At 46.4% G+C, this 576,716-nt stretch overlaps 1 protein-coding gene and 1 non-coding gene across 2 annotated transcripts; both read right to left on the bottom strand.

Annotated features, from left to right (window-relative positions):
- Positions 1-97,596: 97,596 nt before the first annotated feature.
- On the bottom strand, positions 97,597-477,546 carry LOC146861793 (uncharacterized). The gene is made up of 7 exons (XM_085643196.1): positions 477,426-477,546; positions 336,048-336,448; positions 253,566-253,600; positions 218,465-218,651; positions 134,341-134,378; positions 125,756-125,807; positions 97,597-97,772 (listed from the first exon to the last, which is right to left on the bottom strand). Coding segments are annotated over exons 1-6 (705 nt in total). The 5' UTR covers positions 477,469-477,546; the 3' UTR covers positions 97,597-97,772; positions 125,756-125,806.
- Positions 193,203-193,307, bottom strand: LOC146861794 (U6 spliceosomal RNA). The gene has a single exon (XR_014978632.1). It is a non-coding gene; the product is annotated as a U6 spliceosomal RNA (small nuclear RNA).
- Positions 477,547-576,716: the final 99,170 nt, after the last annotated feature.

Here is a 576,716-nt window from a genome sequence, read left to right as displayed (position 1 = left end):
GGATGTATTCAGAACAGTCCCCCCGCTAGATCAAAAAGGTTTGACTTCTGGTTTCACTATTCCTCTCCCAGCCATACATGCATTTCAGCGTCTTTGTTGAACCCTTAGGCCACTGTTTTGAATTTCAGAATAAGTTCACTTTCCCGTCTCCTGAGTTTTAGTTCGTGGTCTCCCCCTCTTTTGGCCAGATGGACAATTTCCAAGCCAAAGAAGGTAAAGTCTTTCTTGTGTGGGTGCCTTTCATGGAAATGTTCTGTAAGTGGGTGGCCGGTGTTATGCTTATGTATGTTGCGGTAATGTTCTTGAATCCGCGTGGGGAGTGGTCTTATCGTGCTTCCAATGTATGGAAGGTTGCAAGGGCAGATGATTGCATAGATAGTGAATTTTCTGTTGCAGTCGATCCATTCTTTGATGGTAAATTATTTTCCTTGTGTTAATGGTACCTGTGTGGTTTTGCTTCGGCTCAATTTGCAGATTTTGCAGGTGTGGAACCCTAGTGGTCTTCTATGCAAATCCGAACTTGAGGACAAAAGGAAATCCTCCACTACATTCCTGGACAGACCACCAGGGACTACTAGTTAAAGAAGTGTTTGCAATGTAATATGTTTCGCATTTGCGGGAATTAGAGCTATTGGCGTTGTAAATGCAACATTTTTTACTAATGTTTTTTGGAGTGGAGTGGATGTATGTTGTGTGTAGTGGAATTATGTGGTATGTTGTGCAGGGAAATTATGTGGATAGAAAGTATGTGGCATTTAGTGTATAGGAATTATGTAGAGTGGGATTATGTGTTATGCAGAGTAATTATTTGGTATGTTAGTCTGTGTTGTGGAGTGGTAACCTCAGGTTTAGTCTTCCTCATTTCCATAGAAGCTCAACTATGACCTCAGTGAGACAAAAAAGAAGGAATCACTGAGGAGCACTTGTGGACCTAGTCACAGGTATGAGCAGGGCCCCACTGGAATTATGTGATTGTTTGGCGGCAACGACTTTCGCACAATTATACATTTTCTGCATTAGCCACAAAATGTCATCATCTGCTCCCTAATTTGCAGATTTGAATAAAAAAAGCCTTGTTTGTAGCTCATACGGCTCAAATGCTACCAAAAATACAGCGACAAGTATTATAGCATGGAGGAAGGCCCTGTGCAAATCTAGAATGGTCACCTGTTACTTATTGCTAAATGTGGGTGTTAAGTTGGTACTAATGGTGTGCAAGCTAACCCCGGGTGGACAACTACGCTACGCTCGCGTAGTTTGCGCTACTTTGTGCTATGTGAATTGCACATAGCACAGTGCAAAAACGCGAAGCATAGCGTAGTTGGCATGTTTTGCTCGCTCGCAGTCCTCAACGTCAAGTTGGCGACCGCGAGCGAGCAAAATGACATCCTGGCGAGAATGTTTCCTCGTTCGCCATCAGCAACATCAAGTTGCCGATCGCGAGCGTGGAAAATAAACCTCCCGGCGAGATTCTCAACGTGGGGATGTCAGGTTTCTCATTGCGAGTGGTTGCGTATGCTTGCGACCGCTCGCGATGAGAAACTACCAGTCCGCGGTGAGAAAGCTGTCGCTCAAGTAAAAATCTACTCGAGCGGCAGAAAACAACAGCTCACACTGTGCAAGATGCCGTTTTCAATGATTGCACAGTGCGGACAAGCATTCGGCACTGTGCAATCATCGCAAACAGTGTACTACGCAGTTCGCGTAGTGCTACGCGTATTCCGAGTAGTGCAAATTGCAATTTGCGTAGCTACGCATAGCGCTACTACGCGAACTAAGCCCAGGGTTAGTGGAAGTCACTCTTGCGTCTTTCCACACTTCTGTACCTTCTTTCTGCACATTTCTTTCCTTTTTGTGCACTTCTCTTGCCTCTTTCTGCAAATATTTTACTTTGTGCACCTTTCTTCCCTCTTTCTGCACGTCTGTTGCCTCTTTCTGCACCTCATTTGCTTCTTTCCATACCCCTTTTGCATGTTTCTGCACCGCTCTTCCCTCTTTGTGCAACTCTCTTGCCTCTTTCTACACCCCTCTTTCCTCTTCATGCACCTCTCTTGCCTCTTTCTGTGCCTCGGTTGCCTCTTTCTGCACTTTTCTTGCCTCTTTTTGCACCCCTTTTGCCTCTTTCTGTACCTCTGTGGCTTCTTTTTGTACTTCTATTGACTCTTTCTGCACCTTTCTAGCCTGTTTCTGCACCCCTCTTGCCTCTTTCTGTGCCTCTGTTGCCTCTTTCTGCACTTCTCTTGCTCTTTCTGCACCCTTTGCGCCTCTTTCAGCACCTCTGTTGCTTCTTTCTGTACTTCTCTTGGTTCTTTCTGCACCGCTCATGCCTCTTTCGGCACTCCTCTTGCCTCTTTCTGCACCTCTGTTGCTTCTTTCTGCACCTCTGTTGCTTTTTTCTATACTTCTATTGCCTCTTTCAGCACCCTTCGTGCCTCTTTCAGCACATCTCTTGCCTTCTTCTACACCCCTCTGTTCTCTTTCTGCACCTTTCCTCCCTGTTTCTGCACCTCTCATGCCGCTTTCTGCACTTTCCGTGCCTCTTTCTGCACCCCTGTTGCCTCTTTCTGAACCTCTGTTGCTTCTTTTTGCACTTCTATGGCCTCTTTCTGAACCTTTCCAGCCTGATTCTGCACCTCTCTTGCCTCTTTCTGTGCCTCTGTTGCCTCTTTCTGCACTTCTATGTGAGAGGGTGCCTCTGCATGAACAGAGGCTCTTTGCAGCCTTCGGAGACCATTCTCCCGGGTTGTATGTAACTCAGCTGGACATATAGGTAGAGTTGCATTATAACCTCGCGGTAAATGCTATCCTGAAAACGGCTGCATAGAAACATATCGTGTTTGGTATCAAACACCTTGGAATCATACCTCCACGCCAGTGACTGGTGTGGGATGTATGATTCCACCCTTCTGAAGCGAGCTTCGTGGGGTTACTGGTCTTACCGGTGCCAGCCTTCTCAACCCGAACAGCACAAAATGGATGCTGCCGACCAGAGACACATTTCTGCCCTCCTGATGCTGAGTCAAACTCGAGCAGAGGAAGGCAGCATAATAGGCATCCTGTCACAGGGAGGTGTGACCACTTCCCAGACAGGATTTAGTGTATTGGGGCTTGGTGGGTACACTCTGAAAGTGCCTGAAAGTCTGCACTTGGGCCACATTTGGTGTCCCTGTGCATAGCCCAGCTCAAACCAGTTATGGGAGCCATTGGCTCCTACTCTGGCATGATACTGGACAAGGGACATGGGTTTAGCGACCCCTCTGTCCTGTCCCTCCCCTAGGAGGGTCCCCCAACTCTGTCCATACCGCTCCCCCGGGTACAAAAGGGCTTACCTGGCTGTATGACTTTAGATTTTATGTGGACAAAATTCTACAAGAAGAAACCACTGACCTTCGACTGTCTGGACACCTTGGACTTTGCTGGGCCTTGACTGGGCTCGAATACGTCCCCCTTTTCGTGCAAAGCTTAGTTTGTGCCTTTGCTCCATACAGGCTCCATGCAAGACCTGTGGTGCACTTAGAACGACAGAAGATTCTCCCTTGGAGTGAAGGAGTCACTCCCCTGCTTCACAGGCACCTATCTGCAAATGACCAGTACGCTGCTACTAAGGTCCTACGGACTCCGAAGATTTCAGAAACACAAGAGGTGGGTTTCCTAAGGTCCCTGAGGTTGACCTGCCCGCTCATTGGGTTTGAGGCCAGTATCCCTTGTGGGGACTGCATAACCCGAACCCCTGTGCACCACATACATTTGCAAGTGCATATGCTTGTTGCCGATTTCTGAGCTTGTGCATTAGACTTCATGTAGTCCTGACCCTGAGCAGTCTTTGAGCCAAAGAACTCCGACCTCCTCGCACCGTGTGCTTCGCGGGCTGGTACTTTGCAATCTTGCTCGAGGTCCCCTTGCGACTCCTGGTCATTCGGCCTGTGGGTCCTCCTGAGGGTCAACTTGATTTGTTGTGGGCTTTCCTGGTTGGTCCAGATGTGCCCTGACTCCCCATTGCTTGGTGAGTCTCCTGAACCTTGCTGGTCCACACTGTAAGCTGCTTGACCATCCTGCATGGGTTGCTTTTGCCAAGGCTTGTTGGTGCTCCCGCCTGACACCGACCCCTCAGCACTCAACATCCTTTGTGGGACAGCTCACCTCCGGCTCCTGGTCATCCTCGATGTCTCCTGGTCCTCATAGCTGCAGAGTCAAGCATCCCTTCTTCGCACCTGAAGCACCCAACATCGGTGGGTATTTGTCTCCCGAGCCCCTGGTCACTCTGAAGTGACCCAGACTCTGTCCCCTCTGCTTTCAGGTTCCTTCCTTCCAGAATCCAGGCTTGGATTCCACCGGACCCTTTTCACCTTCACAGCAGCAGTACTTCTTCACAGCCCTCCATTGAGAACAACAGGAGTTTCTGACGCCAGTTCAGGCCTATGCACCCGGCTCCTCTGGGATAGGTAACTCGGGTACCATGGTATCCACGGGTGGAATGGCTCTTCAAACTCCTAAGTTCTAAGGGTTTGCTCGAAGACCTCCTAGAAGGGTCCTTAAACTTTAAAAGTGTAACCACGACTTTCCCATAGAATTGTACGGAGCCCGCTGTCATGTTCCCACACTGCACCCGGCCTCCGTTGTGAGATGGATTAAGCCACGCCCTATTTACAACACTAAGTTAGCATAACCGAGATCATGGTTAACAAGCAAGCTTGTCGTTTCTGCTGCGCTGCACACGACACTGTTGTTATGTGTTATTCATTTTAGAAATGCTGACTCGACTTTGCCTTACAGGATAACAAACTGTTGTTTCACATTCTTAACCGTGAAATGTGCCCTTGGTCTGTACATCATGCAAAGAACGCGTCTGGGTCACTAGAAGGTACAGAGTGTTGTATTTAGATTGATCGTACCACTTGTTAGACATATCATGCATACAGCTGCCAATATTTGAAGGACAAGCGTCTTTAATATTGCAGAACAGTTTGGTTTTACATTCATTCGAACAAGAAGAGCTGATGCATGCTGTGAGAGCTGATCCTTTGATGTGATTCTACTAAGCTGATCTATACGGTATGGGGTCCCCCCTGTTAGCCTAAGAGACCTTCTAATAGTCTAATAATAATAATAATGTATTAGATTATAGTGAAAGGAGTGTGGTCGTATACCACTGTCATTAATAGTATGATTGCTCCTTTCATTCTATATGGTATTGTAATAATGCTCATGATTCTGATCTGTACTGTTAGTCTGCTAGTGTTAGCCAAAGTACTGCATCTTAGGACGCGAGGTTTATAAAATAAACTCTTTAAACTTTACCGTGTCTGTATTATTATGTTGTGGACTAACAAATAAGTACGAACAGGTATTTCGGATTCCTACCACTCCTGAGAAATATCTAAGTCGCTTGTTCTGGTTTGTCTATACATTGGGACCACCTAGCTAGATCTAGGTTAACGAATGAGATACTAAGCTAGTCGGATAAGGGGTTCTGGGTTCTGAGGGGAGTTTTCTGGTACACCACAATTCTCTGAGGTCCTGGTCTCCTGCGCATAGTTCTGTGCAAAAGCAGAATCCCTGCAACATGGCGCACCTAACGTTTGGTTTTAACGTCTGAGACGCTTTAGTAGTGCTAGTTTTAGTCCACAACAACCCTCACTCTCGTTTCCGGAAAACTTGAGTGACGGTTTAACCTACCTAGGTTTAGACTAAAGGTTCTATCAAGCTTGAAAATTAAAAAGGTTATAATATCTGAGCCCAAGTGCTACTGTGAATATCGTTGTTACTCTTTAAGGTGTCCTTATGGCGGTTAATATTCCCGCTCATAGTAGGGTTCCTCTACGCGCTCATTTGAGGGCGTATGGGGTACCTGATGACGGAATGTCCGTAGTTTTTGTGGTCAGTGCTGATACCACCTACCCATATGAGTTGTTTTACTCATGGGTGACCTTTGCGGAGGTGGATACGGACGATAATTTGTTCCACGAATATACAGCCTCGGCTGTTCCTGCAGCTTATGCCCCATATCGGACTCTAGAAATTCCTATTTCTGCCTGGCAGCATACAATTTGGTTTATGGCGCCCTCCCCCATGAGGTCGTATCGGCGAGAATGGGCCCGTTGTCAATTGCATGGGCTACATGGCCGGTACTGGCCGGATATACTCCACACCCACGCTACATGACGATAGGCGTGGGTGATTTACGCACACTACACACAGCCCTGATTACGGTCCATAGGGCTTTAGTGCAGTATGTGTCACGCACAGTTCAGGTGGGAACACCTGCGGTTGCTGGACACGGGGCGGATCACCATCACGCGGTGGTGATTAGCCGTGTTATGGTTAACGCGGTTGTCGGCAAGCGCCCCCTCAGTAAGGATGAATTTCCTTACTGGCTTGCGGAAAAATTTGATCAATTAGAAGCCGTGTTTCCAAACACTACACCTGTGGATAAACACAGGATACTCACCATTACTTTGCCGAAAGACCTAGTCCCTGAACTTGTTGATTGTGACAATTGGGGCAAGGTTTTTGCTGCGACATATTCGATGTGCTACGGCACCCCGTCTATGGCTGTACTACCCTCCGTCATCAAGAAAGTTCAAGAAAGTCATGGTGCGGAGGCAGCTATTGAGTTGGGAATGAGGCTTGTCGATAGTTTCGATGTGGTTTGTTCCATGGTGATGGGCAACCTCAAAGGAGATGCCATGCAGTTCCAAGTTGGTAATATGCTGGAGCTTGTGGCTGATGCCGATAAGCCTAGGCAGTTCGCAAAAATTATTGCGAAAGCCTATAGGATGGTTGGACGTAGTGCCTTAGGTGTGAAACCCACCATCAAAATTCCAGATGTAGTACAACAAACTAAGGTGAGTTTGTCTACAAAAGACGAAAAGCCCATCTTTCCTAAACAAAGTTGGCGAGCCAAAAAACAAGAGAAGCAGCAACAGAAACAGGTTTCTCGTCCTGCCTCACCAGTTCAGTCGTATAGTGAACGCACTTATGATTTGCGCGATCGTACTCGTATTAAGTCACTTGATAGGTTTCAGGTTTCTGAACAACACTCTCCTCGTTCTTCACAGGAAACATCGACTTCCCACTCTGGTGGTGGAGAGCGTGGAAGAGGACGGGGCACTCAAGGTCGAGACCAGCCCCGCCAGACTGACGGTAAAGGCAAGCAGGAATACGCTGCCAGATAACGTCCACCGTTTCAGAAAAAGAAAGTTGCTGCTATCTCAGCGAGATATGCCTCAGATGGTCAGGACACAGCTTCGGAACCTGACATGGGCACTAACGCTGCTAGACAGCGCAGCGGAGGTTACAGTAGTGCGGGAAGCATTGCGTCCATTTCTGGAGGCGACAGCAACTGACATTTATGTGACAGTTGAAACTGCTGATACTCGCGTAGCCCCCCCGGAAAGATTATTTGAAATAGTCCTTAATATTGAGGGTGACATACAACGCAAAATTAAAGTGGTTTTTTGGGATAATCTTACCACCACATATGATATTCTTTTGGCGGAGAAAGATTGGCCTCCGGCTTTCATTTTGGACGCCCCTAGGGGAGAGGAAGGTATACTTCCTGCCTTTGGGCACGCAGTGCCCACGGAGGAGTCTACTAGGTTGGCCGGGGAGTGGGCGCAGGTGCTTGCGCCTGCGTTATATCGTAATCAGGTTGGCTGGGATAAATGTTCTCCCAATCACGAGATTCCATTGCGATCCGATCCCCAGCCTCAACCCCAATATCCCATGCGTCGCGAGGCTAGACCTCACGTCGCGTCCATCCTTGAACAATTGGAATATCAAGGAGTGATTGAGACATATGTGTCACCCATGAATAATCCTTTATTCACTGTAACGAAGCCTGACGGATCGTACCGCCTAGTTTTGGATTACCGGCATTTAAACTCACATTGCCGGACGTGTGCGGTACAAAATACTCATAGTTCGGCTCTCGTAGATAGTCTTGTGAGAAAAAGTTTCAAAACTACGCTTGACTTATCCAATGGCTTTTATTGCCATAATCTGGCCCCTCTTAGTTATGAGTGGACAGCATTCACCTCGGGTGGCAAACAAAAGTTGTTCAAGAGGCTCCCGATGGGCTATAAAAACAGCCCTGGAGTTTTTGCCGCTCGTGTGGTCTCTCTCTTGGAGATGGTAGACCCAGAAGCATACTCGTATGTCGACGACATCTATCTGACAGACGACGAGTTGCTTCCACACCTTGCTCGTGTGGATAACATAGTGACTATGTTTGCAGACTTCGGTTACAAGTTTAACTTTAAGAAGTCGCACATTGCTGAATTTACAGTGTTGTTCTTGGGGTACGAACTCAATAATGAAGGTCGAGGCTTGGCACCGCAGTTCCTTGAGAAATGCGCAAACCTTCGTATCCCTACGACACTGAAAAAACTACAATCCTTGCTGGGTTTTCTGAATTTCGGTCGATCCTACATTCCTGATTATGCCCAGCGTATCAAGACACTTTATGCCTTGATACAACCAACTTATACCAGATCTTGCTGGCTGCCAGAGCACTCGTTGGCATTATATACTTTGCAAACTGATCTTCTTACAGCTAAATATCTAAAAACTCGTGACAACCACACCAACCTGGTCATTAGAATTGTTCCAGGCGCGGAAGGTTTCACGTACTTAACGTTCAATGAGGGTGACACAGTCCCCATTGCTCACAAATCACATCTGTACACTTCGGCTGAGCTGCGATTTTCCACTGTTGAAAAAGTCTTGACAGCAGTTCAGATGGCGATCCTGAAAGAACGAGCGCTATCACAAGGAAAACGCATGCTGGTGGTAACACTGTTTCCTGCTCTTGAAGCAGTCACTAAAGCTAGTGTACCAAATTCTAAGGCTTTGCATCCAAGGTGGATACAATGGGCGACCTCCTTAGCTTCGCCTGACGTCGAATACATCTTTGACGCGGCGTTGCAGACTCAAGAGAGTTTGGAATATGAATTCGTTCACCCAGCTCCACAGTCATTGCGCCCCATAGAGGAATACCATTGTGTCATATACACTGACGGGTCGGCGCAACCCGCAACTGGATCAAGGCACGCTTATTCAGCGGCTTGCGCAATTGTAGTCGGTACTTTCGTGAATGGAGAGTTCAAATCTGATGCAGTGCATACGCAGTCATTGGGTGATTGTACCGCGCAACTGGCGGAGCTTCGTGCTCTGGTGCTTGCACTTGAGTTTGCTGATCACAGAATCACTACTCTTATAGTGAGTGACTCTTACTATTGTGTTCAATCTTACAACGACAATATACTTTTTGGGATTATGAATGGTTTTCGTGATTCCAAAGGTTGCTCAGTAAAGCATAAAACGATTTGGGCTCGAGTGTCGGAACTCAAAGGGAGTCTGCCACTTGTGGATGTCATCCACACTCTTGGTGATCAACGAGTTGGTGTCCATGCTGTCGGTAACAGTTTGGCTGACGAGGCAGCTAAAACAGCAGTGGCGACATATTTAGTAGCAGCAGTTACAAGATCAAAATCTAAGATAGATGCTGACATCTTAGCAGCTATTGCGGCATCAGAGACAGGGACAAACTTCCCTAGAGGTTTCCCTTCTCGATACCATTATCACTTAAGTCCTGATAACGTCCCATTAGTGAGGATTAACGACGTTGGTGATAGATTGATTCCCAACGCGGACTGCAGACCAAATTTGATAACAGCTGCCCACGAAGGAGTTGCGTCTGCGCATGCTGGAGTGTCAGCAACTGTCTCTCTTTTGCAGCAACGTTACTAGTGGTACGGTTTGTATAAACAAGCGCGGGCTTATGTACTTAATTGTGACATTTGCCAGCAGATCAAACCTTCTTCTGTCGTGCGTCCACCTCCAACGCAGCTGCATATATCTAATCAACCACTAGCGTGTGTTTATTTAGATCACTGCGGTCCTTTTACCTCTGATACTGCGTACAAGTACATCTTGGTTGCAGTGGATTCGTGCACACATTTTCTGTGGGTGTGGCCACAAAGGAGTGCTGATGCCAGGACTGTCATTAAAGCATTGCGTGTCTTTATAGGGAGTTTTGCGTGTGGTACCCTTCACTCTGATCAGGGCCCGGCGTTCGCCTCTAAGGCTTACAAAGAGGCTATGAGAAGTTTGGGGGTCCAAGTCAAATTTTCGTCTCCATACCGGCCTGAGGGCAATAGCGTTGTGGAACGGATGAACCGTGACCTAAAGCAATCGTTGACAGCCAAGGTGTTAGGTACAGGCCGGAACTGGCTTGCAGACTTGTATGACGTCCAACGTGCACTTAATAATCTCCCTAGAAGGTCTCTGGGTGGGCGGACCCCGTACATGATGCTCTTTGGAGTGAGAATGTTTGTTCAAGACCTTGATGGTCTAGACATGGTGGCAGCTGCTGCGCCTTTTGACCTCGATGACCACTGTGCTGTATTACAGAATCTACAAGAAGCAAGAGACACTCTAGCTAAGGAACACGTGCCGTCTACATCCGAAGAAGCGCTCCTGATTCCGGTGGTCGGCTGGCTGCCTCGAGTTGGTGATCTGGTCCGTGAGAAGGTGGAGAACAAGAAGGAGTTTGGCCCCTCTTATCGTGCACCAGTCCCAGTGCTTGGATTATTGGGTACACGTACAGTTGTTTTACCACCACTTCCTGGTCGCAAGGAAAAAAGGTACATTTCAATTGAAAATGTCAAGCTACACAGGGTGGCCGATTCTCCATAGTATGACACCTTCGGTTTCCTGCCCTTCAATGCTGAGAAACTCTGTTGTGTTGCCACCCTCTATCATCGTGCCTGAGGTTTCCATTGAGATGCATACAGTTTCAGACCTGCCTGTGCCACCCTCTGCTGGTGGTTTGCCTGTTGATCCGGAGTATGCTTACCCTACAGAAGTCGCTTTGCCACAATTAAATACAACGACACTTACCCAGTCACATTCTTCCTTTGAAACTGAATCATTGACTACCACTGTCCCTTCCAAAATTTCTAAATTTTTTGCCTGGTTCAAGAGACATTTTTTGGTTGCACCTTGGACTTACATCTGGTTGGTGCTAATTTGTATTTTTTTATTCATGACAATTGGCTTTGTGGTAGTGTTTTTTAGACTTATCAATGGACACTACCTGAATGAGCGTTCTACAATTCAATTAATTGATGGAACTTTGGCCCCCCATTCCTCATCACACATCATGAAAAGAGATCAGACGTTTGTGAACATCACCGCCTGGCCTGTACGTGATGGGATTGCTTGGGATGCGGTGAACTTTCAAATTCATGGTCCCACCGAAGTTATTAATGTGCCAATTGTTTTTCGTGTTTCTATGGGTGATGTAGTTAAACAAAACATCCACTCAGATGATTGGATGTACAAGCAATAGAAGCATTGTTTTCTGATTTAAAATATTATGCTGCATTTGATGCTGAAGATCTGTATTTAAATACTGCGAACTATGATGAGCAGTTTTGTTTTCAACATTATGGCACACATTTCCTACACAGAGCAAATACTTTTAGAAATTTTGTTAATTTCACACAATGGGAACATTGTCCTGTCCCTATGCCCGGCAGCTCTGCCACTTTATTGAAAAAATTCACATACTTTTCGGATTTTAGTGTGTCAAACCCTGAGTCTTTTTATTTTAAGGTAGCGGTAGAACCCACTTCTAAGGTCAGACTGACACACACAAAATTGTATTCCAAATCCTTTATGGAGGAATTGGCTATTGGAGGTTATGACGTATGGAAAGCTACTGTCGATCTTAAATCGGTTTGGGGAACTAAACCATGGCAAGTACAAGGAACAGAAGCTTTGCATCGTGCCTGTCTTATCCCAAACCATATCTTATTTTTAAATTCATCTATTTTTCAGACCACCTGTTTTGGATTGGCTATATCTAAAAAATTAATTACCCCCTCGATCCCTGATCTGGGTGCTTATCCAGGTTGGGAAAATCACTCAGATCTGTCCCTTACTATGTTGCAGTCGCTTGTTTCCAATGGCACCTTCAATATTTCGACGTTGAATCCTGAGGGTTGGTTGATATGGCAAACAAGCTCAGATTCCTGTCAATGTCGGTTTCTGGATTTGGCTCCAGGATATACACAACTTAGGGTTGACCCTCGTTTTACATCTTCACACACAGTGATTACCTACTCTGTAGGTAAATTATGTCAGTCATGGCTGCAACATTCCACGTTAACTTCAGTTAAGCTTCATTTATCACGCTTAAATGACAAAATAGATTTAAATGATTTTATTAAGGGTCCTGCAAATGGCAGGTCTAAACGATGGGCTTATGCTATTTACAATGAAATCTGGAAATTGTCGCAAATTGAAGCTGCTTCTAGATTACGTGCTTTTGACCAGGCCAATATGGAAAAAGTATTGGCTGTGATATATAATAGTATTAATACGTTGTCTTCTAGAATTTAAACATTAGATAATATTGTTTCTTCTGTCGTAGACATTGTGCAAGATGATGTATCTGTGTTGTATCATGGTCAAAATCAGTTGCGTTCAATTATGCAGTTTGCATGGACATTGCAAACGTTAAAGGCAGGGAAAGTCCCTTGGGATTACATGAATATTTCATCGTTGTTCCTTCCATTTAATTTGACTGAAAAACAGCAGTTCATGTCCATGAAAGATGCAACTTATGCATTGCTGCACATTGAAAAATTAGAACCTTTACCTTTTTCTGTAGCTGAGTTAAATTCAGCCGTGTGGTTAATTCACGGATTAGTAACTTTACCGTTCAGTTTGTTCAAGTTTAGTTCGTGCATGAAACACTATGCTATCGGCAGATATGAACAACTTGGTGATGCGTTTCTGCATGAAATTTGGTCACTTCCGTTCACTTACAGATGCGTGAGGGATGGCAAGGAAGTTTACTTAAAAGGTGAAGAATGCAATTCCGCTCCTGATCACTCTGTTGTTTGCAGACATATACAATTACATGGCGCTTGCAATATACACGCTCCTAATTTAGCTTGTGTCCTAAAGGGGATTCCAATGCCAGTTATAACGTCTTCTTTTAAGCTGCTTGCCAATGGTAGTTATTTGCTTTTAAATAGTGAAGCTTGCTGTGGGATGCTAGTGGGTATTCCTTACATAGTGACTGTTTCACAAAAAGTAGTTTGCTGTAATAACGTCCTTTTCCCGCCCCCGCAAGGCCGACTCGACATATCCATCTGGCCAGTGATTCCAACCTTGAACGCAGAGTTCAATAGGATGAGCAGAATAAGGGCTCTTTTATCTAAAAAAAGAGGTTGCGTTGACTTCATCACGTGAAACATTTCTTCTTAATGTTGCGAACACACACACTGAGGTACAAGCTCTTTTAAATACCGACCTCCCCCTCCATTTTGAAACCTTGATTCAAACTATCTTTAATGCTTCGTCTACGACTGGCCTTGTTCATTTTTTTAAAATTGTGGGCTCCGGCCTCGTGACATCTTTCCAGACTGTTTTTGGTGTGATCCCCGCATTTTTACATTCTATTTTTTCAAGTGTCTTCGGAGGGTTCCCCTTGCTCCTCGCTTTGGTGGCTGGGATCCTCTTGTTGATTTGCGCACTTCGATATGGCTGCACACCGGGAGTTGCAAGACAGAATGCTGCGCTTGCTCCATCTTTGTAGCCGGATGCTTGATTTCTACGGCACCTTACCACTGGCGGTATTAAGCGTCAAGTATGGATTGTCTTTCCGGTTTCCCTTTTTTACGTGTGTGCAACCTGTCTTTCATTGCCTAGATTGTCCCTTCCAATGGGCTCTGGACTTGTGCCTGTCAAACTTGGCGTCACCTGACCCGGATTTTGATGAACTAATGTGTCCCTTAGTGGCTCATGAATTCGACTGTTCTGGTGTCGGGTTTATGGCTTTGGGTGCTGCACACGGAGTCCTTGGAAACTGGGATATCGGAGAGGCAGCTATTGATTTCCTTGAAAGGAGTTATATTGAGGAGACTGACAGTTGTCCTATCATGGTGCTGGATGCTCCGGTAATTGATGAACATGTGTGTTCCTTTCCCTTGCTCAACTGGATGGCAGATACTTTTGCGGAACGCTCCAATGATTTCCTCTTGGAAGCAGTCGCAACTTACGGTGCATATACCTTCATAGATTGACTGATTGACATTGTCAATGCAGCTTGCATCCAGAATTGTTAATTTTCTACGAAAATTTTGCTTATTTTTTACCACATCATTTTTCATTTTCTAAACAAACATTTTTTTTTATTCTCGGACTTTACACTTACCTTATATGCCCTTGGTTCCGCTGTAAATCACTTGAACTCTGCGTTCTTGATAAGTGTATCCCTATTGGTTAGTGCTCCGATCATGGGGGGGTGTGAGATGGATTAAGCCACGCCCTATTTACAACACTAAGTTAGCATAACCGAAATCATGGTTAACAAGCAAGCTTGTCGTTTCTGCTGCGCTGCACACGACACTGTTGTTATGTGTTATTCATTTTAGAAATGCTGACTCGACTTTGCCTTACAGGATAACAAACTGTTGTTTCACATTCTTAACCGTGAAATGTGCCCTTGGTCTGTACATCATGCAAAGAATGCGTCTGGGTCACTAGAAGGTACAGAGTGTTGTATTTAGATTGATCGTACCACTTGTTAGACCTATCATGCATACAGCTGCCAATATTTGAAGGACAAGCGTCTTTAATATTGCAGAACAGTTTGGTTTTACATTCATGCGAACAAGAAGAGCTGATGCATGCTGTGAGAGCTGATCCTTTGATGTGATTCTACTAAGCTGATCTATACGGTATGGGGTCCCCCCTGTTAGCCTAAGAGACCTTCTAATAGTCTAATAATAATAATAATGTATTAGATTATAGTGAAAGGAGTGTGGTCATATACCACTGTCATTAATAGTATGATTGCTCCTTTCATTCTATATGGTATTGTAATAATGCTCATGATTCTGATCCGTACTGTTAGTCTGCTAGTGTTAGCCAAAGTACTGCATCTTAGGACGCGAGGTTTATAAAATAAACTCTTTAAACTTTACCGTGTCTGTATTATTATGTTGTGGACTAACAAATAAGTACGAACAGGTATTTCGGATTCCCACCACTCCTGAGAAATATCTAAGTCGCTTGTTCTGGTTTGTCTATACATTGGGACCACCTAGCTAGATCTAGGTTAACGAATGAGATACTAAGTTAGTCGGATAAGGGGTTCTGGGTTCTGAGGGGAGTTTTCTGGTACACCACAATTCTCTGAGGTCCTGGTCTCCTGCGCATAGTTCTGTGCAAAAGCAGAATCCCTGCAACACCATGGGGTCCCTGTTTACACACCTTGGGTGGTTTCTTGGGGTCCCAGCATTTCTATGTACTCTAGACCTTGTCTTGATCCCAGTCATGACTGTTATACCACTATTTTAGTAAATGGTTTGGTCTCCCCGTGGAGCCCACTGTGTATTGTGCTACTTATAATTGGCATATTTATTACATATTGTGTGTTTTCCGTGTTTTCCTTGTGTAGAGGATAGTAGAGAGTGTTATATTCAGAAATACATATTTTTATATAACTACTGTGTGGTTCTCCTTCATTTAGTCATGCAGGAGGTGATAGTCTGGTAAAACAAGCTGCTTTACATTCCTTCAAGATTAAGCCTGAAGGCTGCTCTCCACAGCCACTACTAGGATAGCTTTCTAAAGGTTATGTTAGACCTTATACATCATACGGGTCATTTGGACTGGTGCATTGTGGCCACTTTAATTAGTGGACAGCATGTATCAGGCCAACTTCTCACATACCTTCTTCCCTTTTTCTACACATCTCTTGCCTCTTTCTGCACCTCTCTTTCCTCTTTTTGCACATCTCTTGGTTCTTTCTGCAATGTTCTTGCCTCTTTCTGCACCCCTCTTGCCTTTTCTGCACTTGTGTTGCTTCTTTCTGCACTGCTCTTGCTTCTTTCTGCATTTCTTTTGCCTCTTTCTGCACCCCTCTTCCCTGTTTTTGAAATTCTCTTGACTCTGTCTGCATCCCTCTTCCCTCTTTCTAAGCCTCTTTTGTCTGTTTCCGCAACTCTCTTGCCTATTTGTGCAGTTATCTCGCCTCCTTCTGCACCTTTGTTGCCTCTTTCTTCACCTCTCCTACCTCTTTCTGCACCCCTCTTGCCTGTGTTTGTACCTCTGTTGGTTATTTCTGCACTGCTCTTGCTTCTTTCTGCACTCTTCTTCCCTATTTCTCCACCTCTCTTGCTTCTTTTTGCATTTCTTTTGCCTCTTTCTGCTCCCCTCTTCCCTCTTTTTGCAATTCTCTTGCCTCTGTCTGCACCTCTGTTCCCATTTTCTGCACCTCTTTTTGCCTGTATCTGCAACTTTCTTGCCTCTTTCTGCAGTTCTCTTGCCTCCTTCTGCACTGCTCTTGCTTCTTTCTGCACTGCTCTTGCATCTCTCTGAACCTCTGTTGTTTTTCTCTGCACTGCCTTTCCTCTTTCTCCACCTCCATTGCTTCTTTATGCACCCACTTGGCTCATTCTGCGCCCTTCTTCCCTCTTTTTGCACCTCTCTTGCCTCTTTCTCTATCTCTCTTACCTCTTTCGGCACCCCTCTAGCCTCTTTCAGCATCTCTTTTGCTTGTGTCTGCTCTTCTTTTGCCTCTTTCTGTACCCCTCTTGCCTCCTTCTGCTCCTCTGTTGTTTCTTACTGCACTGGTTTTGCTTCTTTCTGCACCTCTCTTGCAAATTGCTGAATTATAGGTAAAAGGTTGTGCAGCTACCTAGGCCTATATTGTGGTGCATTGGGGCTCAAAACAGTATGAGTGCCTGTATGGATGATTCAGCGGGTGTGTGACTGACTGTATAAGTGAGTAATTAGGTGCTTCAGTGAATGTATGGATGAATAACCAGGTTGTGTGAATGTCTGTATCAGTCTGTCAGTTGGTGTCTAAGTGGCTGTATGGGTTGATGAGTGAGTACGTGAGTGGCTGTATGGGTGATTGGTTGTCTACGTACCCGTATGGGTGTATGAATGTCTGTGTGGGTGGTGAGGGTGTGTGTGACTGCCTGCATGGATGAGTAAGTGGGTGAGTCACTGGCTGTATGGGTTAGTGAGTATATTTGTGAAGGGCTGTATGAGTGTGTATATGGCTGTGTTGGTGAGTGAATGGATGTGTCAGTGGTATATGCGTGAGTAGCGGCATATGTGAAATATAGTATAGGTGAGTGTTGGAGTATATAATTGACTATGTGTGTGAGTAAGTGATTGTGAGAGTGGCTGTATGGATGAGTTTGTCTCAGTGACTGTATAGGTGGGTGATTATGTGTTAACATCTGTATGAATAACTGAGTTGGTGTGTGTCGAACTGTATAGGTGAGTAAGTGGCTTGTGATTGCCTCAATGGGTGAGTTTGTAGGCGTGTGAGTAGTTTTATAGGTGACTGACAGTGTGTGAGTGGCTGTATAGGTCTATGAATGTATATATCAGGGGCTGTATTAGTGAGCGAGTTGGTGTATGAGTGGCTGTATAGGTGACTGAGTAGATGTGTGTGTGGACCTATGAATTAGTGAGTGGTATGTAAGTACTGGTATTGGTGTGTCAATGGTTTCGAGAATAGTAGTTTAAAAGTTGGAGTCGGTGTATAAATGGTTACATGGGGGTGTGAGTGGCTGCATCACAGATTCTAAGAATGATGTAATCAGTGATGTCATCAGTGATGCCATTCGAGATTTCATCAGTGATGTCACTGACCATGTTGGATTGGGGGTATAAAAGGTTATATGGGGGTGAGTGGGTGCATCAGATTCTGTGGATGATGTTATCAGTAATGTCATCAGTGATGTTATTTGAGATGTCATGAGTGATGTCACTGACCATGTCATGAGTGATGTGATATGTGAGGTCATAAGCAGTGCATTGCAGGGGCACGAGTTATAGTTAGCTGAGCTCTGCCCAGCTAACTATAACTGCTGAATTTCCCTGGTTTTGTACAAGTGAAATGTCAGATGAACTATAATGTCCATGTAACCTTTTTTTTTCATTGAATTTTTAAGATTTGTTTTATTTATATTTCCTAACTATAACGTCCCTGTAACCTTTGTTTTTTTCAATGCCTTTCTAAGGTTTTTTAAATTCTAATTCTTAACTATAACGCTAATATTTATTTTAATTCTATTTCTTAATTGTAATGTCCATTTTCTTTAAGTGAGGCTCTAAGATTTTCATATTTTCTTTCCCATAATTGGATATTGTGTTTTTCAAAAACTACATTAATACTTGGTTTTATTATTTTTTTTAAATTATATTTATTAAAGTTTTTTCCAAACCAATTCACAGCAGTATGTGAATCACAGTAGGATGCATGTTTTGTTTTTGTACATTTCCTTTTGCATTTATGTGCCCTCCTGATAGGGGCATCAGTCCATATACAGTACTACAATTGTATGACAACTTCATTTATCCACCCTAGGAATTCTCCAACTTATTTTTGCATTACAGAGCTTTGTCAAATCATAAAATCAAATTGAATCTAACCTAAGTGGTGCGCCTGTGCAGTAAAGAAGTATTTTATATGTGATACCACTATTTGCGCCGCTTGTTAATAGTGCAATCTGCAAGGTAAATGTGCTGGTATGAACTCTGATGATGTGGGGTGGAAGGGGGGGCTGCTCAGTGTAGTTTTCGCACGTCGACCGAGGTGGGACTGTGCCGGGCCTAAGTGAAAGATATCTGAGTTTGTGAGTTAGGTATCCGTGCGCATAGCTAAGCGCTTCCCTTAATAGAGCACCTAGATGTGAATACTGAGGATCCTAGATGTGCATTCAGGCTAATGCTTGAACTACTGATTTGTTACGGGTAAGTGCGTGTTGCGCAAAGACTAGATTCTTTGGTAATCAAATATTGCTGCCATTCCATAGTTTGCGCCCTAGATGTTGGACGTGGAGCCTGGGATGGCACCCGGGCCCAGTGAAGGGCCACCAGCCAGACCTGGGTGGAAGGGCCCACCGACCACTTCCAGGCCATAGCAACTGCACGTTTAGCCAAGACCAGTGCCAGGGCCAGCAACGTATTGAAATTCTTGCAACGTGCATTACGTTTTGTAATGCCGAGCAAGTAATGCACACCCTGGTCTAGAATTCGGGTTCCCGTTGCTGCTGTTGATATTTCTGAGACTTTTCCCCAGAAATACATGATGTGAGGGCATGTCCACACCATGTGTAAAAAATTGACGTCTGAAGGTTTGCATCTAGGGCATATGCCCATGGATGTTGGGTACATAAATGCCAATTTGTGTGTGGTTAGGTATGTATGATGTAGATAGTTGAATTGGGTGAATCTTAATCTGGCATTTGTGGATATTATCTTAGAGTTTCCCATGGACTGCACTCACTGTTTGTAATTTTGATGGACAATCCCATACACCAGAATTCTCGCAATGGAGTTCATAAGGGGGGCTGTGTCCATTCTAAAGGAGTTGTAGATGGCTGTGATGGCTTTCCTGCCGTCCCGTGTCAATGTCTGTAGAGCTCCAGAGGTTGTGGGTACTGTGCTTATGTCTCCTCAAGTTCGTGTTGCTTGTTGCTTTAACCCCTTCGATGCTCATGACGGAGCGGTTCCGTCATGAGCATCGGTTGGGCTGTGCTTATGACGGAACCGCTCAGTCATGAGCACAGCCCCTGGGGGAAGCGCTGGCGCTCCCCCCATGGGGCATCAATCTTGCCCCCACAGAGGGGGATGGCAGCGGAAGAGTTTCCGCTGCCACCCCCGAGCCCCCCCACGCTTCCCCATGACGTCAGCGCGCAGAGTGCGCGCCAACGTCATCAGGAAGCGTTGGACGCGCTGGAATTCATTTCTTCCAGCGCGTCCAACGAAGGAGGTACGTGTTTTGCCTCCGGTGGGGCGGGGGGGGGGAAATTAGGATGCCTTGAGGCATCGGGGGAGAGTATTTCCTCTCCCCTGATGTCTCAATGCTGAGCATTCCTGCTTCACGATCGCGCACAGCGTCGCGATCGTGGAGCAGGGATGCCCCACTAGACACCAGGGATGTTTTTTTAGCGTAAAGGAAGCGACCCCTTGGGCAAGGGTCGCTTCCTGGGGGCCACATTTTAAATTAAGACTTTTCTGCCCCCCATGGGGGCAGATCGGGCTTATGTTTAGCCATTTCTGGTCCTAGGGGGGGCAGAAAAGCCCACTAGACCCAGGGATTTATTTGTGCTTCGATTGGGAAGCGACCCCTTGAGCAAGGGTTGCTTCCCGGGGGACAGTAGTTTTTTTTATGATACTCTGCCTTCCCTGGGGGCAGATCGCCTAGTTTTTGGGCTTTTCTGCACCCCCACTAGACACCAGGGAAATTGTAAAAAATATGATGGAAGTGACCCCTTGGGCAAGGGTCACTTCCGAGGGCCATTTTTTTTTTTAATTGGGAATTCTGCCCCCCTGGGGGCAGATCGGCCCCTTTTCTGCCCTTTCTGCCCCCAGGGGAGGCAGAAACCCCCACTAGACACCAGGGAATTAGTTTGAATAAAAATGGAAGTGACCCCTAGGGCAAAGGGTCGCTTCCAGGGTGCAATTTTCCCCCCGGGACAGATTAGCCTGATTTGGGTAGTAACATAGCATGTTATAATGTTTTTTGTTATATTTTTTGTGAATTGCAATTATAATGTTTTTTTTTTACTTTTTTGTTCTAGGTGAAGGCTTTTGCTCTTTCCAGTTCGTGGTTTTGTTACTGGTGGTTCTGCTGTTTGTGTAGTTTGGTAAGAGACTTTTTTTTGACAATGTAAATGAGTTTGATTTCTCTGCATGAATTGTTTTTAGCAAATGGTGTAATAATAGCAGTATGTTTGGTTTTTGAGTGTCAAAAACTGTTTGCATTTGTGCTCGATGTGTATTTTGTTGTCTTGTGAGTAATTTGTTTTTTTTTCTTCTTTCTAGTTGGATATCGTTGGTTTTTGCTGTGTCACTGCAGAGTAGATTCTGGTGAGTGTAGCTGTCTCTTGTAAGTGAATTCTATAGTTTTTGAGTGCATTCATCTTTGTGATAAAGGTACACATTTCTTTACTTACTTGGTTTGCACATTGTTGGTTGTTGTTGACTTGTTTGTGCAGTCTTCTATCTTAGAAAGTATAATGGCTAACCACAGGATTACTGCTCAGCAGGTTGTTGGTTTGCTTTTTGAGTCTTCCTCTGACCATGGTTCAGAGACTGACTCTGCATCTGAGGCAGAGGAGGCAGGGGACGATTCTGGCAGTGAGTTTTCTCTCCATATGGAGTCATCGGATGATGAAGATACTCTTAGTGCGGATGAAGTGCCTGTGTTAGAGGAGGAGACTGATGTGCCGATAGTGCGGCAAGAGGCATCTGGGCTGCAGCCTGGGGCTGCAAGGCTTCCCGTTGGTGTAGTGCGGCAAGAGGTTTCTGGGCTGCAGCCTGCGGCTGCAAGGCTTCCCGTTGGTGTAGTGCGGCAAGAGGCATCTGGGCTGCAGGCTGGGGCTGCAAGGCTTCCCTTTGAAAGTGATGACCTCTGGGTTGCCCCTGGCATGCTGCAGCCGGCATTGCCAGACTTTACTGGTGATCCAGGGTGTAGAGTGAATACTGAAAACATTTTGCCGATACATTTTTTTCAGTTGTTTATGGACGATGTGTTTTTGGCAGAGATTGTTGAGCAGACTAATTTGTATGCCGAACAGTTTTTGAGGGACAACAGTGCCAGTCTTAAGCCACACTCTAGAGCTACCCGGTGGACTCCCACAAATCTTGAAGAGATGAAGAAGTTCTTGGGTTTAACTTTCTTGATGGGCTTGCTAAGGAAGCCATCAATTTCTTCATATTGTTCTACTAGTCCCTTGATGGCAACTGCTATTTTTCCGGCAGTCATGAGTCGTGACAGGTATTTGCTTCTGCTTCGGATGATGCATTTTGTTGATAATGGTTTAGCGTTGCCACGAGATCACCCTGAGTGTGACCGTCTTTTTAAGATTAGGCCTGTCCTTGATCACTTTGTTGATCGATTTTCTGAGATCTATGCTCCTGGGAAAGAAATTGCAGTGGATGAGTCTTTGGTGTTGTTCAAGGGTCGCTTGGTTTGTAGGCAATTCATTCCTAGTAAGAGGACACGCTATGGAATTAAGCTGTGTATGCTGTGTGACAGTAGGACTGGATATGTCTCTAATTTCAGGGTGTACACCGGTAAGGAATCCAGGATTAACCCCCCTGGTTGTCTGTCCACTTTTTGAGTGACTGAGAAAATTGTTTGGGAACTTGGTAGAGGATTTTTTAACAAAGGCCACCATTTATATGTAGATAACTTATATGGTGTGCGGTTGTTCAGGGAATTGGCCAAAGTGGACACTGTTGCTTGTGGCACAATCCGCTCTAACCGTAAAGGTTTCCCAAGAGAACTTGTTTGTCAAAAGCTTGTGCGGGGACAGTACAGTGCGTTGCATTGCGAGGAGCTTCTTGCTGTGAAGTTTTCAGACAGGAGAGATGTCTACATGCTGACTACCATCCATGATGAAAGCACTGCAACTGTGACTGTTTGGGGTCAGGTCGCTGAAGCGCACAAACCTGTGTGCATTTTAGACTATAATAGGCACAATGGTGGTGTTGACAGAGTAGATCAGAGGTTGGAACCTTATGCCGCTCTTCGTAAGGCTTACATTTGGTACAAGAAGTTGGCTATCCATCTTTTCCACTTGGCAACCTTTAATGCTTTTGTTGTGTTCCAGGATTCTTGCCCTGAGTCAAAAATGACTTTTGCTAAGTTTCAGGAGTCTGTAATAAGTAGCCTTGTTGTAGTGGAACAGGCAAGTGTTCCTAGAGTTGGAGTGGTGGAGGATGTTGCTAGATTGAGAGATCGCCACTTTCCTGATCACATTCCTCCCACACCCTCAAAAGATTTTCCCAGTAGGAGATGTAGAGTCTGTTGGCGAAGAGGTACGTGGAAGGAGATTCGTATGTACTGCCCCGACTGTCCTTCTAATCCTGGGCTGTGTGTCCCTGCTTGTTTTAGAGCGTACCACATGCAAAATAATTTTTGGGAGCATTCATGAGTGGTAAAGTGAACTGCCTGGTCTGTATTCTTTGGAAAATTTGATTCTGTTTCAAGGTTGGCGTTAGTGCAATGTATTTAGTTTCTGATTTTGTGTTTGTAGATTTGTATCTATTTGCGAATTGTTTGTGTTTTTATTTTTGTCTAAAAAAATCCTAAATGTGATGGCGGTGTGTGTAGGCTGGCGCTTGGCTGTTGGTGTGTGTGGACTGGCACTTGGTTGGCGGTGTGCGTGGAATGGTGCTTGGCTGGCGGTGTGCGTGGACTGGTACTTGGCTGGTGGTGTGCGTGGACTGGCGGTGTGCGTAAACTGGCACTTGGCTGGTGGTGTGCGTGGACTGGAGCTTGGCTGGCGGTGTGCGTGGATTGGCGATTGGCTGCCGGTGTGCCTGGACTGGTGATTGGCTGGCGGTGTGCCTGGACTGGCGCTTGGCTAGCGGTGTGCGTGGACTGGTGTTTGGCTAGCGGTGTGCGTGGACTGGCGCTCGGCTAGCGGTGTGCGTGGACTGGCGCTCAGCTGGCTGTGTGTGAGTAGTGACTTGCTGCTGGTCACTACACACACTGCTAGCTGAGTGCCACTCCACGCAATCCATCAGCTTGTGTAGTTGCTGTGTCAGGAATGTGGGCGTGTGAAAGTGATGGGCCCTTGAATGGCGCTGTGTGCTGGTGTGAGTTTTGTTATGTGATGGGCCCGCGGCTGGCGGTGTGAATGGTATGTCTCACACGTATGAAAGGTGTATGAATGGCCTGTACATAGGTTGGTGCCTTGTCGTGGCTTTACAGCTCACGAGCTGTGAGTCAATGGTTCAGTTTCTCGCCCTTTCAATTATTAACAGTGCATTTCATTTTTGTGAAATCACTTGCTAATACAATTGTATATACTGAACCATCACTCACCCTCATGCCAAATTCAACCAGTATGTGTGTGTGCTTGAGGATTAGATGGCTGTGCAGTAATATTTGTCTTTCTGAAGCAGGGTGTACCTTGTCCCTTTTTGTGAATTTTGTAATGTGTTGCTTTTGTGCCTGGTGGTGTGAATGTCTTGTGTGTATCACGTATGAAAGGTGTGTGAATGGCCTGTAAAGTGGTTGGTGCCTTGACGTGGCTTTACAGCTCACGAGCTGTGAGTCATTGGTTTGGTTTTTTGTGCATTTAATTATTGACAGTGCATTTCAATTTTGTGAACTCTCTTGTTAATAAAAAATTTAATGCACTGAACCATGACTCGCCCTCGTGCCAAATCCAACCAGTATGTGTGTGTGTTTGAGGAATAGATGGTTGTGCAGGAATCTTTGTCTTTAGTTTCTCTGCCAAGGTGTACTTTCCATGTAAGAATAAGGCACCAACTGTAGATATTGTCGTAAACCCATGGGAGTTCATGGTGATGTCTCTCTTGTGAATTCAAAAAGTTTTTTTATCCCCAACGTCCTGCAAACCTCAAAATGTCTGTCACATTTTCATTGCAATATTGTTCCAAAATTCTCACGCTGTAGAAACAAACAGTCAATTATGTCTAAACAATCTAGTTTTGCAAGGGGTGTCACCTGGGTTTTTGGCCCGGTTCTCGGCGGCCACCACCCAGCGTTCCCCCAGGTCTCCCGGTAAAAATCGTGCCTCACTTGTGTCGGAGGTCCAAGTACCCACGACAGGCAAGGGCCCAAAACGTAGTGAGGCGCCATCAAAATGGCCTATCGCAAAACCACCTGGTTTTGCAAGGGGGGGTCACTTGGGTTTTTGGCCCGGTGCTCGGCGGCCATCTAGGGAAACCTACCAAACCCATACATTTCTGAAAACTAGACACCCGGCGGCTTCCAGGGAGGTATGGCTTGCAAGGATCCCCCAACGTTTCCTTACCCAGAATCCCCTGCAAACCTCAATTTTAGCTGAAAAGAATCACTTTTTTCACACATTTTGGTGTGGGAAAGTTGTGGCATCACCGGGCTCACACAAATTTACCACCACCCAGCATTCCCCCAGGTCTCCTGGTAAGAATGGTGCCTCACTTGTGTGGGAGGCCCAAGTACCCGCAACAGGCAAGGGCCCAAAACGTAGTGAGGCGACATCAAAATGGCCTATCGCAAAACCACCTGGTTTTGCAAGGGGGGTCACTTGGGTTTTTGGCTCGGTGCTCGGCAGCCATTTTTCTCGTAGGACTTTGGGGAACGCGGGGTGCATGGAAATTTGTGGATCCACGCAGATTCAAGAACTTTCCATCACAGAAATGTGGGGAAAATGTGTTTTTTTTGTCAATTTTTTACGTTTGGAAGGGATTCTGGGTAACAGACCCTGGTGGGAGGCACTCAAGTCACCCCATCCTGGATTCCCCTGGGTGTCTAGTTTTCAAAAATGTATAGGTTTGCTAGGTTTCACAAGGTGCCGGCAGAGCTAGGGTTGAAAAACTACAGCTAGGCACTTTTCCAAAAAAGGGTCATTTTCACTGCGAAATTGAGGTATGACCACGTTGCATTTTGCGCCATTTCCTGTCGTGGGCAGTAGGCCAACCTGCACAAGTGAGGTACCATTTTTCTCATAAGGCTTAGGGGAACGCGGGGTGGGTGGAAATTTGTGGATCCACGCAGATTCCAGAACTTTCCACCACAGAAATGTGGGAAAATTTGTTTTTTTGGTCAATTTTATAGGTTTGCAAGGGATTCTGGGTAACATATCATAGTGGGAGGCAGTCAAGTCACCCCATCCTGGATTTCCCTGGGTGTCTAGTTTTCAAAAATGTATAGGTTTGCTAGGTTTCCCTAGGTGCCGGCAGAGCTAGGGTTCAAAAACTACAGCTAGACTCTTCGCAAAAAATGTGTAAAATTTCATTGTGAAAATGTGGTGTGTTCACGTTAGGTTTTGAGCCATTTCCTGTCGTGGACACTATGCCTACCCACACAAGTGAGGTACCATTTTTATCGGGAGGCTTGGGGTAGTTCAGATTTGTAAAGCAACTGTTATTACCTATTGATTTTTGATGCATTTCTCCCTTCCAAATGAAAGACATTGTGTAAAAAAAAAGTCATTTTGAAAAATGACCAATAATTCTCATGCTATTATGACTATTCCCAATTTCGAAAATGTGCAAATATGCACTGTTTCTAAACTCTGGAATTTTTTCCCATTTCATAAATACATAGGTGTCTTTCATACCGATTTTTCCATGTATACATTTTCCCACAATAATTGCTATATACCCGGAACATAATAAAAAACCATTACAAAATGCTGCCCAGTTTTTTACTCTGGGTTCGTTGGGCTCTTGGTGAACCTACAAGTCCTATATATCCCCACAACCAGGAAGGTCCAGTGGATGTAACGAACATTGCTTTCAAAGAGATGTCATAATTAGAAGAAGTTACAGGTGAAAACGTTGACACATAAGGCTGCTTTTTTCAACTACTTTTTAATTTTTCCTATATTTAACTGGTAGTTTCTATAAAGAAACCTTGATGGATCTACACAAATGACCCCTTGCTGAATTCAGAATGTTGTCTACTTTTCAGGATCCATTATTGCTTTTGTACACATTTCTACCATTAACTGGAAGGAGGTTGAAAGCACAAAACATAGCAAAAATAGGGTATGTCCCAGAAAAATGCCAAAACTGTGTAAAAAATGTTGTTTTTCTGACAAAATTCTGTCATTCCCTAAAAGCTGGAGAAATGGTGATTTCAGCCCCACAAACCATTTTTTGGTATCATTTGCAGAGAAAAACCCAGACGCTTTCATTTGCAGACCGTTTTTCCTATTTTTCACAAAAAAAACAAAATTTTGCTGTATTTTGACTAATTTCTGGGAACCTTCTAGGAGAATCCACATTCCCTGGGTACCTATAGAATCCTCATGATGTTGGAAGAAAAGGACGCAAATTTGGCATGGATACCTAATGTGGTCAAAAAGTTACAGGGGCCTAAGCGCACACTACCCCAAATAGCCCAAAAAAGGCTTAGCACAGGAGGGGAAAAGGCCTAGCAGCGAAGGGGTTAATGTCGCGTATAAGAGGAATGTTCCTGGCGACACGCCGTAGTCATTCATCAGAGTGTCGAAACTGCATAGGGCTGAATCTGTGAACAGGTCACCCCACATTGTGAGGCCGGCAGTCTGCCACTCTGCTAATTCAGGGCGCTTTAGGCAGATATATGTGCCAGGTGTCGTCTCGATGGGGAGATCTGGACCACATGGTGGGGGACGCGTCTGGATAATACCTATTTCGTCCAGACGTGGCAGGATGCCAACATCAGGGTACATCTGTTTTCCCTCTATTTTTGTGATTTAGAACCCGACAACCACTCTAGCAAGGCTGACTGCTTTATCGCTATTGCCCAGGTGTCCAGTTCAGATAGGTTATTTCTTGCAAGCAAGTGCATAGGCCATTGAAGTTGTGCAGCTGCGTGATATAGTTCATAGTTGGGCGCTCCTAGTCCACCCTCCGATATAGTAGGTATAGTTTCAGATGTGCTACCCTTGCCCTGGAGCTGCCCCATATCAGGGTCACAAACAGGGACTGCAGGTCCGTTAAACATTTTCTGAGGCAACCTGTAAGGGATTACAGGAAGAAAAGTAAAGAAGCCTCGGAAGTAGGAGCATCTTGGAAATGGGTATGCGGCTCATGGGGGATAGTGGAAGGTTGGTCCAGAACGAAAGCGTGGCCCTAGCACTGGTGATCACTCTACCCAGGTTGCCATCTATAAGATCAGAGGAGGAGTGATAGATCTGGACTCCTCGGTATTTTAAGGAATCATATGCTCTAATGAGTAGGGCATGCGGTTGCTGTTGCCTATGTACCATGGGTATGGATGACACTGGATATAACACGGACTTAGCCCAGTTTATTTTCAGGCCTTATAACTGTGCATGGGCGTCCAATAGTTCTATTAGCCCACTGAGGGCCATGGTTTGGATGCGGAGATAAATCAGCACATCATCCGCGTAGAGGGAGACTATGTGCCACTGTGTATGTGCCCTTTTGCCCCAGTCCAAGACACAGCTGTGAAGTGCCCACACCAAAGGCTCCATGGCCAGGGCAAAGAGAATTGGTGAGAGCGGGCAACCCTGCCTCGTGCCCTGCTCAATTTCAAAGGGTGGAGAGACAACGCTGCCTGTTCTCACCTGGGCCCATGGGCTGGTGTGTAGTACTTTTACCCAGCGTAAAAACTTGGGACCTATACTAAACCGTGCAAAAACTGACAGCAAATAATTCAATCCCAGGGTGTTGAATGCTTTCTCATTGTCTAAAGCGGCGATCCAGTACTATTTGGTTGTTGATTGAGTCCATTCCAGTAGTTTAAATAGGCAACGGAGGTTTAGCCCTGTGTTTTTGCCAGGGATGAACCCATTGTGGTCCGTGTGTACTAGTAGTGGGACAATGTCCAATAGCCTGTTGGCTCGCAGTTTACTTAACATTTTATAGTCCGAAGTTAAAAGTGACAGCGGATGGTAGGAACTCATGAGAGGGTCTCGACCAGGTTTTAAGAGAACCACTAGTATGCCTCAAGGAGAGAGGGAGGTAGTGTGACCCTATTGAATGATTCCTTATAGATGGTAAGCAACCAGGGGACCAACTATGTTGAGTATGTGGTGTAAAATTCTGTGGGCCATCCATCCATTCCTGGGGTTTTTACCCCAGGCTAGTGGTTTAATGGTACCAGAGATTTCAGCCTTCGTAATGGCAGCCTCTAGCTCTGTGTGTTGGGCCTGTGTCACCTGCGTAAGGGCCGCATGTTCTAAAAAGTTTAGCAATACTTGAGGGTCGCCGGGGTCAGGTGCCTTATAAAGGGTCATATAATAATTATAAACGGAGTAGTTTATCTGGTCCTGTGTATTCACTAAATTGCCTTCACAGGTATATATTGCGGTGATGGGTGCTTGAGTGAGATTGCTTTTCAACAACCATGCTAGTGTCTTGCCTGCCTTGTCACCTTCTGCGTGCCGCCTGGCCAAATACTGCTTATAGTCCAGGGCACACAGCCAATCTAGCTTTAGTAAGCAAGGGTGTTATGTGCGGGTCTGTGAGGGCTTTGCGTTCATAATGTTGTATTTTGGATTCCAGGTCTTGTAGTTACCTAGTGAGGGACATGCGAGAACCATAAACTGCCTGGATGACCCGTCAACGCAGAACAACCTTAAGGGCATCCCACTCAATGCCTGCATGTGTAGCTGTCCCTTCGTTAATTTGAAAATATGAAGTTATAGACTGTGATTTGATGGCGCTCAGAACAGTGTCGCAGACTGCCTCCAGGGAAAGGCGCTAGGTTGAAACATTAGGTTTGGATGCTCCCCAGGTTAATTGGAGTTGTAGGGGGCTGTGGTCTGACAATGTGCAGGCTAAGTACTCAGCATGGGTTACCTCAGCCAGTGCCGATTCTGTGCAATAAATAGCATCTGTTCTTGTGGATAGGTCATGTAGCTTAGAATAGTGCAAGTATGTTCGTTCAGTGGGGTGTTTAGCAAGCCAGCCATCATTCAGTTGCATCTGGGAAGCCCAAGTTGACATGTGGTGTGCGAGACCAAAAACCTGTGCCCCTGGGAGTGGAGTGCGAGATTGATCCAAAGTTAGATCGGAGACACCATTGTAGTCACCCCCCTAATAAACAGGTACCGACGGGTCCCTAAGAAGCGCTGGAGTTAGTGACTGAAGGAATGTGGATTGACCAGAATTAGGCACATGTTATGTTATGTTATATTTGTTATGTTATATTTAACTTATACAGCGCACGGCTACTCGAAAGTGTTCCGGCGCTAGCTTCAGAAAAAGACAGATGCACAGATATCAGAGACTAAAAAAGCAGCGTTTTTAGTTGTTTCTTGAATAGCAGTGGGTCCTGGGTGCCCTGAAGAGCCAAGGGCAGCCTGTTCCAAGCCAGGCTGCTTTTCGCACAAAGGAATTCCCACCAAGTCTTAGGAAATTAAACCTAGAGGTCTGTATCAACAGCTGAGCAGACGAGCGCAGCTGTCTCCCTGGTGTGTAAAAGGCAAACCTCTTCTGCAAATAAATGGGGCCTAGCCCATAAACGGCCCGATGTGCGATAGACAGCATTTTGAATTTCAGACGAGATTCAACTGAGAGCCAATGCAAAGAGCGCAGGTGGGTGCGAACACTATGCCTTGATGACAGCCCCAGAAGAAGTCTGGCCACTGAGTTTTGGACAACTTGCAGTTTCTTGGCAAGAAAGCCCGGACTGCCGACCAGAAGGGCTTTGGCATAGTCCAATTGGGACAAAATAAGGGCACGGACCACAGTTTCTCTGGCACTACCTGGCAGAAGGGAAAGAAACTTCCTCAGGATTTTCAAAGTGCCAAAGCAGGTACCGGCCAGCTTCTTCACTTGTGTCGAAAAGTTCAGATTTTCATCGAACCAGACGCCAAAGTTTTTGCGGCGCCTTTGTCCGCAGTTGGTCAGGGAAAACCAGGAGGCCAAAGCCTTCCTTTAAAATCCATCGTTAACAAGCCATAAAAAAGCACTTCAGATTTTCCTTCATTACATTTCAGCTGTGCATTCGCCAGCCACTGAAAAACCGAAGACAGACATTGTTGCGCAGCCACAACCGAGTCTGCCTCCTTGCTCCATGAAAACAAAAGCTGGGTATCGTCAGCGTATGCCATCACTTTAGTCTGTAATGACTCCGCGAGATAGACCAGCGGAGTCACATAGATGTTAAAAAGCAGGGGGATAAACGATGACCCCTGCGGCACACCAGTAGTCACCTGCATAGGCACGGAGGCACACCTGCTGCGACCGACCTTCCAAGAAGGACCTGATCCACTGCAGGGCCAAGCCAGAAATACCTATTTCTAATAAACTGTCAAGGAGCAAGGAGTGGGGTACAGTGTCGAATGCCGCCGAGAGATCTAACATAACCAAAGCTGCTCTCCCGCCGGCATCCAAACACTCCTGAATCGCCTCTGTCACTTCTAACAGTGCTGACTCCGTGCTATACGAAGCACGGAAGCCCGATTGTGCTGGATGAAGCAAGCCTGACACCTCAACATAGTTGGTAAGTTGGGATGTAACCACCTTTTTGCATACTTTAGCCAAACTTGGCAGAAGCGGGATAGGGCGGTAATTCTCAGGTAGCAGAGGGTCAAGTGACGGCTTTTTGAGGAGGGGAAGAATAGGCGCCTGCTTCCATAACATTGGAACATGCGTCTCGTGAAGCGATTGGTTGACCATTAAATTCACTTCTGAATTAATAGTATCCGCCACATCAGACAGAAGCCTGGCAGCACACGGGTCATTAGGTGAACCCGACTTTAGTGCCTTAAGGATTCTGCGAGAGCTGGACAGATCGACCGATCTAAACGCGGAAAAGGTGGAGGCAGATGCTTCCATCGGCCACGCCAACAAACCACCTATAAGCTTCCTGGGAGAAGTCGAAAACGTCTCTTGGATGCTAGTTATTTTGTCCTTGAAGAATTTCGCCAAAGTATTGCACCAAGTCTCCGAGATAGGAGCCCCCACCACCTGGGCGCTAGGGGCTAAGAAGCTCTGCACAATAGCAAAGATTTATTCTGAATTGTTGTTGGCCCGATCAATGCGAGCGGAGTAATACTGGCCTTTGGCCACTCCAATAGCCGCATAGTAGAGTTTTTGTTTGGCTCAAAGGGTGTGTTTATCAGTAGAGCCGTAGCCACTGGAGCGCCATACTCTCTCCAATATTTTGCACGCACGTTTCAGAGTCCTCAGCTCAGGAGTGAACCAAGGCTTAGAGGGGGACTCTCTCCTCAGCCTAGGCTGACATGGTGTCGACAGGGTAGCAACCGAGCTTGAAATCCACTCATCGAATTGTGACAGATTTTCCTCCAGGTCCCCCAGAAGAGAGGGCCGGGAGGCTGCCAGGGAGCTACTAAGCTGCCCGGGGACCAATTTCCTAGTGTAAGGGGGGCGGTTAACTGGTCGTGAAAGAGTGCTTAATATCCCATGAGAAAAATATGGGAAAATGATCCAACCAAGCAACCGGCATCGGCCTCACCACTGATATGGGGAAATTTGAACAGATGGTATCCAAGGTATGGCCTCTTTGATGGGTAGGGTACCTGACTCATTGTGAAAGGTTGGCCAAGTGCAAGGAGTCCAGAGAAGCTGCATAGACAGTCATCTCAGTATGGTCTAGGTGGAGATTAACATCCCCAAGAAGCACATAATTCGAAAAACGCAGAGCACCCTCTGCCAACGCATCCCCACAGGTATCCAAGAAGACACTGGCTGAACCAGGTGGCCGATAAATCAGGGACACCCCTCCCCAAGGTAAAATGAACAGAAAGTTGTAGGCAAAAATCCAGGGCCTCACAATCTCCCCAGCGGGTGGGTAGTTCGCTATATAAAGTCCAACATTCCCTATACAAAATAGCCAAACCGCCACCTCTACCTACTGGGCGATCCACCCGGTGGATTTTAAAGCCAACAGGTGTAGCCAAGGCCACAATGGGATTTGAAAAGGCATCAAGCCAAGCCTCAGTAATAAACAATAGGTCTAAGAAGTTGTCAATAATCAAATCAGCGACGTCTACATAATGCTTCTTCAATGATCTAGCATTGATGAGGGAAGCCCTAATGTTCCCAGGCCTCGATGTATCAACAGACATAACATTCGGAGGTGGCTCCGGTATGAATCTGAGTCCACACAAACATAGTCCCTTGTGCACTCTACCAACTTGCCGCTATGAGACGAGCAAGGAAGAAGTGTGAGAAATTTTAGTAACTCGCTCGAAGAGCTAATGACACTACTGTTCCCTGATTCAAATCGGGCAGAATGGCACGCCCTGAGCGCGGACTTGGCGTTAACGGGCGCAGATGGGCTTGCCTTAGGCGCGCCCGCTGCGCTCGCCCGCTGCGCGTCCAAGCAGATGCCATTTAAATAGGGTATGGCTGAAGCCGGTGTGCAGTGTACATCAACTGGAACGCTGACCGCGATGAGCGTGAGTCGCGGTCCAAGATGGCCACTATCCCGCAATAGCCTCCCAGAGAAAATACATCCAAGAAAGCGAGGAGTAAAGTGCACTCAAATTTTAAAATTTATGAAAGTATCAGGAAATAAAAATAATTGCTACAGATTTTTTACAAAAAATTATCAAGGATGCAACAGTTTACAAGCAAAGCATTCCCCCCAAATTCCCTCTGTCGTATGAACAAAATGAAGCTTTTTCAATTAGTAAAGTGAGCAAAAGTGACCTTTCCCAAGCGCTGCACGACCGGACTAGCCCCGTTAAATAGGGTTTGCCTAAAGCCGGCATGCAGCGTACATCAACTGGAACGCTGACCGCGATGAGCGTGAGTCGCTTCCAAGATGGCCGCTATCTCGCAAAATATATATATATAGTGAGACCAATGCCAGGGGGGCATCTAGAGAGCCCTCCAATATCGCATATCGACCCTGGGATCAACTCATGTATGTAGCATCTGTAGTGGGGTCCCTGGAGCCACCCAAATCAAGGCACCCCTGGTATAGCCAGAATAAGTTGTGCCAATTACCGCCCCTCCATCGTTTGCTTAATGATTTTAGAGTTTATTGCGTGAGATGAGTCTCTTGTAGTAAAGCTATGGATGTTTTGTGCCAACACAAATATTAATTAACTTTGAGTCGTTTGATACAACCTGCCAGTCCGCGCACATTCCAAGTCAACACCATTGATTATTTATTCCCCTGCATTTATACATTTGATAATGAGGTATGGGGGAGGAAGTGGAGAGAAGAATACACCAATGTGGACAACAATGCATATATGGACTCCCCCAGTGCATCTTGAGTTTAGTTGGCATGCGAATGACAATTCTATTAACTTGCATTATGCGTGGTCGTATGATATGGACAGGCACCCCAAAGCAAACAATGAACCAAACCCCCAATCCCAGGCCCAGTCGCCCACGGGCAAAAGGCCATGTGCACTTATATGCAAACATATTAAACTAAGAAGAAAAAAGAAAAGAATGCAAATTCTCAAAGTTCAAGATAAGTCTATGACAGTCACTTTTCGCGTGTGGGGCGTGCTAAATCTCGTTCCTCTTCGCTATGTTATCCTTGGCCGCCATAGTAGAACATTCATGGATGAGCCGAGCAGAGACTGTGGATGGTGATAGCCAGCAAAGTTTCTCACCTATATAAAGTTTGTTGCTAATCCCCGTGATATGTCACCTGTTTGTCCCTTGGTTGCACTTAATTAGCCCAGTTTATCCGAGGTTTGCGGTGTCACGGTGGGACCATCACCCAACATTATTAGTTGCTGTGGGTTAGAAAGGATGTATTCCTGTTCCGGTGTGGCCTCTGTTTCTGAGGCTGAGCATGGCGGGGAGGCAGAAGCGCCATGTTTCTCCACCTGCTTGAGAGCTTGTTCTCTTTCCTTTGCAGCCTGAGCTTTTGTAGGGCACTGTCCTTGGGCTAGACCGGGACGTCCACAATACGTGGTCTTCTTTCATTGCTGGCTGAGACCTGATGTAGATTTTGGAGCTGGCGCCACTCCGTTTTGTTCTATACAGGTCCAGGCGTCCTCGGGGGAGTGGCAGTAGACAGCTTTGCCTTTATGTTGTATCCGCAGAGAAGCAGGATATTGCAGAGCCTACTTTATTTAATGCTCGCGGAGACTATGTTTGACCTCCAGGAAGGAAGACCTACGGCGCTCCACTGACAATGTGTAGTCCAGGTAGATGTGGACCTCTGCATTCTCAATTATCCATGGTCCCTGGGCGCTCGTGACCTATAGAATGTGGTCCATGTCGTGGTCATTGAAAAGGCATGCCACCACCGGTCTGGGGACTGCCCGGTTGAGGGGTCCTCCAGGGACTCTATTGGCACGTTCTACAGAAAAGAACTTGGAGTGCTTGCCTTGAAGAATAACTTCTGAGAACCAGGTTTCCAAGTACAGTTACATACTTTGTCCTTCAATGCGTTCTGGCAGTCCCACCAAGCGCGCATTATTCCTGTGTGATCTGCCCTCCTGGTCATCAACACGGTTTCTGAGGTACTCCACCTCTTCTTGTAGAGTTTTGATTTGGGCCACTGATGAGGACACAGTTGGCTTAACAGAGGCTATCGTCGATTCTACGTCCTCCACTCCGTCGTTCAATTTCTTATGGTCCTCACGCAGGAATCCTAGCTCAGCCCACAGCGTATCTATTCTGGGGAGCAGAATGGATTTAATGTCCATTATCGCCACCCTAAGTTCATCGAGGAGGTGCAAAAGATCAGCTTGGGGTATAGACTGTCCTGCCAATGTCTGCTCCGAGCCCTGAGTGCCAGGTGGTGGGCCCTGTGCATCATTATTGTATGGCTGCTGTTTATCTGTTCTTGGTTTGCCCATCGTGGCGATGATGCTGCATAGGCTCCAGGAAGAAAAGAGGGGCAATTGACTCGGATCATGGCCCTGCGCAGCACTGAGGCCCACTCAATTAGGCAGAGGAGCAAAGTCACAGTGTGGGTCACTCAATCTGTACCTAGTGTCAGGGTTAAGATGTGCGTTTCGGAAGGCTCTGGTCACTTCACTGCCTAAACAACTCACAGTGCAATGCAGTAGTGCGTAGTATTCTTTGTTGCCAGCCAGGGCAGGAAAGACTGAGAGCACTGTGTTAGCTCTGTAGCTTTTGGGCACAAGCAATGTCTTGATGAGGTGGAGCAGGGGTGCCAATGCCTGCCCACCTTGCCCACTGAGGGCGCCACTCAGTGCAGGCCTGAGGGTTGGCCACTACGTAGTAGATCACAATAGGGATCATTCTGTACTTGCCCTAACATTCACCCTAGTGTGGGTGGGGTCTCTCTAGGTCCAGTGGCAAGCCAAGGGGTTGTGGCACAGTGCCTGGCAATGGCCGAAAGTGCTCTGTAGTATGAATAGGCCTTGCAGGCCTCATGGAGCCGGAAGTGTGCAGGGGGCTACAGAGGATTTCTACCCTGCAGGGGGCCCAGTTCCACATGTGGGTACCACACGGCTAGTCCCGGAGTGAGGGGACCTGGAAGCGTATTGGAACAGCACGGCCTACCTCACTGTAATGCGGCGTGGGATTGCGTTGGTATGCAGCGAAAAGATGCTGGGCCGTGCGGCGCCAAGCTCCAGGAGTTGCTGCACACCTGCAGATCTGTGGCAGCTGGTAGAAGGCGCAATCCGCGCTGGTGCAGGCACTCCGCGGTCAGCCGCGATAACACTTAAATCCAGAGATGGAGGGCCACAGTTCCATGGGCCCAGGCTGCCACGTCCATGCCGCACCACCCAAGGACAATGGTAGACTCCGGGGCGCATGGCAATTGCAGGAAGCCCAGGGTTCGCTCACTGCCGATTTAGTGAGTCTCTGATGACCATATGACAGCTTGGGACAGGATATTTGGTAGTGCGATGTGAAGCGAGTTGTGAAAGTGTCCGCTCACATCGCCATCGACACACACCCATGATTGGTTTTATTTTTGAAAATGTTGGGAGTCGGCACAACATTTTTGCATTTACTGTAGAGAATCTGTGATCAATAAATGTGTTTCACATACTGAAAAATACACTTAGAGAAATTTTTTAAATAAAGTTGGTCTAAATATTTAGTAAAATATTGTTTTAACTTTTCTCCTTTTCTCAAATTAGGAGAAAACAACCTTTAGAAAACAAAATTTCACATTCGAGACTACGACGTCATCACGATGACGTTGGTAGTAGCGAAGAGCGAGTGTTTTGTACAATGTGTAAAACATATATATAGACATATTCTAAAGTATATATAACAGTAGACATTTACTACTGTACTTTTCAAACTCATGTTTTTGTAGTGAGTTTCCAAAATAATCATCTTTAAACACTATTTTCATCCTGAGCAGGTGGATTCATCTTGGTGTGCAAAGTTTTTGGCCTTTTTTTCATCAAAAATGGCAGCACAGGAAGGATATGGAAGTCAGCAGGAACAACAGCTAGACCAGGATGTGAAGGAGATGGAGACTGAAGATTTGGTGGAAGAGGAACCTCCATAAAAGAGAGCCAGTGTGGAATGGGATTTTTTCACAATCCCATCAAAGAAATTGAAAACTGCTGCCAAACTTGCACAAAGCACAATGTGCGACAAGACCCTCTCTAGAGGGACTAAATAGAAATATTCATGTGGGAAAACGTCCATGTTATATCACCTCAATACCTATTATAAAAAACGTCTACAACTGGCGATCAAGCAGATGGAAGCTTTAGGATCATCTGCTTCATTGGCAACAGCAACAATGCCTGGCCTGAAAGTCCTTTCAGAGGTGCAGACTACTGCAACAGATATGGCTCCAGAGTTTTCAAAAATGGCTTCGTACTGCATGGACTGTAGTGTTGTTATAAGTGCTCGGGAGCAGTGTCTTACAGCTATTCGCAATGATGCAAAACAGCATACATGCTAATTTCTTTCTCCTTTTGTATGTTTTGCACATTTTTCAGTGTACGCTTTTTCAATTCCTCCTGTCCCAATTGCCAATTTTGTTATTATGAAAAAGAAGAAAAAAATGTAAAACTTTACTAAAGCCCCCCAAAAAATAAGGTTCCTGTTGGAACCACCTTTTACAGTTAAAAAAAGATAAAGGGGACGATTACGAGGTAGGTCCATTTGCAGTCAGACCACCTGATTACGATGTCGGCGGTCACACAGTAAACCGGCTGGTCATTATGACTTGGTTCTGAACGGTTCTCGGAGTCTTCCTGCCGGTTGGAACTGCACCGTAATCCCCTATGGATGGTGTTTCCACTGTCGGGATTACGTCAGTTTCAAACAGCCTTTCCATGCTGGCCTTTCTGACATGGAAAGGCTGTCAGAAAGCTACTTTGGGGACTCCTAGCTAGGACCCCTGACTCCTTGGCCCATGGTTTGTGGTCAAGGGGGATCCTAGGGAAGCCCCTGTAAAACCCTGCACTGTGCAGGATTTTACATCCCCCATTTCTCTATAGGAGCCTGTATTATGGCCGGTTTATTGCCATAACACAAGCTCCCATTGAGAAAAGTGTATATGCAACTGAACAGCGTTCCGTCGCATTATAATCAGGCCATGGAAACCGGAGGATGGTCAGTCCCGATATATCGAGATGGTGTCGGTTGAAGGCAACTCCGACCAACATCTTAATCTGCCCCTATGTATGTATATATGTTGGAATGAGTGTATGACTTGTATATGGGTGACTGAGTGAGTGCATAACTGGTGCATGGATGTTACAATGAGTGCAGCAGTATAGCCTGAATGAATCTATGAGTGCATTAGTAGTGCCTGAGTGACTGGATGAGTCAATGGGTAGTGCCTGGATAATTGGATGAGTGCAAAGGTACTGCCTGAGTGATTGGGTGAGTGCACAGATAGTGCTTGGGTGATTTGGTGAGTGCATGCATAGTGCCTGGGTGATTGGATGAGTATAAGGGTACTGACTAAGTGATTGGATGAGTGCATGGGTAGTAATTGGGTGATTGGATGAGTGCATGGGCCCTGCATGAGTGAATGGATGAGTGCAACAGGAGTACATGGCTCACTGGATGAGTCCCTGAGTAGTGCCTGAGTGAGTAGATGAGTGCATTGGAACTGTGAGAGTGAATGGATGAGTGCAAAGGTAGTGATTTGGTGATTGGATGTGTGCATAGGTAATGCCTGGGTGAGTGGATGAGTGCATGGATAGTGCATCAGCAAATGGAGGAGAGCATGGGAAGTGCCTCAGTGAATAGATGAGTACAAGGGTAGTGCCTGGGTATATGGATGAGTGCATGGATAATGGCTGGGTGAATGAACGAGTGCATGGGTAGTGTCTGAGTAAATGGATAAGTGCATGGGTTGTATGTACGTGAATGGATAAGTACAAGGATAGTGCCTGGGTGAATGGATGAGTGAACGGATGAGTAGTCCCTAAGTGATCGATATGTGCATGGTTAGTGGCTGAGTAAATGGAGGAGTGCAAGAGTAGCGCCTGCGTGATTGCATGAGTACATGGATAGCACCTCATTGAATGGATGAGTACATGGGTAGTGCCTGGTTGATTGCACGACTGCATGGGTAGTGCCTGTGTAAATGGATAAGTGTATGGGTACAGCTTGGGTGATTGGATTAGTGTCTGACGAGTGGGAGGTGTTTAGGTAACTGGATGTGTGCAAAAGTACCACATGTGTGATTAGATTAGTCCACAAGTAGCGCCTAAATGAATGGATGAGTACAAGCATAGTACCTGGGTGATTGGATGAGTGCATGCATAGTTTGTGTCTAATTGGGTGAGTGTGTGGATAGTGCCTGGTTAATTAGATGAATGCATGGGAACTGCTTCTGTGAATGGATGAGTGCATGGATAGTGGCTGTGTGAATGGATGACAGCAAAGGTACTGCCTGGGTGATTGCATATGTGCATGGTTAGTACCTGGGTGAATAGATGAGTGCATGAGTGAATGGATGAGTGCAAGGGTAGTAGTACCTGAGTACATGAATGAGTGGAAGGGCAATGTCTGAGTGAATGGATGAGTGCAAGGTAGTGCCTTGGTAATGGCATGAGTGCAATGGTAGAGCCTGGGTAGTTGCACAAGTGCATGGATAGTGGTTGAGTGATTGGATGAGTGGTTAGTGCCCGAGTGATTGGATGAGTGCATAGGTGGCACCTCGGCGAATGATAAGTGCATGGGTAGTGGATGAGTGATTTGATGAGTAAATGGGTAGTGGCTGAATGAATGGATGAGTGCATGCATAGTGCCAGAGTGAATGGATGAGTATATGGGTAGTGCATGGGTAAATAGATGAGTGCATGGGTAGTGCCTGAGTGAATGGAGAAGTGCATGGGTAGTGCCTCAGTGAATGGATGAGTGCAATAGTAGTGCTTGAGTGAATAAATACGTGCATAGATAATGCCCCAGAGAATAAATGAGTGCATGGGTAGTGCCTGAGTAAATGGATGAGTACATAAGATGTACTTGCATGTTTCACTATACTAATTCAACACTAATCCTCTATGGGTCCCGGAGTAGCGTGCTACTCACCGAAAAAGTGTTTCGACACCTCGTCAGGGGTAGTAAGCGCTATACATATGCAATTACAATACAATATAATAAGTGAATGGATGAGTGTAGGGGTAGTGCTGGGGTCATTGGATGAGTGCATGGGTAGCGCCTGAGTAAATGGATGAGTGCATGCATACTGCTTGAGTAAATGGATGAGTGCAGGGGTAGTGCATGAGTGAATGGATGAAAGCAGGGATAGTGGCTGAGTGCATGGGCAGTGCCTGAGTGATTGGATATGTGCATCATTAGTGTCTGGATGATTGCATACTGCACAGGTAGTGGCTGATTCAATGGATGAATGCATGAAGAGCAACTGGGTGATTGGATTAGTGCATGGATAGTGCCTGACTGAATGGATGAGTGCAAGGGTAGTGCCTGGATGATTGGATGTGTGTATGGGTAGTGCCTGGGTAATGTAATGTAATAAAAATATGATTTATAAAGCGCAACTCATGCCCAGGGCATCTTGGCGCTATAGAAGTCTCATCTGTGGCAGCAACAGTAACCACTACTGTGGAAATGTGCTTTTCAATGAGCACATCGGTGCAGGGCTCACCCTTCTCTGTCCACGGGTCCTTAGACCAACAAAATAGAGATTGGCACTGAAGCTGGAATTCAAATAACAAGCTTATTTTATCACTCATGAGTGGGACTACGTTCACACAGCACTCTCAAGTGTTGCCTGAGGTAGTACATTGAAGTCACAGAACACAGGCCTTATATACAGAGTTTGTTGCAGAGTAAGCATGTAGTTACAAATAGAAGGTACAAGCATACACAGGAATAACTACCGACAAACATGGGCAGATGGGAGAACACTTAGTCAGCAAAGTGGGAGAGGGAGCAGGAGTGCTTATGTCAGCTCTAAGAGATTGACAGTTGAGTCTGAGACCAGGTGTTCTGGCAGCAACAAACTCTTTAGTATGCATTATGCTTTCAGCTGAGTCAGGTAGTCAACTAAAATAGACAGCCTAGGCAGGGAAAAAGAAGAGCAGCAGAAGATGGGAGAATTACAAAGCCAACAAAATGGATGCCATAACCAAGATGGCCTCAGCTCATGCTAACAGAAATAATTTCCACACTACGGGTTAAGCATTAGGGTAGGGTGCTTTATTAATCCTGTGTGAAAAGTCAGGTTTTTACGGTTTTTCTGAAGCTGAGTAGGAAAGGAGCTGTTTTTAGAGCCAGTGGCAGACTATTCCAGAGTGTTGCAGTGGTCTTATAAAAACTCCCAGGTGGCCTTTTTAAATGAGGGGACCACCATGTTCCTGGCAGAGCCTGAGCGTAGCACTCTTGCTGGTATGTACCATTTAAGTTTTCTCTTAAACTGGTCCGGCCCGAGTCCGTGCAAAGATATAAATGCCAGACAGAGGACTTTGAACTTGCATCATTGTCTATCTGGCAACCAGTGCAGTTTTCTAATGGCTTCTCTAGCCGATTCATATTTAGGAATTTTAAAGATGAAACAGGCAGCAGAGTTTTGCTAAATCTGAAGTGTATTAAGAAGTCTTGATGCAAGAGTAGGGTAGAGACTATTACAGTAGTCAAACCTTGTTAGGACCATAGCCATGGTCACTGTTTTCAAAAGTTCAGGGGGCAGGAATCTTTAGATTTTTTTATCAACCTTATAGAGCAAATGGATGCAGATATAATTTTGTTGACTTGCTCTTTGAATTTCAGATCACTGTCTACCATGAATCCTAGGTTCTTTACCTTGGTTGAGGGTGTGGGCAGTGAGTCCAGCTCTGGCGGCCACCAATCCGGTGTCCAGAGAGAGGGTTTATTGCCGACGAGGATGACCTCGGTCTTTGAGGCATTCAGCTTCAGGCAATTGCAATCCATCCAGTTGCTCACCTTGCTCATACACAAGATGAAAGCCTCACCTGGGTTGTTTTCACAGTTATCCAGTGACACCACAATTTGGGTGTCATTCGCATATGATGCTAAGGTAAAACCGGCGTCTTTGATGATTGACGCAAGTGGCGCAACATAAAGGTTAAAAGGTGTTGGGCTCAGTGCCTATCCTTATGGAACTCCGGAGGGCAGGGAAAACTGCTAGGAAACAAAATTGCCCATTGCCACGTTTTGTTGTCGATTTGACAGAAAAATTTCAGGACATCTATCGCAGTGCCTTTCATCCCCAGGCCTGGCATATGGTCCAATAAGATCTCATGGCTGACCATTTCAAAGGCCACGGAGATCAAGCAAAATCTGCGTCGCCGTCCCCTCTCTGACAAGAGCTTCTAGTATATCAGTTTTCTCATTTACTCTTCTGATATTGTGGCGCCGAGAGATCCCCGTGGGGATGATTCGTTTTGAGCCTAATAAATGCTAATAATAATAATATCTTCAGTTGCTACGATTAAGGCAGACTCTGTCCTATAATTATGTCTAAATCCGTTTTGTGTGTCGTCCAGCAGAGAGTTAACCTCTATGTATTCTGAGATCTGTTGATTCATAATTTTCTGTGCCAACTTAGCAGCAAAAGGGAGTCTCGAAATAGGGCGATAATTGCTAGGGTTTATAGCGTTCAGATTATCTTTTTTTAGAAGTGGGAGAATTGGGGCAAGTTTCCACTGGGAGGGGAAAATCCCTCTGGTAAACATATTGTTAAGGATTTGTCCCAAGTATTGTGTCACTTGAGTAGGTGACATTATGGTGGGCGGCCAGGGATATTGTGGTGCACCGGATTTAATTAGCGGAATTAGGTCTAGGAGTTGTCCCTCCAAGGGGGTCTTAAAGGAGGAGAAGATGATTGTACCCACTGGGTCAATTGGAGCTTGCTCATCCTGGTGATTAGCTGCTTTTTTTTGCGGCGAATTTGTTGTAAATATTAACAACCTTCTCTTGGAAAAAGCCTGCTAGTGTGTCACATAAGTCTTGATTTATTCCTGCATGACAGGAGCTAGTTGGTGTAACCAGCTTTTCTATTACAGAGAAAAGAGTTTTATTTGCATCACAAACGGCTTTTATATGCTCGGAGTAGTAAGTGGTCTTTGCTGCTAGGATAACTTCTTTATGCTTTGCTAGTTTAGCTTTATAAATGATTTTCTTCTCTGCCTAGTAGTTTTTTCTGCACTTTTGTTCTGGTCTGTTGCGTTCCTGCCTTGATAGCCTGAGATTCTCTGGGTAACAGGGCTTGGACGTTTTTTGTTGTTGTGCTTCTATGTGTAATTGGTGCTACCTTCTCCAATGCAGAGTTTAGCTAGTGCGTAAAGTTCTCAACATTTTGCTCCAGATTATCCCCTAGTTCACAAGGGTTGGAGGTAATTGCATCTCCTAGTTCAGCTGAGCGTATTTTATGCCAAGCTCTGCCCTGGGATTGCTGGATGGGGTGCCTATGCTTGATGGTTTTCTCGTTCTTTATCAACCATTTGACCAAGTCACTGGAAAAGATAGCAGTAAGTTGATGGCATTAATATTGGAGAAGATGCCATCCAGCATATGACCTGCCTTGTGTGTTCGATCATTGGTAATTAGAGAGAGTACAAAAGTGTCCATAGCATCAATACGTTTTTGAGAGTCAGGGTCAGTTCTTTCTTCCAGGTGAAAATTAAAGTCTCCCAATACAGTAAAGTTCTCATTGGTAATTGAATATTCTATCATAACACTGAGTTTAACAATGAAGCTACTCTTTACTCCTGGTGGACAATAAACTAACATCCCCTTTTATTGTTAGTGAGTCTGATGGCTGTACCAAGAAGGGTAAAGCCTCAAAACCTAAAGTAGTTTGTGGGTCAAATCTGTTTTTAAAGTGGTGAATGGATGAGTGCATGGGTAGTGCCTGGGTGATTGGATGAGTGCATGGGTACTGCCTGGGTGATTACATGAGTGCATGAGTAGTGCCTGGGTGAGTGCATGGGTAGTGCCTAGGTGATTGAGAGAGTGGGTAGATAGTGCCTGAGCGAATGGATGAGTGCATAGGTACTGCTTGAGTGATTGGATTAGTGCATGGGTAGTGCTTAGTTGATTGTATGAGTGTCTGGGTAGTACGTGGGTCATTGGATGTGTGCAAGAATAGTGCCAGGTGATTGGGTGAGTGCATGGATAGTGCCTAGGTCATTGGGTTAATACATGGGTACTGCGTGCATGATTGGTTGAGTGCTATGATAGTGCCTGGGTAATTGGATGAGTGCAAGGGTACTGCCTGGGTGATTGGATGAGTCCATGAGTAGTGCCTGGGTGAGTGCATGATTGCATGGGTAGTGTCTCAATGAATGGAATACTGCATATGTAGTGTCTGGGTGATTGCATAGTGCATGGGTAGAACCTGGGTGATTGGATGAGTGCTTGAGTAGTGGCTGGGAGAATAGATGAATTCAAGTGCAGTACCTGAGTGATTGGATGTCTGCTTAGGTAGTGGCTGGATGATTGATCAAGTGCAACTGTTGTGCCTAGGACATGGGACTAGTACATGAGTAGTAACTCAATGAATCCATCATCCATCACTAGATTAGTGATTTGACACACTTAATATATCTCGATCTACAACCACTGTGAAAAAATAGAAAGACAAAAATGAATTAGAATTTATTTTGAACATTAGGAAACCAAACAACATACAATATTTTTAAACAAAACTTTATTCCAAAATAGACAATAGTGGGGAAAACAATCAATAGATTGTAAAAAAAAATGAAAATGTGCAAAGTAAATAGTTCCAACTATATCATACTGTTCACTACACTTACAAACGTTTTGTAATACTGGCTTGCTGATAGGTTACTACCTTAATGAAAGCAACTATATGTTAAAACTGTTTATGATATTTTTATATCTGATACAAAATGTCTAACAATTATGAAGCACTCTTCATTTTTGCCTATCCTTTTGTAAACATCATCCCTGTTAGGCCAAATGGTGTCCAAAATTTTCTTAGTCCTTGTATAACAAACATAACTCATAGTACTATGTAGAAGTTGCTTTGGCAGAAACAAAAGTGGATTTATTTTTTAGTGGTGAAGAGACTTTTCACATGCAAGGCTACTGGTATTATAGTACCTCTGTTCAATTTTTATCTGTAGTTTTTATAAATTCCTTTCCCGCAGTTAAAAAGAGTCCTTCATTTTTGTCAGCTTGCTGTAGACAATATCCCCCAATTGGCCGAGTAATATCTCAGAAACACATAATCCATATATATGTCAACACAATACCACATTTTCTTATCATAGATTCTCCTTAGAACTTCGGTTCAAGAAATAGCAGATAGAATTTTTTGGGTAATCTTGATTGAATGCCACTTGTTTGTCATTGCACTCTGTGCATCCTGTTTGACATCTTGAATATATAGTGCAGTGTCCAGAGGTTATAATACTTCCTTCAAGAAATATGATGGCTATAGTTGTGAAAGTTCTTTTTGAATTAGAAATTTGTGCAGTTTTAAAGTTTGTAATTTCAGTTCCTAATTTAGTACCATCCACTCTGCATCGTTGTAGCATGACTATAATATATTTTCCATACCTTTGTAGAAACAATGATGACCTAAGTTCTGATCTGCAGTTTAGACAGGTCATATCTTGATGGATGTTTGTATTTAAATCTTCAAACAGCTTTACAATCTGGTAATATCAAGTAGAGCATGGGTACTCACAAACTTTCTCTCAGGGGCCAAATTTACAGTGTGGTTTGTGGCCGAGGGCCGCACCGGTGGGGGCGGGGTCAGTGGGGGAGGGGGCAGGGCTAGAGCAAAAAATAAATGTGACCATGAGGTTGAACACAGGCTCCTGCAGCGGTCGCCTTTGTCCACTGAGCCAACAGACCTGGCATACACACATCTCTCTCTCTCTCTCTATCTCTCCCTCCCTCGCACTATCTCTCCATCCCTCTCTCTATCTTTCTGACTCCCTCACTTTCTCTATCTCTCTATCTCTTCCTCTCTCTCCCATTCTCTCTCTCCCTCTCTCTCTGTCTTCCTCTGTCTCACTCACTCTGTCTCTCTCCCTCTCTCTCTCCCACTCTCTCTCTGTCTCCCTCTCTCTGTCTCCCTCCCTCTCTCTCCCTCCCTCTGTCTGTCTGTCTCCCTCTGTCTGTCGCCCTCCTCCCTCTGTCTCCCTTCCTCTGTCTCCCTTCCTCCGTCTCCCTTCCTTCGTCTCCCTTCCTCTGTCTCCCTGCCTCTGTCTCCCTTCCTCTGTCTCCCTCTCCGTCTCTCGGTCTGCCTCTGCCTCTATCTGTCTGCCCCTGTCCCTGTCTCTGCCTCTATCTGCCTCTGCCTCTTTCTGTCCCTGCCTCTATCTCTCTCTCTCTCTTTCTCTCTCTCCCTCCCTCTGTCTCCCTCTCCGTCTCTCTGTCTGTCTCTGCCTCTATCTGTCAGCCCCTGTCCCTGCCTCTATCTGTCTCTGTCTGTCCCTGTCTGTCTCTATCTCTGTCTGTCTCTGCATCTATCTGTCTCTTTCTGTCTCTGCCTCTATCTTTCCATGCCTCTATATCTGTCTCTATCTCGGTCTCTCACTTTGTTTTTCTCTCTCTATGTCTCTATTGCTGTCTTTCTCTGTCTGTCTATAACTCTGTCTGTTTCTGCCTCTATCTGTTTCTGCCTCTGCCGCTGTCAGTCTGTATCTGTCTCTGCCTCTATCTGCCAGTCTGTCCCTGTCTCTGTCTGTCTCTATCTGTGTCTATCTGTGTCTCTATCTCTCTCTGTTTGTCTCTGTGCCTCGGGCAGTGCACACATACTGTGTCTACACATCCCCGTCACCAGTCCAGAGACAGCCCCCCCACTCTCCCCTCTCACTGTGTAATGTAAAAGCCAGCTTGTTTTCTCTCTGAATTTGCTGCTTCGTGGGGTTTGTGTTCCACCACTGGGCCTGGGGGTCACATCTGTCGCTGGCTTTAATTCGGACTCTCACCCCGAGCTGTCAGATCAAAGCCCCCTTTAACGCCAGTCACCCGTCCTTGTAAGTAAGCAAGCATCAACTATATATAGCGCCAACCTGGCAACAAGCATTTGTGCGCTGTGGTGCGAGAGCGGAGACCAGGCCTGAGCTCCCTGGCCTTGGCCAACCCTCTGACTACAGGCTGGTGGTAAACATCACATCACAGGCTCTTAACGCACACCTCATCCGGCTCTCACTCCCTGCTGCCCTCCGTCACCTCACCCGGCTCTCACTCCCTGCTGCCCTCCGTCACCTCACCCAGCTCTCACTCCCTGCTGCCCTCCGTCACCTCACCTGGCTCTCACTCCCTGCTGCCCTCCGTCACCTCACCCAGCTCTCACTCCCTGCTGCCCTCCGTCACCTCACCCGGCTCTTACACCTTGCTGTCCTCTGTCACCTCACCCGGCTCTCACACCCTGCTGTCCTCTGTCACCCTGTAATTTCACAGCTTGGATCAAAGCGCATATAATTAATTGTCCTAAAACACAGGACTTATGTTTGTGCTCGCTTTTCAAATTCTACACACCATTATCTTCATGTTCCAATTGGCGATTGCTATGTCTGTGATCATGTTACTTGTTGTTGTTGATGGGCTGTAACTGGAAAACAAACTTTGCTCTCTCTAACTCTCTCTCATTCTGTTTCTCTTTCTCCCTTCTGCTGTCTCTTATCTTCATCTGTGTCCCTCTTTCTCTTTACCTTATTTCCCTGCCGGTGACTGCGTTTCTCCATTTATTGTCTCTTTTCTAGTTTTTTGCTCTATCCTCCCCATTTTTAACAGGACACACAGAGCTTGCATGACTCTTTTTAATGGAAAATCCCAGTGAAATGCATAGCCACATGCAGCATCACCTAGTTGACTTTGGCAATGATATGATTATTCCATGTTACTTTCTGATACACTTAATACCAAGTAAGCAATTTACCCCTTCATTATACATCAGCCCCCGATTTCCTTTGCAGTTTGCCATCCACTTTCACCCTCTGTCACCTCACCCTGCGTGTGTGTCAGCCCGGGCTGAGACAGCTTCCCGGGCGCACACACAGCCGCACCCGTGTACTTTACAGGTCATTAAAAGACCATATACTGCTAACGAGGCTTTGTTGTAGTTCACCTCTTCTTAGCGCCCCTGCATCTCCACTCTGACTATCGCTGGAATCGCCCGGCCCGCATAGAGCAGAGTCTCTTGGAGTCTGCGCTGTTGCAACCGGCGGGGTTTGTTGACACTATTTAAAAAAAAAAAAAAACACAGGTACAATGTCTGCAAGGTCCGCGAGCCGCCAAGGAAGGCTTGCCGGGCCGCTGGCGGCCCGCGGACATGACTATAAGTACCCATGAAGTAGAGGAATTGTTCTGAATTGATTCACAATCTTCACAGTTATGGGTCCATTTATAAGTTAAACCAAATAATTCATTAATATTCACATCTTCTTCATCTAATAGTCCTAGCATTAACATTAGACATTTTTGAGCATCTTGCTGAAGATTGAGAGAACACTACTGATCCAGTACAGTCACTGGTGAGTATTCTTATTCCAGTAGTAGAATGTATAATACTTCTATCACTTCTTCAGTCTTCAAATAAACTACACAGTTGTGAAGACATTCTTTTATCTACCTTTTCTTTAATTGAATTTATAAAATGAGGCAAATGATATAGTCCATTTAACACTACATTTGCATAACAGTCCACTCCGGATTTATTATCAAAGTGATAGCCTTGTATTTCCCTGTTGAGCTCTAGTTTTCTTTTTTTTCTTCCTTGTGGTTTTCTTCTTGTCAATCTTTCTGTACAGCTCTGACAAGCTGTTTTGAGATTTTCCGCTTTGGACACAGTATTGCTTTTTACACCACAGGATATTGGCCTAAATGATGAGCATATTGAGCTCTTAACCGGTTATACTCCTTTACACAGCTCACATCGGCACTGACTTTCTCCTCATCAAAATCAATCAGAAATAAACAAATTTGCGACAATGCAACATATGGCATTCCTTCTTTGAATACACTGCTACCAATATTAACAAGACCTATATCAACACATAACCCTAGCGATTTGTGAATAGTTACTGCATACACTAAAGACACTGAGAACTGCTTTCGCGGGACCTACAAGTCTTTCACAAGTAGGAAATGTACAATTCATCTACCAAACTGCTTAACTTCAGCAATATAATCAATTTTTATGGCTACGTTTTCCACATCATTTCTCTTTGCATAATTAACCAACTTAATAACTTTACCCATTGCACCATTCACTAGCCCTTCTTCAACATTTAAATTACAATGGATAATTACACATCAATAATTAGAGATATATAAATGTTTTTCTAATACTGCAATTTTCAACACAGACTTTTCTAAACTATCCAATTTCGATTGCAGTTTTTTTGTTAGTAGCACTGCAACTCCTTGACGTTCTATTTTATCATTTGCTATAATTTTGACAATCTCCTTTTCTCTAGTTGCAATAAGTGTTCATTTAATTTACTACACTCCTCAAGAGTTAGCATCAAATAAATAGCCTTCTCTTCCTTAACAAAATTATACATTACTTCAGCAGCTGAAACATTACTTGGAAACACATTTTTGATGAGATGGGTTTGTAATACTGTCTTTCCATCTTTTGTGAGGACTCCCACTCTTATACCCCATTAGTATATCTGCATAATGCATATCTGATGCTTGGTGCATAATTTGGATTAACTCTTTGTATTGAAAGTTTTCTCAAATGTTTACATTTACAATACTTCCTAGTGAATTCCTTGTTTCTGTATGTAGTATTTTCTTGAATACAGGTTGTCATTTTACAGGACTTAGTTGTAGCAGGTCTCCAAAGACTGTTAAGTGTTTTCATCCAAAAAGTACATCGTAGTGAGTTTTGAATATTTGCAGCATTCTTAAATGTATAAAATCTAGCATTACGTTAGACACCATGCTTACTTCATCAATGACTAGTAGCTTTAATTTCTTTGATACTCTTGCTACTTCATGACAAACATCACTAGATTATTTGCTATACTGTAATTTGTTCTCATGTTCAACAGGCAGCATTAATAATCAATGAAGGATAACTCCTTCTACAATATGAGCAGCTAAGACTATTGCTGCAGACTGCACACGACAAATTGGAATCTGTTGTCTTCTGTAGATAACATGTCAGTACTTTGATCAAGATGTTTTTCCAGTTCCAACTTGACCACTTATGTACAATAGAACTGGTTTATATGTAGACCATGTACACCTTTTATTCCCATGGAGAAATCCATGTTTTACTTGATCTTTTCCCTCCTCAAAAATTTCTTTCTGATCTGCATTCAATTGCTGTATTAGTAGTCCAAGACCAGTACTCATTAACAGGAATCAGGTTGGGGCACAGGTGGCAATTAAAATCACCCGCTAAAACCACTAACGGGGCAACCGCTCCCTTCCTCGAGGATGTCTCTGCGCTTAATCGATTATCTAATTCACTTGTTGTAGATCCCTTCCCCTTGACTGCCACTGCGTTATACAAATTAATCAAAATCATATTTAGCCCATTTGTGTGGAACCCAAGGGCCTGGATATTATTTGTGGGCCAATTTAGGTTGGTCCATACTTCTTCCAGCTGCAGATCTACAAATATAAAAAGTCCTCCCATAGCTCTTCCCGAGGTTGACTTCTGTGCAGGCACAGAAAAACACTTGAACCCCGCTAGATGAAAGGGGCTACAGTCTATCGCCCAGGTTTCTTGAATACAAATTACCTGAAACCTGGTGATATACTTCCTCCATTCCTGGTTATCAAATTTTGCTGATACTCCCGCTATATTCCATGATACCAGTTTTAGCCCCTCCTGCGTTTGTGTCTCTCCTGGATATAGTGTAGCTAGGTTATTGTCCTCTATCCTTTCACCTTTTGAATCCTCGTTAGACCTGTGCAGATTATATAAATTCTCTGGTTGCTGAGGGGGCAGGAAGATATGATCCATCCCCGCTACTTCCTCACTCCCTAGTGACCTAACCGGTAGTCCAGGGGGATTTCCTGAAACAGGGGGGACCGCAACACAATCCATAAGAGTCCCATCCGTGGACTCCACAACATAGCTGGTGGGCTCATTCAATGCGGGGTGGTAAGATAAAGTTACAGTCTGGGAGATATTAGGGGAACAACCCTTTTCACAGAGTCGATTCGTGGGAAGGGTTCTATTGCTCTTTAGTCAGACCTGCTCCTCTAAAGACATAAGGGGGTCAAATCTGTTCCTCAGGCTAAGTGCTCCCTTATTTCTAAGGGAAGCATATGGCATTGGACGGTAGAAACCCTTCCCACCCAAAGGGCTATCACTTCTGCTTCGGGATCCGGGGCTGGACCAAAACACGGAGTTCCCCTTGGGTAGAAAAAGCTCTGGGGCAAAGATCTGATATTACTTAATTGGCTAACCGGTCCCCAGCTTAATATTTGGTCGACTACGCACTGTTTCCTAAAATTTACCACCACACAGTCGCCGGTAGCATCCTTTGACCTGTTCCCCAACCAGCTCACCCTTTGGACAAACAGAATTTCCCCCTGATCATTCCCTGTTAGCGGCCTATTCTTGTTCAGCCAGAACACGGTTTTGTTCTTGAGTTCATCGTAGGCCTCTGTACGATCTGGCTGCAACTCCGGGACCCACGTGAGTATAATTACATATGGGGCCGCTTCTGGGGGTAAGTTTATACAGGGTAGAGGGTTAATGATCGCCTTGGGGGGTGGCCCTTCAGATTGGCACTGGGGTGGAAATTCTGGTGAGGGCTGCTTATGGGCTATAACTTGGGGAATAAGTGTTGGTGGGGCAAGAGTAACATCACTTGAGCTCACAGTATAGCCATTGAGAACAAGACTAGTGTGTGGATGATGGGGGTTTGGGGACAATAGAGGACGCTTGGCAATGGTGGATTGCCCTTCTGGGGGATTACTTGGTTGTGCAACTAACGGGATCGTAGTGATAGTCTCAGTGACTTTAGCCGTTGTTAGTGGAGGCGAAGTATTTTCCGCCCCCACCCCCTTTGTTTTAACCAAGGTTACCACTTTGTCTAGCCGACTCAGAATTAGTTTCATTTGAGTGTTGATGAGCTGCTCAAAATAATTCTGCAAGTCACTAATGATTTGGGATACCCAGTTCGGGGGTACTTGTGGTAGCGGCGCATGCCCCATAAGTTCCCCTGCAGCCACATTGCTGATTTCGGTCGGGGCAGGGGTAGTTTTTCCCCTCTTCTGCCTGGGTTTCTTAGTGCTAATCCTCTTTTTCCTAACGATTTGTCCCTTCCCCCCGCTATCTGTGTCTCTAAATCGTCATTAGTCACCAGCTGGGCGCAAGGAATGTCAGTAGATGGAGAAACTGCTAGAGCATTTGGGGGGATTACAACCATGTCAGTCTCGGACTCTTGGGACAAGGGGGTAAGGTCGATTTGCGGGGTTAATGAAAGACGCCTCTCAGTGCGCTCAATTTCATTAGCAACCACACCGATGGCTTTTCGCAACATTCTATTAATTGCGGTGGGCTGAGCAGGTTTGGTCGCGGAACGGAGATTAGGTGAAATATTCAAGCTCAGCTTGGATGACCTTGTTTGTATCGTACTAGCAATTGTATACGATTTCTACAGGTATAATGATTGATAGGCAAGTACAAGAGGTCTTCCCATTCAAGATACGCAAAAAGCGAAACCAACTATAGGGCCAATCAAAACCACCCCAGCTAACCGAAAATAAACAGTCCAGATCCGCGCGCTACTTGAGTCTTAAACATTGATCTCCCAGTTCAGTCTTTCATATACAGTAAAGCTACCTCTTCTCAAGTCCACAACAGGGCCCAACCCAGCCTCTGCCGGCGCCTGACGGCCACAGACGGCCCACCTTTGCCCGGGCTTAGCCCAGCGCCCGCCCGCGCGTGTCCTGCGCGGCGGGAAGGGCTAATCGCTTTTAAATCTTTCAGTTACAGGGGGGAGCGGCGAGGTGTCTGGAACCCCGCAGCGTCCTGGTCCTTGTAGTGCTCTCGGGCCCCCACAGACACAACAGCGGCAATACGAAGCGTCTCCCGCAGAGTGGTAGACGCGAGGAGTAGATGTAGCCCCCGGTTACAGGGGGGAGGGGCGAGGTGTCCGGAACCCCGCAGCGTCCTGGTCCTTGTAGTGCTCTCGGGCCTCCACAGACACAACAGCGGCAATACGAAGCGTCTCCCGCAGAGCGGGAGACGCGAGGAGTAGATGTAGCTCCCGGTTACAGGGGGGAGGGGCGAGGTGTCCGGAACCCCGCAGCGTCCTGGTCCTTGTAGTGCTCTCGGGCCCCCACAGACACAACAGCAGCAATACGAAGCGTCTCCCGCAGAGCGAGAGACGCGAGGAGTAGATTTAGCCCCCGGTTACAGGGGGGAGGGGCGAGGTGTCCGGAACCCCGCAGCGTCCTGGTCCTTGTAGTGCTCTCGGGCCCCCACAGACACAACAGCGGCAATACGGAGCGTCCTCGATCCACAGTTTCCCGTCGTACTTGCTGCATTGCATTCGCCACTTTATTCATAGCTATTGCAGCTTCATTTTCAATGATTGGCTGTGCAAGAGGATCTTGACTTCCAGGTGCTGAACTTTGACTGCTCTGAGAACTCTCTCTTGCTACCTTTGCGCCAATTGTTTCTTCTTGTTCAATCTCTTCTCAACATTTGTAGATATATTGGAAGCACACAGCACTCAATGTTATCCTTCATAGTGTAGAATGAGTCTTCATAACAGTTAAATTCTCCAAATATCTCACTTTCAGTTTGCCATGGCTTAAATAACTGTAACAAGGCTAAATAGAAGAACTCTATTTGGTCTGGAGTTTGGCAACTTAGCTTTTAATGGTTGATTACATTTCCTTTCTTATGTCTCACCAAACATCCTTCACATCCAGTCACAGCAAACTTACCTTCATCTATGTTTCCACTGACATTACTCCTGAAAGTATAATGTTGAAGTATTTCACAAAGACACATCCTTTCCAGATGCTGAAGTCTTCTTGGATAGTACGTATCCAGCATATTACTCTTCAGAATCTCTGTACTGTTAGGCTCAAATTCAGCAAGATATTGAATTTCAGGAAAAGACTTCAGTACTCTGTTACGAGTATTAGCAATCACTGAACTCACGCATAGAACTCCTCTAGATTTGGAAAACAAATTAGCTGAGCTTGACTGGTCTACACATTCATAGGAGCCTATCTCTCTCTCTGAGAAAGCATTTTCAAAGTATAAATGTACAATGTCTTCTTAAGACTCTCTTCTACTGAAATCTCCTCCCACATCTCCTTTATCTGGTTTCTCTGACTTTGTTATTTAAGATGTAACATACTGAGCAAAAGCAATTGAGTTGGCTGCAATAAACTGTACATTCATGTTTGCATTCCACATCTTCAGGGGTTGTAGACGTTAATGTACTTGGAGGCTCCAATCTTCTTAGGCTGTATGTATTTTTGGGTGAATTCCTTGTATGTATATGACTGACTGCAGACACAAAGCTGTTGACTCTTCCTTGTAAGATGACAGGTTGTGGGAATCCGAAACGACATGTTGTATAAAATGTCCCTTTTGATCTGCATTTTCACTGACAGTATTTTTTTCGCATCTATGATTTTGGAATCATAGAACTTGTTCACTTACTATTTTGTCACTACTCTCCTTTGGGATGGAGCACGTTACGTACTGCTCAATAAATATAACACAGGCTCATCAGTGTCTGTTCAAAACTTTGGGGCATATGTTACCCACAACAGCATGTGAATATGGGGAGCACCTCTGGCGTGGTACTCTTTGCGCCAAAAGAAATCAATCACTTCACCAAGAGGATGTTTTGTTTTGTTCAAGATGAAAACCATCATTGCTTGAAATCTGTGATTAAAATATCTGAATACATTTGCAGGGTCTGGTCAGCACAGTTCTCCTAGCGTCTTCAGATTAATGTCTTTTATATTTTAATTTGCCTCCTGCAAGAATTCTAGCAGGTCATTCCATGTATATTCAGCACAGCTCAGCATCAGGAACCATGTAGGTGCTCCAAGGTTCCTAAACATGCACTTCAGTTCACTATGACACTGATAGCAATATTCATTAGTCCCATGCTGCGAAGCTATTAGACTTAACTAATTGTATTCCAAGTGCTCATCTTTCCTTTAACTTTCTCCAAAAGTTCTCTTGATGATATATTATGCAAATAACTCCTGTTTTTAGAATATAGTTCACGGCATATGAGAGGCCAGACAAGTCACTCTCAAATAATAGGTGAAATATATATGGGATGAACTGATTAAATCTAGGATCTTCTGAATAAAGTCTACTATATCTAAACTCAGCAGCAGGTATTTGCACAGGCAGCTTGTCATCCCTGCCATCTACTCCAGTAGGAAAAAGATGTTTGAAACACCGAGCTTCTAAACCTTTTTCCCACACACTCAAAGGAGCTTGTTTTGCTTCCTTCATTTGAAACAGCTCAGTGGCATCACCAATAACCTCTTTAGAATCCAAAGGGTGGATGCTATAATGTTCATACATTTCATCTGCTCTGGACTAATCCACCTTCGCAATCGGACCTGTTGATGGAAATGTCTGATCCTCCATATGTGTGATATCTTGCAGGCTTTCAACATTTCATAGTAAAGATTGTTTTGTACCAAATATAAAGTTGCTTTTTTTAAACTTTGGTAACATCTACCAACTCCTGCCATATCTTCTTGTTCTTGGTAGGCACGCCATTTCCAAGAATTACTAGTCCTTCCTCTAAATCTCTATCTACCCCTACCGGTTCAATGTTTTTCTTGACATCTAATGACAAGTACACAACTCTACCTTTTAGGCCTTTCTGCAGCTCTTTTGGGGTAACTTGCCTGTCTTTGGCTCCAAACGTACTATAGCCTGAAATGGATGTATAGTTTGGATAAGAATGGACTCATCAATACTTGAACCCTGAAGGGCTTCTGGAATGGGAAACAGTTCTAATTTGTTATGCACCGTTCTAGCAGGTCTTTTATTATCATCAAATTCATTGTAGCAGTACGTATAACTTGTTGTGTGGACTAACCAAATCGTTCTTATACAAATAAGTACAGTACAAACTTTTGCCAGTTATCACTATACTCTATTTCACTTTTCAAATATAAGTCAACAGTCCGCGTTTTATTCCTGTGTGTGTCAACAGCATATACAAACATACTCTGGTTTTTCAGCACATACTGTCTTAAACTTTGTAATCTGTTCTTCAAAACTATCAACTCTAGTACCTGTGTCCTTGTAGGAAAGTAGGATCTGCTTCTTATGGTTACCCCCACTTTTTGTTTGATGTTACAGTGTTTTTGACTAGTCTGACTGGGATCCTGCTAGTCAGGACCCCAGTCTATATGCTTTCTCCCTAAAATGTTATGGCATGTACTGCATGAGGGGCACATTTGGTGTCCCTGTGCATAGTCCAGTTCAAACCAGTCCTGGGAGCCGTTGGCTCCTGCTCTGGCCTGAAACTAGACAAAGGACAGGAGAGTATCCTCCCCACTGTCCTGACCCTCCCCTGGGAGGGTCCCTTGAATCTGTCTAACCGTCTTCCATGGGTACAAAAGGGTTTACCTGGCTGTAGGACCCTAGATTCGATGTGGACAAGATTCTGAACAAGAAACCACTGATCTTCGACTGTCTGGACACTCTGGGCTGCGCTGGACTTTGACTGGACCCGACTTTGTCTGCATCTCTGTCCAAAGCATCATCTGTGCATGTACACTGTACAGGCTCCGTGCAGGACCTGTGGAGCATCAAGGACAACTGAAGTTATCTCCCTTGGAGTGAAGGAGTCACCCCTCTGCATTTGCAGGCACCGTAATGTAACTGACTGGTCTGCTCATCCTGAGCTCCTGCAGACTCTGAAGGCTCCAGCAACACAGGAGGTGGGTTCCTACATTCCTTGAAGATGAGCTGCCTTCTCACAAAGTCTGAGGCCTGTATCCCTTGCGGGGACCGCATAACCGTACCCCTGTGCACCGCGTACTTTTGAAAGTGCATATGCTTGTTGGTGTTTCCCGAACAAGATCATTGGGCTACAAATAGTCCCAACCTCTGGGCACATTACCACCAAACAAATTCAGCCTCCCCACACTGAGTGCTCCGTGGGCCGTCACTTTGTAAATCTGCTTGAGGTCCCTCTGCGACTCCTGTGCTTCCGGCCTGTGGGCCCTCTAGAGGGTCAACACTGCTTTTCCTGGGCTCTCCTGGTTGCTCTAGGCCTGCCCTTACTCCCCTTGCTGTGGTGAATCCCCTAGTCCTTGCTGGGCCAGACCGTAACCTTCTTTGACCTTTGTGGAATGCTGCTGCCAAGGCTTGTTGGTGCTCCCTGCGGGCACCAACCCCTCAGCACTCTACATCTTTTGTGGTACAGCTCGTATCTGGCTCCTGGTCATCCTTGATGTCTCCTGGTCCCCGATGTATAGTCATGGTCTCCATCATCACACCTGAAGCACTCGATATCAGTGGGCATTTTTCTATCGAGCCCCTGGTCACTTCTGAGCGACCCAGACTCTGGGCCCGATTCACAGAACAAACTTAAGACTAAATCCTAAACTTAGTACCATTCTGGTATTCACAGAATGCACTTAGTACTTCTGGTATTCACAGAATGAACTTACTACTTTTGCTATTCACAGAATGAACTTAGTACTTTTGCTATTCACAGAATGGATTTACGACTCCTAAACTTACGTCCGCAGGCGGAGCTTCCGGGCCGGAGGCGGGGCTTCCGGGCCGGAGGCGGAGCTTCCGGCCCGGAGGTGGGGATTCCAGCCGATTTAGCTATGGCTGAAATCTCCACCTCCGGGCCGGAAGCTCCGCCTCCGGCCCGGAAGCTCCGCCTCCGGCCCGGAAACCCCGCCTCCGGGCCGGAAGCTCCGCCTCCGGCCCGGAAGCTCCGCCTCCGGGCCGGAATTTCCGGCCCGAGTGCGGACGTAAGTTTAGGAGTCGTAAATCCATTCTGTGAATAGCAAAAGTACTAAGTTCATTCTGTGAATAGCAAAAGTAGTAAGTTCATTCTGTGAATACCAGAAGTACTAAGTGCATTCTGTGAATACCAGAATGGTACTAAGTTTAGGATTTAGTCTTAAGTTTGTTCTGTGAATCGGGCCCTCTGTCTTCTCTGCTTTCAGGTACTCTTCACCAAGAATCCACCTTTGGATTCTAACAGACACTTTTCTTCTTCCCCGCAGTGGCATTTCCTTGAAGTCCTCCATTGAGATCGACAGCGGTTTCCGAGACCACTTCAGCCCTATGTACCCGGCTTCCCTGGGATAGGTAACTCTGGTACTGTGGTATCCACAGGTGGGGTGGCCCTCGAATCTCTTATGATCCAAAGGGCTTCCTCATAATCCACTGGGAAGGGTCCTTAATCTTTAAAACTGCAACCGCTACTCTCCCATCGAATTGTACGTAGCACGCGGTCGTGTTCTCACACTGCACCCATCCTCCGTGGGGTCCCTCCTTACTCACCTTGGTGGTCCCAGTGATTCTACAACCTCTAGTTAGACACTATCTTGACACGAGTCGTGGTTCTTATACCACTATTTTAGCGTATGGTTTGGTCTACCCCTGGAGCCCACTGTTTATTAGTGCTACTTACGATTGTTTCTTTGCTATAGTATTGTGTGCTTTGTGTTTATCTGTGTGTAGCAGATGCTGTAAGGTATTCATAGTGTGTTATAATAATAAATACACATTTTTATACCTACTGTGTGGTTCTCTTTTCATATAACCAATACAATAAGGTTGCATTTTGGTAAAACAAGCTGCTTAACATTACTTCAAGACTAAGCCTGAAGGCTGCTCTCCACAGCTACTACTTGGATAGCTTTCCAAGGTTAGCTTTGACCTCTTAAATCACAATAAGGGTTGTTTGGACTGGTGCAAGGTGCCCACTTTAATTAGTTGACATCATATACCTGGCCAACTTCTCACAGTCCTGTTCTGCACTCCTCCTGTTATTAACTCTTCAATTTCCCTACAGCCCTGTTCTGGACAAAAGAAATGAAACTGCCCATTATCACAAACATTTTCTAGCTCTGTCACAGTACCATGCAAAAGTGCCCTATTCATTTCGCCTGAACATAAAGCAGGAGTTTAAACATAGTACAGCCTACCATCTAAAGTTAGCATTGTTGAGAGGTGTACAGCTAACATCCTAAAATGATGAAAGGTACTTTGGCACACCTTTTTTGATAAACTAGTGAGTGCCCCTGCAAATGTGTATGCTTTCTCAGCTTGCAAGGATCCAAACCTTGTAAAGTACTTTTTTGTGTTTTAAACATCACCTTGGAAATATACATGGGAATTTCCTTAATATATCAATGAATTGCTGTCTAATAGTACTAACACTACTACAATTCCATTTGTATACTGGGGCCTGACTATGCCTCCTGTGTACCTCTTCTGCAATTAACTTCTTCTACATTTCTAAGTACCATCACCTCCTTTGCTATATAACTGCCATTCTTCACTTCATAACATTGACCGCTTTCATCAATAGCATGAACTTATCTGTTATCCTGGAGATAGCTTTCATCATTAACCCCTTCACTGCGGCGCGAATTCCGCCGCAGCGCTGGGGGGGTTTGGGGGCTTGACGGCGCCGCTGTGCTCATGACGGAACCACGCCGTCATGAGTCACGGGTGAGCTGTGCTCATGACGGCGTGGTTCCGTCATGACTCCACCCACTGCGCTAATTGCCCGCACAGGCGGGGAATTAGCGCCGCGTGGGAAGAGCGGCCGCCAACGGCCGCAGCATGACGGAACCACTCCGTCATGAGCACACGGCGCCCGTGGCTCATGACGGAGTGGTTCTGTCATGAGCGGGGAACGGGTTAAAGACAGGATATGTACCAGAGTATATTCATTCTCCACTAAAAGCTGTACAAAAGGTACTTCTGTTCACTAATCTTTTCTTCTGGTTTTGTCTCTTCATGCACAACATGATCTTGAGTCTTCATTCTATTTCGAATCAAAATGAAAAGCTTCCTCTCCAAAGCAAAGGCCTTATCAACTACTCTCTCAACTCGTCTTTCTGCTTCATCTATACTTTTTCAAATGTCTCTGTAGATTTACAACCACTTTACTATGAAACATCCTGGCTCTGATTTCCTTTACTAGCTTCTGTCTCCTGGTTAAGGTGCGTCCATTTTTTTTTTACAATCTTTTCTGTTCTTGCAATGTACACTTTGTTCACTCTTATTGTGTTTTATAGTCATAATCTCAGCTTCCTTTTTTTGTAATCTTTGCAAATGTCCACATATATTTTTAAGAAATGACTTTGCCCTCTTATAAGTAAATCTTTTTTCTTTCACCACTTTTTCTGCACTTTGCCCCTTTTGTAACTCATTTATACAAACATACTGTAGTTGGTTATGTTGCTTTTTCTTCAGAACTTTTGTAGGCATTGTAAATGTGTGTAGTTATGTAGATATTGTCCTGTAAAAAAACAAGTATATTTTAATTTCTAACCTAGCCAATCTACCAACTACTTTACTACTGACTTACACATAATACAAAAACAGTTTTCATGTTATGTTTGCAGTTTTAAATCTACAGATGAACCTAGATATATTACTACATTCTCTTACTTCAATATAACAAACCCAGGGTAAAACACAAAACTTTATTTATTAGTTAACTTTTAACAATTTACAACACTGTTGTACAACACAGCTACAGCATATCTCACTTCTCACTTGTACATAGTGGAAAAACAGTTTATACCTTCTCTACAAAATTTTAAAATGAACATCAAGGCAAGGAGGCGTATTTACATGCCACTTGCACTTTCCGGAGTGTCACTTGTCTTGACACACTATGCTGTAATGTGGTGCTATTTACAAAGCCACGTAAAGCCACTATGCGTAGCTTTTCATGGCCATATAAATTTAGGCGCTTTTCAGGCAGCACTTTGCGTGAAAGAAGCATGCCAGGGGGGTTGCTGTGGTTGTTCCCATGCAACACCCATGGATTCTGCCCCATACCCAAATTTACAACAATTCATGAACCTGGGAATGCGTCAGAATCCTACACCTCCCAGGGAAGGTGCAGGGAGATGCAACAAGAAAAAATACTTTTCTCCCTCGTCCTTTTTCCTGTTTCTATGTGTGCTGCATGTTCTGCAGTTTCTATGTGTTTCAACAATGTAAATATGAAAACAAAACATAAGAGCTATTGGATGCCCCTCTAGCACTGTTTTAGTGGTGTATTTAGTATCTCAGTACTGTTCTACTTAAATGTATCACATTTACTATTTTGGGAAACGGCGCATATAACTATCTGCACATTAATATCTATCAAAGCATATACCTGACTAATTATTCCGACTACATGCAAAGAGTGTGTCACAGCTTGCATATATAATTCACCAGATGGTTGTAAATGACTACATATTCCTCAGTAAAACTTGTAGAACAAGTGTTAGTGGTTGAATTGAATTGGCGCATGGAGAGAGCCTAGGTGATTATTTTTTAGGCTAGAGGTAGTGCCTAGATGATTCCCTGAGTATATCAAAACTCCATGGGTCGTTCCAGATCTGCATAGATACTGCCTGCATATTGTATGAGTATATCTCTACCATCTGGTTGTTTGGATGAGTGAATGAATGAGTAGTACCTGGATGAATAGATAAGTACATGACTAATGGCTAATTCAATACATTCGTAAATAGTAGTTGGATGAATAAATGAGTGCAACTTTAGTGCCTGGAGGATTGCAGGAGTGCATGTATAGTATATAGGTGGTTTATAGAGTGCATGGATAGTACATACATGATTGTTTAAGTACATGCATAGCACCTAGCAGATTGGATGAGTGCATGACTAGCGTTCCAGTGATTGCATAACTACATGTGTTTTTGGTTCAGTGAACAGGTAGTGCCTGGGTGTTTAGATAATGACATGTGTAGTGCCTGACTAATTTAACAAGTGCATCAGTCATGCCTGGCTGTTTACATAAGTGCATGACTAGCGTCTGGCTAATTGCATGACTCCATTGTTAAACCTTGAGAGATTGGATGAAAGTAAGTGTACTGCTGGGGGTGATTGTATTACTGCAAGAGCATTCCCTTAGTAATTAAATGAGAGCATTGCTACTAGATGGATAACAAGTTTACTACAATGGTACTCTCTACATAATTAGATTAGTGAATGAGTAGTACCTGAGCAAGAGTTTATGCCTGTGCCTCTGTATTTAAATGACTGCATTAGTTGTGTGTATTTATATGACTTCATAGTTTCTATGCAAGTGTTTCAATGACTGCATAGTTACAGCCTTGTTACTTGCATAAGTAAATGTTTAGTGCCTGGGTGATTAGATGAATGTATAGGTAGTACCTCCATTGTTCAATGACTACATAATTTCTGCTTGCCTGATTTGAAGAGTACACGTTTAGTGTAACCTGAATGTAATCATGAAATGATGAGTCAGAAGAACACAGCTTGGCTTGCAGAATGTCAGATCTAATCACAGAAAGACAGTTACTTTTTATCCTGAGCAAAAAGATTACTCTGTTAATTAATGCATCAGTGTCCTCATAAACTCTAGGCTTTAATTTGGGCACCGGTGTCATATAGATTATGTTATTAGAGTCATGGCTTAATCTTCCTTGGGCATAGACAAGTGGAACTTTCACAGAATAGTCCTGAGAAGGATAGGAAGTAGGTCCATTGGGAATAACTGGATCGAAGCAAGAACTTCTGTTGATACGGTAGCCTGAGCCCTTGTTAAACTCAGCGTATGGTGCTCTTGTAACCTTGCAATTAGGTATAAGTTGAGTTTGGAGCCTTTTACATCTAAAAGACATTGAGCAAGGGGCCCTTGTGGGTGGAATATTTACCAGTGCTTGTTTGTCGTTTAGGTAGAATTTGAGTTAGCAGCATGACCTGGAGACCACACTGTTTTTTTTTTAGTCCGCTACTAATGGAGTAGGATTCCGAACCTCTTGAGCCCTCAAAGAGGGCCCAGACGGGCCTGCCGAACATGCTTGGTTGCAACAACAAGATTTTTTTTTTATCCGTAAGGATGTAACCTGATCCGATAAGGAAGCAATCAAGCTGCCAGGCAGCTCGCTCCCCCCATCCGCCACGCAGCCCCCTGTGGGTTGAACCTTCGTTGCCGCTTTTGCCGCCTGACTGCTCGCTCCCTTTTTTATTCTGTACCCCTGCGCTTGGCTTTCTGTGCCACTTTGTTTTTTTCAGTCTGTGCCCCTGTGTTTTGCTTTCTGTACCCCTGTGCTCTGTTGTCCCTCTCCCGCTGTCCTTTCCCGCCGTTTTTTCCCCGGGTTTGGCCCCGCCCCCTTCACTCCCATTGGCCGCCCCTCTCCCACCTCCCAGCTGCTCCTCCCTCCCTCTGCCCTCATATGGAGGCCGCGAAGCAGGCGCGCAGCGGACGCGTGCAGAGGGCGCGCCGCTGGCGTGCTGAAGGCGTGCCTAAGGCAAGGCCGTCTGCGCCCGTCTGCGCCTGGACCGCACCCAGCGCCAGAACCCCTAGACCCCGCACTCCCCGCAACGCCAGACTGCACTACGACGCAAGCACCCTCCATGCACTCAACTCCAGACGAGACCACCCCTGCTACCGGGCCACCCCGAAACGCACCCAGGGGCCTTTCACCTGCCAGAACTGCAGATTCACCAGCATCCAACCCTCCACACCACCAGCAAGAGAACCCAACCACCTCCGCTGCATCCTCCTCAACACCCGCTCCGCTCGCAAGCACGCCATCGAACTCTGGGACCTCCTAGACTCCACCGCCCCCGACGTCGCCTTCCTGACGGAGACCTGGCTGAACGCCACCTCAGCACCAAACACAGCGCCATAGCCATCCCACAGGGCTACAAGATCTCCCGCAGAGACCGCACCAACGGAGTGGGAGGAAGAATCGCCATCATCCACAAAGACTCCATCAAAATCTCAACAAACACCGATGACACCCTCACCACCGCCGAGCACATGCACTTCCAGATCCACACCGACCCCAACACCACCCTCAGAGGAACTCTCATCTACAGACCTCACGGACCCCGCCCACAGTTCAGTGACACCATCGCTGACCTCAGCAGCACCCACGCCCTCGCTTCCACGGACTACATCCTCCTCGGGGACCTGAACTTCCACCTCCACCGCCCTGATCGACAACCTCGCCAACCTCGGACTCAAACAGCTCGTAACGACACCTACCCACGCCGCTGGACACACGCTCGACCCCATCTTCTCTGTAAGCCCCCACGTCTCCTTCAACCACACCACCGAACCACACTGGACTGACCACAGATGCGTCCACTTCACCTTCAGGAAACCCACCACACACCACCGCACCCAACAGCTACCACACCGCTGCTGGGGCAAGGTCACCGAGGAACAACTGACTACCGCCCTCGCCCTGAGACCTCCCACCGACCCCACCGACCCAGACACCGCCATGACCAACCTCACACAGTGGATCAACGACTGCGCCAACACCCTCGCCCCTCTCAAGACCTCTACAACCAACCACACCAACAAGAAAGCCGCCTGGTTCACCGAGGACCTCCGGATCTCCAAGCACACCTGTCGGAAGCTGGAGAAGAAATGGCTCCACGACCGAACACCAGACAACCACACAGCCCACAAGAGCGCCACCCGCAGACACCACCAACTCATCAGGACTGCCAAGAAGACCGCCTTCAAGGACCGCCTAGACAACAACGCACACAACACCAAAGAGCTCTTCAGCATCGTGAAAGAACTCTCCAACCCCAGCTCCAACACCAACGACATCCCACCATCTCAAGACCTGTGCGACTCCCTGGCCACCTTCTTCCGCCGCAAGATCACCGACATCCACGACAGCTTCAACTCCGACCCCCCGCACCCACCACCGAGTGCACCACCCCTGCGACTACCACTCGCACCAGTCGCCTGATCGTCTGGTCCAGCGTCAGCGACGAAGACACCATCAAAACCATGAACTCCATCCACTCCGGATCCCCATTGGAGCCCTGCCCTCACCACATCTTCAACAAAGCCAGCGCAACCATCGCGCCCCACCTCCGGAAAACAATCAACTGTTCCTTCGAGACAGCAACCTTCCCAGAAAGCTGGAAGCACGCCGAGATCAACGCCCTTCTGAAGAAGCCCAAGGTGGACCCAAGGACCTCAAGAACTTCCGTCCCATCTCCCTGCTCCCTTTCCCGGCAAAAGTGACAGAGAAGATTGTCAACAAACAGCTGACCCGCTACCTCGAAGTTAACAACATCCTGGACCCTTCCCAATCCGGTTTTTGCAGCAACCACAGCACCGAGACTGCCCTCATCGCCGCCACTGACGACATCTGGACCCTGATGGACAAAGGAGAAACAGCCGCCCTCATCCTCCTGGACCCATCAGCAGCCTTTGACACGGTCTGCCACCGCACCCTATCGGCACGCCTCCATGACGCCGGTATCCAAGAGAAGGCCCTGGCCTGGACCACATCCTTCCTCTCCGGCAGAACCCAGAGCGTCCGCCTCCCACCCTTCTGCTCCAAAACCACCGAGATCATCTGCGGCGTCCCACAGGGATCCTCCCTCAGCCCGACGCTGTTCAATATCTACATGGCCCCCCTCGCCCACGTCGCACGACAACACAACCTCAACATCATCTCCATGACGCCGGTATCCAAGAGAAGGCCCTGGCATGGACCACATCCTTCCTCTCCAGCAGAACCCAGAGCGTCCGCCTCCCACCCTTCTGCTCCAAAACCACCGAGATCATCTGCGGCGTCCCACAGGGATCCTCCCTCAGCCCGATGCTGTTCAATATCTACATAGCCCCCCTCGCCCACGTCGCACGACAACACAACCTCAACATTATCTCCATGACGCCGGTATCCAAGAGAAGGCCCTGGCCTGGACCACATCCTTCCTCTCCGGCAGAACCCAGAGCGTCCGCCTCCCACCCTTCTGCTCCAAAACCACCGAGATCATCTGCGGCGTCCCACAGGGATCCTCCCTCAGCCCGACGCTGTTCAATATCTACATGGCCCCCCTCGCCTACGTCGCACGACAACACAACCTCAACATCATCTCCTACGCCGACGACACCCAGCTGATCATATCCCTCACCGAAGATCCCCACACCGCCAAAGCTAACCTCCACAGAGGAATGAAGGTCGTAGCCGACTGGATGAAGGACAGCAGACTGAAGCTGAACTCAGACAAGACGGAGGTCCTCATTCTCGGACCCACCCCATCAGCCTGGGACGACTCTTGGTGGCCCACATCCCTAGGCACAGCCCCAGAACCCACGGACCACGCACGCAACCTGGGGGTCATCCTCGACTGCACTCTCTCCATGACCAGGCAAGTCAACGCCATCCCTGAGTCCTGCTTCAACACCCTCCGTATGCTCCGCAGGATCTTCAAATGGATCCCCCTCGACACGAGAAAAACCGTTACCCAGGCCCTCATCACCAACAGACTCGACTACGGGAACGCCCTCTACTCAGGAACTACAAACAAGCTCCTGAGACGACTCCAACGCATCCAGAACACCTCGGCCCGACTCATCCTCGACGCCCCCCACCGCACCACATCACATTCCACCTGAGAGGCCTGCACTGGCTCCCCATCAACAAAAGGTTCAGCTTCAAGCTCCTGATCCACGCACACAAAGCACTGCACAACACCGGACCCACCTACCTCAACAACCGACTCAGCTTTCACACCCCCACCCGAAGCCTCCGCTCAGCCAACCTCACCCTCGCCACAGTCCCCCGCAACGAAAAAACCACTGCCGGCGGCAGATCCTTCTCCTACCTCGCCGCCAAGACCTGGAACACTCTCCCCACCATCCTACGACAGACCCAGGACCTGCTGGCCTTCAGAGACTCCTCAAGACCTTGCTCTTCGACCAGTAGCACCCCCCCTCCCCAGCGCCTTGAGACCCTCTCGGGTATGTAGCGCGCTTTACATATGCAGTGATTGATTGATTGATTGATTGATTGAAGCTGCTAAAATGATCACATTTAGAATGTAATGCTTGCAAAATAACTGTCCTCGAACACCCCTGTATCTTGATGTGACCTCTTATCAATTTGATCAGCACAGTTTTTCCCAAGTCACTCCCGAGTAGGCCTGGGCGGTAATTCCGTTCCGCTCACGGAATTTCGGTAATTTCGTGTTCGGCGGAGAACGCGGAATGGCCCAAAATTCTGCGATCCGCGCGCTTCGTGGAATTTTTTGCTAGTTCGCGCTTTCAAAATGTGTGTTCGGGAGATATTTCTCCCCGAGCATGCAAACAGCGTTCGCAAACAAGAAAAAAGCATTGCAAATGGGCGGAACAAGCAATTCCGCATGTTCGCGGAACTTTTGTGTGCTCGCAGAGAGTTTTTTTACCGCTTCACGGAGCTTTGCGTAGCACGACTACGCAAATTCTGCCCACCCCTACTCCTGAGGTCTATAGTGCCCTCCAAAGTCATCAATGATTTGAAAAGGAGCAAATAGATTGTGACAGGGAACATTGGAAATAATATTAATTTCAGGTAATAACGGACATGAGACCGGGTGAGAGGCTCCATGGGTGTTTCTTCCTTCGATCTAGAAAAAGCCGCGACTATGGCCTCTGTTGACTCTAAAGACTCACAATGATGACCTAAAATGGCAAGATGTGTTGTATGAACAGTAACTGAGGCGGGCGATTGTTTTTCTTTTTAGGTCTTGCATAGAGCGTTGCAGCGCAACGCGCTGTTCGCTTTGCGGGACATGCAGTATACAGTATAGTGGGGGAAGCTCCGCCCACTTTCCGTCCATGTTTTCCATTGGCTTAAATCAGAAATGCTGTATTCTGATTTGTTTTTGGCTTGTTTGTCCCTCCTCCTGACAGCCATGTCACCATTTTTCTCCATCCACGGCTATCGGCCCCTTTAATTTAAAAAATCTTTTGTTCCCCTGCTTCCGCCCATTCCCTCCCGCAATTTGTAACTTCTCTGTCCACCACCACCCCCCCCACTCCAGTTCGTATGTTCTTGGACGCCCGCACTTTTGTTTACAATGCAATAGGTCTCGCGTAAGTACGAGTCCTATTGCATTTGTAAATGCTTGTTTCCCCCTGGGATTGGCTGGGTGATTTCGCACTCTATTTTGCCTGACCTGTCCAAATGGCTATATTACGCATGCGTTGTCCAAGTCGCTATACAGACGTTCCTGCTCACGAAAAGGAAGGTGTTTACTAGGACCCAGGCAGCCACCCAGCAGAGCAGGAAAAGAAGAGCGCTGCGGTGCCGGCGGGTTTGAGATGTCGGTCAGATATATTTCACGGCAGCTTCGCCCGGTCACATGTTCATGCGGCGCACACTAGATGGCCTGTATTTTTCTCCCGAATGCGCGCGATGTCGAAAATCGTACGCATGTGCGCCACATGAACACTTTGTGGCTATGTTTAAGAAGGGTTCTGGTGTGCGTACATTTTCCCCATGTACCCGAGTAACCTATGAACACACTTAAGCTCATTTCAGCCTCGCCGGCCATCTTTACGATGTTGGTAAACCGAGTATACTTCAGCTGGCTAGAAACACATATCTGCTTTGAAGAAGGCAGGGCACCGCATTGGCTTGTTTGCGTGCAGCACCACAAATTCAATAATCATGGCACCGCTCGCAGTGCTGCTGCAGGCAGCTTGCCCCTGCCCGGGCCACTGCTGACTGTGCTGTAGCTCAGCTTATTTTATCCCTGTCCGTCCCAAACTCACCCCAAGCCAACTGACTCCAGAAGGAGGAGACCCGACCGGAAACTCACAGGAGTCTGATCACTATCTGTGGAAGCCGCGGGGAGGGCGAGAATTGGAAACCCCATTTGCCGTGGCTTGTTGCCTCGTGTGGAAATTACCAAACTTATAACCTGGCGGTATCCCATCCTTCATACCTGTGTGGTCACATTATGGACGCCAGGTGCTTCCCAGTCTGCAGAGGGTAGACAACCACCTGATAACAATAATATGAGTGATAGAAATAAAAGTTGTGTTTTTGGCATGTCGAACCTCATTCAGCCAATCATAAGTACTTTTAATGCAAGTGGGGGAATAGCGCCCAGAGGATGGAGACAGGTGTGCGAGGCGCTTGGCACCCTGGGAGCAGGGGTGGCAGGCAAGAGGGGCGCTCAGTCTATATGTACAGCATTGTTGTAGGCATATTGGGAATGAGAGGAGACATTTTATTTAATAATGCACCTGACCCTCTTGGGGATCTTTTTCTGTGCCCAAAGGGTACACGGCTTTGAGGTTACAAGAGGATGCTAGCGCCTTGAAGCTCAACATGTTACAGTCCTGCGCATTATTTTTTGTCAAACTTGTTGTTGTCAGGTGTGACACTCCAATTGGTTGCGTTGAAGTTAACAAACACTGCAGTTCCCAGAATGCGTCAGCTTGATGATTAAAAAAAGCCTGTGCTCGTGTTCAGCCTTGTGTTCATAATGTCATGGAGAGGTTATTCATACACATGACCCACCTGGCCTTCTGGTTCTGGTAAGGATAGTGAATGTCACACCGTTTATCCCTGCGCCAGGACCTTTGTAAGCTGGATACTACCATTGTTAGCGGAATATTGTGTGGGTGTCCTTGTTTGTGGTGTTTTGTGCTCCGTCCATATTTTGAGAATACCTTTAGCGATTTATTATAGCGCTTGCATATCCCTCACAGGTCCTCAGATCGCTTTATTGGTGCTTAAATAGTTTGCGTGTTTTATAACCTGTTGTATGTGAGAATTATTTTGAAAGTATTTTGATGTTGTGTGAGGTTTAGAGATGCACTTAATCATGGGAGTGGTAGACTTAAAATTCCTAGTGGGGGAGGAGGGTTGGGGGGGCACACTCACTGCACTAAGAACCAAAGTACGAGCCGAATCGTCAAAAGATGTTAAGTAAGTCATCTAACAAATCTCATGAAAACATGATAACTTTAAATTGGAGCAAATGTATTTTCAACACTTCTCAACTCCTGTCTTCACCCCAGACCAAAAAGATGCTGATGGACCACGTCTCCCACACAACTACGGGGAACGACACCACAGTAACACAGTGATGAGGAGAAGAAGATAAGCAGCCCCTTCAGGTAAGATTAAACTACCGATGTCAGAGGGGTGGCCTGGCCCAGTCTCCTCTGGTCAGTGACGGGCAAGGACGGGCCTGCCCTTGGCCAGAGTGCGGCCCTCACGTGTCTCACGCTGCGGCACTTCTGGGCTGGCTATAAGCACCTCCAAGGCAAGAGAAGATGAGGCTACAGAGAGTGGAGGAGCCTGGGGGTTATGGTTCACTCCCCGGAATAATTGTAGATGTGCCCTGTGCTGCGGGACTTCTGTATTGGCTATATGCACCTCCGGGCATGAGAAGATGAAGCTGCCCAGAGCGGAGGAGCCTGCGGGTTGTGGTTAGCTCCCCCGGCTCGTTGTAAACGTGTTTCGCACTGTGGGACCTCTGGGCTGGCTATGAGCGCCTCTAGGCACGAGAAGATGAGGCTGCCAAAAGCGGAGGAGCCTGGGGGGTTGTGGTTCGCTTCTCCAGCTCGTTATAGACGTGTCCCAAACAAATTTGCGAAACAGCTGGTCTCTGCCCCAACTAGTTCACTATTAATTCCCCTATTCTTTGACTTAGGACTAAAAAGAAAAACAGATCTGGCCGCACTCAGACCGCTCCTCTATTGGGTTCACCTATGGGTCCCACTTGAGCTAAGTGAGTTTAGAGACTGCCTTGTAGACTTGCTGAGTGAAGGAGGTGCCAAGTCAGGACCTTGGGTCACGTTTATTTCTGACTGGCAGAGTAGGTTGGGATGCAAAGGCCGATCCGATAAATATGTGCAAAGGTGAAATTAATATCTTGAAATCAAGTTATTGTACTTATAACCAAATGCTACACTCCAAATTAAGCTAAATCATCAATCCTCGAGGCATTCTACATTGTTAATCCTTCTCAAATTTAAACAAACAATGTTCATAGAAAAAACACAACCCCCACCATACACATCACATTTTCATCAGCCTTACTGGACATAGATAACATGTCAACACATATGCTATTTCTAGATAGATGTACCCCTTCAGGCCATCTTTCCAAAAATATATACCTCTGCATCTTTCAGTTGACTCAAAAGTCCCGCAGTATATATAGCTATCTACAACCACCAGAGTCATATCTCACCATCTACTCATTTGCAAAGTGGTCATATAAGTTAAAAACCACATTGACAAACACTTCCCAATACATACCTAACAAGTATTACTTCTTTCTAATTCATATACAGGCAGACAACATGTTCTCATCTTTTATTTGTGACTACTCTTCTGCTGTTTAATAATGTTACTAAAAGTACTACAACTCCCAGAAGATGATTAGCAGATGTATCTCTTCTGCACATGATGTTTAGACATTTAGAAAAGTGTTAGTTCCTCACTGCAATTTTCCACAATACCATACTATTATTTTTCGATAAAGTACACAAAGTAATAAAGAGGCACTAATTAGTTTTTCTCTTACTTCCCAAAACATTCACCACTAACCTCTTAAACACATACCCTCTAATACATATAGTTCATCTGATATATTTTTTCATATAACTGTGATCCTATTTTTTTTATCACACTCCAACATACATCTTCATTTCTAATGTAATTTTTATCAAGGATTAAAAACCATAAACACATATTTTTACAAGTTTTACTGAAGAATATGTAGTCTTTCAGAACCATCTGGTGAATTATATATGCAAACTGTGGCACACTCTTTGCAGGTAGTTGGAAAAAATAGTGAGGTATATGCTTTGATAGAGATTATTGTGCAGATTGTTAAATGCACCATTTCCCGACATTTAAATCTGATATATTTAAGTAGAACAGTACTGAGATACTAAATACACCACTAATACAGTGGTAGAGAGGCATCCAATAGCTCTCATGTTGTGTTTTCATATTTACAGTGTTGAGACACTATATGTACTTGCACACTTGGGGTTAAATTCACAAGAAAGTAAGGCAGTGCAAAGCTGCAAGTTATTTGGCTGCACCATGCTGAATTACTATCAATGCAGAGGGAATTGTCATATTTACAACAATATGATGGATCCCAATGCTCTCCCCTGTGCAGGTGCACAACTGGCTGCCATGCGCCAACGGAGGCACCCTTGCACCATGCTGTAAGGGTGCCTGTGTAGTGGGGATGATTGTTGTTGTGCAGGAAGGGACACCTTCCTGTAGAAAAACAATCATAAGAAATATTTTCCTCTTTGTATCTGTGCTGCAGAATGCATCACAAATTGAAACCGGAAAAAGGAGGAGGAAGAAAAGTATTTCTCCTTGTTGCATCTCCCTGTAAGATTCTGATGCATTCCCAGGTATACAAACTGTTTTAAATTTGGGCATGGCAGAATCAACGGGTATTGCATGGGAACACCCACAGCAAAACCGATGGCATGTGCCTTTCATACAAAGTGCAGCCTGAAAAGCACCTGTATTTATAGGGCCATGAAAAGCTACTCAGAGTGAATTTATGTGGCTTTGTAAATATGGAGCACCACATTTTGGCGCCGGTGTGCCCAGAAAAAACACTCCGGAAAGTGCATGGGGTTAAAAAATACGCCTCCTTGCCTTGATGGTAATTTTAAAATGTACTACAGAAGGGATAAACTGCTCTTTCAGTATGTATAAGTGAGAAGTGAGATATGCTGTAGCTGTGTTGTACAACAGGGTACTAACATGTTAAAAGTTAACTGATAAAGTTTTGTGTTTTGCTCTGGGTTCCTTATATTGAAGTAAGTGCTTGTAGTGATATAGCTAGGTTCATCTGTAGATTTAAAAAACTGCAACATAACATGAACATTTTTTTTGTATTATGTGTAAGTCAGTAGTAAAGTAGTTGGTAGATTGGCTAGGTTAGAAATTAAAATATATATGTTTTTTTAACAGGACAATATCTACATAACTAAAAACACATTACATTGCCTACAAAAGCTCGGATGAAAAAGCAACAGAGGCAACTACAGCATGTTTGCAGAAATTATTTTAAAAAGGGGGCAAAATGCAGAAAAAGTGGTGAAAGAAAAAAGAGCGACTGGTAAGAGGATAAAGTCATTTCTTAAAAATATATGAGGACATTTGCAAAGATTACAAAAAAAAGGAAATGTTTTATTATGACTATGAGAAACAATAAGAGTGGACAAAGTGTACAATGCAAGAACAGAAACAATTGTAGAATACAGAGACACACCTTAACCAGGAGATAGAAGCAGTTTGAGGAAATCAGAGCCAGGATGTTTCATAGTGAAGTGGTTGTAAATCTACTGAGAAATTTGAAAAATGTATAGAAGAAGGAGAGATGCACTGAAGCAGAAAGAACACGTTGAAAGAATAGTTGATAAGGCTTTTGCTTTGAAGAGAAAGCTTTTTATTTTCATTCTGAATAGAATGAAAACTCTTGACATAATAGTGTTGTACATTAGGAGACAAGACCAGAAGAAACGATAAGTGAACAGAAGTAGCTTTTGTATAGCTTTTAGTGGAGAATGGATACAACTTCTAGTACATATCCAGTCTTTAATGAGGAAAGCTATCTCCAGGATAACAGATTAGTTCCTACTATTGATGAAAGCGGACAATGTTATGAAATTAAGAATGGCAGTTATAAAGCAAAAGAGGTGATGGTACCCAGAAATGTAGAAGAAGTTAATTGCAGAAGAGGTACAAGGGAGGCATAGTCAGGCCCCTGTATACAAATGGAATTGTAGTAGTGTTTGTAGTATTAGTCAGTAATTCATTGATATATTAAGGAGATTCCTACGTATATTTCCAAGGTGAAGTTTGAAACACAAAATGAAGTACTTTACAAGGTTTGGATCCTTGCAAATTGAGAAAGCATACATATTTGCAGGGACACTCACTAGCGTGTTCATCAAAGAAAGTGTGCCAAAGCACCTTTCATCATTTTAGGATGTTAGCTGTACAACACTCAATAATGCGAACTTTAGTTAGGATGCTGTACTATGTGAAATCTCCTGCTTTATGTTTAGGAGAAATTAATAGGGCACTTTTGCATGGTAGTGGTGCAGAGCTGGAAAAGGTTTGTGATGATGTGCAGTTTCATTTCTTTTGTCCAGAACAGGGCTGTAGGGAAATTGAAGAGTTGATAACAGGAGGAGTTGCAGAACAGGACACAGGTACTAGAGTTGATAGTTTTGAAGAAGAGATTACAAAATTTAAGACAGTATGTGCTGAAAAACCAGAGTATGTTTGTATGTGCTGTTGACGCACTCACCACAAGAATCAAACACGGACTGTTGACTTATATTTGAAAAGTGAAATAGAAAATAATGATAACTGACAAACGTATGTACTGTACTTATTTGTATAAGAACGATTTGACTTGTCCACATGACAAGTTATATATATAAGTACTGCTACAATAAATTAAAGGATATAAAAATGCCTGCTATAGCTGTGCATAATAAGTTAGAACTATTTCCTATTCCAGAAGCAGTTCAAGGTTCAAGTATTTGAGTCTATTATCCAAACTATACATCCATTTAAGGCTATAGTACGTATGGAGCCAAAGACAGGCAAGTTACCCCCAACAGAGCGCAGAGAGATGTTTACTATAGAAATGTGGAAAACTGCAAGATATCACACATATGGAGGAATGAGACATTTCCATCAACAGGTCAGATTGAGAAGGTGGATAAGGCCACAGGAGAAGAAATATATGAACATTATAGCATCCACCCGTTGCACTCTAAAGAGGCTATTGGTGACGCCAATGAGCTGTTTCAAATAAAGGAAGCTGAAGGAGCTCCATAAGTGTGTGGGAAAAAGGTCTCGAAGCTCTGTGTTTCAAACATCTTTTTCCTATTGGAGTAGGTGTCAGGTATGACAAGCAGCCTGTGTGAATACCTGCAGCTGAGTATAGGTGCAGTAGACTTTATTCAGAAGATCCTAGATTTTGTCAGTGCATTCCATATATAGTTCAAAGATTATTTGAGAGTGACTTGTCTGGCCTCTCATATGCCATGAACCATATTATAAAAACAGGAGTTAATTTGCATATTATATCAACAACAGAACTTTTGGAGAAACTTAAAGGAAAAGATGAGCACTTGGAATACAATTAGTTAAGCCTAATGGCTTCTCAGCGTGGGATTAATGAATATTGGTATCGGCGTCATGGTGAACTGAAGTGCATGTTTAGGAACCTTGGAGCACCTACATGGTTCCTGATCCTAAGCTGTGCTGAATATACATGGGATGACCTGCTAGAATTCTTGCATGTGGCAATTTCAAATATAAAAGACATTAATCTGAAGACGCCAGGAGAACTGTGCTGAATAAACCTTGCAAATGTATGCAGATATTTTAATCACAGATTTCAAGCAAAAGGCTTTCATATTCAACAAAACAAAAACTCCCCTTGGTGAAGTGATTGATTTCTTTTGGAGCAAACAGCACCAAGCCAGAGTTGCTCCCCATATTCACATTCTGTTGTGGGTAAAAGATGCCCCAAACTTTGGAATTGACAGTGATGAGTCTGTGTTGAAACTTGCTCTATCCCAAAGGAGTGTAGTGACAACATATTAGGAGAACAAGTTCTATGATTCTAAAATATCAGATGCGGAAAATATTGTCAGCGAAAATACAGAGCAAAAGGGAAATTTTATACAACATGTCGTTTAAGATACCCACAACCTGTGAACTCTCAAGGAAGGGGACAGATTATCTCCAATGCCAACTTAGTCCATGGAGTTTTTGGAACTACTGTGGAATTGTTAGGCAGCTTACACCTATTCTCTGCAGACAACCTTTTGACCACATCCGTTCCTGGTACATCATAAACCAACTCTGGCACCCCTTCTTCCACCGAGGTTTTGGCACATTGTTTAGAAATGTTATACACTCCCATTGGCGGTACATCGCAGGCTGTAATCTTTCTCCTTTTTTCCCCCTGTTTCTTTCCCTGAGGTGTTTTCCCTTTTCTTTTCCTAGTGGTAGCTTCCTTTCCTCCCCCGCCTTTCCTCCCTCTTGGAACGGTCCTTGAGAGTTCACCCTGGAATGTTCAACAGGCTGTCAGTTGCGGAGAGTGGATGACAGAATAAAGACGCTTGAACTTTACCTGCCTCAGAGTGTCTTCATTACAACACTGGCGACGAGTTGGCGAAGGGGGCCATTCCTGTCATCTCCCCTTTCAGTGCTCTCTCCTTTCTGCATTTTGGATTTATTATTCCTCGATTCAGTGCCTGTGAGGACGCAGAGTTGGGGCTTTCAAAAGTTCTTTGACTGCTGGCGAAGGGGGCCATTCATGTATTCCTCGGTTCAGTGCCTGTGAGGACGCAGAGTTGGGGCTTTCCAAAGTTCCTTGACTGCTGGCGAAGGGGGCCATTCATGTCATTTCCCCTTTCAGTGCTTTGTTCCTTTCTGCATTTCGGATTTATTATTCATCGATTCAGTGCCTGTGAGGACGCAGAGTTGGGGCTTTCCAAAGTTCCTTGACTGCTGGCGAAGGTGGCCATTCATGTATTCCTCTGTTCAGTGCCTGTGAGGACGCAGGTTGGGGCTTTCTAAAGTTCCTTGACTGCTGGCGAAGGGGGCCATTCATGTCATTTCCCCTTTCAGTGTTTTTTTCCTTTCTGCATTTCGGATTTAATATTCATCGAGTCAGTGCACGGAGGACGCAGAGTGGGGGCTTTCAGGAGTCTTTGACTAAGGCAATAGTCTCCTGAGTTTATGCCTAGACCACCGTGGATTCCACTGGCTCCGCTGTGACGTGCTGCCTTAGTGCCGCTCTTCTCTGTTTTCTTCTTCATTATGAACTGTGCTGAGTGTTGCAGGTCGTATGTGGCTTTCACCAAGGGAAACTGCAGTGTGTTACCTGTTTATTCTTCATGGTGCAGTTCTGCTGGTTTTGGCTTCTGCGTATCCCAGGGTCCGTTCATCAGTGAGCTTTAGCTGAAAGGTGCCGCTCTCTCTCAGAAGTCGGCGGGAGGAAGTGGTGGTCCTGAGCACATAGGTGGACCTTCTCGGTGGGGTCTTTGGATGGGGTGCATTCCTTGAGCCTGCGCAAGTTGAGTTTTCCCATTGTGGATTTCTTCAGCAGAACATGTCTCTTGCAAGAAACTACCATCAAATGCGAGGAAAAGAAGTCTACACAGGTAGGATGAAGAATCATGCCTTACAACCCCACCCATGGCCTCCCATCGGCCAGCCCTACCTCAGGCATGTGGTGCTCATCTGCTTTATATCTTTTGGTCTAAGGTGAAACAACTACACTTTGTGTTTTTTCCACTTCCTCTGTCATGGAAATACAATCACCGCTGTCAGGCTGATGCACTCGGAGGCACTCTCCGCCACCGTGATTCTACCTCTACGGGTGGCATGTACTGGAATCATTTTCCTGCCTACGCTGGATGACCTGGTGCAAATAAACGCTACCCATTTTGAACTTTGAATCTTACGATTGTTTCCAGTTATTCACCTATTAGCTCCATGTTCTTCTGGTTATCATCTTCGTTGGAAACAGATTCTTCCTGTCAAGTTTCTGCACCATATGACCCGGCGCTAATATTTCCGGTCTACAACAATGTTTGCTGCTTACTTACTGCTTAGCATCTGTAGTTACCCTCAGCGGCTGCTTCTTTCTGAGTTGGATGTTATCTACAATTCTGTGGTAACTCGAGAGTGGGTGTTTCTACGCACAATCCCACCTTTGAGTTACATCCAATCTACTTATTGCCAGAAATATACATTCTACAAGTGGGATTGAGCATGTCAGTCTCTCTGGGCAAATTGTGACTGACCTTTAACTTGGCATTGGAAATTTACAGGCATCTTAAATCATGCTGGCGTTATGCTGAGGGAGCTGTGTTTGTGAGTTATGTGTCACGCTTACAGAAAGTGTTCCTGTCACCGGAGGGTTCTGTGACTGATCTTACGCTGATTTGACTGTGATGAAACTTCTAATTTCAACCAGTTCACTCTGCTCAAACACGCTGGTGCACCCTCTCACACACTTATACCCCTTGGATTACCATTTTCAATAAACCCTTGATTACAACTGCATTGTGGCAAGTAATGGAATAATGCTGCTGGCTACGCTGTGTGACCTTGTGCACATATACACTGTGTTATGGGGAAGTTTGCCTTCTACTAATGATTCTGTCTTTACGACCTTCGCAAAGTGACTGTCTACACGGGCGGAGCATTACGGGTGGTTCTTCCCACTATTTCTTTAGAGGTGGAACAGCGCAAAGGTTGCATGGCTGCATCAACGTTTCTGTCATCGCCTCGAATTTGGCTGTGTTATATGTGCCTGCGCTGTGTTTTTGAGCGACGGTTCACACCGCTTCCGCTCAGCATGGAGATTCTTTGCTGGTCCTACGATCAATCTATGTGATCTGGGTTTCACTTCACAATGTGTTGTGCACTGCTGGCACTGTAGCAGGTAATAACTGTCATTTCTTGTGGAAATCTTCGCGCGGAAAATTTTACCTCAGATGGAAGCTCGAGGTCGAACGCCACTCCAACCGACTTCCAGCACGTCACTAGCACCAACGGTGACGTATTTCGTACAATGGACACTTTGGTGCATTACTGCACCGATAGCCATCCGGCACGACGTCCCGTACGTGACTCCATGTTCTTTTTAAGTTTGTAAACAGAAATGGCAGCAAGCGTCTCCACTGTAAAGGAAGCAGGCGGTGATACTATCAGGACCCGTAAGGTGGACAGTGCGTCGGCTAATTCTGTCCATTTTTGGTATCACTTGACCTTTGGAGCATGGTGGCATTTCGGTAAAGTACCCTACTTTCAGCAGCTCTAGACCACCGCTTGTCTTCACAGGAACTGAGAGATCCGTGGAACTTCCCAACAGTGGGCGCACGCAGGTTTTCACTGGGGGTTCAACATTAAGACTTATAAGTATCTGGTCTTCTGCTCCTTGTGGGTACATCCCTAAGGTTGGAGGTGCATATGGGTTCAAGCGCCATGTTATCTGGGGCCACATCTTATGTTCTTGGAATTTCACTCTTTCATGGGGGCTCTATTCAGATTTCTTAAGGCGTGCTTATTTACACTTTTTATGCTTCCCCTACACAGGGAGGGCAATGGGTTTGGCCACCTCCCTTGCACTCACTCTGGACATTTGGGGTTCACCGTATGCTGTGGACTTTTGGTACACACCTCCATGGGTTTTTGCTTGTTTTACGTGAGTATCTCAGTACTCTTTCTTATACCCTTACATAGGATGGGGTGGCGTTCATGCCCCTTTTTGCCTACACATTTTGCCATCTTAGGTAAAGCACGGTTGGAACCCCCAAATTAGGGCATGGGTTAGGGGTTACGTTCCCATCTACTGTTACTTTGCTACCCCTATACTGGGCACAAATTCATGAGCTTTAAACCATGTACATTTACTTGGGCTCCCTACGTTGGGCGTCTTATGGGTTACAGTACCATTCAAAGTTTTCCTCACCTCGCTCATAGGAGTAGAGGAGGGTCAGGTGTTCGAGTTCACTTGACTGATGTGGTTTTACTACAGGTTGCAAGTTGGGTTTTGTAGAACGCATGTCAATCTCACATTGCATGGGGATTGTTTATTGAAAATGGGGGGGAAGCAGTAGTTTGCTGTTTGTACATCTTTGCGTTTGAGTCCACTTGACTGATGTTGTTTTCTTACAGGTTGCATATTGGATTTTGTAGAACGCATGTCAATCAATTGCATTGGGACTGTTCATTGAAAATGGGGGGAAGCATTAGTTTGCTGTTTGTGCATACCTTGCCTCTTCTCCGCTTCCTCCTTGTTCAGTTCTCCACGTGTTGTCGAACTTTGTTTTCATCCGTGAGATCGGAAGTTACATTGCTGATGTCGTCCTGTGCCTCCAGCCTTACCTCGTTCGCTCTTTCTTTCCTTCCTTCCCTGTCATGGGTGATCTGTTATTCCCTTCTCCTTGTGGTTGTCTGCAGGTAGGCTGGTGTATACTTTGCGTTTTTACTTATCCGCCTTCCAGACCCTGGGGGTTTCCATGTTACTGATACACATAAACTCTGTTACTTCACAGGTTCATGTTACACGCTCACCTCGTCCTTTTCCCCTGGATTTCCTTTCCCTACGAAGGGAGATGTGTTGTAATCTCTCTCCTTTTTTCCCCCTGTTACTTTCCCTGAGGTGTTTTCCCTTTTCTTTTCCTAGTGGTAGCTTCCTTTCCTCCCCCGCCTTTCCTCCCTCTTGGAACGGAGTGGATGACAGAATAAAGACGCTTGAACTTTACCTGCCTCAGAGTGTCTTCATTACAACAGAAGAGTAAACAGCTTTTTGTCTGCAGTCAGTCATACACTTACAAGGAAATCACCAAAAATACATACAACCTAAGAAGAGCAGAGGCCTCCAAGTACATTAATGTCTACAACCATGTTATTTTGAAGATGTCGAATGCAAACATGAATGCACATTTTGTTTCAGACAACTCAATTGCTATTGCTCGGTACGTTTCATCTTATATAACAAAGTCAGAGATGAAGATTTCAGCAGGAGAGAGTCTTACGAAGAAATTTTACTGATTTAGTTTGAAAATGTTTTCTCACAGAGAGATAGGCGTCTATGAATGTGTAGACCTGTTAGGCTCAGCTAGTTTGTTTTCTAAATCTAGAAGAGTTCTATGGGTGAGTTTAGGGCTTGTTAATACTCGGAACACAGTACTGAAGTATTTTCCTGAAATTCAATATCTTGCAGAATTTGAGCCACACAGTACATATATTGTGAAGAGTAATATGCTGGATACAAACTATCAAGAAGAAGTCATCATCTGGAAAGGATGTGTCTTTATGAAATATATATATACATTATGCCTTCAGAATTAATGTCAGTGGAAACACAGATGAAGGTAAATTTGCTGTAGCTGGATGTGAAGGATGTTTGGTGAGACATAACAAAGGAAATGTAATCAACCATTGAAAGTTAAGTTGCCAAACTCCAGACAAAAGAGAGTTGTATTATTTAGCCTTCCTATAGTTGTTTAAGCCATTGCGAACTGAAAGCAATCTACTTGGAGAATTTGACTGTTATGAAGTCTCATTCAACGCTGTGAAAGACAGCATTAAGTGCTGTGTGTTTTCAATATATCTTCAAATGTTGAGGGAAGAGATTGAACAAGAAGACACAATTGCTGCTGAGATAGCAATAGAGAGTTCTTAGAGCAGTCAAAGTTCAGCTCCTGGAATTCAAGATCCTCTTGGACAGCCAATCATTGAAAATGAAGCTGCAATACCTATTAATGAAACAGAAAATGCAATGCAGCAAGTAAGATGGGAAACTGTGGATCTAGAACTACTAATAGAGCAATTGAATGCCGATCAGAAAGAAACTTTTGAAAAGGTAAAATGTCAAATGGAAAAATTGATTTCTCCATGAGAATAAAAAGTGTGCATGTTCTACATATACACTAGTTCTATTATAAATAAGTGGGCAAGATGGAACTGGAAAAAGCTTCTTTATTAAAGTACTGACAAGTTACCTACAGAAGACAACCTATTCCAATTTGTCGTATTTTCATCACTGTACCAACAGGCTTAGCTGTTCATAATGTTAAAGGAGTTACCCTTCATCAATTAATAATGCTGCCGGTTGAACATGACAACAAATTACAATACAGCAAATTATCCGGTGATGCTTGTCATGAAGTGTATTAAAGAAATAGAAGCTACTAATTATTGATGAAGTCAGCAAGGTTACCAACCTAATTCTAGCTTTTATACATTTGAGAATGCAGCAAATATTAAAAACTGACTACGATGTACTTTTTGGAGAAGAACACTTAATAGTCTTTGGAGACCTGCTACAACTAACTCCCGTGAAAAGACAACCTGTATTTAAGAAAATACCACAAATTAATACAAGGAAATCACTAGGAAGTATTGGAAATGTAAAAATGTGGGAAAACGTTTAATACAAAGAGTTTACCCAAAATATGCACCAAGCATCAGATATGCATTATGCAGATATAGTAAAGGATATAACAGTGGGTGTCCTCACAAAAGAGGGAAAGACAGTATTGCAAACTTGTCTCATCAAAAATTTGTTTCCAAGTAACTTTTAATTTTAAGGAAGAGAAGTCTATTGTTCATTTGATGACAACTCTTGAGGAGTGTAGAAAATTCATTGAACAATAATTGTGCAACTGGAAAAAGAAGAGATTGTCGAAATTAGAGCAAATAATAAAATTAAACATCAAGGAGTTACAGTGCTACTAAAAGGAATACTGCAATCTAAATTTGATAGTTTTGAAACGTCTGTGTTGAAAACTGAAGGTTAGGAAAAACAGTTACATATCTGTAAAAATTGTTAAGTAATCTTATGACATAATTCAAATGCTGAAGAAGGGCTAGTGAACAGTGTAACGGGAAAAGTTATGAAATTTGTTAATTATCCAAAAAGAAATTATGTGGAATACTTAGCCATAAAATTTGATGATATTGCTGAAGTTGAGCAGATTGGTAAATGCATGAAAACTTGTATGTCCAGCGCAATCAGTTCCCAATGTCTTTAGCGTGCTAGGCAACTATTCAGAAATCGCAAGGTTTTAGTGTAGATACAGGTCTTGTTAATATTGGTAGTAGTGTATTCAAAGAAGGAATGTCATATGTTGCTTTGTCGCGAATTAGAACATTGTCTGGTTTATTTCTGAATCATTTTGTTGAGAAGAAAGTAAGTGCTGATGTGAGCTGTGTAATGGAGTATGATTGGTAAAGAGCTGAATATGCACCTTATTTAGGCTAGTATCCTGTGGTTCAAAAGACAATACTGTGGCCAAAGAGGAAAATATTAAAACAGTGTATCAAAGTTGAACAGAAAGATGAACAAAAAGAAAATCAACAGAAGAAAGAAAAAAAAACAAGAGCACAATGAGGAAATACAAGGCGATCACTTTGATAATAAATCTGGAGTGAACTGTTATGCACATTTAGTGTTCCATGGACTATATAATTTCCCTCATTTTACAAATTCTATTAGAGAAAAGGTAAATAAAAGAATTCCTACACAACTGTATAGTTTACTTGAAGTATTAAGAAATGAAAGAAGTATTAGACATTCTTCTACTGGAATAAGAAAACTCACTGATTACTGTACTGGATCAGTAGTGTTCTCTTAAAATCTAAAGCAGGATGCTCAAGAATTTCAAATGTTAATGTTACGACTATTATATGGAGAAGATGTCAGTATTAATGAATTATTTGTTTTAACTTATAAATGGACCCATAAATGTGACGATTGTGAATTCAAGTCTAGCACTGATATAAATTCAGAATGATTCCTCTACTTGACATTACCAGATTGTAAAGCTGTGCTGTTTGAAGATTTAACTACAAACGCCCATCCAGATATGACCTTTCCAAACTTCAGATCAGAGCTTAGGTCAACGTTTCTACAAAGGTATGGAAAATATAATATAGCCATGCTACAATGATGCAGAGAGTATGGTACTAAATTAGGATCTGGAATTACAAACTATAAAGCTGGACAAATTTATATCTAAAAAAAAACTTTCACAACTATAGGCTTTATATTTCATGAAGGAGTTCATATAACCTCTGGACACTACAAAATGTATTTAAGATGTCAAATAAGATGGACAGAGCTCAATGACATTCAAGTGACATTCAAATCAAGCCTACCCAAAAAGTTACCAAACTCATATCTGCTATTTCTAGAACCAGAGTTCTAAGGAGAATCTAGGATAAGAAAATGTGGTATTCTGTTGACTTATATATGGATTATATGTTTCTGATACATTATTCAGACTATTGGGGTATTGTCTACATCAAGCTGTTAGAAATGAGGGACTCTTCTTAAGTACGGGAAATGAATTTAAAAAACAGTTGACTATATTGTGTTACTACAGATAAAAAGTAAATGCACTATATTACCAGTAGCCTTAAGTTGCAAGTCCCCTTTTGTTTCTGCAACAGCAACTTCTATGTAGTACTATGAGTTATGTTTGTCATACATGGACTAACATTTTAGCATTCTTTTGGCCTAACAGGAATGATGTTTACAAAAGGATCTGCAAAAATGAAAACTGTTTCATAATTGTTGGACATTTTTTAACCAGATATACAAATATCAGAAACAGTTTTGACATGTAGTTGTTTTCATTAAGGCAGTAACCTATCAGCAAGCCAGAATTAAAAAAACTTGTAGTTAGTGCAGTGAGCAGTATGACATAGTTGTAATGATCCACTGTGCGCATTTGTTTTTTTAACAATCCATAAATTATATATTTTTACTGTTTAATGATGAGCATCATACAAAGCACTGTTGAAAGTGAACAAATATGAAAGCTGAAAACAGGGAAAAACAGTGAAATATTTGTCTATGTTGAATTAAAGTTTTGGTTAAAAAATATCTTATGTTGTTTGGCTGCCTAATGTTTGAAACGAAATTCTAATACATTTTTGTACATTTCGATTTTTCCACAGTGGTTAAAGATTGAGATATATTACATGTGTCAAATCACTAATCTAGTGATAGGTTCATTGAGTTACTATTCATGTACTCATCCCATCTCCCAATCACAACAGTTGCACTTGTCCAATCATTTGGCCACTCCCTAAGCTGTCATCCAATCACTCAGGTACTGCACGTGAATTCATCTAATCTCACAGTCACTACTCAGACACTTATCCAATCACACAGGCACTACCCATGCACTATGCAATCACCCAGACACTATGTATGCACTCCTCTCTTCACTGAGGCACTACCCATGAACTCATCTAGGCACTACTCAGACTCATCCAACCACCCAGGCAGTACCCATGCACTCATTCAATAACCCAGGCACAATGCGTGCACTCACCCATTCACGTAAGCAGTATCCATGCATTCACCAAATCACCAAGGCACTACCCATGCACTCACCCAATCACCAAGGCATTACCCCCCTGCACTCATCCAATGACCCAGGCACTCCCCTTGCACCCATCCAATTACCCAGGAGATACTCTTGCACTTATAAAGTCACCCATGCGCTACCCACAAACTCATACAATCAACCAGACACTACCCATGCACTAATCTAATCACCCAACCCATACCCATACACTCATCCATTCACTCAGGCACTATCTATGTACTCTCCAAATCACCTAGGCGGCTCTATCCATGCACTCATCCAATTACCCAGACACTACTGTTGCACTTATCCAATCACCCAGGCAGTACCCATGCGCTCATCCAATCACCCAGGCACTAATCATACATTCTTTCAAACCCCCAGGCACTATAGATGCACTCGCACAATCAACCAGGCACTACCCTTGCACTCGTCCATTCACTCAGGCACTACCCATGCACTCATCCAATGACTCAGCCACTACCCATACACTCATTCATTCACCAAGGCACTGCCTATGCACTCATCCAATGGCCCAGGCACTACCCATGCACTCGTGCAACCACCCAGGCACTACCTTGCACTCATCCATTCACTCAGGCACTACCCATGCACTCATCTATTCACCCAGGCACTACCCGTGCACTCATCGAATCACACAGGCACTAGTCATGCAATCATTCATTCATCCAGCCATTATCCATGCACTCATCCATTTACTCAGGCACTACACCCTTGCACTCATCCATTCATTGAGGTACTACCAATGCTCTCCTCCATTCACTCAGGCACTACCCATGCACTCATCCATTTACCCAGGCACTACCCATGCACACATCCAATCACCTAATCACTACCTTTGCACTCATCTGTTCACTCAGGCAGTACCCATGCACTCATCTACTCACCCAGGCACTACCCATGCAGTCATCCACTCACCCAGGCACTATCCATGCACTCATCCAGTGACCCAGGCACTACGGTTGTTGTCCATTCACTCACAGAGTACCCATGCACTCATACATTCAGTCAAGCACTACCAATGCACTCATCCAATCACTCAGGCAGAACCCTTGTACTCATCCAATGACCCATACACTATGCATGCACTCACCCAAGCACTATCCATGCACTCACCCAATCACTCAGGCACTACTTATGCACTCATAGATTCACTCAGGCTCCACTGCTGCACTCAAATATATACATACTTTATTGTTTTTTAACTGTAAAAGGTGGTTCCAACAGGAACCTTTCCTATGTTTTGGGTTTTCTTTGTTCTTTTTAAAGTTATAAAAACAAATCTTTTTTATGATAGCAAAAATGGCATCTGAGACAGGAGTAATTAAAAACATGTGCACTGAAAAATGTGCAAAACATATAAAAGGGGCAAAAGATTAGCATGTATTCTGTTTTGAAGCATTGAGAAAAGCTGTAAGACACTGCTCCCCAGCACTTATAACAACACTACAGTCCATGCAGTACGTGGCCATTCTTGAAAACTCTGGAGCCATATCTGTTGCAGTAGTCTGCACCTATGAAGGGACTTTTCGAAAGGGAATTGTTGCTGCTGCCACTGAAGTAGATGGTCCTCCAACTTACCTCTGCTTGATCGGCAGTTTGAGACATTATTTAGGATAGGATTTTAGATGATGTAACATTGATTTTGTCCCATGTGAACAGTTCTTGTTTGCCCCTCTAGAGAGGGTCTTGTTGCAGATTGTGCATTGCACAAGTTTGGCAGCAGTTTTTGATTACCCTGATGGGATTTTGAAAAAATCCCATGCCGCCTTGGCTCTGTTTTGTGGAGGTTCCACTCCTCCCAAATCATCAGTCTCCACCTGCTCCGCATCCTGGCACAGCTGTTGTTCCTTCTGACCCCATCTCCTTCCTGAGTGCCATTTTCGATACAAAAATGGCCAAAAACGTTGTACACCAAGATGAATCCACTTGCTCAGAATGAAGTTCTATGAAAGTAGATGCAAGAAGTGGGTGTGTACTTCCTATTCATTTTGCTGAAAAGTATATAATCCAATAATATTCCTTGCTTTCCCGGTCATGTCTTATTCCTGGTAACCCACTTGTTCACTGCTACCACGGTGAAGCAAAAATTCAAAATACAAGTTTAAAGAAGTTTTCTTTAAAAAAGCTGAACTTTCAATGCTGTAATAGTGAACAGCTATGCTGAAACTTTTTCACAATACCTCTACATATATATTTCTGAGTTGCTGAAAAACGCACAGTGTCCTCAATTACCGAAGTCACTGCAGCTTTCGTTGTCTTTGCAGAAACGGAAAATAGTGTTTGAAGAGGACTATTCTGGAAACTCACTACAAAAATATGAGTTTGAAAAGTACACTGATAAAGCTCTACTGTTAAATATACTGTAGAATATGTCTGTATATATGTTTTACACTTTGTACAAAACACATGCTCTTTGCGACTACCGACGTCACCGCAACGACGCCGGTAGCCGCGAATGTGTTTTTTTTTTTGTAAAGGTGATTTTCTCCATCAATCACAGAAAGAAATGTTAAAACAATATTTTACTAAATATTTAGACTTAACCATTACTCTAAAATGTCTTTAAGTGTATTTTTCACAATTACTGATCACAGATCCTCCACAATAAATGCGATAATGTTGTTCCAACTCACAAAATTGTTAAAAATAAATCCAGTTATTAAAAAATAGAATTTATAACACCTTAGAAACTGAATAAAACAAAAGTTTATAGGAACATTATAGTTAAGAATTAGCATTTACAAAAACCTTAGAAATTCACTGAAAAAAACAAAGGTTACAGGGACGTTATAGTTAGGCTGACATTTCACTCATACAAAACCAGAGAAATTTAGCAGGTATAGTTAGATGAGCTAACTATAACTTGTGCCCCCAAATGCACTGCTTATGACCTCACATATACCATCACTCATGACATGGTCAGTGACATCACTGATGACATCTCAAATGACACCACTGATGACATCATCCATATAATCTCTGACGCACCCACTCACAACCCATATAAACTTTCAAACACCCACTGCAACTTCCACACTACCAATCTCAAAACCATTAACACAACCATACAAGTATATACACACCCACTCACTGATTCATAGGTCTAAACACACATGCACTCAGTCACCCATACAGCCAGTCATATACCAACTCACTAATACAGCCCCTGATATATTCACTCATACACCCATACAGCCGCTCACACACTGTCAGTCACCCATGGAACTACTCACACACCTACTCACTCACCATAGTCAATCAGACAGCCACTTACCCACCTATACAGTTATACACAATCAATCATCCATTTGTAAAGCGCACTACTCACCCGAGAGGGTCTCAAGGTGCTGGGGGGCAGCTAAAGATCAAATAGCCAGGTTTTAAGAGGTCTCCTGAAGCTCAGCAGGTCCTGGGTCTGTCGCAGGTGGATGGAGAGAGTGTTCCATGTTTTGGCGACGAGGTGGGAGAAGGATCTGCCACTGGTGGTTGTTCGTTGGATTCGCGGAATGAGGGCGAGGTCGGTGGAGCGGAGCTGGCGGTTTGGGGTATAGAAGGTGAGTCGCTTGTTGAGGTATGCCGGTCCGGCGTCGCGGAGTGCTTTGTGAGTGTGGGTGAGGAGCTTGAAGGTGATCCTCTTGTTGCCGGGAAGCCAGTGCAGGTCCTTCAGGTGGGCACTGATGTGGCTGTGGTGGGGGATGTCGAGGATGAGGCATGTGAAGAAGTTTTGTATGCGTGGGGGTCTCTTCTGGAGTTCGGCTGTGGTTCCTGCATAGAGGGTGTTGCCGTAGTCCAGCCTGCTGGTGACGAGGGCTTGGATGACCGTCTTTCTGGTTTCGGTGGGGATCCATCTGTAGATCTTGCGAAACATGCGGAGGGTGTTGAAGCAGGAGAAGGAGATGGCGTTGACTTGTTGCGTCATTGACAGAGGAGAGTCCAGGATGAACCCCAGTTTGTGTGCTTGGCCGGTGGGTGTCGGCGCAGTTCCCAGCAAAGCTGGCCGCCAGGAGTGGTCCCAGGTGGAAGGGGTGGAGCCGAGGATGAGGACCTCCGTCTTGTCCGAGTTCAGTTTGAGGCAGCTGCTCTTCTTCCATTCGGCGACGGCCTACATCCCAGCGTGGAAGTTGGTTTTGGCGGTGGCGGGGTCTTTGGTGAGGGAGAGGATTAGCTGGGTGTCATCGGCGTATGAGACTATGTTGAGGTCGTGTGATCGGACGATATTGGCGAGCAGTGTCATGTAGATGTTAAAGAGGGTCGGGCTGAGGGATGATCTTTGGGGTATGCCGCAGGTGATCTTGGTGGCTTCGGATCAGAATGGAGGGAGGCGGACACTCTGGGTTCTGTTGGTGAGAAAGGAGGTGATCCAGTCCAGAGATTTGTCGTAGATCCCTGCATTGTAGAGGCGTGTGCACAGGATGTGGTGGCAGACGGTGTCCAAGGCGGCCGAGAGGTCCAGGAGGATGAGGGCCGCAGTTTCGCTGTTGTCTAGCAGGGCACTGATGTCGTCGGTGGCGGCAATGAGGGCAGCTTCAGTGCTGTGGTTGCTGCGGAATCTGGATTGGGACGAGTCCAGGGTGGTGTTCTCTTCGAGGAATTGGGTCAGTTGTCTGTTGACAATCTTTGATGACTTTCGCCGGGAGCAGGGAGATGGGCCGGAAGTTCTTGAGGTCCGTTGGGTCTGCCAACTCACTGTACATAAAGATATTAAGACATACTCACTCACCTATACAGTCACTGATACAAACACACTCACCCATACTGTGACTCACCCAATCACTTACTCAAACATAGTCACTTATATACTCCAACACTCACCTATATTGCCTTTCCCAGATGCAGTTACTCACCCATATACCAGACATGTCCATTCACTCACCAACACAGCCATACACACAGTCGCCCATACAGCCCCTCACAGACATACTCACTAAACCATACAGATACTGACAGACCCACTCGCTCATCCATGAAGGCAGTCACACACCCCATCACCCACCCACACTGACATTCATACACCTATAGATGTACTCAGACAGCAAATAATCACCCATACAGCTACTCACATACCCACCCACCAACCCACACAGCCACTTAGATACCAACTGACAGACTGATACAAACAATCACACAACCTAGTCACTCACCCATACATTCACAGGGACACAGTCACTCAAATATACAGTCAATCACGCACCTACCGAATCATCCATACAGGTGCTCATACACCCACTGATTCATCAGTACACCTTAGTATATTTATTTAACACTCAAACCTTTTTTAAAAACACTCACAGTCACTGGATGAAGTCATCAGTGATGTCATCAGTGATGTCATTTGAGATGTCATCAGTGATGTCACTGGCCAAGTCATGATTGAGGTAATATATGAGGTTGGTGCATTATGGGGGCGCAAATTATAGTTAGCTCAGCTAACTATAACTACTGAATTTCTCTGGTTTTGTACGAGTGAAATGTCAGCCTAACTATAATGTCCCTGTAACCTTCATTTTTTTTAGTGAATTTCGAAGGTTTTTAAAATTATATTTCCAAACTATAAGGTTCCTGTAGATAGTTATAGTTAGGACCTAGTTTCCATAGGAAAAGCGTTTTTTTGTTTTCTCAATGACTTTGGCGCCGGTTGACGAATCTTCGTGAAAATTTTAAAACTTGTGGCCCGCTCCGGTTAGCACCAATCCTAAAAGTTTCGGGATGATTCGCCAAGCGGGGGCCAAGAAAAAAGGGGGGTCCCAAAACTTGTTTTCTCCATGTCATTTTCCGTAGGAAACTTTAGACACGGCTACAACCTGAACTGCTGAACGGAATTACACCAAATTTGGCAAAAAGGTAGCTATTGGTTCAGAAAGAGCCCTTTTTGTTAAATGGTGTAAATCCGTTCAGTAGTTCCTGAGAAATATTTAAAAAAAGAGGTCGAAAAATGAATTTCCCATAGGAAACTTTAGACACAGCGACAGCTTGAACTGCTGAACGGAATTACAACAAATTTGGCAAAAGGTTGTGCTTGGTTCAGAAAGCGCCCTTATTTTAGATGGTGTAAATTCGTTCATTAGTTGCTGAGAAAATCAAAAAATAAAAGTTTTGATATATAGAGGCACGGAGAATCCGCTGACCCTCCTGACCACAAGCTTTATTCTAATTGGCTGTCAACACTCCAAACCAGGATGTTTTGGCAGCCATCTTGTGACTCGGTAGAAGAAATCGGCCGAACTCGCACTGGGTGTGCGCATCCGGACGAGAAAAAACAAACAAAGCGCCGGCTCTCATGCTTCGTTGTATTTAAGCCCCCGGGTGGGCCAGGTCCCGGGGGCACTGAAAAGCGGCTCATTGGTCTCCCTGTAAAAAGGAAGCCGCCCGAAGAGACATGCAGCGATCACCGGCCGGATGCGCTGCTCCGCGCCCTCCACTGGAGTCTAATGTGACATCAGCTGCACTGCTAAGCAAGGTCTGGGGACAATATCTGGAAAAAGGATGAGCACGAGGAGGAATCTTATTATTTCCAGAGTCTTTGTAGGGCAGAGGGCTGTTTCCGGCATTATTCTGGGTTTCACCTCGAGGCTGGCTCCTCACGCTTCGACGTCCTCGTGCCTCAGTCGCTCTCTCCGGAGCAGAGCTCCAGGCAGTAGCGCCTTCAGCCCGGTGAACAGGAGCCATTCTGCTATTGTTACCACATACACGACATGAAGCGATGGTCCTCCTAATGAGGAGCGCCTCGCGAAGCCCGCTGGCTGAATTAGGGGGAGGGAGCCCTCCAGAAACAGCCAGCCAAGCCACTCTGAAAGTCCTCCCACCCTTCTCCCTGAGGCTGTCCCAGAGCAGATGAGAGGGGGTGCGCGGGGATGGGATTACAGCTGTCACCGGTGTAATCCCCACTGGCACACGGCAGCTTTGTGTGCCTGTCACATTCAGTCCGTCCAGCGTGGTCGCCGCTCTGTCTGCGCACCATCTTCCGTCTCTTAGCACCTAGATACCGCAGGGGTTGAGCGCTGCACGGGCGAAAACGTAAACGTGTTAATGCACAAGCGCTCGTACGCAAATATACGTGCAAAGACACCCCTGCAAAACACACATGGACATAGACATATAAACTCAGACGTATATTTACAGAAAGAGACTAGCTGCAAGCAGACACAAGTACAACATACACACAAAATACTCATACACTCCGACTTAAATGCCTAATACATACAAAACATTAACGCACGCACACAAATGCTCATGATGCACATGGGAACAAAATTGACATGCAAGCTAATGGAAGGACAAACATTAACGCACAAACAAAATGCACACATACACGCGGGATCACACATACAAAACACAGACATGTACAAACATAGTTGTGCTGCATGCTCCCATTAGCACAAAACATGCCTACAAAAGTACACATGCATGTGGGGACTCATGCAAACCCTCATGCTTTAAAGATACACGCACAGGCAATCAGACAAACGGAAGCAGACACACCATCGCACAAATACATTCTGACGTATAGAAAGCAACATGCACTCAAGATGTTTGCACAATCCCAAGAACCCTAGGCATGCACTCACATTTAAACACATCAACATTCACCTAGGCTAGGCCCACACACACAAAGGGACTCGCTATTTAAACACGTGGATGCACAACACCTACAAGTCCCTATAGTGCACTAAACACGAGGAGTATGTTAAAATCATCTGTTTTGCCTGAGCGCTGACCTCAGTCACTCAGCTGTGTCCTAACATGGTTAATCCTCAGCTCATCTCCTCATTAGCAGAGCCCCTCCCCTCAGCCTCCTCCCCCTGCTCCTATCTCCTCTCTGCCGGACCTGTCAGCCAGCCCGTGTGGACAGTGGCAAGATTTCTAGAAGCAACAAATCACCAGGAAATCCAAGGCGCACGAGGGCCGGAAATGACGGTGGAGCTGAGCTCCAAGGCCGGCGACTCGGCAGAATGTCAATGGCGTGTCTGGGAGGACGGGAACTGCTGTATGTGCTAGAGTGGGAGCTGGGTGCATGTGGCAGAGAGGAGTTGTTTGATGGACAAGGAGTCAGTGGGAGACTGTGCAGGAAAATGTGTGTATGCAGAGCCTTTGCTTTAACAGCGCCCAGGGTGTGGGCAGAAATACATTTGGCACCCTTGCTGATGGTAGTGAATTAACTGAGGCAGCACAGGTCCCTTTTAGGGTCCCTTTTGGTCAGCACCTGGATGAGCAGGAACTGGCTCCTGAACACAAACATCCGTGGACCTCCCCAGCTCACCTAAATCACCAATAGCTTATCTGCCTCCCACAGACAATCATTTTGTTGATGTGTGCCAGTAGGGGTCAGGGGGTAAGGGAGGGCAAGGAAGGTGGCTAAAGTGGTGTTAAAAACATCGCTGCCCTATGATAGTTAAGAAGTAGGGTGCTGCTGTTGGCAAAACTTTGATGCACACAGCTTCATGTGCCCCCTTAGAAAATTGGCGGCCTGGGCCCATCTCTCACATACTAAAGGCACAGTGTCACAGTGTGGTCAATGAGAGCAGGAGCTGTGTGTAAGTCAATACCAGTCTGGGAGCATTAGCTTAATGCAGGACAATGTGTCAGAGAGCACGAGCCCTGTTCATGAAAGGTATCATCAACACCAGGAGGAGGACATGATCTTTGTGCGAGCAGGAGCTGTATGCAGAAAACATGTCTAGCACAGGCTGTACATAGCACAAGGCAGGGTTGGATTGGGGTATAAATCGGCCCAGGCACGCTAAAAAAAAAGTGAACACATTTGCATATAGCTTTTCCACAAAACACTGCTTCGGCGAAATTTTATTAAAAAAAGGAGGGGGGGGGGGGGGGGTTTAAAAACAAATGTTCGGATTAGTATACACTGGTGAAACACCTGAAAACAAGTGAGGCCACTTTTGCTCAGGCCAACTGCCCCTGCTCAATATGCAAATCGTCCCCCCAGGCTGCTCCAAAAAAGCAGCCCACAGCTGAAATTCGGATACCAGCCCCTCGGGCAATGCCCGAGTGTCCGCGTTCCTAATCCGACGTTGGCACAAGGGGTCTAAGAGCACGAGCTCTCTCTGAGAAAAGATGTGCGTGAAGTGTATGGGAGTAAAAGCTGCTTTTGTGCTGGACAATTGACCAGAAGTTGCTGTGCAGGATAAGGTATTGGTGAGAGCTTGGAGCTGTTTACAGAATACATTGTCACCTCAGGAAGCACAGTATCCAGATCCAGTGGTGTGCCAGGGTACGACCTATGTGAATTATGTGATCGTGAGGAGAGGGGCTGGTTATAGAATAGGGTGCCCGTGAAAAGTGTGGAGTTCACCACGTGTCTCTGGGCAAGATTCAGAATGAATGCGGATGTTTGTGAGCTAGATGCAGTTCTGTAGAAGTGTCTGTGAGAACAAGATGCAGTTTTGTACAGGTGTCTGTAGGAGCAAGATAAAGTTCTGCTCAGGTGCCTGTGAGGTCAAGATGCAATTCTGTACCAGTGTCTAAGAATACAGCTCTGTAGCGGTGTCTTTGAGAGTAAGATGCAGCTTTGTACAGGTGTCTGTAGGAGAAAGGTGGAGTCATGTTCAGGAATCTGTGAAAGCAAGATGCAGTTCTGTACCAGTGTATGTGAGAGCCAGATGCAGTTTGTGAGAACAAGATACACTTCTTTACAGGTGTCTGTGAGCAAGATTCAGTTATGTGCAGGTGTCTGTGAGCAGGATGCTCCTCAGTACAGGTATCTGCGAGAGCAAGATGTAGCTTCTGAGCACAAGATGCACTTTTGTGCAGATGTCTGAGGGAGCAAGATGCATTTCTGTACAGGTGTCTGTGAGAGCAGGATGCACGTATGTACAGGTGTCAGAGGGAGCAAGATGCCCTTCTGACAAGGGGTCTTTAGTATCAAGATGCACTTCTGTACAGGTGTCTGTGGTATCAAGATGCACCTCTTACAGGTGTCAGAGGAAGCAAGATGCCGTTCAGGTGTCTGTAGGCTCAAGGTGCATGCACCTCTCACAGGTGTCTGTATTATCAAGATGTACCTCGTACAGGTGTCAGGGGGATCAAGATGCACTTCAGTACAGGTGTCTATAGTATCAAGATGCACCTCTTACAGGTGTCAGAGGGAGCAAGATGCCCTTCTGACAAGGGGTCTTTAGGATCAAGATGCACTTCTGTACAGGTGTCTGTGGTATCAAGATGTACCTCTTACAGGTGTCAGAGGAAGCAAGATGGCGTTCAGGTGTCTGTAGGCTCAAGGTGCATGCACCTCTTACAGGTGTCTGTATTATCAAGATGTACCTCTTACAGGTGTCTGAGGGATCAAGATACACTTCAGTACAGGTGTCTGTAGTATCAAGATGCACCTCTTACAGGTGTCAGAGGGATCAAGATGCACCTCTTCCATGTATCCGAGGGATCAAGATGCACCTCTCACAGGTGTCTTATGGCACAGGATGCCCTTCTATACAGGTGTCTGAGGGATCAAGATGCACTTCTGTATAGAGACCATGTGAACATGGGTGTTTGCTGCCATGACCACGGTTTTAGAAGAGGATTTGTTTGTTCTCTTTCCAAATTACATCTATCAATTAATGCAGTTTGGCGAACAACTGCGAGCATTACATTGTGCTTTGGAAAGTGTGTAAATGGAAAATTTAAAAAACCTTTGAAATTCACTGAAAAAACCATAGGTTTTAGGGATGTTATAGTTAGAAATTAGCATTTAAAAAAACATTGAAATTCACTGAAAAAAACATAGGTTTCAGGCCCGTTATAGTTAGAAATTACCATTTTAAAAACCTTACAAATTCACTGAAAAAACCATAGGTTTCAGGGACGTTATAGTTAGTTGGACATTTCACTCATACAAAACCATAGAAATTCCCCCGTTATAGTTAGTTTAGCTAACTATAACTCGCGCCCCCGCAATGCACTGCTGATGACGTCACATATTACATCATTCATTACATGGTCAGTGACATCACTGATTACATCACTGATTGAACATCTCTGGGCAGTTTTGAACAACTCACATTTTGAACACAATATTGGGATTCATATGAGAAAAATTTGCTCTAGTTGGCAAAACTTAATGTAATGTATGACTGAGTGTGACTACATTACTCTAAAGTACTTGAAAAAGGGCGGGCAGCCGCGGTTAAATTGTCCCCGCTTCATAGGGCACTTTACTTATTCCAAACCTTGCCCGCTTCACTTCCCGCTGGAATGCTTGCATCGCTGCAGCGTCAATCAGTTTGTATAGGCGGGAAAGAGGCCATGGATGGGCAAAGCCCCGGGGAAAATGCGCCCTGAGCATGGGGGCCTCGGCATACCAGATCTCTTTACCTAATATAAATCGGACCAACTACGGTATTTAGTGGAGTGGGCAAGGCCGGAGTCTGAAAAGTGATGGCTTTTCCAGGATAGGGCGCTAGCTGGCACTCCCTTGTGGAAAGTCTCCTCTCTCCGGAGGTCACAGTGGCCGCGGGCCTGATGGGCTCTCCGATCACTAAGTCGGTAATGGCGGTCTGGGATGCGGTGGCAACATCCAAGAAACTCACGACTTTTCCCTCTCCACTGACCCCTTTGTTTGGCAATAGCGACTTCACCCCCGGCTTGCCAGACAAATCATTTCGGGTCTGGCGTGATACTTCGTGCCGCTCGGTGGGCCACTTATTTGATCTTTCTGGGGTGATCTCGTTTGCCCAGAGGCTAGAATATGGGATCCCTGAGACTGAGAGACTGGGGTATCTGCAGATACGTCACTGGGTCCTCCAGCCCGAGATAAGGGGACGGGCGGGGTCGCAAACTGACCACATAAGAAAAATGGTAATCACTAAACTTACAAAGGGATAATATCGGAAATGTATGATATGCTCCAGGGTGGTCTGGGTCCACAGGCAACTCCGAGTCAGCGTCAATGGGGGTTAGAGTTGGGAGGTGATCTCTCTGGGAGGGGCTGGGAGGGCATTTATTACAGAGCAAAGCATACTTCCGTAATGTAGCTAGCATCGAAACCGCATTGAAAATAGCAACTTATTGGTATCTAACACCGGTGCGCCTTCATAGGGGCAACCCTCAGAGGAGTCCCACCTGCTGGCGGGGCCGTGATAAAGAGGGCACCCTGCTTCATATATTGTGGGAATGCCCTCTGCTGTCCCTCTATTGGTCCAAAATATTGGACAAGATAGATGACCTGTTTGATGCTGAGATCCCGCGGCTCCCGGTGTATGTAGTCCTGAGTCTACCTAACCCCGTTACATTTCCCCTGAAGAGCAGGAAAGGGCGTCAGATGGGGTTAGCATTGGGTGCAGCTTTATAAAGTATCTTCATGCATTGGGGGATGAACACTATCCCCACATATGTGGGGTGGCTTCACTGCATATGGCACATCATTGGGATGGAACGCATTTCAGCCACACTGAGTGGCTCTGCTGCCTCTTTCTAGAAAATATGGAGTCCATTTTTAAAATTGCTCTTAGCTGAATTCAATGAAATCACGCAGCCCAAATACCTTAGGGTGTTGCGACTCTCCGACTTGGGGACAGAGCTACCACCTGCTCCCACTGTTTGAATGGAATCATTAGTGTGGTGAGGCATGATTTGGTCAGTCAGGGGCTGAGGGATATCGGACCGGGCGAGGGAGGGGTTGTTTCAGTTTTTTTGTTCTATATACACAGTGCTGTCTTTTGCAATGCAGTGTCCTCCTAGCCATGACAGTGATACGAATAGGCGAGACTATTTGTCAGCAATGTACTTTCTTTTCCTTGTTAAATGGATGTATGATAGAGTCTATTGCTTTTTACTGCCATTGCTGATGGAATATTTTCTGTTTTTGAAAATGCTATTAAACACATCTAGACATAAATTACTTGAAAAAAAAATTGCACCACTGACGCAATTTGAGTTTGCCCTTATTACATATTGGGCCCCTGTGGGCAAGTTTTATTAATCATGAAAGGTAGAACGCCAGTGGTGGATGGTACGCTTATTCCTAATTGCCTTGTGGTTTTCCACATGAGTGCAGCTCCTTCTCAAAAGCCATTACTCTATCTGTTTCTCCTCCTGCCAGCACACCTGCAATGAGATTAAATATAAAAAGTGTAGATTAGAGAAGTGCAAAAACTAAATTAAGGTGGTCTAAAAACATAACATATTTCAATTCAAGTAAATGTAAAAAGTGTCAAAAGATGTGTGTACATTTCTTAGCCAATATTTAACCTGTTGGGCTCTCTAGTGTGAAATCTAAGAATATATATTTTAATTCCAATCTTTGCAGTGTTCCCATTCTTGGTGTTTTCAGAATACAGTCTATCAAACTGTATGTCAATAGGCTAGGTTCACTGTTATGAGAGCTCTTTAAGTGTTTTGCTGTGGGATAACTCTCTTCCTGGTTCCTTATGACCCTTATGTGCTGTAGTATCCATTTGTGTACCTCCAGTTTGGTACCTCCTATGTAGTTTTTGTGGCATGGACACCCAAGCATGTAAATGGCATATTCTGTTCTACAGTGTACAGCATGTCTGATTTTGAATGTCTCATTCAAGTTGTTCTTACCCTCTGTGATACTCTTTCCATATTCACAGGCCTTACTACAGCTCTTGAGGCTCTTCTGAGGCTTCAACAAGAGTGTATGTTCTCTTCCTGCATTACACTATTGGGTACTAACTTATTCTTAACTGACTGTGCAAATATATGTATTGGCACAATCGGTTAAGAATAAGTTAGTACACATTATTGTAATGCAGGAAGAGAAAACACACTTGTTGAAGCCTCAGAAGGGCATTAACTGGGCGTAGTAGATGTAAGGCCTGTGAATATGGAAGGAGTATGGAAAGAGATATATATATATATATATATATATATATAGCAAAAAAAAGGAGTTCATGGTACTCCCAAGGTCCGGTGCACTCACGGGGTATGTGTCGGCTATAAAACATCCGCAGACGCGTTTCTGGCTCTTGCCGTCATCAGTGCGGAAAAGCCGTCAATAAAAACATCCCCTCGCCTGCCGCTGTTAGAACGAAAACTCTGTGAGTGTCCCACAGAGTTTTCGTTCTAACAGCGGCAGGCGAGGGGATGTTTTTCTTGACGGCTTTTCCGCACTGATGACGGCAAGAGCCAGAAACACGTCTGTGGATGTTTTATAGCCGACACATACCCCGTGAGTGCACCGGACCTTGGGAGTACCATGAACTCCTTGTTTTTGCTGTGTAATAAGTGGTTTCCACCACCACTTCCCGGTTGCACCCGCTGCGAGTTCGGCTGGCCCCTGTGTTTTGTATATTATATATATATATATATATATATATATATATATATATATATATATATATATATATATATATATATATTACCTACTGGAGGTCGCTACTAGGTATTTATAGTTAGGACCTTGTTTCCAATCTAAAAGCGTTTTTTCTTTTGCCAATTTCTTTGGCGTCATTTGAAGAATCTTAGCAAATTCTTCATAACTAATGGGGTGGTCACTCCAACTGCTGTGTTGAAAGTTTTGATAAAGCGGGGGCTGAGAAAAAGAAGGGACCCAAAACACGTTTTCTCTATGTTAATTTCCATAGGAAACTTTAGACACGGCTACAGCCCGAACTGCTGAACTGAATTACACCAAATGTGGCAAAATGGTAGCAGTTGGTTCGGAAAGCACTCTTTTTGTCAAGTGATGCAAATCCGTTCAGTAGTTCCAGATATATTCAAGCATTTCTCAGATATACAATTGTGGGCGCGGTGGATTCCGCGAACCCTCCTGATCTCTTGCCTGCAATCTGATTGGCTGCCAAGAGTTCAAACCAGGAAGTATTTGCAGCCATCTTGTGACTCAGTTGAACCGTGTCTGATGAAAAAAATGAAAAACAAGAAAAAGGGGTAGGCTAGAAACACCCTTACCCCCTAGGCCTGCTGAGGGCATCCTACAGGGACACCCCAGCGCCAAAAAGGCATTTTTATAATTCAGTGGGAGTCACGGTGGATTTGCAAATCATGCCAAAAAGTTTTAAAAAACAAAGAGCGGTCTCCCGCGCTTCGTTTAAATAATTGGAGGGGGGCTGTGCAGGCCCAGCATACACTTTCGGCCTGGCCCCGGGGAATGGGGTCCCCAGGACCGAAATCGGCATAGAGAAGTCGAGGGCATTAAATAAAAATGAAACAATTCTAATGTTGTAGGAGTCGCAACTCTACTGCGGCGCTCAGTGTGGCCCCCCAGTGTAATGTTGCGCTAGAGTCAAGGATCCATCTTAAATAAATAATTAGAGCTAGTGAGAGTGAGCTTTTTAATCACATTAAAACTGACAGAGTTAGAAATAAAATTTTAAAATACAAATTAAATGTTAAAGTGGAAAATGAAATGTGTTGTAGGTGTTGAATTCGTACTTTTTTTTTGCAGATTCATGATGGGTTTGCGAATCCGGTAAATATTTAAATAGATATATATGTTTAAAAATATACAAGTTTCATCCTTAGGTTATAGGGTGGCTCTAAGAAGAGCCGTTGTGTTCAGTATGTCTTTGTTGCAGCTACATGTAAGTCCGGATGCACAACTTAAGGTTGTTGAGAAACACTCTGTTCCCTTCATCTGCGAAGTGAACTCCATCACTTCTGTAGCTGTCATGCATGTCAAAACGTAGATTGTTGTTATAGATAGAGCCCATGTTATGGTCTCTGAGTTAAGCAGAAACAGCTTTATTACCATGCTTCCAAGCTTTGTCAATCTGTGGACAGAACTGATTTGACCACTTCCATTTCTGTCTTTGGCATATATTACAGTAAAACCAAAGGGGATGATGGACAGAGTGTTGAACATTGCAAGCACTCACCCCCAGACAGTTCAGGCTGGACTGTTCCCATGAGCCACAGGGTCAAGACTGATTTGCATAAGGCTGGGTTCAAACTGGAATGGCATGGTGAGAAAAAAATCGATGGATTTAGGCACAGATCTCTGCACTGAAGTGGATGTATGACATTGCTCTCCATTCTGTACATCAACTGTTGTTTTTGCATTTGTCACCCCGAGTGGGACCGGTATGCCCAGACGTGGGTCCTGTGCTCTCCATGCCACTGGCATCAAGGTATCCTGGCTGAAGAGGGGTGAAACCCCAAAACCAGTCCGAGGATGCTTGTTTCCAGTCCAGGGAGGTCCTGGCTTGGCAGTTTGGTCTGGACTGTTCCCATGAGGCACAGGGTCAAGACTGATTTGCATATGGCTGGGCTCAAACTGGAATGGCATGGTGAGCAAAAAACAATTGATTTAGGCCCAGATCTGTGTACTGGGGTGGATTTATGACATTGTTCTGCATTCTGTCCATCAACTATTGTTTTTGCATATATTACAGTATACAAAGACAGTGTGAGGGAAAAGCAATATCAGTTTTGCAAAGGTATCCTTCATTAGAATCTCCAATCCTAGCCCAGTCAATGTGTCTAGGTCATTGCCACCACAGTGCACAAACATGAGGTAAGGGAATAGGAGATGCAAAAAGGTTTTAAACAAAGGCATCAATTGGTGCCTTTTTATTCCTGTCTGCACAAACATCCAGGTTCTGTAAAAATAGGTCTTTGTCATTACCTCTGTGTTCAGCATACCTTTTGCCCCAGAAAACATAGCTGTGTTCTACAATCCATATTGTAAGAATTTTGAAGGGGCATGTGAAATGAATCAAAAGATAACTGTAGCTGAATAAGTCAGTTGTTACAATGAGAGGTATCTAAAATGGTAGAGATTATGTTTTAGAAAAAGGAGATAACTGGTTGTTTATAAACATTGTGTACTCAAAAATAGGATGCATGTTACTTTGAAGAACAAGCATCTTTCTGATTGGTTATAGAACATTTTTTGAAAGGTACAGTAGACAGGATAAGCTAATATTTTGCAAAAGTCAACCACACCTGCTATTTGCATTTGTAAGCTAGTGTGCTCAATTTGAAAATGTGGTGAACTTGTGAGCTGCTGGTATAGCTGCATGTTGCAGAAACTGTTACTATGGAAATTAGGATTAAGCAGCATGGGGGAAGGGTTGAAAGTTAACTGTAGTTTCAAAATAGGAAATGGTAAATTATATATATGTGATAGGCTTCTAAAGTAAGTTTTCCCAAATCAGTACTATGTTTAGAAGTGGTATGTTCTTAAAAATGTACTAGTATTGAGGGTATTAGGTTTTTGAACTCCCGTAAGGGTTCGTGATTCCTTTGCGATGCTACACTACAGCACCGCGGTGGAGTCGCAACTCCAGTAAGTTACGGAATCAGATTGGGTACTTTTAGAAGAGGGTAATAAAGGATTAATATGTGTATCCAATAGAAAAGTGTTTTGGAATTAGAAAAAAATCGAGTATTTTTGTTTTGTTACTTACACTAATTTCTGAGCAAAAAGAGAGGGGAAGTTTACCATTACTGGTTTTACATTGTTGAGAGTGGTGCATCACATTAATTGTGTGGCAAAGAAAGGGAGTTTCTGATATTTTCATATTCTGCAATAGTATTTTGGAGGTGAGTTGCAAATGTGTAAGGTGTGTTATGTATTGTGTAGGAGCATTTCAGTGTTTGCAATGATATTTTTAACCTTGCAATGCACTGTTCATAAAGCATGCTTAGCATTAGAGAAATGTCATGTTTCAAATATGTTACCAAATGTACGAACCTGTTTTATAGTCTGTTTTATTGTACTGAAATAAGATTGAAATAGGTTGTGCATACTATATTGGTGCCGATTCCGATCCTGTAAAACCCGGGTACGAATGGTCGTACGGAGCGTATTCTCCGTCCGACTCGTACCCGGGAAAACCACCTTACAAACCCGCAAGTACGATTCGTACAGAAATGCCATTTCCGTACGAGTCGTACAAAACACCGTCCGGCCAAAAAATACCCACAATTCCGAACCGGGACATCGCGTACGTGACGTCCGGACGGAGTCAGGCAGCGTTTTACGAACCAGCAAGTACGATTCGTACCCACAGCACTCCGCACGGCTATATTTTTACGGGAGCCAAAAAGTGCCGGAAAAGCTAAGTACGCCAGGATGCACGAGGAAAAGGGGGTCCGGTACGCGCCGTCCCCCGACCCCGGTAGGTACGCGCGTACCCCCACCCCCGTAGGTACGTGCCGTCCCCCCACCCCCGTAGGTACGTGCCGTCCCCCCACCCCCGTAGGTACGCGCCATACCCCCACCCCCTTAGGTACGCGCCGTCCCCCCACCCCATAGGTACGCGCCGTACCCCCAGCGCTATGCACAAATTTTGTTCGAGAGTATGAGGTGCGCAAATGACGAATTGCAGTATCTATATGCTTCTATTGTGAGCTGTAAGTGAAGAATGAAGCAGCAAGAGAAAAGTGATGTTCAGAACATGATGGCAAATGGATTAGTGTTTATGCTACTTCATATGAGTCTCTGAAAGGTACACTTGAAGTAGGCCGCAAAGGTTTAGGTGTCACCTTTAAATGGAAATTGCACCCTGTCAAGATAGAATATCTGCATGCTATCATGACCGAGGCATGGGTTTACTTCTACATGTATTCTGACATGTGTTGTGCATCTGATGACCCTGACTTAAAAACTGTGTAGCTCATCATACAGGTGCACAAATCTTGTCAGTCCTACTAGAGCATTAAGTTGCAGAAGCAGACTTCTGTTACCTATGTAGGTCTCACAGAAGCCCTTGAATACAGAGTTCAACAACCACCTGCCTTGTATAATGAGGAGAAAGTAATACATACACCTTCTTCTACAGAAATGTAGAGAGCATGTAGTGTGAAACAGAGGTATTCTAGTACTTGTAGGTCTCTTTTGATGTATCATGTCACCACTAAGAGGCACAGACACACAGATTGAGGCCTTGAGAAACATGGTTAGACTTACAACTGTGACATGAGAAGAGTTGGACTTTCGTACGTGGCTAGGCGTAACATTGTGAGCTGTCAATGAATAATGAAGCTGTAAGAGAAAAGTGAGGTATAAAACATGTTGGCAGTTGGATTAGTGTTTATGCTACTTAAACACTGTAAATGTACACTTGAAGTAGGCCTCATAAATGTAGGTGGAGGGATTAACGGGGGAACATGGCGGCCAGCTAGTTAGCCAGTTACGGGTCGAGTTCCGGAAACCTCCACGGGATAGCTGATCTCCCGCTGTCCTGATGCTGCTGGTTGGCGGTGGTTAACCAGTGTCTCCGCTTCTTCCTGCAGGGATATCATCTTCTTGTTCTCGCCCCAGCCCCCGTCACCGCATTCGGAGCTTTGGTCCGGCTGGGTCCCGCTCAGCAGTTTGCGGTTTTGGGGAGGTTTGTGGCGGCAGACATGTGCTGAAGTGCACCGCGAACAGCAAGCCTGCCGGTCCGCGGCACCGCGCAGTGAACGCCCCCGTCTGCTCACAGGACTGCAGGCTTGTAGGCTTGCAGGTTCGCCCGCCGACCGATCTTCCGTTTGGGATCTGGGGAAGTTCGCGGTCTGGAGACGGGAGGTATAATGCTGGTTCTAGAAGAGTCTTTTTCTGTCTCCTAGTGACCATAACGGATCGGTGCTTTGCTTGGAGAAGGCTTGGGGTTGCTGCCTTACCCCTTACTCGGCGTGTAAAGGGCTAAGGTAACTATTGGAGAGTTTTGCACCTTTGGGCTGGAGCTGGGACTTTGGGACTCTGGGCCTTTGGAACATTGGGACTTGGTGGGGTAGCGATGTTTTTTTTTTGGCTCCTATAATTCTACAAAAAGGTATGATTTATCTCCAAGTGCGTCTAAGTGCAAGCTAGATTGTTATTGTTTGTGTATGCTGCTGCACAGAAAAAGGGGCTGAATTTCAGGCGCTTTTGGCGCTTTTAATTAGTAAGGATAGTATCCGGGAGAGTTTTTTTTCTCTGGGGTGGGTGGCCCCTCAATACGTGTAGTAGGAAGGAAATAGTTTTAGTACAATAGGAGCGGGGGAGGGCCTTATGGAGCTTTAAGTAGCTCTAAATAAGCTGTCTTCTTTTTTTGGGAGGTAATTTAAACAGCTTTGGCACCTAGTGACACCTCGAGTATTACCATATTAATAACTGCCAACCTGTCAGCTAAAGAGAACGGAAGCTTAATCCAATGTGCAACTAGGACTTCAAGCTTGGACATTACTCTCCCATAGTGGAGAAGTGTGGCTCAATGGTTAGAGTGGCAGACCTCGATGCAGAGCACTGGTCCGGGACCAGGCTTCGATTCCCGTCACGGCAGGGTCTCGGGCCATAAATTCCGCGGACCGGATATTCTCGCCTCAGTGCCTATTCTAATCATGGGTCCCACGCTGCAACTCTGGGCAATAGCTTGCTTAATCTCCACAACGGCCCCAACAGCGCTGGGATGCCTGGCCTCACCATGGGGGTGCCCAGGAGTGGACACCTCACATGGAAAGCCAGGAAGGGTTCCACAGCGGTATGAGTAAAAGCGCCAGGATGCCCCCGTTGGGGGTGGCAGTGCGCTATACAAGTACAAACACATTTACATTTACATAGTGTTCCTGCAGTACTACACTGGGGTCTCTATGCACCCACACTCCTAGATACTTGACAGGGACTGATGCCCATTCCAGTGGAAATGTAATGGCATGTGGTTGCATCCCTGATGTGAGCGTTGGAATTATTGATTTTGCCCAGATTATACACAGGCCAGTATATTCCTGAAATACCTGTCCTAGATTGACGACCGTGTCCCTAACCTAAAGTGTCATATCGTCAGCATATAATGACATAATCAGTGGGGGCAAGTGAAAACTGAGCACTGCAGCCGCATGTTTTTGCCTAATCATGCAGGCTAGTGCCTCCATAAGGATTGTGAATAAGAGGCAACAGAGGACAGCCCTGTCTTGTCCCTCTGTGCACCCTAAAGCATCTGTTGTATTGTTATTCATATGCACTTGCGCAGTTGGAGATTCATACAGTAATCTGATCCATCGTAAGAACGCCTCAGGCATCCCCATGTTCGCCAGTATAGCACACATATGTCCATAAAATGGAATCAAAAGCTTTGGCGGCATCTAGCAGGACTGCAGCTGCTGGTAGGGTAGGCCCTATTTAGTGTAGCAATGCAAATATCGTATGGAGATTTTGCGTAGCGGATCGTGCAGTTATGAAACCAGATTGATCAGGAAATACTAGCTGGGACATCAGTGGTTGTAGCTGTAGAGCAAGTATCTTAGCCGGGACAATTGCATCTATATTTATAAGAGATAGTGGTCTGTAGGATTCACATCTTTCTCGCGCTTTGTCTGGTTTCAGCAATTTATTATGATTGCCTCTTTCAACAAGGGCGGCAGTGCACCACTGTCATGTGCCTCCTCAAACTGCGTGCAGGTGTGAAGCTAGTAGGTCAGAAAATTCATTATAGAACTCCCCAGTGAAGCCGTCCATTCCCGGGGCCTTACCATTCGGCAATGCACTGATCGCCTCCCTCACCTCGTCAACTGTCACTGGCTGCGACAGGTACTCTCTTTGTCCCGGCGACAGCCATGCAAGTGCCACATTCTCTAGATAATGGTTCAATTGCATCAGTGATGCAGTGTTTTTAAATCCATATAGACTTGCATAGAATGTTTTAAATGCTTGATGTATTGTTTTGTTTGAGTAGCACGTTGTACCTCCTTCATCCACTATATGGATTATGGCTTCTGAATCTTTCTGCGATCTCAGCTTTTGTGCAAGGCTACGACCACCTCTCCCGCCCTTACTCGGGCCACATGACGTTTTGACATAAAGCGCGCCTCTTGATCTGGCATGGATTCATAGTCCGACAGCTGCTCTCTAATAGACGCTAGGATAGCCTCCATTGGGTGACGTTCATATTCTCTTTCTAAAGAGTTTAGCTTATCTTCCGCCTTATTTAATTGTGTTATGATACTTCTCAGTACCCCTGTTTGTGTGCTTATGAATTTCCCTGAGTGTAATTTTGAAAGTTTCCCACAGTGAGCTCTGACTTGTCACCTAACCTGCATTTAATGCAAAATACTCTATCACCTTAGGCACCTCCTCTTTAAAAGCTGCATCCAGGAGCGCTGCCGGGCTAAAATGGCAGACAAACAGCGCAGGAGCTACACTTGATACCTTCAGTTGCAACAGGACCGGCACATCATCAGACAGTGTCTTAGGGATGCTCCGTACGTTATCCATCCATTGGCACACCTCAGTAGAGAGTAGCCAATAGCCTAGTCTCGAAAAGGTTCTGTGGACTGTGGAAACATATGTACCTTCCCTCGTTGTCGGGTGCCTCAGATGTCAAGCATCTTCCAGGCCGTATTAATCCATCCCACCCCATTATACCTCGGCTGCCTGTTTGATCATCTATATATGGTGCATAGGTATTAACTAATGTCACATCGGTACCTGCTAACTGGCCCATGCGATTATGAGCCTACCTTGATCATCTACATGGTGAGCTGTGAGTGCAAAGAGAATCCCATGCTTACTCAGCAGCAGGACCACCGTGAATATGTGGAATACGAAAAAGGCTAAGCGACATATCGCCGACTTGGTCACTCACTATAGTGTTGTCTGACCGCCCACCAAGGTGCGTCTCCTGCAACAGGGTCACATGAATATTGCGTCTGTTAAAGTATTGCAGCACTAGCCTAACCTTTCGGGGGTTATTAAGGCCTCTCATGTTCCGTGTACTAAAGTTTACACTGTCATCCATCCGGTCATAGTGTCTCTTTATAGTGTAGTGCCAGTATACTCAGTATTTAATAGCAGGGTTGTGCGGGCAGGACCATTGTGCATGTCGGTACAGGTATACCTAAACTAAACAAGTGAATTTCCCCCACCCCACTTCAGCGGCCCCAAATAGCCAATGGTATCCTCAACAATTAAGGAACATACACCAATGCAACATTGAGATTTTTAGAAGAAAAAAAAAATCAAGACAAGAAAATTACAGCACACTGTGCTGAACTTATCTGGGGTGCTGCCTCACGGGGGTTCGCCAGTAGCCCAATCTCCCTCCAGGTGGGTGGATGTGGCAAGGTTAACAGGCATAATCACGACCGCTCCCCACCCACTGAAACGTACAATGGTCTATGGAATTATATAGTACTTCCCACTGCTAGGGAGAACGGTCCCATATTCATACTGGTAGTGTCTCAGGGCGACTGTAGCGACAATTTCACCCATTGTTCAAATCTTATATTCAGGCTTCTCCGTCTTCAACATCCGAATTGCTTCGGGCTTGTACGGTAGACAGTATCTTTTTCAGGTAGTTTTTGGCCGCCTTGGGTGTCAAAAAAATTTGCTGCTTGCCGTGATGTTCCACTAGAAGATGCTCTGGATACAAAATGGCATATGAAATATTTGCCTTTTGTAGCTGCAGCTTGACAGCCAGAAACTCCCTTTGTGCAGCCTGTACTGTAGCCGTTAAGTCTGGGCAGAAAGAAGCCTGATTTCCTTAGTACTGCTACTCCCTTTTTTCTGGCTAGCCTGAGTACTGTATCTCCATCTCGATAATTCAGGAGCTTCACTATATTAGAGCGTGGAGGAATCCCCGGTGGGGGGCGTGCCGCAAGCGAGCGATGTGCCCTCTCCACAACCAATAGAGCAGACAAGTTTTCAGCACCAAACACCGCCTTGAGCACCTCTTCAATGTAGATCTCCATTCTCCCAGTGTTGGTGGACTCTGGCACACCAGTATTGCGTAGATTATTAAGGCTGCAGCGCGCTTTGAGGACTTTGTTTTGGCTTGTATGATTGTCCGGACACGCTCCATATTCAAACTCTTTGAGCTCACCATCTGCAGTTCGTCCTCCGATTTGGAAATTCTGTGTTCCGTCTCTGCAATACGCACAGATTGCTTATCCATTTTAGCCGCCATGTTGTTTATCCATTGTTGTTTATCCATATATTCAAGGAGTCAATTTTGCCGTCAATGGATTGCAAACCATTTTACTCAGCCAGCAGTGTAGTTTCAAGAGCACTACTCTCCGTGGTTCACGTGGGCTGCCCCTCTGATGTGCCTGCTTCAGACAGCTGTTTTGTGGAACCTAGTGTTTTGAATGTGAGCCTGGCTTGCGTTCTTTCTGCTTTATCCATGGTGGTGGTCGCCCAGTGCACCACAGCTGCACACAAAGATAAGTAACGTTTTATCTGCTATTGCTCTTTCTCTCAGGAGCTTGACTGCTGGTATGCAATTACTACAGACCATCGGAGCGGACCCCCCCACCAGTGTTCAGGAGAGCAGTCCCGGTATCCTGCAGCACCTTCACTGCCATAGTGCATATCCTGGATGTGGCTGATACATTCAAATGGTGTATATTTCCTGATCGATTTTAAGATGTAATAGGCTGAAGAGGTCATAGTCGATACTTGGGCACCCATAATGAGGTTGTCATCAATGACAACCTCAGTTGTCAAAGTTTTTGGCTTTGGTGAGAGGCAGCGGGGGTGAGGAAGATGCTCCAGCCATGGGTCGTGACGAGAGAAGTTACACGTAGGCTTCAGGCATCACACCTTTTTGATCAAAAGCATTCATGCAAGTCAAGGTAGAGAACTAAAGGCACATACATAGATGAAAGCAAAAGCACAGTCTTGAAAACAAAATAATTAGTAGACCTGATGTTTAAGGGAGAGAGAGAGGGGTAAGAGGGAAGTTGAGTTGAGATAACATTTATTAGTTCTGTGCTGTTGGAAGGTGGTTTATTAGTAAGGGCAGGTAGGTACCTACACCTAGTAATAACACCACAATCACAAATAAGGTCCAGTCAATTTCTCAATAAATGAATCCTTGCATAACCCTTGGTAGCTTGGCTAGGCAGGGATCAAAGTTGCTGGGTAGCTCTCCCATATTTATCCAGGCTTCTTGGCCGGCAAGCAGGGGATTACCCCCGACCAGTGGGGTACAGGGTGCCGCCCTCAATGATGACCACCCTGTAGTGTGGCATATTCTTGTCCCAGAAAGTACTGTTCTTTAAAAACCAAACTAGAAAATATCTCCCGGATCTTAATGTCAGGGAAAGCCAACCCACAGGTGTGGCTAACTTTTCCTAACACTCCCCTTCAAGACCCTCTGCTAATTCAATTACAGGGGCTCCTATCTAGCTGTGGGTGCAGGAAGTAGGGGTGGGCCTGGGTCCTGTCCTGAGTTTCTTTCCCTCTTTGAAGACCAGTTTGGCTACCCAGCCTTCTTCCTGCCTTTTGCTCTGTTGCAGCAGATCACCTCCCACCAGATGTCGCCTTCGTATCAACACAGACCAATTTACACCTCATTAAGGCAGATTGGGTCTGCCTGTCAAAGGCTGGTCAATCAGAAGAGGCTGCATGAGGGCTGAATTCAGGCACAACAGAAAAGCAAGTTCTAGTACTTCTTTTCTGTCATAGTTATATAATAAATCCAGACATTTGGCAAGTTGTTGGATTCATTCTAACTATTGCTTTGGCTCTTTGAAATATCGTTTTAGCTCACTCCTGTCAATAGCTAGACTTTATTAAAGTTTAATAAAGCCTTCCATGTTAGAGCTAATGCACTACAATGGGGAAAACATCATTGGTAGGTTTTAGCTCACCAGGGCTATAAAACATCTTTTATAATGCCCCTGCTTATAGTTACAAGGCACCCTACACCTGGGGCACCTAGGGGAGATCTTAGCACTGACTTATATGTACAAACATGACGAAGTTTAAGACTTTGGAAGTACCTTTAATTCTAAGGTCGAATTTGCATGTAATTTTAAGTTAAAAGCAGACTGCAAAACAGGGCTGACTTTTAAAATGGCAGTAGGTCACACAGCTGTGCACACTTAAGAGCATTAAATCTGCTCAGCCTCTAAACTCTTCGCTGCGGCGTAAATTCCGCCGCAGCGTTGCCGCAGTGCTGACATTCCATTCCTGGGCGTGGTCATGACGTCTCCCGGCCGTCGTCCAAACACACCCATCGTGACTTATGACGGCCGGGAGACGTCATGAGCATGGAAGAGGCTAAACCTAGATGCCCTTCCATATACTAGGGACTTATATGTAGGTTGTCAGTACTAATTGTAATATACCTAATTACAATGTACCGTTTATATAGAGCACTAGACCTGGATCTGGTTAGCACACCCCAGGCCACAATCAGAGTCAGAAAAACAGCATCTAGTAGTCAAAATGAGGGCAAAAAGTGTGGGGGACACTGCAAAAAGCTCTGGTATCTCACACAACCTCCTCCCCAGCCCACAGTGAAGGAGACTATGCCCATCCCTGGGAGAATGTCCCTGGTCTGTCAGACGAGGAAGAAAGTAAAGAAACCAGGCTGTAAAATTCTAAGGCCTACTCTGCTTTAGATTCTCTTGCTAAGGTCTCTTCCTCCTGGAAGCCGACCCATCTGCACAGTAACAGGACCCATTTGAAAATGAAACATCACAGCTGCTCCATTGTCTTTCTCCCTTTTTAGTTTGGGTAGTGAGGTACCCATCTCCCCTTACCCTAACTTTGCTAGGGCAACACTTAGCTTACCCATAGAGGTTTCCCAACACTTCAGCAACCCCACCATGACCAACAGGATCAGGGGCCTAACTTCCTTTAGGCCATGGGGTCCGCCTCTCATGTCAAGTACAGTTCTGCCATGAAGGTCAGCGCCCAGTAGAGGTTACTGACAGCTGTCAGAATCCAGAACCCCACCCTATGTTCTCCACTGGCAGGTGTTGAGCTGATTTAGGGTCAACTGTGGGTTCCTGGAACCTCTTCTGCTATTCAGAGTGGGGGGATACCATGTCCTGTGGCAAACACCCTTCTTCCTCTCTTCCTTCTGTCACTGCAGGTGCAGTACCCTGCTGTTTAATGGCTGCCTGACTCCTAAGGACTTCCTTGTGGTTAAGTGAAGTCTCACTGTTGCCAGCTTTGGGGTTTTCCCTTACTGGAACAGGAGAACCTTGACTCACTGGGACTGTCTTTGAGAGTGGCTTAGCTTTCCTCTTCTTTTTTCCTTTCTTTTGAGAGAGGAGTCTCCTAGCTAGAGGGACTGGCTTCCCAGGATCTTTGATGTGGGGGCACCCTGGGTGACCTTCCCACCTGGGAGCAGACCAACCTCTGGGAGGTCATTGCCTACGGTACAACCTAAGAAGAGGTCAGAATGGACTACTACCATATATCAGTTAGGGTACCCTCCCTTTCCTTGGGTACTATGGCTACAGGTTTGCCTGTGACCTCACCTGGTGCTAACCTTACTCTTCATGTCTCTTCTGGAACATTCTGATCTGGGGACACCAACCTGTCACTCACCATAATGTGACTGGCAGAGGTGACTCTCAGGTCAGTGGTAGGGGTTCCATTCACCTGAATGGAGTGTAAGAGCCTACTCCAACCCTCAAGGATCACCAGCTTACCATCTGGACTTGTTTCCCAGCGAAATGCTATGAGGGCCTCCCAATCTGGGGAGTCCTCCTTTATGGCTACTCTGGACAGCCCAGTGATAACCACCTTCATGGAACAAGCAGGGTCACCCCTGAAGTGATCTGGCTGGTGACAGCTAAAATACACCCTGTTGTCCAAGTACTTTCTAAGCCCTGGGACCCTCTGCTTCTGCTTATCAGAGTTGGGTGGGATCTACTCGCCTTTTTTTAGTTTAGGGTTCTGGGGTACTGAGAAAGTATCTGTGGTGGGCTTACCACCTCCCTCCTTAGGTTTTTGTAGGCCAAACCCACCTTTTTGGAGTCTCCCCCCTCCCCCGGGGGTTCTTAGGTACTCTTGTGAGCACCCACCTATCAGCGGTCTCCTCTAGTTCCCTGGGACGAGACAACTTAGGGTCAACTAGATACTGGCATAACTTAGCTGAGGTACAATTACTCAAAATGTGCTCCTTCATGAACAGGTTATAGAGGCCCTTCTAGAAACATAGCTCATTTCCCTGTATCCTTTACTGAGATGTCTACAAAGTTCACCTAGCACTGGGTGCTGACTTTGTGGGTGTACCTGGACTTCATCCTGCACTGTTCTGGGGCGAGACCAAAATTCCTGATCAGATACTGCTTCATATGGGAGTAAGATTGTGTTGCTTCCCCCTCTAGGACCAAGAGCCTATTCTTAAGAGTTACTGGGAACAGCTCCCACAGGAGTGAACCCCAGTTTTGAGAGCTAACCCTCTTCCTTCTAAGGGCCCTCTTAAATGCTGTTAGCCATTTTACTATGTCGTCACCCTTCTGATACTTAGGGACAGACCCCTTGGGTAGTCTGAGATCAAACCTACCATCCCTGGACATCTCACTATCTTCCTTGTCTTCACTGCCACCATCCTTTTTCTCCTGCCTTTCCCACTTCTTAGCTAGGTCCACTTTCTACTTCTCTACAGCTATCACAGCTAGGTGAGCTTCCAGCATCCTTTCCCTGAGGGACAACTCTAGGTTATCTGTGGGGGAGCCTCCCCCAATGAGCTGAATTTATGCACCTGGTACTAAAAGTAATAGGCAAGATGTCATCCTACTCCTGGAAGTTGTTTGAGGGGTCATCCTTCCCCTCCTCTCCCCTTCATTCCCTGGAGTTGGCCTTACGGGACCTAATCATCTCTGCTTTCCTAATTCTGTTAGCAGCTGGTAGCCTCTTGGCCTTACACTATGTACTGTAAGATTAGTCAGGTTAGCCAGATCAAGCTTTAACCCCTTCAGTGCCCATGAAGAGCTGGACTCGTCATGGGCCGCGGTTGCGCTGAGCCCATGACGAGTCCAGCTCGTCATAGACCCCGCCCGCTAATGAAAGCGCCGGCACAGGGCGGGGAAAGGAGCGGGAACTGAAGGGGTTAAGGTTTGGGTCACACAGAAACCTTGTATATCGGAGATAGAACAATTTACAAAAATGAAAAAACAAATTTAAAGCAGTTTAGTCCAAATTCACAAATTTCTAAAATCTGTTTTTGTTCTAAGTCAATTTACTAGATTTGTAAAGATCTTCACTTAAATATTATATGGTGTTGTCAAACACAAGTACTGGCCCCAACCACTGTGCACCAAATGTTGGAAGGTGGTTTATAAGTAAAGGCAGGCAGGTACTTGCACTTAATAATAACACCGCAAACACAAATAAGGTCCAGTGAAGTTCTCAATAAATTAATCCTTGCTCAACCCTTGGTAGCTTGGTTGCGAGCAGACAGGCTTAACTTAGGAGAACGGTCTGTAAAGAATTTGCAAAACAAAACATCTCTACAATAAATAAGTAAGACACAACACACAATAGATATCCAACACCAATTTATAAAAATAGGAAATATTTTTAATATTAAAATGACACCAAAATGCCCAAAATTCAATGAAGGGAACCAGAGGTTGAATGTTTAAAGAAGAAACACTTTCTAGTGCCTAGGGACATCTGCTCACACTAGACCGGAACAAGGTCAAAGTTTCAGGTTGACCGCAATGGAGCATGTGTCGGATACAGTGAGCGGTAGGGCCTGGTCAAATTTTTACCTTCTGACTTAGTCACTGTTTTGAAGCTTTTTCTCTCGAACTCGAGCGGGTCTGTTTGGCAGGCCTGGTTTGAATATGAAGATAGTGGCCAAGTCCAGCAGGAGGCCTCAATGAACTACTGGAAGTCTTGTCAACTATGACAAGCTCCAGAGCTTCAGCCAGACGAAACTGGATTTTATTCCAGATTCAACGTCGCCGGCTTGACTTTAGACGACAGGTCAGCCAACTTACGGAGCTTTTAAAAATAATTCTCCAAATGTTCTCAAACATCTGTATCTTCTTCCAGTAGGTCACTTGAGGTTCTGAAGTGTCCACAACACCAATCCAAGGATCCAGAATCTTTAAGCGGCTCCTTGGGACATTTGGACTACAATTCCCATAATGCACCTGGCCAAATCCTTAAAAGTCCAGTTAAATGTCGTTGGCTGGGTTCTTCTTGGTGGAAATGATGCAGATGGAGCTCTTTTAACATGGTGCTTTCAGAGAAGTCCACTCCTTCAACGACAAGGCAAAGTCCTTTTTGAGCTGAAGACCAAAGTGTGCAGCAGGAGCAGTCCTTATGAGTGCAGTCCTTTCTTGTGGAGGCTTAGGGTCCAGAAGGCCAGTCCTTCTTCTTAGAAGACCTGTTTGGCGACCCAGCCCCTTTCCTTCTTTTGTTCCGCAGCAGCAGATCTCCTCCCACCAGATATCTCCTTTGTCTCAACACAGGCCACTTTACACTTCATCAAGGCAGTTCGGGTCAGCCTTTAAAGGCTGACCAATCAGAGGAGGCTACTACTGAGATGAATTCAGGCACATTAGAAAAGCAAGTTCTATTATTTCTTTTGTTACATAGTTATAATAAATTCAACATTGGCACATTGTTGGATTTATTCTAACTTTTATTTCGAAACTTTGAAGCATCATTTTAGCGCACTCCAGTCAATAGTTATACTTTATTAAAGTTTAATAAAGCCTTCTCATGTTAACCTATGGATTTATTCTAACTATTATTTCGACACTTTGAAGCATCATTTTAGCACACTCCAGTCAATAGTTATACTTTATTAAAGTTTAATAAAGCTTTCTCATGTTAACCCATGGTGCTCATGCACTCCAATGGAAAAAATCTAAATTGGCAGTTTTTCCCTCACCAGGGCTTATAAAACATTTTTTATACTGTCCCTGCTTATAGGTACAAGTCAACCTACCCCTTGGACAGCTTGGGAGACCTTAGTGGTGACCTATATGTAAACATGCGATAGTTCAAGACCTTGGAAGTACCTTTAATTCCAAAGGCCAATTTGCACATACTTTTAAGTTAAAAAGCAGCCTGCAAAGCAGGGATGACTTTCACCATCCCGGGTCCAGCGTTGCGGGGTAGTTCTACCACTCGGTTTCTACTTGAACCAGACACATATCTCCAATGTGTCCAGAGCCCGCTGGAATTGATGAGGCACTTACTAAATAGCGATAAGGTTGCCCATTGAAGTCGCGGGCATATTTCCCACTGATCCACTAAGTGGTAGGCCGGTTCTCACTGTACCACTGGGTGTAGCTAAGTTTCACATTCAGGTCATGAAGAATCGCCACTGATCCCCCAGACAAATAGGCGAGAAACCTGTTGACCCATCAGGAGTAGAGCACTCTTATCGTGACCCATTATAATTGGAAAGTCGCCTCTCCCCCCCCCCTTTTTTAATCAGGCAGGGACCCTGCTAGAATAAACTTGGTTCCATAGTTCCCCTGACCTGTTTTAATCATCCTACTCACTACTACATCCAAACACGCTAGGGCCCTCACACCCATGGCACCAAACGGCAAGGAACAAAAGATCTCCGATAAAAAGCCTCTTTATGGGTGCCCATCGGGTATTGCAGTGCCGACCCGACGAGGAGCAGGCCCATATGATGAATCATGACACCTAGCTTGCTGGGTGTGTGAGGGCACTAATTACGAAAGGAGGAATTCCTCTCCTCCCACTACTCAACTGACAGGTCAACCTGCCTCAACTGACTATAACTAGGTTCTCTGATCAAGATTGTTAAGGCACCAAGGAACTTCGTACCCTTCTTCCTTATGACTTTCAAAATGACAGTAGGCCACACAGCAGTGCACACTTAAGTGCATTTATTCTACTGGTGCCTCTAAATCTACACGGTCTACCATATACTAGAGACTTGCAAGTCGGTTGTCAGCACTAATTGTAATCATACCTAATTACCATGTACCTTTTAAACAGTGCACAGGACTTGGGTCTGTTTAGCATATGCCATGGGCACAATCAGAGTCAGTAAAACAGCATCTAGAAGTCAAAATGCAGGAAAAAAGTCCTGGTTTGTCACGTATGTGGAAAATGATTGTACAATTACATCCAACAATTGACTTTAGACAATGAAAAGTGATGTGTGGAAAGAACGTTCTCAATTGAGAAGGTTAAGTAGCAAAGGTATTGTTGGGTGACTATAAAAAAAGTATTGACAAGAGATAAGAATAACCATGGCACAGATTACACAACCAATGTGGCACTAAAACATCAAAAGAAATAGTATGCAATGTCCCTTTGGGAACCATGGGCCCCATGTGAGTGGCTGAGGAACACTGATAAAAATCAATTAAATTAATTTAAAATGATAACTACAACCTACATAGACTACAATCAGCCCAAGATACAATAACAGGAAATATATACATTAAATAGGAAAAATGATTACAAATATATTGGTTCCTAAAGGGCCTCACATACAATATTTCCAGCAAACCTTTTAAAAGTGCTATAAAATGGTTAATAATAAACCATCAGATAAACACACTGGTTTTACAAAATGGTAGACAAGCACATGGCTTGACTAAATAGGATGCATTGAAAAAAAAGACAAAATGCCCACTTATGAAACAATGGTAGGAAAGCACATGGCTTGGAAGTCATTAATTAAAATTGATTAAAATACATTTTAAAAATGCCGTAAACACAACCCAGGCAACATTTACATTGGCCAAATACTTTTAAAAGTATAAGAAAATGCATATTAATCAACTACCTCACCCACATACCACAAAGTACTAGTCAAGTCAATGCAGGAGAAGGAGGCTGGTTTGCCGGGGCCCCTAGAGCCCCCCCAAGCCAAAAACAGGCTCATGCAGATAAACATAACTCAAACTTAGCATGAATACAAGGCCACCCAAGAGGACCCTAAAATATCCCTGGCACAACAGCACTGTGAATTGGAAAGGTTCTTTAGAATACTGAGATAAAGCATCAACCTTTAACCAAAACAGGAAAAGGCCACATATTAATCACACATCTGAATAAAAAAGTGTAATAAAGAAAAATAGATTCTTAGGCCTGCACCACCTCATAATGTACCCCGCTCTTACATTTATATCTCTTAATAACCACTAAGAAAACGGGCCTCCTAGGACAGAATAAATGCCAATGCACACAACAATAAAGAACTCTTCGCCATCGTCAAGGAGTTTACCAGGCTCAACAGTGAGACCATGCACACCCGCCCTCCCAAGACCTCTGTGACAAACTCAGCACCTTCTTCCACCTCAAGATCAGGCTTATCTATGACACCTTTGACACCCAAGGCTCTCACATCAAGCCCGACAACACTGCACCCAACCATGCCGCACCCCAACAGAACCTGCTCAACTGGACCCCACTCACCACTGACTACACTTAAGACCATGAAGAGCCTCCACTCCGGAGTCCCCTCAGACCCATGTCTGCACCACATCTTCCACAAAGCAGCCATCGCCCCCAAGCTCCACAGCACGATCAACTGCTCCATCGAGACTGCCACCTTCCCGACAACTGGAAAAATGCCAACAACTGGGATCAACCCTCTGTTAAAGAAACCATCCACCGACCTATCAGACCCCAAGAACTTCAGACCCATCTCCCTACTCCCCTTCACAGCCAAAGTCATTGAAAAGGTTACAAACGTCCAACTCTGAGTTCTTTGAAGCAAGCCACGTCCTGGACATCGCCCAATCCAGCTTCAGGAGCAACCACAGCACTGAGACTGCACTCCTCACTGCCACCAATGACATTCGCTCCCTCCCCGACTGAGAAGAAACTGCAGTCTTCATCCTCCTGGACCTCTCAGCCGCCTTCAACACCATCTCCCACCGCACTCTAACCAAGAGACTCCATGACTCCTGCATGTACGACTAGGCCCTGGACTAGATGCAGTCCTTCCTCACCAGACAAACACAGCAAAACAGACTACTTACATTCTTTCCATTCTTCTCTGGACCCACAGACATCAGCTGCAGAGTCCCCCGGGGTTCCTCACTGAGCCCAACCCTTTTCAATGTCTACATGGCAGCTCTCGCAACCATCGTCAGGAACTACGGACTGAACATTGTCTCCTATGCCAACGATACCCAACTGATCCTCTCCCTCACCAACAAACCAACAACCACCAGAAATATCTTCCACAGGGCAATGAAGGCCCGCGCCACCTGGATGAAGAGCAGCTGCCTAAAACTGTATTCGAACAAGACCAAAGTCCTCATCCTAGGACCTTCACCCTCAGCTTGGAATGACTCATGGTGGCCCTCCACAATGGAAACCCCACCCACCCCCACAAAACCTCAGCATCATACTGGACTCCTCACCCTATATGAACCATCAGATCAACGCTGTAGACTCATCATGCTTCCACACACTCCGCCTGCTACAAAAGGCATTCAGATGGATACCCACCGAATCCAGAAAAACAATCACCCATGCACTCATCAGCAGCAGACTCAACTACAACAACGCACTCTATGCCAGTGTCACCTAGATACTCCTCAGAAAACTTCAGGACGTTCAAAACACCCCAGCCAGACTTGTCCTCAACACAGTGGCGGCCGATGAAGTTTGAGAGTGGTGAGCTGGGCTTGACCTTAGGGTGGGGGTTTGGTGGAGTGTACAGCACAGCATTTACAAAAAAAATGGGATAAGTGATGCAGTGATAATTTTCAAGCATAATTAGTGAACCAAAAGGCAAGACAGTTGTCATGTAAACTCTGCACATGGGCCAGATTAGTATAGAGCAACATTATTAATACCTTTGAGTCGGGTTCTCTTAGTCCCTATATAAAAACTGCTCAAAATTGCACAAAAGGTAAAAACAAACCATTAACATAAGGAAAAACAAATAGACAATTACTAGATGATTTGTACAAAGTGAAACCAGAAAGCGTAGATAAATCAGAGCTTCCCCACTTAGATCGTGTGAAATTAGGCAAATATTTTTCCTAACCAAAGCTCTTTTCCTTCATTATCGTGTATGAAAGTGCTTTCAACTATATGCGTTCCAAATGCCATTTGATCAACAACCTATTGCGTTTGATTAATAAGCTATGACAATAATACGCCACTTTATAACACTGTAGTTACAAGGGATAGTTTTCTAACATGAACCATTAGAGAAATAAATAAGTAAAAAGCAAGACAGTTGCCATGTAAACCCAGATTATAATCAACAGTATCAGTAGGTTTGGGCCGAGTTTTCACATTTCCCTGCAGTGTAAAAGCATGGTAGTGGAATTCAGAGTGCTTTAAATATTTGTGCTGGGAGCCAATGTAAACTAAACAAGCATTGGCATAGCCAATAGGTCTCGCTTTTGGGACCTTATAAGTATTTAGTTATGTATCACAATATCCTTGGTGCAATAGCGTTACTGTTGCATGGCTAAAAGCGTATAAGGTCCCAAATGTGAGACCTATTGGCTATGCCAATGCTTGTTTTTAGAGGGCTGGCATGCATTTTTAAATGTAGGCTAGTAAGAAAGGTGCCAAGCCGAAGGGCAAGGACTATATAGAAATAAGTTAGTAAGAGAGGTGAGTTATAATGAGATAGCACAAATAGAAAGATGAAGCACAGAATGACAGGTGTTTTTAACCTAAGTAGCGAGGCAGAGAGGCAGGTAGAGCCGGTGGGATTAAAATTAGAAAGTTATGAGAAGTAGAGAGAAAAGAGGTGAAGATGAGGTAGAGAGATGAGTGTAATACAGAGGATCGGCGAGGGAGAAGTATAGAATGTAGAATTTGGGAGAGAGAGATAGAGGTAAGACCGATGTATTAAACAAGTGAGACGTAAGCAGAGATTGAACGGTAATAGCGAATGAGATAGAAAGAGAGATGAAAACAATGGTCGTGATAGATGGAGTGTAGGAGGTAGAGAGAGTATTGTAGAGATAAACTAATAAAATAATGAGCAAGGTGACATTAATAATAAGCGAGACCTGGTAGTCCAATTGTTGTGGTAAATTGAGAGGCTAGATAGTGTCTGTGAGGAGGGGAAGATAGAGATGAGGCAGTGAGTTGAGAGGCAGAGAGAGAATTGAAAGAGAATGGTGATATAGAAAGAGGCATGCAAGAGGTAGTTAAAAGTAATGTACAGATGTTAAAAATGTTTGTAATAAATGGTAGAAAGTGTAATAGAAAGAGAGGTGAAGTTAAGAGGGAGGTGAAGTAAATGTAAGAGAAATTATGTGGGATGAGATGCAGAGAGAGAGAGGAGAGAGTGGAGAGAGAGGAGATAGAGGAGAGAGAGGGGAGGGAGGGGAGAGAGAGGAGAAAGAGAGAGGAGAGAGGAGAGAGAGGAAAGCGAGGAGAGAAAAGAAGAGCGAGGGAAAGAGAGTGAGGGAAAGAGAGGGAAAGAGTGAGGGAAAGAGTGTGAGGGAAAGAGAGAGAGGGAAAGAGGGAGAGGGAACGAGGTAGAGGGTAAGGGAGAGTGAAAGAGAGTGAAAGAGAGAGAGGGAAAGAGGGAGAGAGATGCAGAGTAAGAGGGAGAGTGAGAGGGAGATTTGAGGAGAAGATAGGGGCAGAGAGCTGATTGAGAGTTAGAGATCTAAAGTTAGGTTCGCAGTGAGTTTGTAAATTGAGTTTATGAGAGGTAAGTGCAGTGGTGCACTGAGGTTTATTGAAAGAGAGGTGTGACGTACAGAGATTTTTTAAGGCTAGAGCAATAGTGTGGTAGGTACCTAGTCATGTATAAATATATTTCTAAAAATTGAGTGTTTATGTAAAGGAATGAGATATAGGACATAAAGGTTGATTAGGGTTTTAGAAAGAAATGTATTTGCTGGCATAGAGAAGTGACAGTTATTTACAGAGTGTTGTATGGTGAGATGTAAATTAGATAGAAGTGCAGGGAATTTTTTTTCTGGTCAGGTATATTCCCCTTGTGTGTAAATACCAAAGAATTATTTTCCTTAAAATAAATTAACTCTTAAATCTGCTGTAATCCATAAACTAATGTAAACACTGTACAACGCTGAGATGAGCCCACCATAGTCTCCTTAAAATTAGAACCAGCTAACAATACTGTTTAAGGTAGTTTTGTTTAAAAAGTACATTTTTTTATGGTTCGTTTTTTTTGGAGTTGAGTGTAAAGTGACTCAGCTCAGAAGGGAAACAACAATTAAGGAGGATGTCCCCGTGTGCCTTGTGCTCGGCTGGCGCCTCGGGCATGTTTACTGCGCGAACACATGGAAATGCAAAGCCATTAATCAAGCAGGATGGCTCTGTCTGCCTTCACGCCCAGTGGCCCCTGTTGTCTGTTTACTGCGAGAATTAAAGAGGAAAAAGACCGAGAAGGAGAGAGACATTCAGCTAGTAGACTGTGTAATTTTTATGTGACGAATGTACTATAAAAAAACTGTTTTAAAAAGTCATTCCGGTTGTATAAATTAGTAAGAAATATTCAATTGCAGAGGCCTTTTCACATCAAAATGAATGTTTATAGTTTTTTCCTGGGTGCCCTCTTTTGGTTACTCAAGAAAGTAGCATTTCGCTAGCTATCATGCACTTAAGCATTTTTTCAATGACAATGTTCTAAGTAATACGGTTATGTGGGTGGCTGGCCACTTTGCAGGTTGGGAGTGATCTGTGGTTGACGAGTTTTATGATTTACAAGGGCTCATTGCGTGTCTGGTCTTAAATTATATGTGTGCGCTGGCTGAATTCAGAATTGTATTGTATGTTAATGCCCATGTCAGGCTACTACCAGAAAACAAGCAGAGCAGCATGAGTCACAGCGATTTGGAATAAGTGTCTAGTGAGAAGTACAGGCAAATGAAACTAACGAAAAGGCAGGGGGAGAAGGGAGGGGGGAGATGTGAGCAGAAGTGACAAGAAGGGCTGGGCGAGAAGGGAGGGGGAATGCGCAGAGACTGAATACAAGTGACGAAAAAAGAGGAGAAGGGAGGAGGGAGATGCGAGCAGAGCATCAAAGGGCTGGGCGAGAAGGGAGGGGGGAATGCAAGGAGCAGAGGAGCAGCTGTGCATGTGCACGCCATCGTGCACGCAAGCTCTAGGCCAGCAAAACCATGTGGGTAGCACTTTTGAAAACCCACTTACTAAATGTCTCAAAGAGAAAGCTTGCGCTGTCTCAGCAAGGCCTAAAAATGAGGGGATTCAGACATAAGAAGGGAGATTAAAGAGACAGATTGTCAGTTCATGCCAAAGTGTTATCGGCATGACCACTTTATAGTAAATGTAACGAAGGGAATTATCCATCGGGGTCATACAGGCACTCTCAACACAGGTCCCTGTCCTCCACCCCACACAGCCACGATCTTGCCATGATTTGAAAACCTGTTTGCAATGCCCTGTGCCGCCTGTCCTGCCACAAGTGTCAGTCTACTTCATGTGGTAATGATTAATGAGAAAAGCCAACTGATGGGTTCGGGTGCGCTTTTGCAGAGGCAGCAACCATTTAAAGAGCCCTCTGTTCTCTCCCACACATTGCCTGAGCTCACACCTGCTGTCCAGCAGGGCTGCCTTCTATCCACAAAGTCTCTCTCTTTGCAGCATAATCACGGAGCTGGCTGGCAGCTTGTGTAGGAGGAGGGCCATTGTGAGAGGAACGGACCATGTGAACAGCAAGGAGAGAGAAGGGAGTCAATCTTCGGAGAGCCGTAGGACCGTGGGAGGAAGAGAACAGTGTAGAAAAGAAGATGTGAGGCCACAATGAAAGAAACTTTAAAAAAATAATAATATTAATACGAACTCCTGAAACATCCTACAACTCGCCTGCTCATTACAGCCCATGAGACCAGGCCTGGATCTACGAGTCGGTTTCTGGCTGCTCTGAAACCCACGTGTGACATGCTGCTGGAGCTCAAAGGCTTCACTCACAAAGTGCAGAGAGGGAAGCAACTACCTCGAGTCTGTGCAGACTCGATTTCTCGGCTTCCCGTCTGTTTGCTACCTCTGCCTCACCCTTTACCAACTCGTCACTGTGATGAGTTGGTAAAGGGCGGGGTGACAAATTCTCCACTCCCTGATTGACGCTAGAGGGCTTCACTGTAAAACGCCCAGGGCTGATTTTATCTCCATGGCATCAGGGGGTGGAGACTGGTCGGCAAGTCTATGTTTTTGACGAGCTGATGGCATCACAGGCCTCAGGGCTGTGAGATCGTCAGCCAGTCAAATACTGTAGACTTTGTCACTCAGCGTCAGCCTCACTGCAGACTACGTCAACACACAGTGAGTAGCAAGCAGGGTGCAGCAGCCCCTGCCTTGAAAAAAAGAAACTAATGATGCATGTTTAGGCTGTGTGCATTCAAAAACACAACACTTTGCTTTTATATTGACAGACCAGTGCCAGCTAACGTAAAGAGGGCAGAGCCCCGACACCCTCAATGACAAACCACCACTGCCTGAAAATCCCTCACAACAGCCACATCTCTGAGCACCTCTGAGAATTCCACTGGCTCCCAGTCAACAAAATAATCACCTTCAAGATCCTCACACACACCTGCAAAGCCCTCCATGACACAGGACCAGCATACCTCAAACACCGCCTCTCATTCTACGTACCCACCAGACACCTCAGCTCTGGCTATCTGGCCCTGGCCACAGTCCCTTGGATCAACAAGACGAGACCGGAGGAAGATCCTTCTCCTGCCTCATCGCCAAGACCTGGAACACCTGTCAACCCACCTCAGATAATCCCTGTTGCTGACCCAATTCAGGAAAGACTTCAAGACCTGGCTCGTCAACGGAACACCATAGCACAGATGGATCAGCAGCCCCCCCACCAGCACCTTGAGACCCTCACCGGTGAGTAGCCGCGCTTTACAAACCATGATTGATTGATGATTGATTGATTAATACCCACATATGACTTCCCTGCATTGCCTAGCCCAAATTCCAAGCCATCTAGCATCAATCAAAATAATGAATATATTACTAAAAGAAAAATGGTGGTGTCTACCCTCCTTCAAACATCAACTATTTTGCAAAGTACTGAACTGAACTTGATTTAAAAATCGAAGAGGTGCCTTCAGGATAGGTAGCTGCTTTCTGCAGCCGCTGTCTGTCCTAGTGAGCTGAAGGGCCAAACCCCCTAACCTTTTGATCACCATAAAGAGTGTCTGTCAGGCTGAGCAAACGTCAACCTGACAGACACGCTTTATTTTCAGTTCAGGTGGCCAGGAGCTAGACATGCGCTAAATGCCAAGGCTCCTTGCTAACTGAACTTTGCTGGGCGGAAGAAGTCACAGCTCCTGTGGGCATGACCTCTTCAGTTTGATGAAGTACCTCAACGGCTCCCTCCCCCCTGTAACGGGAGGGAGCGTTACTAATTGCCTCAGACCTGGGAACTGCAGTTCTAAGCCCTGAAGCGCCCACCGCCGAGTGTCAATCACTGACACCCCGCTACATGGTGGGATGGGTCAGCAGTCTCACTGACCCCATCCCCCTCTGTGATGAGTGAGGGGCTGCTGCCTTCCCTCAGGCATCAGTAACCGCCCTCCTGAGATCTTAGAGGCAGAGAGCTGTGCAGGTAAGTATGACTTTATTTTTAATGTTTATTGAGTGCATGAATATTTGGGAGTGTGAGTTGTGAATTGATGTGTATATGAATGTGTGTTTGAATGCATGAGTGTGAGTGCCTATACGTGCGTTTGTGTCCCAACCCCCAACCCCCTTGCTAAAAGTACAAGCCTGGCTATATGTACAGTACAGTAGCCTTACTCCCAATGGTACCTCTCTTGTATAATAATAATAACAGATGGATTTTGTGCAGGCATTATACAACACATTCGTAACGCAAAATACCAGCTATTATACAAGATTACACCGACTTAATGATAACTATGAAAAGCTGAGGCCCCATTTAGAAAACTTTAGAGAAGTATTTGCTTATCTCTGACTTGGTAATAATGTAAATCACAATAGAAAATTCAACCCTTCTTACCAAAAGAACCTTTTGTCGCTTCTGTACGATCCCAATGATCCATACCAGTTTCAGGAAGTACCCATAAGAAATCAATAATCTGCCTAAATATCACCTCTCAGCCATAACTTTGTGCAATGGTTTTGGTCGATAACAGGTGTTACCGGACCTATTGGAATGATACATTCAGTGTAAACATCACTGATCAATGGCACTACATTCAGGAATTACACTTTTTTCAAGCAGGCAAATTCTCCAGTGGAATGTGATATTGGACACATGAAATCTGATTTCCCAATTTTTGTTCTCCAAAATTTCATAATTCCCATTATTTCCATACTCTGAGGTGCGAAGACCTCAGTTAACAGTAAATCCAGAGCAAGGAAATAACAGGAATGCCACTTGTAGAGAGAGCCACAGTAGCAAATTTAACAGGCCAACTAAACCAATTAATTTGTCATTGTAATATACGATGGTCTGAGATTTATAAAAATAAATGATGGTTTGGTTACATACCAATCATCAGGTTGGTCATATGTTAGCATCGTCCTCCATGCGAGCTCTGCCTCTGATGTAAACAAGAAAGAAGTTTACTTTGCAATCCATTAACATTAAAGATGACAAACACAAGATACAGACTAGACCAGGGGAAGAACAACATTATGTTAAAAAAAATCTCTTAACATCGTATTAAAAGCTGGGCACATGATGCTCCCAGACTTCACCCCTAGGAACCCTCGCTGTTTCAGATTTGTGCCTGTGTGCTCAACTACAGTGAAGAAAGTATAGGCAATATGGCATAGAGACAAGGGCAAAGCCAGCCAACCATTTGCAAGTGATAACAACGCTGTGTAAATGATAGAACAACTCGGTGACAATGCAAAATGTGCGCCTCGGCAATGCTTATTCAGGATGGGTTCAGCAAGCGACTGTGGCCCCTTCAGTAATACTGAAGTGCTGCTTGGGTTAAAAAAAAAAAAACAGGTGTAAAAACGTGTGACGAAAACACTACTGTAATTCAGACCTTGTATTAGGTTATGCTAAGTAATGATCATGCTCAACTGCCATTGCTTTTAACTAACGGGTTTATCTAACATTAGAGACAAACTCTACAGGGGTGTAATTTATTTATTTGCAGAGTTTTATATAGCGCTAGCTAGACCCCGAGGTATCAGAGCGCTTCACATGGGGATCAGCGAGTTACAAGTTACAAAATTACATCAGCTACAGGAGCCAAGTATAACATAGGAGAAAAACAGTGAATACACAATAACATGGGTTATTAGTGCATAGCATAGCCAAGGCACAAGTCAAATGGGGCATGGAAGGTAGGGGGGAATGGTAAAAAGGGGTAAGGAATGCATAATCGGGTCAGGCAGACCAGCAAGAGGGAAAGTACTTACAAAACAGTCACAGTAAAAGACATGCAAACCAGCTGGGGACCAACAATCATAAACATACCATGAATCGGCTAGATAGGATGTAGTGGATATGCTTCCAATAATCTGCACATCAATAGTGTCTCCTTATTGTGATTATAAATGATTCAAAAACATCAGACCAAATATTAGGTGCAACATTGGTGTCTAATACTCATCCACCTAGAGCATTGATTCCTAAACTCACAGTGTGTGATATAGGTCACAATTAAAGAAGTGACACCAGAGCACAACATGTATGTGTTACTTTCATCCTCTTATACATTGAGCACTCTTCAAAAACATGAGTAATTCAACATCGTTGGATGGCAACGTAGCTGTTGATTATTCCAATTTATTGTTTTCTTTATCAAATACAACAGCCGACGCGCGTTTCGCCCCAGCGGGGCTTCCTCAAGGCTCTCTGATAGTCCTATACGACTCTTGTGTAACCAATCAACCTGATATTCTTTTTACTTTTCACCAAAACGTGTCTCAAATCCAAAAGTGCTAAACAGTTGTATCCATTCACTATGTTTGTCAAATTGTTTCTTGAAACACAAAGTCTCCCAAGTCTCAGCGCAGTGGCTTCAGATAATCACTTGGAGCCATGATAAGTTCCATCCAAGCGTTTTCCTTGTCTCAGTTCTCACATATATAATTCTCTGAGTCAAGAAACAATTTGACAAACATAGTGAATGGATACAACTGTTTAGTACTTTTTGGATTTGAGACACGTTTTGGTGAAAAGTAAAAATATTATCAGGTTGATTGGTTACACAAGAGTCGTATAGGACTATCAGAGAGCCTTGAGGAAGCCCCGCTGGGGCGAAACGCGTGTCAGCTGTTGTATTTGATAAAGAAAACAATAAATTGGAATGATCTACAGTTACATGGCCATCCAACGATGTTCAATTACTTATGTTTTTGAAGTGTGTTCAATGTATAAGAGGATGAAAGTAACACATATACCATGAATCGGCGATAGTATAAGATGGGAGGGGAGGAGGAGACCAAAGCGGGGGAGGACGACTTGAGGAAAAGAACAGACAGACAAACAAGGAGCAGTCCAGCAACAATGAGGATAGGTCGAAACCGCCAAGATGGAGGACCCAGGCCATGGGAACCGACAGCATCAACCCAAAATGGCGGAACACACAAAAATCCAGCACGAAAACCACAAGGCAGCAGACTCGAAGGCTTCAACCAGGGTCGGATGGGGGAGGTAGCCACATGATCATGGAGGGAGGAGGGCAGGACACCGCCGATCACAAAGCGGGTCGTCGACGTATACACACCCGGGGCTCCAGGGGCAGGACCATCACCATTCAGAATGCCGCAAAGACAGGGGAAAGTCAGTAATTAACGCAGGCCCCTGCAGTGCAGAAGGCCCCACAAATTCAGGGGCATCCAATTCCTCAGTGGTGGGGGTGGGGGGGCGCATTCTGCTTAAGGCCAATGAATATCATCTGTGAGATATTGGAGATATGGGAGACTCAGGCGCCCACCTTCGTATTTTGCAGAAGGGCCCCCTCTGTTTATAATACGCCAGTGAAATTCTGAATAACCATTATTTTCACCTAATTCGGAGATCTTGGACCTCTGAAAGCCTTTTCAAAGTTCAAGCCTAAGATTTGTGTGTTCAAGGAACATTTAAATAACTTTTTTACTTCTGGATTAAACTTTTTTTTCATATAAGTTTATCCCACAATGGAGCCTCTCAATCTCCCAGTGTTATAATTATATGGGTTGCATGATTCCACTGCTTTCTTGAGGGTTATTTTATCCCCTTTTCATCAAAACTTCCTGGAGGTACATCTTTTCTTCATCTCTCCACTTCTATATTGATTTTTTGGAACACTCAGCACCTGCAAAGGGATACAGGGCCACTGTGTTTTTTTAGGGTGAGTTTGATCGAACTGTTATATCTATTCTGTTGGGTTTGGCACAGCCACCAGTTGCCACTGGCTGTTATCTGTGTCATTCACAAATGCTGACTTGTTATTCGTGCATTTGCTTAAATGTCCCTCCTTTGAGGGCTTATCTGCCTCACTGGCAATTCCACTAAGAGATCCTTCTGTTTGGCCATCACACTGTACAGCATGTGATGGCACCTCCTCCTCGGTCTCCCATCGATGTCCTCCTGTCACATGAGAATCGTTGCCTTTGCAGTGCTTGTTTTATTTGTAGTTCTATATAGCGGGAACCAGACCGAAGATATTAGAGCGCTTTACATAACACTAGATAAGTTACCAAGCACACATTAATTATTTGGGGAGATTCGCCCAGAATCACAGGATGGTGAGTCAATGCCAAGGCTCGAACCCGGTTCTTCAGCTCGAAAGCCTTCAGCTTTGGCTATAAGGCTATATCGTCTCCCCTCACAGCAACAGAAACAAAAGAGGACTTTAACGCGCCATGTTTAAGTAGCTTTTCCTCTAAAACATGCTTGCACTTCATTGCTGGAATTTTTATTAGCTGGCTAGCACTCCGTCCCTTTCCCGGTCATGGCACGAGGAACAGAGGCAGCGCCGGGTCGTTCATAGTGAGGAGGGGAGCGCGGCGTAATTCTGCTGTGCCTGCAGATATTGGATCTTGAACTACAGGGACCATGGTACTGTACGACAAGAGGCCCGTAAGAACTCCCCCATAGTTATGGACAAATCTAATGTTGCCCCTTTTCCCAAACTATACAATTGCTGCCCAGCGTAAATGCTCCTCCTTGCCTGCCATATACCTTACTGTTCCTGGTACATCTGAGAGTCATACATGAGCTATGCACCCTATTTTTGACACTTCTAAATCAGTATGGGACTGGTGGGAAACCCATTATCACACTGCTCTTCGGCCTCCACCATCTGAAAGCCCACTTGGCTCCTCCCAACGCTTTCCCTGATGCTGTTGGTATGGAACTCCTTGCCGCCCACCACCTACTGTGGCCCCTTCTCTGCAGCAGGTATTGGAGGAATGGCATGCTGCCATTGCAGCAATAACTTCGGACGCGTTTCAGTGGTCTCATGCACCCCCAACCAGCTCTCTAAGTGATGCAGCATCAGACTCTCTAATGCCAGTATGGCCCTCTTCCCCACTGTGACTTCTCAAACATCGAACATCATTAATTGATCCTCTGTTTAGGATTATTTGGGCCTTGTTGTTCGTTGTCTGCCATGAGGCTCTGCAGGTACATGGAGACAACCCGCTTAATCCGTACACACGTCTCCTATTATATCATTTGTTATATCATTTTATTGTATGAGTGTTTTCTCTTTCTATTATTCTCATTCCTGCTGCACTCCAATGGAGAGTACATGGAAACACTCAATGGCGTTCACTCATGTGCATGTGCTCTGCTTATTATCCATGGCTCAACTGGCCACCCTCCATGGCAGTTGCAAAAGTTCATGCTTTATCGTTTTATGTTTGCTTTTATGGTTGAAAGAATGTTCCTCACTGAACATAGTATTGGGACTTACTTGCTTGGGTTTCAACTTCTGCAATGCATTGTGTTTACAGTTATTGGGGCAGGGGGGCCAGAGGGAATCTAATACACATGCTACTTACTTTCACTGAACATGGCAACAAGTGAAAATGTTTTTAAAATCCTAACATGGAATGTCAGGACCTGGGCTTGGCTCATAGGCGCAACTCCCAGCTAAACCGCTGTAAGCCCCATATTGTCTCCCTTACAGGAGACGCACCTTTCCTTACCCAAATCCACAAAATTAAGCACATAATGGAGGGGGCCACTGTTTGCAATGGCTTTCTCAGCTTATGCACAGGGGGCGGTGGTGTTAATGTGAGCAGGTATCACATTTGAGGCAGTGTCGTCCAAGATAGATGTCAATGGCTGTTATTTGTTAATATGTGGGAAACTGGATAATAGGCCGGTGGTGCTGAGCAGCATCTACGTCCCCAATTCAGAACAGGATGTTTTCCTTTCCCATCTCTCGGTTGGCCTAGCAAAATGACCCAATCTCCCCAGGCTGGTTGGTGAGGACTTCAATGCAGTTATGGATATGCTTTCACCCCTCCCTTCCACCTATTAAACAAGCTGGGACATTAGAGACTGGGCATTGGGGTGGTACTTATCAGTGCATGGAGGGAACATAACATGGGGCTGATAGAATACTCCTTTTATACCCCACCCTGACTTGATAAAAATGTTATACACTCCTGATGTGATAAAAAATGTTGCCCTACAACTATGGTGACAATCGTTACCAACACTGCATATTTAGGGAAAACCCACTCGTATATCAGCCCCTGGGAGCTTACCATATTCTGGGTCTGGATTCCTACCCCTGTCCCCATGTAGCACCTACGGCCCCTTCAACTGGAGGGCACTTTCTTTAAGGACACACCGGGCACTGCCACCACCAATTATTCTACCGAAAATACTGGCACTGCCCACTCCTGCCTAACTGAATGGGAGGTTAAGATGACAATGCGGGGGGGGGCATCCATTGCAGTCATGTCCAAGTGGACATTGTCCTGCATGACATTAGTCACACCGAAACATAACCAGGGGCGTTGTAACATGAAGCGGTCCATGAAAATTCCCGTGAGGAGGACCTACAGGACTGTCACTTTACAATACACTGAACTCTTAGAGCGTCTGAGGGTGATAGATGACCGTGCCTCCTCACAGAACGTACACACAGAGGGTGAAAAAGTGGATGCACTGCTGGCGCGTATGATCTCTCCACCTTTATTTGCAGGAAAGTGCCTCTTTTAATATGGTCAGCCCCCACTTTTTGCCTTGTGTATGATGCGATTTTGAAATTAATGTGCACTGTGTCACTGCCAACTGAGTTACTAGTGCCAGATCTCTTTCCTAAAACTGTACCACGATTGGCCCAACTTCAGCAACCAGTCCCAGGATGCTTGTTGTCTTAGCCAGGGAGGACCAGGTTTGGCAGTTTGGATTGGACTGTTCCCATGGGGAGAAGGGTCAAGGCTGATTTGCATATGGCTGGGTCTAAACTGGAATGGCGTGGCGAGCAAAAAATTATGGATTAAACCCAGATCTGTGACTGGGGGGTGAATGTTTGGCAAAGTTCAGCATTCCGTCCATCATCTTTTTGTGTTGCATTTTCACCCCAAGTGGGAAGGGTATGCCCAGACGTGCGTCCTGTGCTTGCTATGCCAACGGTTACAAGCTAGCCTGGCTGATGATGGGTGATACCCCCAGCCAGGTCCCAGGATGCTTGTTTCCGGTACAGAGAGGACCTGGCTTGGCAGTTCAGGCTGGACTGTTCCCATGGGGAGCAGGGTCAAGGCTGATTTGCACATGGCCATGTCAAAACTGGAATGGCGTGGTGAGCAAAATAGCAATGGATTGAACCCAGATCAAGAACTGCATCAATTGAATGGTCTGCATCTCGGTTCAAGTTACTCCGCCAGGTCGGGGAACTCCACGTAATCTCGTGAAGTTCATTGGTAACTCCACGAGCTCTGCCCAGGCCTGGTTTTAATTGCCTCCATTTTGAATGCACAACATTATTTTGTGCTCTTACATGGTTTTATTTTGTGCCTTCTTGCAGCTCCAGGGTGGGATGTATTCTTTCTTCACAGCACAGAGCAAAACATCCTTGCTTGGAACAGAACTTGTGGAATGTGCGTTTGAAAGCATGTGGGAGGAATGTACTTCTCTGTCTTTGAGTCAAAACACGGAGGCCTGGCCAGCTTTTTTGATGACTCTGACACAGACAGGTACTGTCAGCCTTGGTTTTGCAATAGATAAAGGGAGAAGGATTTTCTAGAAGTCTCTCTCCAGGTTAGTAAAGGTATTAAAGAAAGGAACTCTTGGTAATCAGACATAAGCTGGCCTGTGAAGTTAATGCACTGCCACAGGGCATAGTTTGGTGTTCCTGATTGAGACTTCTGGATGACTGAAAAAGGCTTCCCAGTCAAGCCGGCCAGACTGATGTGTTTATCTCAATAGGTGATATATTTGTTTCCTTGATTATTCACTTAGTGTATATATTTCATGAGTTGAAATAGTGCCTCATCTTGGGAGTGCTGAATTTCTTTTATTTTGGAGTAGAAAGCAAGACATTTTGGCATTAGAAGTGGGGTATAGTACGATTTTATAAGGAAAGGAGGCTAATGCTTTCTAAGAAGTCAAATGCAGTTGTAGATTTCCAGATGACAAACAAAGTATTGGGGTCAGAAGATGCCCTTTATGCATGTGTAGAAGATGACGGGCACGCTAAGGCATTTAAATGTTTGCAAAACGTTTCCTTTGAAGAGGAAAAACAGCTTTGCATTTTAAGGAGAAAAGGTTAGATTCATTTGAGTGCTTTTCATAGAATGAAGGGCATTGTTAATGCACAAGGTACAGCAGGAAACTTTTGGCAAGAGGAAGACGTGTTAGCAAAGCAGGAGACAAGCTGTCATGGTGGAGAAAGGGGTGCTCAAGGTCAGACGATGTTCTCACATGCAAGTGTGGGAGAAATTAAGCAAGTTGCCAATTGTTACAGTTGAAGAAGAGAATATCTTCGAGACAATGACGTGGATTACATTGAATGTTGAGTGTTAATTGGTATTGCATTTCTAGTTAGAGCGTCTGACACTTTAGGCTTTTCAGAGGTAAATACCTCATTGCTACATCTCATATTGTGTAGCTTCATGCTATGCATTGTTTAGATGGAGTACTTGCACCAAAGTCTCCACTATGTTGACACCTTTTACATGCTTCTCAGATTAATTAGGGTTTCACCAGCTTTAAGAAAGAGTAGGAGAAGTTAGATATCTTTAGATTTACTAATGACTAGGCAGGTGGATCGAGTTCTACAATTTAATTTGCAAATACTTTATTCTCATTTTCGCATTGCAGCAACAGTTTTTAGTGTGTTTCATATTGTTTTGGCTAAACTTCTTTAGGAGGTTTGGACTTTTATTGGTGATTTTATACTTTTACAACATTCTTATGAGACTCATCTATATCAGTTTGTTTCTGAGTCTGTAATAAACCCCTTTAACTTAATTTAATCGTCTTGTTCTTTATTGTGTGGCTAATTGAGATGAACTGTTAATTAAGTTGTTAGGATCGATGTTAACTCCCTCGTACCCATCAAGCAACTATCAAGATTCACTTTACGGAAGAAGAAGAAGAAGAACTGAAAGATGGGACTAGGGCTCCATCAAATGTTTACTTGACCTATAATATTCGCATTCTTATTAAAATAAAGGTTATTTCTAAAGCAGATATGTATTTGTGTTAGTAACTGCTGTGTTATTATATTAATTGTGCATGTATTATGGGTGGAAAGTCATAAGCAAACTGTTGTGATGTCACTGTGGTTAAATTATGTGAGATGTCACTTTGACTATTGCTGGCATTTTATTCTATTACAGTAACCACCGAACTATAATACAGTTCCTAATTCAGAATAATATCTCGTGTCAGGCTTGATCTTGAGAATTTCACTTGCGAGAGAACTTCTATTTTAATAAGGATAAAAATAGAAACATGTTTTTGCTGATCAAATATAAACTCTTAAAATGTATGTGATTCACTGGCAGGCAGAACAGATTCCAGATAAAAAAAACAATATATAATTATATCCATTTTGGGGCGCATAGTGGTAAATTACAGAGGAAAAGCAAAAAGGTTAAGTCATCTTTGCAATATGTGATGGTCGGAGCATTATGACACCAATGATTGGTTTAATTACATACCATGGCCTGCCACATGATTTCCTCACGTCAGTCCGGCTCTGAGGACAAAAAGAAAGAAGCTGTTTAGGTTATAATTTGTAACATTAAAGATGACAAAAGAACAGTGCCTAATTTGAGCTGGTGGTTTCCAAGTGCTCGTCACTGGCATTTAAAAGTCAACACTGCGCTGACACATGGTGGCACTACTCATCTAACTTAGAAATGAACAGAACAACTGTATTTATGAATATAACGTAGATTACACATTACTAATACATTCCTCCCCAGCCATTCCTTTAGCTTTGGTAACCTGAAATGTTATGAACTGTTGCACTTGCAGGTAAGAAAGATGGTTAGTAGCTGTTTTGGCAGCAATGACAGCAGCGATGGGTGGTGCAAGCTGCAGTGGTCTCCTGGTCAGGGTCCTGAAGGCTTTTATTTTACAAACTAAACACTACAAAAAAACATGCAATCTACATCAGTGGTGCTCGAATATTATTTTTGAAATGTATGCTAAGCACCTGGCACATGGTCCCAGACTGCACTATCCCTCACTAGGCTAGGCCTGTGCAACGTGTGCAAACTGGGACCGTGCACGGGAATGAGGCAAAACATATTTTTTCTTCAGTTCAGGGCCAGGGGCACAATTTCAAAGCGTGACATAGACTGGTAATCTAGGTGTATGCCACTCTAATGTGGCACACTGTTAGTGCACTTTCTTAGAATTTTATTGCTCCTGTGCCAGTATCAGTAACATCGCATGGGGAGTTGGTCAAAGGTGTCCCCTTTTCCTTATGTGGCCAAGGCCCCTTGAAAATGAGGAGAGATCCAAGGGACAATGGGGACTTTGTGCCTGCTCATTGTTATTACAGAATCAATCAGCAATATGCACATGCCCACTGAGTATAACAAGCATTGGTAAATGCATTAGGTTTTGCCTATGTGATTAATAATAAGCTGTTTTTTGTTGTAAGTTGTAGCTTGGTGAGCAGTTGTGCAATATAAGTGACTGAAACATTGTTAAAGTGTTACGATTTGCAATTACAAAAAACTAATGGATAAAACAGGCAGTGAGTAGGCTGCTATATAATTTAGGCACATGGTTAAATGTTTCGTAATTAATGCATAGATGACAGTTGGAATCGGATAGCACATGCAAGAGGGAGGTGAGTACATGAATATACAGGAAAATCGAACTTACAACCAAAACTGCTTTGTAAGTCACTCCTAATACATTAGTGCCTTATTTTATGGAGCCTAACTGCAGAGCACCAGAAACTTCACACAGCTCATTCAATATGACTAATGCCACTACCCCAATTTATCCACCATCTCTACCAAATTATAAGAATTTAGTACAATTAAAGCTATTGCTAACTTTACTATGTACTATATACTCCTGTTTTGTTTGCTCTTATCTATTGCAGAAGTAAAACAGAGCAGGGCACATGAAAGAAAGTTAGCCACACACCACAGCAACCCCAACGTAGTGGGCAACACTGGTCAATCAGAGAGCATCAACATTTGATGCACTGCAAAAAGAGAACCAGCACGAACAATATTGAGAATAAAAAAAATAGGTTACCAAACTTTACAGCGATGACCAATCTACAATACTACCAATAGACTACAGAGGGAGAGAGGGGTAGATCATGAAACACGTGTGGGCTGGTTGCCTAATTTAACACACATTAATTGCTTAACATATTACAAAGAAACTTCATTTAAGATTGTGAAAATGTTTTTGGAATGATTAAGAAACTAAAACATCATAAAGACTACAATATGATCTATTTAAAACTCCGACCTTAAGAGGCTGATGCAGTGTTTACTATCCACTCCATACAGCACACAGCAGTGCTTGCTTGGAACAGTACAAGAAAATAGCTAATGACATTCCCAAATAAGTATTAAATAAATACATTCGCCGCTTTTCTTCACATGTTTTCACAGAGTGAAATCCAGGCAAGGTGCATTGATGAGGTTTGGGCATGCTGGAAGGAGGAAGTCAGCAAAACAATCAATGGACAGTTTGTTAAACCACTCTTGGTCTCGTGAGTTGTTGATATGGGTCAACACACCACATAAGGTCAGCATTATGGGATGCGCCCAGCCGCACTCACCTCAGTGCTGGTAATCTTTGCGAGCCTCACTGAGGCCAGGTAGCTAGCCTCCACGCATAATGAACATTCATTAGGATAGTCACTACACTAATCATACACAAAAAATTGAAGCGGCATAATATGCAAAAGGCGAGGACATAAAATGCACTCAAGATGAAAAGGCAACATGCCATAAAATGAACTCGCTAAACAACCACATAAATGCAAAAAAAGTAAAAGCAACATAGTATGCAAAGGGCGAGAATAGAAAATACATTTGAGAAACCATACTGTTGCCCACGTCCATCTACATGAGAGACACCACAGTTGTGTAGTTACGATCTGTACAGTAAATCAAGGTGGATTGCTCAAATAGAATATTGCACGTAAGGCAGCCATTGGTGGCAACACGCAGTGGACCGCTTATCGATAAATATCTGTGCTATAATGGCAAAATGCCAAGTCCACAGAAAAAAACAATGCATGTAGAAATCAACCCTATCCTCAGTGGAAGAATCAGTGTCATCTCCAATCTCAAAACACAGGAAGCGTGCAGAATACGGGGCGTGCGCTATATACAGAACTAGCAAAATAAAAATAAATAGGACACGTATTCTTAAAAATAGTTGGGGTATTTCACAAGCAGAGCCATAGTAAAGTATGCCATCATCATAAAATCTTTATTGGGTTGACAAAAGCAATCATAAAAGAGTACAAATACATAAATAAAAGATCATCAAAAAAATATTTCACAGTAAAATGACAATCAATATCATACAGAGACATCCCGGACAACTGGGACAATACATCAGCTAAGCAAGTTTCGATGTCCTGGACATGAGGACTGCTCATAAAAAGGATAAAACAGTAACAAGCATTTGCAATGCAATACGTCTCGCATTAACGAAATGTTAAGCTATTGGCATTGTAAATGACAATGCCTTTTATTTATCCGTTTTTAAAAGCAACACAGATAAATGTTTGTCATTTACAATGCCAGTAGCTCAAAGTCTCCCAAATGCGGGACCTATTGCATTGCAAATGCTTGTTTTGTATTGCCCAGCTTCCCTTCCGTGTTTGTCTCGCCATGCCCTAGGTCGTGCTTTGGGTTCTCGTGGACTAATTCATTAATGGAGGGCCTCAGGGGGTTCACATAATCATCTGATCACAGTGGGTGATGTATTTTGTAAGGTGAGGGATTTCTCTCTCTTTGTGTGTGTTAACTATTGCGAGTCTGAAACCTAACCTGTGTGAGTGAGTGGGAGGGAGTGAGGGAGTTCAGTCATGGGTTATGCCTTCAGGATTGTCTGCAGGGTGTGTATGACTTAGCCACGTAATAACCTTGTCGTCTTGTACTCTTTGCAACTACTTCTGTGGTTGGTTGTCAGAGTCGTAGTAACGCATCGGTTGTGACGTTTGTATTTCCTTTCTGTGGTGCATTGTTCCATTGCTGTGTTCCGCTAATCCAATGGCTCTCAGGTTCTTTGATTCCCCGTCTCCGTGGCTTTGGCACGTCAGTCCTCACCTGGCTATGTTTTTGTTTTTCTGAAGCGTGTTGTTCCAGTGTCTAGTATCTCCTGCCCAGTGTCCCTCACTCTGCGTGCCCCTGCCTGGATATCGCTCTTCATAGCTCCCTGCGGCTCCTGCTCCACCCCAGCTGTGGTCACTGGGCTTCCACGGGGCCCTGGCATCCTGACCTTCCAGACTTCCTGCACTCGGGCCCTCTGTTCCGGGGCTCCCTGGGGTAGGTCAGTACAGCCAAAACAGACACAGAGGGAGAGAGAGAAACCAGTCCACACCAAAGCAGGTGTACGCCAGGGGGTGACAAGTGGGGGGGACGCACAGCTGGCAACTAATATCTCTGTTAGTGAGAAGCGAACGCGCGATCCGGTGCCTCAGACTCTGGACGGGCCTCGTGCCGTCCCTCCCCCTCTCAGCGGCGGGTGTTCTCAGAACTGTGTCCAAGAGGACTGTAGGGACGGGCATACCCCCCCAGATAAATATACACGCACGATGTCTATCTACTCATGCCAGCACTGAGGAGGGAAAAGATACAGGCACATGGCCACGTGACGACAGAACATAAAATGTGAAAGCGCAAAGACCGACAGAGAGATAGAAAAGTAACAAAAAGCTGAAAAATTCAGTGGAGCGGACAGACACAGAGGGTCTGACAGAGTCACGGAGGTACAGGAGGACACAGAGATAAGAACGAGAGCAGATTGCACATGGGGGGGGTTGTCAAGGTGCAGATGGCAGCTGAGTGAGAGAGGAGGGATGAGAGCAGGAGAGATGACCGGCCTGTGTGCTGCAATTACCATCCGATATGTAAGCACTTACAGACACAAATAAAGAGGAGGCCGCAAGGAAGTCTGACGATTTTAAACACCCCAAGGCTGCTCTGCACGATTAGGTGATGCAGTTCACCATCGGCTGTGCCCAGTGCCCTGCAGGGGCAGGATGCACCAATACAGACACATACAAGCCTTCACCAGGCTCGGGTTAAAAGGAAATCGACGCCCTCTTAATAACAAGCAATGAAGTACAAGTAGACAGTAGTGCTTTTAGAAAGCACAGTGCTCTTTAAAAAAGTGACAAAATAACATGGCGTCCATTATGCGTATTGAAGCTACCGCAATGTTAAACAGCCATTACACGAATGGTAAAAAAAAAGTGCTTACCCAGTAATTAAAAGGGGAAACAGCATTTACAATGCTACTCCTACCACGCAGGTATGTAAGAACGCGGTCGTTACTCCGACCGCATTATTACCACGCGTGGCTTTACATCGCAAGTCGTTTCTACAACTTGCGCTAGGTGGCGTGCAACACCAGGGAATGTGTTGGATTTTAACTCCAACACATTCCCTGCTGTTGCTCTAACTGGAGTAGGAATAGTAATTTATACTAAGTTCAGCTCGCCATCTAGCGCAAGTTGTAGAAACGACTTGCGATGTTTAGCCACGCGTGGTAACAACGTGGTCATTGTAACGACCGCGTTGTAACCTATCGCATGGAATTTGCTCGCGATGTAACATCATACATTCAATTAAAAGACACTGTGTTGTGGAAATGTGCTTTTCAATGAGCACACCTGTGCAGGGGTCACCCTTCTCTGTCCACGGGTCCTTAGACCAACAAAATAGAGATTGGCACTGAAGCTGGAATTCAAATAAGTTTATTAATCACTCATGAGTAAGACTATGTCCACACAGCACTCTCAAGCGCTGTCTGAGGTAGTCCATTGAAGTCACAGAACATAGGCCTTATACACAGAGTTTGTTGCACAGTAAGCATGTAGTTACAAATAGGAGGTACAAGCATACACAGGAATAACTACTGACAAACATGGGCAGTTGGGAGATCACTTAGTCAGCAAAGTGGGAGGGGGAGCAGGAGTGCTTATGGCAACACTAATAGATTGACAGTTGAGTCTGAGACCAGGTGTTCTGGCAGCTACAAACTCTTTATTATGCATACTGCTTATAGCTGAGTCAGGAAGTCAACTAAAATAGACAGCACAGGCAGGGAAAAAGACGGGCAGCAGGGATGGGAGAGTTACAAAGCCAACAAAATGGATGCCATAACCAAGATGGCTTCAGCACATGCTAACAAATTATTTCAGATTTCCACAGACGACCCTTTTAGCATTGGTTGAAGACATCTCTATGATTTGGAAGGAGCATGGAAGATATCATCTACATCTATTCTCATGAGTTCATTAATTTACTGGTCAATTGCTAGGCGGGCATTTACATTCTTGACATTTTATTTAGCTGCTTTACATGAGGTACAGGTAGAAATAAAAAGGGAACAGGGCATCGGGCCACATTGGATACATAGGCAACAGGTAAAAAGAATCACAAGAAATGTACATAGGGCTGATTACAGCTCCCATCCCCATACAGAAAATATGTTCCATAGACATTCAGTCCAAGTCCATGTCCCTAAATCCTGATGGATTTCAGTGGCTATTTTGTGCATCTTGGAAATTGAAGGGGTGTGGTCAGGGATGTACACACAACAACTGCTCCCAATGATGTGACATGCTCCTCCACGGTCGTCTAGGATGACATCGAGCACCATCCTATTTTGGAGCGCCACAATTCGAAGTTCTTCTGTGATATTTCCAAGTGCCATTGCTGCCTGATTGGTTACAGCCTTTACAATATGTGTCAATCGTCGGATCTTTTCGCTGTTTATGGCTGCACCAACAAAGACAAATAGTCCCAAATTAAAGTCAATATACTGCTGTAGTGCAGTATCAGTTTGATCCACCTCATCATTGTTTATTGTGCTCTTGAATCGGCTCTTAGAAATGTCATTATACAGTTTATAGTCTTTATGGTAGGATGCAGGTGCCAAATACACAGGTGGAAGTAACAAGCATTGAAAATGCAATAGGTCTCGCCTTAGATTAAGTTAAAGCCATTTGCTTTGCTAATGGTATTGTATAGCAAAGCAAATGTCTTTAACTTAATAAAAGGAGAGACTTATTGCATTTTTAATGCTTGTTCTCTGTAGCAGGGCTAATCTATCAATCGTGCAGCTGGTCCAGTCGCAGAGGTACCCCATGGCCCCCCCCCGCCCATGGTTATTTTGTTATATTAAACCAGAAAATAGGATTCCAATATTCCGTGCTTGCACTAGGCCCTAATGCACCCTTGCTATACCACTGTTCCCTATACTTTAAAATTGCAATTCCGTGCAAGGTAAAAATGTACAATGTATGGAATGCGGTCAATGTATTTTCCCATTCAGCGCTTAACAATTTCGCCTAGTAACTATTCTACCACATTGACGTAATGTGTTACTTTTTCTACAAAGTACATTTTTCTAGGACAAGCACTTCATTCATACATTACATAGATTTTACAAATTGCTTCTAGTTCTACAGTTAAAGTGCTCTCATGAAGCTCCTCCTCCCTCATACACTCATCACCTTGAGCCACAGTTCCTCTTCCAGAGCCCTCTCGCATGCACTCTACGTCCTGTGCTCCCCACGCACCCTCTGCCCCATCTCACTTCTCATAATCTCTCACGTTGCCTCCTCATTCATCCTCTGGAGCTCATCTTGGCTCAGCCGCTTCAGCGGGAAGGACCCGAGGCTCCCTCCTGTTCCGGGAAACCGTCGCGCACACTTCCGGGGCATGTGCTGTTACTTCCGGGAGATCTACCGGAAACGTTTCTCGCAGCCAGCGAGGTATACTAAATGCGAGCATGCATTGAGGGAACTGATGCAGTAGCAACAGCGCCAGCTTCCTTGTGGTTTCTGGAGAGAAACAGCCTCCTAAAGCGAAGGTGGCGAAAAGGAGAAGAGGGAAAAAGTAGAAGAGGTAAAGCAGCTTTATGTTGTCGACTTTGAGATAGGAAATAGGTAGGGAGATAAAGCATGAGCATAAGGTGTCGAAAAAAAATGATGTGTTTTGGTTTTCGTAGTGTATCGGTGAATCAATGACTGCAACAATGTGGTACAGGAGGTTTGCCCCCACAGTCGTCCTGGACAGGGATGGGAGAGGTGGTGGGGGAAGCGGAGGGCACAGGGGGTGTGGGGATTTGGAGCAGGAGCACATGGTGGATGCGCGGGGTAGGGAGGGGGAGGTGAGGCGGAGGACTTGGGGGGGGGAAGATAGCGCCTCGTGCCTGGAGGTGGACGGCACTGTCCTTGGGTGGGCTCTGATATGGGCGCCGGCGGGGGCTGACAGCGAGGATTACGCTCCGGTTGTTTCTGGAGCCGCAGGTTGGGACAACTCTTCCCCCTTCTCCCCACCCTTTACCCAGATGCTGGTGGTCGCTGCTTCGGGTTTCTGGTGGTCTTGAGATGATCCAGGGCGGGGCTCCGATGCAGCGGCCCACCGCGTTGTGGCGGGAGCAGGGACAGGCCCAGCACTGGGCGGATGCAGGTGGACGCGGCTTGGGGTTTCTGGCGGTCCTGGAGTGCTCCCCGCGTTGGGGCAGGGGCGCATCTCTACTTTTGGCTGCGGGACTGGGCGGCGCGGTGGCCGGGCAGCGCATCGGCAGGGGTTATGGCAGCCAATCATCAGAGACACGCATGGTGGGGTTGATTGGCGAGGCTGACGCATGCTGTGATCCTGGACAGATGAGGGGTTTGGGCTGGGTAGAGGTATGCACACAGGCTGAGTTTGGCAGAGAGCCGTGGCCTGAGAGCGGTCCGGCCACCTTGCACGTCTGGCTGTGGGGCAGGCCCAGTTGGAGATGGGCAGGTTCTCTGGAGGTGCGGCATAGAGGGGTTGGTGGTGGGGGGGATGCAGCGGGGGCAGCCTGGAAGGCACTTTGGCGTTGGGGGGAGGCAGCACCATGTAAGGTAATGGGTGACGACCCAGGCGGAGCGAGGGGTGCGGGCTTCTCTCGGGCGTCTTATTTATTGTATGCCTTTTAATGCAGGACCAAAAAGTTACAGGCATCACACCGCGGGCAGCCATCTAACTGCTTTGTCCTCAGTGATGTGTGTCAGAGAGTGCGACCGGCAGCGCAACACTGACACTAACTAGGAGGGAGAGAAAGTGAAAGTGCGCCATGCATGCGCTGTGTTCACGCGGGGACAGAACAGGAGAGAGGTTAGCCTCGCTCGCGAAAGTGAAAGCGGGGGGGAGCGCGAGAGGAGACGCTGCGGGTGCACATCGGCTGTCTGAAAGACACCGTGAGCGTGCACATGGGATGTCTCGGGGACAGGAGATGTGCACACCGCGTGGCTGTACGTGCGTGTACACAGGCTCCAATCCGCTCGCCCTGCGTGTGCCCATCTCCTGTCCCACTTCCGAGGCATGTCAGCAACAAGAGATCTCGCTGGCGACAGCGCTTTTGCTCTGCGTTCCCCAGACGAGACCTAAAAAGGACACAAAGCAGCTTCCAGACTACCCAATAGGTAGGTGGTAATAACCTTTACTTCCACAAATTAAATAGGTGGTGTGTGTGGACAAAAAACTGCTATTGTTCATTCCAGTAATATTTAACACTAAAGTACAGTCACTTTTTCCCACAGGGGTATTGCCAATACTGCTTACACAAAGATCCGCTCAAGCTCTAGTAACAGGAGGCCCAGTTCTCTTGATGGTTCGAGTGTTGGGGAAAACAGTGTGTGGAGGAATTTCCTCGACGATACTCCATTTCCCATGCAGTTCCTTTAGCTTATTGATCTCCTTCCTCATCAGGGTAACAGATTTTATTCAACTGAGCGTTACGTCTTTCTAAATCAGAGTTAGTAATATTAGTGATATGAGAAGCCCACAATAGTGCAAACCAGGCTCTGCAGGAGCCATTATGTGAAAACGGCAAGGGAATAAAAGGCGTTCCTCCCTTTTTTTGATGAGCTGCCATCATTCCACATACCCAGCAGTCAGTAACATTCATAGCATTGTGTGTATGGTGCAACATCTGAATGAAAGTGTTTTTGAGGTAGGACATTCTATGTTTCTGTTCATGATAAGGAAGAGTGTAGTAATAGTGTTCAATGGGGACAGGAGAAGTTGCAGTCAGTAGATTTCGGACAGGAGCTACTTCCCCTACAATCCATGTTATTATAGCAATGATAACAACAGTCAAAGTGAGTTCAGTAATGATCATGCTCTTTCGATCACAGACCCATGCAGCAGTTTGTCTCTTTTCGTTAGGCATGTTCATCTTGTGTCAGATCGTGTATGTGGTATTGATCTAATGGATAGCAATGCTAAAGGCAGTCCATCAGGCCATTTCAAAGAACAGATTTTATTTGCCAAATAACAAATATAGCACAGAGCACTGTAACCCAGCAACTCATGCATGCAGAATGTACATTGAATTGACTTTGACAATTTCAATAACAAAAATAGGACAACTTAAAAGCAATATATTTGAAAGAATAAAAAAATGAAGAGAAACAAAAACCCCAGAACCCACCCCCCATCGCACACACACCTATCCCAGTGCAGAACCATAAGAGAACAGTCTCGTCTACCCAGACATAATACACCAGTATCCAAGAGGCGATATTGCATGTCAACTAGAATTGGAGGGAATCCAAGTCAGGAGACTTGGCTACTGAAACAGGTTCCAGCTCTAGGCCACGAAACTCTGCCCATCGCCGCCAGATTTTATCATGTTTAAGCAGGCACCCCCTGGCCACAAAGATGGGGATCTCCAGCCCCATACAGAAATCCATGCCATTTTTCCACACAGATACCAAGGGCGACCTCGGGGCCTTCCAGGTTTTGGAGATACCTCTTTTGGCCAAGGTGAACCCTATTAACACAAGATGGCGTTTGTATATGTTACCTCCTATATCGTCCATAACATGCAACAGGACCAACTTCGGGGAGCCCCCATCCTAGTACCTTGGAGAGGCACGACAGAACCACCCCCCGCCAAAATCGTGCTAATGCGGAGCAGTGCCAGATAGTATGGAGCAAGGTACCCTCCTCATGTTTGCATCGAAGACACACCGGGAGGCCACCAATCCCGCCCTCCAGAGCTTGACCCTAGTGAAATAGACCCAGTGGAGATACTTAAACTGGATTAGGTGAAGGCTTACGGCTATGGCTGACACCCGCGGGGAGGCCAAGGCCTCCTCCCAGTCCTCCTCCTCCAGCGGGCCTATGTCTCCCTCTCAGGCCTACCTAAGGCGCTGCAATGTGGGGTAGCAATGTGTGACCAGGGACTGATAAATCTTGGAGATCTTGTGGTCATGGAGATCTCCCATGAATACCTTTGCCTCTATGAAACTACACTCATACATCGACCCCAACCCCTCAATGTAGGGGGTGATGGCATGTCGGAACTGGAAATATCGAAAAAAATTGGCTTTTAGGCATTTGAAAGTCCTGTTGAAGATCCTGAAAAGACTTCAGAACCGACCCCCGCATGACATTCCCAAGCGTAGAGATGCCGATATGGTCCTAGCCCCGAAAACCAGACAACGCAGCCAGTTGCGGCAGTCGCCCATCATACCAAAGAGGAGTCTCCCGTGTCATCTTATTCCACCACCCAATCCTCCGCAACGCCTGTCGCCATATTTGAAAGATAAACTTCGTGGCCGGTGACAAGGAGCTGCGCAACGGCACCGAGTAGAGTATAGTGTGTAGGGTGTGATCTCCCATGTAGTGTCTCTCGACCGCGTAGGCTGGGTCGGCCCTGTCCCCATACCACCATTCATTGAGAACTAGTAAATGGGAAGCCATATAATAGGACAGGATATCAGAGGTAGTCAGTCCCCCACAATATGCGGACTGGAAGCAAGACCGCAGGGCCACCCGCGCCATTCCACCAGCCCGTATTAACCTGTCGTAACCATCCAGGAGGAATCGGATAGGGATGGTTTTGTAATTGATAAAGGAGGTCGGGAAGCGATACCATCTTAAAGATGGCTGACCGGCCATATATTGAAAAGGGCATATGGGACCAGATTTGAAGATCCTCCTGCACGCGATCCCATACAGGGACTAAATTCCTTTCCCAAGAGGTGATTTGCGAATCTGATAAAAACCCTCCCAGATACCTCAACCCCCCAGAGGCCACCTGAACGGAGGAGGCCCAGGAACCGGGGACCACCCCTCCCCCCAGAACCCATAGAGTAGATTTACGAGGGTTCATGTATAGACCAGAGGTCTCCCCGAAGATCTGCATAATACGCAGTAAGCGTGGTCCGGTCTTATCTATATTTGTAAGAAAAAAAGATTACATCATCAGCGTAAAAAGCAATACAATCCGACAGACCCGCCGCCCACTCAAGACCAGTCACTTGGGTGTCAATCCACACCCAGGGCGCTAAGGGTACCATTGCTAATGCAAACAGATAGGGGGACAGCGGACAGCCCAGCTTAGTGCCCCGTCCAATAGAGAATGTGGAGGAGGCCCTTTCCCTTTCAACTGATGTGTTGCAGGGATATCAGCCCTCAATTGTGCTTCCTCGGTCAAGGCAAACATATCAAGGAACTAGTGAAATAACGCACCCCCCAAAAGTTAGTCTGAGGAGGTAGGCAGTCGCTGGGCCGATGCAGCTCGGAACGAGGTGCCACGCGACTGAGACCTGCGTCTGGATCTGGAGGGTCTGTTCTCTTTCTGCTTAGGTTGTTTCCGTACCATCTCGCTCGACGAGGAGTTGGAGTCCCTCCGGGCGGCGTGTGCGGATGAAGACACACTGTCTCATCTGTCCATTGGAAGACCTCCTTCGGTGAGTCAAAAATATGTAGGGCATAGGGGAGCTTGAGCTCTCAGAGACGGGCCTTCGCCGCCATAAAAGACTGCCGTCGTTGCTGAACCAGTTTGGTATAGTCGGGGAATATTAGGATGCGGGCATTGTCAAACAGCAGTGGTTCCTTGGCCCTAGCCTGTTTCAGGATAGTGTCGCAGTCATAGTAATTGAGTAGCATTGCGAGCGGGCCCCAGGTGGGGGCTTCTGGATCAGTGCCCTGTGGGCGCGCTCCACCACGAAACACTTAGACAGTGACCCCGGAGGGAGCCAACTCTTGAGCCACTGGGTGAGGAACCGCTCCATGCCACCCTCCTTGCACCCCTCCGAGAATCCAACGAAGCAAAGGTTGTTGCGCCGGGCCCTCCCTTGAGCATCTTCCGCCCGGGACCCCAGCCCATGTTGGATCGTCTCCAGGGAGGCTACTCACTTCTGCAAGGTATCGACCATGTCTTCCACCCCAGAGACCATCGTCTCAGTCTCAGTGATCCGTGCCACCGCGATGTGTAGATCTTGGCGCAGACACATGACGTCAGATCCAACCGCTCCAATCTTGGCATCCAGGGTGTCTCTCGACTGCGTAATGGCGGCCATGAGGGCGGCATTGTCAGGCACATCACCAGGCATCCCCCCCCGGACACCACTGCAGAGGCCCCAGGGCCCGTGAACTTGTCTATTGTACTTTGCTTGAACGATCCCCCACCCGGCCACCCTCTAGTCATGGCAAATCTGAGACGTCCCTGAGGGCTAGTGGGTGTCGTGCTCGCCCCTGGTGCAGTGTATCAAGGAACCCCAAAATGCCACTAGGGGATAGGGTGTTTCGTAGCTCTACTGTTATTTCGATTTACCCCAGCACAAAAGGCTAGTGTCCATCAGGGGGTCCTCTCCAGTTGGTGCGGCCTGGCTGCCGGGCATGGGGTTGGCAAGAGGACGAGAAGAAGGGGAACTCCGAAACCCCATACAATCAGGGGCCACATATAATAAGGACACCACTCACCGGGCCTGCTCACAGTCCAACAGTACTCTCCAAGTACTGCTCCCAGCCGAGAACATGAGGGGGCCACAAGATAGCTGCACCAGAGCCCCTCAAAAGCCCCTCAAAAGCCTCCACGCAGTGTACAGCTGGCAACCCTTCAGCCCAGACGGGGTACACGGGGACCTTGCGGCGAGCCCGCGTGGCCTGACCGACCACCGGGGGCCCCAAGACCGCACCCGGCCCGAACTCCACAGGCAGGGTTCCAAGTGCGACCCCACAGTGCGGCTGGCCCCCAACACAGGACCCTGTGGTAGCAGAGGAGAAATAGGCCCCACACCAGGCACCAGGAGGACTATAGATACTCGCCCATATAGCGGCCACCTTCCCCGCTAGTAGTTGCCAGATCACACCCCCACTGTGGCCCAACACAGCCACCGATCAATGGCACACAGTTCCCAAAGGGGGGGGGGGCGCGGCAGGGGGGCGCACTCCGGTCACTAGGCAGCACCACCATTGGGGGCTACCACTCCCGCGATTCTCCACCAGGGCCCATGCGGCCCGATAGACCCCCGGTGTCAGCCCCTCTTGCTGCGGGGGAAAGGAGCACGCCCCAGGACCTCCAACCCGGGGGAGTCGCTATCACTGGCTCGGATCCATCCCAGTGTGGCAACGTTCAACCCTCAGCCCATCTGCGCATACTCCCGGCTCGTCCTCTCACAGCCCAATGTGGCCCCCGACTAACTGTACTCACCGCACTTCAGCGGGCGGGAGGCAGCAATCTGCCTTCGGCGGGTGTGGGGCAGGTCCGAGAGCGTCCCCCACGTCCCAAATGGCTCCGGGGTAATCTGCACCACAGAGGCAGCACACCAGCTTTCGGCTCCGGCAAGGCCCAGCACTTCAGCCCCCGCCGCAGGCCGCACGATCCCAGCGAAGACGTGCCCGATCCAAGGCCCCCACCGACGGCACCCGCTCTGAGCCACGGAGCGATCTGGAACTCGGAAGGAATGGAAATCTTCGGTTCACGATGCCTGGAAAGCACAATTTGGGCGTGGAGGTGGACCGGGGAAGCAGGATAGTGAAGGATTTTAAAGCGGGCTGGACGTAGCTCTCCTAGCACACGTCCGCCATGATGGCTCGCTAGGCCATGCCCCCACGGCCAATTTTAATTTCAGGGTAGAGTTGTAACGTTCCACTAGCCATGCTGATTGTGGGTGAAAAGCAGCATGAAACTTCTGCTTAATTCCCAACCCTTTCATGAGGTAATCAACTGTCCCAATAAAATGGGGCCTGTAATCACTCCACAAAACTCGGCAAATGCTGTATGGGGCAAAGAACTCCTTTAGGAGCACCTTTGCTGTAGTAAGAGCTGTATTATCTTTCGTAGCGTATGCCTTCATCCATTTACTGAAGGCACAAACCACTACCAAGACATACTTCAGGTTGTTACAGCACTCAAGCTGGATCTAATCCATTTGCAGGACCTCAAAAGGTGTAGTAGGTATTGCAAACCCTCCTGTTGGCGTTTGTGTTCCTTTTCCAGAATTATACTGGAGACAGATCAGACAGGACTGGACTATTTTCTTAGCAGTACCGACAATCTCTGGATGATCCCAAACTTGCATAAGCTTTGCTATTGAAGATGCTCCAACATGTGCCGGCCCATGTGCTATGTAAATCATAGGATGTAAATAGGCTGTGGGTAACTTCCATTTTGTCATTTCTTTATTCCTCCAACAGCCCTCATCATCCAATGCTCCTTCGTTGGACTATTGGCCTAATTCATCAACAGAGGCAGATTGTTGCATGTCCAGGACCTCTTGCCTGGCATCATGCCAACCTTCAGCCTGTGATTTGACTACATACATAAATGTGGTACTTCGCTGCATTGCGGTCTCTCGAGCTGTGTGATCCGCAAAGGCATTGTCTGCCCCTATTTTATCGGTCACTTTCTTGTGTGCGCTACATTTAATAATTGCTACTTTCTTAGGATAGGTCAAGGCAGTAATGTGATTATGCACTAATTCCCCATGCACTATTTGTGTCCCATATGAAGTGAGAAAGCCTCTTTCTTTCCAGAGTTGCCCGAAGTTATGAGCCACACCGAAGGCGTACTGGCTATCAATGTAAATGTTAACAAGCAACTCTGTACTATGCTCACATGCTCTTGTCAGTGCTATCAACTCAGCTGCTTGAGCTGACTTCTGTGGGATACAAGCTGTCTCAACTACTGTCTGAAGTGTTGTAATTGCATAAGCAGCAGATGTAGTGCCATCAGGCAATTTCAGGCAGGATCCATCAACCCACAATTCCCCATCAACACTAGAAAGAGGTATATCTTGTAGGTCAACACGACCCTTTGTGTGTTCTTCAGTAAGGGATATACTGTCATGTAGCTCTTGTGGTTGAGACTGGGTAGCTGGAAGTGGCAATAATGTAGCAGGATTCAGTCAAACATCTTTTCAATGTGATATGAGGGGCCAAAAGTGTCAATTCATATCCTGTCAAGCGAGCACTAGTCAGATGATGTGTCTTTGTTTGATTTAGCAAGGCATCGACTGAACGAGGTACTAACACAATCTATGTGAAAAGACTATTCCCTCACTCTGACGTATGGACACAGCCGCTGCTGCTACCGCTCGGAAACAACCAGGCAGCGTGCGAGCAACTGGATCAAGGACAGCTGAGAAATATGCACAAGGACATTGTTTATCACCGTGTGTCTGTGTTAAAACCGAGAGGGCACAACCTTCCCTCTCTTGTACATAGTGTGTGAAAATCGTAGTGTAGTCTGGGGTTCCTAATACTGGTGCAGAATAAAGAGCTTGATGTAGCTGTTGGAAGGCATTCTGGCATTCAGTAGTCCATGGGAGAGGCATCAGAGTGTCTTGAGTCAAAAGGTCTAAAAAGGGTTTAATAATGTATGAAAAGCTAGGGATCCACTGCCTACAGAAAGGAGTAAGGCCAATCAATGCACAAACGTCCTTGTGAGTACGGGGCACAGGGGTATCTAAAATTGTCTGAATGCAATCTGGTGTGAGTGCACGTCCCTCCTTAGACAGGAGGTGACCTAAATAGGTAACCTGCTGTCTACAAAATTGCAATTTCTTCCGAGAGACTTTCTGATGATGAGAGGCAAGGAATGATAATAGTGATAGTATTCCTTCTTTACACTGTTCAGGGGTATCGGACATATTGAATAAGAGCCACCCCTTTCGGTACAGGAAAAGAATCAAGCTGCCGTTTTAATGCCGGACTATAAATGCTAGGACTCTCTGTATACCCTTGTGGAGCTCTACAGAATCTGTATGATCTATTATTCAAAGTGAAGCTAAACAAATAATGGCTATCAGGGTGAATTGGTATGGAAAAAAATGCATTCTTTAAATCAATGACACTAAATGTAGTGGCAGTAGGAGGCACCATAGTAAGGAGTGCTGTGATGTCAGACTACCGGGTATTGGGGCACCACAATTTTATTAACCTCTCGTAAATCAATAATGAATGTGTAAATTTTAGTGTCAGTGTCTCTTTTCAAAATAGGAAGGATAGGGCTATTACAAATGTTATAAAGGACTTCTTTAACAACCCCCACCTTGATCAATTCCTGAACAATGTGCGTCAATGCTTCTTCGCCTTCCCGAGATATTTTATATGCACAGGTGGAATAACCATTTGTCTCACATTGGTATCTTTAATGAGACAAGACCTCTCAACCATTGGATAGTTATCATTTAAGATAACACGCACACCTTCTGGGGAACAACGTATTGTAGCACGAAAATGTTTGAGCATAATCGATACCCACAATGTTATCTGGCGTGGTAGGGAAAAGCAAAAATGGACATGCTGCAGTGCAAGACTAAATGCAAGTGGCTGTGACAGTGGGCTAGATGTAAGTGTCCCATCGAATCCTTTCGATGTTATCATTGCGCCAGACAGGGGAGCCCTAGGAACCAATTTTTTAGACAGAGCACTACAAGTAGCTCCGGTATCAACCAGAAACCAATCAGTAGAGCCCAAAACATTTGCATCAGCATAAGGACCTTTGTGATCTACTGGGACCTCAACTGGTTCCTTACCCCATCCTAGGCATTTCTATGCATAATCAGAATCCCAAAGACCATCAGCCGAATAATCTGACATTTGATATTTATTTTGTCCATCAAAAGTATTAGAATAATTTGGCCCATGTTCAACTGCCTCAAACCTGGGATGAGTTCCTATACCTCCCCTATTTCCTGAATTCCCTGGGCGTCCTTTCATGCTTCCTCTACCCCGATGATACCGCTGGCCTCGCAAAAGGGGGCACTCAGAACGCCAATGTTCAATCTCTTTACAATAAGCACACTGATCAGAAGACAAAGTTGATAGAGAGAAAGGGGGTACACCAGGAGTTTATACTGCACGTCCATCTCTACCACCACCTCTGAATGGTGGACCATATACTTGAGCCAACATAACTTTCGTCTTTAAGTCCTTAACCTTCTTATCCTCTTTGCCTTTTGCTTCTAATTCCTGATGCTCATAATACTGGGCCATAGTCAAAAGGGAGACTGGGGAAGACGTAGTCCATGAACTCTCTCTGGCCTTTAGGCGACTAGCTATTTTTGGCAACACGTTAGCGCCAAATTTGTCGACGAACAGATGCTTACCCGTGTCATCTGTCAATGACTGTCCACTAAAGTCATGAAATGTCACTTCAAATCGTATATAGAAATCAGAAACTGACTTATCCGCTTTCTGTTTACAAGACACTAACGTTGCCCAATCTATTTTCTTAGGGGGTATGAGAGTTTTTAACTTAGTTACAATAGCTTTGGGAAGATGTAATATCTCCTGTTGTGGTTTCTGCGCAGGCTCTCTAGCCGCATCTTTTTCCTCTTAACTGCACTCAAGTATCACCATAGGCTACATTATCATCTACCTTCCGAATTATTCTCCATATATCAGGGGGCAAAATAAGTCCAAAAAACATGTCAATATCTAGCAGAATCATAGTAAAGGAGCCAATAGCTCCTTCCACTTCTTCATAAAAAGTGGCCAGATTTTTCCGTGATTCAGGTAAAGCAGCTTTAAGAGCTATAACATCTGCTCTACTCCAAGGAGTATAGACCCTATTATAGACAAAATATACCTTTTCATCATCTGAATCTTTATCAGCACTTGTTCCCACACCCTTCAGAGGAACATACAAAGGCACAGCTTCACGCATCGGTTTTACAGTAACTACAGTATCACTAGGGTCATTGTCTGTCCCCAAAACTTCTTCTTTCTGCACTGGGGTCTGAACTGTTTGTGCAGTTTTAACTTTACCAGCTGATTTTTTCTCCGCTTTTAAATGTAGTGTTTCATGTCTTAATTTAACTACTCGCCTAATTATATCAGGTATATTTGAAAAAAGAAAAGTTCCATCATTTAATTGTTTATAATCAGAATTGACATCAGTGGGCTCTAAGTTTTTAGAAACGTTTCTGAAACCAAGTATTACCTCCCAGGTAAACTTCTCTGCAAAATATAGCTGCTCTAAATCCTTCCACTGCTGAACCATTGCTACAAGGTCTGGGGCAGAAGTAGTCTCATTAGCTTCTTTGCGAGCAGTGAATCTGATAGTGGCTTTTTCATCAACAGTCAAAGTAGAGCGGGGGCGTGGCTTAGCCGAGCTGTGGAATGGCCACACATTAAAGTGGCTCCGCCGGCCGAGCTACATTAATCCTATAAAAATCCGAACATACTGCTTTAGGTGGAGGCGTACAGACATCCGGATATCTGCCGGGAGCGGCGCCTTTACTTGGGACCGGTTTGGAAGGCAGCTGAAGTGTCGGACAACGGAGGCGGTGGTGAGGCCTACACGCGCCTGGGATCAGGAAAGCCGGGGCATCAGGTGGTGGCGCGAGACCGACTGTCGGCTGGACGGCGCGGCCACGTAGGAGCAGCGCGGCGATTCCTGGAGGCGGGATTGCGTCATACACCATCGGCCGGCGGAACGACGTGTGCGGGAGGCTGTGCGCACAACACACCGGGTACCCTGAGGAGCGCCGAAGGTAGTGTCCCCGACAGGGAGAGGGCGCAGTGACATTCTTCAAGGGCGGCCTAAACGCATTGGAAGCGGCTGGATCGCGGCACGGGGGTGTACGGAGACTGCCCCCCGCAGCATTCACCGAGAGAGGTGCTGCCCCCCCCCCCCCCCCAGGGGAGGACAGGGAGGGAAAAAAAAAGCAGGCACAAAAAAAAAAAAGAACAACCACAGAAAAACGGTAAAGCAAACAAGACTACCACAATCAGAGCCTGCCACAAAGAATTAGAATCAGGTGCTGGTATCCGACATGCCACAGACTAGCGCGTGCTAGTACGACCGGAAGGGTGTGCAGGCACTATATGTGACAAGCGGAATCTGTTGTTGGCGCAGAGCGTTTTTGGGAAGCTAAAATCGCTAAACTATTCACCTACAAGAAGAAAGAAGGCGTCGTGAGGAGTTGAAGATTAAACCCCCCCTGGCAAAAGGCTATGTGGAAAGGGCTGCATGCACAATAAAGTATGTGAGGCAGAGCAGACTGCAGAGCTGTGGAGTATTGCTACTGTTAGGCATGGACTGCTCAGACATCGGTCTGGCCACTGTGGATACGTGGCGGGGTGGTGGGCGCCGGCTTTGTAGAGACCGCATACTACTGTGCAGCATATCGAGAGACCCAGGGAGAGCAGGGGAGTCGCTCCGCGACGAACGAAGAGTCTGCTGTGTGTTGCGTTGCGGATGCCATTTTGGGAGCACCCGAGAGTACCGTACGGGTTGGCAGAGAGCGGCTGTTCACTACCCTAATAAAAGAGAGGAGTGCCCCGTGGGCGAAGTGGAGTTGCTAGCATGAACTGCAGCTTTCTGGAGTGGTCGGAAAAGTGAGGCTGGGGCAGAGCCTTGCTCCTCTGTGGAGGCGACTGGTGGCTGACGGGCACACTCGATTGCGGCTTCCTGAGTGGCCAGACGAATAGCCTGTGTAAGTTACCTTAGTAGGTGGATAGTGGCTGGCTGAGATGGGGAAAAACGATGCAAGACAGCCCAGGCTCACTTTTGATAAAAAAGCCACCAAAGCGGCAGAAGGTGAGACCAGTCCGCAAGGCCAGGTGGAGGAGGGTGCAACTTCGGTGCCACCAGCAGAAGATATTCATGAAATTTTCAAGGACCTTAAGGCAAGCATCCAAGGCCTGGATTCCAAAATGGACTCCCTAGCAGAGCGTATGGATCGAATAACGCAGAGGGTAGACAAGCAGGAAAATCGAATGGGAGTGTTGGAGACCAGAGTAACGGAGATGGAAGAAGGACAGACGGGCATGGCCAAACAACTGTGGGAAATGGATGGTGTGCTACAAGTAATTTGATTGAAGAATGAGGATTTGGAGGCACAGTCACGGAGAAACAATGTATGAATTACTGGCGTATTGGAGACCACGGATATCCAGAACATGGAGCGTTATATAGAGACCATGATGAAGGAGCTGTTTGGCCCCTCCTTATCTCCCATGTTCCTCATTGAGCGGGCTCACACAACTTTGGGCCCCAGGCCATGACCAGGTGCACCGCCAAGACCTATCCTGGCGAGGGTCCTGAACTACAGAGATAGGGATGCGATCCTCCGAGCAGCACAGGAGAAAGGAGACGTGCAATATGACGGAAATAACATTGCTATGTACCCGGATTTTACATTGCAGGTTCAGGCGGCCCGTAAAGAATTCATGCCAGCCAAAAAGATTTTTCAGCAGCTAGGAACTAAGTACTCGCTTATCTACCCAGCCAAATTGAGGGTACAAGGCCCAGTCAAGGCCTGCCTTCTTCACGGACGCAAAGGCTGTTCTGTCATATGCAAAGCAGTTGGCTAAGGAACAGAGACAAAAACCAAAGCCGGGGGATTCGAACGAGGCTGGAAACCTGAGTGACAATGACTGAAGGCACTAGCGTGCTGCACAGCTGGGTCAGATAAGTCCATACTTTTGGGTCACTGTATTGTAATGCTTTAACTGATGGGGCACTCATTGATTGTAGACTTTGCTGGGTTCGTCTGATGGAATCCATGGCGTCGCTATGGCAGTATTAATATGCGTGTTGTTACAGACCAATAATAACTATGGCGCTGAAACCTGGGGCAGTCGGTGTTAAGCTTGGTCAACCTGTCATGAGTGCAGGGGAGTGATGCTGGCAGACCTACGTTCCCCACGGGATGATTCCCTTAAGGCTCCTTTTATGGGGCTACTGGTTAAAAGTTGGGGTAACGGGGAGAATTCACAACCTAATTGGGGGGTTGTTGTGGGTGGGGAAGGGGAGACTGGGAAGTTGGGGGTTTTGGGGAATCTGCCAAAATGCCATATGCACATTCAGAGGTGGTTGTTGGTCGTTCAAAATAACTTGTGCATATGCAGATGAAATCGGCATGAAAGTCAAAATAGTATTGGAATGGAGAGGAAATGTAAGGGTGTTATGGGGGACCTGTTGTCTGGGGAGTGGAGTGGGAATGTTGGCTCATTGATGTACAACTGTCACACTTAACATGCATTACTTGGAATATTAGAGGTCTAAATGACCGTCGTAAGGCGAGACTGGTACATTCATATCTTGCTCGGCATGGTGCAGACATATGTCTGCTGCAGGAAACATCTGACAGAAAGCACCGCGGGTTTGCTCGGGCATAAACGGTGGGGAGAGGTGATGTCCGGAGGATACTCCAATTATTCAAGGGGAGTGGCTATCCTGCTGCGCAGAGGACTACAATGGCGCACACACCGCGCAGTGGTAGACAAGGAAGGGAGATACATACTGCTGCAGGGTACACTATATAATACACCCACGATGATTATAAACATATATGGCCAAATAACGATGACCCGGGATTCTTTCAGCGGATAGGACACTTGATGCAAACACTCAGTTACACATCGGTCATATAGGTGGGGGGGACTTTAATGTAGTTCTCTCAGACGGTGCGGACAGGCAGTGTGCCTCACGTGAGCACCACCCAAAAGCGGCGACGACGCTGCATGACATTATAGCAGATATGCACCTGGTAGACTCTTGGAGGATGTTGCACCCTACGCTTAGAGAGGGCACCTGTGCGACTCATCATCATGGCGCCTAGTCGAGGTTGGATTTCTGGTTGTTGTCAAGAGATCTATACACCTGGGTAGCAGAGAACGAGCATCTACCACGTACATTCTCAGATCACGCACCTGTACAGTTGACATTTAGAGTACCAGGCCCATATATAGCTCCATTTAGCTGGAGATTCCCATCTGGGGTGTTGCAGGATCAGGTTTTCAGAGAAGAACTACGGAGGAAGATAGACGATTACTTTGCACTCAACGAGGGCACTGTAGACTCGCCAGGAACTGAGTGGGAAGTGTTTAAAGTTGTGATACGAGGCGACTGCATTGCACTCAAGACAGGTGTACTCAGAGACATACGAACTACATTGGGGAGGTTGGAGCGAATACAGGCCTGCACCCCAGATCCTACTAATATGGCTAAGATCAGGTCCCGATTGTCGGATTATCAGGCAGAAGCAGAGCGAGAAACAGCGTACCTATACAAGTCTGCAAAGGCGCAGCGATATGGTGAGGGAGACAGAGCAGGGAAAACACTGGCGGGTTTACTTAGACAGCCTAGGGGGGTGGATTATATAACAGAAATAACTACAGAAGATGTCGAGTTAGTTAGATCCCCACCAGACATCTTCAATACAATGTCCCAATACTATGAAACACTATATGCGTCCAAGACTAACCCTCCCCAGGCAGATATAGAAGACTACTTGGATACTATGGCTCTGGCATGGTTTAGCAATAGCGCCAGGCAGTACATGGAACTTCCCATAACGGTGGAGGATGTTCGGCAAGTGATAAGTAGTATGCCAGCGGGAAAGGCTCCAGGGGCGGACGGGTTAACAGCGGTCTTTTATAAAGAGTACTCTGATGTCCTGGCACCGCGCCTGTTGCAGGTATATCTGGAGGCCATGGAAACGGGAGCCCTTCCCCCTACCCTCAGAGAGGCGACTATTTTAACACTGCTGAAACCAGACAAAGATCTGAGTATGCCTGACTCATATCGCCCGCTCTCCCTCATAAACCTGGATGCGAAAATCTATGCAAAGCTGTTGGCAAATAGATTACTGCCTATGTTGCCACAGATAGCACTGCCAGACCCGTCTGGTTTCATACCGGGCCGTTCGACTGCTCATAATCTGCGAACGCTGTTTGGCATCCTGCACTATCTGGCCCCACATGTTCAGGCAATTGCCGCGTTGCTAGACGCAACAAAGGTATTTGATTCGCTGGAATGGCGATTTCTTTTTGTACTGCTGCACCACATGGGGTTTAGCCCCTTGTCTATTAAGCAAATACAGCTGCTATATACGAACCCTATGGCACGGGTGCGAGTAAATAGGCAGGTGTCGGCACCCATTGCAATAACAAGGGGGACGAGACGGGGCTGCCCACTGTCGCCGCTGTTGTTCGCTACTGCCACAGAACCATTGGCGGCAAGGCTCCGACAAAACCACACACAACGTAGTATTGGGTTCACATCGGGTTCACATCCAGGGAACTGTTGATATCAATGTATGCTGACGACATGATAATTTATCTCACAAATCCAGAGAAAACTTTGTGGAAGTTATGCTTGAGATTGTTCTCTATGGTGGGCTAACAGGTATACAGGTGAACTGGACCAAGTCAGTGGTATTTCCGCTCACTGATGATACCACCCAGTTTGATACAGGATACCCCATGCGGTGGGCAGGTGAATAAGTCAAATACTTAGGAATATGGGTGAGCAGATCAGTGCAAGATATATGGCTGGCAAACTACGGGAGGGTGATGACCTGGATAGAGTGCAGGGTACAAAAATGGAAACAGCTTCCGCTGTCATTAATGGGGCATATAGCCATTATAAAAATGGTGATCTTACCAAAGCTTCTATACCTGTTCGTGAACATCCCAATGCCGTTAAATACGCATTTTTTTAGAAAACTAAAATCTCATGTATTGGACTTGGTATGGGCGGGGAAGCAACCGAGAGCATCCTGGAAGCTGCTGACGCTTCCCTTTGCTCAGGGGGGTCTTGGAGACCCAGATTTTGAACTGTATGCCTACAGTGCTCAGGCGCAACATTTGTGTTTTTGGCACCACCCCACTCCCTTCCAACCCCATGTAGCGATAGAAATAGATAGAGTGGCTCCCACTCTGCTGAATACGGCGGTATACAAGCCTTACAAAAGGCCTCATTTAGAAATTGACACGGTGGAACCACTAAAGTGGGCTTGGACAGGGATAGCTAAGAGGGCAAAACTTGAGGAGTTATATGCGCCATCTATGCTGCTAGGAGGCAACCCGCTCCTGGCTCCACTAGTGGACAAAGCAGTTACACTACGAGCCTCTGCCCACGCACTTGTGAAGGGCGCAGATCTTTACCCAGATGATACATTTATAACAATACAATAGATGTGCAAGTATAGGGAGCACACGGCGTCAGAAACACTTTTATATTATCAACTTAGAGCTGCTTGCCGTGCTCGCTACGTGTCTTTTCCACAGGCGCCGCCCGCACTACCTGCGCTAGAGAATGTGCTGGTGAACTCGTCGTCTCGTAAACTGATTACGCGTATATATAGCAACACACAAAAGGAATCGCCGATCATGACGTGTACGGCCAGGGCTGAATGGGAGAGAGAGGCAGGTATTGATATCACGGATAGGCAGTGGCATTACTGCCGTTCGCAGCTAGAACACCTATCACCCAATTATAGATTGCGGCTAATACATTTTAACTTTTTACATAGATTATATCGTACGCCGACCCAGCTGCACCGCATGGGTATACACCCGGACACGAACTGTTGGAGGTGTGGGGCACCAGGAGCCACATTTTCACACCTGGCGTTAGACTGTGAACAGATAGAGATGTATTGGGAGGAAGTGTTCGAGCATGTTCGAAAAGTCACGCAGCACAGGATACAGACCTCCCCTCTGATGGCACTTTTAGGTTTTGTCTTTGAGGTCCCAAAGAACACACATAAACTACCGGCCATGCTACTGCTACTGGCGAAGAGGCAGGTAACTATTCATTGGAAAAAACAACAGGCCCCTACAATAGAAGCGTGGGTGAATACTGTGGTTTATTGCAAAGATCAGCTGTCGCGATATTGGGAGTTAATGCCACTCAGATCCAGGCCGGCAGATATCTGGAAACCGTTTGAGGTTTGGCTAGAAGCGAGAGGCTCAGACCTGAGACAGAGATAAGTGGGGAGGTACTGGCGGTATTGCTATAAAGTAGGTTCGAAGACAAATCTCTGTGATATACAGTATATGGTACGGACGGGAAGTGGAGAACCTTAGTAAGACCAGGCGCTACTTGGAGCATATGGGAACATGTGAGCATATAGGACCACAACAGCCAAGTAGAATGCATGACAAACTAAGAAATATTATGGACGATTAAAGTAAGGCAGAGGGGGTGGGTGGGGGGGTTTGTTAGTTGTTTGGATTAAGTTAATTCAGCAAAAATATTTGTAAAAAATGGCACTAAAATGATGTACGGGTACAGTGGAAGCTGTAATGCGATTATGATGCGTCGCTGCCGGCCCGTTGGGTTGTAGGCACGTATTGAGAGAAATGCTGAAACCAAAGACTAGCTGCCGGCCTCCGGGTTGTGTGCTACGAGCTGTGTCAACCTACCTTTCCATATCTAATAAAAAAAATACAAAAAACAGTCAAAGTAGAGCGAGTCTGCCGCCCATCTTGCTTATCTAATTCTTTATCATCTGAAGAAAGATGTTCTTCTTCAGAAAGATCATCATCAGGGGCAGAGGGAAATTTATACGGGAGCAGAGGTCGATCTAACAAAATGGAGTCATTCTGAGGTTTATTAAGTATGGGATAAATGGGGCGCCAAATGGGGTACTGGCCAGTTACCTCTAAACTACGCTCCCTTTCCTCTTTTTCTTTTATTGCCTTCATCTCTTTATTTTTTAATTCCAATGCTTTTTGATACATCGTTTTATGCTTTTTTTTTCTACTATAGCTTCTTCTTTCCTCACTCTCTCTCGCACTTCTTTCTCCCACATTCATACACAATCTAGCATATCTTTTCGACTCTTATGCTTAAAACAAACACTGCTCTACATACTGAATCTTTTTAAAATCAAATGACCCATTCACTGGCCATCGTAGATCAGGATCCTTTTTCGTATATTTGTTCCACAGTGTACTATACATTATGGAAGAAATACCGTATTTAATGTACATATGCCTATTAGGTGTCCCCTCTGGGTGAGCTACCTGGCTTCTTTCTAAATCCATTTTGGTACCACCAAGACAGCAACACAACCTACGGAGTGTGCTAGGAACAGGCATGCTACCAAATTTTTGCAAAATATTACGTTTCCAAGATATACCAAGGTAAAGAAAAATCTCCACATTACCTGCCTTTATCTTTTGCAAAGGATAAATCAAAACAAACAAAACCAGAATCTTGCCCAAGCAAATCAAGAGTGCCGCTTCAGCGACCTTACCAAACAAAAGTCTCCAACTTCCAACTGCCAAGCTCTTGGTTGATCTAAGCATCACTGCAACAACAAAAAAACGCCAAAGGATACGTCAGTCAGGACCGGCTAACACCTGGAGGGTCAAATCAAGAAAACCGGAAAAAACACTGGCTGCAAAGACCAGGGTCTCCTCAGCAATATTCCACTAATCCATCAAGACCACTCCTTTGGACGAGCGCGTCTCCGATGAGAACCCACGTGTCGGGCGCCAACTGTGGAAATGTGCTTTTCAATGAGCACACCGGTGCAGGGGTCACCCTTCTCTGTCCACGGGGCCTTAGACCAACAAAATAGAGATTGGCACTGAAGCTGGAATTCAAATAAGTTTATTAATCACTCATGAGTGGGACTACGTCCACACAGCACTCTCAAGTGCTGCCTGAGGTAGTGCATTGAAGTCACAGAACACAGGCCTTATATACAGAGTTTGTTGCAGAGTAAGCATGTAGTCACAAATAGAAGGTACAAGCATACACAGGAATAACTACCGACAAACATGGGCAGATAGGAGATCACTTAGTCAGCAAAGTGGGAGGGGGAGCAGGAGTGCTTATGGCAGAACTAAGATTGACAGTTGAGTCTGAGACTAGGTGTTCTAGCAGCTACAAACTCTTTAGTATTGCTTTTAGCTGAGTCAGGAAGCCAACTAAAATAGTCAGCACCGGCAGGGAAAAAGACGAGCAGCAGGGATGGGAGAACTACAAAGCCAACAAAAAATGGGTGCCATAACCAAGATGGCTTCAGCTCATGCTAACAGAAATTTCAGATTTACACAGTGTACTGCCGCGAGTAAAAGATCCAGTCCGGGCGGGGCCAAAAGGAGACAGGGTGGTATCAAGGAGGGACTAACAATCGAAAGCCAGGGTTTAGCATCAACGATGATGCAAGCCAATGGAAAGAAGGGGCGGAGCCTACACTCCACTTCTGAAATCTGCTTGATTACAAGAAGCCTCGCAGAGCGAGCAGCACATGTACGCTGCAACGCAGGTCTGCAGACCTAAAAATAAAACATTCATTGGGGAGCATCTGGAGGTAAACCAAGGCCGGCCTTACTTGAGAGAAGTTCAGAGACTTCAACAGGGGGACTAAAAAACACTTCTTAGGCCAACTAAAATAGGAGCAAAACAACACAAACTGAAGAGTGTTCTGCGGGGACTTGTCACTGCTGCAGGGCAGCCTGGCATCATTGAGAGGCCAAGAGATGGTGCAATAAGTTGAATCTAAACCGTAAGAGAAACCTATCTCGCTGATGACAGACCTGGACTAGAGACGGCTCCATCCCCCTGCACAGTCTTCAGTAACATGTGTCCCTGCAAAGATGGTTTCTTCAGCTCCTGATGCTCTCTATCCAATAGTTCCCAATCCAGAAGCAACCTCTTTACACATGGCTGTTCTCACGATGACAGAGAAGTGGGATTGTTAAAGATATCAGACCTCCCCTAGGAGACAAAAGCTACCTTCACATAAGCTATCCACAGTATTTTGTATGCCCGGTCAAGGGCCAGGCAGTCCACGGGGACCAACCGACTGAGTTTTATTTCCTCCCTATTCCATATCTTAATCCAGTACAGTAGGGGTCTAAGGAGCACCATGTCCTTTACTTGACCAAGGCCAAGCTCCACCTGAGCTGAAGATGCAGGAGTGGAATGTGGCAACTGCCAACCTTTTTTTTGCATCACAGCAGTAACACAAAATGACTGCAAAATTACACTAGGGCCGCGCTGAAACCCACAATAGGATTGCCGTAGTATTTGCTGTAGTGTGGCATTGCAGAAAAGAAATCCTTTACAATTTGACTTCAGGGAGTAACCCTTGGGAGCCCCCCACAAGGACCAAGTGGTCAAGGTAACCCAACCATGCCCCTATACTCTTTTTTTTTTAGCTCCCTCTATTTATTAGTTCTTTACAACATGGCCCCAAGTCCCAGAGACTTAAAATGGCAGCCTTAACTTTTTCTTCATGTTGCAGCCAGCCAATCAGATCCTTTGTTTTGACCTATCAGTACCACAGTAGTACTAAGCGAGTACCACACAATCGCATCATATGTTTTGTATTGGCGGTACCGGAGTACTCGATTGTATTTAAGAGGTGGTACCAAGTTGCTCTATATAAGTACATCTTTAACCTACATTTTTCAAAAACTGCACCAAATCACAAAATGCACACTATCTGGGTAAAGATCTGGCTTTCTGCTAAATTTAGTGTAATTCCACTTTTTGATTTTGAAATGGAAATTGCATGGGGACCAAACAGACCAAGCAATAGGGATCCTAGAAGCCCAGGAGAATGTGCTTGACCATCTTAGGCACAAGTGATGGCAGAAAAATGTTGGCCTGAATTGGATGAACTGGACATTTCGTTAGATTACTTTCCACCCTTGATTTTTACAATACCAAAAGTCACCACCCTAATAATCGAATTCCTTTGGGTTACCTGTAGGTATTTATAGCAAGTTGCAGCTGGACCCTCATTTGCCCAGTATCCCTTATTAACAACTACCTCAAATTGAGGTTGAGTCTGCGCTGGTAGTACCGTATTACCATGGTGGATTGAGGAAGCGGATGATGAAGCATGCCACAAGATGTGGATGAGCCTTCCTCATCCAATATAACTATGTTTTTACCTATTACTTGGAAACAGTCATCCCCTTCTGTAAGATCTAGAGAAAGACTCTGTTCACCATCACTTTTTGTGTGTTTGCCAAACTCCTCCACAACCCAAAACACTAGTGCATGGGCAAGCTTCATGGACAAAGGAGACTGGTGGCAAAGCTGCAAAAAGAACTGTCAAGGTCCCTCCCAACAGGGTTACCCAGTGTGGGCTGGGGGAGTGGCAAGGGAAGGGATTCACTTTTTGATAATTCATTTGAGCACAGGTGTGGGACCATAGTAGGGAAAAATTGGAAGAATCCTCATGTGTATAAAAAGATCAAGGACTAGTAGAAGGGAACTTAATATATATGCCAATGATAGTAAACTGTAGAGAGGCCCAGGATCTGAGGGAATTGACATGGAATGTGTCGATTCTTATGAGTATGGAGAACTAGTAGGGAAGAGGCTAGTTCTATTTACCCGACAAAAAACTGTCCGAAACTTAATATCTTCAATTAAGAACGGTGGCCAAACCTACACTGATACAACTGATATTTTGGGGGTATTTCAGGACTATTATCAACTTCTGTATGAGGAAGACATAGGAACATTGCAAGATATATCCCAAATAGTAACGGACACAGACCTTGAGGTGGTTTTGGATAGCATGGCTTAGGATGAGCCAGAAGAAGATCTTGCACTTGAGGAGGTTCTGGTAGCACTGCAAGATCTATCATCAGGGAAGGCTGCTGTCCCCGATAATATCCCCCTTGAACTATACAAGGCAATGCAAACACAGATACCCCCCCTGACTACTCGATCCATTCAGGGGCGTGCAACATGGTGGTTGTCACCAGTGTCTTGGAAATAGACTGGTATTATTATCTTTCCAAAGAAAGGTCAACCAGTCAACAACCCTGCTTCATACAGGCCGATATTCCTAATGAACTCTGATATTAAAATATATTTGAAGATTTTGGCTAATCGGCTAGGGAGGGTCATAGGGTATCTAGTTTCCCCATGGCAGCATGGCTTCACCCCCGGGAAAGGGACAGCTAACCATGTCAGGAGGGCCATATCGCAATTTGATATCATGGCTGGAACTGGGGGGTAGATGGCCATGATCCCCCTCGATGCCGCGAAGGCATTTTATCGGTTGGCCTGGGGGGTTTTGTGGGGGACACTGGAGTTAAAAGGCTTTGGTCCTCGAATTATAAATGCCATTAAAGCCATGTACTCCGACCCAAGAGCCTAGCTGCAATTGATTGGGAGAGAATCAGGTAATATATTGATATCAAGGGGAGCCAGACAGGATTGTCCTTCCTCCCCTATATTTTTTGCTTTGTATATAAACTCCTTGGTGGAGAAGTTTTTACAGAGTCAGGAGATTAAACCGGTTGTAAGCAAGGGTTATGAGACTACGGTGTTAGTGTACGCCTATGATATTGCTATTTTAACTACAAATTCGATAGAGGCAATTAGGGAAGCTACACTCATAGCTGAAGGGTTTGGACACGCATCAAGTTACTCCCTGAATGAAGGAAAAACATTAGTTATCTGTACAGAGAACATAACCTTTAATGATTCTCGACGTGTAGAATCTGCAGTTTATCTTGGGGTCCGCATTAGCCCAAAGGCTGATATAATAGATAAAATTAACTTTGACCCCTTGATAAAGTACATATCTACAGATTTAAAGTGACTAAACGGGCTGCACCCATCTATTTTTGGAAGAGGGAGTTTGAAACAAAATGACTATCCTGTCTAAAATTTTATATCTGTTTCGATCAATCTCATTGGCAACGGATTAACTGATTTTGAAGACCCTGGAGTCCATTTTTTCTAACTTCATTCGGCAATACGGAAAGGTGAGAAGGTCACAAATACTTGACTCTTCCACAAGGAAGAGGGAGGCTCTCGATCCCGAATATTACATTATATTATCGGGCGTCTCTCCTGCATCAGATGCCTATCTTATTTACAGTAGATGTAGACAAGGAGGCAGAAAACAAAGTTAGAATACCAACGATATATGAGCTCGCTATAGGGAAGATAGCGGCAGGGAGAACAGAGTTATTACAAGAATGTTTGCTTCAAGGTGGAGTATGGTGCTTGAAAGATCTGGAACAGAGTACGAAAAATCATGTTAGGAGTCCTAACTTTAGGACTCCTAAACTGAGAAAAATCCTAATTTTAAGACTTTCGGTATTCACAGAAGGCATTTAGGAGTCCTAAAGTTAGGACTCCTAACTTCTGTGAATACCGAAATGAGTAAGTGCCTTCTGTGAATACCAAAATGTGTAAGTGCCTTCTGTGAATACCAAAATGGTAGTAAGTTTAGGATTTTGTCTTAAGTTAGTTCTGTGAATCGGGCCCATTGTTTGGGATGCTTAAAAGCTTTTTTTCATGGCAGGTTAATATGCCTGGAAGCATATAAAGGAAAGTGATGTAAGGACAACTTCTGAATCTCGAAACAAGCATCAAGAATATCCAGGAGGAGTTAGCTGACCCTACGCAACTTGCCAATGTTGTGGAACTTCAAAACAAGTTGAGGGAGGCTAAAGGTTCTTTAGGAGAGCATTTGGAAGGGATAATGCAGAGGAGGTGGAAGGCTAGAAAGCTAGCTGATTATGAATACGGAGAGGGGTGCGGGAAGTTGTGAGCTTGGAAGGCGAGACAGGTTAACATCAGAAATTAAATTAAAGAGGTAGTAAACAATGTGACTAAAGAGCGATGTATAGAGGATCGAACTATTGGGGACGCTTTTTTAGGGTTTTTTCAAGAAGAATTTACAGAGGACAGTAGCAACACAGAGTGAGATTAAGGAATGGCAACAACAAGATAATCTCCCCAGTTTGAGTATAGACCAAAATGCATTCCTAAATCAGGAAATTACGAGGGAAGATATAGATATCATAAATAATCTCCAGATTGGGAAGGCCCCTGGCTCGGATGGTTTGCCAAATGAGATATGTAAGGCATTAAGGGTGGAACTTACTCCCCATCTATTACAGTTAGTAAACAGGATTTATAGGGAACATCTTCCCCTGCCTCCTTCATGGAATGAGGCAATAATAACATTAATACCTAAACCCAATAAGGACCCTATGAAATGTGAGGCATACAGACCAATCTCCTTGCCAAACTCGGACTATAAAATGTTCACACAGATTCCTGCTAAAAGGTTGATAAGGTCCTGGGACACATAATACATGAAAACCAGAAAGGCTTCATGAGGGGAAGACAACTGGCAGAACTTGTGCAATGGATGTAGCCTTGGTCTCAGGAACTCCTTTAACCATAATAATGGTTGGCTCAGTTAAGGCTTTTGATAAGTCAGTTGGCCGTACTTATATCAGGTAATGGAGAGAAATGGATTAATAGAAAATTTGCTTAGGGCAATTTAAAGCATTTATCAAGCCCCAACAGCAGGGATATTGGCCAATGGCTCATTAACTCCATTCTTTGAAATAAGTAGAGGTATGAGACAGGGGTGTCAGTTATCTCCGCTACTTTTTACCATATACATAGAACCTCTGGCTAGAAGGTTAAGAACAGAACAGAGAATTCTCCCTTTTCACTATCTTGAATGGATAAAGAAAGAAGCTTTATATGCCGACAATTTAATAATTTACACTGGTGACCCTCACATTTAATTGCCAGTAATAATGGACTTAGCAGCTGACTTTGGGAAAATTCAGGATATCTTGTGAATGAAGATAAAACCAAACTCATGTCCTGGAACGGACCATTAGGTACCCTCCTTAGGAAATACAGGTATTAGATATTTGGTAATACAGGTGATAAAAAATCTGTATGAAATGGCATACATAATTTCAATAGATTTATGAAAGAAACCAAAAATCTTCTGCACAGATGGGCTTCTCTCCCTATCTCTAATTTAGAAAGAACTAACATTGTAAAAATTGTGATTTCACCAAAGTTTACATTTCTCTTTAATTCCCATCCGCTATATTTGAAGCCAGAATGGTTTAGAAAATTACAGAGCGAATTAAGTAGATTTATTTGGAGTTGTAGGAGTTTAAGAATTGCGTGGAAAAAGCTTAGAAAGAAAAAGGTGGATGGTGGCATTGCACTGCCGGATTTTCAACTTAACTATTGGGGTTTTGCTTTAAAAAATATAAGGAAAATGGTAATGGACTCTAATGACATTCCAGCATACTTAAGGGCCTTAATGAAAAACCTTGCAGAAGAAGGACATTCTTTTCTACAAAAACTCGGACACCTCAAACAAGAAAAAAGAATTCAAGTTTAAAATTCTTATCACAGCACGTCAAATATGGACACAAGTTAGAAGAGTCCTAGGAATTTCATACTACAGTGCTAAAGCTCCAATCTGGAACTCCCCAGGGACACCTCTGTGCCACCAAGATAACTTAGCAATACCTTTGCTGGTGGTAGGTATTGAGAAATGGGGCCAGTTAGCTGAGGAAGGTGCCTTATTATCATGGGATAAGTTAAGCACAATCACGGAATTTAGAATATCTAGATTCCAATACTACCAATTAGCAGGCTGGTCTTGAACCCAGTCGAACTGGGGGCAGTAAATGTAAATGTGCTATGGAGAATGCGGATGATGTCAATCTCTTCTGGTGGTGACTGGCTATCCAGTCATTCTGGCAAGAAGTGGGGGAAGTACTAAATAAAATTATGGGTATACACATCACAGTAAGCCACACTTTAGTTATCTTTAGAACACTGCATGGGGAAGGAGTATGTCTGGGAAGGCTTAGAGCCCAGTTAATCTTTAACTTCATGGTTATAGCACAGAGAGAAATTAGTTTAAAATGGACTTCAGAGTCACAACCCACATGTGAGAAATGGAAGGCCTCTGCCAGTCATGTAGCTAGACTTGACTGTCAATCTGGCTCAATAAAAAAAGAAAGAATGTGGGCCCCTTTTTCTTCACATTAAAATGTTTGATTGAAAAAATGTATATATGGGGGAAAAGAGTAATTTAGGGTAGGATGTGGGAGAAAGTCCAAGGATTACGACTACTTTTCTACTGGTTGCTGAGGATAGTGGTGGTTGCCACAATCTTTTCTCCAACTACTGGTTTGAAAAGAAAAGGTTGAAAAAAGAGTCTAAAGCCAGGTGGAGGTGTTGAACCTCTCTTTCTTTAACCATCCCTTGGAATGATTCTTACCTTTTCCCAAGGTTGCATATGAAGACAAAAAAAAAAAGAAAGATCCCTCCCAACCAGGAATGCCAGCGCTCGGACAGGCTTCATGAACTTAAGGACCCAGCAGCAAAGCCACCAGAATCAGAACTGCCAAGTTCCCTCAAATCCCGGACCAACATCACTGGGACAAGCTTCATGATCAGAAGAGCCTGACAATGAAGTCACAATGTTCCCTTCATCCTAGAACACCATTGCCAGTACATGCTTCATTGGCTGAAAGGCCCATCTGAACCATCAAGCTCTTCCTATCCCAGAACACGAGCAGCGGAAAAGCTGCTTGGACTGAAGGGTCCAATAGTGAAAAGGTCAGAGGTGAAACTGCCAAACTTCTCCCCCCACATCAGAAAAGGTGCGCCAGGACAAGCTTCAAAGACTGAAGGGCCAGATGGAGAAGATACCATAGGGCTGAACTTCCAAGTTTCTCTCTACTCCAGCACCATGGCAAGATTCATGGAATGGAGGTCCTAGCAGATGCGCCCAGCTCCCCCACATCCCAGTACACAAGTGCAAAGTATTAAATCTAAGACATACGGTTAGGTGATTAGTGTATTTTATTACTCATTTACAGAGATCCATTCTCCAACTCCCCCCTTCAGCAGCAACTGCTGATCCTGGAACATTACTCCCCTCATCTTCCAACATCCCACATTACATCCCCACAATTCTACAGGCTACCTTAGGAGATGATAAATAAAACCTATTTGATAAAACTTATAAATATAATTATTTTGATTTAACATATACTTACATAAATATGAAACAATTTCCATTAACAAAACGGAATAAATAGAGGCAATTAAAACTGCATTACAAAACATTGTAATTGAAACAATAGTTACAATACATAGAATGAAACATTAAGAATACATGGCATAGATATTAAGCGAAGTTCAAACTTCATTTTGTACCTCAACAGAATGACACGTTGTTAATTTGCAGGCATTTCAAATATTACCATTATCCAAAACTACAGTATTTCCTCATACCTTGAATACTGTGCATTGAACTTACCACACTATTTCACATTTTTATCCCAACTTTTCTTTCCTATGTCAAACCCAATCACCCACTTTAATTGGGAAAGCTTTGCAGTTTTGATATTTTTTCATGCCTCAGTTGATATCCTTGTTGATATTTCACTACAATATCTTTAACCTTGTCCTTCGTACTATTCATGTCTCCAACAGACTTCTCATTCTTACAAATTCACCAATGATACACCGAAGAGTGTGGATTCCTCCCTTTTAGTAAATGAAAGGATGTGACACCAGTAGCTAAATGGGAAGTTGTCCTATAGTTCCACATCATCTTTTGCATTTCTTCCAGCATAAATCATTACACACAATCAATTGTATGCTTTCCACAAGTACATAATTAAAACTTTCAAATATAACATTTCCCTGGGTTGATATAATGATGTGCAATGATGCATGTGTATTTATGTCTTTTAAATGTCTCCATCTGACCAGATGCATAGCAGGCCGTTATCCGTGACCAACTCCTTTGGCTACCCTTCATGCATAACTACCTCGCTGAAGAATTCCATCGCTGCAAAAGTATTCACATAGTTTACAAACTTGACATCTGGTCATTTGGAAACAATTGCTCATTAATACCAGAGCATATTTTCCAAAACACCCTTTCACCAAAAATGTACCGCAGATGTCCAAACCTAGCTTTTTTCCATGGCTCATTGGGAAACTTCACTGGAGTAATCGGCGTTTCCTGTGACTTATGAGGCTTATCACTCCTGGAACATAGTAAATAATCTCTCACAAGCCTCTCAATCATACAGTCCATATCTCGCCACCAAAAATGAACCCTTGCTTTCCTTTTCTTCCCTGACATACCTCCATTTACATCATGCAGTAAATATACTAAGCCGTTCCTCAACTCCTCAGGAACAATCAATTTGTCTCCTCTGTAGAATTTGTCTTCAACCCACACTAACTCATTACATACACCTTTATAACCATCCAACAATGCCAATTTTGGGTTCTCCTTAGGCCAACCTTCGGAAAAACATCTTTTAATTGCTTTTATCACATCGTCAGTTGCAATCTTCAATATCCAGTCACCTTTCAAGATAGTCCCCTTACCGCAATCAGATAATGAAGCAACAACAACATTATTACCATCATCCATCTCATGTTGCATTCCTTGTTCATCAATTTTTAAAGGCAATCGTAACGGACAGTTAGCATTAATAGCAATGTGTCGGGGGACATCCTTTATAATAAAAGAAAACTCTTACAAATAATACAGCCATTTAGCTAGCCTAGGATTAGCATTTCTGGCACCAGGGGTTTGTGATCTGTTCTTAATTCAAAAACATTTCTTCGTATCTGGTTCTTAAAATGATTAATTTCCCTACCAGCATAATAAAGCTTCCTTTTCGATAATGCTATATGTTCTTCCAGCACCCCTGAAAGTACGAGAAGCAAAAGCAACAACCCTCTCATCCCTGTTTTTCCTCTGCATTAGAACCACATCCAAACCATACAGACTGGTGTCGGTCACTAAAATCAACTGGTCATTCACATCAAATGGTTTCAGATTAACAGCATTAATTATACAATCTTTTATCTTCACAAAGCATCTTCCCAAGATTCTGTCCATAAAAAATGTGTACATTTCTTCAATACATCCCTTAATTCCTTGGCAATATCTGAAACATGCTCAATAAACTTAGTATATTATTCAGACATTCTGACACAACTAGTGCAATGATATTGTACCAAAGAATATCATTAACGATTCATTAAATGCCTGAGAAAGAGGGTGAGGTTCTGTCCATGTGAGGGAAAACTGACAACATAATACAAGAAAGTGAAGATATATGGACTTATCTTTGCTAGTAAATTGCTGCCTGAAAACAACTATCTGAAAGATATAATCCTCAAAATATTGGCCTATGTTATCCAAGATCTGTTTCAATGGAACACTTTTTCCCTACGGGTATATGAAACAAGCATTTTCAATGCAATAAGTCTCGCATTTGCAAGAGTTTAAGCTAATGGCATTGTAAATGACAATGCATTTTATTTATGTGTTTGTAAAACCAACACACAATTGTTATTTATAATGCCAATAGCTCAAACTCTCACAAATGCAAGACCACTTTAATACTGGGCTCACCCCTTTCTTTGGACGCCGCTCGCCATATTCAGGTTACAGTGAGCAGTGTCTAAGGAAAGGGGCCCGGCCAACATTAAAGTAAAAGCGCTGAATTTATAAAAATAAATAAACAAAGGTTCTGTAGCATGGCCGCTAAAGTTAAAGCGGACTGCGCTGGAAAATTTTATAAATAAAAAAGCACATCCGCTATACTTAAAGTAGACCGCACAGCAAATTAAATAAATCAATAAAAGCGGCTGCTATGGTTAACCCCTTCCATGCTGCGCGAATTCCGCCGCTGTGCTGACGGTTTCTTGCGCGGGCGTGGTCATGACGGAACGGTTCCGTCATGAGCACAGCTCAACCGTGGCTCATGACGGAACCGTTCCGTCATGAGCACCGAAGGGGTTAAAGCGGACCGCATTGCACATTAAATACAATAATAGACGCAGCCACTATATTTAAAGCTGACCTGCAGCCATTACTATTAATAAAAAAATAAAAGCGGGCGGGGTGCTGCCTTGTAAAAAAGCAGGTTGTGGCTCAGTAAAGAAAATAGTGCTCACAGACTAGATGAAGCAGATCGTGGAACAACACAAGTAAAAAGTCCAGTCCTTATGGGAGGTTGCAAATGCAGACAAGATGGTACCAAGGAGGGAATACTAAGTCCATTTATCAATCAAAAGCAATGATTTGAAAAGGACAGTGACAGGGCCAATTGAAAAGATGGTCTGGAAATGGGCGTAGCTTCTATTCCATACCTCAATATAGCAATATAGCATGCCTCGCAGAGCAGCGCATGCGCTGACCAGGTGCGACCTCAAATAATATATATATATATATATATATATATATATATATATATATATATATATAGATAGATAGAGAGAGAGAGAAAAATCTATATTTACACACACACACACACATAAATGCCCAACTTATTGGCTTTGCCAATGCTTGCTTCTTTTTGTGGCGGTCTCTTGAATGTGGAGTGATAGATGTGAGATTAAGGATCCTGTTGGGGGACTGAGGGAGACCAATCACTGCTCCACTGGTTATCTGTTCAATGCTCCAGGGACCTAACAAACAAAGCAACTGACCTGAGTTGCTACTGCATCTTCATCCGGAACTCCATCCATACGCCTACCTGCTAAAAAAACATCTTTCAGCGCCCCTCCAATGCAGCCTGGTTGATACGAGTGGACAATCTAGTTGTGACCCCAGAGTGACCTACACAAGGAATGGTTTCTATCCCTGGGTGCCTCAAGGAAACAATTATGCGGCTTTAACTCATGCACAAAAACACATCATTCAAAGGTGTGGCATGCATGCTCGATGAGTGCACAGTGGCATGCCAAGCTGTGTTAGGCGTGCAGTGACATGCATGCTCTGGGAGGGCACACAAACGTATGCTCTTTGAGGATGCTCAAGAAAAGGGACTGTGGCAATGCTTGCTCTAGAACTGTGAGGTTATATTGACAAACATGCTCATCGCACAATAACTACACTCCACGCTGTTACTTGAAGCGTAAAAGGTCATTTTATTAGGACAAGGTTGCAATCATTTAGACTTTATTAACAGTACATAAATGCAAGAAATATACTTTTTCCATCCCATACCAACTCATTCTCTCTCAGGCTTCTTAAAACCGTCTCACCTGTTTGACTCTTCCCCATTCACGTTGACCTCCTTCCTCTCCCCATTCTCACCTTCACTTGCCCTCCAAGCATCCTCTGTTGAATTTCCTTCATTTCTCATTGCCTCCCACACCCCGCTATCAGTCACCTGTGTACCGTTCTCCCACCCTGAGGGGTGGATCAGCCCGTATGTGACTCACCACCCCTCCAAAGTACCGTAACGTTGCTACTCTGCAACCTGCCCTAAACTAGCATGCTAAGACCATTCCAAACCCCATGCCGTTTGCCTAAGACCTGTAGGGTGGGTGGTTTGACAAACTTTCTCTCTTACCCCCCCGGTGGTGCTAAGGTGTCAGGAAGATGCTGGATCCTCCCCTCCTGACACCTTATATACCTTCCCAACTCCCGCCCCTTCACCTAATATTCTAATCCCTCCCCCACCTTGTCCTTCTGGCCATTGTGCGAATAGCCCCGGGGGAAGACTGGTTTGCGACCTTCACATCCCCCGGGGGCCGTCAGTGAGAGGGACTGGTGTTTAGGCTCACTGAGGGTATGGCAGCAAGCATGTTCTCTGCCTGACTGCGATCTGCTCGCTCGCCTGCAACGTGGTGCTGTGATCGTTGGTGACCTCTGCTTCGGGTTCGGCGGGGGTGAGCGGGCCATCATGACGAGGGACAAGCCGGGTGGCGGCCCGACCAAACAGAACACGATTGATAAATTCACGGGTCAGGGGTCCCAGGCAGTGGCGACTGGGGGGGTCCCTGGGCACGGTGCCGGACAATGCTGCCCTCATGGCCGCCATCACGCAGGATTGAATATTCCAGCAGCGTTTCATTTAAAAGTTGGTTTATGGCTGTGGGAGTGATGTCCACTGAGTGTGATCTTAACAGCGGCCCATTAAGCAGCCCGTCTCGGCCTCAGACCCCTCCCGGGTACAGGCCTCGCTGGCCTGCCCTGGGTGTATGATACGCCGGAGAGCACCGTTCTTCAGCTCTTATTAGGCAAGTGCTTCACTGTCTACCATTACAACTTGATCTATATTTCCAGAGTCCCTCTTCATTCTAAAACTGTATCTTGTTGTGAAATGTGTTCTTTCTGTAAAGTATAATAATGCCTCATACGAGTAACAGTAACTTTATATCGGATAAGTGCCAAGTGTTTGTGTACGTGGTTGAGAAAACAATTAGGTGCTGGAGGAAGGCACTGAACTCTGGCTGCTGTTTCAGAATGAGTCACAGGAATGAACACAGCTCACTCCGAAGAACACACTCTTCGGATGCCCTTCAATTTTACTAACATTTCTTTTGGAACAAATGTTCATGACATGCTCGATTTCACTGTTGCACAAATAAAACACACACTCCACAAATAGACATGCACTGTAGGCAAACACAGTAGTGACGCACACAACACAGTAACGGTTACATGCACACAAACCATAATGCACAGACACGGATGAGTACATACTGTACAGATATACATGCACCAAACATTCATGCCCAAGCACACACACGCAAACACTGGCGAAAACCACAAGCACGGACACACAGCACACACATTCCATCAGTAGACACACACACACACACAACATGCACACATACAATTAAACACCAAACGCATACAAACTCACAAAAGAAACTATGGAGCTTCTACTGGTCACCTTACAGTATCTTGCTGCGCCTTTCTTCACAGCATGACATTTGATGACGTCACATTTCCTTTATGGTTTTCTTGATAAATAACTACCACGTATAGTGTATGCTGTACAAACTAAGCAAAAGACACACAATTGATGGACGGAATGCAGAACAAATCAAAACATTACTGTTTTTGTTGCATAGAGCCTTGTGTTACCTACAGGTCAAAAGTTAAGATCCTTGTAATATAGCTTAGTGAGTTATGACCCTGCAGCAAGGACCTGCCTGCAAACAAGAAGGCATATATTTAGAACCTCGCTGTTATTTCCTCTATTTTTTGTTATTTTAAGGATGCTAAAGAAGGCTACTTAGGGTAGTAATAAACACTTATCAGTAAGTGGCATATATATAGTCATTAGTGAGATAACTAATGGACAGATACATCCGACATTCTAACAATGCATGCAGATTTTGTGCACACAACCTTGGTAAAGTCAAAAAGCTAACCCCGCCCCTTGTCCCACATTAGCACCTCCCTAAATTCCGCCCACTGCATCTTTTGGTGAGTACCTGCACTTATTTTTTTCCATTTAAAGCACTGAGTATTCCTTTTATATGTCCATAGAGGGAGGGTGATAGATCAGGCCCATTGGAGTAATACAATAGTCTCTCTTTCTTTGCATGTACCCCTGCGAGGTTTCTGTCACGGAGATGTGACGACGCGCGTTTCGGATGAAAATCTTTTATGTAACTGCCACCTTCTTCAGGGCACAAACAAGTTGATATCCAAGGGTGTGCCCCATGGAAGATATGGAGGAAACAGGTGGCTGCCTGACGAATTATAAAAACCAGGACTCCGTTCTAAAAGATAAAGCAAGGACGGGTTCAGGTGTGCTTTGTGTCACTGTCCAAACTCGCAACAGCAGACAAGATTAGCATAGAATAAAAGGATGATAATTCCGATAAATGGATCTCCAGTGACTACACAATGCCTCCAGGTGTAGGATAAAAGAGAAATAAATGTGATGGAAAACGGGAGCAAAGAGATAAACCGCAAGTAAGTAACCTTCACCAAACAGCGAGGAAAAACAGGTGTAAAAAACTAGTGGGTGTGGTGGAGAAAGAATGAATGGGAACAAAACACTTACAACAACAATAGAGGGTATCTAAGCATGAAGTCGCCAGCAATTTCTCAGAGGAAACGTAGATGCGCAGATTAAATTGGCGGTAACAGTCGGTGTCTGATGCCAATTCAAGCCAAGGAAAGGCTGACTGATATAAGAAAAAGCTAAATTCACAGAGATTAGCTCCTATAGGGAACGGGCAAAAGATAGATTTCTTAAAGCCAAGTCAGTGGAAAATGCAACCACCGCAAACGGAGTAAACAAAGCGCGCTCCAAGCCTGTGCTTGGCTGCGGGCTGGCCAGCCGAACTGAGCCATTGTTGTTGGAGCCCATAAGCTTTCCCGTGCACCGAATCAGCATTTTCCAGGCCACTAATGTTTCAGAGCCTTCAATAAATAAAGCACATTTTTCTGCACTGAAGACATTTTCTACAAAATCAAAAAAACAACAGCATGAATAAGCGCTGCAAAATGTCCCGTACTCCAATATCAACTGGCTACAGAAGATTTGAAGACAATGTTAATTAAACAAGCATTGGCCGCGCGGCCGTAAAAGTAGCGGCTGTGAAAGCGAAAGTAATCGCGATCATGAGGACGGGACACGGTGTGTGGTAAGCATGCGAAGCACGTGAGTGGTGCGCGTGCAGCAGTGATCGGCGGCTGCGCGCGTGCACGCTTGTGTGAATGCAAGCGTTAGGCCAGCGGTAGCACTTTGGAAACCCGTATACAAAAAGTCTCTCCATGCAGCGCATGCGCTGGCTCAGGCGAGACCTAAAAAAGGGTAAAACGATCCAAGTTGAATAACAACCCATGCTATAAAGGCAGTATGGCAGCTGTGATTGAATAATCAGTAAAAGCCATAAAAGCGCAGTTATAACAGACTAAAGACCCGAGATTGGAACATTAGGACCCAATGAGTAAAGGAACGGAAGCAAATTTTAAAGGAGGAATGCACATCCATGGGCAGAAAGACTGAACTTAGAGATAATCCTCAGCAGTGCCCAGACATCAATGTGAAACTATGATCAAAAGAGATCTAAGGAAAACAAGGAATCAGGACAGAATCTCAGGTCTCACAATGAACATGAGACATAAGACAAACGGGTCTCGGAGGGAAGGGAAGAGAGATGGCCACGCTGGGCGTCCTTACCCGTAAGGAGATAACGCAAACCGCTGTGGACCCATCCTCCTCTCAATCAGATGTGTATCCTGATGCTTCCGGTGTCTCAGGAGATCAGGCCGTGACGAGAAGAAATCCTCTCAGGAACCGCCTAAATGACGGGTGTCAGATACTCTACTTCCAGAGATGGGCCACAAGGGAAAGGCGCAAAGGCCTTTAACGCTCCCGCCCATGGACATAACGTGAAGCCGTAATTGGCCTGATACGGCCGGTCCCTTTAAAGCTAGAGGGTGGGTTTAGCCGCCATATTGGAAGGGTCATACAAAAGAGTGAAGGATAAACATTGAAGGAAAATGAATGCAATACGGGGAATATCCATAAATGGGACAATAATGAAATAATGAATGAAAAACGGATATGAAAAAAATAAACACGGTTGGGTCCGAGTGGCCAACTAAAAAATAAGGGAAAAAAAATATCGCAGTCGCAGATTAAAGTCCTTGATCGGAAAGATGTAACATATCAATATGCGGCAAGATACTTCTTATCAAGATCATGAAAAAAGGAAGGAGACACACTCTTCAGGTCAAAATTATTAGTGGGTAAGGATGAGAGCAGCAGCTAAATAAAGAAGAGTCCAAGGACTAGAACAAGCTCCAAGGGGACAGGAAGTGATAAAGGAAAGAATTATAAGAAAAAAAGGGAAAATCCTATAGGGAGCTTAAGTCAGCTCAGAACAAGTGGCCCAGAGATGGGCAGTCTTGATTGGCCATCCTAGGTTTCAAGCGATATGGCAAAGAACACCAAAGTCCCCCAGAGGATGTTAGATAGCTTGTTCCCATGGAGTGGTTTCATTCAATCCCTGTGTTTGAGAGTTAAGAAGAAAAATCCAGAATACCTCCCCTTTTTTACGAAGTTTGGTATCATCGCATCCTCTGTTTGTTGTGATTTTATCCAAAATCGTCCATCTAAGTTCCTTGTCGGTGGGGGCATGGCCGGACCATGGACCAAGATGGCTCCGTAGTTCCGAAACTCTGAACCGGCTCCCCGGGAGATCTGTCCTGTCTGGCGGCCACAGATGCAGAAAAGAAGCGGAGGGGTCGCTTTCATCTCCGCAACGCTTCCGGTTTCCGCCGAGCCCCTCCTTGTGTTCCCCAGTGATCAGGAACAGCAGCGGCACCGTGCTGCATATGAGGCCTGGTGCACTCCACGGAGCCGGGGACTCGAGTAGATGTGCAGCCCACCGGAGACACGCGCCCTCGGGCACGATGGGGAGCGACTTCACCTGACCTGGCCCGACCCGCCTGGGGCTTTTTGGACCGTCATTGATTGGCGCACGACTCACCCCTGAGAGGCCGGGTGTGGTGAGTCACACTTATCCAGCGTGCAGGGGCCTGCCCGATACCCCCAGAGGCACCGTGGTGATAGGGTCCACGGGCGAACATGGGGAACGGCCGGATCGTGGTGGGGCCCCCTTTCTCTAAGGACCCCGCTCCTGCCTCACCATTCAGCTGTCCTGCATGTTTTTGGCAACCTTGTGCCCCCTGAGGCATATTTTGGTGACGTTGGCCCTCGCATAGCTGTCAATTTTGCTAACTCGCAGCAATGTGCCCTTGCAACATGAGTTGCTGAGTATTGGGCACTCGCTGAGGCACAGGGGCACGGATACAGACTCTGCTGGGCTTCACCTCTCCTATTGACAGTGCCCTTGATCTGGTGGGCATGCTTTCCGTAAAGTCGACCAGTCTGGCTAGCCCAACCCCATTTTGTGTCACTGGGCTACCATCTGATGCCCTCCTCCCGCCAGTCCAGGTGCCCCCCGTTTTTTGCTCTCTCCCCCTTCACGACCATGAGTAAAGTGGACCCGAAACAGTGAAAGTTGCCGTTCAAGAAGACGGCGAGCAGCACCGATCCTCCTGGTGGCACCATGGCAGAGAGGGTTGACTCTGGGTGAATGTATGATGTTAGAACACAAACATTTACAACGCATTCCTTTACAACGCAGTTTTTACATCCCAACATCCATTACAATGCATGATTTTACAACACATGCCATCATAACACATTTTTAGAAACTACATTTACAACGCATGTCACTACAATGCATACCATTACAACGCAAATTACTTTTAGGGCAATAGTAAGGTAAGTGTAGGGGTAAAAATCACTATTCCCGCTCCAGTGAGTGCAACAGTAGGGTAAGTGTTGGATAGTGTAGGGGTAAAAATTACTATTCCTACTCCAGTGAGTGCAACAGTAGGGTAAGTGTTGGATAGTGTAGAGGTAAAAATTATCAATTCCCACTCCAGTAACTGCAGCAGTAGGGTAAGTGTTGGATAGTGTAGGGGTAAAAATTACTATTCCCACCGCAGTGAGTGCAGCAGTAGGGTAAGTGTTGGATAGTGTAGGGTTAGAAATTACTATTCCCCATTACTTACTTTATAATGCATTGTAATGGCATGCGTTGTAGTGACATGTGTTGTAATGACATACGTTGTAGTGACATGCGTTGTAATGGCTGTGTTGTAATGGCATGTGATGTAAAGGATGTTGCGTTGTAATTACTGCGTTGTAAAGGTAGTGCTTTGTATTGACTGTGTTGCAAAGGTTGTTTTCCCTCTGGGTGCCCTCCCCAACCAACCGTGCATGGCAATGAGGCCGTAATGGCAGAACTGCAGGCTGGATTCAAAGCCCTGGACACAAGATTGGATGCCCTGGGCAGGAGACTTGACAAAATGGGGGCCAGAATAGATAAACACGACTCACAATGAAATACAGTGGAGGGCAGAGTTTCCGATCTTGAGGATGGCTCAGCCCAGTCGACCAAGTGCCTGGAAAGGATGGAAAAGGTGGTCAAGACCATCGCCATGAAGAATGAGGACTTGGAGGCCAGGGGAAGACATAATAACGTACGAATCATGGGTATTCCGGAATCCATCAACACTGGGCGGCTTGATGGGTTTGTGGAGGGCCTCCTCTGTGACCTGTTTGGCCGTGACTCTCACCCCCACCTTTGTCGTCGAAAGGGCACATTGCACCCTTGGTCCACCTCCTACCCTGGGTGTCCTCATCCGATTATGGCACGGCTCCTCAATTTCAAGGACAGGGACAATGCACTGTGCCTGGCCCTGGAACGGGGCTCTTTGGACTGGCAAGGTTCCTCTATCTCCTTGTATCCTGACTTCACTGCAATGGTCCAGGAGGACCGTCAGAAGTTTGGGACGGTCATAATTGCTCTTCGTAAAGCCGGTCTAAGGTACAGGATGCTATACCCTGCACGCTTGAAAGTGGACATTGACGGTAGATTCAGGATCTTTGACTCCCCGGCCGAGGTGCAGGAGTTCCTCAGATACCGGTCAAACAATACCCAGCTGAATAGATCACCTACCCCGGAACGCTCTCCTCGCCTACCAGACTCTGGCGCCAGCCTCAATCTGTTTTCTGTGCACGGATAGCTCCTCTCCACTTCAACGTGCTGATAAGTACAGACCCCTTTTTCTTGACTCGCTCCTCTTAATGACTTTTGTGGGACTGCTGGATGTGTGGCCTTTACGATCATTTTCTAAGTGACATTTTTTCAGGCCCGGGGTTTGATTGGAGCGTTGCCTCTCCCCCTGTGCTTTTTGCACCTCTTCTGAATTATACAGTTTGATTGTAGCACTGTTTGTCATGCATCTATTTAGGATTCGGGATTTCCCCTATGTAATGGATATGGGGATGGGTGGGGGGTGGCAATGTTGTAGGTTATTGACCTCGTTTCCTTTTAGTTGGAATAATTGCTACATTTACTAGATTGTCTTATGATCCACTATTGAGAAGTATCAGGAATTTTATTAATGTCACGTAGCGCATGCCACACTGAGAATATAACCCTGTTATCTTGGAATGTTCGGGGGCTTAACAATTCCTGCAAACGCAAGCAGGTGCTTCATTTCTGGACGCAGCCCTGGTAGCTCCCCTGCTCAGATCCTGACCTTAGATTTAGGGAGAAGGAAGCCCACTTTCTAGGGAAATATGCTATGGCCCGGCAGTATGGGGGGGGGGCGCCCAGGGTGACCACACTGGTCAGACTGATTCACCCCAACCATGGGCCCTCGTATATCACCGCTCTGCGCAGCACTCAGGGCAAACTGATCACTGACTGTACTGGTATTCCCAACAGGGTGTTTTCTTATTATCAGTACCTTTACAAGACCAGAGTTGACCCTGACCCGGCGGCTAGTAAAGCTTACCTTGATGAGATAGCCATGGTTTGGCTGGATCAAGCACACAGACTTCCTTGCTGAACCCTTCATGTTAGACAAAGTGCTCCAAGCCATCGAAGATATCAATGGTTCAAAAGCGCTGGGTCTTAATGGGTTCCCTGGTTGTTTTTATAAAGCCGTCAAGAAGACCCTTGCCGGGAGGAGCCTAGCGCGCAACCAAGATGGCCGCGTAGGTTCGAGGCTCCCGGGGACCTCCGCGACCTCCTACGACTATCCTGAATTAATCCTGTCTTGGATGAGGGGAATGTGTTGGTGAGCCTGAGCTGAGGTGGCACCCGTTTCCCGTTGTCAAATCGGACCTCGGACACCGGAGTAAGCACCGCTTGAAGTCTGCGGCCTTCTCCTCGTCAGACCCCGGATTTGCGCTGAGGGGGGACCCAGTGACAAAGTGATCAACAGCGGCGGGCCGGGCCTGGCGAGTCGCGTACCCCGCACTTTCGCTTTCGCTTTCGCCCCCCCTTGCCGTCTCTGCAGGGTTGGGTCGCGGGGCTCTTTGTGCTGGTGTGGTCTCGCTGGGAGACTCGGCCTGCCTGCTGGCTGTGATCCATCCCGCTGATCTGGGGTGCCCCCCCCCCGGAGCTTGTGGCCCTGATTGCTTGCCCTTCACGACGTGGCTGGTGCGACCGGGGGACTGGTGGCCATGGCCACGAAACAAGATGGAGATCGGGCGAAGACCAAATCGACCCGGCGTGGCACCACCCTTCAGGCCAACAGTATGGACCGCTACACCCTCCAGAAGGGATCTCCCGGCGGACCGCACAAATCCCCTGAGGGCCCTCCTGATGCCCCGGACCTCCCCACGGATCTGACTCTGCGGGATGTCATGGGCGCCATCGCCGAGATGAAGGCCTCGGTGGGCCAGCGGTTCGACACACTGGCACAGAAGATTGACTCGGTCCTCGTGGATGTTGGCCTGGTGAGGGCCGATCTTTCCAAGACCAATGACCGAGTTGATTCTTTGGCCCACACCGCATCGGGCCTTACCACTGAGGTGGCGGTACTACAGGCAGAGGTGCGCCGGCTTGGTCATGCGACCGCGCTTATGGATCGGCGCCTGGAGGACTCCGAGAGTCGGGCCCGGAGGAACAACATCCGCATCATTGGGGTGCTTGAGGGACGGGAGGAAGCGGCGGCGGACCTGTTTGTGGAGGACCTGATCGCTACCCATCTCCAGCCACGGGGGCTGAGCAAATTCTTCGCTGTGGAGCGGGCCCACAGGGTTCCCGGGGGAAGGCCGAAGGTCGGAGCCCCTCCGCGGCCTCTCATTGCCCGGATCTTCAACTTTCGGGACAAAGACGCTATCCTGCAAGCATCCAGACTGCATGGGCCGGTTAAGCTTGACAATATGGAGGTAAATTTTTACCCCGATTTCACCCCAGCGGTCCAGAAGCAGAGACTGAGCTTCCAAGGCGTCAAGCGCCGTCTTCGGGACCTGAACCTTAAATACGCTATGCTCTTCCCGGCCAAGCTGCGAGTGGAGGTAGAGGGTCGCACGCACTTTTTTGACCGTCCCGAAGCGGCCGGAGACTGGCTGGACACTCTGTCTGGGGATCGTGATCCGGGGGGCGGGGGGGGGGGTGGCGGGGGGAGACGGCACTCTGGATCGGGATTGAGGGGGTAATATTGGACTTCGCTCTGGACAAAACTGATGCCACTCTCGATTAAGCGTCTGTTTGTATAATTTCCCCTCCTATGGAGGTTGTGTGGGGTCTACTGGGGGTTCTCCTTCCTCCTCTAAGGGGTTTAGCTAGTCTTTACTATATATATGGGGCAACAGGCACACTGCACGTTGGGGGGGCTGTTCGGGCTCATGCAGGGGTGCAGGGAGGGGGGAGTTTTGTTGGGATGGGTGGGCAGGGATGGGGGGGTGTTGTTCGTTTTTACCACAAGGCAAAATTATCATTGTACTAGCTCAATAGTGCTCTTGGGGGGACAAACTGTGGCTTCTGTTTATGATGGGGGGTAGGGAATTAACTCTGTTGTCCTGGAACGTGAATGGACTGGGGGACAGGATAAAACGAGGGGTAGTCCTGCAGTTTTTGAAGCGAATTTCGCCCGATGTAGTTTTCCTGCAGGAGACACACCTCATTGGCAATTCCTTCTGCGCCATGAATCGGCGTGGCTATCGCTTGGTAGCCCACTCGGGCTTCACGTCTGGCTCAAGGGGTGTGGGCATCATGGTTAAGAACTCGCTCCCTTTGGAGATTGATGAGGTGCTCCATGACGACAGGGGACGTTACGCGGTCTTGGTGGGAAGGATGGAGGGCAAAGTGGTTGTATTTGTGTCAGTGTACGTCCCGCCGGGGCTGCAGTCGACTACCTTTGCGGACCTGGGGTGCCTCCTCCTTGGCCTTCCGGGGGGGATTCTGGTGGTGGGGGGGGATTTTAATGCGGTGGTTTCCGGTACTGTGGATCGTCACCCCCCTAGGGACCTCCCCCGGGCCCAAGCGTGGCTTCCTGGTCTATTGGACACTTTGGGGTTGGTGGACTGCTGGCGTTTAAAACATCCCACGCAGCTACAGTATACCTTCCATTCGGGGGCCCATGGTAGTCTCTCACGACTAGATTATGTCCTGGTCCCGGCGGCCTATGTTGGGAGGGTGGGAGAGGTGCGCCATTTGGCACGGGGTATCTCAGACCATTCCCCGCTCCTGTTACACCTGGATCTTTTTCCGAGGGGTGAGGGTAGGGTGGTCCCGATCAACCCCTGGTACCTGCGCGACCCCACCATTCGCGCTGAATTGATTAAATCCCTCCAGCGCTATTTTGACGAGAATGTGGGGTCCGTGCCCTCGGCTGTTTCACTGTGGGAGGCATTCAAGACAGTACTACGAGGAGAGGCCCTGTCCCTTATCTCCCACACCCGGGGGCGCGAGCGGGAGGAGGTGACCCGGGTGGAAGCTGAGATAGCCGAGTAATCTAGAATGTGGGGTGACGGATGCCGTATTACATGTTCTCCAACTCAAGCAAGCGGCCTATAGGGCCCTCGTCACGGAGGCGGCCAGGGGCCTCAGTAGAGAGCAACAGGGGAGACTGTATGATGTGGGTGATAAGGCTGGTAAATTGATTGCGTGGCTGGACAAAAAGGAGAGAGCGAGTCGTGTAGTCCCGCTAATTGAGACGACGGACGGTGTGTGTGTGACTGAGCCGGAAGAAATTGTCTCCTGCTTCGCGGATTATTTCCGTGGGGTCTATTCCCCGGTGTCTTCCCGCTCTGAAGAGGACTCCCGTGCCTTGCTCAGGGATATCGCACTGCCTTCCCTTTCGGAGGAGGACAGAGTGTCGTTGGACGCCCCTCCAACCACCGACGAAATCGCCCTCGCCATACGCTCGGTCGCTTCCGGCAAGGCCATGGGTCCTAATGGTCTCCCCATCGAGTTGTACAAGTTGCGACCGGATACGCTAGCACCACATCTCCGATCGATGTTCCTGGAAGCCCACTCGGTGGGCTCCCTCCCGCTGGACCAGCGTCTGGCTACAATCGTGGTTATCCACAAGGAGGGGAGACCTCGGGACCGGGTTACATCCTATCGGCCCATTTCGCTACTGAACGCGGAGCCCAAAATTCTCGCCAAGGTCCTGGCCAATCGGCTGGTCGGCGTGGTGGGCGAACTGGTTCACCAGGATCAGTCCGGCTTTATTCCCCAGCGTAACACGGCCCTTAACTTGCGGCGTTTGCATGGGGTACTCGCACGTGTTCAGCACATACGTGAGCCGGCCATTTTGGCGTCCTTGGACGCCACTATGGCGTTTGACACGCTTGAGTGGCCATACATCTGGGCGATGCTTGCGAAGTTTGGCTTTGGCGCAGGCTTCATCAGTTGGGTCAAATTGCTGTATTCGGGCCCATTGGCGCAGGTGGTGGTGAACGGTAGAGTATCGGCTCCGTTTGAGTTGGGCCGGGGCACGCGACAGGGCTGCCCCTTATCGCCGCTCCTTTTTGCGCTTGCCTTGGAGCCCCTGGCGGAGTGGCTGCGGTGGGAGCCTTCCATCCGTGGTCTCCGTTGGACCCCCGAGTATGAGGACCGCGTATCCCTATACGTTGATGACATCCTTCTGTACCTAGCTTCCCCACGTAAATCACTGATAGTACTGGTTGATGTTTTACATTCATTTGGTCGTAACTCCGGTCTTGTCATCAACTGGGCTAAATCGTGCGTGTATGTTCTCTCTGGGGAGGCTCCTATTCTCCCGCGGGGCTGTCCGATCCAGATCGCCCCGCAGGGATTTCGGTACCTGGGTGTCTTCATTACTCTGGACCCGGAGGCCCGGTATGAACGGAACTTGCTTCCCCCCCTCCAGCGCCTGAAGGTAGACGTCGCACGCTGGCGGCGCCTGCCGCTTTCGCCGCTCGGCCGGGCGGCGTTGTTTAAGATGATGTCTCTGCCGCGTTTCCTGTACGCTTTGCAGAACACCATGGACCTCGTCCCAGCGCGCTACTTCCGTGAGGTGGAGAGTTTACAGCGCCGCCTGTTCTGGGACGGGAGGCCGCGTATCGCCCTGGCAAAGCTGACGCTCCCATGGTATGACGGAGGGATCGCCCTCCCAGATATCAAACGGTACTATTGGGCCTCCCAGCTGGCTGCGATTAATCACGGCCTGTACGGACCCGCCTTAAACCCGGCATATGAAATGGACAAGATGCTACTCCCGGGTGGGGATTATAATCGAGCGCTCTACTCCGACGCGCCCGACGCGCGGCTGACCGGCCCCACGCGTGTCATGGTGCGTGTGTGGCACGCGGCCAATGCGGCGATGGGGTGGAAGGACCGTCTGACCCGGGCAACACCACTATACGCGTCCGAGCGGTTGGGCTCCCTGTGGACCTCGAAGGGCTTCGAGAAGTGGGACATGATAGGCATCAGTAAAGTGGGGGATCTCTGGACGAGGGGAGGATTCAAGACGTTCGAGACGCTGCAGACGGAATTCCAGTTGCATGATAGGGAGTACTTTCGGTATTTGCAGATCCGTCATGCACTGGGCTCCGTCTTCCCGGACGTTGCATCCATCCCGGAGTATTCCCCCCTGGAGGATAGAGTGCTGGATGGACATGTTCCGGACAGCACGATCTCACTGATCTACAAAAAACTAATCAATGACCGCTCGGGATTGCTGACTGACCTTCGCGAGGCTTGGGTTGCCGATGGACTGGAGCTGGACGACGAGGACTGGACCTCTGCGGTGGCCTCCCCGAAAGAGGTGGCCATACCGGCCCGCCTTCGCTTCGTCCAGCTCAAGATACTCCACAGAGTCTACATGACGGGGCCAAGGCTCCTGCGTATGGGCTATGCTGTGGACGGGTTGTGTAAGCGTGGGTGTGGTGCTTTGGGGACCTTTCTGCATATACTGTGGGAATGCCCGGAGGTGGAGCGATTCTGGCGTGGTGTGCATGAGGTCCTGCGTGTGGTTACGCATGTGGTGCTGCTACCCGAAGCGAGGAGATGCCTGTTGAATGTGTGGGAACCTGCTGACTATTCGGCGCCACAGACGTGGTGGGTGACTCCGGGATATATGGTGGCCAAGCGTGATATTGCTCAACTGTGGGGATCCCAGAGGTCCCCGACTGTCTCGGCATGGAAGGAACATATGGACTGGTGCATGTTTCGGGAAAAGGTGGTGTATGTGGCGAGAGGTAAGCCTGGGACATGGGTGAAAGTATGGGGCCCCTGGAACGCCTACCGCGGGGGGATTTGTGCTCCGCCGTTATTGCCCGATCGGTCGCCAGCCCCATCCCCCTAGCTGATCCCTCTTCCGTTGCTCCGGGCATTGAGTTTACCCAGCCCTAGTCCTGATTTCCTCCCCTTCTTGATACTCCCATGGACTGGTAGGGTCCCCCTTCTAGGGGAGCACATGCTGCTATTTCTGACTGTGGATTGCCTTGTGGGTTTGTTCTTTTGGTTGTTCTTTCAGTTTAAAATGAAACCGTATAGTGTGGTCCGGATGGGGTTGCTATCAACGCTACTAACTCCTGTGCTTCTTCCTCAGCCGCAATGCACGCTCTACAATGTGTAACATATGCTCCTTCTGTTTACTAGCGGCCGGCCGGAAGGTTGTAGGCCCACCTTTGTATATTTTTATGTGTTTTGTAATAAACGGTTTCAAAAAAAAAAAAAGAAGACCCTTGCCCCGCATCTCATCAATTTGTTTCAGGAGGCCATTGATCGTGGTGAACTACCCCCATGCTTCGTGAAGCTGTTGTCACACTCCTTCCCAAAGCCGGCAAAAACTCACAGCAGTGTGAATCCTACAGGCCCCTTTCGCTGCTGAATTTTTATTACAAAATTCTTGCAAAAATGCTAGCCAACATGCTCTCCCTGATCATTGATAAGATGATATCGCACGCACAGGCAAGTTTTATCCCACGCCGGTCCACCGCACTGAATTTGCGACCTCTGTTCGCCACTCTCCATCGAGTCAATCTTTCTCTTCCGACTACAGTGGTCCTACTGGACGCCAAGAAAGCCTTTGACTCGCTGGAGTGACCCTTTCTTAGGGCTACTCTGATGAGACTCGGCATTCCACCCAGGTTTATTTCTGTGATTTCATTACTATACACATGTCCAACGGCCAGAATATGGTTAGATGGCACACACTTTTCCCCCTTCAAGTTGTCCAGAAGAACCAGGCAGGGCAGCCCCCTCACCCAACTCCTCTTTATACTTGCAATGGACCCGCTCGTCCGGCACCTTTTAGATAAACATTCCCACAGGGGCATTCAATTTAATACGGGCCTCCTATTACTCACCCTTTATGCTGATGATGTCTTTCTTTATGTTCGATACCCAGATGATCACTTAGAGCCGATCCTTTGTGAGTTTACCAGCTTTGGCGCCTTATCGGGATTGTAAATTAACTGGGGGAAGTCGAGGTTTTTCCTTTGACAGTTGCCCAATGCAACCGCACTTCAGAGTTCCCCCTTAAGTGGTGTGATGACTACGTCAAATATCTTGGCGAACACATTCAAAGAGACCAATCACAAATTATTCAACTCAACTATGGTACGGCCTTGGAGAAACTCACTGATAGAATGGACCGCTGGTTAAAACTTCCCTGATCAATGGCCGGCAGAATGGCTCTAATTAAAATGGTTGTGTTCCCGTAATTCATATCCTTGTTTCAGAATATCCCTATTCCGTTGTATGGAAGCTTCTTTGCGTCTCTTCGCTCTCAGCTTCTGCGCTTGGCGTGGAGGGGTTGGTCAGCCTAGGGTCAGCTGGGACGCTCTTACTCTGCCCTTTGAACGCAGCAGATTTGGGCTTCCTAATTTCCGTATTTATTATTCGATTGCGCAGTGTAGCTTATCTCGCCACTGGTTCCACGCTGACGTTTGAATTCTGTATCTAACGCCGGAAGCAGACCTCGCCCTCCCCTCCCCCTATTGGTGCTTTTTCCTGTGGGGTTGCCTCGCGATCCCCAAGACTTACAAACCCTGTCCACAACCAGTTGGGCTTGGAAACAACTGTCCCGTGTTACTGGGGCAGCATTGCTTTACTCTCCATCCGTTGGCTGGCAACCTTTGGATACTCATCACCAAGGAGGCTATAGTGCAGCGCACCTCTTCCAAATTTAACCTAGGAACCTTTGAAGATCTAGTCCCGAATAATCATGTCTTCTTGCGCCGTGAGGACACCCGCTTCTCTGAGGTGACCTTTCTTGACCATTTCATATTGCGCCGGTTATTGAGTGCACCGAGGTCTACTATCCCGACTTACCCTATAGAGCCTCCTGACTTTCCTTCGTTGTCACTCCTCATCAAGGTTACCAGCGGTGACCACTTGATGTCCAAAATGTACAAGGCCGCTATCACATTTCTTCCTCCCAGGGATTTGAAACTGAGACAGGCGTGGGAGTGCGACCGGGGTCAGCCCCTTTCGGACGCCCAGTGACACTATTGTTGTGAACAAACCCATAAGATTTCCTTTAATTATAGGCATAAATTGTTACATTTCAAATACCTCTGGCGGTCATATGCCACACAGAGTATGGTCCACCAGATGGACTCCTCTAGGCCCCACGCTTGTCCTCGGTGTAAGACCTCCATGGCGGATTTTGCTCAAATGGCACGGTCTTGTACCAAGGTTGCCTCATTTTGGGGTAACGTGTTCAAGACAATATCTTATATGCTGGACCAACTCCCCCCCCCCCCTTTCCACCCTCATGGCCTTACTGAGATATGTTGGAGCTCTCCCCAAGTCCTGTAGGCGTTTTTGTGCTCTCGCACTATTGTTGGCTAAAAGGAAGGTCGCAATTTTTTGGGGAAACTATTGCCCCCCACTTTGAAGGGCTGGTTGTATAGCATGACTTATTGTAACACCAATACGGAATTCTACGCCCAGTTACAGCCCCATGCCTCCCGCCCTCTTGATATTTGGCAGCCATTCAAATCGTACCTGTTAGCCCAGACCTCGGTGAGCTCACAAACTGACCCAGAGCCCCCTACTGTGCTTTAATAATGTACTTGTTGCATTTCTTATGCTCTACAATGTATGTAATCAGGGGAACAGAATGAAACAAACTGTTATGTTGTGGCGTGAAGTGTGTAATTGTGGATCTCATGATGCATTGATTGTCTTTGTTGGGAAAAACTTTTAATAAAAGTTTTTTTAAAAGTTCCTTGTCGGTGTGTCCTAGGTCAAGCCATTGCTGGACTAAGGGAGCAGTAAACATTTTGTGCGAATATTCGCCTTGTATTCTCCAATGCGCGTTCTTGTCTCTCTGCCAGTCTCGCCCACATAACAAAAGGTTAGACCGGCATAGGAAACAATATACCACGTTAGAGGTCCTGCAGTTGGTCATATTGGTAAGTTCAATCGTTTTGTGTCAAATGTCGATTCGGTCAGATGTAATGGCATTGTCACATGCCTGGCATGTCCAGCATCTATGGCTGCCATTGATGGGATTGGCGCCTGTGCTAGATTTCTGCTCAAAGGTATTTGCTGCCTTAGGTTTGGCTCTCACTAGGAAGTTACGTAGATTCATGTTCTGTCTGAAGGCAAATGTGGGTCTGGGTAACTTGGGGACATCCTCTCCCATGTTGACGAGATGCCACTCAGAGTATATGGCCGGTTTGATTTTTTGGTCTAGGTTTGAGTGTCGGGTAACACAAACTTATTTCTCTTCGGTGTTAAATATTTTTGGGGGCTAACATAGTTTCTCTATTGTAGTATTTGGCTCTATTGAATGCATCATTAACCAGTCTTTTAGGGTATTGTCACGGTCACCAGATTATCCTCAGGATCGGGCTGAAGCTAGGTTGGGTCCCCCTCTCGACAGCCCCAAGTCCGGCCAGAATGAATTTCTCTCAGACTAGTGGGATGGTCAAGCGGGGTAAGGACAGGATAGGAACAGCAGGGAGAGAGATCTGGGAAGAGACTAAGAGAGACAATTTGTGTAAGTACAAACAAACCCCAGAACCTGGCTATAATGCTTCCATAAGTTATAGATAAACAAGGTCACATTCTACCTATAAAGGAAAATACGGATAGCTGTATATCGGGTGAGAGGTGAGGGTGACCACAGAGTATCAGCACGCTCCTAGCAGCTACACATGTAGGAAACAAATATAATTAGCTCAGCCTGGGTTAAATACACAACCTATCGTAGTAAAGTGATGACTTAAAGAACATAGTGTACCTACGTGAGGACTGCACTATTCTCAGGAAACTAGGAGAACTCAAACTGGATCCCCTCAACAGCTCTCCCCTAAGTAATGAGAGATAGCACAAAGATCTGAATCAGCTTGAAATCAGGAAACACCACAATAACTGCTTAGTATTCAGCAATCCAATCATGTAATAGTCTCTCTCTTCCTCTATCCTCGAGTAAGGGGAGTTTATTGTGCAGTTCCGGAAAGAGCCACCAACTGATCCCAACAATTAGAGAACAGTCTTTCCCAATGCATACAGTCGCCAAGCAATCAGAAAACAGTTAGCGCTCCCGTGTTGAAATCACAGTGGGAGCGTAAATAACAGGGATACCTTCTAATGCCTTAAAGATATCAGAAACCTCCTCCCGCATGAGACCACAGCAAATCCTGCGTCTCTTCAACGGGAAGAGAACCGGGTAATCACTTCCAAAGCCACAGAAATGCCAGCTTGAAAACTAGAACAAAAGCTGGTGCGATCACGCACCCTTACCCAACCAACGTCCAGGTACTCCACGGGGACATAGGATAATCGGCGTCTTTGTGTAGGCGCCATCTCCAGATAACCATTTCCGCTGACAGCACGTCGGGCGACGTACACGTCAGCGCGTGTGTGGACAATGGAAGCGGATGACGGGATTTGTAGTTCCTCATCCCGTTCACATTCCGCGTTTATGTCAAAGTGCTCACGCTCTGTGTGACCTGACAGGTATCCTCGAGCTAAAAGTTTGTGCTTAAGGGTCTCAGCATGTCTAAAACTCCAATATAGTCGTACAGTTTCTGCGTAGTCTTAGAAATTGACTAAAAGGAATGCCATCCTTCTTACCACGCGGATGGAAGCTGCTGTAATGGAGTAAAGTTTTCTTGCGGTGGGTTTGGTATAGAGAGATACAGAAAGGTGTTGCTTATCATGCTCTATCCAGATATCTAAGAATTCGACCCTGTCTCTTAATTTTTGGGAGAGTGAATCTGAGGATATTATTACAAGGGTTGACCCACTCCAGAAATTGATCCAAATCATCCTCTTCGTCATGTCACACGAAGAAGAGGTCATTGATGAACCGGTACTAGGCTGGTATATTTTCAAAAAAGGGTGCAATTTTGTTATGAATGAATTGTTTTTCAAAGTTGCCCATATACAAGTTAGCTATACTGGGGGCGTAGGCTGCCCCCATGCTGATCCCCTTGATCTGTTTGTATAGCTCTCCATCAAATTCAAATAAGTTTTCATTTAGGACAATCTCCATGCACTGAATAAGAAAGTTGCGAATATGTTCAATCCCGAACGAGATCAAACAGTTTTGGGCCACTTCAAGTGCCTGTTGTTGAGGCACATTGGTGTATAAGGCCTCGATATCCATTGTGACCAATATTTGTCTTTTCTTGTTAAATGGAATCCCTTCTATCTTGGAAATAAGGCGGCCAGTGTCTCTAGTATATGAGGGTAGAAGGCTCACCAGTGGCTTGAGAAATATGTCAATATATTTAGATAGGGGTTCAGTGGCCACGCCAATTGTTGATACGATGGGACGAAGAGGTGGATCCAATGAGTTCTTAGGAGTTTTTGGGACCCCATAAATAACTGGGATACAAGTGACTTTAGGGGTCAGAAATTCAAATTCTTTTTTACAAAGTATGCCTTCCTGTTCTGCCCTTTTGCTGATGTCAAATATTTTGCTTTTGATTCTTGTCTCTGCGTCACCTCTCATTCTAGTATTGTACTCTCATTCATCAATCATGGCCTTACGTAGGGGCCATGCTAATCTCCTCTGTATCGCTCCAATTTTAGTATGTGTGCCACCGAATTCCTGGCCTGTAAAAAACAATTTAAATAATGGGCTCGAAAAGTGTGATACAGTGAGCAAAAAAGCATAAAGTGTGAGGTAGATTGAGCTGAAATGCCATCACATGGGGAACACAGGAGTGATTTAAACCAAGACCCTATTTGAGGAAAAAACCCTAGGTAATGAATTGTACATAATCTTAAACGGGTCAGGTAAAATCTTAACTCCAGGGTCTTTATCCAACTAAGATATGGCTCAATATCCAAGATTGTAGAGAGTGGGACATATCGAGAAATGGCGACCATATTTTAATATAATACAATTCTATCTTTCTCCCTATGTGAAAAAACAATCTTCTTGATCTTACTTTAGCACAGATATTGGTGTTTAACGGGGCATCAAAAAATTTACTTAACCCTAGATCTTTGAGAGAGTTCTTAACGTATGCCAACCACGGAATAGCTGCTGAATTACTTAATTTAAGGCAATCCTCCACTATTTTGCGGGAGAAGTTTAGTTCAGGAGTAATGCACACTTTATGCTTTAAGAGAATGGGTGCCAAGCTTGCCTCATCTTCTATGAACAGTAGGGCAAGTTCTCTATGAGAAATGAGCTTGGGGTAGATTTGGAGATTGAAATCAATCAGCAAGAGAAATTATTTCTACTATTTTAAGGGGGCCTAATTTTGCATAACCCCACAACCCGCCCCATTTCAGCCTGCTTAAACACATTTGCTTTTATAGAGAGTAAACATCTCTTTAAATGGCCTATGACCCAGCTTTTATGCAAAGTTCAAAACTGTTTCACAAGAAGCCGCCATCTTCTCTGCTCATTGGGTAACTGGAGGATCCCATATTATTTTGGAGTCAAAAAGTATACCCAAATAGTTAAATGTTGCCATTTTAGTAATGGGAAATCTTCCAACATGAAAAGATTTAGAATGTGTAAATGTTGGCCTGCTAGTCAAAAATCATTTAAACCATCTAAAAGAATCTGTAGCCCATTTGCAGTATGGGCCAAAAGGACCGCATCATCCACATACTAAAGTACGGGAACAAGAAGCAAACCTATTCTGGGAACATCTATGGCTCTTGAGACTTGATATGTATCTAAAGCATTTATATAAAATAAAAATAAGAAGAGCGCCAATATGCAGCCCTGCCTTACACCTCGGGTAACTTTTATAACTTGTGTACAGTCTCCCGATTGTCTATAACGGACCTCCATAAGCATATCCCAGCGAAGTCTTTTTATGAGGTCCAGTAGGGAAAAGTCAAGGCCTGCTACTTCCATCAACTCCCTATCCACTAGATCAAAGGCACTGGAGAGGTCCATAAATGCCATATGGAGTGCTCCTCTCCTGGCCTTGAAAAATTTACTTTGGATTAGGGAGAGATTAAGTTCCTGTTCGACCGCATCCAAGTATGGTCTAAAACCAAACTGTACTTCGGAGAAGGAGTGTGCCTCTGCCCATTCTTCAAGTTTACTTAGGATAACACACCCAACTAATTTAGCTGAAGGATCCAATAAGGATATGGGGTGGTAATTTACCGGGAGACTCCTATCCCCTTTCTTAAAGATGGACATGGTTATTGATTCACGCCAAGAATCTATATTGTCAGTTTTGCTGATGGCTCTAAAAACATTGGCAAGTAAAGGAGCCCAAAAAGTGATATTATACTATATCAACAGGTACCCCTTTGGGCCAGGTGCCTTTCCTGCCGCGAAACTAGCAATAGCTTAGGATACGTCCACTACTATGATATACTCAAATAATGATAGCTCGGTATCGTGGGCTACCTCAACAGAAACTTGGGAAACTTAATTTTTTAAGTCCAAATTTTCTGGTTCAAAAATGTGCACAAAATGCGTCACCCATTTCTGTTCGGTAATGTGGCACTCAATTCCTGAGATGGTACTGGCTGTAAAAGGCAGTCGATTTATAACTTCCCAAAATGCTAGATTGTCCCTCAGTTGTGCAGCCCTTTCTAAGTCTTCCCATGCTTTATGTCTTAATTCCTTTTTTCTTTTATCAGGCGCCTGCCGACAGGCATTCCTAGCCACCTTGACAATTATGGAGTTGCGGGGAGTCATTTTTGTGGCTTTTTAGAGCTTTATAAGGCAGATTACACTCTGTGTTAAACCATCTGTGGACTGGGCAGGCACTGGTGGGTTTACTTCTAGTAAGCATTTGATGAATTAACTCAGGCAGGTCCAAAACTCCACCCAATTTTTACCCAGCATTGCCTCTTGTGAGAGACAATTTGCAATAGTCCCTGGTTCCTTTCTAACCAGATCTTTGAAGTACTTATGTGCATCAATTTGAACCCATTTCATCTGCACCCCCTTGTTTACTCAGTAGCACAAATAATTTTTAGTTGTTAGTCTAGAGCTGCTTTGGGCAGGAGAAAAAAAATTGATTACAATACGATGGTGATCGCTCAGGGCTCCTCAGTAGAGAGGCCAAATCCTCTGAGAGTAAGATGAAATCGATCACACTGCATTTCCCCCTGCCAACAAAGACAGATGGATTGCTATAATCGTCCCCATTCAAATTTGATGAAAACAAAAGGTCATGGGTGCATATTAAACGGTTAAGAGCTTTCCCATAAGCATTATGGGTGAAGGGGCTAACATTTTCGCACTTTATGTTAGTAACTCCGCAAGCCTGTTTACCACTGTGATTACACATGCTAATATTAAAATCACCAGCACACAAAAGGAGAAATATGCTTCTTTTCACCATACAGTAGTCTTTCAAGAATGGCTTCCAGGTCATCAATAATACACGCTGGTTGAGTTAAAAAAAATATATAAAAAAAATGTATTAAAATGATATGAAATGATTTTGACTGGGACACCTTTAAAATCTGAACCTGGGGGCTTGAAAACAAGACTTTAACATTAAAATCCCTTACGGCCAATGAGGCAATGTGAGAAGGATTCCCTTTCCTCTTCCGGCAGATGAAGGAATGGCAGGTACGCAGAAAGTTTTAAAACCATAGATTACGTCTCTTGACAGCAAATTATGTCAGAGTTATTTATTGCTGATAGCCAATTTTCAATTGCTAATTTATGTTGAATTCCGGCCATATTCCATGACAGAAGTGAAGCCCTAAAGGTAAGTTAGGTAAGACTGGGGCTGACTTAACCAAATGAGTCATAGTTGCAGCCAAAGGATAGTCGAAAACAAGGTCCAGATTAGAGGTAGGTATGACAGGAAAAGATTTGTTTGGGCTGGGAGACAGTGTACGTCAATATATATCTGCCAGACTTTGCAATGGGCCACATCGGTTTGAAGTTGGGAGAGAAGCAAGAAGTGTAATAGCTTCACGATTTGAAGTTAGAGGTGGAGCCTGAAGCTTAGTGGCAAAGACGTTGTTCCCCTTGGGCCTAAATGAGGTGCAATTCTGGTCTAAGTCAGGAGACTGGTAAAAGTAACCCAAAGGCAAAGCACGTAGTTTTGATGTGACAGATGATACAGACTAGATAGTAAGAAATGTACAAGGCTCAAGTCCTTAAAATTCAATACCACGAAGTCCCCCTCAATGTTTTTTGGCAAGGGGCCTACCCATCTGGCTCTTCGGGCCATAATGATTTTATTGACTAAATTAACCCTGCATCCCATATTTTGCTTAACCAGTAAGCTTGCTTTGTTGATTAGACTTTGAGTGTCTTCTTTACCATTTGATTCAAGAGAAGGTACTCCCTCCAAGAAAATCATGTAAGGTGTACCTTCCGGAGGCAGGTGTAAATATTCTGAGTAGATCCTTGTTTTCATGGTAGGCAGGAAAGGGGTACAGCTCACAAGTGGTCTGAGAGGCCTCTATGGTAACACTGTAGTTACATGCTTGAGGGTTGGGCATAATGGAATTTGAATCCTGCTCCCTTAGCCTGGGCAGATGAGATCGGGGGGGGGGGGGGTAGGACCACAAGGGCCTTGTACCAGTGGTGTGATAAGAGGTGGGCCTAGGGTCCCTAAAGGACCTGGATAAATTCTATTAAGGGTTTCAGTCAAAGACTGGATTTTATCCATCAGGGAGTTAAAATGGCCTGCCATAGTCTGTCAAAAGAAATCCAAAAATGATTCCATTCCTGAAAATCAGACGATGATGTTGTGGTTGTGACATTTCCATTTCCTGACTGAGGGGGGCTGGGTAATATCTGTTGCCCCACACTATTTGGGTGCAAAGGTTTATCCTTACTGCACCTCTTGGAGTCTGACATATAGTTTTCCTTCCCCTAATTTCCTTTTGGGCGGAGGGGGTTTATTTTTAGGGGCAACAGCCAGATGGGTTTCTTCAAACTTTGAGGCTTGCAGCATCTTTTACAATGCAAGGATTTTTCATTTTACTCCTGGGCCTTTTAGATCGATGGTAAGGTCATGAGCGTTGCTGAGCACCAGGATTACTTGAAACAGACAAAAAGCCAGATGGTTGAATTGTGGGTGATGATGGGGGGAAGAGGGGGGTCAGTCATTAGCTTCTGGACAGCCTCTATACGATTTTCTACCATGTTAAGTTCTATTAAAATAGCACCCATTGCCGTAGTAAGATAGCAGTGATTTAGGACGTGGAGCACGTTTCCCCTCCTTTAGACAATGCTACACATTTCTTCCCCATGGTAGAGCCAAATATGTTTCCCCCAAAAAAAGGCAAAGGCAGATCTGCTAAGCAAAATCCTGAATTACTTGTGGAACTGTTTGAACACTGGTGGCTCACTATCACCTTTGCAAACACTGATATTATCACAGTTGCCGGCTTTAGATGATACAGGGGATAAGCAAGGTAGCCAGCTTGCTGCCTGAGGATGACCAGGGCTGTGTACAAATAACAGCGTTGGCAAATACCTTCCTTTTAGAGCTGCCGCGGCCCTTTCAAACTGCTGATACACCAGATGTAGGGGGTGATAAGCATTTTAAGGATCTATCTACTGAGCAATGTGCTAAAGTGGACATCTCACCCTTCTCATCTTTACCTTTGCAGAGCATGACTGATTTATCAGCATATCTCTTAGAGGACTCAGCTAGCCTTCCTTCAGTTAAAAGAAAAACATAATATTAAACCTGCTAAATCCACCAGATGTCCTAAAAGACTGCCAAACTTTTCAGGACACAACCTCAAGGTACTGTTCCAGCACATTCAAAAGCGAGGACAGAGGACAGCCCTCTACGTAAATGGGTTACTTTAAAGGGAGAGGTCAAAGCTATCATCTCGAGACTTTCTAACACCAGACCAGGGTGGTGGACATACTATCCATCAAAATCCCTCTCAAACTGTAAACAACATCACGGCACACCCATCAAAAACAGATCTGCTCACATTGACCTCTCCTCTTCTATTTGTCAATTCCATGCCGACAGAAAAGGAAGTTCCCTCATCCGAATGTAAGGTGCCAGAGGCATCTGTAGCAACAGCGATACCAGAGATGGGAGAATCACCTGAACCATCACTCTATTCAATATTGCAGGCATTACAGGCACAGAGAACCAAGGCGCAGGAGCATTACGTATAGCTCAGCGCAGACAACTCCATGATTCAGCACTCACTAATAGCAGTAACCAACAAGGTGGCTATACTTACCAACAACATGATGGAATTAAGGCAATGGCTGGCAGACAGTGATGAAGCAGTAACATACTCCACAAGCCATGTCCGGTATTCATGATCACCAACTTGTGGCCTTGCAGGGGAAAATCGAGGACATGGAAAATTTGCAGCGCCGGAATAACTTAAGAATCTTTGGAGTCCCGGAAAGCAAGGAGGGCTCCGACCCACTGGCTTTTATTGTTCAGTTGTTCCAAAAGGCCTTTCCCGATCTAGCTGACTGGGATTGGGATTCCCAAATTCAAAGAGCTCACAGGCTGCCAAATTTTCTGAACCATGCAGACCAGACCAACTCTTATCTACATAGGTAACTTCCTCTTACGACAGGCTATTGCCATCAAAGCCCGACCTACAACACCAGTGGTCGTGGAATCAGTTTCCCTCAATGTAATGTCGGATCTCTGTAAAATCACGATGGATAAGAGGTGGAGGATGCAGCAGCTCACTGATCCTCAGAAAGTAACTGGGGCCCAGGTGTATCTGCAGGAACCAGCTCGCCTGAAAGTCATTAAGTATGGTCACTCACAGATTTTTCACTCAGATTGGGAGGCAAAACTGGCGCTTTCTAGATGGCAGCAGCATCCTAAAGAATGATATTAGCGGAACAAATGCCGTCTTTGCAAAGAAGATTTGCAGATATATACCACGACTTTCTGTTATCGCTGCCATCAAAAATACATTTAGCACTTGCTATAGTCGCTACTTCTTTTTTCTGCTTTTGCTTTCTCTTCCGATGTTAGGTTGCCTTTTTTCTTCACATCTTTTGGGCACTAATATTGCATCACTTTTCATACAACTGGTACCCATTCAAGGGGGGCTCTCGGGGTCATGCTCCCTTACGGCGGTCAGTGATCGACAGCCGGGACAGAGGGGTGATTCCTTTTTTAGAACACCGGGAGGATGGGTGGAAGGTGGCACGGGTGATAAGTGGTGGGATGGGCTCTCAGAGGGTTTGCACGCAGAGCACAGGGAGGTATTGGTGTTTAATACACAGGGGGTACTGATAGTATTAGCTGCAAATGAATCTGCCATCTTACAAATGTTAACTGTTTTTATGTACTTGTTTACTTTTTCTCAAAGTTCTCTTTCTCTAAGATTCTTTAGGTGAAAATGTTATGGGGAGTTGCAAGGAAACCCTGTAACGTGTTTTTTGCATTGTCTGACATTTCTTATGCTTTATAATGGGGATAACTAGATATATAGGCTGAAATGTAGCCGGGTTGAACAAGGCATCTAAGCGCCAGCTGGTCAAGGGGGAGCTTAAGCTTTACAAACCTGATGTTTGAGAGAGAGACGCTAAAACCTCCCTTGGTGGTTTGCACAACGTGCGGTAAAACCTTCATGCTTTTTAACTACTGTTATATTTTAAATTGAATTTGTGTGTTTACCTTGACCACACTTGGCACTCAACTCCCACTTTGTACACGCCAGCACAAACACTCGCACTTCCACTATAAGCGACGCAGTCTAGTGCTGTCAGGGGGATCAGCTGCTGCACAGAAGGGCTGATTGGTGGGGGGCTGAGGAAACCGGTTAACTGCTGCACTGGAGCGGACGCGAGCAGCGGGTCCGCCACTGATGCGCCAAAGTCAAGCCCTTCTGCGCCCGACCGGGGCCAGGGTCCAGGACCCCATGTCATTTCCCTACTTACTCAGCAGATGAACTGCGGGCCCTAGCACTTTGGACCCACCCACTAGACAAACAGGTGGAGGACACACTTAGGTTTGAAGGCATAATGAGGAAACAAGGTGGAGGATGGAGTTCGGCCACACTGTCCCCTCCCCCCAAAGACGTGGGGTCAGCAAACTCTCAGTGACTAAGGGTAGGGGTCCTAAACACCCGCTCCCTGCAGGAGCACAATCTAGAGGCCTTCTCGCTCCTCCAGGATGGTTGCTTGGACATACTGGTGGTAACAGACACCTGGCTAGAGGACACCTCAGTCCCGGACATTGTAGCTGCCCAGCCTTTGGAAAAGGATGCCCTATGGCATAATAGGATGAGAAAGACAAGAGGAGTGGGCGTAGCTATATTCTACAATAGACAGCGGTAGAGACGCTAGTTGCAGAAAGTGTCGAAGGTGCGGAAATTCTAGGGGCAAAACTCTGCTTCAACGCTGCCTGCCTAGCACTACTGGTTCATTGAGCTATTCACGGAACTAGTCAGTGATCTACGTTCACGGAACAAGTGCCTTCTGGTGGTGGGGGACTTTAACTATCACTGGGACCAGGCGCCCAGAGACTTACACGCTAGTCAGCTAGAGGAGGCTATGACCACTATGGGGATTCAACAGCTTGTAAATTCACCTACCCATGATAAGGGACACCCCTTGACTTCGTTTGGACCACCCAGCCACTGGCAAGCCTGGCGGACTTCAGTCCTTGCGCCTGGTTGGACCACTATCTGATCAGGTGTCTGGTTCCGCTTGCCGGCCGACTGGCACAACCACCCCCGGAATGGAAAGTGCTGCAAGGGCGGAATAAAATCAAGGCAAGCAATCGAGTGGGTACTCTGCTTAGAACCTCCCCTAAAAGTCACATGCTGGAGAACCTTGATCAGGAAAGTGAGTCCCTCACTGACAGGCTAAGAGAAGCCATAGAAAAGGTGGCACCTGCTCGGAGGGAGAGAGGGCAAAGGGGGCCCCTGGTTTAATGAGGACCTGAGGGGAAAGATACAAATGTTGAGCCAACAGGAGAGGGCTTGACACAAATTATATGACCCAGCAGCTCTCGCTGAATACAAAGCCGTGTTTGCTACTTATAAAAAAGCCATTATGACCAGGAAGGCTGAATACTACAAGTCCAGGATTTTGGATGCTTATAATAAGCAGAACAAAACTTTCCAAATTCTAAAAGAACTTAGGCAGAAACAAGAACAGAAATCCACTGCTAGCCTGGAAGATTGGAATAAGTTCCAGTCCTTCTCCATAAAGTCAGTGGCATCCTAACTGACATACACAATATGCCCGTTGACCAGGGCCCCCTGGTTGTGGACCCAGCATCCTATGCCTACGGCAAGCACCTCACCATCTTTCCAAGGCTTGCCTGAGACTCTCTGATCCATCTGATGGGCCGTGTCAAGTCCAGCTCGCCAGCGGACCCCTACCCACCAAGGGTGTCCGAATGGCTCTACCCAGGGTAGAGCGGGAGGTCCTCACCCTGCTTAATTGGTCACTGGAAACTGGATGTGTCCCTGCCAACTTCAAGGAAGCCAGGGTTACCTCCCTACTGAAAAAAACAGGGGGAGATGCAGCCAACTTTGAGAATTACAGTCCAATCTCCCAACTTCACTTCCTGGCAAAAGTAGTGGAACAACATGTCCTTAAAACTCTATCAGACTTCGAGGAACAACAGCTACTCCAGGTGAGACAGGCAGGTTTTAGGGCCCATCACAGCAGAGCTTGTAATGCTGGTGGTGATGGATGAACTTAGACTCACAGCAGATAGCAGGAAGCCATGCGCCCTGGTCCTACTAGACCTATCCACGGCATTCGACACGGTCAATCATGACTAACTATTGTTGCAGATTTCAGAGCTGGGTATCCGTGGGCTGGCACATCAATGGTTCTCGTCCTTCCTGTCAGGTCGGTCCCTAAGGGTTCAGCTGGGTGACCGGGTGTCCAACATTGGCGCATTAACATGCAGAGTCCCCCAGGGTTCAGCGCTGTCCCCCCTTCTCTTCAACATCTATCTACAGCTGCTCGTGGATGCTTTGGCCCGCATGGATTGCCAAGTATTCAACTACACCGATGACACTCAAATAATCATCCAGATTGACAACTCCTGTTCTGCCCACGCACACATGCAAAATATACTCAGGTATACGGTCAACTGGATTACAGCCAATTCACTTAAAATCATTCCCAACAAGAGCGAGGTTCTGGCTATCACCACTGGAAACAACCCATGCAGCGACCTCTTCTGGCCACGTGAGTTGGGTACCACCCCTAGGCCAGTCCCGGTCGTAAAAATCCTTGGCATAAAAATAGATGCCAAGCTCTCCATGTCGAACCAGGTCTCCACCGTAGCTGAGACCTGCGGGGGCTTACTGAGGCAGCTGCGGGGATTGGCTACTCTCCTCTTATTTACTGCACTACTGAAGAACCGGGCTTTGTCAGGCCCAGCGGCGCAGGGTACGCCTGAAATCTTCGGAGTTCGCCTTCCAAATTACAGAGACACGGAACACTCTGTCAGCATGGGAACTTCAATTCATTTAGCTGCAGCTAGGTACAGTGGTCCCAAAAGTACATCGTAAGTAGGTTCTTAGGAGACTGCCACTTCAATCTGTGGCTCACAATCTTTGTAGCGCCAGAATCCCCTAAAGCAACACCCCCCTTCATGTGTAATAAAAATACAAATCATCCACGAGAACACATTCTTTGTACAAGATACTGAATAATGGGCAATACAAATTCCTTCCCTAAGGTCGTGTTCCCTATCCGACCCGACAGGTCAGGTGGCTTAGCCATTCCTTAGCTAAATTACTTTACGACAGGGCGCGTGTGCGTGCTGGGGATGATAATTCGTAAAACATCTGTAGGGGCCGGAGAACGGTCACCAAGGGTCAATAGATGGTTATCTAAGGAATTGGCTGCTTCGAGCCGAGGTTCACGTGGTGCAGGATGGGCTTGGCTCGGGAGGAACAGAGAGGTCGTGTTAGATGCATAAAAACGAAAAATACGAAAGAAACGCTGTGAGAAGTTGGCCTGGCATATGCTGGTCACTAGTTATAGTGGCCACCTTGCACCAGTCCAATTCAACTCTTATGATGTTAGGTTTAAAAGACAACCTTTAAAGAAAGCTATCCTAGTGGTAGCTGTGGAGAGCAGCCTTCAGGCTAAGTCTTGAAGGAGTGTTAAGCTTATTGTTTTACCATAGATAACCTCTTGAATGACCAAATGAAAGAGTATTCCACACAGGTATATATATAAAATATATGTATTTATTCTAGACAGAATCCCCAAGTCTCTTTATGAGGCTTAGGCAAAGTTATACATCAAACAAGCATTGATAGATACAAATAAATAGCACTGTTATCAATGGGCCCCAGGGGGGGACCAAACCATATACTAAAATAGTGGTATAAGAACCACGACAATTCTACAGGCATTCAGGATCGCTTGCCCCTTCAGAATCCACCCACAGTTATGAGGAAGGGGACCCACGGGAGACGCGTGCAGTGCAAAGAGCTGCTATCGGGATCGCAATGTTAGCCTATGGAGAATGTCGCGGTTTGAAATAAACAGATTAAAGTACTTCTAGCAGGAGTACAAAGTTAAAACTTTAGACTTAAGCTTTTGAAGAGCCCACTACCTCGAGAGTACCATAGTACCACTGTTACCTGCCCCAGGGAAGCCGGGTGCATAGGTCGATTCTGGTGTCGGGTCGCGGGCTGATTTTCAATGGGAAAATAGTCAAAAGTTCTGCTAGCCAAAAGCGTCGATGATGCCGTGAAGATCAAAGATGCGTAGATAGTAGAGATGAACCTGAAAGCAGAGGGGACAGAGTCTGGGTCACGGCAAAGTGACCAGGAGGCTCAAAGCAAAGAGCCCTTCGATGTCGGGTGCTTCAAGTTGAAAGTGGTGTAGCCTGGATCTGCAGCCACGGGCTCCGGGAGGCTTCAAGGAAGGCCAGCTTTGGGAGGGCGACTGTCCCACGTCGGATGAGGGTTGCTGCGGTAATAGTGTCCGGATTGGATCCACTAAGCCTTGGCAACCACAACCCACGCAAGATGCACAAATCTGCTACTGTTGCAGACCCACGAGGTCTGAGAGAGGTCTCCTTCGGGGAGACTGGAGAGCAGGCCTGGAGCAACCAGGAGAGCTCTTTAGAAGCAAGATTGTCCTCCGCAAGGGCCCACAAGTCAAGCAACAAGGGACCACAGAGAGCAGCAATATGGAGTGCGTAAAAGGAAGCCCACGGGCCACTGGAAGGTGCTGGGGTGCTGATCTTTGGCAAGGGAGCTGCTGGATGGTTGGCTCACAAAGGGGCCAAAGCCCAATTTCCCCACAGGTCAGGGTCGTGTGCTACGCAAGAGGTGGCCGGTGTCCTGGGGTATTGGGGATCTCGGCACCCACGGGGTCCACGGTGCCCAAACTCGTTGAGCACGCTCACTGGCCTCTGGGATGCGCTGGAAACCCACCTCAAGGCAGCTGGAGGTCGTCGAAGATCGTTAGAGCAGCGAAATTCCAACCGGGTCACTTGCAGTGTTTCAGGTGCCTGCCAAGCAGGGGGATAACTCCTTTATCCCAAGGGAGATTTCTTCCGTAAGCTGGGCAGCAGCAAGTCGAAGTTCAAGAATCCAAAGTTCAAGATTAATCTGAGGCTCTGGGGCCACGTTATTCACCTTTATCCCCAAGATTAGGGGAGTGTCCAAAGAGGTGTCCACCAATGGCTGGTGAGGCGGGAAAGGGTGGCTACACCCTCTCCCCTTTGTGTGTTTCCCGCCTGGGCAAGGGGCAGGATGCCCCTGAACTGGTTCCAAGCGGTGTATGCAGAATTAGGTCTCTGCAGTTGCCTACGTGCAACTCTGAAAGGACATTTGGTGCACCCACCCTGTTCCAATCCACATAATCCTGTCTGGGGTGATGCTAGCACCTCCCTGCCACAGGAGCCCTATTGTCCAGCTGGCGAAGCTGGGATTTTCCCCAGCAACAGCCAGCCAGAGTCGTGTGGGTGGCGGGCAGTAGCCATTTTGTACTACTAGTGCACTTTTAAATTGGTGTCTAAATTCGACCGCTTTTCCCATATCGCCCCTCTAGCAAGGGGGAATCGTGCCCTCATGCCCATGGCTGGACTGGGGGTAGGATTCCTACATGTTTGACACCAAACACGATATGGTTCCGTGTAGCCGTTCTCAAGTTATCGCGATGACGCGATTTACTTATAATGCGGTTAAGAGTATATGGTATGGCTACACTACAAACAACCCAGTAAGGATTTACGAAGGTTGCAGAGAGGCCCTACTCATGTAGGGGTTCCCCCTCACACATACCTCAGCACCCTGCCCTGTAGGATTAGCGGGGCCTGCTATAGGGGTGACCTATGAGAGTACATATGTTGTAATGGGGTGGGATATAGGGTACCTATATCCCTGTAAGGGGTGCTAGCACCACCTTACCCAGACTACAGTAGTGGTCTGGTGGTGTCAGTTTGTATGGCTGTCCCAGGGTGGCACAATAAGTGCTGCAGCCCTGGAAGGCCTACTGAGGGACCCATGCCCTGGGTACCTAGGGTACCATCTACAAGGGACTGTCAGGGCATCCTCAGCATCCAATTAGTTTGTACCTAGCGTACTTCACATTAGTTTTAGGGAGAAAGCAGATAGGCTGGGATCCTGGATAGCAGGATCCCAGCCAGACTAGTCAAAAACCACTCAAACACCAGGCAAAAAGTTGGGGGCAACCATTAGTCAGATTCCACCTTCCTACAAACGCTATAAGTGTTTAAGGTGCCTGAGTGAGGGCAACAGCATCATATTGTTGTTAAACGGGATGGGGTAAAATTTAAAGTTCCTCAGACCCTCCTTTTGCCATTACTCAGGCAAGGGAAACATAGGCTGTTGTTAATCTGAATCGACTTCAATAGCCATGAAATCTATAAGCTGTTGTTGCAACATTATTTTTGCGTTTTCTGCTTTCTGGGACACAGGATGTGGAAGACACAGGGTAGCGCAGAGCCCGCATATAGCGGGACCACATTGTAGGCAAAGGCAACATGAGAAGAGAATAGCCAAAATCGCTCCGACAAAGGTAAGCACCTTCCATCCCCATATAGACAGTATGTCCCCAAACCATCCTATCAAAGACCAGTTTCCTTCATCCTGATGGACGGACTCGGCGATCTTATGCAGCTTAGAGATGGCTTGGTATACTGTAGGGGCGTGGTCTGGGATATAAATGCAGCAACTTGATCCGATCAATTTGCATACGCCCCCACGGTCAGCAAGAATAATATCTAGTACCATTCTGTTCTGAAGCGTGACGAGGCAGTCAGCAACGAGTTCTGCAGTGAGATTACTCAAAGCTCCAGCTGTTTCATTGATAGTGGCTTCTACAACTCGAATTAGTTGCCTTATGTCCCGACTGTTGGCTATTGGGCCCCAGAATGGGAGGAGTCCTTTCAAGACATCCCCGGCTTCCTGTCCTGACGTATCCTGGTCAGATGTCACCCCTCTTTTCTGTAAATGATGTTTGGCATCAGCTATGTATGTAGGGGGCAACAACCAAGCGATATAACAAGTGCCTCTCCAGCTACCAGGTAGAGAAGTATAAGCCTTATTCCCACATACAAAGTATGTATTACGTGAGGGAACCATGCGAGGCCAGTCTGTCCCATTCAATGTCACAATATGTTGGCAGTTGCTTGTACCCTTATACTCTGACCCCATTTTCCAAATACAGAATGGCACTTGTCCGGGTACCACTAGAAAAGTCTGACCATTCCAAGAGGGTTTATTGGAGGGCAGAAAGTACAAGTCTGTAGATCTGGTTTGACGATCAGCATATTCTGATTTCTCACTACTCGTCCCATATATTCTTTTTCTGTCCCGCCAACATAAGTGATACAGATGTACTCCCAAACTCCTAACGTCTCTGGTGTCACCATCTCCAGAAAATACCCAACTGGCACTCAGTTCCCACCATGCACTACAAGAACCATTAAATGAAAAAGGAAGGTTAATATATGGCATTCAAAAATGCACTGAACTTGGCAGGAGGCCACAAACCCAACAGTTAGTTGCATTAGTCGCCAATTGATGTTGGTGTAGCATAGAAATAAATGTGTTGTTACGGAATTCACCCCTTCTTGACTCAACATGAGGTGGTAGAGTGACAAATGTATGCATCTCAACGGTGACGTTGGCAACAGGCTGCGTAAAAAGTGCATGTACTCCCCATCCTATGCAAGACAATATAATACATATTACAATCAATACTATCAAGACTACTACAAAACGATTATGCAATAATTTACAACGCTTCGTGTTCATTGTTCGTGTTTTGTTCATTCCTTCTTTAACAGTCATTTCCATCTCTAAAGGTTGCCCGTGACGGGAGGTTGCTTCACTCAGCTGTGATTGTCTGTAGTTCTCTTTACTTTCCTACAAGTCCCACAGGCCTAGTGCCACAGCTTGGGTCACAAGTCTGAGACTTCAGTCACGGCCCTGCAACATGTGGAAATCGGAATAAAAACAAACAAAGTCAATGAGGTACTATTGAGGTATTTCTATTCAGTCTGGGCCTCAAATCGTATCTCTGGGAACCAGGTACAGTTTGTTCTTGGAAAAGGAGATGTGGTTCAGTAGTGTCCAATTTCGATGACGATGGTACAGTTGTTTGGAAGACCTCGCCGTCGTTTTTCTGTGGTTTAGCAGAGTCTAGGTGTGCATCGCTAAACAGTTCAAATCTTGGTATCCTTTCGGTTTCAGAATCACCAATTGGGTTACGAACCCGCTGATCATAAGGCAAAGGTAGCGGCACTTTCTTGCAATGTACCCCATGAACCCAGTTCTTTTCGCCGATGACCTTTACTGCAGTACACGTTGCGAGGAGTACTTGGCGGGGTTCTCTCCAGCGAGGCTCCAAGTTCTTTGACCACTGGAAGTTTTTAATACAGACCCAGTCCCTTGGCCGTATGGTATGACCAGGATCCGTTGAAGCCTGAGGCAAAGTATCTTGTACCTGTTGGTGAAGGACACGTAGCTTAGTGGTGAGTTCATACAAATAATCAATTACCAATGGATGCTCTATCTCAGAATATTTCTTGGGCCTTGGGACTCCCCAGACATTTGCTGGGCATCCGAACACAACCTCGTAGGGGCTAAGCCCCATACGGGAATGGGTGGTTGTTCTGGTAGATAAGAGAGCCAAGGGCAAGGCATCAGGCCAAGCTAGACCCGTGCTGGCTTGAATTTTCGCCAATTTAAGCTTGAGAGTGCCATTATAGCACTCCACCAAACCCGCTGACTGAGGATGGTTTGCTGCGTGAAACTTTTGCTTGATGCCAAGACCAGCACATACTTTCTGCATGATCTGACCCACAAATTCACTCCCATTGTCACTCCAAATAATTCTAGGTAACCCAAATCTCGGCAGAAACTCCTTTAAAAGGACCTTCGCCGTCGATAGAGCAGTATTATCTTTCAGGGGATAGGCCTCTACCCATCGGGAGAAGGCACATACTACAATAAGAACGTACTTCAGATTGTTACATCGTTCCATGTGAATGTAATCTATTTGCAAAACCTCAAAAGGGTACGTTGGGGGAGCAAAGTGGCCTGTTGGTGTTGCTGTTCCCTTCCCTGGATTATGCATCAAACATACAATACAGTGCTTAACGAGATTGTCTGCGCATTTAGGTATCCCCACATTCTGCCATACTGGGACCAGAAGTTTGCATATTCCTTTTGCGCTGATGTGGGCTGGACCATGTGCCATGGTCACTATTGGTAGCACATAAGCATCTGGTAACAACCAGCATTGATGCTCTGACAAATCTGTCCAGCACCCTGTCACATCCAACTTTCCCATACTTTCTTTCCACGTACTTAATTCCTTCTCTGTGGCTTCCGCCTGGATCATTTTCACACTGTCCACAGTATTCTCACACATCCCACCTTGTGCAACCCATCTAGCGGAGTCCACAACATACATGCGGCTAGTGGCGTCCTTAGCTGTCTCTTTCGCTATCTGGTCTGCAAAAGCATTTCCTTGACCTACATCATCAGTGATCTTCCTATGTGCGCTACACTTCACAATTGCTATCTGAGTGGGCAAGGTAAGTGATTCAAAGAGGTCATTTACTAATTGGCCATGCTGTATCTTAGTGCCATGGGATGTGAGAAACCCTCTTTCCTTCCACAGGCGGCCAAAACTATGGGTCACTCCAAACGCATACTGACTGTCAGTGAACACATTCACCCTTTTTCCTTCAGCCAACACACATGCTCTAGTCAGTGCTATCAATTCAGCTGCCTGGGCTGAATTATGCATAATCCGTGCTGTTTCTACAACAGTGGAGAGGGAGTGGCATCCACGAAGGGAGCCGACGGGAAGGGAGAACTCGGTAGTGCTGGAATAGATTGTAAAGGGGTTGCGGGAACCAATTGGGGAGCGACGGGCGGAACAGCAGGTGGGGCAGGCACCAACGCTAAGGGTGCATTCGCTCTCGGGGGAGGTGGTAATGCGGGAGGTACACCAGTCCCCTGCGCGTAGGGCGGGGGTAGTCTCAACAGATGAGACATTAAAGGGTCCTTCTCAGGGTCCGCATTTTTCTCTGCATGGGGAGTCGGCAACACTGGATAACATCTATCGACCGCCATACAATGTTGCCTATCTAGAATCTCAATCGTACGATCGGTCTCGTCGCTTGTAAATTGCTGAGCAGCTTGTACAATAGTCATATTTCTCCTATCTTTTTTAGCTTGTTTTATTTATTTCTGTTTGGCCTCCTTGCGCCATAAGCGAAAGGAGTCAAACATAGCCGGCCGGGCTTTTCGTCTAAACAGGGCGTTCTCCAAATTATCTAAGATATCGAGCTCATAACTGCCGTTTTTCGGCCACCGTAAAACACCATCTTTCCTGGTATAGCGAACCCATGCCTCATTAAACGCTATGGGGCCAATACCAAGTTTAGAGTATACTTCATACGTAGGAGTTCCAGCCGGAGGAATTGGACAAGAGTCCTCCAGTCGGGAATCCTTATTACAACCAAAGCCAAACCAAGTACCAAACTTATTAAAACCAGGCATCGTTAGCTCACTAGTTTTCTTACAAACTTCAAGGGGGAATAATTAGTCACTTTACGGTACACAAACTGTACACACCCCTCGGTTTCGGCTTTTGCAAAAGTCGAACAAAACAAAACAAAGACAAAGGAGTGGCCACTATACTTAACTTATCCAGATGAGTCCCACGCCAACAGAGGTCCGTTCTAATGTTTTGCCATACCAAACCAAGAGGTCCAAAGCGTGGCGGCAGTCAGGGCAGCAGGTCTTCGCAGCCGTTAGAGGGGAGAAGCCACGCTGTAAAAACCTTCGGTCCACTTACGACATGCAGGGGTTGATCACGTGGTGTGCGTCCTCCGGAATTTCCTGGCGAGGCTCCTCACGATCCTCGGGCTGGACCCACGTCCTCTGAAGCCACCTCACAGAGGGCACCAATTGAAGAACCGGGCTTTGTCAGGCCCAGTGGCGCAGGGTACGCCTGAAATCTTCGGAGTTCGCCTTCCAAATTACAGAGGCACGGAACACTCTGTCAGCATGGGAACAATTTATTTAGCTGCAGCTAGGTACAGTGGTCCCAGAAGTACATCGTAAGTAGGTTCTTAGGAGACTGCCACTTCAATCTGTGGCTCACAATCTTTTGTAGCGCCAGAATCCCCTAAAGCAACACCCCACTTCATGTGTAATAAAAATACAAATCATCCACGAGAACACATTCTTTGTACAAGATACTGAATAATGGGCAATACAAATTCCTTCCCTAAGGTCGTGTTCCCTATCCGACCCGACAGGTCAGGTGGCTTAGCCATTCCTTAGTTAAATTACTTTACGACAGGGCGCGTGTGCGTGCTGGGGATGATAATTCGTAAAACATCTGTAGGGGCCGGAGAACGGTCACCAAGGGTCAATAGATGGTTATCTAAGGAATTGGCTGCTTCGAGCCGAGGTTCACGAGATGCAGGATGGGCTTGGCTCGGGAGAAACAGAGAGGTCGTGTTAGATGCATAAAAACGAAAAATACGAAAGAAACGCTATAAGTGTTTAAGGTGCCTGAGTGAGGGCAACAGCGTCATAATGTTGTTTAAATGGGATGGGGTAAAATTTAAAGTTCCTCACTACGGATGGCCGTGTCAGCAATGATTGTGTCGCTGTTGGACTATGGCAACGCCCTGTACATTGCTCTCCCCGAGAAGTTGTTAACCAAACTACAAGTTGCGATGAATGACGCAGCCAGGCTGGTCTTCAGGCTCCCAAGACGGGCACATGCTACTCCCCTACTTCAGCAGCTGCACTGGCTCCCTATCAACCAAAGAGCCAGGTTTAAAGGCCTTTGCATTGCCCACAAAGCCATTTACAGCCAGGCCTCAATTTAGATCAAGGCTCGCCTCAAGAATTATGTGCCAGGACGTACTCTTTGCTCATCCGAGGCAGGCCTACTGGCTTGCCCGTGCTTCAATACTACCTACAAAGGGGGCAGAGCCTTCTCTGTAGTGATCCCTCAACTGGGGAACGGACTACCAGAGAGCCTACGTAAGGAACCTACCCTTCTCCCATTTAGGAAAAAACTTAAGACGCTTCTTTTTATAGAAGCTGGGGCACAGCATAGGCCAAGACCAGGAGCTTGTATATGCAGATCTTTGGCAGGGTTTAGTCTCTCTCTCACAGCGCTAAGAGACCTGTCGGTGAACATGCGTTCTATAAATCCCTGTTAACAATAACAATAACAATGTGGTAATTATCGTAGAAACACACTTGGCTTACAAGGATAGAGGTTTGCTGATGCAGCTAGGTTTTGAAATAGTTGAGTGTACATCACAGGGAGTAGCAATTAGAGGAGTAGCAATACTCAAGGACAAGGGGCTAATCTGCTGAATACTCTTCCGACCAACGAGGTAGATGGGCGAACAAAGCGATACCAGATGGTAGATGAGTCATCGCACAATTGGAAATTTATGATAAAAATATTTTGTTCTATGCAGTGTATGGCCCAAATAAGGATGATTCTACACTTTTTAATAAATTAATGCTTGAATTGCTAGACTAGCACGGGGGACTGATCGTTATGGGGGACTTCAATTGTACACTAAATTATGATATTGATTCTACTAATAGGATGGTTTATCCAAGAATGCGGAGGGTTAGAAATTCGATATATGAACTGGCTCGTCTACACTGCTTATCTGACGTATGCCAGAAACTTCACCCCATGTCACCGGGATACACACAGTAATCTGCCCCTCGTCAGCATTATTCTAGAATAGATCTGGCCATGGCGAACAATAGTATCTGAACAACAGCCAAAATTGAGGTGTGTCCCCGGATAACCTCTGACCATAATCCTGTTCTGTGTAGCTTTCAACTAGCAGTTTCAGATAAGACTAAGCGGCCTTTTTCATTTCCTAGACATTTGCTGACAGGCGCAGAATTTATGACATATACCCAAGTAGCTCTAACTGAGTTTTTAGTCTATTGTCAATACCGCATCTCCTACCATAGTTTGGGACACAATGAAGGCTTAGATACATGGCACCATCCAACAATATATCTACTGCTTCAATAAAACTAATGAGAATAATGCAAGGTCATCTTGTAACGCACTAATAAAATTAGGAATCCTGCATATGGAGGAACTCAGACTGGGAGGGCCAAACCAAGATCAATTATATGCCTCTTTAATAGATTTGCATCTACTTTTGGGCAGGATAGTAAAAGAAAAGATTGTGGCTGCTTATAACAAGAACTGGTCTCTGCAATATGAATATGTGGATCAGGTTGGGAGAATTTTGGCGTACCAGGTGGCGGACAAAAAAATCTAAAGGGCAGATAGATGCAATAAGGAGCAGATATGGTAGGCTACATACTTCCTGTAATTCAATCTTAGAGCAATTTACTCCATTTTACAATGGACTTTACACCTCATCTTGTAACTTCGACAAAATATGACTTGAAGATTGCTCAAAACTCTGCGGCGTTCCATCTCTGAATCAAGATGCAGCCGACCTCTCATCAGGAAATCACTAATGAAGAAATTGTGATAGCTCTAGCCGCATTGCCATCTGGTAAGGCCTCTGTGGATGACACCTTGCCAATTGAATTTTATAAAACTTCCAAAAACTCTATTTTACCGCTACTGAATGATGTTATACATCAGGTAGGGGATCAATGGAAGTCCCCAAAAAATGGGATATGACTAACATCGTCTTTTTTCTTAAAAAGGGGAAATCAGCGGACGACTGCGGGTCTTACCGCCCAATATCTCTCATCAACTCTTACTATAAAATCTTTGCCAAGATACTGCTAACTGTTTTGAGCTTTTTATGCCGGATCTAGTATCCGATCAACAGCATGGGTTCATAACAGGCAGAGACATTACGGCTCATGTCAACACAGCCATAATGGCGTTCGACTTTGCAAATAGGACATCTTGCAATTTCGGGATTGTCCTATTAGATGCTGAAAAAGCATTTGATCGAGTGGTATGGGACGCACTATGGGCAACACTAACTGCTAACTGATTACAAGGACGATTTACTAAATGGGTCCATGCACTAAACACTAATCCACAGGCTAAACTTATTTGAATTAATGAAGTCACTTATAAAGCGCAGCTATCACTCCGGAGAGCATATACATTAACCTATACTCTGCGCCATTCCAGATACATCGTGGTGCTCAGCAGGGGTGCCCACTCTCACCGATGCTGTTTGCATTAAGCATTGAGCCGTTCATTAAAGCACTAAATCGGAACACCCACATCGTTCTGTTCAGTAACGGGACACGTGAAAGAAATGTTATCGCCTATGCTGATGATATTGCTGTTTTCTCTTCTGATCCGGTAACATCACTGATTTCAATACAGGAAGAGGCGGAACATTTTGGCAGTCTTTCAGGGTATAAATTGAACCCTCACAAAACTCAAATTCTCCATAATTTAGATCCGACCACACCTATAACAGGCGGGTGTACTATAACAGCTTATTTAGGGGTACGGATGTCTCCTCTTGTTGAACAGGTATGGAAACTTAATTATGAGTCACTGCTACACTCTGTCAATCAAAGCTTAAAGAAATGGAATAAACTTCTGTTAACCATAATTGGCAGATGCAACATCATTAAAATGACTATTTTGCCTAAGTTTCTATACCTGTTTCGAGCTATCCCTCTCCGCATCCCCAACTTCTTTTTAAAAAACTGGAAGGTGTAATTAATAGTTTTATATGGGGATATAAGCAAGCATGCCATGCGATTAGTCTTCTTAAGTTCCCATTCAAGCAGGGTGGACTCCCCGATTTTAAACTTTATTTCTGGGTGACATTCACTGGGCGCTTCCAAAGATTACTAACTGACAAGAAACCATACTTTGGCTTCTTTCTCGCACTAGGTATGGACAGCAATATGTTTCTCTATAGGATCAATGATCCAAATTACTATAAAGAGTCTGACTTAAGACTATTAGGGACATGGTACGTATATGGCATGAAATTCTTGATCACTGCTCACTGTCCCCTGAAGATCTAGCACAACATGCTTATTTCCAACTATGGAATAATTCTACTCTCCCGGAACTATTCCATGACTCTACGGCTTGGCGGTGGGCAAACCATGGAATTGAGAGGCTAAGTCAGCTTTACGATCCTGATGGCTCCTGCACTTTTGTGTCTTTACAATCTGCCTATGATCTTCCACAACAATTCTTTTTTAAATACATATTAGGTAATACTTTTAAAAGCGGCAACCGTTTCAACCACCACACTCTTACGATTTACTGACATGCTTGCTAAATCTTAAACTATAATCACAAATTAGTACAATATATTTACAACTTTGTCAATTCAGGAGTGATGAAACTCAAAGTCTAGCTCTTAAATCGAGTCAAGCTTTAGGCATAACTATGGCTGCCAAAGAAATCACCTCTGCTTTAGATATTTTATATAACTCTATCCAGCTATACATAGCAAAGCTGCAACAGTTTCAAACTATCTGCATGCTTTACTACACTCCTGAAAGGATTGGGGAATGGGCACAAAGGGTACAGGGGTATGGGAGGACGGGGAGATAGGTCACGTTACCCTAAGTGCGGATTGGTTGCAGCCAACATTGTCCATTTGTTCTGTACCTGTCCCATGTTAGGTATTTTTTGGGGGGGAATCATACAATTTATAGGTCAACATCTCGGCTATGATGTTCTCCCTACTAACAAGGAAATCATGTTAGGTCTTAAAGAGAGTGCTGATAGAGGCATGAGATTTGTTTTTCTATTGCTTTAGTCGCTGCTGGTCTTTGCATTGCAAGAGCATGGATTTCGCCAAACCCCCCCCATCTTTTCTGATTGGTTTGCCTTTATGAAAGGCATATACGAGAGGTAAAGGACATTGGCTAAAGTCAGAGGCATATAGTCATTACAAAAATTAGACTGTATATGGGACCACTTTGTCTGATCTTCCCTATATATACACTTCTTTCTCTTCTTTCTAGTTTTCTGCTTTTTTCTTTTTCCATTTTTTTTTTTTTGGAGGGGGATCAAAATCTACATGTACAAAATAAATGCTACCTATTTCGTTATACACTTTGTGAAAAATAAAAAATTCTATAAAAAAAAAAAGAGGAACGAGGGAGAAAGTTCAGTTAATGTGAAGGTACAAAACTTACACCAAGTCCCCTTTAAGTAGCTACAAATCAAAGAACATCCAAAGTCTTCTCTAAATTACAGGACCAAGAGCCATGTCCCAGCCCAGCCTCGGTTGGCCACGGACGAGCGCAGACGGGCCTGCTCCTCACCCGGTCTTTGCCCGGTCGCATCCCACGATGCAGAGGAGGAGGCAGCGCCATGAGCAAGTTCAAGGCACCTCCCTCTCCGTGCAGCTGAAGCTGCTGCTGGTGATGAGGTAAACAGGACCCTGGGACTACTGTGAGTCCCACCAGGGGCACCAGGAGCTGTGGCCCAAACAAGAAAGCTTTTGGTCACAATCTGATAGAATATGTTTTTTCTCTGTGTCAAAGGAGTGGATTTGATTATAAAGGAGGTTACATTTTTAATTATCTGAATATAATACATGGCATGCTGCAATATCTGTATAAAAACGCATCTCCAATTTCTTTATAATCTTCGACTTGAGATGCAAGCAGTCACCAATTATAAAGAAAAGATGTCAGAACTCAACTGTAATAACTTATTACAGTTGAGTTCTTATGTCACAATGCCTGCTGCCAGCAGCCAGGGGAAGGGCAGATCTGGTCGGTCATTGGACTTAAATAAAGCAGCTGTTAAAGGCACAAATGGAAACGTGGCTTATTTTTCTTTCTGCTCTGTTTATCTAGCTGTACAGTGACAACCAAAAAGGAAATATTTATGGAAACGTTAATTTTTTGCAACTTAGGTAATTACAGAAAAGGGCAAATGTGTATGCATGCTGCTACATTTTTTAAGCTATTGCATCTTTTTTTTTTAAACTCACCTGTATTAAACTGATTATAATATATTTTTACAACAAATATCTAACAGGTTTTTGATGTATTTAATTTTGCACTAGAGGTTTTAGATTTTTACTTCATGTTTGCAATCATGCTTTCTCTTTTATATGAAGCAGCTACATACTAAAGGGCTTACTTACTAGCCCATTGCGATGCAGGTGCGTCATGTTTTATATGGGAAAAGTAAATTATCGTCCGTGCAAGGTGCTTGTAAATAAACCCCTAAGGCTTTAAGAGGTTGGTAGGAAAGGTGAGGATGTGACCCTATATTATGAGGGATAAAGTACCCCCTGTCGTACATTATGGATACTGCAAGTCACTCCGAAGTTCCATAATCTTATGAAGGAACACGCCCTTTGACGTTGTTCCTCTATATGGGTATGGAACTCCTCTGTGACTTGCAATATTCTCATAATGCACAGCGGTGGGTACTTTATCCAATGTATAATAGGAGACTTCTGATGCACCCAGTCCCCTATTATAAAGAAATTATGTCACAACTCAACTGTAATACCTTATTACAGTTGAGTTCTGATGTCATAATGCCTGCCCCACTAGAATTTAAGGGAAAGGCAAGTAAGGTCACGGAGCAAAATTAAAGCAGCATTTTAAAGAACAAAAACAAATTGGTACTTTTCATATTTCTGCTGTTCTAACAATCGTGATAGGCAGAAAGGAGATATTTGTGGCAAGCTGTTTATTTTTTAAACTTTTTCTGCAGTTATAGAAAAGGCAGAATCTTTATTCATGTTTGTACACATTCCTAGTTACAGTACCTTTTCTTTAAAAGAAAAAAAAACTGACTTGTGTTAAACTGACTCTGATAGCTTTTTCCACAAATATACTCACAGCTTTTGATGTGGTAAATTTAGCACTAGAGATTATATTTTTATTTTTCATGTTTGCAAACATGCTCTCACTTTCATATGAAAGAGATACACATCAAGGAATTAATTGGTTTGTGGGAAAGGTGATGGTATTACCATATATAATAAGGAATAACATACTACCTGCTGTCCATGATAAGAATATTGCAAGCCGCTTCGGAGTTCCATAAGCTATATGGTCATTGAACACTTTGTTGACTTGCAGTACTTTTATAATGTACACCCAGAGTATTTTATACTATATATAAAATATCATTTGATAAAGTCTAATTAATGCACTATTTTATCAAACTTTCTGATGGTTAAATGTTAGATCCATGACTATGTTATTCAGCCTTAAATTCACTACCACACCCTTCTGACAACTCGGACAGCAATACAATTTCACACTATTCTATAGAAACATTTTGTTTTTAGTTTGGCCATTCAATTAGATACTTATGGCAACCACAAGACATACACAAGCTGTTTTAAAGAAAACATTTCCACTTGTCTCTCTTACTGAAGAAGCTCTTCTTCGAATACAAGGTTCACAGACTTCTTCTTCTGTTTCAGATTCAAACACGTCATCATCAAATGATGGTAGTGACTCATCCATAATATTTGATCCCGATTTGCACCTTTGACAGACTGGTTCATATCGAGGCGGTGTCCCAAACCCCGCCCATGGGTCTGCCGCCAGGCTGGGACTGTAATACAAACAAAGTGCAGTCGTTTTGTTAATTGAAAATTACACATATATACAGAAATGTATGTCTAGAATACATTTTCCCAGAAAACAGTGGAAAAGAAGTCATTTTTGCAATTCAAATCCTAATAGTCAATAAGGATTAACAATAATCACCCCAATGCACAGCCCATAACCTCACGCATGGTATCACAGATGATATCATTGTGAGGACTTTACTTGTGGCAGAGCCGGCCTGGGGATCAAATGCAGCCCTGGATAGTATGTTCTCATCATTTTCGCACTGCACCGAATAAGGGGTCGTAGGAAGAAAATCGCTCAGTTTCTATTTCAGTGTCATTGCATCCACGGTTGGCTCACGTATCTGCAGAGCATGTAAAAACATATAGGGCACTAAAGGAATACCTTAGATCCTTACTAGCTAACACAATATAAATGTCGTTATTGCCCTCCTGTTTTAGTTAGGTGACACAATTAAAGCTCGTTGCTTGCCACAGGGATTGGGGAGCCAACCTTTAAAACAACTTTAGCACAATCTTTAAATATTTCTTTTAAAATGGTGGTTTTGGGCAGAGCAACTCCGTCTGCTATGTGCGCATGCACATTTGCTTACCAGAGGCTCGCTGCACAGTTTCCATTGTGGTGAATGGGACTTTCCATTCTTTGAGTTCCCTTTCCCTGTGCGGCAGATCACTGAACAAAGTCAACTAAAAAAAACTCCCACAAAGATTGCCCTTCTCTTCTCTGTCTCTCCGTCCTCTCTCTCTTCTCTATCTTGCAACCTCTTTATTCTGTGCTCTCGCTCCCTACAACCGCTTCCTCTCCTTCCACTGACCCATCCTCTCTCGCTCCTTCCGCCCTCGCTCCTTTATATGCTCTCTCGCTTTCCTTCCATGAACGACATTTAGGGGTTGCTTGTGTTTTTTGGCACTGCATTTGCGACCACTGGCCTCAGAATGTGGCACAAAGCAGTACAAGGCAAGCACAGAAAGTGTTCTGATGAACTGTTTACCTTCGGCAGATCCCAGTGGGAGATTACACTTTAAGTGGGATGGGCACTCTTTATAATACAGCCACAGTCCATCATTGTGAATATGTGGAAAACATATGGTTTTTTTTTAGCAGAAACGTAACTTCTGTGCACGTAGAACGAAGCAAGGGTGTTAAAATGTATTAAAAATACAATGTGGTAAAACAAGAAACCAACATAGTTCATATGTAACTTTTATTCCTTGTGAATTAGCACTACAGGGCCTAACCCTCGCTGCTCTTTTAAATATCTTTTAGTGTACATATCCCTGTGATTTAGTTATACTTTTTTCTCTTTGAGGTCTGCACTAGGCTTCATTGATGTCAGTTATTATGATTTAATCTGGATAAAAGTCTTGTAGCATTATTTTTGGCGATTCAGGATCAAACTCCAAATGATGTCACTAGTTGTGATGTCACGGAGGTCAAAAAGAGTGCGTGAGGTCAGTCCTGCTACTCCTGGCGTTCTGGTGACTAAACGTTCATGTTTCCATCCTTCCTTCTTTCTCTCTCTTGCCCTCTCTCTCTATATGTATTACCCCAGTGTGCCTTATGCAATGATCTCCAGAGAATTGGAGGAAATGAAGCGCACCAGCAGGAGCTTACACAGCTTACAGTGGATCCAATCCCCCAGGAAAATGGCTAGAAATGTGAATTGTCAGTTCGCTCCTGACCGATGTAGCAACACATTTTGAAGTCCAAGTCTACTGCAGTTTTCCTCACATGTTATATCAATATACTAGCATGTGTTAAAGGCATTTATAAGCTTAAACTTGTATTGTAGGTGGATGTCGTGCATATTTAACAAATGTGGGTGAATGAATTTAATCCACAGCAATGCAAGTACATATGGATACATGACACACTAGAGGAACTGTACTAATGAACATACTTTTAAAAATATTTTTACACAGTGCAAAGATCAAATTCCAGTTTATTGTCAACAGAGGGAAACAAATATTGTAACTCTTTAAGTAATTTCACTTAAGTGCAGAAACTTAAGCTCCAACATCCAGAGTTTGCCAAAATACTTTTAATTTAAACCAATAAATATGACAAAATATCATGACATAGACCATGCTATCTGTCAACTATTATCATTGTTGAGGGAAGGAAGGGGCATTTTGACCCATTCAAGGTTTTTCCTCTCATATGTCAATGGCACCTCCCCACACTCAACTATGGTAATAAATATCGTACTGCACTCTGCACGTATGTATATACACTATATATCAGTGTGCACTTGAGGGCCTAAATGTAGATGTAATAGCATAATAAATGGCACCTTTGAAGTATAAACCGATTGAAAGCTTTAACCCCTTCGCTGCTAGGCCTTTCCCCCGTGCTAAGCCTTTTTTTGGCTATTTGGGGTAGTTTGCGCTTAGGCCCCTGTAACTTTTCGACCACATAATCTATCCACGCCAAATCTGTGTCCTTTTTTCCAACATCATGGGGATTCTAACGGTACCCAGGGTTTGTGAATTCCCCTGACAGGGACCCAGAAATTAGCCAAAATACAGCCAATTTCTTTTTTTTTTTGACAAATTGGAAAAAGGGCTATAGATGAAAGCACCTGGTATTTTCACTGCAAATGGTATCAAAAAAGGGGTTGTGGTGCTGAAATCCCCATCTTCCCAGCTTTCAGGGACAAGCAGACTTTTGTCAGGAAACCAACATTTTTTACACAGTTTTGGCATTTTCTGGGACATAGCCTATTTTTTCTATATTTTGTGCTTTCAACCTCTTTCCAGTTAATGGTAGAAATGGGTATAAAAGCAATAGTGGATCCTGGAAAGCTATATATTTTAGAACAGTAGACAGAATTCTGAATTCAACAAGGGGTCATTTGTGTAGATCCGTCAAAGTTTCTTTATAGAAACTAACCGTTGAATATAGAGAAAATTGAAAATTAGTTGAGAAAACACAGCCATTTGTGTCAATGTTTTCACCTGTAACTTCTTCTAATTATGTTTGAAAGCAATATACCGTTACATCTGCTGGACCTTTCTGGTTGTGGGTATATAAAGGACTTGTAGGCTCACCAAGAACCTGACGATCCCAGAGCCAATAACTGAGAAGCGTCTTGTAATGGTTTTTTATTATGTACCGGATATATAGCAATTAATTTGGGAAAATATATACATGGAAAAATCAGTATGAAAGACACCTATGTATTTCTGAAATTGGAACAAAATATAGAGTTTAGAAACAGTAGATATTTGCACATTTCCGAAATTGTGAGTACCCATACTAACATGAGAATTATAGGTCATTTTTCCAATGACTTATTTTTTACACATTGTCTTTCATTTGGAAGGCAGAAATGCATCAAAACTCAATAGGTAATAACAGTTGCTCTACAATTCTGTTACCCCAAGTCTCCCAATAAAAATAGTACCTCACTTCTGTGGGTAGGCCTAGTGCCCATGACAGGAAACTGCCCAAAATGCAACATGGACACACCATATTTTCACAGTGAAAATGGATCCTTTTTTTGCAAAGTGCCTAGCTGTAGATTTTGAACCCTACCTCTGCCGGCACCTAGGGAAACCTAGCAACCTATACATTTTTGAAACCTAGACACCAGGGAAATCCACGATGGGGTGACTTGACTGACTCTCACCAGGTTCTGTTACCTAGAATCCCTTGCAAACCTAAAATTTGTCAAAAAACACATTTTCCTCACATTTCTGTGGTGGAAAGTCCTGGAATCTGTGTGGATCCACAAAATTCCACCCACCCCGCATTCCCTAAAGTCTTCCAACAAAAATGGTACCTCACTTGTGTGGGTGCCCCTAGGGCTCGCGACAGGAAACGGCCCAAAACACAACGTGGACACACCACATTTTCACAGGGAAAATTGATGCTTTTTTTGCAAAGTGCCTAGTTCTAGATTGTGAACCCTAACTCTGCCAGCACCTAAGGAAACCTAGCAAACCTATACGTTTTTTAAAACTAGACACCCTGGGGAATCCAGGATGAGGTGACTTGACTGGCTCTCACTAGGTTCTGTTACCCAAAATCCCTTGCAAACCTAAAATTTGTAAAAAAAAAACAAACAAATTTTCCTCACATTTCTGAGGTGGAAAGTTCTGGAATCTGCGTGGATCCACAAAGTTCCACCCACCCCGCTCATATAAAGCACGCCAAGGCTCTTGGGCCATGTTTGCGCTATATAAAATTGCTGAAAAAAAATTGTGTCTAGGTGTGTTAACGCAAATGGATCAACCCATGTAAACCAAGACCATAACTCCTAGACTGCACTGGGCTGTTAAATGAAATTTCTAGCTTTCAGCATATTATTGAGATTTACAGAAATTAAAAATGATGGTCATTGAAGCCAGAAACATCTACCAAGACCCAGCGGGATGGTAAAGAGGTCTTTGAAGTGCACGTCCCCTTTCTCAACCACTCTATAAACACAACTCATGGTGCACTACTGGTTGGGGCATGACATCCACTTTACTGCTGAAGGACCTCCTGTAAGTTGTACACAGCAGGATTTCTGAGAGCTGATCGGAGGCCCAGCTCCCCTTTCTCCACCACCCTGCAAACACGACTACTAGTTAAAAAACCTTAAAAATTCACTGAAAAAACAAAGGGTACAGGGACGTTATAGTTAGGAATTGGCATTTAAAAAACCTTATAAGGAAATTTAGACACAGTAACAGACCAAAATGGCTGAACGGATATACATCTAATTTAGCAGAAAGCTAGATCTTGGTCAGGAAAACGTGCATTTTCTGATTTGGTGTAAATCTGGTCAGTAGATTTTGAGAAATTAAATCTCATTAAAGTTGTATATTTCACACTTTGGAGAATCCACAGAGCCACCGTCTGCACTAAGAGGAGGCCTTTACATCAGAACAGGAAAGGATATGTCAGCAAGACCAACAAACATAAATGCTACATGAAACTGCTGCAGTGACTTGAGGAGAAAAAAGATAGCTTATCTGCCTGCATTAGGAGCTAGATTGTGCCTGTCAGAAGAAGCCAACTTTATCCTAGGAATATCTGCACAATGCTCAGCTGACTGGAGCATGTGCGTGGAAGATGTTCCAGTTGGTCAAGGTCACTCAGTATCCCAGATGGCCAGAAGAAGAAAAGAAAGAACTGTATATGAAATGTCACCTGCCTTTGATAAGTAAATAAGCCTCCTCCATACATGCACTATCTTGTAACTGTAGGGGTCTATAGGGGTGGGATAGACACTGAACTACATACTAGGGGTGGGCGGACAACTCCGTTCCGCCCACGGAATGTGCGGAATTTAGCCTGTTCTGCGTTCCGCGAAGTAGGCGGAACAGGCAAATCTCTGCACACTCGGGGCAGAGCGGAGTTTGCCTCCCGCCCCCCTCCTGCCCGCACTATTAAAACATTAAAAATAAGAATTTAAAACACCTTACCTTATCGGCAGCGTAACCAGCCAAGAGCCACACATGAAGAACAACAGATGCCATAGAGCCCCCATCCCCCGCCCCCCCGGACCACCCCAGAGGCAGCGCAAAGACAGTGGACCTTCAGGAAATACACCAGCCTCACAGACCAAACACCGGACAATGTCAATGCCCACTTCAGGCTCAAAAGGACAACCATCCTCCGCATCCTGACTTTCATTGCCCACAGGCTGACGGTACCAACACAGCAGACAACCAACATCCCTTTGCAGACAAAGCTGCTGGCTGTGCTGCACCTGTTGGCCTCTGGTACCTCCCAACCAACAACTGCCAGAGTCGGAGTAGTCTCACAGTCAGCCCCATCCAACTTCCTCACACCTGTCCTGGATGCCAACATCAGCTTGGTACCCCAGTACCTATACGTCCCCCACAATGTGCAGGAACAGCTGGAGACCAAGCAAGGACTATACGCCATAGCAGGATTCCCACACGTCTTGGGGGTAATCGACAGCACACATGTCCTACTCATGCCCCCTGCTGACACTGCACACAATTACCGCAACAGAAAGCACACACATTCCATCAATGTGCATGCAATAGTGGACCACCGGTGAGCCTTCACCAATGTCATAGCCAACTACCCAGTCAGTGTGCATGATACCTTCATCTTCCGACAGTCCAACATCAACCAGCGCTTCCAGGATGGCACCTATGGGAATGCACTGCTCATTGGCAAGTACCAAATGAACACACCACACACCTCAACTCCATAATCATGCAACTCACAACTCTGGCAATGCACACGTCACAAAATCACATACAACATGCCAAACAACATGCCCACCCACCAGACATGACAGCACAACTTACTGTGGGTCAGCTAGGTTAGCCATGTACATGAGCCGTCAACCGCATGGCACCTCAGCCACACAATAGCGGAATGTGGGGAGAGGTGGGAACCAGGCATGTGCGAAGGAGGCAAGTGACCCATGACTGAGAATGTACACAATACCAAGTACATCCCCCCCTGTAAGCTTGTGCAGAGTGGGCTGGTCCGGCATACACCAGGCCAGCGTAGGGGTGTGAATAAAAAGCACGTAGCTATGGGCATGGTTATCTTCCGGAATGCCCAAAGTGTCTGCCAGGGCGGTGCCTCCCACCCCAACACGAGGCCGTTGCCGTGAGCAGTGTGGCCTGCAATCCTGTGTAACTGCCGCACCCCGGGCCACTGGTCCCCGAACCAGTCATGCCCGCCCCTGCGCAGCCAGGCCTCACTGCTCACCTGCAGACACCGGCGTGTGTCACAGAGGGCCCACCATGTGCCGGCACAAGTTCCAAGCCTGAGGCCCGCCACCTTGGCAGACTCCTCAGACCATCACGGCCTCTGCGACACAGTCCCGCTTTATTCCTTTCTCGTTGACGTACTCCACCGCTGCCTCCGGCCTACACTACAGTCAAGTAGGCCGCACATGTGGAACTGAGTCTTGATTATACAATGGCCAAGTACACATATCAATGCAGAGTTTAAATCACTATATTCCTTTCGATGTGGTGACACCAAGTCTTTGCATGGCATCCCAATCACACGTGTCGGTGGGCCCTTGATGACTACGCCTTCGGCCTACACTGCGGTCCAGCAGGCCTCACACCAATCCAATCCAGTCCAGACCAGCCAGGACTCGGCATCGTCACTGGCTAAACACACGCTCATCTCTGGTGCTTCTACCTCCATCAACCACAAGTCATCCCCACATGCCATTTCAACGTTGTGTGTTGGAGTTCCAGGAGGAGCATGCTGAACAGAGCTTGGCCCGCTCTGACCGCTGCCTCCGGACTACACAGTGGTTAAGTAGCTTACACACTTGGAACTGAGTCTTGATTTCTGTATGCCAGAGTTCATATCATTGTATGCAAGGAGAGGAGTAAGAGGAAGACGTGGTTCAGACCGGAGGAAAAAAGGATCCTCGTTACGGAGGGGATCGAACACTACCAACACCTGCTCTGGTGCCACGAACTCTGTGCATCGCAAACCGACAACGCATGGCTGTGGGCCCCTGATGACCGCTGCCTCGGGCCTACACTGCGGTCGAGTAGGTCACACATTGTGAATCAGTCATGATTCACTCATGGCAGATTGTATATCATTGTACTGGCCTCATCGCAGACTGCATCCCCTTTCAGCTCCGGGGCTACTAAGTCTGTTCCCCGACATCCATGGACACTTTCTGGTTGACCTTTGGTGGTGACTGGGGGTTGTCTTCATCATCATGTCGGTGATGATGACTGTGTGGCAAAAACGAGGCTGTAGCATTCCACTCCTCCATTTGCCGCTCCCGGGCAGCTTCTGCCCTCTGCATCATGCCCTGGAGGACACCTTCCACTGTCCCCCACAAACCTCCGCTAAATTCACTTTGGACATCGACGAGGACCCGCTGTGTTCTGGTGCCCCTATCTCCCTGCACCGTAAGTCATCGTCCCGTGGCGGTGTGCCTGTGCCGGCCGCAGTGCATCCGGGGCCTCTGACTCAGCGCTCCACAACTCATGGACCATTCTGCTTGCATATTGGGTGAACACTGTACTTTCTCCGGCTACCACCATGATGCCTCACAGTTGATACTGTTATGCTGGTTTTCTCTGTTTTCACTTTAATTGTGATCACTGTTCGACTTCATGATGGCTGGCTGTACATGTTACCATGGCAATAAAGGTGTCAAGCGCACAAGCCCGTAGCCAGTTCAACGAACTATCTGAGTGTGTCCGTGTGCTCATGATGTATGCATTACATTGTGCTGTGTACAGCGGACACAGGAATGTCACCGCAGGCAGCGGGTGAGACCTTGCACATGTAGCTTTGGCGTCCCACACTCAATACGTGAGAGGAGTGAACTGGGCCAACGTGTGCCAGTCCAGTGTAGGGCTGTGGATGATTATCCGGTGACACTGGGTGTGGTTTGGTACTGGAAATGTGCAAAGGAATGTGTCTCTGTTGCAGTGTGGGTCTCCGTTGGGGAGTGTAGGTGGTCCCTGATGGGACTTAGACACCCACGTATGTGATATAGTTCTGCTTCCATGAGGTAGTACCTCACCCGCACCTGTTCGCCCACACCCTTCTGGCAGTCTGACACCGGGCTTTGGAATGCGATGTGTGCTTTGGTGGGCTGCTGGGAGCCAGGCAGGTTGGTGGGTGCGTCCAGCTGTGTTGTCTGGGTGCTGTATCCTCGATGCAGCTGGGCTGCCCTGCTCCTGGAGGTCGATTGCCTAGGATGTTCATGGACTGTTGTTGGGCGTCGGTGTCGGAAGTGTGGAGGTCCTCTTCAGCAACACTGTAGAGTTGTCTGGTCTGCTCTGCTGGAGGTGTTGTTTGTCGCTCCGCAATGTGAAAGGGAGAGGCTTGTTGACATTGTGTTGGCATGTATGTTGACGCATTGTTCAAATTTAACCCCTTGTGTGCCACGCCCTTTCCCCGCCCTGTGCCGGGCGTTCCATTAGCGGGCGGGGTTCATGACGAGCTGGACTCGTCATGGGCACAGCGCAACCGCGGCCCATGACGAGTCCAGCTCGTCATGGGCACAGAAGGGGTTAAATACAGACTGCATGTCAATGTACATTGTGACTGTTTGGGAGGAGCGGACTATTTGATGCAGGACAGTGGACATTTGGACTACATGACGTAGGTAAGGTTGTACACGTACATGTTTATCTCACAGTTTCCTGCTATGTCTGATGTGATTAGCCATTTTCTACGCACAAGCGGACCCAGTTGTGTCCTCTGTTCTGTAGTGTAAGTGTTGCACTGTGTACCACATTGTCGTCCATATGGATGTGCAGTCATTGCTATGTGTGTGTGCTGCATTGTGGGAGAGTGGCACCTGCAGCTGTGATTTTGCTGCCCCTTATCCCTTGGAGGCGGTGTGCCTTTGGCTTTTGTGCTTTTCAAGTGCTGTGATGTTGGAGACTTGGGTCATCTTGGATGGTTTTGTACTCTTATACATTGTTTTCTGCAGATGTATTGTTGACGTCAGTGATTGTTTGTGCACGTGAATGTGTCAGAGTGTGACTTGCTCCTTTCCAGATGTTGTCCACACTCAACCACCTCAGTGTCGCGGCGTGCCAATGTCATGATGATTGAACTCCAGCCATGCTGCTCGTCATGTGGTGTCACTTGCATGGTCAGTGTGGCTTTCACATATGCACCTTTGCTGTGTTTCGCACGGGTGCATGTGTGTGTTGTGGAATTGGTGATGTGTGGGGTGTGTCCCCTTTGGTGGACGGGGGCCTACTTGATGTTTGTATGTGTGCTGCAGTGTGCCACGGGGATCAGGGACATGACCCAGAGCCATTGTGGGGGTGCGGTGTGCTACACGTCGTTGTGCATGTGTGCCATTGTGCCCGTCCCCCCCAGTCCCTGTTCGTTACTCACTCTGTTGATGTTGTGTCAGGACATGTTAAGCAGTGTCCGTACTCCCAACTCCCTGCACCGTCTCCACACTGATGACTGTGGCCACCATTAGCTCCAGCTCCTCTTGTGGCGCAGGACTCCCAACTCCATTCTCCATTGCTGCCTTCCTGTTGGCAGCGGGTTTCGGCTTGGTTTGGCTTTTCACATCGTGCCAGCACATCTTGGCCTCCTCGACACTCCGACTGCATTCACGATGGAATGCCATTTTTCCGTCCGTTTTGCCAAAGACACGGTGGAGGTGACGGACAGTTGTTGTTGGTGTTCTGTCACCTCTGTGACGACGATCCGGTTGTCATGCGGACTGTACCCTGTCTTCCTCTTCCTCTACTCCTTGGACTTCCCCGACCCGAGGTTCCTTGCTGGTGGTCTGTGGGGCTTGTGGGGTTCGCGTTGACCTGGACACTCGTTCCAGGTGCATCCATGTTGCTGCTCAGTTTATTTTGTTTTTGGTGTATATTTCTTGTTCAGCTTTTAAAGTGCATTTTCCCGCATGACGCGTGGGAATTGCTGGTTTTCGCTGATAATTGTATCGCGGTTGGCCTCATCGCAACTTTAGTTTCGCAGTTTTGCGGCGTCGCGTTGATTTTAACACAGTCATATGATACGTTATCCTGCTACTATTGCATGGTGCCGGCGGGTTGGGAACACCACGTTAACGTAGCGTTATTTTCCCGCGATAGACTGCGATATGTAAAGTTGCGTTAAGCTAAATTTGCGATGGTTATCACACATTCTTGAGAATATGCCCCAGGATATGTTACAGTTCATATTCACATTAGAATACAGAAAAAGACCTGTGACTTGGCTCTGAGAGGTCCTAATTAACATGACCAAAATGAACTCAAATGACCAGAGAGCTAAATGGGAAATTAACTTGAATAGAGACCTTGACAACAGAGAATAGGTATACTTATTACGATAGATACACATGGTATCAAAAAATGCGTGCATTAAAATTACAGAATTGAATTTCCTATTTTGCACCTACTTAACTCCCAAATAACGGCATAAGATAGCCTGGACAATCCCATTGACAGGCTCTAGATGCTTCCAGGCATTGGGTTTTATCGTATGGTATGGAGCAGCCTTAAACTTACACAATATTCAGAGGCCTTAACAAAGCAGCTTGAAGCTTTAAAAGAGACAGTCAACCTCTGCACATGCAGAGGCTGCCTATAGGCACTTCATGATTGGTCGTGCTTGAAGAGACCACCTTGGTGATATTTACTGTAGTATGTGGTGAAATACTACATATTTCATTTGTCTTCCTCCTCTTGGTTTTTCAGAACATCAGCAGATGCTCATTGTACTTCTTTGCCATCTGTATGTTCTCTCTCGTACTCAGCCCAAGCAATGTTGTTGGGGTGCATCAATCTCAGATCCTTCCACATTTCAGCGATACCAATGGAGAAGTGCTCAGGATGATCATGGTAAAATCTTGATTGCACAATGTGCATGTAACATTCCAGCCATTGATTTTCTTTTACCTTGGAGGAAGGATTAACAGCTTCTGCACAAATAACTTTTCTCCGGGCTGGTGAACAGTGGTGTCTTGTAGATGCTTTAGGTACCACTTTGACATCTTATTCTGGAACTGTGAGGTTTAATTTGGCCCAGTGCTTGCACTAATTGACACCTCCTTTTCCTTAGTTTTGTCAGACACAATGATGGGTCCGGATTGCAATTTATGAGGTGTCTCTGTAAAAAACAGAATGACGAACGGCATTCAGGAAGGTTCTTCCAGCATATTTCTATCCTGTGGGTGTATTTTAACTACTATTCACTTTACGGTCAATCAATTGTCTTTCGAGCAAATGTCAGAGGGCTGCACAAGGCCTGCAGGACCTTTACTTTCCTTTCAGGGTCCCCTACTGAGTCCTTTGAGAGTCCCACAGGACACAGAAGTTTACAAAAGTTTTGTTCACTGTGAGGACATTGTATTTTACATATGAGCCTAGGAGATTCCTCAAAAGAACATTATGTGTTGTTCATCTTTAGTGAAATGCCTGCATTTTAAGGTATCAATGTATTATGGTAACTAGAATTGGTTCTACAGTACTGTGACTCACAGTAAAACTACATCTCACTGGCTAATGTGACTATATTGTTGTATTCTAAAGAAGTTCCTGCCCTATTACTGTTATTAAAGAGTGGCACTAGAGTGTATTGACTTTCTTGGTTCTTTGTGCTTCGTTTTTGCTTTATATTTCAAATTTCTGAGAAAATGGCATCTGGAGAAGAGAGCAGAGGAGATCAAGAACAGCAGCATGGTCAGAAGGAGGATAGGAGTTCTTCCAAGTCTATTGCTTAGGACGTCTTTTTGGTCCCTCCAGGAGAGAAGAAAGTGTCAGCCAAGATAGTAACATGCAAACTCTACCACTGAGGATTTTCTTGGGGTACTGGACCCCTATTAGGAACAACTTTAATATTGGGAATCATATCGGAATGCATCCCTCAAGAACATTTAGGAGAGAACAAACGGTGAAAGACTGGTTAGCGAGGAGTCATTTCTCCAAGATCAGGACAACATAGAATTGCTTATCTTTATCACATAATGGCTTTGTCAAGTCCAACACACGCAAGGCATGTACAATTGTAATCAACACCAAGGAAGTTGTGGACAGAAATAACAAAATCCTAATTCAGAAAATTTACTTTCAAGGCACAATTTGTGATTTACATCCTAGAATCTATGTGTAGCTTAAGATATCCCATAAGAATAATTTGCTAATTGCTAAAGAGGATAGAAGAGCAAATTAAAGCAGGAACAAATAATGATGCAATATATTCAAAGGCAAAGCATTACATAAATGAACATGATAAAAACTAGTCAACAATGAAATAACATGGGATCAGCATGTGACCAAAAATGGCAGAGCAGTTACAGTTCGATATCTGATGCAACTGAAATCAAAGTGTGTGATATGATTGAAAACAAAAACACTGTTTGCATTAAATGATATTAAAAAATTACATATACATTTATGATCATGGAACAAGGGGAAGAAATTATAATAATCTGTGATCAAATTATTGAAAGACCTGAGATGATACTTGAACAAAGCAAATTCAATTGTGATAGTATAGATATATTATTTTATAACATGGACATACCAATATTACATATATGACTATTTGGCTGACAGATTCGGTTACAATCATTTGCAACATATTCTAACACTAGCAGGTGTATGAGTTATTTGATGGGGCATATTCCCACTGTCCCTTGACTTGTGAGGAATCTCCCAGATGCAGCTGGGCAGATGCCTTCCTGAAATACCCCATGATAACCATTCCTTATGGCAGCAATGCCCTAACCCCGAAGAACAAGAATCAATCAAGCTTCTCACCTATGCTTTTCCATGGACTCTATTTTTCTTAAACTTTTGAGGGGCACCCTCTATGCCAGTTCATCTGCCCACATACACCAATCAATATGGAACTCCCTCAGTTCCAGCATCAAAATGGAAGTGACTTCATAGAGTCTGATTATATTCATACTGGCTACCATCTATGTCACATTACAAAAAAAGAGGACATATTTGGCAATGGTCTTTTCCCCCCAAGGTACCCAATGTCACTAGTTGAGGGGTACATTCTATAGATTCTCCAATAGGCATACCTATTCTTTGCCTCACTTCCGCTCGGTATCCTTGCACCCACGGACAACCAAAACTTTTATGTAATAATGTTCATTCTGATTGTGTTCCCTCAATCTCATTGTCATTATCTATTCCCATCATCTTATCAATCTAGTCCTGTATAGTAGAACCTCCCCGCATCTTAACAATCTAGTCATATATACCAGTACCTATGTAATATTTTAGAATGGCCAAGAGAAACCCAGACCTTATGACGACCAGCATCTCCCCAATCATCGTTCTCTAGTTTCCCAAGACTTTGTTACTACTTACCCTCAATTTGGTCAGCAAGGATGGACTATTATTGAGTGATGTCAAATAGATCTTGAAACCACATGTTTATTCAAGGGTCTTCCCAGAATTATATATCCTAGCTGCATTTCTTCCACCACTTTGTGTAGCAATTTAATGTGGCAGTGAATGATACATCTCACTTGCAGATATCTAAGTATTGTCTTTCAGATAACTCATACTGTTCCTGTAGCTCGAAGAAAGGTACAATCTAATTTACGTTCCATACGTCCCCAACCTTAGATATACCCAGGAGAACCCATTCCTGGTGGCCTTCAACTACTTGCAATTCTTTCAGTACACCCACATCCCATAAAAGTGTCCCAAACATCAGTTTTCCTTTTCACCCCAATTTCTGTAAGGCCCTTCTCCATGCCGTCATCAACTTAACTGCCAGGATGGGGAGCCTAGCCTAGTCAACCACCACCAAACAGTTGGCTGGTGTATCCCTTTGGATCCATCACTTCTATTAGTATCAGTAACGATCTCTGTTGTAAGGTAAATGAGCAAATCATTGACTACCGGTAGTTGACCATCCAGTGATGTATCTGTAGCCTTATACTTAGTAGGGCTCTGCCTCCACCATAAGACTTTCTTGGAAATGTGGTTAGGGCTATTCTTGAGGGCCCTTATCCCACAGCAACAAATGTTTTGTTTCATCAACCAATCAGAAGAAAACAACATTCAGGGACCTCTAATGGCTTATTATCTATTATATATACAAATTTAGGTATCCAGATCATTTTTATAGAAGATGGCTCCATCCAGCAGCAACAAGGGAACTGTCGCCGGTGTCCCATATCCCTCAAATAGTCTTCCAATATTCTGTCCGTGTTATGGCTATAAAACAATGCTTAGGGGTTACACAGATCCTCAAATAAGTAAAACCCATTGTCTGCCACTTTAGGGGCAGTCTGTTAGCGGGAACACCATGGGCTAAGGCTAATTTATTTGGCTAATTTATATGGACTCTGGGATGTGAGCCAAATACACACAGGATCTTTAAGATTCTTGGGTTCAACCGTTCCGGGTCCACTAGATACACTATCATATCATCTACAGAGAGAGGAGTCACATCTTCCCTGGGCATCTTCTCACATCCAACTCATCAGTGGCTCCAGGGCCAATGCTAAAAGCAGATGAGACAACGTGCAACCTTGCTGTGTCTCCCCAGCCTGAATTTGACTAGAAAATTCTTCTATTAACCTTGACTCTGGCAGATGGGCTATTGTATAACAGCTTAACCCACACTAAAAATGAGGAGCCAAGCCCCACTTATCAAGAATTGCCATTAAGTATAACCGTTCGAGTGAGCTGAATGAGTTCTCTAGATCTAATGCCTTCAATACCGCTGTTTCTTTCATGAGGTCTTTGCATGCCAAACAGCCAACGTGTGCATAAAATGATGCTCATCGATCCACAGGGTGTACAGCTTTATTGGTCTGGGGTTATAATCATACATCTGTCCTGCACTAAACAATTCACCAAAACTTTCACCAGCAACTTTGTTTCTATATTGTGGACCAATACCGGCCTGTAGGCGGCACATTACTCCTGGGGTTTCCTCTTCTTATAAACTAGAATGATATTTGCATGTCTACACTCTCTTGAGAGAACCACAGGTGTCCTGGTTCATAGAACACATTTCTGAGGGGTCCTATAGTTCTTTCCCTTAGGTAATTAAAAAACCTAGGTGGCAAACCATTAGGAACTGAGATCTTTTTGCTCTTAAAGTTGTTTCAAAGTCTCTGCAATTTTATCCCCTCTGTATCGTCTTCCAGGAAATTCACGAAATGGGGTGAGTGCCAGCGCGCTCAGAGTTCAAGAACAAAGCCTTTCCTGGGTGAAGGGGTTCACACCGTCACGCCTTTGAAACACAAGCCAGCCTCTCTTGATAGAAGGAGCAGGTCCCCACTCCTGTCCTCACCCCGGTTTGGCAGGAAGCCAGGAGGGAAAAAATGAGAATGAATAGGAGGTGAGCCCCCTCTCTGCCAACTCCACTCCTAGGGTACTGGAGGCGAGGTGAAGCACATTTTTCAGTGCCCACCATCTTGAAGATGGTGGAGCTTCTCCTATCAGGGCTAGGGCTATGTCCCCCTCACACAGGAGATGGGCATAATAGAGAGTGTAGACACCCCAGGTAAGGGGCCACTTGGCCACTATCGATCACTCCCTTGTAAATGCCCCCCTAAACTTAGTATTTACGTAGCATTCCCAGACCCTTACCTTTAGATTCCACGACACAAGAAAAAGACGAACGAAGAAATGCTGTTGGACTGAGAAATGCAGGTCTCGTGGTGGCTTTTGGGTGCATACTCCTGCCTGCCACCATAAAACTTGACAATCAATATCCCCCAGCTTGTCATGTTTCTGTGTGGCTTCCACTAACCCCAGAGGTTCATCAGCACTCAAAACGTGCTGAAGAATTCCCTGAAATAGAGGTACTATCTCCCTTCAGCTGCAGGCACCATAAACAGCAAAACAGGGCTAGGGCTATTTCCCCTCCGACTGGAGGTGGGCATAATAGAGGGTGTAGACACCCCAGGTAAGGGGCCCATTGGCCACTACCTGTCGCTGCCTTGTAAGCATCCATAAATTTAGTATTTAGGTGACATCCCCAGACCCTGAACTTGGATTCCACGGACACAAGAAGAAGACGATCAAAGAAACGCTGTTGGATCAAGAACTGTAGACCTTGTGATTGACTTTGGGCACAAACTCCTGCCTGCCACCATAGAACTTGACAATCAACATCCTCCAGCTCGTCTTGTGGCTGTATAGCCCCACAACCTCAGGAGAGTCATCAGCACTTCACAAATCACCAAAGAACTCCCTCGAGAATAAGGTACTATTTCCCTGCAGCCACAGGTGTCAAAAACAGCAAAGTCCGGACTAGTACCATACAGCTCCCCAACCTGACCGATGTCTCAGAATGCCAGCCAAAGGTACGCCAGCTCTTGAGCATCAGCTCGGCCTCTGCGCCAAGTCTTGAGGTCTCAAGACCCACCGGAGCAAAAAGGCACCAATACCCAGGGTACCGGACTCCTGGCTGCCAAAACCTACAAAACAAAGTCCAACTGGACTCCACATTTACAGCAAGCCCACCCAGATGAGAAACTTCAGGACTAAAGCAACCCACCTCAGTAGTGGCTCAGCAGCTCCAGAATCATCACTCCAAGGCTCCAGCTCCTGACTGCAAAGTATTTTCATTTTATTGGTTGTCCACTTTCTTTTTTCCTTCCATAGGAAATGCATTGTTTGTAATTGCGCACAACTGTGATTATCATTTAAATTGTGATTTTATCATATTGCAAAAGGTATTTACTTATTACCTGAAGTTCTTGGTCTAAATATTTATATAAAAATAAGTATTATTTTCTAATTTGGTCTCAACTTTATTCCTTGAATGTGTGTATAATTTATTGCCTCTCTGAGTACAACAAATGCTTAGCACTACCCTCTGATAAGCCTAACTGTTCGCCCACACTACCACAAAAATAGAGCATTAGTATTATCTACTTTTGACACTGTAAACCAAAAAGGGTCTCTTCGACCTCTCTGCACAGTGCACCCCATTGTGGGGCACTATAAAGAGAGGTGGGTTTCCTACAATACTGAAGATGGAATAACAATCACATTTGTGACAGAGTAGCCCATGTGGCAAACTCTAAATAAGGCCCTAAATGTGGATACTGCTCTGCGTGCCTTACCTTGAAAGACAGAAGCCTATCTGTCTGAAGTTGCTGCTAAAGACAAACTGCATAGGACACATGCATGCCAGCCTGCTACTTGATCCTATCCTTCTGTATTGTTTGATTGTGGGGGTGGGATTACTGGCGTTGAAGACTAATCTGCCTTTTTTGTTAGGGAATTTCTTTCTTTCCTATTTGAATCCTCTTCTCCCATATCTTTGTGTATCTCCTTTGTTCATTCAAGTATTGTGACATTTATGTCAAAAAAGAAATGTGGTTTGATGTGCTGCACCCACTGTGTATAGTATGCCATGACCCACATTGGGATGGGAGCAGGAGGTGGACCAAACTGTAGGAGCAGGTATGTGGGTAGTTGTGGGGGCACTGGTGGTGGGGTTTGTCACAGTAAAAATTAGGTTAAAAAAATTGGTCAGCAAATTATTTGAGTTTGTATTTGAAGCATGACAGGACAGTTGAATCTAGTGTCTTGGAACTTCAAAGTTCTCAATAGCTGAACATTTTTTTAATTAGTGAACTATTTGTTGAGGTACTACCCTGACATGCTGTGCATAAAGGGAAACATGTTAAATGGCTGATAGACACAACAGTTATGAAATCGGGGCCTTTACAACTATATTGTAACTTTTCATCTGCCCCAATGAGAAGAGTGGCTATTATTATCTTATCTTAAGTTTCATATAGGGAACTGCAGAAGATTGGCCATCTCACCAATAGCCAGCCGCAACCCACCCCAACATTTACTTTATATGTAGGCCCAATATGGATGATTGTAACTTTGCTGTTGGCTAGGAAATATAATACTACATATGAATGGTGATTTCGTTTTTTATTTTGGAGTTCATTTCGTTGTATTCAGTTTCTAAATTGCTTTCATCGATCCTTTTCATTTTTTTTACTGCCTACAAGAGAGACTCATATCGCCTGTTGTGAACTCCTCAGGGGAAATGGAGTTTGTCACACAACTCAGGACACCAGGACTAAGGGGGTTGCCATTTTAGTTAAAGGAAATACTGTTGTTCCTGGTCCGAAGGCTGTAGACAGGTTTGGGAGATGGGTAATAATGGAGTGTAAAGTTGGCAGTGGTTCTTTTCCACTGTGTTCGATATATGCTCCAGTCATAGATGTCCCTGGACTGCTTAATTTCTTAGCAGCTGAATTACCATACTGGCCCACCCTTTATATAGTTTGTGGGGATTTTAATTTAAATGGGTCAAGAGGAGGATTTGGGAGCAGTGAAGCTGGCCATGCTGGGCGCAAACTGCAATAATTTAGATCTTTAAGGAATCTTTTGGAGGACATTTGCCTAATTGATGTCTGGCCCAGCTTGAAAGCGCCTGAGCCTGGATACACCTAATAGTCAACTCCCCACAGTAAATTTGCTAGGCTTGATTATTTTTTGGTCTCACCATTATTTGTTTGAGGTGTTCAGGTAGAACTTTTTCCAAAAGTAATGTCTGACCATAATCCTATTGTCTTGGAACTCCCTCTTGATGGACTGAGAAGTGTCTCTAGAAGATGGACCTTAAAGAGGGCTCTATTGTCAGAACCAGAGTATGCAAGTCATATAAAAGGCTGCATTCTGGGGGTTTGCAAACTTATTAGCTCCTCTCCCGGGATGGTCTGGGACGCCTTCAAGGCCGGTGTAAGAGGGGAATGTTTAACATTGCCAAACAGAAGCTGGGTTGAGGACAGATCAAAGTATTTTATCAAAAGCTCTTACCCCTGTGTTGAATTTGATATCCATAACTAAGGCACGCTCGAGTGAAATTATGGCAGGAAATTTGTGGCTAAAGATCAGGAGTGCAATGAATACAATGAAAGTGTGGGGCAACTCCTTGTAGTCCGGTCAAGGCAAAAGCAAACAACCGGGTATATTAGTCAGATCAGGAATATGCAAGGCAGCATTGTAACAGATCCTGCTGAAGTTAGGGAAGCATTCCGGGAATTTTACGCTGATCTTTATAAAGCCTCCCCCATAGGATGCCCTTTTTAAGGTTTCTAGTAATTTGTATAGGGTAGGTTTAGTACTGCCTAGTGTGGATTGGAAGGCATTCTACCATCCTTCCACTGCGTTGTTTGTTTGTGCCTCCTGTGCCAAGGTGGTGTCGTAGACATTCAACCATGGTATATGGAATTTTGGCTGGTGTCTGTGTCCTGACTTATGTAGTCTGCCTACCTATGTGTACTCGAAGTAGTCCATTTGGGGATCTAGTTTGTCTTCTATATTTTGGTGATAGGGACTTTCTATTAGGATGCTGTGATGGTTGGTTACTTCTGTCATAGGGACATAGGCCAATGCAATCATTCTTTTTCTTCAAAGGCAAAATGGCTGTTGGTGCTAGATTCCACACGAAGGGCCTGATTACGAGTTTGGCGGTCCAACTGTCCATAAAATGCATCCACTACTGCTGGGAGACCACAGCACTGGAGTTTTTAAGACTGCCGTATTACAAGTTTACCGTGGTGCCCGTAGTGTAGCTGTGAACATCTTGCAGTGGGGGTGAGTACTTTCCCATATGTATCGATGCCTGTGTGAACATTTTGACTGCATATGTGTCGAATTAACATATATGCATGATACATTTGGAAAAATACCACATACCCATTGTCTAAGTCTGACCCATATGTGGGTCATGCATACCCATATGTGGGTCATGTATACCCATGTGGGTATATGGTACAAAAAGGAGTTACCTGCATTTCACCAAAAACAGGGTCGGATTCCTCGGAGTGGATGTGTTGTTGTGAAAAAGAGACCTGAAGAAAGGGATCCACGTCAAATTCTGATGGCAAAAACAGGAAAGAGGGGAGTATGCATCCCAAATCCTTAGTTTCTGCCAACTTGAAGACGGTGGCCCTACCGCCGTGGTCGGCCCCTTGCAAAGCCAATTCATAATAGGTAGGGCGGTGGGACTCCTCAGTACTGCCCTATGGCAGCTGCTGTTCCCCGACTGCAGCAGCGGCGGTTCGCTGGCAGCTGTGGCGGTTCGGTAGCGGTCTTTGCAAAGACAATTCGCACATCTCGTAATACGACAGCCAGACTGGGTCAGTGGGTATGGCAGTCCATGGACTGCCGAACTCGTCATAAGGCCCTTAGTGCAGATGTTTGTAGATGATGCCATATACTTTGATTAAAATGATAGTAACATCCCTGTATGCTTGTGTGGGGGTATAAGTTTAGTATAGATTGGATCATAGCTTCTAAAAGTGGCATTTCTGAAATAGTAATAATAAATCTGTTTTCACCAATAAGCAGGATTTATCACCACTATTCCAAACATACCACACATGGTTGCGCTACCCCTTGCATGCCAGGAATTACCACTGAAGCACATATCAGGGAATCCCCAATGCATCCCTATGAGAGGGCAGCCTCACAACAGTGGGAAACCAAATAGGCTGTTTGTTACTACCAGGACATGCCACACAGTTAAGGCACATGTCCTACCTTTTACCTACACTGCACCCTGCCTATAGGGCTAGCTAGGGCCTACCTTAGGGATGACTGATATGTAGTAAAAGGGGAGTTGTAGATATGGCAACCACTTTATATGCCATGTCACACAGCAGTAAACTGTGCTTGCAGGCCCTGCAGTGGCAGAGGCCTGAGACAGGTTTCAAAGGCTACTTAGGTGGGTGACGCAAGCAGCGTTGCAAGCCCACTAGTAGCATTTTATGTATAGGCCCTGGGTATATGGGATACCACTGTACAAGGGACTCACAGGTAAATGAAATATGCCAAACAGGTTTAGACTAATCTTACCAAGTTTACAAAAGGGTGCACATGCACACTAGCACTGATTAGCAGTGTTAAAGTGCCCAGAGTCGTAAAACCACCAACAACAGGTCAAAAAAATACAGGAGGAAGGCAAAAGGTTCTGGGATGACCCTGCAACAAGGGCCAGGTCCAACAACATCCATGATAATTGGTTTGAGGAATTAAGATTGAGGTTCTTTACCAAACCTTACTCAAACAAGAATTCCACCACAAGTATGATATGTGGTTTAATAGAAACTACAGAGTAGCCAAGAGCCATCTCCTTGGAGACCTCGAGGGAAGTAGTCAGGCTGCTAAAATCAACAATAAAGTAGTACAAAAATTTGCAAAAACAAACTTAGACCTATATATTGACTGCTGCACATACAGGGAACTGGCAGTATTTTGGCATGTCATCTCACATGGCTCCAAGACATCAAGAGTGAAATTTCAATCCCACAATATTCCCCAGGACTGTAACCCATTTTAAAAGACTATACTGTTCCTCTTCCTCTTCCTCTAACCCCGAACATAAGACTTCTGATAATTATGACTCCATACCGGCCACTATATATGGGCTACCTAGTTATAATACTTACTCCCTCAGGGATGAAGAATTCCTCACCCAGGAGCAAATCAATAATGCCATAAAAGCACAGAACTCAAGGAAAGCTCCCGGCTTGATCAAATTCCAGCAACCTATTTATTTCCGAACCCACTATCTGGACTCAATACTTTACCAACGTTGCTAGTGCCATAATGGCAGGTCTGGACATTCCAATGTCTTGGAAGGGCACGGAAATTATTTCCATCCACAAGAAAGGTTCAAAGTCAAATCCAGCGAACTATTGCCCAATAAGCCTTATCAATTCCAGTAAAAAAATATTCTGTGAATTAATACTAGATCGAGTGTTACTCTGGATTGATGACATCCTGAAACCATAATTCTGACGCCATTCCAAGATGGACTTTGCACCAAAAACAGTATGGTCTTTCGGTTCCAACTAATAAGATGAAAGGAGGATGACCTTAGTAGGAGCAGTCTCTATGGTGTATTTGTCGATCTCAAGGCAGCATTTGACATGGCTGCTAGCCATGGTCCCTAGAGGTAAATTATGATGTATTCTTAAAGATCTGGATCTTTCTGCCTTCCTTCTTAATAACATTATTCCACTTCTCCGCGATAATTTTGCACAGGTCTTCAGGGGAGTGAATGGGGAAACCACTGATCCTTTTGAGATTGACAAGGGGTAAGGCAAAGCTGTGTACTTGTCCCTACACTGTTCCTGCTTTTTATCAATGGGTGTATTGACTATCTATTGGCCGGTGACAACAATTCTCTGGTACTCCGAGAAACTAAAATACCAGCTCTGTTGTTCGCAGATAATACACTGTTAGTATCCAAGACTCCCAAAGGCCTTGAAACCCTTCTAAAAAACTTCAATTTGTTTTGCCTAGACCATGGCCTAACAATCAATGAAATGTAACCAAGTTTATGGTCATCCACCTCCACTGAGGGTTTTTAGAGGGAATATATCCCTAGAAGGGCGGAACTTGAGCGAGTGACAGATTTTGCCTACCTTGGCATAAGCTTCTCCACTTCCAACATCTAGGCCAACCAGGGTGCCAAAAGCACTCCTATTCTGAAACATAGGGCAGCTACTATTTTAAAATTTGCAAGTAAGACCATCTCACATTCACTTTTCCCTTAGCTTGAAGTCTGGAGGGCCCAAGCTGTAGCTGCTGCTACAAATGGATAAGAACTCTGGGGCAAGGCAAAGTAATGGCTTGAAAATAGCTGAAAATAAATTCCTGATAGCTGCCCTCAAACTACCTCAAAGTACTCCATTAGTCTTCAAACATGACTTAGAAATACGATCTATTGTTTCTGTAATTCACTTGAAACAAATACTTTACTGGTGTCAAGTATAGGCTACTCCTGAATTGGCACACTATAGGGAGGGGTCTAAGTGATGTTTTGGATAGGTCTCAGGGTGGGGGCGAAAAGTCAGTGGTTTGCCTACATAAAACAGTTTCTTTGTGCTAGGTTTTTTGCAAGAGCATTGGCTAGATCCAAGCACTTTTACTCTCCTCACCATAAAAAAAAGTTGAAGTTCGCCTATTGGGAGCATGAGGAGGCTAAATTATGCAATCAGAAAGGCCTGTGGCACTTGACTGAAAGCTACCTTGAGATCAAACCTCGGGTAGTGCTTAGGTAGCACAGCACTTTGGCCTCCAATAATATAGACATTATCACACAATATTGTACTGTATGGTTTTATATTTTTTTTTATCAAATTAGTGTCATTTTTTGATCTATGTTGTATTTGCACTTGTTTTAATGTACTTTTATAGTCTATGACCAAATAAAGTACCAACTGACTGAAGATTGCTTCTCCCTACAGGTAACTGTTTCCGAGGACCTTGCTGGACCCCTTTACTGGCTCCCTGACTGAGTTGGTCACCCAAGGTACCTGAAAGTAATCAATTGATATTCACCCGGGTTTTTCTTGTTGGGTAGGAACTGGGTGGATTTTGGAGTGCTAGGGTTCACACCAAAGAGTCAGGACGCTGTCGGCAAACTTCTCCCAGATGACTACAGCCATGAGCCACCAAAAATTGAGATACAGAAATAGGCTTGGGAGGAGGACTATGCCAAATGTTCAATGGTATGCTGGAGAATAATTCCCAAAGTCCAAACTTCTTTCCAGGGCATGGTGTGCCTTTTTAAATCAGAGGTGCAATAAAAAAAAAGATAAAAAAACAGCCGAAGTGTTTTGCCCAGTGACTCACTGGCCTAGGGCTTTTTCAAGGTTGACATGTACAGTACAAATAACATGCAAGACGAATAGGCGATAAAATGACATTGGTACAAATGGCAAGTGAGAGGAGGAGCAAGGAAAAAGGAAGGAATCCCAATAGGCGGTTACAGGGGAACGTGCAAGGGTACACACAATAATGGGGAGGGGAAGGAAATGGGGGGAAAAAAAGAAAAATTACATTAGACTTTGAGATTAAAGATACATAAATAAGGCCAGAACGAAAATAAATATAAGATAAAAGTATAAACGTATGCAGATAAAACTAGGTGGAAATCAAATTCGACGAGTATACATGTGGCAACCTGCATAGGTCATGGGAGTTACATGGGTTCCGTGATTATTTCTTACGTGGAATCTGTGCATACAGCAAAATATAATGCACGTTATCAAGCTAATATCAAGATTCACATCAAGGGGTCAGGCTGGACTCTATCCAGAAACTCGTAAGAATAAATCAAGGGGTAAGAGCATACAGGGGAAGAGAGGCCGCATTGTAAAAACATTAACATATGAAACCTAAGATACAAGTCAAAATAACCAGCTCTCATATGGTTCAGTAATCGCAGCTGAGTGGTCGTGTAATGGTCGGTAAAAATATGAACACTTACCAAGAAATCCCTTGTGGTCAATTGTTCTGTGGGAAGGGGTGTGAGTAAATAAACTCTGAGAAATGCTTCAAAATAGGTCACAACGGTAATAATGATTAATGGGTGCCGGGAATGCAAAAAACTAGCATGCGTGTGGCAGGCCAAAGAGCTGCAAGAGGCCATGCTAGAGGTACATGAACAGACGCAATTAATGAGTGCTGGGGATGCGAAAGGCTGGCATGCGTGTAAGCAGGCCAATGAACTGCAAGAGGCCGTGCTTAAGGTACGTGAAAAGGTGTAGGGCAGGATTGAGCTAGCCATAAACACGTTGAAAAGGTCCGAGCTGCGGGCCCATAAGTGAGCCAGTGCAAACAAAGCAAGCCGGAGGCATGGGCAATGAGGACGAGTAAAATAATATTATATATGTTCGTGGGTAAGAACCGTGATGAAAGAAGACTAATGATTTAAAGGGAAACGAGAACACTATGTGACTAACAGTGCAGCCGGAGGAAAGACGTCTGTGAGAGAGACACAAGCAGGCAGAATAGCTTGGTCATGTTACCTGCTTGTTAGTCAGGAAATCATCTCTGCGGTCTCGCATGAGGTTATGTCTGCGTAAGAAAAATGTATGTTAAATAGGTCAAGGTGTGAAAAAAAGTCAAACATCACGAAGGTGTCAAGAATGACGGGGGAAGTGGCATGGTAGAGTTAATAGACCTCCGGTACCCGGGTGCCAGAGGGGAGGGGTTACGAACCAGGAAAAGAAAAGGGAAAAGTAACGAAGAAAAATTTGTCAGTGTAGGAAGGTGGAATCTGACTAATGGTTGCCCCCAACTTTTTGCCTGGTATGTGAGTGGTTTTTGACTAGTCTGGCTGGGATCCTACTATCCAGGACCCCAGCCTATCTGCTTTCTCCCTAAAACTAATGTGAAGTACCCTAGGTACAAACCAATTGGATGCTGAGGATGCCCTGACAGTTCCTTGTAGATGGTACCCTAGGTACCCAGGGCATGGGTCCCTCAGTAGGCCTACCAGGGCTGCAGCACTTATTGTGCCACCCTGGGACAGCCATACAAACTGACACCACCAGACCACTACTGTAGTCTGGGTAAGGTGGTGCTAGCACCCCTTACAGGGATATAGGTACCCTATATCCCACCCCATTACAACACATGTACTCTCATAGGTCACCCCTATAGCAGGCCTTGCTAATCCTACAAGGCAGAGTGCTGAGGTATGTGTGAGGGGGGACCCCTACATGAGTAGGACCTCCCTGCAACCTTCGTAAAATCATTTCTGGGTTGTTTGTAGTGTAGCCATACCATATACTCTTAACCGCATTATAAGTCTATCGCGATAGCGTGATAACTTGAGAATGGCTACACAGAACCATATCGTGTTTGGTGTCAAACATGTAGGAATCATACCCCCAGTCCAGCCATGGGCATGAGGGCACGATTCCCCCCTGCTAGAGGGGAGATATGGGAAAAGCGGCAGAATTCGGACACCAATTTAAAAGTGCACAAGTAGTACAAAATGGCTACTACCCGCCACCCACATGACTCTGGCTGGCTGTTGCTGGGGAAAACCCCAGCCTCGCCAGCTGGGCAATAGGACTCCTGTGGCAGGGAGGTGCTAGCATCTCCCCAGACAGGATATGTGGATTGGAACAGGGTGGGTGCACCAAATGTCCTTTCAGAGTTGCACATAGGCAGCTGCAGTGCCTTCATTCTGCATACACCACTTGGAACCGGTTCAGGGGCATCCTGCCCCTCGCCCAGGCGGGAATCACACAAAGGGGAGAGGGTGTAGCCACCCTTTCCCGCCTCACCTCTCATTGGTGGACACTACTCTGGACACTCCCCTAATCTTGGGGATAAAGGTGAATAACGTGGCCCCAGAGCCTCAGATTAATCTTGAACTTTACAGTCTTGACCTTCGACTTGCTGCTGCCCAGCTGACGGAAGAAATCTCCCTTGGGATAAAGGAGTTATCCCCCTGCTTGGCAGGCACCTGAAACACTGCAAGTGACCCGGTTGGAACCTCACTGCTCCTACGGACTTTGACGACTTCCAGCACCCTTGAGGTGGGTTTCCAGTGCATCCCAGAGGCCAGTGAGTGTGCTCAACGAGTTTGGGCACCGTGGACCACGTGGGTGCCGAGATCCCCGATACCCCAGGACACCGGCCACCTCTTGCATAGCACACGACCCTGACCAGTGGGGAAGTTGTGCTTTGGCCCGTTTATGAGCCAACCACTCTACAGCAATTGTGCCAAAGACCAGCGCCCTAGCCCCCTCCGGTGGCTCGTGGGTGCCCTTTTACGCACTCCAAATTGCCGCCTCCCGCGGTCCCTTGTCTCTCGACTTGTGGGCCCCAGCGGAGATCTATTTCAACAATCAAGAGTTCCCCTGGTTGCTCCAGGCCTGCTCTACAGTCTCCCCAAAGGAGACCTCTCTCAGACCTCGTGGGTCTGTACTGTAGCAGATTTGTTCATCTTGCGTGGATTGCGGTTGCCAAGGCTTAGTGGATCCAATCCGGACACTAACACCGCAGCGACCCTCATCCGACGTGGGACAGTCGCCCTCCAGAAGCTGACCTTCCTTGAAGCCTCCCGGAGCCTGTGGCTGCAAATCCAAGCTACACCACTTCCCACCTGAAGCACCCGACATCGAAGGGCTCTTTTGCTTTGAGCCTCCTGGTCACTTGCCGTGACCCTGACTCTGTCCCCTCTGCTTTCAGGTTCTTCTCTACAATCTTCACATCTTTGATCTTCACGGCATCATCGACGCTTTTGGCTAGCAGCACTTTTGAACATTTTCCTATAGAAAATCAGCCCGCGTCCCGACATCGAAAACGACCTATGCACCCGGCTTCCCTGGGGCAGGTAACAGTGGTACCTCGGTACTCTCGTGGTAGTGGGCTCCTCAAAAGCTTAAGTCTAAAGTTTTAACTTTGTACTCCTGCTAGAAGTGACTTTAATCTGTGTAATTTCAACCGCGACATTCTCCATAGGCTATAATAGAGATCCCGATAGCAGCTATTTCCACTGCACGCGCCTCCCGTGGGTCCCCTTCCTCATAACCTGGGGTGGATTCTTAAGTGGCCAGCGATCCTAAATGCCCTAGGCATTGTCTGTAGAATTGTCGTGGTTCTTCTACCACTTTTTTGATATATGGTTTGGTCCCCCCTGGGGCCCTGTGATTCCTGTGCTATTTATTGTGTTTATAAATGCTTGTTTGAATTGTAACTTTGCCACAGCTTCATAAAGAGACTGTGGGATTCTGTCTAAAATAAATACATATATTTTATATATATAAATATGTGGGCTACTCTTTCATTTGGTTATTCAAGAGGTTATCTATGGTAAAACAATAAGCTTAACACTCCTTCAAGACTTAGCCTGAAGGCTGCTCTCCACAGCTACCACTAGGATAGCTTTCTTTAAAGGTTGTCTTAAAACTATCATCAATAAGAGTCGAATTGGACTGGTGCAAGGTGTCCCTATAACTAGGAGACAGCATATGCCAGGCCAACTTCTCACAGTCAGACAATACAGAAACTGGGGAATACCAAGAAAAATCAAATAGGAGTATGCCATCAAAACAGATCAGGTGGTAGGATACGTGCATCGGTGAACATAATAAAATAGAAGTATGTCACCAAAACAGGTCGGGAAATGCGATACGTGAAATGGTGAACTAGTGAGTCATGGAACAATGCCGACGACGCAGTAGTGCTAGCACAGGTTGGATAGCCAACACAAAGTCCAAAACCAAGGGAAGAAACTGGTCTGCCAATGGTGAGACAATAGTTGGCATACAGTACACAATAGAGATATAGTGAAAGTCAGTTGATACTTATTACTGTGATGTCAGGGAGCTCCTGGGTGCATGGGGAGTTGGGCAGAGCGGTAGGGGAGTTGAAAGGGGACATGCTCAAAGTACTCTGCTAATGGTCCCGGCAATAGGGTGTTGGCAGAGAGTGATGGGGAAAAAAGTGAAGGGGAAAAAAGTAGTTCTAAAGAAGGGAGGGGAAATCAGACTTGCGCCAAGAAAGCATGCGGATAGTAGAGGAAAGTGTGCTTATAGGAGGAGAGATTTACCATACGCCAGTGAGATGTCTAATATAAGAGACTTGAAAACGAAGAGGAGAGACTGTAGGGACAAACGTGTATTAACATGAGGGAGAACAGCGAAGATGGTGGTTGCAAAACATTCAATCAATATGGCCAATAATGCATTTCTGCATCTTCGTTCAGTCCTTTTGTGACAGGGTCCATGTGCAAGATGTATTCACTCTCTCTCCTCTTCAGGTGTAATTCACGGTTACCACCTCTTGTTTGTGGTTTCACATGTTCCAATCCAAAGAACTTGAATTTTTTACGGTTGGGGTAGTGTTCTTGGACATGTTCTGTCAAAGGTGGTCCTGTTTCAGTTTTATCAATGTTCCGAAAATGTTGCAAAGTCCTGATTTTCAGAGGTTGGATGGTACTGCCAACATATTCTTTGTTGCATGGACAGCTTATGACATAGATTACGTATGTTGAATTGCAGTTCATACAATCATGATTGTGTTATTTGACTTATCGCTCCATTGGAGTTGTTTATTCATTCACAGTTTGCATGCGTTGCAGTTGTGGCAGGTGTAGAAACCGAATATATACCTTTACATCGCAGATTTTACGTATTAATGGCACTGCGTGGTTACAACGCGGTTGTTGTAACAACCGTGTTGTGGTTGTATTGCGGAGTAAAATCCGCGATGTAAAGGTTGTTTCCCGTAGAAACCACATGGTTTGCTAATGAAATTGGGTTTCGGTATCTTGCGTCGGTCAGTGTATTCCGATCTGCATAAAATTTGTTTCAAGTTTTTTCCTCTCTTGAAGACCATTTGGGGAAAATCTTTAATCCGTTCCATTAATTTTATGGTATTGGTTAAAAGGTACCAGTGTTTTTTCAGGATTTTACGGATGTGATATTGACCATTGTGAAAAGTCAGTTAAGAACCTGATGGTGTCAAATTTTTCATTCTTGGTTGGATCTATAGGTTGTAAAAGTTCGGTGCGTGGTATTTTTTCGATTTCCTTCGCTGTTTTCTCCAATTGTGAGGTAGGGTACCCGTGTTGTGTTAAGTCTGTTCGTCAAGTATTTCGCCTTCTCTTTGTATATGTTCATGTCACTAATTCCTTCGCATTCATTTGAATTATCCTTTGGGAATGTTCTGTACTGTTTTCGATGGGTGACAACAATGGGTGCCATCAACTCCAATTTGTCAGCTAACAACAGCGCTGCAACAACAACACCACCGATGCCTGCACCGCCACGAGCATTGCTCCACTACGCAAAGCAGACCTCGTCTCACCAATGTCACTTGGTGTTGTCACTGAGCCGCTGCCTGAACTGCAACCTGAGGGCACCACACGCCGCACCACTGCACTTCTCATCACAGCCTGATGCCCACCAACGCTCCCACCTTCAACCTCAGAGTTCGTTCTGCAACATGTGTGACTTCAAGGGCCCGACGACTCCTGCACCGACCTCCAGAACTGATAACTGCCAAGGCCAGCTCTTCAGAGCTCACTGCAAAGTCCCCAACGCCCTACATTTCTAAAGGGACTGTGTGTGGGTCTTCACAACATCTGGACCGCGATGCCGCTCTGAGCCAGAACTGTTGGATTTATTTGTTCACAATGCCACGATTGCCCTGGACAGAGTTATCAACTTCAAGGAACTGCTTTTAAAATCTATTTTTGCTTTATGAGATTTATGAATAGCTAACTTGGATTCTGATCATTTTGGTCTTGTTTTACACAGATAAATATTGGCTATTTTTCTGAAACTGGTGTGGTGTCCTTTAGTAATGATTTCACTGTATTAGTACATTTTTATGTCCAAATGCTTTACACACTGACTCTGAGATAAGCCGGACTGCTCGTGCCAAGCTACCAAGCTACCAAGGTGATGATTTCAGGACTGTAACTCCCTTATTCTGATTAGGAAGAAGGGTTTCTACTTTAACAGGGTAAGAACCTTCTAACTAGAAACCTCCATTTCTAACAATTTGTCATCAGCGTTTGACACGGTCTCTGATCCGATCTTATTGAATGGGCTCAAGCTCATTGGAATCCAAGGGTAAGCTTGGGCCTGGCTTAAATCTTATCTTGAAGACAGAGCTCAAGCAGCATTTTTCTTGCCCCTTTTACGCCTGCCACAAATCTTCTTGATTGTGGGGTACCCCAGGGATCTGCCTTGAGCCCTACTCTTTTTAATGTTTACTTGGAACCCTTGGCAAATATGGTCGAATCTTACAGCTTGAAGGTCTTGATGACACACAGCTTACTTCTGTCCTTCCAAGATAAAGTGACTGATGCTTTCAATTCTTTCAAGATGTGGCTGAAGTCAGTTGGTGATTGGATGAGTGATAGTTGCCTTAAATGGAATTCTGACAAAACTGAAATCTTTTTTGGCACTAGCCAGTACCCTCATTCACTCAACGTGTGGCCTTCGGAACTTGGTTCTACTCCTGCTCCGTCCTCCTGTGTGAGAAACCTTGGGCTTCAAATTTCATACCACCTTAGAATTTGAACCACAGGTCAAACGGTTTAGCCTAGCTGCTTTGCAACTCTGAAGTCTCTCAGGAGGAGGCTACACCTAATTCCGGTAGCTGCTCAGAAGACCTTGGTCCATGCTCTGCTCACCTCAAAGTTAAACTAGAGAAATAGTCTATAATTGGCTCCGCCAACCTACTTGCTGCATTGACTGCAGATCATTCAAAATGGTGCTAGACATCCATACCTGCCAACTAAGACAGAAATTTCAGTGCGAGGATGGGGGCGGGCATTGGAAGGGCATGACCTTGTGCTACCGAAGCACCTGAGAGGCACTTTTGCCCTTACCCTGCCCCCAAACACACTCCTCCAAAACCAGAGAAAAAGCTTGCTGAAGCCGGTGCCGATGTCCTGGGGTGTCTTCACACCCCTTAATGGATGTCAGCAGTTCAAAGCCCCTGAAAATGAGCGGGAAATCCCCTGTTTACAGTGGATTTCCAGCTTGTTTTCCCTGCCACCTGGTGATGGGTAAAGGGAGCTGATATCATGTGTCACGATGTGGCACCGTGTGAGTTGGCAGGTATGCACATCATATCCATAAAGTTCCAATGCGCCAGTCAGTGTCTGCCTATCTACGCCAGTTGCACTGGCTACATATCGCTAGCTGAAACAAATTCAAGGCATTCATATTGCCAACAGAGCACTGGAGCAGAATGGTTCATAGTACCTTAGAAGGAGGCTTAAATCCTACTTCCAGGGCAGATCGTTGAGGTCTAATACTTTAGAACTCTTGCATACCCCGAGGGTCTGCAAGATGAGGCGAGGTGGAAGATCCTTTGCATTCTTAACGGTGAAACTTTGGAACTTGCTTTAGACTGCCCCATCTGCAACTGCCTTTAGGAAAAGTCTGAAGATGTATCTCATTAATGCTTAGGCTGGTTGTCCAGGGATGGATGTTAGTGTGTTTGTGGTCCTTTTGCTAGAGCATGGACACTTCAGAAGCAGCTGTGTGCTTTAGAAATGCATATTGTATTTTATTGTTATACCAGCGGAGGTTCATCTGGCTCCAACAGTGTAACCCTTTGATGGGGTAACCTGCCTTGTGGACACAGCTGCCCTGGGTAGGGATAACAGGCAGGGGCCCCCGGATGCAGGGAGAAAGCTCTCTGTGAGTCAGGGTCATTATGTGTTTTGATTTTAATAAACAAACTCACAGTTTGGTTATTTTTTCCATTGAAGCAAAGAATGTTGACAAGCAAGAGCATCAAACATGCTATCAAGCCGGCAAACCTTCAGTACGTTCAGCAGAGCTGCTTAAGTGGTGAGTTCAGTGGCACAGAGATCCAAACCAATCCCGAGCAGGATCTCAAAATAGGGTGGGTAACCTCCAGCATGGGAGTAGAGGTCGTACCCTAGGCTGGCCCGGCAGGACAATGGACTGCCCACTTCGTCTTGAAAGGGCCAAGCCCGTACGTTCTGGATCTGTTCTAGACTCACAAGTCGATGGTTCTTTTTCTCAGGATGAAAGCGTGGAGGGGGGAGAAATCGTAAAAATGTCAATCAGTTTAAAAGCAAGATCCCCTCGACACATGGTAACCACAAACCACTAAGTAAGGTTAGTTAATTTATTACAAATCCAAAAATAACTGGACATAAAGACACCTCAAGATGAGAGTGTAGAAATACATTGGAATCAACCGGAAGCCAAATCTGCAAGCAGAAGTTGTCAATGCAGCATACACAAGCACTTAACTCAAGAAATAGAAGGCAGAGCATCAAAAAGCATGAGTCCAAATTTCCCTGCATGGAAGGTTTATGGAAATAAAGCATTTATCTATCCCTTCACTAACGCTAATGTGACATCCCTACTTAAGCGTTAATTCGGGGTAGGATAAAGTGTCAGCATGTGGAGTCTTCCTTGGAAGTCTCTCCACTCCAGTGGGTCAGGTAGCATGAAGCTACTGAGAACAGAGCTCATTCTAAAATGTTCTCCCTCCAAAGGCAGAGACGAAGTGGGGCTCTTTCCCTACTTGCAACAATCCAATATCCCAGGTATCTTCCCAGGATTCCTTTCAGGTCACGTCATTCACTCTGACCACATTCTCACTGGTTGTTTTCCAGAAGACGGCATTGTTTCTGAGCAGTAAAATGTTGACCTTGATTCCCAGGCCTTTCCCAATGTGAAAATAAAGCAGTTCTCCTATCGGCCTTAACTCTCAATGCATCGTCTTCTCTCCTTGCCTAACTTCTAAAACAAAAACATTATTCTAACTAACAAGGGCGCTTCTTCCACTGCGGACGTGAGAAAGAACCAAATTCACAGCACATATGAAATTTCCTGTTACGTCTTAAGGAAGAGCTTTCAGGGAAATGTATTTCAGGCCTACAAGATTCAGCTAAGATAAGAGATATGGAACATTAGCTTTACTAATTACATAGAAAATAAGTAGGCCGGGGCAGTAAACTCCGCTCTTTTCACAGAGTTTGCTGAGTTTTTCCCACTCTGCACACCGCGGAGCATGCAGAGTTCTGAAAAACTCGTATTATTTTCCTCGCTCTTGCTCCCAAAGGTCAAGTAGGTGAGTGTGAGTGAGAAAAATCCACATCCCGGCAAGATTTCTCAACGCCGGCTGTCGGATTTCTCAATGTGGGCAGTCGCGGGAGGTCGCGACCACTCGCATTGAGAAGCCTTCTATTCACGTTAAAAAATTTGATTCGCGAGTAAAAAATCTACTCGACCTGCAAATAAGAAGCAGCGCACTCTTGCGCTGCGCATGGGGCCATTCACATTGATTTTCCAGCGCAGGACAAACACCTGGCACAAAAAATTGTGGAGCTCCGAGCAGCGCAGCGAAGTTACGCGTAACTCCACGAACTCCATTCAGGCTTAAAAATAAGGCTCATTCTCTTAACATCCTTACCTACATGAAAAATGACAGGAACTTATAAACTTATTCAATAATAGTTGTCAGCTGCACAACACAAATTCTTCAAGTTAGTGTGTTTCCTGCTAGTTACATTTGGCTTCCACATAAATTCTTAATGTTTTCTATGCAACGGCCTAAATACATCACATTTATGTTATTATGATTCAAAGTCCAAATACCTTATGTTAGCACGACAAAGGATTATATGCGAATGCACTCCACACGTGTGACTATAATGCACCCCAACAAACGAAAATGAATTTTGCGTTACAACAGTCTAAATGACCCCCTGGCTCTTAATGTTTTCATGACCGGAATTTAGAAGCTTGTGCTTTGTTTTCTTCAGCACTGATGCCCCATGGTTTTAGATATGGCAATCAATGCTTTAATAACCTTTTGCCTGTGCTTATTTATAATTCAACTTAACTTAATTGTGCGCTTTTGTAGCATGCTCACAGCACTGGCTGACTGCATCACAGAAGAGGGAAGAAAAGGTGGATAGATCGGAAGGAAGGTCGAGTTGAGGACAGTCTGATGGAGTAACCTTGTGACCTACAAACCATAAGATGTGCATAACAGATGGCTCTTAAAGACTTCTGATGTTTGGTTTTAGGGGTGAGTGGAGTTGATGGGAGTTAAAAAGTGACAAATCTTCTAAATGCAAGAATCCCCCCAAAACAGTAGGTTGTAGGCTATTGGTAAAATGTTCATCAAGTCTGTTGTCACATCATATGATACTGTACCTGGAAGGGGATGGAGGGTACACGGGGGCAGCATGCTAGAAACAAGAAAGACAAATGCTTCTATTAGATTAACATACAGCACAAACTTAGTAATAAAGCCTAAACTCTAACTGGAACATTTTAAAAACAAACACACGCACGCACGCATGCGCGCACACACACACACGCACACACACACACACACACACACACATATGGCCTGGTACACCCTAAGTCCCCTATTTACCTTTTGGACCCGCAGCCCTTGTTTGGATAGGGTCTCCCTCCCTCCTTTAAGGCAAGTAATAAGACCACACCATCTTTTGGATTAGTGGGTGTAACCCCCACAGCCGTATTTATTACAAAAATTAAAAAACATTACTTATTCGCATTATGTACAATTACACAGAAAGTCCGGATACATTGTAAGACAGATGATGTAACATGGCTAACCTTAAACTCAAATACACACGACACTCCTACCGTAAATCTAACAATGCATATATTCACTTTCTGCGTGTCCCCTCTAGAGCCTACGGCAAGGTCAATGACTGGCAGCCTCTAGATCCCAGCAAACTACAAATGACTCCGCCGTAGTAGGCTTGCTCAGGGAGTACAGCTTATCGGACGGATATTCTCCCCCGGGCCCTCCCTACGCCCTGTGCCTTAAACTCCATAACGGGGGCTGCAAAATTCTGCATACTTGCACCCTGATGTGCATGCGTGTGCGAGGGTGGCCACAGGCCCACTTGAAAGAGTGTCTCCCCCGGCCCCTGCACCCCGACAGCCTACCTACCGGCTGTCACTGCCCCTGGAGTTACATGGTTCTGACCACTAAGGATCGAAGACTATGCTTACCAATCATGACCTTACCGCCTGACCGGAGACACACACAACTAAATACGACATTATTACCTGAAACCAAATTTCATGTACTGACATTTTATTAAATGTTACACATTTCAACTACATAACTCTGCATTAAAAGTCCTGTACTGACACGATTACAATTATAGACTCTTTTATTACAAATTCACCAAATCATCATGTTTACATTAAATACTATCTCCTGAGATACCTGCAAAAAAAATACATTACTGACAAACACATTTAAAATGCCTGCCTTAGGGGATGGTGGGTGGGCAAAACAAAATTACGGGCCGCTGGTAGCCCAGGTACCGTGCCTGTGGGGAGCAAAGGAACAAGAGACTGTTCTGCTCCCCGCACCCCCTTTTAAGGGGGGGGAGGCACGGGCCGGCCGGTCTAAACCGGTCGGACCCCAAAGTTGGACGCCCGCGTGAACCGGAAGCAAGTGCCCCTCCGCACGCCTCCTATTGGACGCTCAGAGGAGGTGGGAGTGCTCCCTTCTTCTCCTGCCATAATGTTGGCGTGCGCCAATTTAGCGCTCGGCCTTGCCCACACACGTCTATTTGATTACTAAAAGTTATTTGTTGAGTTTACGGACTCATCGTGCATGGTCTTTCACTCATCCGTGTACTGATGTGTCCGTTCAGCCAGATGTTAACTAATTTTTGTATCCACTTATTTACCCATCCAAAATAGTACATAGTCACAAACTCATCAATCAGTCAAAAGACATTTTTAGCAGCAAGCCAGTCCTACAGGCTTTGTCAGTACATATTTCAAAATAATTGACCTAACATGGGTGTAGCTCTGAGGAGATGCAGGGCACTTTACAGCCCCTTCTAGTTAGAGAATGGTACTTAATTCATGCAAGACCAGTGCTTAATTTGCAAAACCCTAAGTGCCAGGGCTCTCTCCAGGAGGCCACTGCACTTTGTACCACATGTTGCCCCTGCCAGCACCGCCAATGATAGTAACAACAGGAGTTCTAACATTCACATTCCTACAAGTGTGACAGTTCGAACTATTTCGGGGCCCCAAAGCTATAAGAATGGCTAGGATGCAAGGTATTATTCATTTTTAATGTACATTGAGTTAATAACTCTGTTGTTGTGGTCATCTTTAAAGTAGCCAGACAGCGCTACCTTGTGGCAGAATGTCACACGCACTGATGCTGACACTCGTGCTGGTGCCGAGCACCGGAAACAGCCGGCTCAAATTAAGCACTGCGCAAGACTGAATTAGAGGTCACCGAGGTACTCCAGCTTTGAAATCCTAGGTAACTGTCATTTTCCACCCCCGCTTGAAGACGCTTCTAATCGAATTCACAATATGAAGGGCTAATTGCATTTCTCACACACGCCTCTTTCCAACAACTGCTTAAAGTACTTGTTCCTTTTTAGGCGTGAGATTAGGATGTTACATGCGTTGATGTAATGCTTTGAAGTCTGAGGCAGAAGAGATAAACTCGCGAATAATGTTGAATGAGATCTAATTGGGATATTCTGCGAGGGATACCTGCACGAAGTTTGGAACCAGTGATACATAGAACTATGTATGAGAAGAAGGCAGGAGTAGATAGAAGAACCCTAAATTAAGCACGGGGAATGTACAGCCCTATTCTAGTTAGGTAGTATATGACAGCCATAACTTGGCTGCAGTGGGCCGAGTGTCATTGAGCATGCTGCAGCGACGGTGGCAAAGCTCCTGCGAGAGGGTCTGCAGTTAGTCACGTCGGCCTGTCAACTTCAACCTAACTGCATCTCTCTCTCTCCCTCTCTGCAAAAGGAGCTAAAACCACATTCTAGTGGAGTGACAGACACTCCATAAAGAGTGGGTGATAGAGGGGAGACATTGCCAGGAAGAAAGAATGGGGCACACTGCAATATGGAGAGGGAAGAGTGAAAAAACGAGAAAATGGTGGTTGCATGATCGAAAAATGCAAGGAAGGAAAGGAGAAAGAGGACGAAAGAAAGACTCAAATGAAATCGAACTTTTTTGTGGCAAAAAGAGATAGTGAGCATGTGTGTTTGGGGGCAGAGGATGCAAGCGTGGGCTTTTGGGGGGCAGAGGATGCAAGTGTGGGCTTGAACATTTTTTTTATAAACACCTCATCCGTAAAACTGGACACAGTGGTGTTATTTCATCTCAGGGGGCACAATCTGGTAATATTAATTCTATGTCATGCGCCTTCTGACAGAGCTACAGCTAATTTGAGGCACATGTTAGAACAACGTAAGCAGACTCACTTTAATGCCCCATTCTGTTGTAATCCATTGAACACAGGAAGTGACAGCTAAGCCACGTACTGCATCACAAGTTGCAAGCTTATGCAGGAAATGCGATTTCGATTCGATTCCGAAAACTTCATTTGGAATGTTTAATACAACCATAAATGTATACATAGATTAAAAAAAAGCTAAATGCATTACACATGGATAGCATAAGAGTTATAAAAGATAACACAAAGCAATACTCAGTATACAAAAAGAAAGCACAATTGGTCATGTCTTAAAACCCTTAAAAATGTTTAAAAGGGGTACAATCTCCAGTTGAGACCTTAGTTGAGTCATCACTATGATGAAACAGTGATGCTTTTACATATGTTAATTGCATTAATAATAAGAAGTGCTACATTAAGCCAAACCATGGCATCATTTAATTCGGACAAATATTTTAGGGCTGCAATCTGCGATCCATTGCCATACGCAAGCAGAAGTAGTTTCAGGTAATAACTTCTAAGACCAGAATAAAAACCACAAAACAACATAAAGTGCACAGTGTTTTGCTTACTCTGTCCACTCTGTCCACCAAACTGACAAGGAGTCAAATCCAGGGGACAAGTTTTCATGTTGGGCAAGGCAACAAGGTGGTGGACAATTCCTAATCTGAGTCTAACTAGTGCAAAACGATGCATAAGATTAGGAATATAAATTAAATAGTTTTGACAACCCTCCATCACAGTAAGTGTCAGATAAAACTTGACAGTAGGTTTCCTTATCTCGCAATCCAGCTGGACTTCACCCTGAAAATTCATAAAAGCTTCTCTAATAGACTGCTTACTAAGTGATGAGACTAGCAGAGGGTTAGTCCGGACTGACGCCTTAAATAGTTTACTGCACATAAAATCAATGTAGCATAACCAAGGGATCGCCAATGCATTGTCTAAAGTAAAACGATCTAAAATGATGGACTTTGTAAAACTAGTTTCTTCTTTGATCCATATGGAATGCCAGGGCAGCAGAGGGCGAAGTGCAACTATCTCTGAAAGGTGCTAGAGCTTTACTTCTCTGTGAATGATCTTGTAGGAAGCCCCAGTGGACAGACTAAAAAGGCGTTTGAGAAAACCATTTTCCTCAGTCTGAAGTACTTTACTGTTGAAGTAGGCCCACACATCAGCCCCATATGTGGCAACAGATAAAACGTTTGCCCTATAAATTGCAGTCATCTCCTTAACTGGCCTGGAGCCCAGCTTGGCAGAAAATCTAAAGACTCCATGAGTGTTTCTGTTCATTTTGCTTCTTACGTTAGTAATTTCACGGGACCATGAACCGTTACCCGAGAAGATAATACCCAGGTAGCAAAAGATATCAACAGAGGCTAATGGCAACTTATCCATAAAGAATGTTCTAAAATGCTTGTCCCTTAACCATTGTATAAGTTTTACTTTTGTTAATAATCAATTTCCTAGTAGCAATAAAATCCCCAAAAGGTATCCATTAAACGTTGCAGCCCCACCAGAGTCCTAGCCAGCAGGAAAGCATCATCTACATACAAGAGCACTGGTGTGGGATGACCAGCCACTTTTAGGACATCGGCATGCACCAATTATAAAGTCTGGTCCACCCCATTTATAAATAAAGAAAATAACAAGGGGGCAAGTACACAGCCTTGCCAAATGCCAAGTTTAACTGTGAAGTTGGTGGTACATTTACCCCATGGGCCATAATGTACTTTCCTCGCAAGATTCTCATATAGACTTGCCAGAAAGCAGATGATTGGTAAAGGCGCCCCCATAGCGAGCAAAGTGGACCAGAGAATTGTATGTTCTACTAGGTCAAAAGCATTGCTCAGGTCAGCACAGCAGAGGTATAATCTTCCGCCTTTGGCACGTGTATACTTCCCTATGAGTAAATCCAGATTCAAACATTGCTCAAGGGTCCCCACACATTTCTTGAAACCAAACTGTGCCGGTGAGAGTATTGAGCAATCCCGAGCCCATTCTTCTTATATCTTGAGCAATATTTTGCTCATCACTTTTGCCAATGAATCTAACAATGAGATTGGCCGATAGTTCTTAGGGTCTGATTTATTACCCTTCTTGAAGATGGAGACTATAATAGATGTGCCCCATGAAGGCGGGATCGTTATCGTCACAGCCAAGTTAAAAACTCCAGTAAGGATTGGGGCCCATATGTCAGTGGCAATCTTAAAATCAACGAATGGGACCCCATCTGGGCCTGGGGAAGGCTGGCCCCTTTACTTCCCTTCAGGACCCACAACACTTATCGGTTTGTAATGCCCAGAGGTAAGGGGGGGCCAAGTTGGCTGTTCCTTGATGGAAATGGTTACCATTTCAGCCGTTGAGGAGTTAAAAATTCCAAAGAAGTGAGCAACACAAGTGTCACAGGTGACATGTGACCACAATTCAGGGAAGGAGTCGACCTTTAAAAAAAGGGAATTAACAGTATCCCAGAATAATTTACAATCTCCTATGTCAGCAGCGTGTGAGTTTAGACCATGCCACATCTTGAAGTTTCTTTTTCCTAGCTGAAAGCATCTCTTTGTATTTAAATCTAAGTGATTCAATCAGCAAATTATCTCTAGGTCATTCGCAAAGGGCCAATTTCAGGACCCTAGAGGCAGTGGTACATGCATGGTCGAACCAACCTAATGTTTGGCGTGGCCTGTCATAAATGGGCGAGTTAGAAGGTCATTTATTGTCTTGGTAATACCAATAAAACTATAAAGTAACTGCTTAGGGGTAACCACATCATCTTAGCAGAGAATAATATAATTAAAACCCTTAGATCAAATATTGTGTAAAACTTCAGTCGGATCCTCTCTGTCCCATTAAATACGGACTCCGTTAGGTCTTATTGGGGCAAAGTCAGAAGCGCAACTGGGAGTTGTGCCACTGACATTGCCCCAGAAAGAAACTGTCAATATAATACAGTTATGGTCGCTGAGGCCCGGACAGGTAACCCTTGGTATTGTACACCACTTACGTGCATTGACAGATATTAGGATCTAATCAATAAGCGAAGCTGAATTCCTCCCAATAAAGGTTGGAATAGGGTCCCCATTACTATTGTGTTCACATTGTAATAAATGAATGTCAAACTTGGCAATTAAGGAATTCAATTGGTCGCCATAGTAATTGTGGGGGAAATGTGAGTAACCAATCCCAGCCTCAGCAGTGACCCCGCATACATGTGTATCAGAGAGTCTGCATAGACGGGTATTAAAATCTCCGGCCCAAATTATTAAAATTTATTGGTAATCGAATGTAGTAAAGACTTCAATCCCCCTTCAAGGGCTAAAACCACCTTACCCCGGGCATTGTTAAAAACGTGGGGCCCGATTCACAAAAGTAATCTGAGACAAAAGTCTAACTTTACGATTTTCGGTATTCACAAAGGTATTTAGGAGTAGTGAAGTTAGGATTCCTAACTTTACTACTCCTAAACTGAGACAAAATCCTAACTTTACGACTTTTGGTATTTAGGAGTAGTAAAGTAACTACAGAAAGTTGTAAAATTAGGATTTTTCTCAGTTTAGGAGCAGCAAAGTTAGGAATCCTAACTTTACTACTCCTAAATGCCTTTTGTGGATACTGACAGTCGTAAAGTTAGAATTTTGTCTCAGATTACTTTTGTGAATCGTTCCCCACGTTTTTAACAACGCCCGGGGTAAAGTGGTTTTAGCCCTTGAAGGGGGATTGGAGTCTTTACTACAGTCGATTACCAATAATTTTTTAATAATTTGGGCCGGAGATGTTAATACCGTCTATATAAAAGTTAACCAAAACTGCATCCCGGCCTCCCCAAAAAGTTATCCATAAGATTAATAAATGTGGGCCTATTGTTATTTTCCTCTTTATGCTTACCGGGAGCATGTTCAATATAAGGACCATAAGCCCCCCTTTTACCCTCCTTGCTGTCAATGGATCGGCCTCCAGCCAGTGTGTTGAGAAACCCTCAAAATAAACAGTCTCAGTACACCAGGTTTCTTGGATACATAATATATCCAGATCACTTATGAACTCCATCCACTCTGGTGTACACTGTTTTTTGGCTAACCCTCGTACATTCCAGGTTGCAATTTTATAACCTCCATCCATCTCTAGACCACTACTACTTGAAGATATCAGGATAGGTAGAGTGGCTGCTGGTAGTATGTGACCTGCTATATCGTCAAGAAATGATGATGGAGCAGTTGCTAGAGGTGTATGGGCTGTTATGTCATCAGAAAGTGACAGTATCTGATATTGGTTTGTGACCTCCAGTGGGTGATATGAGGGGAATACTGTGGCAGAGTAGTTGGCTGTCAATTCTATTCTACTCATCTGAGGCACAAAAGGCTGGAGGAGCCTATAGAAAAAACCCAAGGGCTGTGGTGACAATCTGTTCTGGATGAGAATATTGAGCCCCCGATAGAACTCCCTTCGCCCACCTTGGTTTCCCCTATACAATGTTTTCTTGAGGGGCCAATCCAGCTCACTCTCCTAGTAAAAAGAATTTGGTGGGCTTCCTTGTGGACGCAGCGGTGTTATTTCATCTCAGGGGGGCGCAAGCTGGTAATAATAATTCTATGTCATGCGTCTCCTGACAGAGCTACAGCTGCTTTGAGGCACACGTTAGAACAACATAAGGAGATTCACTTTTATGCCCCATTCTGTCGTGATCCATTAAATGCAGGGAGTGACAACTAACCCATGTGCTGCATCACGAGTTGTAAGCTTATGCCAGAAATGCAAAAAACCCTGGTGAAACATGAGGGACAAATTGTAGCATATTTATATAAATGTGTTGACACCAGGTCATTGTAAACACAAAAGAAGATGAATGAGGATTAGATGTGTAGGGCTTGATTCACAAAGTTAATTTCTTTGAAGCACAAAAAGTTGTGTTATAGTAGAACAACTCGTATTACAAAATGCATTTCAAAAACCCATATCTGTAGACCTTCACCTCACCTTTCTTTTCTGTGAGGAGATCACTGCACACGTGGGTTTATGATTCAAAATATTTACTATGAAATGACAGGGCTAAGGGAAAGGTATGGAGGTGTTTGGGAAAGACATTATTATAATACAAAAAACACACCCACAAAAGAGTGAAAACATTTCAATTCTTAAAATACACTTCTAAAGCTAAAATAGCCTTAAATATTTCCAAAACAAGCCTTGAAGTAAGTGATATACCATACATTGACAACCACTGGTATTGCAACACATTCTCATAAAAAATATTGGCGGCAAGGAAATAAAATAAAGCCCCATAGGAATTACCATTAAATGAAATAAAAAAGATTGATGTCAATGATAGATATGATTATTCTTTTTTTAATCTAATAATCAAAAATATTACTTCTGTAAACTTTTGTTAAAAAACAGAAAATGTTTAAATTAATTAATGCATACATTTTATCCAAATTTATTAACTATGAAATAAAAACAGAACTGTTAGTGTAGATGGTTAACTTGTTTTTTAATTAGTTAAAATAACTATTTAAAAATGTCATGAATATAAAATACATTTAAAGTGATGTGTTTTTTGCTGGAGTAGTGTATTTTATTTGTTCCATGTTAACAAAATCTATGGGCCCGATTCACAGAACTAACTTAAGACAAAATCCTAAACTTAGTACTTTTGGTATTCACAGAAGTTAGGATTTTGTCTTAAGTTTGTCTTAAGACAAACTTAAGACGGACTTAAGACAGACTTAAGACAGACTTAAGACAGACTTAAGACAGACTTAAGACAGACTTAAGACAGACTTAAGACAGACGTAGACAGACTTAGGACAAACTTAAGACAGACTTAAGACAGACTTAAGTTAGGATTTTGTCTTAAGTTTGTCTTAAGACAAACTTAAGACGGACTTAAGACAGACTTAAGACATACTTAAGACATACTTAATGTTATTATTATTATTATTAATGAGTTTTATAACGCGCCTGGTTACCCTTGGGCATCCCCGCGCTTAAGACAGACTTAAGACAGACTTAAGACAGACTTAAGACAGACTTAGGACAAACTTAAGACAGACTTAAGACAGACTTAAGACAGACTTAAGACAGACTTAAGACAGACTTAAGTTAGGATTTTGTCTTAAGTCTGTCTTAAGTTTGTCTTAAGTTTGTCTTAAGTCTGTCTTAAGTCTGTCTTAAGTCTGTCTTAAGTCTATCTTAAGTTTGTCTTAAATTTGTCTTACGTCTGTCTTAAGTCTGTCTTAAGTTTGTCTTAAGACAAAATCCTAACTTCTGTGAATACCAAAAGTAGTAAGTTTAGGATTTTGTCTTAAGTTAGTTCTGTGAATTGGACCCAAAGTATATATATGAATTTATATTTATATTATCCATGAAAATATTTTTGATAATGTTTTTAAGAAGAATATATCGTGTATAGTCACTTAAGGAGATCTCCTGTTCGGTGACAGAGATGTCCATCATTAGTTGAAAAGTTAGTAATAGTCTTTTTTTAGTAGTACTTTAAAATCTAGTCTAGGATGCTCCACCCTATCATTTGAGGGGGTGAAAAGATGTAAGTCTACATCTAGGTGTAAAACAGTGGAGAGTCACAACTAGGTGTAGGTGTAAGTATGCATGTGAGTAAAGTTAAAATATCTAGCCTGCAACTGAAATCTAGATTGTATGTCTCGAAATACTCATTGGCCCCCATTACAAGTGGCCCATAAATGGTGGGATATTTATCACACCTGATAAAACCTGACTCCACAGAGTCAGAACTTATCGGGTGCAATACATATCACTTGATTACAGGTTTTAGGGGAATAACATGGGAAGTTTGGTGCTTAAAGCGCCAAAATCCACATGTGCTGGCCGATACCGGGCATTTTCCCTGAATACACTTCAGCAGGTTTGACCTGTCAGAACGTATCAGGGAAAACTACAAGGGTGTGATAATAATCACACAACTCATAATTCCAATACCTGTGCAAACACAGGTTTGCACAGGGATAGCAATATAACCCTGAACTCGCAATGATGGCCCATGTGTATAGTTGTATCCCCTTTAAAACAGGCCTACAGATACAGGCAAAATCATGCAGAGACTGTATAAACAGGAGGCGAGGCTGACAGTGCAATCCTAGAGCTAGAATTATTTGCAATCACCACTTCAAAATGAAAACCTGCCCAAAATGTCCATGGGATGATTGAAAATGTAAAAGACTCTTCCAGTAAGCATCATCTGAAGGAGGCTGACCCCACTGAACTGTTGGCTGAAAAGGGCTGCCCTAACACTCTTTTACATCATGCTCATGACAGAAGGTGCTGTTTCTCACCAGACCTGAAAAGGGAAAGTCTATTACCTCAGCACCATTGCATTGATTGATCACTACATCACTTTGGCCACAATGTGAAACATGACGTTTAGATCGGCATGCAATTACTTAGAGTAAGGGCCTTATTATGAGTTTGATGGTTCTAGCGTGGAGATCCTGGACACCTCTGCCTTTGAAAGAGGCACTCCCATGGGACCGCCATGCGGCCGCCCACCAGACCACCTTTAAGTTGTAACATGGCGGGTGGGCAGCAGTGAGTCTCGGCAGTGTGGGTGTGTGGCGGGATGGCCTACCCACTCCCACACCACTGCAACTCGTAATTAGCGCCTGTGTACGACCATGTCATTTATCGACTTGCACATTGCTCTCTATTGCGAGTCGCAATTTGCTAGTCGCTAAATGACATGTACAACAGTGTCCGAGACACTGTTCGCGATTCCTAATGGGGTCGCAAATTGCATGCCTCATGCATATTAATGAGGCACTCGCAATTTGGGATCCCATTAGGAATGGCAGGCCCTCCCAGGTTTGGTGGTCTGCTGGGCTCCACAGACCTCCGTTTTGAAAAAAGAAAAATGAAACTCTTTTGTTTAATTTTTTAAGGGCAGGTAGTGGTCCCTGGGACCACTGCTTGCCCCTAAAAAATATTTTCCCCTGCCTTCGCAAAGGGGCAGGGGTCCCCTGGGGACCCTTCACCATTTGCAAGTGCTTTACCACCCTCTTGAAGAGGGCGGTAAATTGCGAGTAATTGCGGTAGCAAAAATGTTTTACATAGGCCTCTGACTCACTATTAGGAAGGGACATCCTTGGAACGCCCCTTCCTAATAGTGAGTCGCAAATAATTTGTGACTCGCTAAATAGGGTAAGTACATGGCCCATTTGTATTTTGCATGTGCAAACGGGTCGCAAACCCGTTTGCTCATGCAAAATAGGGTTGTGCATCTTGCCCTTGGTGTTTGTTTCTTCTGCATTTAGGCCAACTATCGCATTTTTTACAGAGTGGAAACTTGGAATATGCTTGGCAGTACAGCGGCGGTCCTGCCAAGCGTATTGCTGGCTCTATCCCATCGTGCCAATACCAGGGAATGGCGGTTCCCAGCAGGCGGTCCCTGAGCGGTCCAACCGCCCAACTCATAATAGGACTGTCGGACCGCCGGTGCGGCAGTCACTGGACCACCAATGTAGGGCTACCTTGAGTCTGGCAGGCCCTAAGGCTCTTACCAGTGGCCATAGGAAGACAGGCAAATACCAAAGTTTCAGTATAAGAAAAGTGTGAGCCTTGTAAATGAATACAATGGAGCAATAGTTTGATGCAAGTAGTGAGGCAGCATTGAGTTCATGACCCTAGATAGGGTGACTGAGAAGGTTCACTGACTCAGCTAAAGGAGCAGAACCTGATTTGGAAGAGTACCGCTGCCTCCCTGCAAAGACATCAAACTGTGTGACTCATGGAGGAACAAAGCTGTGCACAGTGATCTACGGTATTACATCGTCTTTCAGCTGCATGAACTACTTCACAGGTGGGCAGAGCACTCCTTAGAACACGGGGTAAAATATATACCATCTAACATGCAAAACATCCAAACACTAATCATCTGCATCCGCTGGAGCTTTTTTTTTTGTAACCAAAATAATTTTAGAATCATTCTTTTAGGTTTATTGGTGGGAATATGGGTATTCCCAGAGCAGAGCTGTAAACGGTGAGAGTGAAAATGTTCCACCATCCTCAAACATCAATATGTATATTCACAAATGTCTCCACTGAGGGATTCTACCAAACAACTGGCAATATCTCAGAGTTTCCTTCCAATACACCATTTTGAGTGCTTACTGTGCCACTAATGGTCATGTTCAACCATTTTCACACTGATCTCTTGACTCTGCCCAAAAGAGACAGATCATATGAAACTGATAGCCCACATCCCATCCAAAGATCAATATATACAACCCCTCGTGTGCCCCACTGTAATGGAGCTCCAGTTAATGTGACACAGTAGGCTACAGAACCCAGGTCTAGGCATATCTTGACACCCAAGGTGGCCAAATGAGAAAAACAAACAGTGATAGATGTAAACGCTTGAACTCATGATAATTAGTGGAAGTTACTATGTGACGGGAAACTACTAAGTACAGAAACTGAAGAAATACCAAATAAATTGGAGAACAAGATTCCTTGGAGAAAGTAAAATCAATTTAACCCTTTGAATGCGGGCGAAATTCCCCAGTGATGCGCAGATCGGACGGCTCCTGGCTGTCCGACGCACACACTCACCGTGACGTCGGCCGTCCGACGAATCCAAAGGGTTAAGAACCAATCTGTTTTATTGGTAGGAAGTCGAAATGGGATAACACAGCCTCCTGCCTACATCCAATGGCCAGCAGAGTGTACCCTTCATAGCAATACACAGCTTTAGTGCTAACAATCCGGGGGCTGGCAGCGTTTGGATCGGTATGGCTATTGTATTAACCAGCGACTTCCTACTTTTCAGGAAAATAAACACAATAGGCTAAAGGAAGAAAGAACCAATAGGGAAACACTACAGAAACAAACCCTGCCCTATATCCCCTGTAACCCTCCCAAACCCTTTTCCGCACCAGTCATTGCCACCTTATTGTATCCCAGGCCCCTGAACAAAAGTGTTGGTAGAGTGTTGCTCCTAAGGTTCCATAGGCGGTGCAGTAAGATGCGCATTTTGTGGTAGCAGTTTAAGGATTTGCAGATACTTAGGGCAAGTGATTTTTCTCATGTCCTTAGACAACAACTGCAAAAATGGCGCCCATATTTTCCCCGTTTCCCTCCTCAACGAGGGACATGAACTCCATAGCCAAAATATACCACAAGCGGTGTAGCCAATTCAGTGCTTCGGGAACAATCTGCGTGCCCCATTGAGCCAAAATAGCATGTCTAGCCGCTAACAGGGATAATGCTATTTGCCTACCTCGCATAGATTGTAATGGAAAAACCCTTGAGTGTGAGAGACCAAGGAGAGTGTATTCCGGGGAGCGGGGCAAGGAAATGCTAAACACTTTGTCTATGTTGTCGAGGACCTCAGTCCAATAGTGCTGCAGTTTGGGGCAATGCCATAACAGGTGTGAGAGTGTGCCGGACATCCCACAGTCTCTCCAACATAGGTCAGATTTGCTCTTGTCCCAACTATGAATTTGCATAGGAGTATAGTACCAGTAGAAGAAGGCTTTAAATGCGGATTCCGCCCCAGCAGTGTTGTGTGCCGTGTGATGTGTTCTGTAAAGTATGTGATCCCATTCCTTGGGGGTTAACCCCTTCGCTGCTGCGGACATTCCGCTGCAGCGCTGGGGGGGGCAGGGGGGCAGCGCGGCGGGCCTGTGCTCATGACGGAGCCGCTCCGTCATGAGCCACAGTTGAGCTGTGCTCATGACGGAACGGTTCCGTCATGACTCCGCCCATTTGCGTTGTCGCCCCGCACAGGCGGGGAAACAGCGCCGCGCAGGCGGAGCGGCCGCCGGCAGGATTGTCATGACGGAACCGTTCCGTCATGAGCACACGACAACCGTGGCTCATGACGGAACGGTTCCGTCATGAGCAGGGAAGGGGTTAATGGCCTACCTAGCTCGTTTTCCCAATGGACTTGCGCCTTTGTGCGTTGCTCAGTGGGGTGCGCCGTAATCATAGCGTACAGTTCAAAGATAAGACGGCGATCGTCATGTTTGCGAAGCAGCCAGTTTTCATACGTGGTAAGGGGGCAAGACATTTGGGCGTAATTAGAGGGCGCCTTGATCCAATGGTACAATTGGCGATAGGCATAGTCATCATTCGCTAGGAGACCATAGTCTTTCTTGAGCTGCTCAAATGGGGTCAAGCCTTCTGTGTCGAAGAGGGACCCCACCCTTTTGCAGCCCTCCTCTCTCCAGCGCTGAAACACCACCAAGGCCTGTCCTGTGAGGAAGTCTGGGTTATCCACAATCGGGGTCAAAGGTGAAGAAAAGGAAGTGCACCCCTTTTTAACAGCCACCATGTCCCAGACCTTGACGGTTGGGGAGCTGACAGGGGAGGAATATAGTCCCCATGCCCTGTGCTTACGGGGCAACCAGAGCTCTCTCCATATATTAATTCCCGCTACCGTCTGGTCCATAAAGTGCCAGTGCTTGCTGGAAAGGGTTCTATTCCATAGCACTATGTAGAGGAGGCAGGACACCTGGTAGTAGCCACTAAGCAAAGGGAGACCTATAATTTTCACCGCTGCAATCCTTTCAACCCATAATAACCGCAGGCGCGACCAAGCATCCAGCGCTTTGGCGGTGTGTTCCAGGAGGTTTGCATAGTTAAGAGCGACTGTCCAATTGATGACTTTAAACCCCGACACCTCACCAAAGGCGAGCATTTCGTCAAGGAGAGCCGGCAGAGTTGAGTGGAGCTTGGTGAGGGAAAGAATCACATTGTCTGCGTAGAGACTTATTTTGTGAACATCAGCCCCAAATTTCAAGCCTTCTATGTGCTTGTCCGCTCGTTGGGCCAATGGCTCCATATAGAGCGCAAATAAAAGGGGAGGTAGGGGGCAACCTTGGCCGGTCCCTGGGGAGATCGGGAAGGTAGCAGATCTGTTGCCATTGACTCTCATGAACACAGTGGGCACACAATAGATGCATTTGATCCACTTAATGTAGTGCTCCCCAAACCCGAAGCAGTGCAAGGTGTCAAACAAATAGGTCCACCCCACCCTGTCAAATGCTTTTTCGGCATCAATAGACGGTAAAAAGGCCTGCTTACCCGATCGCTGTATGCAATCCATAAAGTGAAAGAGACGATTAGTATTGTCCCCCCCTTCGCATGGGGATAAAGCCCGCCTGATCAGGGTCTATTAGGTACGCCATAAGTGAATTTAAGCGCGCCGCTAAAATGCCGGCGAAGATCTTCGCATTGATGTTGAGGAGGGATATAGGCCTGTAGGAGGCACATTCTCTCAGGTCTTTAGTAGGTTTTAGAATGACTGAGAGTGCAGCCTCTGACATGGAGGGTGTTACTGCTCCAGTCTCCAAAAATGAATTAAACAGTTTAGTTAAAAAGGGAGCCAGCTCTCTACAAAAGGTTTTATAAAAAGAGGCTGAGAATCCTGAGAATACGGTGCTCATGTGCAGCCGCCGACTCTGGTGCAGGAAACCAGGTTTCGAGCCTCGGGGTCGCGTCCTGTGATCCTGGGCAAATCATTTAACCTCCCCAGGCCTGAATATGTAATGTAAATACCGTACTCATGTACAGCGCTCCAATACCTTCGGGTCGAGTCCACGCTATATAAAAGATGCAGCAAAAAAAAAAAAAAACCTGTTTCAACGTTGGGGTGTACAAGTTTAACATTACAGGCAATGGCATTTTCTTCATGTGGGGGAGGCCTTGCCCGTCAGCAGGTCGTGCCTCACATGGTCCCAACATGACTGGGCAGGCCGTGCTAACGGGCGGGGTGTAATCCTCATGTATCATGGTGGCTAGGGGTTAAGGTCTTCCATTATGACGGTAAAGGCTATGTGTTTCAACACCGTTGTTCCAACGCTTGTGTTGTACGGCAGCAGGTATTAGAGGCTGCGTGGGCCCGGTTACAACTGCCTCGCCATTACCTGGGGTGCCCAAACTCCAGGTCCCTCCGCATAATCCTAAACTCTGAACGGGCCCTCCTCCCCTGGCCAGAATATGGGCGGAGTGCGGCAGCTGGTGTGGGTGGGGGGGATCTGGGGTCGGGAAGACCGCCGGCCCACTTCCTTCTGGCACCTATTGGCTTCGCTAGCATCGGACAACCAGCAGGTTGTTGCAGAGTAGAGTGTCCCAACCGTTTTGGGGGCCCTCTGCCCACGCGGTGAATGGGTTCCCCAGCCGGAGCGGCCCGGTCGATCAGGGGTCGTGGCGGGGTAAGCCATCATCAAGCGGCTCCATCCGTGGGGGTGGGGAGGGTCGTCATGGCCGAACGGGAAACCTTGCAGGAAAACCAGGGTTCGAGCCTCGAGGTCGCGTCCACATCCTGATATGCTTGGCAAATGACTTGATCTACCCGTGCCTGAATGTGTAATGTAAATACCGTGCTATGTAAAGCGCTCCATACCTTCGGGTCGAGTCCACGCTATATAAATATGAAAAAAAAAAAATAAATCATGAGGAAGCGGCAAGTGGAGGGCTCGCGACCGGGCACGGCTTTTGTGGTGCTCGGGGGGGGCGATCAACGAGTAGTGAGAATCGTCAGGGTCCCGCGTCTGTTGCGCAGTCTGCTAGCAAACCTTAGAACTGCACAGATGTGTTCATTGCTAGTAATCTTGCCCAGGGCGGCCACCAATGTAACCCTGTTTGATGTGATCCTTATTAAAGCATTAATAAGGTTGTGGCCCGGGACAAGCTTCATTAGGCACAAGTAGCTCTCATGATAGAAATCCCATTGAACACAGGCGTGTTATTACTGTACCGTAACTTGATGTGATGCTCCGGTTTCTCAACGCCGCGCCTAGTACTCTTCAACGGTGATGTGCATATTTGTCAGCCTTCAACGGATGTTTTAGTTCGCTATAATTTCGCCCAACCGGCAAGTGATTGCATTTATGGGAATCCAACGCGGCGCTTGGCCCTAGGATTGTCGGCAGTGACCCAAGTGCACCAGGTGTGCACTGGTGCTACACTGGTGCCTTTTACCCTGGTGATGGCTTTGCTAAAAGCCAAGCAGGTTCCTTTGCTCTAGGTCAGGCTGGCCATTGGGCCCTGTTGAGGCATGTTTTGGTTTGTTGCAGCACAGGCTGTGTGCAGTGTTCAGTCGCAGCAGATTATCCTCGCTGGCTCCACTGACTGGAGTGGGGGGTTCTGCCTGGCTTGGGTGCATACCCTGGCCAACCAGAAACTCGATATACAATAGTTAGAAAAATTGCAAGAGTGGTTTGCGGTCCTGTTGCAACTTCCCCACAGGCGAACACAAAGCCCTATCACATCCCTGCGTCTGGCTGCAAGTCTAATGAACGACAGTCCCTCAGCGTCTTGACCAGCACTGCCTGGGTATGGCAGGACATGCAGTCAGTCTGGGTGAGGATGGGCCCACTGAGGTGAGGATAGAGCTCAAGACACGAGTTGTACCCCGGGATAACAGTGCAAGGGCTGAGAGTGGGCCTACCTGAAAAGGGGATTGAAAGCACAGTATAATTGAGAATAGACATCGAAGCGTGCTTGCTGGAGCCTGGGACAGACGTGTTGCGGGCTCTGCGCGTCCTGTGGCTGTGTTTTTTCATGGGGCGTCACCTAAGGTTAAGAGGAATAGAGGACATTGCTGCCCTGCACCATATAAGTACCCTCTGGTGTTCCTATTTAATGGGTTTGTCTGGTAATGATTTAAAAGGCGCACCTTGGGCTTCGCTTTTGGTAACATGCTTGCACTTGTATAAGGGCGCCGCTCCATTTCTGAGGTCGTTGGTGATGTTGGCTATGCTCTCGCCCGGTGGGCCTGCTTGTGTGCCCTGAAGGGGCAATGTTCCTAGCGGTTATCTGTGCGCACCTGCTGCCTTGCGCTGCATATAATTTGGTTAGCTTGTCGCTGGTACAGGACAGGTATGATGCCCTGGTTCCTGACATGCTCCCTGCTTATGTGATGGTCTGTGGCAGGGAGCTGTATCCCTGTAGCGTGGCATCAGTCAGCTGGTGCCGTTACATGATTTCACAGCATTATAGGTTACTGTGCCAGCTAGTCACAATCAGATAAGGTTTTGATCTTTGCCCTCAGGGTAAATGGCTTTCTGGAATCAAGCAGGTTGTCTCGTAAATGGTTATGGAGAAAGGTTAGTGCATAGTGCAGACTAAGCATAGTGGGGACAGATGCCAACATGTGTCAATTTGTTTCCCTATAGCGTGGATTGTACCCCCTGTGAGGTTATTGAGTTTGATTTCTCGTGAGGCCCCTGGCAGTGCCTTTGGGGCGGGCTGCCCTGCCTCTGTGTGCTTGAGGCATGCATGACTGAGTGAGATGCAACGGGGGCAGAAAAGAGTGGCACACTTGCTTTTCCCCGGAATTCTTATCCAGGAGCCTCAGTAGCGAGAATGATCATGCCAACAGTGACAAGGAAATCATTTATGACTCTTGAATCGGCCTATTGGTAAAGAGAGGGCGGCAATGTCTAGTGACGACGTAGAGTGGACAGTCTGTTGAATGGGTTACCACGCATCTTAACGCAGCGTGGGGGCACCCAGTAGTTGTCATAGCCTGATTTCAAAAAATGGACATCTAGAACACTCACCTGTTTGTTACACAAGCCTGGCATTGTTCGGTTATCTGTTTGGGAAGGCAAATTATGGGTCTTGCCACACTCTGGGGGGATTATACAGCCAAGGGCCACCAGTCACGTATGTGACCAAGCTGCAGGCACTGATGCCTCAGGCTTTAGAGGAGGCAGTCTTGTAGTGCGGCCCCTGCTGTTCAGCTGCTGGCGTTCTAGCGCCGCTAGACAACTTAAGGGTCTTATCTGAGATGTCCAGGGGGCATCATACCTTGGCTCTCGGCTCACCCTGGGCAGAGTTTGGGACGATCTCTGCGGTGTGACTGGACTGGTTTGGAGCAGCAGCGTGGGGTGTTTTGATGCTGCTTTATGCCTGGCCGTTAGGCTTGTCCTGCGCCGCAGGATGCTATACATGGGGTGTGTGGATGTGGTTGATGACCAGAACGGCCAACCGAGAGCTCAGAGACTATTGGAAACTGACCATGAAATCAACGTGTGCAGGGCTTCGGACAGGAGGAGGGAAATCTTAGTCTTTTTCAACCGGCACATTGGCTAGCTACTGTATTAGTGACTGACTTAATGTCAGAGACGCCAAATTCCTTACCCTCTCGGAGGTCATGTGATCGGCTCACCAGTTCACCCTGTACCCTTGACAACAGACACGCTACATTCATTCGTGCTTCTATTGATTCTCTACCGGGACGTTATATTATCTACTCTCCGGTTCCTTCTACAACCGAGCCCCTCCTTCCCGTGCCTCAGGTACACTCTAGTTGGTTGCTCCCTTTCCCTCCTTCTCTCCTCGCTGTCCCGCTCTCCACCGCTCTGATACTTTTCCCCCCCCCTTTTTTTCGTACAGCACTCCCTGAATTTTGCGACCCTGGTCCTGAGGATGATCCTAATTGAATAGGATCGAAACGTCGTCGACCTGTGCCCATCAGCCTTAACTCTTTCTGGCGCCCTCTAATGTTTGGTTCTCCGAATAATTTCGAAAAATATCAAATGAACAATTGGAAAAAAGTGGATGTTTTGAACCTTTCATCTTGTACATATCTTGTAAATACTGTTTTGCGCCATTTGGCTATGGTTTCTTTCACGTTGTCACTTGCGCCGTCACTCCATTATCACGAGCACATTGTACACTTTCTTCTTTAGGGTTGTTTTGGTATTCGTACCAAGTAGTGCTGTTACAATTTGTATATATTTTTCATTAATCTTCTCCAAATACATGACGCCTACGGGCGCATTAATCAAATTATTTGAAGCCTCTTTTTACTTGCTTTGTGGTTTGTAATGTTTTGTGCATACAATTGCAAAGAATTCAATAATTCCTACTGAGATATTGTTGTAAGTATTTTGCATTTACCCTGATCTCAGTTGGGTCTATGGGTTACACTCCTGTGATTTTCCTACCCTATGACTTAATGTCAGTGACACTTGTTTGTTTTGGGCTTTACCCCGGTCATCACCGGCAATTCTACTGGCTGGTCTGCGTGATGCGTCCGGGCGCTGCTAGGCACACGAGGTGGTAATTCTAATTGCAGAAGGGTCGGTGTGTCCGTGCGTTATATGAGATATGTGATGCCTCAGTTGGGCATGAGGTACTTATGATATGCGCCCTGCTACAAGTGTTAGTAGGATACACTGCTGATTGAGTGGATGCATAAGGAGTTATGCTATTTACAGTTCCTAGCAGCAACTACAGGGTGGTGTTAACTGAGCTGTAGGATGGTGGTCCGATTGCCCCAATGAGTTAGGTAATCCCTGTAATGTCATGATGAGGTTGATAGAACAGGGTAATAGGGGCAGATGGAAGTAAGTTTCTCTTGGATGGACGATACAATGGGTAATTAAAATAACCTGGTATGGAGTCTTTTCTGTAGGGTGCATAGTGTCACTGTGGGAGTGCGGTTGGCACATTACATTTGCCTCTAGGATAAGCTGGTATCTCTGCCTAACCACCTACGGGGTGGGCAGGTGTCAGCTTAATTGTGTACTTTCTTCTCCTGAATAGAGAGGCGGGTTATGCCAGGCTTAGGTGCATACCCTAACCAACCAGAAACGCTATTTACATTGTTGATAGAAAATGCCTAGGAGTTGTTTGCAGTCCATTCGCAGCCGCCCCACAGGGAGAATGTTTTAGGCCACTAGGTTTGTGGAAGGCTCTGGTTTGGGAGTCTGGTGAAGAGCTAAGGTCAGGCTAGTAGGTCTCGGTCTTTCGCCGCACCGTTGAGTCCCAGCCATGAGCGGTTTGGATCAGGGAGAGGGGGGTGTGGGGCAGGAAGCGCCAGGCATCAGTAGCACTGAGCGGCTTACAGACAGATGTGGTACCCTATCCAAAGGGCATCGGGGGATTAGAGCTCTACTCCGAGGTCCCGCCTTAAGTGCTTGGAGGTCTGTTTTGCACCGCTTTCCAATGGAAACAATTGTCTAGCGGGCTGAGCTGAGCGTTTTTGCAGGCGTAAGTAACCGTATCAGCTACCAGTCCAAGCATGCTTCTGTCACTAATTTACTCAGATAACTGGGACAGGAAGTAAGGCGGGCCAGATAGCTTTCTTCTACCTGCATTGGCACATCTTGTCAGGAGTAATTGTCAAAGGGATTGCACTTCAGCCAGGTAAAGTTGCACTCATCCACACCAAGCAGATTGTGTAAGATCACCCTGGGCCGCATTTACACTGCCCAGTATTAGGCCAGTGTGGTTGTCAGTGCCATTAATGATTACATTGAACTAAACAGGACGGGTGACCGTGGGTTACAACAGCAGAAGTTTGGGGATAGCTAGACCCCACCCATTGTCGAGGTGTGGGTTTAATTAGTTGGAGTTGGCACTCTTGTATGAACAGGGGTTCGAGGCTACATGAGGGCATCACCGCGTCTCAGACTGATCACGGGCATTGTGTGTTTCCCAGGGGGCAGCAATTGAAGGCAAGGCTCTTTCCAAATCTGTCACCACAACACAAGGAAGTCAGGGCCAACTTATCCGTTGGGTGACTTGTGCAGGCACATGTGTAGCACTCACTCCACGAAGGGGGGAGTTGTCTCAAATAGAGGGCACAATGCATATATTGTTTCAAACCAGATTCAACACCATTAATGTGTTCACCAGGGTCTAGCATTCAAAGAAGGCTGTGCAATCACCTGGCAAACGGTGCAGATTAAGTGCACTCTAGAACCAAGGTTAGGTGACACAGGAGTGTGACCCAAGATACACAGGTGGCGGAATGGCAACGCAGGATTTTCAGCTTATGCTGGGTAGGAGGTTCCGTATCACCAACCAGCAGGGTGCCATGTGGCATAAACCAGTAAATATGTGTAAGAAGGACATAGATGCAGGTCAGGAGAGGTTTGTCTAAGGTAGTACGTATTGCCAGGCATGGTTAACAACCCATCCACACCAGTTGGATAGTCACCAACTGACACCGGGAACCTCGGATCCTAATAATCATTGGAAGACACACACGATTCTGTGGTCTCGTGGGGTATGTTAGTCCCACCCTGAAGTGTAGAAGGCAATAGAACTGCACAGCAATTTGATCCCTGCCAAAGCAAACCAAGGTTCTTATGGCCAGACGCACAACATACAACCGTTCACCCTTGCCTCACTGAAGGTAGTCTGTTAGCAGAGGGATAGAACGGGACGGATTGCGCCAGGGTGCGGACACTGCATGGGCAACACAGCAGATAGGCTGCTGCCAGACGAGGGTGCTTGTGGGCTGAGAGGCCAGGCAATGTAACAGAGCCAATCCTAAGGATCCCTCCCCCCCACCGAACTGCCTGCGAATGCGAGTTCAGTGGGTTTTGCAATGTCGTAGGTATTTTCTCGTCCATACAAGAGCAGAAGGGTACATTGCAGGAAACTGCATAAATAGAGTGGGGGCTGACGTATAGAGCATCAGGGATCTCAGCTGGTTAGCAGGGACGTTGGCATCTGTGACAGAGCGTTAGTCAAGCAAGTCTGGTAGTAGGCGTAAGTTCTCTCCAAATTGTTGTTGTGACTGCTAGTGTGCGCTAGGCGGAAAACAGTCTTGTTCGCTATGGATTATTATAGAGAAGGTCTGTGCACATGTCGGGTCAACCTCAACTAAGAGGTGCACTCTGCTCCCAGGTCGGGCTACGGGTCGCTTCAAGTGATGCACGAACTGCCCCGTCCACATAGCCAAGTATATAGGCTGGTTGTGGAAGCGGTCCTATAAACGAGTGGGCTGCGGTTCCATTGAACCAGGTGATAGGGTGCACATAAGGCTAGAGAGCTGCAACTACAGGGTTCAGGAGGTGGGAGCCACTTCAGCTTGAAGGAAGATAGCGATGTTTAAGAGTAGAGCCCCCTCCTGGGAGGCCTTCGCATCCTTGCAGGGCATGCGAGGCACTAGTCCTTTCCCAGAGAACCATAAACCGCTCCATGCGCAAATTCGCAGAGAAAGGGGCTTTGGCTTCATCAGGCATGAGTCATGCCGGGTGAACTCCAAAGGTTATTTTACAAAGTTGGGGTGCACTTGGCACAGGTGGGCTTGGATCTGTTCCTACTGGACATGAAGTTGGCCTGTGAAGTTGCAGGTTGCAGTGAGAAAGGAACTGTTTTGGTGGGGGGGCTCTTTAGGCGACGGTGGCCGCCTCAAGAGCTGTGGCGGAGTTACAGGGCGATCTGGAAGCATATGGGTACAGAAAGGTACCTCTGCAAGAGCACAATAGGAGTGCCAGAGCCAAATCACAGGAACCTCGTGTGGAGGGTCCTGGAACAACTACGTCGGCGCCCCGTTAGTCCTTTGGGCGGTTGTGGGCCTGAACAACCGGGGGTTTGCCTTGCTACGCTCCGCCCTGAAAGGGGCGTGAGTAATAAGGGATCAATGTGTCACGTGATCCAGTAAGGGGATCACCCCCCATAAGCATAGCGCTGGTTGGTTTCTCCACAGTGCTTGGCTCATCAGGCGGGCAGGGCAGCATAGGTTGGTACAGCTGCCTGCCCTTGGATCGCCCGTATGATAACCCACCATATTGCATACTTTTGTATGGAATAAACCTGCAACAATATTTTCCCAAACAAAAGTTGTGTTGTGTATTTATTTATGCATTCATACTCTGTTGTGGTAAGGGTGGGGTGTGATGCCATAATGGGACTATGCGGCTGCCCGCGGCCCCCCTTAGTCCCATTTGGGCATTTCCCCACCCTCACTTATAATGGGGGACTCTAGGAGGAGTCCCCTTATCAGACGCATCACTTCCGGCACACAGAGGAGGGAGAGGTATTTATGCCTCCCCTGGCCAGCTTGGCGTCCTCTTTGCGCCGGACACGCCGTCTCCCACCCTACCGCTTACCCGGCGTGGGGTTGGCAGGCGAAGTACCTAGGATGTTGTAATGTTTTCTTTGTCGTTGCAGGCGGAGTTACAGGGCGATCTGGAAGCATATGGGTACAGAAAGGTTACCTCTGCAAGAGCACAATAGGAGTGCCAGAGCCAAATCACAGGAACATCGTGTGGAGGGTCGTGGAACAAATACGTCGGCGCCCCGTTAGTCCTTTTGGGCGGTTGTGGGCCTGAACAACCGGGGGTTTGCCTTGCTACGCTCCGCCATGAAAGGGGCGTGAGTAATAAGGGACCAATGTGTCACGTGATCCAGTAAGGGGATCACCCGTAATCCAGTAATGGGATCACCCCCCATAAGGGTAGCGCTGATTGGTTTCTCCACAGTGCTTGGCTCATCAGGCGGGCAGGGCAGCATAGATTGGTACAGCTGCCTGCCCTTGGATCGCCCGTAAGATAACCCACCATATTGCATACTTTTGTATGGAATAAACCTGCAGCAATATTTTCCCAAACAAAAGTTGTGTTGTGTATTTATTTATGCATGCATACTCTGTTGTGGTAAGGGTGGGGTGGGATGCCATAATGGGACTATGCACTTTAGCAGTTTTGTTTATTTGACTTTAGTGGACCAATGTCAGGGCAAAATATATATTTTTTAAAACAGTTATCAATAGAAGCGTCCCTATCTTTAGCAGGCCTGCCCACATAGACGTATATCCAGGTACTAATTGTAGCGCAGGATGCCAGCCTCTGAAAATTACCTAAGTGTATCACCAGGTTACCAAATGTATTCCACCCTTATTTTCAAAACACAGCAGTTCAAATAAATGGTCCCAATCGTGCGAGAAGGTCATGTTTCTAATTTCTAACGCCACATTGTAAATTCTATTTCAAGGCCTACAGTGGGATCTGCGTCGACTTAAATGCACAGACCCTATTCTGTGATTTTAAAAACTCGTTTTGTAGGGGACGGCCCTGTTCGGCGAGGAAGCACTCCAAAAGACCTTTTTTTTTAATTATTATTTATTTTGTTTGTAAAGCTGAGCAAAGGACATAACATTATAATAAAAAATTGATCGTCAGGAATAAGAAACAAATCCACACTTTAAACTGATACACATTCTTGATCATTTGCCACCTGAAACCTGTAAAACCTGGAAGAACATGCCCAAATTAATCGGCATACCACATGAGTCCAGCAAAGCCATATATACATTAAGAACTACCTAATAGTCTGGCTGTTAAACACTACAATGAGTTTTACCCTAATTTATTAAAATGTTTTGAATACTGATTGTCTCTTAATACACATAATTACGAACACTATTTACATTAAAGTGTATTGAATTTAGGAGCTCTAATCCTTATATTGTTTTTTCTTTTTTTTTCCCCCCAAATACGATAAAAGCCTCCAGCTAGTCGTAGCTCGTATATAAAAAAAACAACATCAAGGAACAACTGCACCCTCCCATTGCTATAGGGCCCTAAAGTGGATTGTGGATAGATACCATCTGGTGCACTGGTATTACATCTTCAAGATTACAACAGAAATGATGACAACACTTCTTCTCGAAATCATTGCGTACCATTAAATAAACAATGAAGACAGAAATCCATTAATAGATGCTTAAAACCTTCTAACTGTGCAAAAATGGCATCTTTACAGTGCAGTTATACTTCCCCTTGGCTATAAGGGCCTAAAGTGCAAAATGCTAAGGTGCTAGATTTTTGTCAATATATCCCCTTTGACAAAAACAAATTCCCGACTTTCATTTATAAGGACCTAAAGTGCAATGTGCTTAAGAGCTACATTTTTGTCAATATATCCCAATTATCAAGCAAATTCCAAACCGCTATAAATGTTTTTGTTGCCCCAACCCGTTTAGCGTAAGCTTCTTCAAATCTCCTTATCCTTTGCATTTTATTTACCCATTTAGATTAAGATGGTACTTCTTCAGATTTCGAGTTTTGGAGAATTAAAGAACGAGCTACTGTGGAACAGATTGCAATACAAATCTCTTTGGCATTGGTCAGATCTGACCTTACTGTAGAAAAACTGAAAAGAGCCACTTCTGTCTCGAGGTCAAGCTTCTTTTTAATGGCCTGGCTTATTGCTGAGAAGATCTTGCTCCCAAAAACTTCCAGCTTTGGACATGTAAAAAATATATGAAGCCAGTCTCCCTCACCGCGGGACTGGCATCAAAAACATTTATTGTCCACTGCCGCATGGCGCTTATCAACGTTTTCGGGGTGTAATAAGCCAGCCACCATGACAAAAAGGCCATTCTTTTAAAGTTGGCTGCTCTCAGGGCCTTGCTTCCTACTTGGGATATGGACTGCCATTCCTAGTTAGAGAAAGTGGAATTAGTTTCCCGAGTTATTATTCCCAAGGATTCCTCAACCAGGGGGAGTGCCTTACATTTCATCAACAAGGAGTACCAATTCCCTACCCCCTTTAGTTTGACTTTATATAGAGCATTAACCTGATTAATTGGCACACCACTTGACAGTAGATTGTATTTTTTATGAAATTAACAATCTGTGTGTACTCCAAAAACCCTGGCTTATTTCGATTACCAAATCTACTTAAAACCTCATCCCAGGAGATCACTGTCTTAGAGATTAGGAAATGGCCCAGGTCCTCGAAGCCACTATCCTTCCATCTCTTTAGCCAACTGGAGTGAATTTGCAGCCCAAAAGCCCTACATTCCTCTAACTTCAGGAAAACAAACCCTGAAGAGTCTTAGGGCCTCATGTAGGTAGCATACAAGTTACCACTTCTTAAATACCGAACGTTACCGAATCGGTATTTAAGAAGTGGTAACTTGTATGTAGGTAATCATTTGGGAAATATTACCGAATCGGTAAAATTCGGTAATTACCGAATCGGTATTTACCGATTCGGTAATGAGGCATACCTTCCCATTGATGGGAAGGTATGCCTCATTACCGAATCGGTAAATACCGATTCGGTAATGGGGGGAACACATGCAAGGGTGGCAGGGTGTCACATTGACACCCTGTTGCACCCCTGATTCGGCCATGTGTGCACATGTGGCACACATACATGCCCTAAGGGCATGTATGTCTGCCACATTGCACACGTCTAAGCGCTTTAAAATGGTTAAACACATCCATTCATTATTTACCACCAACTATTAGTTGGTGGTAAATACCGACTCATAAAAACACCCACACACTCCCCCTACATCTCATTTCTGGATTCGGAATTTACCGAATCGGTAAAATTACCGATTCGGTAATTTTACCGATTCGGTAAATTACCGAATACAGAAATGAGCCCCCTACATACCAAAAGCCAAAATACCGGTCGGTAACGGTATAATTACCGAAAATCGGCCGTTACCGACCGGTATTTGGCTACCTACATGAGGCCCTTTGTGTTTAAAAAAGTATTGCAATCTGTCAGAATAATCACGAATTGTCTTATAGCGGGACTTTTTAGGTAATTTAGATGTTTTTAAGAAGATTGGAATTTGTGTGCCAGACTCACGAATCATTCTTTCAAAAAAGTATATATCCAGCCGATCATTAGGTTCCAGTAGACATGCTGTAAGATCTAATATAGCTGCCTCATAATACGTTTGAATGTGTGGTAAGGCTAAACCCCCTTGATCTATCTCCAGCTGTAGTATGGGCAGTTTAACCCTAGAGGCCTTCTTATTCCACACGAATTCCCTAAACATTGAGTCAATTTCTATAAAATATTTGGAATTGCGTTTCGAAGGTACATTTATAAAAAGAAATATTAAAAAAGAAGAATGGACATTTTTAAAAGTGCTACACGACCAATCAAAGTCAAGGGTAGAAGGGTCCACTTATCCAGTAGGATTTTAATTTTATTCACGTGGCTAGGTAATTCAAACTAAATAATTGTTCTATTTGATTAGAAACTAAAATACCCAAATATCTGATCGGGTCTTCTTTCCGTGCCTGGATTTCTAAATTAGGGGGTGAAAAACTTTACAGTCTGTATTAAGTGTCAAAATCTCCGTTTTATTTTGGTTTATTTTGTAGCCTTCTATCTGTTCAAATTTACTAAATTCTAGAAGAGCTTCTTCCAAATTCTGCTTGTCCGGGCATAAGTACATAAATATATCATCCGCGAAAAGTTTCAACTTGGCCATCCCTTCAATGGGAGCTCTAATCTGGGGGTTTCCACTGATTCTTATAGCCAATGGTTCGATGTAAAAAGTGAACAGTAAAGGTGACATCGGACAGCCTTGTCTAGTTCCGCTGTTTATTTCCACTACTCCTATTGAGTCACCGTTTACTATAACCCGGGCAGTCTCTTGTGCCTGGGATTTTTTCATCTCCTGGATTTCCTCCAGTATTAGGTTCAGCTGCATTTTCAGTTCCATTTGTTGCGAGCTAGCCCCAGAGAAAGGGACCTCTGACTTCTCAAGCGGAATCTCCATCCTCTGGCTTGATGGATCCCAACCTTTCTCTGCTACACAGCCAGGCATATCTTGGGGCTTCTGCCCGCTCTCTAGCTGCTGCTGTCTTAAGATGTTTTCAGCGATTGAGGCTATTTCAGAAAGCGGCTACTACAGGGCTGCGGTGCATAGGCTTAAGGGGCTAAGCGAAGGATTCCCTTCCATTAGATCAATTATAGCAGAGGATGTCGCAGAGGATGTCACAGAGGAAGTCGCTGAGGGTGTCACCGCCACAAACGTGCACTCGGGGGTGGAGAGATATGCAGCCCTTCAAAGAGATTAGTTGTATCATCCTCCGGGGTTGCTGGGGAGGCTGAACTTATTTGCAATGGGCCCTGCGTTGCAAGAGGCTGAATACTCTTTTTAGTGAACAGAGGAAAATCCTTACAATTCTTTGGTTCGGCCATATTACATCCTGACGTGGCACCACCAGTCAGTCCCTTAGCGGCCTCAGCGAGAGTATTAACAGTGGGTGTGGGGATCCCTTCTTGCGGTAGCGGTAGTGGTTGCACGTGCTGTGGCCCGGATTGTACCTCCGGGTGATCTTCTGTAGAGCTCTCGGAGCTCGAGCTGAATTCGGACTGGTTCATAGTGGCAGAGGTTATTACTACTGATGATGCCCCCTTCTCTTGTATTAGGCGCTTTTTGGCTTTCATTCCGATCGCCACTTCTACCCTGGCTACCGCATTGGCTTGCTTTTGGTGTCTTCCCATTTTGCTGTATAATTATAACTTTCTCCTCCCTTAGCAATGTCCAATGCTTGCAGACTGCCTGCAGATTCCCCACTCCCCACTCACCACCTCCGCTAGGCTACTGCAGGCAACACCCATTCGCCAGGTCCTATTCGCCACCCTTCCCGCTCGACTCCCCTGCCACGGCCAGCTTCTTCAATTAATCTTTCTTTCCAGAGGCAACAGTCTTTTAGTACTCCAGATGCTATTGACCAGCTGCGGGCCTCCGCTGTTAGGCTACTTCAAATTGTGCCTTGGATCACAAATTTCACGAGGCACGAAATAGGACCGGGAGCTTACTTATCTCGCCAAAGGCTCTTACCGGTTATGGCCATCTCCTGCCGATTGTTCCCCGTTGCTAGAACCGGGGTCTCCAGTTGGCCAGAGTCTGCACCCCAGTCCAAGTGGGGACCACCAATTCTGACGAGGTAGCTTGGCACGAGGCAGGTAGGCACGCACAAGGCAATGTGTAAAGTAGTTGTGCAACACACATCCACCCTGACACAGTAAAGCACACACAATCAAGGGGACACCACTCCAATTTTATGTAAGAAACCAAGAATCTTTATCTAACTTCTTGTCAGGTTTGAAAACAGTACAGTTCTATCTGTATGTATGGTACACAATTCTTGTATCATCAATTATTTCAAACAATAATTCTCATGCAGGGGTTCAATATCACGGCCACTTGACTGGTTGGGTGGATGCTGGACCCGCCTCTTAAAGATACGGAATCTGGTATCTTTCTTTATCTACACAAGCCTAATTGATTGAATATCACTTGAATTTGATCGACCATTATTTGCTGGTCCGAATTTGGATATGTGCTTTTCCATAGATTTTCTGGATTTAACACAGTGTTTTTGATGTCTTAGATATAAAATTCATTACGTTAGAAACTCATCACCGGGGATATCGGCACCAGTGATACAAACATATTATCAAGAACTAACGATTGAGACACCTTTTTCGTCACCCTGATTTATTTATCTCGCCCTGAAGAAGTCCTTTGATGGACGAAACGCGTCGGCTGTTCCGGCTGTTCTGTGAAAACTTTGACCTTTTAAGTGTATAAATTGTTGCAAAATAAAAGTGGAGCTTTTGTAAAAGACACAAACTACTCAAGAATTGGTATATGATTCAATTTACAGTGTTTAAGTGGTGCATTTGGTGTTGGTATTTGTACAGGGGTTCAATACCATTTCATGGAAAACATTACAGTAGAAGGCATTCTAAGCATAGTGGCTACCCCTGCCTGACTATCCTCAGGATGTACACAGGCCCCAGGAGCCCCTGGGGCTATCCCCACTGCAGACGTGCATGAGTCTCTTCATAAGCGTAGATCACAGCTCACACGACTCACCAGTCCAATCACGGTGGGGGAACTTAGGCAGCAATGCGGCGCTGGGTCCAGTATGCGTGAGACACCCCCCCCAGTCAGCCCACTCCTCAGTTCACTCAGGGCTGGGGAGGCAGATTGATTCGCTGCCGTCCACGGGGCTCCCCACTTCAGGGAAACCGACCTTGGAGCCCCTCTCGCGTGTGCCTGGGCAAGCCCCTGGCTCTCCTGAATGACTCTTCGTCCGGGAGCCAACCAGGACGAGACTACCCGGGAATGCCGCCGATGACGCAGCCGGAGTCCCGGTTGCCAGGCGACGCTCTCCCTCTTGCGCCCAATCCCAGTGTGGCACTCCCTGGCCGGGGCTGAATGTTCCTTTGCGCCTTCCGCTGCAGCGTCTCCCGGCCTCGACGGCGAACGCGGCAGCCCTCCCTCCGACTTAGGGGCCGTGGTGGTGACCGTGGCCACAGTAGCGCTCTTCTCTCTCAGCGCTCTCAGGAGGTTTCCTGGCCAGCGGCGGTGAGTTCCCAACACCTAACGCCTCTCCTCTCCTCTCTCACCTCAGGGGCCACGGTGGTGATCTCGGGCACAGCAGCACTTTTAGAGCTCCGCGCAGTTGGGGGCCAAGGCTGACAGCTGATACGGAGAACACGGGTTTCTAGACAAGCGTTATTGTCCTTTTTACCGCCAGGTAGTTCTTCTGGCAGGGTTGCAGATACCAGTATTTGGAGTTGGTCATGAGTCCCAAAATCAAGGCAGTCAGTCAGCCTTGCTCATGGAAACACCCTGGAGGGGTTGGTCTGGGTTCCCCCTCTGGCAGGGCGAGATCAGGATGCAGGTGGGGCAACTCAGCTATCTTGAGGCAGCAGTTCCTAGGAGCAGTCAGCCTCAGTAGTGTAGCAGCCCCCCTAACGCAGCAGGCTGCACTCCTGCAGAGAGTCCCCAGGTCCAGTGGTGTAACAGAGATATGGGGTTCCCTCCCTTTCTTTTAGTCCCCTAAGTCAGATGACCCTCCAAAAAGGCGGCAAGATGGGGGTTTTGGAAGGTTCTGGAAGAATCTAGGGACCCTGTGGTGTCTGTCTATGGTGACAAGGGTGGGGCCGTTAGGGTTACAGTATCATCCAGTCCCAGCCTAATCCAGCTACTAGGGCATAGACAGGGCAGTGGCCTCACCGCAGTAGCAGGGTCCAGTGGCATACATGTTTTTAGGAGAAAGCACCGGCACTGAGCACTGATTAGCAGTGGCAAGGCGCCCAGAGTTCTATGTCCAGCAAAAAGAAGGCGGTCAGTAACGAGGCAAAAAGGAAAAAAAAAAATGTAGGGGAAGACCACCCTAGGGCTGACAGGTCTAACACACATCCTCCCTAGCTGAAAGTGGGGAGAGCTACCCAACCTCTAGGGAGTTCTCGTCACTAAGGCGGAAACACCTAGAGAGACCGTCAGCATTGGCGTGGTCTACTCCGTGTCGGTGTTCCACCCTGAAGTCCATACCCTGGAGGGAAATGGACCACCTCAAAAATTTAGGGTTTTCACCCCTCATTTGCATGAGCCAAAGACGGGGCCGGTGGTCGGTCTGAATCAGGAAGTGAGAGCCAGAGGTATGGCCTCCGCTTCTTCAAGGCCCAGACCGCCGCAAAAGCTTCTCTTTCGATAGTACCATGCCATGTTCAGAGGCTTCCATTTGAACAATAAACTCCTTAGAGAAGTCCGGGGCCCTGAGCACCGGAGCAGTGCACACAGCTTGCTTGAGGGAATCAAAAGCTTTCTGGCAAGCTTCGGTCCAAATCACTTTCCTCGGTTGTTTCTTGGAGGTTAGCTCCGTCAGGGGGGCCACAATGCTGCCATACCCCTTGACAAAGAGGCGGTAGTAACCAGTGAGGCCCAGGAAAGCCCTGACCTCCGTCTGGGTTTTGGGGGGCTCCCAGGCGAGAATGGTTTTGATCTTGGCCTGTAGGGGTTGCACCTTACCCCCACCCACCAGGTGTCCCAGGTAGACTACGGATCCCTGTCCGATCTGGCATTTGCTGGCCTTGATGGTCAGGCCCGCCGAAGGTGACACAGATGTTCTTCCCAGCTGCCGCTGAAGACGACTATGTTGTCCAGGTAGGCAGCAGAAAAGGCCTCTAGACCGGACAGTACCCGGTTCACCAGCTGCTGAAATGTGGCAGGAGCTTTTTTCAGTCCGAAGGGCATCACCCTAAACTGGAAGTGGCCCTCCGGGGTGGAAAAAGCGGACTTCTCTTTGGCTCCTTCCGCTAGGGCGATCTGCCAGTACCCCGACGTGAGGTCAAGGGTACTCAAATATCGGGCAGCCCCCAGTCGATCAATGAGCTCATCCGCCCTAGTGATGGGATGAACATCTGTCTTGGTCACTGAATTGAGTACTCGGTAATCCACACAGAACCGAAGTACAGGCGTGGTGCCCGGTGGGGCAGCTTTTGGTACCAAGACCACCAGACTAGCCCAGGGGCTGCTGGAGGACTCGATCACCCCAACTCCAGCATCTTAGCGGCCTCACTCGGGATGTTGGCCTTCACCTTATCCGTCAGCCTATAAGACTTGGTTTTGATAGGGAGGCTCTCCCCTGTATCCACATCATGGACTAACTCCAGCAAAAAGGCGATAGCATTGGGGGACCACTAAGGCCCTCGATGACCCATGCACCGGAGCCTTGGGCTCACTGTAAAGGAGGCCATCCTCCCAATAAATGTGGTAATTTCCAGACACATTTCCAGCTGCTTGGGCTTCGGCCTGTTGCCGCATGCCCTCAAGGGTGGGGCACTACTTCTGTGCCCGACAGATCTCCTCCTGGGTAGGGCCTACTTCCACCTGCCACTCTGCAGGGGTTGTCAAGTCCCCCACGGGAACAACGTCACCCTCCGTGGACTCCGGTGCGACCGCCGCAGGTGCCCCATCCATCTCACGTGGTGTGTTCTTCGAAGCGGTTTCCTGGTTAGCAGTGGGCTGGGCCAGTGTCCCAGGCTCCAGCCCTGGTTGACTCCCTCTCCAGGCAGCCATGGAACGTGTAATCGCACAGGTCCATTCTGGTAATCCCAGCATCTCTGCAAGTGCTTTGAACTCTACCTCCTTCCAGGCAGTATGCGCAAGATCATTTCCCAACAGACAGTCGACTGGCATGGCAGGGCTTACTGCAACTCTCAGAAGGCCTGATACCCTTCCCCACTCAAACGGAACCTGGGCCACGGGGTAGTGACCCACACTGTTGTCAGCCATCACAACCGGGTGGAATACATCAGGAATTACTTGCTCCGGGGACACCAGCTGTCTCCTTACCATAGTCATGCTGGCACCTGTGTCCCTCAGAGCCTCCACCCCCTGACCGTTGATGAGGACCCTCTGCCTATACATGGTGGTATTTGAGGGCACCTGGGTCTGTGGGACCATCTCACTGTCTCCCAGGGATTCGCTGCCGTCCACGGGGCTCCCCACTTCAGGGAAACCGTCCTGGACGATTCGGGGGCTCCCGCACTCCTTGGAGACCCTCTCGCATGTGCCTGGGCGAGCCCCTGGCTCTCCTGAAGGACTCTTCGTCCAGGAGCCAATCAGGGCGCGACTTCCCGGGAGTGCTGCCGATGACGCTGCCAGAGTCCCGGTTGCCAGGCGACGCTCTCTCTCTTGCGCCCAATCCCAGCGCGGCGCTCCCTGGCCGGGGCTGGATGTTCCTTCGTGCATTCCGCTGCAGCACCTCCCGGTGTCGATGGCGAGCGCGGCGACCCTCCCTCCAACTTAGGGGCCACGGCGGTGACCGTGGCCACAGTAGCGCTCTTCTTTCTCAGCGCTCTCAGGAGGTTTCCCGGCCAGCGGCAGTGAGTTCCCAACACCTAGTGCCTCTCCTCTCTCACCTCAGGGGCCGCGGTGGTGACCTTGGGCACAGTAGCGCTTCTAGAGCTCCGTGCAGTTGGGGGCCAAGGCTGACAGCTGATACAGAGAACACAGGTTTCTAGACAAGCGTTATTGTCCTTTTTACCACCAGGTAGTGCTTCCGGCAGGGTTGCAGATACCAGTATTTGGAATTGGTCGTGAGTCCCAAAATCAAGGCAGTCAGTCAGCCTTGCTCGTGGAAACACCATGGAGGGGTTGGTCCGAGTTCCCCCTCTGGCAGGGCGAGATCAGGAGGCAGGCGGGGCAACTCCGCTAATTTGGGGCAGCAGTTCCTAGGAGAAGTCAGCCTCAGTAGAGTAGCAACCCCCCCTAGCGCAGCAGTCTGTACTCCTGCAGAGAGTCCCCAGGTCCAGTGGTCCAGTGGTGTAACGGGGATATTGGGTTCCCTCCCTTTCTTTTATACCCCTAAGTCAGGTGACTCTCCAAAAAGGCGGCAAGAATGGGGTTTTGGAAGGTTCTGGAAGAATCTAGGGACCATGTGGTGTCTGTCTATGGTGACAAGGGTGGGGCTGTTAGGGTTACAGTATCATACAGTCCCAGCCTAATCCAGCTACTAGTGCGCCTCACCGCAGTAGCAGGGGCCAGTGGCAGACATGTTTTTAGGAGAGAGCACCTGCACCTCAGCACTGATTAGCAGCGGCAAGGCGCCCAGAGTCCTATGTCTAGCAAAAAGAAGGCGGTCAGTAACGAGGAAAAAGGAGGAAAAAAATGTAGGGGAAGACCACCCTAGGGCTGACAGGTTTAACACCCGTCCTCTGCCGAGCGCTGCCTCATCCTTTTCTGCCGCCTCAGCTTTTTCAGCTTTTTATTGCTTCACTGCAGCGTCCCTGCAGCGTCCCACAGCCTTCCATCCCCATTACGGTACTGAACGCCAAATCAGCCCGCTCGCAGTTCCAGCTGCTGTCCCCTGATTGCTGAGCAGATGACACTTCAAAGGGGATTCAAAGGGATTCAAAGGGAGTTCAAAATTCAAGACGGCGTTCAGCGTTCAGCTGTGATCGCCATTCCTCTCACCACTGTGGACTTCCTTCAGGTGGGTGGGGCCTAAGTCACCTCGACTACGGAGAGGCAGACATCTCCATAGCCTCCTCCGAAGCACTCCAAAAGACCTGCAGTAAAAACTGCCCCGTCTGGACAAACTGCCCAATTGTCTTCTCGAAGACTGAGCAAATAGACTCCAATGTTGATGGTTATCTCTTGTTCAGACTGGAGATACCTAGAGCATTTTCCCTGGTGCGAGTCCATTTGGCTGCTGAGGCTAAGGGTGCCCCTTGCCTGCTCCCGGGGACTCCGTGGAATTCAAAGGAGCGCTACCCTCAGTTTAGCTCTCTTCCGGGTCCTGGTGTCTGTGTCCAGCAGATCTTGCAAGGGGCACACTTTAGCTATTAAGCCCGGGTGGTCTAATGTGAAATACCCCCATCCGAAGGCAAGTTGGAATCCATTTTACAGCTCTGCCAATCATTCTAATCCCTGCTGCCTAAATCACCCAACAAACTCTGCATTCTCGGAGAGTAGAAGAAAGATTTTGTTTATTTTATTATTTATTTGCTTTTGAGCTCATTTTTTTATACAAAGAAGCCTGTATATCATTTAGATACACGTAAATAGACAACCAGTTACAGCGTCTTTAACATTCATATCATAAAATATTATAGGAAAACGTGACTTATTGTGTGCAAGTGTAACACTTTGAAAGAACATTTTTACATTGTAGTGAGATTTTTTAGAGTGCCCTGCCCTCCTCGTTGAAAACCAACAGTGCTCAGAAGCCACTTAGATGACATTTAAACACAAGATAACTCACTCATATCGGCAGATGTTTACACTGTAGCAAGGTATATTTTTTTCCCTTAGAGGAACTGATGAGTTCTATACTATCGGAGGCACCACAAAGTAGTTAACTCAAAGGGGCACATGCATCAACATTGTAACTTGCAAATACCTGATTGCGAATTGCAATTAGGTAATTGCAATTTACAATGCATGAAACTCCTTGAGTTTCAGATTGCGATTCCTAGGGGGTCGCAAATCGCTCTACCTTATTAATATTAATGAGGTAGATCGAACTTTGCGACCCCCTAGGAATCGCAAATATCTCAGGGATGGTGGCCTGCTGAGGTCAGCAGACCACCATGTCCATGATTGTTTTTAAATAAAGCAATCTTTTTTTTTTGTAAAGCAGCCCGTTTTCCTTCTAGGAAAGCGAGATGCTTTACAAAAAAGTAAAATTAAAAGTTTTCTTTTCATTTTTTAAGAGCAGGCAGTAGTGCGTGGGACCACTTCCTGCTCCTAAAAATGCTTTTACAACTATTCACATTGGGGACCCCTTCCCATTTGCGAATGGGTTACCACCTACTTGAAGTAGGTGGTAATATGCGAATGTTTTGCGACCGCATTCACGGTCACAAAACATTCATGCATTCTGTTAGGATTCGGTATTTAGAAGGGACGCCCTTAACACGCCCTTTCCAAATACAGAATCGCACAACCCAATTTGCAATTCGGTAACAGGTTACCGATTCACAATTTGGGTTTGATGCATGTTAAATGCCTTTTTTGTTTTTGCAAACCAGCCGATTCTGCAAATCGGCCCGTTTGCGATTACAAAAATGTTTCATGCATGTGCCTCAAAGTGTTTAGAGCGATACCAATTGTGTGTCTTTTGCTCAAAGTGTTTAGAAGTCACTCCTGTGACATTTAACACAGAAAAAAATTATCACTTGTTCATTCATATGCAAAGAAGAGACATTAATGTGGAATGTTGTCTAAAGAGAAGAACGCGCAACATGAGGACTGTTAGACTTGGCATCTTTTGGCGTGTTTTCCCTGTCTTTTTTGCTTTCTGACCTCCCGGTTTTGACTTGTTTTTGCTGGTTTAGTGTCTCTGCGCATTTCTCACTGCTGTTCAGTGTTAAAGTGCAAATGCTCCTGTTGTAAATTGTTATTATGGTTTGCTGTCTCCATGATTGGCATATTTGATTTACTGGTAAGCTCCTAGTAAAGTGCACTGAGTGTGCCAGGGCCTGTAAATCAAATGCTAATAGTGGAACTGCAGCACCGATTGCGCCACCCACACGATTCGCCCTGAAAGGGTAACTCAGACCTGCCATTGCAGAGCCTGTGTGTAGTCTAGTACTGCTATATTGACTTGGCAGTGTATGTGAAAGATATGACATGCCCTGATGTGTGTGGCATGTCCTGATGGTGAAATACTGCCAATTTCATTTTTAGGCCGAGCATTCAAGACCTTATGTAAATACTTTAGTATATACTTATATGTGTATGCACTTTGTGGGCTCTGGAGATTAGCCCTAGGATTTGTCTGCTTCCGCTAAGGGACTTTGTTTCTGTTCAACTGCCTCTATTGACCTGTCTTGTAAATCTCTTAATGGTCCTACAATCCATGCTGCCTAGTAAATCTCTTAATGGTCCTACAATTTTTCCTTCTATAGTGCCTGCAATTACGGCAGCTCCGGACCGTGTTAGGGAAGATGTCATGTCCCCCACCAAACCGCAGTTGTTAGTAATAAGTTGGCAACATTTGACTCCAACTCTGTTCCCAATACAAGAGGGGTCACTGTTCTTAAGAGTGGTGGCTCGTCTTTACAACTCCCTTGTATTAATCTACCTCCCGAGTCATCACCATACACGGTAATTCTGGCAGGCGTCCCGGGGATCCCACATGATAAGTTAGAGTCCCATAGTGAGCTTAAGAATAAGGTTATACACTGGCTCAATGGAAACAGACCTCTCCCTCCGAACCTGCGTGCCGAAATCTTGTTCGTACAAAGGGTGAGTTGGCTAGGCACCAAACCTAAGGATGTGGAGGGCGACTGTATCATTATTAATTTTAGGGATCCCAGAGTAGTGAGGCACATATGTTGCCATCCTATTATTCAGTGTTCTAGTAGAATACTTGCTCTTGATCTGTGGTATTTCTATTCTATTACCCCTAGTGGCACATACCTTGCCCCGCCACCCAGGTGGGAAAGGGTTTATAGAGGCCAACAAGGTCCACCTAGATTGGACTTTAATCTCCCTCTTTACAATCGTTTTGGTCCATTGAGTGGCTTGGAAGAGGTGGATTGACTGGCTAACAACAATATAGGTTCTGTTTGTATAAATACAAACGGGTATGGTAGTACTACCAGGGCGGATAATGTATCTTGTTGTCGCTCATAAAGGGGTTCCTTAGGTACGGGTGGTGTTCGGTTAAATACCGTTACTTCTTCATCCCCTGTGCCCTGTACTGCTTTACATTCTTCTCCAATAGATCTTGATCTTCTGGAGAACACACACGGTAGTAACTATCCTACCCCTTTGCCCGTTGATCCAGTGGTAGTTCCTTATGTTAGTGAGGCTAGACTGGATAAGGCTAATTTTATGTGCTTGGATTGTTGCTATGGGGGGCCAGAGTGCCTAGTCCCTTGCAAGACCGGAAATCATACTGCCCCTCTGGTTCTGCCTTTGGATTTAATATCTGTTGTTAGTGACCATCATCTTTTCTCCTTGGTCTCTTGGAATATAGCTGGCCTTAGGAGCAAAATTTTAATAAATGAGTGGACTACATGGGTGGACAATTATGATGTCCTGGTTTTTCAGGAAACGTGGGCAGTGGACCCGGTTCACTTTCCTGGCTTTATTAATTTTTATAAAGCAGCAACTAGAGGGTCAAAAGGCAGACCCTCAGGTGGTCTTAGTATTTGGATTAAGCAAACCCTTAAGTGTCGAGCTTCCGAATTGGATGTAGACAGCCCTGATCTTTTAATGGTACAGCTGCACCTCCACGATGGTTCTGACATTATGATTATCAACATTTACAATAGAGGTCAACCAGGAGGGCGCGGTACCAATACCTTTTTACAGCTAGATGGTTTTTTGGAAACTGTTAACCCTGGAATTAATATAATAATTGCGGGGGATTTGAACTGCTGTTTCGAGCCATTTAACATTCCCGGGGATTCACTTACGATGGAAGAGGATGTTCTTTGGAACATTCCTCTTCTTGATCTCCCACCCATCACGAAATGGACCGAATCAGCCATCCAGTGGATGAGTTTGTGTATGGGGCGTGGCTTCAGGGCAGCAAATGGACGGACTGTCTCCGATAAAATGGGTAGTGACACCTTTGTTGAGGGTCTTCGACACAGCAGAATTGATTATGCTCTCATCAAAGTGGAGTTCTGGTCTTCCCTTAGAGACTTGGTGATTCCGGTTCGCACTGAGAGCGACCACAATCCCCTTGTCTTAAGTTTCTCGTTCTGTGCTAATCATCATAGTAAAGAACCAACCACAATAGCTACAGCAGACGCCCTCCTTACAAATAATCTACGGCGAGTGCGTTGGGATATGGTAGAAATGGACCTTGGAGCAGTAGTTGAAATCAGTACACAAGTAAAGGGTGCTTTGGAAGCATTGCACTCCCTTTCTCTTCAAGAAGCCGTCAGCCGGGCGACTACTCAAATTCATGAAACTTTATTTCAGGGCTTAAAAACCTTTTTTTTTCTCAATCTTGCAAACCCAGGAAACAATTTAAATCTAAGCGTAATCATTGGTATAACAAACTCTGCCGAGATACCAATGATAAATTGAAACTTGCTGTAAAATCTAAAAATATTGCCAACATTAGGACAGCGCGGTGTAATTACCGTAAGGCCAAAACCATGGCCAAACAAGAATGGGATAATGACTATTGGCTAGATCTCTTAGCAGCCAGTAAGCATAAGAATTTGACTAAGTTCTGGCACATCGTGAAGTGGGGGAATACCCCGAATTCATTGATTCCATCTAACCATGTTCTCCCCGAGTTATGGGTGGAACATTATGAGTCCCAGTTCTCTGGTACTGATTTGAAGGCTGAGTCATTACCTCTAATTTCTTGGAATATGTCGTCCATCAAAAAATGTTTGTTTCACTGCAGTGAAGTTGAGATGGCTTTAAGTAGGATATCTAGTGGTAAAGCCCCGGGCATTGATTGTATCCCTGCAGACCTTTTCAAGTCTGACCAGAGTACTTGGGTACCATACATTGCCTTTTTGGCTATCGCCATAGTTAAGGGGGCGCCTATTCCCAAATCATGGAAAGGTGCCGAGATATTGCCCATCTTTAAGAAGGGTGATCGCTCGAGCCCAGGGAATTATCGCCCGATCAGTCTAATCGACTCGATACAAAAAATCATTGCCAGGATGATTCTGGCAAGAATTCAGTCATGGATTGAGCAAGAGGACATTTTATCGCCCCTACAGGCTGGGTTCAGATCTCGCATCAGCACTATTGATCAGGTCCTTAGGTTCCAATTGATTGTTTGGAAAACGGTCTACTTAGGAGGCGGTACATTATATGCCGCCTTTGTGGACCTTAGATCAGCTTTTGATCTAGTTCCTAGGTCTAAATTATGGGGAGTTTTGGATGGGTTAGGGATGCCTGCTAATCTTCTGAATACTGTGATTAGGATGCACGAAGATAATTTTGCACAAGTTAGATGGGGGAACCAAGGGCAGGTCACAGACAGATTTAAAGTATTACGGGGTGTCAGACAAGGGTGCGTCTTAGTGCCAACTCTTTTTTTGTTATTTATTAATAGGGTTGTGCAGTATTTTTCTACCATTTCTACAGACGCCCCTTCTCTGGGTGGTAACAAGCTCCCGCTACTTATGTTCGCCGACGACACCCTATTATTGTCTCAGACGCAGATGGGGTTACAGGCGGCTTTGAACAAGTTTGACACCTTCTGTCAAGATCATGACCTGCAAGTAAATGTCTCTAAAACCAAGTATATGGTTTTTAATAAAGGAAGACGTGTGGCTGGTCATGTCACGATGAACAACGAAAAATTAGAACGTACAAACGTTATGACCTACTTGGGGATTGTCCTTGAAAGTAAACTGAGTTGGAAGCCCCAAATTGATATTCTATCTCTTAAGCTTGCTCAGCTTTCAGGGTGCCTGGTAAAAGAACAGCGATTGTCACAGACCAAAAGGATAGGTCCAGCAATAAAGATCTATAACTCCAGGACTACCTCAGCAATCCTTTATGGCGCTGAACTCTGAGGTTTTGCAGACCTATCCTCTCTGGTCAAAGTGCAAAATAAAATTTTGAAGAACCTTACGGGCCTCCCCAGGTCAAGCCCCATCAAACCTTTATTATTGGACCTTGGTTGTCATTCAATTGATGACATTGCCCAGTACAAACCATTGGCCTTGTGGAGAAGACTGTGGACCACCCCGGAATTGGCCCTTTATGCCAAGGCTTTCTTGGATGTTCGTTCTATCCTGGGCTCTGGGAATATAGCATGGTTTAAGCAAGTCAGATTGCTTTTAGAATCTATGGGCCTGGGTAATTTGTGGTCTGACCCTGCAGGCAATCCCTTCCCTCCAAAAAAAGTGTTTAAAAGTTTATATTGGTCCCAGTTAACGCAGAGACAGTGCAACCAAACCCTGGCTATGTCTTTGACTGGCAAGTTTCTTGAGTGCAAGACTGATCCACTATTAGAAGCTTACTGGGACATCATTAGTAGATCCAGTGACAGGAATCTCTACCATCAGTTTAGGGTTGGCTCTCTTCCCACTAGATCGTTCACCAAAAAATGGAAGGGGGAGACGACCGACTCCTGTCGTTGGTGCGCTGACTGTAGGGAATCGATTGGTCACATATTCTTTGAATGTCCGGCCTATGTAGTACCCCGGTCGAGATGGCTTTTACCCATTTGTCGTAATATGGGCACCAGGGTGGGGCTTGTGGCACTAAGAATATTGAGATATGATACAAGCGAACCTATTGTAATTGCTGTGGCCAAATTCCTCGGATGGGTTTGGATTATTAGGAATAGGAACTAAAAGGTAAATCCTTGTTGTGTTTTTATCTGATTTTATCCTGTTTTATCACTGTATTGATTTTATATTCTTGTATTTAATTGGAATTTTTTCTTTTTTTATTGTATTGTCTTTTTATGATGAATTTTAATCGAAATAAAGACGAATTGAAAAATTTAAATTGACCTGTCTTGATAGAAAACGACCAGTAGAGGTCAGTAAAATACCAAAATTGCTTTCCGCTGAGGGACTTTAATTTTTATTTTTCTGGCAGCTTCCCCTATATTTAACTTTCTTGATAGAAAACGAGCAGCAGAGGTCAGCAAAATACCAGAATCACTTTAGCATTCTCTAGATTCCAGTCAATAAACATTGTCTTCCACGGGCACCCGTAGACAATAATATTTTTTTTCAAATCTTGAATTTTCAGTGATATGACCACCGAAGGCCCTGATTTTACATTAAAAACAGAGCTTTGAACTATAGGATTTCCCACTGAAAGGCGATATTTCTCTCCATGTGTTCCCATACCTGGCGTGTCACGCAGTTTGGTGCTTACTTTCCCTCCATGTTAAAGAACAGTAGATGTTTCAGCACCCAGGCTAATGTGCTGCATAGCTAAATACATATGAGGTCCCAAAGGCGAGACCGATTGCATTGCAAATGCTTGTTGTTTTCGTTGGCAGAGTCGGTTAAAGCAATAATGTGGGAAGTTTAAACTTCACAGTGCTCAAGTAGGGGTCACCTGAGGGGGCAAGAAGGATTGCTTTTATATCAGTTCATCCTGGATACAACCTGTTAGGAAGCTTGTAACAAATATTCACGCTGCCAGTTGGGGCGCGCACCATCAGAGATTTTAATTTCATATGGACAGCAGGGTGAGTGAATCAAGACTACTTTGGTTTGTCAGAAGTAGATGTGTAATCAGTTTCTGCACAAGTTTAGACCAGGGAGGAACATTTTCATTGCAAGTGAGCACATATTATGGGAGTTTGTAAATGGGGAAATCGTAGAATACGGTTTTGGTTTTAGAATAAGTTTAAATTCAGAACACATTGTACTGCAGGGTATAAAGGTAGGTTAAGTTCATGTATTTATACTCACACGTACAGTCATGATTAATCTTTGTTAACTGATGGGCTTCATTTATATTTCAGACCTCTGACAAAGGGCTAAACAGCCCGAAATGCATTGGGGACATAAACACACGGTTTACAAGGATGCATAGTGGGTTCTTTTTTATATATTTTTTTTTATTTTTTTTATTTTTATAAATATACATGCAGTACATAGGATCAAAAACCTGTATAATTCATTCCGACACCATCCCCCACCCCAAATCCCAGCGACTAGAGCAATGTAAATTACAAGCAGTGGGAATTCAGAGAAAGAAAAGAACAGTTTAACACTTCATTGATATTCATGCCCAATAGAAATCATCTAATTAAACAATCATTAGCTTTTGCCGACATTAAGTAGAAAACCGAAAAGAAGTGAAATACATTAGAACAGAGAGAGAAAGAAAGAAAAAAAGAGACAGGGAGAAAAAATAAAGACATTCAAGAATAGAACAAGAACAGAAGTAAAAAAAAGAGCAAGGGAAAAAAAAAAAAGAAGCAGCTCAGTAGCAAAAGTACATTCGGCGAGTCCTAAGAGTTTGTTAGGCTAAGCCACCTTGTTAAGGGCTCCCATATTTCCAAGTCTTTTTTTTTAGCCCGCCTGCCTTTTTTGGCATAGATGGCACTCTCCAGTTTACAGGTTGCTATCAACCGAGCCAGCTATTGGGCAAATGTTGGCGGGTTCTGATCTATCCAGTTGGAAGCAATACAGATCCTTAGAATAGTCATGCCAACAAATATTAAATCTCCCCATTCCTTCAATTCATCGTATCTTGTAAGCCCAGCAAAATAATTGCAGGGGTTAGTTGAATGTCCCGTTATAAAACCCTGCCCAGGAACTACTGTACCCTGTCCACCAAAGGCTTTAACCTCGAGCAGGTGGCGAACATATGTACCGAGTCTGCACTGCACTCAGAGCATCTAGGGCACAAAGTTCCTCTACCAGTTCCCCATTTGGCAATTCTACTAGTTATATAAGAAAAATCCTGTTTTATAAAATTGCGCCTGTAGTTTGGCTGACAACAGGTTGCAGTGAGCGAAGCTCAGTGCAGGGCAGAAGGTGTTACAGGGAACATTCAGCTTCTGCTGCCATTTTTCATCGATCTTTCTGCATACTGGGTTCTAACTAAGCCTGGGCAAAGCACTACGCTACGCTCGCGTAGTTTGCGAAGTTTGCGCTACTTCGCACTACGCGAATTGCACGTAGCACAGTGCAAACACGCGTAGCATAGCATTGCGTAGTGCAGCGGTCATTTTTTGCTTGCTCGCGGTCCTCAACATCAAGTTGGCGACCGCGAGCAAGCAAAATGACATCCCGGCGAGACTTTTTCCTTGTTTGCGATTAGCAACATCAAGTTGCCGATCGCAAGCATAGAAAATAAACATCCCGGCGAGATTCTCAACGCGGGGAGGTCAGGTTTCTCATTGCGAGTGGTCGCGTATGCTCGCGACCGCTCGCGATGAGAAACTACCAGTCCGTGATAAGAAAGTTGCAGCTCGAGTAAAAATCTACTCGAGCGGCAGAAAACTACAGCTCGCACTGTGCAAGATGCCGTTTTCAATGATTGCACAGTGCCGGATGCTTGTCCGCACTGTGCAATCATTGAAAACGGCATCTTGCACAGTGCGAACAGGGTACTACGCAGTTCGCAAAGTGCTACGCGTAGCTCGTGTAGTGCGAAGTGCACTTTGCGTAGCTTCGCGTAGTGCTACTTCGCAAACTATGCCCAGGGTTGGTTCTAACGTGCTACGGAATAAGGACTGGTTTGGCATTTCAATAGCATTAAAAGTATGGAATAACACTATCATTGTTATAACATTGAGGAACTGTTGGTGTAAAATATGGATTATATATAATGGATTAAATTTGGGGCGTGGTTTGGATTGTGGAGAAGATGGCGGCTTGAGCCTGCGTCTCCTCCCATGGATGAAACTTATAAGCCTTTATATGCGCTTTTTTGCTGCGCTTAAGGACTTCTCCCTCGCCTAAATCTCTGATGAGAATCAGAGGAATCTAGCGGTATCAATAATTGGGAGATCTACTCATCGGCTGCGCAGCGGCCCGTTCTTCACCAGTCCGTCCACCGAACATCGTTCCTACGGGGCCGTGACGCGTGCCTTGCTCAGGCTTCTCATGGCTTCTCGTGGTGGCTCTTCGTAGTGGCTCCTCGATGACATTGCAGCACCATGGGGCCGCGGTCTGAATGAAGAGTGCGGTGAATGTGGGGAGTGGAGTCTACAAACAAGTAAGAGCATGCACGTGTGAATCCCTCACGCTCAGTCTGCCTGATTCTAAAATAGTGCCCATAATGAAGGTCTATTGTAAGATCCTCTACTGAACTGGCTATATATGCTAAATCTGCCATAAGTACAACGACCAGGCAGCATCTTATTGTAACGGGCTGGATGGTGAATGGGGTTGATGTGAGCACCTGCCACCAATACAGCCTAACACTCTACTAGCCCATTGCTCCTATAAGATCAGGCTATTCTCTTACGACTTTAGTGTTCATAGAGCCAATATTGTGCCTACCAGTGCCTATGCACGCCTGCAGTGCCTGACCTTGCTATGGCCCCTACCGTGGTCTAAGAACATTCTAGAAGCTCCAGCAGAGGACAAGCAGACGTGCAGACCTCTCTAATATTTGGTATTCTACAGAAGACCAGCAGACCTCTCTAATGCTTGGTGTTCTCTGTGACCAGCAGACCTCTCTAATACTTGGTATTGGTGTTCTCTGTGCTTTCTGTGCTGCGCCGTCATTTTTTTAGTCTCAATTTCCACAGTGCTCCAAGCGTCAGCATACAGCATCGGTGATACTGGTCCTGGTATACTGGTATACGGATGTTCTGGGATACTGGTACTGGCATACTGTTAGCTTTAGGTCCCCACACTTTCACACTACACACTACCCACGTCCACGGATAGAACATTAATTGTCTAAGTAGACGAGTAGTCTTCCTCAGCCGTCGGCTGCATGGTTACATAAAAGATACACATTATTTGGATATTTACTACTGCTCGTACGAGTGGATCTAATCAAGCAAGTTCTGTCCTTCTTACTGCATGCCTCATACTCTAACAGATACTTCATATAGTGCCACATAATTGGCAGACGATTCACTGCCTGAGTACATACACCATACAAATAACACCATACAAATGGTTATACCAACTAGCTTGTTCCAAATTGCTCATACGTTTAAACGAGCAGTCAGTTTTTCTCCAACAGAGACTTTTATCTCCATCTTATTATTGTTTTACATGCCTTAGGGCATAGGTTGGTCTTATGCGTTCAGATTAGTCTAATCTGGTTTTTTTCCATGGGAGGGGAGCTCTCTTCCCCTGTCACCATGCCAGTTCACTACTTTTGGGGTTGGGAGGAAGGGATTGTGGGATGGGAGGGAAGGGTATGTGTCTGATCTTGTTTTTCCTTATGTACTTGTTTTACTTTTCTTTGTCTGTTGCTTTTATCATTATTATTATTATTATTATGATTATTATTGTGTTTATTATTCCGACGTCAGGAATTGCGGTGAAATCCTTGTATATACATACAGGTGGTCCCTCCTCCATGGGAGGAGTGCCCTATATGTTCACGATTTTACTCAAGGTACCACCAGAGCTCATAATGATCCAATTGAACATACAAAAAGGAGGACCACTCCTTACCCATATTGAGAGAAAACGTTACAACAGGATTCGCCTTTGTAGAGAAACATACACTATGACCATGTCAAATCTATTATGTCTCAGTACTTACCGATAGCTATGGTCCAACAAAACACTAAGATGGTCTCACTGAATGTTAAAGGCATAAACCACCCAATCAAAAGAAGGAAGATTCTTGATTATCTCCACAAACAGAGGGGTGACATCATCTTGTTACCAGAAACTAAGCAATTCAACTCACTTAAAAATATGTCATACAGCGACGTTGCAGGTTCAGATGCAATAGGGAAAAAACGGTGTTCTGACTTTAATAGCCAAAAAGCCAATATAGACCTTGTATCAAGCTCAACAGACACACAGGGTAGGTGGGTCACAACGACATTGACAAAACATAACACGGAATTCTACATCATAAACATTTACGCCCCCAACAAGGACGATTCGGCTTTCTGGGAAGATGTTAGCAAACAAATTAAAACAATTCCATACACTGCCATGCACATACTTGCGGGAGACTTCAATCTTCCCCTGGACCCAACCTTGGATAGGAACTCACGCTCTCCCTTTCGTGCTAACAAGTCACACAAAGCTCTGAACAATTTATGTAAGCGTTTTCGTATGATTGACACTTGGACACTACAGAATCCCACAGATGGTTATTCATCTCCCCATAATTCCTATTCACGAATTGATTATCTGCTTATTTCTGGCAAAGCTGTAAACAAAATTGATCAAACTACCATTGAGCCAATAGGGATCTCAGACCACTCTTGTATCAGTTTATCTATCCATTACGGACCTGAAACCTTTTAAAAAACAAGCCCTATGGAGATTCAACAATGAGGTATTAGATATAGATTCAATCAGGCAAAGCATGAAAGTGCGATCCATAACTATCTCATTGTAAATAGAATTGGAGACACCTCAGACCTCATGAGATGGGAAGCACTAAAAAGCACTCTTAGGGGTGAGATCATTAAAATGAGGTCCGCCATGAACTGGGAAACCAATAACAATCTTCAGCAAGCATTTGCAATGCAACAGGTCTCACATTTGCGAGATTTTGAGCTATTGGCATTGTAAATGCCAATGCCTTTTATTTATGTTTAAAAAACCTGCAATAATAAAAGGTATTGTCATTTACAATACCAATAGGTCAAAGTTTTGAAAATGCGAGACTTATTGCATTGTAAATGCTTGTTTTTTAAAGCGCCATGGTTTGGACATAGTCTGCCAGGAATTCTACACTGGAGTGCTCTTCCTTTCATCGTGACGTCGTCAGTCTGTGTGAACCCGAAAATAAAGGGCAGATGAGTTCAAGGGTGGTGCCTCAAATGCATCCTGATGTGACCATTGTATTGGTCACAGTGGGGGTAGGCAGGGGGTCTCTTCGCTAAATTAGGTGTAAATCACACTCTAGCAGCAGGGCCACCAAAGGTTGCCATTTTCGCATGCTGGTTAATTACTCCTATAGTGTTGCTTTGCAGGCCCCTGCCCCCAGACACAGAGGGGAAGGGGGAGGAGGTTGTGGCAACTACAGACACCTTCCCTTAATGTGCAAAACACAGGGCTGGATGATCCCGCAATATTTTTTTAATTCGGATCATTCCTACCATCCTGGGACGTATTTTTAAAATACAGAAGTAGGGGAACGGACTGTTTTAAATTTAAAAAGTAGGGGCACGCTGTGCCCTCCCGATCCCGCCCACTTCTACCACTGGTATAACCGATGCACAATGGACTCTGCAGCTATGTGACCAGGAAGCAATCACGAGGTCTGGAAGTGACACAGACACTACTCTCTGCCTTGGTGAGTTATCCTGCCTGCTTATCTGGTTAACAAGGGGGTCCACACTCCTCTCTGCCTTGGTGAGTTATCCTGCCTGCTTATCTGGTTAACAAGGGGGTCCACACTGGCCTGTGTGGAGTGCAGAAAAAGATGGCCAGACTGAGAGGGTACACACTTCACTGTTTCCCAACAGCAACCCATGCCACGTAGCCATGTTTGTCCCAGTCATGTGACTGCAAAGAAGGAATAAGGCGACAGTCAGGGAGTGCCGCTGCCCGCGTCCCACGCAGAGGGACATCAGCAGGGCAGCCTTCTAGTGGCCGCCCGTCGCAGCATTCCCCCCCCCCCTGCTCCGCCTCGCTAGCGAGGCCGCGCCCAGGGAGGGGAGCTCCCAATGAATTTGCCTTCAGGAGGCGTGCCGATCGGGGGGGGGCGAGGCTAGACCCCCCTACTTAGGCGCCTCTCTCCCCCAGATCCTCCTCTGCTTCCTGCGCGCCGCACCTACCTGGCCACGCGTATTCGGGAGGTCGTCATCCTCGCGGTCGTCATCCTCGTGTGCGCGAGATGTCCTCCTGTTCGCCTTGCGGTGTGTCATCGTCGGGTCCGGCTGTTTGCGGTGAGTACGGGCCATTGCCGAATGCTGCCTTCCTCACTCTTGGTGCTCTGAGTTGAGTGTTTGCGTCGTGACTAACGCACGGTCCGGCTGCTGACTGACTCGGTGATACACTCAGTGCCGGTTACTCACCTCATCCCAAGGCAAGGTCCTCACACCTGGGCGTGGCGGTGTGTGCCTAACGCCTTCAGGGTTCTCACTGACTGCACCTCGCGCCGGGGCACGCAGACCTGAGCTGGAAGAAGGTCCGTGCATGATATGTGCCTGGCGACAACTGAGCGCGCGCTCTGGGAGTGTTTCTCACAGGTGGGGGGGGGGCTGATCCTCGGGGTATAGAGCTCATTCGGGCGCACCTCATACAAGGGTAGCGACTTCACACAGATGCATATCTCATTCGTTTCAGTGGTTGTTTCGGCCTCACTCGCTGAAAGCTCGCCGACTGGTTTGCCAGCCTTCGTAGGACCGCAGCGCAGCCCGCCTTACCCCCCTCCCCCCACCTGGTCTCTGCTGTTTTATGCGGTAAATATGGGGATGCAGAGTTGCGATGCCACTGAGTTTTCTCTGTTCCCTATGCCCTGCGCACCGATTCTGGCACACTAGGCTGCGGGCCTGAGCTACGCGCTCCGAGCCCCGAGCCTTCTTCGCCGCACTTCTCTCAGTCACATCTTACGTAGCACGTCGTCTCAAGTGTATCTATAATTGGTCCGAAACTCAACAGGACAACAAAACTGAGGCATGCAGTCACTAATCTACCAGAAATTATGTTGGTTAGTATATAATGATACATCCAAGCAAAGCTTTGTGTGGTTCGTTCCCTGTGATTTTAAATGTATTTTAAACCTGCATTTCACACTGCTCGCTGATTTTAATTGGTCTAAACCCTGGCTCTTAGTTGTTTGCTATGTCCCTTACCTCCTAATCTTTTGTTTATGGGGAGATTTATCAAGGGTGTTGCTCCTTTCAGGGCCCGCTCTGAATTTGAATGTGTCCTGAATTTGAATTGTTGTTATTTTCTGTAGCGACACTGCAGAATTCAACATGGCGCAGTAGATCGAAATTCTAACAGCACTAATTCAGGAAAGATGGTGTTTTATTTTTGTATTATGATGTAATGATTGTGTTTTTAGCTCCCGCTTCAGGGATCTTTATGTAAATTCCAGGTCATACTTTTGAAACGAAGCAGGCCGTACCGGCCTTCCATGCTTCTGAGGTAGATAAAAGAAATTATTTTGCACCTTTACGTGTAACATGTTTTGTATTGCGATGTTTGGTGTGGGCACAAATTGCTCATCATTCCTAGTTTCGTAACTTTGAGTGGAGGATAACACGCTGATTGTGTATTTTTCCATTGTCCGAGGTATCCCAATTCAAAACGTCTGCTGTATATACCTGCGAGCTTGCGTCGCGTATCACTTAGGGTTTGGATCCGGGGGGGGCGCGCGGCTGTTGCGGGCTCACGGCAAGCGGATGGTGATGCGGGGCCGCCCTTGTAGTTGTGGTTGTTTGGGCGCGTTTGCCAGCGGAGTGTGAGGTTGTTGCGGGCTTTGTGTGAATCTCCGGAGATATCTTGGGGGGCCCCGGTAGTCATTAGGGAGCTGCGAGGGTTTTTTTTTTTTTTTTTTTGATGGCGTGGGTTTTTGATGACGGGGGTGGTGCCCCCCTTTGTTAGCAATGCACTGTCCTGATGCAGCGGCTGGTATTTGCGGTGTCATTGCCCTCCTGGAATTCGTGGGGGGTCACGGTAAGGAAACACAATGCACAGTTTGGTGTTTCCGGGCTTGATGCACGTGCATGAGACATGACCCGTAAGGGACGCGTTACCTGCACTTCGGTCAGCGTTCCGCCACTTGACGTCAGCACTGTCAGAAAGGGGGAGATGCAGGCCACGGGGGGTTCTTGCCTCCCTCCTGGTAAGATACAGGCCCTGCCAGGGCGCACCAATGAGATGCAGGCTACATGGTCATGGTTTACACTCACTTAACACCCGCCCCCCCCCCCCACAGTATTAGAAATGTTATTAGAAATGCGGTTGGGTAGGAGAGTGTGTGTATGGCATTTTAGGACACAGGCAGAAGAGACAGGGCTTCCTCTTTACAGTATACCCTGTCCTCCATCGTAGTCAATGAACACATGTATAAATGGAGAATTGACTGATGTGCGAGATTTGAGGCACTTTCTTCTCCCTTGTGAACTCTCTACCTAGTGAAGCGCACACTGGCAGATCATGAAGTATTGGGATCACCGTCTTCTTGCCGTCGACGCTGACTTTGAGGGTGCAGTTGACTTCGCCATAATGCAGGAGTTACAAGCACACCTATCAGTTGTCTCCCCGGCCGTTGTATTGGGGGCGGGAGGGTCGTGCTTGGTGAGCGGAGTTGGCCTAACGGCTAGAGCGGCCAACCTCGAACCTGTCACCGGGTTCGAGTCTCGGGAATGACGCTGAGCATCCTGTGATTCTGCAAATCACCCTATCTACCCCTGCCTAACGGGGGCTGGCATTTGCAATGCAATAGGTCTCGCTTTTCCCCGGAGCCGGCGGCAAATCGGCGCTTGGAGGCCCTGACGGGAGATTGTTCGCGCTTTACAGGTGTGGATTCGTGTTTGTGCGTGGCGCCGCTACACGACGGCAGTTTGTCTCGTTTGTTGTGCCCAGTTGTCTGCACACCGTCTCGCCGGCAGCCCCGTGGCCATAAGCCGTTGAGGGGGGGGCTCACAGTCGGTGCTTGGGGCCAAAAAAAAATAAAAAAAATAAAAAAAATGAAAGGTGGCTCAACTGCCCCCTTTCCCAGAACAAGGAACCTAGGCCCTACGTGCAGCAACGGATGTGTTATGCCCCTGGTCCCATCTTTGCACGAGGTTATCACCCATGGAAATAATAGACGTTTTAGTGTTCTGGCACATGTTCCCTTTACAGAATGTATTATGCAAGAAAAGGCCTTGATAGGTGCAGAATGTAGACCATCCAGGAGGGAACTTTGAAATCTGGGAAACTGGGTTGCAGCGATCCTCTAGGCCCCCAACCTTGGCGGCCACACAGTCTGGCCACACCAGGGACACACTCTTTTCTTATTAGGCACGGGGAGATTAAGTGATTTTCCCAGAATCACTGCATATTGATAAGGCGCTGAGACTTCTCTCTTCTTTTGTAAATCTACAGTTGTCTTGAGGCATCACACCAGAGGTGTTTTGATTGCATTGCCTACGTAATGAAAACAAGCTTATATATGATTAGATATTATGGGTTTTCCAAGCGCCACTTGTGTTTAAAACACATCTTGAGTAAGTGAACTTATTTGAGAAGCGGCATTTGTTGTAGGAGTTGTGACAGTTTTGAAAGTTAGAAAGTAAATATGTCCCCTATTTCCAAACACGAGAAAATATATTTTAAGAGCTTCACATGGAAGAAAATTACGAATAAATGTGGGTAGATTTATCATACTTTATGCTCAAGGCCAATATGTTCTTTGCCCTCCCCAGGTTCTTACCCTTTTGATATCTGGCTTGATAGGGCATTTTCCTTAAAACATTATAGCTACAAATGCTTTAAAATCGAAATGGGGTAGAATGTGGGTTCCCCAGAGCAGCGTTACTCACATCATGTTACTGGCTGCTTGGTGGATTATTCCGCCTCCAAGTGAATGCTTTCATTGAAAGTATCAGGGACTACTTAAAATCTCTAAAGTACAATATATCATCACACTTTGGTTTTCCTCATAGATGCATCAAATAGAGTGATCAATCGTTATTGCTTTATTTTTCTCTGCCTTCTACGTTTTGTAGTTAGGGTACAAAATGAATGCAAGCCAGGCATATCGGCTTTGCAAATGGTTGCTTATGTTTGTATTATTATTTGGGTCAGTCTGGTACTTTGGTGTTTATGTGTGATTTTATTTATTCTTCAACTCACAGTCATAGTGGCAGCTTAGTCTATACAGGAAAGCCAGCAGCCTGAGCTGTTTTGAGACAAGCGGAAGGCCTGGGTTTGTGTGTTATACATACCATCCGTAAAGTTATTCTCACGAAGTGACGAAGTTATGTGTCCCGAGTGAGGCAACAGGATAAGGGAGGGTATATATATATATATATATATATATATATATATATATATATATATATATATATATATATATATATATGTTATCTTGGTAGCAGAAGTACAAATGACAAAGGTATAGCCTAAATCCCAGTCTCAACCATAATGCAATGGTCAGCTTGTAGAAAGGTGTAACACGGAAATTGATCTACCAATGTTATTGTTGTGAGTTCCACGCTAGAGTCAAGAGATGCTGCTGTCTTTCATCTTTGCATTCGAAAACAGCTGGTGTAATGTTTCTTTCAAATCACAGTCACAGTGGCAGCTTAGTGCATACAGACAAGTCAGCAGCCTGAGCTGTTTTTGAGACAAGCTGAAGGCCGGGGTCTGTGTGTCTTACATAACATCTTGAAGGTATTTATTAGTGCGAGTTCCACGCTTAAGTCAAGAGATGCTGCTGCCTTTCCTATTTGCCTTGCTAGTCGGAAACAGCTGGTGTAAGGTTTTCTGCAACTCAGTCATAGTGGCAGCTTAGTCTATACAGGACAGTCAGCAGCCTGAGCTGTTTTGTGACATGCGGAAGGCCTGGGTTTGTGTGTCAAACTAAACATCTTTAAGTTTATTCTCCCTGTTCCACAGGGAGGCAAGGGAAAGCCCAGAGTGACATGGGCTACCGACCTTTTGAAGTTCGTTTATTTATTGTATGAAGGTGACAGAGGCTGTCACAGTAGTTTGATAGGCACCAGGGCCAGATGACAATAAAGGGCATTGTGTGCTGGAAACTGAGGAGCGGGTCCATTTTAGTAAGCGCAAGGAGGTGTAAATATTTTGTGTCACTCACAGATGCCCTGTGTTGGGTGGATGATATCTGAGAGCTGTACTCCTTCGAAAAGGACATTGCCTGATAGTCAAGCCAATGGCACATCAAGTGGTTATGGTGAAAATCTCGAAAGTAATTTGGTTTTGGAATAAAAAATAAAAAAAAATAATAATAATAATACCAATACTGCTCTCTTCATCCATTCTACGATATGAATGTGGCGACGTGAAGGGTTCACCTTGGCCACGTCACGACCCCATGATTAAACTACATGTGGTGTTCCCCAGGGATCCTGTAAATGGAAACACTTTGGGGGAACAAGGTTTTTTTTTTTTCACACTAGGTCCCAGATATTTGAACCTCCAGAGATTAGGTCCTGCACAGACACCATGACTTCCTGCAAACTCCTAAACATGGCTAGTCAGACAGGTAAATGAGTAACATACCACCCTAACCGGTTTCAGAGTAGCGCCAGGAAAGCAATCTGATACGTGTGCCCTACAAATTTAGTATACCATGACATAACAAATGTGGGATTGCATTTCATAATCTTTCAGGGGAGGAACATAATGTGTCTGTGCCCTACTGAGAGATTCGAAAACAGAGCTGGTGGAACCACACAGGATGTTCCACAAGGTGACATACTGTTGAAATAAACAATTATAAAAAAGAAATTAATGTTGAAATTATTTTAACTGACGTCAACAAGTTTAACGATATTTTGGACCAATAGTTATGGTAAAAGGTGAAATTGCAGTGCAAGTTGTTTCAGTCAATAACATTAACTAGCAACATCATATAACGAACATTACACAAAACGGTAAATATTTTCAGTGCTTGGTAAAAAGACATTTGCACATTTGTCCCCGATTGTTGTGGTTAGCATTAGGTTTTGAATTTTATAACTGATTTGACTTTGACCAAAAAAAAAAAAAAAATTGGGTGCAAATTACATGTCGTCTTCAGGAAAGAAGCTTCAATTTTAAGGAATTAAAAGTAGGAATGAACCGAAATATTTCAATAATATTTATCTTAGTTTGATTTTATATGACCAATTAAAGAACAAGGCTAGAATAAGACTCCATCATCTAAGTTAATGTAACTTCACTTGCAAGAATATTTAATGAAACCTGTATTATTTGGTAGTTAAGATGATCCCCAGAAGGCTGGGTCATTATTGGCAGTGGGGAGGCCAGTCCAGGGAGATGTTGCTGAGATTGGTCATTGAAAGTAAACAATAGGATAATAATACAACGTGAGAGAAAGAAAATGTAAGGTTGATAGCCAAAAAGGTAATACGGCAGTTAGCAGTTAACCTGTTAAATTGAAGTGTATTAGCATGCTGTAGGGAGGCGAGATTGTCTCAACGAATCCCTTAATGCTGTCACTAGCTAAGTTTGTGGCATTAACCATTCAGGGGCAGTGACGTGAAGCAGCCAGGGACAGTGAGCGTATGTTTCCTGTGTGCTGGGTGAGAGTACAAAGACAGAGGCTGTTGCCCCCATACCGTCTGATGTTCACAGCTTTTAGTGCCCATCCCATCATTCGACACCCGTGATGTCAGCTTGTGTGGATAAACGTAGGGAAGGCAGTTAACTCACACGTTACCTCCATCCTGCTTTACTGGGGCTTAGCTGTTGGAAACACACTTCCGAGCCAGAATGACCCTAGTTGGCCCAATTGAAAATCACAATAGGATTTCATGCCATATACGCCAAAGCTAGCTAGTAGGGGCAGGGCACCTATAACAGCAAAGGGAGGAAGGGGGGGCTCTGGCAGCGACGGAAGCCTCCCCAGAGCTGTGGCGGAGTTACAGGGCGATCTGGAGGCAGAAGGGTACAGTAAGGGTACCTCTGCGACAGGCGGTACAGTAAGGGTACCCCTGTCCGGCACAGTAAGGGTGCCAGAGCCAAGGTCCGGGAGCCGAAGGAGGTTCTTGGAAGACCGCGACAGCGCCCCGTTAGTCCTTCGGGCGGTTGGGGGGCCTGACCAACCGGGGGTGTGCCACAACACGCTCCGCCCCTGTCAAAAGGGGCGGGAGTAGGAGACAGATCACGTGACCCAGTGGATGATCTGAAAATATGTGCCGCACTGCCGGGCATCGACCCACCGTGCGTGCTGGCTCACCAGGCGGGCGGAGCAGCGAGGGGCTGCTTGCCCTGGATCGCCCGTAAGATAACCCAATTTTATTATCATACTATGTTGTATGAAATAAACCTGCAGCAGTTCTTCACCCACAATGAAAGTGTCAGTGTAATCCTTGGGTGACGTCTGTGCATGCGTGTTGAGTGGAGCGGATGACGGTGTGGTCACTATGCCGCTGCCCGCGTCCCACGCAGAGGGACATCAGCAGGGCAGCCTTCTAGTGGCCGCCCGTCGCAGCATCCCCCCCCCCCTGCTCCGCCTCGCTAGCGAGGCCGCGCCCAGGGAGGGGAGCTCCCAATGAATTTGCCTTCAGGAGGTGTGCCGATCGGGGGGGGGGGCGAGGCTAGACCCCCCTACTTAGGCGCCTCTCTCCCCCAGATCCTCCTCTGCTTCCTGCGCGCCGCTCCTACCTGGCCACGCGTATTCCCACCGTTTCCGCTTACCCTGCGCGGCAGAGGCGGCGCGTTATTGGAATGTTTTAATATTTCTTTTTGCGTTGCAGGCGGAGTTACAGGGCGATCTGGAGGCAGAAGGGTACAGTAAGGGTACCTCTGCGACAGGCGGTACAGTAAGGGTACCCCTGTCCGGCACAGTAAGGGTGCCAGAGCCAAGGTCCGGGAGCCAAAGGAGGTTCTGGGAAGACTGCGACGGCACCCCGTTAGTCCTTCGGGCGGTTGGGGGGCCTGACCAACCGGGGGTGTGCCACAACACGCTCCGCCCCTGTCAAAAGGGGCGGGAGTAGGAGACAGATCACGTGACCCAGTGGATCATCTGAAAATATGTGCCGCACTGCCGGGCATCGACCCACCGTGCGTGCTGGCTCACCAGGCGGGCGGAGCAGCGAGGGGCTGCTTGCCCTGGATCGCCCGTAAGATAACCCATTTATTGTCATACTTATGTTGTATGAAATAAACCTGCAGCAGTTCTTCACCCACGATGAAAGTGTCAGTGTAATCCTTGGGTGACGTCTGTGCATGCGTGTTGAGTGGAGCGGATGACGGTGTGGTCACTATGAGTCATAAGCAGCCGAGCATGGGCTGCTGAGTGAGCAAAAGGCAGCAGTCGGGCCACCGTGGAATTCTGGGGCAGCATTAATATGAACTAAAAGGGGGACCTGTCAGAGGCCTGTGGTAATCACAGGAACCAATGGTATGTTATCTTCTTTCTGAGACTTGAGAATTAAGCCCCTTGTGACCAGGACCTATAGCTCTGTTCGTCAGTCTCCCCCTAGGGACCTGGAGCGATGTGCCCACAGAAAAGGTACAACTTGTCCCTCCTGAAAGGCACTCGATAATTCTAAAAAACCATACAGGAGCAGTCTGCCCTTTGCGACCTAGAGCGATGTGCTTCAGGACTACAGGAGCCTGACTCCAGTGACCTGGAAATCTGAGGCTTCTTCCTTACGTCGACTGGAGCCGTAAGTCTCTCGCACCTCTTACAGTTTTAAAATCACACTTACGCAATCTCCCCAAGATTTAGCTTGCTCCGACAGGACAGTGGTTTAGACCTGTGCCTTTCTGTTGCAAATCATTATCAACACCGGACTACAATACCCACAATGCACTCGGATGGAAAAGGACAGTGCAGGTCTAGAAACATGCGTCGATTACATGGTGCGAGACAACCCTTATTGGGTTAACAGTTGTTTTGGCTGCGAAATTTCACCACCTCATTCCTTTTGCACTAGTCTCGGAGGCCCCCGGAAGGCTCACTGATCAGATTTCACACTAGAGTGGAACCACAAGTGTGATCAGACAGCACATTCGACCAACCCAGACTATCGGAGTTTAACAGTCTGCCATTCCTTTTAGCTACCAAAATACACAAGCGAAACCTTGTTAACCCCAAAAAAGTGCATTTTGTTTCAAATAATCATAATTTATAATCCACTGTAAAAAGTTTATGTTGATTGTTTGTTTTTTGGAGCAAACTCAATTTTATATGTTAAGCAAGAACACAGGCCAACGTGCCCACGGAAAATAATCCTAACTTTAATTCTTTAAAAAGACTCATTCTCTGCTCGTCTCTTACAAATCACGGGGCATATTATCAAGCCAGGCGATAAAATTATCGCCGCTTTAGCGGCAGAAAACTGCCGCTAAAACGGCGATAATGGGCTTGATAATATGCTGTATGAAATTCCAATTGAAGCCCATGTTAGATGTGAAGGACATCTAACATGGGCTTCAATTGGAATTCCATAGAGCATATTATCAAGCCCATTATCGCCGTTTTAGCGGCAGTTTTCTGCCGCTAAAGAGGCGATAATTTTATCGCCTGGCTTGATGATATGCCCCCACATTCTTACGAACATTGACGTTTCCAATAAATTGCTCCGGTGGCTGTTTAACAGTCAACAGTACACACACAGCATGCGGGCAACATCGCTAGGAGACGGTTGGTTCAGCTGCCTGATTAAAAACACACGTAAACAAATACAAACAGGCCGGTTCCCTGTCACTATTCTCGCCTCCAACGGCTCGAGGTACAACTCAATGTCAGGAGGCAGCCCTTCCTTAAAGTGGTTCTCTGTGGCCACAGACATTGGCGCTTTCATAGCCACCTGTTCAGTAATGGCGAGACACCGGGAGGTGGAACAGGGACGGCAAGATATTGATCTGTCAGCCCGACGCTTTTCAGGCTCCCCATGAGAATGCAAAATTGGGCGTTTTTTGCAGGTGACAAGGTGCACGCGGCGTCAGCAATTATAATCAGCGTGGTAGCTTTCTACATCTAGATGCAAATTGCCCCTCCAGCTGAAAGAGTGCTTTCATTCGCAATCAAATCCCTCTACCTGCTCTCCTAACCATGGATATCTCTTCCATCCCTCATTCCAAATATATAATTGAAAATACAGAGTCCTACAATGCCTGGATCAAATGTCGGCGGTAAAAATTAACAAATCCAATTTAGCTTCACTGTGGCGCAAACCTTACCTGAAGGTGGACAGAGAAATGTTATTCTGGGAAAATTGGTAGAAAAACGGCATAAACCTAGTCAAAGACCTCCTTACAGGGAAACTCCCTTCTCGGAACTACAATCACGGTGTGGCTTGGACCCTTTAGATTTTTATACATTTCTGAAATTAAAGGCACAGCTCACGTTGCCCTCAATGCTTCCCATCCACCCGTCGATCCTCCCAAGGATACTCCAGCTACTAAAGTCAGGACACACTGTATCTAAAATCTACAAACTACTGATCCATAAACCACACAAATCACACTTGAATAACGAGGTAAAGTGGAATCCGAATCTAACACTAGAAACATTCCCTTCGCACAATAACTCACGAACCACCACTTCTTTATTAGCAAAAAAAGCCACTTTATTAAGACAGGTGCCAAATTATAATTTTCTCTAAACACTATTTTTCCATTATCTGATAATCAAATCCCCAAATTTTCTCTGACATCTATAAAAACCTAACCCCAAGGTAGACCCCAAGCAAAAACAACTCAATGACTCCTGTTGATAGATCCCCCTCATTCTCATTTCCCGTCCCCATGACTGCATCCCCCACTTCCCCCGTTGGAGGATGGGCAATCCCGCTCCAGTCTGCCCACCCCCCCAGCAAAAACCCGCCTACCAGAAAAATTAGCTAACCGAAAAACCTGTCTTATCGTGGCAAAAAAAAAAAACCCCAGGCCTGGCCGTAGCCAAACCTGGAAGAAAAAACCCCGTAGAGGGAAAGGGAAAACACAAAAAAGGGGGAAGGGTGGGAGGGGCAAATTCAAAACCCTTCCTCCCCACTCCCTTGATCACAATGAATTTCCCGCCCCATAGCGCCTCTACTTATCACCACGCCTCTTGCCTCGCGCCTCCCGCCTCCCTAATTAACTCTACCCCGCACCTGGGTGGCTGCTCCCTTGTGCGAAACCACCCAGGGGGAGACTGGCTCGCGCTCCGCTCCCCCTTGGTCCCCTCTTGACTGGGATAAGATACATAAAACTCCCTTTTCAAATAAAATCTCTCCAATACTTTCCCAAACGAAACTCATGCTAATAAACAGAACATATTGGACCCCGGAAAGCATCTTTAAGCTTAACCTAAGCCAGAGCCCTACATGGTCGAATTGCAAAGCACATGTTGGTGATCTAGCTCACATGTTCTTCCACTGCCTCATCCTACAAACATACTGGGATAAAATATACAAGTGTATATACAAAATTTTCAAAATCCACCCCCCCAGGGAATTCTTCTACATCCTTCTGGGATTTCTAGATCCAGCGCTGATGGCTGGGAATGACCGCTGCCTGTTGGACCTAATGCTTACACTTGCCTGCAAAATAATACTTAATTACTGGAAGAACTCCAAAGAAGTCTCCTTCAGAAAGTGGAAAGAATGGTTGTTCTTTCTCAGACGGGCTGATAATATCTCTCTACACTCTTCGCCCTGGCGTCCCCCACATAGGAAACTATAGAGGTCCCTTGATGCCTTTTCCTTTAAATATGACCCTCCTTGAATCACATAATTTCCATTCAACTAATTCATACATTTTACTGAACCTCTTGATGACTACCATTGCACAACCACCTGAAATAGGACACCCTCCATATGGGTCTCTGACACGAACGTGGGCGCTCTCGCATGTCCCTCCACATAAGGACTGTTCCACATGAGACATGTCTATTATTATATCGACGGACACGATGTGGGTGGATATGTGAGTTTCTTGTTAACTGCTGCTGCTTTGACACTAGGTTTGTACCTAGTATATGTGACTATGATTACTATAGCACTGTAATTGATGATCTAACATGATATCCTTATAGTGCATCTCATACAAACTTCTATGTCTTCAATTGTATGCTTACCATGTGACCTCACGGTAGACCGACGGAAACATTTCATATACAAAGACCATCTGTGACTCTAACCTAACCGCAATTCCAACTGCCACTTAATCTGTAACTTCTTCCTTTGTAGTTCATTCTTTCTTTCATTCTATTATCAATATAATTGTTATTATAATTGTTATTATCATTTACAATCACACATGTAACTGTACTTCAACTCATGTGATTTTCTTTATTTTCTTGTATGTTCTTGTTGAAAATCCAATAAAAATGATGTGAAAATAAAAAAAACAATGGATTAAATTGTCTAAAACTTGGTTTCGGATTGTTGGATTTCTTGAAATTGAACGTTTGCAGAGCTGTAGCGGCTTGAGTCGGGGGGGGGGGGGGTGGATACCACCTACCAGTTTAGAAAGTTGATTTTCATCAGTGCTACTAGGACAGAGCACGATTCAAGCCAGCACTCTAAATTATGGCCACTAAACAGCTACCTAAAAAAGCATTGGCATAGCCAATAGGTCTTGCTTTTGGGACCTTATAAGTATTTAGTTATGCAGCACAATATCCTTGGTGCAACAACATCAACTGTTGCATGGCTAAACACTTACAAAGTCCCAAAGGCGAGACCTATTGGCTATGCCAATGCTTGTTTGTGCTAGTAAGTGGAATACTAAGCATCCGAAAGTTGATGAATTGGCCCCAAGTGCTGTACAGCATAATGCTATGCAGGCCTACGTTTGATTTGTTCCTAATAATGCTGACTTTATGTCAAATGTATGGCTCTCACAATGTTATGTTGTTTTTAGTTGTTTTATTAGAAGAACAATTACAATAAAAATACTTCAAAACAATTAAAAAATACAGTAGAAAACCAAATTATGGCAGACCACCATGCCTAGCTCTAGGTGGATGGTGGTAGGATTCCCCGACACTGGCTGTTTCCGACAGCATGACTCTAATAAACAGCTGCACCGCATGATGATTTTCATTAAATCTTCGAAAGTCTGCGGAAAAGTCCTGGAGTCCCAACAACTGTTTCACGTCATCCTGAGGGATTCATGCACTTACCAACCACACTGGATTGTACAATGAAGAGCCCGATGAATTGATCACAAAGCACCCGATGGCTGGCACATGTGGTTGGGACACCACCTTCCAGCAGCAGATACTTGAACTTCTAAAGATTTGAAGAAAATCAGTAAACATATTGGCTGTGTATCTGGAAAGAAGAGTAGCCGCCCATCTGTGCATTACCTGGATGAATGAACTACTCCTATCCCAACCCAGGCTTGTATAACCTTAAAGAATATCACGACCACTCACAACGCTGTCAGCAGCAGAGGCTGACAAAACTCCAATATGAAACTGAGCTACGGCCCGGGCTTTAAGTGTGCCGGGTCTCACCTGAGCACGGGCAGTTTTTTTAAGGGGGCTTTGAAACGGGTCGCTATCGGGCTCTGTTTTGTGCCCTAGCACAGGCGGTCCGTTTATTTCCGGACTGCATTTGCAGCAGGCACATCGATGTGCGCATGCTCACACTGTTCACTCCTGGAGAAGTTACGGCATGACGTCATGCCAGGTGAGTGTTATAGGGGAAGGGAAATCCTTTAAAGAGAGTCATGTTCTCTCTGGATTTCCCTTCTCTTTTTTAAACTCAGGAGCAACAGCATTGTCGTGGTGTCACCAGAGCTTTAATTGAAAGTCTTTTCAATATTATATAATAGCCATAGTTGCTGCTTATTTATCTTATGCAACTAACAACCATTGACAAAGCCAATAGTCCTGAGTGACCACTGCGCCTTCCGGCCTGGTCACCCCCACGCTCCTGTGCCTGTGCCTGCTCCCGCAGCCCCAGCCACCCGAGGGCCACCGAGCCCACACCAGCCTCCCGCAGCCCCAGCCACCCGAGGGCCGTCAAGCCCGCTCCAGCTTTCCCGGCGCCCCAGCCCGTGGCCCCGCCCCCCCGCCAGCCGATTGGCTCGCGCTCCCGCCTCCCCGCAGACCCTCCCGACCGGCTCCCTTCTTAAGGGGAGCCTGACCAGTACCAGGGAGTGACCACTGCGCCTTCCGGCCTGGTCACTCCCACGCTCCTGTGCCTGTGCCTGCTCCCGCAGCCCCAGCCACCCGAGGGCCGCCGAGCCCACACCAGCCTCCCGCAGCCCCAGCCACCCGAGGGCCGCCAAGCCCGCTCCAGCTTTCCCGCCGCCCCAGCCCGTGGCCCCGCCCCCCCGTCAGCCGATTGGCTCGCGCTCCCGCCTCCCCGCAGACCCTCCCGACCGGCTCCCTTCTTATGACGTCCCCAGAGCGACCGCGCAGCGGACGCGCGCAGCAGGAGCACCGATTGAGCGCTGAAGGTGCGCCAAAGGTAAGCCCGTCTACGCCTGTCCGCGCCGGGACCGCGCCCAGCGCCAGGACCCTTGGCCCCCGCAGACCCCAGCCCACCCGCCGGATGTACGACGCCGCCACCCTCAACGCACTCAACGCCGGCCGAAGCCCAGGATGCTACCGAGCCACCCCGAGACGCACCCACGGACCCTTCTGCTGCAACTCCTGCAAGTTCACCTGCATCCGGACCTGCACTACTCCAGCACCAACCAAGACCAAGACGAGCAACAGCAGCAGCCACCTGAAATGCATCCTGCTCAACACCCGCTCCGTCCACAGACACGCCGTCGAGCTCTGGAACCTGCTCGACACCACAGCCCCAGACGTCGCCTTCCTCACGGAAACCTGGATGAACACCTCCTCAACGCCCGACATTGCCATCGCCATCCCAGACGGCTACAAGATCATCCGAAGGGACCGCATCAACCACGCCGGAGGAGGCATCGCCATCATCCACAGGAACACCATACGCATCACGACCAACACCGACGACACCCTCGCACCCGCCGAGCACCTGCACTTCCAGGTCCACATCAACCCCAAGACCACCCTCAGAGGCACCCTCATCTACAGACCCCCGGGACCACACACACAATTCAGCGAAGACATCGCCGACTTTATCAGCCCGCACGCCCTCCGCTGACTACATCCTCCTCGGGGACCTCAACTTCCACCTGGAGAACAACAACGACCGCAACACCACCACCCTGCTGGACAACCTCGCCAACCTCGGACTCAAGCAGCTGGTCACCACCCCCACCCACTACGCCGGACACACACTCGACCCCGTCTTCTCATCCAGCAAGGACATCGCCTTCAGCCACGCCACCGGACTCCACTGGACGGACCACAGCTGCGTCCACTTCAGCTTCAGAAGGACCACAATCCACCACCACCAGCAACAGGTTGCCCGTAGAAGCTGGAACAAGATCACAGCCGACCAGCTCGCGACCGCCCTGAGCAAGAACCCACCCACCAGCGCAACGACCCCCAGCCAAGCGGCCACCAACCTCACGAAGTGGATCAGCGACTGCGCAGACAACCTCGCCCCTCTGAAGACCCCGACTAGCAGACCCGGTAGCAAGAAAGCCCCATGGTTCACCGACGAACTCAAGAGCTCCAAGAAGAACTGCCGAGCCCTCGAGAGAACCTGGGGCAGAGACCCAACACCGGACAACATGACTGCCCTCAAGCTCGCCACCCGAAAACACCACCAACTCATCCACGCCACCAAGAAAACCGCATTCAAGGAGCGACTGGACAACAACGCACACAACAGCAAGGAACTCTTCAACATCGTCAAAGAGCTCTCCAACCCCAACGCCGGTAACAACGACATCACCCCTTCACAAGACCTCTGCAACTCCCTCGCCTCCTACTTCCACAACAAGATCGCGGACATACACAACAGCTTCAGCACTCAACCGACACACGCCACGACCGAACCACCGCCCCCCACCACACCCTCCGCGCCTGGACCCCGATCAGCACCGAAGACACCGTCCGCACGATGAACTCCATCCACTCCGGATCTCCTACCGACCCCTGCCCTCACCACGTCTTCAACAAGGCCGACGCTGTCATCGCACCCCACCTGCGGGACATCATCAACACCTCCTTCGACACCGCTACCTTCCCGGAGAGCTGGAAGCACGCCGAACTCAGCACTCTACTAAAGAAGCCATCAGCCGACCCCACCGAACTCAAGAACTACCGCCCCATCTCGCTGCTCCCGTTTCCTGCAAAAGTCATCGAGAAGACCGTCAACAAGCAGCTGGCCGCCTTCCTCGAGACGAACGGATCCCTCGACCTCTCGCAGTCTGGCTTCCGGGCCAACCACAGCACCGAGACCGCCCTGATCGCAGCCACCAATGACATCCGAGCTCTGCTTGACAACGGAGAAACAGCGGCCCTCATCCTCCTAGACCTCTCCGCGGCCTTCGACACTGTCTGCCACCGTACACTAGTGCAGCGTCTCAGCAACGTCGGAATCCAGGAAAAGGCACTGGAGTGGATCATCTCCTTCCTCGCCGGAAGGACACAGAGAGTCCGCCTCCCCCGTTCAGATCTGAAGCCACCGAAGTCATCTGCGGCGTTCCTCAAGGCTCCTCGCTCAGTCCAACCCTCTTCAACGTGTACATGAGCCCCCTCGCAGACATCGCACGCCAGCACAACCTCAACATCATCTCCTACGCCGACGACACCCAGCTGATTCTCTCCCTCACCAACGACCCCGCCACCGCCAGAGCCAACCTCCACGAAGGGATGAAAGAGGAAGCCGAATGGATGAAGAACAGCCGCCTGAAACTGAACTCGGACAAGACGGAAGTCCTCATCCTGGGATCCTCACCCTCTGCCTGGGATGACTCCTGGTGGCCCCCCGCCCTAGGCAGCGGACCCAAACCAACAGACCACGCACGCAACCTGGGCTTCATCCTGGACTCCACCCTCCCCATGACCAGACAAGTCAACGCCGTCTCCTCGTCGTGCTTCAACATCTTGCGCATGCTACGAAAGATCTTCCGGTGGATCCCCACCGAGACCAGGAAGACGGTCACCCAGGCCCTCGTCACCAGCCGTCTGGACTACGGCAACTCCCTCTACGCCGGAACCACCACCAAACTCCAGAAAAGACTTCAGCGGATCCAGAACGCCTCAGCACGACTCATCCTGGACATCCCCCGTCGCAGCCACATCTCCGGACACCTGAGAGACCTGCACTGGCTCCCGGTCACCAAGAGAATCACCTTCCGTCTCCTCACCCACGCACACAAAGCCCTACACAACCAAGGCCCAGGATACCGCAACAGCCGCCTCAACTTCTACGCTCCCAAACGCCAGCTTCGATCGACCGGCCACGCCCTCGCCACCGTCCCCCGCATCCTCAGAGCCACCACAGAGGGACGGTCCTTCTCCTTCCTCGCCGCCAGGACGTGGAACTCCCTCCCGACCCACCTCCGCCTGACCCAGGACCACCTCGCCTTCAGGAAGCAACTCAAGACCTGGCTGTTCGAGCAGTAGCGGACCCCCCTCCCCTAGCGCCTTGAGACCCTCTGGGTGAGTAGTGCGCTATATAAATGCTTTGATTGATTGATTGATTGATGTCTTGTAGGTATGATGTTACTTGTTGTATCATATATCTGGATGCAATGACAGTATCAGCAAAATACAAGTCAGGCGGCACTCTATGCTAAGCACAGGGATTTTAAGCTTACGTGTTTTTATCCACGCCCTAAAATACATTGGCCACGCCCCTTTGAGAGACCTCCCAGTTGTTTCATCCCACTTAAATCCCTGGCTACGGCTACAGAGAAGTCTGCAGACCCCTTGCTACTCTAAATTCGCTGCACATGGCTAATCTTTAAGGACTTCCCAAAGTCAACTGCAACATCTGTGCCATTGAATTCTGTAAGTAAGTGCAACCAAGCATGGCTGTTCATGTGCAATCGGCTTGACTGTTCATGTTATATAGACTTAGGAGAACAAAAAAAAGCGTGATAACTACCCTTACTGGCTGTAGAAATTGATGTAATCCCAAAGCTTTAAAGAGCCGCCATTTCCATATCTGTGAGTTACCAAAAGCCACATATTCTAGATACACTCAACAGAGGCATGGGAAAGAAGATAATATACATTTGCAGACACTGCCATTCAAGCCTTTTTACCCCACGCAAATGACTTCTAAGGGCACAAACAGCCAAATTAACAGCACAGCAAACTGAAATGAACTGCACAATGCGAAGCTTTGATACTTGAGAAACAAAAGTGATAAATACACAAAATTAAATCTCCCGCAAGTACAGCGTTGCAAAGAACTGTCACATACGAGGTAGTGGTGGTTAATTCAATGCTTAACTGTAAATTCCCAAATCTGATTCCTGCAAACAAAGCTTTGTAATAAAAAACACAAAGAAAAGGGGACGAGTGTGCGTCGCTACCAGATGGCTAAAATGCACTCTTCAGCCAGGAGTAATAATCTTTGATTATTGTGCAGCGAAGCCCTGGCACGCGGCCTATACTATACATGATGAAGTGGGATCCTGACAAAGCAGCCGGCTGACTGGCATAATTAGTTGATGATTCTGAGTGCTTTCTGATTCAATTACCAGCGCCATTAATCTGCACCGGGGAGTATTTTGCAGCGGAGGTTCAGGACTGAGCCTGCTGACGTCAATGCGAGACTGCCTATGGTCCCTCAAGTCTTCGTGACACCCGGTGAACCTCATGCCCCTTTATTTTCTGCCCTGCTGCGGTTTTACAGAACACCTCTTCTCTGTATCGAGGACACACCGACAAGCACTGGCAAAGCTAATAGGACTCTGTTAAGAACTCAATGTGCATGACTTTAGCTCACGAAAAAATCCTCACATTTTACTAGAAGGAAAAAGCTTACTGCAATGTGAAAATACCTAAGAGCAAATGGCAGCGTCAGGGACCTTCCCCCAAAAAGTATTATTTGAAGAACTGTGTGGGTGCAGTAGCAATGGAGGTTAGATGGGGGGCAGGTGGGGAAGGAAGAGGTGCACAAAAGCAGATTTCCGGATGTCGAGTGGCCTGGCAGCAAATTGCAGCAGCAGGGCTCTTCAAGAAAATTAAAATATAGAAAAAACAAGCTGCGAGACGCACTCTGTGGTGAGGGGGGAGGGGCATTGAAGCGAGGCACGCGCGCTTTGGCGAGCGAGAGGACAGCCAGATGGCGCCTCTGCTCGTGACTGTGCGCATAACCGCACACTGTATGCCACACAAAGTGTGTGGTCGGAATTTTAAAAGCCCACTCAAATGTCTCGCCAGAGCAGCGCATGCGCTGGCTCAGGCGAGACCTAAAAAGATTAAAGAAGAAGCAAAAAATGTTGTGGATCTCATTATTCAGTGCATGTAACATTTAACTGAACCTCATCCTAAACCAGTAGATAGAGGCAAGACATACAACGTTTTAACAAGGTGGCTATGGGGAAAGAATAACATCCTGAAATGAAACACCAGGTAGAGGGTACCAGTATAGGCATGTCCCATCAATATCAGATTGGCTCTCCGCCCAGAATTCCTTAACAGAGAGGTTCTTGGGACTTGCTTCTCCATGAGTGGACTTTGCTTAGATTTCCTACGGGGACTCTATCTTTTGGCTAACAGTGAACTGGATCTTCCTGCTGCTCTCAACAATAGTCTTATGTTTCCAGTTAGGTGGGGAAATCAGAAGTGGTTACAGAGGACGTTTCTGGGAATAGTCCTCTGGTCGGGATGTGGCTCTTCTGAAGTATTTTGCAGGTTTGAACTCACACATTAGGGCAACCTTATTTGCAAGTTACACCTCTCAATCATTGGTTAAGGATTATCAATCTGTGGGGGCAGTAATTCAGACCAAGGAACATGGTGCAAATCTTTTGGCTAAAATGGAACTTCAGGTGAAGTTTATTTCTGATGTCACATGTGAAGAGTGACAAGCTACTGTCTTTGCAACAAGAGCAAACACAGCAGCAAGAAGAATGAACTATCTGCATCAGTGAAAATCTCATGAAGCACAAAAGGCAGCCCTTTTGAAATTACTTTTTGATAGGCCATCTTGTCATGAACACAATGTTTCAAGAGTGTCAATGTTAAGGTCAATCCCTCCATCTTGCTCTAGAGCTCTACTTAACCACTTTGCACAAGACCAAAGATGTTAAAAAAGACACAAGCTAAGGGGAAAAGGAGGTCAGAAGTGAACAAGAGTGTCAGACCCTGATCAGGAGGTACAGAGCAAGCAGGAGATATGGATTATAACAAGGTATTTTACCTCTTCAGTCCCAAGGTCTGCTCTACTATGGTTCGGCAAACTGAGCCATGTACAATCCTTTCCAAACTTGACTCTCAGTAGTAGAGAGGGTAAGCAGTTGCAGGCTTCTCAGGAAAAATCCAACGGTGACAAGATCCCACCAGCAACAGGAGCCTCCATCAGGCATGAGACAGTCTTCTGAGGAGCTACTAGACACTGTCTTTGCAGTGTGCAGCTTGGAGGAATGCAGCTGGAGTGGAGGCTTCTGATGGGGATCCTCTTCGATGATGCGAAGTATAGATCGCCACTCATTCTGATCTTCTGGTGGGTACTTGATTCACAAAGTGTCTGACTCCAACAATCTGGTAAGTACTTGGCTTTTCTTATTGAGCACTACAATCACATGCCCACAGGTGAGGATTCTTCATTGGGGAGACACCACATAGAGTTCCTCAAAGCTACGACCTTGCATTTTCTCCAGTCAGAATTGTGTATTGCTGGTACCGCCTAGATCTAGTGGGGGGGTGGAGGGGGGGGGGCACCAGACGTTATGGTGAAAAAGAGCAGACACTCTTTCTTTAGAAGTGCCAGGCCCCTTCCTGACACAGAATTACTGTAAATGACTCTGACTGTAGCTGGCAGAGGGCACAGAGTTGAGTCCTGCAGTATCTGTTGTGAGGTAAAACAGCCCTTTGAAGGGATACAGATCTGGGTTAAATGCATTGTTGTTTTGCTTACCATGCCACCCCAGTTTAGACCCAGCTATATGCAAATCAGCCTTGACCCTGCTTCTCATGGCAACAGTCCAGCCCGAACTGTCAAGAAAAGGTCCTCCCTGGCACAGAAACAAGCATCCTGAGACCGGTTTCAGGGTATCAGCCCTCATCAGCCGAGTTAGCTTGAATCAAGGGGGACAGTGAGCCTGAGACCAACGTATGGGCATACCTGGTGGTGAGAAAGGAAAGAGGAATGCCGAACAAAATAAACATTCACCCACAGTCAAGAGATCTGGATTAAATCCATTGTTATTTTATTCACCAAGCCACCCCAGTTTATACCCAGCCATATGCAAATCAGTCTCGACCCTCCTCCTTTTGCGAACAGTCCAGCCCAAACTGCCACGTCAGGTCAACCTTTGTCCCAAAACAAGCATCCTGGGAATGTTTTTGGGGTATCACCCCTCATCAGCCAGACTACCTGGAATCCAGTGGCACAGTGAACCCGGGACCCACTTCTGGGCATACCTGGTGCACTTAGAGTGAGAAGGCAACAGCTACACAGATGAAGGAAAGAATGCAGAACCAATCAGGCTTGGGGAGCACATCTATGCATTCCCCAGTGACAGCTGTAAACATTGGGCATGCAACTGGAATAACAGACCTCTGCCATTTGAGAGTCTGGCTGGATAGGTTGGAGGGAGAGGCTTTGACACTTGGCCTCTGGGAGCCAGATCATTGACCCACTAAAGATTAAGATCTGCACTCCACAGCCTCGTGGCAGACGGGAATGACATTTAGGGGAGACATCTGTGGTTCAAAGGGAAACCCTTTGAGCCACCCTCAACTTCAAAGGCACACTACAGTATAACTACTGGTGACATACTTCAGCAGGGTAGAGTTACACTTGTGGGGATGTGGGACCGGACATCCTGGAACTGCATGGTGTACACTGCCAGAGGAATATTTTATGCACAAGGAGGATTACTGCCATTGGAAGGTACTGTGCCCCCTTCCTGAATAGTGGCTGGCCTAGGGCTGACTGCCTCCTACCATGTGGCTCCCTGAAGTGTGCTCTCCAAGGGCTTGTTGGCTTGCCCCCGTACTCTTGTGGAGGTCACTGGGACAACAAAGACCTCCTGTGAGGGACCCTCACTGTCTACTTGTGAAACTTGGAGAGCGGTGCCCTCTTAAATCCCCACATCATCTGCTGGATCCCAACTGGTAGGGTGGCGTGAGCGTGGAACTAAGCATTGTGCCTGGAGACCGGATTGCCTTGTGCAGAACGTCAAAAGTACTGCCCGCATCTAAGGAGTGTGGACCCTGCATTGTGAGGCCTCAACACTCATAAGCGAATATATGTCGTTACTACGCATTCCGTTGCAACGCATGCCTTTACCACGCATGCGTTACAACGGAATGTGTTTTCCATGCTTTGCCGTTACCTCGATTTTACCTTTACTCCGCTTTTTCTCTTTTTGGGGGGGAGACCCCCCCAAGCCCCCTTTCTTCTTTTTTTTCCTTTTTCCGCAGGTCTCCGCCGACACTGAAAACGGACTGATGCTTTTTTTCGGACTAGGATGACGTTGTTCCGTGATGACGTTGCTTGCGTGGTGAAGATGGTCGTTGAAGCATTACGCGTTGTGAAGACGTTTACGAGGTAAGTGTATCGTTGTAAACGTAATGCGTAGAAAATGCTTCGTGGTAAAGGCTGTTTCCCCTCATAAGCATCTTGTTGGTGGAGTTTTCACTGGTTGCGGGATCCGTGGTGCCCGCTATGTCAACTAATGCATCTTTCTTGTGCGACACGGCAATTGCATGCTCATTGCTTGCAGTGTCCGATTCACAGGTTGCGACGTATGGAGGTGAGGGTGAACCCATGGCAGTGCCTCATTCAACCTCATGTAGCACTGCTAAACTTGCACCTGTGTGTGTGACTGGTATTGTCTGGTGCGACCCGTATCAAACACACCAGACGTTGTCCCTAATTTTCAGGGAGGTTTGGAATTTACAACTCTTCGTTGTCTGGGACTGGTATTGTCTGGTGAGACCCGTGGTAATGCGCACTAGGTGTTGAGCCTCATTTCCAGGGAGGTATGGAATGTGAAAATCTTTGTTGTGTGTGACCAGTATTATCTGGTGCAACCTGTCTTAATGTGCACCAGGCCTTGTGCCTCCTTGCCAAGGAGGTACGGAGTTGCAACTCTTCATTGTGTGTGACCGAAACTGACCGGTGCGACTCATATCACCATGCATCAGATGTTGAGCCTCATTTCCAGGGAGGCACGGAGGAGCGGATTTGTGTTCTGACGCTGTCCTGATATTGAAGGGATCACAAGCATTTTCTCCTACCTGACATCTTGCCCTTGGGTCCCTGACGCTGTGTGTCTCCCCTGCAGCCGCTACCTGCCATCGCGCGGCCATCGCAGGGGGAGACTACAGCTCCCAGAGGGCATAGCGCTCACCAGCTGAATTGAATCTTCGCGCCCGGAGGCGCTTAAGAGAAGGAGGCTCCCTCGGTGGAGCGGGTGATTATTCAGACGCTGTCCTGATATTGAAGGGATCACAAGCATTTTCTCCTACCTGACATCTTGCCCTTGGGTCCCTGACGCTGTGTGTCTCCTCTGCAGCCGCTACCTGCCATCGCGCGGCCATCGCAGGGGGAGACTACAGCTCCCAGAGGGCATAGCGCTCACCAGCTGAATTGAATCTTCGCGCCCAGAGGCGCTTAAGAGAAGGAGGCTCCCTCGGTGGAGCAAGTGATTATTCAGACACTGTCCTGATATTGAAGGGATCACAAGCATTTTCTCCTACCTGACATCTTGCCCTTGGGTCCCTGACGCTGTGTGTCTCCCCTGCAGCCGCTACCTGCCATCGCGCGGCCATCGCAGGGGGAGACTACAGCTCCCAGAGGGCATAGCGCTCACCAGCTGAATTGAATCTTCGCGCCCGGAGGCGCTTAAGAGAAGGAGGCTCCCTCCGCGTCGCGGGACGCGCGCGGGCAGCGCCGGGCTAAGCCCGGGCAAAGGGCGGGCCGTCTGTGGCCGTCAGGGGCTGGACGAGGCTGGGCTGGGCCACCCCCTTTTCGCCTTCCCCCGGAGGATCTTGGATTCGCGTTCGCTGGGTCTTACTACACGAAGGTACCCTGTTTGGTTCATACATAGCTGTTGCCTTTATGCATTGACTGGATTAGCACAAACCTGATCCTTGTGCCATACCACACTGCCCAGGGCTCTGACCTGACATTGCAATTGTATCTGCTCTTTGGCTCCTAAGATATCCTTGCTAAAAAGATGATGAGCAAACCGGGGAAAATATCTAAGCATCTTGTGACTCGCCCAAATACCAGATTACATGCAGCCGCTCCCCAACCCCTACCTACACTCACGGCCATCGACAAAATGTTACAACAAACAATTGGAGTTGTGGCCACCGCAATTGAAAATACTGAAAGAAGATTATCTCTCACACCTACTATATGTTTGCAAGACTTTGAAGGGGACTGTTCTGTACTAACTATTGACCCTACGGTCCCTAATTCTTTCCTCGCACTCTCCTTTGCTGAGCTGCCATGCTCTCAGATGCTTTCTGAACCATTAAGTGGTGCGGAGTTAGGACAGGTTACAAAGGAGTTCCCTAGCATCGTTGTGGACTCTTATGCTACCCTGACCCCCTCTTCCCCTGCACTAATTTCGAAATCGGGGAAGTTAGACTCTAAGCTGAGGAAAAATAGTCTCGCTAAAAAAGTTAGAAAGCAGGGTAAAAAAACGCCGGCCAACCATAATCATAATTTGGTGACCCCACTGGATAGCACCCTGAATTCCCAACCGGGGGTGTCATGTTGGGTCACAAACATGGTGGCGGATTTACAGGCTTGCCTGGAACAGACCATTGTTGCACACATTAAACCTTTAATATCAAAAGTGGACAGAATTGTTACCATTCTAAATAATAAGGCAGTGGGAACAACAAAGTTAATAATTCCTTCTGAAAAGTTGGTATCTTCTGCTTCTAGTAACTTGGGGGCTGATCCTGTTGACATTTCAGTGGCCCAGAATACAATTTTAGGGAGCACAATTACCATCCCTAACCCTATAACTGCTATGCCACCACCTCCCTCTATTCCTAAAAATAAAGGTCATTTCACCCTGACCCCAAGGGCCCAAGCCGATAGTTCTAGTCTACACCCTAAGGAGGTTGAAGTCCCTGGAAAAAGTACTACAACCCTGCCAATGAGACCTGCCCAGTGTAGGGCAGATCCCTGCCAGCTGCCTACAATAAATCTGCCCCCAGAAGCTCTACCTTATGTGGTTGTCCTAGCGGGTGTTCCAGCTCTAAGAGAGGGGAAAAAAGAATTTGAGATTGACCTTAAGAATAAATGTATTCAGTGGCTAAGTATAAACAGACCCCTCCCTCCTAATATTTCGGGGGAAATCTTGGCGGTAAGAAGAATAGAGTGGATTGGAAGGGGTCCTAAAACAGTGGCAGGGGATGCTATAACAATAAACTTTAGGGATCCTGCCGCAGTGGATTATATATGTAAATCTTCCATGTGGCGGAACTCCCAGATATTGCCTCACCATTTGTCTTATTTTTATCCCACCTCGAATTATAATCAGACCTTTATTCACTATGGTAGGAATCACCTTTTGCCATCTAGTGGGACTCGGCAATGGAAGCCACCTGTAGTACATCCCTTAATCCCCATCCCGCCTTTGCAGACGTACGCCCATTGGAACAGGTTCAGCGTCCTGGAAGAAGTTGACTGACTGGCCCAGATCGAAACTTCTGTTTTGAAATTGAGCAAGAGGGATTGTACGGATGGATCTGGACCTGGGCAGAATACACTCACCCAACCTAGTGGTGATGATCCTTGTCCTATCGTTGGTGGGTCGGTGGAAAACAGTGTAGGAGATAACCGTGATCTGAGCCCCCTAAAAGAGCAGGGGTCTGATTATGGTGCAAATAGAGTGATGGAAGGGTCTATTAAGATACTTTCTTGGAACATCGCGGGACTCAAGAATAAATTACTTGACCCAGAGTGGTTCGTATTTATGACAAAACACGACATCTGTTTAATGCAAGAGACTTGGGCCCTGGAAGGGAGTGAATGCCCTGGCTTTGCGACGTTTGATATCTCTGCTATTTCAAGGGGCAAGGGTCGCCCCTCGGGCGGGTTATCCATCTGGGTAGGTACACATCTGGGACTACGGGCCACTCAGCTTGAAACTAATTCACCTGATATTCAATGTGTCCTTTTAACTTCATCTGATAAGTCACGTGTGGCCATTATTAATATTTACTCCAGGCCTACTACAAATGGAAATGAATCAAGCACTTTTATTGCTCTTGATCTCCTCATCCAATCACTCGATCCCTTAATTACAATAATTGTGGGAGGCGATTTTAATTGCCAGTTCGAACCCTTGAGTTTCCCTGAACTAGACAACCAAGATGAGGTAGACTCGCTCTGGTGTATTCCGGCCCCTGCCATTACCCCAGTGAAGGCCTGGACCAAGCTGGTACTACAAATCAAATCCTTCACACTTGCAAAGTCCCTATGGGCGTGCAATGGAAGGTCGGATAATGCTAATTCTGGTCTACCCACATTTAATAGGCCTAACAGTACTTCCATTATAGATTACATTTTATTGGAAGCCAAGCACTTGGATAAGCTTAAAGATTTCCAGGTTGTTACAAGACAAGATAGTGATCATAATGCTTTGCTCCTGACGCTTAAGCCTGGCGCATTTGGCTTAACCAACCCAGAGCCAAACACAGTACTGTCTGTATTACCCCTTACTATATCCAACAATAGAAGAAGGGTTAAATGGGCAATGTGCCTGGAACAGACGACACGTCTTGCTGAAATTTAACGGACTGCCATCCTGCTAATAAGTGAAATGGGGGGTCCTCTCTCCCTTAAGCAGGCCCCTGACATACATAGAAGGTTGACTACGAGCCTCGGGGAGATATTTTATCCTGTATTCAAGCCCAGGCAATCAAGGCCTAGAACACATCCTTGGTATGACCATGACTGTAAATGCGCAAAGAGAAATATGCTTGTAGCTATAAAATCTAAACATGGACCTACTATTAAGGCCTCTAGATTGCTGTACAAGAAGGAGTTGACCAGGGCGAAGAGTGAGTGGGAGGAATCCAAGTGGAACGATCTAAGGGAGGCACTCCTCTCTAAGGATTCTAGGACCTTCTGGGCTATTGCCACCTCAGCATTGAGTGGCGAACGAGAGCTAGGGGTTCCGAACATTGCCCTCTAGTTTGGGAGGCGTATTTTAAAGAACTATATGCAAGCCCGGAGTCAAGGGCATTCCTGTGCCAGGATCAGGACAATAGATCATCTCCTGGGACTTTTGTAGCCTCGGACCCTATACCCGAAAATAGCCAGCCTGGACCCTTGGCCCTTTGGACAGGGAATAGTTTACCGGATCCTCAGGTTATGACTGAGGGCAACCATCCAGATCCAATTACTTATAAGGAGGTAGAATCTGTGATTGAGGGTTTGCTCCCAAACAAAGCCCCAGGACTCGACAAGCTCCCGGGGGACCTCTTCCGCTCCCAACCCAAAATTTGGGCCCCTTATCTGACTGTACTGTTTAATGCGGTTCTGATGGGTTCTGCATTACCTGCCACATGGCTAGGGGCCGAGATTATACCGATCTTCAAGAAGGGCTGCCCATTAACCCCAGCCAATTATAGACCCATCAGCTTATTGGATTCCACTCAAAAATTGCTGGGCCGAATTCTATTAAACAGACTGCTAGACTGGATAGAGGTGAACAAAGTATTGACTCCCCTACAAGCTGGCTTTAGAACTGGCATTTCTACCTTGGGCCAGATCTTTCGGCTCCAGGTCCTCTTCTGGAAAACAGCAAGAGTGGAGGGTGGCAGCCTCTACCTTGTTTTTGTGGACCTGCGGGCCGCATTTGATCTGGTCCCTAGGCAGAAACTTTGGATGGTATTGAAGGACCTTGGTCTCCCACCATATCTACTCGATGTGTTGATTCGCCTCCACACAGGGAATTTTGCACAGGTGAGGTGCGGGAAGAACGGGGATCTATCTGCACGTTTCCCTGTAACTCGGGGGGTACGACAGGGCTGCGTATTGGCCCCTACACTATTTAGCTTGTACGTCAATGGATTGATTGACAAACTAAATAGTATCAAGGATACTGATGCCCCCCGACTGGTCTCTGGTCGGGTGCCCGCTCTGATGTTCGCGGATGACACACTGCTGTTATCCCGGACATCATCGGGCATCCAGCGGGTACTGGATGGGTTCGCGACCTTTTGTGCCTCGCGGGGACTGGAGATCAACTTGGGGAAAACCAGGTTTATGATCTTCAGTCCCCCGAGGCGCACACGTCCGAACCCTGTACTGGGGGGTGTCCCCTTGGAAAGAGTCAAGACCTTCACATACCTAGGGGTCACGCTTACTGAGAACTTTACCTGGGAAGCTCAAGTGGCAAAATCTTCTTTGAGGCTATCCCAAACATTGGGGGGAATTGGTAGACTTCACAGAACTTCTATTTTCAAACCTGTTACCCCTGTATTGGAGATTTATAAAACCCAGGTTAGGTCCGCAGCATTATACGCTGCAGAACTGTGGGGCCATACAAATACATCCAATCTTCAAAAGGTGGAACATGCCTTCATGCGTGGTCTGGTTGGCCTCCCCTAGAGTACGCCTCTAATACCATTACGCTTGGATATGTATTTGGTTCCCGTTAATTACTTGGCTGCTGCACGACCTCTGCTTTTTTGGAGAAGGCTCTGGTCTGTCCCTGAGCTTGAATTTTTTAGAGCAGAATTTAGTGCAATCTGGGGGATGCTAAAGTGTAAGAATATTCCCTGGCTGCTCCATATAAAGTCTTCCTTTTATCAAATCGGTCTGCCCCAACTTTGGGACACTCCGGATATTAGCTGTATGAGGACTCACAGGTCTGAGATACTGGCAGCTGTCAGACTTTTTAACTCCAATAGATTAAACTGCTCAGCTTCTCTGGGCAGGTTGACCTCCGAGTTTCTATTGATGAAAATTGAACCTAAATTGGAAGTATTTTTGGATGTAGTACAGCCCCCACTGGCGATAAAACTTTATACTCAGTTAAGATATGGCTGCCTCCCAATCGGGGTATTTACATCTAGCTGGGGAAAATTGATTAAGGCCAAATGCCCAATTTGCAAAACATGCAAAGAAGATGTTGCGCACATTTTGTTCTTTTGTCCAGCATATAGTACGACCCGAAAATGCTGGCTTTTCCCCTTGTGCAAAATATTGGGCCTCAGAAAATGTGTACAAGCTCGAAGAGTTCTAACCTACGATACCAACCCACTTATTGTCTATGCAGTTTCCCGTTTCCTATTTGCTATGTGGAGGAGACGAATGAGTTTTATTAATCCATAGTAATGGCCTATCAGTTTTTATTTTTTTATTAACTGACCATGATAACTCATTGTTTAATAATTGTTTCTTAAATTTACATCTTCTTATTTATGATCTTATTTTTGTACTTGTATATATTTTATTGTACTTTTATGGTCCTGCGACCGAAATAAAGTTATCATGATGATGATGATTTGTGTTCTGGTGTCCCTGGATTGCCTGGGTGATACTTTGATCGACGTGTGTGACGGGGTGCCTCATTCTTCCGAGAGGCCCCCCTGTTTCTTCCCCCCGCTTCATCCCCCATTCATCAATAGCTCCTTTTGTGCCCTTAGTTTGGCGGATCAACTACCCTCTCCTCACGCGGCCCCAATGACATTGTGTTGCCAGGTAGTATTGCCCGGATGGGGCCTGGGTGGTGACAGTGATTGACTGGGATGACGTAATGCTTAATAGAGCGATTGGAAGTGGGTCAAGAGACTGCGTGCTCTTACAGACACATTGAGGAATCCTTTGTTTCAATGAGTATCACCCTTAGCCTGCTTCTGCTCTGCATCCTGTGGGTGAACTTTCCGAGTGGTGGCCAAACTCCCTTTTATCGACTGCCTCCTAATTAGTGCTGCTACCTACCACCACTTTCTTCCTGGGGACCCTAAGTGTGACTCTGGCTGAAATCAGCCTAGCATCAGGGAGATGGTTGTTTATCTCCAACCCATGGGTATAGGGTCAGGATTAGCTGAAGGGTGGAGGAGGGCTAGGGCCACAGGGTCTGCATTGGTATTATCAACTAACCTGCCGTATATCAGTTGCACCGTATTACGGTGCTGTGTGCATGTGTGCGAGTACACTCCATTGAGGCCTGCCTGACATCTGTGCCAACGCACATTGGTGGCTGAGGGTGTGACTGCAAGAGACCCGCCTGTTATAAATTACATCCACCTGCGGTATTGCTTTACACGTTGATTCCTTGCAAAAAGAATACTACATTTGACATTGTTTTCTACCCATGCGGCCTGGGCCAACAGTGCAGTTTAAAAGTGTTGTAATTATCTGTGTACAATGTAAACCAGAGGAGGGAGGGAGAGGTAAGGTGCAAGGTGGACTCAGCCTCCTGTCATACATATTTAAACAAAAAAGTCCACTTGTGACTGTCCTATCGATGGTATAATAAGTTTTATCAGAGAAAATGATTTGTTTTCTTAAAATAACCCTCACCCACCAAAATGTCCCATGGTGGAATAAAATATAACAGGAATGCAGAAGGGAAGAAAGGAATGAGCAAAGCAGATGAGGAAGATGACACACAAAAACAAGGAGAGGATGTGAAAACATGAAGGGAGAGAAAGAAAGAGGAAAAGATGAGGAGAGAAATGCAAAAGAGGGAACAAGAGATGGGAGGAGTTATAGGAAGGCAAGAGGATAAGAAACGAAGAGAAGAAAGAAAAAAGTAAGAGGAGATTGAAAGCAAGAAAGGGAGGAGGAGAAAGAAGAGACCAAGAAGCAAAAAGAGTAAAGGAAGAACAATGGCACAACAAGGAACACGAAAGAGGAGAGAATGGAAAAAGAGCAAAACATAAAGAGAAGAAAAAGAATACAAGGAGAGGGAGAAACAAAGGGAAGGAAGGAGCTGATCGCAAGACTAGCCTCTCCAACTGCTTTTCAGCTATTTTAACACACATTGTGTGCTCCATGAACATAATTTATCCTGATGCTGCCCCCCCACAAATCAATCAATACATTTTAATGTACATTTATGACACAGAAAAAGAAACTACACTCCTTCCCAGTATCTATTTTCACATCCTGGATCTGCTGTTTTTGTCAACCCTTCTGTCTGGGCCCATTTCTAGTCCACCCTTCACTGGGTTGTAATGCGCTTACACAAATAATTCTGTGATTACGTTCTATTTTTATAATCATGTGTAGCACCTAAGTCGAATTGCTAAACTCAAAGGCCATTCCCATCCCACACCTTAAAATAAAGTTGAAGCTGCAAATGGAGTTTTTATGTTGAGCTGGACTGCTACGTCACTTAGCATAGCATCACATTTAACTGAGGACCCCCGATTCCGCTCAGGACTACAGTCACATTTAATTGTTCCAAATGCTGCTTGTTAATGTGGAGCTGTGCCATAGAACAGAAAACAAGAAAGATTTTGAAACTGCAATTTTACACATAAGAAATGTAACATTATCAGAGTCTTATCTCTGTCTGTAGCGTTTTCCTTATAAACCTGATATTGATGCCCCTTATCATTGGTGCTGTCTGTTCTCCCTGGTGCATGCATTAGCAGAATATTTTTTTGTTGGGCAGTTGGGGGGGGGGGGCATGAGGGGAACATTTGAAATGTTTTTATAGCTTCCTGAGAAGTTATTATTTGGACCTAGACTACACTGCCAGGGTTAAGGGGCGAGGGAAAGCGACGAAGGAAGCATTGCCACAAAGGACATTTTCTAAATGCATGTTGATACAATTTTGTACAATCTCACGCAACCACACAGTCGAATACACAAACACTGGTGCATGCTCGCAGACAAACACAATCAATATGGACATGCTCTCAGACATATACATAAGGTCAAACTTACCTAAGGCAGACCTTGACATGCACTACATGAATCACGATTCCTACCTGCCCAGATTCAGTAAAAAGTGCGCCAGAGTGAGGCTCACACCCTTATGCCCAATCAGAAGTTCAGATAGGACGGAAGGCTGTTCTTTTACATTATTGTGGCTTCTGATAGGGCATAAGTGCGCATGACGGACAGGCCCCAATTCACCATAATCTGACATGCTGCACTGCCTGAGGCTAGCACACCATGAGGAATATGTATTGCATCTGTGAAAGGATGGCTGTAACAGCCCACACCTGACACATGCGCAATACAGCCCCAGGAGCCCTCTTCTGGTGAAGGGTGATGTTACAGCTTTTATATGCAAACAAAAAATCGGTAAGATTGTTTCTTTCATGTAAAAGCTGTAATTTCATAACAATCAGATGCATGGTGAGGCTGATGGTTTGGGGGGTCACCGTCCTTTTCTCCCCTATAAAGGAGCCACCACTGATGCTCACTCTGCACCTCTCCATGTAGGCTGCATTGCAGTCTACATGGAGAACATGCCATCCCCTGCAGCCCCAGGTGGCGTCCCGACGAATCACAATGTGATTGGCTTAGGGGAGGGAGGCTGCCTACTTCCTGTTCCTGAGAGCAGGAGCAGTGACGCGGGGCCGGAGCCGGCAGAAAGTTAGGTTTATGTTTTTTTAATTATTATTATTGACCCTACCCCCCCCCCCCCCAGTAGTGGCCGGCTTGACTCGCAGGTGGGGAGTGGGGCGCGGGGTCGCTTGGGGGAGGGAGGGTCGCGCGGGGTTCTAATCTTGGTCAGGCCCTCTATAGTTTAATTGCTGAAATACCACACAGAAAATATTCTTAATGCTTTTAGGAACTTTTGTCATCTTCCGCCTCACAACATCACAAATCCAATTGCTCTTTAATTTGAACCCTCTACTGTGCAGACTTTTCAGAAGGAGACGTTTTAAGTCATACGCAAAGTGGACTCAGGCCCAGGGCCACATCCTTTAAGGGGGGCCCTTGGTTGATCTGCTTCAGTTCACCACACAGTCTTGCCCTGACGACCTTCAATGATTTTTAAACATAGATTGTTTTAAATACCATTTTCCTTCAATTTATTTTTAATTTGGCTAATGTGTGGTACTCTATTACAAATATTTTGCAGAGAAATTGTGTGTCAATGTTTTCAACACCATGCAACATCTATAAAAAGGTTTCCTATAGATCAAAACAGGACATCACATTTGAGATATGATAGTGGGTCTCTTATTTGCAACAATGTTAGTATGCTGGTGCCATATAGCAGTATTCAAAACACACATATATTCCTCAGAAGAAAACACATTTAGAATTTGGAGCAGTCTACCTGTGCAGTATCAGTGACCTGGACAGAGAGGGCATGAAAAAGCTGGGATTGGACCATCAATTCAAAGCTGATCTGCACAGGGGCCGCTAAAATATGTTTGGCCCAGGGCCCCCAAAATCCTTAAAATGTCCCTGTTCAGAAGGCTGCCTGTGTGCTATAAACATGTTACTCACTTTGATCGACATTGGACAGACTATGTTACTCTCATCAGGGTATCTTCCGGTCTTTCTCCGTGCGATGCTTCTTAAGAGCGGGTCAGTGTGCTCCATTTTTTCGCCGGTCCATGGTGTCCGGTGGTACATGGGAATGTTATCAAACGGCGCCGAACTTGGGGTTCTGCCGGGGTCAGGTGACCTCATGCACTCCCTGCATGGTGTATTATAGTTCGGCCCCGGCCTAGGCACGTACGCAACACCCCGTGGTATAGGCCATTGGTTTTGAGTCCTCTCGTAATGAAAGCTTATGGGGTCGAAGTCGTACAGGGGAGGAGCCATCGGTATCATCCCCGGAAGGTACATCGGCTGGCTTTCTTCGTCATGAAATAAGCGCCGTCTCGTTGGTGGTTTACGGGCATCTGAATGGGAATGAAACAAAGACATCAAGATCACTCTGCTTGTTTGATATGTGGACATTACTAATAATTCAATGGGGACAGGGAAAAGCCATGAGCTAGTCCCCTGTCTCGTGACACAACGTCTCTTAAAATGTGGCCGCTTTTAATGATCAGACTGATGGAAAACATTCAACTGCAAGATGAACATAGTGACCACACCGTCATCCGCATGCACAGACGTCACCCAAAGATTACACTGACACTTTCATTGTGGGTGAAGAACTGCTGCAGGTTTATTTCATACAACATAAGTATGACGATAAGTGGGTTATCTTACGGGCGATCCAGGGTGACGTCTCTGCATGCGTGTTGAGTGGAGCGGATGACGGTGTGGTCACTATGCCGCTGCCCGCATCCCACGCAGGGGGACATCAGCAGGGCAGCCTTCTAGTGGCTGCCCGTCGGAGCCTCCCCCCCCCCTGCTCCGCCTCTCTAGTGAGGCCGCGCCTCAGGGAGGGGAGGCCCCCAAGGGGTTTGTCTTGGGGAGGCGTGCCACTAGGGTGGGCGAGGCTAGTCCCCCTTTTTAGGCGCCTCACCCCCTCAGATCTTCCTCTGCTTCCTGCGCCGCTCCTCCTGGCCACGCGTATGCAGGAAGCAGAGGAAGATCTGAGGGGGTGTGGCGCCTAAAAAGGGGGACTAGCCTCGCCCACCCTAGTGGCACGCCTCCCCAAGACAAACCCCTTGGGGGCCTCCCCTCCCTGAGGCGCGGCCTCACTAGAGAGGCGGAGCAGGGGGGGGGAGGCTCCGACGGGCGGCCACTAGAAGGTTGCCCTGCTGATGTACCCCTGCGTGGGACGCGGGCAGCGGCATTTCACTGAATGTTCCTGCAGAGTCGCGCCCCCGGAAGTCTGCTCTCTTACGTACATACATGACTATGGATGTATGTACCTTCTGGCTTTCTCTCTCTTTCTCTCTTTTTTTCTCCTTCTCTCTGTCGGTGCCTTGCTCACTCTCTCCTTGCCTCTTTCATCACCTGTATTTTCATCTTTATCTCTCTGTCTTCCTGTCTATCTGTCTTCTCTCTCTCAGTCTCGCGCTCTCTGTTCCTCTCTCTCTTTCCCCTTTTCTCCGTGCATTTGAGTAATCCTGACTTATTCTGTCTGACTTTATTCTTCTCTCTCAGTCTCTCTTTTCCATTCGCCTCTATCTTTGAATTTCCGTCTCTCCCTATTGTATCTCGTCTCTTCTTCTTTCTCTCTCTTTGCCTCTTCTGATCTATTTCTCACAGTTTTGTTTATCATAGTCTAAAGGTTTTTTTCTCTGCCATTTCCCTCCCTCTCTTGCTTTCTTTCAGTTTCTGCTTTTCGCTCTATCTTCCCATATTATACTCTCCTGTTTCTTCCTATAGATGTTTTTATCTGCCTCGAGCTCTTTCTCCCTCCTTTGCTCTCTCTCCTCGTCTCAGTCTGCCTCTCCCTGTCTTTCTCTGTGTGTCCTGGACATTTCTCTGACTACCATCTTTGTCTCTTTTTCTCTCGCTCTGTTTATCTCGAACTTTCCCCCATATACATTATGGTTGAGGCAAGACACAGTCAGAGTGACTTTAGCTCACTCACAAGTATTGAAATGTTGGCCATATGTGTTGCCAGTGCTGGGTATGTGTGGAGCATAGGTGACACGTATGCTGATAGTGACGCCAGGCAGCGTGCGCCCCTCGCCCCTGTGGCTCCTTCTTAGAGTCGCTGGTTGACGAGACCCTGCGGATACACCTGCATTCTGGGAGAGGTACTTAACATAAAAGCCATTTAGCCGCATTCCCGTTCACCCCCAAACTGACGTGTTACTCTGTGTTTCTGAAGGGCAATAATCCAGAAACAAATCTATCCAGAGAACCTCAGCTCTGGCTGCGTGAACATTTGGCAAACCCTTCAATACTTTTGAAAAAAACCAAGGTAACTCTACACACTGCCTTTACCATCACACATCTGGGGGAAATGTGTACTGGTATGCCAGGCAGTTGAATCCCTCCCCCCTTTGACTAACTCCTACAGGGAGGTATCGGCTGTCTTTTTACAAACTTTAGCATGAAAAAATACAAGATGAGCACCCATTGGACCTGTATGTCTCCCACATGTTCCAGTAACAGGTTCAACTCTCACATGCACAGTAACCATCCGCTACCAAGATCAACAAACATTTTCAATGCAATAGGTCTCGCATTAATGACAGTTTGAGCTAATGGCGTTGCAAATGAAAAAGTTTGTTAGATTTTTTCCCCCAAAAAATATCCTAGCAGTAGCATAAGAATTAAAATGTATTTTATGAAGCAAGGAAAGGATGAAAGACCACAGGCTGTTACTAGGTGTCCCTGTGGAGTTGGAAAGGAACCTCTATTCGCCACATAAGGCACTGCACCCTTAATGCAATTATAAGGAGAAAGATTGCAGCTGAGCATACTTTCCATCTGTTTTTATTGGAAGGGAGTTTGTTAGCTTGTGTTTTAAAAATGCACCATTGTTGTTTACTTAGCTTTGTCTGTGAAATAAAGCTAAATAAACAACAATGGTGCGTTTTTAAAACGTAAGATAACAAAAATCTAATTTCCAATACAAACAAATGGAAACCTATGCTCAGCTGCAATATTTTTCATTATAATTGCATTAAGGGTCTGTACCTTATGTGGCTAATAGAGGTTGCTTTACAACTCCACAGGAAAACCTAGTTTCAGCCTGTGGCACTGCACCCTTTCCTTGCTTCATAAAAGGAAGGGATGCCCCAAAGAGGAGGGAAAGAGTAGATTATGGTGATAAAGGAGAGTAAGGTTGGATATACAAAGGTGAGTGGAGGGAATAGTGGAAAAGACTGGAGCAGAGACTGGTTTGAGGTGAACCCCAAAAAAGACTCCAATTTCTAAGTACTGGTACGAGCAAGAAGTCTGCCAACATTATCAAAATAGCTGGTCAAATGCTGCCATTGCAAATTTCAGTAACAAAATAAAATGATATATATGACAAGACATTGGAAGTATCTAATATATATTGCCCATACCTGTGTGCTACTAATCACCATTATATGCAGATAGAGTAGACTGTAAACTAAAGGACACTTGTGGGAAGGGAGTGTGTGCACAACATTTGAGACTGCATTAAATGTTTGGTTTAAATAGATGATATTAAAAAGAAAAAAAAGAAAAGTCTATGGATGTGACTGGTAGAAATTACCCCAACCAGGGCTATCTTAGTTCAGACTGGTTATAACAAAATATGCCCTGTTGTAGAAGAGAAATCCCATTGTGGTCCGTTATCACAAAAAGACTGTATTCCAACATTGGAACATGATGAAAAGGGGTGATGGGTATAATTGGTGTGGAAGAGCTGCCGTCAAAGAGAACCTTTGTAGTCAGTTCCAATCCAGAGGGAAGGGGGTGAAGATAAGACAAAGGTTGAGGTAGAACAAAGATGAGAACCAGCCAGTGGGACATGGATGAGCAACAGGGAGAAAAAGGCAAAAAGAGTGGACGTGGTAAAAGGAATAGCGAGGTCCTAAGAGGAAGATAATTCACTGTGCAGGAGACGGTGAGAGAATAACAAAGGAGAATACATCAAGTTCCTGGGGCAGGAATGGGCAGAGGAGAGAGAAAGCTAAAGTGGAAGTTTCAAAGTAAAGCACTGGCATCTGATTTAAAAAAAAACACGAGCAGCCAGCTATGTGTTATGTCAATGTTCGTTTCCTTTGGCATAGGTCAATGCATTTTGTCGTTGTTCAGTATAGATGCCACCGTTGTGCTACAAGCCCCAGAAAACACAGAAAACAAGCAGTGTTGTGAAGGTGAAGTACCACAGGCTGTCACTAGGTGTCCCATGGGACCGCTTTTGGCCATAAATGGTACTGCACCCTGCAACATGGCTCGGCAAAAGATATAGAGCAGCGAAGAGAGGTGCTGATGTGCAAGCTGGGGATCCGTTTTTCAGTTTGCTATCAGGCTAAACGGGCTGATTGCTAAAAGTAAAGCATTGGAATCTGCTAAAAAAAATAAAACCACAAGTAGCCAGCAATTGATTTTGTAAATACTTGCTTTCTTTGGCAGAGGTCAATGTTTTTTGTCGATGTTGAGAATCGCCCAAAAAGAAAAAAATATACTATTGATACTGCTGATGCAGTTCAGCATCGATAAACAATAAAAGCACAATGGTGTATATACGCATGTCACACATGGAAACACCAACGCGAATTGATGCTATGGCAACCCCAGCGTGATGACAAAGGAGATTATACATAATAATGTATGAGCATGCATATGTCCTGCTGCATCGGCTATCTTTTCATTTACCTTTCCACGATGGCTGGAACAATATTGGAGCACTAAAACAATAAATAAAAGCTCTGTAAAAGCACCTTTACAGACCGAAACAGTGCAGAAGGAAAATGGAGGTGCCAAGCCCTACTACAAATGGAAACAAGCACTGGCACCTTCTCACTTTCTACACCCCCATGAGTACCTCGCCAAGACAGCAGAGAGCAGATGGGTTGGTACCAGGCTGCTACCGAGCACAGCATCCATTTCGGCCGTGTGGTCGCATGGCTGCCATTATTTAGCATTAAAAAAAAAACAAGCCCAATCCTCCTTAAAACAGAGCCCAAAACCAAACTAACATCCTACTACAAAAACCCAAATGACTGTCAACAGCAAAAATTGAAAAAAGCCTTAAAAATATAACCAACGAAGTGGCGAAAGAAGTACCCCAATACAACTGTGGAATTAGGAGGAGGTAGGAGGGAGGAGGGAGGAAAACTATATTTAAATGTAATCAGCTATGGTGCTGAAACTACACACAGGAAAGCAGAAACAGAGCCAGAAACCAAAAAAATAAGTAGTCCCCCAGAGAACAGACAAAGAACTGTAGTGTGATGACAGTACTTAGTACCTGCTGCATGGGAGGAACAGAAGAGAAAAAGGAGGGACAAAGAGGCAGAACTGACCACTGACTAGCAAGGATTTTTGAAGGACACTGAAACAAACAAATTAAAAGCAGGTAGATGAGAAATTACAACAGGCCTCGAATGCTCGACCTAAAAACAAATCACCAGGTTTCTGTTTGCCTGTGTGGCCAGGCCCACCATGTGACCTATTTAGTTCAGCTGTTCTGCCTCACCACCATTCGTCTTATTAAGGTACCCTTACCCAAAGAATGAGCAGATCCCTACATGTCGATAAATTGTAGAGATTTTGCAGGGTTTATTCCAAATATTTCTGGTGCCTTCTGGAAAACTTTGACATTTCAATGCAACAGGATTAGTAGCCTCAAAATCCGTCTCAACAAGTGTGTGCATCCCCTGTGGACTTCCGCCACCAGGTAGCCATGCCAAAGTTAATCTTCAGTTTGTCAATTGCTGTAAAGGTGAGCATCAGTCGAACCGTAAATTACCATTACTTGCCAGATCATCAACCTTTACTTTCGGTCATTGTGGAGCTACATCAATGTTTACATCCTTACAGTGTATTCAAATAAGCATATCTCACGTGAGCCTTACTGCGATTCTGCCGAAGGATGACATCTAGTGAAATAAATGTACATTTCGGAACCTGAAGCCAAAAGAGACTAGGCAATTGCCACATATTTTTCATCTCAATGTGGAAGGCATTGTTTCTGCAAGATCTAACGCAAACCCACAGGACACCCCCGCGCCGCACGGCCACCAGCTGTAGCGTGTGCTCCCCGCCTGTCGCTGCCCTCAGCCTCGCTGAGCCTGCCTGCTGACCACGCCCCCCGCCGTCGCTCGGTGTGGGCTCCTGCGTTAACTGTGTATTTTAGTATTTTTCTGTTTTCTTGTTGCCTCATTTAGGCATTTTGCCCCTTTTTCTGTGTCTGTGTGCCCCCCTGTGCTGTTTCTCCCCGTAGTTGCCCCTGTGCCCACCCGCCCTGCTCCCCGCTTCCCGCCGCTGTGAGAACGGACACGCCCCCTTTTCCTTCTGTGCCCTCCCTGCTCCCGCGTCCCAGCTGCTCCTCCCTCCCTCGCACTTCGCCATAAATGGCGACCGTGCGCACGCACAGCGTTGACGCGCAGCGGGCGCGCCGTTTGTGCGCCGAAGGCGCGCCAAAGGTAAGCCCGTCTGCGCCCGTCCGCGCCTGGCCCGCGCCCAGCGCCCGGACCCCTGGCCCCCGCAGACACCAGCCCACCCGCCGGACCTACGCCGCCACCGAACTCTACGCACTCAACGTCGGTCGAATCCCCGGATGCTACCGAGCCACCCTGAGACGCACCCACGGACCCTTCAGCTGCCACTCCTGCAAGTTCTCCTGCATCCGGTCCTGCACTGCATCCGCACCCACCAAGCCGAGCACCAGCAGCAACCACCTGAAGTGCATTCTGCTCAACACCCGCTCCGTCCACAGACACGCCGTAGAGCTCTGGAACCTGCTCGACACAACATCACCAGACGTCGCCTTCCTCACAGAAACATGGATGAACGCCTCCTCAGCACCCGACATCGCCATCGCAATCCCGGACGGATACAGGATTACCCGGAGGGACCGCGGCAACCAGACCGGAGGAGGCATCACCATCATCCACAGGAACACCATCCGCATCACGACCAACACCGACGACACCCCCACCCTCGCAACCGCCGAACACCTGCACTTCCAGATCCACACCGACCCCAAGACCACCCTCAGAGGCACCCTCATCTACAGACCCCCAGGACCACGTACACAATTCAGCGAAGACATCGCCGACTTCATCAGCCCGCACGCCCTCCCCTCCGCTGACTACATCCTCCTCGGGGACCTCAACTTCCACCTGGAGAACAACAACGACCGCAACACCACCACCCTGCTGGACAACCTCGCCAACCTCGGTCTCAAGCAGCTGGTGACCACCCCCACCCACTACACCGGACACACACTCGACCCCGTCTTCTCATCCAGCAAGGACATCGCCTTCAGCCACGCCACCGGACTCCACTGGACGGACCACAGCTGCGTCCACTTCAGCTTCAAAAAGAACACGATCCACCACCACCAGCAACAGGTTGCACGCAGAAGCTGGAACAGGATCACAGCCGACCAGCTCGCTGCATCCCTGAGCCAGGGACCCCCCGCCAGCTCAGCGAACCCCAGCCAAGCCTCCAGCAACCTCACAAAGTGGATCAGCAACTGCGCAGACGACCTTGCCCCCCTGAGGACCGCGCCTACTAGACCCGGAAGTCAGAAAGGACCATGGTTCACCGACGAACTCGAGCTCCAAGAAGAACTGCCGAGCCCTCGAAAGAGCCTGGCGCAGAGACCCAACACCTGACAACATGACCACCCTCAAGCTCGCCACTCGAAAACACCACCAACTGATCCACGCCACCAAGAAAACCGCATTCAAGGAACGACTGGACAACAACGCACACAACAGCAAGGAACTCTTCAACATCGTCAAAGAGCTCTCCAACCCCAACGCCGGAAACAACAACATCACCCCATCACAAGACCTCTGCAACTCCCTCGCCTCCTACTTCCACAACAAGATCGCAGATATACACAACAGCTTCATCACACAGTCAACGCACCCCATGACCGCACCTGCACCCCCCGCCACCACCCTCCGCGCCTGGACCCCGATCAACACCGAAGAAACCCGTTGCACGATGAACTCCATCCACTCCGGTTCTCCAACCGACCCCTGCCCGCACCACGTCTTCAACAAGGCCGAGGCTGCCATCGCACCCCACCTGCGGGACATCATCAACACCTCCTTCGACACCGCCACCTTCCCGAAGAGTTGGAAGCACGCCGAACTCAGCGCTCTACTGAAGAAACCTTCAGCGGACCCCACCGAACTCAAAAACTACCGCCCCATCTCGCTCCTCCCGTTTCCGGCCAAAGTCAATGAGAAGACCGTCAACAAGCAGCTGGCCGCCTTCCTCGAGACGAACGGATCCCTCGACCACTCGCAGTCTGGCTTCCGGGCCAACCTCAGCACCGAGACTGCCCTCATCGCCGCCACTGATGACATCAGAACCCTGCTCGACAACGGGGAAACAGCGGCCCTCATCCTCTTGGACCTCTCCGCGGCATTCGACACTGTCTGCCACCGCACCCTAGTGCAGCGCCTCTGCAACGTCGGAATCCAGGAGAAGGCACTAGAATGGATCATCTCCTTCCTCGCCGGAAGAACACAGAGAGTCCGCATCCCCCCGTTCAGATCAGAAGCCACCGAAGTCATCTGCGGCGTTCCTCAAGGCTCCTCGCTCAGCCCCACCCTCTTCAATGTCTACATGAGCCCCCTCGCGGCCATCGCACGCCAACACAACCTCAATATCATCTCTTACGCCGACGACACCCAGCTGATCCTCTCCCTCACCAACGACCCCGCCACCGCCAGAGCCAACCTACACGAAGGGATGAAAGACGTAGCCAAGTGGATGATGAACAGCCGCCTGAAGCTGAACTCGGACAAGACGGAGGTCCTCATCCTGGGCTCCTCGCCCTCCGTCTGGGACGACTCCTGGTGGCCCCCTGCCCTGGGCAGCGCACCCAAACCGACAGACCACGCACGCAACCTGGGCTTCATCCTGGACTCCTCCCTCTCCATGACCAGACAAGTCAACGCCGTCTCCTCGTCGTGCTTCAACATCCTGCGCATGCTACGCAAGATCTTCCGGTGGATCCCCACCGAGACCAGAAAGACGGTTACCCAGGCCCTCGTCACCAGCCGACTGGACTACGGCAACTCCCTCTACGCCGGAACCACTGCCAAACTCCAGAAGAGACTCCAGCGGATCCAGAACACCTCAGCAAGACTCATCCTCGACATCCCCCGACACAGCCACATCTCCGGACACCTGAGAGACCTGCACTGGCTCCCGGTCAACAAGAGAATCACCTTCCGTCTCCTCACCCACGCACACAAAGCCCTACACAACCAAGGCCCAAGATACCTCAACAGCCGCCTCAACTTCTATACTCCCACACGTCAGCTTCAATCGACCAGCCATGCCCTCGCCGCCGTCCCCCGCATCCGAAGAGTCAACACAGGAGGAAGGGCCTTCTCCTACCTGGCCTCCAAGACTTGGAACTCCCTCCCGACCCACCTCCGCCTGACCCAAGACCACCTCGCCTTCAGGAAGCAACTCAAGACCTGGCTGTTCGAGCAGTAGCGGACCCCCCTCCCCAAGCGCCTTGAGACCCTCCGGGTGAGTAGTGCGCTATATAAATGCCTGATTGATTGATTGATGCCATGAAACTCTTGATGTCAGACTTGAAAGCATAGGCATCGTTTGAAGACAACCATAGATAATTATAAATTGTGGGGTGGTATTCATCAATCTTCTTCACATGAGATTTACAACTAAAGCCAAAGGGAATAATGTGCCACTTGCATTTAGGTTTACTGACTCACAAAATAAAGGTGCGCTCTTTTTTAATGGGTATAGGCAGCATTGAAAAGGATATTAGTATTTACAGGTGCAGCAAGCCCTGCAAATTCTGTTCTACAATATGGAGAATGTATTCAAATGGATTAATTATTTACTGTATTACGCCTAGATATACATTTTCGGATAGCACTATTTCTCTATGCCTTACATGGGCAGCAAACACAGAGGCCCAGAAACACTCGTTCCTGCATGCATGCAGCTTCACAATTACTTACTCCTAAATTGCACACTTCGTCAAGCTATGTTCTCTGACTTTGCCTCAGAAATATGGACACTCCCTGAGCACCTTCAAAAATATTCCCACTTTATGACAGGTCTTCCTGTCAGTCTCTTTCAGGTAAAGAGGTTAAGGAGTCGCATAATACCAGTACTATTGTTACCGCATGTTATACCGCTAACTGAACATCTAGGGGCCAATTCCAATCCTGGAAAAAGGCTGTACGAATCGTACGGAGCATTTTCTCCGTACGACTCATACCCAGTAAACTTTCCTTACAACCTAGGAAGTACGATTCGTACAGAAAGCCTCTTTCCGTACGAATCGTACAAAAGACCGTACGGTAAAAAAACCAACGATTCTGATCCGGAACAGCCTGTATGCGACGTCCGGACGTATTTAAGCAACGGTTTCTGGCCCAGCAAGTACGATTCGTCCCTACTGCACTCTGTACGGCTCTTTTCTTACGGGAGCCAAAAACAGCCGTAAAAGCAGAGTCCTACAAACGGAGCCCCGGTACGAGACTTTCTCCGCGGTACGAGTCGTACTCCAACACGTTCCCAGGGGTGCGAGTCGTACAGGGGTACGAGTAGTACAGGGGTACGGGTACTACAGGGGTACGAGTCGTACAGGGGTACGAGTCGTACAGGGGTATGAGTAGTACAGGGGTACGAGTAGTACAGGCATACACCCCATGCGTTGTGCATGTACGGTGCGTACCCCAACATTGCATATGTATGGTGGGTACATACGCAATGTTGTTGTAAGGTGCGTACATATGCATGGGGGGCCTGTACGACTCGTACCCCTGTACAACTCGTACCCCTGTACTACTCGTACCCGTACCCCTGTACTACTCGTACCCCTGTACGACTCGTACCCCTGTACGACTCGTACCCGTACCCCTGTACTACTCGTACCCCTGTACGACTCATACCCGTACCCCTGTACCACTCGTACCCCTGTACGACTCGTACCCCTGTACGACTCGTACCCATGTACGACTCGCACCCTGGGAACAACTTTTCCCGGGATACGAGTCGTACAAAGTTCGCTTGTAGCGGGTAAAATCATTCCCCGTGTACGGGACGTTTTCTGTACGAATCGTAAATCGGAAAGCCAGGCGGATCGTACTTGTACGGTCAGACTGCATTTTTAGGATTCGTACGGAAAAGTGTCCGGGTCCGTCTCGTACAACTTTCCTGATCCGATTCGTACAGATCGGGCCGATCCATATGTATTTTTCCCGTACGAATCGTACTTCACGGGTCCGACGGGACTTGTACGATTCGTACGGAAATAATTACAGATACGAGTCATATGGGAAAAAAAAATACAGGATCGGAATAGACCCCCTAGTGTGCATTTTAGAGTCAAATGAGTCCACACAGTGCTTTTAATAGATACTTACTGTTCCTTTACTAGCACACTAAACACTATGGTGCAGATTTAGTAACATTTTGTGCAGGGTTTGCATCACAAAAGTGATGCAAGCCAGCAGAAAATGTTTATTTGGAATTCACTTTCTAGCACAAAGCGTGTTTTAGGGCAGGCTTTAGGGAGTGCGACAGGTGCCACAGTACCAGCCCCAGCTTGTGACAGGCTGTATTTTGAAATACCTTATTGTGTAAAAAACGTCTGCTGCAGAGTTCCTGGTATGCCCAGCAAGTTTCAGGAATAACAAACTGTCAAAATAACTCTGGTGATTAATGTACCTGCTGGAAAGATTAATGTTTTATCTAGTGCCAGTTTTGACTTATCATCAAGTAGTGCACAGGGTTATTGCACCTTCTGTAAAGCAAAGTAACATGCGTAGCACAGCATTATATTTTATGTAGATAACAGAGTGGGTTAATGCTTTTGTCTTAGAGATCCTTTTGTTAGGTGCGGTTCATAAGTTACAATCTTTCTAATATAGCAGACCGAGCGATGTAGTGGCATCGAAGAGATACATGCAAACTGGAAGGAATAGGTGTAAAGACTTATTATATTTTCCCTGTCTTTCATTATCCTAAGGTTGCTAAAAAGGGTTCAGTATGGCAGAAATAAATTCTTATTAGGAAAACTAGGCCCAACAGCTGTGTTACATTTTAAATCCTGAGTTTGCGCTGCTTCAGATCAAGCACACTTAAAATACACTGCCTATGACTATGGATGACATGTGACTATGACATCTTGTAGTCCTCATTGTCTTAAGTAACATTTTATATACAGAGATTTACACACTTGTATGATTCGTTGTCTCTGTATAATGGTTGCATGATGTAAAGTGCTCTAAAACCCTACAGCAGTATGAGTAGTGCTATAAAAAAATACATGTGAGAGAGGGGCTACGGAGAGATAAGGACATCGTTGGAGGGTGGTAGTAAGGGGATCTACTGAGATGCAGGTAATTGGGGGGTGCCAACAAACATTGTTGCATCGGGCGCCGCCACCACTAAAGCCATCCCTGGTTGGTCCTGCGTGTGGTTGAAGTCATGCTTGATATTCCAATGAACGCGAATGAAGAGGCACCTCTCTGCTGTATCCCTTGGTGGGTTCTCTCCTTGGCGATGAGTGGGAGGTCTTTCACCCACCTGATGTTATCGCACAAGTGGTGAGGCTGTGAGTTCTCTGGCTCCATTGCTGTGTGTCACTGGACAGCTTTCCTCAAGTTCTCTGGTTTACCCTGTGGTTCTTGATGATGCTGTTCAACTGTTCAACTAGCTGCTCAACCATCAAACTCAAGTGCCCTTGACTCTTGTCTTTTTCAAGAGTCATGGGCTTTACAGCTGGTCTATAGAGTGGGTTTCATGAATTACATAATAGAAACTTCCCCTTTATCAGTGGGGCATCCGTCAGGTGGGTTAACCATTTGGAATAGAACAACCCTGTAATGTAATGTTAAAAAGCTCAACATCAATTCTACTGATATTTTAGGGTTAAATATCTTATCACCTAGGGGGGATTATTCAGTTTGGCTGTTCAAGGTCTACAATAGGTTCCCAACGAAAAACCAGGACTTGTCTACTTTACATTTTTTAGATGAGTACATGAAATAGTCCAACACCACAAGTCATCTAATTCTAGTAGGTGATCTAAATGTACCATTTGAACCCCTGGAGGTGATGCAGAGGAAGAAGCCGAAGAGAGGGATATTCCCAGTTTGAGTGATGTACCAACGGTCAGGAACTCTAAGGTAGCAATACAGATTGCATCCATAATACTAAAGTACAGCACGAGGGTGTGTAATGGACACACACCATCTGATAAAGAGGCAAGCCATATGTTTAAAAGGGCCTTCGGCAAGTGTAGAATCGATGACATACTTCTAGACGTATTAATAGGGCCTTAACCAATTGACATGGCAGTTATTGGACGCCCAGATAGCGACCACAATGCCTTGGTGCTGAACTTAGCACACATGCCCCTCTCTCCATGCTTCATTCTTTGCTACAGACCGAAATGCCAATTGATAGGAGGTTAAAATGGCCTGTAATAGAAAGTAACGAGGACATCCTATCCCATATTTACACTTAAGTAATATATGCACTAGTTGATATTAATAATCAGGAGTAAGATGCACAAACTATTTTAAGCACCTTTATTAAACTAACTAACAAAATTCATGACCTTTAATCCACACAAGACATTCAGAAGAAGGGTTTAACTGGGAGCAACCTACCTAGAACAAGTGAGTAACTTTGATTATCTAGGTGCAAGAATAACAAGTTTCTGATATGGGTTCCCCAGATGACAACGAGTCAGTTGATTCTCCAACATGCAGGCTCAACTATAGTAAAATCTTCAAAAAATACCAGCTATAAGCCAATTACACTGGCCCTAGATATTTAGCATACAAGAGGGCTGGGTGCAGCAATATATGGAGTAGCGATTTGGGGACATAACCACACAGGGGGACTTGAGAGAGTGGAAGATAACCTTGTAAGGTAAGAACAATGCTCATGGTACCCTGGAATGCCCCTTTAACCACAATGCAACTGGACCTTCGCCTAAGGAACAAAGTACATGTGCCAGCTTTCAACCCATTGGCCTATTAGCTTAGGGTCTGGATTAGTAATTCCCCACTACCATTGGCGCAATTGTTTAGAGAAGTAAAAATGCTAGATAAAATGGGGCGGTTACCCTGGTTCAAGCAACTCAAAACTTGGCTCACCAGACTTGAGATAGAAGAATATTGGGACAATCCTGATCAAATTAGTGGCATGTCTGAAGAGTGGATTTCGGAACTATACTTGTGAAAGATGTTTGTATAGTAATGATGAGTATATATCTTAACAATGAGGTTTTTAGATTTCAAGAGTGCTATGATGTTTTGATAGAATCAAACCACCGCAAGCAAGATCCAGTACCTAGAATTCAGGTATGGAATTGTGCTAATAAATAAGGGGCCTATTACGATGTCCGTCCGCCGCCGTAACGGAGCGCGGGTCCGCCTGCCGATGCTGTGGCAGTCCCACCATGCACATTAGGATGCACCCGCCACACTGGCGGCCGCATCCTGTGCCTTTTCCATTGCGGGTGGATCTGCTGGCTGCAGACTCGCCCGCAAGGGAAAAGGACTGTGCATGGCACTGCCATACACTACATGGCAGGCACCACGTGGTGCCCGCCACGTAGTGCATGGCAATGAGGGGGGTACCATAGGTACCCCCATGTGCACCCCCCACCGCCCTTCAACCTTGGGGGCCCTCAACGGGCCCTCAAAGCAAAGACCTGATATGCTGCCGTGGAAAGGCCATTGACCGCCAGCATTGTAATATGGATGGCGGTGTCTCTCAGACACCGCCACCATATGCAGGCACGTGCAGGCACCATATGCAGGCACGTTTTCTGCCGGTCGAGGGTTGTGGGTTTATAAGGGAAAAGGGTGGGTAGAAATTTAATTAGAATAAATGTATTCATATTTTTAATGTATTAATATTTATTTAATTTATATTATATTAATTGTGGGAGCTATTTTATCATTACATATTTATTACATATTTATGAATTGGTTGTTAATTATTATTAATTAATTAATTTATAATTAATGATGTGAGTTGTGTCATTTTTTAGGAGTGGATGGTGGGGTTTATAGGAGAATAGGGTGGGAAGTAATTAATTTATAATTAACTCATAGTTGTTTTTTAATTAATGCTAATTAATTAATTAAAATTTAAATATGGCAATTGTGTAATTACATTTTGATGTAGGTTGTGGGGTTTATGGTGGTAAAGGGTGGGAAGTAAATTCTTTTAAATTAATTTATAAGTTGTTCATTGAAATTAATTTATTAATGTAAAATTAGTTATCAAATGTTTATTGGTGTAGAGGGTGGAAAGTAATTTATGTTTAATTGATTAATAATTTGTTGATTATTAATATTAATTTATATATTGATAAATATTTATGGTAAGGGTTTATTGTATATTTTGTGTGTGTGTTTTGTTTTTATAGGGGTAACGTTTGGGGAGTAAATTAATTTGTATTTGTTTTACATTTTTTAATAATGATGTTAAATATGAAAGTACATTATAAAAATGGGTTGTAAATTATGTGGGATTATAGGGTAGGAAATAAAAAATATTATATTTGTGTAATATATAATGTTCTGGTTTATAAAAAAATTCTATTAAAATTAGTTTTTAGTTATTTAATTATTTTAGAATTTTTTAAAAATAATCTTTCTAGGTATTTGTTAGATATTTTTAACATTCTAATCTGTTTCTATCTTTTGTAATATTTAAAACTTTTATATGTGTTTTTTTAAAACTGTTGTGTTGTTAATTTGTGACTCCAGTGGAAATATACATTTTTACCCCTTCGCTATTCAACACTTTCCCTACTGTTGCACAAACTGGAGTGCGAATAGTAATTCTTCCTCCACTGCTACTCAATACTTTTCCTACTGTTGCACCCACTTGAGTGGGAATAGTAAATGTTACCCCTCCGCTATCCAACACTTTCCCTACTGTTGCACTCACTGGAGTGGGAATAATAATTCTTACCTCTCCGCTATACAACACTTTCCCTACTGTTGCACCCACTGGAGTGGGAATAGTAATTTTAACCCCTCCGCTATCCAACATTTTCCCTACTGTTGCACTCACTGGAGTTGAAATAGTAATTTTTACCCCTCTGCTATCCAACATTTTCCCTACTGTTGAACCCAGTGGAGTGGGAATATTAGGTTTTACCCCTCCGCTATCCAACACTTTCCCTACTGTTGCACTCACTGTAGTGGGAATAATAATTTTTATAGCCCTCTATCCAACATTTTCTTTACTATTGTACTTACTGGAGTGGGAATATTAAGTTTTACCCCTCCGCTATCGAACATTTTCCCTACTGTTGCTTTCACTGGAGTGGGAATAGTACGTTTTACCCCTCCGCTATCCAACATTTTCCCTACCGTTGCACTCACTGGAGTGTGAATAGTAAGTTTTACCCCTCTGCTATCCAACACTTTCCCTACTGTTGCACTCAATAGAGTGCATCATTTTATTTTAAAGACTATTAAGTATTTGAACGTTTTAATTTATAATATAGTGTTTTTATATTAGATTTTATGTTATAAGTGTATGTAAATATATATATGTTTATACATTTTTATAATTATAAAATAAATTAAAATTAATAGTTTATTAGTTGTTTTAAAGGAAATAGAAATATACATATTCAATTTTATATATGTTTAAAAAAAAATTTCATTACATGTATTTTATTATATTTGTTCAAATGTATATTAAATCTAAATATTGATTTTAAGTTAATTTTAGTATTTAAAGGGAGGAACATGGTGGCCGCTAGCTAAACGGCCGTGGTCCGCTCCCCCGGGGTCTGTTAATGGTACTCTAATGGGTATTGCTGCAAGGATTTCGTCTCTCCCACATTAAGGTCGGACTACTCCCCCCCTTTCACCCTACTCGTACCTTAGGGGGTATCTTGGGGGGGTAATGCATGGCGAGCTTCATCTCCTTTGTCTCGTGGATGCGGGCCGGAAGACCTGCGGGGACGACGGGGCTGCTGGCTCTGGGAGGAGGCGGCGCGGAGGCACCGGAGGCGGGACTTGGCTCAGTTTCGGCTCCAAGTCATCGAGGGCAGAGCCAGCACATGTGCCAAGGCATACTCGAGCTATGGGGATCGCACAGTAAGGAAGGCAGATTCTGATGCCCAGGTAGGGAGCCGGGGTCGGCGCTATATCCTCAGTGAAAACGCCAGTTGGGATGAAGGTAAGAGGAGGCATCTTTCTATTTTTGGAGACCTCAATGGCAACGCGCTTTCTCCCTTCAAGACGGCTGTTATAATTTCAAAGTCACATACAGAGGGGAGGCTCACCCTAACTGCATGGAGACGAGGGAGATAAGTGAGACCCCCAAATAAATAGGTATTCTTTGCGGGCAAGAGTGGTGCACTCCTCAAACAATATTGATATTACCAAGCCCATTTTCCCTCCAAGTGTGTCCCCTCCCATCTCTGTAGTAAAAACAACAGTAAAATACTGTAAGCAGAGAGGGGTCACAAAGGACGCCGGAGCCGTCTCAAAAGTGGAAGAGGCTGGAAAGGGGAAGGGCAGGGGTAGGGGTAAGAAGACATCACCCCAAAAAGTGAGAATTACACCCTCATTAAAAACGTATTACAAAGTTATGTCTACATCAACTACTTCTGTATGTGACCCCCCAATGAGAGTGGGCCAAGAAAATCCCTTGGTGCTTGGGCATAGCTCCTTAAGTTTACCAGCAGCGGGTATAAGTAATCCCCCGAAGAAAATAAGTCCAGTGCCTGAGGAAGTGTTTAGCGCACAGCAGAGTAATCAGGAGGGGCAAAGGTATTTACCTCTCTCGGAAGATCCAGCAGCGAGTCCTAATGGTGCACCAGATATATACCCCGTATTGAGCCTGTCGAATAGATATTCTGTTCTGGCAACCCATGACTCTCTGGCAGTGCCACAGAATACCCCGGAACATAAAGATGATTATATGACTACAGATCCCATGACACGTTCCCTGACAGATATATTACTCACCCTGAAGGACGAAATGACAAATTGATTTACCATCTCTGAGACGAATCAGGCCAAGAAGCAAACCAGGCAGCCATCCAAGCCTCTTGCGAAGTGATGGCTAAAAGATTAGACAAAGTTACTGTTAGATCTGGGGGTCTCTAGTTGGCAGAGGTATACACCTTAGACCAAATAGGGACCCTTGCTTCTAGTCAGGGTACAGGGACACACACGGTAGATAACCCCTGCTCACCCTCTAGGTAGCTTGGCTCGAGCAGACAGGCTTATCCCCAAGGCAATGTGTAAGGTATTTGCACGTAGACACCACAATGATCCCCCCTCCGCACACCACAAACTTAGACCACACAGGTGAGTTATATCAAAAATAATATATCTTTATCTAGTTTCCGCAGTTGAAATCAAGCATCACAGGTTTACACAATATTCGCTTTCTTGGTTGGTCAGGATCGTAAGATGATAGTCTCTAGTCTCTTGAGTGATTCGATACTCACTGAGAATGAATCAGTTTGTAGGCTCTCGATGTTTAGGCAGCTACGTTGCTCCGGCGGTGTCGCTGCACTCGTTGTACAAGCGCTCCTCTGGCTGTTCGGTGCAAGGATTCCACAACTCCCTCGACGAGCCCCCAGTGACGATGTCGACGTCACCGGAGTCAGCCACTCACAGCGCGGCTTCGTTGAGCAGGGAAATACGACTCTCGATCTGCTTCAGGCCTCCGGGTCGCAGCAAGGCACGTGCCGATGAGCACGTCGATCTTCTTGATGCGGCAACCGGTGTCAGGCCCGGATCAGTGCGGCACTCTCCAGCAAGACAGAGAGCAGCCAGCCCACTTCACAGGCAGATGTTGAGAAGCTTGGTAGAACAGTCCACGGTCCCTGCGGCACACAGCAGCGCAGGTGGGACACAGCAGAGTCTTGAGTTCTTGGCAACCTTTCTATCCCTGGGTTGCGAAACAGGAGGCCAGCTCTTCTCAGGGCCTTGGAGATTCAGTTGAAGACACAGCACACAGCAAAGTCTTGTTTGGTCAAGTGGATAGGGTCAGCACACAGCAAGACCCCTTCTCCTCCTCAGCTTCAGTTGTACAGCAGAACAGGTCAGCCTTTAGAGCACACAGCACGGCAATCTTCCTTTAGTTCTTCAGCGGTCCGTCTTTCAGCAGAGGTTCCTCTCGATGGTCGAATCTAAAAATCTGTTGTCAGGGGTCGTATACTTATACCCCTAAAAGTCTTTGAAGTCTTTGTGCAAGTGGGTCCTGAGCCCGGTCTGATCCAGTTCTGGGTGTTGCTGGAGCACTTTGTTTTCCTGGCCTCTACATTCTTTTCAGAGCGAGGGGCAGAGTCGTCAGCCGCCCAGCAGGAGGTGGAGCCAGCAGAGTGGCAGGCAGGCACAGCCCCATTCAATCCCAGGTGCTATCTCCTCCCTCCACTCTCCTTGCAAATGTCGCCATTCAGCAGAGGGCTGACTCAGCCAACCTCCCGGGGGATCCCCAGCCCCTGTCACTCTCAAACCAGACAGTCAATCCACAAGCGCGCCCAGGCACACAGAAGGGTCAGACAAGAGAACAGCTACTCTCTAAAAAGTACTATTCTCCAACTCAGGATTTAAAAACAACCTCTCCTAAAAGATGTGTTATTAAATGCTGAGCTCAGGGATATCAAACACTCATGTCTTATCTTGTTCCTATGAGAAGATAGGCGGATAGCCATTGGCACCCGCCTCCCCCATGTTAGCCTATGGAACAAGATAACCTTGCAGTAGTGAACACACAAAATGGCCGGGGTTCACTACCAGAACATGTTACCTGCACTAGTACATGCTCTACCTTCTACATACACTGCACCCTGCCCAGGGGGGTACCTTGGGCCTTCCATAGGGATGACTGACGTGTACGAAAAGGGAAGGGTTAGGCCCGGCCAGTGTGGACACTGGCCAGGAGGACATGGCAGTCCGGGGACTGCAGGCAGGGCTGCGGCGGCAGGCCTGAGACACTGTTTTAGGGCTACACCGGTGGGTGGCGCAATCAGCGCTTCAGACCCACTAGTAGCATCTGTCATCACCAGCCCTGGCACACACAGTGCACTTTACTAGGGACTTCATGGTGATACAGATATGCCAATCAGGTATATCCAATCAATACGATATTTTACACAGGGAGCACTTACACTCTGGCACTGATTAGCAGTGGCAGAGTGTCCAAAGCATCTAAACCAGCAAAAACGAAATCCAGCATAGCATCAAAAATCCAGGTAGCAGAGGCAAAAGATAGGGGAAAAACCCACGCCAAGGATGTCAGGTCTAACACGTGTCCCCTCCAGCTGAAAGTGGGGAGAACTACCCACCCTCTTGGGAGTTCTCATCGCTAAGGCGGAAAAACCTGGACAGACCATCAGCATTGGCGTGCTCTGTACCGGGACGGTGTTCCACCGTAAAGTCCATTCCCTGTAGGGAGATGGACCACCTCAACAGTTTTAGATTCTCACCCCTCATCTGCATTAGCCATCTGAGGGGCCTGTGGTCGGTCTGAACACGGAAGTGAGTCCCAAACAGGTAGGGCCTCAGCTTCTTCAGGGCCCAGACCTCAGCAAATGCTTCCCTTTCAATAGCGCTCCACCTCTGTTCCCTGGGAAGTAGCCTTCTACTAATGAAAGCTACGGGTTGGTCCCCGCCCTCGTCGTCCATCTGTGAGAGTACTGCTCCCACACCCTGCTCTGAAGCGTCTGTTTGCACTACGAACTCACTCGAAAAGTCAGGCGCCTTAAGCACCGGTGCTGTGCACATTGCAGTTTTCAGGGCATCAAAAGCAGTTTGACAGGCCTCGGTCCAATTCACTTTCCTGGGCTGATTTCTAGAGGTTAGTTCCGTCAAGGGGGCAACAATGGTGCCGTATCCCTTGATGAACCGTCTGTAATACCCGGTGAGTCCTAGAAAGGCTCTCACCTCTGTCTGCGTCTTGGGGGGTTCCCAAGCCAGAATGGTATCGATCTTCGCCTGTAGGGGCGCCACCTGGCCGCTCCCCACCTGGTGTCCCAAATACACCACCGATCCCTGCCCTATCTGGCACTTACTGGCCTTGATAGTGAGGCCTGCCTTCTGCAGCGCCCTCAACACTTCACAGAGGTGTTGCAAGTGTTCCTCCCAAGTGGAGCTGAACACAGCAATGTCATCCAGGTACGCGGCGCTGAATTGCTCCAGCCCGGTCAGTACCCGGTTGACCAGTCTCTGGAAGGTGGCAGGGGCATTTTTCAGTCCAAAGGGCATGACGCGAAACTGGAAGTGCCCCTCTGGCGTTGAAAATGCCGACCTCTCCTTTGCCCCTTCAGTTAAGGCGATCTGCCAGTACCCCGAAGTCAAATCGAAGGTGCTGAGGTACCTGGCAGCTCCCAACCGATCCACGAGCTCATCAGCTCTGGGGATGGGGTGCGCGTCAGTCTTGGTGACCGCATTGAGCCCGCGGTAGTCCACACAAAACCGAAGTTCTGACGGGCCACCGGGTGTAGCAGATTTCTTGGGAATGAGGACCACTGGGCTAGCCCAGGGACTGCTAGAGGGCTCAATTACCCCTAACGCCAACATCTTGGAAACTTCTTCCTTGATGCTGGCCCTGACCTTGTCAGCTACTCTGTAAAACTTCTGTTTCACAGGCAGGCTATCTCCAGTGTCCACATCATGGACGCACCAATTGGTGACACCTGGGGTCAGGGAGAACAGGGAGGCAAACTGACCCAACACCTGGCGACAGTCTCTCTGCTGCTCTGGGGTCAGGGTGGGCGAGAGGACCACACCATCCACTGACCCGTCTTGCTCCTTGGTTGCCAGGAGGTCAGGGAGAGGATCACTATCCTCCTCCCCACCGTCGTCTGTAGCCATGAGCATCGTCACTTCAGACCTCTCGAAGTGGGGTTTGAGGCGGTTCACATGCAAGACTCTAAGGGGCTGCCTAGGAGTCTTCATGTTGATCAGGTAGGTCACCTCACTCTTGCGCTCTACCACCTCATATGGCCCGGTCCACTTGTCACGGAGCGCACAAGGCTCCACCGGCGCCATTACCCACACTTTCTGCCCTGGATGAAATTCTACCAGAGTGGTATTCTGGTCGTACCATCTTTTCATCTCCTCCTGGCTGGCTTCTAGGTTCTCCTGAGCGAGCTTCCTGAAGCGCTGCGTTTGGTTGCGGATGGCCAGCACATAGCTGAACACATCCTGGGGGGTTTTCCCACGGGATTTCTCCCACCCCTCCTTCACCAGTGTGAGAGGTCCTCTAACAGGGTGGCCATACAGCAGTTCAAAGGGGCTGAACCCTAAGGACTTCTGAGGCACCTCCCTGTAGGCAAACAACAGGCATGGTAACAAGATGTCCCACTTCCGTCTCATGGGCTCCGCTAGGCCCATAATCATACCTTTCAGGGTGCGGTTGAACCTTTCAACCAACCCATTTCCTTGAGGGTGGTAAGGAGTGGTGAACTTATAAGTTACTCCACACTCCTCCCACAGAGACTTCATATACCTAGAGATGAAGTTGGTACCCCGGTCGGAGACCACCTCTCGGGGGAACCCCACACGGGAAAAGATCCCCATCAATGCACGGCCCACCACGGGTGCTGTGATTGTCCTGAGAGGGACTGCTTCCGGGTACCGAGTGGTGTGATCCACCAAGACCAGGATAAACCTGTTGCCTAAGGCGGTCTTGGGATCCAGGGGCCCTACGATATCGATGCCCACCCGCTCGAAAGGGGTGCTCACTACAGGAAACGGCTGGAGGGGCGCCACGCACTTCCCTCCGCTCTTACCACTGGCTTGACAGGTTTGGCAAGACTTACAAAAGGTACCGACGTGCTTCTTCATCTGGGGCCAGTAGAAGTGGGTGACAAGCCTGTGATAGGTCTTGTCGTGCCCCAGATGTCCTGCGAGAGGCACGTCGTGAGCCAGACCCAGTAAGAAGTTCCTGAAGCGCTCGGGTACCACCAGCACACGGGCTGCACCGGGCTCAGCGAACTTAGGCTCACTATACAGTAAGTCATCCTCCCAGTAAATCAAATGTTCCTTGGACCCTAGGCCTGCTGCCTGGTCTGCAGCCTGCTGCCGCACACCGACGAGAGAAGGGCACTCCTTCTGAGCCTGGCAGAATTCCTCCCTGGAGGGGCCACCCTCTTGCTGCCAATGGGTCAGCTCAGGCAACTCCCCCAGTTCGGCCACCTGCTCCCCTGTAGGTTCCAGGGCATCCCCCTCAGGTTCTGCTTCCTCCTGGACCGTGGGAACAGTGGGGGCCGGTTTCCCGCGCCCTCTGCCCCTTCCTCTCCTGGCAGGTTCCTGGGCCATTGTTCCAGGCTCCAGTTCTACTAATCCACCCTTACGGGCTGTCATGGCACGTGTGGATACACAGATCCACGCTGGCAGTCCTAACATCTCCAAGTGAGTTCTGTGCTCTACGTCCTTCCACGGAGAACTCTCCAGGTCGTTACCCAACAGACAATCTACCGGCAAGGCATCACTGACACAGACTTCCAAGGTACCAGAGACTCCCCCCCATGTAAAGGGAACACGCGCCATCTTGCAGAGGCGAACTGAAGTGTCAGCTGCCACTACGGGGCGGAGCACATTGGGAATGACTTGCTCTTCAGACACCCACTGACACCTGACAGATGTCACACTAGCCCCGGTGTCTCTCAGAGCCTCTATCTCCCTCCCATTGATGGTCACCCTTTGCCCGTATTTCTTAGTGTTAGCGGGTATCAAGGTATCCTGGACCATCTCTTGGTCTCCTAACGAGACAAGGGTCATCATAGCTAATCCCTCTTCCCCACAGGAAATCAAATCCCCTCCCAAAGCTACACTAGCTAACCCTGGGACTGGAGCAGCAGCTGGTGCTGGGGGTTTCTTGGGACATTTAGGGGCGATGTGCCCCACTTTCCTACAAGCATAGCAAGTAGGCGGTGGTCTGTTGCCCTTAGGGGGCCAAGACCTCTTAGGCTTGGGGGCTTGGGACTCCTTCTCCTGGGAACTGTTTTGGGGCCCTTTAGAGAACTCCTTACTGTTACCCTTGTCCTCCCCACCTTTCTGCTGGGGACCCTGTCCACCCTTGGCTGGCATACTTACCACCCCTTTGTTGACCCTGGTGCTAGTCCAGCGGTCTGCCTCTTTAGCAAGCTCACTGGGATCAGTTAACTTGCTGTCTAAAAGATGCTGGCGCAGCTCTGGAACACATAGACTACTCAAGTGCTCCCAACTAATCAAGTGACACAACCTCACATAATCAGTAACTTTGCTGCCCTTTATCCAACCTTCCAGTGCACGCGTGTACATACTCACACACTCCACCCAAGTACTCGAATCAAGTTTCTTGAAGTTCCTAAACTTCTGGCGGTACTGTTCTGGTGTAAACCCATACCTGAGGCATAAGGCCTCCTTCATAGTGGGGTAGGTTAAGGTCCCTGCTGCTTCTAAGGGTGCTAAGACATCCCTCCCAGAGGCCTCAAAATGCTTCCACAAACCTGCTCCCCAACTCTTCTCAGGCACTTCATTCATCTTCAAGGCAAGCTCATAGGATCTAAACCATGCATAGATATCCTCACCCCTCTGATAATTCTGCACCAAATCTTTCGGTATGTATACTTTACCCGCCTGTACTGGTTGTGCGCTGCCACCATTCGGACTGGACGCCACCTGTTTGGCTTTAATGTCCAGCTCCCTCATGCTCAACTCATGAGCCAACTGGAGTTTCTTCTCTTCCAAAGCGAGAGCATTCCTCCTCTCCTCCGCCTCTTTCTCACTGTCAAGGCGCAGTTTCCTTTCTTCCGCTTGAGCTTTGAGCTTAAAAAGTTCAATCTCATGGGCCCTAACCCTCTGGTTTTCCTCCAGCTCCTCTGGAGAGAGGCTCCTAGTGGAATGGCCGCTGCCAGCCCTAGACGCTGGCCTATTCACTGGCAGATCATCGGATCCAAATCCGTGCTCCGGTGTGCCATCCCCTTCAGTAGTTTCCTCGGTTGCGCCATTCTTGGCCTCCCACCAGGCCCTTAGAGCTTTCTGTAGCTCCGTCTTGTTGGCGCCGCCCTTCGCTGGGCATCCAAGCTGCTTGCAGAATTGCTTGAGTTGCTCCTTCTTATATTCGAGCAACCTTTTCACTTCGAATTGCAATTCCGACTCCTCACCTACTCCATTCAGAGACATGATGCTTCGTCGATCCTCCAAGAATAGTCTTCGCAAAAAACTTTGTGCGATGCAACTGCTTACTAGATTAGTGATGTACGAAGAATCACTGCAGGTCAAGTGCAAATACTGGTTCTAATCCGCACCGCTGACCTCCAATGTTAGATCTGGGGGTCTCTAGTTGGCAGAGGTATACACCTTAGACCAAATAGGGACCCTTGCTTCTAGTCAGGGTACAGGGACACACATGGTAGATAACCCCTGCTCACCCTCTAGGTAGCTTGGCTCGAGCAGACAGGCTTATCCCCAAGGCAATGTGTAAGGTATTTGCACGTAGACACCACAATGATCCCCCCTCCGCACACCACAAACTTAGACCACACAGGTGAGTTATATCAAAAATAATATATCTTTATCTAGTTTCCGCAGTTGAAATCAAGCATCACAGGTTTACACAATATTCGCTTTCTTGGTTGGTCAGGATCGTAAGATGATAGTCTCTAGTCTCTTGAGTGATTCGATACTCACTGAGAATGAATCAGTTTGTAGGCTCTCGATGTTTAGGCAGCTACGTTGCTCCGGCGGTGTCGCTGCACTCGTTGTACAAGCGCTCCTCTGGCTGATCGGTGCAAGGATTCCACAACTCCCTTGACGAGCCCCCAGTGACGATGTCGACGTCACCGGAGTCAGCCACTCACAGCGCGGCTTCGTAGAGCAGGGAAATACGACTCTCGATCTGCTTCAGGCCTCCGGGTCGCGGCAAGGCACGTGCCGATGAGCACGTCGATCTTCTTGATGCGGCAACCGGTGTCAGGCCCGGATCAGTGCGGCACTCTCCAGCAAGACAGAGAGCAGCCAGCCCACTTCACAGGCAGATGTTGAGAAGCTTGGTAGAACAGTCCACGGTCCCTGCGGCACACAGCAGCGCAGGTGGGACACAGCAGAGTCTTGAGTTCTTGGCAACCTTTCTATCCCTGGGTTGCGAAACAGGAGGCCAGCTCTTCTCAGGCCCTTGGAGATTCAGTTGAAGACACAGCACACAGCAAAGTCTTGTTTGGTCAAGTGGATAGGGTCAGCACACAGCAAGACCCCTTCTCCTCCTCAGCTTCAGTTGTACAGCAGAACAGGTCAGCCTTTAGAGCACACAGCACGGCAATCTTCCTTTAGTTCTTCAGCGGTCCGTCTTTCAGCAGAGGTTCCTCTCGATGGTCGAATCTAAAAATCTGTTGTCAGGGGTCGTATACTTATACCCCTAAAAGTCTTTGAAGTCTTTGTGCAAGTGGGTCCTGAGCCCGGTCTGATCCAGTTCTGGGTGTTGCTGGAGCACTTTGTTTTCCTGGCCTCTACATTCTTTTCAGAGCGAGGGGCAGAGTCGTCAGCCGCCCAGCAGGAGGTGGAGCCAGCAGAGTGGCAGGCAGGCACAGCCCCATTCAATCCCAGGTGCTATCTCCTCCCTCCACTCTCCTTGCAAATGTCGCCATTCAGCAGAGGGCTGACTCGGCCAACCTCCCGGGGGATCCCCAGCCCCTGTCACTCTCAAACCAGACAGTCAATCCACAAGCGCGCCCAGGCACACAGAAGGGTCAGACAAGAGAACAGCTACTCTCTAAAAAGTACTATTCTCCAACTCAGGATTTAAAAACAACCTCTCCTAAAAGATGTGTTATTAAATGCTGAGCTCAGGGATATCAAACACTCATGTCTTATCTTGTTCCTATGAGAAGATAGGCGGATAGCCATTGGCACCCGCCTCCCCCACGTTAGCCTATGGAACAAGATAACCTTGCAGTAGTGAACACACAAAATGGCCGGGGTTCACTACCAGAACATGTTACCTGCACTAGTACATGCTCTACCTTCTACATACACTGCACCCTGCCCAGGGGGGTAACTTGGGCCTTCCATAGGGATGACTGACGTGTACGAAAAGGGAAGGGTTAGGCCCGCCCAGTGTGGACACTGGCCAGGAGGACATGGCAGTCCGGGGACTGCAGGCAGGCCTGCGGCGGTAGGCCTGAGACACTGTTTTAGGGCTACACCGGTGGATGGCGCAATCAGCGCTGCAGACCCACTAGTAGCATCTGTCATCACCAGCCCTGGCACACACAGTGCACTTTACTAGGGACTTCATGGTGATACAGATATGCCAATCAGGTATATCCAATCAATACGATATTTTACACAGGGAGCACTTACACTCTGGCACTGATTAGCAGTGGCAGAGTGTCCAAAGCATCTAAACCAGCAAAAACGAAATCTAGCATAGCATCAAAAATCCAGGTAGCAGAGGCAAAAGATAGGGGAAAAACCCACGCCAAGGATGTCAGGTCTAACAGTTACGTTAAGAACAGAAGCAATTGAGTTGGAAATTCCTAAAATTGAAGAATCTATGTCTACCACCTCTGCGGAAATGGCTAAATCATCAGCCCAGAACAAAGAACTTAAGGAAGATCTCGAACGTTAGGAAAACCACTCCAGGAAGAATAATTTAAGGCTCTTAAATGTACCTGAAGCCCTGGAGGGGTCAGATTTAAAAGGATTTGTGATTTCCTTATTAAAAGAGACTGTTTTGATGAACTCATCTGATGTGGATCTCGCATGTGAGATACAAAGGGTGCACCGTGATCCCTTCAAGAGGAACTTAGCTAGGCAAAAACCTAGAAAGATCCTGGTTAATTTCTTGTCATACTCTGTAAAGGAACTAATTCTATCTTCAGCTCTCAAGGAAGGCGCAATAAGATCTGGAGGTCTAAGTCCATTTTGTTTCACTATAAGATCTGACATCTCTCACACCACTGCAACGAGACAGTGGGAGCTGGGGAAGAGGCTAGAGGAGCTAAACAACATGGGGATAAGGCCCAGCTGAAGTTCCCTGCACTTTTGCATGTAATGTGGAATAACCATATGCACCAGATTCTTACAACTGAGGAAGCAGATGCTCTTATTATAAAAATCAGAAAAGAGTCGGGGGCAGAGAGGGGGGCCGTCGAGGTAAAAGGAATCCTTAGTCAGTAATACTCGAGGTTTAAATGTATTCTAAATCCCCGGGGGAATGGAGACCGAATAGGCTTTTGCCTATTGGAAGGGAGTGTTCCTCATGGTAGGAGGTCACGGGGGAGAGAGGGGGGTAGGGAGGGGCACATTGGGTGGGGAGCAGTGGGGAAAAAAAACAGCCTCATCTCATCTAATTTTAAGGAAGGTCCGTCTTGTTGGCTTAAATTGCATGCAATCTAACGGTAGGAACTTCATTAAAAGATAGCAAGGTTACTATTATTTCTTGGAATGTTAATAGGTTAATATGCCCTCAAAGGCAAAGATTGATCTTGAAATATTTAGAACTTTCCCCAGCACAGATCTGTATCATGCAGGAAACACACTTAAGTTTCGCAGGTGTTGCTCTGCACGGGGGTCTCTTGTTCTATTAAATCAGTGCAGACGGGTCAGACTTGGGAGGTGGGTAGTAGCGCAACTAGACTTCGGAGGTGTGGAGCTAATTTGTGCTTCATTCTATGGCCCAAATGTTGATGATTCAACATATATCTGCAAGTTACAATCTAAACTAATTACGGCAACCCCCCCCCCCCCTCTGATTATAGGTGGCGATTTTAATGTCCTTTTAGATCCACTAAAAGACAGGTCCAACCATAGCCACTATGTAGGGGCACCTCGAGTCCGTCGTGCAATGATAAATATGCTGCATGACTTGGACCTGGTAGATGTCTGGAGGGCTAAGAGGGGAGACCTTCAGGGGTTTACATTCCATAGTAAAAAATATTGTCAACCATCTAGGATTGACTATAATTTAACAGATAGGTCTACTTTGGTTGGCCTGACGGAGATCTCAGTTTTACCAAGCCACCTCTCCGACCATGCCCCAGTCTTTTTTTCTTATCTAAGTAAAGCATATAAGTTACAATCTAGATGGACACTTAATAGAGCTATGCTCCTGGACCCTGAGATTGTTCAGGCTATTCAGTTATCCTCCTTAGAATATTTTTCTTTGAATATGGGTTCCACGACCATGGACTTTATCTGGGATGCCTTCAAGGCCAACCTGAGGGGTAGGCTCCATGGGCTTATTTGTTTTAAGAATAGGGCTGAGGCTCGGGATCTCCAGGCCATCGAGGAGAGAATACTCCACTTAGAGAATGAGAGGAACAGACTCAGCCATGGTAACCCAGGAAAGCTGACTCAACTCCAGGGGCACTTGGATTGTGCCTGGCAAGAGTACAGGGGTAAATTAGATCTAAAGTGTAAGGCACAATGGCTCACTAAGAGCATGCAAAACTTTGAGTACGGAGAGAAGGCTGGTGCCTTATTGGCCTGGAAAGCAAGAGCGGATCGCTCTAAGAATAACATCAATGAACTGATAATAAATAACAACGGAGATAAGTCAAGTAATGTTGACGATATGCAAGCCTGCCTGCTTTCCCTTTTTTCAGATCTTTATAAAGAAGATTTGGCCCCATCCATTGGCCATATACAAACTTGGTTGAGGAGTAAATTTTTACCAACTCTCACAGATGAGTCGTGACATCTTAGATGCTACCATCACTCTTGAAGAGATTAAAGATCAAATAAAAAAATGTAAGAATAAAAAGGCATCAAGTATGGATGCACTTCCGAATGAAGTTTATAAACTTCTAACAGAGGAATTAACTCCAGCAATGGGCACCACTTTTGATTTAGTATATTGTCTTATAGGTAAAGTCCCCAAGACCTGGAAGGAGGCTACTATTGTACTGATTTTAAAGCCTCGAAAGGATCCTTTAAAAGCCGATTCTTATCGTCCAATCTCCCTGCTGAATGCAGAGTATAAAATCTTCATGGGTATTTTGGTGGGGAGATTGGCTAAATTGGTCTCCAACCTGGTCCATATTGATCAGAAGGGCTTGGTAAATGAAAGGTACATCCAGGAACAGACAATTGTTAATAGGCAATATCAACTTGGCCATTGGAAGATCTGACCCTCTGGCCATAGTGGCCTTGGACGCGGCCTAGGCCTTTGACAGGGTCAGCTGGGTGTACCTCTGGGAGGTACTAGAGATAATGGGCTTTGGTCCCATTTTCATTCAAACCCTGAGTAATTGCTATCAAGGGGCCTCTGGTAGGATCCTTTTAAATGGCATGTTGACCTCTAGTTTTAACATCCAGAGATGGACTCGACAGGGTTGCCCTATTTCCCCCCTTCTGTTTAATATCTACATAGAGCCATTAGCGCAAGCCATTAGATTAGACCATTCAATCCCCCCGTTTAAGTCTCAACAATATAGCTGAAAGTTAGCTTTATATGCTGATGACTTAATCCTATATACCAACAACCACGAGGTGGCAATCCCTCGGATTGAAGCCCTATTGGAGGAGTTTGGCTCTTTCGCAGGCAACTTAGCCAACACTTCAAAAACCGAGGTGATGTGTTGGAACATCGACCAACGGGAGGGTATAGCCAGTAAAGAACTAAGATATTTGGGTATATACATCATAAAAGATCTGGATAAAATCCCCCTGATTAATCTGAATAAAATCATTAAGGAAATAGACCGACTCTTTAGTAGATGGAGGAATCTTCTCTTCACAATCTATGGTCATCCTCCCCAAGTTGACCTACATGTTTAAGGCGATCCCCCTGGGGTTCCCCAGTAAGAGCATAAGTAAGGTCCAGGGTAAGATTGGGAGCTTTATCTGGGGTGATAAGGGAGTGAGGCTATCCTGGAAGAAGCTGAGGCGCAGGATTATTAAAGGGGGTTTGGCTCTTCCGGATATTGGCTGGTATTCGGTTGCTTTCCAATTCAAAGGCATCCGGATGTTAAACCAGAGGAGTCAGCGTGGGGAAGGTTGCTTGGAGAAATGGTAATGATGGAGGGTGGAGGTGGTGGAGAGGGCCTTTTTGTATAAATTTGGGGCTCCGAGGTATTTCAAGCGATTAAACCTGAAGGTCCTTAGGGCAGCCTTGGAAACGTGGTATAAAGTGAGACGTAGATGGGGAATCGGATATTATTAAGATCTAGCACCGATTTGGGACTCGCCCGGCACACCTCTATGTCTTAGGGATAGCTTGGCTATACCTATTAAGAGGGTGGGCATTAACACCTGGTCTGACCTGTTAGATGCTGATGAGATTTATCCTTGGGAGCTTTTAAGGGCCAAGATCGGCATTGGGTTTTCCAGGTTTAAGTATCTACAATTTGTTTCCTGGTTTGAAGTAGAAAAGGAAGATGTAAGAGGAAACTGGAAAATGGAGTCACCTCTTCAATCAGTGCACACAATAAAGAAACAGATATCATTGTGGTATAACTAGTTTTTGATGCTGAAGATCTGAAAATTCCACCACAGCCCTTGGTCTGGAAACAATCCGCCCTTGAGCCCTCTATAGATGCCCTGTTTGAGCCTTCCCTGAATTTATTATACAAATGTATTAAACCAGCAAGCTTAAAAAATAACCACTTTTTCGTCATCAACAGGCTTTATTATACACCAGCCAAGATAGCCAAGTTCGCTCCACTACCTATACTCAAATGCCCTATGTGTATGACTCCTAACGCCAACGATATCCACATCTTCTTTGAGTGTCCTGAATTAAGATACTTTTGGAGGAGGGTGGGAGACACTATCTGTGGCATTTTTAAAGTAAGCATCGAAGTCAACTTGTCCCTAGTGTTTTTTGCTGTCGACGGATTGTTTAGTCAGAATGCATCAAAGGCTCATAGAGGGTTAATGTTATACTTGGTGCAACTAGGCCGGAGAGAGGTCTGTAAGAAGTGGAAAGACCCTCTACCCCCGAAGAGTGATGATTGGCTTAAAGCTGCTTTCACCATGGCTCATTTAGATCAGATTGGAGAAGGTTAGAATTCGATAAACATCTGGCAGCCCCTTATGACTTGGGGTCGTAACTTGAGACTAATATAATCAGTCCTATGATTACACCAAGCTCTTACTAAAAAAGGGCCGGTCTGGGTGACCTAAGCAAGTGCGGTAAGCCGTTGGGCGCACAGATCGATACACCGGCTTTGTAAGATCCGCAGAAGCTTATTGGTGAAATGAGGACAAAAAAAACAAAATTGGTTGACTTTTGCCTCACTGTGCTGAGCCTTTTTTGTCTCTTTGGGGACGTTTGTTTTTATTAGCCTGTAACTTTGTCCACATAAGGTATCCACACCAAATTTGCATCCTTTTCTTGAAACATCCTGATGATTTTAAAGGTATCCAAGGTTTGTGGAGGAGACCCAAAAATTTGCCAACATACAACACAAAAATATTTTTTGTAAAAAAATGAGGAAAAAGTGCTTCAGAAGAGAGCATCTGGTTTTCTACCTGCAAATGGTATAAACAAAGGGTTTGTGGTGCTGAGATCACCATCTTCCTAGCTTTCAGGGACAGGTAGACTTTTGTCAGAAAAACAACATTTTCTACACAGTTTTGGCATTTTCCTGGGACATAGCCAAATTTTACTATTTTTTGTGCTTGCAACCTCCTTCCAGTTAGTTGTAGAAATGGGTGCAAAAGCAATAATGGATCCTGAAAAACTAAATATTTTAAAAAAAAGTAGACAAAATTCTGAATTTAGCAAGGGGTCATTTGTGCAGTAGATCCTTAGAGGTTTTCCTATAGAAACTAACATTTGAATAAAAATAAAATTGAAATTGCGTTAAAAATAATGTTGTCTGTGCCAACGTTTTCACCTGTAACTTATTGTAACTATGGTAGATTTTATAAAGCAATAAACTGTTACATCTGCTGGAGCCTTTTGGTTGTGGTAATATATAGGACTTGTAGGTTCACCAAGAACCCGAGGTACCCAGAGCGAATAACTAAGCTGCGCCTTGCAATGGGTTTCCACTGTGTACCAGGTATATAGAAATTTATTTGGAAAAATGTTAAGAGTGAAAAGTAGGTATCAAGGTCACTTATGTATTTTTGAAATGGGAAGAAAATATAGAGTTTAGAAGCAGTAGTTATTTGCACATTTGCGAAATTGTGGGTACCCATACTACCATGTGAATTAGAGGAAATTTTTCAAAGTGACTTCTTTTTTACACATTGTTTTACATTTGGAAGGCAGAAATGCATTGAAAACCAATATGTAATTACACTTGTTTTACAATTATGTATTTGCCTAAGTCTCCCAATAAAAATGGTACCTCACTTGTGTGGGTAGGCCTAGTGCTTGCGACAGGAAACGGCCCTAAACACAACATGGGCATAACATATTTTTCTAGTGAAAACTGACCCTTTTTTCGCAATGTGCCTAGCAGTGGTTTTGGACCCTAGTTCAGCCTGCACCTTGGGAAACCTAGCAAACCTGTACATTTTGTTAAAGCTAAACATCCTGGGAAATACAGGATGGAGTGACTTGTATGGCTCCCACCAGGTTCTGTTACCCAGAAACCCTTGAAACCCTCAAACTTTGTATAAAAAAAATAAATTAAAAAAAACATTTTCCTCTCATTTCTGTGATGGAAAAGATTTTGGTCCCTAGCTCATCCGGCACCTAGGGAAACCTAGCATATATATACACTTTTTTTAAACTAGACATCGAGGGGAATCCAGGATGGGTGACTTGTGTGCCTCTCAAAGTTCTGTTACCCAGAATCCCTTGCAAAAACCCCCATTTTCCTCAATTCTGTGAAGGAAAGTTCTGGAATCTGCGGGTAGCCATAAACGTCCACACACAGAGCATTCCCCCAAGTCTCCTGATAAAACTGGTACCTCACTAGTGTTGTTAGGCCAAGAGACCGCGACAGGAAACGGCCCAAAACGCAACTTGGACATATCACATTTTTCTAGTGAAAACTGGCCCTTTTTTTCACAATGTGCCTAGCTGTGGATTTTGGACCCTAGCTCAGCCGGCACCTTGGGAAACCTAGCAAACCTGTACATTTTTTAAAGCTAAACATCCTGGGAAATACAGGATGGGGTGACTTTTGCGGCTCTCACCAGGTTCTGTTACCCAGAATCCTTTGAAAACCTCAAACTTTGTCAAAAAAACACATTTTCCTCACATTTCTGTGATGGAAAGGATTTTGGTCCCTAGCTCAGCCGGCACCTAGGGAAACCTAGAAAACCTGTACATTTTTAAACATTGGACATCTAGGGGAATTCAGGATAGGGTAACTTGTGTGGCTCTCACTACATTCTGTTTCCCAGAATCTCTTGCAAACCTCAAACGTAATAAAAACACATTTCCCTCACATTTCTGTGATGGAAAGTTTTGGAATCTACCGGGTGCCTCAAACGTCCACCCGTAGAGCATTCCCTCAAGTCTTCCGATAAAAATGGTGTCTCATTTATGTGGGTAGGCCTAGTGACTGTGACAGGAAATGGCCTAAACGCAATGTGGGCACATCAAATTTTTTCAGTGAAAACTGACCTTTTTTTCCGCAATGTGCCTAACTGTGGATTTTGGACCTTCGCTCAGCTGGCACCTAGGGAAACATAGCACACCTGTACATTTTTGAAAAGTAGACACCAAGGGGAATCCAGGATGGGGTGATTTGTGTAGCTCTTGTCAGGTGCTGTTACCCAGAATCCCTTGCAAACCTCAAACTTTGTAAAAAAAAAAAATACATTTCCTCAGTTTTCTGTGATGGGAAGTTCTGGAATATGCAGGAAGCCACAAACTTCCATGCATACAGCATTTCCCTAAGCCTTCTGATAAAAATGGTACCTCACTTGTGTGGGTAGATCTAGTGCCCGTGACAAGAAATGGCCAAAAACGCAAAGTGGGCACATCACCTTTTTCCAGTTAAACAGACCCTTTTTCGCAATGTACCTTGCTGCGGATTTTGGATCCTTGTTCAGCCAGCACCTAGGGAAACCTAGCAAAACTGTACATTTTTAAAAACTAGACATGGCTTGGCTTGTGTGGATCTCCCAACATTTTCCTACCCAGAATCCCCTGCAAACCCCCGGGCTTGCAGACATCAAAGGGAACCTAAAAAAGCCAGGCATTTCTGAAAACTAGACACCCGTGGGAGTCCAGAGAGGTGTGACTTACGTTGATCCCTCAACATTTTCCTTCCGAGAATCCGCTGCAAACCTCAAATTTAGCAGAAAGTCACATTTTCCTCTACTTAGGTGCCGATTCCGATCCTGTAAAACCCGGGTACGACTGGTCGTACGGAGCGTTTTCTCCGTACGACTCGTACCCGGGAATTCCACCGTACAAACCAGCAAGTACGATTCATACAGAAATACCATTTCCGTACGAATCGTAAAAAACACCGTATGGCAAAAAAATACATACAATTCTGATCCTGGACAGTGTGTATGCGACGTCCGCACGGAGTCAGGCAACGTTTTACGGACCAGCAAGTACGATTCGTACCTACAGCACACCGCACGGCTATATTTTTACGGGAGCCAAAAAGTGCCGGAAAAGCTAAGTACGCTGCGATGCACAAGGAAAAGGGGGCCCGCTACGCGATGTACACGCCATCACCCACATCGTACGTGTCATCATGTATGGTGCGTACCCCAACATTGCATATGTACGGACCATACCCCCACCCGCGTATGTTCGCACCATACCCCAGGCGTACCCCCCACCCGCGTATGTTCGCACCATACCCCAGGCATACCCCCCACCCGCGTATGTCCGCACTGTACCCCAGGCGTATCCCCCACCTGCGTATGTTCGCACCGTACCCCAGGTGTACCCCCCACCCACGTATGTTCGCACCGTACCCCAGGCGTACCCAATCCTCGTGTATGTACGGTGTGGACATACGCGGGTGGGGGTACGGTCCGTACATACGGGGGGGTGGGGGGTACGGTCCGTACTTACGGGGTTGGGGGGTTTGGTGCGGACGTACGCGGGAGGGGAGGGAGGCTGTGGGGGCCGTATGACTCGTACCCCGGGCACAAGTGTACTCGGGGTAGGGGTCGTACAAAGTTTGCTCCGTACAGGGCCTTTTCCATGTGTTTACGGACGGGCGGTACGGATCGTACTTGCGCACTCGGACTTCAGTTTTACGAGTTGTAAGTAAAACTGTCTGGGGACGTCTCGTAGACTTTTCCCGAGGCGATTCGTATGTATTTTCCACGTACGAATCGTTTGTACGGGACTTGTACGATTCGTACGTAAAAAAATACGGATACGATTCGTACCGGAATAAAAGATCCAGGATCGGAATCGACCCCTAAGTGTGTGGGAAGGTTGTGGGATCACTGTGCAGCAAGAATTTCCGACCACTCAGTGTTCCCCTCAGTCTCCCAATAAAAATGATACCTTACTTGTGCGGATGGGCCAAGTGCCTATGACATGTAGGAGGCTAAAACTTATAGAGATTCAGGGGGGCCCAAAGCAGGTCCAAATGAGCTGTTTGTTTATATTGCTTTTAGGGTGATGCTACTTTGGGTACCCACACAGGTGAGGTAAAAATTTTCACGGGAAACCAAGGGGAACACTGGGTGGTAGGAAATTTGTGCCTGCGCAGTGTTCCTAAAACTTACTCACACAGAAGGTGAGGAAAATGTGACTTTGTAAGTAAATTGGAGGTTTGCAGGAGATTCTGAGTAAGAAAACACTGGGGGATCCTTCAAGCCACACCGCCAGCCAAAAGTCAGTACCGCACACCAGAAGCCAAGAGCCAATCATGCAAACTGCCAGCCAAGCGCCATCTACGCACACCTCCAGGCAAGCGACATCCACGCACACTGCCAGCCAAGCACTATCCACACACACCGCTAGTCAAGCACCACTCTCGCACTCTGCCAGCCAAGTGCCATACCTGCACACTGCCAACCAAGCACCATCCATGCACACCGTCAGCCAAGCGCCAGTCCACGTACACCACCAGCCAAGGGGCACACCATCAGGCTACTGCCGATCTGCACACACCATCATCAAGCATGAGTCCATACAGACCATGAGCCAAGTGCAAGTCCACACACACGCCGCCAGCAAAATGCTAGCCAAACATCAGTGCACGCAGACCATCAGCCAAACTCCAGTTCACACACACACAAACAAAAATTTGTGGATCCACGTTGATTCCAGAACTTTCCCACAGAAATTTGAGAAAAAAGTGATTTTTTCAGCTAAATTTGAGGTTTGCAGGGGATTCTGGGTAGAAAAACGTTAGGGGACCCACGTAAGCCATACCTCGCTGGACTCCCCCGAGTATCTAGTTTTCAGAAATGTGTGGGTTTGGTAGGTTTCCCTAGATGGCCGCTGAGCCCGGGGCCAAAAACTCATCGGACACCCCTTGCAGAACCAGGTTGTTTTGTGATAGGTAATTTTGATGTCACCTCAATAGGTTTTGGGCCCTTGCCTGTCGCGGGTACTTGACCCACCCACGCGAGTGAGGTATAATTGTTATCGGGAGACCTGGGGGAACGCTGGGTGTGAGGAGATTTGTGGATCCGTATAGATTCCAGAACTTTCCCACACAGAAATTTGAGAAAAAAGTGCTTTTTTCAGCTAAATTTGAGGTTTGCAGGGGATTCTGGGTAGGAAAACGTTAGGTGACCCACGCAAGCCATACCTCGCTGGACTCCCCTGAGTGTCTAGTTTTCAGAAATGTGTGGGTTTGGTAGGTTTCCCTAGATGGCCGCTGAGCCCGGGGCCAAAAACTCATCGGACACCCCTTGCAGAACCAGGTTGTTTTGTGATAGGTAATTTTGATGTCACCTCAATAGGTTTTGGGCCCTTGCCTGTCGCGGGTACTTGACCCACCCACGCGAGTGAGGTATAATTTTTATCGGGAGACCTGGGGGAACGCTGGGTGTGAGGAGATTTGTGGATCCGTATAGATTCCAGAACTTTCCCACACAGAAATTTGAGAAAAAAGTGCTTTTTTCAGCTAAATTTGAGGTTTGCAGGGGATTCTGGGTAGGAAAACGTTAGGTGACCCACGCAAGCCATACCTCGCTGGACTCCCCTGAGTGTCTAGTTTTCAGAAATGTGTGGGTTTGGTAGGTTTCCCTTGATGGCCGCTGACCCGGGGCCAAGAATTCATGGGACACCCCTTGCAAAACCAGGGCCTCATGCAGATTTTCCCACCCACCTCCCATTAGTGCTGAGACTCGGGAGACTATTGATTCTCTGTCTTATAAGGGCCTATCTAAACTTGTTCCTACCTACGTCTATCATGTCACCTGCTGGCCAAATAAGGTTGTTCTACTTTTTGCCCTACCACCCAGGAGGATTTTTAGTAATGCTACAAGTGGATATCTCAGGGACTAGCCCAAAGGGAATGATATTTCACCTGTGTGAGGCTTCCAAGCAACACATTTTTAACTCTTCTTGAGAGTTTGTTGCCTAATCCTCAATTCTCGGAGTCTAAGCAATGAAATCACCATCTGTTAGAAATGGGATCTCTGTTTGGCTAAGGCTTGTGCCAAAGCCAGGAAGAGACCACCACTCTAGTCAGGGCAAGGGAGTTACACGCCAAAGATAACCCCTGCTCAACCCCTTGGTAGCTTGGCACGAACAGTCAGGCTTATCCCGAAAGCAAGGTGTAAAGCGTTTGCGCAACACACACACAGCAGCAACACCCTAGGCACACCACAAAAGGAACGCCACACAAGGTTAAATCAAAAATAGCCTTTGTATTATCATAAACACATTAGAATAGTAATCACACAATATACACTGTGCCAACTGGCTCTGGGCAATATTTACAGGGGATTTTATACACCTGACAGGGCCAATTGGGCCACTGTTAGAACCCTCACAAGCACAAATAATAAATGTAGAACACAACCAGTAATTACTGGCCAAACATTGTACTCAGCATCATATCCTGCAACATAAATCATATTATGCAATCCACATCACATTAGGCGTGAAATACATTCTGCGCCAACTTCATAAGCATAAACACATTATGCCATAACCTTACCAGCATAAACACATTATGCAATCATCTCATAAGTATAGACGCATTAGACAATAACCTCACAAGCATAAATACATTATGCAATCATCTCATAAGTCTAAACGCATTAGACAATAACCTCACAAGCATAAATCACAGTATGCAAATATCCTCATAAACCACATTAGAGGCATAAATCAGAGTGCATCATTCACAGTTCATGAATCACATTTCCTGCGCAACACATAAATCACATTAGAGCCTGGCGTCCTACAAACCTCACAGTCCTCCTGGCCAACTGGCCTCCTCAGAGGGCTCAAATGCCCTATGTCCCAAATGTCAGGGTGGCTGCCAATGCAGGATTCGCAAGGGTGCAATTGCGCTGGGGCAGAGGAGTGCATATCACTCCTATCTCACTCAAAAATGCCCCCAAAGAGCTGATGGCCTAAACTTGGCAGCTGCCGCTAATTGCCATGCAGCTGTGAATGAAATAAAGGCCTGGCACTCACTGTGCCTCTCGTGTCCTCCTCAGGGACTTCTATCACAAAGTGCTGCCAACCGTTGCAGCTGTCCGCTAACTGCGGGACAGCAGTGAACACAAATAGGGGCACTGGCACCTCTCTGCCCTCTGGAACATGGATAATGCCCCGTGTGAGCCCCCCTCTGGGACACTGTAAAATAATGTGGCACAGCGTTTCAGTTGCCGCTACGGTGGTGCAGCTGTGAGCCCCCATAACAGAGGCACTGACACCACAGGGCCTTTGGGACCCCCACTGGGGCCCCGAAACCAATGTGGCCACGTTGGAGTAGTCCACAGCGGTGGGACGATTCAGTAACATGACTGCCCGGGTGCCTCGAGCACCAATAACACCCAAAGGATAACGGCGTTGACCCCACTCACCGTGGCGTGGATCAGGCTCCTCCGCTCCGGTCTCAGGCGATTGCCGCATGCCTGCCTCCCCTCTGCAGCCAGACTTCAGATCCTGCACACGTGGGACTCTCTCTCCATCGCTAGGGAGCCCCGCTTGGGCCGCAACACTTCTGCTTCCACCCGCAGCTTCCGGACTGCCTTCCCCGGGCCACGGCGGTGACCCTTCATAAAAAGAAAGTGGGGGTGGGCTCCTGTTAAGGCAACCAAAGCGGGGTGGGCACCCGCCATGACCACAGTAATTGTGGGGTGGGCACCCGCTCAGGAATAACTCACGGAAGCGGGGTGGGCACCAGCTATACTTATCAGCATAAAGCGGGGTGGGCTCCCGTTCGGTCCCCGCGATTCGGGGGAATCCCTACGCTGGGGATTCCCTCCTTCTCTTCATGCAGTTAAGCATTGCAAAGCCCACGTGCTCCTCTCTCCTAGAAACTAGGATATAACGCTCACGAGGCGCTTAGGAGCTACAGTTCCCCCAGCAAAATGTTCTGAGAGATCAAGGGGGCAAGGCTAGGCCCAGGGAGGCAAGCCCTCATGGCGGTTCCTCCTGGGCCCCAGCAGCAGCACGCCCGAGCAGGTCTCAGGAACCAGCACCAGCACAGAACCAATTTCATGGGGTCACAGCCCCTATATTTATATCACACAATCTCTTGGTCTTCAGTACAGGGAATGGGGGAACCAGATGCAACTGGTTCAGGGGGGATTTGGAGCACTTTGTTTTCCAAGCTCCTCTTCCCCTTTGTCAGGTGGGGGCTAGATGATCAGACACACCACAGGGGGCGGAGCCAGCATTGTACAGGCTGGGCACAGTCCTATTCAGAGTCAAGGGATTACCCCTCCCACTACTCCCACTGCAGATGTCCCATTCAGCCTAGCGCTGACTCACCCTGCCCCTCCTGGAGCCACACACACCTCCCAGCCCCTGTCACTCAAAAGCCAGACATGCAATTCACATCAGGTAGGCAGACACATAGCACACAAAAATGGCAACTTCTAAAAGTGGCATTTCTCCCATAGTCCTAATAAATCTGCGCACACCATTGCGCAGCATTTATTCTCACAATTTCATACATACTAAACTTGACCACGCTGCTACTCCCATTCCAGGAATTACCACTGACACACTTAATCAGGGAATCCCCAATGCATTCCTATGGGAGCGCATGCCAACCTTACCAAATGTACTCAGAGAGCGCACGCACTTTACACTGGACCACAGTACTAAAGTGCCCAAAGGCCTAAAACCACCAACACCAGGTCACAGAAAAGGCAAAAAGTTTAGGGGTGAACCTGCCAAAAAGGGCCAAGTCCAACACCATCCTTTGGGGGTCATAGCTAAGAATGCCATCAGTTCTTTTTTTCCACACATAATGTTTATGTTTATGTTTAGTCTGGCATCCATTTTGCCTTGCCCCTTTATTTGTTATGTTAAGTGTATTTGTAAAGTGTACTATCACCCACAAGGGTACCCTGGCGCTGAGCAGGTGTGTGTGCCTGTCCCTGCCTACGGTAGGTTGGTTAATTGAAAAGCCTGGTCCTCCGCTGTTTGCGATATTCAAGAGAGAGGAGGCAGCTCTGATGTGGAGTATGAGGCTATTCCATGCTTTAAGAGTAATGTAAGAGAACTGATGTTCCTCCTGATCTTGTTCTCTGTATGAATGGGATGTGTGTGAATAATAGCCCTGCATTTGGTGGTAGGTGATACGGCTGATCACGTAGGTGGGGGCTAAGTCATGTGCCTTGAATGTGTGCAGGAGGAGTTTGAAAAAAGTGTGTTTGTGTATTAGGAGGTTTGGTGAGATGTGAATCATGTGTGGGAGGTTTAGGACAAATCTGCCAAGTTCTGGATAATTTGTAGTCTTCTAAAAGGTTGCTTGGAAATCCCAATGTAGATGGCGTTGCTGTCATCCAACTTGCTGATGACTAGAGCATGAGTGACAATTTTTCTAGCAAGGGTTTGAAGCCATTTGAAGAACTTCAGCATCTACAGGGTGTGAAAGCAGGATAGTGTTGACATGTGCAGTCATGTCCAGTCTGTCAATGATTAGTCCAATGTTCCAGGCATCGGTGCTGGGCCGGACACCAATTGGAGTCCCATGGTGAGTTGTTCTTGCCAAAGATCACTACTTCTGTCAGGTGGGTGCTGATCTTGAGACAGTTGGCTTTCATCCAGTTAGCAACTTCGGTCCGGCAAGCGGTGAACTTGTTTCTGGTGAGGGAGAGCATAAGTCATGTAACGTAAATGCAGGAGAGGATGTTGATGTGGTATAAATAATTCAAGATTTGTAAAGTGTGACTTATCACCCCTAAGGGTATCCAGGTGCTGGGGGCTGTTTGGGAGTTTAAGTGAGCCATTGCCCAGAGTCACATGATGACGAGGGGGATCAAACCACGAGCCACTTGCTCCGGAGTCAGCTGCTCTAGCCGCTGCTCCACACCTCTCCCACTGATACAGATGACGTTGGCCAGAGGAACTATGTATGCATTGAAGATGGTAGGGCTGACCTATGAATCTTGAGCAACTCTGTAGCCGCTCTGTAGATGAATTTGCGGCACTCTGAGGAGTAAGGTGCCAGGCTGACAGCTTGTGTTCTATCAATTAAGGAGGAGCAGATCCAGCAGAGACCAGGAATTTGATGCAAATCTCGTGTAAGTTCCTGATGAGATTGGGGTGTGAAAGCATGTCAAATGCTGCAGAGAGGTCCAGGAGAATGAGGGCAGCTGTATCTCCTCAGTCAAGGATAATGCAGCTGCCGTCTGGAGACAATGAGGGAGATGGACCTATAGTTGGAAAGCATGGTTGGGTCAGCAGATGGTATCTTGAGCAGAGGCATGACAGTAGCATGTTTCCAGGTGTCCATGAATGTGGGTTGATGATGGCATTGAGGATGGGTGTTTGTGCTTCTCTGATCAATAGAAGTCCTTTTGTGAAGGTGTGTCACAGCCAGGGTCAGATGTTGCCCACAAGTGGATGGTCTTCATGGTACCAAAAATTTAAATGGAGGTGATGGCATGCCATGAGGTCAGGTTTTGTTCTTTGGTTGTGACAAAGATGAGTTGTGATGATGACAGGATCTGTTTGGGAATGAAAGTTGCTGTACATGGAGGTGATTTTGTAACAGAAGAATTCTAAAAGCTTGTTGCGAAGGTCTTGTGAGGGCGTGATGCTGCTGGAGGCATCAGGAAGCACTGTGAAATCTTTGATGGCGAATATTTCCTTTCTGCTATTAGTGCCAGAGTCTGGATGCAATCTGCAAGAGCTGCATGCATGGTGTTCTGTATTTGCTGGTGTCAGCATCATTTGACTGATTTGAAGATGTTTTTATCTGTGGTGTCTTGACTTGTTGTCCCCATTTGTTCTCCATTTGCTTGCAGTGGTGTTTCGTCTTACTGAGTTCCTCCGTCTATCAATTTGCCTGTGGTCGGACTCTTGCCATTGTTTTGTGTATGAGGTGAGTCAGTTTATCGGCACATGCAGTGATCCAGCTGTACTTGATGGCTTTTGGCAAGTTGCTGTTGTATTTGGGCCAGTGTGTGGGGAGGGCGGAAGCCTGCTCCTCCTCTGGGATGATTTTGCAGCTGGGGCAGGTGGTTCCAGTGGTGGTAGGTCTGTAGTGATGCTGGGTTGGTTTGTTGAAACTGGTTTATCAAATGTTTTGCTGTTGATTGAGGAGAAAATCGGATCCAATAGGTGTCCAGCAGTGTGGGTGGGTTCAGTAATGCGCTAGATGAGGTCAAGGTTTCTGTGAGTTGGTAGTCGGGCTGCAGAGTTTGGTCCAATGCGGTTTTCTAGGTGAAAGTTAAGATCTCTGAGGATGATGAAAGTGCTGGCATTGATGAAGAGGGGTGCTACAAAGCCTGCGATGTCATTGGAAAAATTGGTGTGGGGTCCTGTTGATCTGTATGCAAGGTGTCTACCCATAGAGAAGTTGGTTGTAATGCATATCTTGAACATGAGGTGTTCTATGTAGCCGGTGGGGTGTCCATGTAGATGGTGCAGCTGATAGTAACTTTGGATATTATGATGACTTCACCCGAGCTTGTGCTGACACACCGGAAGAGAGGGTCCAATACATGGTTGTGTGGTGGGTGCTATATCTCCGTGGTGTGTTTGGTGAGCGAGACTAGGTCAAGGAGCATCCATGCAAGTGTGACTTGTTGTGTCCATGGTCTGTTTGGTTTGTGTGAGGTTGAGCAGGTGGCAGGTTTGCATGAGCAAGTGGTTGCTGAGTGCTGTAATTGCAGGAGTTGTGGTTGAAGGTTGTGGGACAGCACATGAGAACTTGCAGGAAGAGCATGTGTATGATCCTTCCATTCTATCTGATGTGATGTGGCAGCAGTGCAGTGAGCAGCATCTGGAGTTGAGCGCTGAGGAATGAAGTAGGGTAGTGGTAGGTAGAGGGATAGCCAGGGTTTCTGGTGCTGGGAGTAGTCTGGATGCGAACAAGTGCAGATGTCCTTGTCTTTGGCAGACCAGTGGTACACCAGTGGCACGCCTGCGCTGTTGCCTCCATTAAATATTTTATTTGATTTATTTGAAAGGTTTTTTATAGTGCTAACTAGACCCGGATGTATCAGAGCACTTTACATGAACAGAAGTAATCAATAAGAGAAGTAGTTAAGGGTAAACAAAAACAGGCAATGACATCTCACAATAAGTTAAAAAGAGGCACAAATAAATTAGGTAATTTTTTCGCGTAACAAAACACGCAGGTACATCTCAGATTATGAAAAGGGGGGCAAAAATTCTGGGTGGTTAGCTGGGAATAAATGTATAAAAAATATAAAGGGGGTAACAATTTAGGGCAGAGAAGAGAGGAAGATATGTAAAGAGGGAGAGTGAAGTGAGGGTTAGGAAAAGATAACCAATGCAGGGGAAGCAGAAAGCAAGGTCAAAGGAGAGATTATGGACCCCAGTCTATGTTGAGAAGGTGAAATGTAAGGTCATTTTTAAAGCTGAGGTAGGAGGGGTCAAAACACAGGTCCTTCGGTAGGGCATTCCAGAGGTTCGGGGCATTACTGGAGAAGGTGGGAGATTGGGTGGATTTCTTTTTTAAAAGTGGGGGGATGATCATTCTGGTGCTGCCCGCTATATTGAGTTTGTTAGTTAGGTACAACTGGGTTTGTTGGTGAAGAGATTTGTGCGTGATGCATGCAGTCTTATAAAAGCATCTTCCTTCAACTGGTAGCCACTTGAGGGCTTTAAGGGGCGGAGAGATGTGGTCAAATCGTTTACAGTCAGTGATGAGCCTGGCTGCCAAGTTGAGCACTGCTTTAAGGGTGGCTAGGTGTACTTTGGGGGTTCTGGTGAGGATAGCATTGCCATAGTCAAGTTCAGATAGGACTAGTGATTGGACAACCCATTTGAAGTCATCTGAAGGAATGAAGGGTTTGATTTTCTTAAGGTGTTGGAGAGTCAAAAGTGCTCCTTTGGCCGAGTTTTTCATGTGGTCCTTAAGAGTCAGGTTTTTATCAAGGGTGAAATCTAGGGATTTCGCCGAGACAGATAAGGAGAATGAACAATTGAGGGCATTGAGGTCAGTGATCCATCCTTGGATAGGGAGCCAATTGTTTTTTGGGGAGAAGAGAATAATTTCAGTTTTTTTAGGGTTCAGTTTAAGGTGGTTGGAGTAGAACCAGGATTGGATCTTACTCAGGGTATTGTTTAAATGAAGTATAAGGTGCTAGTTGATTCCAGCTTGTTCCAGAATGAGGGTGAGGGGTTCCATGAAGAGGTTAAAGAGAGTGGGGTAGGTTCCAAATACAGTGGGACTCATTTTGACATTACAGTGTCAAATACTCCTTGAATGTTAAATACTGCTTGACAGGACTGCTGAGGCTTTACATATAACACTTTGGACACACTTCAAACTGTGAAAACAGGATGGCAAAACAATTCTTGTGTAGTTACTGTCTGGTTCCTGGTAAAGCCTGTTTTATTCTACCAGACTTCTGTCTCTGGGTTTATTTGGGGTACAGTGACAGCCCCAAACTGGATTTTACTGTTAGATGTGCGAGAACACTAGCGCCATACCCCACTCACACACCCAGCCCTTAGAGGTCAAGTTTAGTGTATTGAAGACTTTTGTCATCTTGAAAATGCCCAAAGGGGGTAGTGTCGACTGTGGGAACTTGTACCCCATTTGTTACGGCCTCCCCGGAATCATTCCTACCTACTAGCTCCTGCTAGGGTTAAATTTGGTGTCTCCAGGCACCCAATTCAGAACACTGCTGGACCTGTGAAGGACAAGAAGAGGCCTGAACCTGTTGTTTGTGAACTGAGTGGAGCCCTGAAAGGACTGGACCTGCTCTTTCCTATACCCAGGAAAAAGTGGATTTTAAGAGCCATAAGGCTGACCTTCAGTTGAATCTACAGGGACACAGCAAGCTAAAGAAGGCCTTTACCTGGAGCCACCCAGATGACCAACAGCAGCAGGACCTGGACTCGACCATGATCTTTAGCCTCTGCCTAACACCTAGTGAGAGTCTCGGTGCCTCACAGAGGTCCTGGGGGCTTTAGAAATGTACTCATTTTATTTTATTTTTTAAACAAATTTTATTAAGGTTTCTTAACATCTCTCATACATTCTTATGCATACATTGTGGCTGTCCAAAGCCTGCATATATGAAACTAATATTTGAACAGCAGTAACATAGTGGATCGTTCAGTTGTTCAGTTTTGTATAAGTAATCTTCTTGATTCTTATCTGTTGTCGTAACTCCTGGGTTACCAGCCTATAAGGCACAGTTAGTTCCTCTCCATCTCATTTACTTTGACAGCTCTGACTTGTATTTTCATTGACTCTCAGTCCATCTAAAACATTTAAGAGCCCAACTCCCTCCCCTCCCCCCAGGCGTGCCTTGACTACATTATATGCAATACCATGAATTCTGCCTAATTCAGGTATGGCCTTGAATTCTCAATGGTTGGTTCTCCGTTTGCCGTGCTTGGGCGGCAGGATTGAGTGCCTTCTCAAACTCCCTCCTTCATGTTCTCTCCCTGCTCTATCTTTTCCGGTGGGTGTTTGAAAAGTGTCACTAGATCCTCCCAAGCTTTAGCTATTACTAGTGAGCTCTTGCCCTGTCTGGCTTTCCTCAGCCGTACTTCTCCCTCGTAAGACGCCCAATTCATGAACTCCTTCCTCCAGTGCTCTCTTCCCGGTCCCCCTGTGATTTCCAATTTCTAGTGATCTCTCTTGTAGCTAATAGGAATGCCAGATCTTGAAATCTACTTGTCACTTTGACTTCTGAGGTATGTGGAAACCAGTGCAAGAGGCAGTGACCCAGTGCCTGTTGTACCTCCTTCTCTGTTATCTCCCCTACTAGACTTGTCACTGCCCTCCAGAAATCTCCAAACCTATGACAGTCCCAGAACATATGCAGAAAGGCTGCATTTGGCTCCTGGCATCTTGGACATACATCCGTTTGGATCCCAAAGTGTTTATTGATGCTCGCTGGGGTGAGATAGGCTCCATGTAGCACATAGAAATTGATTAGTTGTAATCGGGCGTTTCTTGAAACCTTAGTTGCTCGTTCCACCAACATATTCCAAGTTTCATCCTTTACCACACTACCCAGAACTTCCTCCAATCTTTCCCTTATTCTAGTGAGTGCCGGCAGTTTTTCGTTCCTGAGGCGTTGGTATAAGCATGTAACTGCTTTAAAAGTCCTGGCTGCTGACACCACGTATTGGCACCACCCTGACGTTGGTGGCTCCGATAGCCCCTCTCCCCAGTGTTTCTGTACTGCCTTTGTGAGGGCGTTATAGAGTAAGAAGTGACCCTTTGGTATGTCATAGCGTTCTCTAAATTCATTGAAGGGAAGCAGGGTGCCCTCCTAATACAGCATGCCTATTGTAGTCACTCCCATGTCCTCCTATTCCCTCAGGCCTCTGCAGCTTCCCCCATGCAACAGTACCCTACAAATGGCCAGTAGTATCTCCGGGGCGTATCGTTTTTTGATCTTGTATCTCTGTAGGTTCCTAACCCAGCATATCCAGATTACCTTGACTTCACTAGTCTCAGTCCCCCCTGTCTCAGCAGTCGGAGTATTATATTAACTACAGCTGTCAGACTAGGGACTTAGTTGCTCTGTTGTTCTGTAGCGCTCACCCTTCCAGCCACCCATTTCGGAAGTTACTGCAGCTGAGCTGCGAGGTAGTAGTATTTGAAATCCGGGAGTGACAGACCCACCATCCTTTTTGGCCCCGTTAGCGTAGCCCAAGCCACTTGTCGTCTCCCCGTGCCCCATATAAAGGATATCACCAGTGACCTCAGGCAATTGTCGTTCCCGCTGGTATCCAGACGGGTAACACCCGAAACAGGTAAAGGAGTCTCAGCCGTGTAACCATTTTTTATAGGGATATTCTCCCCATGACAGACACGGGTAGGGTCCCCCAGAAGGCTAGGCTCATTTTTGTCCCCCTGATTGCTTTCCCTATGTTCCCTTCCAGTACGTTCGCCCTATCATGGTATATGAACATCCCTAGGTATGGGAGACATGTACTCTCCCAAGCCACTTCCACTCTCAACTGAGGCTTTTCTCAGCCTTCTCTAGTGGGTAAAAGGCAGGATTTCCTCCAGCTAACTCAAAGTCCCGATAGTCTAGCTAGTGACTCCAGCATCTCTTGAGCTCCCTCAAGGTCCTCTCCTGTGTTCTGTAGAAACAGCAGCAGATCATGAGAGTATAACGCTATATGATGGGTTCATCCCATCGCCTCTAATCCCCTATAATGGTATCCCGTTCTGGCAATAGCTGCCAGAGGCTCCATGGGCAAGGCAAATAATAGTGTGGAGAGGGAGCAGCCTTGTCTTTTTCCCCTCCCCACCACATAGGCCTCCGAAATTATAGCCACAGTCTTGACCAAAGCCCTGGATTCAAAATATAGCAGTGCCGCCCATTGGATGAAATCCTCTCCAAGCCCAAATTTCTTCATCACTTCAAAAATATACGGCCATTTCAGACTATCAAATGCTTTTTCAATATCTACTGAGAATATGACCGCCTCATTTTTATCATACAAGTCTGACTAAAGAATGCGTAAAAGCCTCCTAATGGTTACTGCTGTATTACATGTGGGGAGAAAAACAGCCTGATCTGGATGAATTAGCCCTGTCATATGTGGGAGTAGCCTTGTAGCCAGGATTTTGCTCAAAATCTTGTAGTCTAGATTTATGTTGATGGTCAGTGCTGCATTGCTTAATCACATAGGTCCTGCCGGATTAGATTGCTGTTATGAAAAACGGGATGTTGCCGCCTGGAACCGGGCTTACGTATTGTTAACAGGCGAGGGGGCATTACTATCGAAATGTATTTCTCACACACACAACAACTGTAATCATTGCAGAGATCTCTTTATTGTTTGTTTACAAAAAATAAATAAAGTTTCAAAACAAAAAAAGGCTGTTTTATTTGTTGCTAGATTCCCTGGTTTTAGCAGTGAGATAATCAATTCTTCTCTTGTTGTAGTCGGTAGCAGTCCCCTTTGCTTAGCTTGATAGAACATTTCTGCTAGTTTTGGTCCCAGGATGTCATTGAATAAAACTCGACTGGGAGGCCCATCCGTACCCAGGGTTTTATTCCTCGCCATGTTTTAATAGCTGCTCTAACCTCCAGCAATTCTATGTCCCTTCCCAGTGTTCCCGCCTCTTCCTCATCTATAGTCGGTAATGCCCGAGGTCCTATGAACTCATCTATATCCGAGTCAGTACCGCTCATCTTAATACTGTACAGTCCCTTGTAGTACTTAAAGAACACCCTATTAATGTCTTGTTGTTTATATGATCTTCCATCCAGCCCCTCTCTGATTTCCCGAATGATCGACGCCCTCTTGGCCGGGTTGGCTAACCATGCTACTATTGCTCCCGATTTATCCCTTTCTGCATGGGCTCTTATCATATAGTTCCGCTCGTAGGCTCGGACACTGGTTTCACTTGCCTGGGCTCTCTATTCCAGAATCTGTTCTCTGCTCCAAAGGACGCTGCGCTGCTATCAAGGGAGACGCTGCCTGTTCCTGGACTACACAAGTATCGGGACTGCGAGGACCAGGTTGCTCGGTGCTGTTCGCACCTGGTGCCTCTTCCCGACCCGTCCCCCAGCTGCTATTTGACGCCTCGCGGCCCCCGCTTCGCGGGAGCCGCTCATAGGCTCGGACACTGGTTTCACTTGCCTGGGCTCTCTATTCCAGAATCTGTTCTCTGCTCCAAAGGACGCTGCGCTGCTATCAAGGGAGACGCTGCCTGTGCCTGGACTACACAAGTATCGGGACTGCGAGGACCAGGTTGCTCGGTGCTCTTCGCACCTGGTGCCTCTTCCCGACTCCTCCCCCGCTTCGTGGGAGCCGCTCGTAGGCTCGGACACTGGTTTCACTTGCCTGGGCTCTCTATTCCAGAATCTGTTCTCTGCTCCAAAGGACGCTGCGCTGCTATCAAGGGAGACGCTGCCTGTGCCTGGACTACACAAGTATCGGGACTGCGAGGACCAGGTTGCTCGGTGCTCTTCGCACCTGGTGCCTCTTCCCGACTCCTCCTCTTCCTGCCCCGACCATTAATACCACAGTCCCGCCTATACGCGCTAGCGGGACGCGCGCGGGACGTAGCCCGGGACGTAGCCCGGGGCGAAGACTGGGCAAAGAGCGGGCCGTTTGAGGCCGTTCGAGTACGGTCGAGGTAGGCCAAGGCCCAACTCCCTACAATTTCACGTTAGCTACTCATTCGAGGTTTGTTGCACGGATTATGTCTGCCAGAGAAACCAGGAGCAAATCTGCGCTGGCCGCTGGATCGGCCACTGGCACCCTGGATATGTACTTTGCCAAGGCAGGCTCCTTACTGATTGATGAAATAACTACCCTAGAAAGGCGCATTTCACAGGAAATCGATTGGGTGAGGAGATCTTCCTTGGGACCTCTGGCACAGGTTGGCTCCCCAGTCCACGCGTCCGAATCCATGGCATTCACTGCGGGGGCAGAACCTGGCATCCCTGAGTCAAATATCCTGATTACATCTGTTGTAGATTGTGACACCTCAGCCCCCACAGAGCTTAGCATTGTATCCCTCCCACCACCTAGACCACACCCCGCCCAGACGATTTTAAAACCTAGCATTCCAGACCAGGTTCTTACCCGGGACAGAAAGCACTTATCCAAACAGCCAAATCGGGGGGAGCGGGTAGGTGCAATTCCGAAGAGGAAGAGAAGGGCACAAAATACAGGGGGGCGTATCACCAAAATTGCAAAGCTTAACCCGAGGAGCGAAGAAAACCAACTGGGAGTAGTTGACACAGGGACCAATTTACTAGACACACTCGATCTTTCACCCCATAGTCATAACGTTTCACCGCGCGAGAGTGGCCTTTCTCTTTCGGATGTAAATTCCCTCCTGAAGAAATCGCTTACTCCTATAGTTGATCGCCTGGTACAACTAGAAGCATCCCTAGCGAACCTTCAAAAGGGAATTGATTTACTTCTAGATGCCCCTAGATTAGTCACTCAACATGCGAACCCCACGCAAGTACGCCTAGCTAAGGAAGGCGGTCCCTTACCCAAACCTCCTCAAACACAACACTCTAGGCCACCTATTCCGCATACATCAAACTCCCTGACCTCACCTTGTACTGCTAACCCTAGCTCCCATGGGACGCCAGCAGTTCCACTAGTATCGACACAAGGCAATGTTTTGAGACGTAGGCCAATCAATTTACCTCCGGAGGCAGTCCCTTACACAGTCATCCTAACTGGTATTCCCGAACTAAAACCTTCTGCCAAGGAACCAGTGGAGGCTCTAAAAAGCAAGGTTATTCACTGGCTTTCCTTAAATAGACCCCTTCCCCAGGGCATCCATAGTGAAGTCCTTATGGTGAGGAGAGTCCCGTGGCTAGGCAATACTAGGAAAATAATCCCTGGTGACTGTGTACTGATTAACTTTAGGGACTCCCGCACAGTTTCCCATATATGTAGCTGGCCCTACAATATCCAGGGGCCCTCAATCCAATCTCTTCCACTCTCACTTTTTTACCCGCCTACGACTCCCGATCATGATGAGGCACAATGGGTACTAGTGGGTGGGAGAGGGAATAGCAGTGACCAAGTGGCAAGAAGGGAGCACCGTTTTTTGGGCCTTCCTAGATCTGATCACTTTCCCATCTACAACAGGTTCAGTACTTTAGATATGGTGGACTGACCGTGTACCCCGGGGGGTGGTGGTGTTCTGATCCAAAATAAGCCTAATACATCCCCCACTCAATTAGTAACTCTTATTGAGAGGGACCATTTGGAACATGGCCAATCGATGGGAGAAGGATGTCTAGAGATTACCAGCCCTACATTCAATTTAGCCGTGGACAGGTGCCCCCACGAACACAACTCTGCTTCCAACTTATCTACTGGGATGAACTTAGGCCCGGCCTTAAACCCTACTGTGCTTCCCGTGATGGGCGTTTCCTCCCCTCTTAAGATTCTATCGTGGAACGTAGCGGGTTTAGCTACTAAATCGAATAATCCGGCCTGGAGCTCTTTTATTGAGGACAAGGATATTTGTCTGTTTCAAGAGACCTGGGCAAGGGAAGACACTACTCATGTGGGTTTTGCAGCATTTTCTACTCGTGCAACCTGGGGGGAAAAGGGGCGCCCCTCAGGAGGCCTAGCAATATGGGTGGCTTCCGATCTGGGTTGTAAGGCCCTTATCTTCCCGTCATACACAGAAGACATCCTAGCTGTATTGCTGGAATGGCCTAATTCCCAAAGCCTTTTAGTGATTAATATCTATTCAAGGCCAGTTAATATCACGCAGGAGTCGCCCACAATTGCGAAGCTTGCGTTGTTCCTCAATGAAATCCCAGAGGGTACACCATTTCTAATTGGAGGCGACTTAAACTGCCATTATGAGCCTTTTCCAGGCATATTGGAAGGTTTGGCCTTGGAGGAGGACCTCTTGTGGTCCATTCCCCCTTCACAGGCCCCGGCCCCGAAAACGTGTTCTCCTTTAGTCCTGCAAATTATCTCCCTGTCGTTGAAATTTGGTCTCAGGGCCTGCAATGGAAGGTTTAAATCTGATATTCCTTCCAGATATACTTTTAACCGGATGGGTAGCGAATCACGACTAGATTATGTCCTGGTTCCCTTGACCTCATGGCTACATACCAGAGACTTTTGGGTCACAGCTAGGGATGACAGTGACCATAATGCCCTCAAGTTAGTCTATGATCATCCTGGGCTCGAGGCCAGGGATAAACCAAGGGTGCCCTCTGAGGACAGCCTGGTTCTCACAAATAACAGGCTCAGAGTTAAATGGGAGCAATTAGCTCTACACCCTGGGAGGATACCCAAATTATATGCACAGGTAATTCCCATCTTTGAAAAGCTCCTGGTATTTAAGATGAACGGAACTATCCAGGATGCTTTTATCCAAATGGGGCAGATCCATGGTGACTTAGTGAAAGCTCTATCTGAATGTCTAACTAAGAATACAAATAGATCTAACAGAAAAATCGCTGGTCCCCATTGGTAAAACAATGCTTGTCGAAAGGCAAAAACTGACCTTTTGCTTTCAATTAAAGAGAGAAAGGGCAGGGAGGAAATCAGGGAAAGAAGAGTAGTTTACAAGTCCCTGACCACCAACGCCAAAAGTGAATGGGAGCATGATAAATGGGCAAGACTTACCATCTTTTTGGCTAGAGGGGACTCACGTAAATTTTGGTGTTGCGTTAATTCGGGTTCGGAGGAGCCGGCTTTTGCCATTCAACCTAACATATCACCTAAGGTATGGCAAAACCATTTCCAGTCTCTGTACAAATTACCGGAGGATGACCCAATAAGCACCACTCAACTGTTCCGTCCAGCTGAGATTGGGGAGCCGTTTACAGTGGCGGAGGTACGTGTGGCCGTAGTCGGCTTGGCATCAGGAAAGGCACCAGGCTTGGACGGCATGCCCGGTGACTTATTCAAACAGGAACCGGATGTCTGGGCGCCCTACTTCACGATCCTTTTTAATGCTATCCTGGAAGGCATGGCCATACCGGGCACTTGGCTGGGCGCAGAGATTGTCCCAATTTTCAAAAAGGGTTCTCCTCTGCTCCCAGCCAACTACAGACCCATTAGCCTTATTGATGTGCCACAAAAGATCTTTGGCAGACTTATGCTAAATCGCCTCCAGGACTGGATCGAGGAGAATGCGATTATGAGCCCATATCAGGCAGGATTCCAAAGGGGGATTTCCACTACCGATCAAATCTTCCGTCTGAATCTCATATACTGGAAGACGGTGTTGTTTGAGGGCGGCAGTCTATACACAGTTTTCGTGGATTTACGCGCCGCCTTCGACCTAGTCCGAAGGGACAAACTGTGGGCTGTTTTATTGGTCCTCGGGGTCCCCACGGACATCCTATCAATCTTGAAGAGACTTCACCAGGGAAATTTCGCCCGGGTAAGATGTGGCAGAGGGGGCTCTCTCTCAGATGCTTTCCCTGTCGACAGGGGGGTCAGGCAAGGCTGTGTCCTTGCACCCACCCTTTTTTGTCTTTTTGTTAACGGGGTCATAAATTATCTCAATGAGCTGAGTAACATCGATGCCCCTAAGCTCGACGGCAGCAGGGTTCCCGCCATTATGTTTGCGGATGATACCCTGCTGCTTTCCAAATCCCCCATGGGCTTGCAGCGGGTCCTGGATGGGTTTGCATGTTTCTTTGTTGACCGCGGTTTGGAGATCAATGCTGCAAAAACTAAGTACATGATTTTCAACCCGCCCTCTAAAACTCGCGCAGCTCCCTTTATAGGGACCTCAAGACTAGAGCGGGTCTACACGATTGAATACCTGGGGGTAGTAATTAATCAATCTATGTCGTGGGAACCCCATAAAACCAAGGCAAACTTGAAACTTTCCCAGCTGGTGGGGGGTATTGTAAGGATGACGAGAGGATTAACCTATAGGCCATTTGCGCCCTGCTTGCAAATTTATAAAACCCAGGCTAGAGCTACAGTGACCTATGGGGCGGAAATATGGGGCCATACGTCAGGGCAGAAGTTGCAGACTACGGAAAACAACTTCCTCAGACAACTGACAGCTTTACCTACTAGTAGCCCACTTTTGCCACTTAGATTGGACCTGGGTCTAAGACCGATTTCAGAGGTTTTGGGACTTAAACCCTTAACTTTCTGGTGCAAAATATGGTCTTCCCCGGATCTTTTGAAATATAGAGCTGAGCTGGTGGAGAACATGCGTCTGTGCAAAAATACTCAAATCCCATGGCTCAGCCATATTAAGCGCATTTGCGAGGCAATGGGTAGACCAGAACTGTGGTATGATCCGACGTCCGCTTGTCCCAGGGTCTCTCGAAAACTTATCTCAAATGCATATTATGAACACAACTTGCGTGTTGCCATAACGAGCACACGAGAGGGCTCCCAGACAGCACACTTTTTGGGCTTTAAAGATTTTTACCATCTGGAGCACGTATTCGATGATATGGGCCCACCACTGACTAGGAAACTCTACATGCAATGGCGTTTCAACACACTACCCCTCAGAGCACACACGGTTTCGTGGGCACAATCAAATCACACAGCCCATTGCCCTAGTTGTGCATACTCCCATGAAACTGACTTACACGTTATATTCTTTTGCCCTGCATACCATAAACCTAGGAATCATTGGCTTTGTCCCCTTCTTAGAAACATGTGCTTCAGACAGCATGCCCCTGCTTTTAGAATATTGAAATCAGATCTCTCCGCTCCAATCGTATTTGCAGTCGCAAAATTCTTAGCTTCAATGTGGTTTATTCGTATGCATTGTCTCAAGTTCTCCCCATTGAATGATTTAGCGTGATGATTTTAGTCCAACTGTTTTATGTTCCATTATTTGTATTTTCTCTGCATATTTTATCCTGTACATTTATTGTTGTATTTGTATTCTTTTATGGTCCTGGTGACCGAAATAAAGATAATTGATGATGATATAGTTCCTGTAGCCAAAGCATCGAAGCCTTTCTACCTGCTCTGCCACTTTCTCTTTGGCTTCTAGGAGTTGTTCCTGCAGCTCTCTATGATTTGGTCTCTCTTTCTCTAACTAAGGTTTTGCTCCACCTTTATCGTGTCTCGTAAGAATGTCCCCCGATTCCCACTATCTCAGAAATGCACTTCCCCCTAATCACAGCTTTAACCCATTCCGTGCGCACGTCGGCCAACGGCTGTTGCGAGCACTACCTCGCTAGTGCTGCGCACGTCCGTTGGCCGACACGGCCCCGCCCACTCAATAAAACTCCCGCACCGCGGCGGAATTTGCGCCACCGTTAAGGAGTTAAAAGTATCCGACTCTTTCATTGGATTAACAGCAGTCCCTGTATTGTTCCGAAAATACTGTTCTATCTCTGCTCTTATTGTCGCCTTAAAGACCTGCTCTTCCAGGCTTCCGGTCTGAGCCGCCAAGTGGGGATACGTGGTATTTCCTTCGTCCACTGAAGCCCCCGCAGTAGGGGGTTATGATTAGAGATCGTTCATGCAAGGTACTCGCTTTCCCTCTCCTGTTCGTACACATCTGGGGAGCAGAGTATGGCATCCAGTCTAACATGTAGGTTATGGAGACTTGAGAAAAATGTGTAGTCTCTGTCTCTAGGATGTAGCAACCTCCAGGAAACTATCAGTCCCATTGCTGTTGCCACCCTTATCATGCTTCAGCTGCTCTAACAATGGGGAATCTTTCAGCGGTGGATGCAAGTGGTCTGACTCTGTGTCTGTAATACAGTTAAAGACTCCCCCAAGTATCACTGACCCCGTCAAGTACAGCACCAGTTTTCTGGAGAGAGTTACTAGAAATGAGGCTTGATCTGTGTTTGGCCCATACACATTCCCTACTATTACATCGTTACCATCCAATTTCCCCACCAGGAGCACTTAGCGCCCTTCTGGGTCTATTATATGGTTTCTGCACTGAAATGGAACCCTGGCTCTCACCCATATGAAGACCCCCTAGCGTAGGAGGAATAGCTTGTGTAATATACCTGTCCTCTCCATCGTTTCCATAGGGCCCCCCCCCCCCTCCTTGGCCACAATGTGCGTTTTTTGCAGCAGCTCTACATGCACACCCCTTCTAGCTAGATATGCATGGATTTTATGGTGCTTTGTCATAGTATGCGTTCCTCTCACATTCCAGGAGAGGAATTTTATGTCTATGGCAGATCCCATTGGAACAATGTTAACAATTCACCGCCACTTACTATAGCACAGGCACACCTAGTCCCACCCACATACCCCCCTAAACAATTAACTTCCCAACATCCAGACCCCAGGACAGGTGATAGTCCAGAACCCATCCAAACTAAATACTGCTTAGTATCTGCTCGCAGAGTTCCTGCGCAGTTGTGCGGTGGAGTTTTGACCAGTTGCCTCTCGGTCTCCCACCTCTCGGCTCTCCCTAATCCCTTGAATATGGAAGCTATGCTCCCACACCTCCCTGACATTCTCTTCAAGATTTTCTCCTTATTGCTCCCTGTGTCTCCTTTCAAGTTTAAATAAGGGGGCAAGGATCAAAAAGGTTACAAGAAACGACCGTATATCGCCGCTCCTCTCATAGCTTTCGGGAGGTCTGAAGACAACTGAGTGAAATAAGTTCATCTACTGATTTGGGGGTAATTTAGGCAGTTCCATGTCGGATTCTTCCTCCGCCGAGCTGGGACCTCAAGACCCATCTGATTCTTTCTCCTCACTATTTGTTCTCGTATATTTAGGACTGGAGCCCACCTGGCTCATCTCTGCCACTTCCCTAAGTAACCATTGCCTTTCCTCTCTGGCCTCTGTTGATAACAAACTTCTCTGTTTTCAGTGTAGTCATTATGGTGCTGTGGAGTTCGTAATGACAAACTCCCAGCACCATATACTCTTAATGGCAGCACTGCACTTACAATGTCTAAGAATGGACTTAGACACTGTAGGGGTACAGGGCTCATGCACCTGTACCCTCACCACTTGTATAGGGTACCCAGCTAGAGGGGTGACGGATCTATGCCAGTGCAGTGGGTTGTAATCATGGCACACAGGGATGTGTGCCATGTTGACTCTTGACTTTTTACTGCACCAAGACACGCAGCCTGCAAACGCAGTGTGTGAATGTCAGGGTACAGGACCTCCAAGGGTGGCACAATAAGTGCTGCAGCCCTTAGGGGCCTTCTCTGGTCAGAGTGCACTGGGTACTTGGGGTACCATTTACTAGGGACCTGTGGCCAGGGATGCCAATTGGGTTTTGTTTTCAATGCAGTTTTAGGGAAAGAACATAGGCCCTGGGTACCTGATTGGCAGGAGCCCAAGGCACACTCACTCACAGCACATCAGCACTTCAGCAAAAGATGGGTGCTACCATGCAGAAAGAGGGCACTTTCTCACACCAGTAACAAGTGTTATTGGCCCCAGCGGGATAATGAGATCCACGAGACAATGCAATCATTGTGTATTTCACTAAAAATCTTCATCTGCTTCAAATGGGAAAACGAGAAATTACCAGAAAATTTGATCCTAGCAATTCCTTATTTCACTGGGTTGCTTTAGGGGAAACACACAATCTTGCAGTATCCGCCGCCCCTGTAGTTATCAATGCCCCCCATAAATAAGACTTAGAGGAGATATGGCTTAGAGGTTGAGGCAGAACTATTAAGGATTTTGGTTGCAAAGACATTTTCCACAAAAGTGGACTACTTCTATAAAGGCTCAGATTAGCTAAAAAACGTCAGAATACAAAGATCCAAAGGGAAGTCTTTTATAATATTACAAACCACGTCCCGATCTTGAGTTAGCCAATAAGAATTGTAATTCCAAGCACAGCTTATTTTTGTCAAAGATATTTTTATTAGATCTTTCCAGCATACATTTGGAAATAGTACCATCACAGCGTCCCTCGCAGGGGAGTGGCATAATCTGATAGGACAGTAACTGATTAACAGGGTACCTTGCTCGATATGAGTCCAACTCCTTTCACAATGAATAGCTTATATGCAGGTTACAGTTTCTGATGATAACAGAGCCTGGAGTGAGGGCGTATAAGCATAAATTGCGAGCAAACATGTCCACATGTGTTACATCTTCTTCCTGCAATGGTAACTTTCCTATGCCTTCAAGCCGGAAGGTGCTATATGGAATGAACAAAAAAACCTAGAACAGCTCCCAATCGGGAGATAACGTGAAAAGAAGAACAGGAGAAAAATCAACCCACCCCCCTCCCCTAACATTGTGGCGGCAACATTCACATGATGGAATCATCTTATGTTACTGGAGTTCAACTCACAGTTGAAAGAGGTGAAGGGCTCTAATGGTGGAAGGACAAACAGCCGATGGGAGACCACGTGAAAGAAAAGTGACCAAGGGACCCCACTTAAATTCAAAGTTCTTATAATTATCTCTAAAAATGTCGGACATGTGTTCCAAGCTGAGCAGCTTCCACAGACGAGAGTGCCAAAGGGAGATAGCTGGGGTTTCCTTCCTCTTCCAGGCGGCTGCCAGGGTAATCTTAGCTGCTCCTATACAAAGCGACATAATCGTTTTATCAGCCCGGGTCTGATGTTCTAGGGAGGAATCGCAAAGCCCCAAAAGGACAACCGCCACGGTAGAGGGAACGGGATATCCCAACTGTTAGACCTGGCACCATTGGCGTGGGTCTCCCTTCCATTTTTCGCTGTTGTCTCCTCTGTTTTTGCTGGTATTAGATGCTCTGGGCGCTGTGCCACTGCCATTCAGTGCCACAGCGCGAATGCTCCCTGTGTAAATATGACATGTCAATTGGTATATCCATGATTGGCTTGTTTGGTTTACCTGTTAGTCCCTAGTAGCGAGGCCTGTGTGTGCCCAGGGCTGGTAAAGCAAATGATGCTGGTGGGCCTGCAGCGCTGGCTTGCGCCATGCACAAAAGCAGCTTGTAAAGTGTGTCTCAGACCTGCCACTGCAGAGTCTGTGTGCAGTCCAGAACTGCCATCTTGGCTGTGAAGTGCACCCACTTCCCAGCCCCTGAACCTTCCCTTGGCATCATGTAAGCCACCCCTATGGTACGGTGCATTGTATGTGTAAGGTAGGACATGCCTTGGTGTGTGTAGCATGTCCTGGTAGTGAATTGCACCCAATTTCGTTTTTCACTACTGTAAGGCTAACAGTTCTCCATAGGCCAGAATGGGCAGTTTGACTATTACATCCTATAGTCCTAACTGACCCAAGGAACATGGTAGAAAAAAAATTTTGTATGCCTGAGCTCAGAATACTAAAATACATCTTTTAGTGGTCTATTTTTGTATTCTGTGTTTGAAAATACCAGTTTTAGAAAGTAGGTATTTTCTTGCCTAAGCCTTCCAGTGTGCTCTGCTGTTATGTGTATTGGCTGTCTGGTTTTGGAGGGACAGGGCAGGCTGAGTCAGACCTGGGTTGAATAGAGAGATCTGCATTGGAGTATGGGGAGGGGTAGCTCCTGGACCTGAATAGGGCTGTGCCTGGCAAGGTGAATGCTGGCTCCACCTCCCACTGTGCGCCTAATGGCAGACCCCCTCTTTCTGAAAGGAAGGATGCAGCCTGGTAAACAAAGTGCTCCAGGGCGGGGCAGAACTGGTTCTGGCTGGGTTCAGTGACTTGTAGCTTCTGAGAACAAAGACTTTGGGGGTATAAATATCTGTGCTGAAACCCCTACAATTGGTATTGCTCCTGGACATCAAGACGAACCTCTGTACGTGTAACTGAAGGAATCTGCAGAAGGTGACTATCCTTGTGCGTGTGTGCTGTTTCTTGGATTGGCCTGCAGTGGTTACCACTGGACTTGGAATTAGAGGGAAAAGGACTTTGAGAGAACTTTTATTAATCTTGCTAAAGCAATCACCCAAGGGCTAGGAGAGAGCTAGCCTCCTGCTGAAGTCTCAGGCACATCAGACCACCAGCCTCCTGATTCCTCCCAGCGAGGATTTCGATCTGCAGGTGAGGTTCCTGTGAGTTTCAGGGCCTCTAGTTCTACTACAGAGAAGAGAGTGCTGAAATCGTCGCTAACGCCCGTTTGCGAGCCGCCGCAGCTGAAAGCGCACCGGAAAGTCATCGCACTGCTGCCGCTGAGTGTTCGCAACCGAATATCATCGCATCGCACGTTTGCGGGCTGCCACGTGCTCGCTAACCCCACAGATCACCGCATCGAGATCATCGCATCACGATATCGCAGCGTGGACGCCGGGCGTCCGCCATTTTCATCGCATCGCATCAGGATCATCGCTCTCTCGTGGAGTGCCATTTCTTCGCATTGCAACCCGATTGCACACGCAACAGGATCGTCGCCTCGTCTCCTCCCTCGCGGCAAGGAGTCATTGCATCAACGGCCTAGCATGCAGAAGTTTGTCACCTTCTCCCCGCACGCATCAGCAGATCGGCGCATCGTCTCCTCCCTCGCGGCAAGGATTCATCGCCGGCCTTGCATGCAGAAAATCATCGCTACCGCTTCTTTGCAACATTTTGTTGGGTTTGCTATGAAATCCAGGTACCTTGTAAGTAAAAGGGTCGCAGAGACCACTGCTTTGAACTGAACTCCTCTTTGCACACTTTGAACTATTTTTGCAGCATTTCAAGAGTAATCCTATTTTTATAGTATTGTGGCTTTTTACCGATTTTGGTCTTGTGTTAAGTCTATAAAGATACTTCTTTTTTATAACTACTGGTGTGGTGTCCCTTTGTAGTGTTCTTCACTGTGTTACTGTGTATGGTCATAAATGCTTCACACACTGCCTCGGAGATAAGCTTAGCTGCTCGTGCTACGTTACCACAGGGTTGAGCAGGGGTTATCAAAGGGTGTAGCCCTCTTACTCTGACTTAGGAAGAAGGGTCCCTACTTGGACAGTGGCCAGCCATTGCCAACTAGAGACCCCCATTTCTAACACCAACATATCCTTAATATGTGCCCGTATTTCTTCCCAAAAGGGGCGGATAGTCGGGCAATCCCACCATATATGTTGAAAGTCCCCAAGTAGTCCGCACCCTCGCCATCATCTTTCGGAGGTGGCGGGGAAGATCTGCCTAAGCCTGGACGGGTGCAGATACCAGTCCATCATAGTCTTCAGGTGAGCTTCACGGAGCTCTATGGAGTGATTAAATCTAATGATATCAGACCATAAATGAGTCCATTCGTCATTCGAAATGGCACGCTGTAATATGTCCTCCCACATGGACATATAACGTGGACGCGGGGAGCGTGTGGTAGTGAGTAGATAATTATATATGAAGGAGATTACCCCTTCCATAGAAGTGGTCTTGGTGAGAAAGGCCTCAAATTTTGTGAGAGGATGGGTGGCTGCCTCTCGTACCTGAGGCGTAAGGGCCCAGTGCATTAATTGAGCATAGTGGTATCTTTCTGTGTCCCCTATTTCATAGTCCCGCTTGCAGTTATCAAAAGTAAGAGGGTCATAATTATGAAATAGATGTGTCAAAGCAAGGCGTCAAAAGGTCCCCCGTGTAGGGCCGGGGGGAATGCCGGGTTAAAGTGGAGTGGAGTAAAGGGTGAAGGGAACCTGTCGTCGCCTGCGACTGAGTTCCAAACCTTTAAGGTGGTGCATGTGGGAGTGCTAATGTACGTATTCTTAGGTCTGTCCTTTTTGGGGCGCCAAACCAGGTCCCATATAGTTCGTCCTGTCACACTACGGTCCATATGCAATCAATGCTTATCGGAGTCCCGCTTTGACCATTCAACCAAGACCCTCAACTGTGCCGCTTTGTAATATAGGTGAATGTCTGGGAGACCAACTCCCCCCTCCCTACGAGAGCGACACAATAGGGAGAAGGAGAAGCGAGCGTGCCCCTGCCAAAAAAAGCGTAGGATCATAGTCTTCACTCGCCAAAAGAATTCCTCCCCCTCTAGTGCTATGGGCAAGGCCTGAAATAAGTAAAGAAGCTTAGGAAGTAGCATCATTTTCACGGCGTGTATCCGGCCTAACCATGACAGGATTAGAGGTTTCCACTTTGTGAGTTCTGTTTGGATTCGAGTGAGGATGGGTGGAAATTAGCAGCATAAAGCCCCTCTATTGTTGGTGTTAGCTGGACTCCTAGATATTGAATAGAGGACGTGGCCCACGGCAGAGGTGTAAGAGACTGGAGCCTTTGAACCTCCACTTGCGGGAGAGTGAGGTTGAGAATGTATGATTTATCTAAGTTTTTATGTGACTCCCCCGTAAATGGTAACCTCGGGATGTCAGGATTAGCCCTAACTGCGAGCGCTAATGGCTCAATACTAAGAGCGAAGAGTAGGGGTGATAAGGGGCACCCTTGTCTGGTGTCTCTAGAGTGGAGGAAGGAGGATGATTGTACCCCGTTGACCACCACTCCAGAGCGGGGGTGGAGAAATGTAGGCGAGAATCCGAATGCCGTGAGGGTGTGGAAGAGGAATGACCAGTCAACCCTGTCGATGGCTTTCTCAGCGTCCAGCCCTACTAGTACCGCAGGGATGTGACGCCTGTTGGCCTTCTCTATCAGGTGGATAATTCAACGGTTGTTACCATGCATCTGACGCCCTTTAATAAATCCCGACTGATCTGGGTGCATGAGATCGGGCATAAGGTCATTCAGTCATTTAGCTAGAATGGAGGAGTACAATTTTGTGTCAAGATTTAACAAGGCAATAGGCCTATAGAAGGCGCAACGCTGAGGGTCCTTCCCTGGTTTGGGTATTACAGAAATCATAGCCTCGGACATGGTTCTGGAGGGTTCGCCCTCTTCTGCCATTTCATTAAAGAGTCGCGTAAGATGGGAGCTAATGTCGGGGGCATATGTCTTATAGAATAGGTTGGTATATCCGTCCGGGCCAGGGGCTTTGTGGGGCTTTAAGGCTTTAATGGCAGAGGTAACATCATCTATGGTAATAGGAGCGGTGAGGAATTTGTTCCATTCCGCAGTTACCTGAGGTAGGGGCGATGTCTGGAGATAGTCCTGTTGGGCTATCAAGTCTAGGGCCTCCCCAGAATAAAGGTTTTCGTAAAAGGAACCAAGGATCTCAGCCTTGTCCTCGTCTTTATGCGTAATATCCTCAGAAGTCTACTGAATGCCCCCTATATACTCTCTCTCTCGCTTGTCTTTTAACTGCCTGGCAAGGTGTTTACCAATTCTGTTGCCCTGGGTGTATGATAAATGCCATAATTTGAGAAGGGTGAACTCCGCCCTATTGATATAAATAGCCCGGAGTTTACCGCGGAGCGCTGTTAAGTTGCGAAGGGTTTGTCTCGTGTGATTTAATTTGTGAGTGTGTTCAAGAGAAGTCAGCTCCGTCTCCAGTCGCTCCCTCTCTCTAGTGCGCTGAGCGTTTAATGCCGAGTTAAGAGCAATACACTTCCCCTGATGGCTACCTTAAACGTATCCCAGGTGATATACTCCGACGTATCCTCCGGCTTATTAGTAGCAAAGAATTCAGTAATGGTTCCTCTTAATCTGGTACAGGATTCCTTGTCCCGCGCAAGCGATGCCGGGAAATACCACGTGGGAGTATTCGAGGCATTCCCACACCAAGAGAGACATATAGAGAGTAGACTATGAACTGATACTGAAAGGGGGAATATCTTGGCCTCTTGCAGGGCACCCTGCAGGGATTGGCTAATAAAGATGTAGTCAAGCCGAGAATATGTACGATGGACATGCGAATAGAAGGTGTAGTCTCAGGTCAGTGGGTAGAGAGTGCACCAAGCGTCTAGAAGCCCCATGTCATGTATGCGCTGTTGTGTGTCCGTGGAGAAGGAGCCCATATCTGAGCGGTGGGAATGCGTGCTATCTAACTCTTTCTGCTAGATCAGATTGAAGTCGCCCATAAGGATCATTGGTCCCTCCACAAAGTTTGTTAGCTTCCCCAAGAGGGTGTGTAAGAAAACCTTCTGTCCAGTATTGGGGGCATACACTGCTACAAAAGTGCACATCCTCCCCTGCAGACACCCCTTGACCATCACCCAGCGGCCATCTTTGTCACTATGAACCCCTAGTGGTTAGAAGTGTATGGAAGAACGAAACATGAGCGCCACTCCTCTGTTACGTGTGGGCTGAGAACCTATAAATTAAGGGATACTGTTTGTGTCTAAGGCTAAATGCGTCTCTTGCAAGGCTACTATATCAAGATGGTGGTCAATAATGTACTTCCATACCTTTTGATGCTTTTGTGGTGAATTAAGATCCTTAACGTTCCACGTTCCAACAGTAATCGGCATCACGCTAGAGGGAAAAAATACACTTCTCTAAGAGCCCCAATAGCTACACCATGTCCCAGGTTGTTGCCTGCCCCCAAAGGGGTGTGTAGCGCCAATGCGCGTCAACTGCGAGTTTGCAAAGAACAAAGAGCCCTTCCGGGTCAATTGTTAAAAAGCCACCACCACGGCCCTCCCGCTCCCACCCCAGAACCCTTAAAAAATTGAGAACAAACATGAACAGGTAAACAATACAAAAAGCACTATTAGGTCCCCGAAGTGGGGCTAAAACGCCCCCCGAGGACCAGGAGGGACAACAGGTCCGAGGACCCCGTCCACGCCCATCCCGGTAGAAGTCTCATATACAAAACATCTGGGTGCTGCAGAAGAGCAGGTCACAATACAGATCCGTGTCTAGTAAGATGACAAAGGTAGGGTATCTGCTATGGAGAACAAAACATATAGTGGGACTTCAGAGACCGAATACATCTAGAAGTAGGTATGGTACTTAACCCCCAAACGGCCCTGCTCCTACGTATATAGCCATCTTAGTTCACGGCTTCCCCACACCCTGAACAAGTATCTGGAGCCCCAGAGACAGGGGCATCGAGGGGGCTCGAAAGTGGGGGATTGCGAGGAGAAGCAGGTTTTTAGCTGGTGCCACTGGGTGCATGCAGAAATGTCAGCCTCAATAGGAATTGTTCAGAAGTCTGCTGCGCAGACCTGGTTCAGGTGATAGCTCACGCAGCCCTTATGTTGCGACCCTATAGAGATCATAGGCGACCACTGCGTGAACCTGCAGACCAGGTAGAAGCTGACGCTGGGCCTCGGAATGGCTCTCCATTTTTACCTCGGGTAGGGACATCCTCCTCGGGGGGAAGAACCAAACCATCCTTTAAGTCAATAATGTGGCGACGCTTGTTCTGAAGTTCAAAATGGAGTCCAAACGGGTAGGTCCAACGGTATCTGATTTTTGTCGTCTCGCAACTTAGTGGTGAGGGGTCTGAATAATTGCCTCCTTGCCAGAGTGGATGTCGCCACATCCTGGTAGATGGTGCAAGAGTGGCCTTAAAAGGAGATGGAGTTTTTCGCCCTGGCCGCCTGTAGCACTGACTCTTTGACTTTGCAGGAGTGGAATTTCGCCAAGATGTCACGGGGTCTTGTCTTCTCGCCGTTCTGTATGCTTTCCACCGGGTGGACTCTATCCAATTTTATTTTGAGGGTCTGGGGACTCAGGATCTCTACAAAGAGCTCCTCTATGAAAGCCTCTAGATCCGGCCCCTCCAAGCCTTCCTTCAGGTCCCTTACTCATATGTTCACCCTCCGTGCCCCGTTTTCGAGGTCTTCCTTCTTGAGCTGCGCCTGTTGCAACTGATCCTTGAGTGCCCGGACATTGTTGCGTTGCTCGGTGGAGAGTTGGTCTTGCTCCTGATATTGCGTCTCCAGGTCCAACACTCTAGCGCCCACAGAGTCCACATCGTGTTGGAGTGAGGTCAGAAGGTCCGTTAGGTCTGATCGCAATTGGTCCATTGAGGATTTGATGTCTTGGCTGAGTTCTTTACGCAGTTCAGTTTTAAAATCCTTAAACATATTCAATAAATCTGCCTTCGTGAGGGCCTTCGTTGCAATTCCCACGTCTCCGCGCAGCATTGGGCGTTTGTCGGGAGTAGTGAGGAAGTCCGATACCTTACTTGGCGTCTTGCTCGTCACCTTCTTCGGCGGCAAATGGATAGGGCCGTACGAATCCACGCAGCTCTGTCAAGGGCGGTGGAGGTGCACCAAGTCGAGCCTCAAGCGGGTCGTGAAGGGTGGATTGAGCGAAGTTCACGTAGTACTAAGGAGCGGCTCTGCCAGGACTGTGATGGGCCCCCCCCCCAGAGTCACCAGGTCAGTTGCACAATACCCTGATGGAGTCAGCGTCGCAGTGTGGGAGCGAGAGTGCCATGTCAAAAGTGGCGGCTCTAGATATGGTGTAGGCCTCGATCTGCATCCAGAACAGTTAGAAGGAGTTGGGGAGGAGAGGTCCCCAAGGGAGGTGGTTGTGCTCCAATATGAGGTGCCTATTCGCGAATGCAGGTAGCAGAGAAGGAATCAACCAGCATGGAATGGCGTTGCACGGACGTCTCTCTCACTATGCCGCCTGGGCGTCCATACAGGTGGGTCCAAGCATACTGGTGCGGAACGCCATCCAGGGGCCCCTGGGAGTTGCAGGCTGTTGTCGGTCTCATGGCGGCCGCAACGAGGAAGCCGCCACACACACCACCAGGCGTGCCATCAGGTACGGCAGATGCAGGAGTCTGCTAGTCCAGGAGAGCAATCGGCAGTGCCCGCCGCCATTTAGCGAGGCGCGGCCGCCATGTTAGGGTCAGGCACAGGTGATGGGGAGTACGGCAATCCTCTCCGCTCTCAAGCACAAGCCGCCACAATCTTCTCTAGGCACACCGCTGTAGGGGTCAAGTCGCTGCATCTCTTATGTAAACTCCGGCGTCCATTGAGAAACAAGACTTCCTACACTGTATGATTTAAATTAAAGGCAATATGTCCATATAATAAAGTAATACCCACAGTCAACGGTATATAAAACTATAATATTTCATTTATTTATGGCTTTTGTCATTTTTTATATAAATTTATCATTTTTTTGAACAATTTTCATACTGAATTGTAATACATACAATATGGTTCACATCAAACTGTTGAAGCACAATTTATGATTAATTGTACAACCAGGACAAAAATAGAAAATCATATGTACAACATATATGACACACAATTAACTACAATAAATCTGCAACTCAAAACAACAACAATGTGTAGACAATTAAAATCATTGGTTGTAAAGTTTATACATAGGACCAACGCCTACGCGCGTTTCGGAGCTCAAGGAGTGATCTTTAAAGGCTCCTTCTTCAGGGCGTGTATCTGTGGTCTTTTAGTAGAGAAAAAAAGGGCTTCAAGGTCTAGTTTGATGCACAACACTCCTATATTTAGGGTTAAACAGTAAGTTTTGACAGCCGTAGGTTTGCCAATGGCAGATTCTTACACACGAGGAAACCAAAAACGAACTTTCCTATATCTTTGGTGTTGGTATTTTAATACACTGTCCTTCTCATTCATTCAGTCCTATTGAAGGCGGAATACTCTCGGGTATGAATCCAGTTTATCGCGTACGCTTTCGCACTCTAAAAGGCAATCGAGCAGTTGAGCTGAGGCTTATCAAGGATTCCAAGGTATTCGTATTTGATCAAAAGTAAATGGAGCCTGGCAATAATCTTATCCGGTTTTCCAGGAACTTACGAGAGCGTTTCTTAGCAGTTGAACTTTGATACTTTTCTTTATATCTACTCTCATAAAGATAGTCAGTTAGTTCTGAAATGATTTATAAGGTATTCCATGGTTCGCCTTCTCCGGCGTCCATACCTCTATTAGCAGGACCGGGACGCTTCTCGCCGCGTCAGGGCTCTGGCCGCCATCTTAGCTGCCGCCGACCATTCCCCGCAAGGCAGCGTGAGGCAGAGTGAGGCTGATTCAGGCACTCCTGGGGCAATTGGACGGGCTCAGCAGGCGCCCCACAACATCCGCTGCAGGTAGGATCTATTTGCGGCGGGTTTTGTCACAGATAGCCACCTGTAGCTGGCCCCGGAACAGAGCCTGGACCGGGAGCCGAGACGGTCTACGTCCGATCGGCCATCTTTCCCGGCCACGCCCCACAGCTTATTTTTGACCAAAGCTCTGCTATTCCAATTAATTTGTGGGTAAGAAGTTCGATAAAACAAGGAATCGATCACATTTCAAGTCACCATCTGTAAAATAATCTTGTTTGTCATTTCCTCTGGAACACCATTTTCTTTCACAGTGCACACTATTATATCTTTTTGTATTTTTCCAATGTTCAGCAATTTTAACTTGTAATATTTATCAGGACATATTTATCAAGACATATTAATATTTTTCTAATTGTAACTTCTAATACTTATCAGTGGTGGATTAACAGCTGGGGCAAGTATCCTATTGGAACCTTGCATCCAGACCACTAACAGCCTTAAATCTAGGATTTAGTGGGCAACCTTGGCAGCAGAACCTCAGAGCTTAGAAGACTTTGCAACCAAGGACAACGAAGAGATGCGAGTCTGCGACTCAAGTACATGCACAAAGCAAAAGCGCGATAACCTTCAAGTGTGCCATCCACCCTGAAACTGCACTACTGCTACTCGTGCCAGACCTACGAACAGCTCCCCCAGACAGAGGGACCCCATTGAGCACCAAAAGCAACTCCAGAATTCCTTGTACGAGTGGCACTGGTCCCTTGCAACCCGCAGGTAAAAACATGCTCCAGGAACCAAAGGATTGCTTGCCATCGGGCCCTCCAAGGGATCGCCCAAAAGTAGACGGTCCACTGCATTGTGGTAAACATAGTCCTGGCCTTCCGAAAGTTTCAGGCGGCTACCCTTTTCCTTGGACCCCTGGATGTTGAACTATCATCTCGCTGAGCTTTCCACTATGAAGGCTTGTTGGTGACTGTAGGAAACCGGCTCTATATGTACTACACCAAAATGAGGTACAGTGTGTAAAGAGTCCAGGTGACCCCAGAGATAGGCAGAGGTTAAAGTTAGATAAAACCTTACTCTTTATTTGTGGTAGAGTGGTCGAGCAGTAAGGCAGTATCAGAGGACAGTATTAAGCATTTGATGTACACACTCAGTCAGCAAATGAATTCACACAACTCAAGGACTGAACTTTTGACCAATTGTTTTTGTATAAAAAATATACTGTTTTATTTTTGAACCAAGGAAGCCTGGCACAGGTAAGTATTAAATACTTTACAGTAATAAGTTGCTGATTGTAGAACAGTTGGAACATGCTATATGAGTTATACTTTGTTTGATTTACAGGGGATGCAGTAGGTTGCAATACTTAGCAAATACAGTACATTGAAATTAATCGGCTTTTTCAGTAAATTACAGGTAAGTTACTTTTTACATTACTTTTCTAACTCAGTGCTGGATGTCTAGATTCAGCACTGGGACATTTCCTGCAAACAGGTAAGTAAATACGTTTTGGTGATTTGAGAGATTTAAAAAATATATTTTTATTAGTTTCAATTGTAGTTATGCATACATTAGAATCAATAGTTCAGCAATCAATGAGTATGTATGTACAGTGGCAGGGAAAATCACATTAACAGGTTCTCTGCTGCTCGATCACCCCCACGTCTCATTTCCAGCTCCAACGTCGGGGAAATACAGAGATTACCACGGTAAACATTCCACTTGCCCCATTTCCTATCCCACTTCTTTGGGCATCCCCGGATTGTAAAAACGTCCTTTTCTGCGATCATACATTTATCAACCTCCTGTAGCCATGCTCTTGTGGTTGGAGAGTTCGACGCCCCCCACCTCTTGGCTATTTCACATTTGACCAGGGTGTATCCGAGTGTGGCTAGCTGTTGTTCCACCTCTGTAAGATCTGTTGCCGTCCATATATTAAGCAGACCCAGCCCCGGTGTAAGAGTCAGTACTTTCCCTAGGGCCGTTTGGATACGAGTCATGGCCCCCTCCCATATCTGTAGAAGCTGCGGGCATTCCCATATCATATGATAAAAGGTAGCCGTCTGGTTACAACCCCTGAGACAGAGTGGATCAGTCCTGGCTCCTATCTTTGCAAGTGTTACTCCCGTTAAATACGATCTATGGAAAATTTTGAATTGCATCAATCGGAAGCGGAGGGTGATGGCCGCCTCTCTAGGGGACATCTGTGCTGCCTGCCAATCTTCATCTTCAAGTGTTCCCAAGTCTCCCTCCCATTGTTCTCTAAGCTTGTGCAGTGTGTCAGGTATGTTATTACACATTTTTTTGTAGGTCAGTGAAATGGCTTTGGAGTGTAGTGGCCCATCAAGCAGCCGATCTTCCAATGGTGACGACTCCGGTATCTCTGCGGGGTTCGGCAATGCTGTAATAAGGGCGTGCCGGATCTGCATATATCTAAACTGTTCCCCCTGCGCCATTGCGTATTGATCATGAAGCTCCTTAAAACTGAGGATCGACCCCTTTTTAATCAGGTCTCCTATGACGGAGATCCTGATGGTGTCCCACCTATCAAAGCCAGGTTGATGGCAGAGAGAACCCAACTTTTGGGCATAACACAATGGCGTAGCCTTTGTGAGGACATTCGACCACCCTAGTAGAGAGTTCGCTCGGTGCCAGATGTCAACTGTATGAGCGAGAGGCCCCAAATATCTCCTGCGCTTCACTTTGGAGTACAATGCTCCTAGATATCCTGAACGCCCGGTCTGCTATCTATCGAGCATATATGCAGGATCATTGGGAGAGCGGTAAATCCACTGATTTATCACCCCTAATTGTGAGGTCCAGTAGTAAAGTCGAAGGTCTGGGAGGGCTATTCCCCCATCGTACCAACCTTTCGTTAGTTTTTTGGTGGCAATGCGGGGGGCCTTTCCATCCCAGAGCAAGGTTCTAACCTCACTCTCCACCTCTGTGAAATATGCGTCCGGAACTCAATATGGGCAATTCTGAAGGACATATAAAAAGCGGGGGAGTGTTAGGATCTTAAATCGAGCAGCACGACCAATCAATGACAGGGGCAAGGATCTCCAGTGTTTAACATCTATTTTAAGCCGGGCCAGTGGAGGGGCCAGGTTACGACCATAAAAAAGGACCTGATCAGACGTAGCATATATTCCCAGGTATCGAAAGCCGTCCCCCGCCACCTCGATTGCGCAGTTTGGGGGGAGACAGGGTACCTGCCCCCGGAGCATAAACAGCACTGAATTACTCCAGTTTATTTGTTAGCCCGAGTACTTCCCAAAATTCGTAATATATCCAGGACGCAGCGAATGGACTTATATGGGGAGGCTAGGTACAGCAAGATATTATCTGCGTATAGGGATATTCGATCTTCTTGACCCTCCGCCCATTTTAAGCCCCGCACCATCCCATCTCGACGGATCCAGGCAGCCAGCGGTTCCAGCATCAAACAAAAATAACAATGGGGACAGAGGGCAACCCTGTAACCCTGTCGAGTTCCCCTACGTAATGTGAATGTGCGTGAGGTATAGTTATTAACTCTCACTTGGCCCTTTATATCTGTGTAAAGGAATTTGATCCAGCCTAAGAATTTTGGGTCAAATCCCATCTTGGTGAGGACGTCAAACAAACATGACCACTCAATGGAATCAAACGCCATAGAGGTGTCTAACGATAACACCACTGCATCCTCCTCAAGAAACTCCCTCCGTGCCAGCACATTGTTAAGTCGACCGATGTTTAGTGCTGTGTTGCGCCCGGGTATAAACCCCGACTGGTCAGGGTGCACCAGTGATGAGAGAACCGGGGCCAATCTGGTGGCTAAAACTTTAGCTAGGATCTTAGCTTCCGAATTGATCAATGAGATCGGCCGGTAGGAGCCACACTGATCCCCAGGCTTCCCTGGTTTATGGATTACAACTATAGATGCTACTCGTTGGTCACTGGGCAGCTTCCCTCGCTTGTAGCTGTCATTATACATGGCATGCAAGTGAGGGGTAACCTGTGAAGCCGTTGCTTTCAAAAATTCAATGGGGAGCCCATTGGGTCCCATGGCCTTCCCGGAGTGGATTCGACTTATCGCCTTGTGGATCCCTTCATCCATCAAGTCACCCTCCAGTGCTTCCCTTTCTATTTATGAAAGAGGTGCTAGATTGCTATAAAAGAGAAGTTGGCGGGAATCCTCTGCAGTGTATGTAGTGGAGGGAGAGTAGATGTGCTCTAGATGATCTGCAAAGGTTTGCTCTATATCTTTAGGATGCGTTATGGCACTACCATCAGACATGGTCAGGCTCGGTACCCACCTTTCCCCTTGCTCTCTCTTTTCCAACCAGGCCAGCGTCTTCCCTGTCCTGTCTCTGAGTTCATATAGACGATGTTGTATGTTGAGGTGTATTGGTAACATATGTTCCCTTGTTTTGATCCTATACTCTTCATGTTTTATTTCAAGGAGATGCTCCACTTCCTCTGCGGGCTTATCTGAGCTTTCTTGTTCTAAGTCACGAAGTTTGTTTTCCAAGTGGGCTAACTGGCTATGCTTCTTCTTTATGTATCCCACCTTCAGGGACAAAGCATGTCCCTTTATCACCACTTTACAAGTCTCCCATAGAGTTTCCGCTGATTCTACCGAGCCTGCATTTTCATTGAAGTAATTACAAGTTTGCTGACATAGTTCTGCTTTAATATCCGGGATTTTCAGTAACCACGGGTTTAGTAGTATTGTGGAACGTGGCTGTCTTTCCCAGTGTGAGAGTTCAACTGTAACTGGAGAGTGATCTGAGATGCCTCTTGGCAGTACATTGGGATTTTGAAAATTGCCAATGGAAGCCGCGTGCGTTAGGAAATAATCTATTCGAGATGAGCTTCTATGCGCATTGGAAGTGCGTGAAGTGAGTATCATTGGGTTTTAGAGTGCGCCACACATCTACTAGACCCATAGCTGTGGTGAATTCCCTCATCTGCACATTAGGATGTGTCCCGGCCCGCCGGGGGTATTTATCTTTTTCTTCCTCCATGATCATATTGTAGTCTCCCCCCATTATCAGTGTGCCCACCGGAAGGTCTGTCAAGATTTTCCCAAGAGCTATCAGAGCTGCTTTACCCAACGCAGGAGGCGGGTACACTGAAATTATGTTAATCGTTCTCCCTTCCCATTGGGCTTCTAGGACAGCATATCTACCCCCCCGGGTCTGCCCATGTATTCTTTACCATAATAGCTAGGCTCTTCTTAACTAGAATCCCAGTCCCCCTGGATCCCGTAGTAAAGTCAGCGTGCACTAGTAGTTTATACCCCCATCGTGTGAGGGCTTTACTTTTGTTCCCCACCATGTGCATTTCTTGCAGCAATACTATGTCCGGGGCCTGTCGTTTCAGATACTGCTGGACAACCCCACGTTTAATTTTATCCCCCAGTCCGTTTACGTTCCATGAAAGGATAGAGATCGACGAATCCATTTTACCCCCCATCATCCCAAGTGGCGACAACAAAAATGCAACAGTTTAGCAGAATAACATGTTTAACCATCCCCGATGGGGATATAGCCAGGACATAGCCTGGCTTGTCCTTCCGGTCACTAACATCTGGTGCGGACTGTACATGTGGCAGTATGAATAGACTACTTTGTGAAGCTAACTTTCCTAAAGACGATAAACACCCCACCCCCCCCTCGCCGCCCCCCTCCATGCCCGTGGATTCAGAACTACCCACTCCCCAACTAGGCAGAGTGCCTCTTCCCCACCCAAAAATATCAATAAATTTGGGTATGCGGTCTCCCATCCCCGTTTGCAGTCATCAATGGTATACCTCGAATTTAGGGGCTCCCAGTCCGACCCATGGAGGAGCAAAGTAACCTTTATCTCGAAGAGAGCCGAGTGCCAGTAACAAATACTCTATCAAATGCCTTTCAAGTCAGTAAGTCACTGTTAAGATAGGAACGTTCTCACCAATGTCCGGAAGCATCCCTGGAGATAGAATTCTCTGCAGTCCCCCGCATCTGTACATCTGTACAGCTGTTCGACCAAAGTTACGTCTATGGGTCTGTAGTACCAGCGGGGCCATCCTCTGTAGGTGTCTCCTCGGTCTCTTTGTGCCTTCTCGTCCCTGTATTGCGATCGACAGTGGTCACCTCTTTTGCGCCATCCCTCCAACCAGTCTCACGCGTCTTCTGGCGAGGTGAAGAACCACGTCTTTCCTTCCGATTCCACTCTCAGTTTAGCTGGAAACAACATGGGATATTTCACCTCTCGATCCCGGAGCTCTTTCTTTACTGCCTGAAAGCTACGCCGTTGGGCCTGGACCCTGGCCGTGAAGTTTGGGAAGAATGTTATGTCGCTGTTTTCTACCTTTAGTGAGGGCCCCGCCCGTGCCGTTTGCAGGATGACATCTCTGTCTCTGTAGTTAAATACTCGGGCTATTAAGGGTCTCGGAGGGGCCCCAGGTTTTGTCCTTCCTCCCGGGATCCGATGTGCACGTTCAATGGAGAAATACTTGGAGAGACCTTTAGGCTGCAGACGTTTAACTATAAGATCAAAGAGGTCCACTGCTGGCCCCTCCGCCCGTTCGGGCACACCTAAAATGCGGATATTGTTCCTGCGGGCCCTCCCTTCATACTCATCTAGCTGTTGCGCCATTTTCGAGTGTTGGCTTTGAAGCTCGGCAACCTGGGTTTGGAGTTGAGCCGTATCATCCTGCAGCGACAATGTGGTCAGTTTTAGGTCCTTAACTTTTTCGTCCATTTTCCAAAAGTCTGCCTGCAGTAGGGATACTTCAGTGGTGACGGAGTCCAGGGAGGACCTCACTCCACCGATGGCCTCCAGCACATCCCGTATGGTAGGTTCCGACTCTTTTTGCGACCCTGGGTCCTCCGGTCGCTGCGTCTCATGGTCTTCCCCAGTCTTATTCCAGGCGAATTTTGCAAGCTTACCCTGTACGCTCGCCTTCGGGCCTCGCCCGGTCGCCATGACTGACGTCGCTGTCTACGGGACAGCAGCTGAGAGGAGGTACCGATCAGGGCAATATGGTCGTGCCTAGGATTAGCCCACTTCGGTCCTGTTACCGCCGCAGTCTACGGCTCCAATGGGTAGTCCTACTGTCGACTCGAATCACGAGGTTGTCCTGGCGAGGACCCCTCCCAGCCCCTTGCAGCTGTCAGGCCAACGGCTCACTATCGCCTTCTTCCGCCGCAGCAAACCTCCCCTGACCAACAGGGAGGGGTCAGACCCCGATACTGGCACCTCAAGTGCAGCCTTTATGGTCCAGCAGTGTAGTCTCCTACCTCTCTCAGCAGCCTCAGGGGCGCCCCCCCTGCACGGATGTCTGTGCAGGTCCTCTGGGGGGGGGGCTGCAACAGGCAGTTGTATTCCACGCAGAAACAGCGGGAAGGGGGTGGAGAGAGCCCAGGCCACCCAACGTCCTCAGGCCTAGGCCCACCAACACTCCCTCCCCAGGCCCGCCGTCCTCCGAGCCGCCATTTGCTTCGGCTGCTAGCCACGCCCAAAAAAATATGTTTTGATCTCAAACTCCACACTTAAAAACTTTTTGGAAGAAAATTGTCAATGCTATCCTATGGAGGAAAAAAATCGGTTCAAAGGTAAGTTATCGACAGTGGGAGTTAAGGTTCTGGGGTTAGACTCAGGGGTCCTCCAGGGTCAGTGATGCACTCTTGTTACATCCTCATCGGCACTAGGGCGGCCGGGTGCAGAGTGTTGAGGCCCAATGTTATCCAATTAGCGGGCAAATAGAGGGCCTCCGGTTGGTGGCTGCTGGCAATCAGGCCACTGGGTTGTGGGAACAAAGCTCCTGGACTTTAGCTCAGGGCAAATAGGGAAACAAAGTAGCACCAAGAGCGCACCCTCAGCGGCACTAGGGTGGCCGGGTGCAGGGTGCTGTTTCGAGGTCGGGTGCCCGGTGGTTATCAATAGAGAACCTCTGGTTTGCAAAAGCACTGCAGGCATGGAGACAAAGAACTTCTGGTTGCGACCCCACTTTGAGAGGTAAGTTGGGAAGTAAGGGGTTGGTTAGGCACCGTCGGTGTGGGTACACAAGGCCGCGGGGCATCGGGTGCCTTTTGGGGTCGGATCTTCTTACCAGCTCCGGGTCGCAGTTAGGGGAACCTTCTAGATTTAGGCTTCAGGCGTCGGCTGGAGGCTTGAGGCAGGTCAGGGGTCGCCGGATCTTGGTTCAGGATCACCGGGGTGACCTCCTTGTGGTGTTTGCCCACTCGAGCTCGGGCCATGGACGGCAGGTGCAGAGTGGGGCAGATTCGTGGTCTCCGGCTGCTGCCAGAGGTTGCAGTTCAACAAATCCGGTGTTCACTGGAGAAGCAGTCTTTGGAAGTGAAGGTAGGCAGGTCCTCTGGGGTTTTTGAGGTTGCTGGCTGCAGGACACACCGGGATTTTGCAGGAGCAGGTTCGAGGGGAGATAGGCCGGTAGGGCTGGGGCCAAGTCAGTGGGCGTCTTCCTCTTGTTAGCTGGCTGCATGGCTGTTCGGTCCTTCTTCTTGTTCTTCTTGTTGTCAGGCTGGATCTGAGGAAGCAAGGTGCATGGTGCCCCCTAAATACTAGATTTAGGGTCATTACAGGTAGGTAGAGGGCAGGGATCAATGGGTCCCTTCCCTGGGGTGGGTACACCCCCTATTGTGCCACCTTCTGGTGAGAGGGGGGCAGGAGCCTGTCCCTGATTGGTTGGCTCCCTCCATCCTCAAGATGGCGGGGACTTGGGAGTTGTGCTTCACCTCGCCTTCCCACCTGAGTGGTGGAGTTGGCAGAGGTGGGCACACCTCTCTCCCTCACTTGTTTTTTACCGCCGGTTCTCCTGCCCAAAGTGGGAGGCAGAACCAGTGGGGACCAGTTGCTGAAAGCAGCAAGTGGTCTGGGGAGGCTCACAAAGGCGGCATGCCTTTGAAGCTTCCCTTTCGTGACCCTGCCCATCCTGTGGGAGGAGGCTTTGCACCTAGTCTCAGGATGTGCAATGTTTCAAGCCCCAGAGAGCAGTAGACTCTCTACCCAGGGGTCCAGAAACATGTCTGTGGATGGCAGCATAAGCAGCCACTCAGTTGGCACACTATAAGTTGGTCGAGTTTCAGGGGGCATCTCTCAGATGCCCTCTGGTGTGCATTTTACATTAAATCCCACACTGGCATCAGTGTGGGTTTAATGTGCTGAGAAGTTTGATGCCAAACTTCTCAGTTTTCAGTGTAGCCATCATGGTGCTGTGGTGTTCGTAATGACAAACTCCCAGCACCATATACTCCTAATTGCAGCACTGCACTTACAATGTCTAAGAATGGACTTGGACACTGTAGGGGTACAGGGCTCATGCACCTGTACCCTCACCACTAGTATAGTGCACCCAGCTAGAGGGGTGACTGATCTATGCCAGGGCAGTGGTTTGTAGGCATGGCACACAGCGATGTGTGCCATGTTGACTCGTCACTTTGTTCTGCACCAAGACACGCAGCCTGCAAAGGCAGTGTGTGAGTGAAAAGGTGCAGGGCCTCTAAGGGTGGCACAATAAGTGCTGCAGCCCTTAGGGGCCTTCCCTGGTCCAAGTGCCCTAGGTACCTGTGGTACCATTTACCAGGGGCCTACCTGTGGCCAGGGATGCCAATTGGTCTTAGGCTTCAATGCAACTTTAGGGAAGGAACATAGGCCCTGGGTACCTGGTTAGCAGGAGCCGAAGGCACACTCAAAGAACATCAGCAATTCAGCAAAAAGTGGGGGCACACCATGCATAAAGAGGGCACTTTCTCACAGTGACCAGATTGGTTACCACCATCTTGGCTGGATGCTGCAACACAAGGGAACCTCACAGCACCTTCATCCGACCACAGCAGTGGCACGTTGTTGACCTTTTTCATTTGTTTCCTCACCAGCACATCTGAGCAGTAAACCCAGCTCTGCAGCGACTGGTAAAGTTGTATTTTTAACAACTTGTTTGGAAATGCACCTTTTTAAAAGTTGACATTTTCCTGCCTAGACAAATGTCCCTTTCTGCCAGTTTCCAGGGTCTGTTGACTGTCGATGGTTCACCCACTTGATACCAAACAGTGGACAAAGGACCTGGGTGTATAGGGGCTTGGGTCTTCTTGACAAGATTGCTGGTGAGGGTCTCTGTCCCTGCCTTATTTGCACTTCAACGAGTAGTCTAGGGGCTGTACCCATCCCTTCCTCATTTCAAAAGAAGCCTCCCAAGTCACTGGCAGTTACAGATCACACCTGGCACTTGGGCCTGCCTGCTGAATGTTTCAGTAGCTTCTGCCTGCTGAATGTTTCAGTAGCTATATTGGAGGAAAGGAAAGAAAATAACTGACTAGAACCAGATTAGGGTTGTACAAAAGGGAGTACCCCCCCCCCCCACACACACACACTCTCGGCACTGGATAGTGGGTATACCATATGCACAGCAGAAGATTCAAATGTTCAGATGAAAACTAATTGTTATTTTTTTCAAATGACTAAACATTCTAACCAATAGACTAAAATAAGTACACATAGTCCAAAAATAGTCAGAAGAAATTTGTGTTTGAATAACTAACAGCAGCAACTGAATCAACAGCAAGTATTTGGTAGTCCATCAACATGATTCGTTGAGGAAGTTCAAATGAAACAAATACATCAAGTTTTATATCGGTAAATGCCATCGTCAATCATGCAGTTTCCATTCCTAGGCAGTCGTTTGGCAATCTAATGTATTCTGGAAGTGGTAGATTCTGTCTGCTTCCATAGACCCAACATAGAACCAACTGTACTAATACAACTTTGTGACACAAAGCCCTTGTCTGCAAAGTGGAATGTTTGGTGAGGTGTAAACCCCAAAAGCAAAAGTTTTTTTAAAAAAAATACGTTCAAAAACTAGTTTACTTTCCAGACACTACAATTAAGAACCCAGAAATATTCATACGCACATTCAGATTCAAATATGCTTTTAAAAAGGAGAAATGCATACACTGTACAGTTACAGTTAGGTCAGACATTTCGTAGGAACAGAGATTTTGTTTTGCTAATAACTTTGGCACTGTTTGACGAATCTTCATGATACTTGTCAAAAAAAATTCATCCATCTGAGTGCCTTCCTGGGTAGCTTTGGGGTTATCCATCAACAGGGGCAACCAAAAGGGGCAGTCTCAAAACTCAACTTCCCCAAGTAATTTCTATGGGGAATTTTACGCAGCACTACACCCAAAATGGCGAAATGGAATTACTCCTGAATTTGGCAGAAAGCTAGACATTTACCATAAGGAGTGCTTTGGTGTGAATTTGATCAGTAGTTTTGGAGAAATGAAGGCTCAAAATGTATAGATGCATTGTACATAAAAGTACTGCTAGGCTAACATAAAAAAAAAAAAATCAAGCCTTCTGACTGAGGTGGCTTTTTTAAAAATAGTGCTATCTTTGGCCGGGTGTATAGTACTCGGAGACTTGGTCCCCTGTCCTGAAAATGTTACAATAAATACCGTATAAGGGGATAGAGTAGGGGGTACCCTGAACTAAGGGTGGGCGGAATTTGCGAAATTGACTTTCGCAAATTAGCGCGAAATTGCACAAAATCCCTGCGAGCATGCAAAACTTTTGCGAAGATGCGGAGATTGCTTTTCCCGACCGTTCGCGATGTGTTTTTGCATGCTCGCGGGGAAATACATCTCCAACTTGCCCATGCGGTCGCTAATGGGCGTGGCCATCTTGCTAGCGATGCTTATTTACTGTTCACGATCGCAATGACGTGTTCGCGATCGCAAACTCTCGCGGGATAGCGCGACCCGCTACCAACAATCCAACATCTTGTGGCGCGCACGAACGGATAGGAAAACTCGTCGGCGAACACAGGGACCCGGTAAGTCGCGATTTTTAAAGCGCGAACAAGGAAAATACTTCAGTTTCGCGGCAGGTTGCAAAAGTTTTGACATATTAGCGCTCTCCGCGGAACGCGAAAATGTCAAAATATCGCAAATTCCGCGAACGGAACGAAATTTACCGCCCAGGCCTACCCTGAACCCTTGGTGCTTGTGGGGGCTCCCAGAGACCTCTCCAGGCCCAAATGTTTAGAAAGATGGGCATTCCAGAAGGAGTCCTGAAGAAGTCCTGAAGAACTCCAGAGGAATGAATTACAAAAAAGAAATGTGGGGTGGGTGTCCGTGGGGGTTTAGCACCACCATAAATAACACATCCCATTAGTGGTGTCAGTTATACTTAGGTTTGTTACATATCACTGGTGAATTTCAGTGTTTTCTTAGTTTTAAAATGTCTGGTTTGTTTTTTACTATTAGAAGGACCTACGCATAACTCAACTTTAACGTTTGTGTTTTTTTCACTCAATTTCCAAGGTTTTTCAACATATGTAAAAAACATAATGGCTTACTTAGGATTAGCTCCCCTTAAACATTTGGCTCTTTCATTGAATTTCATTGACATTTTTAATGTAAAGTAATATCTTCTTACGATACATTTGCAGTCAATCAACTGCTGTACAAGGAGTTTGACCAGGCCCCGTGAACAATCGCCCGTTGGTGGTTAAACCCCTGCTGTACACAGCCATCAGCTACACTCTGCGCCCAAACCAATCCATTAGCAGGCAGCCCCCACCATGGATGGCCTTCAGCCAGGCCCTGTGACCAAACCCACATTTTACTTTTTTTTTTTTAAACCGGTCCCACTGGAGCTCAAGGGTTTTTGATGGGGACTTGGAGGTCATGCAGGCACCCACTGGAGTCCCGCTAGACAGCAATGAGCCATAACTAGGAAGGGCTAAGGGGTCAGGATATGTCTACCCAGCCTCATCTATGATGACCAGCTAATAAGAGCTCATGGTCCTGCAGGACCAGCCAATCAAAATGCTTTATTTTGTTGTGCTTTGCAGGAGTCATTTCTGATTTTTAAACTTTAATTTCTTTGAAACTGCTGGATAGATGTACACAAAATAACAACAACAAAAACAGGCTTTATGTATGCAGATGTAGCTTTCTGCCAAATTTGGAATGATTCTGTTCGGCTGTATTCTCTGTATCACTGTTAAAAAATCCCTATGGAAACTGCAAGAGGAAAAAAGTGTTTTGGGGCCCCCTTTTATTAGTTACCTATCGACAGATCACAAATTACTCCAAAACGTCCAGGTAGCTGCTGAGGTGGATCTTATGTTTTTAGCTATAACAAAGACCCAGTTATTAAATAGTATTTTGGGTTATTTTTATTTCACACTTTTTTGACCAATCTACTCACTTTTCAGACACACCATCACACCTCACTCTTCACTTCGGCAACAATCATGCAGCGCCTGCCCAACAAAGAGCTGCCCAATGATGAAGCATGGCACCCTTGGGTTGTGCGAGCTCCCTTGCTCCTAAGGGAGCAGGTCCCCGGATCTTCCTCCCTGGCAGCTTTTGATCTTCTCTCTTGATAGGAACTACATAACCTCTTTTTGCCTGTTAATGTTTTGGTAAATATCTGCTTTTATTGGAGATACTGTGCTAATATTTGCAATGTATTTTATGCACCACGTGTATTGATATAACTCACATTTTAAATGCAAAGCACATTGCAAGTCAATAAAAACATATATTCTAAAATATCCTTCTCTTTTGTGGCACATTGCCTTATAGAGTGGGTTTAACAAGACATAGATAAAGGAAGGTAATAAAATGCTACATGGGATAAAGTAATTTTTAGCTTTGATTGTTTCATCATGCATGAACAGTAACTCCCACACCAGGTTGCTTTCATTGGTCCAGAGTGTGGAAACTGAATTATATGTTTAAAACAGTAATTCTATTCTCTTTTTTAACAGGGAGCATGAGCAATGTGATCATCAGAGTGTACAACCTAGTCTGTAAATGATATTTTGAATGTTTTGACCAAATTAGTACCATTCTCTGGAAAAGTAGCAATATTCAAACATTTACGGATGAAAAATGAAACCAAATTAACTCCGAGTATGTTCTTCCCACCTTCTTCCCAGCCCTCTTCGGAAATCAGATGCATGCAAATAGTGTTAATGATAAACAACAGTGCTGAGGTTGTTTCCGCTCCAAATGTTTAAGTTTGATTTTAAAAACATTCTTATCGTGCTATGCTTTCAGCTTTAACGTTTGTGTTCAAGTTTGTGTACATGAATGGACACTAGATGGCAGCAAATTATCACAAACAGCCTAAAGTCGACAACCAGTTCACATACTTTTGACATACAGATACAAAACTGAGAAACAGGCTTTCTTACAGAATGACAACCTCACATAGAATGAAAACTCTCGATTTTAAAAAGAAAAGGCTACACCTACTTTTTAAATCAGAGCCTTGGTGTCCCCCTACGGATTACAGGACGCTCGAGCGATAGGTGGGTTGTTTCAATTAATATTATTGGCAATCGCCCAGTGCCATACTCTAGTCTTATCACTTTTTACCCACAGTGCCATTCTCGACAGTGGCTAGGCATATGAATTAGTTAATGTCCTCCTCCAATAGGAACAGTCCAGCATGAATTGCCAGGCTATATCTCGTCCAGACAGAAACACAGGTATAATGGCAGAGGGGCTTCTGCCTAATTAAGACTCATCACTTAGATATAGTTTGAGTCCTCGGCACAATGAGAAAGATCAGCCTGATGGCAGAGATGCCGGGGAGCTGGCGCCAGAACAAGTGGGTTTACAAAGTTAATGCAGAGGATGTGACAGAATCTGGAAGGCCTTAGGAGCCAAGGTGAGGCCTGTGGTCCTGCCCATCACTCCCCAATAGTGATTCAGCAGTTCCCAGGAACTCCCATTCTTGGTCATTTTTCCACTGACTTTTTTGTAAAGACCCTCTTTGCTGAGCAGTAGCACGTTCTCCTAGTGGCGCAGGTTACCGTTGCTTCTTTTCGACTTTGCAATGATAGCAGCCTACATTGGCTCATAGCACCAGAATGTACACAGCTCTAAGCAGGGTGGTGTTGACCCCTATAATTATTTATAAACTTGTTCTGTCTGCAGAAAAACGCTCATAAAAAAGATAGGGAGATCCAGAACAGAGGACAGGGGTGGGAAGCCAATCACAGTAAATGAGCCCTAAAAGGTGAAATTATGAAAGAAAGAGAATGAAAGAATGTGCAGGGCGTAGTGTCAATTGGTGCATCAGTTGCAGCGCATCAGTTGCAGTGCACCAGGACCCAGAGGTTTAAGCAGGGCACGGAATCCAATTTATTGCTGTATTTTATCAATCAAATAGTAGCTGTGGAGCCCATTTACTTCCTTACAGTGTGGCCCACCGTTCACTGGCTATGGTACTTTGAGTGTGAGAGAGATGGGTAGACAAATGAAATGAAGAACATAGGAAAAAAGAAACTGTGACAAGTAGGAAGGGCAAAAAGAATGACAATATGAAAGCACGGGTGAAATAATTGATGGATGAAAACAACATTGCATTGGTGGGTGAAAGAAAGAATGACTGGAATTATGACAGGCTGGATGAATGGAAGTTTGGATGGATGGGTGAATTGATAAATGGAGAGTGAACTGATGGATGGATGAAAAAAAATGGATGGGAAAATGATTAATGAATGGCTTGAAGTGTGAGTGGAAGGATTGAAGGATGGGTGGAAGACTGATGATGAAAGGGTGGATAGACCGAATGATAAAGGAAGGAAGCATGCTAAATGGACGGAAGGGACTAAATATAGGGTGAGTAAGGCTTACCACAGCGCATTAAGAGATACAGATCAAGAGGGGGGTATTTTAATTTTCTGGCTCTCTGTGGAGACAGATCCTTTTTTTGTTACTTCTAGGGAGTGGTATTGTCTCCCCTTCTGTCTGCAGTCCCAAACCTCCTTTATCAAGTTTAAAAGAACCCTGGTTATGTTTATTTAGAATCGCCTATAATCATATGAAATATTATTTCCAGCTCTGTGTTGGTTTAACTTTGCTCAGCTCTAAGAAGCTTAGGAGATCGAGAGCTATAGAAATGATTTTGTCCTAACTTAACCAAACAAACTATTCAAAGCAAAGTATCAAATAAGTTAAATGTTTCCATAGAGTTACAAGGCTGATCATGGAGTCAGTCTTTCAGAAGTAAAAGGAGGTCACATGTTCCCCCTCTGGAGTCTTTCAGAGGTAGAGCACATTGAACCTAACCTTTGTAGACATTCAGCTGTGCCCTGCAAAGCTGTGACATTTTAGTATTTTAGGATAGGCTTTAGACTGCAAAAGCACCCAAGAAGTTGAATACACAGTTACAGTATAACACAAAGACAGAGTTCCATGTTTCAGATGAATCAATGTGGTTCCAGTGAAATCAGAAAACATTTCCTTACGTAGTTTGTGTCTCTCAAAGACCATTATGCTGCACAGTCACCTATGAGTCCTAGGGGTGTGAACCCTAGTTAGTAGAAATATCTGGAAGTGAAGTCTGGTTGTGAGTCTTGGTGATAATCAGTAAAACATTCTGAGCTTTATTTACGAAGGCCTTGCGCTGCCGGTACGTCACTTTTTCCCATTTTAAAAGTGACGCACCGGCGGCGCAAGGCCTTCATAAATAAGGCCCTCTGGGGCATATTATCAAGAACGGCGTTAAAATTACTGCTGCTTTGGCGGCAGGAAACTGCCGCTAAAGCAGTGATAATGGGCTTGACAATATGCCGCAGAGAATTCCAATAGAAGCCCAGGTTCTGGTGTGAGCCTGGGCTTCTATTGGAATTCTCTAGGGCATATTAACAAGCCCAATATCGCCAAATCTTAACACCGTTCTTGATAATATGCCCCTCTGTGTGAAGCAATTGTTCAAAGTCATCAATGAGGGCCAGTCCACTGGGGAGGTGGGGGCTGTCATGTCCCACAGCTGTTTGCCAATGATTCCTGGAAGAGACAATGGTGGGGACTGCGTAACTAAGGTCTACCACAAGCTTGTACATCCTGGAAATCGCCCCTTTTGAGCATACCCATTTTTCTAAGTATACGCGGATTGTGAGACTGAGATGGAGAGCAGGACCCTGCCCAGTTTGTCTCTAAAGCAATGTTATGTTATGTTATTAAATTTGTTAAGCGCGCAAATACCAAAAAGGTGTCTTGGTGCTGGTAGTTCACAGTGAACAGGACCTCTATTAATCAACCAGGTTCTCAAGGCCTTCCTAAAGGTAGACTGAGAGGTAAGCATTCTAATGGCGATAGGGAGCCTGTTCCAGAGCTTAGTAGCTGCTACTGTGAAACTCCTTCCACCCCAGTTGGCTTTATGGAATTTAGGGGTAGATATCAGTTTTGCTCCTTCTGAGCGGAAATGTCTGTTAGGGACATACCAGTGTTACAACCCTCTCAGGAACTGGGGACATGTACAATGAAGTGCCCTATATGTAATGCAGAGGGCCTTGAAAATAATACGGCTCCTAACAGGGAGCCAATGCAACTTCTGAGGGTGTTTTCCGACTGATTGAAACTTAGGAATCTCTGGCAAAAGCCTATCAGCAGCTTTCGGAATCATTTGCAGCTTACATAGCTGCTTCTGGGGCATACCAGGATAGAGCCCAATGCAATAGTCCAGTTTGGCAAGAACTAGCTATGTGACTAGGGTTTTCTTGCTGTCCATAGGGATGTAAGGTTAAAATATTCTTAATCACCTTCAGTAAGAAAAGCCAGACAAGGAGACGGCATTAACTTGAGCCTCAAAATTCAATTTCTTATCTATGATCATGCCTAAGTTCTTGGCCTTAGAAGCTGGAATAGGTGCTGCCCCCAGTTCATCCAGCCACCAACTCTGTGACCAGCTTGGGGAGAAATTGCCAAAGATGACTATCTCTGTTATGCCTGAGTTTAATCTGAGGCAGTGTGAGCTCATCCTGGAACTAACTGCCATCATGCACTCCATAAATCTTTGCTACGGTGGCACACTGTTTTTAGAAACAGACATGACTATTTGTGAGTTGTCTGCATAAGAGGTTAGTGCCACGCTGAAGGATCTGATAAGTGCTGCTAGTTCCGACACAAAGATATTAAAGAGAGTGGGACTCAATGGAGAGCCCTGTAGAACACCACATGGAAGAGCAAAAGAAGGGGTGTCGTAGCTACCTAAGGCGACCGATTGTGTTCTCTCAGAAAGGGAGAGAGCAGTGTGAGAATATTATCCTGATGCCAATAAAACAATTAAGTAGCAGATTATGGTCGACTGTGTCGAACGCCGCCGACAGGTCTAGCAAAATCAGAGCTGCAGCACCTCCTGCATCCAAAACCGCTCTGATTTCACCTGTAGCTTTTATCAGGGCCGTTTTGGTGCTGTGTTCAGCCCTGAAGCCGAACTGGGTCTCATCTAGGCAGTTGTGCTCATGTAGATAGAGAGTTAACTAGTCATTCATAACTTTTTCCACCACTTTAGCTAGGAGAGGAAGACGTGAGATGGGCCTATAGTTATTATGTTCAGTAGGGTCGAGGTTGTTTTCATTTCAGCACTGGTAAGATTGAAGCTCTTTTCCCAATAGAGGGGAAAACACCCTGTATAAACATGGAGTTGAAGATTGCGGTTAAACTTGGGCCAAGAATCTCAGGGGCTAGCCTGAACAGCTTGGGAGGAAGCGGATCGTGGGGAGAGCCCGATTTGGCCTGTAAAACCAGAGCTTTGGGGAAACAGAGATTAGCTGAAACGTGCACCTCTGACCGTGTCATGTTATCAAAGGTGACATAGATTTGCTCCACTTTATTTAAAAAAATGCTGCGCTAATGAATTGCAAAAGACTTTTGAGTGCTCAATAGCATTTTTCTCTGGGGGTATGGACAGTTTAGTAACTACTTAAAAAGTTCCCTAGTGGTGTTTTTTGCCTCCTCAATTTACTTGGCATAGTAGGAGCTTAGTGGACGTTTCTACTGTCATGTTTTCTAATGCTGACATCGTTTCATTTAAGGTGGCCTCCAGTAACTGTCTCAGTCTTCTAATACAGCAGGAATTCATTGCTACCCAAAGCAGAGGTAGTATTTCTAACCCAAAGTCATAAGCTTCCTGTCCAGCAGTATCTGTTTGTTCTATTGAAAGCATATTTGAGGTATCCCTTCTGTGATGACCAAGTGAGTTCTGTAATTTAGCAAAACCAAGGTCAGTGGAAATGGCTCGAATGTATGGAAGAGCCAATCCCAATTAGAAGGATCCCTCCTACCCTGGTGGCAGCCATGGGTAAGCCTTGGAACCACAAATAAAATATATACCTTTACCTGGTGGGAGGGCACAATGAATATGAAAGACACTAGCCCTTTAAAAATGTAGTTTGCAAACACTATTACCCAAAAACAGGGAACCATTAGATTGTAGGCATATGTCCCCAGGTGATAATAGCTACCTGGCGAGACTGTGGGGAAGAATAAGCTGAATCAGTGGGTGTGACAGTAGTGTTCATACTAGTCAGGAATTCAACATATCGAGAGGACATACTTGGACTTGTACTTCCAGGGGTGGGGGACAAGGAGTCTCTGACCAGTTGGTGAATTTCAGATAGTCTGTTAGTACTTTATAATAATCCAACACTACAGGGTTTGGCATATCGAGCAATCTTGATGGAGATGCAAACCCATGGACATTGGCCGGCCTCCCCATCACCATTTCAGAAGGCGATAATCTTTTCTTTGCTGTTACGGTTGTTCTCATGGAGAGCAAGGCTAGGGGCAAGGCATCCACCCAACTTAGGGGGTCATTATGATGGCAGGCGGATCACCACCGCAATGTTAAAGATGCGGAATGCGACCACCAGCACTGCTAGGGTGGCAGGCAGACTAAAGTCCGCCCGCCATTCTAATGTGGCCCTAAGTTCACTAAATGCACACATTTTTGATAACTTGTTCTACCCCTCAACTAACCCTGCAGCTGCAGCATGATAAACTGAATGGAATGTTTGTCTTATACCAAAACCTTTACGCATCAAAGCCATTATTTCATCTGAAAAATATACTCCATTGACACTCCAAATGGTCCGGGGCAAGTCAAACCTTGGAAAATATTCTTTGAACAGTAGCATTGCCGTACTCAAGGATGTGTTATCTTTCAAAGGGAAGGCCTCTACCCAATTGCTAAAACTGCGTATCACAACTAGCGCATACTGTTTCCCATTGCTTGGAGCCATCTGGATTAAATCAATCTGTAAGCATTCAAAGGAATACTCTGGCATATAAACATGGCCTGTTGGTACTGCAATTCCTTTTCCCCACATTATGCTGAGCACAAACGATACTTTTCTTACAAACATTTTTTATTTTTATTTATAAATCTGTTTATTAAGTTTGCAGGCAAAAGCACACATTACATCATAATCAATCAGTGAGCATCGTAATATATAACTATGAGCGGAGTTTCTGTGCATAGCATATACATTCTAGCCTCATGACATTATCAGGAAAGGGAGTGAAAGAGTCCTCTTGTACAACCAGCTAGTCTTTGAAGCACGATATCACCATGCATGATGCCAGGGCCGCAGATCTAGTGGAGAGCATCCGCCCACCCTCTCCTGGATCAGGTATGTGCTAATCCCGGTGCATCCCCAAACAGGTATACAAACAGTGCTAAACTCCCCGTTCAGTAACTGGGTGGCCGTTTTCTCGACAGCCTAGCAACTAAGATAACTACCAACAGCAGCTCGCAAGTTCTAGTCTAGACGGCCCCTCCCTTCTGATCCCCCGCCCCGCCATGTTCCGACTTCTCCAGTCCCCCCCACCAGGATCGGCTCTAGCACTAAGAGTCAATTTTAGGCATGCACTGTCTTCATTTTAATGCCTGTCAGTCACACCTGCGCGGCAGCTCAATCAGACGAACAGCGCCTCGCCGTCCGGCGCAGCCTCTACAGCGCAGACGCGCTACCTCCCGGGGCCACCTCCTCAGAGTGCAGTAGCGCCCGCAGCATCTACCCCCATTGGGGTGCGACGGGCGTCATTCTAAGCCCCAGCGTCTCTTTCCGCCGAAGCGCCACCTCCTCCGCCTTACAAACATTTATAGCCACATATCTGACTGTATTGTTTTCCCATGTTCTTGAAATGGTGTTTACTATTCCATCTGCTCCAACATGAGCTGGTCCATGTGTCATCTGGACCATGGGCAAAATAAACTGTCTGATAGAATCCATCTATTTCCATTTGAACCTCCCATCCATGCCTGATAGTGTTGGTCACACATATATCCTTCTTCCTGACATTTTTTTCTTTTTTTCCTCATCTGTCAATTGTTTTACTTCTTTCACTTCTGCATAAGGATCATACTCCTCCCCTTTATCATCAGTCCTCTCTACCACATACATCAGTGACAGTTCTGCCAAGGCTGTAGTCTGTGCTATCTCATCTACAAAAGCAATTCCTTGACCCACCTCATCTGTTATTTTCTTGTGTGCACTGCATTTAATGATATCTAATCTTTTGGGGATAGTGATAGCATTCGTAAGCCTAGAAATGAGAGGTCCATGCTGTATTTTGGCTCCACTAGAGGTAATAAATCCTCTTTCTGCCCATAGGCGGCCAAAGTTATGGGCCACACCAAAGGTGTACTGATTATCAGTGTATGGGCCATATTATCAAGAACGGTGATAATATTATCGCTGCTTTAGCGGCAGGAAACTGCAGCTAAATCGGCAATAAGGGCCTTGATACTATCCCCTAGACGCCCTATATCGTTATTGAATGTAGAGGGGAAACTCTTAGCGACGATCCTGGCCCTCCGACTTCGAAAGGTGGTTTCAGGCCTGATTCATTTAGATCAAATGGGTTTTTTGCCAGATAGGGCGACAAGACACAACCTGCGGAGGACACACAACTGGTTGATGGAGGTGTGTGTACGTGAGGAGTCCCATGTGTTTCTCTCCCTAGACGCTGAAAAAGCGTTTGACGCGGTGCATTGGCCCTTCCTAGATAGCGTGCTGATAAAGTTTGGATTTGGTCCGAAGTTTAGGAAGTGGATTACGCTTCTTTACGCAGACCCACGAGCGAGGGTTAAAGTTAATGGTATCCTTTCGGAGGACTTCCTCATACGAAGAGGGACCCGTCAGGGATGTCCCCTGTCTCCGCTACTATTCGCCCTCACCATAGAAGTGCTGGCATGTGAAATACGGCAGGATAGTCAGATAGCTGGTTTTAAAATTCACCAAGGTGAGGGGTATGAAGAGAAGATCTCGCTGTACGTGGATGACATCCTGCTGTATGTTACATCTCCTGAGGTCTCGATACCGCGCCTATTTTCTCTGCTGGACCACTATGGGTCACGCTCAGGCTATACTATAAATTGGCATAAATCGTCTTTTACAATCCCGGGGAGGGAGACCTGGGGCCGGCTATACCCGAGGCATTACGGTTGACAACTAAAGGGTTTGTATATTTAGGAATTTACATAACAAGTAGTAGTTCTGTCTCATATACGAAAAACATCCAACGGGTTCTAATGAACTATAAGGAGGATGCGTGCAGATGGAAGACCCTCCCACTCATAATGCTAGGGCGGGCGGCGATGTCTAAAATGATCACTCTACCGCGGTTCCTCTATGCACTACAAAATGAGTATTTCCCCCTCCCGCGTCAGGTTTTTCAAGAAATAAATGAGGGCCTTAGAGAGTTGCTTTAGTTGGGGAAACATCCTAGGATAGCGCTGGAGACCCTACAGAGAAACCAGTATAATGGAGGGATTTCACTCCCCATCGTGGAGGCATACTACTGGGCGGAACATCTCGCACCAATAAATGATTGGTTACATGACCCGGCAGATCACCCCACGTATAGATTGGAAAGGGTGAAATTAGATCGTCGTACATGCCTTCACTATATATATGGAGAGAAGGGGAAGGCAGCACTATTATCGGCAACAAGGGTGACCGTAGAGCTCTGGGACAGGGCGACAAGATGAATCGGATGGCGGCACAAACCGTCGAGACAAACCCCAATCTAGAAATGTGCATGGGTACGGGAATTACATAAGCTGAAACGCTTCCGGCGGTGGGACGATATTGGCATTTCCGTGTTGGGTGACCTCCAGCGCCGGGGAGCCTTGAAGTCCTTCCAGGAATTAAGAGCAGAGTACGGCCTGCACTTCTCTCAGTTCCTAAAGTATGCGCAAATACGCCACGCTTGGCAGGCAGTAGAGGCGCTGCCGGACCCCTTGCCGGAATATGATCCGCTGGAGGGCCGCCTACTACAGGGCCAGGTTCAGGCCAATCTAGTTTCCTTGACTTATAAAACCCTACTTAAAAACATGCCGGACGGACTGGTGAAACTGAAGAGTGTGTGGGAATCGAATCTAGGGGAGATGGACACGCTTGATTGGGAAATTGCCCTGATGCACCCTAGGGAAGTGGCAATAAAATTTCGACTCCGACTCATCCAATTCAAGATCCTCCACAGAGTCTACTATGATCGACTCCGCCTACACCGGATGGGGCGGGCCACCGACCTTAGCTGTTTGCAGTGTGGACATGCCAAGGGCAACTTTTACCACACCATTTGGGAGTGTGGGGGCCTTCAAAGTTACTGGGCCAGGATAATGAGAGAACTCGGGGAAATACTTGCAGTGTCTCTTCCCCTGGAGCCCAAATTAGTTTTACTGGGGATAACGAACGATATAGATCTGACTCGACCCCATCTCATCTTCCTAACATTAGCATTAGTGGTGGCCAAGAGGGATGTTGCACAGGAATGGGGAGCCCCGAACCCCCCGAAGCTTGACGAATGGAGGAGGGGGATGGACATATATATGGCGGCTGAAAGAGTTACTTACAAAGCGAGGGGCTGCCCGAAGAAATTTTCCAGAGTGTGGGGGAAATGGCGACGTTATTATGGCCTGGATGGGGGCTCTGAGGGGGTAGAGAGGGTTTTTCGGGTAGCCTTATTGCATATGGGAGGGGCTTGGATGCAGCTAATTTCCTACATGGATGGTGGGTTCTTCTATATCAATGCATTGATATGTTTTGCGCTATGCTGGGGGAGGTGGGCAGCGGGTGGCGGTAGGGTAGAAGGTGGTGGACGATTCAATGTGACATGCTTATTGTGTTTTGTGTTGGAAATGCAAATAAAAATAATTTTAAAAATAAATAATACATTTAAAAAAGAGATTATCCCCTAGAGAATTCCAATAGAAGCCCAGGTTCTGGTGTGAAGGACCATAAACCTGGGCTTCCATTGGAATTCTCTAGGGCATATTATCAAGCCCCTTATCACCGCTTTAGCGGCAGTTTCCTGCCGCTAAAGCGGCGATTATGTTATCTCAGTACTTGATAATATGGCCCTATATGTTTACCATAAGCCCTTCTGACAATTCACATGCTCTAGTCAGGGCTATCAATTCTGCAGCCTGCGCTGATTTTTGTTCTATTCTACATGCCTCAACTACAGTACAATTAGTATTGATGGCATAGGTGGCTGAAATACCATCTACCATCTACAAATAAAGTGCCATCAACAATTGGCAGTGGCACATCCACCAGGTTCACTCTACCCTTTGTCTCAGTTTCAGTAACAATCACACATGTTGTACTTCATCCTGGTCAAAAAGAAGAGACATCAAAGTGGCTGGGTTCATTGTGGTACATCATTCCAGAGTTACTTCAGAGTTAATTCATATTGCCTCAGGCATTAGTTATATGTTGCATTTTTGTTTTGTCCAATAGTATGTCAACTGAGTGAGGTACATATACTATAATCTCATGTCCAAAATAGTAGAATCTGCCTGGTTTAATGCCTTCCCAGCAATATTTTGGAGGCAGTTTTTTCAAGCCTCTTGCTACCGGATCCAAGGTTGAGAAAAAGTAGGCACACAGTCTATTCTTCTCTCCTTGTTTTTGTGTTAGTACAGCGAAAGCACAGCCAGCTTTTTCATGTAAAAATAAAGCAAAGCATTTAGTATAGTCAGGTGTACCCAAAGCAGGTGCATTACAAACAGCATCTTTTAAGGTCTTAACCTATGTTGATGCTCATCATGCCATGGAACTGGGTCAGATATGTCTTTATACTTCAAGGACAGTTAAGGTTTTGCTAGTAGGGAAACAAATGTTACCCATTGTCTATAGCATGAGACCATGCCTTGTAAGGCACGCACGTCTTTTTGTGTGGTAGGTTGAGGTATGTTTTGGATTGGTGCGCAGTCAAAATATTGAGTTTTTTTATAGCGACCTACATAAATATTGAGTTTTAAATATCTTAGGGACAGAATATCGACATCAAGAATATCGGTGACCAGAATATAAACCTTAAGTTACGAAATAATGTTTTTGTTAATATCGACGTTAGTAATATCGGTAGCAAAAATTTCGATGTTACTAATATCAATGTTTATGTTACTGTTATTTTAGTATGTATTTTGCATGTTTTGTCAGGTTTTGTATTTTTTTTTTTAAATATATGGATTAAATGTTTAGAAGTGGGTAATTTTTTGGTAAATAAATTTTGTGTTTTAGTACCGTAGCGGGTTGTGGGTTTATAAGGGAATAGGGTGGGAAGTAATTTAATTATAGTAAATTAAATCATAAATACTAGAAATTAATAATTATTTTGAATTACATTTTGCTTTTTAGTTCTGTAGCAGGTTGTGGGTTTATAGGGGAATAGGGTGGGAAGTGATTTAATTATAATCAAGTAATGATTAATTTTCATTTATTGGAATTCATAATTAATGTATTGTTAATTAATAATTGATTAATTGATAATTATATTAATTTTGTTAAGTTTTTTATTGCAGTGGGTTGTGGGTTTATAGGGGAATAGGATGGGAAGTAAATTAATTATAATACATTTATCAATATTTTGTTGGGTATTTATAATTAATGTATTGTTAATTAATTGGTAATTGGTAAATTATTTATATTATTTGATTAATTGAAACATATATTAATTGTGTTAATTTAGTTTAGGAGTGGGTTGTGTTTTTATAGGGAAGTAAATTATAATGAAGTAATATTAATTATTATTAATTCGTATTGATACATTATTGTTAATGAATCATTAATTGGTAATTAATCTTTACTAATTATTATTTATTGGTATTGATAATTAATGTATTGTTAAATATTAATTGGCAATTACCTTTTTATTAATTGATAATTATATTGTGTTAATTTGTTTGCAGAATGTGCTGGGTGTTTATTGGGGAATAGGTTGGGAAGTAATTTAATGTTATTAAAGTAATTATTAATTTTATTTTATTGGTATTTATGAACAATTTGTTAATTTATTATTAATTCATTATTTAAATAAATGATTTAATTTATAAGTATGTTAATTTTAACCTCTACGCTATCCAACACTTTCCCTACTGTTGCACTCTCCGGAGTTGGAATAGCAGTCATAACCCCTACGCTATCCAACACTTTCCCTACTGTTGCACACTCTGGAGTGGGAATAGTAATTTTTACCCCTACGCTATCCAACACTTTCCCTGCTGTTGCACTCACTGGAGTGGGAATAGTAATTTTTACCCCACGCTGTCCAACACTTTCCCTACTGTTGCACTCTCTGAAGTTGGAATAGCAGTCATAACCCCTACGCTATCCAACACTTTCCCTACTGTTGCACTCTCTGGAGTGGGAATAGTAATTTTTACCCCTACGCTATCCAACACTTTCCCTGCTGTTGCACTCACTGGAGTGGGAATAGTAATTTTAACCCTTTCGCTATCCAACACTTACCCTACTGTTGCACTCTCTGGAGTGAGAATAGTAATTTTTACCCCAACGCTATCCAATACTTTCCCTACTGTTGCGCTTTCTTTAGTTGGTATAGTAATTTTTACCCCTACGCTATCCAACACTTACCCTACTGTTGCAGTCACTGGAGTGGGAATAGTAATTTTTACCCCTACGTTATCCAACACTTTCCCTACTGTTGCACTCTCTGGAGTTGGAATGGTAATTTTTACCCCTACGCTATCCAACACTTTCCCTACTGTTGCATTCACTGGAGTGGGAATAGTAATTTTTACCACTACGCTATCCAACAATTTCCCTACTGTTGCACTCACTGTAGTGGGGATAGTAATTTTTACCCCTACGCTATCCAACACTTTCCCTACTGTTGCGCTCACTGGAGTGGGAATAGTAATTTTAACCCTTTAGCTATCCAACACTTTCCCTACTGTTGCACTCTCTGGAGTGGGAATAGTAATTTTTACCCCAACGCTATCCAATACTTTCCCTACTGTTGCACTTTCTTTAGTTGGTATAGTAATTTTTACCCCTACGCTATCCAACACTTTCCCTACTGTTGCACTCTCTGGAGTTGGAATAGTAATTTTTACCCCTATGCTATCCAACACTTTCCATACTGTTGCATTCTCTGGAGTTGGAATAGTCATTTTATTCCCTCCGCTATCCAAAATTTTTCTATAAAATTTTAGTTAATGTTGTGTATAGTTTATTTTAAAAAGTTTAAAAATATTGTAGTTTTTTAATTTGTTATATATATTTTTATTTATATTATTTTGTATGCGTATATATGTATTTATAATTTATAAAATGTTTTTAACAATTTATAAGTTATTAAAATAATTATGCATATATGTTTAATTTATATTAACATTATGGTGTATATATGTATTTATAATTTATAAAATGTTTTATAAATTATTAAAATAATTATGCATATTAAGTATATATGTTATATTATATATGTATATGTTTAATTTATATTAACATTATGGTGCCGATTCCGATCCGTTAAAAAAAAAATTCCGTACGACTCGTATCCGTATTTTTTTCCGTACGAATCGTACAAGTCACGTCCGACCCGTGAAGTACGATTCGTACCGGAAAATGTACATACGGATCGGCCCGATCCGTATGAATCATAGCGGGAAAAGTTGTATGAGACGTACCCGGACACTTTTCCGTACGATTCGTAAAAACACAGTCCGAGCATACAAGTACGATATGGACCGGCTATCCGATTTACGAATCGTATGGAAAACGTCCCGTACACGGGGAATGACTCTACCCGCTACGAAGCGAAGTTTGTACGACTCGTAGCCTGGGAAAAGTTGTTCCTGGGGCACGAGTCGTACTGGCCCACCCCACCCCACCCCACCCCCGTATGTACGCACCGTACCCCCCATATGTACGTACTGTACCCCCCGTATGTACGCACCGTACCCCTCCGTATGTACGCACCGTACCCCCAGCGCGTACGCGCTGGGGGTACGGTGCGTACATACGGGGGTATGCTGCGTACATACGGGTGTACGCTGCGTACATATGAGGGGTCCTGTACGACTCGTACCCCTGGGGACTCAGCTTTTACGGCTATTATTGGCTCCCGTAAAAAAAGAGCCGTACGGAGTGCCGTAGGGACGGATCGTACTTGCTGGGCCATAAAAAGCTGCTTACATACGTACGGACGTCGCGTACAGGCTGTTCCGGATCAGGTTCGTAGGGTTTCTTTACCCGTATGGTCTTTTGTAAGATTCGTACGGAAATAGGCTTTCTGTACGAATCGTACTTCCTGGGTTGTACGGACAATTTACCGGGTACGAGTCGTACGGAGAAAACGCTCCGTACGACGATTCATAGGGCCTTTTTACAGGATCGAAATCGGCACATATATGTATTAGATATTATTTTTAAATATTTTTAACTAGGTTTCTTTTAATTATATGTATTATTTATTTTATTTTACATTATTTTTTAAACATTTAAAAACGATACTTTTAACAACCATATTTTTGACATCGATATTTTTATATTTTTATACTTACCATAATATAAATAGGATGACGATATTTTTTACTTCAATATTCTTGAGGCGATATTTCTTTAGGTCCATATTCTGATTCTCGATATTCTGTCAGTGATTCTTTTGGATTACCTTAATGCGGTCAAGGGACAGTCTTCTTCCCCCTTTCGACAGGAGGTGGCCTAAGTAAGTGACCTCCGATTGATAATATTGAAATTTTGATGGTGACACCTTCTGTCCATATGAAGCTAAAACGCTAGTACTTTATTTGAAGCGTTTTTGCAATCCTCTTCACATTCTGTCGTAATTAGGATGTCATCTACATACTGCAATAAAGTTGTTACTGCTGGTAGAATACAATTATCTAGCTGTTTTTTAAGTGCTTGACGATAAAACCTCCTGGGGGCCCGCTACGGGCCACTAATAGCAAAGACTGCACGCCTTTCCATGGCGGCAACGCCACCATGGAAAGGCTGATCTCCGCCGTAATCATAATATGGATGGCAGTGTCTGCATATTAACCATGTTTTCCGTCCGGTCAACTAGTCGACCGTCGGAAAAGCGGTGGACGGTCTTTCCATCCACCGCGGACCCGCCAGCCATCATAATATGGTGGGGGGGGGTCTTTGAGGTGTGGATGGCGGGCGGATCGTCCCCGCCGGGCCAGTGATAACTACTGCCGACCCGGCGGGGGTGATCCGCCCGCCATCCTAATGGGCCCCATCGGATTTACCTTGGAAACTGAACCAAAACAAATATTGGCTATCTTCATAAATGTGAATACTAAAAAACATAGTTTTTAGAGCAATTACTGTGAACCATTTTGCATTAGCTAGGCTAGAAGAAAACATTGCAGTAATATCTGGGACCACAGGATTTTGAGGCTAAACTATTTTGTTAATTGCTCGCTAATCAACTAGCCCGTACAATATTAATTTTGTTCTGTACCATCATCTCTTTTGACCACTGGTAAACTAGAGCTGTTACATACTTTTCCAGATACACTTTGGTGCCGATTCCGATCCAGGTAAAAAAAATTGCGTACGACTCGTATCCGTATATTTTCACGTACGAATCGTACAAGTACTGTACAAACTGCGAAGTACGATTCGTACATGAAAAATACATACAAATTGCGTCGGGAAAATGGTCCGAGAGGGAGCCGTACATTTTTACGTCCGAATAGCGTTGGGAAAAGTGTCCGATAGGGAGCCGGACATTTTTACATGCAAATCGTAAAACAGAAGTCCGAGCGCGCAAGTACGATCCGTACCGCCCGTCCGAATACAAAACCGCATGTAAAAGGCCCCGTACGGAGCGAACGCTGTAGCACACATGTACACGGGTAAACTTGTGCCCGGATACGAGTCGTACAGCCCCCCCCTCACCCCGCACATGTCAGCACCTTACCCCCGTATGTCAGCACCGTATCCCCCCTCCGCACCGTACCCCAACACCGTAGCACAGCCCCGCACCTGTACGCACCGTACCCCCACCCCGTATGTACGCACCGTACCCCCAGCCCCCCATATGTATGCGCCGTACCCCCACCCCCGTATGTACACGCCATACCCCCAGTCCCCCCGTATGTACGCGCTGTACCCCCACCCCCGTATGTATGCGCCGTACCCCCAGCCCCACCGTATGTACGCGCCGTACCCCCACCCCCATATGTATGCACCATACCCCCAGCGCAATGCGCTGGGGTATGGCGCATACATACGGGGTGGGGGTACAGCACGTACATGCGGGGTGGGGGTACGGCACGTACCGGGCCCCCTTTTCCTCATGCATCGCGGCGTACTTAACTTTTCCGGCACTTTTTGTCTCCCGTAAAAATATAGCCGTGTGTAGTGCTGTGGGTACGAATCGTACTTGCTGGTCCGTAAAACGCTGCCTGACTCCGTGCGGACGTCGCGTACGCGTTGTCCAGGTTCGGAATTGTATGTATTTTATAGCCGCACGGTGTTTTTTACGATTCGTACGGAAATGGTATTTCTGTACGAATCGTACTTGCTGGTTTGTACAGTGGAATTCCCGGGTACGAGTCGTACGGAGAAAACGCTCCGTACGACCATTTGTACCCGGGTTTTACAGGATCGGAATCGGCACCCTTGTGTTATTCCTTTATCCAATAAATCTAATATAACCTATTTTAGTCCTTGTTCACCTTCCTTTGATATTTTGTATTGAGGTATGCGAGGCAACACGGTATTATTTTTTACTTGTATATGTACTGGGTCTATTTGCTTACAACCAGTGTCAATTGGTCCTTCTGCCCATAATTGTGGATCTATGAACAACAATTCTTGGGCAAACCTTTGCTTCCGGTCACCATATTGTGTTTTGTTAAGGCATTTTTTTTGTATGTCAGGTATACGCCGTCTAGTGAACAATATATAGTGGCATACATAATTTCTAACGCTTTCAAGCCCAGCAAATTTAGGAAGCATTTGTCAGTCAATATGAATGGCATTTGTCCTGTCAGAGGACCAATAGTAAAATCAAGTCGCTTTGATATGGGGCTAGTCACAACAATATTAGAAAAACACACCAACTTATCTATTTTTCCCTAGAGAGATGCATGAGTGAGTGAGCAGTGGGAAATAGAGGTGTTAATAGCGCCTCGGTCTATAAAAAAACTTGCTTTTCACCCGCAACTGTCATTTTTACATATGATCTGTAGGTAGTGTTACTCGCTCCTCAATCTTGGGCCTCCCTATTCAGTGCATTCATCATAATTATCATACCAATAATCCTATGCATGAAAAGCATTATTATGTCCATCAAAATAATTAGCACTTGCACCGTGCCCTGTAGTTGCTGTCCTTGTCTGTCCTCAGTCTCTACCTCTGCCCGCCTCTCGCTAATTCTGTTTTTATCCCTTGTCCTCTACCCTGAAGAGAAGGACATTGATTCTTCCAGTGCCTTTCTTACAAACAATAGACAAAAGTAATAACGCCTATCCCAGTTCTCTGGCATGGCAGAGCTGATTGCGCTCAGCCCCTCCCTCTATTGCGTCCTCTTCCCATCATATTACTTCCAAATACCTGCAATCTACCTCTTTCTGGATAGGCCTGCTGCATCAATGCGCTTGCTTTTAACTTTCATTTTCTTATCTGTTTTCCCCTTTTCAGCTTGTGTTTTATTGTCATAATAACAACTCTGCTGGACTCTTTGCCGTCCACGTACTCTCATAAGTCTATCTCTCTCAAAAAAGTTTATAAATTATTGACAAACTGAATGGCAAATATAAATTGCCATGCCACTGTTGCCAAATCCTACCCACTGGGAGTCTTAAACGTTTCCTCAAGTCTACTAAAGAAATCAGCTACTTCTTCGCTCTCCTTCTGCTTCCATGCTGTTAATGTATTGCATTCAACCTTTTCCCTGGGCAGAATCAGTTGCTATCTCCTAATCAGTAGTTGAGGCAACCATAAAAATACTTTGCGGGGGCAAATCTCCTGTGTGTCTATTTCTATCATCTCGTTCTAAGTTATCCCAAACTATGTTCAGTTGGGCGTGGTCATTCAATCATACCTCATCCCGTATTTCACGTGGTACGACATAACCAATCAACATGTCAATATCTTTCAGAGTCATGGGGCAATATTAGTGGCATGTTCTGAATTGTCATAGAATTCATTGGGGTCTTTCCTAGGATCAAGGAGATCCTTTTTTATTGCCATTAATTCTGTCATAGTCCATGTGGTATGAACAAACTGTGGGATAGGGTTTACTGGTCCAGCCGAAGTGGGCAAAGGATTTATTTTTCTCATTGGCAACATTTTCGCTGTGCTAGCATTTCCCTCTTCACTATTATAATCTAAATCTGGAATTTCCAAAAGTAGATGGGAGGCACGTGCGTGCCACGAGTAACACTGCTCAAACCAGTCTTTACATTTGTTCTCAGACAAGGTGCAAACATCCTTATTCCTCCATAACTCACTGTATGACACTCTACTGCACAGCACTCCACTACATGCTATTTTACTGCATGCCACTACACTGTATGCTACTCTGCTCTATGCCACTCTATTGTTTGCCACTCTACTGTATGCTATACCATTGGACACAACTCCAAAGTATGCCATTTCACTGTATGATATTATACTCTATCCAACTCAATTGAAGTTACGCCATTCTACACTACTCCACTATACACTATTACACTCTACACCGGTATGCCATTCCAGTCTACCCTATTACACTATTAACAACTCCACTCAATGCCACTTCAATGTACACCACTCTGCTTTATGTTACTCCAGTATGTCCTATTCAATTCTAGACCATTCCACTTTACACCACTCCACTCTATGCTATTCCACTGTATGCCACTCCACTGTACACTACTCCACTGTACACTATTACACTCTACGCTACCCCACTGTACAACAGTCCACGCTACGCAAGTCCACTCTACACTATTACACTGTACACAACTCCATTCTATGCTACTTTAATGTACGCCACTCAACTTTATGCCACTCTGCTATATGATACTCCAGTATATGCTATTACACTCCACACCATTCTGCTGTATGTCAATCTACTCTATGCTATTCTGCTTTATGCCGCTCCACTGTACAACACTTCACTTTTAGGCTATTTCACTGTATGCCACTTCACTGTATACTACTCCACTCTATGCCACTCCATTCTATTCCACTCCATTCTATGATATTCCATTGGACACCACTTCACTGAACACAAATTCACTCAATTCTTTTAAACTCTACTCCACTCCAGTGTACACCACTTCACTGTATGCCACTCCATTCTATGCTATTCTTTTGAACGTCACTCTACATTGCGCCATTCCACTGCACACAATTCTATGCTATTCCACTTCTTTGGCACTCCACTGTAAGTAACTCCACTCTATGGCATTTCAGTGTATTTGATTCACTATGTTCTGCATCACTTATTTTTACGCTATTTAGACGTGAATCCAATGCACACTACTCCACTGTATGCTATGTCACTCTACTCCGGTCCAGTGTATGCCACTCCAGTCTACACCACTTCAATGTATGACACTCCACTGTAAGTTACTCCACCATACACTATTACATTCTACGCCACTCCACTGTACAATGCTCCACTCTACACTAATCCACTCTGTGATATTACAGTATATACATATCTTACTCTACGCATCTTCAATATCCGCCACTCTGCTGTATACCACTGCTATATGCTACTTCAGTATATGCTATTCCACTCTATGACATCCTCTGTACGCCACTCAATGCTAATCCACTGTATGCCACTCCACTGTACAGGACTACATTTGTACATGCTATTTCACTGTTTGCCTCTACCTACACTGTATTCTACTCTACTCTGTGTCACTCAATGCTGCACTATTCCCTTGGACACCACTCCAATATACACCACTCCACTGTATGTTAGTCTATCCCATTCCACTGTATGCCATGCCAGTCTACACTGTTCCACGGTATGCCACGCCACTGGATGCATCTCCACTACACACTATTACAATCTACGCCACTCCACTGAACAACACTCCACTCTACTCTGTACTATGACACTGTAAATCAATACACTGAATGCCAATCCACTCTATGCCATTACACTGTACACAGCCATTACACTATACAAAACTCCCTTCAATGCCTCTACATTGTATGCCACAACACTATGCCTTAGTCGGCTATATGCTACTCCATTATGTGCTATTCCCCTCTCCAACATTCCATTGTATGCCACTCCACTAAACACTATTACACTCTACGCCACTCAACTGTACAACACTCCAATCTATGCAAAGCCACTCTGCGATACTACAGTGTATGCAACTCCACTCTATGCAACTTCAATACGCCACTCAGCTGTATGCCACTCCAATATAAACTACTCCAGTATATGCTATTTCACTCTATACCATTCCACTGTACAGCACTCAATGCTAGTCCACTGTATGCCACTCTACTGTACAACACTCCACTGTATACTATTTTACTGTGTGCCACTACACTATATGTTACTCCTCTCTATGCCATTCAATTCTATAATATTCCATTGGACGCCACACTGATGTATACTACTCCACTGTATGTTATTATATTCTACACCACTGCACTATACGCCAAGCCAGTCTACACAGTTCCACTGTTAGACACTACACTGCAAGCATCTCCACTACACACTATTACAAATCAAATTTCAAAGCTTTATTCGACAGCAAGTCATAAAAGCATGTAAACATCCTAACGCATACTATAAATACTACTAGCTAAAAATCATTATTATTAAAAACTCACCATGATGCTGTCGATTACAAGGTTGAAAAATATCAACAACAATTAATTAAAACATTTCAGATACAAACATGATTCTAAAATTTTCCATTATTCATTAATCGGTGTCAGAGGTACATTGATAGTTTCTGAAGGCTTTAAAGTGCGAAGGCGTATAATCCAAACCCACCCTAAAAATTTTGCGACAGCAACTGCCATACAGGGGGTACAGTCTGATTCAAGTATTCTTAAGGCCTCTTTACAACTACGTGTCCCCAAATTTATGCACACTGGTTTTAACCACTTGCGACGGGGGCTGGTGTACAGAGGACATACGAACAGCAGATGACAAATATCCTCAATCAGATCTTTACTGCAGTGACACTTATTGTCCTGGGAAGGTGACCATTTATAGGTGAACGCTTTTACATGGAGAGTCCCAATTCTAAACTGAAAATACAATTTTCTATCGGAGACCTTTTCTATAATATCCCAGTAAGCTTCACAAAATGGTATAGGTTTAATATCAAGAAAGCGATCAGTTAACTTAGCATTTGGACCAGAACTGTTGGCAGACATTAAAATCATATCCCAGTACATTTTTTTATTAGTTAACTTTGGTGGGAAGCTTGAGCCAATTGGGACATCCCAAAGGTAGTCTAGTTCCAGCTTTGTTAGCAGGCTCCTGATTTCCTTAAGCCATAGGATGGAATGGAAACAATCTACCCTGATGATGTCCTTCAGGGCGGTAGCATAATGGGCTAATTCGGGGGTTGACATGATCCGTCTCCAATAAAGTAGAGGGCGTAGCCGTGCTATGTCATCTATTTTTTTCCTGCCCAAGTCATATGCAAGCGGGACAGTTGGTGTACTTTGGGGAACCCCTGCTAAACAGCGTAAGAACTTGTTCTCTGCCAATCTTAATTGTTGCAGGTTAGAGAAACCCCACAATTCCGAGCCATACAAAGAGGCACTTATGACTTTTATGTTGTAGATTTCTAAGGCAGGAATAATAGGCTTGGTTAAGGAAAGTTTATGCTTAGAAACAATTGCACCCACCAACTGATGGAATTTGAAAGCAGCCATATCAATATGACTTTTCCAGCTCATATTGCACTGGAGAGATATTCCTAGGTACGTAAATGCCTCAACCTGTTCTAATGGGATACCGTTAAAATTAATTGCACCTCTGAAAGTTTTCCGTGAGTTCAGGGACATAAATTTAGTTTTGGAGGTATTTATCTCAAGTCCACGTGCTTCGCAGAAGTCTCCAAACGCGTTTATTGCCTTCTGCAGCCCACTCGGCGTCCTGGAAACTATCAGCGTGTCGTCTGCAAACATGAGGACTGGCACGCGCGCCCCTGCTAATACCGGAGCGTCCGTGGGGGAACTACTAAGATGGTCTACTATGCCATTGATGAATATTGAAAACAGCGTGGGTGCCAGAACGCACCCCTGTCGGACGCCACGCTCGACAGGAAATGAGTCGGTCACCTCACCCTGGGCCCCCCACCTAATTCTTGCGTAGTTGTTCTCGTGCAGGCGGACGAGAAACGTTAACAGTTCCGGCGCCATCCCTGCTTCAGCAAGAACCCTCCAAAGTTTGGAGCGAGGGACTAGGTCAAAGGCTGATTTCAGGTCTATAAAGACCGCATAAAGAGTCCCATTAGTCAAGGTCACGTTCCTCCAATAAAGCGCAAGAAAATAAAAAACCCGGTCAACTGAGCTAGTGCAGGGTCGAAAACCAGCTTGGTACGGGGACAAGATGTCATTTTCTTCTACCCAGGATTGCAGTTTGTTTTGCACTAAGCGACCTATGAGTTTTTGGGCTGAGTCTATTAGACTGATAGGTCTATAGTTGCTAGGTAGTGATTTGTCACCTTTTTTAAAAAACAGAATTATTTCTGCACCTTTCCATGAGGTGGGAATGGGCGCACCCATAGCCACAGAATTAGCCAACCATTGAAAATACTGACACCAAGATAGTCTGTCACTTAAAAACACGTCAGCTGGTATGCCATCCATACCTGGGGCTCTCCCCCCAATCACGGAGTCTAGTGCCAAGTTGACATCTTTAATTGTAAATAGCTGCTTTTGGTAAAAGATGGTGGGGGAAGTGTGTACTCTCTTTCCGATGGACTACAGGCGTATCGTGGTCTAAAAAAATCTACCCATTGGTGTTTGGCAACATTGTTTTGTGGCGGTTGGGCGATCCCTCATCTATTCCATTTAACTATGGCCCAAAATTGTTACTGATCTTTAGCTACACAGGCATGTTTCAGATCACACCACTGTTCCTCGTCCCACTGTTTCTTGGCCACTTTCTGTCTGTGCCTATATGTCTCTCTGGCCTTTCTTACACCTAGAATATTTCTAGATCTAAGTTCGGCACTGAGGTTCTGGCGGGCTGCTTTACAAGCTTTGTTGTACCATCCTGCCTCAGGTGTTTTTATTTTCTTAATCTTGTCTGTTTTTATGGATTTCATAAAGAACTCTTGGAGTTTATTAAAGAAGTGGGTGTGAGCCTCAAGCATAATTTGGGGAAAGTTTTGATTGGCAGATTGAACGTTTAGATTGGCCACTTCGTCTATCACCGCTGTTTTAAGGTCCTCCAACTTCTCCAGGTTCTCAATAAATCTACCCCATTTAACATGGCGCATGTTATTCGATGCTACAATATCCAAGGTGGTTATCCCCCCTCCTGGGTTAAGTTCTCTAAACCCATTAAATGCTTTGAATTCCATGCAGAGTGTGTTGTGATCGCTTTCCACCCTGGATATTATGGTCATATCAATCAGCCTGTGCCATTCTCTAATATCCACCAGGATGTAATCTATTCGACTGGTAAACCTACCATTGTCAAATGTTTTTACACCCTGGCGATCTGACGGGGTACGCCCATTAACAGCTCTGAGCCCTCTCTCTAGGTATAAAGCTTTGAGTTGGATGGCTACTGCTGACCATCTTTTAACTACGGGAAGTTCCAACTGAGGGACGCCCCATTTACTATCCTCCTCAGCAGCAAGAAACTGATCCTCAGGTCCAAGTGGCTCAAAAGTGGTATTGACATCACCTCCCACAATGATGGACAGTCGGGTTGGGAGTGCTGTAAGCTGGAGGTCGAGAGCAGTAATTACATCAGATATATGTCCCCCGGCCATCCCTCTAGCATAAATGTTAAAAATTGCTACTCCATGACCAGGTGCCCATGTGATGTTCACAGATAAGATGTCATTTGATAGGGAGCTCTGTTGCTTAATTTTGCAACATAGTGATTGGCGGATCCAGATTATCAAACCCCCTGATGGTCGTCCTTTAGCTTTTTTAATAGCAGGTGATTGAAAGTTAAGGAACCCCAAACGATGTACTGGAACCATTGACCAGGATTCCTGAAAGAGGATGATATCAAACTGGTCAACAAAGCTACACCATTCAGGAGATGATAACTTATTACTAATTCCAGCAAGGTTCCAAGAAAGAAAAGTCAACCCTGCCTCAGCTGTTGAAAAGCAAGTAGGGTTTTGAATTGTTAAAGAACTTTGGGTCTCACCCTCCATCTCAATCATATGCTTAATATTTGTACATGAGCTACCTAGTGGCTCTATTATTAGTGCTTTGGATACTAAACTGGCACATTTATCTAAAGGGCTGGAGCATATCAATTGGACTAAATCGATATTCTCAGACTGACTCTCTGGGTGATTAGATGCTCCCCTCATTTCAAGTTGGGGGATAAGAGCCACATTCGATAGTGTTAATCTCTGCGCTAGAGGGGCACACAATCTATCAGGTTTATCTTGGATCTTTTTCTCCAATCTATCACCCCTCTCAAGTCAGTCGCATTCATTCAGGTCAGACAAGACCCCAAACCTATTTTCCAGGCTGATACCCCAATTGCTGTTTGGATCACTCCTACCCCTGTTAGAGGTGGGATACCACTTAGATCTTAATCTCATCGGTTTCTTTACACAGCCTCCCTTACAATAGAAATATTCCAGAGTTAGTGGAATTATAGCAGTATACCTACGTTGTGGGGGAAATATTTTGATTTAATGTAAAAAATATTTCTAAAGCGCAGCGTACACCTTGCGGTTTCTTGGCGCTAGGGGAATTGGCAACTGAGGGAGAAGACCAGAAGAAGAGATAAGAGGAGATATTAAGAGAGTTTAAGAGGGGAAGGCCTGGCTGAAGAGGAACGTTTTCAAATCTCTACGAAAGGGGAGGTACTGAGTAGCAAAGCGGAGATGGTCAGGGAGTGAGTTCCAAAACGTTGGAGCCAGGGTGGAAAAGCTGGCCCCGCCCCACTTTTTACGTGTGAAACGAGGGGTCAGAAGAAGGGACTTAGAGGAAGACCGAAGTGCTCTTGCAGGTACATACGGATTGATTAATGAAGAGATAAAAGCGGGGGCAGTGCCCTGACGGGCCTGGAAGGCCATGCAGCCGATCTTAAAAAGGGAGCGTTCTTTTACAGGGAGCCAGTGAAGCTCCCTGAGAAGGGGGGTGGAATGGTGATATCGAGGAAGGCCATACACCAGCCGAGCTGCCTGGTTCTGGATAATCTGGAGTCTACGCAAGCAGTACGCGGGGATACCATGGTAGAGAGCGTTTGCGTAGTCCAGTCGCGATATCACTAGTGCGGCCATGATGATCTTAAGCGCCTGGGGGGAAAAAAAACGGGAAACAGTGCGGATCGTGCGGAGAGTGAGGAAACAAGAGGATACCACGGAACTAATTTGTGAATGGAGAGTGAGCTGGTTGTTTATTTTGACACCGAGCGTTTTGACCGTGGTGGAAGGGGTAGGTGCGGGACCGAGAGAGGGGGGCCAAAAGAAAGAGTTCCAGGGGATGGATGAACCACCAGTGAGAATCAGCTCGGTTTTATCCGGGTTCAGCTTAAGGTGGTTGTGGTTCATCCAGTCCCTGATGAAAGTCATAGTTGACTGGAAGTTAGAGACAGAAAGAGGAGAGGGGGAGAGATCAAAGATGAGCTGGAGGTCATCCGCGTAATTATAAACGGTGACCTCCAGCTGTTGGAGTGCGAAAATGAGAGGAAAGATATAGAGATTGAAAAGCAACGGAGAGAGAGAGGAACCCTGGGGAACACCGCAAGTGACAGGGAGAGGGGTGGCCGTGAAGTCGCCTAGCCGAACCGCCTGAGTGCGGTCCCGCAGAAAGGAGGAGAGCCAGACCAGAGCTGATCCCCCGATACCAGCCGCCTTGACACGGGGAAGTAAGATGGTATGGTCCACCGTGTCAAAGGCGGCGGAGAGATCAAGGAGGACCAGTGCCTGGTGTTTGTTCTCATCCATGCCCCTTCTGAGTTTGTCTAAGACTGCGACCACGACTGATTCGGTCGAATGCCTGGGGCGGAACCCGGCTTGGCGGGGTGCCAATCCTCCATTTGCCTCGACATGGGCGCTAAGTGCCGCGGTGACGTGGCGTTCCATCACCTTTCCCAGGAAGGGTAGCAGGGAGATGGGGCGGTAGTTGGCCAAGATGGAAGGATCCGCGCCAGGTTTTTTCAGGATGGGCACTATTGTAGCTGCCTTTAGCACAGAGGGCACTACGCCCTGTGCCAGAGAGCTGTTGAGGAAGGCGATGGGGGGGTCAGGGCAGCAGAGGTAAATTTGCTGCAGGACTCGTGCCGGGCAGACGTCCGCAGGAGACCCCGACTTCACTTTGGGAAGTATCTCTAAGAAAGAGTCCTGAGTGAGAGGGGGGATGGAGGTAAAAGGACGTAGGACGGGAGGGGGGGAGGTATCAATGAAGGCAGACGAGGGTGGTGGGATGTTGGTCTTGATGGTAGCAATTTTCTCTAAGAAGTAGGTATTAAGTTGGTCGCAGAGAGGCTGGGAAGGAGGAATTTGGGACGAGGTTCGGTCTGAGAATGCCAGGTCATTCACTATGCCGAAGATTTCCCTGGGTTTGTTTTTTGCAGAAGTTATTTTAGAAGAAAAGTAGGAGGTTTTTGCAGCCAGGATTGCTGTTTTGTATTTAGCCAGTGTTGATAAGTGGGTTTTTGATAAGGGACTGTAATTTATCCTCCATTGCCTCTCCGCCCGACGGGCGCTCAGTTTGAGATCTTTTAGGTGGTCGTCGAACCATCTATTGGAGTCCTTAGGTCGGCGGATGGAAATGCGGCGTAAGGGCGCCACTGAGTCGCAGCCTCCAGCCAGCCAGGTGTTAATGGCCTTGGCTTGAGAGGCGGATGATAAGCCCGCGAGAATGGGAGTGGAGTTGCAGAGTGAGGAGGTCAAGGAGGGATAATCCAGTCTATTCCAATTCCGCGCCCAGGTGTTTTTGGTGTGCTGGGTTTTGGGCATCAGGTTTCGGAGGATGGAGAGGGAGATGAGGGTATAGTCAGACCATGGGCACGGCGAGACCGCAGCCAAGGCCACAGGGAGGTTAAGGGACCAGACCTGGTCCAGTGTGTGCCCATGGGAATGAGTGGGGACGGATATGTGTGACACAAAGTTGAGGGATGAAAGATAATCTGTAAATTCTTTAGAGGCTGAGCACTCGTGTGGGTCTGAGGGCCAGTAATTGAAGTCCCCTAGCACCAAGACCGAGGTGTAGTTGACCACCAGGTTAGCCAACAGGTCCTGAAATGCCGGCAAGAATAAGGGCGAGGGCTGAGGAGGGCGGTACATAAGGAGGCAAGTTATGGGGGGGGGAAATGAAAGAGAGCGGACAGCCAGGAAGTCAGCAGGGGGAATAGGGGGAAAAGGGAGTTGTTGAAAGTTCAGCTCCGACCGAGCGATTAGGGCGACCCCACCGCCAGCCTTGCCAGTCGGACGGTCGGCCCGCAGGGCCACATAGGAGGGGGGTAGGGTGGCCAAGAGAACAGGGAGGGAAGAATCACAGTACCAGGTTTCGGTCAGGAGCAGAATGTCAGGTTTCTCTGAGTCGAGTAAGACAAACAGCTCGTGGTGGTGCTTGACCGCTGACCTGGTATTGAGTAGGACAATAGACAGTGCCGGAGAGCGGGGGGGGGGTCAAGGGAGGGGGGGCAAGGTGACGGGGGGACGAGCTGCAGGGGATAGGGTGCAGTGGGGGAAGAAGGAGCAAGGCCTAGTGAGGAAATCAGACTGCGGATGGGATCCGGGAGTGGCCAATGGCCTTGGAGGGCAATAAGGTCCTTGGTAGAATAAGACGTAGCTTTAGCATGGAAACGTGCCCCTAGCCCCGCAGGTGTACTCCCCAAGACGTTGGGGAGTACACCTGCATTTGAGAAGTTAAGAACTATACAGTCTCCCACAAATTTTTGGGGATTATCCCCTAACCATGTTACTCTTCTTGCCATAATAATTTCCCCCGCTAGTTGTTGTTCACCCCAGGGAGACATCTTCATATTTTTTGACAACCAATGCAACGATTTATTAATCAAGGAAGAAGTAGATTCCACATTGCCAGGCAACAAGGTAGGTACGTTAGCTAAAACTTATACAAGTGGGGAAGCCTCGGTGATACATTGAAATGTGTCTCTCTCTTGGAACGGAATAGCAAGTCTCGGTGGTGGAACTTCATTAACTAAATTCTGACCATCCTTATCAACTATGGATTCGGTAAGGGGGGGATTAGCGATCACTTTTTCTTCTGGCCCTGCCCCACGCCTAGGGTGCTCCACGTTTGGTGCAAGTCTACTTGACACCAGGGTTGATATACTATCCACCTCATCCACTGATTTGTTTAGCAGAACACTCAGTCTTGTTACCTCTGCCGCGAGCTGGTCGATTTTAGTCACCAGTGGTTTAATAATACACTTAATCTTTGCGTCAACCATACTAGCAATTTTTGTGAATAGCTCGTCCTCGTTCTCTTTATCATTGTGTAACCCCTTTACCTTTTTCTTATCTATGGTTTTAAATGCAGGGGTTGTCTTTTTCCTTCCTGCGCATAACCCGCCACTTTTACCCTGGGTTTTTCTACATGCTCTGACAGCTCTAGTCATGGGTAAGGGGACAGGAGACAGGGGTTTCTGTACTTCAATGACTGGAACTACTTCATCCTCAATATTAATTTGTAAGTTAATAGCGGAAGATGCACTTAGTTCGAAAATGTCACTAGCTAGAACCTCTACATCATCAACAATGCTACCAGTGACCTGTAATGGGGATTCCAGAGATGGATCTGACATAGAACCCATCGTGGGGGGAGTAGGAGAACAACTTAATCCTAGTGATACCCTTCTATCACTGTTAATTTGATTTACAACCTGCACAAGATAGTTGTCCATGGTATTAGGCACAGAGGGAACACTTTGCTTGGACATATCTCACGAAATCGAGTAGCTAAGACCACACGATACTAGACACCGTTTGTGCCAACCCGTCAGTACCAATTGAAGTTTTGAGGGAATGCAATAGATAACGCAACGCTATGTCAAATAGGTAAATAGAACTTGTGACCCAACAGTACCTTTGTGGCCGTGACCTTATCACTAACAGGTCGGGCCGTAGATTTAAGGGGGGTAGCCCGTCCCGTCCTCATACGTCCTCGGACGCCCTCAGACGGCCCGCCCTTTGCCCGGGCTTCGCCCGGCGCTGCCCGCGCGCAGTTCCGCGACGGGGGAGTTGTGTTCAAATTTCAAGCGCCTCTGGGCGCGAGCGTAGCGTCACCTGTGTCCGCACCCGAAGCAAGGAAGCCTGGGTAATGAAGTATCCTCCGCTCGGCGGCCGCGTCGTGTCAGCAAGCGGCGGCGGGAAGAAAAGTAGGCAAGGCGTCCACACAAAGGAGCAGGTAAGTTCAATAAGTCCCCCAGAATGACCACAGTGTCAGGTCAGCGCCCGCTCCACCGAAGTTGTTCTCAAATTTCAAGCGCCCCTGGGCGCGAGCGTAGCGTCACCTGTGTCCGCCCCCGAAGCAAGGGAGCCTGGGTAATGAAGTTTCCTCCGCTCGGCGGCCGCGTCGTGTCAGCAAGCGGCGGCGGGAAGAAAAGTAGGCAAGGCGTCCACACAAAGGAGCAGGTAAGTTCAATAAGTCCCCCAGAATGACCACAGTGTCAGGTCAGAGCCCGCTCCACCGAAGTTGTGCTCAAATTTCAAGCGCCTGTGGGCGCGAGCGTAGCGATACCTGTGTCCGCCCCCGAAGCAAGGGAGCCTGGGTAATGAAGTTTCCTCCGCTCGGCGGCCGCGTCGTATCAGCAAGCGGCGGCGGGAAGAAAAGTAGGCAAGGCGTCCACACAAAGGAGCAGGTAAGTTCAATAAGTCCCCCAGAATGACCACAGTGTCAGGTCAGCGCCACTATTACACTCTATGCCATACCACTGTACAACACTCCACTCTTATTACCTTGTAAATCACTACACTGTATGCCAATCCACTCTACGCCATTTCGCTGTACGAAACTTCACTCAATGCCACTTCAGTCTACAGAACTACACTGTATGCCACTCTGCTATATGTTACTCCAATATGTTGTATGTCACTCTCCCCCATTCAACTGTATGCCACTACATTAGTCCTTTGAATTGCACTCTATTCTACACCATTTGCCAGTACGCCACTCCATTCTACTCTATTCCAACTGAATGCCATTCCACTGTACCCTACTGCACTCTATGCCATTCCAGTGTATTTTTTCATTTTGCTGTGTCACTTCATTCTTCGCTATTCTATTGGATGCCACTCCACTGCATGCTAAGAACCTCTATCCCACTCTACTGTACACCACTTCAGTCTACACCACTCCACACTATGCCACTCCACTGTACACTACTCCACTAAACACTATTACTCTACACCATTCCACTGTACAACACTCCACTCTACACCAATCCACACTACGCTATTACACTGTGCGCAACTCCACTCTACACCACTTCAATGTACGCCACTGCTGTTTTCAACTCCCCTATATGCTACTCCAGTATATGCTATTCCACTCTATGCGATTCCACTGTAAGCCATTCTATGCTATTCCACTGTATGCCACTCCACAGTATGCTATTTCACTGTATGCCACTACAATGTATGCTATTCCACTCTATGCCACTCCGTGTATGCCACTCCACTCTAAGCCACTCCCTTCTATGCTATTCTATTGGCCGCCACTTAACTGTACGCAAATCCACTGTATGCTTTTCCACTCTAACCCACTCCAGTCAACTCCACTTAACTGTATGCCACTCCACTGAATGGCACTCCAGTCTAAACCAGTCCACTCTATGCCACTCCATTCTATGCTAGTCCTTTGAACAACACTACTGTATGCCATTACACTGTACGCCCCTCTGCTCTATGCTATTCCACTGAATGCTACTCCACTCTTCGACATTCCAGCTTATTTTTTCACTTCACTCTGCTACACTTTGTTCTACACTATTCAATTGGACGTCACTCCAATGTACCCCACTCCACCATATGCTATGGCACTCAACCCCATTCTTCAGTAAGCCACTCCAGTCTACACTACTCCACTGCACACCACTCCCCTATATGCTACTCCACTATTCACCATTATAGTATACATCACTCCACTGTACAACACTCCACTGTAAACTAATTCACTCTTTGCTATTACACTGTATGCAACTCCAATCAATGCCACTTCAATGTACGCCATTCGTCTGAATGCCACTCCGCTGCATTCTACTCCAGTGTATGTTAATTCACTCTGTGCCATTCCACTGTACTTCAAAAAACACAATAGAAGGCCAATAGGTCTAGTACAAGAACGAAGGATTGGGGTATCCTTTTTCTTAGGGCGATTCCTCACACCCACCTGAGGGTGCCATGCTTCATCATAGGGGATTCTCCTCGCACTACGAACCTAGGCGTAGTGCGGGCTACAATCCCCTCGCTGAGAGGGAGGAGCTCAGGGATTTTTTAATAGAGATAATGAGGTAGACTAGACCCCTCCGGGGTCTGGGGAGGGGATCTGTTAACAAGTGAGGTGTGGTTAAAACTAGCTCTGTATTATGCTAGACTGTACGCCACTCTATACTAGCCCACTGTATTCCACTCCACTGTACAACACTACGGTTTATGCTATTTTACTGTATGCCACTACACTGTATCCTACTCCACTCTATGCCACTCCAATATACTCCACTTTATTCCACTGTACTCAATAACACTGTATGTGAATCTACTCAACCACAATCTGCAACACTGTACTGTACACCACTCTATAAAACTCAACAAGACTATATGCCACTCCACTGTACTGTGGTCTACTTCAATTTCTAATACTGTACAACTCTTCACTACACTCTACTGTACAGCTTGGTACTCCAATGCATTTATTTTATTTATAAAGTTTTATAGAGAGCTGACTTGACCCTACTAGGGTATCAGAAAGCATTATAATTGGCTAGGCAAGAAGAAAACATGACAACCAAGCAACACAAACGCCAGTTTAGTGCCTTCAGATCGAGAATGATGTGGTTGTCTCTCTTGGATCCAGTAATGAGCCTTGACACTTTACTCATTTGTATGCTACACCACTCCACTTTATTGCACTGCGCTCCACTATAGTCTATTACACGCCACTCAACTCTATTTGAAACATATTTTAATCAAAAAGATAAGAGAAAATTACAATTCAAAGAAAAAAACAAAGGTTAAAGCTTATAGTAAGGAAAACCTTGTTTTCCCCTATAGGGCCTCCCCCACATTACTTAATAAAAGAGAGTGCCCCAGGGAGGTGGCGGTTCCCGGGGCAGGGGAGTCACAAGGCCCCCCATAATGTTGAAATTTGCCCTGGGGAGGTGGCGGTCCCTGTGGCAAGGGGGGTCCGCGAGGGTCCCCCACCCACATAAGAACAAATATCCCTGGGGCGGTGGGAGTCCCTGGGGCTGCGGACGGGTCCAGTGCACTCGCCCGCATTCATAATGAAGTGTCCTGGGGAGGTGCACATGCTGGTCTTTGTTTGTGAAGGCTTCGCAACCAGAGATATTACTATAATTTTGAACTTAAAATTGTCAACAAATAATTAACAGTTTTACACCAAATAAGCAAAAGGCACTTCACACTTCCTTGAACCAACATCTACGTCCCTGCCAAATTTGGTGTAAGTCTGTTCAGCGATTCAGGCTGTAGTTGTGGCTAAAGGTTCCTTTGGGAATTAACATTACAAAGACACCCTTATTTCATGCCCCAATTTCTATCTCCCCACTGCACAGATCACCCCCAAACTTTCCATGACACACAGAACCTACCTTGACAATTTTTTGACAAAGTTTCATGAAGATTGGTCAAACAGCGCCAAAGTTATAGCCAAGTCAAAAATTATTTCCCTATGGAAACCAGGTTCTAACTATAACTATCTACTGGCGACTGCCAGTAGGATATATATATATATATATATATATATATATATATATTCACTGAAAAAAACATAGGTTTCAGGGGCGTTATAGTTAGCTGGACTTTTCACTCGTACAAAACCATTGAAATTCCCCCGTTATAGTTAGTTCAGCTAACTATAACTCGCGCGCCCGCAATGCACTGCTGATGACGTCACATATTACATCACTCATGACATGGTCAGTGACATCACTCATGACATCACTGATGACATCTCAAATGACATCACTGATGACATCACTGATGACATCATCCAGTGAATGTGTGTTTTTCTGAAAATTACATATTTTTTATATATGTATATCTCAAGGTCGATGGAAGAATAAATGGGTATATAAGTGTCTAAATGGATGATTTGTTTTTGAAAAATTGATTGTATAACTGACTGATTAAGTGTATCTTAGGGAATACATGGCTTAGTGAGTAATGTTTAAATTTGTAAATATCTGTATCAGTCTCTCACTTTGTGTATAAGTGGCTTCATGGGTTGGTGAGTAGCTACATGAGTGTCTATATAGGTTATTAGTTGTTTTTTTGAGTATCAGTATGAGTGTCTGAGTGTCTGTATGGTTTGGTGGGGGGTATTACATAGTGCATAGGTGCATGAATGAGTGACTCACTGTATGTGTTGAAGACTGTATGGGTGGATGAGTGTGTGCATGGGTGTGTTAGTGAGTGAATGACTGTCTCAATAGTGTCTTTATGAGTAACTACATATGTTTTAAACTAGTATATGTGACTATTGGTGTATATAAGTGAGTATATGTGAGAGTGAGAGATTGAAAGAGTTCCTGTATGAATAATTATGTGTTTCTATAAGTGATTGTTTAAAAAACTAAGTATGTGTAACTTTCTGTAGAAGTAAGTGTGGTGGTGTGTGTATAACTGTATATGCAAGTAAATGGATGTTTGATTCTTTATTAGCATGAGTGACTATGTGTGTGAGTAACTCTATAGATGAGTGGTGTTGTGTAACAGGATGTGTAGGTGTATGAGTACATATGATGAGTGAGTACATGTATGAGTGACTGTATAGGACTGTTGGTGAATGAGTGGATGTGTATGTGGATCTTAGAATTACTGAATAGGTTGTTGTAACTGATATTGGTATGTCCATTGTTTTGAAACTTTTAGTTTCTATTTTTGAATGTGTGTATCAAAGGTTATATTAGGGATGAGGAGGTCTGCCACGCTATCACAAGGATGATGTCATCAATGATGTCATTTGAGATGTCATCAGTGATGTCATGAGTGATGTCACTGACCATGTCATGAGTGATGTAATATGTGACGTCATCAGCAGTGCATTGCGGGCGCGCGAGTTATAGTTAGCTGAACTAACTATAACGGGGGAATTTCAATGGTTTTGTACGAGTGAAAAGTCCAGCTAACTATAACGCCCCTGAAACCTATGGTTTTTTCAGTGAATTTCTAAGGTTTTTTAAATGCTAATTCCTAGCTAGAACGTACCTGAAACCTATGGTTTTTTCAGTGAATTTCAAAGGTTTTTTAAATGCTAATTTCTAACTATGCCTACAGAGATAGGACATGTGAAGAAAGAAGAAAAAACGCACAGAATGAAAAAAAAGAAATGCAGAAAGAAGCAACTGAAGTCCTCAAAGACGAAGAAAAGTGCAGGAAGAAGGATAACGTGCAGAAAGAACAAACAGAAGAGCAGAAAGAAGCCTTGTTGCAAAATCATCCTGTACCCTCAACTTTTTCAGACGGATACTGGTGGTAACTGAGTCTGACTAACCAGTCCTAGAGCCAGTGCTATGTTAAAAGACACTCAGAATACAGTGAAAACACCTACATACACTATGGAACACTATGCGTTGGGGTCCCCCTGTGATCAGCATGACGTCCTCTGTAAGCCCCTAGTATATAATAGGGCAGGGGATTAAAACTACCTCTCAAAACGCACCACAGGACGTGTTTGCACACGTCACCTCAGGCCCCGTCCCCTCACTTCCTCACTGTGTAAACACGCCCTGTGGCCATTTGAACCCCTTCGATGCTCATGACGGAATGGTTCCGTCATGAGCATCGGTGCCCCTGTGCTCATGACGGAACCATTCCGTCATGAGGCCAGGGGCACGAAATCCCTCTGCTGCAGACAGCAGAGGGATTTCTATTTCATGGCTTTGACCTTGGGAGCTGGGGAAGAGCTTCCCCAGCTCCCGAGGCCCCCTCCCTGGTTTCTGTGCAATGAAGATCAGCGCGCACGTCGCGCTGTCTTCATTACATAGAAACCGAAACTGAAATGAGCCTTTAGGCTCATTTCAGTTTCACTTTGTATGTGCTCAGGGGGCTATCTCAGCCCCCCGGGCACATAGAAAGACGGGAGAGGTATCATTGGAAAGGGGAGAATCTCCCCTTTCCAATAAGACCCCTCCCCAGTGGATCCCTGCTTGGGGATCGCCCCAGGAGGGCGATCCCCAAGCAGGGATCCACCCACTAGACACCAGGGAGGGGGGAGCGGCCCCTTAGGCAAGGGCTTTTGCTCCCCCAACATATTTTTAGTGCCATTTAGTCTTTTTGTCCTCCCTGGGGGGCAGATGGGGGCAGTAGCCCCCATCTGCCCCCCCGGGGGGGCAAAAAGCCCACTAGACACCAGGGATGTATTTTTTCATGTGAATTGGGGTGGGGGCTGCCCACCCTCCGCAAAAATGACAGCCTTTCTGCCCCTCCTGGAGGGCAGATGGGGGCATTAGCCCCAAATCTGCCCCCCCCCGGGGGGCAGAAAGCCCACTATACGCCAGGGATTTTTTTTTTTTTGTAAATTGGGGTGGGGGCTGCCCAATATGGGCATGCCCATGCCCCCACCCATCATCCGCAAAAATGACAGCCTTTCTGCCCCCCCTGGGGGGCAGATGGGGGCATTAGTCCCAAATCTGCCCCCCCGGGGGGGCAAGAAGCCCACTAGACACCAGGGATTTATTTTTTCATGTAAATTGGGGTGGGGGCTGCCCAATATGGGCATGCCCATGCCCCCACCCACCCTCCACAAAAATGACAGCCTTTCTGCCCCCCCTGGAGGGCAGATGGGGGCATTAGCCCCAAATCTGCCCCCCCGGGGGACAGAAAGCCCACTATACGCCAGGGATTTTTTTTTTTTGTAAATTGGGGTGGGGGCTGCCCAATATGAGCATGCCCATGCCCCCACCCACCCTCCGCAAAAATGACAGCCTTTCTGCCCCCCCCTGGGGGGCATATGGGGGCATTAGCCCCAAATCTGCCCCCCCGGGGGGGCAAAAAGCCCAGTAGACACCAGGGATTTTTTAGGCAAATTTTAATTAGTGTGGGGGCATTGGCCTGCCTGTTTTGGGCAGCCCCCACCCTAATTAAAATGTGCCCAAAAACTCCTTGGCGTCTAGTGGACTTTCTGCCCCCCCTGCGGGCAGATGGGGGCATTAGCCCCCAATCTGCCATGCCAGGGGGGCAAAAAGCCCAATAGATGCCAGGGAGTTTTTTTGGGGCAAATTTGAATTAGGGTGGGGGCTCCCAAAACGGGCATGCCCATGCCCCCACCCCCAACCCCCGCAAAAATAACAGCATTCCTGCTCCCCTGGGGGGCAGATGGGGCAGTAGCCCCTAATCTGCCCCCCAGGGGGGCAAAAAGCCCACTAGATGGCAGGGATTTTTTTGGCAAATTTTAATTAGGGTGGGGACATTGGCATGCCCGTTTTGGGCAGCCCCCAACCTAATAAAAATGTGCCCAATAACCTCCCTGGCATCTAATGGACTTTCTATCCCCCCCCCCCGGGGCAGAAGTGGGCTTTAGGCGCCAATCTGCCCCACCGGGGGGGGCAAAAAGCCCACTAGATGCCAGGGATTTTTTTGGGGCAAATTTGTATTAGGGTGGAGGGTCCCAAAAAGGACATGCCCATGCCCCTACCAAAATTACAGCCTTCCTGCCCCCCTGGGGGGCAGATGGGACAGTAGCCCCCAGTCTACCACCCCGGGGGGCAAAACACCCACTAGACGCCAGGGATTTTTCGGGGCAAATTTTAATTAGGGTGGGGGCATTGGCATACCTGTTTTGGGCAGCCCCCACCCTAATTAAAATTTGCCCCCAAAACTCCCTGGCGTCTAGTGGATTTTCTACCTCCCCTGGGGGGCAGATTGGGGCATCAGCCCCCAATCTGCCCTGTCGGGGGGGGGGTAAAAAGCCCACTAGACGCCAGGGATTATTTTGGGACAAATTTTAATTAGGTTGGGGGTTGCCCAAAACTGACATGCCCATGCTCCCACCCCCTCCCTGCAAAAGTTACAGCCTTCCTGCCCCCCGTGGGGGACAGATGGGGCAGTAGCCCCCAATCTGCCCCCCTGGGGGGCAAAAAGCCCACTAGACGCCAGGGATTTTTCAGGGCAAATTTTAATTAGGGTGGGGGCATTTGCATGCCCATTTTGGGCAACCCCCACCCTAATTAAAATTTACCCAAAAAAACTCTCTGGCACCTAGTGGACTTTCTGCCTCCCCTGGGGGGCAGATGGGGGCATTAGCCCCCAATCTGCCCCACCGGGGGGGGGCAAAAAGCTCACTAGACGCCAGGGAGTGTTTTGGAGAAAATTTGAACTGGGGTGGGGGTTGCCCAAAACTGGCATGCCCATGCCCCCACCCCCTCCCTGCAAAAATTACAGCCTTTCTGCCCCCCGTGGGGGACAGATGGGGCAGTAGCCCCCAATCAGCCCCCCTGGGGGGCAAAAAGCCCACTAGACACCAGGGATTTCTTTAGGCAAATTTTAATTAGGGTGGGGGCATTGGCATGCCGGTTTTGAACAGCCCCCACCCTAATTAAAATTTGCCCAAGAAAATCCCTGGCATCTAGTGGACCTTCTGCCCCCCGGGGGGGCTGATGGGGCAGTAGTCCTCAATCTGCCCCTCTTGGGGGGCAAAAAGCCCACTAGACGCCAACGATTAAGCTGGCTTTTTTATGTGTGGGGGCTGCCCAGAATGGGCATACCAATGCCCACACACCCCAAAAAATAGCCACAGTGTTTCTGCCCCCCTTGGGGGCATATCGGGGCAACCCCCTCCCCCCCGATGCCCCCCCGGGTGGCAGAAAGCCAACTGGGCACAGAGTTGTTTTTAGCAATATGCCTACCTGTGGATTTTGGGCCCTAGCGCAGCCGGCACATAGGGAAACCTACCAAACCCACTCATTTCTGAAAACTAGACACCCGGCGGCTTCCAGAGAGGTATGGGTTGCATGGATCCCCTAACGTTTCCTTACCCAGAATCCCCTGCAAACCTCAATTTTAGCTGAAAAAATCACTTTTTTCACACATTTTGGTGTGGGAAAGTTGTGGCATCACCGGCCACACACAAATTTTCCCCCACCCAGCGTTCCCCCAGGTCTCCCGGTAAAAATGGTGCCTCACTTGTGTGGGAGGCCCAAGTACCCGCAGCGGGCAAGGGCCCAAAACGTAGTGAGGCGACATCAAAATGGCCTATCGCAAAACCACCTGGTTTTGCAAGGGGGGTCACTTGGGTTTTTGGCCAGGTGCTCGGTGGCCATCTAGGGAAACCTACCAAACCCATACATTTCTGAAAACTAGACACCCGGCCGCTTCCAGGGAGGTATGGCTTGCGTGGATCCCCCAACGTTTCCTTACCCAGAATCCCCTGCAAACCTCAATTTTAGCTGAAAAAATCACTTTTTTCACACATTTTGGTGTGGGAAAGTTGTGGCATCACTGGCCTCACACAAATTTTGCACCACCCAGCGTTCCCCAAGGTCTCCCGGTAAAAATGGTGCCTCACTTGTGTGGGAGGCCCAAGTACCCGCAGCAGGCAAGGGCCCAAAACGTAGTGAGGCGACATCAAAATGGCCTATCGCAAAACCACCTAGTTTTGCAAGGGGGGTCACTTGGGTTTTTGGCCCGGTGCTAGGTGGCCATCTAGGGAAACCTACCAAACCCATACATTTCTGAAAACTAGACACCCGGCGGCTTCCAGGGAGGTATGGCTTGCGTGGATCCCCCAACGTTTCCTTACCCAGAATCCCCTGCAAACCTCAATTTTAGCTGAAAAAAATCACTTTTTTCACACATTTTGGTGTGGGAAAGTTGTGGCATTACCGTGCTCACACAAATTTTGCATAACCCAGCATTCCCCCAGGTCTCCCGGTAAAAATGGTACCTCACTTGTGTGGGAGGCCCAAGTACCCGCGGCAGGCAGGGGCTCAAAACGTTCTGAGGCGAAATCAACATTGCCTATCAAAAAAATGTTTGGGCCCTTGCCTGCCGCGGGTACTTGGGCCTCCCACACAAGTGAGGCACCATTTTTACCGGGAGACCTGGGGGAACGCTGGGTGGTGCAAAATTTGTGTGAGCCCGGTGATGCCACAACTTTCCCACACAAAAATGTGTGAAAAAAGTGATTTTTTCAGCTAAAATTGAGGTTTGCAGGGGATTCTGGGTAAGGAAACGTTAGGGGATCCACGCAAGCCATACCTCCCTGGAAGCCGCCGGGTGTCTAGTTTTCAGAAATGTATGGGTTTGGTAGGTTTCCCTAGATGGCCACCGAGCACCGGGCCAAAAACACAAGTGACCCCCCTTGCAAAACTAGGTGGTTTTGCGATAGGCCATTTTGATGTCGCCTCACTACGTTTTGGGCCCTTGCCTGCTGCGGGTACTTGGGCCTCCCACACAAGTGAGGCACCATTTTTACCAGGAGACCTGAGGGAACACTGGGTGGTGCAAAATTTGTGTGAGCGCGGTGATGCCACAACTTTCCCACACCAAAATGTGTGAAAAAAGTGATTTTTTCAGCTAAAATTGAGGTTTGCAGGGGATTCTGGGTAAGGAAACGTTGGGGGATCCATGCAAGCCATACCTCTCTGGAAGCCGCCGGGTGTCTAGTTTTCATAAATGAGTGGGTTTGGTAGGTTTCCCTAGATGGCCGCTGAGCACCGGGCCAAAAACCCAAGTGACCCCCCTTGCAAAAGCAGGTTGTTTTGCGATAGGCCATTTTGATGTCGCCTCACTACGTTTTGGGCCCTTGCCTGCCGCGGGTACTTGGGCCTCCCACACAAGTGAGGCACCATTTTTACCGGGAGACCTGGGGGAACGCTGGGTGGTGGTATATTTGTATGAGCCCGGTGATGTCACAACTTTCCCACACCAAAGTGATTTTTTCAGCTAAAATTGAGGTTTGCAGGGGATTATGGGTAAGGAAACGTTGGGGGATCCACGCAAGCCATACCTCCCTGGAAGCCACCGGGTGTCTAGTTTTCATAAATGCGTGGGGTTGGTAGGTTTCCCTATGTGCCGGCAGAACTAGGGTTCAAAAACTACAGCTAGTCACTTTGCCAAAAAAGGGTCATTTTTCACTGCAAAATTGAGGTGTGATCACGTTGCGTTTTGCGCCGTTTCCTGTCGCGGGCACTAGGCCGACCCGCACAAGTGAGGTACCATTTTTCTCGTAGGACGTTGGGGAACGCGGGGTGGGTGGAAATTTGTGGATCCACGCAGATTCCAGAACTTTCCACCACAGAAATGTGGGGAAAATGTGTTTTTTTTTGTCAATTTTTGACGTTTGCAAGGGATTCTGGGTAACAGACCATGGTGGGAGGCACTCAAGTCACCCCATTCTGGATTCCCCTGGGTGTCTAGTTTTCAAAAATGTATAGGTTTGCTAGGTTTCCCTAGGTGCCGGCAGGGCTAGTGTTGGACCCGGCCTCATGGCGTGGTCCTTACCCCCGTGGATTGTACCCGTTCCCCGCCCCGGCCTTCACGGGCCACCCTTCTGAACTACACCGAGGCCCTTCATCCTGAGCGGCACGAGGTCGCATACCCCTCGTGGCTCCGCCATCTTGTTGGCATCCACGTGACTCTGTGCACCAGCCAGCGTGACCCCGCTCAACCCAGCCTCGACCCCAGCGAAGCCCCGACATCGAGGCACCACGAACTGGCCAGGGGGTGCCGCAGGAACCATTCATCGCCCCCGGCGGAGGACAGTATCGATGGGACCCCCAACTGTCCTGCCCTCTCAAGGTGTGATCGCCCTGCAACTCCCTTGGGCCTGACGCCTCTCCTGCTGGGCGTAGGGCCACCGCCACCCGGCCTCTCCGCCCCCCTCGGGCGCCTGGGTCCGTACATCAAAGGGCTCCAGACCTATATCTGGGGCGACCCCGCCACAGATCGGCAGTTGTATCCCGGAGTCGAGAGCCCTGCTGATTGAATCGCGGCTGACCTACGGAGAAGAACTTTTGTCGGAACCATAACGAGCCCTGCTGACTGCGTCGCGGCTCCTTCTTGTGAACACTTGGAAGCCAACCGGAACATCGGAGCCCTGCTGACGCTGTCGCGGCCCAACCTCGCTGAAACCTCCCTCGGAGCCCTGCTGACGACGTCGCGGCTCGAGCTGAGCAGAAACCACCTTGAGAGCCCTGCTGATTGGATCGCGGCTCTCCACGAACTATACGCCAGAGCTCTGCGGACGCCGTCGCGGCTCGACCCCTCCGAGATACGGAGGTCCTCCAGATTGAGGATAAGAACTGGGCCCCAGGTACCCTTGTACCGCACCCCTGCCAAAGACTGTCCCGCTACCCCTACCCTTCCAAAGAGACATTGAGACTTTTGGTGGATCCCTCGATCCCTCCGTGTAAATATTGACCTCGTAACCTTTTTATTGCCGATAAAGAACTGCTTGTCTTGAGACAACCTCCTTGAGTCCTGTGTGGTGGTGCTACTGTGCTAGTACGTGATAGGAGAAGGATCTCTCAGGAGACTTCTCGGCAGCGCTCGGCTACTTCATACAGTGTGAGGGCCCCCCTTGGTGGTCTCGCCGACTCCTCGGGGTCCGCCTTCCAACATTTGGTGGCCAGCGACGGGATCCGAGCCGAACGCAGTACGTACCAGCCAGTACCCACAAGCTACCCATCTAAACGAACAGTAATCATGAGCAGCCAGGAAAACAACGCGACAATGGAGTTCCAGCCCGAACGGCTGGAAGAATATACGCACAAAGAGTTAAAACAGTTCTGCAAAGACAAAGGCATTGCAACCACCGGCCTAGGTACCAAAGAGGAGATGCAGAAAGCTCTGAGGACATGGCTGGAGGCCGGGGCGGGCCCCTCCCAGGAAGAGGGTCCCCTACCCCTGACTGAGACCACATCAACCGCACTGACTCCGTCAACCGGAGGGAGAAAGAGCCTAGAAACCGGCCTCTCCGAAGAAGAAATACGAGAGCGGGAGAAGGTCCGGAGCCACGAGCTAGAGCTCGCACGACTGCGGCTGGACGGCGAACTCCAGCTGGCGGAAAAGAAACTGGCCCTAGAGCAGCTACGGCTTCAAGAGGAGATAGAGGAGAAGAGACGGCACCGGGAGTTGGAGGAAAAGAAACTGACCCTTGAGCACGAGCGCAGTCTCAAGGAGCTCGAAATCAAGGCCAAGAACGGAGGAACCAACGCCCCCAGTACTAGAGACACCCTACCGCCTTCCGAGACCAAGGTACATATCCCGAAAGAGGTCGTCAAGGAGTACTACAAGAATGACGACATCCAACAATGGTTCAAGGCCTACGAGGTGGCCATGACCTCTCATCGGGTGCCCCGAAAAGACTGGGGCGCGGGCCTGTGGGGGCGGTTCCTGAGTGAGGGCCGAGACACACTGCTCCAGCTGCCGGAGGAGGTGATGACCTCCTACGATCACATGAAGGAGGCCCTGCTCACCCGCTACGGGCTAACAGCGGAAATGTACCGCCAGCGGTTCAGAGACTGCAAGAAAATCCCGGGTACCACCTGGGTGGAGTATGTGGACTTTTTCAGTCGGGCCCTAGAAGGATGGATCAAAGGTAGCAAAGTAACAACCTACGGGCAGCTGGTCGACCTCATCGTGTGGGAACATCTCTCCAACAATTGCTTCGTGGAACTGAGACAGCACCTCCTCAACAGCAAAATGACCGACCCGCGAAAACTCGCCGTCGAGGCCGATCGATGGGTCAACTCTCGGGTCCCCCGGAACTCAATGGGGGAGTACCAGAGGAACCCCACCGGACCCCCCCGCCAACGCGGTGGAGGGGTGGGCCGAACAGGAACCGAGACCCTCCCGCCGGGGCCCCCAGGAGCCCCCCTCAAGGGCCACCGCAGCAACAACTCTCCCCGAGCCTAGCCCGAAGGGGGGCGCCCCCGGCCAAACCCGGACCACGACCACCAGTAACGTGCTACGGCTGCCAACAAACCGGACACTATGCCAGCGATCCAGTCCGCCCCCTGAACCGAAGAAACGGGGGCGGCGGGCCCCCGCCCCGACAGCTGGCGGCCGCCATCCTGGGAGAAGGAGAAGAGGAAGAGGAGACCCTCGACCGAGGGACCACTGAATGGGAGCCGGCAGCCATGTCCCTGGTCTGCCTGGGTAGCCGAGAAATGGTACCCTGCACCCCCATCCCAAGCAACACCCAGAAGTACCGGCAGCAGGTCACGGTCAATGGACAACGGGCCGAAGCCCTTCGTGACACCGGCGCCAGTGTCACCGCTGTCCGCTGCCACCTGGTGACCCCAGAACAGATTCTACCGAATGTGCTGTGCCCCGTCCGGACGGCCGACAACAGCGAAAGCCTGTGCCAGATGGCCCTGGTCCCCTTCGAGTGGGGAGGGGTGACGGGCCTGCTGAAGGTGACGGTACGCGACGACGCCCCCGTAGACTGCCTCCTGGGGAACGACTTGGAGAGTTCCCCCTGGGCTCAAGTAGAGCGACGAGAGCACCTCCGAATGCTGGGACTATCCGACTGGGCATGCGCCATCACCCGGTCCATGACCGCCCGGGCCCCCCGCTCATCCTCGGCCTCCGGGGCCGCCCAGCCCGAGAGGCTCGCACCCCCTCCCGCCATCAGCGAGGGGGAGGCGGACACCGACCCTGAACCTAGTGAATCCTCCCCCGAGGAGATGGTTTCCCCGTGCGCCCTACCAGAACTGACACAATGGCGACACGAAGGGGGCCCCACCCGGGAGCAGTTCCAACAAGAGCAGCAGTCCTGCCCCACTCTCGAAGGGGTCCGCCAACAAGTGTCCGCCCAAACCAACGGGGACCAGACCGGCACCCACTGGGTCTACTGGGCCGAGGGCCTGCTATACAGTGAGCAAAAAGTGGCAGAACTCGGGGCCAGCCGAGTGTTGGTGGTCCCCCTCCGCTTCCGGGAGTTCCTGCTCAACCTGGCACACGATGTGCCCCTCGCCGGACACTTGGGGCAAGACAAAACGTACAGCCGTCTGGTGACCCACTTCTACTGGCCCCGGATGCGGAGAGACGTGGACAACCACTGCCGGTCCTGCCAGACCTGCCAAGCCAGCGGGAATATGGGGGGTCGGGTCAAGGCCTCCCTCCAACCCTTTCCAGCCATCAGCACCCCGTTCGAACGGGTCGGAATCGATATCGTAGGGCCCCTGGACCCCCAGACCGCCCTGGGCCACCGCTTCATCCTGGTCCTCGTGGACCACGCCACCAGGTACCCGGAGGCGGTCCCGCTAAGAACTATAACGGCCCCCGTGGTAGGCCGGGCCTTAATGGGGATCTTCTCCCGAGTGGGATTTCCCCGCGAAGTGGTGAGCGACAGAGGCACTAACTTTATTTCCAGGTACATGCGGTCCCTGTGGCAGCAGTGCGGGGTCACATACAAGTTCACGACCCCCTACCACCCTCAGGGGAACGGACTGGTTGAGCGGTTCAACAGAACATTAAAGGGGATGATCCAGGGCCTGGAAGAGCCCCTCAGGCGGAGATGGGATGTCCTGCTGCCGTGCCTCCTGTTTGCCTATCGGGAGGTCCCGCAGAAGTCCCTGGGGTTCAGCCCGTTTGAACTATTGTACGGACACCTGGTCCGCGGACCGCTCAGCCTGGTCAAGGAGGGCTGGGAGACGAAGCCCCAAGGCACCCCTCCTGATGTCTACCGATACCTCCTGACCCTCCGAAACCAGGCCCGCAAGTTCCGAGCCATGGCCGAAGCCAACCTCGAGGCCAGCCAGGAGGACATGAAGCGGTGGTACGATCGGAACTCCTCTACCATAGAATTCGAACCAGGACAGAAAGCATGGGTCATGGTCCCGGTTGAACCCGGCGCCCTCCAGGACAAGTGGACCGGGCCCTTCAAGGTAGTGGAGAAGAAAAGTCCCGTCACCTACCTGGTCGACCTGGAGTCCCCCCGGAACCCCCTCCGGGTCCTACATGCTAACAGGCTAAAACCCCACTTTGCCCGGACCGAACTGAGCCTGCTACTGGCGACCGACGAGGGGGGCGAGGACGACTCCGAGCCCCTGCCCGACCTCTTGCAGTCCAACGTCCATGATGGATCGATCAAAGGCGTCCAACTCGCCTCTTCCCTGACTCCGGAACAGCGCAACGACTGCCAGCAACTGCTGCAGGACTACGCAGCCCTCTTCTCCCTCACCCCGGGGGTGACCCACTGGTGCGTCCACGACGTCGACACCGGGGAGAGCCCCCCCGTGCGACACAGAGCCTACCGGGTACCCGACCGAGTGCGGGCATGCATCCAGACCGAAGTAACGAAGATGCTGTCGTCCTGGTGCCAAAGGCCGCATCTCCCGGCCACCCCCCGGAGTTACGATTCTGCGTGGACTACCGAGCCCTGAATGCAGTGACCAAGACGGACGCCCACCCTATACCCCGGGCCGACGAACTCATCGACCGCTTAGGGGCCGCTCGCTACTTGAGCACGCTGGACCTCACCGCCGGGTACTGGCAGATCCAGCTCACCCCCGGCGCCCAAGAAAGATCCGCCTTTTCGACCCCGGATGGGCATTACCACTTTCGGGTGATGCCCTTCGGAATGAAGAACGCCCCGGCCACTTTCCAAAGACTGGTGAACAAGGTTTTGGCCGGGCTTGAGGCCTTCAGCGCGGCCTACCTAGATGACATTGCCGTGTACAGCAACCACTGGGCTCCTTCACCACTCCTTCACATTAAAGCCGTCCTGGCCGCCCTCCAGCGGGCCGGGCTCACAATCAAGGCCAGCAAATGCCAGATCGGCCACGGATCCGTGACCTACCTGGGCCATCAAGTGGGGAGCGGGCAGGTGGCCCCTCTCCAACCAAAAATAGACGCCATCCAGGCTTGGGAACCCCCCACTATGGGAGCATTGTTGGCCCCCTCACAGAACTAACGTCCAAAAAGCAGCCCAAGAAAGTGCACTGGACCCCCCGCTGCCAAGTAGCCTTCGACACCCTAAAGACAGCAATGTGTACTGCTCCGGTGCTGCAGGCCCCCGACTACAATAAGGAGTTCGTGGTGCAGACGGACGCCTCCGAGTATGGGATCGGGGCCATCCTGTCCCAGGCCGATGAAAAGGGGCTCGACCGACCAGTGGCCTTCATCAGCCGACGGCTACTGCCCCGGGAGCAACGATGGAGCACCATCGAGCGTGAGGCCTTCGCCGTAGTGTGGGCCCTCAAGAAGCTCCGGCCCTACCTCTTCGGTACCCACTTCCGGGTCCAGACCGACCACCGGCCCCTACGGTGGTTAATGCAAATGCGGGGCGAGAACCCCAAGCTGCTGCGGTGGTCCATCTCGCTGCAAGGGATGGACATTGACGTTGAGCACCGGCCCGGCAATGACCACGCCAACGCCGACGGCCTGTCCCGCTTCTTCCGCCTTGACGAGGAGAATCCCCAAGGAGATGGGTGACTCTCCATGCCTTCGGCTGGGGGGGGGGACGCCTGTTGGACCCGGCCTCATGGCGTGGTCCTTACCCCCGTGGATTGTACCCGTTTCCCGCCCCGGCCTTCACGGGCCACCCTTCTGAACTACACCGAGGCCCTTCATCCTGAGCGGCACGAGGTCGCATACCCCTCGTGGCTCCGCCATCTTGTTGGCATCCACGTCACTCTGTGCACCAGCCAGCGCGACCCCGCTCAACCCAGCCTCGACCCCAGCGAAGCCTCGACATCGAGGCACCACGAACTGGCCAGGGGGTGCCGCAGGAACCATTCATCGCCCCCGGCGGAGGACAGTATTGATGGGACCCCCAACTGTCCTCCCCTCTCAAGGTGTGATCGCCCTGCAACTCCCTTGGGCCTGGCGCCTCTCCTGCTGGGCGTCGGGCCACCGCCACCCGGCCTCTCCGCCCCCCTCGGGCGCCTGGGTCCGTACATCAAAGGGCTCCAGACCTATATCTGGGGCGACCCCGCCACAGATCGGCAGTTGTATCCCGGAGTCGAGAGCCCTGCTGATTGAATCACGGCTGACCTACGGAGAAGAACTTTTGTCGGAACCATCACGAGCCCTGCTGACTGCGTCGCGGCTCCTTCTTGTGAACACTTGGAAGCCAACCGGAACATCGGAGCCCTGCTGACGCTGTCGCGGCCCAACCTCGCTGAAACCTCCCTCGGAGCCCTGCTGACGACGTCGCGGCTCGAGCTGAGCAGAAACCACCTTGAGAGCCCTGCTGATTGGATCGCGGCTCTCCACGAACTATACGCCAGAGCTCTGCGGACGCCGTCGCGGCTCGACCCCTCCGAGATCCGGAGGTCCTCCAGCTTGAGGATAAGAACTGGGCCCCAGGTACCCTCGTACCGCACCCCTGCCAAAGACTGTCCCGCTACCCCTACCCTTCCAAAGAGACATTGAGACTTTTGGTGGATCCCTCGATCCCTCCGTGTAAATATTGACCTCGTAACCTTTTTATTGCTGATAAAGAATTGCTTGTCTTGAGACAACCTCCTTGAGTCCTGTGTGGTGGTGTTACTGTGCTAGTACGTGATAGGAGAAGGATCTCTCAGGAGACTTCTCGGCAGCGCACTGCTACTTCATACAGTGTGAGGGCCCCCCTTGGTGGTCTCGCCGACTCCTCGGGGTCCGCCTTCCAACAGCTAGGGTTCAAAAACTACAGCTAGTCACTTTGCCAAAAAAGGGTCATTTTTCACTGCAAAATTGAGGTGTGACCACGTTGCGTTTTGCGCCGTTTCCTGTTGCGGGCACTAGGCCGACCCTCACAAGTGAGGTACCATTTTTCTCGTAGGACTTTGGGGAACGCGGGGTGGGTGGAAATTTGTGGATCCACGCAGATTCCAGAACTTTCCACTACAGAAATGTGGGGAAAATGTGTTTTTTTTGTCAATTCTTTACGTTTGCAAGGGATTCTGGGTAACAGACCATGGTGGGAGGCACTCAAGTCACCCCATCCTGGATTCCCCTGGGTGTCTAGTTTTCAAAAATGTATAGGTTTGCTAGGTTTCCCTAGGTGCCGGCAGGGCTAGGGTTCAAAAACTACAGCTAGTCACTTTGCCAAAAAAGGGTCATTTTTCACTGCAAAATTTAGGTGTGACCACGTTGCGTTTTGCGCCGTTTCCTGTCGCGGGCACTAGGCCGACCCGCACAAGTGAGGTACCATTTTTCTTGTAGGAGTTTGGGGAATGCGGGGTGGGTGTAAATTTGTGGAATACACGCAGATTCCAGAACTTTCCACCACAGAAATGTGGGGAAAATGTGTTTTTTTTGTCACTTTTTTACGTTTGCAAGGGATTCTGGGTAACAGACCATGGTGGGAGGCACTCAAGTCACCCCATCCTGGATTCCCCTGGGTGTCTAGTTTTCAAAAATGTATAGGTTTGCTAGGTTTCCCTAGGTGCCGGCAGAGCTAGGGTTCAAAAACTACAGCTAGACTCTTCGCAAAAAATGTGTAAATTTTCAGTGTGAAAATGTGGTGTGTTCACCTTAGGTTTTGAGCCACTTTCTGTCGTGGGCACTATGCCTACCCACACAAGTGAGGTACCATTTTTATCGGGAGACTTAGGGTAGTTCAGATTTGTAAAGCAACTGTTATTACCTATTGATTTTTGATGCATTTCTCCCTTCCAAATGAAAGACATTGTGTAAAAAAAAAGTCATTTTGAAAAATGACCAATAATTGTCATGCAAGTATGAGTATTCCCAATTTCGAAAAAGTGCAAATATACACGGTTTCTAAACTCTGTAATTTGTTCCCATTTCAGAAATACAAAGGTGTCTTTCATACCAATTTTTCCATGTATACATTTTCACACTATAATTGCTACATACCCAGAACTAAAATAAAAACCATTACAAAATGCTGCTCAGTTTTTTACTCTGGGTTCGTTGGGCTCTTCGTGAACCTACAAGTCCTATATATCCCCACAACCAGGAAGGTCCAGTGGATGTAACGGTACATTGCTTTCTAAGAGATGTCATAATTAGAAGAAGTTACAGGTGAAAACGTTGACTCAAAAGGCTGCTTTTTTCAACTAATTTCTTAATTTTTCCTATATTTAACTGGTAGTTTCTATAAAGAAACCTTGATGGATCTACACAAATGACCCCTTGCTGAATTCAGAATTTTGTCTACTTTTTAAAAATGTATAGCTTTCCAGGATCCATTATTGTTTTTGTACCCATTTCTACCATTAACTGGAAGGAGGTTGAAAGCACAAAAAACAGCAAAAATAGGGTGTGTCCCAGAAAAATGCCAAAACTGTGTAGAAAATGTTGGTTTTCTGACAAAATTCTGTCATTCCCTAAAAGCTGGAGAAATGGTGATTTCAGCCCCACAAACCCTTTTTTGCTACCATTTGCAGAGAAAAACCCAGAAGCTTTCATTTGCAGCCCGTTTTTCCCATTTTTCACAAAAAAAAACAAAATTTTGCTGTATTTTGACTAATTTCTGGGAACCCTCTAGGAGAATCCACAAACCCTGGGTACCTTTAGAATCCCCAAGATGTTGGAAGAAAAGGACGCAAATTTGGCGTGGATACCTAATGTGGTCAAAAAGTTACAGGGGCCTAAGCGTGCACTACCCCAAATAGCCCAAAAAAGGCTTAGCACAGGAGGGGAAAAGGCCTAGCAGTGAAGGGGTTAAGTTGGGAGATTAAGTCCCCTTGAATCCTGAGGGTCCCTAGGGTCCAACTAGACCACTAGGTACCTCCAGTAAGCGCCAAAGAGCTGCGTTGCAGAGAGATGTAAAAAGGGGCATGGCCTAGACCACCTCTCTGCAACGCAGCGCAGTGGTGCTTACTGGAAGCACCTGGTGGGCTAGTTGGCCCCAGGGTCCCTCAGGATTGAAGGGGAATTATTTCCCCAACTTACAACGCGCCACAGGGCTTGTTTGCACAAGTTAACTCAGGCCCCGTACCCTCCCTTCACCACTGTGTAAACACGCCCTGTGGCCGTTTTTAGTTGGGAGACTAAGTTCATTTGAATCCTGAGGGTCCCTAGGGTCCAACTAGCCCACTAGGTACCTCGAGTAAGCACCACAGAGCTGCGTTGCAGAGAGGTGTAAAAAGTGGCACGGCCTGGACCACCTCTCTGCAACACAGCTCAGTGGCGCTTACTGGAAGCACCTGGTGGGCTAGTTAGCCCTCAGGGGCCGTCAGGATTGAAGGGGAATTATTTCCCCAACTTAAAACGCGCCATAGGGTGTGTTTGCACACGTCACCTCAGGCCCCGTCCCCTCCCTTCCCCACTGTGTAAACACGCCCTGTGGCCGTGTTTTTAAGTTGGGAGATTAAGTCCCCTTGAATCCTGAGGATCCCTAGGGGCAAAATAGCCCACTAGGTACGTCCAGCAAGCGCCATTGCAGAGAGGTGTAAAAAGGGGCACGGCCTGCACCTCCTCTCTGCAAGGCAGAGCAGTGGCGTTTACTGGAAGCACCTGGTGGGCTAGTCGGCCCCCAGGGTCCCTCAGGATTGAAAGGGAATTATTTCCCCAACTTAAAACGCGCCACAGGGCGTGTTTGCACACGTCACCCCAGGCCCAGTCCCCTCCCTTCACCACTGTGTAAACGCGCCCTGTGGCCGTTCTAAGTTGAGAGATTAAGTCCCCTTGAATCCTAAGGGTCCCTAGGGTCAAACTAGCCCACTAGGTACCTCCAGTAAGCACCACAGAGCTGTGTTGCATAGAGGTGTAAAAAGGGGTGTGGCCTCAGAACACCTGTCTGCAACGCAGCTCCCTGGCGCATACTGGAGCTACCTGTTGGGCTAGTTGGCCCTCAGGGACCCTCAGTATTGAAGAGGAATTCCCCAATTTACAACTGGCAAGGGGGCGCGTTTGCAGAGTGCTGCAAGGAGGGGTCATGGCCTCCGGCGCGATGCCGGTCTTTTATTTATTTTTATTTTTTTAAGAAGGAGGGCTGTGTGGCCCCCCTTCTTTTTCTAATTTATTGGCCCTGGGGACCCCATCCCCAGGGCCTGCACCCTAATTTTTTTTGTCGAAAAAAAATTAATTTGGCCCTCCCAAGGCCTTAATCGGCCCCGGGGATCCCAACCCTCGGGTCATGGCCTTTTTTTGTTTTTTAATTCTTTAGGAGGGGGCTGCGTTGCCCCCCTCCTCAGGCCACTTATGGACCCGGGGACCCCATCCCCCGGGGCCGGCCTTTGTTATTTAATATTTAAAAAATATATATATTTAGAGAAACACCTAGGACATGCTGGACAAACCATATGTACCTATCACCATGACGATTTGCGTGATATTCATTAAAAGGCGACTATGCATAGAATGAATCCACATGGAATGTATGTACACCGCTAGTGAAGCTCTGACGTGTCTGACGCCCTACCGTGCCTAATCCCGGCGCCCCCGCCGGTGGGTACTCTCCAAGTAGACACCCTTGTCGTTTATTTATACAAACATGGGTAGCTATTGACGGGCACATTTAATATACACGCACACCAAGCCATTCAAAGGTGACTCGACAAAAATTTGACCAAACTATGCAAGAAACCCCCCTCACGGTTAATAAAACACACATCCACCGCCTGATGTGTAATACTTTTTATTTTACTCTCTGGAAAGGAGACAAACCTCACTTGAGAGTCATAGCGTGAATTTGATACTTGTATAGCGCACTACTCACCCACAAGGGTCTCAAGGCGCTTGTACGAATACCGCTGTAGAACCCATCCTGGCTTTCCCTGTGAGGCGACCACTCCTGGGCACCCCCAAGGTGGAGGCCAGGCATCCTTAGCGTTGTGGGGGCCGTTGTGGAGATTAAGCAAGCTATTGCCCAGAGTTGCAGAGTGGGACTCCATGATTGGAATAGGCACCGAGGCGAGAATTATCAGGTCTGTGGAGTTTTTTTTAGCCCAAGACCCGCCGAGGCGGGAATTGAACCCTGGTCTCGGGCTAGACCTCTGCATCAGGGTCTGCTGCTCTACTCATTGAGCCACACTTCTCCACGTGCTCCTGGCTGAGTCCAATGCTGTGTTACACCCACCAGTGCCCGCCGAGTGCCTCACACCTCTGTGTTGTATTCCACCAGCTAGTGCGTATGCTATAACACTCTCTAGCCCATGTGCACTGTAACACCACCCCGTGAATATGTCATGCCACACTTGTCTTCGCACGGGTTATATTGCCCCATCTAACGTGCCTTCCTCGATGCCTATGTTATAACGCACAGTGCTATGCCATACATATTACAATCTGGGATCCATATCTTTGTCACAGTGCATATGCAACGTTACACTCCCCAGCACATATTTTATATTACAACTTTAGAGACTAGTTAGGTTACACAACACTGCCCTGTGCATATTACACTCCAAGGCGCATATCGCATAGCACGCGCTAGTGCCTGTGCTATCTCGCGCTCTCCAATGAATCTGTCATTGCGCACAATGTATTGCATATTATATTTCACGCCCGGTTCATCTTATATCACACTTTGTTTATACCATACACTATATCTTTCAATCGTGCTCTCAGGACTATGTTCTATATAACACTGTGTTCACCTACCCTTTTCACGGGCATTACATTTTGCGATAGGGTTGGAGGGTCAGGGGGTGTTTCTGCCAAGTGAGCCCGGAGTCACAGTCACAAACGTCCTCTTCTTCCTGAATAAAAGTGAGATTATGCTGCATACTTGTTCATATTTTAAGTAGTTCGCACAGACACACGTTTTAAAAACAATAAAGTTGCTAATACCCGCCTTCTCTGAACAGTTAGCTTGCTGCCCCATCCCCCTCCTCCCTATACTCTGTTGTGTGAATCCATGGACTAGCCTTCTCCCTCCTGCCATGCATGGTCTGATGTGCTGCCACTGCCCTCAATTTAGTATGATGTACCAGTCCACTCCTCCTGCCCTCCATTGCCCAATTCTATGCCCCATCATTGACCTCCTGCTTAAACTCTGTGCTTAGCTTGCTGCCCCTATTCTCCTTCCCCCTGCCCTCCGATGTCTTTGTGCATGCCCCTGCTCCATCCTTTATGCCCACCATGTTCCATGGACCTGCCACTCCTATCTACTCTGAGTGTTCTGTTGAACTGCCACTCCCCTCCCACCTGCCTATCATTGTCAGATGACTGTAACCTGTCCCTGCCACCTCCACCCTGCCTGTCCACATGCCATGCCCCTATCCTCTTACTCCTGTCCTACATGGTCCATTGTACTGCCACACCCTTCTGCCCTCCCTGGTCTGTTGTGCTGCAACTGCTCCTCCTGCCTATCCCGTGCGGTCTGTTGTGAGGCCCCTTCCCCTGAACTTTCTTGTCTGTGCACAGGTCCTGACCCTCCCTTCTATCCTCCATCGTCCTTTGTGCATGCCCCTGCAACCTCCTTCTTGCCCATCATAGCCATGGTGCTGCCACTAACTCTCCCACTTGCCATGCATGGTCTTCTGTGCTGCCATGGCCCCTCCCACCTTCCCTGTGTGGTCAGTTAGCTGCCCCTGACCCCCTCCCACCTTCCCTCCATGGTCTGTGTGTATTCCATCACAGTCTCACTGTTGCTCTTCATGGTGTGTCTTGCTTCTAGTGCCCATCCTGCCTGACCTCCATGGCTATCTTGCTGCTCCTGCCCTGCCCCCTTGCCCCCAGCCCTCTGTTTACATGTGCAGACCCCTACTCCCCCCCTCCTGGCTTGTCTGTTCCATTGTAATGCCCCTGATCCGTCCCTCCTGCCCTTTATGGTCTGTTATGCTGCAGCTTTCTCTCCTGTCTGTCCATTATGGTCAGCTAGCTAACATTACCTCTTGCCCCTCTGTTCTCTGTTGTCCATGTGCATGGTCCTGTCCCCTCCCTCTTGCTTTCTATGGATTGTTGTGCAGCACTCCCGTCCCGCATGCCCTGTGTGGTGTATTGTGCTGCTGCAAACCCTGATGCCTGCCCTGCAGGGTCAGTTTGGTGCACCTCTCCATGTCCCTCCTGTCCTCTGTTGTTCAAGTCCATGTCCCTACCCCATTTCCTTCCATGTTCCAATGTACCATACTTGCGAACATTTTGAACTTGGTAAGAGGGAGATTTTGAAAAAAAACTGGGGTATTGATTTTCCCCTTTGAGTTACATTGAAAAAGAGGAGATTGTAGACAGGAGACAGATCAAATAAAGCCCATTTGAGCTTAAAAACATTGGACGTTTCCTGGCTGAATCGGGTCTGTTGGCATGTATGGTTGTACTACCATTGCCTCTTCCTTCTGCCCACAATGGTCTATTACATTGCCACAGTCTCTCTTGCAAGTCCTGTATTGTTGGTTTGTTGCCCCTGCCCCCCTTTCCACTGCCCTCCATAGTCTGTTGTGCTGCCACGGCCCTTCCTGCCTGCTCAGTGTGGTTAAATTGTTGCCTTTGCACCCTCCTACCTGCCTTCAATTTTCAGAGTCCGTGCCCCTGGCCTCTGCCTCTCAACAGTATCCTAATGAACAACTAGATTGCTAACATTCTATAATTATTACAAAAGTGTGGAACGCCTGACATCATCTTGATGTAATCAAAACTGTAATACCTAGAGCATTTCCTTTAGAAATTACATATATGAGAGCGTCTTATTGGCATCAAAATTATGGTTAGTGCTCTAAAAGACTAAAATATGGACATATTTTCTGAGTTTTCAAATAGCGACAAAGCACTTTTAAATTATTTGGTATCTTTATGTTTTTTTATCCAGTTGACCACTTGATTAAATGTTGCACTTAGGGGAGAGGATGTGGTGTTACTTCCAGAACTGCAGACTTTGTAACTGGGGAACCAGGTTGGAGTTTCTGCTTCAGCTCGACATTCTGTGATTCTGGTCAAATCACTTAGTCTCCCCATGTCCACAACCAAAATGAATTTGTTCTTGTGTGATGTAACCAATGCTCATGTAAAGCACTCCAATACCTGACAAGTCTGCACTATATAACACTGCAAAAACACAAAATAATAAGTGTTTTGCACACTTCTGTCATTGGGCTATATTTGGGCTACATCTGGGTGATTTTGGGCTACATTTGGGCTCTTTTGTCTCCGGTGGCCATCTTGGGAGATTTATTTGTTATGAAGTTTCCTAATTTCCTCATGTACTGCAGTCTCCTCAGTAGGAAATGCTTTCAGTTTTTTACTTTGATTGTATCATGAAGGTATTCAGATATGTCACACATTTGCCATAAATTCTGAATGTTAGCACTCTAGTTGCTCATTAGATCACTGTAGTAAAACTACTGTTCACCATGGAAGTCTGCTCCTGGTATTAAAAGTGCATGTTTCAGTCTGCATGTCAGAATTTTTTAATGAAATAGAAGAGGATTTGAGAAGTCACTCAAAATGTGCCCTCATTTTCTTTCTTCAGCAATAATCATAATTTCTATGGCAAAATGAACCCCCTCATTGTGTTCCTTCTTCAATTAAAAGTTTTAAGTGTTACCAGTTTATTCCAAGCAAGATGGCTTCAGGTGTGCCATACTTTTGTCATAATGAAGACAGTAAGCGCTCTAGTTGTTTTTAAGAACACTCTGGGACATTCTGTCATTGGGCTATACTTGGGCTACATCTTGGTGATATTTGGGCTACATTTGGGCTCTTTTGTCTCTGGTGGCCATCTTGGGAGACTTATTTGTTATGAAGTTTCCTAATTTCCTCATTTACTGCAGTCTCCTCAGTAGGAAATACTTTCAGTTTTTAACTTTGATTCCATCAAGAAGGCATTCAGATGTGTCACACATTTGCCATAAATTCAGAATGTTAGCACTCTTTTTGCTCATTAGATCACTGTAGTAAATCTACTGCTCACCAGGGAAAATTGCTGCTGGTATTGAAAGTGCAAGTTTCAGTCTGCATGTCAGAATTTGTTAATGAAATAGAAGAGGATTTGAGAAGTCACTCAAAATGTGCCCTAATTTTTCTTTCTGCAGCACTAATCATACTTTTTATGGAAAAATGAACCCCCTCATTTTGTTCCTTTTTAAATTAAATGTTTTAAGAGTTACCACTTTAATCCAAGCAAGATGGCTTCAGGTGTGCCATACGTTTATCATAAGTAGGACTGTTAGCGCTCTAGTTCTTTGGAACACTCTGGGAAGCTGCAGTAGAACACAAAGGAATCAACTGACAGTCTCTGCCCTTGTTGGATGTACATGTTTTACTGAGAATGTCAGACTTCATTCTCACATGACTGAGAAAGATAATGTGAATTTACAGAAAATAAGCTCTCAGTTTAGCTTATAGATCACCTTCCAAACCTCTGTGGGAAAAGCATGAGAAAATATTTTTCTCTCAATCATGATATCCCAGCAGAAGACTTTTTCACATGGTGAAATCACCTTAGAACATACAATTCCTAAAATGAGTATGGTACCATCAACAAATGATTTATAATGTAACTAAAGTCTTAAAACCTTCTATTAACTGCAATGCTTTTTAATGAGGTGCTATCATGTATATTGGTCCCAAGATGGCTGCCAACACTTCTTGGATGAAGTGCTGACAGCCAATCAGATCTCAGGATGAGATGTGTGGTTAGGCTCCGCCCACATATATATATGATTTTACTTTTGATTTTCTCAGGAACTACTGAACAGATTGACACCAGACCTGCAAAAGGCACATCCCTGAGCTGAGGACTACCTCTCTGCCAAATTTCAAGTAATTCTGTTCAGCCGTTCGGGCTGTACCTTGGACTAAAGGTCCCTATGGAAAATTGAATGGGAAAAACGCGTTTTGGGACCCCCCTTTTATCTCAGCCCCCGCTTGACGAATCCCCCCGAGACTTTCAAGGTAGGAGCGGAGCGTAGCGCCCCACCTATTTTGAAAATTTCGCGAGGATTCGTCGACCGGCGCCAAAGTTATTCCAAATAGAATGTTGCGGATTTCCTATGGTAAGAGGGTCCTAACTATAACTACCTACTGGCGACCGCCAGTAGGTAATACACACACATATATACATATATACACATTTATACATATACACATACACACATATTTTTTTTGTTTTATTACTGAGTTATATTTCTGGCTGAAACGCATATTACCAATGAAATTCACAAGTCATTTCTATATATGACCACAGCACATACAGTAACTCATGACTCCCACCATTGTGTTTTCATGATAGCTCTTGCACACGTAATAATCCATTAAAGCCTGCTCCAAAACCTTTTTAAATGCTCAAGAAATACTGAACGGATTTACACCAAACCAAAACAGGACTGCGATCAGAGTCAAGTTCCACTTCCATGCCAGGTTTGGTGTAAATCCATTCAGCCACTTGGGCTCTAAATGGGAGTAAAATTTCATATAACTTTTTCCAGAACCACCCCAACCCCCCTGCCGCCCCACCCCATCAATGTAAATACATTTGGAGTTAAAGATCATTTATATTAATGTATATTGAACTTCATGATATTTTGTACTTATTTGTCTGGCTATGATTATTTTTGTAGCACAATATTTTTCAGCTTCATATTCTGACAAACAATCCTCTTTCAAGGAAAGATGTTTATCATGCCATAAACTTTATTGGTGTAAATGATCTCTTCAGAAGATTCTCAGTATATAGAAAAGTAAAACAAAAATGCTTTCTAGAGCCTACCACCTTACCGAACGTAATTTGAAACTTCAAATTTACATATATTCATCCAATTAAAAGAATCTAAATGTCTACATTTTCATTATATATCCACGTATGCCAGGCATCCAACAAAGAAGCAAAATCAGCGAGTCACATTTCATAAACGATTGTGTTTGGGGTTTTCAAAGTTTACAAATTTAGAAAAAGGTGATTTTGTATTGAAGCGTGATCTTGTTTCGATCAGAGTGATCAGGAAGTCTTTACAGATGGCTCAAAGCCAACATAAATTGCCACCTATAGGATGGGAGAAAGGGTACCGTTTAATACATGGAGATCTAACGCTTCGCCAGAAGCGGGAGACTGGATGTGACATGAATTTGGTTCAAAGATTAGAGAAATGTATCCTCACTCTTAAAAGGCAAAAGGTTGATTTTAAAGAAAACGAACAGAGCTCAAATACATCGTATTTCTGATTTGACGATTTCTGCTTGTTTTCTGAATGCACTGCGGAGCATTAAATGCTGACAGCCGGGCTGTCGTTGCCCAGGGAGCCATCTTTTATAGTAAAGTTGTCTCACGGAGTAATATCTAACCGTTCTCAGAAGTGTCAAATAACTGAGATGTAGTTTAGCAATTAACATTGTAATCTGCAAATTTAGAAAAGTGTTATACATGATATGCAACATGTCCGCTTACCAGTTTACTGTGAAATTCAACAATTTTGGCAATAAAATAAAACATAATTGTGGTAACAAGGCTTACGAGGGTGTATTGTGACAATATTTAGTTAAGCCACTCTAAATCCAGGAGACACCGTTCCCATAGGATAATTCTTGTCACTCGTTGAATAATTCCGATGTCTTACCTTGAAGCCCAGCTAAGTTCTTGGGGGATCTATTACAAGCCATGGCGTCCTCTCTTTCATGCTCCTGCTCTTCTTGGAGGTTCAGGGCCCAACTGATTTGCTTTTACCCGCTTGTCTGTAAAGTAGTTTTTTTGTTACTATGTAACGGCCGGGTCAGCGTTTCATCACAATGAGCCCAAAGTGATTGACTAGATTTCTAGAGCAAGGCACGGTATGAGCACTGTTGAAGCTGGGCTGCCAAGATCCTACAACACATAGGATTTCAAATTAAATCAATCATTTACTATTAAATCCATGTAGGTTTTAAGTTAAATACTGGAGCCTATACCCCCCCCCCCAAAAAAACAGTGGCTGAGCCTACAGAATCAAGTGCCTAGAGGAGCTCTTTCCTCGGGGGATGGTGGGTGAGCGCCTCCTTCCGGATCATTAAGGACACTATTTCCAGCCCTGAGCCTTTGTGTGCTCGCCTCATGCCTTCTAGGTGGTGGAGTCCTGTTTGCTTCTATTCAACTAATTAGTCCAACACACCTGAAAACAACGATTGTGTCCGTAATGAACTGGAGTGAGGGGGTCACTTTCAGGTAATGTGGCTGTCTCCAGGTGGCGCCTAAAGGGTGGTACCCCTCCTCCCTGCTCAGTTCACGTGAGCACTCTTACAGGCTTTGAAAATATACTGCCACAAGCATAAGTGTTTTCGAGTCTATAATCAAATCATCCACAGTATAAGAAAAGCCGAAAATATACTCTGTTCATCAGATGACTAGGAAAAACCCCAGTCCATGACCATGAGAATGTGCCCTTAAGCAGACACAGGACAACACTTTGTGAAATACAACACTCTCCTTGTGCATTAATTGTTCAGGTCGAAAGCTAATATTGGTGTTTTTCTGAAGAGTAATCAGACAGTGATGTTTCTATTACGCGTGCTTTATTGGAATAATGGGAATATGGCTGAATATGTGGAATGTTTACTTGGGTTGCCAGGTGGATTGGAATTCTGGTTTGTTAAGAAGGTGTGGCTGCCCATCCCATTCTTGAGTTCGCAGTGACGGCGCCATCTCTTCAATGGCATTCTGTTGGGATGCTCTCGTTAACAGGCTGCATTCCCCTGATTCATAAACAACTAATAACAGGCATTTGCGATCGGTTTCGCCTTTGGGACCTTATATAGATTTAATTATGCAGCACATTATTGTTGGTACAGCAACATTTACAGTCCTAATGTTCACGAAGCAGGGGAAGGGTGCTGTACCACAGGCTCCCCATCCTGAGATTCTGGATAAATCACTAAATCTCCCCTTTTGCCTACAACCACAAAATAAAGGTGACCTTCTGTAATGCAACGGGTGCCCATACATAGAGCTTCAAAAACCTTGGGGCAAGTTTGCGCTTTATTTAAAAAAAAACTGCAAAACAATTATAATGTATGAGGTATTTAACCACATATCTGCCCACTATCTCTTTTGTCTTTCTTTCATTTATTCACGTTTTCCTATTGGGTGACGAACACAATCCAAAGAGAGCAAAATAGCAGCTACACAAGTTATCATAACTAAAACATGGAGAATGTATCATATGAGGTCCCAGAATTCATTAGTCAAACACAAGAATATGGTTTATAATTTTGTTTTGATGTGATCAACCATTAGTGCGGTTCAGCAACATTGGGAAATCATATGCAGCAAGAGGTAGTTATGGTTGTTGCCACAGAGTTGTGTCACAAAGCTCAAGAAGATTTGTATGAGTCAACAACATTCAGAAATTATATACAGCAAGAAACAGGTATGGTTGTTATCACCATATTATGTCACAGTACCCCCAATAAACACTTGATAACGTAGTCATAAGGGAAAACAGATTGGTTATTAATATCCATAAATACACACAGTAATGCCCACAAGATAATAATAATGTGTATAATAATGAGTAGAATAGATTTGTACACATGGATTCAGAATATTGATAAGGACCCAATTAAAACACAGAGAGATCACACCATCCGTGATGAGTGGAGGTCAACAATATGGATTTGAAAGAGCTATACGTAGAGTGGAAGAAGAAAACCATTTCCTCAACAATACTGTAAAAATGGGATCAGTAATCCTAGTCAGAGTGCAAGCAGTTGTCAGGGTGTGGAATTATATTTAAAGACCAGTGGCAGGAAATGTCCATGCATCCATAGTAGCACTTTAGACAATCTAGATAGCCTATGTATTCAATCTAAGTTCCCCGATCTTGTACATCAACTATATTGGAAATTGTGCATTTATATTAACCAACCCCTGGAGTGGTGCAAATAAATTAGCAAGTTGTCGAGATAGGGGAAGACTGGCACCCCTGATCTGTGCAGATGAGCTTCGACCACTTTACCTTGGTGAACACCAGCTGGCTGCTGGTAAGTCCAATGGGGAGCAGGTGAACTGAAAGTGCCCGGGGCCTCTGTTGGAAGCTGGCTGTCTATATAGTGTACTAAAAAGAAGTACACTGTGCAGAGTGTCCAGACAATCCCCAAATGGTACACTGAGATAAAAGCAGAACATTCTAATGTTCATTTTGTGGCAATGTGGGTGAGCTGTTAGGCTGTAAGGGTAGTGCTAAGCATTTGTTGTATTCCCCAGAGGCAATAAATGAGACACACACTCAAGAATAAATCCAAGACCAAAATAAAAAAAAAATATATATATAATTTTTAAGACCAAGAGCACAGTTCTAAAGTAAGTACATTTGGAGTTACGATTTTGCAATGTTCGGAAATTACATCACTTTAATGCACAATTATGCACCATAGGAAACAATAGGGGAATGGAGAAAAAAACATAGCAAATCAGGCAGGGCTTTCATGAAGTTCACCTTCTCGTTTTAGGTCCAAAGTTCCAGCAGGAGAAGTCGGGAGCATCCCAGATCGGGCAGGAGCACAATGCTGAGGGTCTTGGAAAGTCAAATGGGGCCACTTGAAAGTACACTGTACAAGAAGAATTACAGGTAAGTCTGATAGGGCTCCTTTGAGGGAGAAGGTTGCAAGTGCCTGGGAACCTTGGGAGCACAACGGGTTAGTCAGTGCCGGGCCGGTGGGGCTGGGTGCAGAGAGAACGGGTCAGCTGGTCCTCGTGTGTTTCGAGGTCCTCGCTGTCAGGAAAAGGCAACTTGGAGAAGCGGGCAACAGCAGGTGAGCCAATCACGAAATGGGTCTCAAAAGCCTTAATGTCCCTTGACGGGGCTTACTTCTGGTACTTCAGGGTTCCGGAGTGGACTCTTCTTTTCAGTATTAGCTGTTGGGGGTCCGGTACTCTGGGTATTGGTACGCTGAGGCTCTGGTAGGTCCTCGTGTCTCAAAACTTGGTGGGACGACAGATCCGACCAGCTCGAGCTATTGTACCTTTTCTTGTATTGATGCTGCATCAAGGTCGTCGGGGAGCAGCAGCTCAACAAACCAGCTTTCACGGGATCTGTGCATGCAGTGTGCAGGGGAGTGATACCTTCACACCAAGGAAGCTTCTTGGCGATTTCTAGAAGGCTAGGGGTTCTTGGAGTCCTTTCAGGTTTCAGGATGACATAGCAGCAGCGATTGTTGAGTCTTTGGAGCATCAGGCTGCAGGGCTTCAGCTCTTGTACAGTGGGTTTTCTTTGTCCTGGTGTCTTATTGTCCATCAAATCTGATGCTCAGGTCTTTGGGTGCCATCTAAGTACTGAATTTAGGGGGAATACAAGTGGAGACAGGTAGTAGCCAATGGGATACCTACCTTTAGAGTGTCTACACCCTTCCTGTGGGAAGAGGCACTGCCCTAGCCCTGATTGATGGTTTTTCTGCCAACACAAAATGGTGGGATTTCAGGGGATGGTTTCACATTGTCTGCCCCGCCTTAGGGATGGTGTAGAATAAGTTGGGACCCTCCTTCTAATCTAACTAATGTTCCCACTTTCCTCCCGCCAAAAGTGGAACAGAAAAGGGGGCTTAACTTCACCCACTATCTGGAGGTTTCTAGGTTGGATTCCAAAAGCTGCTTTGCTTTGGGAGTTGTGTAGCACCTCCATGCAGAGCAGACTTTGTCTCTGTCCTCTGAGAACGCTGGCTTTCACCCCATGAGGTGAGAAATATGTCTGGCAGTGGCATGCTGATGAAAACAAGCCAGGAACCACACCGGTGCTTGGTAGGATTTCAGGGGACCCTCTAAAAGGTCACCTAAGTGAATTTTTTGATAAACCTGCCACTGGCATCAGTGAGGATCTATTGAGACAAGGTGTTTGGGACCAAACATCTAAGAAATCTGTGAAGCCATCATGGAGCTAGAAACTCTTGTTGACAAGTAGCCAGCCCATGCACTCTTCATGGCTTCCCTGTGCACTTACAACAACTCAAAATGGACTGGACATTGTAGGGGCATATCTTCTCATGCTAATATGCCCTCATATAGAATATAGTGTACCCTGCCTTAGGGATAAAGGCCTGCAGTGGGGGGGACTTACCTATACCGTATGCAGTGTATGGAAGGCATGGCACACGGGGCTGTGTGCATGTTGACTCTTCGCTTTTCTCTACACCAAGACACGCAGCCTGTAATGGCAGAGAGCATAGCCTTGGTGAGGGGTCCCTAGGGTAGCACAACCTGTGCTGCAGACCCAGGTGACCCTCTTCAGTACCCATGCTCTAGGTACCAGTAGTACCATTTAATAGGGACTTACAGGGGTAGCTGAAGTGGTGTCAATCACAGTACAGTGTTTGGGAAAGAGATCTGGCACTGGCAACCTGATCATCAGGGACCCAGTGCATTTGCAGTTCAAATTCACATCAGGTATCAAGCAAAAAGTGGGGGCTAACCATGCAAAAAGAGGCACTTTCATACAGATCACTATAAACTGCGTGTAGTGCTGATGGGCAGGCAGAATGGGGATTTGAAAGTAGGCGTCCTGCAAGTCCAACACTACCATCCAGTCTGCCGGGTCCAGGGCAGACAGGACCTAAGCTAATGTGAGCATCTTGAATTTCTCCTTTTTGAGGAAGTAGTTGAGGGCTTGTAGGTCTAGGATTGGACGAGGGCCCTTGTCCTTTTTTAGGGGCCAGATAGTAGCGAGAATAGCAACCACAACCTACTCTGGTGCCGGAACCCTCTCTATGGCTCCCTTGGCCAACAGAGCCATGACTTCCTCCTAGAGCAAAAGTAAATAATCCTCCATCAGCCGGTCATAGGATGGCGGTATGAAGGGACGGGTGGTCTCGAAGGGGAGGAAGTAGCCCCTCCGGATGATCTGGAAGACCCACTTGTCTGATGTAATGTTTTGCCAGTGGTGCAGGTGATACTTGATCCTGCCACTAACTAGATGCCCAGGGTCTGGAAGAGGGAGACTAGGAGGGCTTGGAGGCTGAAGCTGCCCGGGAGGAGGTAATTTGACCATCCCTCTGGCTACCTTACCCACGTAGTCAGTATGAACATTGCACTTGTCCGCACGGGTGTTGTGGAACTTGCGCAGTTCAGTGGCTGAGATAGGGCTGGCATGGTTGAAATCTCCTCCCATAGCCATGAAAGGAGTGAAAGGCAGACTGGGGTTGACGGGGGCAGCTGAGAGGCCCAAGAACTTCGCCAGAGCCCACAAGTCATTAAAGCGCTCCAGCACGGAGTCTGCCTTGTTTCCAAAGAGACAGGGGCTGTCAAAGGCATTGTCCATGAGTGAAACCTGGATGTATTTGAAAAAATACTACAATTTAGTTTAATTTTTTATATTTTCATTTTTTTGTTTGACTTTTTAATTTTTATTTTTTTAATAGTTCTTTTTTTTAAAAGTACATTTATAAAAAATATATATATTTACATTTTTTAAATTATATTTTTTATTTTGATCTAAAATGATTTTTCCATTTTCCTAACATCTGGCATCAATCCCATGACTGCTATAGGTGCAGTGCACAAAAGCATTCATTGTCTAAGGATTATTCCATTGTCACCTGCACCAGCCTGAGTACCACATACCAACGTGATGCACATAAAGCAAAAAGTTACATCTACATGTTGTTGTTGCTCTTTCTGATCCTTCCTTAGTGTACTGCACACAATAAACGTTTATGTTGGTGTGGTTTTATGAGTGGATAGTTAGACTGTATTGCTAATTATTTAAATACCTAGATAACCACACTAAAGGATATTGTTAGTCTATACTAGTCCTTGAACTGCAACAATGGCATGTTTCCCTGATGTTCTTCTTGCTGGTGCTTTTAGGTGCATAAGAGTAGAGACATTACGCACAGTATTGCCAAACAGAAGGCCTATGCACGAAGTGACGTGTGACTGACTACGCAGCATGGTCATCTCTTCTGCTTGTGAAGCTAAGTGCCACTGCCAACTGACAGCTTCAAGATGGCCTCAAAGAAAGATGTTGCCAAGAAAGTGGCTAGTGGGGAGGAGCAGAAACAGATTTCCACCACTGGCATGCTGACTGCAACCTTTTTCAGAAAAGTTGTTCAAAGAGTGCAGCACTCCTGCATCAACAGCACTACCCCCCAACCTAAGCCCAGGCCCATGTCTGGCAGTGAGGCAGCTAGTGCAATCATGTCGACACTGACAAGTAGTGATGTTGAATTGGATTTATCCCTTTTGCAAAGTAGTACACAGTTGTTTAAGGAAACAAAGCAAAGTGGACAGCTGCCGCAGCCAGCAATAGTAAATTTTCCTGACGTTGGAGTAGAAAAGGAAGTTGAGCTTCCTTCCGAGCAAGAAGAAGTTGAACCTCCTCTTTTAGAATCATTGTCTACTAGATCTACAGCAAGGAAAAGAAGTGTGATACTGCACCATCTTCTCAAAGCACAACTTCTGATGATAATGATAGGGACATGGAGTGGACCCTGACAGAGACCAGGAGACAATAGGGGAGACAAGGGAAAAGAAAAGTTCCCGAAAGATTTAGACTTATGTGGGATGAAGAGGAAGATGACAATGACGAGGTAGTCTTGGTGGAAAGTTACACTGAGAAATCTGACAGTGCTCCAGCTCCAAGGGATGTGACACACAGGTAGCCCCACCACCAGCACCCATATTTGCAAATACCCAGCTGAGACTTGTACCATCCCCTGCCTCAGGAGAAGCAGAGAGGTAATCGGCGACATGCCCACCTACCATCAGTTCTTCTTCAGGCATGGCAGTGGCCCAGTAAAAAAGTACTTCTCCCCAGTTTGGGATTTTTTTACAGTTAGCAAAGAGGGGGGGGGGCACATTGTAGTATACACCATGTGCCATACAAATGTTCATTGAGGTAAGCCTGGTACACATTATGGTACTGAAGGCCAGACGACCCATATGAAAAAACGCCACACAATCAAGTGGGAGGAGCACCTTAAAAAAATTGCTGAACGTGGTCATGGTGGTGGGGAGAGCCGGGTAACATCATATACAAGCACAATCACTTTGGAAGGTGATGATGAGGAAGAAGAGGGTGACATATTCACGCAAGCAGCCCTGTCCCCAGCAGTGTGCTAACAGATTCACCCACCTCAGCGACCTCATAATAGCACAAGAAAGTTCAGAATGAGATGCAGACACTATATCCAATAACAAAGGTGGTGAGGGCCTCACACGTGTGAGCACTGGTGAATATTTCAGTTTTTTTCCAGAAGCACCATACTCTTTCAATGCTCTACTCTCCGTGGTCCACCGCTACTAGGCCACAGTCCTCATATATTCACCAACTCATGGAAAGGAGCTAGTAATACGAAAAACAGAGCACAGCACCACAAAAGTAACAACTGACCATCAAAAGTCAGTAATGTATTTAATTTCAAAAGTACATCATGAATTAAAACAGTCCATATGGCAAGAACATGCAGAATTGTAAATTAGTTTTCAGAAATGTTGACACGTAGATAGTAGTACAAAAAATAGCCGACACGTGTTTCGTCAATGAACGACTTTCTCAAGGCTTAAAACCTCTATCTGTATGTCATAAGGTCCACCAAACCAAACTTAGTTCCCAATTGAAGTTTCTCAGTAGTGCTCGAATATCTAAATGAATCCTTATGCGGAACAAGACCTTCAAGAGGTGTCTGTAAATCAAGAGTCCACACGCACGCCCTTTCCATTCACGGTATCACAGGATTGTTTAGAATATCTTTATAAATGTGTGGGTGCAGGATTTGGCTATTTGCAATAATTGAGACATACCTCAATATTTGTGCATTGTCAATTCTCTCCACACAGTTATTCATCCGTTCTTCTCATCATCCCATAAATGGGGAATTTTTTCTATAAAAAATATATATATAAATGTTATCCTCCGTATGCTCGTCCCACTTCATCTCATTCCACACTAAGTCATTTGATGGTGATTGAACTGACAGCGGCCCCTTGTTTGCACACAAATTCCTCGAATACACTCACTGGTAACCTTGTTGCAAAAAGAATACACAGAGCCTCAAATTTTTCTGGTTCCCATCAAATTCCTAATTTCTACAGCAAAGTCCTTAATTTAAAGGGATTTACCAAATGTAACCTACCAAATCTTGCACTCAACATCCCAAGAATTCACTAAACATGTCTACGACAACAAGTCCACCATCCATGGCACCCTATTCTCACCTCTTTAATGGCATTTTTCAATCCAACGCGTCCGTATCACAGCCGGTCCAATAAAAATCCCACTGTAATCTATCTCCCTCCTTTGGTCTCGATTTAAATACATCGGGGACCAATCAAATTCAATAATTTGAATTCACCTCATTTACATACTTAAATCGTGGTTCATACTCTGGTCGTCTCTTTTGTTAACCAATCAGCAGCTATTTCTGTAGACACCCACCCAAGGAAATGGCCTACGCGATCCTGTGTGCTGAGAATAGAGTTATCCTCTTCCTGCTACGTCCCGGGATGTTTTCACAGTGTAATCTTGTATGTAGTACTTGCCTGGCAGCCTATAGCTGGGCCAGGTCTACCTGTCTAGCTACACCCCCTTTATCCTCTCACAACCAATCCCCCACAACTTGTCCATTCACACGTCAGAACGAGGATGTTGCCTCCTTCATGCCATCACTCCATATCGTGAAATTCAAAATCACAATTTCCTGATTTACCCGTAGTGGGGCGTGATCTCATATCTATCTTGCAATGCTCATAGTTCCACAACCGATATTTGCCCAGATTCCGCTTCCCCGTGCACCAGGAAAAAAGTTCCACCACAACTAAAAACAAAACTCCATTATCATCTTTGACATGCTTAAGTAGTACTGTTTTTTAAGGGTCTTAATTTCTATCCGCCGAATCCTGATCTCCCCTCCTAATCGCCTACTTCTTATACCAATTCAAGGAGAGAACAGGTAGTAGTGTCCCCTAACATGGAAAAACCGCACATCGAAAACTAGAAAAATGTTACAAGGTGTCAATAATATGCGTGATAAGTATAATGTTGCTATATTGGCAACTGGGTGCTATGTCAGCCTCAGACACCTACTACCCAGAGGTGTCGCATGCACATCCAACCAGTAGTATGCATATAACAGAAAATGAAGCACAACCAAGTCAAGTAAACCAAAACAGTATTGGTCATGGGTCAGTGTGCTCCCATAGAAAGAATATTATGACAAAATGAGGACAATAGAGAAACGTCAAATGAGTACAATTAATCACATCTGATCATCCAATGAAGTTTTCTTATATGCTTTATTGTAGTCCAAAAAGTTTTAAAATTCCCAGCACACGATTAGCCGACACGTGTTTTGTCTGATACACAGACTTTTTCAAGGCTGGAATGACAAAGTTCTGTAATCAATATATTATATACAATAAAATATTTCCATTAAAACACCCATTGTCGCAAAAAAATAGAACTCATGACGCTCATATGATTAATACACATCAAAGTGTGACTACAATCATGGCAGAACAAACATTACTTATTAACAGAAAATTATTGATATTTCTCCATATGACTAAAACATATTGTAATAAATAAAGAAGAGATCATGAAAACACCGAAACGATAATGATCGAGACAATGCTGAAATAGGACCCAAACATCCAAATCTCAAAGAGTCACAGAATGTCAAAAGTGTGAGAATTGTGAAAAAGTTGATATTATAGGGTGAAACGAGACTAAAGTAGGAAAGAGCGTATATAACAGACCTATTATTAGAGTGATAACAAGACAACCTTCACCTATGTACAGACCCAAAAAAAATATACGAAGGTCTAACCAGATTAAATCACAACACCCACCAGATAATGTGAATATTGATGACCATTAGTGGACTATACTCAATGAATAGTCCGTCACAGCAGCGCGTCCATGTGAGAGTAGAATTGAAGTCCAAAATTCAAAAGTCACAAAGTAAATGATCCAGAACTATATATGGATCAAAAGAAAAAGACACATAGATGAAATAATAAGGTCTTGAATGTATTGACACTAATGTGCTATAATTATGCAACACAAAAGTAGAGAGACAGGCAAATTCCTATGTGTGTTGTCTCTGCCATGGGTCCAAATAAATTAATAGATCAAAAAGAGGTAGCATAAGGTGAAGATGGTAAAATAGCTCAAGTAACATGTTCAGCAGATATAATCTATCATAGTTTAAAACAAAAAAGTCGCATAATCACTCCATTGTGTAACACCAGACCATAAGGATACGCGATAGCATTCTATGAGACACCTGGGTTAATAAGGGAGAATTCTTTCTAGACATGGTAACCTCTATTAGGAGGGATAAACCCCCTAACCACGACATATTATGTATACAGAAAATAATGATGAGATCTTGTATCACAAGCTGCAGCAGAATAGTTATGAAACATGAAACTAGTCTCCAATGGCTCCTATATTAAGCACTCACCAAAGTAAAGGCACCACTGACCGCGCTGACCTTACGCTACTAGGATCAGTCTCACCGAGTAACCGTTTGAGTAGAACCCCAATGTGGGCTGAAATGACATGAGAATAGAGAGAGGTAAATAAACCTCAACTCTTAATGTAATGAACTGAGTGCCTTATAGAGACATATCTAGTAAAAACCATACACTCACCTAATATTAAATTTCCATATTGTATGTAAAGTTACCAATAGAGTTGTAAGTAGTCCCCGTAGCCTCAATACGCTCTCGGGAACTGAAATTTACAAAGGTCCCGTTTCAAAGAATGGTGCCTGGACCATAGCGTAGTGCAACTATGACAGCTTGACTCCTAAGGTAAAACACAATTATAGAAATGTCAGTGAAGTAAAAGCCCAAACTCGTCCTGGCCCTAGCTCACTAAGTCGTCACAGTAATAGGTAGCACTCACCTACAATAGTCGGCTGATAGTCCGTAAGCACATTTGTGTAGACAGTGGCGAAAGCTGTGTAAGCGGTACCCTCGTCTTAGTTTCTCGCTTTTCAAACAGCAATCAGTAAACATGTGACCAAGTCACATGACAATCACCAGGTAGCTGATGTGTTGTGTGGTAGAGATGTGAATAGGAGAAGCACCATCTTGAGCTGGGCCCGATTCACAGAACTAACTTAAGACAAAATCCTAAACTTACTACCATTTTCGTATTCACAGAAGGCACTTACTCATTTTGGTATTCACAGAAGACACTTACTCACTTCGGTATTCACAGAAGTTAGGAGTCCTAACTTTAGGACTCCTGAATGCCTTCTGTGAATACCAAAAGTCTTAAAATTAGGATTTTTCTCGGTTTAGGAGCCCTAAAGTTAGGATTCCTGACTTAACTACTACTAAACTGAGAAAAATCCTAGTTTTAAGGCTTTCGGTATTCACAGAAGGCATTTAGGAGTCCTAAAGTTAGGAGTCCTAACTTTACTACTACTAAATTGAGAAAAATCCTAATTTTAAGACTTTCGGTATTCACAGAAGGCATTTAGGAGTCCTAAAGTTAGGAGTCCTAACTATACTACTACTAAACTGAGAAAAATCCTAATTTTAAGACTTTCGGTATTCACAGAAGGCATTTAGGAGTCCTAAAGTTAGGACTCCTAACTTCTGTGAATACTGAAATGAGTAAGTGCCTTCTGTGAATACCAAAATGAGTAAGTGCCTTCTGTGAATACCAAAATGGTAGTAAGTTTAGGATTTTGTCTTAAGTTAGTTCTGTGAATCGGGCCCAATTTGGCCAAGGATGAGAGAGTAGCCCTTCAACAACTTACAAGCTACACTGACCTAATTGTGAAAGAGGCTGATAAGGGGGGCAAAATTGTTCTTATGAACAATGTAGATTACATTGGAGAAATTGACCATCAATTGTCAGACACAAACTTGTATACTCGATTGACCAAGAATCCAATGAGTGAGGTTGTCAACCTTGTAGAATGAACATTATGGTATTGGCACAATGAAGGTCTTTTATCAGACATGGAATTCAAATATATGTTTAATTCGACACCTAGGGCAGCATATATATATACTCTGCCAAAAATCCATAAAAATCTAACAAGGCCCCCTGGGAGACTGATTATATCTGGAATTGGGGGACCGACGGAACTTATTTCAGAATATATAGATATATTCTTGCAACCGATTGTACGTAACCTTCCGGCTTTTATTGAGGACACCAAAGACCTCCTCAACAAAATGGAAGACTTGGATTGGACTGAGGACTTTATGTTTGTTACATTGCACGTGAGCGCCCTTTATACCAGTATCCCTTTGGATAAAGGGATGGAAGCCCTTACTTACTTTCTGTCGGAACGAGATGCAACTCTTTATGACCATACGCGAATGTTACTTGAGTTGACATGCCTGGCACTAGATAATAACTACTTCCTACACAATGATACCTGGTTTAGACAACATTCAGGGGTGGCTATGGGGGCAAAATTTTCCCCCTCGTTTGTCAATATCTATATGGGTTTTTTTGGAGAGAAACACATTTGGAGACACTGCCCAGCTATCTTGACTAACCCCATTATTTATTGGGGTCGTTATATTGATGACATTCTTATGATTTAGGGGGGGTGATCAGAAGACTCTTGATGCATTCCTTTTGTACATCAATGATAATCAGTACAATTTGAGCTTCACTCATAATAGCAACAGTAGTCACATTGACTTTTTAGATATCACACTTTTTATTGAGGATGGCAAGCTTGAGTGTAAACCTTTCCGTAAGGCTACGGCATGTAATTCGGTATTGCACGCAACAAGTGCACACCCTGACTCCCAAATAAACGTAATTCCATTTGGTGAAATGACTCGGTTGAGACACAACTGTAGTAAGGACGTGATATTTCAGCAAGAACTGGACACTCAGACGACGCTTCTTAACTAGGGGCTATAGCTGGACAACATTGGAGAAAGCCCATACTAGAATAAATAGAACTATTAGAACTGGACTGCTCAAACCCAAATGCAAAAATAAGCGCAAATCTGAAAGGGATAGGATTGCACTTATAACACAGTTCAATTCACATAGTTATCTAGTTTTCAAAACATTAAACAAACATTGGCAACTATTGAGGATGGACCATGTTTGGATCCATATGTCTCTACAAAGCCCCATATTGTATACAAAAGGGGTAGGACTTTGAGAAACATTCTGAGTCCTTCGACTCTAAGTACATTCACAACTGAACATGCCAATCTGGGGCTACCTGCTAAACCGAAAGGTTTTTTTAAATGCACAATGTGCAATATATGTCAATTTGCAGAGAATAAAAAGACCAGTTTCTGTTACAACACGAAACAAGTACATAGGATAAATTACTTTATGAATTGCAATACAAAATATACAGTTTATTGCATTATTTGTCAATGCAATTTAATCTACGTTGGCAGTACGATCAGACCACTTAAGGAGAGAGAACAAGAGCATATTAGAGCAATTTGTAACTCCAATGACAACAATCCCTTAGCTGCGCACAATAATACTGCTCATTCCAACTCGGAAGTATTGCAAATCAAATTCCATGGTATTGCTGTGGTCAAGGATAACCCACGAGGAGGTGACAAAACACTAGCTTTAAGGAGACTAGAGTCCAAATGGTTGATTAAACTGCGAGCGATTGACCATGGGCTCAACACTGACAGAGAATTACATGTTTTCTTGCAAAATTAAGTGTTGATTCCATCAAGTCACTTGTCTATTTCATAGGTACACTGCACAATTTGCATGCGTTTATATAAAGAATTACGTTTTACTGTGAAATATGGAAATGATACCACCAAGGCACTGATCTATCTTTTACTGGTGGTGCACCTAATGTATATCTTTCCACACATTTTAATACAATGCAGAGCCTCATTGGTATTGTAATCTTGTGTATTGTACTTTGTCCCCACTTATTTAACATCAGACAATTGTACTGTGGGATATTATGTATATTATGTCCCCTCTGACTTGACATCGTACAACTGTACTGTGGTATATTATCTGCTTCAGTTGCATGAACGTTTATGAGAGTTATTTATAAGAAGTATAAATATTACACATTATATTAGAAGATTCTATGTCTTTATTATGAGTCTATCCTGTAAATAACAAATGAACAATGTGAGTATTGATCATGAATAATGGTGTTGTCTAGTTGTTACTAATATCTACACTAAGCACAATGTTTCACAAATGCTGTGACGAGAATACACGATACAGGGAGTTACGTGACTTTCGTCTATTACTTCAGATGCATTGGTGTACTGCATGATGATGGCATTTGGTGTGCGTCAAGTTTAACTATGCTCCCGCATCTACGACATGATGTTGAGCAATGGACATACTTACTCATCCTTTCGATACGCTTCCCTATTCTTCTCCAATAGGGGTAGGTTTGTCTTTAGATGTACCTACTTATCGGTTGCTGTTTTACATGATTTCTCATGTGGAAGATTAATGTTGCTCCTGCCTTTAATATTTTAAGTCGAATAGCCGTTACTTGTATTACTCTTTCAGATACGGCTTCTCATTTTTTCCATTATTTTTTTGTTTTTTACAACTTCAGATTTTTACAAAGACGTGGTTTGTTTAAACTTGTGTACCAATGCTGGCTCTATTCGGGGCAGCCAGTACAGCTCAAGATGGCACTTCTCCTATTCACATCTCTACCACACCACGCATCAGCCTCCTGGTGATTGTCATGTGACTTGGTCACATGTTTACTGATTGCTGTTTGAAAAGCGAGCAACTAAGACGCGGGTGCCGCTAACAAAGCTTTCGCCACTGTCTACACGAATGTGATTACGGACTAGCAGCCGACTATTGTAGGTGAGTGCTACCTATTACTGTGACGACTTAGTTAGCTAGGGCCAGGACGAGTCTAGGCTTTTACTTCACTGACATTTCTATAATTGTGTTTTTACCTTAGGAGTCAACATATCATAGTTGCACTACGCTATGGTCCAGACACCATTCTTTGAAACGGGACCTTTGTAAACTTCAGTTCCCCAGAGCGCATTGAGGCTACAGGGACAACTTACAACTCTATTGGTAACTTTACATACAATATGGAAATTTAATATTAGGTGAGTGTATGGTTTTTACTAGATATGTCTCTATAAGGCACTCAGTTCATTACATTAAGAGTTGAGGTTTATTTACCTCTCTCAATTCTCATGTCATTTCAGCCCACATTGGGGTTCTACTCAAACGGTTACTCGGTGAGACTGCTCCTAGTAGCGTAAGGTCAGCGCGGTCAGTGGTGCCTTTACTTTGGTGAGTGCTTAATATAGGAGCCATTGGAGACTAGTTTCATGTTTCATAACTATTCTAGTGCAGCTTGTGATACAAGATCTCATCATTATTTTCTGTATACATAATATGTTGTGGTTAGGGGGTTTATCCCTCCTAATAGAGGTTACCATGTCTAGAAATTATTCTCCCTTATTAACCTAGGTGTTTCATAGAATGCTATTGCATATCCTTATGGTCTGGTGTTACATAATGGAGTGATTATGAGACTTTTTTGTTTTAAACTATGATTGATTATATCTGCTGAACATGTTACTTGAGATATTTTACTATCTTCACCTTATCCTACCTCTTTTTGATCTATTAATTTATTTTGACCCATGGCAGAGACAACACTCATAGGAATGTGCCCGTCTCTCTACTTTTGTGTTGCATAATGATAGCACATTAGTGTCAATACATTCAAGACCTTATTATTTCATCTATGTGTCTTTTTCTTTTGATCCATATATAGTTCTGGATCATTTACTTTGCGACTTTTGAATTTTGGACTTCAATTCTACTCTTACACGGACGCGCTGCTGTGACGGACTATTCATTGAGTGTAGTCCACTAATAGTCATCAATATTCACATTATCTGGTGGGTGTTGTGATTTAATCTGGTTAGACCTTCGTATATTTTTTTAGGTCTATACATAGGTGAAGGTTGTCTTGTTATCACATTCATAATAGGTCTGTTATATAAGCTCTTTTCTACTTTAGTCTTGTTTCACCCTATAATATCAACTTTTTCACAATTCTCACACTTTTCACATTCTGTGGCTCTTTGAGATTTGGATGTTTGGGTTCTTTTTCAGCATTCTCTCGATCATCATTATCTTTTCGGTGTTTTCGTGATCTCCTCTTTATTTATTACAATATGTTTTAGCCATATGGAGAAATATCAATAATTTTCTGTTAATAATTAAGGTTTGTTCTTCCATGATTGTACTCACACTTTGATGTGTATCAATCATATGAGCTTCATGAGTTCTATTTTTGTGCGACAGTGGGTGTTTTAATGGAAATATTTTATTGTTTATAATATATTGATTACAGAACTTTTTCATTCCAGCCTTGAAAAAGTCTTTGTATCAGACGAAACACGTGTCGGCTAATCATGTGCTGGGAATTTTAAAACGTTTTGGGCGACAATAAAGCATATAGGAAAACTTAATTGGATGATCAGCTGTGATTAATTGTACTCATGTGACCTTTCTCTATCGTCTTCATCTTGTCATAAGATTCTTTCTATGGGAGCACACTGACCAATGACCAATACTGTTTTGGTTTACTTGTCTTGATTCTATGGTTGTGCTGCAATAGCTTCATTTCTTCATCTACTTCTTATACCAGCCTGCGACTTAAAGCTCTCCAAAAACCCATAAAGAAGTCTGATTCTCTGCCACAACTGAGCGCGATCGTATTATCACTACCCATGAGACTGTCACCCTCGCCGCCGAAGCAGTCGGTAGAGGTATCCAGTCCATAGTATCTAATCAGAATCAAGGTCTTCTTCCAAAAGCCCCCTGATTTATTACATTTCTACCCAAAGTGGTTAACCACAAAATCTCGTGGTCACAATATGCTCCGCCCCGTGGAGGGCGCACTCTCCGGTCTCATAAAATAAATCGCCATGTATCCAGACCCATACTGTTCTCAGAAAAACAAATACATCCGTACATTGACAATTTACATGTGAACATTATCACAATTCCCAAAGGAAAACCAATCCAGAATACTGCCACAGATTATATTTCCGATCACAGTTCAAAACACCCTCGGTTTCCCAAGGCACCTCACGTCCACAAGTGTCCACCCATGTTACTGCTTCAAAAAATAATGCAGTTCATTATCACTATTCAATCCCTGTGTCTCTGATCTGATGTTACGAGACGACTAAACTCAGCGGCAATAGAACCAATTGAACATGTTTGGGAATAATTCATATCATGTTAGGTGATGCGTGAACACAATGCTTTAATTCTGCTTTGTCTGCAGTCAGTAAGTTGCTGCCATATCTTTATAATTAGTATCTAGATTTGATGAGCTTATGTACAATTTGGTAACAATCCTTGTCATAGCCAATGCTTGTTGTTTAATGAACTCATCCTCGAAAAAAACAAGGCTTTCTAGAACAATAGGGAAATGAGTGATCGCCTGCTGCTACACGCATTTCCCTACGTGTAAACTACACGCATTCTCTACACGCGTAAACTGCCCACGCATTCACACGTGTGATACTAATGAGAACTCTAGCCCTCAGCTATTTAAACCCACCCGCCTTGGCTCCGATGCTTCGCTTCATGATCCCAGCACTTACCTGACTCCGGACCTGATGGGCGTGGCTCCCGTGCCTCCTCTGTGCTTCACCCTGCTTCCTTCCCGTCTTCACCCGGAGTCTTCAGAGGTGCTCCGAACATCTTTGCAAGCGATCCCTCCTGTTTCCTGTAAGCACACCTCCCCGTTTCCTGCAAAAGAGAAAAGAAAAGGGATTCAACAAAGGTTTGCTAGGCAACGCCTTGAAATGAACGGAAAAAAGTTTTCTTACGCTACAGACATAACAGTAAGAGCTCTTACTTTGGTTAAAGTCGAGAAAGGCTTGTGAACTTTTTTTTTTTTGGAAAGGAATTTAATAGAACTCTCTGTAAAAGTATTCAAAGACATTTAGGACATTTGATAATTGGTTAATGACGCAAGGTTAGAAAAGGAGAGTCACTTGTTGAATCCTGACTTTGTTGTGTGAATAAACCTTTTGCCTGATTAGAAGAGAACTAAGAAACTCAATTACGCTTATATGTTTAGAGCGTACAGTTCAAGAAGAAAAGACTCATGGTTCATGTAAAAGTGTATTGAACAGATATTGAAACAGAGACAGTAACCCTTATGTTTATTGTGGAGCAAACACAGTATATGACTGCTCGATGTTTCTTTTATTATTTCTTTTATTTTAGTTTAACAAATCCATTTGGGCTATTTTCAAGGTCAATTCAGGTATGTGATCTTGACTAAAGAAAAACTGAATAACGCATTGAACCAAGAGAAGTTGATTACATATATGTGACATTATTGTATTTTCTTATATTTAATGAAGGTATGCAAAATTAAGAAACAAATACCAGAAAATCTGAACCAAGAAGTGATTCGGGGCATTCAGAAGAACCGGGTAGGTTGTAAGAGAAGTTCACTGGGGGGGTGATTCAATTCTCATAGTGTAGTTGTCTCAAGGTGATGATTGTTGTTCTTTCCTAATAAATGATTGCACCTGAGTTTTCACGAGTTGAAACCTGAAGCCCAGTCACACTTCATTTCCCTGAGAAACATTCAGTGAGACCCTATCAACGAGTTGGTCTTCAAGAGTCCAGTGATTCTTTTCTTGTCTCTCGTCCCCATTCCCCCCTTTCCCCGGGACCTATCGGTGTGGTAAGCGTTCTCTTTCCTTGCCATTCTGGTAGATTTCAGAGGGAGTTGGGAAAAGGCAGCATCGAGGAGGGAACAAACCGGAGTGCAGGTGGGTGACTTCGTAACACTACATTTGCTGATCCTTCTTGCCTCCTGTTGTCTCAATTTCAATTCCCAATCCCCTCCTCTCACGTCAGAAATAATTCTTTGTATTCCATGAAATTTGATTCTCTTTTTATTGGGGTGATTGTGTCTGATAGATGGGTGACTTGATATCCTCATTGGCTATCGCCCGACTATGTTCTTGCATCCTAAGTTCCAGTGTTCTTTTAGTACTACCTGTGTAAAGTTTACAACATTCACATTGTATAATGTATATCACTCAACAGCTGTTGCAATTGATAAACTCATTGACATGGTACTGGTATTGTACTTGAACTCTTTGATGCAATGTATGCCTAACTCACAAAAATTACATGAACCACATGTGTAGAACTCCTTGAGATGGAGACAACACAGCATACACTTACTGCCCCACCACCATGACGCACACAGAGTCTACAACTATCATCTACTTCTCAAAAGACGCCTGTGTCAGTGCTCCAAGAAAAGAAGAAAATCCAGGCTAATATTACGGGCATGTTTAGGCAGGAGGCGCCCTACGAGTGAAACCACCCAACCAGATGTTTGTACAATGGGAAACTGGCAAAAATGTTAATGCTGAACCTCCTCCCTTTTACTTTTGTGGAAAGAGTGGGATTCTTAGAATTTGTGGCAGCCATCTGCCCAAAATGAAAGGTACCAAGTAGGACCTATTTTGCCAGAGTTGCTGTTTCAGTGCTGCATCACGATGTGCTGCAGTTGCTTGGACAAACTTTGCAGCAAAGTGTTGTTCACATCATCCACCTGATGATAGACATGTTGACCAGTTATCAGGCAACAGATTACATGTGCATCACTGTACCCTGGATATCTTTTGCGGGGATAAAGCAAATTATATCTTCAGGTCTTGGCCCTGAAGAAAGTATTAAGAGTGTGCATGCAAAAGTGATTATGTTCACCATGGAAAAATCACATACAGCTGTAAACATCTTGGAGGAATTTTAAAGCAGGGTATATGAATGGCTGTGACCCAGAGGTCTCAGAATTGGATTTATTGCCACAGACAATGACGATAACATAGTCAAGGCAATGTCAGACAGAGGCTATTTCAGAGTCCTGTGTTTGGCCCATTGCATCAACCTGGTGGTGCAAGACTTCCTCAAAAAGGTAGACATAGTCAGAAACATACTGACCACCTGCAGAAGAATCTGCACTCATTTCGGCCATTGTTTCAAAGCCCGGAAGCAGCTGTGGATTATTCAGTGTAATAATAGAGTACCAGTTAAAGCCCTGAAACAGGAGGTGCCAACAAGTTGGAGCTCCACCTTTTACATGTTGAAACATCTGTTTGAACAGTACAAACAGATCAATATATGTCACTCAAAGAGGAGGGTCTGCAGTTGGAAAAGCTATGACCACGGATACGGACAAATGGGGCCTAGTCAAAAACCTGATACAGATGCTACACCCTTTTGAGGTTTTCACACAGGAAGTTAGCAAGGAGGACAGTATGATGGGCCAAGCTATCCCGTTGTTGCATCTCCTGCATGATCAGTTAAATAAGGTGTCTGAGAGGTTCACCCTTGCAGGTGTGAATGAAAACACAGAACTGCATGCCTTGGTTGAGACCTTAGTCCTTCACATGTCTTGTAATATGAGGCTGCAACATGACCTTAAGTCCAAAGAGTACATCTGTGGCAAATTACTAGCTCCGCTGTACAAAAAAAAACTTCTGTCCACTTTTATTACTTTTTGTGAAGGGAATGTTTTAAAATGCAAGTGGTGGATTGCAGAGCAAGCAGGAGACTTGGAAGAAGAACAACAGTTGGAACTTTGAGCTCCACCCTGCAGTTCTGCAGTGCCGCCTTCAACTTCCAGAGAGGGCAGTCTTGTCTCACAGCAGCCAACAACACCATCAACCAGAACACAAGCAATAACAGCAAAAGAACGACTGGACCCAACCTCTGCAATGTATTGGTTTCAATTTGCAGGGCTCAAGTCCAGTGCAGAGGTAATGGCAAAACAAGTTAAGCAAGTGGCAGCACCAATGAACATCCACAGGATTTTCTAGGAGTACTGGATGATCCAAAAGAGGTCTATGTGGATATTAATCTAGTGATGTATTGGTATGGGAAGATGCACCAATGGCCAGAGCTCAGCAGGCTGGCAATAAAGTATCTGGCCTGTCCTGTCACCAGTGTATCTGCCTAATGTGTGATCAGTGCAGCCGATGTGGTTGTCACAGTGAGAAGGACCAGTCTCTCGACTCAAAACATTGAGAGATTGACTATGATTAAAATGAACCAACATTTTGTACTACACAATTACACCGTTCCCAAAACAGCAGCACAGGAGGAGGAGGATATGGGTGATTGGTCCAAAATTGAATCAAATGTGTTCGCTGACTAACTTTTGGGTGAACCACCTGAGTTTGAGGACAAACTCTACTTCCCGGACTAACCATACCAATGCCCCCATACAACTTGAAAAAAAATTCTCATTGAACTTAGTTCTTTCTTTGCAAAAAACAAACAAAAAATTAGCAAATATAACATTATTATTTTGCTGCCTCACCTTTTTTATTAGTCATCTATATATTACCGGATTGCAGTTGGACAAGTGTGCATTGAAGAAGCCTCCACAATTCCTTTCTTACATTGGTGACAATGCATGACCCACCAGCATGCCTTTGCCCAATGTCTATCCCTTTTTGCATCACTTAGCACTAGAAGGTCTGCCCCATAAAATAATTTCTACAAGACTGCCTGCCAATACAAAATTCCATGTGGTGCCTGCATCAAAGGTGATTGACTACCTAAACTACCTCAACAATTGCAACAGCGAGTGACTGATTGGGTGAGTGATGATTTAAGATTTAAGAAGATTGATGATTCATGTGGTGGCAGACAGTGAGGGAGAGTATTGAACTGTAATGTGGAAACTTGCCTGAGACTGCTGATTTGCAATGTTTGGGGCCTGAGGGGTAGGCAATATTTTTTTCCCTGGAGGTGATTGGCCTTCACAAACTTACTTAGCAAAAAATAATCAACCTGTATGATCCACTTCTATGATCCTTCTGTTTTTTCATCATCTAGGTGCCCCAGACAATCGTTTTATTTACAAGACTGCCAAATTCCAATCTGTTGTTTGCATTAAAGGGGATATAGTGTACCTACCAGCATTCTTGGAGTGCAATAGGTAAGCATTGCACCAATAAGTGCTCAGATTACCATGTTACTGTGAGTTATGACTGATGTGAAGGCTCACAGTGAGGGAGGGTGTATTCAACTGTAATTTGGGAAATTTATTGAGATGATTATTGGTTTGCAATGTTTAGAGCTTGAGTGATGGGCAGACATTTCTTTACCCTGGAGTTGATCACACCTAGCCAGAGTTAATTGCAGGACGTTCTACTTTTTTCTGGTTCTTCAGAGAACAAAACTGTCACTTTAGTTAATGAAACCTGTATGAAATACTGCAATTCTGTTTCTCTACTTGTTCTTCAACAGCAGTGCACTCCACGTCTAACTTGCTGGTGTCATGATGAACTCAGGGCAGGAGCTGCAGGACTACCTCACAACAGCTAGAAGCACAAAGTTATCGAGTATCAACTTCAGCTCACAGGTAAACCATGCGTCTGAGGTCTAGTACTCAGCTATGTGGATTAGAGAGAGGCACATTTGTGAAATTCTTCTCTGTGTGTGTGTTTGTGTGTTGGACTTGTGGCAAAAGTGAAACTCTGAGTCCCCCTCTTGTTTTGTTTGCTCTGCATTTGAGTCTTCTTGATGTACTCCTCATGAAGCTTACCTCCATGCTGCCCTTCTCCTTGACTCTAAAACGCAGTTTCTCTTTTACAATTTGCAGGCCTTCTTCCAGTCTCCTTCATGGACAAAAGGCGGAAGCTACCTGAGCTCAACAACACTCCTTCGTACCTACCGGACCAGTGCTGACAGGTGAAGTACTGGGTAATTTAAGCCCAGCGGTGCAGGGGAACACACCCTATGACTTTGGGGTTCTTCCTGTTTCAGACCTACAGAAACACAGAGTCTTCTGGGTGAAGTCAAAGATCAGTTTATTGGCTGCAGACCAATTACAGGCGTCCTAGAAGTACAACAGCGTGTATGTTCTCAGGAGACTGCTGCCAATCATAGAAACGGGCTTCTTCTTAAATACAGAATATCCTGCCTCAGGCATACATTCCTTAGTTTACGATATGGCCATTACATGTATACATTTCAAACGAAAAGGCAGAGTCATGATGACCATCCCACATTCCAGTTAAGCCAGCCCGCAATTATTTACACAGCAAGGTTCAGATCCCACATCAGATATCGATAGGCCCCAATAAACATGAGCATCTCCTGTTTGGAAAACAAGCCATAAAGCAGGAACAGTCAGGTGGGAAATAGATTAGCGGGAGGCTCGTGTAGGATGAAAAGACTTTATGGTGTGTCGAGCCCTGATGCTAATCACAGGTGGCCAGAGGACGGGGAACTTGTGAGACCAGTTTGACCTGGGGCAGCGGAGCCAAGCTGCCCAGGTCACAGAAAAGTCAAAGGAAGGCACATGTGCTCTAAAAGGCCCGTATTCGCTTCATGCTATATAGCCTATGTGAGGGCAACCATAAGATGGCCACCGATACAAAATGGAACCCACGTAGTGATGTATAATAACGTATACACAGTGCATTCATAGCTAAAACGTTACACAAAGCACTTGTACATACCGCATTAACCATTCGCGGTTCACTAATACTGGGAAAGACAGGGGTAGGGCCCTGCCTCCTACGCGGTCCCAAATTCTAAAGTACGACAGACCCTCCTTTTGCCCTTACATAGGCAATAACTATACTCATTTCAATCCGAGTCTAGGTCAATATTCACGAAGTCATGGAGATGTTGCTGTAGCATCATCATATTACTTAGCTCGTCCCTCGATACAGGTTTCCTTACACATAATGTAGCACAGAGGCCACATATCGCAGGAGCACACTGTATGCACAGACAGAACAGGAAAAGGATGGCTAAGATCATTCCAATGACCATCAGAACTTTCCAACCCCAGGCAGATATCAGTTCCCAGAACCACCCCACCAGTGACCAATCTCCTTTATCCACGTGTATGGACTCAGATATTTTATGTAGTTTGGAGATGGCTTGATAAACTGTTGGAGCGTTGTCTGGTATGAAAATGCAACAACTGGATTGGATAACCTTACATACCCCACCGCGGTCTGCAAGTATGACGTCTAGAACCATGCGGTTCTGCAAAGTCATGAGGCGATCCGCTTGGAGCTCAGCTGTCAAATTACCAAGGGCACCAGCCGTAACATTAACAGTGGATTCAACCACACAAGTCAGTTGTCTCAGGTTCCTACTATTGACCATAGGTCCCCAAAACGGTAGGAAACCCAAAAAGAAATCTCCCGCTTCCTGACCGGCAGTATCCTCCTTACTAATCACGCCTCTCACAACTCTGGTCTTGTGATAGTCGGAGGCAGCAGTAAATGTAAATGTGCAGGAATTTATATAGCGCAAATCACCAAGCGGTCTCTAAGCGCTTGCTTAGGGAACCCGTCCTGGTATTCCCCTGTGAGATAACCCGGCAGGGCATCCGCAAGGTGAAAGCCAGGCATCCCGCGGCGAGGGGCCCATGTGGAGATTAAGCAAGCTATTGCCCAGAGTCGCAGAGTGTGAACCCATGAATCGAGTATGCACTGGAGCGAGAATTATCGAGTCCATGGACATTTATGGACTCAAGACCCAGCCAAGCCGGGAATTGAACCCTGGTCCTGGGCTGACCTCTGCTTCCAGGTCTGCCTCCTCTAACCAGTGAGCCACACTCTTACTAGCAGTAAATGTTGGCAGTAACAGATTTGCAATATAACATGTGCCCGAGAAGTCAGGGGGCAACCATGTATATGCTCGGTCATTGCAGATAAAATATGTACCCTTGGCAGCCAAAAACGCTGGGGAAAACTGTGATGGAAAAGTGTACGTTTCAGTACAGTCACTTCTTCCCAGTTGAGCTCTAGGATTCTGACCATTACCTTGCAAACAGAACCGACCTATGTGGGGTACGACCCAGATTGGGGATGAGATTTTCCGCTGGCTTTCACTTAGACTAATACTATACCCCGTCGCGTTCCACCCTACATAAGCTCTCAACTCTTCTTTGGGAATGGATGAGTATGCATCGATATCTCTACTCATATCGGCAACTCCTTTCATTAAAGCTTTGTTATTGGTGCTAGGTCTGATGGAACGCGGTTGTCGCGGGGAGTACGCATCTAGTGCATAGAGAAACATGGTTTGGAATGCCCATGACGATCCATTGTAACTATACGGCAGCACTAGATAGGGAATACCCTTGGTAATGGTATGTGGCATTAAACCACACACCCAACAATTGGTTGTATTCATGACTAGTTGGTGCTGGTGCAGGAGCTGAATAAACTAGTTATTCACAAACTCTGATCGTCTAGCTTGTTCATGTTCAGGCAGAGGGTGAAAAGAGTGTGAGGAGATAGTAGGAGGAGGTATAGGCTGTACAGTGGGTGCAATGGGCTCTTGAGAGGAGAAGAATACAAATCCTACTATCATACTACATAATACAAACAGGCAGAGAAATACAAAACGTTTGCGCTTCATTATTTTACACATTCTTGTTTTAAAGTTCATTTCCTCAGCGGGTCTCTCCATATTAAAAAACTCCATCCTCTAATCGTGCCGCTCGCGGCGGGTGAGTATCTTCTGCTAAGGAGTACGCCTGTCAGTCCAGGGAACGCCCTAGACCAACCAGAACCATCGACCTAACGTCTTCGGCCTGTACCCCAAAGTCTTGGCACCGCGACCCTGCGGCTGAACACGGATGGTGGTTCGAAAAACAAAAATCAAGAAAGTCTTTCAGATGGGAGAGCTCTGGTCATCCAAAAATAGAAAGGTAAAAGAAAAAGAATATTTATTTGTCCATGGGCCTTGGTCTTAGATTGTAATGGAGACGGCCAGGTACTGTTTGATCTTGGAACAAGAGTTCAGGCTCTGTGGTGTCCAATCGAATTGACGGTGGCACAGCTTCTTGCAAAATATCGTCACTTTCCTGCGCTGAAGTTGTGCCTTTTATGCGTGCATCACTGAACGGCACAAAATGAGGTACAGTGTCTGTTTCAGAGTCAGCGATACCCTCCTGGACCCACTGGTCATACGGCAGAGGCAAAGGGATCCTCTTCACGTGGGCGCCGTGGATCCAGTTCCTTTTCCCCTTTACTCGAACAGCTGATCTTGTAGACAGTAGCACGAGATGAGGGCCAATCCAGCGGGGCTCATCGTTGGTTTTCCGCTGGAAGTTTTTCACAAGGACCCACGTGCCAGGTTCGATAGGGTGTCCAGGACCTTCAGAAGCCGGGGGGAGAGTATCATGCACCTGTTGGTGTAAAACACGCAGTTTAACCGTCAAATCATACAAGTAATCAAGCAGTACTGGGTGTTCGATTTCACTGAATTTCGTCGGTCTTGGCACACCCCATACATTGGCCGGGCGGCCAAAAACAACCTCGTAGGGACTAAGTCCCACTCGTGAATGCACAGTCATTCTGGTGGACAGGAGTGCTAGAGGCAGAGCGTCAGGCCATTTAAGACCTGAGCTCGCTTGGATTTTGGCCAGTTTGAGTTTTAGAGCGCCATTGTAGCGCTCTACTAATCCAGCTGATTGGGGGTGATTCGCAGCGTGAAATTTCTGCTTAATACCTAGTCCCTCACACACATTCTTCATCACTTGGCCCACAAACTCACTCCCATTATCACTCCACATCATTCTTGGCATTCCAAACCTAGGGAAAAATTCCTTCACAAGGGCTTTGGCTGTGGATAGAGCAGTGTTATCTTTTAGAGGATAGGCCTCAATCCATTTTGAGAAAGCGCAAACAACCACCAATACATATTTCAGGTTGTTGCACCTTTCCATGTGGATAAAATCCAACTGCAAAACTTCAAATGGATATGATGGAGGCGCAAAATGACCAGCTGGAGTTGGGGTTCCCCTACCAGGGTTGTATTTCAAGCATACCATACAATTCTTGACCACATTCTCTGCACACTTAGGAATTCCAGCATTCTGCCATACTGGAGCCAACAACTTACAAATTCCTTTCGTACTGATATGTGCCAATCCATGTGCCATAGTAACCACTGGAAGCACATATGCATCAGGTAACAACCATCGCCTATGTTCTGACAAATCAATCCAACAACCATTCTCATCCAACTTACCCATACTTTCTCTCCACTTGCTTAATTCTTTCTCTGTGGCTTCAACTTGAAGGGACTTTACACTCTCTATTGTGTTTTCACACATTCCAACATCACCAACCCATCTGGCAGGGCCTGCAACATACATTCGAGTCTTCACATCTTTTGCTGTTTCTTTCGCAACTTCATCAGCAAACGCAGTACCACGACCAACATCATCAGTGATTTTCTTGTGCGCACTGCATTTCATAATCGCAACTTGCAACGGTAGGGTCAGCGACTCAAGGAGATCATTCACCAACTTGCCATTCTGAATCTTAGCTCCATGCGAAGTCAGGAACCCACGTTCCTTCCACAATCGACCAAAACTATGAGCCACGCCCAAGGCATACTGGCTATCCGTGTATATGTTCACTTTCATTCCTTCAGACAACACGCATGCTCTCGTAAGGGCAATCAATTCTGCTGCTTGAGCCGAATTTTGTGGCACACGTGCAGTTTCCACAATCGTGTGCAAAGTCGTGATAGCATATGCAGCAGTCATATCACCATTCGGAAGCTTGAAACACGAACCATCCACCCATAAAGTACCATCACACTCAGTCAGGGGAGTATCTTTAAGATCTACTCTTCCTTTCGTCTCTTCTTCTGTTCTGAACAGACAATCATGCTGCTCAATCTCATCTAGGTCTGCTGGGATTGGTAATAGTGTAGCTGGATTCAATGTGTTGCATCTCTTTATGTATATATGATTTGCTAACAGTGTCAGCTCATAACCAGGTAATCGCGCACTAGTTAAGTGTTGTGTCTTGGTCCTGTTCAACAATGTGTCCACAGCATGTGGAACCATAACAATCAATGTATGATCCATTACTAGTCCAGCAGACTGTCGAATAGACATAGCTGCGGTGGCTGTGGCTCTCAGACAACTTGGCAATGCCCTCGCTACCGGGTCCAAGGTTGACGAAAAATATGCGCATGGACGCGGTCTTTCGCCAAAGGGCTGTGTTAACACTGATAATGAGCAACCATCTTTCTCATGAACATACAATGTAAAAGGCTTGCTGTCGTCAGGGGTACCCAACACAGGAGCTGAACACAATGCATCACGCAATTCCAAAAAACTTTTCTGGCACTCTTCAGACCATGGGATAGGATTCGGTGTGTCTTTGCATGTTAATGCTAACAAAGGTTTTGCCAACAAGGAAAAATTAGGAATCCAATGCCTACAGTATGAAGTAATGCCCAAGAAAGCACGCACTTCTCTCTGTGTTCTTGGCACACTCAACTGTGCAATGGCTTGAATTCTTTCTGGGGTCAGTTTCCTTCCCTCCTTCGATAAGAGATGACCTAAGTAGGTCACTTCTTGTCGACAATATTGCAGCTTTGAGAGAGACACTTTGTGATGGAAGGCAGACAAATGACGCAACAATGACAAGGTAGCGTTATTGCAAATCTTTTCAGTATCCACGGCGATTAGTAAATCGTCGACGTACTGTATGAGGATAGCGCCACTGGGTAAAGCCAGTGCATCAAGCTGCGCTTTTAAAGCCTGACTGTATATTGATGGACTCTCACAGTAGCCCTGGGGAGCGCGTTTAAAGCGGAAGCTTCGGCTCCTAAACTAAAGCCAAAAACGTCTCTGCTCTCCTCTGCAATTGGGATGCTAAAGAAAGCATTCTTTAGATCGATTGCTGAGAACCATGCAGCGGAGGCTGGGATCATGGTTAACAAGGCAGTTCTATCAGGGACAACTGGAAACTGTGGCACAACAATCTTATTAACCTCTCTAAGATCAATCACAAATCTGTAAACAGGTGGCTGTGAAGGGTCCGTTCGTTTTAGGACAGGTAAAACAGGACTATTGCAAACGTTGCCCCTTGTCTCTTCAATTACACCCTTTTTAATCAAATCACTGACAATTGCTAACAATGCTTTCTGACCTTCATTGGAGATCTTGTACTGGGGAATACGTGGCAATCTGACATTGGCTTTTAAAGTGACCACATATGGCGGTATTTCCAAAAGACCCACATCATTGGGACCAGTAGCCCAAAGGACATCCGGAAGGGATGACAATTCAGGTGGCATTGCATTTTTAGACCAATACATCGGGGAAATCCCTTTCTTACCTAATGTAAGTTGTACTCCTGAAGGAGAACAATATAGCGTCGCATGCAATCTTTTTAGCAAATCTAATCCCAGCAAATTTTCACTACAACCTGTTGTTAGAATGAGGGGTGCTTTTAGCTCACAAGGTCCAACAGAAAGTGACATAGGACTAGAAATCGGGTTCCTAACTGGGGCGCCAGAAAAACCTACTGAGACATTCATTTCGCCAGACAAAGGCGCGCCAGGGAGTTTTGAATGCATAATTGAACTCTTTGCAGCCCCAGTATGCAGCAGAAAGGGCTCCGTTACATTTGCTGTAGTTACTTTAACATAAGGTCCGCTCTGATCCACTGGCACTGAAACAACTCCCTCTCTCTGTCTACGGCGGTCCTAGTAATCATTACCTTCCACATTGTCGTCTTCTGCATAATAATCATTATTGTAGTACTGAGCTGTATTGCCAGTCGCATTGGCTTGCTGATCAAAGCTATTTATGGTATTTTGAGGGGGAAGAGGTCGCACGTTCTGGGGAATATTTCCACGCCCTCTACCCCTAGGAGCTTGCTGACCACCTCTACCTCTTGCGCCATACGCATTACTGTTACGCTGCATTAATTTAGGGCAACTATATTTAAAATGACCTTCCTCTTTGCAATATGAACATTGGTTGGGACCTACAGGGATTCGTGGTTGATAATACCCGTTCATTTGCTGATTATTCTGAAACTGTTGGGGCTGCTGATAGATACCCTGTGTTTGCCTATAATTACTCTGTCCTCCACGTGGCGGATAGGCCTGCTGCAAGAGGACCTTTGTCTTCAGTTCTTTCGTTTTCTTATCTGTTCTATCCTTCTCATCTTTGTCTCTATTCTCATAATACTGTGCAGTAGCCAGTATTTGCGCTGAAGAGGAAACAGCCCAAGAACCTTCTGAGTCTTTTAATTTCTTACACAACTCGGGGAGTAGATTCTGCACAAATTTATCAACAAATAACCGTTGGCCACCTTCAGTGCTCATGTCTTGACCACTGTGGTCGATAAACGTTTCTTCAAACCTGGTGAAGAAATCAGACACTGTCTCATCTTTCTTCTGCTTACATGCGGATAGTTTATCCCAATTTACGCGCATCGCAGGCATTATAGTTTTCATGTAGGTAATAATTCGACCAGGGAGTTCTGCTACTAAAGGGTCAGGTTTCGCGCCACCAACTTGGCCAGCATCTGCAGCAATGATATTAGCCCATGTGTTACCCAATTCTGCAGCGTGATCTACATTACGAATGGATCCCCATAAAGGCTGTGGAACAACATTCCCAAACAACATATCTATGTCAGCCAAATTCATTACACATGATTCTGCAGTTTGTGATAACTCCTTATAATAACCGGTAGGGTTTTTACGGGGGTCAGGCAATGTCTGCTTAAGTGCTAACACCTCAGATCTCTTCCATGGGACATGCACCCAAACACGCTGAAAATACGGCGGAACAGGTGGGTTAGCAGCTAAATCACCAGGTCTCCAAACTGGAGGAACCTCACGCATCGGATATTGGCGCGCTTTTACCTTTTTCCCCACAGGGAGTTCCTCTTCGAACAATGATTGCTGACAATCGCCATTTCTGAGGGACAGTAAAGTCGCAACTGCTTTATCTACCTTCGGGCCCACAATTACACCTGTTTCGACATCAAATCGCACTCGACACAATTCCTGTGGGTTTGGGTTTGCACCATTATCCTCCAATTCCTCACAGAGTAATTCACACATTTTATCAAAGACATACCTCTGTTTTGGGGCATCCCATTGGTGAAAAACGTTAACAACCGATTCCACATCATAGAGTGAAGGGAAACCAATCCACCTACGCGCCAGGTGATCTAACACCTCTTTCTCTTCGGGACCAGGTAGCTGACTGCGCAATTGCTTACGGTGTAAACCAGGAGTCGCACTAGATGACCCAAAGAGAGGCGACATTAAACTAGTAACTACATTAGCCAGTCGTTGTCGTGCTGAAGGAGAAGTTGAGGCGAAAACGGGGGGATAGACAGAGGGAAGAAAAACAGATTCAGATACAGGTACCTGGGTAGTATAAGAAGGAGCGCCAGGGGAAGCCGCTGGCGTGTTAGACAAAGTCGCAGGAAGCGCGGGGGTAACGGGTAGCAAAACTGGCGGCCCTTGAGAGGGCTGCACTGCAGGGATAGGAGCCAGCTGAAGAGGAGATGGCGCCTGTGGGAAGGCTTGCGGCATATTTACTGGAGGCTGCGCATTCACAAGCTGTGGAGGTGCGGTGGCATTTTGCGCATATGGGGGTGGCGAACTTAACAAATTGGACATTAGTGAATCTTTCTCATTCTCTTTTGTGTCATCTTGCACAAGGGGTGACAAAACAGGGTAACATTTATCAATCCCTAGTTTGCGCTGCCTATGTAACTGTTCCTTCATTTGTTCCTCCTCATTATCTTTAAATTGCACAGCTGCTTGCATCACTGACATACCTCTCTCTCTCTTATTTCTTTTCGCTAGCTTAATTTCCTTCTGTTTGGCTTCCTTTCGCCATAGGCGGAAAGAATCGAACATCGCCGGCCGGGCTTTCTTTTTAAACAATTTAACTTCCAAATTATCTAAGATATCTGTATCGTAACTACCATTTTGGGGCCATTTTAAAACACCGTCCTTTCTGGTGTATCGGATCCATATTTCATTATATGCAATGGGGCCCACGCCATGTTTTACATACAGCTCATAAGTTGGAGTTCCAATTGGAAGAACCGGACATGAATCCTCCAACTGGAAATCCCTTCTACAACTCAAACAAAAGCAATTACCAAATACACTAGCACCAGGCATCCTCGCTCACTAGTCTAGTTCCAAACTTCAAAGGATTATCGATTACGATAGTCTCGTGAATACACGAGTCCTCTGGCTTTGGGGTTTGCAAACTCCAAATAAACCAAAATTATCCCGAAGGATACCAAACAAATTGGGAGACGCTCCACTTATACTTAACTGAATATCGATGATCAATGGCGTCACCAGAAGACTCTCTCGATTGTTTCGCTCTACCAAAATCGTCAAGGGTCCAAAACAGGGCGATTTAATCAGGGCAGCAGTCCTTCGTAGCCGTCGGGACGCGGAGAACCTCGCAGAAAAGACCTTCGGACCACGTCGACATGCAGGGGTCGATGAAGTGGCGGCCTTCCTCCAGAATTTCCACACAAAGCTCCTCACGAACCTCTGGCTTGGACCGGTACCGCTGAAATCGAGCCGAGTTGGGCGCCAACTGAAGTACTGGGTAATTTAAGCCCAGCAGTGCAGGGGAACACACCCTATGACTTAGGGGTTCTTCCTGTTTCAGACCTACAGAAACACAGAGTCTTCTGGGTGAAGTCAAAGATCAGTTTATTGGCTGCAGACCAATTACAGGCGTCCTAGAAGTACAACAGCGTGTATGTTCTCAGGAGACTGCTGCCAATCATAGAAACGGGCTTCTTCTTAAATACAGAATATTCTGCCTCAGGCATACATTCCTTAGTTTACGATATGGCCATTACATGTATACATTTCAAACGAAAAGGCAGAGTCATGATGACCATCCCACATTCCAGTTAAGCCAGCCCGCAATTATTTACACAGCAAGGTTCAGATCCCACATCAGATATCGATAGGCCCCAATAAACATGAGCATCTCCTGTTTGGAAAACAAGCCAGAAAGCAGGAACAGTCAGGTGGGAAAGAGATTAGCTGGAGGCTTGTGTAGGATGAAAAGACTTTATGGTGTGTCGAGCCCTGATGCTAATCACAGGTGGCCAGAGGACGGGGAACTCGTGAGACCAGTTTGACCTGGGGCAGCGGAGCCAAGCTGCCCAGGTCACAGAAAAGTCAAAGGAAGGCACATGTGCTCTAAAAGGCCCGTATTCGCTTCATGCTATATAGCCTATGTGAGGGCAACCATAAGATGGCCACCGATACAAAATGGAACCCACGTAGTGATGTATAATAACGTATACACAGTGCATTCATAGCTAAAACGTTACACAAAGCACTTGTACATACCGCATTAACCATTCGCGGTTCACTAATACTGGGATAGACAGGGGTAGGGCCCTGCCTGCTACGCGGTCCCAAATTCTAAAGTACGACACAGGCACCAAAGAGTGGACATTCCCGAGGAGAATGCAGAGGCACCACCCAATTTTGCAATACAGTATAATTTTTCTTTTAACAACCATATTAAGAAAAGTGGGTAGGTGGGTTCACTCCCCAACCTAGAAGACAGAAAATCTAGATATCTAATAACTTGGGTCTCGGGGGCAGAAGGACTATTTGCAATGCATTTATCTGTTATCTGTCATACTCATTCTTTTGTTTCCTTCTACAAACAGATTTTTGACAAATGATGTGCTGCTGCTTATTGCCCATATGAATGTTATCCTTGTGTTGTAGTGGTTGTTGTGAGAAGGTGACCTGATATATGCTGTCCACTAGTTCTAGTGGGCACCTTGTATCAGTCCAAACAACCCCTTATGGTGAATTGGTTAAAGACAACCTTTATTGAAAGCTATCCTAGTAGTAGCTAGGGAGAGCAGCCTCCAGGCTAAGTCTTGAAGGAATGTAAAGCAGCTTGTTTTACCAGTCTATAATCTCTTGAATGATCAAATGAAAGGACAACCACACCAGGTATATATTCAAAATATATGTATTTAGGATAAAACACACTCCTCTAGTCTCTTTATGAGACTGGAGTTCGAGGTACTTAATTTACAAGTTAGAAATCAAAAGTAATAGCACAAATACACGTTTGGGCCCTAGGGGCCTACCAAACCATATACCAATAAAGTGGTATAAGAACCATGACTGAACTAGACACAAGGTCTAGAGCCTGTAGAATCGCTGGGACCCCAAGGTACCACCCAAGGTAGGGACGCAGGGGACCCATGGGGGCCGTGTGCAGTGTGTAACCACAACCGCGAGTTCCCGTTAGCTTCTATGAGCAATGTCGCGGTTGGAAATGTTTAAGATTAGGGACACTTAGAATCGAGTCAGGACCAAACCCTTTTGGACTGGAGTTCTAGGGCTAGCACCCATGGGAGCACTGGAGTACTCGAGTTACCTCACCCAGGGAAGCCGGGTGCATAGTAGGGGTGGGCGGAATTTGCGAAATCCACTTTCGCAAATTATCGCGAAAATGTTAAAAATTATCGCAAACACGCGGAAATATCGCGAAAATGCAGAGGTTTTTTTCCCGCATGTTCGTGAGATTTTTTGCATGGTTGCGGCTCGCCAACTTACCCATGTGGTTGCTCGCGGGCGCGGCCATCTTGTTTTCAGTTGTCTCGCGGTGCATGATCGCGAGAAGAAAGACGTGATCGCGTGACGCATGACGTCACTGCGGGCGCGAACTGTCGCGAGACAGCGCAAAAGGCTAAAAACAATACAACATCTCATGGAGAACGCGACCGGATCAAGAAAACTTGTCGGCGAACGCAGGGATTGAGGTAAGGCGATCGCGCGCGCGAGAATGTATTATTTTACAGCGCGAGCAAGAACCAAATTATCGCTAAGCTGCGGAATGCGGAAATTTTGACATTTTCACGCTTTCTGCGGAACGCAAAAATGTCAAATTATCGCAATTTCCGCGAACGGATCGAAATTTTCGCCGAGGCCTAGTGCATAGGTGTCTTTTGGTGTCGGGTCACGTCGTTGATTGCAATGGAAGCTGGCAAAGAACTGCTGCTGCCTTGAAGAGGAGAAGTGTCCGAAGAGATCCAAGCCTGGATCTAGGATGGAAGGAACCCAAAAGCAGAGGGGACAGAGTCTGGGTCACTAGCCAGTGACCGAGGGCAGGATGGACCAATGCCCACAGATGTCGGGTGCTTCAGGTGAGTTGACGGGTGTCTTGACTCTTCAGCTTCGAGGACCAGGAGGTGTCGATGAAGTCCACGAGCTGGATTCGAGCTGTCCCACGAAGTCTGTCAAGTGCTGCAGTGTCGGCGACCAGATTGGACCCAACAAGCCTTTGCAACGGCAAGTCACTGGAAATCTGAGAAAGGACTGCGGTGCAGACCAGCAAGGTCTGTGGGACTCACCCAGTGATGGTAAGTTGGGGCACTTCTGGAGCAACCAGAAAAGACCAATTAGAATAGGAGTTGCCTTCATGGGGACCTAATAGCCAACGGGCTAGCGATCGCGAAGGAACCTCAAGCGGTCGCACTTCAAACTGGCCCACGGGTCACTCGTGGAGTGGAGGCCAGCAATCTTCAGTGCAGGAGGTGCTCAAGGCTGGGGCTACTCAGAGACCAAAGCACAACTTTGAGGAAGTCCCAGAAGATAGTGTTGCGGCAAAAGTTCACAGTGTCCAGGGGTCACGGTTCCACGTCACCCACGATAGCCACGGACTTCAGCTTTGCTGTGGACTCAGGGTAGCCTCAGGGAAGTCTGGAAATCTACCTCTGGTGATACAAAGACTTCGGCGTCCGGCGGGAACTTCAGCGATGCAGACCGGTCAGTTGCTTCTTTGGTGCCTGCCAAGCAGGGGAGTCACTCCTTGACCCCAAGGGATATTTCTTCAGTCTTCTAGTCAAAGTAGAACGTCGAAGGTCCAGGATATATATTGCAGAGTTTCGTCCAGCGTAATCTAAAGTTGCAAGGACTGGGTTCCCATACTTATACTAAGTTTGGGGGTTGGACATACTCTAGGGAGCCACCTATGGGAGGGTTTGGAAAGAGGGGTGGTTACACCCATCTCCTTTGTCCAGTTTCGTGCCAGAGCAGAGGCAGGTAGTCCCTGCAACCAGTTTGAACTGGACTATGCACAGGGACACCAAGTGTGCCCCCAGTGCAGGACTTCAAAGCACCAGAGAGTGCTCCAGCCCAGCCCCAATACACATCTGCCTGTCTGGGGCGGTGGTTACAACTCCCTGGGACAGGAAACCTATTGTCCAGGCCTCCCCTGCCGGAGTTTCAGTCAACAGCAGGAGGCCAGACCCGTGTCTGTGGCAGAGGGATCCATTTTGTGAAGCCAGGGCTGTAGAAAGTCCTAACGGGTTAGACCAGTGTTTACAAGCCTCTCCCTCTAGAAGGCTGTAATGCTACCCCCTCCAGAACTGGCGTGGGGGGTAGTATTCCAAAGCATTTGACACCAAACACAACATGTTTCCGTGCAGCCATCCCAAAGTTTGCGTTTACCGCAAGGTTATAATGCATTTAAGAGTACATGGTCAGGCTGCACCACAAACAGCATCAGAGGAGGTACTCCGAACGCTGCAGAGGGGCTCTGCTCATGCAGGGGCCCCCTCTCACATAAAAACCAAGCACTCTGCCTTCAGGATTGTTAAGGCCTGCCATAGGAGTGACTTATAGGTTTTATATGTGTGTGCAATGATAGTGATATAGGTAGCCTATACCACAGTAAGGGCTGCAAGCACACCCTTACCCAGACTGCAGTAGCAGACTTGTGGTGCCATTTTGGAGTGCTTCCAGGGGTGACATAATACATGCTTCAGCCCCTGGTAGGCCTCTGAGGTACCTATGCCCTAGGTACATAGTATACCATATACTAGGGGCTTATAAGGCACTCCAGAATCCAATTAGATATGTACCTAATGTACATGCAAATTATTTAGAGAGGAAGCAGCTAGGCTGTGGTCCTGATTAGCAGGGCCACAGCCAGACTAAGGTTGAAAAACAGCGAAACACCAGCAAAAAGTGGGTGTACCCATGTGAAGCAGATCCTACTCTCCTACACAAACCCCCCAAACGCAGGGACATTAAGCTAACCTTGACCAGTTGAGTCTTCATGTTCTAAGTGGAAATACCTAGAGAGTCCATCTGCAGTGGCATGGTTACTCCCAGGACTATGTTCCACTGTAAAGTCCATCCCCTGTAGGGAAATGGACCACCTAAGCAGTTTGGAGTGTTCACCCTTCATTTGTTTTAGCCATTAGAGGGGCTTATGGTCTGTCTGAACAAGGAAGTGCATACCAAACAAGTATGGCCTCAACTTCTTCAGAGCCCAAACCACAGCAAAGGCCTCCCTCTCAATGGCTGACCAACGTTTCTCTCTAGGGGTCAGCCTTCTGCTTATGAAAGCTACTGGCTGATCCTGACCTTCATCATTCAATTGTGACAGTACAGCCCCTACCCCCAATTCAGATGCATCTGTTTGGACAATGAACTTCTTGGAGTAGTCAGGACTCTGCAGAATGGCAGCAGTGCACATGGCCTGCTTCAGGTCATCAAATGCCTTTTGACAGCTTGCTGTCCACTGAACCTTTTTGGGCATCTTTTTAGAAGTTAAGTCAGTCAGGGGTGTCACTATTGATCCATACCCCTTGACAAATCTCCTATAGTACCCAGTCAGTCCTAAGAAGGCTCTCACCTGAGTCTGGGTAGCTGGAACAATCCATTCCATTATGGCTTGGATTTTGCTCTGCAATGGTTGAACCTGGCCTCAACCTACAAGGTGGCCCAGGTACACAACCTGACTCTGCCCTATCTGGCACTTAGTAGCCTTGATAGTTAGGCCTGCGTTTTACAGGGCCTCCAGAACATTCCTCAGGTGGACCAGGTGATCCTCCCAGGTGGAGCTAAAGACAGCAATATCATCTAGATATGCTGCACTAAAGTATTCCAGGCCTGTAAGGACTTGATTCACCAACCTTTGGAAAGTGGCAGGTGCATTCTTCAAACCAAAGGGCATTACCACGAACTGATAGTGCCCACTAGGGGTAGAAAATGCTGTATTTTGCTTTGCATCATCAGCTAGTCAGATCTGCCAGTAGGCAGCTGTCAGGTCAAATATGCTTGGAAACTTGGCTGAAGCCAAAGTATCTATTGGATAATCTGCCCTTGGGATGGAATGGGCATCAGTCCTAGTGACTGCATTGAGACCCCTGTAGTCTACACAAAACCTCATCTCTCTTTTCCCACCACTGATGTGAGGTTTAGGTACCAGGACTACTGGACTAGCCCAAGGGCTAACTGAGGGCTCAATCACACCCAAATCCAACATCTTTTGGACTTCTGTCCTTATACAGTCTCTGACATGGTCAGGTTGCCTGTAGATCTTATTCGTCACAGGTAGACTATCCCCAGTGTCCACTTCATGAGTGCACGAGGTGGTCTGACTTGGAGTCAGTGAAAACATATGTCTAAACAGGCTGAGAAGGTTTCTGCAGTCAGTTTTCTGCTGGGCAGTGAGGCTGCCTGCCAAGGCTACACCATCAACTGACCCATCATCAGGGTTCTGAGAAAGCAGGTCAGGGAGTGGGTCACTCTCTTCCTCCTGTCCTTCATCACTAGCCATGAGCAAGCCCATGTCTGCCCTGTCAACATATGGTTTTAGTCTGTTGACATGAAGTACCCTGTGGGGACTCCTAGGGGTTCCAAGGTCTACCAAGTAGGTAACTTCCCCTTTTTGTTCAACAATTGTATGGGGGCCCCTCCATTTGTCCCGGAGGGCTGCTGGGGCCACAGGCTCCAACACCCACACCTTCTGTCCAGGCTGGTAAACAGTCAGTACAGCCTTTTGGTCATGCCAGGCTTTTTGCAGTTCCTGGCTAGCCTCATGGTTTTTGCCTTTTTCATGTACTCAGCCATCCTGGAGCGGAGACCAAGTACATAGTCCACTATGTCTTGCTTTGGGGGCTTGAGAGGTAACTCCCATCCTTCCTTCACCAAACACAATGGATCCCTGACAGGGTGATCAAACAAAAGGTCAAATGGGTTGTAACCAACCCCCTTTTAAGGCACCTCCCTGTATGCAAATAAAAGGGCAAGAGTAGGTCCCATTTTCGCCTAAGCTTCTCTGGGAGTCCTTTAATCATGCCCTTTAAGGTTTTGTTGAATCCCTCAACTAAACCATTGCATTGTGGGTGATAAGGTGTGGTGAACTTGTAGTTCACTCCACTCTTTCAAGTAACTAGACATGAAGTTTGCACCCCTGTCAAATACTACCTCTTTAGGAAAGCCTACTCTTGAGAACACACTCAAGAGAGCTCTTGCCACCACAGGTGCTGTAGTGGTCCTTAGGGGAATTGCTTCTGGGTACCTGGTGGCATGATCCACCACCACCAGTATAAATTTGTGCCCAGATGCTGTTTGGGGATGCATGTGACCAACAATGTCAATCCCTACCCTTTCAAAGGGCACCCTCACCACAGGTAGTGGTATCAGGGGGGCCTTTGTAGTGCCACCTGCTTTGCCACTGGCTTCGCAGGTTACACAGGAGCAACAAAACTCCTTTGTGTCCTCAGACATGTGGGCCAGTGAAAGTGAGGGACAATTTTGTCCCAAGTCTTGTTCTGGCCTAGGTGTCCTGCTAGGGGAATATCATGGGCTAGTGTCAATAGGAAACCCCTAAACTTCAGAGGTATAACCAAACTCCTGGATGCACCAGGCTTGGGGTTTCTACTCTCATCATCCCAATAAACTTTATGGGTGCCACTAGCATTCCCAGCAGCCTCATCAGCAGCTTGCTTTCTGAGGTGTTCAAGAGAGGGGCAGGTTTTCTGCTCCTGAATCAGCTCAGACCTGGAAGGGCCCCCTGGCCCCAAGAACTCAACCTAGTCAGGTTCAAGCTCATCTGGGACAGTTCCTTCTTCAGGCTCAAGATCATCTCCCTGAGGAGACTGATCAGCATTCTGAGTCAGGTGGGAAGGCTCTGCCTTAACCCTACTGCTCCTCCTCTTGTGAGGCACCTGGTCCATTTTTTCAGAATCCAGGGCCTGGCGGTACAAAAGGGGGTGGTGATGGATGGAGCATCAGAACCAATCAAACACTCACACCCAGTCAACAGATCTGGGTTTAATCCATCACCGTTCTTTAGCCCACTCTGCCACCCCAGTTCAGACATGGCCATATGCAAATCAGTCTGACCCTGTGCCTCATGGGAACAGTCCAGCCCAAACTGCCAAGTTGGCAGGGTATGCTCAGACGTGAGTCCCTTGCTCACTTTGCCACTGGATTCAAGCAAGCCTGGCTGAAGACGGCTGAAATGCCAGAAACCGGTCCTAAGAAGCTTGTTTCCGGTCCAGGGAAGGCATGGCTTGGCAGTTCGGGCTGGACTGTTCCCATCAGGCACAGGGTCAGACTGATTTGCATATGGCCATGTCTGAACTGGGGTGGCAGAGTGGGTTAAAGAACGGTGATGGATCAAACCCAGATCTGTTGACTGGGTGTGAGTGTTTGATTGGTTCTGATGCTCCGTCCATCACCACCCCCTTTTGTACCGCTTTGTTCGCCATAAGTTGGCAGGGTATGCTCAGACGTGAGTCCCTTGCTCACTTTGCCACTGGATTCAAGGAAGCCTGGCTGAAGACGGCTGAAATACCAGAAACCAATCCTAAAAAGCTTGTTTCCGGTCCAGGGAAGGCATGGCTTGGCAGTTCGGGCTGGACTGTTCCCATGAGGCACAGGGTCAGACTGATTTGCATATGGCCATGTCTGAACTGGGGTGGCAGAGTGGGCTAAAGAACGGTGATGGATCAAACCCAGATCTGTTGACTGGGTGTGAGTGTTTGATTGGTTCTGATGCTCCGTCCATCCTCACCACCTTTTGTACCGCTTTGTTCGCCATAAGTTGGCAGGGTGTGCTCAGACGTGAGTCCCTTGCTCACTTTGCCACTGGATTCAAGCAAGCCTGGCTGAAGACGGCTGAAATTCCAGAAACCGGTCCTAGAAAGCTTGTTTCCGGTCCAGGGAAGGCATGGCTTGGCAGTTCGGGCTGGACTGTTCCCATGAGGCACAGGGTCAGACTGATTTGCATATGGCCATGTCTGAACTGGGGTGGCAGAGTGGGCTAAAGAACGGTGATGGATCAAACCCAGATCTGTTGACTGGGTGTGAGTGTTTGATTGGTTCTAATGCTCCGTCCATCACCACCCCCTTGAGAATCCTGGGCCTGTCCAGCTTTAGACATTTTAGCCTGTGACCTAATCACAGCAAAGACATGAGCAGGGATCCCTAACATTTCTGCATGTATCCTGAACTCCACTTCAGCCCAAGCTGAAGTCTCTAGATCATTGCTAAGCAAGCACTGTACTGGTAAGTCTGCACTTACCACAACCTTCTTAAGGCCAGTTACCCCTCCCAAGGAGAAGTTAACAACTGCCAGAGAATGGTCTGTTCTGACATTGCTAGCATTGGTCACTTGGTACATTTCACCAAGTATAATCTGCCCAGGATCCACAAGATCTCTTGTCACCATTGTGACACTTGCTCCTGTGTCCCTGAATGCCCAAGCTTCTACTCCATTTATCAAAGGCTGTTGTCTGTATTTGTCCAGGTTACTGGGACTCACACAGGGGGACATATCCATGCCCCCATCATAGACAAGCACAGCCTGAGTTGGAAGTCTGACTAGGCCAGAGTCCATCTCAGAACCCAGGGTCAACCCTACTACACCCTTATTCTGAACATTGCCACCACCTATTGTAGCTGTACTAGGGGGAACAGCTGCATTTGGGGCAATGGTGGCTGGAGTATTTTTCAATTTTCAATTTAAGAATCTTTATTCGGTGATTAAAAAACACCATAAAAGCACACATACATATACATAGATAAAACGGCATTAAATATTAGTCAAGATCCTTGTGCATAAATAACAATAAAATGCTAACATACAAGGCTGTAAATTTAAAACAGGGAGTCACAAGTCTTTTAATCCTCTCCCCTCGTCTTCCTTAGTCGGACCGCAACCTTGATAAAATTCATAACACAACACAAGGTTAGCGGGTCAGAAGCTTTTTGCAAGTAGATTAGTGCATCTCTGGCATGTTCCAGGTGGGCCTTTTTTAGGATGTCTACTAGGAATCTACGCCTGGGCATTGAATAATAGGGACAGAGCAAAGTAAAATGAAGGGAGTCCTGCGGAGACCGATTGTCGCAGCCGCAGGGTCCCTTCTGCTCGATTGACATGGTAAAACCTGCTGGCGAGGCCAACATAAAAGGAAGTAGGCTCAGTCTGAAACGGCACATAAGAAATCTGTCCTGTGTATTGTGTACAAGATACAGGTAGGGCTCCATACCCTCCACACTCTTCACCAAAGTATGAGCCCTTATTGACTTTTTTTCCCCTTCAGCCAGAGCACGGCATTGGGTTTTCCGCTCTAGGGAAATTTCCCCTACTTGTTTCTTGTGCTGTGCTGAAATGGTGGTGGGGTTCTTGAAGAGGTTTCCAAACCCTAGTTCCTCGAGAGTGTTTCTCACATATTTGAGCCATGGGATGCGCATGCAGTGGGTCCTACCTAGGCAGTCCAGTAAGATTTTTCTACTTAGATGCGCGTCTGGATTTACCCAGATTTTTAGCCACGCCACAATTGGCCTAAGTTTTAACAAATCGACCAGATATGGCCTCCCTAGCTCCCTGTGAGCTATGAGTCCAGCAGTGCTGGGTGGTACCCTCAGGATAGATTTCAGATGTTTGTTCTCTTCCTGGTCAATTCTAGAGGTATTCACGAAGCCCCAAACTTCTGCCCCATAGCTTACTTTAGCGCATGTTATGGAGCCGTACAGGTTCATCACCTGTTCCGGACTCCATCTGCCCAACCTCCTGCCATATCCGGCTATTGCCCCGTTAGAGGCAATCATTTTGTTACAGCGCTCTTCCACCAAGGAGTTAAATTGAAGAGCACCATCAAAGGTTACTCCGAGATAGGAGAACGTTTTAACCTCCTCTAAACAATGGGAGCCTATTGTGTAAGAAAATTTTGAGGAAGGTTTTTTGCCTGCCAGGAGCACGTAAGATTTGCTTAGGTTGACAGATAAGTCCAGATCGCTCATAAACTTGACGAACCCATCTATCAGAATCTGTAGGCTTCGTGGTGTACGCGCCAGCAAGACCGCGTCGTCTGCGTAAAGCAGGACAGGGATTTGCCGCGTCCCAACCCTTGGGGAATCTGCCTTTAAGCCCAAAAGAAACTGTTCCAAATTATTAATGTAAAGGGAGAACAAAAAAGGGGCAAGAATGCAACCTTGTCTGACTCCACTTTTGCATGGAAAGGAGTCCGTCAAACCTCCCTCCCTGTTAAATCTAACTCTAGCCGTGGTGTCGCTATGCAGCTCTCTTAGTATGGTAATTAGGCCGCTCTCGATCCCCATCCCTGCCATCATGTCCCACAACTTCCCTCTGTTGACGTGATCGAATGCTGCTGCCAGGTCCATGAATCCCATATAAATGGGTTCCTTACTGGCCAGAGTATATTTTGCAGTCAGCATATATAGGTTCAGGCATTGGTCGCTGGTGGACCTCCCTGACCTGAACCCATATTGAGTGTCCGAGAAGATGTTGTTCTCTTCGGTCCACTCGGACAATCTGTTCAGGAGTGCCCTTCCCAGAAGTTTAGCCGAGACGTCAATCAGGGAAATAGGCCGATAACACTTGGGGTCGTCCTTGTTGCCCTTTTTAAAGATTGGCACAATGATCGCTTTAGACCATGATGGAGGGAGACCGCAGGTGATAGCAGTGTTTAGGACCCTGGTCATCAGTGGGGCCCAAAGATCTATATTACTAAGAAAAAGGTCAGGGGGAATTCCATCTGGGCCCGGGGCTTTATTCTTAGTTAGACTCTCCATCCCTGCCGTGATCTCCTTAAGGGTAAATACTACCGGAGGAGCCTGACTTGGGGTTACTGATGACTCTACGTGGGGACCCGATTCATGGTTATACAGGCTCCTAAAGTGTGTGACCCACTGCTCCGGGAGGATGTTAGCCCCTATCTCCGGAGAATCATTTTCTTGAAAGGTCGGTTTATTGATGATTCTCCAGAACCCCGCTAGGTCCCTTCTTTCCCCTGCCTCTCTCAGATCTGCCCAAGCTTCTGCCTGCAGGGTGAGTTTCCTCCTTTTGGTCTCTTTTTTATATTTTTCTCTACATGCCCTGATTACTTGTGGATCTCGTGGTTTTGACTTAAGGGAGCATTTCAGTTCCCTCAGTGCCTTGGAACAATCTTTATCAAACCACCGGGGATTGACCAGATTACGCGTGGGCGCACTGGACCTTAGTAATCCGTCTATCAGGTTGGCAATGTGGTTAAATGCTTCTAATAACCTTGGTCCCTGGACTTCCAGATCCAAACATTCATTTATGGCCAGCAGACCCTTATCGCTCAGGTTTTTATAGAACTTTGCCCCATCTATTTTGGACCATTTCAGTCTCCTGCCTTGATCGGTGACCCTCTCCACGATTGAACGATGGGCATTGGAGCCAATACCCGCCCTATATGCGAGCATTAAAACAAGCGGGTTATGGTCGCTGAAAGTGTTCCAGTCTATCCCTACACTGACTACTTTATTAACCAGGGATCTCGAGACCAGAATATAATCTATAATAGACGAGCAGCCCCTGCCCTTAAAAGTTGGTGGGAGTGTACCATCCGACTGTGGGTCTACCATATTAATGGTGTGCTCTAGGTCGTACTTAAGCCGAAGCAACCTAAGAGCCGACCCAGTAGGCGAGTGAGAAAAATGCGGTCCCTTCTCAATTGGGCATTGCGCCCAATCTGTGTTCTTTTTGACCAGTACCGGACAAAGGTGACAATTAAAATCCCCCACCACAAGCAGTCCACCAGACGGTCCCTTATTCTGGGATATGATTTCTTTTCCTAACCTTTGGTCGAGTTCAGTTAATACCGGGGTGTGGCTATTTTCTAACTCGGTGCTATATATGTTAAAAACAGAGAAACGTAACCCCTTTCCCTGGAACCGAACCGCCTGTATCCCATATGAGAACCAGTCTGGAAAGGACCAGGTGCCTGGCAGGTCTAAATCTACATAGATGGACAAACCGCCCATTGCTCTCCCTGAGCTAGATTTTCGGGCGGGAACAAAAAAACACTTGTACCCCTGCAGATGGTAGTTATTCTCCACAGCCCATGTCTCCTGTACACATATAATGTGAAATGTTCTAATGAAGTCCACCCATTCCTTATTGTTGAATTTGCCCGCTATACCCGCTATATTCCATGAGATAAGTCTCACACCCTCTCCACTCCATTCAGCACCCCCCTGGGCCCTTGGTCTTCTTTCCCACATTGATCTTTGCATTCCCTGCCCATGTCCCCCTCCTGTCTTGTCTACAACTATTTCCTTTGACACAACGCAGTTTGATTCCCCCTCACCAACCACCAGGATTTGCTGAGCCTTGGATCTTTGCTCCTCCAGTCTTTCTACCGTACCTCCAATTTCTATACAACCCTGGGGGGCATTGTCTGTCTGTCAATCGACCCCTTCAAGGCCATTTAGGCAATGGAACCGGTTATAGGAAAAAAAGGGTTGTTCAGGTTGGCCACAAAACGGCCTAGGGTTGAAGGCCTGGTGACTCCCCCTCCTGCCAACCCTCTCCCAGTTGTCATGAGTTTGGGGTTGCTGAGATAGGACTGGGATGATGGGAAAAAAGAACGACACATGGAGGGTTTGGATGGTGGATTCCCTAGATCTGTTTTTCCCTTGACATATATGGGACACCGTTCCTGTGTCCCTAAAACTCACCAGTATGCAGTCCCCTTTAATAGATTTTTGTGTTCTTCCCACCCATGGTACCCTTCTTACCATTATAATTTCGTTATTAAAATGTGTCGGGAGGGGTCTATTTATGTTTAACCACTTGATTACCCTACTTTTTAGGGCACAAAAATCCTCCGTTTCACCTTCCTCAAGTGGGGGGACACCTGCCATAACGACAGTAAAAGCATTGGTCTCTGGAGGTAAATTGCGTCTGCGTGGTCTCAGGGTGAGCTTCATTAAAGGGGTCGGGGTGCTCTTGTCTACCGGCTGTTCCGGGGGTACAGATCCTAAAGGAGGGTTGGGCATATTGGTGTTAGGGGGCTTAGCTGTTGCAGGCTTTGGCCTTGTGGGTTGTTGCGAGGGTGCCACATTCACAGCTTGTGGAGGGACTGGATTGGCGACACTATTTGCCGACTGCTTAGGGGCTACAGTGGAGGGAGTGGACTCTGATTGCCTTCTCTGTCTGCCAGCTGGAGTTTTCAGACTGCCCAATGTGGCCTCTAAAATGGTTAGTCTGATCTCAATCTTTTTAATACTCTCGCTGATCGGTAATAACAGGGACCTTAGCAAAAATTCTAGGTTTCCCAGCGGGACAACAGACAAGGGAATATTAGCAATACCAACTCCTGTGTCTTTTATCATAATAGGAGCTGGATCCTCATGAGCAATGGGTTTAGGGTGTAAATCGACCAATGGTTTCTCTACTAATGTGGGGGTTTTTAAAAACTTCCCAAAATCCGAGTGTGGAACCTTGGGTTTTCTCTTTCCTTGAACTCCCCTCGATTTCCTCCTGCGTTTATTTGGAGGAGGTCCAAAGGCTACTTGTGTGTTAGTTGGCTTAGATTTAGTTTTCCTAATCTTCGAGGCTGGAGGGGCCGGAGGGGGTTGGGACACTAAATCAATGGTCACCCTTGGGGGGCTAGAACTAATTTCTGGGGCTATACTCAAGGCTTCAACTGGTGATATGTTAGTGCAATCCCTCAGCAATAGTGGGACATCATCAATTCGGGACAACTCCTCCCTTGGTAAAATAAGTTGGTCTCCGAGGGGCGTGTTTTTCATATTATCTATTGAGCGTCTCCGTTCTGCCCTTAACCTGGACAGATTACACTCTTTGTCCCCCTCCCCCACTGCCCGGGAGAAATAATTCTCTAGAGTCCTATTCTTTGCTCCACCCGGTTTTAGTGGGGTGCTCTCCCTTGCAGGGGACGGCATAATGTTCACAATAAATTAAACTCGGCGGGCGGCTCCACCGAGTGTAAAAGACCAGGGATCGGAAGCACAATCCAAGAGGGTAGGCCCAGCCCGGCCACCTTCGGCCCCGGACGGCCACAGACGGTCCCGCCCTTGTCCCGGGCTTCTCCCGGCGCCCTCCCGCGCGCTCCCGCGCCGCGGAAGAAGCTGCACCTGATATAGGGGGAGGATGCTTAGGGGGCGTGGCCAGCAGGGAGAGCGTCCAGGTGCAGGAAATGATGGCAGCACAGGGACTCCTGGGCAATGGAGTCCCTGATCCTCACCTGGCGCTCGCAGCCCTGCTCCCCGAGATTCAGGCAGCTCCCCTGTCAGGAATCAGCAACGATGCACACGGGCGAAGCGGGACCCGCGGAGCGGGTTCCGCGAGGTGCAGCAGCAGAACAAACAGCCCAACAGGAAGGACCTCGCAGGACAGAGCTCGCGCTCACAGGTCAGTCAATGTCTCCCAAAGAGCTAGGGACAAGCAGGCTCTTTTCAGCTGTGCTTAGGGGGCGTAGCCAGCAGGGAGAGCGTCCAGGTGCAGGAAATGATGGCAGCACAGGGACTCCTGGGCAATGGAGTCCCTGATCCTCACCTGGCGCTCGCAGCCCTGCTCCCCGAGATTCAGGCAGCTCCCCTGTCAGGAATCAGCAACGATGCACACGGGCGAAGCGGGACCCGCGGAGCGGGTTCCGCGAGGTGCAGCAGCAGAACAAACAGCCCAACAGGAAGGACCTCGCAGGACAGAGCTCGCGCTCACAGGTCAGTCAATGTCTCCCAAAGAGCTAGGGACAAGCAGGCTCTTTTCAGCTGTGCTTAGGGGGCGTAGCCAGCAGGGAGAGCGTCCAGGTGCAGGAAATGATGGCAGCACAGGGACTCCTGGGCAATGGAGTCCCTGATCCTCACCTGGCGCTCGCAGCCCTGCTCCCCGAGATTCAGGCAGCTCCCCTGTCAGGAATCAGCAACGATGCACACGGGCGAAGCGGGACCCGCGGAGCGGGTTCCGCGAGGTGCAGCATCAGAACAAACAGCCCAACAGGAAGGACCTCGCAGGACAGAGCTCGCGCTCACAGGTCAGTCAATGTCTCCCAAAGAGCTAGGGACAAGCAGGCTCTTTTCAGCTGTGCTTAGGGGGCGTAGCCAGCAGGGAGAGCGTCCAGGTGCAGGAAATGATGGCAGCACAGGGACTCCTGGGCAATGGAGTCCCTGATCCTCACCTGGCGCTCGCAGCCCTGCTCCCCGAGATTCAGGCAGCTCCCCTGTCAGGAATCAGCAACGATGCACACGGGCGAAGCGGGACCCGCGGAGCGGGTTCCGCGAGGTGCAGCAGCAGAACAAACAGCCCAACAGGAAGGACCTCGCAGGACAGAGCTCGCGCTCACAGGTCAGTCAATGTCTCCCAAAGAGCTAGGGACAAGCAGGCTCTTTTCAGCTGTGCTTAGGGGGCGTAGCCAGCAGGGAGAGCGTCCAGGTGCAGGAAATGATGGCAGCACAGGGACTCCTGGGCAATGGAGTCCCTGATCCTCACCTGGCGCTCGCAGCCCTGCTCCCCGAGATTCAGGCAGCTCCCCTGTCAGGAATCAGCAACGATGCACACGGGCGAAGCGGGACCCGCGGAGCGGGTTCCGCGAGGTGCAGCAGCAGAACAAACAGCCCAACAGGAAGGACCTCGCAGGACAGAGCTCGCGCTCACAGGTCAGTCAATGTCTCCCAAAGAGCTAGGGACAAGCAGGCTCTTTTCAGCTGTGCTTAGGGGGCGTAGCCAGCAGGGAGAGCGTCCAGGTGCAGGAAATGATGGCAGCACAGGGACTCCTGGGCAATGGAGTCCCTGATCCTCACCTGGCGCTCGCAGCCCTGCTCCCCGAGATTCAGGCAGCTCCCCTGTCAGGAATCAGCAACGATGCACACGGGCGAAGCGGGACCCGCGGAGCGGGTTCCGCGAGGTGCAGCAGCAGAACAAACAGCCCAACAGGAAGGACCTCGCAGGACAGAGCTCGCGCTCACAGGTCAGTCAATGTCTCCCAAAGAGCTAGGGACAAGCAGGCTCTTTTCAGCTGTGCTTAGGGGGCGTAGCCAGCAGGGAGAGCGTCCAGGTGCAGGAAATGATGGCAGCACAGGGACTCCTGGGCAATGGAGTCCCTGATCCTCACCTGGCGCTCGCAGCCCTGCTCCCCGAGATTCAGGCAGCTCCCCTGTCAGGAATCAGCAACGATGCGCCCAGGCACACGGGCGAATCGGGACCCGCGGAGCGGGTTCCGCGAGGTGCAGCAGTAGAACAAACAGCCCAACAGGAAGGACCTCGCAGGACAGAGCTCGCTCACAGGTCAGTCAATGTCTCCCAAAGAGCTAGGGACAAGCAGGCTCTTTTCAGCTGTGCTTAGGGGGCGTAGCCAGCAGGGAGAGCGTCCAGGTGCAGGAAATGATGGCAGCACAGGGACTCCTGGGCAATGGAGTCCCTGATCCTCACCTGGCGCTCGCAGCCCTGCTCCCCGAGATTCAGGCAGCTCCCCTGTCAGGAATCAGCAACGATGCGCCCAGGCACACGGGCGAAGCGGGACCCGCGGAGCGGGTTCCGCGAGGTGCAGCAGCAGAACAAACAGCCCAACAGGAAGGACCTCGCAGGACAGAGCTCGCGCTCACAGGTCAGTCAATGTCTCCCAAAGAGCTAGGGACAAGCAGGCTCTTTTCAGCTGTGCTTAGGGGGCGTAGCCAGCAGGGAGAGCGTCCAGGTGCAGGAAATGATGGCAGCACAGGGACTCCTGGGCAATGGAGTCCCTGATCCTCACCTGGCGCTCGCAGCCCTGCTCCCCGAGATTCAGGCAGCTCCCCTGTCAGGAATCAGCAACGATGCGCCCAGGCACACGGGCGAAGCGGGACCCGCGGAGCGGGTTCCGCGAGGTGCAGCAGCAGAACAAACAGCCCAACAGGAAGGACCTCGCAGGACAGAGCTCGCGCTCACAGGTCAGTCAATGTCTCCCAAAGAGCTAGGGACAAGCAGGCTCTTTTCAGCTGTGCTTAGGGGGCGTAGCCAGCAGGGAGAGCGTCCAGGTGCAGGAAATGATGGCAGCACAGGGACTCCTGGGCAATGGAGTCCCTGATCCTCACCTGGCGCTCGCAGCCCTGCTCCCCGAGATTCAGGCAGCTCCCCTGTCAGGAATCAGCAACGATGCGCCCAGGCACACGGGCGAAGCGGGACCCGCGGAGCGGGTTCCGCGAGGTGCAGCAGCAGAACAAACAGCCCAACAGGAAGGACCTCGCAGGACAGAGCTCGCGCTCACAGGTGGCTGGAGTAGATTCCTTGGCCTTGGTGCAGTCACTGGTCCAGTGAGTTTTCTGCTTACAGATTTTGCACCAAGGTTTCTTTTGGCCTTTTCCCTTACTTGACTGCGACTCCTCATTAGAAGAAGATTTGTGGGGCCCTTGAGAAGACTTCTGGTCTTTACCCTTGTCCCCGCCTTTGTCAGAGTTCGTGGAATCCTGCTTCTTTGGGTCACCACCTTGTTTCTGTACCTTCTGCCTCACTCTGGTTCTGACCCATTTGTCTGCCATCTTTCCCAATTCTTGGGGAGAGGTCACATCATAGTCTACCAGGTACTGGTGCAACAGCTGATTTTGACAATTATTAAGAATTAGCTCCCTCATAATTAAATTGTACAATCTTTGAAAGTCATGCACCTTGCTGCCAATTAACGAACCCTCCAGAGCCTTAGTAGCACAGTCAACAAAGTCAACCCAGTCTTGATTTTGTGCTTTTTGGGTGTCTCTGAACTTTAACCTGTATTGTTCAGTGGTTAGTCCAAACCCATCTATTAGTGCACTTTTCAAGACCTGGTAATCATCAGCATCCTCTTCTCTGACAGTGAGGAGCTTGTCTCTACCTTTGTCTGCAAAGGAGCGCCATAAGAGTGCTTCCCACTGACCTTGAGGGACCTTCTGTACTTTACAGGCCCTCTCCAAGGCAGTTATCCATTTGTGGATGTCATCCACACTCTGGTAGGGAGGGACAATCTTACTTAGGTGTACTATGGTCATAAGACCTCTCCCTATCTCTAGGGAAATTGCTGTCACCAAGGGACTCTAGTCCCTCCTTTTTTCTAGCTCTGTAGAGCTCTAGGGCTTCCCTATCTAAGGTAATCTGCTGCTTTCTGAGGTTGAACTTGTCTTGCTCCTACTTCAGCAGCCTCTCTCTCCTCTCCTGGGAGGTTTCCCTCCCTCTGTGAAAAGAGACAGAGGTCCCTATAGAGGAGTTAGACTGGACAGATCACATTGACAGAGATCTATCCCTTCAAGCCCTACTTTCAGGTCTACCTGGAGGAATAAAGGAGGGGGCATTATTGTCATCCTCCTCATCCTCATCCAGGAGAGCTGGGTTCACTAGATTCTGATCATTGTCATCAGTCTGGTTAGCACTGAAGTTAGGGTCAGGGGAGTTTCCACCCCTAGGCTCACCCTCACCTGCTGCCCCGCCCACACTTCCTACCCCATCAGGCCCACTAGGCCCTGAGATATCATCCAGCTTATGTATCTTTATGAGATGCTGGGTGGTTGGGCTTTTGCCTGTCTTCAGCTTCCTAATAGAACATAAGGCCCTAAGCTGTGCAAGGGTGAGATCCTCATATTTATAGGGAAGAAACAGAGCTCACTGGCTCCTGGCAGGGACCCACTGGTTCCTGGCTGACTAGACATTACTAATGTGGTGTGGTGTATTGCACTACCTACACTAGTGTGGCCTACTAAACTCTCTTGAGTTGTAGAAAGAGTGTGCTATCCCTTAACACACAAGTCTAGGTTCAGTAGAACTTACAGTAGCTAAACTTGATATTATATGTACCTTAGGTACCTTTGGTGGTTTTCAGTTGATCAATTCAATTGAGATTATCTGGTAAAACAGTAGCAAGCTGGAATCCCACACGCTGCACACCAATGTGAGAAGGTGGCCTGATATATGCTGTCCACTAGTTCTAGTGGGCACCTTGTATCAGTCCAAACAATCCCTTATGGTGAATTGGTTAAAGACAACCTTTATTGAAAGCTATCCTAGTGGTAGCTATGGAGAGCAGCCTTCAGGCTAAGTCTTGAAGGAATGTAAAGCAGCTTTTTTTACCAGTCTATAATCTCTTGAATGATCAAATTAAAGGGCAACCAAACCAGGTTAAATGCACAAATGGCATTCGATACAGTGGAATGGCCCTTTATGTATGCAGTCCTAGAAAAGATGGACTTTGCTCCCCGTCTTGTCTCCTGGATCCGATTGGTATATTCGGGACCTCTAGTGCAGTTGGTAGTGAATGGCAGCACATAGGCACTGTTTCCTCTTTGGAGGGGCATCAGGCAAGGCTGACAACTCTCCCCCTGATCTTTGCCCTGATAATGGAGCCACTGGCAGCTTGGGTCTGTAGTGACTCCTTAGTCAGGGGTCTGAGGTGGACCGCAGATTGGGAAGACTGAATCTCCCTTGTTGTACATAGCTGATCTCTCCACCACACTGGACAGAGTCTTACAAATATTCACCCTCTTCTGCAAGTACTCTGGTTATACCATCAACTGGGATAAATTGGTGGTCTATGTCCTTCATGGGGAACCCCCGATACTCCCTGATGATTGTGGAGCTGCTGTGGTCACGGAGGGATTCCGTTACTTTGGTATTTTTATTATAAGAGATGCGGATGTGTTCTATGCACACAAACTTGAACCCCCATTGATGCGCTTGTGGAGAGATTTGAAACACCAGAAAACTCTGCCTATCTCCTTGCTTTGAAAAGCAGCTCTCTTCAAGATGGTGGCTCTCCCGCAATTCTTATACTTACCCTAAAATACCCACTATCTAATACTGCAGTCCTATTACCGCACCATTGATAGTGACCTCCATGTGTTGTTTTGGAATGGAAGCCCATCTTGCATAGCGCTCCAGAAACTGACAAGGGGGTAGTATGATGGGGGAATAGCCTATCCTGATGTATTCAACTACTGCTGGGGTGTCCCAGATCACAGTTGTCAGTAACACGGTGCACCTTCCTGGAGACAAACCGGCTTACAGAATGGACAGGAGAAACATGCTACCAATGAGCTCTCTAGGGTGGGGCGACCCGTACTCTCCTTCTTTGACCCAACAGCCATCACTGTCTCCCTGTGGCACGTGGCACTAACAGCCATGGGTTGGGGGAAAGATCACACAAGCTACACCCTTGTGGGACACAGCATGTCATGGGACTCTGGCTCTCCAGAGGGGTTTTGACAAATTGGATCTTATAGGCCTGTCCCAAGTTGGCAATTGCTGGAAAAACATCGAGGTGTTTCCCTATGCTGAAATGCAAAATGATTATCAGTTGGTGCCCACGGAGGCCTATAGATACCTGCAGATCAGTTGCACCCTTTATAAAGTGATCCCCCAGTGGGAGGCCCTTCCTGAGTCCTGCTCTCTTGCCGACCGATTACTCGAAGAATACACACCCAAAAGAATGCTCTCCCTCACATATCAAAAATTGTTAAAGAATCCCCAGACACTCTGATCTGATTGTAAGAGACTTGGGAGAGCGATCTGGATGGTGTGGAGGAGTATGAGTGGCTTGAGGCCTAGGTTTCCACATGCAAGGTGACAATACGATCATGCTTCCGGCTCGTTCAACAAAGGATCCTTCATAGGAGTTGTTATGCAGGCACAACACCCCTGAAAATGGGTAAAATGGATGAGGCACTTTGGCCCAAAGAGTATGGACAAATGGGTACATTCTACCATATGGTATGGGACTGTCCAGTGCTGCAGTTGTATTGAACGGGAGTTGTGGCATCCATTATGAGTGTGTGTGGCAGTGGATTAGAGACCGATGCGATGTGGTGCCTCTTAAATATTTGGGGTGAAACAGATCTCACCCGTATGGACAGCCTCTTGATCCCTCTGGTACTGATACTGGCCAAACGAAACACAGTGAGAATTTTGGGGGTCACCATTGCACCGCAGTTGGGAAACTAGAAAAGAGATATGGGCTGGTGCATGCAGGCAGAGAAGGTAGTATTTGAAAGTAGAGGGTGTCTGTAAAAATGGACCAAGGTGTGAGGGAAATCGAATGATTATCAGGAACAACCATGTGCTCCTATATTGCATACCACTTCAAATGTTTAAGACTGTGAAGGGACAGATTTGAAAGTCAATTTGAGATTCGGAGATGGGGTGGGTGGGGGGTAAGTGTGATTGTTTGGGTATATCGGTATTGCAAAGTGCCCCTGTAATGTCGGTCATTATGCTCTTACTTAATGTCACCGGTTTTTAGGTCTCGCCTGACCCAGCACATGCGCTGCACTGGCGAGACTTATTGAGAGGGCTCCAAAAAGTGCTACCAGGCCAGCCTAGAGCTACAGTGCATGTGCGCGGGCGCGCGCGCCGCGCTTTACCGCGATTACTTTCACTTTACAAGCAAATAAAAAGAATTTAAAAACGACCTGTTTTCCTCGATGACATGACTCCTACACAACAAAAAAGGGTGAGCAAAAGTGAAAAGAAACCTGTCGAAAAACGACAGAGGGCAGCTCTCCAGTCTGATGCCTGGGGAACTCAAAGGTGAGGAATCTGCGGCTAGATGTCTCTATCAGATAGAATTAATTTTGTCAAGCAAATCTGAGATTACTATCTCTAGCATGGAACTGGCATTGACTACTGTAAGAAAGTGCCCTCTTTCTGCATGGTTGCCCCTACTTTTTGCTGCATTGCTGAGTGTGCCCTGGGCTCCTGCTAATCAGGTACCCAGGTCCTATCTTCTTTCCCTAAAACTGCATTGAAGACTAAACCCAATTGGCATCTCTGGCCACAGGTCAGCCCCTGGAAATGGTACCACAGGTACCCATGGCACTGTGACCAGAGAAGGCCTCTAAGGGCTGCAGCACTTAATGTGCCACCCTTAGAGGTCCTGTACCCTGACACTCACACACTGCCTTTGCAGGCTGCGTGTCTTGGTGCAGAACAAAGTGAAGAGTTGACATGGCACACATCCCTGCGGGCCATGCCTACCACCCGCTGTCCTGGCATAAATCAGTCACCCCTCTAGCCGGGTGTACTATACCAGTGGTGAGGGTACAGGTGCATGAGCCTTGTACCCCTACAGTGTCTAAGTCCATTCTTAGACATTGTAAGTGCAGTGCTTCCATTAAGAGTATATGGTGCTGGGAGTTTGTCATTACGAACTCCACAGCACCATAATAGCTACACTGAAAACTGAGAAGTTTGGTATCAAACTTCTGAGCACATTAAACCCACACTGATGCCAGTGTGGGATTTAATGAAAAATGCATACATAGGGCATCTTAGAGATGCCCCCTGAAAACTAACCTACTACTAGTGTCTAGGCTGAGTGGCTGCTTTCAGCTGCCATCTCCAGACATGTTTTGGACCCCTGGGTCGAGAGCCTGCTGCTCTCTGGGGCCTGAAACTATGCACATCCTGGGACGAGGTGCCAAGCCTCCTCCCCTAGGATGGGCAGGGTTCACGAAGGGGAAGCTTCAAAGGCTTGCTGCCTTTGTGAGCTTCCCCAGGCCACTGGTCCTCACTGCTTCTGACCCCCACTTTGGACGGGAGAACCGGCAGGAAAATCAAGTGACCACCTCTGCCAACTCCACCCCTCAGGTGGGGGAGGCGAGGGGAAGCACACCTCCTAGTCCATGCCATCTTGAAGATGGGGGAACTCAGCCAACCAGGAACAGGCTCATGCCCACCTCCCAGTGGAGGGTGACATAATAGGGGGTGTACCCACCCCAGGGAAGGGACCCATTGGTCCCTGCCTTTTACCTACCTGTAACACTCCTAAACCTAGTATTTAGGGGCACCTCAAAACCTTCCTTTCTCAGACAAGAAGAAACTACAAGAAGAAGAAGAAGGACCGAACAGCCATGCAGCAGCTAACAAAAGGAAGACGCCCACTAACTTGGCCCCAGCCCTACCAGCCTGTCTCTCTCTAGAACCTGCTCCTGCAAAATCCCAGTGTGTCCCGCAGCCAGCAATCTTATTTTTTTATATAAACTTTTTATTATTCCAAAGAAAACATAAAGCAGCAATAAGCAGTATATGAAGGTCACAGTAAACATATACAGGTCATGAATTAGTTAGTATTCGGGAATCACAGTACACATCCCCATGTACAATCACATTGGCCATATCAGATATGTCCTCTTGTTATAATACAGCATTAGACCAAAGTTACAGTATATATATACATACATGGCACGTGCTGGTCAGAATACAGGTAATCACATTACTCATTCCCGTGCAAAATCACATTCTCAATATCAGATATGTCCATTTTTTTGAGTCGTTCACGTCGCAATTCAACTGTCAGAGATAGGCATATATCTCCTCTGTATCTGTTCCATCCACCCCATTTGCGCCCTGTATTTAAAAACTTTTTTTTCCAGCTACCATTGCTCTATCCATGTCAACTGCCCAGTCGCGTACAGTAGGGATTACGCCCACCCCCCACTTCTGTGCGATATTCCGTTTTGCAATGGCCCATCCCATTGAAGTCCATGTTTTCTCAATCTGCGTATGATCAGTGGCATCCCAAATATTTAATAGGCAGAGCTGGGGGAAGGCCTTTAGAGTCTTACCACCCGTCCTTCCCATTTCCTTGGTGATATCATCCCAGTATGTTCACACATTTGAGCAATCCCAGATGATGTGGAAAAAGGTTCCCGTTTGGTGACATTGTCTAAGGCACAGAGGGTCAGCCATTCTACCCATTTTGACCAAGTTCCCCGTGTCTAGGTATATGTGGTGAAGAATCTTCAATTGGACCAGGCGTAATCTCATGGGGATAGCCACTTCCCTGGGAGAGGCCAGTGCATCTCGCCAATCATCATCCTTGAGTTCTCCCAGGTCCGTCTCCCAATATTGCCGCAGGCGTACCAAGGGATCCGGGGGGTTATTTAATAACTTTTTATACGTGAGGGATGTGGCTTTTTTATTCACAGGGTCAAGTATCAACCTGTCTTCCGGGGGAGAGGCCTCAGGTAGTCGGTCATCCCCCGGGCAGCACCACTTTGATTGCATGGCTAATTTGTAAATATCAAAATGTTTCGGTCTGTGCTAGTTAGTATTTGTGCTGAAGGTCTGCAAAGATGGCCAACCTCCCTGCGATCCACATATCCCTCACCGTTGAGACGCCTATAAGGTCCCATTTATCAAACCCAGGACAGGTGTTGAGATGGCCCAAGAGCTCTGGTTACCAAAGTGGTGTGGCTCGTGTAAGTTTATTATACCAGCCCAGTTGCCTGCTCACTCTATGCCATGTGTCTACTGTACATACAGTGGGCCCTGTGAGGTTTAACTTTCGGGGGTTTGTGTAGAGTGCCCTATTATATCCCCCCTGTCCCATGTGCGGAAATTTGGGTCGTCTTGGTCCCCATGTACCCATTTGTTGATCGCGACCAATTGAGACGCCTGGTAGTAGAGTCTAATGTCGGGTAGTGCAATGCCCCCGTCGTACCACCCCATCGTTAATTTTTTCATGGCTATCCATGGGGCTCGGCCGTCCCATAGCAATGCAAGCACGGCACTTTCGATATTGGTGAAGTAGGTGTCAGGGGTGTTTTGCAGTACATACAGGATGCACGGTAGTGCTAACATCTTAAAGAGGGCTGCACGTCCCAAAAGAGTGAGTGGGAGGGAGCGCCAGTGTTTGACGTCAGCACGAAAATGTATCAGGGGTTCAAGTAGATTTGCCTCATAAAATAGGGCCGGATCGAGTGTGATGTAAATACCTAAATATCTAAAACCCCTCGATGTCATTGGTTTATCATATCCTCTGGGATTGCATGGAGGTGTCCCCCAAAGGACGTAGAGCTGGGACCTGGTCCAACTGATAGTGTACCCTGAGTGAGTGCCAAAAATGTGGAATATGTGTAGGACCCGGCGGAGGGACTGCGATGGTGAGGCCATATATAAAATTATGTTGTCCGCATACAATGAAATGCGGTCCCCATGGCTCGCTGTTCACCTCAGACCGCGGATCAGCGGGGTTCCCCCTGACCTAGATCGCAAGCGGTTTGAGTACCAGGGTGAAAAGCAAGGGCGACAGAGGGCACCCCTGCCTGGTTCCCCTTCCTAATTGAAACTGTCTAGAAGTGTGGTTATTTACTACTACATGTGAAGTCGGACAGACATAAAGCAATTGGATCCACTTTATAAAGTTCGGTCCAAATCTCATCCTTATCAGTACTGCAAAAAAAAGTCCCATTCGATTGTATCGAATGCTATTGTGTCATCCAATGATAACAGGGTTGCATCCTCCCTAATCGTGTCACGCCTACCCAGGATCCCATGTAATCGCCTTAAGCTCAGGGCCGTATTCCTCCCTGGCATAAAGCAGGATTGGTCCGGGTGCACCAATCCAGTGATATAGGAAATGAGTGTGTTGGCCAGTAGTTTTGCTAATATTTTCGCCTCAGCTGTGAGGAGTGAGATGGGTCGGTAGGCCCTACAATCATCCGGTGGTTTACCTTGTTTATGAATAACCACGATGGATGCCGTCCTGATATCCACTGATAGTACCCCTTTCCTCAAAACCTTCTGTGTACATTTGAAGCAAGTATGGGGATAGTTTGGAAGCCAATGGTTTGAAGAATTCAATCAGGAGCCCATTGTGTTCCATGGCCTTATCCGAGCAGACAGTTTGAATAGCCAACTGAATTTCTTGCTCGGTGAGTTTGTCTTCAAGAGATTCTCTATCCTTAGCGGACAAACAGGAGACTTTTATAGTCGAGAGCAATTCTGCAGCCGCAGGCGGCTGTGCTGTCCCGGAATAGATGAACCCATCTTGATAGTTGCTTCTTTTTTTCCAGCCAGACAAGAAGCTTGCCTGTTCTCTCTCCAAGTTCGTATATCTTATGACATGTTGATATGTACCTCGCCTTGGCAGCGTCTGTAAGGAGCTGTTGGTAATCCATATGCACGACTGCCAACGAGTGCTGCGCCTCTTGGCCGGGGGCGAGTGCGAGAGCCCTTTCCCTAAGTAGAATATCTTTTTCAAGCCCTTCGATGCGTTTAGTGAGTTCTCTTATATGGTCGACCATCAATGCCAGGGCTCTAACTTTCATCACTACACCAAACGCACCATAAAATTTGGGCTAAGGAGACCGATCCTACGTTTTCTTTGAAATACAGGTGGGTTTCTTTAATTAACGTCTCCTTGATGTGAGGTATCTTAAGTGCCCAGGGATTTATGGTAAGGGCTGTGCGTCGCTTGGGCAAGCCTACTGTAATCGTGGTGAGAATAGGAGAGTGATCTGAGATTCCGTGTGCTAGGCAACGGGACTCAGTGAACTCGTGGATATCTTGAGCATGGGTGAACATGTGATCAATCCGTGATTGGCTGTTGTGGTCCGTTCAGGAACTCCCAGTACGCGGACATTGTTGCGGCGCATACGGCCCTCACAGTCATCAAGCTGGCATTCTAACAGGTCCTGATTGACTTGAAGATCAGTAACTTGGCGCTTGCGGAGATCGGAATCAGTCCACTGCAGTGAGACACTCGGCCATTTTTCACATGTCCGCCCTCATCAGGGAGACCTGTGAAGCGATGGTGTCAATTCGGCCCTCAAGGGAAATACGCATCGTTGTGATGGCGGTTAGTATGTCTTGCAGCGTGGGTTCTGGTGGGTTCCCCGTCTTTTTAGGAGTGGTCTGTGCCTCCTCTTGTCCCTTTTGCCAGGCAAATTTGTCCAGTTTTGTCTGGAGCATGCCATGATGTAAGCAGTATGCCAGGCACAGCAGAGGAGAAGGGGGAGTCCGGTTGACTACTCACCGCTACCTGGATATGGGATTGAGCCCAATCCAGCCTGTCGGATTTCACCAGCCAGGTTGCGCCGAGAATGGCGGATTGTAGAATGCTCTCGGTCCCAGAGGAGGGGGGGGGGGCTGGCTTTGACCCAGCCTAGCCAATCAGCCTATCCAATTGTTGCTTCAGAGTATGGTGTGACCGTGGTGGTGGCTATGGGCCGGTGTGGTGACACTGGGATAGCTCCGCTCTTTCTTGTGCAGACAGTTCAAGACAACAATGGCCACCGTATATGTTTGTCTCTGGGTCAGCGGGGCGGGTTGTCATGAGAACGCACGTCTCAATGAGGATTAGGGTCGGTGAGGGGCGTCCGTCCCACTCGAGTTCGGGCTGTGGACGATGGGTGCAGAGTGGGGCAGATCTACGGTGTCCGACCGGAGCCAGAGGTTGCAGATGAACAAATTCGGTGTTCACAGGGGACAAAGTCTTTTTGCAGTTAAAAGCAGGCAGGTCCTCCGGGGTTTTCAAGCTTGCTGGCTGCAGGGGGCATGACCAACTGCTGTAGGACATGGCCCATGATAGCGGAGCTCCATCGCTCCACTCCCGAAATATCCGATAATTCCAGTTTTGCCTCGAATGAAACTGGCTGAAACAAAGACTTGTTGCTTCCCGCGAAGTGGTGTGCTAAGCCACCGACCATGGTCCTAATCTGCTGGGCGCAACAGAAGATCTTACGCCGGACCCGGACTGTGCTCACTGAGATGTGGGGCGTGGCCTCTGCGCCACGAGCTGACTGTTCGCTGAGCCGGCGGCTGCGCAACGGCCCGCACTTGCTATTTCCCAGGATGCCGCTTCTCTAGAACTATACCTTGCCTCAATCCCGGTCGGCCCGCTGAGGTTGCGTCCCCTGCGTTATGGCAACTGGGCGGGTGGTGCACCCTGCGGCCCTCTCACCGCCGACTAGATGGATAATGGCGGTGCCAGACCAAGCGGACCTGCGGGTCCCCACCGGAGTACAAACATAAGCAGCCGCACCGTCGGTTCCAAATAGGACTCCGGCTCTACACACCCAGTTTCCTGCCAGCCATTACACCGCATTAAACGCGACCGACACTGATCGGTTAATTGGTACTATTACCTCCTTACGCATGTTCTGCCAACACGCGGCCTTTTCAGTTCTAACCTCCAGTTTACCCACGGCCCACGTGCGCTGCTGTCTCTTGTACCCCACGCATGCTAAGACTCCCGCATGCATACGTTTTCTCATGTACGACCTTATTTCGTTCTGCATGCTTTGAGCGGACCGCCAATTTTTTCCTTCTCTCATTCTTTCTTCCCATATTTTCTTTCTACATCTATCTTGTTTCCCCACAGGCAATTTCGTTCACAATCAGGCATGTACGCATCTAAGTCCTGATGATGATCCTGGCACCCCTCTAAAAGGATCGAAACGTCGTCGACCCCCTTTAAAATAACATGCACGTTACTCCATTGTGTTAAAGTGCAATAGCTGTTTTTTTCAAAAGCTTATAACACTGGATACTCGAATAAGCTCCACTCTCTGTCTTGCCTGAAATGCCTTGTTTGTTTTGTTAATGTTTTTGTTCTATTTGGACACAGGACTGTGTCCCACGTGCATGTGTTCCTATATGTATGCATTCTTTATTATGAATAATTAAATCGGTTGTCCGGCTGGACTTCTGGAATATAGTATCGATTCTGAACTATATTTATCTTTGCATTACCCCAATCGTTTGAGGATCATTGTTGTTTGTACTTAGCCATTACACCAGCGGCACTGGCTGGCGGCCGATCAGCGCTAGTGGCGACACCGTGGTGGATGCACGGCAAACGGGCCTCCTAACGGTCGCGGCCTATGCTGGTGCATTGACGACTGCATTTTGCCCTGGATACTGCGCAGCACCCGCCAAGGCCATATCGACTCAAGCTCCCGGCTCCACTCAAGGTCATCGGACCAGCCTGGTGCCTACAGTGTGACCTGCTCTCCACCGCTAATCTATAGCGCACGGCGGAGGGGCGGTGGCATCTGGAGTAAACCACACGCTATTAACCACACGCTATTCGTGACTACCAACGTCATCGCGGAGATTTTGGTAGTCACGATTATTTTATTTTTTTTCTTGTTGAAAAGGTGGCATTCTTCTAAATTGATCATTGAAAGAAAAGTTAAAGGAATATTGTACTAAATATTTACAGTTTACCTTTATTTAGAAAATGTCTTTAAGTGTATTTTTCCCTAGGTAAAATACATTTACTGATGACAGAATCTCCACTGTAAATGCAACAATGTTGTGCCGACTTATACAATTGTTAAAAACAAAACCAGTTATTAATGTATTTTCCGATAAAGACATATGAAATCGAAAAATGAGTGGTGAATTATATAAATATAATACACAATATCCACTTATAGAAAGAAAGCACAAAAATCTTACAGGTTCACTTACCAAAAAATGGACATTGCAATTAAGAGAAGAAGAATAGAATTTTAAAAAACCTTAGAAATTGAAGAAAACAAATGCTATAGGAACGTTATGGTTAACAATTAGCATTTAAAAAACCTTAGAAATTCACTGAAAAAACCAAGGGTGTTGAGAGTGCTCTATACAGGAGCTGCTTTCCACCTAAACTTGAGAACTACCCAGTGGTAGATGCAGGCTTGCTTCTTTCGGCGTTCGCTTCGTCTGCGGAGCCTTTTCCAACTGCAGAGGACGCAGACGAAGCGAACGCCGAAAGAAGCAAGCCTGCATCTACCACTTAAGGAGCAGTAAGAGAAACTAGCCGCTAAAAGCGAGATCGGACCAGAACACATGCCACTTCCTTCACCCTAGGAGCCAATCAATTGGGCAAAGAAGATGACAGTCATCCAAAACTGGTAGTACGAAAAAGATGTCCCACCGGAAACATCTATGAGCCTGATGAAGACCTTACCATTAAGACACAGGTCCAACACAACAGAGGTCGAAAAGCGTCGGCTAGAAATTAGCAGTGATTCAGATACGCATGGGATAAAAACTAGACATTAGCGTCCCCCAAAGAGCAGAAATAACAATTCAGTTACCGCTCTCCTTAGAACGAGTTTGAAACAACTATTTCTGACCCTGCTTAGGACCATAAGAAGTAGTCAACGTTGAGGACCCAACAAGTTTGAGTCCCCACAACTTATAAAATTGGATATCGAAGTACTGTAGTGCAACAATTTTTCCGTTTGTTTAAAGTACTTTATTTATGTTTGTATGATAAGCCATAAAGTCATGTGCTAAAATTGTGAAAAAATGAAATGAATTTCTCATGTTTTATGTAAAGGGCATGTGTTTGCCAAAATGAAGAAGTGTTCTTCTTGTTTCAAATAATTGCAGATTGTAAAAATTAAATATATAACTCGCAGTCAATAAATAGGCTTGCTGAGAAAAGTAAAAATGTGATTTGTGGTACCAGAGGCATTTGTGTGTTAAAAAAGTCATTGTACAGATTCCGGCCTCTGAAACCCTTATAGAATCTATCCCCTTCTTTCATATTCGATTGTTATAAATCATTTATGCATTCACATTTTTAACAGTATATCGGTTTTAGTTTGAACGTTTTCGTTTTTCAATATGATTATGCCATGTATCGGCATTGAAAAATTGTGATACCTTCAGCCGTGTATCGGTTTTCACAAAACCTCGTGCAATATAATGAAAAGTCCTAGTTCAAATCAATTTCATCTGCTGACATCATATCCTCTTTACACATTCCACACTTTTATTAAGCCGTGTATCGACTTACATTCCAGTTCAATCTCATAAATGATGGGGGGTGGATGCCTATAACGCCCAGCATTCTCCAGCCCATAGGGGGGTGGATGCCTATCACTACTAGCATATCCTAACTATAGGGGGGTGAATGCCCATCACTCACAGCATAATCCAGCCCATAGGGGGTGGATGCCTATCACTCTCAGCATAGTCCAGCCCATAGCGGGGTGGATGCTTATCACTCCCAGCATTGTCCACCCCATAGGGGGCTGGATGCCCATCACTCCCAGCTAAGGCATCCACCTCCCTGAGGGGTGGACTATACTGGGTGTGATGGGCATCCAACCCCTATGGGGTGGACTATCACTCCCAACATTCTCCACCCCATAGGGGGGTGGATGCCTATCACTCCCAGCATTGTCCATCCCATAGGGGGCTGGATGCCTATCACTCCCAGCATTCTCCGCCCCCCGGAGGGGGGGGAGGCCTGTCACTCCCAGCATTGTCCACCCCATAGTGGGGCGGATGCCTATCACTCCCAGCATATCCTAAATATAGGGGGTGGATGCCTATCACTCCCAGCATAGGCATCCACCCCCCTATGGGATGGACTATGCTGGGAGTGATGGGCATCCACCCCCCAATCGGGTGGACTATCACTCCCAGCATTCTCCACCCCATAGGGGGGTGGATGCCTATCACTCCCAGCATTCTCCACCCCATAGGGGGGGTGAATGCCTATCACTCCCAGCATTGTCCACCCAATAGGGGGGGGGATGCCAATCACTCCCAGCATAGGCATCCACCCCCTATGGGGTGGACTATGCTGGGAGTGATGGGCTTCCACCCCCCTATGGCGTGGACTATCACTCCCAGCATTTTCCACCCCATAGGGGGGTGGATGCCTATCACTCCCAGCATTGTCCACCCCATAGGGGGGTGGATGCCTGTCACTCCCAGCATATCCTAACTATAGGGGGGTGGATGCCCATCACTCCTGGCATAGTCCAGCCCATAGGGGGTGGATGCCTATCACTTCCAGCATTGTCCACCCCATAGGAGGGTGGATGCCTATCACTCCCAGCATATTCTAACTATAGGGGGGTGGATGCCCATCACTCCCAGCATAGGCATCCACCCTCTTATGGGATGGACTATACTGGGAGTGATGGGCATCCACCCCGCTATGTGGTAGACTATCACTCCCAGCATTCTCCAGCCCATAGGGGGGTGGATGCCTATCACTACTAGCATATCCTAACTATAGGGGGTTGAATGCCCATCACTCACAGCATAATCCAGCCCATAGGGGGTGGATGCCTATCACTCTCAGCATAGTCCAGCCCATAGCGGGGTGGATGCTTATCACTCCCAGCATTGTCCACCCCATAGGGGGCTGGATGCCCATCACTCCCAGCTAAGGCATCCACCTCCCTGAGGGGTGGACTATACTGGGTGTGATGGGCATCCACCCCCTATGGGGTGGACTATCACTCCCAGCATTCTCCACCCCATAGGGGGGTGGATGCCTATCACTCCCAGCATTGTCCATCCCATAGGGGGCTGGATGCCTATCACTCCCAGCATTCTCCGCCCCGCAGGGGGGGGAGGCCTGTCACTCCCAGCATTGTCCACCCCATAGTGGGGCGGATGCCTATCACTCCCAGCATATCCTAACTATAGGGGGTGGATGCCTATCACTCCCAGCATAGGCATCCACCCCCCTATGGGATGGACTATGCTGGGAGTGATGGGCATCCACCCCCCAATCAGGTGGACTATCACTCCCAGCATTCTCCACCCCATAGGGGGGTGGATGCCTATCACTCCCAGCATTCTCCACCCCATAGGGGGGGTGAATGCCTATCACTCCCAGCATTGTCCACCCAATAGGGGGGGGATGCCAATCACTCCCAGCATAGGCATCCACCCCCTATGGGGTGGACTATGCTGGGAGTGATGGGCTTCCACCCCCATATGGCGTGGACTATCACTCCCAGCATTTTCCACCCCATAGGGGGGTGGATGCCTATCACTCCCAGCATTGTCCACCCCATAGGGGGGTGGATGCCTGTCACTCCCAGCATATCCTAACTATAGGGGGGTGGATGCCCATCACTCCCGGCATAGTCCAGCCCATAGGGGGTGGATGCCTATCACTTCCAGCATTGTCCACCCCATAGGAGGGTGGATGCCTATCACTCCCAGCATATTCTAACTATAGGGGGGTGGATGCCCATCACTCCCAGCATAGGCATCCACCCTCTTATGGGATGGACTATACTGGGAGTGATGGGCATCCACCCCGCTATGTGGTAGACTATCACTCCCAGCATTCTCCAGCCCATAGGGGGGTGGATGCCTATCACTACTAGCATATCCTAACTATAGGGGGTTGAATGCCCATCACTCACAGCATAATCCAGCCCATAGGGGGTGGATGCCTATCACTCTCAGCATAGTCCAGCCCATAGCGGGGTGGATGCTTATCACTCCCAGCATTGTCCACCCCATAGGGGGCTGGATGCCCATCACTCCCAGCTAAGGCATCCACCTCCCTGAGGGGTGGACTATACTGGGTGTGATGGGCATCCACCCCCTATGGGGTGGACTATCACTCCCAGCATTCTCCACCCCATAGGGGGGTGGATGCCTATCACTCCCAGCATTGTCCATCCCATAGGGGGCTGGATGCCTATCACTCCCAGCATTCTCCGCCCCGCAGGGGGGGGAGGCCTGTCACTCCCAGCATTGTCCACCCCATAGTGGGGCGGATGCCTATCACTCCCAGCATATCCTAACTATAGGGGGTGGATGCCTATCACTCCCAGCATAGGCATCCACCCCCCTATGGGATGGACTATGCTGGGAGTGATGGGCATCCACCCCCCAATCGGGTGGACTATCACTCCCAGCATTCTCCACCCCATAGGGGGGTGGATGCCTATCACTCCCAGCATTCTCCACCCCATAGGGGGGGTGAATGCCTATCACTCCCAGCATTGTCCACCCAATAGGGGGGGGGATGCCAATCACTCCCAGCATAGGCATCCACCCCCTATGGGGTGGACTATGCTGGGAGTGATGGGCTTCCACCCCCCTATGGCGTGGACTATCACTCCCAGCATTTTCCACCCCATAGGGGGGTGGATGCCTATCACTCCCAGCATTGTCCACCCCATAGGGGGGTGGATGCCTGTCACTCCCAGCATATCCTAACTATAGGGGGGTGGATGCCCATCACTCCCAGCATAGTCCAGCCCATAGGGGGTGGATGCCTATCACTTCCAGCATTGTCCACCCCATAGGAGGGTGGATGCCTATCACTCCCAGCATATTCTAACTATAGGAGGGTGGATGCCCATCACTCCCAGCATAGGCATTCACCCTCTTATGGGATGGACTATACTGGGAGTGATGGGCATCCACCCCGCTATGTGGTAGACTATCACTCCCAGCATTCTCCACCCCATAGGGGGGTGGATGTCTATCACTCCCAGCATTCTCAACCCCATGGGGGGTGGATGCCTATCACTCCCAGCATTGTCCACCCCATAGGGGGGTGGATGCCCATCACTCCCAGCATAGGCATCCACCCCCCTATGGGCTGGACTATGCTGGGAGTGATGGGCATCCACTCCCCTATGGCATGGACTATCACTCCCAGCATTCTCCACCTCTTAGGGGGGTGGATGCCTATCACTCCCAGCATTCTCCACCCCAAGGGGGGTGGATTCCTATCACTCCCAGCATTGTCCAACCCATAGGGGGGTGGATGCCTATCACTCCCAGCATATCCTAACTATAGGGGGGTGGGTGCCCATCACTCCCAGCATAGTCCAGCCCATAGGGGGGTGGATGCCTATCACTCCCAGCATATCCTAACTATAGGGGGGTGGATGTCCATCACTCCCAGCATAGTCCAGCCCATAGGGGGGTGGAGACCTATCACTCCCAGCATTCTCCACCACATAGGGGGGTGGATGCCTATCACTCCCAGCATTCTCCACCCCAGCATATCCTAACAATAGGGGGGTGGATGCCCATCACTCCCAGCATAGGCATCCACCCCCCTATGGGATGAACTATGCTGGGAGTGATGGGCATACACCCCCTGTGTGGTAGACAATCACTCCCAGCATTCTCCACGCCATAGGGGGGTGGATGTCTATCACTCCCAGCATTCTCAACCCCATGGGGGTGGATGCCTATTGCTCCCAGCATTGTCCACCCCATAGGGGGGTGGATGCCCATCACTCCCAGCATATGCATCTACCCCTCTATGGGGTGGACTATGCTGGGAGTGATGGACATCCAACCCTCTATGGAGTGGACTATCACTCCCAGCATTCTCCACCCCATGGGGGATGGATGCCTATCAGTCCCAGCATTCTCCACCCCCATGGGGGGATGCCTATCTCTCCCCGCATTGTCTACCCCATAGGGGGGTGGATGCCTATCACTCCCAGCATATCCTATAGATAGGGGGGTGGATGCCCATCATTCCCAGCATAGTCCAGCCCATACGGGGTGGATTCCTATCACTCCCAGCATTGTCCACCTCATAGGGGGCTGGATGCCTATCACTTCCAGCATTCTCTACCCCATGGGGGGTGGATGCCTATCACTCCCAGCATTGTCCACCCCATAGGGGGTGGATGCCTATCACTCCAATCATAGCCGAACTATAGGGGGCTGGATGCCCATCACTCCCAGCATAGGCATCTATGCTGGGAGTGATGGGCATCCACCCCCCTATGGCATGGACTATCACTCCCAGCATTCTCCACCCCATAGGGGGGTGGATGCCTATCACTCCCAGCATTCTCCACCCCATGGGGGGTGGATGCCTATCACTCCCAGCATTGTCCACCCCATAGGGGGGTGAATGCCTATCACTCCCAGCATATCCTAACTATAGGGCGTGGATGCCCATCACTCCCAGCATTGTCCAGCCCATAGGGGGTGGATGCCTATCACTCCCAGCATTCTCCACCCCATAGGGAGGTGGATGCCTATCACTCCCAGCATTATCCAATCCCCTATGGGTTGGACTATCACTCCCAGCATTCTCCACCCCGCAGACCATAGGGTGTGGAGTTACAACACTCCCCCACTCCTGTAATGTCAAAATTGTGTATGTGTCTGTAAACATGCAGAAAAATTGACACATAAAGAAAATATTTTGTCAAAGCACCATCACTCCAATGACAAAGATGTGAGTGTGTGGTGCAATCCCCCAGCATTGTCAAGCACATAGGTGTAATGGGCTATAACCCCCATCACAGTAGTGACAAAAAGTTGAGTGTGGGGTTCAATCCACCAGCATTGTCAAGCTCATAGGCGTTATCGGGCATAAGCCCCCCCTCACCATAGTGAAAAACATGGGAATGTGTGTTACACCCCCCCAGCATGTTCAACTAAACATGAATGTTTCTGGGCCTAAACACACAAGCTATGTATTGACAAAGTAGTGATCGTGTGCCAAACAATCACAAAACTGTTGAGGCAAAGATTGTTGTGTGTGCAAAAATACCCTGCGCTATGTGCAGCAAATCAGTGATATTGGGGACTAACACTGCCACAGAATCCCAATTGGACAATGTAAGATGTGACCATCAAAATGCCTAGGCACACATATTGTACCACAAATACAAAGGATTCCGTCAGAAACTACATTTGTGCTGAGATCCAGTTACACACTGTGGCACCAATGGCAAGTTCTAAACTAAAGGAATTATCAGACTGAAGATGTAGGAGTCCCAGGGCCAGTAGAGAAAACAACTCAACAAAACATCCACTACATGCCCTTCAAAGACATTTGAAAGACATGGGTGAGGATGTACAAAGACAAACAACCAGCCACACACTGCAGACTAAACACAACATGTGTGTGTGTAAGTGTCTCTAGGCTGGTCCAACACACACAATGGGGGGCAGAACTCCATTGAGACATATGCGTGTTGAGTACAATCCAGAAGTATTTCATTAATTGGGATAGTGAATGTAGGCATGCAGGCATTGTTTGATAAGTGGGTGCATAACTGTCACTAGCAGACCAAGCTTGGTGGAACAACAAACAATACAACAAGAGACTGACTCTCTTCCGCAGTACCCTCAAGGCCACAACACTGTGGTGACAGTATCATGTCTGCTGAACCTCTGTGAAGATAACTGAGGATGTGGGCCATACATTCCAGAACACTTACTCATGCGCACTGTGTCACGTGCCTTGCAAAAACAACTGTCATCTCACATACCCAAACATGACTCACAGGGCATGCCCTGTAATGTAAGGCCACATTGCAGGTAGGGGCCTTAGCAAGAGACTAATCAAATTTGGCCAGTCTAAACACAACACACCTTGATCGCAGCTATATGCCACATCTAAGCCTACATTGACTGGTGACATTGTACAGGCACCCATTACAACCCCAGGGGTGGTGGTGGGATCTATGTTTAACAAACACAATACACATAGCTAGTCTTCACACATGGTGAAATTTGTCCCACTGTTTAGGATGGAGTGCATGTGCAGAACGTGAAATGTATGGGACACATTTGGAACATTAAGACTGTCTCATAAATAATGGAACACTCAAGGAGACCCACAAATAAGACATGTTGTCATCAGGCTACAGGGAACGGTACAATCTGCTGAGTGTGAGCAGTCATACACACATACAAGTGCAAAACTCACAAAAACAGATGACATATCAAAAACATGCTGAAGTTGCTAGCGCAAATGTGACTCTGGGAACAATAAATGTGCCACATGTGACTTTGCCCACAGTGCAGGTCCTCATCTCAACTCAACCAGGGATGATAATATAATGACTCCATAGTACTGGTGCACCCACATCCCGGACACACAAAGTCAAATAGGTTGGAAAAGAACTGTACTACTCAGCACACAGCAAGTTTCTCAAACAGGAACATCTGCAGGGACTGCAGTCTTGGTATGAACTGGGGTTTGAACACAAAGATTAATGCTCACATGACACACACCATGGGCTCAGGATATTTCACAGATTATCACAATGTCATGAGGTGATATCACTACTGTGGAAGGTCAGCTGTGGCAAGCTTGGTCTTGGCAGGGGTCTACCATGTCAAAATGACACTCGGACATGGATTCAAAGATTACAACACACAGAATACTTTGTTTCCATCAGCCTCTGTACATGTGTTTCTCCAAAGTCATCAGCACTTAGTCAAACTTCATGTATAACTAGTTGTACTGCCGTTCTGCATGTCCATCGTAGACGGTTGTACCATTAAAAGCATGTACAATGTGTTCAAATGTCAGTACAACCTATGTGCAAAAGTGTAAGTCAAAGATGGGATTGTGTCAAAAGCATGTCACATTCTTTGTCCAAAACATAGTGGATCCTGACAACCTGCAATTGCAGTCAATGACGACTCTGATACATACTGTAATAGGACACATATACCATGGGCCACATGCAGTTCATCACATAGCTAAATCATTATTTTCACAAAACAAGACTTCAACAGCAATTTCATTAGGCTAATTAAACAAATTAGGTACACAAAATGCAAATCTCCAAAATAAATGATTTGATGCTTTATTCAGCAATTCCCTTTGCACATCTCAACATGAGAACGATGAGGCCAATGGCCAGTCCATTAGATGTAGTCCTTTCAGGGGGAATACAAAGAAATCTTCCTCCCTCGCTTGCCTGCACTGCTACGACTAGGGGACATCTCCCCTTGGAGGGGCATCTTTAGGGGCATGCCAGGCAATGCAGGTACAGGATCAGGGGACAGCAGGGAAGGGGTAGTGGGTGCAGGAGTGTCGCTGGCAACTGCAGTGAAAGTGTCTAACACAGTGGGCGCAGTCACCACTGCCGGGTCCAAGTCAGATGTGGAGGGTGCCATCACCACAGCAGAACTCAAGTCAGATGGGGTGGATGCCGGCACCACTGCAGTGGGCAGGACATATGGCGTGGACGGGGTCTCCACTGCAGGGCTCAAGTCAGATGGGGTGGATGTGCTCCCTACTGCAGTGCAAATCTCAACAGGAGTGAAATGGGGGTCAGATGAGGTGGGCAGGACAGAGGGGGGAGACACGGTCTTCACACCAGTGGCAGGAACAGGCTGAGCATGTGAGGTGGGGGTGGAAGTGCATGTGTCAGGAGGGGAGGGCCTAAGCCTTCTGGGGATGTGGTATCAGTGTGTGGGTGAACCTGGGGCAGGGAATTGCTGTGGGACCTGTTGAGTGGTGGCCTGGGGGCTGCAGGGTGGAGACTGTGTGGTGGAAGTGCGTGGTTTTGGTGGGGTCTTGCCCCTCCTGGTCCGGGGGGATTTGCGAGTGGGGGCCTCAGTGTTTGTGCGCCTGGGGGAGGGTGTCCGTGGGCAGGGGAATTCCCCTCTGTGGATGGTGACTTCCTCTTCCCCTTGTAAGTTGGAGCAGATGGATCGGTGGGGAAGAGGCCAAGGTCACAGAGGAAGAGCTGCTTGGAAGGGGGGTTTTAGGTGAGGCAAGCAAAGGTGTTTTGGAGGGAGAGGCAACTCAGGACTGCGGAGTGCTTGTGGATGCCTGTTTGTGTGTCTGTGACCCATCCCCTGTGTACATGCCATTAGTCCCCGGAGTGTTCATGCTTGTGGGTCTGGATCTTGTCTTGCGTGTCTGTGTGCTGCTTGTGTCTGAAGTGGAGCGTGCATGTGCTGGTGTGTGTTTGTTGGACAGGTAGGGTAGTGGGGACTGTGGATGTGGCAGAGGTAGGAGGGGGTGGGGGCCTGTTGGAAGAAGGACATTGCTGCCGTCTGTGTGGAGGCCATAGACTGAATGGTCCGATGTAGGGCAGACATGTTCGATGAGATGCCCTCCATGAAGGACACCAGTTGTGTCAACAGACTGGTGTGAGAATGGAAGACACTCAGCATTGCGGTCTGCCATACATGGATCTGCGTAAGTATGTCCACAGACTCCACACTCAGGGCAGCAGGGGAGACAGGGGCAGGAGGTGCGGTGCCTGGCATGAAGGAGACATGCACCCTTACACGGGAGCCTCCACGGATGCCTGGGAGGGGATCAGATGGGAGGGTCGAGATGGTGGTGGTGGTGGGGACAGACTCACTATGTGTTGTCTGTGGTCTGCTGACACCCGTTTCCACAAGGGAGTCATCATTGAAGCTGCTGTGTTCCTCAGCCGAGGTGTTTGTAACTGAGGTCTCCTCAGTGTGGCTCCCCTCATGCTCTGTGCCACTGGGTCCCTCCGACTCCTCTGCAGCGGACCCTGTCTGGCTCTGCGGCTCCTCCTGGTCCGTGGAGCGGTCTCCTCCAGTAGCCGTAGATGTAACTGCAAAAAAACAGGGTAAACAGATCCACATCAGTCACCTGTATTGACCTTACACATCACAGTCAGTACAGCACATTACAGCGCACGGAGGTGCATCATTTGCAGTATATTAGCAAAAGTGCTGACACATATTTGAAAAAGACACATGTCAGTTTGCCAGTCAACCATGCCCCTCATATCCTACATGTCCATGGACCCATCAGTCTGGTGCATGTAGTTAGCCACTACTCATATGTGCACACATGCACCACATAGACAGTTCTCTGGACTGCAGGATTAGTGATGGAAATGTGTCAGTACACACATATCCCATCGCCTCACACTGACTCAGTACAAGTGGCAGGATAAGGGATGGCCAAAGTCATTGTCAGTAATATGGATATGCTTCCTTCACCAGACACCATGATGTGCTCATGTATTGATGGCCAATGCCACAATTGAGTGCATGCAGGACAACTGACATTACTGCAGGATACACATTTGCAAGTGTTATACCATGCTACAGGCCAGTCTGGGTAATCAGTCAATACTGGCTGCAGTCACAGGGGCAGTGCATGTGAAAACAAAGTCTGCACTGTATCACAATCATGTATTTATGGTGAATGGAAGGTAAGCCCTGCAGTTGTCAAGTGCACATGTTCCCCCCCTGCTACCCACATCTTAAGGCTACTGATGATCCCATGTCATACAAATGCCACAGTAGAGTGACAGCAAGCACAAGTCTGTCAACATGATCACATCACAGTCTGATGAGAATAAATTATTGCTGCCTGCACTTAAATGTCGAATACACCATAAGGCACAGTCAAGTGATTACACACCTATGTTTGACCCCATTGTGATGATCCAACAGCCACATCTCAGCTGGCTGCCCACCCCAAACTGTTTGACACCCCAGGAGTCTAAAAATCTAGGCCACTCCACAATGACACAGAGGCTGACACCTGATCGCACATTACACACAATGCACTAAATGTAGGTTGACACAAATTAGTAGGAAAACAGAGTGTACTTCATGTCCGGAGTAGGCATACCTGACCTGGTCCATGTGCAACATGGGATCACCCTGAACACTAGGCATATGTCTATGCATGTGTGACACACATGATGTACATACTTCAGAGGCCCCAACATTGTCCCACCTGCTGGATGGGTGTGTGGTAAACACCACAGACACATATGGTGAGGCAGAGCAGCAATTGGAACGCGTATGAATGGCCCACACAGAGTACATGTTAGATATCTGGCAATGTGCACACACAGGTCAATCAATTGCCTCACTCATGGAGCCCAGAATATTTTACCGGTAGCAGATGCTGTATCCCACCTCAACCTTGGACGACAGCAGGGACACCCCCCCAAGTGAGACAAGTCACAGACGGAAAGGGCCACGCCTGTGTATCAGATGAGGAAAGGCCATAACCTAATTTATGCACATGACTCTTGTTCAAGCAGACAGACGAACTGTGGTAGCATAACCAGGCTGAAGGAGTGCAAAGATAATGTTAGACACAGTTCACAGACAAGGCATGCACTTACCCCCTCCTTGCTGCTGTCTGGCCTTTAACTGCCCATCCATGTCAGGGAAGACCACTCTCAGAATCCAGAGCATGTGGGGGGTCAGAGTCCATTGTCCGCCCCTTCTGCGAGGAGGCGACAGCTTCAGCTGGACTCTTGCGATCCGACAGGTCCAGCCACGTAGGTCCTGACACCTCTTCTGGCAGTTGCGGATACGGTGCCTGTGGACCCCCACAGATCGACATGCCCGGGCAATGGTCAGCCAGATCTCCTGCTTCTGATGGGCATCAACCTGTGAGGATGACAAAGTCAAAAGACCATTACAACACAGGCAACATGTTTGTGCATCACACAGTTGGATATACATGTTGTTTTCACAACGGCATCTGATTAACACAGGTAGTGCAACTATGGTGATGGACACTTGTGCAGCATCAACAACATGGAAACAGTGCCTGGATATCACAACTGTGTACAAATTCACTTTCCCAGCACAGTACCTGTTCACCGCAGGTACCTACACACTTTGGGGGTAACAACTACTCAGTGAGCATGCTAGCCACTGATGTACACAATGCCAATAGTGCTACTCAGTCAACATGCACAATGAGAGAGGATGTGGACTGTACACTCACCTGCTCCCCTGGTTTCCCATACAGCTTGCTGTACTGTGGAAGGAGGCTGTCCGGCAGGGCCTTGTTCTCCTCCTCTGTGAAGGCTGGGGCCCTCTCCACAGTACGTGCCATTCCTGGGGCCAGAGGAAGCAGAGACAGCAGCAGTGGTAGCAGAGATGTCAATCTAGAGCATGTAGTGCAGGCAAGTGAGCTCTCAGGGGAAGAGACAGTCTTATATCTGTGCTGCAGAGGCAGAATCTGTCCCTTGCGTCCAAAGCGATAGGTCCGAGTCGTTCGTATCCTATGAATTAGTCTAATCCATGAGGTAGCACGCAATGGACACGCCTACCGCAACGTTCAAAATATCTGCATCATGACCGTTTTGATTTTGATACATTTGTGTCAAACCTAAACCGAATCGTACTGCACACGATTCGTGCATGATGCAAAATGCACATCTGTCACCATGCCGACCAACAGCCAATCTGTGCGTCCGGATCGGTCAGGATGTGGTAGACGCGTATTTTGAAAACTCACCCGTGTCGAACATCATTGAATCAAGCATGCAATCTGTCAGTCCGGCTCGGTCAGGATGTGGCTCACACGTCCATGCAATACTCACCAGCGTCAAACACCATTAAAACAAGCACGCAATCTGTCAGTCCGGCTCGGTCAGGATATGCCTCATGTGTCCATGCAATACTCACCCGCGTCGAACACCATTGTATTAAGCATGCAATCTGTCAGTCCGGCTCGGTCAGGATGTGGCTCACGCGTCCATGCAATACTCACCCACGTCGAACACCAGTGAATCAAGCATGCAATCTGTCAGTCCGGCTTGGTCAGGATGTGACTCACACGTCCATGCAATACTCACCAGCTTCGAACACCATTGAATCAAGCATGCAATCTGTCAGTCCGGCTCAGTCAGGATATGGCTCACGCGTCCATGCAATGCTCACTCATCATGTCAGACAGTATATGTAAGATTCTTGTCATGCTGTATGCCCTGTGTGGATGGAGTGAAGCACATGTCAAATGGGACACAAAAAAAAACAAGACTAATCCCTTGATGGTCCTAGCTTTCAGTGCAATTATTGCTTGTGAGGAACATGACAAGTATGAGTGACCACTGCACAGATCATCCTCCTATGCTTAGACACAGTCCCAGGGGATCATTGTGTTTACACAGGTTACATCCATACATAATCACCGCATCATCTGATTATGAATTAAAGTCCGATGTGTGAATTCCTTTTGATTGTGTTCACAATATGTGAGACTTGTGCAACGCCAAAATGTACTGGTGAATGTTTTAACAGTATTTTAACATACCTCATCTTGTATTTGTCATGTGAGTTGCTGTTGTGTCTATGTGTCACTGAATTACATGTATGCATGTCAAATACGTATGTGCTACACATCATCAATGTTCTATGTATGTGATAGGGCATGTAGGTCTGACATCACATCATGACAATGTCCACACCATGACAGTGGTGTGCATGGTGACAAGCTGTCTGTATCTAGTGTTGTTGCTAGGTTGCAAAACATGATCCATGTGTGTGTACCTTTAGAACATGTGCTAGTTGACCTTGACATCTAAGTTTGATTCTTAACTAGGTGTGTGTTGTGTATGTTACGATTGATCACATGGAGAGTGACAGACAACAGTGAATAGTCACAGTACAACACTGTATCATTTGATAATCCATGACAAAATTGAGTGTATGTTCAGGCTCACATAGCTGTCATTTGTGGATCAGCTCAACCTCACACATCTGACTTCACTGTGTCTTCATTGAAAGTGTAATGCAATATGTTGATTCTAAATTACGTGATTTTCATTTGTAATAGTGATGTGTGTAATACTTTGTGATATGTTCCGCAGGGGACCAAATGTCCACAGACCCTTCCCTGATCTTGCGACCATGGTGGAACGTGAGTGCATGAGGAACTACAGGTTCACGAGGTAATTAATTTCAGGAATTGACCGACCAGTTGTCACCACACTTGCAACCTGGACGCACATATCCCTTTGCCCTGACCCCCAAGGTGAAGTGATGGCGGCACTACATTATTTTGCGACTGGATCGTTCCAGTTTACTGTGGCTGGTGCTGGTGGGATGTCCCAGATGATGTTTAGTCGAGTGCTCCGGGATGTGTGTGAGGCCATGTTGAGGTTCCTCAACCTGAACATACAGATTCCTACGCCGCCACAGTTCCGTGCCATCAGAGATGACTTTTATGCTCTGGGACACATGCCACATGTGATTGGATCAATTGATGGGACACATGTGGGTTCGGTCACACCACAAGCCCATGAACAGGTTTACAGAAATCGTAAACACTTTCATTCGATCAATGCCTTTGTGGTATGTCTGGTGGACCGGATCATCTCCCATGTATGTGTGCCTTTCCCGGGATCTACCCACAACGCATACATAATGAGGATGAGTCGGGTACCCCAGCTGATGTCCCAGCTCAGGAATGAGCGTGCCAGGCTTGTTGGTGAGTCATGTTGTCAGTTTCAGTTGTGTATTCATTGTCTGTCATGTTGTACCCTGTTTGTGCTCAACTGATCATTTATATTTGATAAATGTAGGAGACTCTGGATACCCCAGGAACCCCATCACCCCAGCTGATGTCCATTACAACGAGGCACATGGGCGGACCAGGCGAGTGATAGAGCACACATTTGGGCTGTTGAAGACCAGATTTCGTTGCCTGGATTGGACAGGAGGTGCCCTTCAGTATTCCCTGGCTAAGGTGTGCAGGATCATAATTGTGTGCTGCATGCTTCACAACTTGGCTGTGAGGAATGAGCTACCACTCATTCAGGATAATAGGGACCAACGGCCTCCATCAAGGGAGGATCCAGGACTGGGGCAAGTTGCCAGTGATGAGGAGGAGGAGGTGGATGTCAGGAGACAGCTCATTAACAACTTCTTTACATGAGTGTGTGTATGCAAAGATGTTTTTTTATGCCTTTCCTAAGCGTGATGTGTGTATGTAGAACAATATGTGTGTGTATGCTCATTTCCAGGGTCATTGTTGTTGTACAGTATATGATAAGTTATGATGGTCACCACTACATTGTTGAAGTTACTCCTAGCTTGTGTTCAGAAGTTACAATGGACAATAGTGAGTAATTTATTGGATATGTCATCATAGCAAGTTGTATTTCAGGCTGTGCTATGTCTCTCCTTCACAGGCTCCTTTGGCTGTTGTGTGGGTAAACACAATGCTGTTCCATGATGGAATTTCAATTTGGAACAGTACTCTCTGACAGACAATGTTTTGGGTCAGATTTTTCATTTCTTTTGTTTATTGGAATATTTTGGAACTGTAATCAGGTTGCTTTTGTGTTGAGCAGAGCTTGTGCCTGTGTAATAAACCTGTTACACACATTGATGTTTGCCTTGTCTGTTTCCACACATGCTACAATCGCTTATATACTGTATTTATGCCATGGTGTTCATTTCATTAGACAATGGTAATTGTTTGTGCGGTTCAATGGTTTAATTCGCCAAGAGTGTGTGCAATGTTTAAATGTTGCATGTGCTATGTGTGTTGTGGTGACCTTGCGTGTCTTTTCACTGGCCTGTGTCATGTGAAATTACTTCAGATGACGGTAGATGAATTGTTAGCTGGTCCCTAGGATCATGCTGGATTATGATGACTTACCCTGAGCTAAGCTTACATTGCGGCGCACGTTCTTTCTCTGCTTGTTGTGCAAGATGCCTTTGAATCCACATGAGATAATTTTGGTACTGTTCAAGCACTGTGCCACAAGGTTGACAAACAAGACTCTTTGTAATGGAAGATCTAGTCAGCACGTATTGTTTATCCATGAAATGCTACACTTTTTGACACAAAAGATAAATACTTGCATTACATTGACACACAAGAGATTCATCTACACAGATGGAAGCTTCGTTCTGCGAACCAGAGCTGTGCTGTGCATATGCTGTAACCAGTACTCCTAGTTTCTAAGGTGAGCGGTTCACCCAATTTGGCACAGAAATCTCCATTAGTATGATAAATATGTCACCATCACAGGAAGGGTGGTGATTTCCACACTGTTCATAGTTACACATTTCACCCTTTGTCTTCTATGCAATTGGGAATTTGCTTATTGTTTGATTATCATGTTTTCTGCTGCTGGTGCGAGCTCGTATACTGCATTGTAGGACAACGGACAGAGATTGTTTTTTCTAAAACGTAACATGTTTAACTTTTCATGGACTCTGTATTATAATTTTGTGGACAAGCATGGGTGAGTGAGCGAGAAGGTGTGCATTGTTACCGCGACTCTGAGAGGTTGATAGTACTGTGTTCTGGGTGGTAGACTCATTGTGTATCTTATGTATGTTTTGTTGTGCTATTGAGACACTAGAGGTAGTGGGTACTTGGATTGTGGGTTCTGATGTGCAAGGAATTTCCAAGCTTCTTTCAACAATGGCCTATTTTATTGTGCATAGTTCTGTGTGTGCAGAATCCCTACCTCAGAACTCATTCACCTCATTTGGAGACAGTGCCAGGTTATACTGATTATAATTTCAATTGTGGGTACAGTGTATAATTCACAGATGACACAGGGATTGTGTAAATATGATTAATGTGCAAATGGTGAATCTAACAGTTAAGGGTATTTGCATTCCAAAGTTTTAAATCCAACGTTCATAGAGGAGTTGGAAGTGTTGGTAGATGACAATCTTCCAAGCAAAGTCCACAGTAATTTGAGCAAGTAGTCCAACTTAAACACTCCATCCCATGTGAGGGAGTCCAGGGATTGTCAACAAAGTGAATGCTTTTCACACAATGGAGGATATCCAGAGCATTCCTTTACTTTCTGGGGGGGATGCATGGCCATCAGTCTCTCACTTGCCGATCTTCCTTGGACGACCCTCCTCTTCGGAGGGGGGGACCCTCAGTATCAGGCTGCTGCGGTAGAGGGGACTCTCCACCAGACTTCTCATCCCTCACTGTGGCAGTTGTAGATGTTTAGTCAACAGGTGTGGAGTGCACACGTGGAGGGGGGGAATCTTGGTAATTATCTGGCGTAGTCATGAGAGTATGTCCCTATGCACCGCTGTGAGATCGTCTATTTTCAACCAGATGGACTCCATACTGTCCATGTGTTGGTCCATATGGTCCATGTGTTGGTCCATACGGTGGTCCTTCCAGTCAAAATGTGCAGCCTTCTGATGTTTGATGCGCCTGAGGATACCATCAACCTGGCCAAAGTCTCCGGTACATTCACGATATACATCATATATGCGTTGCAACTCGGGGTCAGCTTGATATGCGACACCAGCTGTGGGACGTGTCCTCCCACCATGCACCCTCACACCACTCCTGAGCCTACCTTCATGGACATTGCCAGGCGTTGCATGCACTGACAGCTCCTGTCCTCCTTCATTGTGTGTTTCCTGCCAACTCCAGGGTGGACTGTTTTGCTGTGCTCCCAGGGTTTTGTTGTCTGGGTGTGTCTGTGGGGATCCTGGGCATATGGATGTTCACAGATGTTGCAGGAGTGGTAGCTGGGGCTGCTGATCACACTGGTGCCGCATGCTGACCCACACCGGAGGTGCCAGGTTGGTCCCCATCGCCCAAGGAGGTGTGAGAGTCATCCCCACCGGAGGTCTCAGTGTCCGACGTGGTGCTGGTGGACTCTGAATCGTGTCCAGATGCTGACCTCAGTTCAGGAGTGCCTGTGGGTAGAAGAGTGACACAATGTGAGTTGTGTATTTTCACATGTTCTGGTGTCATACCCAGACAAATGTGAAGATGTAGTGGATAATGTAGAGTTTCCTTCAAATGTATACTCCTCAATCCTCACAGACACTGGTATAATTGTTCAGGGAACGTTGTGATTTTGTTGAGATGTGCTTTACTGAGCATGTCCAGCTCTGTGCATCATTGTGCATGTCTTTTTATCCTTGACTGTACGAAGAAATTGATTGTCAAGTGTCACACTGTGCATGACCCAGGTGTGTTGTTATTTCACACATCAGTGTTTTCACTATGTTTACATACTGTAACATTTCTGATGTTTAGCAAGATTTGTGCATCTGTGCTAGCCTTTGTGCATGTTTGTAACTGTCACATAGCTGAGGTGACATACAAACTCACTCTCCTGAATCTGTGTCAGCATTTACAAGTTTAGCTTGGATGAATGTGTTGATGTGAACCATCAATGACATCACATGTGTGACATCGAATGCAATTGCAACGCATTTGTTGTGACAAATGCATTGTTGCATGGCAGTCCATTGAAACACAAGTCATTACATTGACATGCAGTAGGGGAGTAACTAACATGAGCTGTTGTATGGGCTGATATTTGTATGATCTGACATTCCCTACTGTTGTAGACACTGGACTTGGAATGGTAAATTGCATCAGTTCGTAATCCTGCGCAGTGTCCACAGCAAGTTTGTGTGATGTTTTGCGTTGTGATGTTCTGCAATGTAACAACGCGGTTGTTGTCATGCCTGTATTGTTTGTGCATGGTTTGTAAACGTTTGCAATGTGAGAATTATTATTATTATTATTGGATTTATAATGCGCATGGCTGCCACAGCAACGAGGCGTCCCAGCGCAGCAGCGAGAACCCGAGAACGAGAGCCAAAACAAATCAATGAGGATTAGATGGTGGAAAGGGGGAAAAGCCACGTCTTCAGGGCCTTGCGGAAGGCCAGATGGCTAGGAATGGTTCTAACTGAGGTCGGGAGAGAATTCCATAATTTTGCTGCCAAGTGTCGGAAAGAGCGCCCCCCTGCTCTGGACCTCCGCACCCGATGGACACAGACCAGGGCATGTTCGGCAGATCGCAAGGAGCGCACTGGAACATAAGCCTCCAATAGATCCAGGAGACCCTGCAGGGCCTGCTTTGCTAGAATTTTATGTGCAATACACAGTGCTTTAAATTGAATCCGCTTGTGCACTGGCAACCAGTGGAGTTTAGGAAGCACCTGGGCAACCGAGCAATACTTAGGTAGTGACACCAGAACCCGTGCTGCTGCGTTCTGGACCCTCTGGAGGCGGTTTACACTGGCCCTTGTAGCTCCCAAGTAGAGGCAATTCCCATAGTCCAATCTGGCGAGAACAGACGATTGGATAATGGACTGCCGCACCAAGGGAGGAAAGAACCCAAGCAGTGGTTTGAGACTCCTCAGGAGACCGAAACAGACCCCAGCAACGAACTTGGTCTGTTTTCCGAAGGTCAGACCGCGGTCAAACCAAATGCCAAGGTTCTTTACAGAGTCCCTGGGAACTGGGGCAGGCTTCAGACATTCCGGCCAATGAAGGTCCGTCCATAACTCCCTATCCTTTCCGAAAAGCAGAATTTTGGATTTCCCGGATTTCAGCTGAAGGCAGTTTGCTGCCATCCAGTCGGAGATAGCCAACAAATCAGCCCTGAAGTTGTTTAGGTTGGCGGAACTTATCTTAGAGAAGCCGATCATTAATTGAGTATCATCGGCGTATGAAACCAGTGAGAGCCCCCTTCTCTTGGCCAGTACCGCCAACGGGCTACCATAAAGATTAAATAGTAATGGGCTTAATATAGAGCCCTGAGGTACTCCCTGGTGTAGTGCACACTTTTTGAGGAGAAGGGGGGAGCCAAGACCTGAAAGGATCTCTCTGACAAGAATGATGTAATCCAGGCCAAGGCCAAGTCCCTGACCCCGAAGTCCTGCAGGCGTTTCAAGAGTATTTTGTGAGATACTGTGTCAAATGCGGCACTTAAATCCAATAGGATCAAGGCCACAGAGTCACCTACGTCGAGATGGCTTTTAATGGTTTCTGACACCACCAGAAGCGCGGATGCAGTGCTGTGTCGAGGGCGAAAACCATGTTGAGTGGGGTCGAATAAAGCGTGTTGCTCAACAAAGCCAGCCAGGATGGAGTTCACGTGTGCCTCCGTCACTTTGGCCAGGAAAGGCAGTTGCGAGATGGGACGAAAATTACCAGGATCAGATGCGGCTAAGGAGGGTTTTTTCAATAGGGGGACGACTTTGGCATGTTTCCAGGCTCGAGGGACTGATGCCATAGATAGTGACCGATTGACCACGTCAAGGCACAGTTCGGAGATAGAAGAATACAGCTGATGGAAACGAGTGGGGGTCACTGGGTCCGCTGGAGAGCCCGATTTAATTTTGGAGCATAGAGACGCAAACTCCAGAGACGTGATGGGAGGAAATACCCCCAAACTACAGCCCTCCAAAATCTCACCCTCAGATGGGTCCATCTCTTCAGACAGGGAAGATGTTTGTGGGAGTCCCTGGTAGATAAGTTCCACTTTACATATTTTTGTTGATATTTCTCTTCACGTTGCACACATGTAGTACATTTTGTCGTTGCTTACTTTTGTGCATGATCACTTCATGTACAATCTACTTGTTTTCCATGGACTGAGGTGTTTCCCAAGGATGACCAGTTGCCTTTTCATGGTCAGAGCTGTGAGGTACAGTGTGTTTGGGGATTGAGTTAGGGTGCGTTGACTTCTACCCCTCTTCCCAATGGCAAACAGACCAGCTTACTCATCATTGACAGAGGATCAATGACAATGAGGGTAGTGTAGTTCAAGGATGCTGATACCGCAGACTGATGTTGAAGTACAATGCAAAACACAACAATACCTTGTGCACATGACACAACGCAAGAGTGTCAGCCATCTTGCATTACACCTCACATGTACTGTCAGATGGGCATTGTCCCTGATGTGTGTTTTTATTGTGTGTGGTTTGTGTTATGTGGTGTGACTGCTAATTAGACTGTGTCTTGTCCTCCATGCAAAATTGTAGCATGCACAGTGAGGGCACATGTGACTATTCTTTACCTGTCAGTGTGTGGAATGTATAGTTAAGGTTATTGTCTGTAGTTGTGTGAGTAGGCCAAGAACTGGTTGACACTTTTTCCAAATTCGTACATGATGCCCCTGTTTAGCCATCTTGACAGGGCATTTGCATTCACTCTCAGGGTCAGCATAGTGACAGGTGTGTTAATGTGGGAGTGGGGTGTGTGGCAAGTGGATGCTAGTGGCAGTAGTCATAGCTTCCACTCCTCCTCCCACCCAGACCAAATGGGCCAGCATGTACCATGGTTCCATGACAGTGAGTACAAAGTTACATTCAAGATGTCTGGCTGTGATGTCTGTGGCTGTGTATTTGATGTATTTATTGACTATTTGGACATGTACTCACCAGATTCTGGTATTCCATCTAATCCAGTTATAGCCTCCGGTGGGAGGAAGTCCCGCACCATCACCTCCCAGGTGGTGAAACGCACTGGTTTATGACAGCCACCGCCAGTCTTGTTGCTCAGGGCATGTTCTCTGGCAATCAGCTTCTTAACCCCCCGGCATATATCATAGTATCGGTTCCGGATATCCTTCTTTGTGTGCAAGGTAGGTGATTGGGCATTCACTTTGTTGACAATCCTCTCCCACATCTTGGTTCTCTGGGACTGGGAGGTCTGTTAGGCCAGGGTGCCAAATAACTGGGACTCAACTCGGATGATTTCATCTATCATGACTTCCAACTCATCAGCTAAGAACTTTGGATTCTTCTTTGGGGGCATGGTGATGGGTGGTGGTGGAGATGTATATGTGTGTGAAGGTGAGGGTGAGTGAGTGTGAGTGGAGGTGTGTTTCAGTCTTGCTGGTTGTGTGGTGGTTGTGTGGTGGATGAGTTGCGTTTGTTTGTAGTGGGTGGATGAGTTGTCTGTGTAGTAGTGTGGTCTGCTCGCATGTCTGTCGAAGTAGCAAATGGTGTTGGGAAGTTTTTGCTCCCTTTATATAGGTTGAGTTGGGGGTGTGTCCTAATATTTAAATTTGGTCTTTTTTGGAGATGACAATGCATTTTTTGGTAGTCTTTTTCTGTTTCTATTGTATTCTTTTTTCAAATTATGTAAGTTGTTTTGACGGCACATGATGCTTGTTCTTTTATTTTTCGTTTGGTTCAAGTCTGTTCCATTCATACTAGGCTATGTGGCATCGTTTGAGTGCGAGTCTGTCGCTTCGTGTATGTGCTTGTGTAGAATCGTTGGCATATGTGTCTATTGGGTTTTGTTAATGCTGGGGTATGTAGCATTGTTCGCGTCCGAGTATGTCGTGTCATGTTAATGCTTGTCTACATGGAGTCAGTCGCGTATGTGTCTGTTGCGTCGTGTATGTGCTTGGCTGTGTCGAATCGTTGGCGTACATGTCTATTGGGTCATGTTAATGCTGGGGTATGTGGCATTGTTCGCGTCCGAGTATGTCGTGTCATGTTACTACTTGTCTACATGGAGTCAGTGCGTATGTGTCTGTTGCGTCGGGTTGATGCTTGGCTATCTCGAATCTTGAGCGGACGGGTCTATCACGTCAGGCTCCTTTCCCACCGACTCAGGCGTAACTTTTTTTTCCGGCCGAGTCGGTTGTAAATTTCAGTCATCGCATCGTACTCAGAAATTTGGAAGGCGTGTGTACGGTTCTGTCAGAAAATATGACGGGTCCGTGTCGGGAAAAACATTTTCCAGCCGAAATCGGAATCAAGCTCTAAGTGTTGGATATGGAGTAATTGACCTGTGTATGCAGTTTTACTGATAGGGCTGATTTCTCACTTAAAAATCCTATACAAGGTGTAAAATGCTCTTTTAGAACATATGAGTCCACACTAAGGAAGGGTGCAGCTAGGCCATACTGTAGGGAGCTATATGCTTAAAATTTAAGACATTTACTTTGAAGATTGACTGGGGTATATCCACTCCTAGAGACCTATGTGGCTAATTACACATCCAGCCTACACCCAGACGTAAATCTGACATACCTAAGTAAAAAGCAGACAGACTCTGAAACACCCAGTTAGGTAGTTAGAGAAGCACGTAAACATTCACTCACACACACAGGTACAACTGATACGTATCTTGTGCTAATAGAGGCAGTTTCACATACACTTAAATAATCCAAAATTCACTAATACACCCAGGAGGCAATCTTTGGAGGTCCATAGAGTCACATTTAACGATCCATATATCTCACAAAGACAGACAGTGATTTTCTAACAAATGTACATACACATGGAATCACAGCCCTAGATAGGAACTGAAACACTTATTCAGATATCGCCTAAACAGCTGACACTTTCCACTTTGCCATGGCAAAAGTAGCCCTTGGATTATGTCTCAGGCCTGGTATACTTGAACTTAGGCATGTAGTCTTATCACTTAAAACTGCTACACAAGGAGTAGACTGTTCTTCTGCAACATGTAACTGAACAATGAGGAAGGCTATGGCTAGGTCAGAGAGCAAGGAGCTATGCACTTAAAAAATAAAAGATGCACTTTGATGGTTCAGTGAGCTGTATGCACTTCTAGAGACCTAGGTGCTCAATTATATATCCAGCCAACACCCAGACTTAAATATGACATACCACAGTAAAAAAGCAGACAAACACTGAAACACCCAGTTAGGTAGTTAGAAAATCACGCAAACATTAACTCACACAGACAGGCAAACTGATATGTATCTTGTGCTGATGAAGGATCAAGGCCACAGAGTCACCTACGTCGAGATGGCTTTTAATGGTTTCTGACACCACCAGAAGCGCGGATGCAGTGCTGTGTCGAGGGCGAAAACCATGTTGAGTGGGGTCGAATAAAGCGTGTTGCTCAACAAAGCCAGCCAGGATGGAGTTCACGTGTGCCTCCGTCACTTTGGCCAGGAAAGGCAGTTGCGAGATGGGACGAAAATTACCAGGATCAGATGCGGCTAAGGAGGGTTTTTTCAATAGGGGGACGACTTTGGCATGTTTCCAGGCTCGAGGGACTGATGCCATAGATAGTGACCGATTGACCACGTCAAGGCACAGTTCGGAGATAGAAGAATACAGCTGATGGAAACGAGTGGGGGTCACTGGGTCCGCTGGAGAGCCCGATTTAATTTTGGAGCATAGAGACGCAAACTCCAGAGACGTGATGGGAGGAAATACCCCCAAACTACAGCCCTCCAAAATCTCACCCTCAGATGGGTCCATCTCTTCAGACAGGGAAGATGTTTGTGGGAGTCCCTGGTAGATAAGTTCCACTTTACATATTTTTGTTGATATTTCTCTTCACGTTGCACACATGTAGTACATTTTGTCGTTGCTTACTTTTGTGCATGATCACTTCATGTACAATCTACTTGTTTTCCATGGACTGAGGTGTTTCCCAAGGATGACCAGTTGCCTTTTCATGGTCAGAGCTGTGAGGTACAGTGTGTTTGGGGATTGAGTTAGGGTGCGTTGACTTCTACCCCTCTTCCCAATGGCAAACAGACCAGCTTACTCATCATTGACAGAGGATCAATGACAATGAGGGTAGTGTAGTTCAAGGATGCTGATACCGCAGACTGATGTTGAAGTACAATGCAAAACACAACAATACCTTGTGCACATGACACAACGCAAGAGTGTCAGCCATCTTGCATTACACCTCACATGTACTGTCAGATGGGCATTGTCCCTGATGTGTGTTTTTATTGTGTGTGGTTTGTGTTATGTGGTGTGACTGCTAATTAGACTGTGTCTTGTCCTCCATGCAAAATTGTAGCATGCACAGTGAGGGCACATGTGACTATTCTTTACCTGTCAGTGTGTGGAATGTATAGTTAAGGTTATTGTCTGTAGTTGTGTGAGTAGGCCAAGAACTGGTTGACACTTTTTCCAAATTCGTACATGATGCCCCTGTTTAGCCATCTTGACAGGGCATTTGCATTCACTCTCAGGGTCAGCATAGTGACAGGTGTGTTAATGTGGGAGTGGGGTGTGTGGCAAGTGGATGCTAGTGGCAGTAGTCATAGCTTCCACTCCTCCTCCCACCCAGACCAAATGGGCCAGCATGTACCATGGTTCCATGACAGTGAGTACAAAGTTACATTCAAGATGTCTGGCTGTGATGTCTGTGGCTGTGTATTTGATGTATTTATTGACTATTTGGACATGTACTCACCAGATTCTGGTATTCCATCTAATCCAGTTATAGCCTCCGGTGGGAGGAAGTCCCGCACCATCACCTCCCAGGTGGTGAAACGCACTGGTTTATGACAGCCACCGCCAGTCTTGTTGCTCAGGGCATGTTCTCTGGCAATCAGCTTCTTAACCCCCCGGCATATATCATAGTATCGGTTCCGGATATCCTTCTTTGTGTGCAAGGTAGGTGATTGGGCATTCACTTTGTTGACAATCCTCTCCCACATCTTGGTTCTCTGGGACTGGGAGGTCTGTTAGGCCAGGGTGCCAAATAACTGGGACTCAACTCGGATGATTTCATCTATCATGACTTCCAACTCATCAGCTAAGAACTTTGGATTCTTCTTTGGGGGCATGGTGATGGGTGGTGGTGGAGATGTATATGTGTGTGAAGGTGAGGGTGAGTGAGTGTGAGTGGAGGTGTGTTTCAGTCTTGCTGGTTGTGTGGTGGTTGTGTGGTGGATGAGTTGCGTTTGTTTGTAGTGGGTGGATGAGTTGTCTGTGTAGTAGTGTGGTCTGCTTGCATGTCTGTCGAAGTAGCAAATGGTGTTGGGAAGTTTTTGCTCCCTTTATATAGGTTGAGTTGGGGGTGTGTCCTAATATTTAAATTTGGTCTTTTTTGGAGATGACAATGCATTTTTTGGTAGTCTTTTTCTGTTTCTATTGTATTCTTTTTTCAAATTATGTAAGTTGTTTTGACGGCACATGATGCTTGTTCTTTTATTTTTCGTTTGGTTCAAGTCTGTTCCATTCATACTAGGCTATGTGGCATCGTTTGAGTGCGAGTCTGTCGCTTCGTGTATGTGCTTGTGTAGAATCGTTGGCATATGTGTCTATTGGGTTTTGTTAATGCTGGGGTATGTAGCATTGTTCGCGTCCGAGTATGTCGTGTCATGTTAATGCTTGTCTACATGGAGTCAGTCGCGTATGTGTCTGTTGCGTCGTGTATGTGCTTGGCTGTGTCGAATCGTTGGCGTACATGTCTATTGGGTCATGTTAATGCTGGGGTATGTGGCATTGTTCGCGTCCGAGTATGTCGTGTCATGTTAATACTTGTCTACATGGAGTCAGTGCGTATGTGTCTGTTGCGTCGGGTTGATGCTTGGCTATCTCGAATCTTGAGCGGACGGGTCTATCACGTCAGGCTCCTTTCCCACCGACTCAGGCGTAACTTTTTTTTCCGGCCGAGTCGGTTGTAAATTTCACTCATCACATCGTACTCAGAAATTTGGAAGGCGTGTGTACGGTTCTGTCAGAAAATATGACGGGTCCGTGTCGGGAAAAACATTTTCCAGCCGAAATCGGAATCAAGCTCTAAGTGTTGGATATGGAGTAATTGACCTGTGTATGCAGTTTTACTGATAGGGCTGATTTCTCACTTAAAAATCCTATACAAGGTGTAAAATGCTCTTTTAGAACATATGAGTCCACACTAAGGAAGGGTGCAGCTAGGCCATACTGTAGGGAGCTATATGCTTAAAATTTAAGACATTTACTTTGAAGATTGACTGGGGTATATCCACTCCTAGAGACCTATGTGGCTAATTACACATCCAGCCTACACCCAGACGTAAATCTGACATACCTAAGTAAAAAGCAGACAGACTCTGAAACACCCAGTTAGGTAGTTAGAGAAGCACGTAAACATTCACTCACACACACAGGTACAACTGATACGTATCTTGTGCTAATAGAGGCAGTTTCACATACACTTAAATAATCCAAAATTCACTAATACACCCAGGAGGCAATCTTTGGAGGTCCATAGAGTCACATTTAACGATCCATATATCTCACAAAGACAGACAGTGATTTTCTAACAAATGTACATACACATGGAATCACAGCCCTAGATAGGAACTGAAACACTTATTCAGATATCGCCTAAACAGCTGACACTTTCCACTTTGCCATGGCAAAAGTAGCCCTTGGATTATGTCTCAGGCCTGGTATACTTGAACTTAGGCATGTAGTCTTATCACTTAAAACTGCTACACAAGGAGTAGACTGTTCTTCTGCAACATGTAACTGAACAATGAGGAAGGCTATGGCTAGGTCAGAGAGCAAGGAGCTATGAACTTAAAAAATAAAAGATGCACTTTGATGGTTCAGTGAGCTGTATGCACTTCTAGAGACCTAGGTGCTCAATTATATATCCAGCCAACACCCAGACTTAAATATGACATACCACAGTAAAAAAGCAGACAAACACTGAAACACCCAGTTAGGTAGTTAGAAAATCACGCAAACATTAACTCACACAGACAGGCAAACTGATATGTATCTTGTGCTGATGAAGGCAGTTTCACACATACTTAAATAACCCAATACTCACTAATACACCCAGGAGGCAATGTTTGCAGACCCTTCCCAACATATCTAGGGAACCATATATCAGACAAAGAGAGGCAGTGATTTAGTAACACATTTACATACACATGAAATCACAGCTCTAGAGAGGAACTGAAACACTGATTTAGATATCCACTAAACAACGGACTCTATCAAGTTTACCATGTAGAGAAGTAGCCCTTGGATAATGTCTCAGGCCTGCTATACTTGAGCCAGTGCATGCAGTTTTACAGCTAGGTGAACCTTTCCATTTAAAAGCCATAGAGAAGGCATAAACTGCTCTTTTACCATATATACCTCACCACTGTGATAGGCGTCAGCTACATAATATTGTAGGGTGTTGTATGCTTAAATAGTTCCACATCTATTTTGAAGTTTTAGTGAGCTTCATGCAGTCCTAGAGACCCATTTGCTAAATTATATATCCACCCTGGAAGCAACACTTCAATCTGATATACCCAAGTAGTAAAGTAGACAGAGATAAAACAGCCATATAGACTGTGACAGAAGCACATAAACATTCACATACACAGACAGGCACAGCAATTATGTATCTAGCGCTGATGGAGGTAGTTGCATACACACGTTAAAAAACCAAGAATTAGCCCTTGCATTATGTCTCTGGATTAGTACACTTGAGCTTGAGCATGCAGTTTTGATGGCTAGGCCAACATTTACATGTAAACGTCCTAGGGAAAGCATAAAGTGGTCTTTTACCATATATAAGTCAACACTGACATAGGCTGCAGCTGAGTCATAGGGTAGAATGGTATATAATTAAAAGATAGCACATGCACTTTGAAGATTCATGAGATATATGCTCTTCTGTAGACTTCTGTGTCCATTTACATATCCACCCTGCTACCCAGATTTCAATTGGAGATTCTTTGGGAAGCCCATCTGGCAAGGAAGAGGGGGCAGAACCACAAACACCAATGTTGATTTTGGCAGCCGCCACCCATGCAAGCACTCCAGCGCCAGGAGGTTTGTATTTATGTTGCCTGGGACTCCCGCTGCGCTGGAAGCTCATCTGACAAGGAAGATGGAGTAGGACCACAAGCCCCAGTGTTGATTGCGGAAGCTGCTGCCCACGCCAGCACTCTGGTGCCCGTAGGTGTGTATTTAGGTTGCCTGGGGCTCCTGCTGGGTGGGATGCATGTGAGATGAGCCCAGGCGGGGTGCCCAGGCAAAGACAGGGCCAAAAGCTGCCCATCTGCACTCATCAGCGGCCGACAGAGGCGGGGCTGGGCCATGTTTCTTGGATGGCCATAAGGATCGTGGTACTGTTTTTTCCTTTAAACTCCTTGGCATTCTGATGAACCCTGATGGTGGCCTCCTGTAAGCTGAGTGAGTGCTTTGCCCTCTCTTGTCTGTTCTAAGAGTTTTGCATAACCTGTTGCTGGAGCAGGTCATCCAGTTGATTTAAGATTACAAGGCCTATTGCGAGGTAGCATAAACTCATTATTTTTCAGTGATTCCCTAGTCTTTTACTGCAGGTGCACAAGGCCCACAACAATAGGCAAAAAGAAAATGAATGTTAGGGCAAGGTGGTGTGATACTGCAATTACTATAGACCCATTTCTAATGAGGGCAGCTAATGTCATCTCTAAGGTGGTAGCCCTGACTGAGAGGAGGCTCTCTCCGGAAACCGAAAAAATTACTCAGGATCTGATATTATCAGACAATCATGAGGCAGATAGGAAAATATCTGGTTCTGGTCCCTCACCCACAGCAATATCATCTACTGGGCTTTTTAACGCTAAGGCTGGACAGTTAATGGCGGAAGATGACATTGTCCCAGATCGACCCCCAATCAAAAGGAAGAAGACTGGAGGGAAAAGAGTATCATGGACTCTACTACAGAATAAGGCTCCCATGTCAGCCAATATTGACTCAGACATTCTATTCCCTAGGTTGAAATCTCTGTTTAACAGGCTGAGAGCTCCCATTTTGTTACAGTTCTCCTTGCTAGCACTTGGGACTCAAACTCTTGGTATGGAGCCCGTGATTGTGGGGATAAGTTGTGTGGCTGGGCTCACACTCACGGGATTGATTGGTACAGGGGTGCCCTCTGTTGTGATCAGTAGTCCAAACCAGGTGAATCAAAATAATATGCCATTGAATCAAGAGGAGGTTAAAGGGTCTAAGATTCCTCATGCCATCAATAACTCTGATACCACCACTCAGGTGGATCACCTGCAAGGGGCATCATCATTAAAGGGAACTAAAACCCACACATTCAATACGAATAGATCCTTAATGGACCGATCAGGAACTTCGAGTTCCTTAGAGCTGCCCCCAGAATCAGCACCACTAGTGACAATCTTACTGGGTGTTCCACCAATTACACAAGGATTGAAAGAATCCATATTGGATCTCATGCACAAGGTCACTCATTGGTGTGACATTAAAGTAGTAAATGGGCAATATTTGTCTGCCCATATTATAATGGCCAGAATAGTGGGCTGGGTGGGTCACAGGGTGAAGAATAATGCTGAGGGGACTGTGCTGTAGTTAATGTAAGACATCCTGCACACATTAAAGCGCTTGTTGAGTGTCAATTCATGCGAGGCTCTAAAACATCGATCAAGATTGCCCCCTTCAATATTTCTATCCCACCAACTCCTTCTTTCTTGATTACTCCAGACAGCCTCTTTTCAGGCCAGCAAGGACCGCCAAAGGGGATAATAGTAGATTTGCACTTCCCCTAGCCAACAGATTTGAACATTTGCTAGGTTTAGATGGGTTGGATGGCAACAATTGACTATTATCTGCTCGGGCAGAGCTGCTGGGCCCAAGGCCAGTGGGCCAGATGGGTAATGCACTCACCATACCCCCTAAGAAACACACCTATCACTCCAGGTCCCTCCTGCATGAAGATTCTGTCCTGGAACATAGCTGGGCTGATGTAAAAAAGAGATGACGTACTATGGCAGTGGTCCCTTGCATGTTGTCATTTAACAGCTTTACAGGAAACGTGGGATAATACCGGAATTTTTTTGTTGGATGGCTTCACCTTTTTTTTTTTAATGTGCATCTCCATCAACAGTGGGCAGAGCTAAGGGAGATCTTCTTCTTCTGGTCTCACTCAAATTAACTTGTAATGCCATAATTGTAGATTGTCATTTACTCCACCTGTTAGCAGTAGAGCTGTTGTTTCTGAACCATTATCCCCTGTTAGTAGTAACATTTTATAATTATTTTCCTAGAAATTTTGATATCGAACACTTAGCAGCAGTAGAGGGGTTTCTTGAACAATATGGGGAGAGGAACCATTCTCACTACGAGGTCATAATTTTAGGTGATTTTGACACTCATCAATGTCTTCTCAAATGTACTTTTGGAAAGGGCCATGCGGATTCTTTACCACTGGCTGCCCATTTTGAGCACTCAGAATCAGGCCATCATATAGAAGAGCTCCTCTTAGCTAATAATGTGTTTTGCCTAGAACAGACGGGAGTGGATGTTCCTGTTCCCACCTACAGAGGCAGGGGTTTTTCCAGCACTATTGATTTCATAATGCTCTCTGCACCTTTAGCATCTGCAGTCCACAAGCTGAGTGTTTCCTGGAGCAGCTATAGCGATCACAATCCATTAATGCTCAAACTGGTTTATACCCTTTACCCACATGGAGGGGAGGGTAGGAGCATCCCAAATTCTGCCATCAGCACAAAATATGAAGCGCGCAGGCTAAAATGAGAGAAGGTGATACCGGAGACTTTTCTTGATAGCCTGTATGCAGAGTGTGCAGTTGAGATTTTACTCTGTTGGGATTGCAGGACAGAACTGTTCTAGATGATTTTGACAAGCTAACCAAGCAGACAGCCAATTGTTTAACCATTAAGTGCAGGCCTGAAGGAGTGAAGGAGAAAGGGTGGTTTGATGGTACCTGTTCTAAGGCTCACAGGAATCTAATGCTGGCCCTCAAACAAATCCTGAGGGATGAGGCTGGGGTTAGGTCTTGTAGGAGGGCCTACAAACCTGCAATCCAACAAAGGAAGAAGTCCTTCAGAGAACCTGCATGGGAGGCCCTTGGTCATGCAAGCATGCTGATAGATAGCACAAAGTTCTGGGAAGTGGTTAACAGCCCCTTTTTTCAGATTCAGCAAACTTTAGAATAGATTGCACCATAGCTGCAGGAAGATGGGTCCACCACTTGAAGGGATGTACAGTGGTGATGATTTATGAGGGCCTGACGTATGGTGGGACATTGGTATGGCTAGTGTGCCATTGCATTTTAATACAGATGAGGTACACAAAACTATGCTGACCACAGACGGGGTGAAAGTGCCAGGTCTGGATCGGGTTCCTTTGGACCTGTACAAAGCTGACCCTCTGACTGGGGCCAGGATATTGGCACATGTTTTTAATGCGGCCTATCTGTGTGGCTTCCCCTTTTCCTGGTCTAAGGCAATTATTCTACTTATTTTTAGGGCTCGAGCGTGTTATCGACTGATTTGTCTTTTAGACTCGGCTGCTAAAATTATGGGGAAAGTGATCCTGGACTGATTAACCTCTTGGTAAGATAATTTTAATGTAATTTCAGACCTACAGTATGGTTTTAGGCAGGTCAAAGGAACACTAGATTCATGTATTAACCTACACTTGGGGGTGAGGAAATACACAATAGCGAAGAAGGGATGGCATTTATGGACTTAACATTGGCGTTTGACCACGTCAATGGATCCAAACTGTGGTCGACTCTTTTGGATCTGGGTTTAGACGCAGAGTAGGTGGCTTTTCTACACTCTGCCTATACTGAGATCACTGCTGCCGTGAGATACAACGAGGATGGCTGCCTGTCAGCCTCTGGGGAGGACAAGAGAGGGGTCAGACAGGGGTGTCTTTTGGCCCCCTGCTGTTTAAGCTTTATATCAACAAGCTTGGGGACTTTTTCTCGGCAACTAGCAAAAACATCCCAAGAGCTGGCTCTAAACTTATTCCCGCACTTTTATATGCAGATGACACAGTGTTGTTTGCGAAGACTGCCGTAGGTCTCCAAAAACTCCTGAATGCTTTTATAGATTTTATGGATTTGCTCGATCTTGCTACCAATTTTTTCATATCCCACACAATGACGATTGGCACCCAGAATGGCTGCTAGGCATACGTTTTTTTGCAGGGGAGCAGAACTAACAAAACTCTCAACCTTCCCTTACCTGGGTGTGTTGTTTGATGAGAGAGGGTCATAGGTTGTGCAAACAGCACACAAAAAGAACGTTCTGGCAAGGGCAGTGGGGGCAAGCCTGTACCGGCCCTGTTAACGGTGTACAGAGATAAATGTAACTCTATGGCCACTTACGGATGCGATGTGTGAGGGTATAAGGATGTGAGAGACATGCAGGTGGTAGAAAAAAAATGTATGCGCAGGTTTCTAGCTGTCCCGCCTGTACGCCAGCCTTCATGCTGCATGAGGAGCTTGGCATGGGATACATCTCTGACTATATTGCAGTTGCGCCTTTATTGCGCTGGATGAGAATTTGATCTTGCCCAGCCCCCACTTTAAACCAACTTGTAATAGTGGACTGAACTGCACTTGAGGGGGCTTTACGTATCCCCTGGTTAAGGTATATTTTGTAGCAGATGAGGTGGCTAGGCTGCCCTGACTTATATAGTCATTCTATGCCTTTATGCTTAGTTGATATTAAGAACATTAAACATCTGTTTCTGGCCAGGCAGCAGGGTGAAAGGGAGGGTAGGGAACTTGCTAAGTCTATGATGAGAAATTGTATCACACTGAGTTTGAGTCCACAAGTGCAGTCCTACTTGTCACTGGTTAATAACGTGCACCACCACTTTCTGCTAACCAGTTTCAGATTGAACATTATTCTGTGGCTATTATCCTTCCCAAAGGCTTCACGAAGCCTGGTGCTCTAAAGCCATGTCCATGTGACAATTTCTCCGATCAGGATGCTCTGTATTTTAGCCTCTTTTGCGAATTTTATGCCCTCCTGCGTAAAAAATATATTCACCTGCTCCTTAGAACTGGCCAATTTGTTCAAGTAAGGCCGGCATCATTATATTGCTTTCCTCTCCTATGGTCTGTTTTGGGGTCGCAAGTTTCTTTACAGGAGACTTAAGAATCAGGAAGAAGATGCTCATGGTTTAATTAGGCTGAACCTGACCAGTGTTCTCTGGTTATTCTACTATGGTGTATGGTATGGCTTGAATATGTAGTTTGCCTACTATGCCAATGCTTTGTCACTTTTTCACTTTATCTGTTGCATTTTATATCTCGAGCTGCATTCCGTTCTAGTTTTTAATAAAGATTTCTATTTTACTTGTCTGTATAAACAGTTTTAGACACATTTATTTGGGTTAACTGGACCTTCTATATATGTACGATCAATTTTTAAACTATTGAATTTATAAGTGTTTTTGGTATAACTGTTTTATCTGTGTGCTTTTATGGCTTTTATTGGCCGAATAAAGAACCTTTGGCTAACTGACTTACTGAGATTTGTAAGTAGAGAAGCAGAGAGACACTAAATCACCCAGTGAGGTAGTTAGAGAACTTCCTGAATACTCACTTACAAAAACAGGCTGAACTGATATGTATTTAGAGGTGATGGAGGCAACCTTACATATATTTGAAAAACTGAATGCTAACTAAAACACCCAGGAGGTAATCCATGCAGTCCCTTACAGACGCACTTAGAGAATCATATATGTCACAAAGAGAGGCACTGATTTAGCAATGGACTTATATACACAAGCTCTCGTCCTGCCATAGCAAACTGCAATGTACTGGGGGTGAGCACCTCAGGACATTGCTGGACCTGGCCCTGGGGGATGGTGGTCACCAGGGCCATGAAGGGCTCCTTGAGGGTGCCCCCTCCCAGCATTTCCACAGCCCCGGGGAGGTGGTGGTCCCGATTGGGGCCACTACAGATCCCTGTAATTTAATAAATCAATGCCCCAGGGAGCTGGTGGTCCCTGGGGCAGTGGGGGGGAGTGGGGGGGTGGGACACCTTGAAAATAAAAATAAAGCCTTGTGAGGAGGCGGTCCCCACGGCTGTGTGGGTCGCAAGCTCTCCTGCTTGGAAATAATAAAGCCCCGGGGAGGTGGCAGTCCCCAGGTCAGCGTGGGGTCGGGCAGGACCATCCCCATGATTTTTTTATTAGAAAAAATCCCCAGGGAGGTGGCGGTCCCTGGGGGCCCCCACAACATAATTAAAGATTGCCTCAGGACCTGGCCCACCCGGGGACTCAAAAGAAACAAAGCACAGGAGACCGCTCTTTGTTTAAAAAAAAAAAAAATGCTGGCATGATTTGTGCAAATATATATTTTTTTAATGCTTTTTTTAGCCCTGGAGCAGGCCTAGTGGTCAGAGTGTTTCTACCCTGCCCCTTTCCTTGTTTTTTGATGTTTTTTCACCTTTTTGCTTGCGACTCAGTTCAACCGAATCACAACATGGCTGCCAACACTTCCTGGTTTTAAGTATTGGCAGCCAATCAGAGTCAAGCTCGTGTTCGGGAGGGTTTGCAGATCCACTGCCGTCCCCAAATATCCATATTCATTTATATATAATTTTCTCTGGAACTACTGAATGGATTTACACCATTTGGAAAAAAAAGGTTGCTTTCTGAACCAAAAGCTACCTTTATGCCAAATTTGGTATAATTAAGTTTAGCAGTTCGGGCTGTAGCCTTGTCTAAAGTTTTCTATGGAAATGAACATGAATAAAACGCTCAGATACTGTAACACCCAAATAATCAAAAATCCTCACCCTTTCCAAGAGTGTACCATTTAGGGAGATATTTGGGCGGGTCGTCCGGGGGGTTGAAGACCATATATTTGGTCTTTGCTAGATTGATCTCCAAACCAAAAGTTTGCAAAACCATCAAGGATGCGCTGAATACCCGTTGGCGATTTTGACAATAAGAGGGTTTCATCCGCGAACATCAATGCGGGTACCTTCTCTGAGACTAAAACAGAATAGAGTAGGGGCAAGAACGCACCCCTGGCATACCCCCTTTTTGACAGGAAAATGTGAGGAGAGTTCCCTGTGTTTTCCACACCTAACTTGTGCATAGTTTTCTGTATGGAGCCTTACTATCACATTGAGGAGATAGGGTGGAATCCCAAAATCACTGAAGACTTTCCAGAGTTTCTCCCTGGATACAAGGTCGAAGGCCGACTTCAGATCAACAAATTTTAAGTAGAGGCTGCCACCCTCTATGGTCACTGTTTTCCAGAAGAGTAGCTGTAATCTAAATATCTGGACTACGGTTTACATATTTGATCTGAAGCTGGCCTGGAAGGGACTTAGAATCTCCTCCTCCACCATCCAACCCTGTAGACGGTCCAAAAGGACCTGACTCATCAGTTTTTGAGTGATGTCAATTAGACCGATGGATCTATAATTTGAGGGTAGAAGAGGGCAGCCTTTTTTTAATATGGGAACTATCTCTGCCCCATGCCAGGTATCCGGGGGATCCATGCCCTTCAGGATTGCATTTAAAAGGGCGCACAGATATAGTGCTCACATTTTGGGTTCTTCCCGGAAAAGGTCTCCCGGCAGTTTGTCTAAACCAGGCGCTTTACGTCGAAGCAGCTTGTTTTTTTTTTTAACATACTTTATTAATGACCTTCACTTCAAAGCCGATGCAATGAAAATTACAAATAGACAGTCTTTTTGTACTTATAATGGATACAACATATACGTTTAGTGAGGCTGCCATATTTCCCCCTTATTATTGAACAGGAAACGAAGAATAAATGGTCTCAGTAGACAACGTAA

Source organism: Triturus cristatus, chromosome 2_2 (genome assembly GCF_964204655.1).
Source record: "Triturus cristatus chromosome 2_2, aTriCri1.1, whole genome shotgun sequence".
Classification (NCBI taxonomy): domain Eukaryota; kingdom Metazoa; phylum Chordata; class Amphibia; order Caudata; family Salamandridae; genus Triturus; species Triturus cristatus.
This window is presented reverse-complemented; position numbering and strand designations above follow the sequence as displayed.

Bases quoted from the DNA above. Each gene is read 5' to 3' on its own strand.
- LOC146861793 (XM_085643196.1), bottom strand. From the start codon at position 477,468: ATGGCTTGTAATAGATCCCCCAAGAACTTAGCTGGGCTTCAAG. The intron at 336,449-477,425 runs GTAAGACATCGG...ATTCCCATTCAG, and splicing joins GAACTTAGCTGGGCTTCAAG to ATGCCCGTAAACCACCAACG. The intron at 134,379-218,464 runs GTAAGAGAGACA...TTTTGTCCTCAG, and splicing joins TTCGAAGAAGAGCTTCTTCA to AGCCGGACTGACGTGAGGAA.